The 487,587-nt window shown below is 38.4% G+C and overlaps 3 protein-coding genes and 1 long non-coding RNA gene across 6 annotated transcripts; 1 reads left to right on the top strand and 3 right to left on the bottom strand.

The window, feature by feature from the left end:
- Window positions 1-3,831: 3,831 nt before the first annotated feature.
- LOC134532711 (diacylglycerol kinase kappa-like) lies at window positions 3,832-4,281 on the bottom strand. The gene has a single exon (XM_063369524.1). It carries the CDS (start codon window positions 4,279-4,281, stop codon window positions 3,832-3,834), a length of 450 nt encoding a protein of 149 aa, XP_063225594.1.
- Window positions 4,282-4,297: 16 nt separating this feature from the next.
- On the bottom strand, window positions 4,298-307,600 carry LOC134540820 (protein nervous wreck). Its single transcript, XM_063383775.1, has 21 exons — window positions 307,486-307,600; window positions 267,566-267,663; window positions 215,471-215,516; window positions 157,532-157,617; window positions 150,006-150,150; window positions 148,970-149,106; window positions 132,699-132,762; window positions 126,179-126,307; window positions 78,559-78,681; window positions 68,598-68,849; window positions 67,312-67,389; window positions 66,338-66,389; window positions 60,960-61,063; window positions 59,161-59,281; window positions 38,547-38,749; window positions 35,261-35,359; window positions 30,968-31,178; window positions 20,993-21,210; window positions 15,410-15,602; window positions 13,835-13,963; window positions 4,298-4,431 (listed from the first exon to the last, which is right to left on the bottom strand). The coding sequence occupies exons 1-21, from the start codon at window positions 307,504-307,506 to the stop codon at window positions 4,397-4,399; spliced, it is 2,544 nt and encodes an 847-aa protein (XP_063239845.1). The 5' UTR covers window positions 307,507-307,600; the 3' UTR covers window positions 4,298-4,396.
- A 56,902-nt stretch (window positions 307,601-364,502) lies between these two features.
- LOC134540802 (PHD finger protein rhinoceros-like) lies at window positions 364,503-428,898 on the bottom strand. Of its 3 annotated transcripts, none has more exons than XM_063383752.1 (12): window positions 428,718-428,898; window positions 427,817-427,886; window positions 406,166-406,264; window positions 403,387-403,550; window positions 399,535-399,740; window positions 395,469-395,632; window positions 393,463-393,611; window positions 388,296-388,583; window positions 379,435-379,739; window positions 378,140-378,260; window positions 376,643-376,768; window positions 364,503-376,304 (listed from the first exon to the last, which is right to left on the bottom strand). In XM_063383752.1, exons 3-12 carry the CDS (start codon window positions 406,212-406,214, stop codon window positions 368,307-368,309), a joined length of 9,570 nt encoding a protein of 3,189 aa, XP_063239822.1. In that variant the 5' UTR covers window positions 406,215-406,264; window positions 427,817-427,886; window positions 428,718-428,898; the 3' UTR covers window positions 364,503-368,306. The 3 variants fall into 3 exon arrangements, with proteins under 3 accessions (XP_063239822.1, XP_063239806.1, XP_063239815.1); XM_063383736.1 differs by lacking the exon at window positions 428,718-428,898 and adding an exon at window positions 428,168-428,690; XM_063383745.1 differs by lacking the exon at window positions 428,718-428,898 and adding an exon at window positions 428,338-428,690.
- Window positions 428,899-435,497: 6,599 nt separating this feature from the next.
- Window positions 435,498-473,949, top strand: LOC134540814 (uncharacterized). Its single transcript, XR_010076520.1, has 5 exons — window positions 435,498-436,595; window positions 452,411-452,636; window positions 467,450-467,501; window positions 468,421-468,513; window positions 473,448-473,949. It is a non-coding gene; the product is annotated as an uncharacterized LOC134540814 (long non-coding RNA).
- The last annotated feature ends 13,638 nt before the right edge of the window (window positions 473,950-487,587 follow it).

Here is a 487,587-nt window from a genome sequence, read left to right as displayed (position 1 = left end):
ATGCGACCCCTCACGGTTTCCGGAAAAACAGACTTATAAACGGAATGGTCGCAATAGAGAATTCGGGGTGTCACCGCATAGTCGGATACATACACGTGAATGCCGCTCGGGCAGTGTCTAGCCGAGCTCGGCGCGTCCACTATAGCACGAAAAGCCGTCTCAACTGTCATGTTATCTTAACCCGTCCGCACGAAAAGCCGCTGTGGTAGCTTCTGCGAGAGCGTAAGAAACTCGTCCGGCCAGGCAGGCGGTAGCGGCGGCTTGACGTCATACGTGACGTGACGTGATGCGACGCTTACCTCTCCCATCCCCTGCTAATTCTTCAAGGCTCATCCCTCCCAGAGCCACAAACCATGTAAAAACACCCCCCTTCCCTTTTCCCAACTAACATTTCAACACATTCCCTCCCTTATTTCAACCTTCTGCGTGAGAAACTGTCAGCATCCTCCTACCCTCCCACACCGCGTGCGACAAAAGCCAGGTTGTATAGTCCATTCTCGGTAAAATAAATATTTTTATGGGCTTAAACGACTGTCCGTCGTTAATAAATACTTCATAAGTTATTATGATACAATTTGTTTATTAGTCACACAGCAGTTTCTGCTGAAAAATCACTAATACCTCGAATTTTATTGAATAGAAAACTTTAGCAGGGCCGTAAATATATTTATTTTACTGCATAGTTACTTTGCCATCTGCATTCCAACGTGTTTTTTCTTTTATTTTTTTTTACGCTGTGAAGGGACGTGGAAAAGATAATTGCTTGAGCTGTCAAAATAAACATCGCTGACGGCAAGGGCGGGAGCGCATCCTGTTGGTCTGTCGCTGTGATTATCTACTCCAAAAACATGTCACAGCATTTCAGGATAGCATTGTTCTTATATCTTTCGTTTATAGCCGAATGTTTTCTACCTGATCCACACAAGTTCCTTCGCCGCGTTTTGAACGAAAATAACCACCAGCCGGCCAGCATAGCCGAACTCGCGTGACGCGAATTCACTTAGCGCGAGTATTTAATGGAACCCATTGTTCGGGGTATGCGAGTCCGAGGTGTATAGCATAATTCCACGCTTTTTTTTTGTTTATCTGCGCATGTGCGAAGTCAGCGATGTTATAGAAAAATAGCCGAGAACCAAACACCTGGCAACGTTGTTAACACAGTGAACACAGCTTTGTGTGGCCAGTGACACTTGAGATGCAGCTGGCAAGATCACACTAACCAGTCGCAAGACAAAGGCACGGTACCGGGACGGCAATAGACGCGCGCGTAGATGCTATCAGGTGATGCGCGCAGTTTACCGGTATTGGCTAGCGTGGACAGTCTAGAGGGGTGGTATCTATTTTTAGCCGTCTTTTGTATGCCTGCCTGCTTACAGTACAGCACTTGCCAAGATAAACGTAAACACATAGCGCCCTACAAAGTGTAACAGACTTGTTTTTCAGCCGATTTTACTCAAATTTTCGACTTTCTCTGCTCAAATTTTTCATGGTTTCTCAAAAAACGGTCGTATAAACGGAATGGACGCTTCAGAGGGGGGTCGCATCGGCGGGATTCTACTGTATATTTAAATAGAATTCCGGAAGTTCGTAGTGACCGCAATGCTAAGTGTCTACGCCGCGTTTTGTGTTTTAAAAATTTATTTTAATAACCAAATAATGATCCAGTTAACCTCATTCATATTTAACATAGCAATAAGATTTTTTTTTTCGCTCTATAGAACAGATGTTTTTTATGTAAAACCAAACCAGAACCGAACCAACTAATAAAAACTAGAATCGCACAGCCCTAAAATTAAGTATTGTCAAGCATGAACAAAAGAAATTTCAAACACTTTAAAACACGTCTGAAACACAAAAGAAGACTGTAAATACTGACTTATATTATCTTGTAATGAGAGGAAGAAAAAAAAAATCTAATGAAAGTATAATCTAGTTTTAAAAAAAAATTTCTTGTTTTAAAACTCTCACTGCAACACATCCATTAAATATCTACCGAAAATCATTTGCCTAATGGTGGAAATACTAAGACAAAAAAAATTTAATTAGGAGAAATTAATTTTACACTAAGTAAATCTTTCTCTGCTCATTTGTATAGTATGAATTTTGGAAAATACCTTTATCAAAACTGAATGCATAAAAGATTTACATCTACCATTTTCATTTCAATTAAATACATACATGACTATTTTAATTTTATAATCCTGAGCTAGCACAAGTGTAGTCAAAAATTGTAATAGCATTTGTAGAAGTTGGTTTGTGTGATGTCCAAGTTTTGTTCCCAGTACGCATTAAACAAAATTTTTTTTCTGCATATTGCATAAGTGATTAAAAAAATTGGATGCATAAAATTTGAATTGATTACAAATGTTTCTTAAACCAAACACAGAGGCACCATCACAGATGAAATTCAGCCTCCGAGTCTAAAAAGTGAACTCTGCTGAAGAAATACTTCGCACACCAGCAATGCAACAAAGAAATGACCAATACAGGATGAGCCTTTGTCTACCCAAGTCATTAAAATTCCCAGGCCTAACTTAATACCCTGACCATTCTGGCTGCCGTACATCCAAAACTAAATGAAGCTGCTTCTCTGCGTAAAGTCCGGACAGTGCCAGGTACTTTGGCTAACAATATTAAATTTCACACAAAGTCCGACTATACTGATTCAGTGCACAAACAATTTGGGGCAACAGAGCAGACACCACCATAAATAGTTTGTTAGCAAACTATTAAAAATGTTGCCAAAATAACCAACTTACACTTCAACAAATGAGTTAATGCCCAACTGTTGAACTCGTTGCTTTTAGGACCAACAGTATACGATGTCCAACAGATATGTCAGGTCAGCAGACAAGCGTAGACTGACATTAGCGTTCCCTATTTCCCCAGAATGAGCTCGCCCGATTTTGCAATGCCAATTCAAGGTTATTTCTTCATAACCAGCCAAATACTTTCGAACGTTAGTCGCAGGAATGGGGGAATCAGCAACTTTTGCAACAGCAACGCTAACTAGTTGAAACTAGTTAAAACAGACATTTGGCTGTTCCAGCCAGCTCGCCCCATACCTTGTGGCCCTTTTATTTGAAAGTAAAGCATATCACATCAGCCGAGGAAACACAAAATTAGCAGCATTTAAAGTCCAACTGCGTCAACGGCTATTAAATATCCTGCATTCAACCTGCAAGGTTGATTCACTTAATAACCAACATCCCTATTTTTACCCTCATTAATACACAGGTTATTTCCTATGCTCTTTCCATCTCTGTTGGTTTTTCTGTGGCTTTCCAATATAACCCTATCTCTGTCGGAGTGTGTCCGCTCCAAGAGTCACACCCAGAACACCACCTATAAACAGACATGATACCTATCCGCTGTCTCATTAAATTTACAACTCTGATCTCACTGCAAGTAAATCCTTCCCGAGCTGCTTCCATTCCCCTTCTGTAACTTACGTCTGACACATATGCTTGGAAAGCTTACAGAACTGTTAATGGTCAATGTTGGTGTGGGATTTGGGAGCTCACCAGAAAAAAATGTAAACAAAAAAAATTGCACTCTGGGTCCAGACTGCTAAGATAAACTCACAATTTTATACCTCAGAAACAAACTTAGCAGTGTTGAAACTCTGGTAAGGAGTTTGCGTGGATTGGTAAATCTTAAGTATGCGCAGATAACCAGATGAAATTTCGCGGGGAAGAACGTAAGATATTTAATGGATGCAGTGTTGCGTTCCGTACCGGTGCGTGGAAAGACAGGTTGATCGGAGCAAAGACGCTATCCTCAACATCACGGTGTGGTCCGCATAATCGACAGCTTCGCACGCGTGGGCCCTCAAGCGTTCGACTCTTTGAGGCCATGCAGCTGTGCCAGCTGTTGTGGATCCAGCTCATCGGGGATGTTGTCAGGAGCAGGGGCAGGCGCGGGGGGAGGCTCCTCTCTCTGTGGGGGCAGCGTGCTCTTGCTCCCCTCGCAAGGCTCCTCTACCTGGGGCGCCGGGTGACTCTGCGAGTTCTCGGCCGTGCTGGGCCCCGTGTACGTGTCGTCCTCGCTGCCCGTGCTGCTGCTGGTCGGGAAAGGGGCAGAGTCCGTGGGCAGGTCGTCCGCAGGGTCGTCCAGCTCCTCCGTCGCCGGGAGGTCGTCTGCCGCCGACGTCGTTTCCGTGGCCGTTTCCTCGTAGGGCGGCGGCTCCTCCGAGGGTTCCTCCGGGCCGTCGCCCTCCTCGGGGGGCGGCGGGGGTGGCGGAGGAGGCGGCGGAAACGGCTGCTCCGGTTCCTCGACCATGGGGGTGGCGGCCGTTATGACGATCTGTGCCACGCCCAGCCCGAAGTCTGCCTCTGACTTGAGCGGCTCCTGGGGAGGCTGCGCTGCGACCCGGTTGTCGCCGCCTTCCACTTCTTCACCCGCCGCCGGCTCGCAGATATGCACGGTCACCTGCACACAACACGTCTTTTAGAACAGGTACCTTCTCAAACACAGTTTCACTTCTGCTGCTGCTAGCCACGAGAAGCCATTACCAGGGCAGAAGGGTGTTTATGGAATAAGTTTTAAACTAACGAAGATATGAGAAAACAAAGAGTGAGGTTGTTGCCAAGAGACTACAATTAGCCAAGAGGCTAGTGGAATAAGGAGGAGGCTGGACAATAACAAGAACTTAATACTATATATGCTCTGCGAGATTTCATTTTATGGTAATCTCCACTACTAAGATTGCTCAACAGTTACATTCTGACCACAAAAAAAATAAATAAATGGCAATAATTTAATACTGTATAAGAATGATTCCTAGAAAATTAATTTTGTTATAACTAAGGTAAATGTACCAGTAGTCGTCATGCTAAGAAGAGTTTTATAAAAAAAAATTGTGTACATAACCTCGTAGGTGTATTACTGCCCCTACATGTTTGTTTTTAACCTCAAACTTTACTCTACAATGCTATCCAACACTCTTCGATAAACACAAATTATTTTTGTAGATTTATAATTTTGAAAAAAGTGTGATTTCGAGCTAGTAGTCGTCATGCAAATTTTCGTGTTTGCCAGTGTTCGTCACATGTTTGTGCCAGTAGTCGTCATGTGCGATTTCGGCTGCTTTAGTTTTAATTCATGGATCCAGAATGATAGTATTGTACTATTTGGGCTTCAAATTTTATTTGGTACTATATTTTAAACCACAAAATGGCATTTCATAAAGATCGTTCAGTAATATAATGAATAATCCTCATTAAATTTTGAATTTACTTACAGCACTCACGGAACAAAGAGGGACAGCACAACTAACATGAAAATATATAGAGCTGTAGCAAACCGAATGTATTCGTTACTGATTAAAGGGTGTGCCGTCTAGTAACGAGTAACGAAACATTACACACGGCTGCATTTTGTTACTCGCATTTCTCGTATATTTTACGCATGCGTGCGCATATTCGATGAATTTACGATACAAAGAACGATGTTTGTTTATTAATAAAGTATATTTTGGAAATTCCTCGTCTAAGTTTTTTTACTGTTTATTAAAGGTATTATGTGTGTAGACAAAGTTTGAGATTGGAACAGGAACAACGTAACAAAGTATTTTTTTTACAAATTAGAAATATGTATGTTTTTGTTTTTCACTATCGCGTATTTTCACGTTTTTTTGTTCTTATCTTAAAAGAGATATAATAAAGCCGCTCTAATGAGATTTAATTGTTTCTTGGTTAACAAAAACTGTTTATTTATCAAATATTGTTAATTGTTTATATTCTATTTATTATTATTATTTACGCGACGTCATACTGTACGCGTACACAATACGACTCAATTCGTTGCTGCAACATAACATAGCATGTTATGCGGTATCACAAGTAAAATATAAAAAATGAATCAGGGCCCATCTTCCTACCCATGGGCGATTTGCCTTTGTGTTTATCGGACAATGTGTTCCTTGGCACACTATTTTTTTCCGCTGCTCATTTTATACTCATACACACTTTATATTCGCTACATCTTTAAGAGCAACTTCCATGGCTGACTCTTCATACAACAGTATTTTCCGTTTTGGCATTTTGCCCTGTAATTAAAGAACGAGACACATTACAATGTTTAATTTACTTATTAATGTCAAAATATATATCGAATGACCCCTAAATTAATGTAAACAACAGTGCCTACACAATTTCTGCAATCAATAAAGTAAAGTAATTTCCGACCCAGAAGTAGTCATACACATGCATCGGAAGTCGTCATAGGTGACGACTACTGGATCTGATCATAATAACGTACTTTGTCTATTAACAACAAAGAACCAATATTATTTAAGAACTTTAGGGTGTAACTTAGCACAACTTTAAATAAAATATTAAATGTACCAGTGCTCGTCAGGTATGACGAACACTAGCAATACAAGGTTTTTATTGATCCAGTTTTCGTCACCCTAACTAAATCATACAAAGAAAACAAATTTTTTTAAATAAACACTTTCACCTCTTCAAGAACATTTAACTAACACATTCAGCACAAAACATCAGGAATAAACATGAGAAATTACAGAATTAGAAGTAAAAATGTGCACTAACGTCCTTAGTGTTTTAGTATAGGAATTCCCCTATTTATCTTCACTGCTCTACGAACTTTTGATGCACGGACTTTTTTTGATTGAAAATAGTGTTTGTTCCGAAAACTATTGTGGTAATTTCAGCTAGAATGTCGACCAAATTTTTGTCAATATTTAAGTTGGCGATATATTGAGCTACTTCTCTATTATTTACATTTGAAGTTGCTAGTGACGACCATTGGAGCAGTGACGAGTACCAGTGCACTTACCTTATGTCGTTTAAATAATTACTTCACTTAACACAGCCATAAAATATTTTTACTTAATTGCACACTTTAGTTTTCTTTATTTTACGTGATAATAATGAGTAATTTAATCCCTGATATGAGCATAGAAAACTACTCACTATTTTCTGAGAGTTTGGAATATCATCCATCATTGTTTTAGTCAGAGTAATGGGAGAGTGAAAAAATATTGCTCGCAGTTGAGTGATAATAAGTGGAAAGAAATATTTGCTAATTTGCTACTGCGTCAACGGCTATTAAATATCCTGCATTCAACCTGCAAGGTTGATTCACTTAATTACCAACATCCCTATTTTAACCCTCATTAATACACAGGTTATTTCCTATGCTCTTTCCATCTCTGTTGGTTTTTCTGTGGTTTTCCAATATAACCCTATCTCTGTCAGTGTGTGTCCGCTCCAAGCGTCACACCCAGAACACCACCTATACACAGACATGATATACGCTGCCTAATTAAAATTACAAATCTAATACACAACACAAAATTAGTTATTTGTCAATGTAACATAATAACATAAGTCAATTATCAAATAAACGCTAAAGTAGGGCAATGAATAAAATTATGCCTGTTTTTATACTTTTAGAGTGCAATCATGAATGTGTATGCCATGAAAATGTTGTACTAGTCTAGTACATAATTTGTGTGTTATTACTGTAGGTCTCATACATAATCTTCTTGTTAGAATTATAACTTATAACAATGTAATTATGTTCTTATATAATGATAATAATGATATCCTTACATTTTAGAAACTACCGACATCAAAACTCTCTCCTGTAATAGCCATAAGCCACCTTTATTATTTACATTTTCCTGTCTGTTTTAACATAGTTGGAAATGCTTGATTATCTGCTTGTCTGTCTATTGAAAAACCAGCCTCAATTAAATCATTTTGTGTTAGTGTTCTTTTTGTGTTTGTGTTAGTGTCTGTTCATTATGCACTGTTGTTATTGTCTTTATTTTTTTATTTAATTACTTATGTCATCTTTTTAACTATGGTATAAGGGTTATGTTGGGTCTGTGTGTTTGTACATATTGTACAGTTTGTATTGTTTTTTTATATATATATATGTCTATGTATGCACACTCTTAGAGTATTAGAACTTTGTGTGCGTGTCACAATTTATAAATAAATATATAAATTATTCAACTCTTGTTTACACTTATAGTATCAACCTACATAACTGTTGTTGGTATGTATTTTTAATCTGAGCAAATTTTATTCATAAGTAATGTAAAACATTTCAGATATGTATGTTAAAAAATAAGGAATGTGTAGTTTGTCCATAAGAGAAGCTTTTCTTATATTATTTACTTACACAACTGTTTTTAGTCATTCACTTCTAACCATGTCGATACAATCTTTAGACTCTACTTTACAAATTTTGTATATTTCTTGCTCGCATTCTCTTATTTTTAAAAAAGAATACATACTATGATAACACATATTTTATCAATTTCTATCTGGTCAGTCACGTGGGAATCTTTTGGAAGGGTGAGCAACGAAGGTTTTTTTATCTATAAAAATACTCACATTATCAGGTTCTTCTACGTTCACAGAAATCGTAGGTGCTTCCACCACTGGTTATGCATGAACACAAGGATGAAACAATTAGACCTGATTTGGGTATTCACATGTATCTGGTGAATCTATTTCAGGACCTTTTCACGACACTTTAGTCAAAGTTTTTTACTACTTTTTTCGATACCACAGATTGATAATATGCAAAACTGAACATGAACAAATAAAATATGAAATAGAACAATAAATAAATAGTAACAAATAGGCCTACTACACGAGCTGAAAGCTTGAAACAGATTACAATAATAATGAAGCACTGATGTCTTAACTGCTGGTGGAAATTACATGAAACATGTTAGTTGAACAGTTAAAATAAGTTACTTTTCAACAACAGTCCGCTATATTTTCAGAGGCAGTATAACTGTTTTGAGTTTTTTAAATTTAAGTATGAGTTTCAGCTTCACTTAGTGAAAGGAAGCATTTTGCAATTTTTTTCTTCAGGAAAATGGTTCTTCTTCATAATCACCCTTTTTTGTTTTCGTTTAAAGTAAAATTTTACTTATGCTTACAACAAAATTACAGTAGGCCACAAATTGATAATAGTCGACAGAAAAAAATAACAGAAATATCTAGGCAGTCTTCAGTTTTCAGAAAACACATGTCTGGAGCCAAAAAACCAATGAGTTATGTGCTGTAGGGAACTCTTGGTATGAAGTGTTTGCAGGAATATGTTAATATTTAAGTAAGAAAACTAAAAAAAATTTCAGATATGAGACAATTAGTGCACAGAAATTCTAGTTCATCTTCAATATATTTTCAATATACAGTAAGTCCTCGGTTTACGTCGGGGTTACGTTCCTGAAGACCGCGACGTAAATAGAAACGACGCAAAATGAGCCATGTTTCATGCCACCGGCCGACCACGGCCCAAGGTCGGCCGGAAGCGCTGGCATACAGACGTGACAACGGGCAATTTTATCAGCAAATTACAACCGACAGCGTGGGAAACAAGTCCAACTAGTACTTCTCAGCTTTATAGAATGGTTATTTAACCAGCTGCTTTATTACCTTTATTGATTGAAATATAAAAACAGATATATAGTCGTTTGGAAGACATCTTATGAAGAAAAAATCATAAATTGCAGTGAGCTGATACTGTAGGCCTACTACAAACGCATTTAATCACGATAAAGTTAACAACGGCACGTTTAAAACTCCGGCCAACTCAATGATATCATAGCGACTGAAGTGTAGAGCTGTAGCAAACCGTATGTATTCGTTACTGAGTAACGGGTGCGGCATCTAGTAACGAGTAACGAAACGTTACACACGAATGCATTTCGTTACTCGCAATTTTCGTATGTTTTACGCATGCGCGCGCTTATTCGTTACAAAGAACGATGTTTGTTTATTAAGAAAAGTATAATTTGGAAATTCGTCGTCCAAGTTTTTTACTGTTTATTAAAGGTATTGTGTGTGTAGACAAAGTATGAGATTGGAACAGAAACAACGTAAGAAAGTATTATTTACAAATTATAAATATGTATGTTTTTGTTTTTATTATCGCGTATTTTCACGTTTTTTGTTCTTATCTTAAAAGAGATATTACAGCGAAACCCCTTATTTACGTTACCGTTATTTACGTTTTCCCGTTATTTGCACTATATTCTTCAGGTCCCGTTTGGTTCCCATATAGTCCAATACAATACTTTCCCGCGAATTACGTCTCAAAAATCGAATCAATCCCGCTATTTACGTCACGAACAACCATAAACAACCAGAAAATACCGTGGAGCTAGTAGGCAATGAACATTTTAAATAGCAAAATATACATATTTTATAACATGAAAAGTTGCTTTTATTTCTAAACATGTAATAATTTAAGCCTAGGCGTGTAAAAGTACGAGTAATTATAGCAGGAGACAATCTAAAATGCACGAGGGAAAAACGTAAACTCATGAATGTACAAACATGGCTGCTTGTAAGTTCTGATACTGTATTTATGTCACAACTTAGCCGAAATACTGGTACGAGACATAAACTTCACAAGATAAAATGAGCGGTGTCTTGGTAACTGTTTTATACGTCTTTTATAATTTGGGAAGTATTGTACAGTTGACGCCATATTTTTTAAACTAACCATTTATTTCTGGGGATCGTAAATAATTAATTATTGGTATCAAGACATCATGATAAACGTAAACTTGAACATGTCACGGCAGCGAGAAAACTGGTGCGTATACCAATAAACTGGTATTAGAACTGGATAAAATTGGTACACGGGAGGTGGAGCTTATATTTTTTTCCGCTAAGCTCGCATCTATTGGTTGGCGGCTGATGGCGTCATGAGTCTGGGCGGAGCATTTTTTTTTTTTTTTTTTTTTTTTAGTTGTTTGTATGGTTAACGGCTTTCGCCCACAACCAGAACTAAATCATTCCAATCTTAATCATATCGTAGCAATCAAATCTCTTACTGTAAATTAACACCCATGCCTTACCCGGGACTCGAACCCAGAAGGGCGGAGCATAGAGTGCGCATGCGCCGCCGCGTCGTTACAGCAGCTGACCGAGTACAATGACCTTTCTCCGCGTTTGGCGCGCTATTGACGGTAAATATTCATCAATTTGCGGCCTTTTCTTAAAAAATTTTTTACTGTGAGCAATGTGTATGTAGCCCGTATTTGTTATAAACCCTGCCGGTTGCAACTGTATTTATAATTTGGAGAGGCAAATAATCTCCATGAACAGTCAAAAAAGCAAGCAGAAGAAAATTTCAAATTTATTTTTTAGGAAGTAATCAGAAAAACATTTTGGCTTTCATTCTTTTTTTATTTTTGTCAAATGTGGTAAATTAATAATTGATTAAATACTAAAGTAAAATTTGTTGTTAGTGTGTTTGTACCTGCATTGTAGTATGTGCTATTAAACAAAAGGAAAAAAATTCTAAATAAGGTAAACTGTACTCCTTTTTATGCTTTTCCCTTTATTTACACTTTCCCGCTTTTTACACTTTTTTACTTTGTCCCCATGAAAAGTGCAAATAAGGGGTTTTGCTGTATAATAAAGCTGCTCTAATGAGATTTTATTGTTTCTTGGTTAACAAAAGCTGTTAATTATCAAATACTTTTAATTGTTTATATTCGATTTATTATTATTTACGCGACGTCATACTGTACGCGTACGAAATACGACTCGATTTGTTGCTGTTACATAACATAGCATGTTATGCGGTATCAGAAGTAACAAGTAACGATACGAAAGTTACGAGTACTAATTGTTATAGTAACGAATACATACGGGTACACTTTTTTTAGTTACTTTTACACCTCTACTGAAGTGCCAAGGAGTTGGACGAAAAGGGGTAGGAGAAAATGCTGTGTCGTTGCGGGAAGTAGATAACACTTCTACGTGCGAGATACGTGGGTGGCCGAGCGGGCGGGCTGGTAGTATTGCATCACCGCGCGGAGAGCAGCGGAGAGCAGGAAGCGTCCCTCATGATGTATGATAAGATAAGGCGGTGAACGTGTAGCTTACGCTACATAGCATAAATTAACTACCGAAGGAAACAAAGAATTATAAATGAATTATATACGGTGTTTTGGTTAAAATAAAGATTTACGGTCATTGTAAACGACGTTATTGTGAATCGGCGACAACTTAAATTGAAACATGAGTACTCAAACATTAGCGACGTTAATCCGAAACGACGTAAATCGGTACGACGTAAATAGATGACTAACTGTACAAAGAACACAAAGAAGTAGATATTATTTACTTATTTAGTATCATAAAAGTCTTGATTTTTGTTTACAAACTTCACTCAAAAAACAGATAAACAACCAAACAAAAACTATATACTGTGTTTAAAGTATATTTACTGGGGGTTTTCTACCTAAACTTGTGATAGGCTGGAGAATTTGGTCTCCTGTAACCCAAGTAACATCTTTAGGATTTAAATAATTTTTATATATATTTTTAACACTTAAGACAAATGTTTATACACTCCAAACTGAGTATTAATGAATGGAATGAATACAATAAAAAACATTATTGTATTATTGCTTCTCTTAACATAGGTACTCTTGTTTCACACAATGAAATCTGTATAAAAAAAAAAAGCTACGAGCCCATTTAATTCAAACCTACTACGCTCACAATGACAAACAACATGAACAGCACACCGAGACATTGCAGAAATAAGCGCACAAGCTGTGATAAGCAGTAAGCAATGCAAAGTGCAAGTATCATAACTGCACATGTAAAACACCAAGAAGCGCACACAATGATAAGTTCACGCACTTGTAAGCTGTCAGTGTGTTGGCGATTATATTGAGGTGGTACCTCAAAACAGTTCAAAGCTTTGCACTAAACAATAAAGTGTCATAATAACTTATTTTTCCAGAATCTCAAATCACAAACAGGAGTTGAGAGTTTCATGGTGGTTTCCTCTTTACTACAGTTAGATGGGTTTATATGTAAAATCACATAAAACCAACTACTGTCATTTCCTTACCTCCGTTAGTGAAGTAGCTTTGGCAAAGTGTTACCAAAGAGATAAACAAATTCATGAAATAAACACTTAATTGTTAGTGTTTTGCAAGTCCCTGGCAACAACCACAATGCCTGCTGCCGTGTTAAGTCTCTGGCAGAAGAGTGCTCTGTGGACGTGTGCTTACAGTTAATATATGTTCACACAAATCTGTAATAATATTTCCCTTACAAAAATTTCAAATTACCCAGACTACTTTGTAAAAAAATAATTTAACTACAGCAGACTCCCGAGAAAATGGCTTGTTCGGAACTTTGCTGGCGCTGGATTACCTAAAATGCTAGATTATCAAGTGGTGTATACAGCAATCACTAAATGCTAATTTTTTGAGCAAATACATCTGCAAGATGATTTTTGGCGGTAAATCCAAGCTCTGCTGAATAAATTTGAAATGTGTCACTTCCAAGAGATCCCTAACCAAGGCAGTGCAGAGTTATTCCGACTATCACTTAATGAATAAAAGCTTTTTTGTCTTTAGCTAAAAAAAAGTATAGGGTTTTAGCCTAAGTTTGCTTGGTTAGCTTGTCCGTACATTCCTCGCTGGAGCCGGACCATGCTTCCGAATTCCCCATAGCTGGTCTATGATTAGATAACAAAAACTAAAATATAAACAGAACCTTGCGTATTTTATTTTTTATGTTGTGTATGACTATGCACAAAAAAATCGGGAAGGGGGGGGGGGGGACTTTCAGTCATAACAAATATTATATATAAAACAGAACACAATATTTTATCCTCAAAATACTATCACAAGGAAATTTCTGTGATTTTTACAGGGTTTTAAGTAAATTCTGTAAATTTCCCTTGATCTGTTCCAACTTCCCTGACTTTCCAGAATATGGACACGCTGAGTTTACTTTCACAGCCCTTAGTTCCGTTGCGAGCAGACCACCGTGGAGGGGTCGTTGCAGGCGGACTCGGTCACCTGTGATCTCGGGGGCGTCCCCGCCCGGCTGGAACTGGGTGCCGTACTGCTGCTGCTGGTTGCGAGTCAGCGCTATGGAGAAGGCCTCTTGCGCCGGCGGCGCCGGGGCTTCGTCGGCGTCCTCGGGGGCTGCAAAGTGACAACACCGGAGTCCAACTACCCCGAGACACTCCGGAGGGGCCGGGCCCCATCCCCCCTGCGGTGTCAAACCTCAACTAGAGTTGCAGCACACCCGCCCCTGGAATCTCAGTTCTAACTCGTGCTGCACTGACCCACAGACTAGAAGCATTGGCTACGAGAGCCTGGAGAAAGATTTCCTGCCAGCTGTATCCTGGAGTCATTGCAACGTGTACCACAACAGATCAGCTCCCATGCAAGCAGGCGTACAACACTTTTATCTCTGTGTGGTGGGAAAGGCTGCAGAAAAGGCTTTCGAATTCTCAGTCTGAACAACTCATATTTGACCGTATTTATTGCTAGATTGTAAACAATTTTGGATAAAGTACATTGAAGCAACCATAAGTAGACTCAATTTTGAAAAGTTATGAACATTGTATCTACATAGTACAATTTTAATTTTAACGGGATAAAATTAAAAGATTAAAAAAATTTAGTAACCTGATACCTAATATGTTGCTTAAACCCTTTCATTTGATGGTTATATTGATAGCTCATGTAATCTCAAGAACGTACTAATGATTTTAAAATAAATTTGACGTACAAAGCTACTTACACTAGTCACAACCTTATTGTGATTCCCTGAATCCATAAAATATGCAGTCACAACAATGATCTGTACTGAGAAATTTTTTTAAGTATGTATAATAAACAAGTCACATATTTTTGATGAAATTAAATACTGTAGTGGTTTTTGTTTCCATAAGTAAGTTATACAAAAGGAAGTTGAAATAAAGGTGTTTGGAGATATTGCAAAACTCGGCCTTTGATAATTTTATTAAATTTATAATAATTATAAACAGAGTGAAAGGTCACCTTAAAACCTACAAAATTCATTTGTGTTAAATTAGCTAAATAATTTTACTACCTCCCTTTTTTTTTGGGACAGGGGAGAAAAAGAGATTGAGAGAAAGACAAACAGAGAGACAAAGGAGAACTGGAGAAAGAGAAAAAGAAAGAGAAAAGAGAACTGGAGAAAATAAATAGAGAGAAAAACATCTTATTTTTTTCTAAACACAGAACTTATTGGTTTACCAAGATACATGTTTTGTAATAAACTTATTTTTCTGTATTAATATTGACTTTGCATTGAAGTTTCAGATCACAAAGTATGAATTAAAGCATTTCAAAATCATGATATTCTATAAAGTTATGAGTATACTTGAAATCCGAAACAAAAACTGACATGATTCCTCTACTCATAAGAGATCTTACTTAACTTTGTATTTGAGATCTGATATACCATTTGGATGGTCTTAACATTGTATGTATATTTTTTCATTTCGTAACTCCTTCCTGTCACATACAATCATCAAAGTCTTTAATCAACTTTTCCCAGCACAGCGAGAAGGAACACCAAGGAGCGCTATTCACTCTATGCAGAAACTAGGTACGTACGCTCAGCGCCGTCGGCCTCCGAGTGCTCCACCAGCGGGGTCGCAGACGTCACAATCACTTGCTGAGGTGCCAGGAGGAACGTGGGCACCTCCGGAGGAGTGAAGACGGGGGGCGCCGATCCGGGCGGCTCCTCTTCGTCCTTCAAAACGATAATAGTCTTGTCCTTGACCGCTGCCGTGTCTAGGTGCAGCGTCTAAACTAAATCAACGGAAGTTACTCGATGCCGCGTTCACTCAAGGCTAGGCTTCACCCACTATGTTCGGTTATTATTGCAATTCGTACAGATATTTCACTCCATAAGCAGTGTGTGTTATGTTAGATTTGTTTTACTCGCAGTCTCTTTCGCTCCTTGGGTGTTGTAAGAGTTATGGAGCAAGTGAGATTAGGTCAGATGGAGTTGGTAACTCTCATACAGGTAAAGAGAAAGACTTGAGGAGGATTTATTTTTAAACATGGCACACAAGCAGAAGTCTTGAATAATACAATTCCAAATAAAGAATTTTTTAAAGTGGAACTACATTCTTAATCTGATGCCACAAATTACAAAAGCTTATTGAAACATAGTTGTGTTTATAAAAAGAACATAAGTTTGTAAATAAGCTATGCTTCACATAAACTTTGATAATTAAATAAACACACATTAAAAAAAATACTTTATTCAAAAATTATCATAAATATAAATTCACAGTGATCATTATTATATGAAACGCAATGAATAAGTTAGTCATTGTTCTAAAAATCACAACACACTGAACATTAGAAACAATGTAGGAGGCAATTGCACCAAAACAGCCAGCAGACAATTTGCCCTCGCAACTCTTCCTCGAGAAGAGAGGAATCCAGAGCATGACCTGGAGGAGAGGATCTTGCCGCCACGAGGGGAGCAACCACCCACCGCACTGTTTCCGGCAAGAAAAATGTGCAAGGGGGCCCCGAGAGTTAAGAGCTCAAAAAGAGACAGTGAGTAAAACAAACAAACTATGTGTAAATTTTTGTTCTAGATGTATTCTACACATTTTCCTTCTGTTAGTACAAAAAATCAGCAACTAAAATTATTGCCTGATTTACAGTTTTATGTTAATTGACTAAGTTCATCTCCTGTGATTTTTAACAGCTGAATAACATATGCGACTACTGCTATATAGCAATTTTTAAATATTTCTTCATAAGATCTAAAACCAAGCAAAGAATAAAAATTCAACATTGTGGGTAAAGACGAGCCTTAAGCAAGTACTTCACATGCCTTTACTACCAGTCTCATAGACAAATGCAACAAGGAAACCTAGTTCATGATAACTGGATAAAAATATGTACCTATGTACGCTACTAGAGCAATTTACAGTCTTAAGTATTTGTTTAGAAAAACAGTCAGTTAAATGATAACATTTCCAGAAATGGGAGTCACAAAAGTTTGATTAAGGTCTAATATTCAGCAACTTTGGATTTTTCTTTAATGACATCTTACTGAAAAAATCTACAAATTTTATTCTCATTTCCCACATGTTGCTGGATTTAAATTTAAACTATTATTTTTTACATAATATTTTGACTACACACATGGAAAGCCATTTTTCAAATAATCTTCCTTAGTACACAGAAACACACAAAAAGTAAAAAATAAACAATTGATCAGATATAATCCCACTATTGTATGCAAGTGCCGGTGACAGCTGGAATAGCGTTCTTTAGTTTTAAATATAACTACTTAGTGGATAGATACTGGATACTAAGGAATCTTAGTCTCTTTACTTACGACTGAGAAGAGGCAGCTGCAAAAATCACTAACTACAATTTATTACCATACACAATTTACAGTATGGATTTGAAGTTTTGTTCTAATATTATTTTGTTACTTGGCAGGGTATCAAAAATTACTGTCAGTTAGTGAGAGTTCAGTGTCCTTGTATGTGTAAGATTTACCTGCATGCTTTCACCAAGTGCATCTTAGCTTCTGCGACTGGCGAGAACGGACCTTGTTGCTCTTACGCGGAAAATCTCGTAAACAAAATGTACCAAATGTAATGTTGCATGAAAACTACCATACTGTCTGGATATGTATGCTTAGGTTGCTACTGCAGGTGTCCTATTGAAGGTTATAATATATATTGATAATCACGTTTAATATATTATCATGCATACGTATTTTGTTTCTTTATTCCAAAAATGTATTTACTAAAATTTCTCGAGTTTATTGGGTAGAGTTACATATGGTGTAATGTTTATTTTTTTAAATTTATTCCACTGTATTTTACTATTTTACAGCACTGATATTGTACTTTTCTTCTTAAATAGTTTGGAAACTGGTAATAATTCTCTGGCGCTGCAGTAAGGCTAGGAAATCCCATAGGTGCACAGTCCTGGTGCAGTTGTGAAATAGTTTTTCGTCAATTTTCTTTTTACCTGGTAAACCCAGTAAATATGCGCCTGACTGTGCAGCAACGTAGCAAAAGGTTCGTCGTAAAATATTTCTGTAGCCAATGAGGACAAACAATGCCTTTGTGTAATATTTCACTCCTGGAACATTAGTTGTATTTACAGTAAAACCTTTTTGTTGCGACCCCATTTATTGCGACCACCTCTCTATTACAACCCGATTTTGAGGAACCGTGAAAAAATTGCCGAAAATCCGAAGAAAATCGGACAGAAAATAAGTTTCTTGTGGTGAGTAGTGTGTTACCGCATTTCTCTTGCCGAGTGCTTCCTGTCGACCGCTGTCAGCGCTTAACAACCCCCATTCCACGTCCCTTTGCCGGCAGGGTGCAGATAAAGGTTTTTGTGGCAACGTGTTTACGTTTAGCTTCTGCGAGTGTCTAGTGTGGTACGCAGTTAAGGCAAAGCTACCTGCTGGATTTCTCTTGATTTTGATTATTATTGGTTGACAATACACAGTGACCGACTGGATGCACGCCCCCCTCGACTTCTTTTAACTGCCGCAGCGATGTTTATTTTGACAGCTCAAGCAATTATCTTTTCCCGTGGGTTGATAGAAAAAGGTCGCTTCACCCAGCATAAAAAAAAAAGGCTATGCCACTTATTCCCCGCGCAGGAAACACACTGGCTGCTGTCTGTCTACCCTGCATTTATCTTTCTTCTAACATTCCACGTCTCGCCTCTCGCGCGAGCAATAACTAGGGCCACGATTATATGGTAAATCGCGAAATCGCGAAATTTTCCGCTAATTTATATGGAAAATGCGAAAAAAGCGATTTTTAAGAAAAACCGCTAAATAACACCGAAATTACACAATACAAGTCTCTTATATTTTAATGTGAAAAGCTTGATAGTCAAGACTTGCCCAGGTCCTGGTTGTTAAGCTGGAAAAATTTCCTGCCTTGCATTTCTACATGCTTCCTCTAATCAGCTTTAGGGAGCCGTCTGGTCAGCGTGTGTGTTAGTGAAGCGGGATGATAAGAGCGACGCTCAATGGTAGTTCTAGCGCGGTAAAACCTCTAAGTGCAAGGCTCTGAACTGGCGTGCAGTCATCTCGTTCCCGTCAGATAACTGTGAAATTTGAGCGGTGACCGTAACATTATATGGCGGAAAAATAAAGATTAAGGTGTAATGCATTTCCCTATGATACTTTCAAGAAATTTGTAACGGGTTTTTTACACCTAAAACTTCGAAAACATGCCTTTTAGCTATTTTATCTCAATAGAACCAGTTGGGCATTAACAAATTCTTAAATGCTTTTCGTAAACAGACTCCAGTCAAATATATAGTATAGTTTGGAAATCGCGTAGGTTTTTCGTGGCTGTGCGCGGTACACGACTGTAGTTGCCATGCGTCACGCGCCGAGAATGTTGTCCGACAGGAAGGGCGAGTATAGTTCATTTGCGGCAAAAATGAATACTTTTACGGCCCTGCTAAATTTTTCCATTAAAGAAATTTTGAAGTTTCAGTGATTTTCCAGCAGAAATAATGTTGTGTAACTAACAAACAAATTGTATCAAAACAATTAACGGTAATTGGCTGTCGCGGGGGGCCCTTAACAATTTTTCATTTTACCAGAAATGGACTATACAAACCTAAGCCGTATGACGTCATGCATCCGCCGCCTGTGCTGCCGCCAGTCTGTCTAGACGATATTCCCGCGCTCCCACTTATGTTGCACAAGCTACTGCTGCCGTATTTTTAAAGGAAATGTCCCATTATTTTTTTGTTATTCTTACATGAACATTATTGGAAGTATTAAAGCTGACACAAAAATACGCTGTGTGTTAAAATTAACAGATTTTAATGCTCTTTCATTTCGTTTTTTTAAAAATTTTTTCTTCTGATTTTCACATTTTGGTCAAAATGTCCAATTTTTTGACGGTTCCCGAGAATTTATTCGTAAAATCACTGCTTCGTTAAATCCGGGGTTCGTGACATCGGGGTTCTAGTGTATTTAACTACGGCAAGCAGAAAACTTACATGTAAACTAACCAGTAAAAATAAACTGTCTATTGACATATTTTCTTTAGAGGTGGCCTGTAGGGCGACGGACTTGTCATGAAGGTTGAAGTGGTTTAAAGCAAAGCCGTCTAGCATTGTGAGTGACAGCATCCTGCCATTGTACGGCTGGTTCCTTAGCGAGTAGCGGTTTGGAAAAGGAGTTGGGGAAGGGGGGGGGGGGGGGGTTGAAATAAACTGAAAATTTCGGAAAACATCTATTACGACCCCCCCCCCCTCTATTACGACCCTATTCCTGGGAACCGTGAGGGGTCGTTTCAGAGAGGTTTGACTGTACTAACATTGTGTGGCTGATCTTGAAAATAGTGCTGTGCTGTGCTGTGCTGTGCTGTGCTGTGCTGTGCTGTGCTGTGACTGGTCAGTTAGACTATGCGACATTAGCGATGGTACTCAAGTCACATGATACGATCCCGATTGGGCGTGCTTTGCATTGGCTCAAGACCTGCTGGTCGGAGCCAGGCCACATGTTACCTTTTACAGAATGATTTAACTTTAAATCTTTGTGACCCCCGACATTGGCGTAAGACCCAGGGCGATGGTGATGGTCCCACAGAGGTAGGATTCTCCTGTTAGTATTTAGTTAAAAATTCTAATTTAAATTTTAAAAAATTTTTCTTGATACAACTGGAAAGAAAAATATATATTGTTTGAGAGACTGATTATTGGTGTTTTTGTATCCTACAAACAACTGACTGGAACAGTGATTCTGATTCAATACGTATTTTCTACAATAATTGTTGAAGAATATGTTTTAGAAAGCTCTACAAGTCTGTCCTTATTTAACTTGAAAATTAAAAAACTTGATCTCTTGTCCACGGTACTCAACATTAAAGTGATATTTGTAATTTAATACTTTAATATGCAGCGTTGTGTCTGGCCAATCTGACTCGACATGTTAAACAAGGTAACAGATTCTTTCTGATTAGGTACTTTCTAAAATAGTTTAATAAAATAATTTCTAAAAATTAGGACCGGTTTTGTAAATTTCTTTTTAGTTTAGAAAATTTGAAATGACTACAGTGGAAGGAATGAATGTCTCCTAAGGAGTGTAATGCAGTGAGACGGGTGAACACACGCCAGCTGTCGCCGGAGAAACTGGGCCAAGCAAGGTGTGCGCACCCAGGAGCCCACCTCCGGGGTGAGGGGTTCGCCGTCGGCACGGCACGGCGCGACCACGAGCGACGGGAACTGGCCCGTGCGCCCGTCCAGCTCGCCCTCCCACCAGCCGTCGTCCACGTCTTCGTGCACGGCCTTGCGCAGCACGCGGATCACCTGGCCCTCGCTGAAGCTCAGCTCCTCCAGACACGTCGCCTCGTAGTCGTACAGCGCGACGCAGTAGCCCTCCACCACTGCAACCACGTCACCTCGCAGACATATCTGCAAGCTCTCTTGCACAAACACCAACCCTTAAGACTTGGCATCAGAGTGGCCAACAAATCTGTTATAGTTTCCCTGACTTGATTTTTTTAACAATTTACCATATTTTTGCAACATTCTGAAAGAAATAAAGAAAACCCAGCCTCTGCCATAATACAGCTGGCCCAGTTCTCTCTCCACTTTCTTAATTTCTTATACATATTTACGAAAACCTTGCACGCACCATTTTATAATGTGAATGACTATGTGCTAAAGTACCATCTGAAAAAAAAAAAAATTTTAGTAGTCCAGGTGATGGCAGACAAGAACATGAAAATCCCCCCTAAAATTACTACGTATCACTGGAGAATTTCCATTACTTTATAACAGGATTCCGAGTAAATTTCCTGACTTACCCTGACCAACTCGAACTTCCCTGACTTTAATGTTGACACCTGGTCAAATTTTCAGTTCTTCACTAATGTCAATTTTATGAATAAATATTTTGAAAATGAGACTATATTAGCAATTTGAAAGTTCCCTGTCTCTGGGTTGATCAAGGAGCTTCCAAATTGCACGTCACAAAGATAACAATTATATTAAAAACAACTACCTTGCTTCTAGTACAGAGATAAATTGGGGATGGGTGTTTGGGTTATCAGTTATCACGTGAGTTAAATAAATAAGCATTGCAAGAAAATTAATTAATTGTACAATAACATTTAAAGGCAGACGTCGGAACATTTATTAATAAACATAAATGAGAAAAAAATTGGTTTAAACTTTCAACTGACATGAGCATTCGACTAACTTATATGTCTGATGTGAAGTTACATTATTCTTATGGGAAAAATTATTAAAGATACCCAAATACAATGAAGTACAAGTAATTGGCAATGAAGAAAAAAAACATGCAATCAAGAAAGCCCTTAATTTATGTTACATTAACGTCTCGAGCTAGCATGACAAATTACAACATAAGTAAGCAGCAGAACGACGTATGCAATTCGTATTCATTATTATTATTACTAAGCAATCAGGGCTTTACAAACCAACAGACAAACATTAAAATTTCCAATAAACCGGGGTAATTCTCCAGCAATAATCTGTAAGATTTAAACATCTACATATTGTGGCCTGAAATCAATTAAAAAGTTCATGACATGGTTTTGGCTGATAGCTGACTAAGCACCCGAGCCGTGGCCATCTTAATTAAGTGAGTGAATTTTCTTTTTCACAACATATGGCACTAATAATGACTAGCAGCAAGCACACGTCCAATAAAATTGAATTATGCGTGTTCCAAAATTACACATAAATAAATTTCTTAATAATGACAGAGATTATATACATGTACACAAAATGCATAAATCCCCAGACATCATTATATATATAGCATTTCATGACTCAAGGTGCATAAATGGGTTCACACAAGAAACAGAAAACATCATGCCAATCAAAGGGGAACAGGCACGTTCATGGCTCAAAACATTCCAACAGGTTGCAAGAAAATAATTCAGACGTGATTCCACGTACAAAATCATTAAGGCACGTACCTCGAGCAAACAGCCAAGGCAAAGCCTAGCGGTCCCAGTAACATTTTATTTTAAAAAAATAACTGGCGCATGTAAAAAGTAATGACTCCACATGGCTACCAGAGAAACTGTAATTATTGTAAACAGTAATATACTAACAAGCAAACACACTAGAAGCCAAAAATCAAATTTAAATGGTAGCACCCGAGTATGAATTTTGAAAATATATTTAAATAAAGACAAAAATGTTACATTCTACAGGGCCTCCTCCGCTCGAGATCTTGCAAACTAATCAGTACATACAGAGCCATGTATCGTTGTTTGTTCACTTCAACCACAAACAAAACTATTTGAAATGAAAATGCCCTAAAGAATGAAGAAGGCAACAAGCGCTCACTGCACTTTTATGTCCTGCGTCCCCACACATTGCGCAAGTGCAGAGCACCAGAGGAAGTGAAACTTACAGCAGAAAAAAAGGCACACATCACTGTGGAAATGGAAGGATGGGGGATGACGTTATGCCATGGGAACTTCAGTGTAAGCTGTGGAATCAGAAAACGTACAGTGTTTTATCGCATTATTGTCACACATTTTATACTAAAATCAATTTTGAAAAGTAGGGGTGCAATTTTTATGAGAAAAAAGAAATTTTTTTTTGTTAGGTAAAGTTATTTCTAAACACAAAACCCATTCATGGAAAGTACATTTAAAAAGTGGAGTATATAAGAGCACACCGAACAATATAGGTATATTAATAAGTCATGCAACAAACAACTTTCTTCACCTTTAAATAGAAAAACAAAATGTGAATGCAAGCCTGAACTAACGCATAATTATCATCGAAGTACACACCACGAAAGAGTGTGGGCCATCAAATGTAGTTAACTCAGCACTCGACTAAGAGCGCGCGTTGCATGCAATCAGCAAATTATTAATATCTATATTAGACTACGTGCGCGCGCTCTATACGGGAAGCAACATAACCAAACATGAATAATTCCAACTAGCTCTGGCTACATTTTTATAAGTGGTACACCACAGCGACGCAGATGATCAGATAAAGGTTATAACGTTTAAAAGCATTAGACAACTTTGTATTTCCGTTAATTAAATAAGTCAGTGGTAATGTCCGAATAAATATTAGATTTCTACTTTAAAATACATCGTTTTATATGGAAAAGATACTTACACAAAGCGCTCGGAATATAATAGTGGGACCAAAAACATCATGCGACGTTTACGTGAGAGGTTTTTTTTTTTATCCAAATTTTGACGCCCTAAAATATTGGTGCGACGATTATGTGATAAAACAGGGTACTAATTGTAAGTGAACATGATTAAATTAAATTTGTCAGGCAAAAATGGTAATAACAAATATTTGCCTAAATTTTTAAAAACAGCAGGTAACCAGTAGCCTACATCTGATGACAAATTTGCTATGACTTCCAAAATGCAATTTTCGTAATTCTATAGTAAGACAAAAAAATAGTTCTGGATACAAATTATAACATAAAAAATTGGTTGTCTGTAAAGTCGGTTTACGGACGATAGTTTAACGTGACAACGTCATAACAAAACATTGATGAAATGATTGCATACTTTTATGAATAAAATTGAATCATTTTTATTTTAATAATAAAAGAATAAATACTTGAAATTATACTAGCAATCAGATTTTTAAAATGCAAGAATAATTAACCTTTATTGCCGAAATTGTTGTTGTAACAAGCAATGAAAACCATATTAACTTTTCACTTCACTTTATAAACAGTCGACGAAACAGTTCACGTGTAGATGATGTTGGATATGTTTTGTGAGACACATAAGTCACGAAAGTAATAATGTTTTATTTGTATTTGCTACATAGACTTTGATTTGACTTCCTTTGTTTAGGTGCCATCTTGTTTTTTGTATGTGTACGAATGTTGTTATCGTTGCAGCCATGTCGGCTCTGTGTGTACTGTGCGATACTAGTAAATAGAGATTGAGTTAAAAGCAAAAGGTTGGTTACATCATTTATTGAAACTTACAACAGGTTATGGGCCCAGGACGTTTTTTGCGATTGATGAGATTGTGACTGTGATTGGCAGAGAGTCGGTAAAGTTGCCGATCGGCGCGCGTGGCAAACTGTGGTTCAAGATGGCTTTGCACGAAAATACAGAATATAGAAGCAACATCCCGCGGCTGGATTCCAAAAATTACTTTGCATGGAAGTTACGGGCAAAGGCCGAACTTATACAAATTAACTGTTGGAATGCTATAGAACAAGGATTTGTACCACCAATGAATGCGGATCAAGAAAGGGTTAACAGGAAGGCTTTGGCATTTATGTACAAAAACGTGTCCGATTCATATCTTAACGATATTGCGGAATGTGTACTGGCGAAAGAAGCGTGGGAAATACTGGCGGACATACATACGAAGGTTAGTTTTTTGCAGGGATTGAGATCACTAAAAGCTATGTTTTTGATCTCTAAAGGTGAAGGGGAGGAACTGCATGAATATGTGGCTCGTGTACAAACACAATACCAGAAAGTGAAATCGGCTGGTTGGGTGTACACGGACAAACAGATTGCGGGTATCATCCTCCTTGGACTCCAGTGGGATAAATATGGCGGACTGGTGGAAGAGTTGGGAAAGGAACCTAACCTATCGATCAGGTTGGTAAAAGCAAGACTTTTAGAAGAAGGTAATGAAGATCGGGAAGAAAATGAAGTTTCAGCACTTGCAGCAAAAGGCGATGGTCATCTAAGAGGTGCTCAAGCGTTCAGAGGGCGTGGAAGAGGAGGAAGACAAGGAAATTAAGGAACGGAGTATTGGAAGAACAGGTATGTTGAAAGAAATACTCAAGGAAGTGATAGGTTATTTGGTACCCCCACTGATAGAAAGTGCTACAGGTGTAACGAGTGGGGTCACATGGCTAAGACTTGTGACAAAGTAAAGTGCTACAGATGCGGAAATAATGGACATTGGGCAAGTGACTGCAATGAGGATGACCAGTCAAAGCCTTATAACAACACAACTGGCAAAGAACAGGATAGGAAGCTAAAACACAAGGCATTAGTGAGTGCATGTGGCTTGGTTTCACCCATGAAAAACACTGTGGACTGGGTTGTAGATTCCGCTGCAACTGACCACATATCAAATCAAAGGGAACTGTTCCTCAACATGAAAGACTGCAAAGGGGAAATAACGATGGGTAAAGGTACAGCGAAGGTCAGTGGATGTGGTATGGTAGAGATAAAAATCACTGATGAATGTGGGGGGTGGACTCTCACTGTATCGGATGTACTGTACGTGCCAGAATTTAACTTCAATCTGCTCTCGGTAAGCAAGATGGCAAAAAAGGGTATTCGTCTGGAAATGAATGTCAGAGAAGCCATAGCTTACGATCATGACGAAATGTTTTTCAAGGCTCCAGTTTCAAATGGCTTATATGTCCTACACTCTGAAAAGAAATTGGACAGTATTGCAAATGTAGTAAATATGCCAAACCATGACGGTGAAATTAGGGATGCTACAGCGTTGAAGAGTGTAATGGTGTGGCACCAAAGGCTTGGCCACCTAAATGAAGAAAGTATCAGAAAAATACCTGAACTGGAGATTGAGGGGAAGATGCTTAATGCTTGTGACACTTGCATAAAAGGAAAAATGACAAAAATGGGCTTTCCCCAAATGAGCGAAAGGAAATCTAAAGGACCACTGGAGCTAATACACTCTGACTTAATGGGAAAACTGCCTATGTCCTTGGGAAAGGCTCAATATTTACTAACCTTCATAGATGACTACTCTAGGCACCTTACTGTGAAATTCTTGGCGAAGAAGAGTGATGTGTTTGCTGCATTCAAGGAATACCAAAATGAAGTTGAACTGCAGCATGATATCCGGATAAAGGGACTTCAGACAGATGGAGGAGGAGAGTATTGCAACAAGGAATTCGAGGCGCATCTCAAAAAATGTGGGATAGTGCACAGGAAAACCGTTGCTGCGTCACCGCAACAAAACGGTGTCGCAGAAAGAGCGAATAGAACAATTATAAATTCCACCAGGTGTATGCTTGCAGAATCAGGCCTACCAAAGGAATTTTGGGCTGAGGCGGCAAATACTGTGGCATTCGTGAAAAATCTAAGCCCTTCCCGTGCCATAAATTTTCAGATACCCTTGGAGCTGTGGCGAGGGGAAACGGTGAAACTGAAGACATTCAATTTTCTGAGGGTGTTCGGTTGCAGAGCCTGGATGTATGTGAATGGGAGAGATAAGTTGGATAGCAAAGGTGTCGAGTGCGTTTTCATAGGCTATGAAACAAACATTAAGGGTTACCGACTGTGGCAATTAGAAGCTAAGAAGGTCAAAATTGCCCACAACGTTATTTTCCAGGAGAGCAAATTTCCGTACAATGCGTGTGGTATGTCAACAGAGAACAAAACCATTGTGGTACTGGAAGAAAACTGCGAGGGCATGCTGGAAACTGAGAAACATCATGAGAACGAGGAGGTAAGAGAAGGCACTGAACCAAGAACAAACGATGAGCCAAACTCCAATGACACCCTGTCGGAAGACGAAGAACCCTTCTTGGGATGGGAAGAGGAACCGGTAGTGGAAATCAGGAGGTCTGCTCGACTCCTGTCAAGACACTCGGAAGCACCTTCTTGTCCATACGGGTGTATTACTATGTCTACAGAGTCTTGCTCCCACGAACCAAAGAGTGTTGAAGAAGCTTTAGGGGGCAGTGATGCGATAAATTGGAAAAGAGCAATGGATGAAGAAATTGAAAATTTGACAAGCAAAAACACTTATGAAATTGTTGACAGGCCCAAAGGAAAAAATGTTTTAGGGTGCAAGTGGGTCTTAAAATTAAAGGAGAGCTCGGATGGAAGCTCCGTACGGTATAAAGCAAGACTGGTAGCACGTGGGTTTTCCCAAATACCGGGGATAGATTTTACTGAAACTTACTCTCCAGTGGTGAAGAAAAAGACAGTTCGTGTCCTCCTAGCTTTATCAGTGAAGTTGGGCTGGGTCAGGGAATACCTGGACGTCTTGGCTGCGTATCTGAACGGGGTCCTCACCGAGGAAATCTACATGGAGCAACCGCCGATGTACCAAAAAGGGAGTGACAAGGTCTGTAAACTGCTAAAAAGTATTTACGGCCTGAAACAGAGTGGTAAGGAGTGGCATGACACCCTTGACGGTATCCTAACTGGCTGGGATTTGAGAAGGTTGAAGAAAGACCCTTGCGTATATATAGATGACCACAAGGAACTAGTGGTATTTGTCTACGTTGATGACCTGGGCATATTCGGGACGCGTGAGAAAGTGGAGTATATGAAAAAGAAGCTGTCTGGGACTATCGAAGTGAGAGCCATGGGGGAGATGACCAATTTTCTTTCAGTGAACATCATTTCCACAGGTGACTCTGTATTACTGGATCAGTCTCACTACATCGAGCAACTGCTGCGTACTTTTCAAATGACAAATGCAAGAGGAAAAGCGTTCCCCATAGAGATCAACCGTGATGATGGAACAGATGCTGGAAACAAAGCTTTTGACAAGCACTTATACTGCAAAGCGATTGGGAGCCTACTACATTTGTCGCAAACAACAAGACCGGACATTAGCTTTGCAGTGTGCAGGTCTAGTCAAAAATGTGAGACCCCAACCCTTCGGGACTGGCAAGATATTGTACATGTGCTCAGATACCTGAGACAAACCAAAGACTGGAGGTTGAAATTTACCAAACAAAATGGTGCTGCCATATTCTACTGTGATGCAGACCTAGCCAATGATAGGCATGACAGAAAGTCTATAACAGGAGTTGTGGCAACCTTAGCGGGAGGTCCTGTTATCTGGGTTTCGAGAAAACAGGCCTGTGTTGCTGATTCCACTGCAGTTGCGGAATATTATGCAATCTACGAAGCAACAAAGGAAGCAAGATGGTTATCGCAGTTCATGTCTGAATTGGGGCAAGATGGCTCTGCGCCCAGCCCTTCCGTGATCCTCTCTGACAACGAGACGGCCATAGCCATGTGTAAGACATGGGAAGTGTCTGAAAGGACGAAACATATAGATATCAAATATCATTTTGTGAGGGACATGACGGAAAAGGGGAAGATACAGGTTAAGCACATCACTGGCAGGGAGAACCCTGCTGATTTGTTCACCAAGGCAGTGAACGGTGCGCGCATCAAGTACCTGTGTGAAAAACTGAATCTTGCACGTGTTCCTTGAGTGTCTGTCATGATTGTTAAATTTTGAGATTTAACTAGGAGCTATGAATGACTTGAACGGGGATATGTTCTGAAGTTAAGTCAAATAGTGTTTGATGGGTTTTTTTTGTAAGTTCACACCGAAGGTTTTATTCAACGAACACATACTGTGCTGAAGGAAATCTTAGTTTCTCTAACCTTAAGTGTCTCAAGGGGAAGTGTTGGATATGTTTTGTGAGACACATAAGTCACGAAAGTAATAATGTTTTATTTGTATTTGCTACATAGACTTTGATTTGACTTCCTTTGTTTAGGTGCCATCTTGTTTTTTGTATGTGTACGAATGTTGTTATCGTTGCAGCCATGTCGGCTCTGTGTGTACTGTGCGATACTAGTAAATAGAGATTGAGTTAAAAGCAAAAGGTTGGTTACATCATTTATTGAAACTTACAACAGATGACTTGTAATTAATTTTAAAAACTTGTGTTTAGCTATAAAGTTTAAATATAATTATGAACAAGTTTTCATATAAATAAACTATAATCAAATATCTATCATCAATTATAAGAATCACCATAATTTTTTATTCAATTGTAACATAACCTATTATTACTGCACTCGCCGTCAGATGCTACTTTTTTTTAATAATAAAAGAATAAATACTTGAAATTATACTAGTAATCAGATTTTTTAAATGCAAGAATAATTAACCTTTATTGCCGAAATTGTTGTTGTAATAAGCAATGAAAACCACATTAACTTTTCGTTTAAATATAATTATGAACAAGCGGATAGATAACGCGATTCGTTCGGTTCGTGTCTGTCACCGTAGATGACAGCACCGTAGGGGAATAATATTTCGTTTTTATAATATGATTTTATAACAAATATGCATCCCAATTACACCAAACTTATTTATAATGTGTTACAATACTTTTTAAAACATTGTGCAAAAGATCCCAGGTGTAATTTGATTTATTATGTGTAACTGTAAAACACCATTGTTTGTACAAAAACGTATTTGAAAATTCAACATTACTTTTAAATAACCGTACCGATTGTGCTGAAAATCGGTGGACGATCGTTAAAATACATAATATTAATTATTCAAACGACCAAAACATGATTGAAAAGTCAAATCGATGGTTGTTCCAGTCGAGTGGAAGAGAAATGCGGCGCAAGCGTACAATGAGCGTAACGGGACACATCGTAGTGGGATAATGTGCATTACGGGACACTTTTTCGTGCGTGCAGCCAGCGTTCATCGATTTATTAGACGTCACGTCAAAATGCAATAACCCAGCATTGCAGATGAAGCTGACCCTTAACTACTCAAGAATGAATTCAACTATCAACAGGCTTTCAGATATCCCACACGTAGTGTATTACAGGAATAGGATTATTCAGCTTATGTTCATGCTCAAAAAAACTCTAGCCAAATGGCAGTATGGGAGCTATTTTTAGCCTTGCACCACTTGGGCTGCTAAATAGAAACAAAACCAGAATAAAAATCCTAGCAAATTTTTTTTTCAATTGGAAATAAATTTATCATTTAAAGATATTATATTCTTTAAGATAATTAGGTCTATAATCCAAAAAGTACTGTTAACAACAGTGTTTTATATGTAATAAAAATAGTCTTGGATGCCAGTAGGCTTATATGAATAGAACCATAATGGAGTGATGTAAAATGCAAGGGAGAAAAAGTTTTTGCAATGTATTGTCTTAAACCAGTAAAATTATAAGTTAAAAAAAATTTTTATGGATTGATAAAATACATAAAAAAGTTTTTTTAATATTAATCATATTTTTATATTATTGGTTTCATATTAAAAAAAAGTACATATATGGTACTTCGCAAGGAAAAAACATATCAAAATTTCTCAATAAACCTTCTTGGTTTCAAACTTGATACACTCTTTGTTATTTAAATTTGTTGTGAAATGCTGAACAGAGTATCAAAGTATTAGAATACTTGAAGACCCCCAGATGTGAGAGGGGATACACCTCACCGTCGATGTGGTGCTGCGGAGACGCCTCGCCGCTGGGCAGCGGCCCCACCTCCACCTCGGTGACCGGCTCGTCAGTTTCATCCACCGTGTAGTCCACGGAGGAGAAGGAGATCTGGGCGACGAGCGGGTAGCTGGCGGCGGGCATCTGCTGGTCGCCCTCGCCGTCCAGCTCTAGGTCCAGGTAGTTGTGGGGCACGTATCCCTCCTCGCCCTGCAGGCAAGAACACGCCGGTCCAGCATCCGCCAATAGCCGCGGTCAGTGGCGTAGCCAGGATTTGTGTATTGGGGGGTGTTAAGAAGCATGCCCCCCCCCCCCCTCCCCCCAAGTATTAAAGCGGGGGGTCCGAGGGCCCTCCCCCGGGAAAATTTGGATTTTAAGGTGTAAAATAGTGCTATTTTAGCAGTTTTCTGTACTTAAATTTAAATATTGTAATGGTAAAAATTTTATTAATTTTAATATGAAATTTGTTTGATTGATGAATAAGAAATTAATTAAAGATTTGGTGCTAAGGGGAAGGGGGGGGGGGGGTTTACCCCTAACACCCCCCCCCCCCCCCCGGCCGCGGTCCTCGTCGACCTGCAACCACGCACCACAACTTTGACTCCACGTCTTGCACACAACGGTGATTTTTTTGTTCGTTTTTTTATGTTATTACTTTCATTCAAGGGCTATTCATTAAATTTTAACTCATTTCTTTCTTTGCATTTGTTTTGTTTTGCCACAAATATTTTCAACAGATATCCACTTAGTGTAATATCATGAGTAAAAAAAAAGGCGGGCAGTTTTCATAATTATTTTCACATGCTTAACATTTTTACACTGATGACATTACACTAAGTGAATATGTATATGTTGGAAATATTTGTGGCACAACAACAAATGCAAGGGAGGTATTAGTTAATATTTTAGAAATATTGTTTATAAATGAGTAATGACAAAACAACAACAAAAAAAATTGGTGTGTGATATCGACAAAAAAGATAGCAGCTGACACATGGTAAAATAGCACATGCACAGCAAAACAGCACACGCACTGCACCTTAGCAAACATTTAACTTATCTCAGTGTTGTATGCCGATTTCTGTTAGCGGCCAATCAGTGTACACTATGCATTGGCAGAAAATAACAGATGGAATTTCATAAATGTATTTAAAGATAGACTGAAACTAATTCCAAATTGTATTTATTTGCACAGAAAATCTTTAACAGTTTATTATTCCCAAATGTTAAAACAAAAAAGTGAAATTAATTGCTTAACACATTTACAGCCAAGCGTAGCAAATGCGACTCACAGAAATTTGTTTACATGTACCGTGCGTCGCGTTTGCGATGATCGTGCACGACTGCATTCGTCGACTCATCACTTGCCCAAGGATCGAGTTATCTAAGTTGCTATGCGGTACGGCGATAGCTGATGTTTCGATCTATCGATTCCAGCATTCCGCATTTCAATTGCTGGCTAACAATGGAAACAAAGGAGTATGGAAAGTGAGTTATTTTTTCTCAGTTTAGTAAGATGGCGTCGGCGAACAAGCGGAGGTTTCGCAGTCGCGTAAAATTACAAGGTACGAATATTTTTGATAGTTCGGGCGAGGAAAATGACGACACGGATAATAGTAGTAATATTTCATTGTCCTTAACAACAGAAGTTAATGATAGCTTCCATTATTGTATTTTTTACACATAATTTTAAGAGCACATTTTTGTGGTTTCAAAAATTTTTTTTGAAAAACTATTTATATATATTTTAATTAATTTTGAATTATTTTGAAAACATTACCATCATATTGCTCATTTAATTTACTGTTAGAAACATTAAACTTTCTTATGCCTAAAACAAAAAAATTACTTCACAATAAATAAGTTTGAACCCACTGCACAAATAGCAAAAATACTCTGGAAATGCTGGTACACAGGAGCAAATTTTGGAAAAATGATTTGGTAAGTAATGTGACTTTGGGTAAACAACTGCACCTGTAAATAATAGCCCAGTTCAAACATTTGAAACTATAAATTTCGTCAGAAGTAAATGATGAAAAATTTTTTTTGGAATGATTCTAACTGCTGTGTTGTGTGCTAATGCAGCTTCGACTTATGTTCTATGCGTGTGCAACTGTGCTATTTATATGCTGTTTGTGTGCTGTCACAAATGTAGCCCAGGCTCATTACAGTGAAAGATCTACATTCCGGACCACAGCCATGCCGGATGAGCGCTTTTGCAGGATAATCAGATATTGATATATTAATTTGAATACCAAAGAAAAATTATAATACAGTTGAATGGTATTTAAATTAAGTTGTAATATGCTGAACACAAAGAAAATAACACACATCTAAATATGAGGACAAACATATAATTCAAAATTTGATTTTTTTAATGATTACCTATTTAAAAATTCATCACAATATAAAATACTATTAATATTATCACTTTGATGGATAAAAATGTTTTACAAATTTATTAAAATTTTACGAAGACAATAGTTTTTCTAGCAAAGAAAAATTTTTATTTAGAGATTAACAACTGATCATTTAATATCTACATTTTAAAAGCTTAATTCATTTCATTTATAAGTTCTTAAAGTGCCTGTCCACTTTGTAGTCTTTAATTTTATTTCTATGCAATATATTGATAAAAAAAAAATTACTCAAATCTTATTTGGTAGCTCCTGTTATCAAATGTAACTTATAAATTTAAAGCTTGCAACAAATTTTTACAAGTCCTGAGATTCATTTGCCTACAGTTACAAGGACTGATAAAGATACTAGCAGCTAGTGCTGTCCACATTGGAGCTGAAAAGAAGTAACTGTTTTATCGCATATTCGTCGCACAGAAATTTTAGGGCATCAAAATTTGGATAAAAAAAACCTCTCGCGTACGTCGCATGGTGTTTTTGATCCCGCTATTAGATTCCGAGCACTTTGTGTAGGTATCTTTTCCGTATGAAACAATGTATTTTAAAGTATAAATCTAATATTTATTTGTAAATTACCACTTACTCATCTAATTAACGGAAATACTAAGTCGTCTGATGTGTAAATTTTATTTTAAAGAGGTTTTTAAACGTTAATACTTTTATCTGTTCATCTGCGTCGTCGCTGTGTACCGCTTATAAAAATGTAGCCAGCGCTACATAATGGCATCATTCATGTCTGGTTATGTTGCTTCCCGTATAGAACGCGCACACTTAGTCGAATATCAATATCTCGCTGATTGAATGCAATGCGTGCTCTCTGTCAAGTGCCGAGTTAACTACATTGATGGCCCGCATTATTTCGTAGTACGTGTGTAATACGACGATAGTTATGCATAAGTTCAGGCTCGCATTCACATATTGTTTTTCTATTTAAAGTTGAAGAAGGGTTTTTGTTTCATGAATTATAAATTTAAATTATTCTGCGTGCTCTTGTATACTCCACTTTTTAAATAAACGTAATTTCCATGAATGGGTTTTGTTTTTATAAATAACTTTACCAAACTAAAAAAAAAAATTTCGCATAAAAATCACACCCCTACTTTTCAAAATTGATTTTAGTATAAAATGTGCGACGATTATGCGATAAAACACAGTATTTATATAGAAAACTAATATTTGAAAGAAAAAATCACATGGACACGTGGCGGCCACGTGTGTGGAAGAAAATTTCGCAGACTGAATGTAGTTCTACACGAGCTTACTAACGGCCCTAAAGGCTGAAAGTAACTTGATAGGGATAGCTAAAAACTTGATATATAAATTCGTGATTTGAGGTAAAATTATGTTTTCCAAATTTAAATTAACCTCAAAATTCAGTTTCCAGTAATGTTAAGATGCTTTAGAATAATGTGTGTAATGTGCACTAGACATATCCTTAAAACAAGATATCGCAATAAAGGCGAAAGTGAAACAACATTGGTGCCAAATAGCAATGCAGTTACACCACTCTCTTCTTAATTGTTACACTTTCCATAACGCTCTAAGCATTACCCTTTGAATGTGAAAACATCTATTCTCTCATTACAGTGATGGTGGGTAAAAACTTTCTTGTGTGACAAAATACCATCAGATTTGAATAGCAAACTACTACGAGACTAATAACGCGTCAACAATGGTTGAGCCCACAACGGATAGATCATGTCTGTAAGTGCTTGCCGCGCAATAGTTTTTTTCACTGCGCTCGTGCTCTGATGATGTCATCACTGTGAGTTACCTTAATGGCTGTAAAGAAGTTACACATCAATATTAATTTTGAGGCACGTTAGCTTGTAAATCCCGAATGTCGCAAAATAAATTGAAGCAGTGGATGCCTACCTTGTAGTTGCGAGCGCGCAGCCAGCCGTCGCCGTCGCCCTCGCCTATCACCTCCAGCTGCTCGTTCTCCACAATGCTCAGCTCGTCCGGGTTCTGAGCCTAGGCAGCCACAACACACATACATACGCTTGTCGCAACAACGCTCAAAACCAACCTTCCAGCAACACCCATGCTGGAAACTGCCTTCACCGTGTCTGCGGACATTCAGAGAGGTGAGGTGGCAAGCACAGGACTTGACACATAAAGTGCTGTTCGCTAAAAGAATGAACTGCAATTTAACATACTCGCTAATAAAATGGCTGTGTGTGTTTGCTTTTTACAGTTCAATAAACAAACAAGATACAACTGTCTACCTCCTGCCCCTGTAGAGAGACAACTCTAAAATATTAATGTATACTTGTAATGACAAATTTTACCAACTATCTTATAGCAAGACTGTAGCAACATAAGACTGAGATGATGCATAAGTAACTTAAATGTGCTGTAATTGCAAGTAGACGACTTAAGGCTAGGTTATTATGTAATCTCATATATTATTTCTCTAACCTGTTTTTTTGTCGGTCCGCAAGATCTTCCTAATTCCTTTGTCAAATTTCATGATTTACCCCTCATTTTAAAGCTTATCATGTCGGCTAATGACAAAAATTAGACCCACGGTCTCAAAATGTACAGCTTCTCTTAAATTTGAGATTTACAGTCACCTGAGAAGAAGTCCTTTAATGGATGCATCAATTTTTCTATGGATATTGAATCAGATTTGATAAATATTGAAACATGAGCGTTTACATTTCTTTTTTAATTGCATTTAAGTCATAAAAAACAGAACTTATGATAAAGAAATCTAAGAGGATCCTTCAACTTAACCAAAAAATTCCACAAAAAAAAAACACTTAACCAAAACTTCTGGCACATCAGACTTTTTTTATAAGTACTTTTGAAATTACTGTTGATATTTTGTATCACAAACATAACCTACAAACATAACCTCTTACATTTACTTCTCATAGCATCAGTTAGTCACAATACTCAATACTTGAATAAATTCTTTGTTCACAGTGCAGGCTCATTAACATTGAGGAACTTTCAACTTCCATTTAATGTACCTATTTAAAAAGGTTTTGTAAACGTGTATATTATCGGTATGTTTAAATATGATACTTCTGTAAAAAAAAGTGTAACAGCTATTTGTACTGATGTGTTCAATTACATTTCTTATTTTGTACCAACACCAGTTTACTTTTTTTTCTATTCTTCTTCAAAATGTCATTTCTCCCAAAATTTTAAAGAATGGAATGCCACACAAAACGATTTGGTAAGCACTGCGGAATTACGCACGGGTCAACTAGTATTGATTTATTAATCTATTTCAATACTAATAGTATTGACATGGATTTTAAGTTTACTCCTGTGAATTTATCAGAACATACTCTTGCATTTCAAGTTCATTCCAAATTTTGATACCAGATATTCAATACATGTTATTTGTGAATTGTAAAATGTCATGGAAGTGATCACAAATATAAACACTTGAGCAGCTTTTTACTTCAATTAGATAACATTCGGCAAATACTTGGTGACAACATTTGTCTTGAAAAACAAAAAAAGCAAAAGAGCAATAGTGATAAATTTACAGAAACACCCTTAGATAAAAGTAGTACAGTAGAGTCCTGAAAACTCAGCACTCGATAACCCGGCGGTCCGGATAACTCGGCCACACCCTGACAAGGGGAAAATCCCAGCGCACAGACTCGTTCAAGGTCCTGCATTCCTTTATCTCGCGCCACACTCCCATTCCTCCCCCACATGTCTGGCGCCGGCGCGCGCTCAACCATTCAGTGTTCAGTCTACCTGTAGTCTTCTGTCTTATTTTCATGTAGCAAAGTGTCGATGCCTTCATAAAGTACATACTTTTACTTCGTTTAAAGATACAGTAGAACCTCGTTAATCCGTGATGCACTAATTCGGGAATTGAATAATCCGGGACGATTTAAAAGAGCAGAAAAAAAAGAGAAGTAAAAATTGTCAGCGCTTAAAATTAATGTCACGCGGGCCGGCGGCTGGCAAACACTGCAAGCCATCGCATGGTCCAACCAAACTCTGCAACGCTGTTTGTACCGACCCTTTGTGTCACCCCCCTTTTCAGCTGTCACATTTGTCACTCTTTAAACTTGAGGGGGATGTCCTGACTTCTGCTTCCCGTCACCCTTTTGTTTGAATGTTGTTTCACGTGCTGCTGAGTTACTTTCCGCCAGCCAATACACGGCAGGCGCCTGGCGAATGACGTGTCTGGCTGGCATTCGGCTGGACGAAGGGGGGGGGGAGGGCTACCCAAGGTCAGCACGATCTTATCTTTCTCTCTTCGGCTGTTGTAAATGACCGTGAACTGATGGCTAGGCAGTGTCGTATTTTTTGAAGCCGAGACACTAATTCGAAGACGGCCCTTAACGTGAACGGATTATCCGTTTTTTTACTATTTTTTATCCATCTGCTGCCAAGGTGCAGTAAGCCTCGGGAGATGTTACATCACATGACCTTGGCCTTAACCCAGCTGCACGTCGGTGTCTGAGAAGCTTGACAAGACCTTCCGGGCTTTTAATCGCTAGTCCGTGAAATTCGGTAATCCGTAATTATCTCGGTCCCAACCATCACGTATTAACTACTGTATATGGACATTTAATTCATTATTGTATTTTCAAGTAAACAATACATGCAAGTAGGGTATCGTATTTTCTGATGAAGCATTCATACTTATTCTTTTTGAACACCATTCCCAATAACTCAGCATATTCACAAACTCAGCCAACCTTCGGTCCACATTAGGCCGAGTTTTCAGGACTCTACTGTAACAAAGAAATTAAATATCCAATATGATGTGCAAGACCAAGCCTTAAATAAAGTAACAATTAAAAAATTATACCAGGCTTAAAATGTGTGATGGAAGAATGTAACCAGATGTTCCATGAACGAATGCAAGTCAACTGCGATTTCTCAAAAATATTTCTGAAAATATACAAACTGTTTTGGCAATCTCGTACCTAAAGGTCATTTAGTACAATGTAAAAGTTGGTCAAACAGTTGTGGGTAGAATTTTTGGTAAGTATTTATTTCAGGTAGAGATAAATATTTTCGTCAGCTGAGTTTCAATAACAGTAGAGTTCTATAGTCAGTTAGTCCCAGTTATTTTGTTTAGCTGTGTTTTTTGGCAGATAAATATTTTGGGTAAGTTAATCTTCAGAATAAGCAAATTTGCCTTTACAGAACGGTCAGCCATGAACTGGAAACTCACAGTGTAGTTGTAGAGTGCTGTGCACTTGTACGGCTGTACGGAGTCTGCGGCCGGCGTGTCGGTGCGCTCCTCGAGCGCGGGCTCCGGGTCGGTGCCGGCCACCGAAGGAGTGGCGTCCTCGTCGGGCCCCCAGTTCACCTGCGTCGGGTCGTCCCAGCCGGCAGTCAGCTGCTCCAGCCGCTGCCTCTCCTGCTCCACAGCCGCTGCAACACGTCCGTGCCGACCTCTCTCTTCGTCACGGCTTGCCTGGTCCTCTGCCCGCCTGTCGTCACCCTAGGAGCCTCCTTTGTCATGGCACGCCCAGCACTATCCTCCTTCTGCCTGAAGTACGACCACTGCGAACAACCATCCTCACTCCTTACCTCTTACAGCCTCTTTAGAGTGTGTGTCACACCTCTTGCAAGTTGACAAGTTGAGCTCCACAGTCGATAGCCCTGCAGAACCAAGTAGTGCCAACTTGGTACGGCCCGGGTTACACATCAACTGTACTAGAAACATCAATCTTCGTGATGCCACTTCTTCATGTACCTACATAATAAATGTACACTCTGACTCAATGTAGCACTCAAAGAAAAGTGCCAGTGCTCAAGGAGATTTTTCACTCCTCACTGATATATATGTATTCCCTTCTCCTCCCATCCAGCTTTACCTCCCACACTCCTCACAACAGCTCACAAGACTTCTGGAACTTCTAACTCTGCTCTGCATCATGCCTAGTGCCACAAGCACACCCTGTCATCATTATAACTTACTTACGTAGACTTATCTTCAATCACACCATCTCATTATCTTATTACTATTCATGGCATCACTTACACTAATACTGTTATAATTTCTATAGCCTCCTTACAAATAATTAAATTTAAATTTCAGCGTGCAAATTGAATGTAGTCTGATTCAGAATTATTTCTAGGCTTCTGCGAATCCATTTTTGTTTTATTTTAATCAAATTATCGATTAAATACCAAATTATTAATGAAAAAATATTTTTTGAATCAAATTAACACATTCAGCCAAGAAACATTTTTTCACACCTCACAAGGTTCACAAAAATATTGATGCAAACTATAGTAAAATGTAAAATAAATAAATAAATCTATACATGAAACTATGATAGTAATGTGTTTAAGGCTAAGATCCTTAGTTTTGCAGCCTCCAAGAAAATTATTTCTGCCATGAATATCGTAGTAGATAAAAAAATATATAAACGGCAGAATTGTAAACAAAACTTTAAATTTTGTAAATATGATGATTAAAATTTTCTCAAAAAATGCTTTCTTATTTAATTTTAATTTTGAAATTTTCAAAACTAAATATTAGGTATATATTTAAACGGTACACGGCTGTTACTTTGCACACAACTTAAAGGAGGTACAATGAACAATTCTGCCGTATAATTTTTTTAATACAACGTACAGAATTTAAATAATCTGAGTATAAAATATTGTGATTTAACTGTCACTTGCCGCTCATGAAAGGAACGAGTTCAACAGTTTGCCGCTAGAGCTCCGATTAGTTCCGAGTTTACTCACTAGATGCCTCGAATATCGCAGGAGTTCAGGCGGGAATATTACCGCTTCGAAACGGTCAAAACACAACACTAGTATCAGCAATAGTAATCAATGAATTGAAAACCGTCTCACGTTGTCGACAATTTTTATAGATATATTTGTCAGCTTCTCAGTGATGTAAATTATAATTAATATGCTTCACTTGTCGTGACAAATTTATTCATAGAATATTTTTGATTTAAAATCATCTAACTACAATTACTGAATTGTTTTAGTAGATAGAGATTTATTATAATAGTTGGGCGCCTTAAAAAAACTTATTTGGAAATACTAAAGTGCTAAATATGATATCTAACCTGTTTCGTTTACGGGCATCTACGTGAACGTCGCAAATTACATTTATTACAACATTATTTCACATATTATCTTAGTGACTTCATTATGTATTTTGATATGACTCTTTACCGAACACATGAATGAATCCTGCAATCACGGTGTATTAAAATAATAGCAAAATTGTTTCATATAATAATATAACTTCCAAAATCAATTTTAATTATTATTTATACTTCTATTCAAGAATCGTACATTCAAGACAAATATATAATGTTTAAGATTTTATTAGAATATTTCAATAATTATTGTAAAAAAATTGATTTGCAAAATGACAATGATTTTGTATAAATTAATTTAATTATATTTCTTTAGTTATAATTTATTTAATTATGTTTCTTTAATTATATTTGTACCTCGACTTTAGCTCTGGTAGTATGGGCTATACCTCTGGGTGTAATGTTACATAAATGAGTTATGATCAAAATATTAATAGATGTTAAAAAAAAATTAGTAACTGAAGGACCAGCCGCCTATGGCAACTTCCTCCCGTAACGATTTAGTTATGTATATAACGATACAAAAATAAGGGACAATCTCTCGATGCTGTCGTTCAAGTATGGTTAACTAAAGGTCGTTTAAAATTACCTTTGGTTTTTAACAATGGATTTTTCACTACCCAAGTATTTATTGTATCACTAACCTTGAGCATTTTCGTTAGTTACACAAGTTCGTTAGAAACACAATTACAAGGCAGTGGCGATTCTTTTTTTTTTTTTTTTTGCTTCTGGAGTCATGTAAAATTATGTTTTAAAACAAATATTGGCCAAAAAGAATTATATATTTTTCAATTTAACTTCCGCTACATTATTTGCAACTATAAATTATCATAGAAACATAAGTTCCACGTGCGCACACACACGCACGTATATGTATACATGTAAATACTTTTGAACAAGTGAAATGAGGAGTTTTAGCAAATAAACATTCAGGTAATTTTCCAAAATACAATTTTAAAGACCTTTATACTGTGTTCTTACATTTGCAGTTAGATTTATTTAAATTCTTTGGCAAATATTACAATTTAAAAACTTTTTTAAGTATGTCCCATAATTTTTTTAGGTAATTTTATTTGTGTTACAAGAAACCGAAGACCTTGCTGAAGTAAAATTATTATGTATATAAAATGTGTTTAAATGGGTGTGTAATACTTCGATGAAATTGATACAGAATTATATGAAATAAAATTCTATTGTTTTACCAGCCTTTGAGCTATCTAGTTTACGTGAAATTGTTATAATTAAACTTTAGGGCCTAAATTTTGAATTGCTCGAATATGCAAAAAGTAGTTTCCTCGCTCACATACTGGCCAATACAAATTCCAACCCACTGCCAAAAGGGCTGGAAACTTGAAATTTGGGTCGCAGCCTCAATGAGGAAATTCGGAAAAGTACCAATTTTTATTTTATAATTATTAAAAAAATAAAATTAAGAAATAGGCATGCACCTTTAAAAACCGGTGTATACCTTCTTTCGGAAGAACGTTGTTGCAGAAATTGTTTACTCCTCATGCTTGTACAAATTGAACAGTACTGTAAATGTATTTGATGACATAAGCAATAATAAGTTATTAGCTGATATTGAATACAAACAATTTTTTTCGTGACTAAAAAAAATTAGGTTCTCTGCTTGGCGAGTGATAAAATTATACTAATGTCAAAAATATGTTATCGGGCAAAAATAAATGAAGTTATTTTATACCACTGATTCACTACCCATAAAATCAAACTGCAAAGTCTTTGCAACTGGTATCTCACACAAGAAATATAAAACATATTCGTGCTTCATTTTGTATAAAAATAAAACACATATCATATAATATCGGGAGATAGCCTTGAAAATCGTGCATATCACCAACATGGCCAATCAGACTCATAGTAATGTTACGATGGCAATATTTTCGGGGTAGTTTTACGCTCAAAATTAATACAAAACCAAATCAGCAATCCTTGTATGATCATTTATAATACTACAAAAAATCTTCCATTTCCTTTGAATTGTATTGAGCACTAAAATATTGATTTACTTATGGCCCAGATTTTATTTGAAGATACTCTGTACAGTTCCGCTTGTTTGCATTGTTTATTTATCAGGTTTAAATCATGGCCAAATTAATTGAAGTGTAACACAAATTATTTATATATGTGTGTCGGGTTTGGAATCAATATGATGTACTGAAAAACTATGTCCTATCAGTGTAATGAATGGTTGTACCCTTATAAGCGTTGAATATTTATGAAACATTTTATTTCTTTGGTTTAAAGCCGCAGACTTGTATTTTATTTATTTCATTTAGACAACAACATGCGTCCGTGTTTTCTACATGGCACGCTCTGTAATATTTTGAATGTTATAGTAATTTTGGCTTTTTAAAATCTGTGATTTATGTGCAGTAGAATAATTTGTAATTTTTTATAATTTCTTTTCATATTTTTAATGATCCATTTGCTAATATAGTATATACACTTCTCCATTTATTATAATAAACACATATTCCATTATTGGAATTCGTTCAGAATGGGTATCAAAAGACTACAAAAACTATTCTCCTGCATAAGAAAGGTGACGATACCAGTAAAGAAAATTATCGTCAAAGAGCAATTACGTCTTATATCTAGGGAAACCTGTATTTCGCGAATACATTTCGTGTCAAGGTATTTTACAAAACATTGTAGATTTTTCTTGTAATTATTGGCTGTGGCCGGTGAAGGCTGTTTTCCTGCACTCGACGGGGCCAATGAGGACGTAGTTACCGTACTGCTGCACGCCCGCAATTCGCCAAACTTCTAAGAAAAAAGCTACAGTTATGTGTGAAATAGCCTGACACGAGATGTATTCGCGAAATACAGGTGTCCTTACTTATACCGAAAAATATTTGATCATTGTATGATAATTTTAAGTATGAAAAGTACAACATACTTTCAAATTTAATACATGGTTTTACATCAACTCTAAGTACTAAAACACATACTGCTTATTTTCTACGAAATAAATCTATACACGGCAACTAATTATGAATCAATTGAGTTTTTTTTATAAAGCATCTAAGGCCTTGATTGTTTAAATATATTGTTGGATAAATTAACTAAACTAGGAATACTATCAAATGCACAAAAAATAGAAGAGTTTGATCTTAATGATATAAAGCATAATCTATCTATTTATCACAGCCTGAATAATTCATTCCCCATTGTAAAGACTAAAATTAAAAAAACCGCGAAAGAAGCAGTATAAAATAACTATCTCATTATCTTTGCGGGTGACTCAAACATCATACAAACAAAACAAAATATTCTTAAACGCAAGAAAGCATAAAAACACTGTAAATAACTTAGATTTTAAATCAAAGGATAATTATCAGTCTGTAAAATTTAGTTAACTATGAGTTGGAAACAGAACATCAAACATATATCATATGTGTTACTACCAACAGAGAACTCTCACAAACAATACAATTCCTTTCTGCGCAACCTGCAAGCTCTGGTACCTTCTGTAAAAACAAATATATGTAAAACTTTTCCGGAAGTCGTACCATGGTAACGAATGAAATATGAAGCCTTACTTCTAAATCTACTTATCTAGAGAACAAATTGTATTACATTATTTTCATAAAATTAACACCTACATACGAACAGAACTAAGCTCTTTCATTAATTTTTTTAGTTACGTGATAATTTTTTTGAGTTATAAAGGAATCCAACTTGAACAGTAAAAAAGAAAGGCTTTTAATGAACAAACCAACTAAGTCATTATAGATAACTGTTCAAACCATTTAAGATTCATCCTGTTACATAATTTTTTATATTTATATACATCTAATGTATAAACAAATCTGAAAAAAAGGCAATAAATTCCAATTGACTTAATTATCGAACTAGAATAAAACACAAAATACACTTGCAGAGAACCACCAAATATATTGTGTAAGTGTTTCTGCAATGGAGTTAAACTTTAATATTGCCTTTATTATTTAAAAAAAATAATTTAAAACTCCAAGCAAATGTAAGAACACGTCTTCTAGATATAATGGCAAATTATAATGCCGTGTCCGAATTCGCCTGAAGAATATACTTGTAGATACTTTGGAAGTGACTTTGCAAGACTGTCAGAAATGGACGTGAAGTATGTATGCTATGCAATACGCAAGAAAATGAGTCTGTGTAATTCTCGCGTACTTGAAGTTGAAAATACTTCTTCATTTGAAATATTTTTGGTCATATTTTATATATAGTTGCACAGAAAAATACAGTTCTAATCAGATATCAATATAGCAAATAATACCGCTTTGCAACATAAAGTCATGCTATTAGATGGTCAACGTTCAACTGTTTGTATAATACACATACGCACACACCTGTGACAAAATGTGTAAAGAAAGAAATTTTGTAGAAGCGCAAAACCTTTGTAGTACTCAGTTAAAAATTATTATTTTTTTTACAGGGGCAGGAAAACTACATTACTGGCCAGTTTATTTGAGTGTAGTGGTTAGCTGTGAACGAGCGTTCTTGCAAAAGAGATCAAATCTGATAGTTTTGGCCACATAATCAACGCAGTAAAACATACAATTTGTATATCGTATATGTGTAGTGCACCAAATTAATATTTATTATAATAACCTTGGGTTGCATTCGGTTACGTACGGGTTTCTAACTGAAATGTACCAAAAATAGTAATATTTATTCTCTTGCGCTTTGTTGAGGATTCAGTATTCTTGGGTGGGTGTGAGGGACATGGACAGAGAGGCAAAGGGATTGGAAATCTAATACTCGCCGAGGCAGAGTACACCCTTCCCCCACCCCCCTCTCCCTGACTGGTCGTAAACATGACTCCCCGCTGGGCGATAAGAATTCTGAGAACAGCGTCCTCTTTCCCACCCCCCTTCCTTTTCCCGCACGTCGCTACATCGTTCAACCGTACTGCTAGTGCGCTCTGTTGAGGACGTAGATAACTACGCGTGTCTTTGCTCGCTCGCGAGAAACTCGGGATCTTAGCCTTAAGATGCAAAGAAAAAACTGGCAATTTATATTCTAAAACCATGAAAATTTTAGGTTAAAATTGTTTTGTTTTAAGTTATAATTGTTTTGCTGGTCAAACCTGATTACATATATGTATACCTACATAAAAATAGAGTACTTATAATGATTTTTAATCAGTGTAATCACTAACAGATTATTTTTTACATATGGACAATATGCATGTATTATGATGCAGAAAACAAATTTTAATTACTCAATTACTCTTTTCCCATTTAAATGTTTCTGTACGAGTCCTATTTGGTGTATCTATAGCAAACATATAATTAAATTATTTGATTTGAAATGTCTATTTAAAAATCAATTTATAAAATGAAAAATAAATATTTTTTAATGTACCTACTCAGACTGTGGTGATATGCATCCCCCAGTCTTCACACAGCTTCCTCTCATGCTGCATTATAGATCTCTGCACCACAGAGTCCAGCATCCAACTCAACCCACCTACATGAGGTAGTCTAAATCTACACCAGATAGCTGGCATGTAGGCATTTAATAAAATCATGTGTCAACTAGGCCAATGCCACACTTCCGACTAAGAGAATCAATTTAAGCTCTTTTCAGTATTCATTTTGACTTTGCCAGGAAATTGCTATTAGTTTTATTTAAAGCTTCATGTCTGATGTGAAGCTTCGAGTTTGTTGCAAAGCTTTAAAACAATGAAAGATTCACACATGATAATATTTAGTATATTTATTTGCTTGCATAAAGTTGGTTACTAAGCATTATTTTTTTTTTTTAATAATCAGTATTAATATTTTGCATGGTTATTTTATAATTTTTATTGAATGATGTTTATATGGGGCCCAATTAGATAATCACTTAATCAGTTCAAAAATACAAAGGTTAAACAATTATTCTTTTACTTCAATCCTTTATTTTGTAAAGTGTAATACAGTTTCACCAAGTGCAATATTCACAAATATTTTAAGCATTTGATTTTACATTCATTTAGCATTAAAAATTAATATTTCCACAGGCCTAGCGTCCACGATCCACACAAAAAAATATGAATTCAAAAATTAGGACAATACTTAGTAAAAGCACAGGGTTAAGGACTGTTCAGTAAAACACAAAATACATTATGTATTTGAAGACTGAAATAGGAATTACACACAAAAGCTTATTTTAAAAAAAGGAGGCTATTTTAAAGGTATAGCCAAATAAATGTGAAAAAAAACATTCAATGCTTCAGTTAAATATTGTTATACTCCCATGTCTAGGTGTGGTCTATGTTGCTCTACAAAGTAATAAAGCAATTCTACTTTCCTTGATAGGATGAAAACCATGAGTTTACAAAAGGCAAGTAATTGGTTAGAACAAAGCTTTGAGAGTTTACAAGCCAGGCAAAAAAATTCACAGGTAAAAAGGTTTAAAGATGAATGCACACACGAAAAAATGCTGGTGGTACATAAATTTAAGTAATGACAAGTAGCTGTGGGGAACCATAACAGAATAAATAAAAGGTCTTTTCATACATATTTGGGATGAGATTCTTTAATGTCAATCACTTTTAAGATAATGAACACCACCATTTGCAAGAGATCTTCTTGTCTTTTATACAGTGACGTTGAGCTGGTTTCATCGCTAGAGAGCAATACTTTTATGTACCCGTTACACGCACTGTGTCTGCATTACACGATACATTGGTTAAACAGGTTATCTGACGAGCTGTCCGCCATGATCCCAGCTGCTGACTAACGAACCATAGACAACACAACACTCTCAGCCTTACCAACCGAGCTGACAGTACATAACAGTCCTTCCCTCAAAGTGATTTTTTACCCTAAGCACTTGTACATATTGTTTATACACACTGGAGAACGTAGTCACTCAAGTTTCTTGGTGTTTTCTTGAATCGTGTGGATCGCTCCCTCACCCTCGTTGGCAAGTTACTCAGCTGCTGGGCTGTCCCTGGGTCTCCTGCAGTGAGAACTCCAAGGTTCCAGCAAGCTCCTCAGATGTTTGCTGCCCTGGACGAACATGATTGACTGCAGCTGCCGATCCGCAGTCACTAGGAAACCCCAAAAATGGTAGCTCGGAGTCCCCTAACACTAGGGAACCGGCCGCTCGGTGGAGGGGCATCTCGCTGCCACTCATCCTCGTACCAGATGATCCTGGTTGTGTCGCTGTACTGCTTGGAGGCCTCTGTGGTTGCTGCTGAAGCTCTGATCTCCCCTGATGGACAGCTTGCTGGAGCGATTCTTCCTGCTCTCGGGGCCGCGTCCCAGATGCTCCTCCCACCGGTAACCTCGAGCTCCCCTGGAGTCGTGTAGCGATATTGCGTCGCACCATCTGATTGACATCTCCGTGCCATGTGACCTCCAGCCTGCACTTGGTATGTAACTGGACCCTCCTTACGTGCCACCACTCCAGGGACCCACTTGGGTCCAGCTCCATAGTTGCGTATTAACACTGGATCCTTTTCACTAAACTGTCTCATTTTACCATCACACCCGTCCTCCACTAACCCTTTTCCCGCACCCGACAGCGACCGCGGGTGCAGCTTGTCGAAAACCGTCTGCAGCTTCCGACCCATCAAGAGTTCGGCAGGCGTCTTTTGCGTGACCGTACTGGGAGTTGCGCGCAACGAAAAGAGCAGTCTGTGCAATCTCGTATTCCAGTCACCTGCTTTCAACTTCTTCAACTTGTCCTTGACAGTTTGCACCGTTCACTGGGCTTGTCCATTACTGGCCGGATGGTATGTGGGCGTATACTTGTAGATGACTCCATTCTTCTCTAGAAAGGTATTCATTTCACTTGAAGCAAAGACAGTCCCATTATCAGACACCACAACATCTGGAATATCATGGTTACTAAACATACTCCTCAGCTCCTGCACCACTACAGCTGATGATATTGACGGCACCAACCGTACCTCTGGCCATTTTGAAAAGGCATCGATGACAACCAGAAATGTTTTCCCTTGAAAGGGCCCGCAAAATCAACATGCAGACGGGACCATGGTCTCTGGGGCGTGCTCCATGGCACCTGGGTCTTTGCTGGTGCCCTGCGTTCGGCCTGACATATCTGGCAATGGCTTACAATCTCCTCAATGTCTTCGTCCAGTTTTGGCCGCCAGATGTAGCTTCGAGCTATGGCCTTTGAGCGCACCATTCCATCATGTGATGCATGTAACATTCCTAGTAGGCTACTTTGCAGCTGCTGCGGAACTACCACCCGTATTCCCCACAGCACATAATCACGGAAAACTTACAGTTCTAACCAGCGGTTCCAGTAGGGTCGAATCTCCTCACTAGGTACTTCTTGTGGCCATCCATGATACACAAAATGCTTCACCCTCTTCAACACTGGATCCTTGCTCACGCATCGTGCCATGGCCTGGGCGTCCAAGGGGGCATCTGGCATTGCTTCAAACATCAGGATATCTGCCACTGCTGGGACTTCCCTTGGTGACGTCGGCTGTGGCAACCTGCACAAGGAGTCTGCATGTCCAATCCGAACCCCTGGCTTATGAATGATGGTGTAGTCATACATGCCCAGCAACAGACAGACTCCACCGTAACATGTGATGTGACAGTATGTCCGGGATTGGGCGCTTGGGATCCAAAAGTCGTAATAATGGCTTGTGGTCCGCCTGCCAAATATTGACGAAATTTAGTCACCCCAAATATCACAGCGAGGGCTTCCTTGTCGATCTGCGCATAGTTCCGCTCACATTTTTGCAGTGTCCGCGATCCAAACGCCACTGGTCTCTCCTCACCATCATCCATGACATGTGCCAGCACTGCACCCACGCCGTACTCTGAGGCGTCGCATGTTAGCACCAGAGATCTTGTGGTGCCATAATGGACCAGCACACAGTCTGTTTGTAGCAATTCCTTGGCCTTGGAAAATGCAACTGCATGCTGTGTCTCCCATTTCCAGGCAGCGTTTCCATCAAGCAGTTGGTGTAGTGGCTCCAACACACTAGCTTTATCTCTCAAGAACCGCTCATAGAAATTGAGCAAGCCCAAAAAAGACTGCAGGTCCTTCTTGTTTTGTTGCACTGGTACCCTGCGGATTGCTTCCACTTTGTTGTGTGTGGGATGTATCCCTTCCGCATCTATCCTATAACCTAGAAAATTCACCACTGCGGATGCAAAAACACACTTGGACTTCTTCATCCGTAACCCAGCCTTGTCTATCCTCGGCACTACCTCCGCTACACGTGTCCAGTGATCTTCTTCATTTGGGCCCGCTATTAACACATCGTCCAGTAGCACTACCATCCCTTCTACTCCTGCTAAGAGTGTTTCCATGAGCCTCTGGAATACGGCAGGGCCACTGCTCACTCCAAACTGTAATCGGCGGACCTTAAAAAGTCCCTTGATGGTATTGACAGTCAACAAATTTGCCGTTCCCTCATCGACTCCAACCTGCATGTAGGCATCCTCCAAGTCCAGCTTCGTGAAATATTTCCCTCCTGCCAGCGATGCCAGAGCTTCATTGATGGTCGGCAACGGATAACACTCTGTCTTACATGCTGGATTGATTGTGCTCTTGTAGTCAGCACATATGCGAATGGACCCATCCAATTTCATAATAGGCACGACAGGTGTCGCCCACGATGAATACGGCACTGCCTCATAAGCTCCTCGCATCACCAGCTTGTCCATTGCATCCCCTACCTTGTCCCTTATTGCAAACGGCACTGGTCTGCATTTCCTAAATACTGGTGTGGCTCCCTCTTTAAGTGCGAGGGATACCGGTGGACCCTTATACTGGCCTAAACAACTGCTGTCAAATACCTTTGGATACTTGGCTACCAGTTCCTCCACCCATCGGATCTTCTGCACAATATTCGGTTCCTTGCAACTCTCTACCACGAAAACACACTCCACAGAAATCCCAAGGGGCTCCAACAAGTTCCTCCCCATCAAACTCGGCCCTTTCCCAGCCGCCACTAACACTGGAAGCAGTAATGCCTCACTTCCCCTTGTTTTTACCAAGACTGTTTTAACTCCCTTAACCCGCAACTGTTCTTGGGACCACGTACGCAATGCGATGTTACACATGTCCAATGGGGGGTGTTCGGGCCACAGGGCCTTGTATGTTTCCCCACTAATAACAGAAAAACTTGCGCCTGTATCTATTTCCATGCAGTGTTTGTTGCCATACAACCAAACATCCATGACAAAGGGTGCCTTACTTTTCAACGCTCGCAGGTTATTCAAACTGTACATTGCTTCATTCTGTTCTCCCTCTTGCTCCCTTACTGTATCTGACAACATGTGAGTAAGTCCAGAGTTAGACTTATTCCCCACATTTCCCTGTCGAGCCCCACCAATAGGCCTACCTAGTTTTTGTTTCGTAATACAGGCTTTCTCTATGTGGCCCTGTTTGGAACAAAACCGGCACACAGTTGTCACATGCCGACACTCTTCCGCAACATGATTCCCTGTACATCGCCAACACTGTTGTTTCCGTTTGTTCTCCTGGGGGCCCATCATTTGTTTACGTATTCCCGTGTCCATGTTCGCCTGAATACCATCCAGACGTCTGCAGATATGGCTTCTGCCCGCCACCGCATGCACCGGATGTTCGCCAACACGCATTGGACTTATCTCGTCTCCTTTCCACGTAAGTCCAATATGTTCTTCCCTGTTGCCTTAGCCACCATGGCAATATCCACTGCCTCTTTGAAGCTCAGTGGATCCTTAGACAGCAACGCGTGCTAAACCGATCCATCCCGTACACCACAAACCAGTCTGTCTCTCAAAATCCTCTCCAAATTGGGGAAGTTACAATGCGTGCTCAATCGTCAGAGTTCCGCCAGATAGACTGCTATAGTTTCATCCGCTAGCTGGTCACGTTTTAAAAATTTGTATGTCTCCACAATCTCGCTGGGTTTCGGTTCGAAATGTACGGAAAGCTTGCTGAATACACTGGCGATGGGTATCTCATCGGTAGCCTGTGGAGCTAACAACAAAGAAACTAAGTTGTAGAGTTCCGCCCCGCAAACAGTGAAAAATACAGAGTGTTTTGCTTCGTCGTTTTCAATTTTATTAGCTATAAAATAAAACTGCACCCTTTCGCGGTAACTCTTCCACATGTCCCAACCCGTCACAAACTCTCCCATAACCCCAATCGCCGCCATCATCGCCCGCACACCACTTCACGCGCACGAACCGATCCGGAATTCCTCGTCGCCACTTTTATGTACCCGTTACACGCACTGTGTCTGCATTATGCGATACATTGGTTAAACAGGTTATCTGACGAGCTGTCCGCCATGATCCCAGCTGCTGACTAACGAACCATAGACAACACAACACTCTCAGCCTTACCAACTGAGCTGACAGTACATAACAATTACACAAACAGCTAGGTGGCTAACATACAAAGTTTGTTGCAGAGCAAAAGCTTTCTACTCATCGGGAAGCCAAGCACTGCATGTTAGCACAAGCTTTCACTTGTCTTGCAACTACCTCAGCGCACGTGCTAGCTATGGTGTGCTCTGCGTTCCATGCAGCAGACGGGCTGTGGCCACGGGCGAGTGGGGTTCCAACCGCGAGTTGGTACATCGAGACGAGAGTAGCTGCTTTTCGTAACTTATTTGGAGAGCAGAGTTTCGTCTCTCCGAAAAATAATCCTTTTAACTCATTTTCAAAGGAAATAAAAATCCTAGAATGTTTGACAACAGAAAACCTATATTTCCTTAAATTCATTAATTTAGGCATGATTAAATTGTAAAGTTTGTACTACTAGAACTACAGGATACATCAAAGAATTAATGGCTTTTTGTCACGTATAACTGTTTTTTTGTTATCGAACCTCTACTTATTTCAGAGGCCAACATGGAATACCAGATGGCTCACTAGGATGTCTCGTCAGTGCTAGAAGTAACATGTTTAAGGTGTCCCGTTGTATCCTTTAGTTAGAAAGATGTGGCTGTCATAATGAAACGAATAGTGGTATTTAAAATTTTGTACAATTTATGATCTATTATGTCTGCATCCTAGACATCAAATTAAAAAAATGTGCGAACAAAAATTTTTGAATAAAAGTACATGAACAAGAAAAATTTGTCCAAGACATACTAAAGGTGCCGTTTGAATTTGCCAAATGGACTATGAGCATCTAGCCCCATTATGAATAGTTGTGATGATAACATAATGTTGATACTAAATATTTCATTTTTAAAATAGTAAATACATTTTATAAAAAGAAACATTATTGTTCATTAACTATTTAAAATTTTATAAACAATTTTTTATGTTCCTGAAGAAAATTGTAATAAAATACTTAAACAAGTTATGTTATAAAACAGTGATTATTCACACGAAAATTATAAAATAATATGTAAATTAAAAATAAAACTGAACCAAAAATATTTATAGTGTTAAAAGTTCCACAAAGTTTACAAATTTTCGTTAAAAAAAAAGCATCCTAAATTTTTGATGGAAAAAAAAAGTCTACTTCTTTTCTAATCAGAGTACGTCCCGTTGCACTCTATAACCATTCAGACTCAACAATAGCATTGTTTCTACCTCTAAATAAAGTGTTAGTTGCGGGTATGCCAAGGGCGGATCCAGACAGCAGCTTTGTGGGTGCAAGGTGAGAAGGGGAGAGAGGACTGTTATGTTACAAAGTAAATTCTTACTTTTGAAATTTGTTAAACATTGCCAAATAATCTCTCCTACTTTCATCACATGAAAAAAAATGGGTTTTTTAACACTCTGAAATAAGTTAACTGAAATAGTTAATAAGTTTTGCAGGTAGGGATGGGGCGACCGAATCCAATATCCGCCGAATCCTAGGGATTCGAAGATTCGGCGGGTCTGATATAGGATTCGTCAAAGGATTCGGTTTTTTACTATTTACGGGAAAAAAATACAGTAAAACTCGCTTACGAGGTCCCGCATGGTAGGTTTTTCCGTATAAAGCGTTTAAATTGCCCGAGGTCTCGTCATTACGCCATTAAATGTGTGATATAATGTCCGTTAAAATTTTTTCTGAAACTTCTTGTCTCAAATAATGGCACACGTATATATGAAGAAAAGACAAATGAACAACAACATACGAAGAAATATGGATGATATACGATAACTACAGTACAAACCCAATAGTTATTTTAAGATAATTACCATAAAAAGAACTAAAGATTCTTTGTAGAATACCATAATTACTACAGAGGCATGATAGCTACCATATTTGCACTATAGTTACCGTAACAACCGAGATGTATATTTACCGTGACCGTGATAGTTAAGGGCCGTTTAGACGAGCAACAGAAATTGGCCAATATTCGGCAATTTCTTGCCCCACATGGCCAGCAATATTGTCCGTCAACATGTTTCCCGACAATACTTGCCACCAATGTTGCCAGGAACTTTTCCGGCAATGTTGAAGCAATACGAGTTGATGGGCAATATGCATTTAGACGGTCAAGTAAGTTCAGTGTGTTGCCGGAACTCGCCGACGTTGTATGTCATGGAAGTTGAAGTCGCGGCTGCCGCGTTCATAGTAATACATAGAATTATTCTAAAACGACGTGCAAGAAGAAATAGAACATTATGGATGAGAGCTTATCTAGAAAGACGAAATCAAAGCAGCACGAATTTGTGTAATGAATTAAAACTTGACTCTTATTTATTTCAGAATTTTACACGTATGTCTAAAAGTGATTTTGAAGAGTTGTTAAACTTAATTGGACCAAAAATCGAGAGAAAGGACAGCACAATGAGAACAGCAATCCCTATAGCTACAAAGTTAGCTATAACCTTACGATTTCTAGCTACCGGTGACAGTTTTAAAAGCTTAATGTATTTGTTTAGAGTGTCTACAGCTACAATTTCTATAATGATACCAGAAGTCTGCAGAGCATTGTGTGAAGGTTTACAGCAGTACATGCAAGTAAGTATTTACAAATATAACAAATGTATTAAATTTATTTTTTTACACACAAAAGAAAATGTATTAGGAAAAAATTTCACAAAATTAAGGACCAATCTAGCGATTGTTGCACTAGCTGGCTAGGTAAACTTCACAAAGTACAGTACTGCCATCTTCTTCAGTTGTTTCTGTAACATATTGCGGCACAGGTGTAGGTGTGCTTGAAGCAGGTGGATGAGCAGGTGGTTCTGGCGATGGGACATACTGTGATGATTGCGAATAAACAGTGGTACCGCCTCTAAGTGAGGAAATTTCATTATGCACTGAAGATTGGAATGAGCCTGCTTCTTGTTGAAACTCTGTGCCGGTATAATGCCCCATATCAGCTTCAAATAATAGCTGAGATATTTTGAACTGCACTTGGTTCGCCACATAAGTACTGTATGTACTCAATTTATAGGCGACATGGTTCCCAAAGTGTGTGAATTGGTTTCTTGACTTGTTCACCCCATCCTGAAGAAGACTGTATGCCTCTTCCAACTGCTTCTCTTCTCGTTCCTTCTGCATTTTTCTTTTTTTTTTCTGTGGGAAAACTTCTGTACTGCATTCATTAGAAAGTGATGGGGAATGACCTACCTCTTCATTATTCTCTCCGTCGGAATCCTGAAATATACATATATTATCTTAAATCATATGTACCGCAAACCAACAAAACAATCTGAAGCAACATAACTACCACATATAACTTCAAACCTTCCCGAAAGGAAGAGGGTGGGGTTTTTCCCTCTTAATTCCTCTTACTTGCAAGGATAGTGCAATATATAAATAAATAAATACGAATAAAATTGTGTGGAAAAAACACACATTTTTTGATTCTGAGTATAATTAAAGTAAAACTGCAATGATGTACTGGTAAAAAAAATGATACACTTAGGTACGTTTTGTGCGTCTATTAACAGCACAGGTTGGGTAAAATGTATTTACTCAACAAAGTGATATATTAATGCATGTGTTTGTACTTTGAATTTTAGTTAATTTAATGTTTCTTATTTTCAGGTACCAAATTCAAAAGAAAAATGGTTGCAAGTGGAAAGGGATTTTTATAGCAGATGGAATTTTCCTCATTGCTTGGCTGCAATAGATGGAAAGCATATCGCCATACAGTGTCCATCCAACAGCGGAAGTAAATATTTCAACTATAAAAGATATTTCAGTGTTGTCTTATTTGCTGCTGTGGATGCTCAATACAGATTTTTATACGCACATGTTGGATGCCAGGGATCTATATCTGATGGTGGCGTTTTTCGTAACACGTCATTCGGAAAAGCTTTACTCAGTGGGACATTGAATATTCCCACTCCAGAAGCATTGCCAGGAAGAGTTGAACCATCGCCTTATGTAGTCGTGGCTGATGATGCTTTTCCGCTGACTGAAAATATTTTGAAACCATATTCAACAGAGTTAGGAAAAGGTTCTCCGAGACGAGTGTTCAACTACAGGTTGTCACGAGCTCGTAGAATCGTTGAAAATGTATTTGGTTTATTAGCCACAGTTTTTCGCATATTTAGGTCTGTTGTGAACTTAAAAACAGAAACAGTGCAAGATGTAGTGTTAGCCTGTGCCTATTTACATAACTTTCTACGGAGGAATCCTCAAGCAAGAGCACTGTATTCGCCACCGGGCACATTTGACACAGAAGACACGAACACTGGAGAAATAATGTCAGGTTCATGGAGAAACGAATTTACAACTGCAATGAGGGATTTGCCACGATTACCAAGAAGGGCCCAAAAAAGTTCAGAACAAGTCAGGGAAGAATTCAAAGAATTTTTCATGACTCCACTTGGAAATGTGTCGTGGCAGGACAAACATTTGTGAGATGTGCCAGTATTTGAATTTGTTAAAAAATAGTTTTGTACAGTAACAAGTGTTAGTGGGTTTCAATTTATGTGTGGAGGTAAAATTCAGTATCGCATATATTGATCCCTTGATCCTGATGGCATGAACCTGTATTTTTTTTTTGTTGTACATGATGCTTGCTGTTTTAATTTAGTACATAGAAAGATCTTGAACATAATCAAAACTTGTGTTATAACAATTAATAATAATCGTAAGTTGAATGCAAGATATGTTTTTATTTTTATTAAAATTAAAATTGTAATTCTTTGTCATGTCACAAGTTTTTATTTGTGCAGGATCTTTCGACTTACACAATTATAACAGCAAGCATCATATATCACATGATCAATATTTATAGGATTATGCCATTAGGAGCGAGGGATAAACTTGGATACGCGATACAGAACAATTACAATTGTTGTCTCATTTTTTGGCCAAAATATTGTTTTTATAAAAAACACAAATGTGTAAACAATTTCTTTGATAATAAAATGTATAGGCCCCTATGGGAAAAATAAATATATAAGCCTATACTAGCTGTTCAGAAATATAAAATGGGTCTTACCTCATCTTCTACAGAGAAGCTTTCTTTACCCGCATCTGGAATATTACTGCTTAAAATAAAGATCATATGTTTGAAGAGGAACCACGAACTGTCTTCGTCAGCAGCACCACTGCCACTTTTGTTTTTCGTTTGCAGCTTTTTTTTCTCGCTTTTCGTGTAAGTGCGCAAACTTTTAAATTTTGACTGCGCTACTTCCCCCGAAACATCAAATTGTTTGCCAATGTCAGCCCAAACATCTTTTTTTAAATTCCTGTCACGGTACTTTGCATGTGATATTTCCCATAGTTCAGGATGTAGCTGAACTTCGTTAGCGAAATGAATCAATCGCTCTTGACTCCACGACATACTCGGAAAATACGGAAAGCTGCAATGCACACACTCGACTCAAAAACGCTGGACAGACTGGCAATATTGCCGTGTGTCCCATCCGCCGTGGGACACTCGGCAACCCTCGGCAATGTGTGGCCCGCGCCGAAAGTTGCCGGAAATATTGACCAAGAAAATGGCAATTGTGGTCGTATTGTCGGCAACATTGCCGAGAGTTGCCGAGTATTGCCGGCAACTGTATTGCCGCCACACATTGCCGGGAAAAAATTGCTCGTCTAAACGGGCCTTAATGCATTATTTATTTATGACATATTAAATTAAAGAACATTGTTGAAAAAAAAAGAAAAAGGATGTTAAACTTTGATATGTACGGTTGGCACATGTTGCTAAGAAATAATGCGATGTGAAAGAATGCAGTACTACTACGAAAAGTGAAAATGGTACTCCTGGATTTTTAGGTTAAGGCAGTCTCTTTCGTTTTTCAGTAATATCGGCCGAAAATTAACAAGCGTACTGTATCGGAAGTCGGCAGAAATGCCGATTCAACTAAATATTGGCAAAATCGGCTTCTTCAATACAGCTCTACATTTAATGACATGAGTAAACATATTTCAGACTTCGGGATATTGAAAAAGACTTTAATTTCCATGTAGGTTTATGTGTGTATGTTTTTTTTGCAAGTGTAAATTGAATGAAGTAAAATGCTTTTATTTTTATTACTTTCAATTGATTAAACTTTAATGACCAGTTACAGATATTTATGACACTAATTTTGAGGTTAAGCAATTTTACTAAAGCATTCCAGCCAAGCAGGTTGCCAACGAGAGACGCTTCTCTTCTGCTGGAAACACTATCTCCAATCGTAGAGCTAATTTAACTCCTGAACGTGCAGAACAAATTATTGTTCTGCATGATAGATTAAAGAACAGAATTTAATACTCTGTGACAATCTCTCTTAGAATTATTGTGCTGAAAAGTGGAAATGTTGAAACAATGTGAATGTACTTTTCAAACAACATGATTTTTGGTGCTAAGTTTGTTGAAGCTCAGTAAGGACTCCAGAAAAATTGACAAGGATGAAATTTTCCCAAAGATATGTTACATTTACACAAACATATACTTGGTTATGTTAGTTGGATGATATCAGTTACTAATGAACCAATGGAAACAGGTAAGATTCAATGGAAAAAAATGTTATTTTTTTCTAGCAGTGCAAAATGTAAACACACACTGTAAATTAATAGTTACCCAAAATTAATAAGCCCACTTCATTTTAATACTTTATTCAAACATTATACTAATTTTAAGATAAAAATAATTTCCCAAAAGTGTAACTGTACCACAAAAGCTCGAGCTCGGCTCGAAGTAAAATTCTTAGGCTCGCAGACCTCTAGCTTATTTATAGAAAAAATCCTAACCGCTAATCTGTACTAAAACTATAATTTCTCAAGAAAAATATTTTGTCTTTATATACACTTAGGCTATACCAGAAATGTACCAAACTACATGTGATAAAGTCAAGGGACTTTTAGTGCAATCAGAATACATATCACTTACATTAGATATGTGGACATCATCTGTTAAAAGATTCGGGTTTGGGTTCGAGATTCGGCAATTCCAGTCGAGGATTTGAGTTAGGATTCGGATTCGAGGAAATCAGGATTCGCCCCATCCCTATTTGCAGGCTATCATGGCTGTTGTCTGGTGTTGCTTGGCCTCTGGGTTATAACCGTCAAAGGCGAAGATTTCATAGATTTTTTGGTCGAACTTGCTAGGAACCCAGAACAAAGATTTGATGTTATTTTGGTTTAACTATTTTGAAATATTTATGAATTAGAAGAAAAAAAATGGCTGTAAATTTTTTGGGAAGATGAGAAGGAGTAACGTAACCTTTCCCCTTTCCCTGCCTCTGCCTCCCAGTATGACAGCAACCACACATCTGAAGACCTTGTCCCGAGCCCTGACTCGCCCAGGTGGCCGCGGCCGCCCCTCCGGAGGGAAGCGAGGGCGGCACAGAGATGGTCTGAAACGAGGCTCACCCCACTCACCGTCCACCTCGGCGGTGTCTGGTTGGTCGGCCTCGTCCAGCACGAGGGCCTGCTCCGCGGCATTCGCCTCCGAGCCCGCGTCCGCATCGCTGTCGTACAGCGAGTCCGAGCTGGGCGGCTCCTGCAACACCGGGGGACGGTCGAGCGGCGAAGGTCACGACGTATCACAAGAAACCTAGAAACCTTCGTGTTCCCACTGAAGTGGATGCAGCCATGTCTAAGAAATGACAATACTAAGAAATGTTCGATGAGGACCATCGCCCCCCTTCCCTCCATAACTCCCAAAAGAAAAAGAAAAACCTGTACATATACTTGCAAAAATTATAATCCATATTTTTGATGATATCTTCAATATATCAGAAATGTATTAAAATATATTTTAAACCTTCTAGTCACACTTAAATTCTTAAGATATTAAAATTATAAATTATATTTTATCTTAAGCTATAATTATGATATTGATATTTTAATTATTAGATTATAATTACACATTTTTTTTTTAAGTTTTATTTTTAGCATAGTGTGTGATGTCGAGTAGAATGTACAGTAACCCACATATTCAATTTTTCACTAACTCCATGTATCCTTTAGACATACCCTTCACTGTACCATAGACTGGAAGAGTTAAAGGACTTCTTATTTGATTGGTAGGTATTCCATACCACCCACAACCTTCCACACACATGTATGCAGAAAACATTGGAGGGGCATTCACCTTCCCACCAACAAACATTTGGAGCTGGTTCTGTCCGCTTTTAAGGACAGGGTTCCAAACTCAGAAATATAACATAAATTAAGTGTATGTTTCTTTAGTCTGTGTGTGTGCATGCACAACATTACATGCATGGGTGTGTGTGTGTCACCATTCATCGTCACGTGCAGGGCCATTGAGAGAAACTTGTAACAACCCAGATTACAGCCTTCCTCATGCAATCCATTAATAATAATTTGTTATAAATTTTTGGTTTTATTTCAGGTTAGATGTAACATTTTTTCTTTCAAAGTTATTGTGAAAATATTTCTCTGGGTTTATTGTTTTTTATTTAAAATTCACAAGTTTATTTTTCTCGTAATTTTTTGCTGGCTTCTTTGTGTGGGAAGGCATGCTGACGTGATTTTCCTTAATTTTATCCACGACCGAGGCTTTGTTTCACACGCTAGGCGTGTGAGTCACGGTCACGGGAGTGCGAGAAAGATACAAAATCGCTGTGTCGTGGGAACAGAAGTAAGCATTTCGTGGAAGCTTCTGTTGCTATGCGCCGTGATTGGCTGAAAATTACGTCAGCGAGCCCAGGACACTTCCTGCACGAAGGAAAGAAAGGCTGTAAGATCAGTCATTGTCCGAGCACCGGACCGGACGGTCATTGTTCAGGCGGCGGGCCGAGCAGGCCATGGCCTGGCGATGGCTCCGTGTATTATTTTTTTTATGAACAGTTAGATTAATTTTGTGCTCTATTGTACGGAATATAGTGTAATTTTTACATAAATAAATAAAACAGGTAATACATCGAACAATGTTTATAAATTTCTTGTTTCTTCGTGACCTGCAACCTGTATGTTCCACTCTTCACCTAATTTGAGCTAGCCGGAGGTGGTGAGTGGTGACAAACTAAGGACCACGGGTAAATAATTTTGTTGGGCCCCCTCTCCATTAACTAATGTTCAACTTTTCTAACCCAAAATAAAAAATAAAAAAATTATAAACATTACCAAGGCCACAACTGTGAACGTAATCTGCGGGCACTACCGCACAACTGGGTAATGTTTCCAATGAATGGCGCTGGCAACATGTGGCTCACCCCAGTGCCAGAGGCGTCCGTCCTCATCGACAGAGAGCTGGCGGACCGCGTCATGTCCTGCACGCTCAGGCTGTCCACCTCCTGGAGCCACTCGTCCACGTTCACTGCAACCACATAGTGCGTGAAATTAAAGAATCTAAAATGAAGAAAAGCTGGAAGAACATCATGCCGATAAACTGAAAAACAAGATTTTTTTTTATTATATCCTTATTAGAAAATTTGCATATTTAAGGATACCGCAGTCCTCATTAACTAGGTTAATCAAGAATATGTTGTTATTAAATTTATTCTGGTGTCAGTGTTCCCAAACATTTAACTCACCATCAGCCACCGCCGAATCCTCACATGCCCCCTTTGCATGTCGTGAGACCAGAAGCAAAGCTTCCATAACTCACTATGTTGGTGTTATAGTTATCCTGACACAGTTCTGAATCACTGTAACCCAGTGAGTTGTGGAAGCTTTGCATCTGGTCTCACTCACGACACACAAACGGGGCGGGCATATGAGGATTAGGCGGCGGCTGATGGCAAGTAAAATGTTGGGAACATTGATCCAAAATAAAATTAATTACATCAGAATCTCAGTTAACTGAGTTAATGTGCACCGCTGCAACTTGGATAAGCAAATTCTTTGATAAAATGGATAAAATAAAAAATAAATCATTTTGGTTTTCAGTTGGCTTAGTGGTATCATTTTTTGGGGTGGTGTTTTACTAGCCCTTCTTCAGTGGAGATTCTTTCACGTCACTCCATTATTTTCCCGACAAGTAAATAGCATCTTTGAAAATAATTTTCTTTATGCTTTCAACAACAGTAAGATAATTTTCTAAGTCTTCAAGCAAACGTTCAACAGTCTTTGCTGGCTAATGCACTTTAGGTCGCCTCGGATAATGTAGATGCTCAGTTAAACGAGACACTAATGTAACCAGTGGCGTCTCATCAGGGCAAGCAAGGCAAGCAGTGCTTGCCCAGGCAGTTTCCAGACATTGTATTTTTTAAATAAATATTTTATTCAGAATAGTATTTTACTTTGGCTCGTGCAGTTAGGTGTATGTATTTTTTACACTATCTTCTTGGGACCCAATACTGTGCGCTGTGCGCTATAAAAAAAGAACTCGTTGACACAAAAACATGCTGTTTTAGAAGCGTTGCTAGGTTTAGAAGCGCTGGTAGGATCACTTTCAGCAGGAAGGCTGCCGCAGTAGTTTCCTTTCGGAAGGGGGGTGGCATGGTACAAAGGTTCAGGGAGGGGATTGGCTGGAAAAATACGCGGTAGAAGCTACGAAGGTAACGCTTTCTTGCCGAACTGGAGCGAACATGGCCGAAGCAGACGGTGGAATTTTTCCGCCGACTGCTTCGGCTATGTCCGGTACAGTTCGGCACGGCAGGTGGCGATGTCGCGTTTCAGTCGGCGGTCGTCTCTCGGGGCGCGCGCATCTCTCCCGCGGGCTGTTGGCTGGCAGTGCGTGGGGGATTTGTGGGCGTACGATGATACTACACTCCCACTTAGTATATAAGTAATGTAGAGTAGGTATTTTACTATCAGAATAATGTAAGTCAATAATTATTTTTCAAAAATAATGTATTTAAAAAAAAATGTCAATTTTTCTACCTGTGGAATAGTCAATGTTCAGTTAAGAAAACTACTTAAATAGCACCATTTTGTACCTTGAAATCCATATTTTCCCGGCGGAGGGCCCCCAGACCCCCCCCCCCCCCAACCACATCATGTTTTGCTGTGAACGGAGTTATTGCTTCCCCTCATGTAAACCTCACGCCTCGCCACTGAATGTAACTACACTACAATCTTCTCCGAGTTATTACAACTACATCTTGTTTTGGACATCACAGTGTGATTGTTTTATTCGTTCTACATACATAATAAACAAAATTAAACATGAGCAAATCTTACACATAATATAGCTACAACTTACAGAAACATACCAATTTTTAAGTTATAAAGCTGAAATATTTTAATGAGATGATTTCCACACTATTCAAATGGACAGTCTGCAAGCAATAATAGTTAATCTGTAAATTATAAACTGAAGTAAGATATTAAAATAAGATAAGTAATGAAAAAAGGTTGCTCCAAGTTAAAAGTTTTGTGACTTCCCGGACTGTAACTGTTTGTTTGATACTTTTTCATGAATTTCATTTTAACATGAAAAGTTAGCAATGAAATGATTTTGCCAAAAATGTTAATATATCTCGTGACTCAAGAGTTGTAACGCCAAGTGTTGTATGTATTCTGGTAATACACTACTGTACATTGTTGCCTGTTAGTGTACTCACACCATTGTGTACCTACGTTATTGAGCAGGGAAAGGGGGGCGGTTTGAATAGAGCCTCGAAATTCACTCTGTGCAACCAAAGAATTAGTAATAACTTCACAATGGAAATGGTTACACAAGTAATTTGTGAGTCGTGGTTTGGATATTGTAAAATGTAAGCTAAGCAGGAAAAAAAAAAGTTGTCTAGTGAAAAGTTGTGCCCGGTGAGTTTACAAAACATTCTAAAATTTCTTGTTTCAGGTATTTAGAAAAATTCACAGCCAGGCCGGTTCGTACCGAATCAAACGAGCGCAAGAACTTAACAGAACAAGTGAGACGCCTTCGTAAGCACTGTAGACTTGTTGTAGGGCCACTGATTGAGTCGACCAGTACAGACGCTAGGATGGCTGAAATCAACTCCAACTATGAAAACCTGATTAAGCGAAGATTAAGCTAATGAAACCACGTTTTAAATGTATTAAATGTAAAGTAAATATTTATTTACAATTTTTAAATGGAAAATATCATTTTAAGATTAACTAGAAAAAATATAAATAAATACATTCATAAAAAGGTGAGTTTCATTTCTTTACTCTTAAAGTATACCAGATGGTCCATGATAAACATTTTCATTCCAAAAAAAAATTATGGTTGTGTAACAATACTATATGTACCCTAATTTTTTTTAATATAGATATTTCACTAAAATGTTAAAACTGTAACTGACAACTTAATCCACAAATCTTATATTTATTTATTATATAAACAGTATATAACTTGACATCTAAAAGTAGATTACATTTAATGAATATATAAAATAATGATCCAATAGGTGGTAAACAATTTTAAACTTAAAAAGTTTTTTAACCACCACGCTGATGACTATGAGGTGTTGTGTTCAATACCAAAATAAATAGGTCAAGGAGTGAAATGACTTTTTAAAAAATGTATTTTTATATTAATTAAGCTTTTAATTGACTCTTGAGGCTTAAGGAATTAAGGATTATATGGCTTGCGGCTGTTTCACCGAGTTTCATAAAAAAATTTTTTAAAAGAAGTACATGTCCTTATAAACTAATATGAAACTAAATGAAGTTGAAAAGAGTTTCAACTAGGATTTTCGTGACTGTAGGAAATGCTTCTGTGAACCCTAGCTGGACGGTCACCAGCCTTCACACAGATGACACAGACCTTTTTTAAAACCTCAGCTACACAATAAAACTGACAAGTAACTTATTTTATGCTCTGAATTGCCAAAACGTTTTGCACTTTGGTGCAAATGTTGAGTCTCTTGACTCCCACCAATATTACCCGGGTTGATTTAAATCATTATTAAAATTATTATTGCAATGTATGTCTTAGAGAAAACTCAAAGAATGGACAAATAAGATGAATACACTAATGTTGTTGGGCCACTCGTTGGGGCGACACTTGTTGTAAGCGGGGGGTCGATAGGTCGGCTTTAAGGTGGAAGGTTACTGGGCGCCACCACGTGGTGCGGCACGTGGACCCGGTGAGACTCCTAACTCAGGGCGTGACGTCGCCCATGTGAGACGTGATATTCCCCCTTGAAAACATCTAGCACTAATTCCTGCCAGCTCTCAGCGTCGGGCACGCTTTTACTTACGCAGTGGGCTCTCAGGCGTCCCACACGCCGTCACACTCCACGTGGTCACACAGATGGAAAATAAAAGAATACGTTAAATTCGCACGTCTGATTTATTCCGCTACTTCAGCTCACACACGTACACGGTTGAAGCTGTACAAAACGCCCGCGGCACGAATCGGTTTAGGGGTGATGAGCCACCACGTGGTCACATATTAAATTACGTAGTACGAGGAAAAAGACCGAGACTGGCCATAAACTAATTAATGAAGCAGTCCCCCGACCAAGAGTAGCTCCGAGGACTAAAAGAAAGTGATTGAGACGAAATTAAAGTTAACAGAATTACTTGGCAGAGAAAACAAGCGGTGAGGTCCCCGGAGTGCTGATGCGTCTGCTCTCGGTCGTTGATGGCGGAAGACTGGGAATGAGATCATGGTGCCCTCCCGCCGAAACAATTGCCGTTAAAAGATATTTGCGAATTCGTGCCACGGGAAACTAAATTAGCATGACAAGAATGCCTTAAAAAATATGTGACAATTTTTGAATAGAGAGAAAAGATTGTACAAATTACAATTATGTATTAAGATTTAAATTTAATTATTGTCTGGCTTCGGGTTTCCTCGGGAATGTCCGGAAACGCTATGATATTTTAATACATTATTTTAAAATAAAAGTACATAAAACCCTCCCGGCCGATCTGCCGTCACGTTGCACTTAGGGAATATAAATACAAACAACACAATTATATATACTTATGTTTTTAGGGGTGCGGCGCACTGGCTCGACAGCGCACTCTTGCCGGGCAGCACACACGCACGCACACGTACGCACGGGTAGGCGGGAGGTTTGAATGGAGGGTGGATGGTGTTTGGGCGGTGGCATATCGGACTTAAAAGGGGCGCAGGCCCGGACGATTTCACTAACATACGGAAAACAAGCCAAAATCAGTCTATGTCAAATGTAAAATGCAGACAGCTCAGAGATTTCTGTGAAAGGAATTAGAACAACATCACAGTACATACAGACGAACATTGTGGGCCGACAAAGACGACACAGTGTCAGTGCACTAGGTTCGTCTGTGCTGTGAGTGATTCTGAATAATCTTTTCCATGGAATTCTCTGTGTAGTATTTACGTTTAACATTTAACATCAGCTGATTTTGACTTGTTTTCTGTGTTCAAGTACTCATCTTTCTTTGCTCATTCTTCGGGTTTTCTCTAAAAATACAGTGCAAACAAATAATGGAGTAGGTCCAAAATAATGATTATAATCAATACTGTCATTGCAGGAATCACTCAAAGAACGTATAACTTGGGTTAATATCTTGGCCGTTTTGGACCAAATTTTTCACGGCTATGGAGTTTTCTCAGGCCAATCCCATTCTCTTACGGCCTGAATGGAACAAATTCTTCCATATTGGTGAATTAAGGCATCATGTCTTACTCATCAAACAGCCTGCTCCAGCTAATTACAGATACTTTAAATGCCATCCAACTCACCTCCACCAGCTCGCAGAAGTTCTATCCTTGCCTCAGCTTTCTGCTTGGCCGTCTGTACACAAGGACAACACCCCCATATTAAAAAAAAGCAACTACTGATTGAACTCAGCTTGCTCATATCCCAATAATCTGAAATGATTGGGACCACACTCTTTTCAGTCTAGCAAATTTTCCGGATTAAGTGAATTTATTCCTAAAATAAACTTCAATTATTTAAAAAACCAGTTCTGTATAGGTAAGACAACTATTATAAAATATTCCTGGCAGCGAGGACGCAGATGAAAATTATTCGGATGAGTGGTTGCGTGCTGACGATCACGACCGTGATATTTTAGATGATCAGCATATTTTTGAAATGGTTTTGAAAGAACCTATCAACATCTGAGAAGAGAGTGAATGTGGACCAGAGGGTATCCCACTAAGATGCCACGACTGCATTTTATGTAGCTCCACGCTACTTAGAGCAACACAACACTGCGTTTTTGGTTTTGGATTACAAAGTTTGGTTTATTAGGACTCTGCTTGACTTATTATTTTATTGTGAAAGTAAAAAAACTGCATGTTCAGTGGGAGCTGATAGTTATGAGATGGTCTGTACAGATCATTAAAAGAATTTTAAACTGTTTTCTACAATTTTAAAACAATAGTTTTAACATGTAACCATACATTAAATATTTTCATTTTAACTTGCCACAACATTTAACTTTATACCTAGTATTTCAGAGCCAGCAAAATAAAATTTCTGAATGAATGACTCAAAGATCGATGGTTAGGTATAGTAATAAATTTCAAATATAAAAATGGTAGTTTAAAGAAAATTGAAAAATTTTTATAAATTTTTTTTTTCATACATTATAATTTTTGTTAAAAAATCTATATATTACATTCAAATATTCACTTTATAAACCACTTCAAATTCAAATATAAATGCTTAGTTTAATAATTTAAAAATTTAAACAAAAAACTTAATTTACCTCGGATCTTCTAATGCTGTGCTTCAGTTCTTCGATTTTCGTCTCGAGATCTGGTCCATTTTGGTCGTTAGGATCTAGCTGAAATAATAAATAGCCTACCATTTAAATAAACATACAGTTTAGCATACTTATCAATTTTAATGTTAATTTTAATGTGTAGAATGTTATGATTGTATTTACTAATAACTGTATTTCTGTATGGTAGGCCTATTTAAAGAAAATAATTTTTTTAACAGCAGTAATATAATTAAACAGCACTAATTAAAAAAATTTACAGAAAAAAAAATTAGTTGACTTCCCTCCTATGATAGCAAAATATAAAGTACATTGTGTTCATCCCTTAAAGATTTTGTCTACATTTTACACTATGGGAGTAAGTTACAAAAATGTGAATACAAGATTCAAAATGAAATCAGGAAAAAGACTCTGAAGGTTTTAACTTAAGAATGGGTTGCTATATCCATAGTTTGTCTATGGATCTATCTTGTACTCTAGACATTGACTAGCAATCCAATAGGCAGCTTGTTGTGTAAATGGCGAGACACAATTTCAATTATCATTCTTTCATTCTATCATTCTTAGTTTGTGCACAATAACTTGAAATCAAAATTCTCCTGCATAGCTTAAAAATTTAACTAGCAATAATACACCTACAAAAAAAGAAAAACACATGTGTCAAATAGTATAGTAAATATAGCTTATGATAAATTATGATTATACTAAATGGAAACAAAATGGGTGCACGGCTGCGAAAAGTGTTCAAAGTGAAACTTCACAGAGCATTGGCAAGTGTTGTACCACTGTTAATTACATGTGAAGTACTTCAAAAAAGAATAATGCACAACAATATTATAATTATATCTAAAATAAGAAACTGAATAAATCCATTTCCGGGAGTTTGCTTTTTTTTTTTAGAGCGGGGCCCCTACACAAAGTAGACAAACAATTACCTCATTTGGTAGCAATTTCCGGTTTCCGTTTCAAAAAAAAATATTGTTGGATTCCCATAACTTTCACAAGTTGAATAAATATTCAAAACTTAGCTGCGTAGTCATTTACAAATAATGAAACAATTAAGGAAATAATTAAAAAAACGCTCATTTTAGCGCTCAATAGCACTATGGTGACTACTTTAGAAATCTGTAAATTCGGATAAAACAATAATTGTTGACAGGGCAGTTTGCCGTGCGATAATGTTACGTCATTCACATTTTGATAAAGACACTGAGAAGAGTTGTAGATCGGCATTTTCTCGCACAAAAGCGTGTTATCAGCGCGTGTGTTACCTTCTGTCCGGAGTCTCGCAGGCCCTGGAAGATGGCGAGCCGGCGCTGGTACTCCCGAATGTTGTTGTTCTCGCGCGAGATGCGCGTCGCGCACCGCTTGGCCTCCTTGCCGAGGCTCTGCACGACGGACGGGTGCTCGGCCGTGATCTTGCGGATGTCATCGTTGTCGCATGGTTCGAAGTCATAATGGATGTGCTGCTTCAGCACCGGGTAGTACAGGTACAGGCACTGCAGATTGTACTCCCGCGTCAGCTGGCAAAAAAACATCAACAGTGTAGCCAACAGTTTATAGATTTTCCAACCTGAAAAAAATAAACTCAAGTAAGAAACAACGTGGCTGTTAAAGCATTATAGACTTAGTTCTTAGCCCACATTAAATTCGATTCAATATTTTAGTTATAAATTGTACTTAAAAACAACATAATATACAAATGTTTTAAACGTGCCTAAATGTTTCCATGTCATTAAAATTCTTAGCATGATGCAGTATATATTTTAAAACTCAATATTACGTTAATATTTTTGTGCTAAACTTTGAGAGGGCGTTTAAATTGCGGGATTTGAAGCGGTCGTATATATTTTATGGAGTCCACTATCTTATCATCATCTAGAGGTGGGTTGTTAAAGCAATTTTCGGTATCTGTTCCAACCTGTTACTGATACAGTACTAATGTTCTAGTTACAAGTAGCTGATACTTCATATCAGCTGGAGCAGTAGCGGTCCCAGGAAGCAACAAGGTATCAGCATTCTCGTTACAGGTTACTCATCCTCCATGCCGTCATCACCAGCGTAAAAAGGTATCTGTGTTCTCTTTCCACGCCTTTCGTAATCTGCAGCCCCCCCCCCCCCCTTTAACTCCGTCATCCTTCATTCCCCCCTTTCCGACGTTAAAGGAGTATTTCTCACTCTCTTCCAACCTCCCCTCCCTGTTCTTACTTCTCTCCAACAGTAAAAAAAAAAAAATGCTCCGCGTATGCAGACCGTGAGACCGTAAGGAGAATCTGATACATTGTTTATCACGCCCGGTAATTCTCTACCTCTGTTATGCTCATGCCCGCCTAATACAGCCAGTATCAATCAGTTCAACATTCTCTCAGTTCGTCCTGGCCGTGTATTACCACGTACATTGTTGCGGGCTGTCATGCTTTGTAGTTAGTATCTTTATAGTGAAATAAGGAATGGATAAGTGCAGGAAAAAGACTTCATTTGTGTGTGTAGCCGGGAGGCTACTGATTATTCGGGAGGGGCAGGTAGGCCATGCTAGAATAAACAATAGGTCTACTGTTGCACACTATTTATTTGCGCCGTCGAGTGCGCTAAGAAATTTGCATGTGTCTACAGTGCACAACAGCCTACTCGTGCTAAGAGGCAGACTCGATCTGTCTCTTCTTTCCTCCTCGCCAGCCTGCTAGCCAGCGCGGAGGAGGGGTGATAATCCCCTTGGCATCCGGGCTAACGGGACTCCTGGAGGGTGCGTGCTGTCTTCTGGCCCAGGGGTGTACAAACCCCGACGGGACAGCTGGTGCTGATAGCCGCATGGTTGGTGCAGCGCGGTAGATGTCTTCGCCATGTACCGCCACAGTACCCCCGTGCCAGTGACTTGCGCACAAGTTACGAGAAACCACCTTGGAGGCGGTTAGGAAAGCGGACTTGGCGGCCGGATCGACGTGTTGCAGTTTGGGGAGGCACGATGTTGACATCCAGATGATTCGTTGGAGCGGCCATCCCAGCAGCAGGACGTGGTTCGTCGTGGTCCTCTGGAACGATGTCATGGATGGTGTATGCAGGTTTGAGGCGATCGATGGAAACAGTAGCCTGCCTACCATGCATTTGGATAGTTGCTGTTATTCCTGAGCGACTAACAACAGGGAAAGGCCCCTTTTACGGAGGTTGCAAGCACCCTTTGGGACCATTGCGGTGAATAAAGACCTCAGAGGATGTGGCAAGATCCTTGAAAACGAATGTTCTCGGCTTATGGTGTCTTGTGCCACCAACTGGTCGGAGTTCACGAAAGTGCTGCCGAAGCTCTTGGATAAGGCCCGGGGCCTCCAGTTTTCCTGCATCAGGATGGGCGACAAGAAACTCGCCAGGTAGGCGTAGTGGTTGGCCATACACCAAATCTGCTGTAGAAGCACAGAGATCCTCGCACCATGCTGCTCTGATGCCTAAGAGTATGGTGGGTAAGATGTCCACCCAGTGCTCTGTCATATGGCAACGTATGGCGGCCTTGATCTGTCTGTGCATTCACTCCACCATGCCATTGGAGGCAGGATGAAATGCAGTGGTCCAAAGCGAGTCATTCCCGTCAGGTTACTGAGGTCCCTGAAAAGGCAGGGCTTGAACTGGCACCCTTTGTCGGTAGTGATTTGTAGGGGAGTTCCAAAGCATACAACCCAGTTGGCATAAAATTCTCGGGCTATGGTGTTAGCCTCAATGTTCTCCACTGGAACTACCTCTGGCCAGCGGGTGAAGCGGTCTATGATGGTCACACAATAACGGTAGCCTTGTGAGACAGGCAAGGGTCCCACAATTTCGATATGGACATGGTCAAAGCGGGAGGATGGTGGAATGAAGGAGCCAACAGGGAAAGAAACATGGCGAGAAATTTTTGAGCGCTGGCAGTGTAGACAGGCACGGGCCCATCTTCGACAGTCCGATTTGACAGAGGGCCATACACATCTTTGGGTGACCAACCGTACAGATGCATTAATGCCTGTGTGAGCCAGCTGGTGTACCAAGTTGAATGCATCCTGGCGAAATGGGGCTGTGTCGAAGGGTCGTGCTGTTGGTGTGGAGACATCGCAGTAGATCTCTGTTGGGGAATCTGGCAAGCATATCTTCTGCAGCTGCAGGCCAGAATCTAGTTGTAGAAACATTTCTAGCTCTTCATCCTCAGCCTGTGAGGCCGCAAGGGCTTGGTAATCGAGGGTTGCAGCGACAGCATCCACTCTAGACAGGGCATCTGCCACGATGTTATGGGACCCCGTGATATGCCTAATGTCTGTGGTGAACTGGCTAATAAAATTAAGATGTCGGGATCTCCGAGGTGAGCACTTGTCGGGGTTTTGCTGGAAGGCATAAACGAGAGGCTTTTGGTCGGTAAAAACAGAGAAATGTCTGCCTTCGACCATATGGCGAAATTGATGGATCCCTTAATAAATGGCTAGTAGCTCCCGATCATAGGCACCATATTTTTGCTGAGCAGGGTTGAATTTCTTGGAGAAGAATGCTAATGGCTGCCAGGATCCTTGCACAAGCTGTTGGAGAACTGCTCCCATTGCAAAATCGGAAGCGTCTGCCATTATTGCTAAGGGTGCGGACGAACTTGGATGGGCGAGCAGGGTGGCTTCAGCAAGGCTAGTTTTGCACTTCTCAAAAGGCACTGTCACTGTCAGGTGTCCATGCTAACAGGGCTTTGCCTTTCACATCACCCTTTAGAAGTTCGTGAAGGGGAGCCTGCAACTGGGCAGCCTTGGGAATGAAGCGCCGGTATAAGTTAAGCATTCCTGTAAACTGGTGTAGCTGCTTCACCGTAACTGGTTTTTTGTAGTGGAGTATAGCATCAACCTTCTCTGGGACGGGTGTGGTACCATCTGCTGAGATATTATGTCCTAAGAATGTCACTTGTGGTTTGCCAAATATGCACTTGGATGGGTTAATAAGTAGCCCATACTGAGCAAGGCATCGGAAGAGTTCCTCGAGGTGCTGTCTATGTTCTACCTCATTGATGGAAGCTACCAAGATATCATCAAGGTAAGACACACAAAATTCAAGTCCCCTGAGAACTTCGTCTATGAACCTCTGAAAAGTCTGAGCAGCATTACGAAGGCCGAAAGACATGAATGGGAATTCATAAAGTCCAAAGGGAGTTGTAATGGCAGTTTTTGGAATATCAGCTGGTGCAACTGGGATTTGGCTGTAGGCCCTCACAAGGTCAATAGTTGAGAAGATTGTTTTTCCGTAAAGAGTGTGAGAAAAGTCTTGTATGTGGGGAATAGGATATCTGTCTGGAATAGTGGTGCATTGAGCAACCGATAGTCCCCACATGGCCTCCATTCCTCCCCATTTTTGGGTACCATGTGCAGAGGTGAAGACCAGGAGCTGTCAGAAGGGCGAGCAGTGCCAAGTTTGAGCATTGATTCAAACTCCCTCTTTGCAATCGTGAGTTTGTCCGGTGCCAAACGACGTGGTTTGCTGAACACAGGCTGCCCAGCTGTAGTGCGGGTATGGTGTACTGCAGAATGTCGGACAAGATGTGGGGTAACAGATGGGCGAGTAAGACATACATACTTTTGGAGGAGTTCGAGGTAGTGAGATGATTGAGGCAGAGTCCTGACACTACTGATGTCACTTGTAGCCTTGTGGCAAACAGAGGCAAGAGATGTGGTACTGTCTACTAAGCACTGATTCCGAATGTCTACCAACAGGCCATAATGGTGGAGGAAATCCGCACCGATGATTGGTTTGGTAACATCGGCCACCACAAAATGCCAGACAAAATCACGCCTGAGTCCTAAGTTTAAAGTTAGGGTAAGGAAGCCATAAGTCGAAATATTTGAGCTATTGGCTGCGAACAAGACATAATTAGACTTGGGTCACCTTCCAGGCAGTCTAGCACAAGGAAACACATAAATGTCAGCACCCGTGTCAACCAAAAACGGTACCTTTGTTCCCTTGTCCGAGATGAAGAGGTGGCTGCTTGAAGTCGGGGTTGGATCACTGGCCACCATCAGTGAGTCCCCAGCATGTTTCCTGAGCTGTATTCGCATGGCTGAACACACTTTCGCGCCCCATCGCCAAAGCAACGATGGTACCAGCAGATCCCGTGCAAACTCCTTCTGCGGGAGCGTTGCTGGCGTGATGTAGATTGGGAGCGGTTGCGGCGACTGTCGTGCTGGCCAAGGCGAGTAGGGGATGCTACCGCTGCGATCTCCTGTCGCAGTGTTGTGGCCATCTCTCCTATTTTGGCAGTCATGAGGATTGACATTTTGTCGAACATGGATTCCAATGAGGCTGCTTCTGCCATCTGTGGTCTCGGGTTTGTATCCGCGATGGCATCTGCAAGCTCGGATAATGAGTCCAATGAAGAATTTGTCTGTGTCACCAAGATCGCTTGCGTTGGTGGCGGTAAACGACCCAGCCACAATGACTTGAGAAGGTCATCTGGTACGACTGTTTGTGCCAAACTGCGGAGGTGCCGTAGAAACTGCGAAGGCCGTCGGTCACCGACTTCCTCGTGTTCCAATAGTTGTTTCGTCTTCTGTTCCTGTGAAGCACTTAACCTCTTTATAAGTTCTGATTTGAGTCAGCCATACTTGTCCTCAGTCGGGGGATGGACAAGTATATCGCGCACTTCGGTCGCGTATTTACAGTCAAAATTACCTGCCACATAGTTGAACTTGGTTTCGTCGGATTTGACACATGTTAGGGCAAACTGGTTTTCCACTTGAACGAACCACATTTCCGGGTCCGGAGCCCAGAAGGGTGGAATGCGTACCACAACACGCTCGATGGAGACGGTTGATGATGGGGGTTCAGCCATAACTGCGGAAGTGTCATAGGGTGATAATGACTCACCAAAAAAAACGAGGTGCGATTATGTGCTGGAGCACGATGCAACTGCCTGGACTGTGTCGCCGAACATCCACATAACTCCTACTTGAGTGTCACAACGAGTCTCGGAAGTCCGAAGTATGTGCTGGAAGTGTCACAGAACTCGTTCATTTCCTATACTTCCGCGGCAGTGCGGGTGACGAGCGGCGCGGGTGATGTGCGACGCGGATGACTTGCGTCGTGGATGACTTGCGACGCAGATGACGTCTGTCGCGGCTGACATGCAACGCGGATGACGTACGGCGCGAGCGATGTGCCTTGCGGGCGACGTGCGACGCGCTTAACGTGCGGTGCGACAGGTCGCTTATAGTACGCAAAACATGAATATCGCGTGACACTTATTTCGGAACGCATACTAGCCTTGCCCCTATCACGTCGGAGTCACCACTGTAGCCGGGAGGCTACTGATTATTCGGGAGGGGAAGGTAGGCCATGCTAGAATAAACAATAGGTCTACTGTTGCACACTATTTATTTGCGCTGTCGAGTGCGCTAAGAAATTTACATGTGTCTACAATGCACAACAGCCTACTCGTGCTAAGAGGCAGACTCGATCTGTCTCTTCTTTCCTCCTCGCCAGCCTGCTAGCCAGCGCGGAGGAGGGGTGATAATCCCCTTGGCATCCGGGCTAACGGGACTCCTGGAGGGTGCGTGCTGTCTTCTGGCCCAGGGGTGTACAAACCCCGACGGGACAGCTGGTGCTGATAGCCGCATGGTTGGTGCAGCGCGGTAGATGTCTTCGCCATGTACCGCCACAGTGTGGAATTTTTTCACGGAAAATAATGAGTTTGCTAAGTGTAATTTGTGTAAACAAAAACTGAGTTATAAATCACCATCGACTAATCTGAAGAAACATTTGAAATGTAAACATCCAACTGTACAGTTACCTGATCAGAATCAAGATAGTTTAACATCACTATCACTGTCCAGAAGTAGGAGCGATGAACCATACATAGCAAATACGACACTGTACCTCAGCCCAAAAAGATTCGGCCAGATATAGGAATTCCTTCTACAAGCAGTTCGTCGATTCCCAAACAAGCTGTGTTGGAAAGAACCAATGTGCATGACTGTAAAGTAAGTGATTTTGTTGTAAGAAAACTTTCTGTTTCTGCTAAGAAGAAAATTTATGACCAACTGTTAAATTTATTTACTGTAGATTTTCAACCATTCTCAGTTGTTGAGGACGTAGGGTTTCGAGGATTTGTTTATGCACTAAATCCGTCGTATACATTGCCAAGTAGGAAAACTATAACAAACACATTGTTACCAGCTGCTTATGAAACTGTGTACAATAGCATTCAATAAATATTAACAACCACTGTAATTAGTTCTGTCACACTAACAACAGATTGTTGGACTTCTGTTAATACTGAAAGTTTCATGGCAGTGACATGTCATTTCATAGACTGCAATTTCAGATTGATTTCTTTGGTGTTAGATTGTTGTTCATTTACGGAGTCCCACACCAGTGCTCACTTAGCCCAGGAACTGAGTCGTGTAGCAAAATAATGGAGGTTAGAAAACAAAATTTTACTCTGTGTTTCTGACAATGCAACGAACATACAGAAAGCTATAAAAGACGAATTGAAATGGAGGCATTTCGCTCTGCGCCTCTCCTTCAACGCCTTCCCCTGCGCTTCCTCCCCTACATTATTTTCCCTTCTTTATCCCTTATTTGTCGTGCCCCTCCCTCCCCTTTCACAAGCTCCGCCCAAGTGACCGTCATCTGCGATCGGGTTCTGCGCATATTGGCAGAGGTGTTGTTCCAGGCGAATTCTAAACTGATACTAAAGTACTTGATACTTGAATAGTGTACTCGTTTGTAGTACCTGATACAGGCATGTATCAGTTACAAAGTAGCAGGTTGATACTCTGCAACCCACCTCTATCTTCATCTGCTAGAGTGCACTACTATCATGTTAGTTTAATTTTTGTCGACTAGAGTGCAGCAATCATTTATTATTACCGAGGCGCCCACCATCTTGAAATTTGGATGCCATCTTGGAAATGTGTATTTATTGACCTAGAAATTCTGGAAAATGTCCAAAATCCATGAACTAAATTTGCAAATATTTTAATTATTAATAAATAATTAATAAATAATTAATAAATAATAAAATTAATAATAAAAATAATTAAGTAAAAAATACTTATTTAATAAATCATTTTCAAAATCCTAAAAGTAGCCTAAGTTCCACATAAACCAGCCTTCAATAAGTCTTTATGTCCACCATCTTGGAAATCTGTAATAATGTAGCTAGAACTTCGGGAAAATTTAAAAAAAAAATCAAAAAATTCAATTATTAAAATAATGATTGACGCGATATATTTTCCTCCTTGACTTGATTCTCGGACAGTGATAAGGATAACTAAAACTTAAATTAAATTTTATATTCTGTTTCGCATTAACTTTCGTGAAATTTATTAATCATTCACTCTACGAAAATCATTACTAGACAAGATACCTGTCCAACGAATTAAATATATTGCCGCTATGCATATCATGGAAGTCTAATTTTTTTTGATACTTAGAATACATTCCGAACAGTTCATGCAAAATGCTATGCGTATAAGCCAAGTGTCTTCGAACCACGAGACAAGGTCATTTCCGAACCATGAGACCAATCATGCACTGAGTACAGACTTAACGATCGACAATCAACGAAAAGGAAGCACAATAAGCAGAAAGGAAGCAGATTTGGAAGCACAATCAACAAAAAGGAAGTACATCTTCTAGGACAGTCACATATCTGCTGATTAAAGCATTATTATTTTCAAGGTTCAGATATCTAAACAAACCCTTTAGTTGAGTCACAGTACTCAACAAAAGTTAGTTTTTTATTTTATTTTGGGTTCCACTTTTGTCAACAAGGTTTTGAAACATTCACCATATCTATGAAACCAAAAACTCTTAGGTGAAACATGTGTGGTTTTCTACAATGCCAGATTTTATAGGGCATCATCTGTTCCAGGGTAGAAAGGGATCGGTTGGTTAAGTAGGCTGCTGTAGACACTGCTTCTGCCCAGATATCTTTTTTAAGCCTGCAATGAACATCATTGTTTGAACATTTTCCACAAGTGTTCTGTTGGCTCTTTCTGCCAAACCATTTCTGTCTTGTGTATATCGTACTGTAAGTGATCGATGATCACTTCGGAACGTCGCTCGTCAATGGCCATTCCGTTACTCATGCAAAGGCATAGATGTGGAAGTAATTCCATTACCTAATGAATAAATTAATTTATAATAATATCATCGACATTTCGATAATGTTTGCTGGAGAAGTGACGGAATGCATTGGTATGGTAAAAAGGGAGTACCTCAAGAAAAACTGACTGTCTCTCGGAAATATCTGCCACATTTAGCACTCGAAAAAAATCAGGAGTTTGATCACCGACAGGAATAAAACATGGATCGCTTTGATAGTACTGTATGTATGTTAGTGTTTTGTCAATCTAGTAACTGTGTTTAAGAATGTGATCATGATGAATTAAGTAACATAATGCCTTTATATACTTTATCTAACTGTAATAAAATGAAATGCATGCACACTTGGAATATGCATTTAATTTCATGCTTCTGGCATCAGAAACATTTACTGATGGTCTTTGTGGTCTTGGGATCACTTGCATAAATTTTAACCTGAAGTCGTGAGATTGCATCTCACCTAGGACAAATTAATTTTTTATATAAATAGTTTACATTATGTCAAATGAAAAATATAAACATTTGATTAAAGTGGTCATGTTTCCTTGCTAGTGGACCATAAACCTTGGGTTAGATTCTCACTCGGGTCGAGGATTGTTCATATGTCTCGTCCTCCACTTCCATAGGCTACTGCGGGACACGATGACGAAACATCGCAGAATCACTTCCTTGCCTTAAGAACCCAAGTAACACTGAAGCATAATCTGGGATCAACCACACTCAGAATTGAGCTACAATGACTCATCATCACTCAGTTATTGATTAGGTCCTTCAGTGATGGAAATGTTATCATACCTGCAGGGAGGGGTGCGAGTTGGAGATATATCCCCTCAAAGCCATGAAAAATCGATCAATCCCACAGAAAAAAAGAAAGCATTTGAAAGCAAACAGTGGTCAGAGAGATTCTATCAACCCTCCTCCCCCTTTTTTTTTTTTTTTTTTCGCTTTCACGAAATTACATTCTACGTACATTCTTGCATATCTGTATGGTAAATTTCACATATAATACATTGTATGTGTGTAAAACTTCCGTTTCACATTTAGGAATGTTATAAAACTTTTTTTTAGCATAGGAAGTTATAGTAGGGCCTACATGTTTATGAATAGTTAAAATCGTGTTCACAAAATGTGCTCTCTCACCTGCTGCGCTTGGTCCCGTATCCTGCCGAAGGAATTCTGCGTGGCCGAACATGTGAGCAGCTCCGTACGGCCAATCAGCGTCAAGTACTCCGCCACCTTGTCGTACACTTGGTCTTCCATCGCCTGCAACAGCGACCGGCCTCCGTGTATATAGTCTGTCTCATGCTTAGATTGCAGTACAGAGTACATGGCGAACATTGTTGCACTTGGCTTCTTAACATTATAAAAATTGGTTGTCTGTAAAGTCGGTTTACGGGCGATAGTTTAACGTGACAACGTCATAACGAAACATTGATGAAATTATTGCATACTTTTATGAATAAAATTGAATCATTTGTATTGAATTATCACTATTTTGTATGGATACAAAGAAGGCGTGAAATGAAATCTACAATTTAATTGATGAATTTACTTTTATTTGCACTCATTAATTAAAATATGTTTATTTATTTAACGAACAGATTATTTTAACTATAACTTTTATACATATTTGCTATTTAACTTCTTTCAATCTGTGTTATTCTGTTAAGGATAGGACTATGATAGGAAAAGTAGGAAACGAATGGGAGTGTTACAAGTTTAATGTGCCTCGAAAAAGTCAAATCGATGGTTGTTCCAATCGAGTGTAAGATAGATAGATGCGGCGCAAGCATACAATGAGTGTAACGGGACAAATCGTAACGGGACAATGTGCGTAACGGGACAATGAGTCATTCTTTTTCGTGCGTGCAGCCGGCGTTCATCGATTTATTAAACGTCACGTCAAAAAAAAGTTTTTTATACCATCTTAAATTCTAATGTAAATTTTAATATATTTTTAATTTTACTATTTGTTATTTTTTCTGAGACCATAAATTAGTGTCTTTTGACAATATTATTACATTTTAGTCATTCTATCATGACAACTAAAAAATAATTCAATTTTTAACACTAATTATTATTTCACAGGAGAAACTATTTATAGCATGGCATCTTTCTTTTACGACTCCTTAGAATTTATTATAAATATAACACTATCAGATAAAGATATTGATGAAATATAAAAGACAAATGTAGTTACAAAATTTCCACTCCAAAATTTATTTTAAAAAATACAATGTTTTATAAACCTTTTTTTAAAATTACATACTAATGTCGTTTAAATCTTTTGTATTCTCTGGTATTATCTATCTGACAACAGAGCACACAGAAACAAAGGCAGCGCTAATGCCATAAATCAAACATTGAAACGAAAGAGCAAATAGCCATTGTAAACTAATTATGAGATGCGCTATGGTGGAACTGACTTATGAACACGAATATAAACAGTTTTGTAGCTGTCATGATGTTTGAAGCATAGAGTTAGTTTGAAGCATACCATGCTAGTCCAATACGCCCGCTCCAAGGAGTATAGACATAGTGATTTCACCCCCAGGTTAAATATAGTTTCTTATTTTTTCAACTACACAGCATAAAACCAAAGAAGTTAGTTCGATCCCAAATTATATCAGGATCTAGGTTATTTTTATTATCTAATTTGTATTTTCGTGTCTTGAAGTTCATGAAATAAAATTAAGGGTTTTTATAATATTTTATTCGAGAAGGAATGTGGCGTTTGTTTGGTGGTCTAAAACAATGTTAGGTTAACCTAGTTGTTTTGCAATACATAAACATGTTTGACTCGTAAAATCGCGATATTAATTTACTTAAATGCCCATGTAAAGCAATTAACACAAATGGCTTAATTTGAAATGGTAGCTGCAAACACAGAAAATATGCAAATAGGAATCTACCATTAGATTCAAGAATCAACTGATACTTTCAAACATACATGGTCACACAAAAATTAACATAGGTAAATGTTGGTATTTAAACATACATGTTTACAGAGATTTCCGATATCCTTACATTTAGGCGCTAAACATGATTTTAAAGATATGTATCCAATTTATTATTTTTAATATACATATTAAACAAGCATGTGCAAAACACAAGGATCTTTTAACGAGGGTAATAAAAAAAACAAGGAATTGAACCTTTCCTGTTGATTCGCTCCTATATTAAAAAAAATATTAAGTGGTTTCCTCAAAACTAAAATATTGTGCGAGTCAATATAATTTACTAAGTAAGTAAAATCTCAGTTTATTCACTAGTCACATTATTTAAAATGATTTATAATTCACTTTTGAATGTGAAAGTCATTCATAAGTTGGTATAGACGGAATCCTTAGTGTAGAATACGCTCATCGTAGGTCCTATCTAGTGCCAGTCCCATTGCCCGCTCAGACCAAGTGCTTGTTCGGTCTGTACCGCAGCAGGATGTTACACAAACTGTATTGTCATCGAAGCAGTTGCGGGCCTTTTGGTCTCACGCGAACAGTCCCAAACGACGAAGTGAAGGCCATGGCCTCTACTAGTTAATTATGGAATTTCAATCAAAGTTCCTGTACCAAAAAAAAACTTAGAATTTTTTGAGATATCGATTCCAATTCCATTTAGCGGATGTATCACTGTTAATTGCCGGGAACGATGCATGAATAAAACGAATGAGATTCGGGAACGTGGGTTCGAATTCCTGCGGAAGCATTTTCAGCTGTGCCTTCTGTCCGGTGTACCTGTTTGCCAGTGTTTGTCATTTCATTTGGCAACTCTTTGGCAGTGCAGTGTGGTGTGTACGTGTACAAAGGTCGTTCTAAAAGTAAAAAAAAAAAAAAAAAAGTTTTTAATTTCTCCCAACACCTGCCCATTCATTCGCCAATCCAACGCTAACAGGGAGCCGCAACGGTCTTTTACTGTTCATGGCGTGAGTTTGAAATGTGTGAAAAAAATCAAAGATCCCGCTAAGTAATAATTTCGTAGTGTAATACACTTATTGAATGCGAAAAAAAAGTCTGCCCAATAGAAATTTACAGGCAAAAAACCGATATTGATGGTAATGTGATGAAGCTTTGGTTCGAAAAGCGTGCATTATGTTAAAAGGCGGGCGAAAGAATATTTAGAATGAAACGATTAATCAGTGGTGACTGACAAAATCAAATTAAGGATTGAGAAAAAAAAATTGAACATGATAGTCGTTTCACTATAGATGGACTCAGTTCGTTCTTCCCTGGAATTTCAAGAACAGTTCATTATGAAATTGTTAGTGGCGGTGACTAAGTACTCAGAAGGCATAGAAAAGCTGGCGATACGCTATGATATGTTTAAATCTTTATGTCGACTACATAAAAAATAGCTGAGGTATCATAAAATAAGTTTTGTTTCATTATCTTGAATAAAAAATTATCCAAAGAAACAAACGTTCTTTACTTTTAGAAATACCCTCGTAGTTATAGTCGGTGACAGGACAAATTTTAGGATTCATTTCGCTATACGCTATAGGATAAAATTCCAATATGTATACCTCTAAGCTGCTTCCGCTATAGCACACAGTTTATTGGCCAATGAGAGACCTCCTACTATATAATTCTGAGTCACAAGCTACTAAGTTGAGGCGTCTCACCAGTCGGCAACCAATGAACAGGTGACTAGTCACACGCAGTGTTGTAAGCTTATGGTAGGTACGTCTGAAGTGAGGGCTAATCGGTGTCATACGAGACGAGTGAAATAAATGGTATCTTTCCTTCGCTGGGGCACAGAAACGCACTGACTTCTACCAGAGAGCACTTCGTCCGAACACTGATAAACAAACAACAACATTTTTGTAACTTTTGTAACAGTCTATTATGTAAGACGAAAATGTATTTATTACGACTATTGATGGTGGTTTGACGATGCTGGATATTTAGACCAGACTATGTTGGACGACTACTGGCCAGTAGCTAGCTCCACACGATTGCCAAAATTGCAGTGCATGCGGTCGCAGCATCATCTATGTTGATTTCTATTAACCACTGAAAACACACACACACACACACACCCACCCACACCCACACCTATACGTGTTTAGGCCCCTATTCGAGGACCCCATTTTTTACCCTTAAATAGAGGACGGGAATACACAAACACTAACGTAGCTTCCGAGGACTATTACTTTAGCAAGCATATCAGAGGACCTGTCAGACTGAGGACCTTCACACAAAGTGTGTCTGGCGCTTTATCCGAGGACTGTAAAGTTTTACAGTTAACTGCAGGACTAGCAAAATCAGTATAAATGTTTCAACAAGACAGGGTTCCTGGTAGTCGTGTAGTCGAACCAGTGGTCCTTGCTTAGGTGATACGGAGTCGATTCTCGGGGTTCTTCCGTTTTCTTCCCTCTATAATCCCGCTGCTGCTCCATTTACATTTGACTTCGCTTCATCGTTACTAAATACCTATATGTTATAATTTCCGTAAAAGTTTTTTTTTGATAAAACCACTTATCCGAATTTGTGTATACATACAAAAAATATATATTTTTTAACTGAATTAAAACATAAATTTCGCTCCAAAAACTTCATTTATTTAAATGTTATTCACGAAAAAATTGTTATGATGATTAATTTTTCTATTAATTGAGATTTTGAACTATGAATTACAATTCAATATTTGTAAGAGAACCCGTAGAACCCCGTTTTTCAGTTCTATATGTTCCAATTCCGATATAAAAAAATTATTAATGTTTTATTTGAAGACATCAATTCTGCTGGTATTGAACGAAGGTTTCAACCAACCTAAATAATAAACTAGATAAAACTAGTGATTTAAGAATAAGAAGTCAGAACTATATCCTACTTATCGTATTAAAGGAAAAATTTAATTTTCATACATATTAACATAGAAATCTCAACATATAAAATATTTAAAAACCAACAAATAAATTCTCAACGAAATGTTTAAACAACAGTGCAACCAATAATAAGTGTGATACAATTACAAAAATGTATTCAGTTACATTTTATAAAAATTAAAAAAATTAAGGTATAATTAGTTTTTGGTAAGAGAATAAAACTTTCCAAAATTCTTGTCCAAACGAATGTTATTAGTTTCACGAAAAAACTGAATTACGAACTTTAAATAAGAACTATATTCTACGAAAAACAATGGACATTAAATAGTTTATAATATTGTTTCATGTTTAATATTTAGACCGCATGGTTATATTTACACACCAGCTTAAAATCAATTCTTAACCGAAGACTGTGTACTGCACCAATCAATCTAAGGACTTTTACACAGTTTGATATATACTATTTCATGTTAAATAAGAGTACCGCGTGGTCATTTACACATCAGTTTAAGCTCAATACTTAAACGAGGACTGTGTACTGTACCACTCAACCTAAGGACTGTTACACAGTTTTATATACTGTTCCATGTTTAATAAGAGGACCACATGGTCATTTACACACCAGTTTAAACTCAATACTTAACCGAGGACTGTGTATTGTACCACTCAATCTAAGGACCTTTACACAGTTTGATATACTGTTCCATGATTAATAAGAGGACCGCGTGGTTATATTTACACACCAGTAAAAACTCAGTATTTTACCGAGTATTTTGTCGTTTATCACTCAATATAAGGACTTTTACAAAGTTTATATGCTGTTCCATGTTTAATAAGAGGACTGCATGGTTATATTTGCACATCAGTTTAAACTCAATACTAAACCAAGGACTGTGTATTGTACCACTCAATCTAAGGACCTTTACACAGTTTGATATACTATTATATGTTTAATAAGACGACCATTTGGTTAAATTTACACACCGGTTTAAACTAAATACTTAACCGAGGACTGTGTATTGTACCACTCAATCTAAGGACCTTTACACAGTTTCCAGGGTGGTGGTGTTTTTGTGTTTCTGGCGCCACTCCCGTCCCCCTCCACCCCTCCATCCTCACTCCACACTGCCCGCTCGTCAACATGCTCCATCACAACTTGCAGTTCGTGGAAACGTGCGACTCTACACAAAATCACCTCAACACGTGTGTCTTCTCTCCAGTGCTGACAACTTATTCGTCACTCAGTGGCGGATCCAGCTTCAAATATTGGGAGGGACCGATGACCCAGTACCTCCTACTTTAATTGTGCGTCCGAAAATTTCGAAAACTAACAGCTTCTCAAGGGGCTATTTAAACACATGTATGACGTCACGTAAACATAAATTAGATAAACAAGTATCACAAAAAAATTAAAAAGTATTAAATTGAAATATTGAACCAAATTCTAAAGGTCAGATGCGGCAGGAAGCCTATTATATTTTTTCACACTTCAGTTTTTCGACAGTTTTTTTTCTTTCAATGCGAAGTAGAGAAAAATCATAAAACGTTACCTGGTCCTAATCATCTCAGTGAACAGATATTTATTTCCAAACTTGGCCTTCCAATGTGCGCCATCTTACCACAAAAACGCATACATTCCCCTAACCTTTCTATTTTGAAATGCCTAGATTCCTAATGTACCAATTTCTAAAAATACCAAATAAATATTGGAATAAAATGTACTTATAAACAAAGTCCTCGTCATCAGCATACATAAATTAAATTTTTACATGTGAGATTTTTATAATAATCACATACCAAATTGTATTTTTGTCGCCATAATTTTATTAATTTAGAAATTTCTCTTGCTTCAAAAGGTTGAACCTTTATTTTTTAAATTGAGAATGTTATGGTTTTTTGTGCATTTTCCATTTGAATCTCCTAAATGAAAAAAATTATGGTCTGCGATTTTTAAATTTACTCCATAGAATAATCTATTCTCCTACAAAATACTAACAAATCACAGACAACACTTTAAAAGATCTGTTATCATGTAGATGAAACTAGAGATTGATAGATAGATACGTCAATTTCTTCAATACCAACTGGACACTGTTCAGTCTTGAAAAGAAAGATGTATGTTCATATGTTTAAATATAGAGAACACTTACGAAACTGATTATACAGTAGAAAATTTTTGTATTTATACATCTTTAATGCACCTGTACAGTAAGTTTAGGCTAAGGTTATTCTTCGAATAACTTTTGTTTCTGCTTTGATCGAAAACTTTTAAGGACGAGATACATTCCGATAATGGTTTTTATGTTTTTATAGTACTTCATGAAAGTTGTATAATTCTATGGGAGTGAAATGTACAAATGAAATATTCGAAACATATAAAGAATATCAACTTGAAAGTGTTAAAAACAATAATAAAGTTTTATAAAAACTATGTGATTATCACCATGTATGCCCTTATGTGTTCTTATTTGATTAGCATGCCGCTGTTTTAAATAAGTAATGAAGATGGGGTTGGAGAACGTTAGTTTAAATGTTTTGCATATCATAGCCGGATATATTTAAGGAGGTTGGGCAAAGGGGCATTAGTTCAGGTGGCTTGTCACATTGTGTGGGTTGGGGAGAAGTGAGTGGAACATTGTGTATAAATGTTATTTATTTATATACAGATAAAAAAATATTTTATCATATTGCATTACAACAAAAGATAAGGTACAAATCGGGCAAACTTTCGGCACCGGAAAAGTGAAAAAAAAAAAAAAGTGCCGATCCTAAATACTGAAATACCTATGATGTAAATATAGGTAAATTACGTATTTTGTGATGTCATTTCTGTAAAAATATTTACATGAAGCGCTCAGTTTATCAGTGAAAACTGCCTACCACAAACAAATTTTAAGTTCTTACTTCCAAGAACCCTTAATGAAAGTAGCATTTTTCGTGGCTAGTCAGGAAAAATGTATATCAGGTGAGACAATATATATTTAGTTTCCTTGAAACGTGTTTATGTCCAATCGAAGTGTTGAAACAGCGTAAACATTTCAAGCGTTGGAGTAGGACGGTAGAAGGGGTGAAGGAGGGTGGGAGGTTGGGTGAGTGGGAGGGAGGCAGGCAGGCAGGCAGGGAGGGAGGCAATGAGGTACTCTCAACCCATTCTTAACCAAGTGCAACGTTGCCAAATTAGCGCAGTAGCTGTGTGTGGGATAGCTCACTTGCATTTTTCCAACGTTGCCTGAAACTGGTATCAATACACACACCAACAACAGAAGAGATATCTTGTATGTGAGCTTGGAAAGTAAGAGAAATAAGAAAGGGAAAAAAGATTAACTGTTACTAAAATACTGTTTACTCGCAATGATAATTAATTTTGTTCCCCTTGTTTTAATACATCTATAATGAAGAGTTGGAATGAACATGACATACGACGCGTGAAAACATGATAGCGATAAATAAATATGTTTGTTCGTATTTATAGATTCATAAAGAAACGCACATCTACGCATTAAAATCAAAAATGTTTTTTCAAACACTTTTGTATTTATTTACTTACCCAGGTACCGAAATGGATGATTCTGAGTAAAGCTCAACAAATATAAAACAAACTACCTCGAAAACCCGAACTTGTAAAAGTGTTAATTCACAACTCAAATTCTATTTTCCCGACATAATGGTCAATTCTTAAAACCAGCATTTATTTATAGTCACAGAAAATGGCATCGAATGAAAGAAAAACTGATAGTAGAACTGGAATAGGGTATTTTTCATAGTACAGGTAACTAGAGATGATATTTTATTATATTTTTGATATATGTCTACAGAAATGACTTAACAGTTGTCTGTAAAAGTGCATTAAAATTTAATTGCGATACCTACCTTTTGCGATTATCGTTTTAAAACTGCATGTTAAAGACTTAAGTAGATTAATATCATGTACATATGTAAGAACGCAATAACTTGCATTTGCATATGGGCGCAAGTTTGGTTTCGATGACACAAATTCACTTTGTGAGAACTAATTTTCATAAAAAAAATCTACCCTATCCAGTTTTTATTATCGTTACTTACATGATATTGACTACGAGAACTTGTGCAAAACCAATTCCCATATCTTCGCATAAAGTTATATCTAATAATTTATTGATATTACAAAAAAATAATAATACAAAATATTTATACGTAAAAAGACGTGCATAATTTAAATTAGCAGGCTATACATTATCAAGAAAATTCCCTTAAATAATACTTTCGTTGCACGGTTATCTTATTATAGTGTTGATGACAGCAGGAACTGCAACATGATTAGAGTGGAATCCTAACCAAATGGATGCCAACTCGGCCCTTATTTTTAGTACATTTAAAAATAACAAATAATATTTAATAATGTATGTTTTTAAAATATTAATTGAATATTAAGTACGAAAATTATATCACTAAAAATATTTATGTAGGTATGTTTATAAAGCAAGGCAAGGTTAAAATTTAACAATTCTAAATAAGTAAAACTACTTTAACCAACTATCTCTGTTATCCGTCACTACTTGTATGCGATTTTTTATGAAACGTTATTCATGCTGTTTCCGTAAAAAAAAAACAGAACATTGCTTGAATAAAGCTCGAGCTGCAAATAAACAGAAGAAAATGACTTCTTTTTATTAGGATGTAAACATTTTAACTTAAAGAAATTCTCCAAAGTCCGTACATATGTACACATTGTACAACATTGCACATTAAACTATGTTATACTAAATTGGTAAATAAAACTACTATATATGTTATCTAATTAAAAATGGCTTACTTTTTTCCCCAAATAATTTAAAATCTCGTACTACTTATTAACTTATATTTAAATGTAACTGTTCACGTTTGAAATTGAATTTCTATTGTCCGTCTATTAAATTATCCGTCATAGGACCGGTCCCGAGGGTGACTATTAAATAATTAGGTTTTACTTAAAAAATATGTTTAGTCTGTAAATGTTAGAATAAAAATTAAATCTGTGTAAGTTGGAAACAAATAAATATTGAATTAAGATAGATTTCAACTTACAAAACGTGATTGGTTTAAGTTACTAAGCCATGACCTAACACACTCTTTCACTCCGCCACGAATATCTAAATTGGTGTAAATATATATACTTTCAAAAACATTATGTATGTTTTAGGTACACTTTTTTCTAATCACACGATGTTTGTCTGCTAAAGTGTTAAGGTTACTGTGGATAAATTTTTACGGTTTTTCCACTATCTTTGATGTCATCATCCCCTAACACAACAGCAGACTTGAAACCCAGATTTTTCCATTCTCTTTAAATTTTCAAATCCGGAGTTTGTAATTGTGCCTATTACTTGCTTTGTCTTCCTTTTGATTGTAACACATTCTAGCATCACCTTTTGTTTCATCCAACGAGAGAACTGTAAAGCGCTCTCTTGTTGACACGATAGCAATTGAAAACACAAAATCTCTCAAGAGAGCAGCTACTAACGGTAAAATAATTATTTTACTAAAGCTTCTATAAAAACTCAAAGATTTCCAAAACAACAGTAATTTAGCAGGAAGGCACGTGTTGTCTGACCGCATGTTGCTAAAAACCAGCCCAAGGAATATAAAAGTAGACAGAGATTTCACCCTTAGAATAAACATGATTTCTGTCCCCCCCCCCCCCCTCCTCCTTCTGCTACTATCGGCTATAAATGATTCTGACGCTACTAACACAGCATAAAACCAAATGATTTAATTTTGACCCAAAATATATTAAATTCTAGGTTTTCTTCGGAATTCATCCAGTACAGGATTTGGTATTTTAATACACATATACGTTTAAATAAAAAAGTCTTACGTTGTATTTCCTTGTCTTGATATTCATGTCAAAAAAGTTAAGTCTTTGTTTAATGTTTTATTACAGATTAAATGTGTTTAGATTATAAAATACTTGATTCACACTCCATTAACATCTTTGGGTTCTAAAATAACTTTATTAATTTACATAAATTCCCATATATTGAAATACATTATTGACAGAAGTTGTTATAAATATCGTAAAAATGCAAATAGGAATTTAAAATTAGTGCCTTCAAACACTCGATTGTTACATTAATATACACATGGGTACAAAAATATTAATATACATGTCTGTATTGAAATACAAACTTTTGTCGAGGTAACGCTGCTCATTTATATTTGATGCAATTCCCATTATTTAACATCTATGCATCCTGTTTATTTTTTATTTATTTCATAAGCCAGACGTTTGCCAAATAAAACGATATTTTCTTGAGCTCGATTAAAAAAAATACAAGGACTTCACCCTGACCGTGTAACATTTGTTGATTTACTTTTTTTTATTTAAAACCATTTGTTAAATGGTTTCCTTAAAGCTTGAATAGTAAACTTTATTTTCTTGGGTGTAATATATATATAATTTAACTCTGAATGTGAATGGCATTTAGATATTAGTACAGACGAATCGTTAGTGTTAAATAAGCACATCGTGAGACCTATCTTGTGACGACCCCCTGGGCTTCCCCGTGACGTCACGACTTCCAACCATGTTCCCGTTACTCCGCCGCGCCGGGGCAGTTATGGCCCTAACGCCCTTGGCGCGGCCCACACGGTGTTAGATGGAGACTTTCTGCGATTCTGACTTGTGCTCCAGGACACTTTTTTTGTTCTACCTTTATTTAACGAATTATTTAAAAAAAACTTAAAACCTTTCGCTTTAGATTTTCCAACCTTCATGCCGATATAAATTATTTTTTTGACAAAAATGGTTAAATACCTAAGCATCACCAACGCCTTCTTAAACACTTTAAACGTGAAGTTTCAAATCAGTTTCAGGTATATGATATTATTTCTTAGTTATCATTGAGAATAAAATTTTGAAATTAATAATCATTTTTAGTGATACTACTCATATTAGATAAGCTTCTTTAGTTTACAGTAAATGCAAGGATAGTATTTATTTAAAATTTTCATTAACCTTTATTGCCATAGAAGTTCTAATTTCCAGTGCTAAGTATATACTAGGGCCTACTGCCACAGCTACATAACCAAGCTTGCATCTAATAATTAAATACATGGCATTTAGACTGAAAAGCAGGCTCGCTCGATAATACAGTTCATAGCTATCTTTAGAAAAAAAAATTTGCCAATTAAAAAGTTCAACATTTTTATAAAAATATATTTTATACAATACTTGATTTTTTAAATGTATAGACAATGGGTTTGAAACAATTCATTACAAATAATTTCAGCCCCTTTGAGAAATAGGTCACACAAAATTTATACCTACGCGTGAGATAAAAATGTAGCCGGCCTTAGTTTCATTTTTGACTAAAGTCAGTCGATAGTTAACTTAAAAAAACTAGCTTTCCGTCTGCTTTAAAATAAATAAGTGTTGTTTTATTATTATGAGCTTATCTCATTCCTATTTTCTATGACCTGAAGATTGTACATGAAAAACATTTGTTTAGATAAAAGTCAACTTGTTACTGGTTGTAAAATTCACACGCTGTGAAAAATTCTGTTTGACGTTTTAACCAAGTCATGTTTAAAAATAATCTAATAATAAACATATCCAACAATTTTCCAGTAACAATAACATAATAAGTCTAAATAATAAATAAATTATCATCAGATAGTTTACTTAGATTTGAAACTAGGACTAAATTATCATATAAAAATAAAACTATTTTAGTGACAGCTGCAGAATAACACTACCATTGTAACATGGAAAAAATAATAATATGCTAAGCAATGGAGCCTTTTCATAGAATACATGTTTCATAATTTTGTTAAGTATATTCTTAAACTTCAAATATTACAAAAGGTCTATTGCATGACTAATAATTTAGCTTTTTCCAACCGTCTGTACATACAAAACATAACACACTACATAACACTACATACATAACACACATACGCACACTTCGTCCACAGTAACATGAATAGTATTGGAATTCTTTCAATTTATTGTAACAGATTTTGGAAGTAATTTATAACACCAAGAATATTTTGTTCATTTTATTTCAACCAATTTAAACTGCACAGTATGAATAGTTTACAATTTTCATTTGTTTATTTATTTTATATTGTTACGTAAAATAAAAACTCGTAAATAATATTTATTTTATTTACAAATTTAACTAAATACCTACATATAACGCGTGTGCTACGTAGTTTTGGTGACAGTTACTTACGAAGTTCATAAAAATCAGAGTCGCTAAAAAAATTTTAAATAATGAAAAATTCTTAAAATGTAACTTATATTATATTTTTAGATGACTTCCAAACTTTCATATATATTAACACAAAGATAAGAGCGTTTTCATGTGACACTGTCACATAACGTCGTGAAATTTATGTGAAAAACTTGAAAAAGAAAGTTTGATTTTTGTGCTTCAAAGATTACACACAATCCCTTACAAATTAATAGCTATAATCCATAATTCATCCCAACCTATTTAAACAGAGGCATAATACAAAATCCCACTCTATTGACGAGGAATCCAACCCATGCCCAGGACGGATCTAGGGCTTTCCTTCAACGGGGTAAAATATGTGTTTGCGATTCCCACTCACAATGTATTACAGACTAACAGCAAAATTATTCATTTGCGTCCGTGTACATTATAGACCTAGTATAAAATTAAAGTTAACATTCGTCCAACCCGTGTACTTGCATTTCATTTCACAGGTTTTAGTATTAAAAAAAAATTTGGTTTGATGAAGCACGGACTGGATAAAAATTATTAATTTTCCTAACTAAGAAATGTGGTGAATGTAGCCGACGCTCGGTGGGTTTACTTGGGGCTCTCTCGTGTTTGATCAACCCTTGAGGAAACTATATTTTAAAAAGATAATAAAACTTTTGTCGCTATTTATTACATACAGCAAGCACTACGCGGCTTTCACGAGGGACTTCCAGAAAAACAATCTGTCGCTCTCATGCCCACCCTTCTTTTCCTCCCGCGGATCAAAACAACTGCATTCCATGGTGAACACACCACAGATTGCACAAGTCACTGGTGATGTTCTGGCTTGCGATGCTCGAGCCGATCCCCCAAGAGAGACTTCACTCCTCACAGCACCGAGTCGGCACACAAGTTACACAAGTGATTCAAAGCCCACTATCGCCAGGCTCAGGCTTACACGCTATATTAATTCTTCCCCATCCCCCCCCCCTTGCTTATTTTTCATTTTCTCTCAATAAGTATTGGTTAATAGGTAGTACCATTGAATGGTAGTACTACTAATTGAATATAATATTTATTTTGCGTGTGTTGTTCTGTCTCAGATATGTGTAACTGATATTTATAAAGTGTAATATAACGGGCGTAAAATGTTGCGTAAGTGTTAATTATTAGCAGTTTCGCAACTGTCTACATTCATTTTGTTGTAGGAGAACTACAAATGCAAGAGAGTTCTAAAGATAAAATCTACAGAAATAGCATTTATAGTAGAGAAATGTCGTAAAAATGAAGTCATCAACATACGCAGGCCGGGCTAGGCTTGGCTTCAAGATCACAGGTAGTGGAGTTAAGACGGGTCCTGTTGTTTTTCTGAAATATAAGTTTATTGTGTTGGTTGGGGGAGGGGAGTGGAGAGGTTTGTAAGCTGTCACCAGCTACCTACCCAGTAGCAAGATAGGCACACATAGTCTAGCCGTGGTTTTACTTCGCTCCTGACTGTGCGACCGGCCGAACCAACAGCAATTAGATACGGCACGCGGCAGAAGCGCCACGAACTCTTCGGCTGTGCACTTGATTTGCGCTGTAGGACGCAGCAAGCCTTGATCTTTACATTTAATGACCAATCCCCAGGTGCTTAGTCGGAGAAATTAGATTAGTTTTTCTGCGAGTCCGCCGGGATTCTACTTTAAATTAAAAATGACAAAAATCTCTACAGAAATTTGTTACATAAATTAACCTGGCATCTGTAATAAGAGACCAGCACTTAGTTATGAAGATACCTTTATGAATACGTCCTGTTGACAGCGACGAGTTTTGTTATGACTGCAGAATTTTTGAAATTAAACTTTATGCAGACAATAAACGCATTTATCCTTAATACTTGATCTATTATTTGCAATAAACGATTTGTTCATCTCCAACTTAAAGGCGTATATCATATTTGGAAAGCACTAATAACCATCAGTTGTACATTTATGGGTTATTTTTTCGTGATAAACCTTCAGCCGAAGTTTTTTTGAATTCTTACTCATACTGGATAGCATAAGTTCTTCTTCATTCCACTAACGGCACATATATCCATGATCTTAAATCCTTTCTCTATTAATAGACGTACTTATGTCAACGAAGCAAAATTTCCTTGAATACACCAGCAATAGTCTCCAACAATAAAACACTTACATAGGTTGGTTACTAAATGAGATTTTCTCCATGGTATCTTAGCTTCCTACATATAAAGAAGAATATAATAACAGTCATACATTACAAATAAAAAATAAAAATAATTAATATGGCTTAGGACAATATTACCTATTATAGATAATATCAACACATGTAATAAATATTTTCTTTCGTTTCACAATCATGATCCTTGATTTATCTTCTCTTTGAAAATTTTATTTTTTACTTCCAAAATTTTCCTTGGTCCTGTATATTATTTTACTTACCTTTGTAAATGATCAAATCTATAGGGAACAGTCGGTTAAATTACTCGTTTCCTTCGTTTATGCGAAGTGGAAATTAACAGAAATACCGGCCTTCCTAATTAAAATCACTGTGGTTAAGTAACGAATGGTACATTGTGCGTACCTCTTGTATTTCGAATCTGAATTTTTAACAGTTTAACTATAAAACAAATGCGAGTAATTAAAAGCACGTTTTTAAATATTACTATAAAAGTGTTATTAAACATACCTAAAGTTAGTATTACTAAATTAAAGTAAATAATTTTATGATAAGCGGGGGTGAATATGTCAACGCAACTTAACAGATCAATACAGTTGCTAAGTTATTTAAATGCACTGTATTTATTTCAGTAATATACTTATTTTCTAGTACACGTTTTAGTCCAATTTTTTATAGCGCGAGTGTAATAAATACTATTCATTATAAAATTATTTGTTAGGGGCTAGTTTTAGAAAACCAAAAGGTTATGCAAGTTTTGTTTCCAACAGTTAACCGTATTAACACGTCCGTGTACCACAACATTATCTAGTGAGAAGTTAAAAACATAAATTTCAACAAAAAATAGGTTTAGTGGTTTAAATTTTTTAATGGCTTTTAAGTAGATAAGTTTCTTACATTATTTACGATTGGTATATTTCGTGTGCCTTTGCTGGCTATAAACAAGAGCGATTATAATAACAAATAAGTAATTTATAGACAACATTCCATTATCATGTTATGAATTAAAATTTGTTTCTAAACAATTATTATTAATAAAATAACTTAAAAAGAGGTAAATAATAATTTTAAAATACATTCCTAAGAACTACAGCAGAAAATTTAAATGTGTAAGTGAAACACATTTCTCAAACATGCATGTTATTCGGAAAGTCTTAGTTTTGCACCACGCGCGCAACGCGTTAGAAGAAGACGTGAGAGGATGACCTTGCGAAAGGGTTGGTAACATTCCAGGAAGGAATTAGCAACGCAGCCTGTCTACGCCTCCTCTCCTGCTGAGACTGCGCCCAGACGCGTGCTGGAGCCTCGGGCCCTCTATGTCTCCATTAGAAATGTGCTTGCTGTGTTTATTCTGTGTTTTGACTGTTAAGTTGATTAAATGACTAGTCTGGAACCTATACTATTTGGAAATTCTTCATTTTTAAATATAAAATAAATATTTACCCCATTCCTCTACAAAGCTCTTGAAACTCTCAGTTTTTTTAATCACAATGGTGATAACGGTGCGAAGATTTATTTTGCATATGGATACCTGTCCGGCAGCCGGTCTGGATTCGAATGATTCAACCATGCGAAAAAGTAGCAACGTGCATGACTCACGAAAATATAAATACAAAAATAGAATTTGAGCGACCTCAAAGAATACAACGGGGTTTGTTATGTCGTCTAAATATTTTCATTATGGTGACCTGAAGTACAGAGAAAGTAAAAAAAGACAATATTTAGTTTTAAAATTTTTAACTTTCTTCATAAAAAATGCGCTTTAAAATAAAATTATATGGAAAAAAAAAAGATTGTAAAGTTATAAAAATCAGTCAAGTTAAACCTCTACAATAACCAAATAAAAGAAAGAAATTCATAACTATTTTCGTTTTCAATTTTTAAATTAATGTGAAAATAATTTAAAATTATTATTTTGTTAAAATATTTAGTAATTATATTGCTTTTTCTTTTATGATTTCAATAATTTTATAGTTATGTTTATTTCATAGATTGTATTTTTTTCTAGGGTTTCACAAGCCATTAATTTATTTTAAAAAAATTCGACTAAAAATAACAATACACTCTATTATTTCAGGAAATCCAGGTCTCCATAATGAAAAGATCTAGTCGCCCAGATTATATATATATAGATAGATAGGTAGATAGATAAGATAGATAGATAGATAGATAGTTTCTCAAAGATGTTTTTGGTCAGTTCGCCATACCTTCCTTACAACTTCAAAATTAATGATTTAATAACGTATATAGACAATTTACAAAAATTAATGTTTTGAATTAAATTATTATAAAAACATGTTTATAAAAGCCTTATTTTGGTCACAAGTCTACGCCATTTTTGAGATTGCCATAGCTATATAAATAATCTTACATGCATGACAGCTGTTGAAGCGAATTAACCGAAGTAAGTTCCACATACTTTTATAACTTAATTTGTAACATAACTTATTTAATTTTTTCATTACTTATTTATATAGAGTTTGCAATGTTACTTTATATTTATCTAAACCCCAATAACACTGATATTCTGTCTGCTGTTAGGCTATATATTATTTCTCATAGGTGTTTCTTTGCCATTACGCTAAATCTCCCATTGTACTTCATCAAAATGAATGATTTGCATTTACACAGCAACTTTGCTCATAGACTCCGCATTATACTCACAATTTATTATACAACTTTGTATTTCCAAATGATGAGGAATGTATTTACAAATGATGAGGAAATAATTCCCAAGAAAAGTAGGCATAACAATGACCATTAATAAAGCACAAGGTCAGACGCTTTAAAGGGCAGGTTTATATTTACCAGAACCTCTTTACCACATGGTTTTTTCACGAGTTCGTATATTCAATGGTAGGCCTATTTATGTTTGTATCAGGCACATACAGCCAAAAAGTAAACGATTATCACATTATAACTTCTAACATTGTTATTGAAGAAGATTTTAACTGTAAGAAGTGTAAAAATAAATATTCGATACGGCCAAAATCTGTTGGTACTATATTTTCAATACTTTGCATTAATAAATACTTGCATTTACATACTACCCCATTATTATATTACCATTCGATGTCTGATCAAGATAAAATGTTTTATTCGCACGGGTAAGTTATTTGTTTTTATATTCTCGTCATTCATCCTTACAGCTCCCGCACACTAGGCGACTAATCACACAAATGACATGGTCTGCATCCACCTTCAAGTCGTAGCGACACGCCTGAGCCTGGCCGCCGCGGACAAGTGTGTGCTCTCTCAGTGTTGCCACGCACTCTCAGGTCGCGGCGAACTGGCCACGGCAACTTGGCCGTCTAGTGCGGGAGCTGTTAAACATTATATTTTAGGATTGGCATCCATGTTTTCTGGACCCAGCCACAGGCTGAAAGCAGTGATGATGTTAGCCATGCGGTGTCATTATTGACAGTTGAAATAACCATAAAGCCATTAATTATTATCTCCTTTAAAGAGTTACTTTATGTGATTAAATACTACATATCTCAAAATAAATAACCTACTTTAATACACGTGCTGTTCTGTTAAAACCAAAGTTAATACAATTGTTGATATCAATCACTTCACCACTTGATGCCGGGAACATAAAATGGGAACGTTTTAAAAACTGATCTCATCTAACTTACGTCAAGTACGTCACAAACCATCTCCCGAATGGTCTTTTGCTATAAAATACGTAAAGAGGCCGGCAAAAATGTGTTTAGTTCAAGTCCTACAAACGTTCATGGAAGTTACTTAGTTATATATTTGAGTTCATATTATTATGATACGCAAACATAAGTATCTATAGGTGTAATTTTGCAGAACTACACAGCGTTGTCTATGTCAAAGTTATTCTGTTTATTTTACCAAGGCGTGAAAGTGAGAATTTCTCAAGAATATCTGAATAACTGTTTATTTATCCTTACATATACATTTATTATCTCAAAGGCGGCCATATTGTGTTTTCGCTACGTATGGCCACTTGTGACACAACGCTAAGGCGGAAGAATACTTTGTGATCCTTACGGTGTTCCCGAGCCGTGATAAAACAGACTGCGTTTGAACATCACTGTGAGAAACGATAGCAACAATATTCACTGAAATACCATTTGCAAGTTTCATAAAAATTATAATTTGTCATCATTATAAAACTATTGCAAGTAGTGTTGTACGTTTTCTCGTAAAAATACGTATTTATAATCAAATTCCCATGAACGTAATGAAACACACAGTGAAATATTTTCGGGGAGGTAAATTAATCTTAAGAAATATGTTGTTCAATAATAAACTTTTTTCCCAAAAAATATATTTGTTTAATGAAACAACGTAGGTTACGTAAATTATTTTTATTTATTTTCTAGGGATGAGCAGTATGATGGAGGAGGGGGGGAGGAAGCAAATTGCCAGAAGTATTAAAAACATTGGTTAAGTCAAAGCGTTCAGAAGCATAAAAATAGACTTTATTTGATGCCCCTGACTTTTTACTTACTGACATCGGCGATAAAGTAAACGTGTATAGACGGTTGCAGTGAATGTCCGAAAATATTCGTGTATGGACTGCACTACACGAATCTGAAATAACAACTAAGAAGGCAAAATTCGTTTGTAAAACAGCGTTTTATACATTCCAGGAAAACGCAAATTTCAGCTCTTGTATTCAAATGGTTGCAACTTTTATGTTTAACCGCATCCAGTAGGCTAAATTGAACAAGCTTAAAACGTCCACACACCATTTGGGTGTATATATACGTACACACACACACACATATATATATATACATATACATATGTATAACATATAAAATCACTGTTCGTACAACGTACAAGTCCTCGTTTACCACCAGAAAATGCAAGGCCCTCTGATAGCAGTGTAAATACCAACGTGTGTGTGAAGCTATAGGTCCGCACTTCATATGGGTATATTTATATCATATTAACACACTGTGCCTACAAGTCCTCGTTTAACACCAGAATATGCAAGGTCCTCCGATTGCAGTGTAAATACCAACGTGTGTTTGAAGCCATAGGTCCGCACTTCATATGGGTATATTTATATCATATTAACACACTGTGCCTACAAGTCCTCGTTTAACACCAGAATATGCAAGGTCTTCTGATTGCAGTTTAAATACCAACGTGTGTTTGAAGCCATAGGTCCTCTTTTCATATGGGTACATTTATATCATCTAACACACTATACTTACAAGTTCTTCGTTTAACACCAGAAAATGCAAGGTCTTCTGATTACAGTGTAAATGCCTTTGTGTGTTTGAAGTTATAGGTCCGCATTTCACATGGGTACATATATATATATTTATATATATATGCATATATAAATATACATATATATACATATATATACATATATATAAATATTTGGTTTGGCACCGACTTTAAACCGATTAGTAGGTAGCACCTACCAATTATAATATTTTATTAAAATTATAGGTAATAATTATGTTTGGACAAGAACTGTCACATTGAAATTTATTGTATTGTTTATACAATTTTATTGTTTATACAATTACAATGTGAAAATTCGTATCCAAACATATTACCTATAATTTTAATAAAATATTATAATTGTAATTATTTATTTTTCGATTTCTAGTACCTATAGTATTTTTTGTGTTTTTTTAGGTCCGTTCGGTTTTTTTAAAAATATTATTTTTATGTTTTAATGTTCATGTTCGAAGGCTTAGGGTAATTATGACTTCCAAATAAAATTAAAAATACATAGGGCCTATTTCTAATAATACCTATTCCTACTAAGACGTTTATGATTTGAATGTAAGATAAAGGCTGAAAAGTAACGCGTAATAAAGAATTAATTGTTCATGTAGCACAGCTTACATGTATACGCCTGAAATGGCACCCAGTTAAGGTCCTCGGATCATGCCTCTGTGGCTTCGTAAGGTGTGAAATGAGAGACGTCCACCACGTCCTCGCAACCAGCGTTAGACACTACGGAGATGTGTATTATATGTGTGTAAACTCGAGCGAAATGTCCTCGTTTGGAGCGTTGAGAAACATGGGATACACACCGTGTGTAAAGGAGTGTAAGTGACAACGATACTAGCGCGACGTGGTGGTAACACACACACACTACATACTTGATTCTCTACGGTCTATCCGAGGACCTCAAAAAAAAAGTTAAAAATCATGTTTTCACACACTAGGTTGACAGAACAGCGTGAATCCGAGGTCTTTTAATCCGAGGACCTGGGGGAGGTCCTCGGATTGCCAAAGGTCCTCGGATCCACGCTGAAATATCATGCGCAAGTCCTCGGATGATATCCTAAGTCCACACACACACACGTGTATATATATATATATATATATATATATATATATATATATATATATATATATATACTGGCATTTAAATGTTCTTGCGAAACGAAGCAGTCTGAAATATGAAGAGGTTTGGTTGAAAAAAAAGCCTCATTTTAATATGGAAAGTAATTTCGATGAATTAAAAAAATTATTACAACAATAAACTAAAATAATGAGCATATAAAACACGGGTATTTCATGTGGTAAGTGGTTGTAACAGTGGAAAAAGCCAAATTTTTCATAAATGTGTTACTTACCATCTGATATTTTGTAAATAGTTATCTAATATTTACGCCTCGTTAAAATAATAACCTGCATAGTCCGCGAAAATTACAGACGTATCTGCTCGCGCTGTGTAGATCCGAGATCATTGTCGATTTTTCTCGAAGTTTCTAACGATTTTCGTTCAGCGCTCAAAACTCGGCGGTGCAAAAGTTAACAAGTTTGTGATCGCAGTAAAATATTTTTACTGATATAGAATTATTTAGATGATTATTAATATTTGGTTATGATAGTGGGCAATGCACGATTATGCTTGATACCAACATGTAATTTCCCACTTGCGAAAATACGGATTTGACCCCATCGGGAATTGAATACCTGTTGCCTTGGTGGGAGGCGAGTATTCTAACCAATCGACCACCACATACAGTTGATTAATAATGTCTTGACGATTTATGTCGGTGAGACTGCAATATTTGCCTTCACACAACTTCGCCGAAGTGAAATTTTTTTGAATACTTTACACACAAAATATCATGTAATCATTCGCCTTGTCAAACCGTTTGTACTTTGTACCAATACCAAATTATTATTTTTGAAGTGCAGCCTACTGTTATTAATTAGATACTACAAAATGTTGCCAGCACGAATAAACCTGGCTGAGAATATATTTCTGCAGCGTCGGAGAATAACTACATCCACCTGTTCACTATAACCCATAAAAACAATTACGAATCGGGAGGCAGCGGACCAAGCGAGAATAATGGCTGTTGATAATGGCTGCATTCTCACGATCTTACAACGTCACATTCCACAGTACGTTACCCACACAAAAACACAAAACACAAAGTGAGAGAGAGAGAGAGGGAGAGAGAGAGGGAGAGAGAGGGAGAGAGAGAGGGAGAAGCGAGAGGAGTTTTCACGTCTTGCTTCAAATATTTAATTAATTCCAGGTTTAATGTGCTCTTAAAAAATCTTGATTTAGTTTTCCTTTACATCAAATATTAAAATTTATGTAACAATTATTTATTCTAATGTTATTAAAATTTATGTAAAAATTATTTATTCTAATGTGTTCTTAAGTGATGTGATTTCTAATTTACGCTGGTTGTCATAGAAAAAAAAACCTCTTATGAGGAGGGGGCAGCAAAGATAAATACATAAACACACGGAGGTCAATCAAACATCAGCTTGTCAAATGTTTCATACTTAAATAACACTGAGAATTGAAGGTATTTAGACAGAAAAAAAATGACTGCAAGGACGAACTTCCTGTCATAGCTGTGTTGTCAGGATTATCTACTTATCTTCATCGCTGTGTTGTTCGGAGTTGTTGTGTTCTGTATTTACTGTTCTTGTTGCATCTCTATCGTTGTTTTCAGTTCATTGCGTTCCTCTGTGCTGTCAGTTTTTCTGATAATATTCCTTCCACGGAATTGATTTGTAATATTAGACATGAACTGAAATTAGCTAGACCTGATCGCCGTGTATTTATGTATTAATTTTTGTTGACCATTACTGAGGTGTTTTGTCTGAAAACCAGATTAAAGTAGCGATGGCTTACATCCGAGATAGTAGGCCTACTGTGTCCATCTGAGCTGTAATTTTTTTATATGAAAACATCTTAGCTCTCGGTATACGGAATTTTGTAGGTGTAATTTCGTAAAAATGCAATGTAAGTGTGTCATAAAGATGGCGGATCCACGTATCTATACTAATATTATAAAGCTGAAGAGTTTGTTTGTTTGTTTGTTTGAACGCGCTAATCTCAGGAACTACTGGTCCGATTTGAAAAATTCTTTCAGTGTTGGATAGTACAATTTTCGAGGAAGGCTATAGGCTATATTATATTATCAATAACATTAGGGATCCTTGCTAAAAGTCCAATTTAGAATCAAATGCGTTGGAGGGGGTTAGATACAACATGCAGTACACGTACGAAGTGTGTGTTGACAATGCCGCAGGCGCTAGAAGTTAATTTCCTATTGCTTATTAACATTGTTGCCACGCACTAAATGCCTTATCATTCTTAATTTTCCCATACAAGTAAAAAACACCCGTGTGATATTAACAACGAAACAATCAGTACCCTCATAAGAGTTCAATTAGTATTTAAATACTTTTTATCACTTTAAATCGCAAATCTAAACTATTGTTTTTTTCCCTCTCTCTGTGTTTAATTTTTTTTGCCCTTTATTTTAAGTATATATATTTTACAGACTTGAAACTTCACAGTAATGTTCCTTATGTTACGCAGGATAACATTTTCCAAAAATTATATCCCATGGGTGGTTAAAACCAGGCAACAGTGGGTACTTTGTCTGCATGAGAACAGGATTTGGCATTGTTCATGCCTTCTGCGTCTCCATGGCAACGGGCATCGCGCGGCAGTGGCGTACCCACAAGGAGGGGCATGTATAATGAGCGGCGCAAGAGTGATCTGCTTTTAGACTGCCGTAGCGAAGTACGGGTACATCAGTTGTACGTTGCGTGCACGAGTCGGGAAACCATAGGTGCTATTCATTATCTCTCCGGTACATTATACAGCATTGTAATAAATTTTCACTGAATATTTTTATTTACCATTACTGTAAATGGGAGATGTGGCTTAATTTTTTTCCATTAGTATAGCCGTGCGAAGCCGGGTTGGGCAGCTAGTAGCAACATAAAGCCGTATGCAGTCACTTTAGTAAACATTAGATGACATACCAAACATATCGGTACGCCAAATGTAACTTTATGATAGTGAAACTACCCTGGAATATATTTGGTAAACTAAAAAAAAGCGGTAGTAAAAAGTAATCACAAGTTTTAAAATACTTAAGAAAACCGGTATAACATATTCTCCTTCAAAATTCCCTAGAGGCTTAGAAGTACAGCGGTAGAGTGCACGCTTGGTAACCACAATGGACGTGGTTCATATCTCGTTACTACAATTTTTTTTTTTACTTATTTTAATTATAATGTGAAAACAGATCAATAAGGTAAAGTTTTGTTTGGAGTAAGTATTTACATTCTGATTTCAGTGGTTTAAGCAAAAACAAATATACAAACATAAGGTTGTAATATGTGTTTCAAAATGTTTCAGGTTAATAATTTAGTAATCCCCTAGAATTATAACTTCTAAAGTATGCGGAAAATAAATATTATTAAATGTTTAGTGTATTTTAACCAGATTTATTTTAATAAATTTCTTGTCGAAAAACAGGTCCAAATCAGGGGTTTTATCGAAGCCGTTTATCATAGTTTCAAATTTCCATTTGTTTCCTGCTGCTAATTGCTATCTGCGCTTGATGGTGACAAGCAAACTTTACGATTCTGGCAGCGAATGCTAGCTGCGAGTGCAGAAAGTATGTGTGTAATTCGCATCCAGAAATTTTGGTATATGAAAAGCGACTATCATATTTATCAGTTATTTATCACGCTCAGCAAGATATTAAGGAATTTTATGTTCAATTTCATGTCCGAGTTTCGTATTATAAATTAATTGCAACATGAACAACATGAGAACACACGAGTTTGCTCGTAACCGAGGTTAGATGTTTACACATCAGTAGTATGTAAATGTAAGTCCTGGCACAGGGTTCAGGGTGTGGTGTTGTGGTGTGTTGTCCGCCATCTTGAATTGTGACGTCACGGCGGCTATCTTGGATGAACTTGACCTTGAACTTTTACATTGACCTTTGACCTTCAAAGTTATCCAAAATTTAGCCAAAAATAGCCAAAATTAGGCATAAATCGCAAAAATTGCCAAAATTTCCATTGTTTTTTGAAAAAATTTCCACAGTTCAAAAATTAGGATTTCGAAAAACCTCAAAACACTTTTTGCCATAGAAATAACTTAGAAAGGCTTAAGCATCCATGTCTAAAGCCTCTGATAAACCTCTGACATCATCTAGGATTATGACTGCCATCTTGGATTATGACGTCACTGTTGCAATTTCCGTTACGGTCGCCATCTTGAAAATCCGTAATTTTTATGTTAGAAAATCGGGAAAATGTTAAAAATGATAAAGAATTAAATAATCCATTTAAATAATTTAAATTTAAAAAAATATTTAAAAAATTACATTTACGCCATGGAGCTTGGAGTCCTCAGTTCAAACCCCGTGAGGGCACAAAATAAAAAATAAAAATGACGACGACTGATCCTTCTTCCATGGAAGCCGCATGCAGACTGAACTCCAACCACTTATTTCAAGGTATATATATCGTTAGCAATAATGAAGTCATGTACGCCATCTTGAAAATCTATATTTGTTATCCGATTTTAATGAAAAAAGTTTTAAAAATGAATAAAAAAATTTTTAATAAAAAATCTTAAAAAAAACGTTGCAAGTTTCGTTACGACTGCCATTTTGAAAATCCGTAATTTCAATGCTAGAAATTCCGAAAAAAGTCCAAAAAATATTTTAAAAATTGCCTACTTCAAATGTTGAGTTATTTAAACGATTTTGGTCCTCGGTTCGATTCCCGACGAGAGAAAACCAGTAATTTATTAATATATTTAAAAAATTCACAATAAAAAGTAATAAAAATGTCTTACACCACACCCGAAATTTTGAATTATATCACCACTGTATCATTATTGTTACGGACGCCATCTTGAAAATCTTTATATAATATCCGATTTTAATGAAAAAAGTTCAAAAGTCATCAAAAAATTAACTATTAGAATACTTATTGATTAGAAAGATTCCCGTCCTTGGTTCGAAACTGGTAAGAGCAAAAAAAGATGGCGACAGGTCCTTCCTCCACGGAAGCAACCTACAGACTGACCTACCACCACCAATAACAAGGTATATATCGACAGCTGGTATAATGTCATGTCTGCTACCTTGTCTTCGTCCATTGGAGGCCGCCATCTTGTTTTCGTCTGCTAGTGTGTTGATGCCATGTTAGTATAATTTTCTGTTCACCATACCTTTGACATCGACTGTTGACATTGAACTTTGACCATGTCCTTGAACTTTGACCTTGTCCTTAAACTATGACCTTGATATTGAACTTTGACTTTGACATTGAACTTAAACCTTAACCTTAAAATTTAACTTTGACCTTGACGACCATCATGGGTCCAACATTTTGTGTTCACTACATGCTACCAGTAGCTACCACCTGCTAGAGGACATTGCCACCATCTTGTTTTCGTCTGCTGGTGGACACCATCATTGTGTGTTCTCGTCTTTTAGAGTGCATTACCATCATGCCAGTTTTATTCTAACCCACTAGAGTGCAGTAATCATTTATTATTACTGAGGTGCCCGCCATATTGAAATTTAGACACCATCTTGGAATCCTGTAATTATTTAGCTATAAATTCGAGAAACATTCCAAAATTCACCAAAAAAATTTACAATCAATTTACAAATTGATTCGATCAGTTCCTGTCCTTGGTTCGATACTTGACCGGTGACAAGTGTAACTAAATATTAAATAAATTTTAGATTCTGTTTTTCATTACCTTTCGCGGAGTTTATTAATCATTCACTCTACAAAAATAAAACTCAAGACAATATACCTGTCCAACGAATTAAATACGTTGTAGCATTACCTAAAATGTAAGTGTAGTTTTTCGATAATCTGAATAACCTCTTAACCGTTCATGTACAAAGCCATACTTAACAGGTCAAGCGTCTCCGAACCACGAGACCGAGTCATATACAATATCAGACGTATAGACTAGAAATATCCGGACCTCATGAACTTCTTCGTCGTTAGATAATTACAGTCAAATAGACTATCGTGAATTTTTTTATACATACTAAAGGACCAAGAGACCTAGAAAAATATTTTAGCAACACCAAGAGGTTTTGAACTAGTAAATATTCAGTCACTACAGATTTTACTACGCACAATAAACAAAAAGGAAGCACAATCGGAAGCACATTCGACATAGAGGGAGCACATTCAACAAAATGGAAGCACAATAGGACGCACATTCAACGAAAAAGGAAGCACATTCATAGAAAAGGACGCACAATCGGTAGCACAATCATAGAAAAAGACACAATCGGAAGCACATTTGATGACGAGGAAGCACAATTGTAAGCACAGTAAACGGATTGGTAGCAGTATTACGAGATCTCAGTCTTAGTTTGACTTCAGTTTACAAGAAATAAAACATACTTTTTTTAAATCTAAATTATTTATTTATTTTTCAATAGTACACACACGACAGTTAAACTAATGACTATTGTATGCAGCCAAAATCCGCAGATCTTTAAGTATGGACGACACTTCGTCGATATGCGAGTAGTTTCTTCTACGAACAGATGCCACCAACAGTCTCAGGTGATCAATTAATATGTTAGGATCTTCACATGACATATAATCAATCTCTTCTGCTACGTTCATCTTCCCTGCATGTTTATAATAAATATTATGATCTCTGGTGTCTTCCGTTTTAACATCAATCTCAAGGTAACTTTCGTCATCGAACCAGTGTTCATCAATAGCTTGATCAGAATAATTTAGTTCATTAAGAAGTTTCCATCGTTTTGTCTCAGGACATCGTCACAGTCCTCGATCTTGTCAGCTTTAGGTGCTTCATCACAGTCTTCGCCTTTGTCATCAGCCTCAGAGTCACTGTCGCCATCACCGTAGAAGGCATCGTCTTCACCCAGATTACTGTAAGAATTCGATATCGTTGATGTCGAAGCTTCTTCATCGTCTTCATGCTTCCTTTTTAGGAGTCCACCATTTTTACAAAGGAAATATCTACTTGAATTCGGCTTGAATGTATTCTCACTTTTCACGTTCAGATCGGAAGAACCATGAACATAATCTCTTTCAAGGCAAGGAAACTTATTGACGTAATGCAGATCACTCTTCTTTAGACTAGTAGATCCATCGTTGTCCTCTAGCTTGTACGCAGGCTTGGCATTACAAGTTCTTTCATGTCTTTTTAAGCTCTCTCTTCGCATAAATGACTTGCTACATCGAACACAACTTATCATATTGCGTAGTGGATTTTAACACAGTCATTCTTCTCATTATGTCTTCCATTCTTTCTCAAGATGAATTCTTTGCTGCAATAATTACACCTGTGTCCTTTCGATACAGCGACAGACACCGAATCAGGATCCATATTAGTTACTGAGACTAATGCCATATGCATACTGAGAGTTGTAAATTAGATCCTTTATTTAAATAGAATATTTTTAATATTTCATCAGCGAGAGTTAAGTTATCTAAAGCAAAATAACTTGTTACAAGTGTTCCCGATTATTGGTATGATTTGTCGTCACTTGTTGTGTTAAGTCATAATTTATTTATTTTAATGTTGGATGCGGGATGCTCACTAACGATCGCAAAAGAAGGAAGGCTTCGCTAGACACCAAGGACAAGGAAGTTCGTCTTGCTTTTTAGGATTATCAGATGTCTCAGAGCTTATTATTATTTATGACTGAGTAATGGTAATCGATCTAATCAATCAGTATTCTAATAAGTTAATTTTTTGATGAATTTTGAACTTTTTTTCATTAAAATCGGATATTATATAAAGATTTTCAAGATGGCGTCCGTAACGATGATGATACAATGGTGATATAATTCAAAATGTCGGGTGTGGTGTAAGAAATTTTTATTACTTTTTATTGTGAATTTTTTAAATATATTAATTAATTACATGTTTTCTCTCGTCGGGAATCGAACCGAGGACCGAAATCGTTTAAATAACTCAACATTTGAAGTAGGCAATTTTTAAAATATTTTTTGGACTTTTTTCGGAATTTCTAGCATTGAAATTACGGATTTTAAAAATGGCAGTCGTAACGAAACATGCAACGGTTTTTTAAAGATTTTTTATTTAATTTTTTAATTTTTTTTTATAATTTTTTTAACTTTTTTCATTAACACGGATAGCAAATATAGATTTTCAATATGGCGGACATGACGTCATTATTGCTGACGATATATATACCTTGAAATAAGTGGTTGGAGTTCAGTCTGCATGCGGCATCTGTGGAAGGATCAGTCGTCGTCATTTTTTTTCCCCTAACGGCGTTTGACGAGGACTCCAAGCTCCATGGCGTAAGATTACATGTAATTTTTTTAATATTTTTATTAAATTTTATTATTTATTTCGATTATTTAATTCTTTATCAATTTTAAAATTTTCCCGATTTTCTAACATAAAAATTACGGATTTTCAAGATGTTGACCGTAACGGAAATTGCAACAGTGACGTCATAATCCAAGATGGCGGTCATAATCCTAGAAGATGTCAGAGGCTGATCAGAGGCTTTAGACATGGATACTTAAGCCTCTTTTAGGACATTGTTTTCTTTCTAAGACAAAAAGTATTTTGAGGTTTTTCAAAATCCTCTTTTTTGAATAGTGGAATTTTTTGAAATTTTTTGGCGGGATTTAAAAAGAATGAAATTTTGGTTAAATTTGGTGATATTTGGCTTAATTTCGGCTAATTTGAAGGTCAAAATTCAAGGTCAAATCATAGAAGATGGCCGCCGTGACGTCACAATCCAATATGGCGGACACCACAGCACCACACCCTGAACCCTGTGCCAGGACATACATTTACATACTACTTACATCATTGGCCAGAACTGAAAAACTAACTCACAATTTTTTTTGACGAGGCTGATTATGATTTGTTTTCTGTGTGTTTACATATTCATAATTTTTTTTGTTCGTTTTTGAGGTTCCCTTTGACATGCAGCGTAACCAACAATGGGGTATGTCTAAAAATTAAAACTTCTTAAACTTCTTAAACTAATCTTACCTATTGCAAGATTTCAAAGAACGAATCTTTTTCTCGTATATCTGAGCGGTTAAGAGCCTCAGCCACGCTACCAAAGGCTGCTTAGATCGCGCGGCCACCGAGGTAACGTCAACACGTGAAGAAAGGGACTTGTGGTGGCGGGTTGTATCATGGCTAGGAGAGAGGGGTGAGAGCGGGAAAAGGGGGTAGGGGAGGCTCGCAGGCTAAGTTTTCCCCGGGGTATTGATCGTGGGGGCGGCGGTCGACTTCTGATTCCTCTTCAACACTGGGTCCACCCCCTCCGTTTTTCCATACACCAATCCACTAATCACCGCCTGTCATGACAGTTACTCAGGCAGCGTTTTAGAATATGCAGATTTTTTTAAAATACGAAATGATAAATTGCCTCGGTATTGTACACAGAAATATTAGCATGTATTATTCGTAACTTGTTTAGCTATCATAAACTTCAATATTATGAAATAAAAATTTTATAATTCTACATGTTGCCCATATAGTAGGCTACAAACGTGGAGTGTTTGTTACTGAGTTGTTTCAATCTGGAAAAAATTGTACGATTCCTTCCTCCGATATCAAGATGAAACTCTGGTACGCCCTTGTACACAGTCCATAGCATACAGTCAGAAACACATTCCAACATTTTCCTGGAGCGAGTTCGGAAAAAGAAACCCACGGGAAAGCGAAGTCAGGCAGGCTGGGGTTCGAGCCATGGTCTTCTTCTCTCGGTGATCTGAGAACTGCTGTCTCGATCATCATCCCTGGTCCTCGTTCAGACCTTCGGTGACGTCATACATTCTCTTCCCACACCTTCCAATATGTTGGGTCAAATAAAGTTGGAGGGTTATCACGTCACCGAAAACGTGACTAGCACGGACGTGTTTGTTTGGCAATTTGGAGGACCTGAGTTCCCGTCATATACTTTGCATATAATACGGTTTCTAATATATGTTGGATGATGAATGCAAACAGCTAATCAAAATCGTGAAAACGGAACAAACGCATCCGTTTCCGTCACAACGAACCTTTAAAATGGCGAAAAACATATCAGCTATTAAAGAGGATATAAAAGTGAAAAAACTAAAACACTAATAATATGAATGTCGTATTCGAAATAATTTAATGTGTTAAAATTATGTTATGTTTATATACCTTTCAAAACATCACCTAACGTTTATTTTATTATGAAACGAATATTATTGTGGGTTAAATTTATACACGTTAAAAATATTGAAAAATGTAAAAATAGCGTAACAAGTTTAAAAATTCCTTCCAGCACTGTGATGCATTATTTAATTTCAAAATGAAATTAAAATTGATAAGTTTGAGAAAGCTCAGAAAAAATCTGGATATTGTGACATGATTAAAAACATATTTGAGGTTATCCGTCCAAATTTATTTGTTGGAGAACGTTGGGAGCCATATTCCGTCCAGTAATATCCCTCCAACTCTATTGTCAAACATAGGTGGAGACAAATATTCACAGCGTGACAGCGCTGTAAGACGTCACTCCTAACTCTCTCCGGCACGACTAATTTTGTGAGCACCAAATCGGAACCCCGAGTATTTAGAAGACCAATATGATATCCGAGGACTTGCCATCTTAATGACTGCCCTCCCTTCACCGTCCTTCTACATCATCTTTTGTGACTCCTGACGGAAGTCTCTCGAACGGCGGCCGGAGCAGCAATGGCGACAATCGCCCGCGCAGAGTCAAACCGACCGTTCGTAATCCGAACCCCGCGAGCGATCCTTTAATTGGATCACGTGGATGCCGGCGGAAGGGGAGGGTTCAATGTATAGTCCGTGACGTGGAACTTGACTCCAAATTTTTTTACAGTCGTCAAAGTCAGCACCAATGTTCTACGAAACCTCCTGCATCTCGCAGGTCCGTCGAGAGTGACCAAGGGTACGGGGGCAACCACTTTAGTCGGGCCCCCTCCCCATTACTTAACGTACAACTTTCAAACCCCACTATTAAAAAAATGTGAGCGAGTCTTTCAGCATACTCGCCAGTGATGTGTAACATCTAACCTCGGTAACGAGCAAATTAATGTGTTCTCATGTTGTAAATACACTTACAATACGAAAATCGGACACGGAATTTAACTTAGAATTTTTTAAATAATGCCAAGCGTAATAAATATACGCAAATTGTGTTCTCAGCTACAGAAATAATTGAAAAATACTAACCACCAGCATTGGACATGATTTTCGACAAAGGATTTTATTAAAAAACTGCCCACCTTGTTAAAATTCATCAAACAGATAATACCTAAAGTTTAATTTCTGTCTTTGTGAAATTTGGTTCGCCATCCGCCACAGATGGCAGCACCGTGGTTGCTCATTGCAGTTCCGTGCGATTTCAATTCCATTCACGAAATTACTCCTACCAAATGCCGTATACCGAGAACTAATATGTTAAAAATCAAAAAAAATCTAAGGACTGTACAAATTACTGTAGTCAAAACTGTAGGCGTGATCTGTGCGTATCACATTACTTGTAAATTTCTTATGAACAATAGACGTGTAATTTTCGTGGTATAAGGGTAAAGCTAGGCATTAAAAATAATCTCTAATCTGAACCGGGGCTTCCCTGGTACAAGGGCCCCGGGGAGACCCCCCTTCCCCCTCGACGGTTCTGTAGTACCTGTTGTTCTGCCAGGGAGTGTTTGATAACATATCAGTATGGTCGCTAGCGTTAGTAAACAAACATCATGCGTTGCCTTTCCAAGTGACAGCTGGCGCTGCTTTTAGGATCCCCTACACGTTGGTCAATACTGTGTGCCAATGCACTGGCCAACTTGAAGAAAGTGACAGTGAACACTGAAAGAAAGGTTTGTTTCTCTCAACAACATATTTTCTCGTTATATGGCTCAACGAATACGTTAAGTTGATTCAAACAAATATTTTCCAGTAGGAAAGGATTTTGTCGAACCAACTAAATGATTTTGACAACTGAACTGTACATCTTGTTCTGTGTGTAAAAAAAAAAAAAAAAAAAAAATTGTTAAACGCCACATATTTTTAGGCTAATTAAATATTTTGTTGCAGCAAGTAAATATTTGTTTCACCATGTGTAAAAAAATATATATATGATTTGACCAAACGTTTTTGTTTATGTGAGCCCCGTCGAAGTGATAGATTATATTGCATCTTGGGAAGATGCCTGATACAATGCAGAGCGAAACGTTGACACACTCCAGCACTTGGTCGCAGCTTGAACTCGAAAGCCAAATTATAAAAAAAAAAATGAGCAAAGAGTAAATTGATGTGTTCTCGTGTTGCAAATACACTTAACTACTATACGAAACTTGGTCAAGAAAATTAACGCAGAATTCTTTAAAATAAAGTCGAGCGAGATAAATATACAAAAATAGTGTTTTCAACTACATTTCTCAACGCGAATCACACGTAGCTTCCCTATCCGTCGCTAGAATTCGCTGCCGGAGCAACTACGTCGAATACCGAAATATTCGATTGGCAGAGCGAAGGGTTAAACTGTGTAAGGAAATGGCTCCGATAAAAGCGAAAAATACTTGAGAAAAATACCGGATTTTAGACCAGTAATTCTTTTAAAATACTTTCCATCTTGTTAAAATTCATAAAAAAGTTAAAACTTTAAAGTTTCCCTTTGGCTTTGTAAACATTAGCTAGCGCCATCCGTCACAGATGATAGGAGAGTGGTTACAACATTTTCGTTCCACGCGACTTCAGTTTCATTTACAAAATTACTCCTACCATACATCGTATACCAAGAGCTAAGATGTTTACACATCAAAATAATTACTGTAATGAATATACTAATGGCGTTAATGTTTGGGGGGGACTCTGTGGCCGCAAGTTCCTATAGAATTGTTGTGACCAATTGGAGGGAATATAGTTCCGTGTTGCTTGCGACCGGTAACCTACGTTTCTCACATTATTTTGTACATGACTGAGTACTTGCCTTCGGGTAACTTCGTGACTTTGTTCTAACTTCGACGTGTGTCTAACCGCTCCACTGTTCACCTGCGCAGTGACGCGGGCGCCACCGAGCCCGAGTCCCTTACGGACAGACAATACCGCTTGCCTCGGAAGCGGACCTCAGGGACCTTACAATCCCGGATAGCCTACGGCAGCGGTTCCCAATTGTTTTTGGTCAGGGAATCCTATGATCGACCTTTCTTTTGGCGGAACCCCAACTCCTTCAAAGAAAGTTATTTGACAATAATTGTGTCTGCTTTATGTGACACTCGTCCTGACTCACGGAACCCCTGTGACTGCCACGGAACCCCAGTTTTCCGCGGAACACCTTTTGGCAACCGCAGGCATACAGCTCACAAGAATGATTTTTTTTCCTAACCTAACTAAAACTAAGTGTATTTTGGAGGGGTCCGGGTTAGGGAGGGACCTAGGTGCGTCTCAGGCCGAAGCCTATACGCCTAGTCATGCTGGGATTAGCCATGCAAGGAGAGGGTCGCATGCATCATGTGCTAGGAGGGGATTGGCCAGCCATGGCAGCGATTGGCGCCATGACTAACTCCCCTCACTCTTAAATCTAGACTATAACTAGAGATAGGTAGGGCCCAGGTAAAACCTGCATAGACACAGGGAAAACCCTGGGCACATTCATGCGGGATGCAAATTGGCATGCATTACGTGTAGGAATTTACAGGAGACAGAGGATGGTCTGGATGAAGTGTTGGACAGAGTAGAAAAGAGTCTACCATGCGGGGGTTGGGCACTTGGACTCGTGGTCCGCTTTTCCAGTTGTCCAGTACTGGATTTAGTGACCAGGGACGCAAGTGCCCCTGGTGGTGAGTGGTTGCACTGACCACTCACTCCGCCGCCAGTCAGCACCTAAAAAACTAAGAAACTAAAACAGAAAAAAGACAAAAGACTTACAAACTAGGCATTTCGTTACGAAATATGCAAACACCCAACTCAGGGATGGACGTGCAGTGCTTAAGATAAAACTAAAATAAGATCTAAATTTTTTTTTAATTTTTAATTTAATTTTTATTTTTAGATTTTTTATTATTATTTTAGAAATATATATTTTTGATGACTATTACTTAGTATCTAGGACTTATTACTAATTTACAAATCTCTAATATCTACTACTATACTACTAGTTAAATATAGAGGAACTGTCGGTGTATAAAGTTACAGGTGAATAAGTCAAGACCTATTCGCATTCTGGCATTTGTTGCAAGCTTGTAATTCAAAATCCCATGTATTTCAGAAACACAACCGGCACTGGAGGTGAAGCCTGCCAGGCGGGCCATGCCCATCGGACATAGGGAGTCAGCCCTAACACAACAGGCAGTGAGCTCCCGGGAGCCAAACCTACACCTGCGTGCTTCGGACCATTTTGAATTAGCTACACAAGAATGAAAGCTACAACCACAACCCGAATAGTTACGAAGTTAACCGAAGTAAATGTTTAGGTTATGTTCGGTCGGGACAATGAATAATAGTTCTTTAGCGGTTGGTTGGGTTATCTTAACTAAAATGAAAAGTTGGTAATATTAGGTTAACGTATTTTTTTTAATACTTTACGACCGCAACACATATAAATCCTTGCAATAAGGTGTTTTTTCAAGAGCGATCGGCAAACATCGGAAAACTTCGGAACTTTTCGGGTGTGGCGTTCATCCCTGTGAAGTGTAGGCTTCCCTAAAATCAGAACCTGTCGCATAGCGACGGGTATCAAATGACGTAACAAAGATACTTGATGAACATTTTTTAATTAATTTGTTTTTCTAGTTTTTAACGGTTTAAGTATTTTTGTTATGTCAAGCTTTTAACTAATGTATTTTTTTTAAAAAAAATAATCCCGAAGTTACACAAAGGCAAGTAAGTATTCGAGCGTGTACGAAAGGATTAGGGAATCGCAGGCTTCCAGCACGGGACGACATCCCCGCAACACGAATGCCAACCGCCTCGGCGAGTTCCGGCTCTCCGCTGTACAGTTGGCAGGCGTGGAAATTCCCCGGTTCCCCGGCAGCGCCATTAGCCGACGAACGGAAGTCGTACATGCCTTGTGGGCTCGGTATTAATTGCTGCAATAATTCAGCTCGCTGCCGTCGCCCCTCCAGACACATGGTCCCGGGCGACATGCTCGGTGCACTGCGCCGGGCCTGGGCGACCATGAACACATCGTGCGCTCACTGGGAACTTCTTTTATAACCAGCAATAAAAGGCAGTGTCAACAATGTGACAGAAATTGTACTTTGCCAAAAACTGTTTCTCGTGTCTGAAACATTTATGAGAAACAAGAGCTTACACAGATTTTCATTTAAGGGGAGGGTGGCAATGGGGAGTGGAGAACCAATTTTCCCCGCTGTTTGCTTTCAAATTCTTTCATTTTGTTGCTCCTCTTTTGGACACTAAATGTCAGAAACATGACTCGCCGTTTTCCCGCGAGTTAGGGCCTACACTCCATTTAGGTTTATGGGAATGCTTTTGTAACCAAACAATAATTTTTTGCAAGAAAAGTAGTTCGCTGATTAAACGCCTGATAAAATAGTATAAAATCCACAGTTAACTTCTTCTTAAACTTATTGATAGAAACTTGAAAAAAGTCGTGTTATTTTGTAGCCCCTTGGGTTAATGCCCATTAATTCCTGTCATCAGGGCAGTGTCGTTTGCTGATTGGCAGATGCCACGTTACACCCTATTCCCTGACTTCTCATGCCTGTGTCACGTTTATCTTGCAAGTTGGTAATTGGTTTCTAGACCACAGGAAGTGTCATGTGACGCATTAGCCGATGTCAGAGAGCATATAAATGTATAGCCCAACAGTTTGCAACCTGGTCTGAGGACAGATAACTCGAATGTTTGCAGGTCTGTTCTTTAATGATATATATTATATTCAAGGCGTAGTTACTTTAGGGAGTATCACGGACGGTCTATATTGCAGTACGTGATTCGTCATTGGCAGAATCTAGTGTAAAGCGAACCTTTTTGCCGATCTGAGCCAATGAGAAAAGATAATGTTGCAAATATGACCAAAGTGTATCCAAGTGAGCGCATGCGCAAAAATAATTTCGGTTTTATGAATAAAAAAAGGGGGGTGGGTGGAAGAATCACTTTTACCGCTATTGGCTTTCAAATACTTTCCATTTGTTGGTGGGAATTTTAGGATTTCGGGGAAGGGGAGGGGGATATGTCTCCCATTTGAGGGTTCGCCGCTGTTAATCGAAGCGTGCCAAACAGTCTTATCTTCCAGTAATACATCGTCATACTTTCTTTAAATGATTCATGCAATGGGGAATTTTGATTTAATACAATTTATTGGACACATGCCATTACAGTTTTGCACTGTTTATCATGGAAAAAACTCAAGAATTAAAATAATAAATAAAATAAATATGAAAAAAAAGTCTGTGCCTAATGACGGGAACAGATGCCAGTTCCCGAAACATCGCAACTACTGTGTCATAGGAATCTTACTGTGTAGGTCGATGTGTTGTCCATAATATATTTTTATTTTCATATCTGTGTTTGTTGTTTGCTTCACTGTACAGATATGCTGTCTGTCTGCATTTACTATTCTTGTTGAAACTGACTCGTCGTTGTTAGCTCACTGTGTTCGTCTGTGCTGTCGTCATTGTGCTGTCCATAATACCTGTTCAGGTTCGTTGTTCGGTCCATCGTTCGCCATCAGCTGATTTACGCTTGTTCTCTGTGGAATTTATATTTTTCATTTTTATTTCTTATTTTGGACTCTTCAGCTTTTTTTTCTCATGACAAACAGTGCAAAACTGCACTGGCGTAGGTCCATTTGTGTTTCGTGGTTGGCTGGTTTAAATTCAGGTACATGTATACTGTTAGCTACACCGATCACAGCCATCCAGCGCGGAAGCAAACGCGTTCTGATTGACCCGGCAAAATAGGGCAATGGATTCGCTTGCAGACGGACGCTAATTGCAAGGAAACAATCGCTAGCACGGGGAGTAGTACACAATAGGGGCGCCTGCGCCAGGCGCTGGCGCGTGGTGAGTGGTGTCGGTGTCCGCCATCTTGGATTGTGACGTCACGGCGGCCATCTTGGATGAGCGTAACGGGACACAGCGTAACGGGACAAGTATATCACGACGGCCATATTGAATGACCTCGACCTCGACCTCGACCTTTGACCTTGACCTTGACCCCGGCGGCCATCTTGGATCCGCCATCTTGTATGAGCGTAACGGGACACAGTGTAACGGGACAAAGCAAAACGCGCCACAGCGTAACGGGACATATCGTAACAGGACAAGTATAACTCGGCGGCCATCCTGGATGACCGTGACCTTGACCTTTGACCTTGACCTTTTAACTGGTCCTTGACCCCGGCAGACATATTGGATCCACCATATTGGATCAGACATCTTGGAAACCTTCGACTTTGATTCTGTTGTATGTTCCTAGATAGCGCCAGCGTCCCTCTTGATTTTTTTCTGTTCCACAGGAGGCCGCCATCTTGGATACCGTCGACTTTGTTTCTGTTGTTTGTTCCTAGATAGCGCCAGCATCGCTCTTGATTTTTTTCTGTTCCACTGGAGGCCGCCATCTTGGATTCCGGCGACCTTGTTTCTGTTGTTTGTTCCTAGATAGCGCCAGCGTCGCTCTGTCCCACCACATAAGGTCGATGTTCCATTACCTACCAGAGCTATTATGGTCCTTATCGACATATTAAATTTTTTTTTTAATGCAAAATACATTGGAAGCGCTGTGATTCGAACCAGCGCAGCTCTGATCTCTAGGTTGGAAAACATACGCCTTTAACCACTCGGCTATCGAGACATTTACCACACTGAGAATTAAATAAGGTATATAAAAAATATCATGCTTATCAGGACTTGAATTTTTTTAATTTTAAGTAATAATAGCACTTCCTGTTCGAGACAGAACCACCATCTTGTGTCAAGTCGTAACTGTTGCAATTTCAGTTACGCCCGCCATCTTGAAAATCTGTAATTTTTATGTTAGAAAATCGGGAAATTTTTTAAAAAACATTAAAAATTAAATAATCGAATTAAATAAAAATCTTAAAAACCACTGGTTCAGTTATCGTTACGGTTGCCATCTTGGATTATATAAATGTTGCATATTTCGTTACACCCACCATCTTGGTTGAGTACTACGCCATCGTTACACTTTACGTTACGACCACCATATTTGCACCTATTAATGTTGCAATTACCGTTATTGTCGCTATCTTGAAATTAAGACGCCATATTGGAAATCCGTAATTTTTATGTTAAAAAATCGGGAAAAATTCCAAAATTCATCAAAAAATTAACTTAATAGAATTCTGATTGACTATATAAATTCCCGTCCTTGGTTAGAAACCGGTGAGGGCAAAAAATAAAAAAAAACATCCGATCCTTCCTCCACAGAAGCCACCTACAGACTGACCTACCACCACCTATAACAAGGTATTTATTTACCATCAGCTGGTATGACGTCATGTTCGCCATCTTATCTTCATCCGCTGGAGACCGCTATCTTGTTTTCGTCTGCTAGAGTGTGCTGGCGTCATGTTAATATAATTTTTGGTTCTACATACCTTTAACCTTGTATATTAACATTAAACTTTGTCAAGGACCTTGAAGTTTGACCTTGACCTTGAAGTTTGACCTTGACCTTGAAATTTGACCTTGACCTTGATCTTTGACTTTGTCCTTGTCAACCATCATGGATCCGACATTTTATGTTCAGTACATGCTACCAGGAGCTACCACCTGCTGGAGTACACCATCTTGTGTGTGTACTCGTATTATAGAGTACATTTCCATCGGGATAATTTTATTCTATCAATAATCTGAATAACCTATAAGCCGTTCATGTACAAAGCCACACACACAGATCAATTGTATTCAGTCCATGAGACCGAGTCATGGCATTATAAGACGTATAGGCTAGTCATTTCAGGACCGCTAGACCTTCGTCGTTAGCAAATTATATTCAATTAATCCATCGTGACATTTTTTATACATACTAAAGGACCAAGTGACCTTGAAAAATATTTTAGTAACACCAAGAGGTTTTAAACGACTAAATATTCAATAACTACATTTTGTACCACGCGCAATCAACAAAAAGGAAGCACCGACAACGAAAACGCAGCACCGCCAACGAAAAGGCAGCACATTTGGAAGCAGCGACAACGAAAAGGCAGCACCACCAACGAAAAGACAGCACATTTGGAAGCATCGACAACGAAAAGACAGCACCACCAACGAAAAGGCAGCTCATTTGATAGCACCAACAACGAAAAGGCAGCACATTTGGAAGCACCGACAACGAAAAGGCAGCACCGCCAACGAAAAGGCAGAACATTTGGAAGCACCGACAACGAAAAGGCAGCACCGCCAACGAAAAGGCAGCACATTTGGAAGCACCGCCAACTAAAAGGCAGCACATTTGGAAGCACCGACAACGAAAAGGCAGCACCGCCAACGAAAAGGCAGCACATTTGGAAGCACCGCCATCGAAAAGGCGGCTCATTTGGAAGCACCGACATTGAAAAGGCAGAACCATCATCGAAAAGGCAGCACATTTCTCATTGACTCCAATATTCATTGGTTCCAATATTCATTGGCTCCATTAATTCGCTCGCTCCAATATTCATTGGCTCCAATATTCATTGGCTCCAATATTCATTGGCTCCAATATTCATTGGCTCCAATATTCAACGGCTCCAATATACATGGGCTCCAATATCAATTGGCACCAATTGCTCTAAATGCTCCAACAGTCTTTTGGTTCCTATAGTCATTGGCTCCAATATTCATTGGCTCCAATATTCATTGGCTCCAATATTCATTGGCTCCAATATTCATTGGCTCCAAAAGTCATCGGCTCCAATATACATGGGCTCCAATATACATGGGCTCCAATATCAATTGGCTCCAAATGCTCCAAATGCTCCAACAATATTTTGGCTCCTATAGTCATTGGCTCCAATATTCACTGGCTCCAATATTCATTGACTACAATATTCATGAGCTTCAATATCAATTGGCTCTAATTGCTCCAAAAGGATCCATCAGTCTTTTGACTCCAATAGTATTTTGGCTCCGATAGTCATTGGCACCAATAGTCATAGGCTACAATATTCATTGGCTCCAATAATCATTGACTGCAATATTCATTGGCTCCAATATTCATTGGCTTCAATATTCATTGGCTCCAATATTCAATGGCTCCAATATTCATTGGCTCCAATATTCATTGGTTCCAACAGTCGTTGACACCTACAGTCATTTGGTTTCCTCAAGTCTTTTGGCTCCAAATATATTAGGCTAGAATTCTTCGAGTCTAAGAGACTATGAGACCACATGGCTACGAGTCTAAAATGATCTAGCTGGTTACGAGTTATACATGGCTTGCGAGGCTACAGAGCTACGAAGTTTCTAGTACACAGGTTTACGTGACTGCGAGGATACAGGACTACAAGTCTGCAAGAGTACTTGACTACGAAGGTACTCGTCTACATGACTCCAGTTACCGCATCTGTCTTCGACGGAATTTTCTCTTTTGCTCCAACTGCTCCATCAGCATTATGTTATAAGATAACAAGGCCTCTTGCTTACGTAGCTTCAAGTCTACGAGGCTCCAATGCATCATGACTACGAGACTACGAGCCATGAGGTTACGAGTCTATACGATTGCGAGTCTTCTAGATTACGTGATCGCAAGGCTATAGGACTACGAAGCTTCTAGAACGCATGGTTACGTACTCCGAGGCTACAATTCTACGAGGTCCCAAGACATCCTGGCTATGCGACTACGAGCCATGAGGTAACGAGACTACGTGACTACGAATCTTCAAGTTTACGAGACTGCGAGGCTACAGAGCTACGAAGCCTCTAGAAAACGAGTTTACGTGACTGCGAGGATACAGGACTACCAGTCTGCATGAGTACTTGACTACGAAGCTACTCGTCTACAAGGCTACAATTACAGCATCTGTCTTCGTCGGAATTTTCTCTTTTGCTCCAACTGCACCACCAGCATTATGTTATAAGATTACAAGGCCGCTTGCTTACGTAGCTTCAAGTCTACGAGGATACTTGGATACGTAGCTTCAATTCTACGAGGTCCTAAGACTTCATTACTACGCGACTTCGAGCCATGAGGTTACGAGATTACGTGACTACGAATCTTCATGTTTACGAGACTGCGAGGCTACAGAGCTACGAAGCCTCTAGAAAACGAGTTTACGTGACTGTGTGGATACAGGAATACAAGTATGCATGAGTTCTTGACTATGAAGCTACTCGTCTACAAGGCTCCAATTGACACATCTGTCTTCGATGGAATTTTCTCTTTTGATACATCTGCACCATCAGCATTATGTTATAAGATTACAAGGCTACTTGCTTACGTAGCTTCAAGTCTACGAGGTTCCAATACATCATAACTACGAGACTACGAGCCATGAGGTTACGAGACTATGCGATTGCAAGTCTTCAAGGTTACGTCATCGCGAGGCTATAGGACTACGAAGCTTCCAGAACGCATGGTTACGAGACTGCATGACTAATTGGCCGCATGGCTACGAAACTTTATGTCTCTAATTGACTACAATAGCACTATTCAGTGGTGAGAGTTAATTTATCTCATGCAAAGGTACTTGCTGCAAGCAGTTCCGCTTTTCAACATCAGATGACGTCACGTTTTGCTTGCAGGTAAAATAATATTTATTTATTTTATGCGGGATGCGGGATGCTCACTATCGATAGCATAAGAAGGATGACATCGTTAGTCTCCAAGCAGAAGGAAGTTCGTCCTTCCTGCTAGTGCTTCTCAGATTTCTCACGGTCCACCATCTTGGATTGCGACGTCACGGCGGCCATCTTGGATGGGTGTGACTTTGACCTTTGACCGAAACCGCAGGAATGATCGCAAGCACACGGATTAACCATCAAAATATTGATAAGAATAATCAGGAGCACACGGAGAAAACCACCATATATATTGACAAGAATAATCAGAAGCACACGGAGAAAACAGACACATGTTTTCTTTTATATCATAAAATTACAGAAAAAAAATTATTTAAAAATAAAAATAAATTAATAAAAAAATTTAATATAAAAACAAAAAATACATAAAATTCTGGCTTGTACTAGAACTCTATCTTTACTCAACAATGATAAGTTTACAAGCTAGCAGAATCTGTTTATGTATGCTGCGTTTTCGTTGTCGGTGCTTCCTTTTTGTTGATTGCGCGTGGTACAAAATGTAGTTATTGAATATTTAGTCGTTTAAAACCTCTTGGTGTTACTAAAATATTTTTCAAGGTCACTTGGTCCTTTAGTATGTATAAAAAATGTCACGATGGATTAATTGAATATAATTTGCTAACGACGAAGGTCTAGCGGTCCTGAAATGACTAGCCTATACGTCTTATAATGCCATGACTCGGTCTCATGGACTGAATACAATTGATCTGTGTGTGTGGCTTTGTACATGAACGGCTTATAGGTTATTCAGATTATTGATAGAATAAAATTATCCCGATGGAAATGTACTCTATAATACGAGTACACACACAAGATGGTGTACTCCAGCAGGTGGTAGCTCCTGGTAGCATGTACTGAGCATAAAATGTCGGATCCATGATGGTTGACAAGGACAAAGTCAAAGATCAAGGTCAAGGTCAAATTTCAAGGTCAGGGTCAAACTTAAAGGTCAAGGTCAAACTTCAAGGTCAAGGTCAAACTTCAAGGTCAAGGTCAAACTTCAAGGTCCTTGACAAAGTTTAATGTTAATATACAAGGTTAAAGGTATGTAGAACCAAAAATTATATTAACATGACGCCAGCACACTCTAGCAGACGAAAACAAGATAGCGGTCTCCAGCGGATGAAGATAAGATGGCGAACATGACGTCATACCAGCTGATGGTAAATAAATACCTTGTTATAGGTGGTGGTAGGTCAGTCTGTAGGTGGCTTCTGTGGAGGAAGGATCGGATGTTTTTTTTTTATTTTTTGCCCTCACCGGTTTCTAACCAAGGACGGGAATTTATATAGTCAATCAGAATTCTATTAAGTTAATTTTTTGATGAATTTTGGAATTTTTCCCGATTTTTTAACATAAAAATTACGGATTTCCAAGATGGCGTCTAAATTTCAAGATGGCGACAATAACGGTAATTGCAACATTAATAGGTGCAAATATGGTGGTCGTAACGTAAAGTGTAACGATGGCGTAGTACTCAACCAAGATGGTGGGTGTAACGAAATATGCAACATTTATATAATCCAAGATGACAACCGTAACGATAACTGCACCAGTGGTTTTTAAGATTTTTATTTAATTCGATTATTTAATTTTTAATGTTTTTTAAAAAATTTCCCGATTTTCTAACATAAAAATTACGGATTTTCAAGATGGCGGGCGTAACTGAAATTGCAACAGTTACGACTTGACACAAGATGGTGGTTCTGTCTCGAACAGGAAGTGCTATTATTACTTAAAATTAAAAAAAATTCAAGTCCTGATAAGCATGATATTTTTTATATACCTTATTTAATTCTCAGTGTGGTAAATGTCTCGATAGCCGAGTGGTTAAAGGCGTATGTTTTCCAACCTAGAGATCAGAGCTGCGCTGGTTCGAATCACAGCGCTTCCAATGTATTTTGCATTAAAAAAAAATTTAATATGTCGATAAGGACCATAATAGCTCTGGTAGGTAATGGAACATCGACCTTATGTGGTGAGACAGAGCGACGCTGGCGCTATCTAGGAACAAACAACAGAAACAACGTCGCCGGAATCCAAGATGGCGGCCTCCAGTGGAACAGAAAAAAATCAAGAGCGATGCTGGCGCTACCTAGGAACAAACAACAGAAACAAAGTCGATGGTATCCAAGATGGCGGCCTCCTGTGGAACAGAAAAAAATCAAGAGGGACGCTGGCGCTATCTAGGAACAAACAACAGAATCAAAGTCGAAGGTATCCAAGATGTCTGATCTAATATGGTGGATCCAATATGTCTGCCGGGGTCAAGGACCAGTTAAAAGGTCAAGGTCAAAGGTCAAGGTCACGGTCATCCAGGATGGCCGCCGTGATATACTTGTCCCGTTACAATATGTCCCGTTACGCGCATCCAAGATGGCCGCCGTGACGTCACAATCCAAGATGGCGGACACCGACACCACACACCACGCGCCAGCGCCTGGCGCAGGCGCCCCTATTGTATACTACTACGGGGCATACCTTATTGCAGTCTAACGAGCGATCTAATTATTCCATGAAAAATTCATGTCCTTAGTTGACTATAATTTAGACTCCAGCACAACGCAGTGGTGTTTACGGCAATGAGTGATGGAGGGGTGATCAGAGGGCTATAGACACTGCCACGACTGTTTTACGTATTCATTTCACTCCAGGGTAGACTCAACTTGACTATACATAAACAAGCATTTTAGAGTTCTTGTCGGTCGATAAAAAATTCACATACTTTGTTGGGATACGTGAGATTAGGTAATTACTTCCTCCTTGTTTACAACTAACCCAGGATCGTCGAGGGCGTGGTAAGAGCAGTGCAGTCCAATCATCAACGTGAAGCAGTTTATATGTGCTTTCAGTCTACTTTGCCACCCGATCAAACTGCGAAATAATCGAAGCTCTAGCGACGACGCAACATGGCTGCGGAGGTCTCTAACCTTGGTTAAACGCTGGACAGCTCGTTAATTTTAACGGGAGAGTTCGGTTTAACCGAACGTGTTCGGTAGCGCTTGTAGCACAACAATTATATTGCCCGTGGAAGGGGAGGGAGAGGGAAGTTGGGGGGGGGGGGGAGGGTTAGTTTATTCTTCGCTCCTTTGGTTTCCCACCCCATTTCAGGCAAATGTTGGTGCGTTTCCTGAATACAGGGCGCAGCAGATAAAACGCTTTCCCCGTTGGCACGAAAATAAACTGGCGGTGAACACGAAAAAAAGAGCCCCTATACTAATCATAGAGAGAGAAAAAAACCTAGAGTAACAATAAAATAAAGTTCTACAAATACAATTTTTTTTAAAGAAAAAAATGTTAATAATGGTAATTTTATGCGTGGGAACTGCGCAAGGCTCAAGTCTAACCAAACTTGTATCATTACAGTCTGTTTTCAATAAGGTGAGACCTTCTTTTGACAGGCGCTGCACAAAACATTCAGATGTCGATAGCTGAATATTACAACAAGATGAACAAAATAATTATTGATACACAATTAGCTAGTCTGGTGCAACATGTATCGGTGTTTGATTGGTTCATTGCGGCACTTTTCAAAGAAAGTCTCATCATACATTGTACAAAGTGCATCTGATATGATGACACGGCACACGTCAAGGGCTAAAACATACCTGCAATGTATGCGGGTAGCGCGCGTAGTTGCGTCACAGAATGTGTAGTGACATGTATTTAACGCGGAAGGATTTTGAGACTTGTTTTGAGTTCAACCTGTACCTATGTAACCCTCCCGTTTACTTAGCTACCCAATGAATCCGCATAATAGTCAGGGTATCACAGATAGGGACTGGAAGAATAATTCGCGATTTTAGTGAGCTCTATAACAGAAGCCACAATCCACTGAACACTCGAGAAAATATCACCTGTTCATTGGTAGAGACGGAAAAAATCCACGTTTTCGATTAACTCTACGATAGACTCCAAAGTCCTCCGTATACTCTGGCAAATGTCACCTGTTCACTGGTTGTCAACTGATGTTAGTTCGCAGGCCACCGCGAGCTTCATTAAGTCGATGGAGAATGAAGGTAAGTTGTCAGACCTATCTATATGACCGTGGTCCAAAGTTCGATTATTATATAAAAAGTCAGAGCGCACTATTTAAAAAAATTAAATATTATCTTAAACTTGGTGTAAGTTTTTGGACATACGTTAGCACATGTATGTCTGTAGAAGAAAACTACAAAAAAACACAAATGACAAAAAACCTGACAACAGTAATGTTTTGCTTAATTTGTGTTTTTTGTCATTTGTGTTTTTTTGTAGTTTTCTTCTACAGACATACATGTGCTAAGCAATGACGTATGTCCAAAAACTTACACCAAGTCATGCACTTCTATTGCACAAATCTTTCAAAGATAATATCTTAAACTTATTATTTTTTTAATAAAGAAATGTATTTAAGTTTCATAAAACATTTTTGGCTTCTAGCGAAGATACCTGAAAATAAATTGTAGTGGAAACAAATGGAAATAAAGTTACAATCTTGTGACCTGGTGTCCTGTACCTCCGAAGCACAGTGCAGTTGTTGTTGTTGTTGTTGGTTGCGCGCGGCACTCACCCGCATGGTGTTCTGCAGGTCCACGACGAAGTAGCGGGTCTGGTGCGCGTTGGCGGAGGCGAGGCTCAGCAGGTAGTCGTTCCTGGCGCCCGTCGACTTCTCCTCCAGGGCCTCCCTCTTGGACGTGACCTGCGGGCCCCCGCGGTACCATCAGCCCACTCTTCACCGGCCCCGAGCCACACCTCCATGCATACTAGAATGTTTTGTTTTTGTTGTTGCAAGAAAAAATATAGGTGAGGTTAGGTTTATTACATGAATAAAATTCTCGCAAATATTCGTCCATTATTGTTTTACCAGGTAGGGTAGGTTCCCACAATTCTTGGTGAACGTGACTAAAAATGAAAGACGGTTTTGTTAGGTCAGTTACATAAACACCACATGAAATCGGTCTTAAAGTATTACATTCACACAAAAGTTAGTTTTTGTATATCCCCCCCCCCCCCCGAGACCGCCATTTTCCGCTCGTGTAAGCCAAGGATATTAAAAATATTCTAAAATCGCTATAAAAAAAAGTAACATGTTTATCTCAAAAATGTTTTTTTCCCCCTAACCTAACTTAAACTAAGAGTAGTTTTGTAAGAGAGGTCTGAGTTAGTGAGGGACCTAGGTGCGTCTCAGACCGAAGCCTATACACCTATTCATGCTGGGATTAGCCACGAAACGTGTGCTTTGTGCGGGGATTGGCCAGCCATGACAGCGATCGAAGCCATTACCAACTCCTCTATATTAATTATAGATTATAACGACGTCAAGTTGGGTCCAGGGTGAACCCTGAGCACAGAAATCCGGGATGAAATTAGGCATACATTCATAATGTAGTAGGAAAATACAGGAGACACTATCCCCCGGTTATAGAACCGAAAAATCCACATTTTTCCATCTTCATATGATTATTTTTTTGGTGTAAAAAAAAAAAATAGGCATTTTTGGTAAGGTTGATTAAATAAATAAATTAATTTCTGACAAAAATTATTTGTTTAGTTATTACAGAAGGGTAATTTTTCGCGTATCTAAATGATCGTAACACAAATGAAAGGTTGTTATGTTAGGTAGATTACTTCATAGATAAACCGTCAAATCGTTGTTACAAGTACTGAAATTCTCACAAAAATTCGTTCTTCATTTTCCCCCACTAGAAATAGGTAATAAATGTTGGTTAGGCTAGTTATAGAAAATTAAAAATAATCTAAAACAGTTAAATGTACTATTATCTTAAAAATGTTTTATTATTTTATTTTTACAAATTATGACTGTTTTGAACTTTGGATATGTTCAGAACTCACGGGGATTAGTGAATCTTAGGCTTCCCAGGGGAAATTCTCTCTCAAATATTTAAAAAAAAAAAAAAAAAAAGGATGAGATGGTGCTTGGTGCAAAAAAAAATTAAAAATTTTAAATGTACCTAATATGAGAAACTCTTAGGGGATAGATAGTAACATAAAGTTTTGCCTGTATAATTTCGTTCTTTTGTTCATGATTTCAAATTTAATATTGGTTAATATTTTCTATAAATGGTTATACAAGTTTTATGGTTTTTATAACCTCGAAGTCAGATTTTTGCTTCAACGGTAGCATTAACTATGACCATGTAATCGTGTGGTATACAGTTTTTAGTTAACAGTTTTATGTAGCTTTTATGAGAAAATTATTTTATGTTTAGAATATCATTTATAAATGAATGGACAGTTGGTTCTCCCAAAATCACAGACACGTGAGTTTTCAGGAATTTTCTACAGCCTTATTTTTATTTACTATGAATGAAATGTTAAATATAAAGTTTTTTAAATTCAAAAACTACATACAGATGGTTACTTTAAAATGGTGTTAACATACTATAATTAAAACACAAACTCGTCTTGAAGGTTTTAAAACGCATTAAGAAACACTTATTGTACTGATGAAACCATTAATGAACTATCAAATAAACTTAAATGATTGATTAAGTTAATCAACGGAAAAAAACTGCATAGATAATAGAAAGAGCACAATAATTTATTAAAATATTCATTTAAAGCATTTAAAATGCTGCAATTATATGATTTTTATATCCTCGAAGCTCATTTTTTTGTTAATCAAAACTTACGGAACTTGAAATTTTTCTCGTGGGTAAAATTATTTTGGCAGGAAATTTTCACAAAACCTTTTTCTACATACGTTCTCCTTATTTGAGGGCATTTAGCTTCAATGATAATGTCCTGATTATTTTCTGACTACGTATAACTAGTATCTGTGAACTTAATTATGTGTTACACTCGTTGGAATCCTCCAGAAAAAAAATTCTTCACTACGCCCTACTACCAGTCTGCTCCGTGGCCCGAACAGTTCCGAAGTTCACCGAAGTTGGTCGCTCGCTCGGGTGGAAAACAGCCGTAACGTACTGACATTTAAGACTGTCTTTCTGAAAACAGCCTCGGCTACGCTGTATTCCTAAGGATCTCTGCAGAACCACAGGATTAAGTTGCAGCTAGCATTAGGAAACAGTAGGGCAGGGATTACAATCAGAGCAATCTTTCGTAGAAAACAGTCTCGGTCGCACTATTAAAGTACATCATAAATCTATGCCTAACCAACCATCCACTCTTTTAAAATATTTTCAATGTAGCTAACCTAACCTAACTAACCGTCCACAGTATTAAAACTATTTTTAATGGTTAGGTAACCTAACCAACCTTTCTCACAATATCAATATTTTTTTTAAAAATATTTACACATGACCTTGCCACTCGTTAAAATGTTAAACTACCAAAATTTTGGAATTCTAATATTTATTTTTAGAAAATTGGCTTTCCGTCATAATTATGATATTTTAACCAATTTGCATAAAACTTGTAACCAAATACAGAACATACGGTATAACCGAGTTTAAATTCAGATAATCGAAGTGTTGATTTCAGGTGAACAGAGAGAGAGAGAGAGAGAGAGAGAGAGAGAAATATTCAATTGAAGACAGGAAAAAAAAACGAACTTGCACAAATGCACCTTGGGAATGGACTGTTGTGAATCTTAAGTTTTCCGCATGAATATTGCCACTGTCTTATCAGAGTAAAGAGTTTTTTTTTGTTTAAAACATTGAAGTTTCAAGTATATTACAACGCAAGTTAAAAAGTGTATATGACAGCTAAACGGATAGACTTCAAAAGTTCTAATAATGCGAGATGACTGAGGTACCGTAATTCAAGCACTTTGGAGGTTATTTCATCTGTCCAACCGTCCGTCGAAAGTCAAAGCTTGGAAGCTTATGGTGGATGGAATTACTGGGGCCATCTTATTAGCTGCAGGTAACGTGACTGGTGAACGGACATAACGGAATGTTTGAAATTCTGCTAAAGACATAATTCCTAAACTGGCATATTTTAAATTACCCTCAAACATGGTTTTTCATTTCTGTGCAGTGTATTGTTAATAAAAGCAGTGAGTCGAACATTTAAAATTCTTTAAATGATTCACGCAATGGGGAATTTTGATTTAATACAATTTTTATGACACACGCCCTTGCAGTTTTTCACTGTTTGTCATGGAAAAAATCAAGAATGCAAACAATAAAAATTTAGTAACATAAACTCACAACGTAAACACGTATCATGATCAACACAACAACGACAGCACAGACAAAAAACAGTAAAACTTTTAATATCAGACAGCACAAGAATTCCGCGGAAGGAATTTTATCATGAAAATATAACAGCACAGACAAACACAGTAAGCTAACAATCTTTAACAATACTGTCTCGACGTTATTAGACCACTGTGTTCGAGTGCTGTTAATTTTTCATGACTAAATTCCTTCCGCGGAATTCTTGGGCTGTATGATATTTAAAGTTTGAATGTGTTCGTCTGTACTTTTGTTGTTGTGTTGGCCATCATACATGTTTAGTTTCATCGTTGAGTCCAACTATTTGACATAAGCTGATTTAGGCTTATTCTCTGTGGGTTTATGTTTTCATTTTTATATATTTTTTGCATAATTGAATTTTTTCCATGACAAACAGTGCAAAACAGCAATGGCGTGTGTCCAAAAAATTGAATTAAAAACAATTTAAAGAAGTTTTTAAAACCAGATCCCTAAAAAAAAGCATAAAAAATTATCTTTGTAAACCATAAATTTGTCAAATAATCAGCTATGTACATCACTGAAACGTAGTTGTCAAACCTTGCAATATTTGCAATGCTACTGTGAAATAAAATTCTGCTCCTTATTAAATAAATCACTAAATTTTAGTAAAATGTTATGTTTTGACTTCTAACCCACTGCCTCGCGGATCGGCATTGAATGATCGCGGTTGTGCCCGGCGCCAATCAGTGATTTCATGCACTGAAACACGAGACTATCTCAGGAGGGGGGAGGGGGGGGGGGGTGTTGGCCACGTGGCTGAAGGCAGCGGTACGTCGGGAGAGTCGACTTATTGTGCCCTTACTGGCCGTCTCAGGCGTCACACACACAGTAATTAGTCACTACAGGAATGTTCAGAGAGTACGGAAATAAACTATGAAGTACACTCGCGGGGTTTATTCTACAAACCACTCTCGTACATGGTGCTGCCCAGTAGCTGACCTGTCCGGTGCATGAGAGCATAGAGTAAGTAAAGGGAGAGGCGCCACTCCCATAGTAATGATCGTTTGCTTAAATTTGTAAACAAAACCCTTGCGATCATACCATTTCTTTGCAACTTGACAACGAAAAAATTACAGCAAAATACAACCTGAGAAAGGTTTAGCGCGTGATAGTTGGCACCTTTGTAGTCACCATATTATTTTATATTTTTTTCGATAAAGGATACAGATATTGTGAAATTGCTTTATGTTAGTCCTTATAATGGGACGTTAAACTATTTCTGTGAAAGAAAAAAATTTTCGCAATAGAAAAAAAAACACCACCGTTCAAGGTGGATTTGAACCCACGAACACCAGGCCTGAATTTCTTCGATCCATTTTACGCCTTTAACCACACGACCACCAGTTCATTTTACAAATATCGTTACAAGTGTATGTATTTATAAAATATTTTTCTACACTAGTAAAGTCCAAATTGTTTAGCCAGATTGAAACTGATGATCGTTTAATAATGAATTTTAATTCTGTTTATCATATTTATTTTCCACTATTATATTATTTTAATTTTCAACTTCAAAAACTACAGAAGTAGCTAGCAGGTAATATGGAGAACGACAGGCCAACGTCCTCTAATTTTCGTTTTCGGCAATATGCCTCGCAGCATCTAGTTTTAAGTGACATTTTAAAAATATAATCTATCATTTTCAAATACCATTATTACCACGAGACAATACAAAGATGGCCGTATGTAATTATAACAACTGGATATGTAATAAACTAAAGAGATCAAAATTTGTAATTTTTTTTTCGATGTTGGTGAAACATGGTATGATCAAATTTTTAAGGATTCAGTTCGTCCTATCTACTGTCACCCCCCTGCATGAGAGAAGCTCGTCTGACGCGCGTCGAGTTGCTGGCGAAGGCTCCACGTGTCCCGGCGCGTGCGTCCCTCCCGGCGGATTGAGTTCTACCTTTGAATATATATTTGGCGTGATTGCACAGTGGACAATTTTTAGCAGACAAAACAAGCCTTCCATGGTATTTAAAAGTATTACTGTAAATTGTTACCGTATTCATATCCATAAATCGGCGCGCTGCACTGCACACGTCGACACCACGGCATTGGGCAGTAATGGCCTAAGTGACCGGAGGGAGCACCAACAGGTGTCATCAGTTTGAAATCATAATTTAATCCTCTTATTTTATTTTTAGTTGGCAAATTTAGTCTGTGATATTTAGGTCGGCAAGTTTAAGATAGTTCAAAATAAATTAGGGTTATCTGAACAATATATTTTTCGGCACTGAACAAGGACAGATATAGTCAACTCAACCAGTATTTTATCTTATTGTAACGCGCGTCCTCATTCGATTTTTCTGTCTCTCTCTCTTGTCAAAGAAACACTGAATACACAACGTAAAATAAATAATAATGACTATGTATCAAAATGAATTCCGATGGAATCTGGATTATGACTTCTTGCAATGCGACCGAGGTATAGCCAGGGTTATCCTAACAGACACATTAACGTTGAATAAAATTGAAAAAAATGTACATAGAAACAACTGGGTGCAAACACAACAAATACGGAGTAGGGAGATAAATATTTGTCCGTAAAATAACGATGTGTGTTGTACTGTTGTTTGTACTTTCTGGTTGATTTATGACTAGAAGCAGAAAAAGCAGGCCATACATATCACAGAATTTTCCTAAAAGTGCAGCATGGACTGCAATAACATGTTATTAATATTTTTCTATAAAAATTACATAAACGTTTAAACTTCAATAAAACTTCAAGGGTGGATTTTAAAGACACTGCCACTCCTTTTGTCATGCCCAGAAATTTCAATAACTATAAATATTTAAAAGTACTGCTGGTTGAAATCATTACAATACGAAATTCATATTTCGTTGGCCCAGAATATTAGCATGAGTTATTTGAAAATGTTTCTTTAAGAAAAAGTTACTTACCTTAGCGCTGTTTTTCTGCAAAGACGTTATTGACTGGAAGAATGAACCCTTCTTTTTCTTTAATCTGAAACATAAATATGTAGACTTAAGCTCAGTTGCCATCAATAAGAATTTAATACGTTGAAACTCGTGACAAATGTTTAACACCCTAAAGAATGTCGAAACGAAACATTTCCTGGATGAGTAAAGCATATTGCTAGATACATAAAAAACACCGCATTGTTTTCCAAAAAGAAAAAAAAAGTGGGGGACGGATCAGTAGGAGTTCAGTTTATTAAAAAAAAATGTTTTAATCTACTATTCTTACTCTGATATTATAAAGAAAATTACATGTCAAGAACTAAAAAAAATCCATTGAAAACTTAAGTAACAAGTATTGATGACAAGATGGTAGCAGCACTCTCTAGCAAACGCCGTGTGAACTACGTGAAACCAGCGCTCCTGGTAGCGAGTAGGTACTGAAAACAATATGGCGGTTCTGTCTCGAACAAGCGATGCTATTAAAGCAAGAGCCCACGACGGCCAGACCTTCGTTATTTTATAAAAACTGAAAGTTTTTCTGAGCATGTTCCCTATACAGTTAAGAACGACCAGGAACTATAGAGTTTGGGTTGTGGGTACTTGGGCAGGTAACAGGTATTAAAGGTGTATAAAATAGTACCTTAAATTCGAAGTATAAAGTATAAAGCTCAATATTTTTATATTTTCTTAGGGATAACTTTAGAACTCTCGTCATCCATTGCCGGGCACTTACGACAGTTGCTACCCCCTGCCAGACACCCCTAAACTTTAATAAATTATAATTATACTTTCGTTATAGTATAAAAGCTAAATTTTATACAGGATGTATCAAAATTCATGTTACAACGCTTGAGGGTAGAAAGGTCTTATTATTTGCAACCATTTTTGCCAATAAACATGTTGCCGGAAACGCGTAGTTAAGCCCCTGTAGCCCCAGAAAGAGTCAGCGTAGGCAACCCGTTGTAGAGTGTTATGTTGTGGATGTGCGGGCGTTCGAGTAGAGAAATAACCTTTTTAATCGTGGCACAGATTTTAATTTCACTCTGAAATAAATCACAGCTGCGGCTTTGTTTCACAACATTGAAATTGTTGCATACGTTTTAACAACATGACAGCCTAAAGCAACGGCTCTAAAACACACCCACCTTGAGCGACACAGAGGTAGCAACAGTAGTATAGGATAGCCGGTCCGAGGACTGGGTTCTGGGTGTGGAGCCGAGAGCCGGCTCCGCCATATTGTATTGTGACGTCACGGCGGCCATCTTGGACGAGCGTAACGGGACACAGCATAACGGGACACAGCGTAACGGGACATAACGTAACGGGACAAGTAGATCATGGCAGCCATTTTGGATCCGCCATCTTGGATCCGCCATTTTGGATGACGTCATTGTGTTCTCGAAAATTCCGGCATTGTGTTATCCGCCATTTTGAATTATGACGTCACCGTTGCAACTTCCGTTACGGCCGCCATCTTTAACTTTTTTATTTATTATCCGATTTTAATGAAATTTTTTTTAAAATTTATTAAAAAATCCATTTAATAAAATTTTAATAAAATACTTATAAAAAATATACTTTTAGTACACGGAGTTTGGAGTCCTCGGTTCGAACCCGACGAGTGCAAAAAAAATAACAATGGCGACCGATCCTTCCTCAATGGTGGTTGCAGGCAGACTGACTCCCACCACTTTTTCAAAGCATATATATCGTCACCTAGTATGATGTCATGTCCGCCATCTTGAAATTTGGACGCCATCTTGAAAATCTTTATTTACTATCCGATTTTAATGAAAAAAATTCCAAAATTTATCAAAAAATTAACGTATTTGAATTCCGTTTGATTATATCGTTGTACGTCCTCGGTTCGATTCCCGGCGAGAGTAAATTGTCGATCCTTCCTCCATGAAAGCTACCTAGACTGATCTACCACCACCAGTACAAGGTATATATCATCAACTGGTATGACATCATGTCCGCCATCTTGTCTTCATCCGCTGGAGAGCACCATCTTGTTTTCGTCTGCTAGAGTGTGTCGATACCATGTAGTATAATTATCTGGTTACCAAACCTTTGACCTTGACCTTGAACTTTGACTGTGACCTTGAACTTTGACCTTGACCTTGAAATTTGACCTTGACCTTGAAATTTAACCTTGACCTTGAAATTTGACATTGACCTTGAAATTTGACCTTGACCTTGAAATTTGACCTTGACCTTGAAATTTGACCTTGACCTTGAAATTGGACTTTGTCCTTGAAATTTGACTTTGTCCTTGTCGACCATCATGGATCCGACATTTTATGTTCAGTACATGCTACCAGGAGCGACCACCTGCTGGAGTACACCATCTTGCGCGTGTACTCATATTATAGAGTACATTTCCATCTGGTTAATTTTATTCTAACCCGCTACAGTGCAGTAATCATTTATTACCGAGGTGCCCCCGCCATCTTGAAATTCGGCCGCCATCTTGAAATCATGTAATAATGTAGCTAGAAAAGCGGGAAAAAATCCAAAATTCATAAAACAAATCACTCATTAACTTACATATCGATTCGATCCGCTCCAGTCCTTGGTTCGATCCGCGATCGATGCAATAATGTTTAATTTTATGTAAAAAAAATAATAATTTCCATAAACCATGTTCAAAATTCATTAAATAGATTTGTAATCCATATAATGATTGATTGGATCGACTTAGGTCCTTGGTTCGATCCCTGGCCGATACAAAACAACTTTAATTTCAAAAAAAATACTAAAAAAGTGCTAGGTGTGAGAAAATAAAAACACCACAAGTTCTTTTAAAAAAATTTTATTACATAAATTCAATACACTACTACAAGTACAAAAAAAACACTGACAAATTAACAAAGCCTTTTGGATTCCTCGAATCAAACAGTCTTCTTATTGTACGGACTAAGCCTTTTACATGACTTTAAATGTCTATCCGATCCGGTCATCACCGCAGCCAGAGACGGACTGAAGTTCAAATCACTTATATAGTCTCATTAGCCGGTACAACACATGAGTCAAATCAATAACCATGTTCATTATACGTCTCGGAGCATTTTTTATAATGACGATGTAAGCTATCGATACGTGAAATTAGTTTATTGCACTTATTGCACTGAAATTGTATTCTTTGAACATTATTAGAACAACCGCTTCTTTCATGTCTGCGAGCATTTGAGGTGATAGTAAATGATGCACCACAGTATTTGCACTGATGCGAAGTACGCTCTTCATTAATTGAAGTATACAATGTTGATGAAACTTCAGCTGATGGAGGAACAGCACATATCGAAGTCTCCTCCAGTGTTGTCAGAGGCGTTGCCAACGGGATCTGCTCCAACATCGTCGGCGCTGACGTCATGGTTCCCGTAGTCGATGATACATCCTCCATCGAGTACGACGTTAAAGTCGGTAAAGATGCCATCGAAGTCTCAAGAACAGGCAATTACACGACTTATGCACCAGAAGAAACAAACTAGGTGATCCCTACACCACCGTCGCCAGTAACAAACTGAGCGTCCTGCTGTCTAGGACTCGCTTATATACATGCGCCGTATGGAATAATACGCTAGTCAAATCAAGAACCATCTACAATAATACTAGAGTCAAAACAACGTTAAAAATAGAAGCACCGACTACGAAAAGGCAGCACATTTGGAAGCACCGACTACGAAAAGGCAGCACATTTGGAAGCACCGACAACGAAAAGGCAGCACATTTGGCAGCACCGACAACGAAAAGGCAGCACATTTGGAAGCACCGACTACGAAAAGGCAGCACATTTGGAAGCACCGACAACGAAAAGGCAGCACATTTGGAAGCACCGACAACGAAAAGGCAGCACATTTGGAAGCACCGACAACGAAAATGGCAGCACATTTGGAAGCACCGACAACGAAAAGGCAGCACATTCTGGAAGCACCGACAACGAAAAGGCAGCACATTCGGAAGCACCGACAACGAAAAGGCAGCACATTCGGAAGCACCGACTACGAAAAGGCAGCACATTTGGAAGCACCGACAACGAAAAGGCAGCACATTTGGAAGCACCGACAACGAAAAGGCAGCACATTTGGAAGCACCGACAACGAAAATGGCAGCACATTTGGAAGCACCGACAACGAAAAGGCAGCAAATTCTGGAAGCACCGACAACGAAAAGGCAGCACATTCGGAAGCACCGACAACGAAAAGGCAGCACATTCGGAAGCACCGACAACGAAAAGGCAGCACATTTGGAAGCACCGACAACGAAAAGGCAGCACATTTGGAAGCACCGACAACGAAAAGGCAGCACATTCGGAAGCACCGACAACGAAAAGGCAGCACATTTGGAAGCACCGACAACGAAAAGGCAGCACATTTGGAAGCACCGACAACGAAAAGGCAGCACATTCGGAAGCACCGACAACGAAAAGGCAGCACATTTGGAAGCACCGACAACGAAAAGGCAGCACATTCGGAAGCACCGACAACGAAAAGGCAGCACATTTGGAAGCACCGCCAACGAAAAGGCAATGCATTTTGGATGCACCATCATAAAGACAGCGCATTTTGGAAGCACCATCGAATAAGGAAGCACATTTTGGAAGCACCATCGAATAAGGAATCACACTTGGAAGCTCCATCGAATAAGGAAGCACACTTGGAAGCTCCATCAACAAAAAAAAAAAGGCAAAAAGGAAGCACAAGTTACGAGATCTAAGTCTTAGTTAGAAATCAGAATACACGAAATAAAAACCTTAAATTTTTATAATTTAAATTATTTATTTCTTTACATTATACAAATGCAAGTAAAACAAGCCATTATTGTATGTAGCCAGCTTTCCTCAGTTCCTTGAGTATGAAGGATATTTCTTTGATGCACAAATAGTTTCCTGCACAAAGCGAACCATGTAGAAGTCTTAGCCGGTCAACCAATATGTTTGGATCTTTCCATGATGTGTAATCATTCTCTTCTACCACCATCTTCCTTGCACCTTTATAATAAATATTATGATCTCTGGTGTCTTCCGTTTTACCACCAACCTCAGGGTAACTTTCATGTTTGAGACGGTGATCATCACAAGCTTGATCAGATTTATTTAATATATCACGACGTTTCCACCGTTTCGGTCTCAGGACACCTCCACATTCTTCGATCTTGGCAGCTTTAGGTGTTTCATCATAGTCTATGTCTTTGTCAACAGCCTCAGAGTCACTGTAACAATCACTGTAGAAGGAATCGTCTTCACCCAATTTACCGTAATAATTCGATGTTGATGATGTCGAAGTGTCTTCATCGTCTTCATGCTTCCTTTTTAGGAGTCCATCATTTTTACAAAGTAGGAAAGATCTACTTGAATTCGGCTGGAATATATTCTCACTTTTCACGTTAAGGATTCTTCCATTGTCTTCATTCTTCCGTAAATCATCAACCTCCTTCAATTTAAGTTCTTTGTCGAGATCGGAAGAGCCAAGAAGATTATTGTGATAATGCAGATCACTCTTCCTTAGGCTAGTAGATTCATCGTTGTCCTCTTGCTTGTACGCAGGCTTGGCGCTACAAGTTCTGCCATGTCTTTTTAGGCTCTCTCTCCGCGTAAACGACTTGCTACATCGAACACAACTTATCATATTGCGCAGAGGATTTTTAACACAGTCATTCTTCTCGTGTTGTCTTTTATTCTTTCTCAAGATAAACTCTTTACTGCAAAACTTACACCTATGTTCTTTCGATACAGCGTCAGATCCCAAATCGGAATTCATATTAGTTACTGAGACTAATGCCAGATACCAATTGAGTGTTTTAAATTAAATCCAATACTTAAATAGAAATTTTTTCATATTTCATCAGCGAGAATTAATATATCTCATGCAAAAGTACTTTATGCATGTAGTTCTGCTTTTCAACAACAGATGTCGCCACATGTTGCTTGCAGGTAAATAATATTTAGTTCTTTTATGCGGGATGCGGGATGCTCACTAACGATCGCAAAAGAAGGATGGCTTCGCTAGACTCAAAGGAAAAGGAAGTTCGTCTTGCATGTTGGTGCTCCACAGATGTCTCATGGTGTAATATTAATTTGACTGAGTAATGATATTTTTTTTAATTCCACCTGATAAAAATATTGCAAGTTTTGATTTAGTAGCAGAAATTATCGAATTAAATGTAACTCCAAATAAAATGACATGTCTCATTAGACAAAAAAAAATCCATGCAGAGATAGATCTCTCACAAATAATCAGGAGCACTCGGTGAAAACCATCAGATGTATAGTCAGGAATAATCAGAAAAACTTGGAGAAAGCCATCAATATAATAACAAGAATAATCAGGAGCACACGGAGAAAACTACCATAATATTGTCAAGAATAATCAGGAGCACACGGATAAATCCACCATAATACTGTCAAGAATAAACGGGAGCACACGGAGAAAACCACCATAATATTGACAAGAATAATCAGGAGCACACGGAGAAAACCGCCACAAGTTTTCTTTGATATCATAAAATTTCAGAAAAAATAAATAATAAAAATAAATAAATAAAAAATTTAAAAAAATGAAATAAAAAAATACATAAATAGATTCTGCTAGCTTGTGAACTTCTCATTGTTGAGCAAAGATATAGTTCTAGTACAAGCCAGAATTTTATGTATTTTTTTATTTCATTTTTTTAAATTTTTTATTTATTTATTTTTATTATTTATTTTTTTTGAAATTTTATGATATCAAAGAAAACTTGTGGCGGTTTTCTCCGTGTGCTCCTGATTATTCTTGTCAATATTATGGTGGTTTTCTCCGTGTGCTCCCGTTTATTCTTGACAGTATTATGGTGGATTTATCCGTGTGCTCCTGATTATTCTTGACAATATTATGGTAGTTTTCTCCGTGTGCTCCTGATTATTCTTGTTATTATATTGATGGCTTTCTCCAAGTTTTTCTGATTATTCCTGACTATACATCTGATGGTTTTCACCGAGTGCTTCTGATTATTTGTGAGAGATCTATCTCTGCATGGATTTTTTTTGTCTAATGAGACATGTCATTTTATTTGGAGTTACATTTAATTCGATAATTTCTGCTACTAAATCAAAACTTGCAATATTTTTATCAGGTGGAATTAAAAAAAAAATATCATTACTCAGTCAAATTAATATTACACCATGAGACATCTGTGGAGCACCAACATGCAAGACGAACTTCCTTTTCCTTTGAGTCTAGCGAAGCCATCCTTCTTTTGCGATCGTTAGTGAGCATCCCGCATCCCGCATAAAAGAACTAAATATTATTTACCTGCAAGCAACATGTGGCGACATCTGTTGTTGAAAAGCAGAACTACATGCATAAAGTACTTTTGCATGAGATATATTAATTCTCGCTGATGAAATATGAAAAAATTTCTATTTAAGTATTGGATTTAATTTAAAACACTCAATTGGTATCTGGCATTAGTCTCAGTAACTAATATGAATTCCGATTTGGGATCTGACGCTGTATCGAAAGAACATAGGTGTAAGTTTTGCAGTAAAGAGTTTATCTTGAGAAAGAATAAAAGACAACACGAGAAGAATGACTGTGTTAAAAATCCTCTGCGCAATATGATAAGTTGTGTTCGATGTAGCAAGTCGTTTACGCGGAGAGAGAGCCTAAAAAGACATGGCAGAACTTGTAGCGCCAAGCCTGCGTACAAGCAAGAGGACAACGATGAATCTACTAGCCTAAGGAAGAGTGATCTGCATTATCACAATAATCTTCTTGGCTCTTCCGATCTCGACAAAGAACTTAAATTGAAGGAGGTTGATGATTTACGGAAGAATGAAGACAATGGAAGAATCCTTAACGTGAAAAGTGAGAATATATTCCAGCCGAATTCAAGTAGATCTTTCCTACTTTGTAAAAATGATGGACTCCTAAAAAGGAAGCATGAAGACGATGAAGACACTTCGACATCATCAACATCGAATTATTACGGTAAATTGGGTGAAGACGATTCCTTCTACAGTGATTGTTACAGTGACTCTGAGGCTGTTGACAAAGACATAGACTATGATGAAACACCTAAAGCTGCCAAGATCGAAGAATGTGGAGGTGTCCTGAGACCGAAACGGTGGAAACGTCGTGATATATTAAATAAATCTGATCAAGCTTGTGATGATCACCGTCTCAAACATGAAAGTTACCCTGAGGTTGGTGGTAAAACGGAAGACACCAGAGATCATAATATTTATTATAAAGGTGCAAGGAAGATGGTGGTAGAAGAGAATGATTACACATCATGGAAAGATCCAAACATATTGGTTGACCGGCTAAGACTTCTACATGGTTCGCTTTGTGCAGGAAACTATTTGTGCATCAAAGAAATATCCTTCATACTCAAGGAACTGAGGAAAGCTGGCTACATACAATAATGGCTTGTTTTACTTGCATTTGTATAATGTAAAGAAATAAATAATTTAAATTATAAAAATTTAAGGTTTTTATTTCGTGTATTCTGATTTCTAACTAAGACTTAGATCTCGTAACTTGTGCTTCCTTTTTGCCTTTTTTTTTTTGTTGATGGAGCTTCCAAGTGTGCTTCCTTATTCGATGGAGCTTCCAAGTGTGATTCCTTATTCGATGGTGCTTCCAAAATGTGCTTCCTTATTCGATGGTGCTTCCAAAATGCGCTGTCTTTATGATGGTGCATCCAAAATGCATTGCCTTTTCGTTGGCGGTGCTTCCAAATGTGCTGCCTTTTCGTTGTCGGTGCTTCCGAATGTGCTGCCTTTTCGTTGTCGGTGCTTCCAAATGTGCTGCCTTTTCGTTGTCGGTGCTTCCGAATGTGCTGCCTTTTCGTTGTCGGTGCTTCCAAATGTGCTGCCTTTTCGTTGTCGGTGCTTCCAAATGTGCTGCCTTTTCGTTGTCGGTGCTTCCGAATGTGCTGCCTTTTCGTTGTCGGTGCTTCCAAATGTGCTGCCTTTTCGTTGTCGGTGCTTCCAAATGTGCTGCCTTTTCGTTGTCGGTGCTTCCGAATGTGCTGCCTTTTCGTTGTCGGTGCTTCCGAATGTGCTGCCTTTTCGTTGTCGGTGCTTCCAGAATTTGCTGCCTTTTCGTTGTCGGTGCTTCCAAATGTGCTGCCATTTTCGTTGTCGGTGCTTCCAAATGTGCTGCCTTTTCGTTGTCGGTGCTTCCAAATGTGCTGCCTTTTCGTTGTCGGTGCTTCCAAATGTGCTGCCTTTTCGTAGTCGGTGCTTCCGAATGTGCTGCCTTTTCGTTGTCGGTGCTTCCGAATGTGCTGCCTTTTCGTAGTCGGTGCTTCCAAATGTGCTGCCTTTTCGTAGTCGGTGCTTCTATTTTTAACGTTGTTTTGACTCTAGTATTATTGTAGATGGTTCTTGATTTGACTAGCGTATTATTCCATACGGTGCATGTATATAAGCGAGTCCTAGACAGCAGGACGCTCAGTTTGTTACTGGCGACGGTGGTGTAGGGATCACCTAGTTTGTTTCTTCTGGTGCATAAGTCGTGTAATTGCCTGTTCTTGAGACTTCGATGGCATCTTTACCGACTTTAACGTCGTACTCGATGGAGGATGTATCATCGACTACGGGAACCATGACGTCAGCGCCGACGATGTTGGAGCAGATCCCGTTGGCAACGCCTCTGACAACACTGGAGGAGACTTCGATATGTGCTGTTCCACCATCAGCTGAAGTTTCATCAACATTGTATACTTCAATTAATGAAGAGCGTACTTCGCATCAGTGCAAATACTGTGGTGCATCATTTACTATCACCTCAAATGCTCGCAGACATGAAAGAAGCGGTTGTTCTAATAATGTTCAAAGAATACAATTTCAGTGCAATAAGTGCAATAAACTAATTTCACGTATCGATAGCTTACATCGTCATTATAAAAAATGCTCCGAGACGTATAATGAACATGGTTATTGATTTGACTCATGTGTTGTACCGGCTAATGAGACTATATAAGTGATTTGAACTTCAGTCCGTCTCTGGCTGCGGTGATGACCGGATCGGATAGACATTTAAAGTCATGTAAAAGGCTTAGTCCGTACAATAAGAAGACTGTTTGATTCGAGGAATCCAAAAGGCTTTGTTAATTTGTCAGTGTTTTTTTTGTACTTGTAGTAGTGTATTGAATTTATGTAATAAAATTTTTTTAAAAGAACTTGTGGTGTTTTTATTTTCTCACACCTAGCACTTTTTTAGTATTTTTTTTAAATTAAAGTTGTTTTGTATCGGCCAGGGATCGAACCAAGGACCTAAGTCGATCCAATCAATCATTATATGGATTACAAATTTATTTAATGAATTTTGAACATGGTTTATGGAAATTATTATTTTTTTTACATAAAATTAAACATTATTGCATCGATCGCGGATCGAACCAAGGACTGGAGCGGATCGAATCGATATGTAAGTTAATGAGTGATTTTTTTTATGAATTTTGGATTTTTTCCCGCTTTTCTAGCTACATTATTACATGATTTCAAGATGGCGGCCGAATTTCAAGATGGCGGGGGCACCTCGGTAATAAATGATTACTGCACTGTAGCGGGTTAGAATAAAATTAACCAGATGGAAATGTACTCTATAATATGACTACACGCGCAAGATGGTGTACTCCAGCAGGTGGTCGCTCCTGGTAGCATGTACTGAACATAAAATGTCGGATCCATGATGGTCGACAAGGACAAAGTCAAATTTCAAGGACAAAGTCCAATTTCAAGGTCAAGGTCAAATTTCAAGGTCAAGGTCAAATTTCAAGGTCAAGGTCAAATTTCAAGGCCAATGTCAAATTTCAAGGTCAAGGTCATATTTCAAGGTCAAGGTCAAATTTCAAGGTCAAGGTCAAATTTCAAGGTCAAGGTCAAAGTTCAAGGTCACAGTCAAAGTTCAAGGTCAAGGTCAAAGGTTTGGTAACCAGATAATTATACTACATGGTATCGACACACTCTAGCAGACGAAAACAAGATGGTGCTCTCCAGCGGATGAAGACAAGATGGCGGACATGATGTCATACCAGTTGATGATATATACCTTGTACTGGTGGTGGTAGATCAGTCTAGGTAGCTTTCATGGAGGAAGGATCGACAATTTACTCTCGCCGGGAATCGAACCGAGGACGTACAACGATATAATCAAACGGAATTCAAATACGTTAATTTTTTGATAAATTTTGGAATTTTTTTCATTAAAATCGGATAGTAAATAAAGATTTTCAAGATGGCGTCCAAATTTCAAGATGGCGGACATGACATCATACTAGGTGACGATATATATGCTTTGAAAAAGTGGTGGGAGTCAGTCTGCCTGCAACCACCATTGAGGAAGGATCGGTCGCCATTTTTATTTTTTTTGCACTCGTCGGGTTCGAACCGAGGACTCCAAACTCCGTGTACTAAAAGTATATTTTTATAAGTATTTTATTAAAATTTTATTAAATGGATTTTTTAATAAATTTTAAAAAAAATTTCATTAAAATCGGATAATAAATAAAAAAGTTAAAGATGGCGGCCGTAACGGAAGTTGCAACGGTGACGTCATAATTCAAAATGGCGGATAACACAATGCCGGAATTTTCGAGAACACAATGACGTCATCCAAAATGGCGGATCCAAGATGGCGGATCCAAAATGGCTGCCATGATCTACTTGTCCCGTTACGTTATGTCCCGTTACGCTGTGTCCCGTTATGCTGTGTCCCGTTACGCTCGTCCAAGATGGCCGCCGTGACGTCACAATACAATATGGCGGAGCCGGCTCTCGGCTCCACACCCAGAACCCAGTCCTCGGACCGGCTATCCTATACTACTGGCAACGGCGAATCATGTTTTCACGGATACACTGGAGCATGTGTAGAGTCGACCTTATGATTTCAAACGCTTCAATGATTCGCTGTGTCGGCTATTCTATCATTTCTACTGGCTTAGCGTAGATAAGCCCTTTTACGTAACCCCACAGAAAGAAATCTAACGGGGTTAGGTCCGGTGACCTTGGCGGCCATGCGACAGGGCCCGCTCGTCCAATCCATCGGTTTGGAAATGTTTGGTTTAAATACTCTCGTACTTGCAGGGAAAAATGAGGTGGTGCCCCGTCATGTTGGTACCACATCACACGTCGGACATGCAATGGAACCTCTTCAAGAAGACCTTGTAGTTCGTTCTGAAGGAAGTGGAAGTATCCGGCGCCGGTAAGTCGTGGCGGAAGAAAAAAAGGCCCGATGAGTACGCCGTCAACAATACCGGCCCACACATTAACTGAAAAACGTTCCTGGCGAGCTGTAACACACGTTGCATGCGGATTGACATCATTCCAAACATGACTGTTGTGCGAATTGAGAATAGTGTCTTGAGTGAACTTGGCTTTATCGCTGAATAAAACCGCTAGCTCGGGGTTCCTCAATACTCTTCGAATGTACCAAAGAGAAAAGGTCATGCGAAGAGGATAGTCCGCCGGACCTATGTGTTTCACTTTTTGAAGGTGGTACGGGTACAAGAGTTGCTCATAAAGAACTCGCCAAACAGCCATTTTGTCAGCGTCCATATCGGAACCTTCTGCCCTTGTGCTTGTATCCGGACTCTCCTCAAATCTCTGATGTACATCTTGTTCAAAACTGGGAGTACAAACCCTGCGTGGAGCACCAGCATTTGATCTTGTGACGGCACATGTACCAGTATAACGCATTCGCTGACTAAGTCTTGCAAACATGGTGTGAGCTGGAATCCTACGACCCGGATATCGTTCTTCGTACAGACGACGGGCGGCTCATCCATTTTGTCTAGCTTGCCCGTACACAAGCAGCATGTCCGTGTACTCACTAAACGTGTACTCCATTGAGCTCCACTAAAACTTCGCCCTTTTCAGAACCACAGCGAAAGAAATGACACCACGAGTTTGCTTGTACGACAGAACAGTCAACGACAGACCACCAGTGATATCAAAACACACTGCGACACTGCGATGTCACGCTGCGCAGTGCTATGGCACGGTACGAACGGAAGAAAAGAGGTGAGGGCGCCACCAACGGAAGTAAAAAGGGGCGGGGGTCAGCATTCGACATCGTACAGTCCTCTCGAGCGCTGCCCGGTGTCGTAAACACGTAATTCACCACAGCATCGTCTGTCTCGCACAAAGCCCAACGGGTTGCCTACGCTGATTCTTTCTGGGGCTACAGGGGCTTAACTACGCGTTTCCGGCAACATGTTTATTGGCAAAAATGGTTGCAAATAATAAGAGCTTTCTACCCTCAAGCGTTGTAACATGAATTTTGATACATCCTGTAATATATGTTACTTGGGGACATATGAAAAAATGTTACCTCAATAGCCGGACAGTTTTAATGGTTTTTACATCTTGCCAGACACATTGAAAGTCGGCTGTAGATGCGAGCGCGAGTGCTTAGTCGATTGCGATCTTTTAAGTTATCCAATAAAAAAAATAATTTTATTACGTTCATAGCCGTTTTATATAAAGTAAAAAAAGATATTTTAATATTATAAAATATAAAAAAAGTATTATTACATGAAACAAATATCTAATCGTAAAGAATTTTCAGTTTGTAAGTTTTCAAATATTGTATCGTCTATTGCTTGTAAATATTTGGGTACTATTTTTTTTTTATTACGAATAGTAAAAAATTTAATATCTTTAGAAAAATTTTTCAAAATATTTTCTTCTAGATGATGATGTAGTACAGTAAAAACAGAATTCACTTCAACAGAATTTTCTTCAAAGATTTTTTCCAATACATCGGTGTACACTTCATGCAAATATACTAATAAATAACAGCGCCTTTTTTTGATTACGTCTTCATCGATGATGCTACTTATTTAATTAAAAGCTAATTGGTGATATTCCCAATGAAAATGCCAATCACTTTTACTGGATGGTTTTTTAGAAGAGGATATTTTATTATAGAAACTAATTCTACATTCTGTATGATTAGATACTTTTGGACCGGAATTTTTTTTAATGTATTTAATAATTCTGCATAGGCCTACTCCTCTTGACCTTCGATGTTGGGTAGTACACTAGATTTGAATTGGTTGGTATCAGCGTTATGAAGTGGAAGCATTCGTGAACGTATTTCTTTATGTTTCCTGTCACAAAGCACACAAACAATTTGATAGTCGATATTATTAGCTTCGTTTAGAATATTAGCTTCGGTTAGAATATTTGCATCCTGAGTTGAATCATTATCTTCACTAACATCTGGTTCAAAAAATTCAATATTTTCTTGAGAAGTTGTAGATTAAAGTCCTATTGATTCAGACGTTAAACTTGATTGCAATGTTATTGAAGATTCTGTAGAGGAAGACTGTAAATGAGATGGTTCTGTGGTCAACTTAGGTATCAACGACGAGGTTGTTGAGCTATTGTCTGTAGAAACACTGGCTGATTTTTGTTTTTCACAGAAAAAACTTTCAGCTTTTATAAAATAACGAAGGAATGGCCGTTGTGGGCTCTTAGGCTATATTATTTCTTCAAATTAAAAAAAATCATTTGTCATAATATGTGTGTTACTTTGTATTACTTTATTTAATTCTTAGTCTGCTAATTGACTTGATGGCCAAGTGGTTAAAGGCGTATGTTTTCCAACCCAGAGATTAGAGCAGTGTTGGTTCAAATCACAGCACTTCTAATGCATTTTGCTTAAAAAATTAAATTTTACATGTCGATAAGGACCAGAACAGGTTTGGTAGGTAAAGGAACACCGACATCATGTTATGAAACAAAGCGATGCTGGCGCTCTCTAGGAGTAAACAGCGGAAAAAAATATGTCGGTATCCAAGATGGCAGCCTCCAGCATTACAGATAAAAACCATATGGTGGCTGGATATCATCCAAGATGGCGGCCTCCAGCAGACGAAAACAAAATGGCGGAATTGATGTGATATAATCTATCTTTCACTGTGTAGCCTGCGATTTGATACTGCTTTGGTCGAGTGTTGCTTGTTGGTGCAGATTTCTCCAGATAAATCTGCACGCCAATGCCAGAAACAGCATTAAGTTATAAGAACACGTGCGTAAATTTCGCGGATTCATTTGGTCGCGAATGCAAACCTGCGTACTCTTGTTCTCTGTTCGTAGCTGAACCGCAGGTATTCCAGCACGCCTCTAAAAAAATGCCCGGCTAAAAGAGAAGTAAGCGAATCAGGTGGTGCCGATTAATAAGAAAAAATACTAAAAATATTAATACACCACATATTTAAAATGTACTAAATATTATAAAATTATTTCTTCTAGCCCACATAAATTTATAACTCCATACAGATTCCGGACCCCATTACAGATTGTCCTGAAAAATCATGATTGTGAATTTTTAATAGCCATGAAAATACTTGTAAGATTTAAAACGAAAAACGTAGGGCGCATGCAATATATAATTTATGCATGAATATTTCATCTAAATCAATAACAATTTCATTGCTCCTCAAATGATGTGAACTGTATTGCGGGTTTTTCAACGACATCTGTTTCCTATACTTCTTACAATCATCTATTAAATGCGCCTCACATTTTTTGTTTTAAATCTTACAAGAGTATTTTCACAGCTGTTAAAAATTCACAATCACAAATTTTCAGGATAATCTGTAATGGGGTTATTAATATGTATGGTGCTAGTATGTAGTATATTAATTTTTTTTCTGATTTTTAGTGTTGTTTGTTTGTGAAATTTTGCCATCGATTTTAAACATCTTGATCGTATCAATCGGCGATGTAGGCACGCCTGGTAGTGCTGCGTTACGCATCCCGCAATTCTGTACTGTTCTGCTTGTAGCCTAACGCCACGAATCAGGGGCGTCGCAAAACAAATTCAAACAAATTTGTACCGAGCAAACAAAAAAAAAACAGTCAGACGAGAAATCGAATTAATATTGTATTTCCATCTAGTTCTGTGCTATGTTCAAAGTTTCAAGTCTCTAGCTCATCGGGAAGTGAGTTTAAAATCGATTGAAAATTTTTGTAATAAACAGACAAGAAACCTAGTTAATAAAAACGTGTTAATGTTAATTAATAATGATTCTTGCTAAAACAAAGAACATGTACTGTAAAAGAAAACTTTGTTAGGACAAACGTAATACTTTGAAATTTTAGCTTGACTCCCAACGAATTCGTGAAATTTAGGGGTCTCTAATTTAGCTTGTCGCAAATAGAATCCCATGAATTGCTTCAGTCTATAAACACGGTGGTATAAAGTCCACGTGGTCTCTCTGCCGGGAGGCCTGGCGCGACGGCCACTCACTTCTCCTCGATGTCGCGCGCCTTGTCGCGGACGTCGTGCGCCGTGTGCTCCTCGTCGAAGTACAGCTTCTTGGTCTTGTCCACGTCCTGCACGCACACCTGCAGCTCCTTCTGGATCACGCCCAGCTGGTCCAGGCTCTGCCGACAACAACCACCGTTACCTGGCGGCCCTCTCTCTGCGCGCCCCGACGTCACACTCTACAGTAGTCTACACTTACACAGGTCAGACCACGTCGGTGTCTCCTCACATTCCTCACATTAGATTCCAACACCTACACATGCCAAACCACGTCGATGTCAACTAACATACCACACTTTATATTACAACACCTACACATGCCAAACCACGTAGATATCAACTCACATGCCACACTTTAGACCTCAAGACTTAGAAATGTCAAAAAACTTCGCTGTCAACTAAATGCCACACTTTGGATTTCAATACTTACACATGCCAAACCACGTAGATGTCAACTCATATACACGTCTGCGAGAGAAGCCATTGCCTTATTTAAGACCAAGCCACCCAGAGCGCGTTTGTTCCGCACCGAATGGCTGAGATCGTGTTCTAACAGTAAATATGTAACAAAAAGAAACTCACCCAAGCAAAAATAATAGACGATGCTACAGTGTTTTTTTGTCTCTGATAGTCTCTAAATCTTTTCTCGAAAAATACATGCCCTATACATATAACTAAGGACCGGAAAAATTCGCCGATTCATTGCGTTAAGATAAAATTCAAGTGTATACACCGTCAAGCTGTTTCCCCTGTTAGTAAACAGTTTACAGGGAATACTCTTGGCCAACGATAAACCCTCAACGGAAGAATTAAAGGAATCACAGGCTACCAAGTTGAGACGTTTCACCACAACAGACACCAATGAACGGGAGACACTTGCCCGAGTATATAGAGGACTGAGGAGTGTATCGTAGAGGTAATTCCAAAGGCGAATGTTTCCGGTGCCTACATGCGTGTAACCGTGTAGTGCCATCCACTCGCAGACACTCGCACGTGTCCGGGAAGGCGGTGAGCTCACCTTCTTGGCGGCCTGCACCTTGTGGGAGCGCAGCACCTTGGCGTCGTCGGCCACCTGCTGGTGGAACACCTCGACCGCGGCCAGGCGCGCGCGCGCCAGCTTCTCGTTCTCCTCCAGCACCGTCCGCCACACGTTCCACATGTTCCTGCGAGTCACACCAGCTGTCACGACAAGTCTCCCGTGTTCCACATGTTCCTGAGAGTCACACCAGGTGTCATGACAAGTCTCCCGTGTTCCACATGTTCCTGCGAGTCACACCAGCTGTCACGACAAGTCTCTCGTATTCCACATGTTCCTGCCAGTCGCACCAGCTGTCACGACAAGTCTACCTGGTTTCACATGTTCCTGCGAGTCACACCAGCTGTCACAACCAGTCTCTCGTGTTACACATGTTCCTGCCAGTCGCACCAGCTGTCACGACAAGTCTACCTGGTTTCACATGTTCCTGCGAGTCACACCAGCTGTCACAACCAGTTTCTCGTGTTCCACATGTTCCTGCCAGTCGCACCAGCTGTCACGACAAGTCTACCTGGTTTCACATGTTCCTGCGACTCACACCAGCTGTCACAACCAGTCTCTCGTGTTCCACATGTTCCTGCCAGTCGCACCAGATGTAACGACAAGTCTCACGGGTTTCACATGATCCTGCGAGTCGCACTAGCTGTCACGACAAGTCTCCCTGGTTTCACATGTTCCTGTGAGTCACACCAGCTGTCACAACAAGTATCTCGTGTTCCACATGTTCCTGCGAGTCGCACCAGCTGTCACGACAAGTCTCCCTAGTTTCACATGTTCCTGCGAGTCACACCAGCTGTCACGACAAGTTTCTCGTGTTCCACATGTTCCTGCAAGTCGCACCAGCTGTCACAAGTCTCACGTGACCACATGTTCGTGCTGCAGCAACTTAGGAGCCAAGGCGACCTCAAGGGACTACAAACATGTGCGCAAATAGCACAGAAAACACAACACAGGGTATACTTAAGCACATCTGCAAGGTTTGTGTGCCCGAAATAATTTAAATTAGCCTATAAATAACACATGACTCAAAATATTAATCCAAACGGCTACGCGATGCTGCATGAATTTGAACGTATAAAACCTCAACATGAATAATTACAACATAAAGTTACACGTATGAATCTAAGTTGCCTAACAGGATTTACGTTTACGGACATGACTGTCCCTCTGAAAAACATCCTACTGACATCGAGGAAGAAGGAAAGTAATGAATCCAGCTATTATATAGGTCAAGATCAAGGCTATGGCGCATGTGCGGAGGGGAAGGTAGGGGAACAATGCGTACGACACAAATTAGTACCCATAAAACATGGGAAAAATTTGGCGGGAAGGAGAGGGGGAATTAGGGAGACAACTTAGGGAGATGGTGCGCGTGAATGCAAACGGACGAAACGTCCGTTTCAGTGCGAGTCACACCAGCTGTCACGACAAGTCTCATGTGTTCCAAATGTTCCTGCGAGTCGTACCAGCTGTCACGACAAGTCTTCCGTGATCATCACTGTCACTTACTGCGTACCAAAATTGTTTTATGTAAACAGACCCCACTTGAGACTGAGTCGCGGACGGGCGGGTTGGTGGGGAAGGGGAACCGCACATCTGTCATCTGTCGAAGACGGCTCCGAACTGAGGGATATAAACATCAGCCGAAGAAAAGTGATGCTGGACCACTGGCGTGCAGCGGACGAACGCTTCAAAACGATATTCGAAACCATCCAGTGTCTGTTTTGTATTGAAGCGGATGGCTTCATCGCCGATTCCGATGATAGCGCTCCTTCCCCTCCTTTCCCCTTCCTCTCTGAATGCCTTTCCCCTCCTTTTCACCTCTCCACCCCCTCCGGCAGCGACACCAGCGCTCCTCGTGTCATAGGGCGCGGTTACACGGGACCCTGAACTACTTCAGGTGAACATGTTTAAGTAAACACGTTTACAAACGCGAAAGTGTACGGTTACACGGTAGTTGCTGAAAAGTGTGTTTAGCTCTAAAACCGATTGTCTACTGTCAACGAATGACTGTGTTGTTGATCTCTATTTTGTAATTGTATCCAGAAAACGCGGGATTTTCTCACTTGTTTATACAGCATTATCAGCAGAAATGGAATGTGTTTTCATATTGCTCAATATTTTATTTTACAAATCGGGAATTCAAACAACATGCACAGTACAATTTTTAAACTTATTTATTATTATTTTTTGAGCGAGAGTGCCTATCTCAGTTTTAAGAAAATTAAGGTCAGGATCAATTAAAAAATATATATATATAATTATCTGTTGATTTTTTTTGTTGCATTCGGTAAAATATTACTCGAACTTGTGCCAGAAACACTTTCCATCTTGAATTTCTGCAAAAGACTGTTTATATTCTAAACAGCCAATCAGAGGCTAATGTAGAAGATATGTCGATCTGAACTACTTTGCCAACCTGTTTAAGTTAAATGGGAAATGGCCTCGAACGAAACATGTTCAGACTGTGTGTAACCGCACTCAACAGCTGAACATGTTCACCTGAAGTAGTTCAGACTCCCGTGTAACCGCGCCCATAGTTTCCGAGACCTATATAAGCGCCGCGTAGCTTACTACAGTCGCTGGCCTCCTCTCTCTCTTGAGAAGGGAATCAGTCCGTCGGCACGCGTTGATTAGCTTATGGTCAGCACTCGGCGAAGCTATGCTTCTCTGCTTAATGGATATTTACGTCTGCACTTAACAGTTATATCATTATGACGCTATGTTATCCGTTTAAAGACTTAAATGCTGTAGGTGTCGTGTGACGATCGTTCGGGCTTATTGTACAATTCTACCGCCGAGTGGCTGACATATTAAGGCTAGGTTACATCTAGTTTCAGTGATGTGCGCAGTCGGAGGTGCTTACCTCCCGGCTCGATTACACTAGCTCTGTTCCAGTTGATCGTATGGCTCCTGCCTAGTAGTTTAGGGTATTACATTTTGGGTTAGGTGACCTGTGGTCTTTACTATCTTGTTTCACGCGTGGCCGACGTTTAGTTCTACTTATGTATTTTTATAAGGACGCGTCTCGTAAATGTTTTATTGTGTTAAGGTTATTTTTCTGAGGTCACATATAAGTCTAGGCCCGTCACGAGTTAGTAGGGCTAAGTTAAATGTCCGTTTGAGATATCATCATGGTAGAACTCCGTATTAAACACAATATCTAAGCATGTTATTATTTTGCGGGAGTGCGAATAGTACATTTTTGATTTAAGTACGTCTCTATGTCCTAGCGATTCATTAGTGTGCAAGAATCTTATTCACCAAAAGCATTGTAATTGATTTGAGCCTTAATTGCTCCCAATTCCAAGAAATTTGTAAAACCAAAGATATATATATATATTAATTGTTGTAACTAATAACAAGTTTAATAAAATGATCCTGGTGTATATAACTTTTGTTCCTTGATATCGGTGCAGTTCCCCTTAAATTAAACAACGATTTCCTGCTGTGTTGGGTTAGGTTTATTAACTCGTGTTGTGTGTGTATGGTCATTGTAGTCAAACTGTGGCGTGCCGCAGTTTGGCTTCAGTATTAAAAGTTTTAGTACGCAGTCAATGTCTCGTTTTAATTTCAATCCACTACACTAAGAGCGTCTCGCTGACATAGACGTTTCACTTTAAACCAACGACCGTGTGTCCCGACACAGCCCCACCCAATTTTTTTTTCCAAAGCTATGCTCAATGTATGTGTTCCAAGGCAGGCGGCACCCTTAAATTAATGTGTTAGTGAAACCCTGTGTAGGAAGTGAAACCCTGAGTAGGATATTTCTTTAACAAAAGTAACTGCTTTCAAATAGAAAAAAAAACGTGGGTACTGATAAAATAATATAATTACTTCACCGTCAATGCATATATAGTATCATATTTTTGTGCAGGAAAATGTGGCAGAAAAAAAGTTTCAGGAGTGATTCGGTCACAGGAAATAAATTATTCAGGAACTTAACAACACAAGGGAATTTGTTTGAAAATATATAGGTATTTGTTAAGACGGGCTACATGGCTTGAATGTTATTTCATTTTCTTGTAATTACTTTAATGGTTTTTTCTGTTACTTATCACGATAGCTCTCTTGCATGTTACGTTTCGACTACTATTTTCTCAAAATAGGCCTATATTTATTAAATATCATATAACAGTGGTAAAAGGTCAAGCAAACGTTCATAGTTATGGTCAATTGTCTGACCTCTTTCGACTCGAAAATAACGTTTGGTAAATATATTGTGAGACCATTGGGAACCCAACACCAAAAGATAGAGAGCTATCGAAAGAAATAATTTAACAGGAATATCAAGAGGTACGGAAATTTCGTGGATTCATTTGGTCGCAACTTAGTATGCAAATCTCCATACTCTTACTCTGTGTGTTCATGATATGGACTGTAGTTATTTGGACACGCTATCTACGACCATGAGCCAACGATGCCCTACCAGGAGAGAAGTAAGCTAAGCAAACAGTGCCAATTAATAAAAACAAAAAAAAATGTTTCACTTAAAAATCAGTTAATGGAAAAAGAAACGCTGTTAGAGCAAACATAGGGCTTTGAATTTTAGCCCAACGACAAACGAATTCATAAAATTGCCGGTTCTCTTAGAAAATCCTTTAATCAATGCAATAAAAATAGCCAACTACACTGTAAGAAATTACAGTAAACTTACGGAATTTCCAATTATGTATTCAGCTGAAATAAACGAAGAGTTGTTCGTAATTTTGGAAAAAATTGACTTTTGTAGGTACAACACCGTATTTCGACTTTCAGGTTCTGTTTTTTTGTATAGAAAGGGTATAAACATCGTGGTAGAAATACATAAATGTTTTTGCATGTTTTGCTCAGTAAAAAGAATGTACTTATAGTGGTTTCATGTTCAAATAAATAAACTTAGTACACAACAATTTCCTAGAGTCATTCTTGAATATAAGGTGAAAACAGTGTAGGCGTGTGAAACCAATCCTTAACCTGCGTCACGGGAGAAAAATTTTGTTATTTCCGTAACACAGTTTCCAGCTCGAGACATTGTATCTTCGCCTTGCAAATCCGGAAATCCATCCAAGCGAAGCGCGCTAAAGGTAGTTCCTGGAAGCACTCCCAAAGAGCAGTAAAGTCCGGGGAATCGCTAGTTTAATTCCTCGAGTGCATTCCGCTCTGCGAATGAACGGTGACGGCTTTACAACTCCCTCTTATTCTTCTCCTCATCCTCCCTGTTCTCATGAGAAGTGTGGACATGTCCTTCAGCGCGGATGATGACACAGCGACGATGCAGATGCCTGTGATGGCGGTGGGAGGACTATTGCCGCCACAACGACCTCCTACGTTGTAGAGAGAACTAGCGAAAGGTGAGTGACTGTTAGGCTGGGTTTATAAACTATTCGCAGTGAAAAAAAAAACGTAACTGCGCAACACACAACCAACACAAGAAAATCACTGTTGTTTATAAAACACGCATGTTGCAATACGTCACAAACCCTAACACTTAAAACTGCAAAACAAAATATTTCGACGTAGCTCAACCACCTCGAAAGCCAAGATGGATTTTAGAAAATATTTAAATATTTAAAAATCTTTTGAATGCAATGAAGCAAATTGACGCAGAACAAACTAAATAGCACTAGTAGTGAAATACCCAACAAAAAATTCTTTGAATGATTCCTGCAATAGAGATATAAGATGTATTTTTTTACATACGCCATTGTTGGTTTACACTACATGTCTTAGAATAACCTCAATAACGGACAAAAAAGATGAAGACACAAACGCACAGAAAACCAACCTAAATCAGCCGACGTCAAAATGTATATGCATAGACTCCACTCAGAAACCAGTGTAAGGAGATAGAAAAAAATCTCACAGAAGAGACGAACACAATGTTCTGACAACAAAGAGACAGTTGGTACAATAACAGTAGATGAAGACAAAAACCAACCTTGGAAAACGCAGCGAAATAAGACGAACCCAAACGATGGCACTAAATAGGTAATCTGGGTGACAAAAGAACACAAAGATGCACAGGCGAACCGAGCGATGTGATCAACATACATTCTGGATACCACAACGACGTCAGCACAGACTAACACAGTAGGCTAACCTAAGACATTACCAGTTGCGACGTTTCGGGAACTGAGATCTGTTCCCGTCTCATGGTACAAACTGTAGAAAGCGAAACGTAAAGTTATAACATCCACTACGTGCCAGCTGCATCCACCAAGACACTCGATGTCGACACTTCCACTCGCAAGTGAACCGTTACACGTCTAGCAACAAAAATATTCCACTGCGCACACTGTTGAAGGTTTTCACCCTTAATTGGTGAAGAAAGCTGGTTTCAAAATATCTAGGAATCTTCGTAAGATTGCTAGTTCTAAGTTCACTTACTTTGAACATGATTCCACAAAAATAGTTTTAGAAACAAAGCATTCAAAAACTTGTTTCGATTACTGCAGAAACATTGTTATTTCTTCCACGTGTGTGTTTATTCTGTTTATTCTTTAGTCGCAATACGGCATAGTTTCTACAAAGATCCAGTGATATGAAATCACTAAGAAATCGTCGTTTATTTCAGGTGAAATCTTCGTTAAAAAGTCCGTAATTTTACTGTGATGTATAACAGTGCAGTTTTCGCTCGCGGTCTACGTTCCCATTGCACATTTCCGCTCTAAGGGCGCAGGGATATATTACCGCAGCGGAGGGAGATCTGGCAGCAGCGCAGCGCCAAAAACTACGCATTGCAGCCAACATTACATCCTACATGGTGGAGGGGAAATTACAGAATCTTAAGCTCTCGGGTTGGGAAGGGAAGCAGAAAAATAAATTACCGTGTAAAAAAAAAATATTAAAAAAATAAGGTTGTACACACGGAAAATAAAATTATCTGTACTTTTACAAAAGATTCTTTTGGAAAACCAGTTGCCAAGAAATTGTAACTTTGTACAACATATGGCTACGGTTATTTTTTGCATATATGAAATACGTTTTTCGAGATAATATTGAGTATTTCTCACGAAAATTGGCGCAAAATTTTATACTTTAATTGATGTTTCATTCAAGCATTATTTTTTTAAAAAAATCATGAAAAATACAGCCGAATAGCCAATAATTAATTTGTGGAGTTAATACTGGAAAGCTATTCAGGGAACTGTTTACAAACAACTTTTTGACTATTGGAGGTACTGGGAAAACACAAAAAATAAATTTCGCGTTAAGAATTTGAACCCAGTACTACTGTGAACACGTTTTTTATAGTAATACAGTTTGTTCATGTAAATGTACAAATTTATAAATATCTGTAATTTTACATGGATATTTGTGTTCCATTTACAAAAAAAAAAAAAACAACACAGTTTACGTATAATTTTGAAACGCCACAGTGAAGTATAAAATGACGTAACCAAAGTTTCTGGGAACCACATTAAATAAACTGAGTAACAGTTACAAAATAAAAAAGAAACGAATCCTACAGTACAGTGTTTCAAGCAAAGACTGTCCACGGAATATTGAGAATATTTACAACTCACCATTTCTCCTCCTCTCCTTCAGTCTTGATGTCCGGTATGTTGGGAATTTTCTTGTTCAGGAAAGCGGAGGATATCTTGAGCAGGGCCTGAGAACAAAAAAAAACACGAGCGTTATTGACCGGTTATCCCTTTCGTCCAGGGAATGATTGATTGTCTGGGTGGCCTTGTGACTTCGAGGGCCGGCTTCTGGAAGGACGGAAATTACAGTCAAGAATAAACTCAATAAAAAATGTATCCCTGGATGCGGGGGGTCTAAATCCAGAAATGTCAATACTGCCTAATTTTGAATACATAAAACATTTTCCATGTCAATCAATCCTTTTCTCTCTTGGCGCTTGTATTATTAAATTTATCCTTCTGAGAGATACCGTAAGCTGTATTTTCAAACCTTAAAAAAATTTCTTGGAGTAGTTTAGTTGAACGGCCAACGACCGTATTAATATATTTCAAAATTGTGTTAATTTGATTGAACATCATATGGTCTTTCTACACGATGATTCAATGAATTGCCGTGACTCACTGAATTCCATCCTCACATCATTTGAAGTAGAATGTTTCACATACCTGTAAATGTGTATACGGTTAGAAATTTTTACCATAAATTCACGAAGAACGGTTGTTTCAAATTATCCAGGGATCTTCGAAATGTTATGATTATATTCGTAATTTTACGGGTGTTGATTTAATTTACTTTGAACATGAATCATCAATAATGATCTTAAATAAATAATTTAATAACTTTTCGAGGCTTTCTTTTTTTCTCCACGTACACGTTTACCTTGTTTACAACGTAACACAGAGCTTGGAAGTTGGGATACGGTGTAGTTTCCACGAAGCTTCAGTCATCAGAGATTACGAAAAACTCTTGGTTTATTTGTGGTGAATTCTTCGTTGAAAATTCCGTAAATTTACAGTGATATCTAAGAGTGTGTGCAACACTGGCCCGACATCATTCGCCTCTACGCCCCAGGCATCAAACTGGCATGAGATCGTTTGTTACACGTCTCCTAGGGACGCTAAGCGATCACCTTAATTTTCATGCTGAAATATTAAAAATAAAAGCTCGCCTATCCCACTTAGGCTCGTTTTACAATGACACGTATCTGCAGGAACATTTGACTATCGCGTCTGCTGCTTCTACAATGCATGGAAACATATTAAAATGGCAACCAATAAGATTGCATTTCAAAGTTATGAAATACTAATTTAATTTTAAAATATCTTTGCTTCAAAATAGTATGGACAGAATTTCATAAATAATAAAAATAAACGACAAAATAATAATAGAACACTGCATATACTTTTACTTTAAACAATTAAAAACGTATTTAAAACATAAATAAACATGGCTACCACCGCAGCCAAGTCCTCGGCTTCTATTGGTCGCACGGAGCAACGTAAACGGAAGAGCTGAGCATTGCCGAGCTAATCCACACGGCTCCGTCTCCGTCTGCGTGCTACTGTAGACACTCTGATCCTTGTCATTGTAGAACAGGCCTTACACGAATGTGTATATATTTATTCTCACTCGTTTTATTTAGTTTTTTTTTTGCTGTCCACATAATATATTAATGAAACTATCAGAGCTTTAGAAAAAAATAAACCACGCAATTTGAACACTGTTCAAGATATGCGCGTGGTGTCTGTTCACGAAAAGCATTTAAGAATACGCTGAGGGCGGATATGTAACTTGTTTCCAAATGTTGTTTTTAAACTGTATTTTTAGATGAGTGAAAATGACAACAAAAAAAAAGGCGTTATTTCAGGATAATGTTTAGGCGTGAAACATAATTTACAGATTCTTGAAAGCACTCGAAGGACTTGCATTAGCCTACACCTTTATCGTCATTTCTCCGCCATATAAAATTACGGTTACCGTTCATTTCTTATAGTTGCCCCATGCACGACGAGAAGACTGCGCGCCAGTTCAGAGCCAGATAACATGCCAGGAGCACCAGCGAGCGTCGCACCTATCATCCCGCCTCACCGATACAAACAGACCCCTGACTAGGCGATTGTCAGTTGCTGATCGTCCTCAAAGATGGCGCTGCGACAAAGCGCGCCGATGACGTCGGGGACTTGATCACTCCCACGGATGTGGCCTCAGACCCAGCAGTAGAGAAGTAGCAGATACTTGGGGTGGTATTTATATTCACGTCTTGAGCAATTCCTTCGTCAAGAAATTCTTATATGCATTCTTATTTAACATTTGTGTGCCATAGAGGTTGCTTGAGATGATCTCAAGTGATCGCAAACAAGACAATCTTGATGAAGACCATCTTATGATAGTCACATATTTCTTATTTATGAGAGGGCATTCTCCTGTCTCATAGTCGTTGCTTGAGAACACCATCGAAGAAGCATGTCTCATAGTCGCTGAGACCGTGCTTAAGAACACGAATAAGATCGTCTTTGCCAAGACCACTGCAGGCATGTCTCAAGCAATTGCTTGTTCTGATCGCAATGTAGAAAATGGCGGATTCTCGTGAACCTCGTATTTTTAAACTTAAATAAATCCTGTATGAAGTGCTGAAGCAATTTTATATGTATTTTAAATGAGTTTAGTGTTTGTTTGTGACCAGTGGTTACATTTTCAAGTGCTAAACAGACACGTTTATTTACGTATCGATCACAGAACGAGTACAATGGATGTGGAAAACGATGCGTTTAATGATGGTTGATGGTACATATCACAATCAGAAAATTTAATTCTACATTCGTGACACCCTAAATACATTAAAAATCATTTAAGAAAAAGTGGCATTACAATGTTGATATAACATAATTTTCCACAAAATCTCGTTAGAGGTTTCGTAGTGTAATGGTTAGGGAGATGGGTCTTGAGAACGCAATGCGAATGTTGTTCAAATCCTGGTACCGACAAATTTTTTTTTTATATATAGTTACAGTAAATGAAAAATGCAAATATAGCTTTAAGAGAAATTTTATTAGATTAATTTTTTAAAATCTAATTGTTATAATATATTTAAATTGATAGCTCAATTTAATGATTTGGTTATTTCATACTCAGTAGGCTTTGAGACATACTGTAGTCTATATATTTTACTTATAATACGATTAAATTATAGAATCACAAGTAACTTGAACAAGAAAAATTAACCTATTATATGAGGAAATTAATGTCTTATATTATTGATGAACAAACACTTTATAAAGGGGTTTACAAAATTTTAAGTTCCTTACTATGTACCCTTATCAGATTCGTTCAAACTTATTGCTATAATTCTAAACATACATTTTTTTTTTACTTAAATTAAAATTTTTATTTTACTGTGTATTTAAATCTGATATTTTTATTAAACTAACATTTACTGTACCTTATCCTGAAGCTGAAGCAGAGTGACATTTTCTCAACAAAAAAAGTTTTTCACTACCTGAAATATTTTTTTATAATTCTGTAAAGACAGGTAGCTTTTAAACAAGTAGTAATTCAGTATTAACAGTTCTGAAGATGCTAACTTCATTTTATTATTTTTTAAAAGGGTATTATTAAATCGTTAGATACATAATTTCTTAATGTTAAACTTGCACAGGAAAGACAAATGTCTATAAAGTTCTTAATTTCATTCATCTCAAGTGACACAAGCTGAGATGTACTAGAAGGTATGCATATTTGTGGTCGCAAAACATCAATTTTCCATGTGTGATTCAAGAGTATTAAAACAATAAACGAATTCCTCACATCAACGTACAAACGCACTTCGAATGTAGTGATATATACTCACTAAATCTTGTTACTATAAATAGCCTCAAATTCTGGGGTTTCAGTGCTTGGTGTGAATAGTACCAGAATATTTAACGAAAACAGTTCAATCGGCAAAGTTCGTGTATGCTCGTGTCTTTTCGGCTGTCTCAAGTAAGTGCTTCGTCAAGCCATAAGTACGGCAAACAAGCTCTTGCTTGAGCATGCAGTCTTCATGAAGCTCGTCTTGTTCGCGGACTATGAAACATGGAGATTGAAATCGCTGCCTTGAGATACAAGACCGTCTTCGTCAAGACGGTCTCAAGACATTGCTCAAGATGCGACTATAAATACCAGCCTTAGTCTACAAGAGCCTTCGGTCAGCATTCAAAATCTCGAAGTATTTATAAATTAACGGTGAGCCAACGCGCGGAGCGCTGCATGCCGTCTGGACCACAGAGTAAGTAAACTACTATAGTTTGTTTCACGCTTAGATTGCAGTACAGAACACTGTTGCCAGATTGATACTACCCGGGTTGTTAAAATTAAAAAGACTTATTTTGTATACAATCGTTAATCGTAATAAGTTTTAATATGTATTTTAAATTATACTATTTCTCGATTTTTCTAATAATATAAAATGGGTCTACTGACAGAATTTTTACAGTTGTGGTCATTCTGTCAGAAAATAATTAAATGCTAAACACCGATTATTATTTCACAAGAGAAACTATTTTTAACAGTCAATCACTAGTCTATTAATAACAAAGCATTCCGTGAAAGTATGTGCAATGCTGAAAAGAGATAAACTTCTTAAAATTAAATGATATAAACAACATGTTAACAAAAACGGTTGAAACCGAGAAGACGTCTTTCAATTACATCTCATCAAAAATTAAAAAAAAATAGAAGTTATCATATTATGCTCTTGATGAAATACTCTAGGAAAATGTATTTCCACAATTCTCATTCCAGATATTACCTTACACATTACAATTTTTCCGATACATTAAAAACATTTTCATTACATTAAAAAGTCGTGTCTGAAACTTTTGCGCTCTATGGCGTGCATCTGGCAACAGAGCACACTGCAACAAGGACAGCGCTAACGGCAGACATCGTGCATTGGAAAGAGAAAGTAAATGCCCACTGCCATTTAAGGATGAGATGCACTATATTACAGAGTTGACACTAAAGGAATCTTCACAATTTTTCTTCATACATGCACTACAAGATCGCAAGCTTGACAAACATAATTTTTTTTCATACTATTAATTTACAATAAACGGGTTGCCAATCAATAAATTGTGTGTGTTATTCATTAAGTAAATGTTTAACTCATATCCTTCTATTTTGGTGTACAATCTATACTAATATTATAAAGCTGAAGAGTTTGTTTGTTTGTTTGTTTGAACGCGCTAATCTCAGGAACCACTGGTCCGATTTGAAAAATTCTTTCAGTGTTGGATAGTACATTTATCGAGGAAGGCTATAGGCTATATTATATTATCAATAACATTAGGGATCCTTACTAAAAGTCCAATTTAGAATCAAATGCGTTGGAGGGGGTTAGTTACAACATGCAGTACACATACGAAGTGTGTGTTGACAATGCCGCAGGCGCTAGAAGTTGCCACACACTAGATGCCTTATCATTCTTAATTTTCCCATACAAGTAAAAAACACCCGTGTGATATTAACAACGAAGCAATCAGTACCCTCATATAGAATACATAGAGATTGTGTGAGGTATGTATGTAGATATAAAGAGATAAATACAGATAGAGAGATACATAGATATATAGGACTATAGATGTAGATAGAGATAAATATATATTTAGAGACATGGATAGATTATTTGTATATGTGTAACTACTTCAAATATATCACAAAACAAAACTGAATGAGGCATTGCAATGCATGCCGAGCATTAGCTAGATAATGGAATCTTTTCAATATTATTAATCCCTTATTTTTCAGTTTTTTTTTTCTATATTGCTTTATAGAGTCTAGATTACATACAACCAGGTAAATAACTATAAACTGGCAGAACAACGTCTGTTGGGATCTGAAAGTGATATAAATTATTTTGCACACTTGACATTCATATTAAGAAGACAATTACTAACTACATCTGATCTCTAAACAGTTCCCTTCACTCTGTGTTCAGCCCGGGCAACGCTAGGTACTGCAGCTAGTAAATAATAAAAATTTGTATAAAATATGACTGAATTATTTCGTTCGCATGTGAAGTAGCATACCTGCAATTTATGTACAGGACTTTGTTACATTCTTTTAGCTAATATAACGATGGGAGATTGAAGTAAAAGCATATCAAAGTTGTTTGGTATTCTGTATTTGTAGTATAACACACATATAACATATCAAAGTCACGCATATTTAACAGCCAACTTGACACACGTTGTTAAGTTGCATGACTTGCGGGGAACAACACCCACCCCCCCATTAATCACGCCGAGATGGAGAACGTAAATGCATGTAAATACGTTTATAATTGGAATATTAAAAAAACAAGTGTGCTTCAGAAATAACACTTAGATATTGGTCATTTCTTAAAGTGTGCTTAAAACTACAGATGAATGATTGTTTTACATTTTCAATAGTTGCGACAGGTAATGCACTGAAAATGTAAAATATTCATGTACATATACACTTCATTATTGAATTAATTATTTAATAAGGGTTTCAACATTTCTTAAGATTTCACAAATATTTTATTTTTTAGATTTAATAATTTTAAGCCTTATACATTGTCTAATGAAATATTCTAAGTTAATAGTGATGGACTGCAGCAGTTTGTTTAGTTATTGAGAATGATCGCAACTGTAGTGATAGTCATTATACACTATTTTATAGTATTTAAGAAAATTTATTAAAGTCTCAAGAGTTATAGTACAAGTGGTTAATTATAATTGTGTATCACACTTCTTCATGCTCTGAATTCATGCCAGGATTAAAATGTAATTTTGCCTTCAATGCTTTTAAAACCATCAAATAAACACTTAATTATTTGATGAAAACTTAAGTATTAACGACATTTATATTATTGATTCAATTAAAATAACCGTAATAAATACAAAATTATGGAAGTAAACCGCCCCCTTTCAATTAATTTGTGTTACAGAACATCGATTTTTTTCTGTGTATAAAACTTAAGGAGTACAAGAATAAAAAGGATCAGTAAAACTCCGAGAATATACCACCATATCATGGGCTCGTTTCTCAGTTAAGAGCATTTTATTTAATTTATTAAAAATGCAAGATCAGTTAATTCTGTAAAAGTTTCCATGTAGATATTGTATAAGTAATTTTATATAACAATACATTACAACATATAACAATAAAATAATTTCTTTGATAAATCCGTGTATTTTATTATGTCTATATTGCATATAGCTTGATCTTCTAGTTGGAAAAAAAAATCTCGAAAATATATAGGACTTTATTTGCTTGCTTTGAAATCGAGAAGCAAATAAGCAAAATATAGCGTAATATTTATCAGCGGGCATTACAAACGAACACTTTAAATAATTCACGTGAAAATTGATCAGTGCAATCTGCATAGTAAAGAGTCGCTGACGCAGCTGGCATTATAATTATTTTGTTTCCATTATTTCGTGTTTTTGAACATGATTTTAAATAAATTCATAGTAAACCACATTTTTTTTATATATTTTTTTATTCTGCTAAACAAATCCTTATTTAATGTTTTTTTTTAAACTTAAAGGCAAATTTTTATGTCAGGTTTAAAAGCATGAACTCATGCTTTGGATTAACCGTTCAAATGTAACCTTCGCCTTTATGTTCTTTATTTTTATTCAATCATTTATAAAAACACTAAAGATTAGGTTTTCCTAAAACCATGCATAAAACTGGATTATATACCTATGTCTTTTTGAGAAAACATAATAATTTTTAATTTAATAAATGATATACTAAAAATAATTTAATTTTAATGAAGGCTAAATACTAATGGTTAATTTAAAACTGTGCCACACATGATTACGTGCTTTCAGTACATGACAGGACTGACAAAATTTGGTCTTTAAGTTCATAAAAAATATCAAATTAAGACATGTTTAGTATGAAAAGCTTGTAATAAACAACTCAATATGTGTATACTGTGCAAACACAAAACATTAGAAGCAAAATAATTTGTGATACTACCCTCTGAAAGAGAACGTGCTGTCTGGTGGAACAAGACTATACTGTAGACCATGTTCTATAATCTCTGTCTCTCTCTCCTCCCCCCTTAATACCTACAGTAAAAACTAACGGCAGACTGGTAGCTTCTTTCAGTTGACGTGACCTAGCAGGCTCGAGGTGGCCTTGTCAGGTTTCCGCCCCTGTACACGCCTCTATTCTGGAGTATATTGGAGCGATGCGATTGAGGCATTATTGGGGGGGGGGGGGGGGGGGTTACTCAGTGAGGGAAGAAAGGGTTCTCTTGCGAGCGGATCGAAGATTCCATCTTCCCTTTCAGGAGACGAGGAAAAGTTTGGTTTAAGGCCTCATTGACAACCAGGTCATTACTGGCCAGTAACACTATCAAAATATTTTTTCTCCAAATATATTTGACGAAAAAATGTTGGTGGCGTAGTTATGACGAAATATTGCTTTATAAAATAAAGTTGGTCATATAACCTCACACATTTTCAAAATCTCACCACACCATAAAATTTTATTTTTGTACTAAGTCATTTTAAACATTTTATTTATAGTTTTTTTTAATTAACAAAATGCATCACGGTGTTGTGAACTTTTTAAAATTTTAATGCCTTTTTTAACTATCCATAATTCTCTATTTTATATTACATTTATAATAAACTGAATGCTCTACAATAGTAAAAACATATAGACACTAAAAAGCTTCATTTAAATTACCATAAAAATCATTCCATTAATTTTAACATTATTTTAATTATTTTATCTTTATAACCCCTTTAATCTGCAATTATATTCATCACGCAAGCCATTTCTTACTTTAAAAAAATTTGACGGAAACTCGAGGTATCCAAACTTGTCAAACACACATGGCTGCGCTAGTGAAATCTGCGGCATTGTCGTAAACTTCAAAAATTATTTGGCCAAACGTTATTGGATGGTGTCTCTGAAGCGAAGGTTAAACGATGGGCCGGGGAAATCAAAAAATACAACACAACACAATACAAGTCAAGAAAACTGGGAAAGGATTGGGCCATAGGCTAAATGTTAGAAACCATCCTGCGTTTGCCAGGAAGGTTGTTTTGGCCGCGATACGAGCCCTCGCCCTCCGGACGCTAGACATAACATTAATTTAAAACCGTTTCGACGAATTCCGACAGAGATCAAGGAGAGCGAAGCCATACACGGCGTGGCGCAGAAGCAACTCCGCGCAGCCATCGCCGACTGCAAAAGGGCTATCACCACCACCATGACAGACCCAAGGGCCGACTGCAACTTGGCTATCACCACCACCACGACAGATCCAAGGGCCGACTGCAACTGGCTATCACCACCACCACAACAGATCCAAGGGCCGACTGCAAAAGGGCTATCACCACCACCACGACATACCCAAGGGCCGACTGAAACTGGGCTGTCACCACCACGACAGACCCAAGGGCCGACTACAACTGGGCTGTCACCACCACCACGATAGATCCAAGGGCCGACTGCAACTGGGATATCACCACCACCACGACAGACCCAAGGGCCGACTGAAACTGGGCTGTCACCACCACGACAGACCCAAGGGCCGACTACAACTGGGCTGTCACCACCACCACGACAGATCCAAGGGCCGACTGCAACTGGGATATCACCACCACCACGACAGACCCAAGGGCCGACTGCAACTGGGCTGTCACCACCACCACGACAGATCCAAGGGCCGACTGCAACTGGGATATCACCACCACCACGACAGACCCAAGGGCTGACTGCAACTGGGCTATCAACACCACTACGACAGACCCAAGAGCCGACTACAACTGGGCTTTCACCACCACCACGACAGATTCAAGGGCCTACTGCAACATATGCTCAACAAGATGAAAGTGTTTGTATCAAGTATTTACAGACTAATTTCAGTCTTTAAGAAAAATCATATTAACAAACATATAGTTCCTGTTTGTTTTAATAAATGTCATAAAAATATATTTCTAAGGTTTTGGAAACTTATAGTATTAACTGTTTAGTGAATTTTAACAAGATGGTCAGTATTTTAATAATATGATATAGCGTCTACACGTCAAATTTAAGTGGAATATAAGCTAAATTATATAAAATATGTTATTCATTCAATCAGTAGAATTTTTTTCTTAATTAAGGAATAAATTAGGTGCTTCAATCAAATTATACATTGTGCCGGAAATTAGGCATTTCGTCACCTTTTTTTAATTTTTTTATAATTTTAAAATTTTTTGGGAATTCTTTTTTTAAAATTTATCTGGTTGTTAAGGGGATTTACTTTTTGTTAGGCAGGTGTACGCCACGTATTTAAACTTTGTGCCAGTGGACCGAAGCCCCTTCCCAGGGGGCCAATCTGATATTTTGCTGTCTAATGTGGACATGGTCAGCCCGGTTGAAATTTCTCTCGCCTGCAGTCACGTCCCGAGTTTGTAATATTATTTCTCTTCATGACCAAAATCGCATAGAGCAGCTTCTGGCCTGCGAGCTGCTTCTTCTTAGAGGGCTGCTGAGAATAGCAAGTCTCGTCACAAAGTAGTCTCCAGTGGACCGACGTTCTCAAGCTAGTGGCGTTTTCTGTCCCCCCCCTCCCCTTCCTCTCTCTCCACCTCACTTTAGTTCTGAGAAATCAAGCTAGGAGCAGTGACCTGACGGGACGATGGCCTAATTCAAGGACCTTCTCCCTGGTCCGACAGAGACGTCCCCGACATCTAGCAGAGGATAAAGTAACCGCGGGCCTGGTCGCCAGCGTGCAGAGCTCACCCTCGTGACACCTGGTGGCAAGTCAGATCACCGTCTCAGTTAGTTCCCCTTTACGCCGCTAGAGAGCAGCGCCGCGGTGCCATATGGCACTATGCTTTCTTCTCGCGGCCTGTAGAAGTCGATTGTTTGTTGCCTTCTGTTCTGGGCGGTAGAGAACGCGCATGTCGTGTTCTTGTCACGCCCGCCTCGGACATCTCTTCATGTTTTCGGCCATGAGCCGAACCTTCCCCCTCCTCCCTAGGGCTTTAGCGCCCGATTTAATTAGAAGCTTTGACCGCCATCGCGGTCACTTAGTTCTCCGATCTCGGCTACTGACCACGTCTTCTCGGCGTCCTCTGTGCTAAGAGGCTTTTCGCGGCAACGGCGAATTCGTGTGCACAAGAATGTAGTCAGCTTGCTTTAGGGATGTGATCCCAGTGGTACAGTAGCCAATCAGATGTAGTATTTAGAAGGTCATGTTTAGTTACATTTTATTATTTTTTTACCTTCCTAAAAATTTTAGTTTCTTCCGCAGATCCGCGAATTCTCGGTACGCGTCATCCTGATGTCGGCGCGAGACACCTCGCGAGCCCTGATTTCACACCCTGTTTGGTGAGTAATCCAACTTTTTTTTCTTCCCCGAATTTCCGTTTGTTGGCCTTTCGCGCCGACTGTGCATGACTGTCTGGACGCAGGTCTAATTCGTTTTGAATTTGACATGTGTTTCAGACAGGGTCAAAGTTTCCGGGGAGAGAAATTGCTCCCCGCATGATCTTCGGGACCTGCTGCTGATTTCCCCCTTTAGAAGAGTTTTCCTCTCGGTCCGACGTCACCCTGGGAAGACCCGGGTGATATAAGCTATGTATATATTCCACTTGCATCGAATCAACTAAATTCACTAACAAGATACCAGCGAGCAGGGCTTTAAGAAAGTAATCTTCAGGGACATGTAAAATCAAGGAAACTCATGTATATGTAATCATTGGGAGAATCAAATTTTGGTGCAATTTTTTAAATTTTTGTTTATGTAATCATTTATTTGTTAAGGTGTAATATGTGTGGTTTAAAATAATCCCGGGGCGCCCCCATAACTTTGTTACTTACTAAGATCTTTATTGTCATGTTGAAGTAATGCGAAAACAAAATCTCTTAATAATAAACCAGGAAAACCTATAGACCAAGCTACCGATGTAGTGTATTTATTTATCAAATACCTTCTTTATTTTATCGATCCACGAACTCCCCAAGTTACTAGTGTGCAGGGAGTGTGAATTTTGTCTTGTGCACCACCTCGTGCCCCCTCTGGTAATTATCTTTAATTTTCTTAGTATTTTGCCCAGCAGTTTCCCAGGACTTTTTATTAAAATAAAATAATTTTATTTTGAGGCACGAGGGGCGTTACAACATAATTACATCGGCAACCGAGGCAAAATATTATTTTATTTTGAACAAAGGAAAAAGAAAAATTACAATTCCATTGTTATTATTAAGCCATAATTTTTATGGTTGTAATGATTTTGTAGTACTCTTTGCAATTGGAATAGTGCCAGTGATTGAAAATCGACATTAATGCCCACTAACTGATAACTTAAACCATCTAAACGACGAGTTATTCAATCGGAACCATAACTGCCATGCCTGGTATTGGAAAATACTTATTTCGCTCGTCGCTAGCTGCTATCCGCGTTAAATAGTGGCAAGCCACGTTTACTATTAAGGCCACGAATTATAGCGGCGGGAGAAGAAAATAGGAGTGAGATTCACTTCGAGAAATTTTGATATTGGAAAAGCGAATATTTAATTTATCAGGCTCAGCAATATTTTAAAGTATTCTACTTTAAATTTTGTGTTTGAGTTTCGTATTATAAGTTAGTTTCCATAGAGAACATATGGATTTGCTCCTTACCAAGGTTAGACGTTTACCATCACTGGCGAGTACTGATAAACTCTCTCGCATTTTTTTTTGTGTACGGAACAGAAATATTCAGCAATGTTAGAGATATATTATTATTTTTTTCATTTACATGAAAACAACTGTATCACTACAAAATAATGTTCGCAGTAATAATGGGTTTGGATTATTCCACTGGCTTTTATGCTTTGTATTTTCCCAGTACCCCCTATATAGGCCAGTCAATATGAGGCAAAGTTAGCACTTTTTACCAGCAGACCTGCAAACTTGATATAAGGGTAATTCGAGGTCGCTGAATCGAATGGTGTTAATTTTTTTCTTGAAATTGGACGTGAAGTTTTTGTAGAAAAAGGGTTAAAAATTGGTTGTGATTCAGTTTTTATCATAATCTAGGTGTTTAAACGAAAAAAGTTTCAAACAAAAGTTGTGGAGAATCAAAAAATATATAACAAAGGTTCCCAGGTCCATCTTCGTATTTGCAAACATAAGCGAGAAATATTGGAGAGAAAGTAGTAAAGCGTAATTGTAAAAGTGGGGCCAGTGTGCGTGCGAGTGTACGTGTGAACTAAACACAAACGAAGGATCTTCGGCTATTCTCGGGTCTCTCCGTCATGACTAGGGAGTGGGAGTGAGAGACGAAACCGTTTGAGTCGGTGCTCGCTGGCGGCGGAAGGCGGTCCTGCGGAGTTTGCTCCGAGCCTTGGCCGAGGACGGACGCGTCAAGCGGAGTTGCGAGATTCCAGGAACAGCCTGTTTACTCGCACACATGCCAGGTGGTATTCCCAGGTTTTTCTAAGAAGTGTAAGCGTGCAAAACAACCCGGGTTGTAGCTAACCCTACAGCCTAGCCACAACCCGGCTTAATACCGGGTGCGTGGTCAGTGGGTGTTAGTGCGTTGTAGGGTGTAACTAGCGACATGACTGATCAGTTAAGTGACGAGCAGGTGATGCAGGAGTGCATCGATGTGCCCCTGCCGAGCGACGACGAAACCAAAATGTCTAGCGACGACGGCTTTACAACAGTCGTCTCATAAAACCAAAAAACGGGAGGAAAGGACGAAAGACTGCGCCCCCCACTGACGAACCCCGCGATTGCCAGGCAGCAGGCCGAGCGACTTCGCAAGCAGCCCGTCAGAAGGGCAAACAACTCGACCAGTCAAACGGCCGCCAACACGCCCGCAGGTTCGAGCCCTGCCCCGCCAAACCCTGCCCCTCAGGCAAAGAAAATGCAGGTGAAACCCCTGTATGTATTCGTGGATTCTGGCCACAGCTACCCGGCCATTAAAACAGTGCTGGATGCAGCACTGCAGGAGCGCTGGTCGTGCGTCAGTCGCGGCCATGACCAGCTCATGATTCACACTGCCACCGTGGAGGAGTACCACAGGGCAGTGCGTGCACTGGAGCAGGCCGGAGTGCAACACTCTGTGCTGCTGCAACGGGACGAGATCCCGAACAAGTTTGTGTTTTGTCGAGTGCATAGCAGCACCGACAAACAATTCATTCAGGCTGAGTTCGCCGCAATGGGGCTTCCAGTGCAGAACTTCTGGTTTCTGTACAACAGGCAGACAAGGCAACCTATAAATAAGTTAGTTGTAGAGCTCCCGAAGGCCGTAAATCCAGAAAGGATTTACGACCTGAAGTCATTCGGAGGCCTCAGCATTCGTGTTGAGGACTATCGACACCCCAAAGGCCCCCTCCAATGTGGCAACTGTCAGAGGTTTGGCCACCCCGCAAAAGGCTGCAGAGCCTCCCCTGTGTGCCGATGGTGCAGCCAAGGGCACAAAACCGAGGTTTGCCCCCAGGGAGGTGACAGGACGAAGGCAAAGTGCGCGCGATGTGAAGGCCCGCATTGCGCCAATTACAGAGGCTGCATGGCCTACAAGAGGGAGAACTGGCGTCACCTCCCGCAACAGGAGCGGAAAGACAGAGAGCTGCAGTCCAAACGCGCAGTGCGTGAAAACAAGCGAGCAGCTGCCGCAGCTCAAGTCCGCCCGCCCCCACAACAAGCCGGCCCCTCAGGCTACTGCCCCCAGCCCCCAAGGCAGCCGTGGCGAGCCCCGAGCTACCCCGCCCCCCCGCAATGGCAGAGCCCTAACCAATATGCATTGCTGAGCGATAGGCATGAACTGGAGTATCCTGTCTTGGCAAACCCACCCAGGCCTAGAGGCCAGCCCCTGCCCCAGAGGCCCCCGAAGAAACACCATTCGGGTCACAAAAACGGCAAAGGCCGGGCACATGGTCAGGTGACGGATCAGCCAGGTACTAAGGCGCCACCCAACTCCACCCCTCCCCCCAGTGATTCCAAGAAAGTCGCGCAACAACAAGCCAGCCCGTTGCAGACAGACTCACCAACAGAATTGCCAACTGCTTCACCGCAGTTAAAACCCTTGGAGAATCCAGCGATGGGCGCGAGTGACTTTCTGAAGCTCGTGGGCCAATCGGATGCCATTGCACAGAACCCTAACCTGGCACACGTCCTGGAACCAATGTGCATTTTAATGGCTATTTGGTGTAATCCGTCCAAGTCAATAGAGGACAAAATAAAAGCCACCACAGGCTTCGTGACAGCATTAGCGGCCAGCTTTAATGCCGCACACCCTTAATTTAGGTTCTGCCATTAATACTACCCCCGTTGACAGTAGATTAAGTACCATCCTTTACTGGAATGCACGAAGAATTAGAAATAAAATAATCGAATTTACCGATCATTTAATTAAACATAATATTAGAATCGCGGCGATAAACGAAACACACTTAATTCCAGCAGATCGTCTAACTATCTTAAATTACACTATTTATAGGCGCGACCGCGATACCAGAAGTGGAGGGGTTGCCCTACTAATCCACAGAAGTATACAACATAGTGAATTTCATTTACCTGAATTTAATAAATTAGAAGCTGTTGCAATTACTTTTAAAGTCAATAAACAACAAATAGTGCTTATTTCGATTGTATGCACCACCGGGGAGGTCACTAACTGAAAACGAGCTGGACATCTTATATGGCTCAGCTCCCACATTTCTAGCAGTCGGCGATATTAATGCCAAGCATAAAGACTGGAACTGTCGGAGCAATACAGCCAATGGCCTACTGCTGCAAAGACACGAGTCTAACAAAAATTATCAAGTACATGCTCCCTCAGAGCCCACTCACGATAGCGGAGTACTAAGGCACAACCCCGATATTTTAGATATTGCATTAAATAAGAGAGTTCAAACGGGATTCGAACGAAATGTCGTCTGATCACTTTCCAGTACATCTACTATTCGATGACGTGGACACTGACATCAGTCCTCCGAGAAAAATTAAAGACTACAAGAAAGCTGACTCGAGAGGCTTTCAGACGTATTTAGTCGATAATTTGCCTGCAGCCGATGCTGCCAACTTCGAAACGAAAGATAACATCGAATCAGCAGTCACTGAACTTACAGTTAAAATTCAAACTGCAATTAACTCGTGCATCCCAGAAAAGGTGGTTAGATTTAAGCAAGATGTACTGCCGGTGTATATTAGGGATTTAATTTCTCAGAAAAATAGATTAAGGCGCAAATATACTCAACGTAGGCAGCGCGACATTAAAGCGAGAATTAATGAATTACAGAAAATAATTTCCGATGAAATAACTCTATGGAGGAGCAGCCAATGGGAGACGAAAGTCTCTCAGCTACAGGTGCAAGATGGTAGCACCTGGAGTATGACAAAGCGATTCCTTCATAAGATAGATAAAATACCTCCGCTACAAACTCGCACTGGGTTCGCTTTTACACCGACAGACAAGGCACAAGCCTTCGCGAATACCCTTGAATTAGCCTTTCAACCTAATATCGAACCCTGTGACCCGCAATTTAATGCCGGAATATACAGAGACCTTACAATTAAACTTAATCAGCCTTTAACTTCAAAACCTTACTTAACTCAATCTCAGGAAGTTAAACAGGCTATCAGGCGTATGAAACCACGTAAGGCACCGGGAAACGATGGCATTCAGGCAGTAGTCCTTAAGAAACTGCCCGACGAAATTTTGGAATACCTAGCTCAATTAATAAATGGAATACGTAAACTACAGTATTTTCCATTGCAGTGGAAAGAAGCGAATGTGATAGTTTTTCATAAATCCGGAAAAGATAAGACACTGCCCCAAAATTATAGGCCCATTAGTCTGCTGAGTACATTGTCAAAAGTAATCGAATGCATAATTCTGCAGCGACTAAATGCTCACATTAAAGAAAATAACGTACTGCCGGACGAACAATTTGGTTTTCGCAGCGCGCATTCAACAACGCATCAACTGGTCCGTTTGACAGAACAAATAATAACTGCGTTCAATCAGAATAGCTATAATCTCGCAGCGTTTTTGGACATAGAAAAAGCCTTTGATAGAGTACTTCATGAAGGCTTAATTTATAAATTATATAAAACTGGCTTCCCCGATTGTTATATTAAATTACTGGTCTCGTATTTAGAAAATCGATCGTTTAGAGTCACGACAGAAGGAGCACTGTCCGATTTAAAAATAATTAAAGCAGGAGTCCCACAAGGCAGCATTTTGGGGCCGGTTTTATTCAATATTTATATCCATGATATGCCTAAGCCCGCACACCGATCAGTTCAGTTTGGCTGCTACGCGGACGATACGGTATTGTTTAGCAGATCTAGTATTCTAGAACTCGCAGCAGACCGATTGCAAACCGCGTTAAATTCAATAGAAAAGTGGTGCACAAAATGGCGAATTAAGGTAAACCCTACTAAATCAGAAGCTATAGTTTTTACGCGTAAACATCTCCCGCCACTCGAAGATAGACCACGACTAACACTTTTCAATGAGCAAATTCCTCACAAAAATGTTGTTAAATATTTAGGCGTGCACACGGATAGGAAACTACTATGGCGCGATCACATAGAGGCGAAAAGAAAAACAGCTTTCACTAGGCTCATGGCCCTCTACCCCGTCATGAGCAGACGTTTAGGTAGCTCTGTTAAAAACGGAATAATAATTTATAACGCACTAATAAAACCAATAATCACGTATGCAGCGCCGGTGTGGGCAACAGCAGCGGAATCTCACTTAATCAAGCTACAGAGAATTCAGAATAAGAGTATTCGTATTGCGACAGATGCGCCTGTGTATTGCCCCGTAAGGGCTATGCACAGAGAGCTCAAACTCGAACTTTTAAAACATGTTTATTTCCGAACTGCGCCAAAATTCTATGATAAATGTGCCATAAGCAGAAACCCATATATTTCATCACTGGGCGAACAAGATCCAGAGTTGCATGGAAAATATAAAATGCCAAATTCAATCTTGGCTCACAGACCTCCGTAGTGTGCTGTGGCTGGCTGAGCGATCGGCCAATCAGTCTCCCGCGAGTTGAAACTTAAATTATAGACATTAATGAATAATTAGCTAATTCAAAATGGTCCGAAGCACGCAGGTGTAGGTTTGGCTCCCGGGAGTTCCACTGCCTGTGCTGATAGGGCTGACTCCCTATGTCCGATGGGCATGGCCCGCCTGGCAGGCTTCACCTCCAGTGCCGGTTGTGCCTGAAAGACATGGGATTTTGAATTGCAAGCTTGCAACAAATGCCAGAATGCGAATAGGTCTTGACTTAATTCACCTGTAACTTTATACACCGACAGTTCCTCTATATTTAACTAGTAGTATAGTAGTAGATATTAGAGATTTGTAAATTAGTAATAAGTCCTAGATACTAAGTAATAGTCATCAAAAATATATATTTCTAAAATAATAATTTAAAAAAAAACTAAAAAAATAATAATAAAATAACTATAATAAAAAATAATATTTATCGTTATTATTTTAGTTTTATCTTAAGCACTGCACGTCCATCCCTGAGTTGGGTGTTTGCATATTTCGTAACGAAATGCCTAGTTTGTAAGTCATTTATCTTTTTTCTGTTTTAGTTTCTTAGTTTTTTAGGTGCTGACTGGCGGCGGAGTGAGTGGTCAGTGCAACCACTCACCACCAGGGGCGCTTGCGTCCCTGGTCACTAAATCCAGTACTGGACAACTAGAAAAGCGGACCACGAGTCCAAGTGCCCAACCCCCGCATGGTAGACTCTTTTCTACTCTGTCCAACACTTCATCCAAACCATCCTCTATCTCCTGTAAATTCCTACACGTAATGCATGCCAATTTGCATCTCGCATTTATGTGCCCAGGGTTTTCCCTGTGTCTATGCAGGTTTTACCTGGGCCCAACCTATCTTTAGTTATAGTCTAGATTTAAGAGTGAGGGGAGTTAGTCATGGCGCCAATCGCTGCCATGGCTGGCCAATCCCCTCCTAGCACATGATGCATGCGACCCTCTCCTTGCATGGCTAGTCCCAGCATGACTAGGCGTATAGGCTTCGGCCTGAGACGCACTTAGGTCCCTCCCTAACCCGGACCCCTCCAAAATACACTTAGTTTTAGTTAGGTTAGGAAAAAAAAATCGAAACCGTTTGACCCCCCCCCCCCCTTTTTTATTATTATCTCACGCGTTAGCGAGTAATTTATGTCTTTGGCCGTCGAGTGTCAAGCGTTATATATATATATATATATATATATATATATTCTGGCTTTTCTGTGTGGCCAACTGTACAAGCCCCAAGATAATGGGTGCCACTCTAGTTAAAATATGTATTATATGTTATGTGGTCAACTGTAAATAATTATTGTTCTTCCGGGGTTTTGGCGCCTATTCTCTCCGCAGTAGATCTCAGGAACGCTGCTGCTGTATCGATTACCCAGACTGCTAATCCAGCTAGCACGTCACTGCATTGTATTACTGGCAGGAGAGTAATTATTAAAAATAATTTAGGTAGTGTTGTGTGACTAATGGAAATTTGCATTACCTATGACCCGGTCTGTTTTATACGTAACTGACCTTTACTGTAAATTAAATAGCAATAGCTGGAAAACATACGATTTTAATGGGTTCTTTGATATTGACGTGAAGTTACTGTTAACATGTAATTCAGCGAGAGGAACAACCAAAATAATTTACTGTGTATGTTATAATTTTGTTCAGACCTAGGTGTCAGTAATTAGATGTAAATGACGTCACAGGAACACATCGACTACCATGCTGGGTCTAGCTATAATCTGTCGGAGGCTTTAGGCTCTCTTCTTAGGACCTACAGGTGGTCTGCTGCGACTCTGGAACACTGGACGCTGGAAGCTGTAATTGGCGAACTACAGAAGATCTGATATCGCCGGGTGTCTGGCTGAAGAATCGACTTCCCTCTCGTCCTAAAAAGTCTGTTTTAATTTGGATCGGTCTCACCAAACGTCGTGGCCGATCGTAGCTGGCGCTGACATCAGTCGTCTGGAACCACTACGGGGACGAACGGGACCGACGCGGAAGTTGGCACTAGATGTCGCCGATACTCCCTATCTGAGACTTATTCAGTCCAGAACTATTCTCACAAATAATAGTGTGGAGAATTCTAGATAGCACACGACCGCGGATGACGCGAATCTTCAATTCCTCGGGCGGCAACCAAGGCTTTGGTTCGCCCCAGCCCGAGAAACGTCTTCCCGCTGCAAGATGGCGATGGCGTCTCCCTTCTTCTTCCTTCTTACTATTTATTTTCCGTCCCTAGCAACCAAGAAGCTATGGAAAAATTAACTGCATAGTGAAATAAAACTTGGATTTTAGCGTGAAAGAGTGCTGAACTAAGGCAAATGAATAAAGTTTCCAAAGAATAATGCTTAGATGACCCTGAAGTTAAAAGGTGTGTTGTCTCTGGCAATTAGATGTGTGATATATGTTAAACTTTGGCTGTCCTCTTTACAATAAAATCATTAAATACTTAAGATCGCCTTATGAAATATACAATTAATGTTACAATAATAATCAAAACAATAATAATATAACTGTAAACAGTTGTACTGGTTACAATATATATATAAATAAATATATATACATATACATACACACACACATATACACATATACATGCGTATAAGCGCGCCGTTTTTAAATCGAAGCATGATGCTCATGGCACGTCATTTTCTTATTTATTGTCAAAAATAGTAAACCATAAATAAATAAAAATAAAACAATATTTCATTTTAACAGAGATAAATAGTTTCAGAAACAATTTTTCTTCAGTCAAGAGTAAAAATAATGAAATAATTTTGTGCCAGGACATTAAATTAATTGATATAATTAATTTATATAAATTTATGCCTCACAAAAATTTATTTGTTCATAAAATTGAATGCGTATTATTTTAAAGATGAAATTTAAAATTTAATATTATTTATATTAAATTATGTATTTTATAAAATTTTATGTATATATTTTTGCTTTATGAAATATTTATTTGTATATCAAATTGAATACATATTTCCAAAATAAGAATTTTATGTCTATACATAAAATTTATTCAAAACATACAGTTAAAAAATTCTAATAACCTGGAATTGATTTTTTTTGTCTAGATATAATTTTAGTTCATTTTTATTATGGTATAAGAAAACATTAAAGCATATTTTTCAGCTTCAAAGTCGTTAAAATTGCAGGAAAAAAATTTAATGGACCACAAAATAATTGGAATTTAAATTCGTTGAATTAAAATTACTACGAATGCGCGCTATTTCTAATTAAATTTTAAATACGCCAATTATAATGATTCAATTAACTGAAATAAAATTTATATCGCAAGTAATTTTTATTGGGCCCACACAAAATATTCATTGCCAATTTTCACTGTTTGCATAATTAAAATATTTAAAATCTAACTATGTGCATTATTTTAGTTTACGAAATTCTGTTCAGAAATTAAAATTATGTACAAAATTATAATTCTAATAAAATTATATACATAATTTTAATTCTCACATTACAATTCGGGGCATTCAGTTGTGTTTATAATTTTAATTTGAGAATTAAAATTATTGAAAATATTATAAACACAAAAGAATGTTAGTCCTATGAACAAGGTGACCGATCAAAAACGGGGCGCTCCGGATTCGTGTATCGTATTGTGTTCCTTTCGTGTATAAATTGTTATTACGGTTGTAATTGTTACAATTTTTTTTTTTTTTTTGTAGAATTGTGTATTGAGCGGTAGGACGATTTGGAGCAGAAAATTTGTTTCAACGTCATATATCTCGGTTTGCAAACGTCTTGTGCTTTGTGAGTTTTGTATGCTGAATCTACACATTTCGAACGTTTTTTCTTCTTCAAAAACTATATCTAGGTAAGTTCAATACTCACATATATTATTTTCATATACAATTATAATTGTAATCGAAAGAACTCGGATATATTAGATACGCTTAGATTACACAGGCCTGCATTTTTCGAATTTTTGAAAATTGTCTCACATTTGGTGGCTGAACTTTATATTTTTAAGTGTGCTGAATCCAAATATGACCATGGTTTTTTTCCATCACGTAAGGTTTTCTTACAAAATGCAAATAAAAATTAGGAGAAATAATACAATTTTATAAATGATCAAGAAACTTCACTTTATTTTTATTTATCATAAAATTTATTGTTCATAAATCACTTAGAGCGCTTTTAACACCATTTACTGTATGATAGGACCAATTTGTATGTTTATTCGTCTTCATTATGCCTCATTCTCTTCTTTTTGAAGCTCCTTTTATGGCTTTCTCGTTTGTAGACTTTGTCCGGTAAGTCCCTCTTCAGCATCCAACAGTAGTCAGCAATCATAGTAATGTTCCATCGACCTTGATACCTCCTTTCCATTTCTTTCACGTCTTGGTGAAATCTTTCACCCTGTTCCTCACTCACAGCTCCTAGGTTTTGTGGGAAGTAGTCAAGATGGGAATTCAGGAAGTGAAGTTTTAAACTCATCGAACAACCCAGATGTTTCAGTTTAGTCAGCATATTCTCTACAATGAACATGTAGTTAGGGTCCTTATAATTTCCTAGAAACTTGGTTATTACCTCTTTCAAAGAAAGCCAAGCCTCTTTTTCTGTTATATTCATTTTCGTCTCAAACACGTCATCTTTCATCAACTTACGAATATCAGGGCCGACAAAAATGCCCTCTTTCAATTTCGCCTCAGACAATCCTGGAAACTTTTCTCCCAAGTATTTGAAACACGGGCTATCTTTTGGCAATGCTTTGACGAATTGCTTCATAATACCCAATTTAATGTGGAGTGGGGGCAGAAGAACTTTCTCTGGTTCGACAAGATTTTCTCTTAACACGTTTTTAACTCCTGGTATTAATGCTTCTCTTCTTGGCCACTCCTTTCTAATCCAATGTGAACTTTTGTCTCTACTGTCCCATTCACATATAAAGCATGGGAATTTTGTGTACCCTCCCTGCTGTCCCAGTAACATCGAGATCACTTTTAAATCTCCACAAATCGTCCACATATGTTCATTATAATTAATCTTTGACAATATCATTTCTAAATTTTCATAACGCTCTTTCAAGTAAACAGAGTGGGCTACTGGTACTGATGCATACTTATTACCATTGTGCAGAAGTACGCCTTTTAAACTTCTCTTTGACGAGTCAAGGAAAAGACGCCATTCATTGCTATTATACTCAATATTAAACATACCCATTAACGCTGTTATATTATGGCAGTAAACCAGTTCCTCATGCTGAGTGAAGAATGGAGTGAAATGTTTTTCACGGTTTCTGTACCAGTAGAAAGAAGTACCTGGAGCTAATAATTTTTTTTCTTTCAGTCGAGAAGATAGCAACTCAGCAGATTCTTTAGATAAACTTAAATCCCTGATCAAATCGTTCAATTCACATTGGGAAAACAGTTGAGGTTCACTTTGAGGTATATAGAATTCTTCATCACCTGAAACAGTGATTTCTTCTTCAGATGTTTCTGGTAGTGATATATCATCTAATGACTTTGGAGCAACGGGTACTGGAATATCTGGACCATGGGGAACAGGACGCATAGCACTCTGAATATTTGGATAAAAAATCTGTTTCTTATTAATCAAATTGTAACCTTGAATATCGCAAGAACAAAAATAGCAATCATCTGAATGATTACGAGGCTCTCTCCAGATCATGGGGATTCCAAATCGAAAAGATTTTTTCTTACCTTGGGTCCACTGACGAAGTTCTTCTACACAAATAGAACACACTTTATGTGGTGCCCACGATTTGTCTTGGTCCCCTAGCTTCATACCAAAATAGGCAAAATACGCTGTTTTCACAAAATCAGTAATATTTCTCTGTTGTTTTTTCACAATAAAACTTCCACAAATATAACAAAACTTATCAGGAGAAACACGACATCCTCTGGAGGTCATTTTATAAATAAATAAATAAGTCAGTGGTCAAAAAAACAAAAAAACACACACAAACAAAACCAAGAGCAAATTAGATTTTATACGACTGTAAGACCACGTTAACTGTGTCAACACCAAGGGAACCTTCTTCTTCTACCTTGATAGTTATGGCCTTGGGGGGTACCCGTTCAGCCAGAAATGAGCGTGTCCTTATACGAAGCTTTTTTTTTCTTTTATCATATCTTATCAATAAAATCTCTGTACAATTCGTCCATATTCGAATCATTATCATGCCCTAATCAATCAATTTGTAGCTTGTAAATAACACCCATGCCTTACCCGGGACTCGAACCCAGAACCCCTCGCACCGTAAGCCGGTGTGCATCCAACTACGCTACGGAGGTCGGCACACCAAGGGAAGAATGATAGAAGGAAAGTAAGAAGTGCTATGAACGAGAAGGACAGAACATGAAAAATCCTGTTAGAACCTGATTGAACATGTTCTTGGCTGTCTGGCGGCCAAGAACCTCTTCACCCTGGCTGCTCTCATTCCTCTACCGAAAGTCATCTTTATCACCTGCTCTTGAACTTTAATGCTTTTATACCAGAAATCTTTAAAACAATTAAAACTAATTATACCCCGCAATTATAATTATAAATATACAAAATCAGAAGACATTAGTGTATGCATTTACTCCTGAGGGGAAAATTGTAATATAACAATTGTACGGTAAGTATATTTTGTAAAAAAACTGTACGTGATGGACTTTTTAAAATATTTTTCCTGAATTGAGCACACTAAAATACTTAAGAATCACCCTTTAAATTCCAAACAATTTTTTCATCGCAGGCCTGTGTTATCTATAAATTTTCGGTTATTGATTAATTATTGTTTAGTTATTTATTATTATCCTTTTTTAATAATTCGGTTTCAATTAGTATTTATTATTGGTTAATAAATTCAAGAAATTAATTTTTTATCATTTAATAATTGTTAATCAATTAACTATTGATGAATAATTATTGTTTAATAATCTGTTGTCAGTTTATTAAATTTAAGTACTAAACATTATTTAATAATAGTTAATTTATTATTGATTAATATATTATTGTTTAAAAATTTATTAATTAATATAATTATAATTATAATAAATTATATTAAAATTTTCGGTTGTAAGGAATTAATTTTTCATTTCAAAATTTGCACGAAGTTGAACGTTCTATGAGCTATTTTTTGTTTATATTTTGGGAACGTGGATACATTTTGCTCCGCTTCTATTTTATACGTGTTTGACACGTGGTTCTCAAAACAATTGCTGTACGCACATGTTTTTATATTGTAGGCGGGACCTTTGTTTATTCTGTTATGTCTACAATATTCTAGCCTAGACATTTTATTATTCCTATTTCTTTTATTTAAGAAATCTTAAAGTTTACAAAAAAAAAACCTTTTAAAGATATGTTTAAATGTTTGGGTTGATCTTTTTTTAATGTATAAGCAAACTTATTAAGCGGACATTTAGATACAGTTGCGCTTATCTAAGCGAGTATAGTTTGAAACTCTTACAATATTACGTCTTAATTCTATTCTATATAAAGAGTAATAGAAAATAAATTAAAAATAATAATTAAAAAATATATTAAGGAAAGACTTGCCCAACAAAAATAAAAGTACAACGTTTATTGTTTGAACGCTAAGATAACTATGAAAGAACTCTATTGAGTTATAATTAACAATTTTTTAGTAACAGATGATGACTGACTACAAATTTTCAAATAATAAAAGATGAAATATTTAAAATTATTAATAAATAATTATAAATTACTCAACAATTATTAAAATGGTTTCGGAAACTATTAGTTTCTATTAAAATAAAATATTGTTGTATTTATATTTATTTATGGTTCACTATCTTTGAAAATAAATAAGAAAACGACGTGCCATAAGCATCACGATTCGATTTAAAAACGGAGCGTTATACGCCGATGTATATATAGATACTAGCTTTTACCCGCGGCTTCGCTCGCGTTATGTCCTTAAGTATCAAAGATCATTGCAAAGAAAAGAAAATAATACGGTAATTGTTTTTTATTGCTTAACTGGAATCATCAGTATTTAAAAATTCTAACATTCAATTTAGCTTAAAAAACTGAGAACATGCTTTATTGAAATATGTTTCACTATTAAAAAAATTAATCCTAACATTTTAAAAAGTTCAAAATATTAAAGTAAAATAAAAACAATAAAATTAATTAATATTCGGCCTCAATTGTGTGATCCGAAGCCTCGTTCCATTACATAGTCGAGGAGCATTTAGATTTTGTATAAGCGTAACTTGTACATTTAGTTTCATTTGAAGTTTATGTGAGGGTACACCCGAAAGTTCAAGTGAATTTAAAAACTCCGCAGGATATGAAGTGCTTTGTTCTTTATCCATGATTGTATCTATTGACAAATACTTACCCCTTCATTTCCCCTTGCACCTTTTTAAAAATATAAGTGTAGATTTTATTAACGATATATATTTATTTGGTGCCAATATTGCTCTTGCGTACAACCACCGATCACTATTCAAATTTTGCTGCAAGTCCGGGAAAACTTGAGTAATAATATCCACATCATTTTCACTAAATTACAAAATTCTCTTGAAAGTAAAATATAACCTTCAGCATCAATGTCCAAACAACAAACACCGAAGAAAATAGACACCTAACCTCAAAAATTTAAAATTTTTTAAGTATGCTTGGCGGTGACCGAAAAATAAAATTGAATAATAAATTGGTTACCGGTATTATATTATTATATTGGCGAATTATTTAATTTACTTATTGAAACGCCAGATGGCGTTAAATTTCATTCAAATTACTTAAACTTGCAGTCGGACGATCATACATGCAAAAATAATTTTTTTTGCCCTATATATATTTATATTTATATAAATATATATAAAGTGTCATATGTTCTTTACTATACCCTTGTAAATATGAGCACAAAATTTCATGATGATCGGTTGAGTAGTTTCTGCGTGAAAGCGTAACAAACAAACAAACAAACAAACAAACTCACATTCGTATCGATTTTTTTTTCCTAACCTAACTAAAACTAAGTGTATTTTGGAGGGGTCCGGGTTAGGGAGGGACCTAGGTGCGTCTCAGGCCGAAGCCTATACGCCTAGTCATGCTGGGATTAGCCATGCAAGGAGAGGGTCGCATGCATCATGTGCTAGGAGGGGATTGGCCAGCCATGGCAGCGATTGGCGCCATGACTAACTCCCCTCACTCTTAAATCTAGACTATAACTAAAGATAGGTTGGGCCCAGGTAAAACGTGCATAGACACAGGGAAAACCCTGGGCACATAAATGCGAGATGCAAATTGGCATGCATTACGTGTAGGAATTTACAGGAGATAGAGGATGGTTTGGATGAAGTGTTGGACAGAGTAGAAAAGAGTCTACCATGCGGGGGTTGGGCACTTGGACTCGTGGTCCGCTTTTCTAGTTGTCCAGTACTGGATTTAGTGACCAGGGACGCAAGCGCCCCTGGTGGTGAGTGGTTGCACTGACCACTCACTCCGCCGCCAGTCAGCACCTAAAAAACTAAGAAACTAAAACAGAAAAAAGATAAATGACTTACAAACTAGGCATTTCGTTACGAAATATGCAAACACCCAACTCAGGGATGGACGTGCAGTGCTTAAGATAAAACTAAAATAAGATCTAAAAAAATTTTTTTTAAATTTTTTTAAATTTTTTTTAGATTTTTTATTATTATTTTAGAAATATATATTTTTGATGACTATTACTAAGTATCTAGGACTTATTACTAATTTACAAATCTCTAATATCTACTACTATACTACTAGTTAAATATAGAGGAACTGTCGGTGTATAAAGTTACAGGTGAATTAAGTCAAGACCTATTCGCATTCTGGCATTTGTTGCAAGCTTGTAATTCAAAATCCCATGTATTTCAGAAACACAACCGGCACTGGAGGTGAAGCCTGCCAGGCGGGCCATGCCCATCGTGCATAGGGAGTCAGCCCTAACACAGCAGGCAGTGAGCTCCCGGGAGCCAAACCTACACATGCGTGCTTCGGACCATTTTGAATTAGCTAATTATTCATTAATGTCTATAATTTAAGTTTCAACTCGCGGGAGACTGATTGGCCGATCGCTCAGCCAGCCACAGCACACTACGGAGGTCTGTGAGCCAAGATTGAATTTGGCATTTTATATTTTCCATGCAACTCTGGATCTTGTTCGCCCAGTGATGAAATATATGGGTTTCTGCTTATGGCACATTTATCATAGAATTTTTGAGCAGTTCGGGAATAATAATGCTTTAAAAGTTCGAGTTTGAGCTCTCTGTGCATAGCCCTTACGGGGGACACATTCGTATCGCACTGACTAGTCATGACGGAGAGACCCTTCGTTTGTGTTTTGTTCACACGTACGCTCCCACGCACACTAGCCCCATTTTTACAATTACGCTTTACTACTTTCTCTCCAATATTTCTCGCTTATGTTTGCAAATACGAAGATAGACCTAGGATCCTTTTTAATGTATTTTTTGATTCTCCACAACTTTTGTTTGATTTTTTTCCGCTTAAACGCCTAGATTCTGAGAAAAACTAAGTCAAACAAATTTTAACCCTTTTCTCCAAAAACTTCACGTCCGATTTCAAAAAAATTCAGCTTCCTCGAATTACCCTTATATCAAGTTTTCAGGTCTGCTGGTAAAAACTGCTTACTTTGCCTCTTGTTGACTGGCCTAAATAGTTAAAGTTATTTTTAAACCGTTCCTTGAATAGCTTTCTAGTATTAACTGAACATGTTAATAAGCACAATAAAACAAAATAATGTCCAATTGTTGAATTTTGGTTATATTTCCAAGGTTAAATAAATTATGCTAGAATGAAACATCAATCAAAATATAAAATTAAGCGTCAATTTTGAAAGAATTACTCAGTATTATCTCGAAAAATGTATTTAATATATGAAAAAATAACCATAGCCATGTGTTGTACAAAATTGCAATATTGTTCTTTTAGTATTACAAACTTGGCAACTGGTTTCCAAAGGAATATTTTGTAAAAAGAGGGGAATTATGGTTAAAGGAAACTAGTTAGTTATATGAGTTGTTTAAACTTTGTGTAAAATACGCCATATTCGAAAAGGTACTTTGTAGTAGTTGTTTTAAAATTTTAAAAGGTAATAAATAAATTTCGTGTCCGAGGAATGAATTCACACATTAACTGTGCAGGTGGCCAGCGAGGGGGAAATGGCGGAGTGAAATTTACGATTCCGTACCAGTGAACACAAAGAGGGTAAAATTGTCTTCCGAAGGACCAGAGGGAGTCTGAGGAGGAGTTAGGGAGGCGTCCGAGGGTGGACGGAGATCACGCCTCAGACTGGGTGTCGCGACGCTGTAATTGGACGGGAGACGCCTGCCACGCTGCCACCCTCGACACGACGCCTTCTGCCCCTATTTCCCCTCGCTCGCCCGCCACCGCCCCTCCTCCAACCCTCGCAAACCAATGCTGTCACGCGCCAAGCGTATCGCTCTTGCGTGGACCGTCTTTGCTTTCAGAGTAAAAGGCTCCCACCCGCTAAAAAGCCAAGTACAGATGTTTTTGGGAAGAGGAGGGAGGGAAAAGAGTAGTATAATTATCGACGCCATCAAAGGCGGAACGTAATAATTCCATTTCTTGCGTGAAGCTCAGAGCTACGAAATTTTCATTAGCTACTTTCTGTTCATTTCGTTACGTTCCGTAATTTTTTTTTTTTTAAATTATAGCAAGTTCTCTTCCTCGTCAGCCTGTTGATGCAGTTATCAAAACGAGACACCTTTTCATTGAAACTTTTATTCATTGCGAGTTATCGACTTGTGAGGGTGCTGCGCAAATTGGTTAGAAATATTAAAAACATAATGGAAATGATACGAGTGACTATATAATATAAACAACATACAAATCGTTTGAGTATGTACATAAGTATCCCCATTGAGCTGAACCATCAGTTAAATTAAAAAAATTAACCATATATTCAATAGATATCTATTTTTCTGCAAAAAAAAAAAGAAACTGAATTTAATAAATAATATGCTTCATGTCGACTATAACGTCAAATTCAGTTTAACAGTCAAACTGTTGGATAATTTAGAAACTTCATAAATAACTTTCAAGTAATAGCATATGCAGATTTAGCAGGATGTATTGATTTTAAAAATATATATATATCACAGTGAGTACATTGCGGGGCACCAGCGCGTGGAGGTAAGAATTATTATTCGAGTTGATGAGTACAAACTTTGCCATGTTAATACTTGAAGAAAATATTATAATATGTTTGCTTGAAATCAAATGAGAGCGATCCATCATCCCCCCCCCCCTTTTTTTTTCTATCTGCATAGCAAAAAAAAATGTTATAATGAAGTTTAACGCTAATTTCTTGCTGATGTGGTGGAATTGTGTTTGGTTAGCAATATACACTACACGATGGCATCTTTACGATTCTTCCTGGAGAGTTCTTTTCAAGCTATTAAACAAATTTATAGCATATTAGACTTTCTACAGCTAAGATTTGTTTTGCTAACCAATTGTTAATCATTTGACTTCAACTTAAGAACAGACACCCTCTCCATACATTCATGCATCTGCGACAAATATTTGTTTGTAATTTATTTTCATATATTTCACTAACTCCATGCATTATTATTGTGTGCAAATTGAGCTACTGGAACTGGGTTCCGGGTGTGATTGTGGTGCTGTGGTCCGCCATCTTGTATTCTGACGTCACGGAGGCCATCTTGGACGACATTGACATTGGCCCTGGCGGCCATTTTGATCATTTGATGTCACCGTTGCAATTATCGTTATGGCCGCCATTTTGAAAATCCATAATTGTTATGCTAGAAATTTGAAAAAAAATTAAAATTTATAAAAAAAATTAATCAAATTTTATTTTTAAAATTTCAAACACGCACTTATGACATGGAGTCCTCGGTTTGAACCCGGTGAAGGCAAAATAAATAAAAAATGGGGGACCGATCCGTCTTCCACGCAAGCTACTTATGCCAAGGTATCTATATCGCCAGATAGTATGACGTCATGTCCAACATCTTGAAAATCCGTAATTATTATCATATTTTAATGGGAAAAAATTTAAAATTAATTAATAAAATTTTAATAAAATATTATTTTAAAACACTGTTTCACGTTTTGTTATGGTCGCCATCTTGGATTCTATAAATGTTGTAAATTTCGTTATGGCCGCCATCTTGGATGTGTATGACTTAATCGTTGCGCGTTTCGTCACATACACCAGATTGGATTCTAGATTGCTGCATTTTTCGTAACGCTCCGCCATCTTGAAAATCCGTAATTTTTATGCTAGAAAATCGGAAAAAAAATTAAAATTTATAAAAAAATTCTTAAACAAATTTTTAATCAAACACGAACTAACATCCTCAGTTCGAACTCGGTGAGGGCAAAAATAAAAAAATGACAACAGATACTACCTCCGCGGATTCGGGAAAAAATTAAAAAAAAATCATTTACAAAATCTGCAAATAATATACTGATTGTGATTGGTACGATTATTTCCTGTCCTTGCTTCGATCCTTGACCGAGGAAAATATTTTAATTTTGTGTAAAAAAATGTATTTAATAAATCATGTTCCAAATCCTAAGAGCAGCATAGGCTCCTAGTCTACCAGCCTTCAATAAGTCGTTATGTCCACCATCTTGGAATTATGTAATTATGTAGTTAGAAATTGGGGAAATTTCCAAAATTCATCAAAAAATTCACTTATTAAAATAATGATTGGTGCGATAGATTTCCGACCCTGGTTTGATTCTCGGCCAGTAATAAGGATAACTAAAGCTTAAATTAAATTTTATATTCTGTTTTCCATTACATTTCGTGGAGTTTTTATATAGTTCACTTTACGGAAATCATCACTAGACAAAATACCTGACCAAAAAATTAAATAACGTTATAGATATGCCTAACATGGAAGTCTAATTTTTCTATACTTAGAATACATTCCGACCAGTTCATGTAAATGCTATACGTATAAGCCAAGTGTCTTCGGACCACGAGACCAGAACATTAACAGTGTCAGTCGTATAGAACATACATTTACGAACCTCATGACCATCTTCGTCGATAGCTAATATAACATATTTCAGCCAGTAAAGACAAAGTCTTCGAACTGTCAGACAAGTATCGCTAAAATCAATTACAAGCATTTTCACCAACTGGTCATGTTTTATGCATACAAGAGGACCAAGAATCCCTGAAAAATGTATTATCAAGACAAAGAGGTTTTGGACTAGTAATTATTCAGAGCTACTACAGAGTTACTACAGATTTAACTACGTGCATTTAACAAAACGACACACATTCAACAAAAGAAAAGAACACACTGAACACACAGTACACACAGGAAACGAAATTAACACACAGTACACACATCAAAACACAGTACACACATGGACCCACATTACACACACACACAGGTCATGCAATAGGTATGTAATGTAGACATTGAACATGCAATAGCGTGAACTCAGGCCTAAAAATCATAATTCGTGAAATAACAACAATCGCTTTTAAAATCTTCAATGTAATTTATTATTTTTATTTATATAAATGCAGGTGAAACAAGTCATTATAGTATGCAGCTAGCTTCCCTCAGTTCTTTGAGTATTATGGCTACTTCTTTGATGTACGAATAGTTTCCTGCACAAAGCGAAGCATGTTGAAGTCTTAAACTGTCAACCAATATGTTAGGATCATACCATGATGAGTAATTAATCTCTTCAGTAGTATAGGATAGCCGGAACTGGGACTGGCGCTGGCGCGTGGAGCCTGAGCCGGTGTCCGCCATATTGGATTGTGACGTCACGGCGGCCATCTTGGATGGATGTGACCTTGACCTTTCACCTTGACCTTGAATTTGATCCTCAAAAATCGCCAAAATTGGGCAAAATTTGCCCAAAATTCCTCAAAAATCGCCAAAATTTCCATTTCTGTGGAAAAAAGTTCCGCCAAAAAATCTCAAAAAATTCCTCAATTCGAAAATCAGGATTTCGAAAATCCTCAAAAGTCGTTTTGCCCTAGAAAGAACCCTAATTCCTAAAACTGGCTTAAAACTCCTAAGAGATAGCCGCTTATAAGCCATTTCTAGGAATAAGGATACCATGACCGCCATCTTGGATTATGTCGTCACCGATGCATTTTTCGTTACGGCTGCCATCTTTAACTTTTTTATTTATTATCCGATTCAAACGAATTTTTTTAAAATATTTATAAAAATCATACATTAACGACACGGAGTTCGGAGTCCTCGGTTCGAACCCGGTGAGGGCAAAAAAAATTAAAAATGGCGACAGGCTCCTTCCTTAATGGTGGCTGCAGGCAGACTGACTCCCACCACTTTTCTTAAAGCAGATATATCGTCACCTAGTATGACGTCATGTCCGCCATCTTGTCTTCGTTGCTGGAGACCACCATCTTGTTTTCGTCGGCGAGAGTGCGCTGACGCCATGTTAGTTTAGTTCTTATCCGCTAGAGTGCAGTAATCATTTATTACCGAGGTGCCCCCGCCATCATGAAATTCGACCGCCATCTTGGAATTGTGTAATTATTTAGCTAGAAAAGCGGGAAAAAGTCCAAAATTCATTAAATAAATCACTCATTAATTTACATATTGATTCGAATGATTCCTGTCCTTGGTTCGATCCTCGATCGATGCAATAATGTTTAATTTTATGTAAAAAATAATAATTTCAATAAACCATGTTCAACATTCTTAAAGAGACTCTAAATCCTCTACTACCATCATCCTATCAGACATCAATACCACAATATTGGAAATTCGTAATTGTAATGCTAGAGATTCGGGAAAACATTCAAAATTCATTAAATAAATCTGTAATCTATATACTGATTGATTAGATCGACTAAGGTCCTTGACACGATCCTGGACGAAGCTAAAATAAATTTAATTAAAATACCAGAAAAGTGTAAGGTTCGAGGAATAAAACACCTAAAAGTCTTTTACAAACATAATATTTATTACACAATTTCTATCCTACTACAGAATCACTTGCGAAAGACAGCAATCTTATAAAAATTTAGCCCTGCATAGACGTACAACGACTACTTCTTAGCTCCAAATGGCTCCAAATGCTCCAAACGGCCTCCAAATGGCTCCAAAAGCTCCAACAGCCTCCAAAGCTTAACACAGTTCGAAATGGCTCCAAATGCTCCAAAAGGCCTCCAAATGCTTGACAGCTCCAAATGTTTCCAGCAGCTCCAAATGCTCCAAATGCTTGACAGCTCCAAATGCTTCAAAAGGCTCCAAATGCTCCAAATGCTCCAAACGGCCTCCAAATGGCTCCAACAGCTCCAACAGCCTCCAAATGCGTGACAGCTCCAAATGTTTCGAGCAGCTCCAAATGCTCCAAATGGCTCCAACATCCTCCAAATGCTTAACACAGCTCTAAATGGCTCCAAATGCTCCAAACGGCCTCCAAATGCTTGACAGCTCCAAATGTCTCCAGCAGCTCCAAATGCTCCAACAGCTCCAAAAAAAGGCCCCAAATGCTCCAACAGCCTCCAAATGCTTAACACAGCTCCAAATGGCTCCAAATGCTCCAAACGGCCTCCAAATGCTTGACAGCTCCAAATGTCTCCAGCAGCTCCAAATGCTCCAACAGCTCCAAAAAAAGGCTCCAAAAGCTCCAACAGCCTCCAAATGCTTAACACAGTTCCAAATGGCTCCAAATGCTCCAAACGACCTCCAAATGCTTGACAGCTCCAAATGTTTCCAGCAGCTCCAAATGCTCCAAATGCTTGACAGCTCCAAATGCTTCAAAAGGCTCCAAATGCTCCAAATGCTCCAAACGGCCTCCAAATGGCTCCAACAGCTCCAACAGCCTCCAAATGCTTGACAGCTCCAAATGTTTCCAGCAGCTCCAAATGCTCCAAATGGCTCCAACAGCCTCCAAATGCTTAACACAGCTCTAAATGGCTCCAACAGCTCCAAAAGACTCCAAATGCTTCAAAAGGCTCCAATTGCTCCAAGAGCTCCATCTTCAATTGGTTCCAACTGATTCCTATTACTTTTATCGAACTTGGCATGATTACTAACATGTCTTTATCAGTATACATTTTGACTGGCAGTGGTAACGTTTTTTACACCTTTAAGTTATAAGTTTTATTTAGAAATCAGATTTCGATAAATGATAGCTTCCATCTGGAAAGAAAATATATTAATTTATCTTCAAGTTTATACACATACATTTAATTTAATCCATTATTGTATGTAGCCAGCTTCCCTCAGTTCTTTGAGTATGAAGGATATTTCTTTAATGTTCGAATAGTTTCCTGCACAAAGCGATCCATGTAGTAGTCGTAGCCTGTTAACCAATATGTTAGGATCTTCCCATGAGGTATAATCAATCTCTTCTGCTGCCTTCATCATCCTTGCATGTTTATAATAAATATTATCTCTGGTGTCTATCGTTTTAACACCAACCACAAGGTCACTTTCGTCATCTTGCCAGTGATTATCACAAGCTTGATCAGGATAATTTATTTTATTACGTCGTTTCCATCGTTTTGGTCTCAAACCACCATCACAGTCTTCGCTCTTGCATGCTTTTGGTGCTTCAGTACAGTACTCAATCTTGTCAGCCTCAGATGTGTCACCACAATCTTCAATCATGCCAGCTTCTGATGTGTCACCACAGTCTTCAATCATGTCAGCACCACAAACTTGATCAGGATAATTTATTTTACTACGTCGTTTCCATCGTTTTGGTCTCAGACTGCCATCACAGTCTTCGATCTTGCCTGCTTTAGGTGTTTCAGTACAGTACTCAATCATGTCAGCCTCAGATGTGTCACCACAATCTTCAATCATGCCAGCCTCAGATGATTCATCAAAGTCTTCGACCTTGTAAGCTTCAGGTGGTTCTCCATCTTTCACATTTTCATGGAGACGACTAGATATTGGAGTAAATATATTTTCATTTCTAATGTGGTTACAACTTCCTTCGTTTGTTTTAAATTTTAAATTATTATCTTGATCTAGATCAGTAATTTTAGCATTAGCTTTTTCGCCTTCGTTCCTCTTCCGCGATGTTGTAGCCCAGTCTTCGTTATCTTTATTCATCTTAATTGTACAGGTCTTGTAATGTCTATCCAAGGATGCAAACTAAGAGTTTTAAATTAGATATATTACTTAAATAGAATTTTTTAATTATTTCATCAGCGAGAATTAATTTATCTCATTCAAAGGTACTTGTTGCAAGTAGTTCTGCTTTTCAACAACAGATGTCGCCACATGTTACTTGCAGGTAAATAATATTTAGTTCTTTTATGCGGGATGCGGGATGCTCACTAACGATCGCAAAAGAAGGATGGCTTCGCTAGACTCCAAGGAGAAGGAAGTTCGCCCATCCTGTTAGTGCTTCTTAGATTTCTCAGAGATTATTTGACTGAGTAATGATATATTTTTTTTTTAAATTTCCACCTGATAAAAATATTACAAGTGTTGATTTATTGGCAGAATTTCAATAATTAAATGCAACCTTGAATAAAAAATGACATGACTCATTAAGTAAAAAATTCTCCATGCAGAGATCAATTCCTCATCAGTAACCAGAAGCACTCGGAGAAAACCATCAGATGTCTAGTCAGGAATAATCAGAAGCACCCAGAGAAAACCATCAAAATATTGTCAAGAATAATCAGGAGCACACGGAGAAAACTACCATAATATTGTCAAGAATAAACGGGAGCACACGGAGAAATCCACCATAATATTGACAAGAATAATCAGGAGCACACGGAGAAAACCACCGCAAGTTTTCTTTGATATCATAAAATTTCAGGAAAAAAATATTACTAAAAATAAAAATAAATTAATAAAAAATTTAAAAAAAAATACATAAAATTCTGGCTTGTACTAGAACTCTATCTTTGTTCAACAATGAGAAGTTCACAAGCTAGCAGAATATATTTATGTATTTTTTTATTTTATTTTTTTAAATTTTTTATTAATTTATTTTTATTTTTAGTATTATTTTTTTCCTGAAATTTTATGATATCAAAGAAAACTTGCGGTGGTTTTCTCCGTGTGCTCCTGATTATTCTTGTCAATATTATGGTGGATTTCTCCGTGTGCTCCCGTTTATTCTTGACAATATTATGGTAGTTTTCTCCGTGTGCTCCTGATTATTCTTGACAATATTTTGATGGTTTTCTCTGGGTGCTTCTGATTATTCCTGACTAGACATCTGATGGTTTTCTCCGAGTGCTTCTGGTTACTGATGAGGAATTGATCTCTGCATGGAGAATTTTTTACTTAATGAGTCATGTCATTTTTTATTCAAGGTTGCATTTAATTATTGAAATTCTGCCAATAAATCAACACTTGTAATATTTTTATCAGGTGGAAATTTAAAAAAAAAATATATCAGTACTCAGTCAAATAATCTCTGAGAAATCTAAGAAGCACTAACAGGATGGGCGAACTTCCTTCTCCTTGGAGTCTAGCGAAGCCATCCTTCTTTTGCGATCGTTAGTGAGCATCCCGCATCCCGCATAAAAGAACTAAATATTATTTACCTGCAAGTAACATGTGGCGACATCTGTTGTTGAAAAGCAGAACTACTTGCAACAAGTACCTTTGAATGAGATAAATTAATTCTCGCTGATGAAATAATTAAAAAATTCTATTTAAGTAATATATCTAATTTAAAACTCTTAGTTTGCATCCTTGGATAGACATTACAAGACCTGTACAATTAAGATGAATAAAGATAACGAAGACTGGGCTACAACATCGCGGAAGAGGAACGAAGGCGAAAAAGCTAATGCTAAAATTACTGATCTAGATCAAGATAATAATTTAAAATTTAAAACAAACGAAGGAAGTTGTAACCACATTAGAAATGAAAATATATTTACTCCAATATCTAGTCGTCTCCATGAAAATGTGAAAGATGGAGAACCACCTGAAGCTTACAAGGTCGAAGACTTTGATGAATCATCTGAGGCTGGCATGATTGAAGATTGTGGTGACACATCTGAGGCTGACATGATTGAGTACTGTACTGAAACACCTAAAGCAGGCAAGATCGAAGACTGTGATGGCAGTCTGAGACCAAAACGATGGAAACGACGTAGTAAAATAAATTATCCTGATCAAGTTTGTGGTGCTGACATGATTGAACAGTGGTGACACATCAGAAGCTGGCATGATTGAAGATTGTGGTGACACATCTGAGGCTGACAAGATTGAGTACTGTACTGAAGCACCAAAAGCATGCAAGAGCGAAGACTGTGATGGTGGTTTGAGACCAAAACGATGGAAACGACGTAATAAAATAAATTATCCTGATCAAGCTTGTGATAATCACTGGCAAGATGACGAAAGTGACCTTGTGGTTGGTGTTAAAACGATAGACACCAGAGATAATATTTATTATAAACATGCAAGGATGATGAAGGCAGCAGAAGAGATTGATTATACCTCATGGGAAGATCCTAACATATTGGTTAACAGGCTACGACTACTACATGGATCGCTTTGTGCAGGAAACTATTCGAACATTAAAGAAATATCCTTCATACTCAAAGAACTGAGGGAAGCTGGCTACATACAATAATGGATTAAATTAAATGTATGTGTATAAACTTGAAGATAAATTAATATATTTTCTTTCCAGATGGAAGCTATCATTTATCGAAATCTGATTTCTAAATAAAACTTATAACTTAAAGGTGTAAAAAACGTTACCACTGCCAGTCAAAATGTATACTGATAAAGACATGTTAGTAATCATGCCAAGTTCGATAAAAGTAATAGGAATCAGTTGGAACCAATTGAAGATGGAGCTCTTGGAGCAATTGGAGCCTTTTGAAGCATTTGGAGTCTTTTGGAGCTGTTGGAGCCATTTAGAGCTGTGTTAAGCATTTGGAGGCTGTTGGAGCCATTTGGAGCATTTGGAGCTGCTGGAAACATTTGGAGCTGTCAAGCATTTGGAGGCTGTTGGAGCTGTTGGAGCCATTTGGAGGCCGTTTGGAGCATTTGGAGCATTTGGAGCTTTTGAAGCATTTGGAGCTGTCAAGCATTTGGAGCATTTGGAGCTGCTGGAAACATTTGGAGCTGTCAAGCATTTGGAGGTCGTTTGGAGCATTTGGAGCCATTTGGAACTGTGTTAAGCATTTGGAGGCTGTTGGAGCTTTTGGAGCCTTTTTTTGGAGCTGTTGGAGCATTTGGAGCTGCTGGAGACATTTGGAGCTGTCAAGCATTTGGAGGCCGTTTGGAGCATTTGGAGCCATTTGGAGCTGTGTTAAGCATTTGGAGGCTGTTGGAGCATTTGGAGCCTTTTTTTGGAGCTGTTGGAGCATTTGGAGCTGCTGGAGACATTTGGAGCTGTCAAGCATTTGGAGGCCGTTTGGAGCATTTGGAGCCATTTAGAGCTGTGTTAAGCATTTGGAGGCTGTTGGAGCCATTTGGAGCATTTGGAGCTGCTCGAAACATTTGGAGCTGTCACGCATTTGGAGGCTGTTGGAGCTGTTGGAGCCATTTGGAGGCCGTTTGGAGCATTTGGAGCATTTGGAGCCTTTTGAAGCATTTGGTGCTGTCAAGCATTTGGAGCATTTGGAGCTGCTGGAAACATTTGGAGCTGTCAAGCATTTGGAGGCCTTTTGGAGCATTTGGAGCCATTTCGAACTGTGTTAAGCTTTGGAGGCTGTTGGAGCTTTTGGAGCCATTTGGAGGCCGTTTGGAGCATTTGGAGCCATTTGGAGCTAAGAAGTAGTCGTTGTACGTCTATGCAGGGCTAAATTTTTATAAGATTGCTGTCTTTCGCAAGTGATTCTGTAGTAGGATAGAAATTGTGTAATAAATATTATGTTTGTAAAAGACTTTTAGGTGTTTTATTCCTCGAATCTTACACTTTTCTGGTATTTTAATTAAATTTATTTTAGCTTCGTCCAGGATCGTGTCAAGGACCTTAGTCGATCTAATCAATCAGTATATAGATTACAGATTTATTTAATGAATTTTGAATGTTTTCCCGAATCTCTAGCATTACAATTACGAATTTCCAATATTGTGGTATTGATGTCTGATAGGATGATGGTAGTAGAGGATTTAGAGTCTCTTTAAGAATGTTGAACATGGTTTATTGAAATTATTATTTTTTACATAAAATTAAACATTATTGCATCGATCGAGGATCGAACCAAGGACAGGAATCATTCGAATCAATATGTAAATTAATGAGTGATTTATTTAATGAATTTTGGACTTTTTCCCGCATTTCTAGCTAAATAATTACACAATTCCAAGATGGCGGTCGAATTTCATGATGGCGGGGGCACCTCGGTAATAAATGATTACTGCACTCTAGCGGATAAGAACTAAACTAACATGGCGTCAGCGCACTCTCGCCGACGAAAACAAGATGGTGGTCTCCAGCAACGAAGACAAGATGGCGGACATGACGTCATACTAGGTGACGATATATCTGCTTTAAGAAAAGTGGTGGGAGTCAGTCTGCCTGCAGCCACCATTAAGGAAGGAGCCTGTCGCCATTTTTAATTTTTTTTGCCCTCACCGGGTTCGAACCGAGGACTCCGAACTCCGTGTCGTTAATGTATGATTTTTATAAATATTTTAAAAAAATTCGTTTGAATCGGATAATAAATAAAAAAGTTAAAGATGGCAGCCGTAACGAAAAATGCATCGGTGACGACATAATCCAAGATGGCGGTCATGGTATCCTTATTCCTAGAAATGGCTTATAAGCGGCTATCTCTTAGGAGTTTTAAGCCAGTTTTAGGAATTAGGGTTCTTTCTAGGGCAAAACGACTTTTGAGGATTTTCGAAATCCTGATTTTCGAATTGAGGAATTTTTTGAGATTTTTTGGCGGAACTTTTTTCCACAGAAATGGAAATTTTGGCGATTTTTGAGGAATTTTGGGCAAATTTTGCCCAATTTTGGCGATTTTTGAGGATCAAATTCAAGGTCAAGGTGAAAGGTCAAGGTCACATCCATCCAAGATGGCCGCCGTGACGTCACAATCCAATATGGCGGACACCGGCTCAGGCTCCACGCGCCAGCGCCAGTCCCAGTTCCGGCTATCCTATACTACTCTCTTCTGCTGCCATATTCATTGCATGCTTGTTATAAATACTTTTAATATCATTTTTGTAACAGAGATCATCGTAAGCTTCACCACAATATTTTATTTTATTACAACATTTCCATCGTTTCGGTCTCACGGCTTCATTACAGTCTTCGATCTTGCATGCTTTAGGTGCTTCAGTTTCGTTTTAACCAGATTCAGAGTCACTGTAGACATTTCCATAGAAGTCAGCGTCTTCATCTAAATTACTTTAAGAACTCGAAATCGTTGGAGTAGAAGCTTCTTTATCATCTAAAATCTCCCCTTTTAAGTTTCCATCATTATTCCAAAGAATGGAGGATCTACTGAATATGGGGTTGATTGTATTCTAACTTTTACACGAAGATGATGATACTTCCATTCGTTTCAGCATCCTTCAATCGCGATCGGGAGAGCTAATAACATCACTCTTCCTTAGTGTAGTATATTTATCAATGTTCTCTATCGCGTAAGGGGGCTTGGCTTTACATGTTCTACCGTGTCTTTTTAAGCTGTCAATTCGTGTTAACAACTTGCTACACCGATTACAGCGCAACATTTTACGTGGTGGGTTTTTAACACAATCATTCTTCTCATGACGTCTAGCATTCCTTCTCAGGTCAAAATCATTGCTGCAATATCTACAGCGGCGTCCTTCCGATTCAGCCGCAGACAACAAACCAGGATCCATGGTAGCTTCTGTGACTAGGGTTAGATGCAAATTGAGAGTTTTCAATTGAAACAATTACTCAAATAGATATTTTTTTTTAATTTTTCATCAGTGAGAGTTATTTATCTCATACAAGAAACTTTGCTAAAAGTTATTCTCAAGCTGTAAGTAATTGCACAAGAAAACATAAAACGTAAGATCGCTATCGTGAATAATTTACAGGAAAAGCCCTCAAACAATAGTAATGACAAGGAAATGAAATAACATGGCGTGTGAGACAGAAGCCAGGAGACGACGGTTGTTGTTTCGTTCCCCTTAAATGTATCCCGCACGCGTTACGCCATAGAACACGAAATGAGATATAAAAGTGAAACTCTTACAGTGGAAACTAAAAACCATATTTTGCGCTACATGTGGAGCTATCGGTTGGGTGGGCACATAACTACTAGCAAAAAAATTAATTTGATTGTTAACTTTATAATGATAATTTAACTACATGGCGACTAATTACTTAGTAGAAGAGATCAAACCTGTTAAAAAACACGTAATAATGGTTTTGTAATAAAAAATAGTTTTCTATATAAATGAGCAGGAGATGCAGTATTTCTGATACGCCACACCACAAAATATGTGGTTACCAAAATAAAGTGAAGAAATGTTTCACAGGCTTGTTTGCCTGATAATATCTGAGGTATAACTTTTCACAATCAGTTCAGCTATGTTAGTAATATATTATGAAAGCCACTATCTATCGGGCGAGCCCAAAACTACTTCCGAAATGAGGCCTCAGTCTCGGCAATCGAGAGTTCCTTCCCCGTGGGCCTGGCGCCGAGCTCCGAACAGCTTCAGCCCGAGGGGCTCGCTGCTTCCTGGCAGAGGACGTCGGTGAAGACGTCCCGAAACAAACATTCGCCGAAACTACTTCTGCTTCGCGACTCGGAGATGAAAGGAAAGCGGGGTGGAAGGGAGATACTCATTAAACATGCAGATACCCCCTACCCCCTTCATCCCTCGAAACCCGCGCCACGCGTAACTCTCTGAAGTTGGCCTCCTTTTCCTACGCCTCCCCTCACCCACTACCCGGCGAAGGAGCGGGCGTGCCCGCGTCTCTGGCAGGGTCGTCAACTTCCCGGGCGCTAATTACCCTGTTGGCTGCGGGCAAACATTCCCTCGGGGAGCACGCCGGCCTTCTTTCCGGCGGCCGATATCCGCGAGCCAACCAGCGCACAGCTGCACTAGCCCATCTTATCAAGTAACACAACAAACCATAACAACAGATTATTTTAATTTTATGGGCCGAAGTGTCTTCCACTTAACTAAGTAAATTGATAGTAAAAATAAAACGTATCCAACTAAGTTAACCTTAATCAAAACAATAACCAAAGCAACGAAAACAACCTACAAATACAACACAAACTAAATAAACAGCTTACTGGCAAGTGTACATTTTTTTGTAAATATTAATGTAATAATTTAATTTTGATTTTTTATTAATTACTTTTTAGTTTTTAGGTAAAAAACCTCATCTGGATATCGAATTCCAGGGTCAAAATACAAGGTCAAGGTTACCAAAATCCCAGATGGCGGTTGATCATTGGCCTGCTCTAAGCTCCTCACCCTTCACCCTGCGCCTGGCTTCCCTATTTGCCACTACTGACTACTGACGATTACATGAAACCCGTCACAAGCAACAAACGCCTGCTGAAATGAATGGCTTGAGACGCAGCAAAAGGAACATCGTCAAAGAAATAAACTATGACTGTCGAAGCAAGAGTCGATATGAACTTCAGAGACACTACTCGTAATTCGTATCACAGGATACCATTTCGAAGTCAAGGGTAGATTAAACAGGTGGCTGAGAAGAGATGGCAGAAGGATGGAAGCTTGAAGTAGAAGAAACAAAATTACGGCTCGTAATTACTCGTGGAAAGAGTTGTGATGAGAAACACGCGAAATTTTGTTTATCAAAGCGTTCCAACAGCCATTGAAAACGGAAAAGGCTTTCTGACAAAAATCCGACTCTACAGTTTGTAATGGAGGGTAATTCTATTACAAACATCTTGAGTAAATAATGATAGATATTAATGAATTATGCTTCGTAATAATGTATTTTGAAGGTGTTTCTAACCTAAAGGTATATGACGCAATTATATATAAACTGTCGATGTAGTAGAGAATCCACCAAAATTTGAAGACATTTCAGAACACGGAGGAACGCAACGCCATGTGGACACATGTCCAGTGCACATGGTGGATATTTCGAGCTCATGTGGTGATTCAAACACAGATATTGCCTGTGCCATGTTTACTGTGTGTGTTTGTTGATATTCCACTGTTTGGAAGGTATTGTTTCGACATGGTCATATGTGTGTACCTTGCCGAAAACGACTCTCCAACTAATATGGATCCAATGTATCTTATTGCACACGGAAACAGCTCAAGCGATAAACACAAGTAGACCTATGTTTGTCCGCTTTTACTACGTGTTCTGCATAATCGTGTAACAACTGTTTTGGTGTCTATTCTGAGTATACACTATTTGCAAATTTTCCAAAAATAAATTGTTTCCCAACTATGCGCGACAGACGCGAAGCGACAAGACTGCAAAATGTTGAGGGGTTTGGGTCCCACCTCGATTTGTTTTGCGACTCTATGGTTTAAACAAAAGATGCATTAAATTTATTGTTTCAATTTGCTTAACCTCTTCAATAATGTTTTTTTTTCTAGCTCACGTTTAATATATTTGTCGTTCAAAGTGTTGCCAAGCTATTTCAGTTTATTACACTTTGCTTTATTTAGTTGATTTTTCTGTTAATGTTCGTACTTACAGTGTACTATAATTACTATGATGTACTATAATTTTCGCTTGATTCACATTGCCTCTAACTTCGTGGTACAATAGATTAGGTGTGCTCAGGTGTACCACAACACAGGAAGTTAAGGGTATTTGTATTGAGTTTCGCGTCACCGCCGCGGGTATGGCCAACGAGCACATCGCGCGAGAGAAACAGGTTGGGTTGGGTGCGGGGGAGAGGGGGGGGGGGGAAGGGTGGTTCCGAAATTGTATAGGCGGGATATGGTCACTAAAAACTGTGCGTTGAGAAATGCTAACAAAAAAAAATCTTTAAATATAAAGAATATACCTACAGGAATTTCTTAAAAATAATAATATACCTAAATAAAAAAGTAATTTTACAAACATTCTTAGTTCATAATTTATGGAAAGGTGTATTAACGGAGTGGCGTAGTCAGCATAATGGCAAAAAATACTTCGGAATATTTTTTGACAATGTTGAATTATTTTAGTAGCAATGAAATAAGCATGTCTGTTAAAACAAAATCGCTTATTTGTATACTAAACACGAAACACGTGTTAATGATGCAATAAATTGTATTACATTAAATTAAACATATTTTCAGATTTTTTTTTAAATTTTGTTTTAATACTATGAAATTAGTGTGTTTACGTGTGTATTTTTGGAATACAAACTGAGGTTATGATTTTAACACTCGCAGTTTGCAGCTATGTAGTTTTTAATGTTTTTTTTTTTAACAAAAGACAAAGCAATTTAACATACGTTATTGGTTGTTCCGTATTAAAAAATAACTAATCTTATACATAATATAGTTAATATCCCCAGCAACGAACGACCACATAAAAATCAAGGTTGCCAACATTTACTTTCGAAAAGTTTGCAATTTTTAGGTTGTTAGGTTGCCTCTAAATACCGCACAGATGCTGGATGTCCGAAGAAAATAAGAGCGTTGGTTATAGCACTGAGTTGCCACTGTTTGCCGTCCTAGTCTTGCGGAGAGAACGACGCGGGCAGGAAGCAGAGAGCGGGGCGCTCGATGCTCCGTGGTCCGACACCCGGGCTCGTGCTGGGACCTGGTCGAGAGGAGACGTCAGCGGCAGCCGAGGAACGACATCGCCCGCCACCGAGAGCCTCGGAGTTTCAATCAGACCCGGACAGTTCACTTTGCAACATACTTGCGTCGGAAATTTAGTTGCGACAGTTTTTCCGCAGGCTTCAATCGTCTTGCAAACATTCACATCGCTGTTTTATCAACGTAATTTTTTTTTCTGAGCAAATGAACTTCAAGCTTACACGAACTTTGAATTTTGAACATACTCTAATAATAATAGCCTTACACGCACCCGCGTATTTCATTTGGGCGTGCTAGTAAACGCAGGTTAGTGAACTTATTAATGTGATACATTATTGCTACTGCTTTGGCCGGCTCAGACTGGCCAGTGTATGCCTGCCCTCTACTAACCAGAGGAACTCAAGCGCAGTTGACCGAGCAGTGATCTCGCGCAGTGTAACTGGGTATCTCCCACTGGACTGTTCATTACCTCGAGCTAAACCTCCATACCGCTTGGTGACTATTGCGATCTATGAAATTTGAGGAGATACGTTCGTAGTACCGGACGGTTTGGTTACGAATTGAATTGAATTGAGCAAATTAAGAGGTTGTGGACTCTGCCCCCCCTCATCGTTAGGCCAATGGGTGGCAACGATTGTTGGTAATAAGTCGGCCAGCTGGTTTATTTACAGCTGAGAGCGCGAGCTTTGCCGCCATAAGCTCCAACAACGGCTAAGAGGGCAGCAGGTCGTGGGTTTAAAACCCACTGCAGTAAGCAGAGACCTGACGGTCAATAGTACCGATAAATTAAACAGTCCATTGTCCGGCACATTATGACAAGAACAGAAGAAATGGTTCAAAGACCTATTGGAACCTCCCAGTTCGCCATTTCAAGGCGACTGGTCAGAAAGACGGAAGGCTATGGCTGATGTCACAATTGGAAAGAATTTGGATGCAAAGAAAATTACTGTATTGGTGGACAAAATGCTGGAACCAAATATTAATTTGGCAAGTATTGGAACTCTTGGTCGAGAAGAAAGAAAATGGATTGTAAATCTATGGCCCATCATCCATGGACAAGATCGTGCAGTCGTAGGACTGATGCTAAAAGACATTCTGCGTGAAGAAATGCAGAAGAAACATGCTGATAAAGATATTAGTCAAATGGAATCTTTTGATTCAACAAATTGGGACGAGCAAAAATTGTTATTTCATGCTGAAAAACTTGTTAAAGATCTTACTCATTACTCAACTACGGAGATTTCTAAGGTAAACAAGAGTGCTACAAACTATATGCTTCCAAGAATTGTGGAATTAAAAGGATTAGTAGATAGAGTATTACTTGATAATGCAAAAATGAAGGGTATTATTGAAACCCAACAACAGATGGCCTCACGAGTTGTTGCTGCTGGACCAACTCATTCATCTACCTTGATCAGTGGGAAAATTGATGAAACGTCAACAGAATGGCCCATTTTGAAGCCAAAGAAGGAAACTGTGTTTGTTCTTCCTGAAAAGGAAGATCAAACAAGTGAAGTTACAAAGAAGGATCTTCTAAGAATAATTAATCCTATCAAAGAGAAAATGCAGTTCCATAGTATTCGGAAGATCTCAAGATGAGGGATTCATATAGAATCTGAAGATAAGGAAACAATTGTGAAATTATTGAAGGATGAAAGATTCAAAGAATCGGGAATTCGGGTTGAAAAACCTAAGTCAAGGGGCCCAAAAATTATAATTTTTGATGTGCCCAAAGAGTATGATTCTGAAAATTTTTCAGAAGACCTTTATGAACAAAATCTCTCAGAAATTGATATTTCTAAGGAAGAGTTTATCAAAGATTTCCAAGTGAGAACTAAACGTGCACGTAAGGATAAGACGGACAGAATACGCATGATAGTAGAGATATCACCTAAAATAAGAAGTCTTCTGAAGATAAAATCTTCTATATATATTGGATTCTCATCATGCCATTTTAAGGACTTCATATCTGTATCTCGCTGTTATAAATGCCAATAATATGGCCATATAGCCTCTAAATGCCATGGAAACTTAACCTGTTCTATATGCAGCGAACAGGGTCATAAATATCAGGAATGTGGAAAGAAACAGGATGGTGATAAATGTATTAACTGTAGAAAGGAAAATCGGGAATATTGTCACCGAGTAGATTCTACGGAATGCCCGGTATACAAAAGATTTCTTAAAAAAGAACAAGAAAAGATAACATATGAATAGACAACAAATTATTAAAATTGGTCAGTTGAACATGCAAAGATCCGCTGTGGTTACTAATGAATTAATTCAAATTGCTCAAGATAAGTATCTTGATATTCTAATGCTTCAAGAACCATATTGTGTTCGTGGGAAGATTGTTGGGATACCTGGCAAAATAATATATGCAGGTGAATATCCTCAAGCTGCTATTTGGATTCGAAATCAAAGATTAACCTGCATGCCATTAGCAGGACTGACAAATCAACATCATGTATGTTTATTAGTTGACTGTGGAATCTTTAAGATTAATCTGGTTTCTTCTTATTTTAAATTTTCAGATGATATATTAGTACATCTGGGACATTGGCAGAAGATAATGGATGTACTTAAGAGATCTAGAGTACTATTATCTGCTGATTTAAATGCAAAATCTGCATTATGGAACTCTCCTATTACAGATGATAAGGGAGAAGAAGTTAACAATCTACTTATTGCAAATGAACTAGAAGTATTAAACAGAGCTGGAACACTCCCCACATATGTATCACCGGCATGTGATACTGAGACTTATATTGATGCAACTATTTGTGACAGAAGGACTTATCCTAAGATTTCGGAGTGGACTGTCTGCCAGGAGAGTAGTAGTGATCATCGATTAATATTATTTCAAATAAATCTGGATGCTGAAGATGTAATATATCAAACATATAGGAAGAGATACTCCCACAGAGCTATTAACTGGCGGTTATTTGATAAGGATTTATGCAGAAGATCGCATATTTTATTGGAAGATACTCCTAGAATTATTTCTTCATAATGTGACTTCATTAATAATTGAATTATTTGAAAAATACTCTAAAGTCCTGCACCCAAAAAGCTCTGAACATCCTTGGTGGGATGATGAACTTGAGAAAATGAGGATCAAACTCAAAAATTTAAGAAGAAAATTGAAACAGATGTGGACTCAAGAAGTAATGCAGACACTCAAAGAAACTTATAAAGATACGAAGAAAAAATATAAAATGCTAATTAGAGAAAAAAGATCATCCTGGCTCAATTTAGTTACTAAGAAAGAAAATGAAGATCCTTGGGGTGTAATATATCGATTATGTGCTGAGAAGAACAAGCTTCCTCTAGAAATACCAGGCCTTGTTGTTGATGGATTACAGATATGCTCTATATCAAAGAATTAAAAAATTATTTTGGATTATTTACCGGATGATTGTTCTGCAGACGAGGATGAATCATGCAAACAAAAGAGGGATGAAATGAATCAAGCTCCTGCTACTCTTCCCATACCTGAGTTTACAATACAGGAGTTAAGGAAAATTATAAAGGAGCTAAAGCCGAAGAAAGCACCTGGACTGGATAATATAACTGCAGAAATGCTGTGGAGAGTATATATTAGAATGGAAGATGTTTTATTGAAAATGTATAATAAGGCCTTGCTCCAAGAAGTTTTCCCCAGTGCCTGGAAAAAAGGTTTATTGAAGGTCATATATAAAGGATATGGGAAGGATCCCTCGCTGGTTAAATCTTATAGGCCTCTTACTATGTTACCCATTTTGGGTAAAATATATGAGCGCCTAATTAGTAAAAGATTATATGCTCACTTATAGAAAGTACATGGTTTACATAATCGACAATACGGATTTCGTAGAGGTAAAAGTACTGAGTTGGCTTTGATGGATGTGCTTTCTACAGTTGAATCAAGCTCATATGAATATATACTGGGAATAACAATAGACATATCTGGGGCCTTCGATAATGCTTGGTGGCCTCAGATTATGTTTCGATTAAAGCAACTTAGGTGTCCCTCAAACATTTATAAAGTGATATTTGATTTTCTATGTGATAGATAATGTACATGTCAACAGGGACATGTATATAAAAATACATTAACAAAAGGCTGTCCTCAAGGCTCAGTCCTTGGTCCACTACTTTGGAATGTGCTCTTTGATCCAATTCTTAGAGAAGAGTTACCAGAAGATTGCGTTATATATGGATATGCTGATGATGGATTTTTATTAATCCCTGCTAATTCAAGATTCATGCTAGAAAATAAGTTAGAAGAAGCCTTAGATATTGTTCATTAATGGGCAACTACTTCTAAACTAAAGATTGCTCCAGAAATAATGGAAAGCCTTTTACTTAAGGGTAAACTTAGTGTTAATAGACCTCCTACAGTTCGCTATGAGGGACGCGTTGTAAGGATTAAACAACTTGTTAAATATTTGGGAGTACAGATTGGGACTGGATTTCGATTCCATGAGCATATTAAATATATAACGAAGAAATCTGCAATTTTATTTCACCGATTACGATCTACTACACCTGTTAATTGGGGCTTAAATTATAAGACCCTAGAAATTATTTATAAAGGAGTTTATGTGAGTATTTTAACATATGCAGCTGGTGCATGGAGTCGTATTGCTTGTCAAGTTCATCCTCGAAGAACTTTACTATCCAGCCAAAGAACTGTACTTATTGCTATAACTAAATCTTATAGAACAATTTCAACAGATGCACTTCTAGTTATAGCCGGACTCATATCCATTGACCTAGTTGTACATGAACGCGGACAAGTATCCCAGTTAAATAGGGATAGGAAGATTTCTGTGGCAGAGAAGGAACTTCGGCGGGATGTTATATCAAGATGGCAGGAAATTTGGGACTCTTCAACAACAGGAAGATATACATACAATATTATACCTGACATAAATGTAAGACTTAAATGTCGGTGGATCACCCCGGATTATTATGTGTCGCAATTTCTCAGTGGCCATGGAAATTTTAAATCAAAACTCTACTCACTTGGTTTAGTACAGTCACCTCTTTGCTAGATTTGCGAAGTAGAAGACACAGTATTGCATGTTTTACATCATTGCAAGAAGACAGAAGATATCAGAGAAAAATATATTCAAGAACTTTTGGCACTAGGATATGATTATCAAGATCTGCGAAGTCTTATCCAAAACAAGAACTCTTTTGAAATATGGAGAAATTTAGTAACAGAAATGGGGAAACGATTGGAAGAATTTGAACGATGGTATACATCTGTGGATACAAACAGCGATGAAGAATAATTGTTAGATAGTTTAGAAGAAATTCTGTTCAGTTGATTTATGTGAATAACTTTATGGAGATAAACTCTTAATATAGGTGAAGAAAACTTAGTACTGGTTACATAAGGTTTGAAGAAAGAAGAAAAACTTGTTCACTATTATGATCTGACATAAATAAAATGAAGTCTAAAACCCCTTAAATTTAGGTGAAGAAAATAATTATTATAATATTATTGGTGATGGTATATATTTAGAAGGTTCTGAAGAAAGAAGAAAATTTTTGTTTAATATTATTAACTTTTACTTTAACATTTATTTCTTTGGGTAGAAGAAATTATTTTTACTTGAAAATATATAATATGAATATAACAACAATATATATATATGGGGACAAGGCAATATAACCTCTTACTAACCCCGAAAAACCAAATAATTGAAAATAATTTAAATGAAGATTACATGATTTGAAGATAAAAATATTATTATTGTTAATTGATTAATCTCCTATTATACCCTAAAAAGGGATTACACATAGGAATGAAGCAATTGAAAATATGCCTTTATTATTTATTGGAGAAATCTGTGTCGGCAGTGGCGCTGGCTAAGGAACATTGGTTCCTACGGGGAAGGATTGCTGACCTGCGACGTGTCTGAGCTGTAGCCGGCTCTAGTAACCGAGTGATGCTCTCGCCAGGACTCCATAACGGGCGTGTGAAGCGAATATATAGCCTCTCCCGCTTACGGCAACCCATAGCCTTCTCGTGGCGCCAGCGTTGATATAACAGATTTGGGCAATGCCGGGGGTGCTCACTACTCTGCCTTCCTCGGTGTGTCGGAACGAGTATTCTGGTAGGCTAGTAGGATGGGGACGGGTGGCTACGCCTATGGACCATCCAAACACCTATCGGGGGGTTTTGGACGCCCAAACCCTTGGTGGTGTCTCAAGGCATCGGGCTCACAGTGAAGAACCCAGGATGCGAGGGGCGGATGTGTGGCTCGGGGCCGCCTCCGGCCGGGCCAACCCTTGCCTTATTTGGCTGTAACCCATTTGGCGAGGGAGAGTCTGAGGTAACTGAGCATATCCCTGGCCCTATCGGAGGCGACTCGGCGCAATCGGCTGTCCGGGACAGCTCTCTACCTGAATATGAAGGGTTTCATGCTACTGATCCTTTACTAGAAGAAAGGTATTCCCTGCTGAGGTTTCCTCAGACGGCCCTGGATCGGTGTTGGAGATGAACTCGTGGTGGCAGTGGTAGCTCCTATGCTTGGAGCACACTCAGAGGAGTCCCCGCTCCGATGATGAGTGGAAGTGGTGAGCTACATAATGCTCGGGTACTAGCCTGCACAGCTAGCAGAGGTGGATGGCCTCGGCTGGACCACGAGTAACTGGGTGACCGAGGGGTCCCAGGGATGTGATCGGTGTGGTTCCGTGTCGGTACCACTGGTCCCTCAGTGGGAGCTTGCACTCAGGGTAACCTGGGGTTATACGGCGGGTTGAGGGCTGGTTCGATGGTGCCGATGTTGGGATGGATCTCCTCAACCTCTCGTCATAGCTGTTCGGCTGTCAATAACCATACCGCGTTTGAAAACAGCGTATCCGTTTCTCGGCTCTCTGAGCCCATGCCTTTGATTAGAATTTATTCAAATTTTGGACATGTACTCCTTCTCGGGTTTGCCCTCACGGGAATAGTTATCGGGGGAGCGGAGACCGCGGGAGACTTGTGTCGGCAGTGGCAGTTCTCTGAATGCCGCATGAACACCTGCCTCGTCTGGGAAGCAGGCTCATTACACTGGACTGCCAACGACCCCTTATGTTGCGAAACAAATAACTCCTGGTGAAAGTACTGAAAACTGATTTAATATAATGCCTCCGGAGTTTAAGTTGGCCAACGAACTCAATTTCTGAACTTATTCTTACTAATCCATACCAATCTAAGCTATGTTTAAAATGAACTTTAAATATTTTTGTTAGTTACGTCACAAAACAACGTCATTTTGGAAGTTTAAAAATTTGGAAAGGTACAACTTGCGACGGTAATGACAGCTGTTGGACTATACATATATATACACTAAGGCATTTAGTATTAGTATTTAATATTTCCCTACGTAATTATGCTATATTTGAATTTATTTGGATATATATAGCATGCTTTAAGGTAGTCATTAAATTTATTTCCCTTATAAAGGATGCAGGACAGACGCTAGTCTTGTATATTTTAGCTGATAGTCCTATACATACTCTCTGCAACCTTTGATCGTAACCGAACCAGGGGCATTTAATAATTTGCATGTTTGGAAACATATGTGCTGTTTAGCTAATTATTTTTGTGGTTCAGCTTCAAGGGAAGTTTAAATATATAAAATGTTTCTGGCCGTTTTATACGACTACTCATAAAACACCCATTAATATTTACAAGATCTCTTTTTCTTTTTAAATCAACATATTTGAGAGAAAATTTTTGAATACAAATTTAATGTTCATTCGAACTAAATCACTACGCATGAACATGTTTCAAAAATTTCACAGATATGTACGTAGTAAACTAGACCTTGAAAACTACAAGAATACTAACAGTATCGTCAATGCACTAGTCCGGCCATATTTCGAAGGAAAAAAAACCTTACATTAATTCCAGTAACGTCACGCCCACGACGCGATATAAACGGAACTTTTTTTTGTAATTGGAAACTTGTCGCATTGACGTCACGGATGTGTCGAGAGTGAATGGTCCGAAAAATATTTTATACGTCGCGTCCATTGCGTCGAGCCATTGTGATTCATGGCCAATGTTGCTTTTTTTAGTTGAGAGGATTTGTTCCCAACAGCCGAGTCGAGAGAACGTTCCGGTTGTCGAGAATGCGGCAAGGACTTAAAGTGGTGACTCACACGCCGTGTTGATTTTTTTCTTCATTTTCTCGTCATTACTATTAATTAAATGCTCTTTATATAAATTAATACTATACCTCTCTTGCATTTGTTGTTCTGTCACAAAAGTTTAAAAAGATATTTTACTAAATATAACTGGTGTAAAATGTCGCTCAAGTATAACATTTCGCACGATTTATTACACCCATTTTATAAAACTTAGAAAATATCTGTGGCAGAACAACAAATGCAAAGACGTAGGGCCTATAGTGATAAATTTAAAGAAATAACGAAATTAATAGAAATTAATTTTTAGAAAAACTCAAAATGGCATGTGAAACCCCACTTAAGAGGCCCGCCTAGCCAAGGGTGTATCTGTGTTAGTGAAGTGGGATAAAAAGTCCAACTCTCGCTGATGCTTCTAGCGCTGCATCTGGCTGTGGACTGGCGCGCAGTCTTCTCGTCGTGCATAGGACAACTATGAAGTTTGAGCGGTGACCGTAACATCATAAATGGCAGAGAAATGAAGATTAAGGTATAATTCAAATCCCTCAAGTGCTTTCAAGAATCTGTAATGGTTGTTTTAAGCCTAAGGTTAACTGAAAACACGCATTTTAGCCAATTTAACTCTTATAATAATACAGTTTAAAAACTTAATCCGGAAACCAGGCTACTTATCGGCGTTCAGAGAATTCTTGAATGCTTCGTAAACTGACCCTACTCTGATATCTTGAGTAGTTTTGAAATCGCGTGGTTTTTCCTGAAGCTTTGCACACCGTGTGTATGCCCGGGTAGGCAGGGGCTTTAACGTTCGCGTCGGGCGTACCTGTTTCCGGGGGAAGGTCGTGGTGTTGGGAACTGCACCGTCATCATCACTTTCCCGTCGACCCACGTGTACGTGTACCACCTCCCTCCTACTCCCACCCCCACTTCCCCCAATTCCCCAGTGACCCTTCACACGGCCGGCTAAATCTGGCCGCTCGTCCACCTGATCAATCTCCCCGACTCCACGCCCACCCCCCTCCCCTCCACCTTTCCCTAGACTGCTACAGTTGCCCCCTTCCCCTTCTGCGATGCCGCAGCCCTGGTTTCCTTAGCAACGCGTCGACATCTGCAGGTTGAAGACTCTTGGGAACGCACGTCGTGAAGATAAGAGATATTGTTTTAATTGAGGACACCGTTGGAGCTATACGAGATCTGGGGTCCAGTTCTCAATATTACAAGTTTGTAACTAAAGGTGGACTTGCGACGATACGTCGCGTCCGTCCTCACTCGTTCGTCTGTCAACAGGCCGAGCGATTCACAAAGACACGCGCGCAAGTTTGATGCTGCTAACAGACTAGATCTTTTAAACGTATATTAGACTGAAGATCATGAAAGTTTAGCACTTAAGAAATCTTTAAACTCGGCTCTATCAAAATATTTTCAGATGTGAAAAATGTGTTCTAATTAAGTTAAAATCATTTAATGGAAACAACCAAACATATAAGCATACTTAAACACCTTTTAATATAGTAAAGGTTGCCGGCAATAGGTATCTTGCTGATATTTTGTAGGTTATTTAACCATCCGTCGAAAGTTAAAGCATGTGTGACCGTGTATGGTCACGAGACGATAATTTAAGATTCTACACCCAAAACATTTAAGGACATGAAGAAGCTTACCTTTCATATTAGCGGGTAGGAATAAACAAACATCTTGTGACGTCACGACTCATAGATTGCTACGGCTGTGTGCGGCAAAAAACAGTGCACTTTCAAACAAAAACCATAGAAAAAGTGGAGACTTCGTTCCTACACAACATCGAATTCAGTGTTACCAACTGCGGATTTAGCAAGAAGAATAATCCCGGAAATTGGTTATTTATCTATTATGTGAACTGGTATGAAGAGCCTTCTAGAACATTCCAAAATCATCTTTATTAAACCAGAGAATTTGAGGGGCAATAGGAGGGAAGGGGGGAGATAAATGGGTATATAAGCCCGGGGTTTTGACCAGTTAGGCATGGAGCAGCAGGACCATCACCATCAACATCATGAGGCATTAGAGAGAGAGAGATTGACAGCGGAAAAGGTGTTTTGGAGGGCTAAGTATGAGTAGTGTTGTAATTATTTGTTATGAAATGGCCAGTAGAGTTTGACTTTTTTATGATGATGATAACTTTCATATTTTTGTGTAGTATCTGTTGGACTTGTGTTTTGTGTGAATATGATGCACCTGTTTAAACTTAAAGTGTTGTTTAGATGCTCATAATGTGGATTGGCACTTGTTCCTTTTTCTGCACCTCCTGTGCATTTTTTCTAGTTTGGCGGCCATATTGCTTTCAATAAATTGATTTTAGCTCTCCAAAGACCTTGCCCTATTAGTTGATTAATAGTTTGTTTATATTGGTAAAGATATTAAGCATTCTAATGTACCTTATAAATGTTGGCTTTTCTAGCCTAGAGCTTGAACCAAAGAAAGCATTAAATTTAAAGATATAGTATTTATTGTGTGTAAAGTATAATAATTGTTATGAGATATGTCTAGCCATCACAAGATATAACTATTTTTGTATTAGAAGTTATTTATGAGATTTATCTAGTCATAACAGATATAACTATTTTTGTACAGGAAGTTATTTATGATATGTTAAAGATTAACATTGGAAATAATTTTGTGTGTTTGGTCAATGTTCTGCCACCTTACATTTTTCAGCATAGGTTTTTGTCCCTTTGATTTTGTTTTTTTTATATTTTAATATGCAGGTTAGGCCCCATCTGGGCAAGTGTTTACCTTGTGAAAGGTAACAAGAGTTTATGCTTGCAGTGGGTGTTGGGACTCTGATGGGGCCCGGCCTCACATAGTAAGGTTTTGATGAAAGGACGAATGGAATTTTCCTGGCCATCTGATTGGCTGCAGGTCACGAGATTGACGGGCGGACGGATGAGATGGATCATTGTGAGTCCATCTAAACAAGTCAAATTTAAAAAAAAAATTGTTTACTTTTTAACTACCAAAAAAACCGTGGGGTCATAACAATTGTAGCTTAAAAACTTAGATTTCTACCTTCCTAAAAATTTATGTAAATTCATTATAAGTTTACTAATAATCCTCCTAGAAATATACCGTGGTATATATTTCTCCTTATTGAGGTAAAATTTAAAAAAAAAAAAGTATAATCTGGGTAGGCTGTGTATTGGAGTACACCCGCCAGGAGGTTATTCTATGAATTTCCATCGCGCTAAACGGAACATCGTTCACAACCACTGGCTGAACTGACTCCATATCAACATCAGAATCATCAGAGAGGATATTCACGTCCATTACCAAACAATTTTCTGCATACTTATTGTTGAATGTGCCAATATGCCTGCCAAACTAAATGACTCTAGCTGTACATCAATTAAGTAAAAAAAAATTATTTATTCATCTATGAGCACATCAATACAAAAAAAACCGTGCAGGCGTTTAGGGGTGAAGATATTTCGAGGAGATGTTCAGGGGCAATATCCACAACAGAAGGCGAAAATCCCTTCGGGGAAGTTTGAAGACGAAATTGGAGGTTAAGTCCCAAATGAGGGGCGAAGAGCCAAGTTTTTGGAAGTTTGGGAACGATGTCCCAGACCCAGACGCGTGGGTGCTATTTCTAGGGAATGTTTGGGGGCAAAGCACCTGCGTAAAATTTTAAGGCTAGGCCGCCAATGGGAGGAGGGTTATGAGAGACACGGAGAATTAGACTGGTGTAATAAAGACCGAAGGCTTTCACGGCCATTGTATGAAGTTGCTTGGCTTCTGGGTTTTACCTGCGTCCAAGGTGAATCATCACCAACGTTTCGGTCGACATTGCAGTAGCCATCATCAGGTTAGACGTTAGAGTTACCTACTGTAGGTGACCTACTGTAGGTAGGCCTAACTCTACCCTTATGATGGCGACTGCAATGTCAACCAAAACCTAGGTGATGTATTCGCCTTGACGCAGGTACAACCCAGAAACCAAGCTACTTAAAGACTGTTTTTTTTAACGATTATAACTGAAGTAACATAGATTGATGTGCTCTTTCAATGCTTGTATAAAATAAATTAAGTTTTAGTGCTCGCATCTCAAATAGATCATTATATTAAGTCGAAGTTACAGTCAAGTTTGTATATAGCAATAACAGATGGAAGAAATCGTTTGTGCTCAGAAAATAATCCGTCAATATTCCACTCGAAATTGAAGTGAAACCGAAGTTACACATCTTTAAAGTTTTATTGATTAAAAACAGCAAACATCCACTTACCTCTGAATACGATTTCTCAATGGCTGACCTCTTCAGAGTGAAGTTCCTGAAACCAAAACGAATCAAGATTTAATCAGTATCAATCTCAAACTAACTTCAAAATGCATTTTGTTGCCACTCATTTTTTGACCTGGAAAGTTTTTTAAATCTTCCAGAAAATAAATTTATTTTAGAATATATTAGAGTATATTAATAGAAGTCTCAAACATTAACATTTTTAATGACATAAAGTAGCTTTTTAATAACTATTAAATTTCCGGTACGGTGTATTTTTTTCCTTTGAAACCTGATTTACATATAAAAAGCGCTACTGAAAATAAAAAGTTGTTACAGTTTAGAAAAAGATAATTTTTGTTCTGTTTGTACTTATTTACTTTCTTAGAATTCTGCTTTCAACCATCATAATCAAATAACAAATATATAACTGTGTATTTAAATAATCCAAAGGAAAGTTTTCCCGTTGCGGAGTTGCACATATAACGCAGCGCTGTGCTTCCGTTACCAAAACCATTCATAATTTTGACCCTCAATGCCGGGAACATACTCTCCGGTAAGGCCTGGTTCATTAACTACACGAGGAACGCAAGAACGCAACTAACGCAAGAAAATCACGGTTGTTTATAAAGCACAAATGTCTCAACAGTCACCAACGCTACAACTTCTATTTTTTCCCCGGGACTTACTTTCGTTCAAGTTTATCATGAAAACATGGAAATAATCAATAATTTGATTTTAAAATAGTAGTTGCTGTTCAAAACGTTTACTGTCAAAAACGTTTAACAAGTGACTACGCGATACATTTAAAAAAAATAAATATAAATTAAGCAAGACTGTAAGTACTCGCCAGTGATGTGTAAACATCTACCCTCGGTAACAAGCAAATTTAGGTGATCTCATTCTCATTTTGTCATATTGCAAATAAAATTATAAAACGAAACAAACACAAGAAATTTAAAGAAGAATTATTTTTAATAATGCCAAGCGTGATAAACATAATGATCAATGAAATATTCACTTTTCAAGTACATACCAACGTTTCTACGCACTTACTTTCTGCGCAGTCGCTAGAATTCGCTGCCTGAATCGCAAACGTTGTTTGCCACCATCACCCTCAGATGGCAGCACGAAACAAACAAAATTTTTAATCATTTATAAACGGCTCTGATAAAAGTAAAAAAAAAAACCTTGAAAAAAAAAAATACACCCCGGCTTTGGACCGGATTTTCGACATGGAATTAGATTCAAATACTGTCCATCTCAATAAAATTCACAAAACAGGTAATACTATAAAGTTCTGCACACGGTATAAGTGATACTTGTATGGCATTTCTTAAATATGAACCTGAAATATTTTAAAACACACATTATCATTATAATATTAAGAATGTGTTAGTATATTTGTTTTTGCTTAAACGACTGAAATAAGTCTGTAAATAATTACCACAACAGTAGCATATTTTGGTATGTCCAAGGAAAAGGCTTTAAGGCTGTGGAGCCGATGAGCCGAACCGCCATATTGGATTGTGACGTCACGGCGACCCTTTTAAAAGACCGTGACCTTGATCCTTGACCTTGACCCCGGCGGCCATATTGGATCCGCCATATTTTATCCGCCATCTTTAAATCGAGTGCCCCACTCACTCATGATGAAATTTTCGTCACGGCCGTAATATTGACTTTTTTTCTGTTCCGCTGGAGGCCGCCATCTTGGATACCGTCGACTTTGTTTCTGCGGTTTGTTCCTAGAGAGTGCCAGCGTCGCTTTGTCTCATCACATAAGGTCGATTTTCCATTACCTACCAGAGCTATTATGGTCCTTACCGACATATTAAACTTATCAAATCTGGAAGCACTGTGATTCGAACCATCGCAGCTCTTACCTCTAGGTTGAAAAACATACGCCTTTAACCGCATGGCCATCGAGACATTTACCAGACTGAGAATTAAATAAGGTATATATAAAAATAACATGCATATTCGAACTTGTAATTTTTTTAAATTTTAAGTAATAATAGCATCACCTATTCGAGACAGAACCGCCATCTTGTACTAAGACTGGATAAAATGGCATATCTCATTAGGTAAACAATCCTTCATGCAGAGATCGGTTTCTCAGAAATAACCAGAAGAACTTGGAGAAACCACTGGAATATGGAATAATCAGGAGCACACGAAGAAAAACATAAAAATATTGACAAGAATAATCGGGAGCACACGGAGAAAACCATCATAATTTTAACAAGAATAAACGGGAGCACACGGAGAAAACCATCATAATAGTGACAAGAATAATCGGGAGCACACGGAGAAAACCATCACACGTTTTACATAATAACAGAAACTCACAGAAAAATTTATAATAAATATTTAAAAAATGGAAAAAATTACAAAAAATTCTGCCTGCTTGTTAACTTCTCATTTGTAGAACAAGGATAGAGTTCTAGTACATGATACGTTGGTCTAATTGAATATAATTAGCGGTCGATGAAGAGGGTCGTGAGGTACGGAAATGACTGGTATATACGTCTGACATTGTTTATGACCCGGTCTCGTGGTCCGAAGACCATTGGTCTATATGTATGACTATGTACATGAACGTTTTAGAGGTTATTCTAAGTATCGAAAAACTAGACTTACATGTTAGGCTTATCGGCAACGTATTTAATTCGTCGGATAGGTACATTGTCTTGAGTTGTTTTTCGTAGAGTGAATGATGAATAAACTCCGCGAAAGGTAATGGAAAACAGAATATAAAATTTATTTAATATTTGGTTACACTTGACACTGTTCAAGAATCAAACCAAGGACAGGAATCCATCGATTCAATATGTAAATTAATGAGCGAATTTAGTCGGTGGATTTTGGAATGTTTTCCCAAATTTCTTGGTCAATAAATACAAATTTTCAAGATGGCGGTCATAATGGCTTACTGAAGGCTGGTAGTAGAGGATTTTAAGCCTCTTTTAGGATTTTGAACATGAAATATTGAAGTTAATATTTTTAAACATAAAATTAATTTTTTTTGTATCGACCAGGGATCGAACCAAGAACAGGAACCGATCGAATCAATAATTATATTAATTTCAAAATTATTTAATGAATTTTGGAATTTTTTCCGAATTTCTAACTAAATAATTACAAATTACCAAGATGGCGCCCAAATGATAAGATGGCGGGTGTCACAGTAATAATAAATGATTACTGCACTCTAGCAGGTAAAACTTAAAGAAGTATGATGGTAATGCACTCTATCAGACAAGTACACACACAAGATGGAGTCCTTCAGCAGATGAAAACAAAATGGTGGCAATGTCCTCTAGCAGGTAATATATGCTAACTATCGTTCCTGGTAGCGAGTACTGAACACAAAATGTCGGATCTAAAATGGATGTCAAGGTCACAGTCAAATTTCAAGGTCAAGGTCAAAATTCAAGGTCAAGGTCAAAATTCAAGGTCAAGGTCAAAGTCCAGTGAAACAGTCAAGGCAAAGGTATGGTGAACAAAAAATTATACTAACATGGCGTCAGCATACTCTAGCAGACTAAAACAAGATGGTGGCCTCCAGCAGTCGTAGATAAGATGGCGGACATGACGTCACACTAGCCGACGATATATACCTTGGTATTGGTGGTGCGATGTCAGTCTGTAGGTGGCTTCCATGGAGGAAGGATCTGTTGTTTTTTTTATTTTTGCTCTTACAGGTTTCGAACCAAGGACGGGAATCGAACTAATCAATCAGTATATTAAGGTATTTGTTTAATGAATTTTGAACTTTTTTTCATTAAAATCGGATAATAAATAAAGATTTTCAAGATGGCGGCCGTAACAATATTGGAACAGTTATGTCTTAATACAAGATGGCGGTTCTGTCTCGAATAGGTGATGCTATTATTACTTAAAATTTAAAAAAAATTAAAAGTTTGAACATGCATGTTATTTTTATATATACCTTATTTAATTCTCAGTCTGGTAAATGTCTCGATGGCCGTGCGGTTAAAGGCGTATGTTTTCCAACCTAGAGGTCAGAGCTGCGATGATTCGAATCACAATGCTTCCAATGTATTTTGCATAAAAAATTTAATTTATTATGTCGATAAGGACCATAATAGCTCTGGTAGGTAATGGTACATCGACCTTATGTGATGCGACAGAGCGACGCTGGCGCTCTCTAGGAACAAACAGCAGAAACAAAGTCAACGGTATCCAAGATGACGGCCTCCAGCGGAACAGAAAAAAACGATATGGCGGCCGTGACGAAAATTTCATCATGAGTGATTGGGGCACTCGATTTAAAGATGGTATATCCAATATGGCGGATCCAATATAGCCGCCGGGGTCAAGGTCAAGGGTCAAGGTCAAGGTTCAATGTTACTGTCATTAAAGATGGCTGCAGTGACGTCACAATCCAATATGGTGGTTCGGCTCATCGGCTCCACAGCCTTAAAGCCTGTCCCCGGACATACCAAAACATACTACTCTCATCCTTAGTGAGCTGATTTAACATTGAAGGGTACTTGTTGCAGATCAGCAAATAACCTCCAACCCACGCATGGATAAACTATAAAAAAGTACCCTCACAAAATATGTACCTTCAAGCAAATGACAAAGTCCTAAGCTGGATTAGGAATGGCTACTAGAGGTGTGCTATTGTAGGTATAAGCAGAGTTAAATTTTATCTTTACGTCATCTTTAATTACTATCCTTTCAACTGCAAATAGGTACATTATAAACAGGTACAAATAGTTTCTTTCACAAAATACATAGTTGAATAATTCTGATATAATACTGATAATACTGTATAATACTGATCCCTGTAACTGTAACATTCATAACTTGCACAAATTTATAAGCATAACATTAAACTATTATATTTTACATTATCAAGTCCCGCAATCGGACTCTCGCAAAACAAAGCTAGCCAGCTGTGAATGTCAAAAAGAGAAAGAGTCAAATAGATACAGGACATTATGCCACAAACGGCCTAATTTGTTAACGTAGACCAGACTAATATAGAACTGGCACAGCATGATACAGTTACTACCAATAAAAAAGGGAGAAAAGAATTGAAAAATTATTTAACCACAAAACCGTACGTACCACGAGACTACTCGACATGGTTACCCTACTGCAGAATGCCAAACGTAATTTCCAAGTGGCAAGCCGAAACAAATAATTTAGAAGAAATTGCATTAAGCTACATAACGATCACCTGACGTTAATAACAGGGCCACAACCTGTTGGTGCCCAAGCATAAAAACCCAATTATTATTATTTTATGTTATTTAAATGTAAAAAAAAAAATTCTTTGAGGTTAACACGCGCGCACTACTAAGCCCCTTGACATGTTGCAAGGAGAAAAGGTATTATAATAATTTTAATGCCAATTTTCTTAGGTATTTTAAACCTTCAGATTTATTTTACTGCGACTATTTTAGTTTACTAAATAGTAGTTTCAGTATCATAAACTTTCATTTGGCACACCAATACGTTTGTATGTACCCTAATGTTTACGAAAGTGACTATATACGGATTTATGTTGCTACACGTGGACCCAACAATTTTGTGTCACACGTCCTTTCATCGTATTCCGTACCTTTTTCAAGAAATTACTCCTACCAAACGCCGTATACCAAGATAAAAAAACATAACGTCTGAGACTTTACAAGTTTTAGAAACACTTCAATTCTGGTATGCAAGGCGAATTATTGTTTTGCGTAATTTATATACGGGTATTTTGAAAAGCGGTAATTTAACTTTCGGCGTTTCTTACGTTTTTTTTGTGTTGTTTGTGTAGTTATTAAACCCGGCCAAAGTGGTAATAATTGTTTTCTATTTATAATCCCTCCCCACGTAATCCAGGCAAATTTCACAGCTGAAAGGCCGGCGTATAGAAAGTTTCTCGGGCCCGTATTGATCAATGACTCGGCAATAAACACAAGCCTTTTGTGTTCGCGCTCGTGCCTCCGGGAAGCGACACGGGGTTTAATTGAATCATACGTCATCCGCGCAGTGGGTGCAGTCTCTCTCAACCTGTCCTCGCGAGGCGAACACCTCGATCGAACTCGTTTATAGTCGGCGCGAGAATCGTCCCTGCGCGCTGGGAAAACGCGCCTGAAACTGGAGATCTTTTTTAATGTGTCAATTCCTTCGGTTTCCAAGCAATCACGAACCCACAGAAAAAAAAAATACTAGTCATGTGCTAGATGGGAAAGTATTTGATCCCTATTTTTGATAATATACCGAACACTCTGATACAACTGACTTTTATTTATAAACAGAAGCCTAAACACCAATTTCCATAATTATTTTTAAAATTCCAAAATTCCATACCCTATTTAAACCCCATAAGGGGATGAATTTTCAATAATCCTTTCTTAGTGTATGTCCACAAAAGAATGTCCCAGTTATATATTTTAGAAGTATCAACTGTAAGCGTTGTAGAGATTTCGTTCAAAGTCATAATTAAAGAGTAACTCAAACTATTAAAAATAACCCCATGCACTATAACTGATTTTTTTTTGTTTTCTCGCTTGCAGCGCCACCTACGCAAAATGGCGACTCCTTAGGCTAAAGCATTTTGTGTTCTGCAGTTTGCTAAGAGTGATTCGTAAAATTCAGTTCAACGTGCATTCCGTTTAAAGTCTATACCGGTTACAGATGCTGCATGCTTTAAAGCCAGATGACTGTTGGACTGGTCGTAATGGTCGAGACGACAGAGATCTTTTTCGCTGGCCTCCACGTTCACCTGACATAACGCCATGAGATTTTTTTTTCCTTTGGGGATTTATAAAAGATCGTGTCTACGTTCCGCCGCTACCTTATGATTTTCCAGAGTTGAGACACAGAATTGAAGAGGATATTGCTTCCATTACTCGGGACTTGATAACCAAAGTGTGGGAAGAATGGGACTTTAGGTTGGATATGTGCCGTATAACTAAAAGTACACATTATGATAATTTGTAACATTTTTACGAAAAAAACTAGGTAAGTTTACCTTCAATTTGATGTATGATTTGTTGTAAATAGTCTAAATTAAACTGTAATAATATACCATTGAAATTGGAACATTCTTTAATGGACATTCTTATCAAGGAACGCCTATGCAAAATTTCATACTCCTAGTCCCACCGTTTTAAGATGTGCGTTGTCTGTCAGTCAGTGTTAGAGTTGTATTAAGAAGATATTTTTCGATTACACGTCATTTGTATTGAAATATTTTGCCCTTGAACTGAATGTAAAAAAAAAATTCACCCAAGAGGCGGCTCCAGGTGAGGTACGCCGGCTGCCTCACCTGGAGGGCCCCGTGACGGCCTTTTCATTTTTATTTTACTTATTCTGTCTACTTTTATGTCAAAACACTATGGAGATTAATGGTAAACCTATCGATTTCAATTTAGTTATAATGGTTTCACGTTAGAAAAACTTTCAAAATTCATTATAACTTATATCTATAATTACGTAATTTCACCGAAATTTGATCTTTAGAATTCATAAAAACCTACCCAAGTGCAATTTAACAGTAGAAGGATATAGAACATTTTTAACATTAATTAGAAAATCGTCGAAAATTAAGTTTTAGGTTGGCTTAAAAGATTGTGTTTTAAAGCTCCCATTCCCCCTTTATATCTGGGGGTTATTTCATATCTCTCTCCCCCACCCCCCGGCCAAAAACCGGTAAGGTTCCCGAGGCCCGCCACTGATGCACCCTATCTACGATGTAAATGTTAAGGTTGGATTTCGCGTCACTTAGAAAAGCTTAAGGTTACAGAACCTCCAACAATATGTTTGATAGTTGGTGAGCACAGAGCATCTTGATGCAGTTTATCCTCAAATGTAAGGACAAGTTACTTTAGGATTTACTACTTTGGGACGAACGATGCTCCATTATTTCTTCACGTGGCACCCACAAGGAAAAAAAAAATAAACCATACAAATCCACGAATTTTACGCAGGAATATTTTTGACGAGATGTTTTCGAATAGCAATATAAATTTGGTGAGTCTCTGCCAATTTACAACCGGAGTGTCCTCACCAGTTTTCTCATGTGCCCACTCCATGGACTAATGCCTCCGTGTATTTGACTTTCTCCGGAACGCCATACGTCTTCCAAATCGGGTCGGTTTCCTTCTCAAATAAGTTTCCTGTTCAATGGCAGTCTTCCTTCCGAAATATATTCCATTACGGCTACATGTCAGAATATTCCCGTAGGCCACACGTCTCACTCTCGCCTGGCTAACACGAAGGGAAAAAGAAATCGTGGGGTGGGTCGTGGAAGTTGGGGGAGGAGGCGAGATCACCTAAGACATGAAATCAGACGTCCCAACAATCCGCGTTCGTGCATTCTAGGTTTTTTTTTAGGTTAGGTGTGTCGCATAAACATAATTCTCGCACAAATTAGTTATTTAGTTTTTTTCCCAATGGATAGGTTTTTGCACGTCTAGATGATTAAAACTTGTATTGAATGTTTGTTATTTTAGGTTAGTTATTTATGTATACAAAATATGTAAAATCATTGTTAAGGAACTTATATTTAAATTCCCAAATTAAATCTTTATTTGTTGTTATTATTATTATTTAGGTTTTCGCACGTCCAGGTGTTCATAACTAATACTAAAAGGTTACGTTTGATGAGAGACATTTAAAATACTCTGAAATCGTAAAAAAGTATTATTATTGCAAAATGGTGTTTCTTTCTTAACCCAACTAAAACTAAGAGTATTTTTGTAAGAGAGGTCTGGGTTAGGAAGGGACCTAGGTGCGTCTCAGGCAGAAGCCTATACCTACGCCTAGTCATGCTGGGATTACCAACGCATTGTGTGCTTTATGTTGGGCGATTGGTCAGCCACGGCAGCTATTGGCGCCATGACTAACTCCCCTATCTTAAAAACCAGCTTAATCTGCATTATGTTTTTGTTCCGACGACGAAGCGAGTGGCGAACTTCGGAAACGTCCGGAACTGTTCAGGCGCCTGATTCAATTTCAATGAATGTTAGGATTTCCCGTACGGAGCGATTATTCTGTCTTCTTTTCAAGGCGGCGCCCGAACCGAATCGTTTCTTCTTGTCCGTCCTCTCTTCTTCTCCACTATCAGGCGAGCAGCGAGTGGCTCGTTCTGGTACGTCCGCCGGGCAAAGACAGCCCGAATGACATATATTTACCCGGACAGGAAATTTAAATGTAAATGTTAAGGTTGGATTACGCGTCACGCAGGAAAGCTTAAGGTGACAGAATATCCAATAATATGGTTGGGAGTTGGTGGGCACAGAGCAATTTAAACGTTCTATGGCTTTCAAAATTTCGACTATAGAAAGGGACAGGAACCGAGAGAAGCCATACAGGTTTCAAGAATTTTCATGACATAACCACTTTTTATGGTTTAAGATTTTAAATTGACCTTCTGTGATGCTATGGATTACAGAAAAATAATGTTTTTAAACAATGACTGCAAATTTTGGAATACAAATTACAATGCTCTTTAACTTCACTTCACAACACGGAAACAGTATCTGTATTTGTTTAGTCTTTCAGTTTTATCGATTAAATCTCCAATTTTTTTTTTTCAGTATTAGATTATTGGAAAAATAATGGTATTTACTACAGATTGTAGGAGTGAAATTTTCTTCGTCTTTACATCTTTAAACACCTCGGGCCTGGAATACGCCAAAAACATTCTAAACTTTTTTCTCCCAAACTGTCAGTGAAGGAACCAATCAAATTTAAACGGAGTGCCGAGGTCACGCTTACAATAAGCATCAAACATTGTTACAAATTTTGAATGTTCGTCGTACTAGTCAATAAATTCCTAAATAATTCAAAACACGTAAAACTGTAGACAGATCTTTAAAATATAACATAGAAATAATAGGATAGCAATTTTAAAATATAAAATATTATGATATTTAAAGGTAAATAGAGCAAAGCCACAGAGAAGGTATACTTGTAGATGGTGTTTTTTTTTCTTAAAGATTTCGTTTTTTATCATTGCACAAGACCGTTAAATATTGTTTTTGATGTGTAACATCTTAGCTATCGGTATGCGGCATTTGGTGGGAGTAATTTCGTGAACGGAACGGAAATCGCATGAACGGAAATCGCATGGAACGGAAATGTTTTACCACGGTGCTACTATCTGTGGAGGATGGCGCGAACCAAAGTTCACAATGCCAAAGGTATACTTTAGAGTATAGACTGTTAAATGAATTTTAACAAGTTGAAAATCAGGCCCAAAGTCGGGGTTTAGTAATTTTTCAAGTATTTTTTTGCTTTTATCGGAACCGTTTGATTATATAGTTTAAAATTTAGCTCTCCAAATCGACATGACTGCTCCGGCAGCGAATTCTAGCGGCGGGTGCGGAAACTCGTGTGATTTGCGTCCAGAAATATAGTTGAAAATACGCTCGGCATTATTTTAAATAATTCTACGTTAAATTTCAGGTCCGAGGCCAGGGTGTCGTATTATGAGAACACGTGAATTTTCTCCTTACCAATGTTAGATATTACACACCACTAGCGACTAATGAAAGACTCGCTCATATATATATATATATATATATATATATATATATATATATATATTTGAACATATATGCCACTTTCAGTGAAATAACGTCTATATATGAGGATAAAAAGATTAGAGTTCTAGTATTTTATTGTGTGGTAAACAAAAGTACTGCGAAGGAATAGTTTAGTTATTTGGGTGAATACATGGTGGTCTAGTAAACAATGTATCTAACTAGCTGCCCCGAGCATTGACTAACCCTTCCCGTGTATTAATTTAAGTGCAAAAAATATATTTTAAACTGAGATTTTTCATATAAATAACATCGTTACATGACACACAAAAATGTACAGTACAATTTACGCATAGATTTGAGTGTTGTTTATACCAAATTCATTCATATTTTGTGTGACAATTCAGCTGTGTTCTTTAAGTTTTTTTTTTTTGTATTTTGTTTTGTGTATTTATTTTTATTTATTTATTTCCAAAATTCGTTCAACAGATTCTTAAAAGAATATAGAACATGTCAATAAAGTCAACAAAAATGAACAATACAAACAATCAAATTAATTAAATCATAATATCACATCAAATTAGTACTAATTAAAAACAAAAATATTAAATACATCAATATACAAACAAATCATCATAAGTTATTCTAAACATTATTATAATATTCATTTAATGTATAAAATTAATTTTCTAATAAATAGTTTTTGAGTAGAACTTTAAATAGTCTTGGGTTGCAATGGGAGATTGCTTTTAGTTTATGAGGGAGTGTTAAATGTGCAATAAACACCCATGATGATTTATGAGTGAAATACTGAATTGGCATCCCAAGTTTTGTGCAAGCCAACACTAACACTCAGTTCGTTTAGGCAGAGATCACACATAAGAGATTTACTGATCCCATACAACAGAGCAGGGGCCTAGATCCTGGGGAGGTCAGCGGGGCTCGGGCTTCCCTGGAACTAAGAAGCCACTCACTAAGGGCGGCCTGCCTGCACTTGCTTAAGCGTGACTGCGAAACAGGTTTGATGTCAAATCCATGTCTTATGGAAATATGGAAAAAAATTCTGTATATTTTAAAGTTTTCTACTTATAACAGCAATGTAGGCCAAAATATAGACAGTATACAACATGCAAACATCGTATCAAGAGATGACGTGTCAGTTAACCCCGCGCGCAGAATTCTCTTTCCCCCCCCCCCCCCCCGATTCTACGGATTTGCGCCCCTGCCATAGAGTATGTAGCAAGTTTGACCACAGTTATAATTATGTACAAAAATAAATTCAAAACTAAAAGACAATGGTTTCACAGAAAAAAAATCGTAACTGCCAGTCAATATTAATTTCCAGCATTCCATTAACTTTCATAGGATGCTTTAAATAAGCCAAATTTTGAAAATTAAATGACAGAGAATTGTTAGTGGAAAAAAACTGTAAAAACCAAGAAGGCGTTTTTCGCTTCATTTATCTTTCCTGAACACACACACAAGTATATATTTAATTTATGGAGGAAAACATACGACTAGGATTCTGTTGCATTTATTAATTGACCTTTTAACGGGTTGGATAAAGTAAGCATTAAATTTGTATGAAACTTGCAACGCGATAGGGTATTTCTGCGCTCGACAGTCTCAAATGCATTTTTCACATAACTAACAATTCCTGTACTTAGATACCAATGGCGACCGATAACAACATTCATACAGAACCATTTGTTAGTACAGACCTTCGAGATTCGTGCTATTATTTGGAATGCGTATCGTTATATACTTGACGAAAATACACTAGAGACTTACACCGGACAGCTATGTATAAATTGTTTAATTAGATTTTTTTAAATCTGGTGTCAAACACGAATAAAATCTTTTTGAGAAATTTGGAGCACGGGAGTGTTGTTTTCCCCCATATATCTGGGTAATTATTAAAAAAACTGTGATACATTTATTGTACTGGGCATATCGTGTATCGTCCATCGGACTGCCGTGACAACAACTGCAGGACATGGAGCTGTCCGGTGCGCGGGTCGGTAAGAGTCTCCAGTGTATCTGCTTGAACTGCGGTCTTATCGGACACGCCACGACGCACAGAAGAGTCTGTACGCACTCGTCCCCGGTGGTGACGTCACGAGGGCTGTGTGTGTATGCAGTTCAACAATACTTTATACATTTTACGTACTACTTCGCCATTTTGGAAAGCATTTTGTACGTTTTATTTGAATGAACTTTTGAGACATTAAAAAACTCATAACAAAATGATCTCTTTACAGTGCATATATTAATGAAAAAAAATAATATTTTGACAGGTTTTTAAAGGTTTGAACAAATACATGCACAATTATGGACAGTAGTATAATTATAATAGCCGGAGCTGGGACAGGGTCCAGGGGGAGGTGCCTGAGGTGCCGACCGCCATATTGGATTGTGACGTCACGACGGCCATCTTGAATGGTCGTGACCTTGACCTTTTACCTTTACCTTGCATTTTACCTTCAAAATTAGCCAAAATAGGACAAAATTTGCCCAAAATTCCTCAAAATTCGCCAAAATTTCCATTTTTTTTTTGGAAAAAAATCCCTCCAAAAATTCTCAAAAAATTCTACAAATCAAAAATTAGGATTTCGAAAATCCTCATAATACTTTTTTCTTTAGAAAGAACACAAAATCCATGTCTACAGCCTCCGATAAGCCTCTGACGTCATGTAGGATTATGACCGCCATCTTGGATTACGACGTCACAGTTGCAATTTCCGTTACGGCCACCATCTTAAAAATCTTTATTTATTATCCGATTTTATAGAAAAAAATTTAAAATTTATAAAAAAATTCAATTAATAAAATGATATTAAAAAAATTTAAAAAACATACATTTACGACACGGAGATCGGAGTCCTCGGTTCGAACCCGGTAAGGGCAAAAAAATTAAATGTGGTTTGGATTAACAGATTTTTCTGGGATTCAATTTTTTTATTGTAAAAAAATAAAAGAGTGTTTACCTGGCTAAAACAATTTATACAGACCCAAAATTATACTCGTCCGAACTTCTCTAGTACATCACAAGCGCAAGAGAATTGCATGGTGTCGGAAGTACAAAACTGTGTACTGAAATTTACACACTGAGAGTTGAAACTAGGTTAGAATTAACACAAACATTTGCATATAGTTAATGAGCACTTATACAACACAAAGCATACACATAAACCTGGGACTCCTACAGATGTTCGCCCAGGCAAGAAACCAATAACATAAAGTTAAAACAATTCAACCACTTGTAATCCAACCGGAAGGTGAAATGTGGAAACCCTAGTGGAAATATTTGTGTATACGTGTATTCGTGTAGTTCATCCTGAACACAAGAACTTAACGCAAATTCTACAGGTCCCCAATTTATTTGTTCTGTGTATTTTACAGTACGAATTATGCTGAATATTTTTTAAAATCTATTTTTTAAGGTATTCCGTACCTTTTGGGATTAACTTAACGATCGCACCCGAATATTAAGATTTCTTTGAACGAGCGAGTGAATAAAGCACTTTATTACACAGAACAAAATTGTTTTGCACTTTTACAAAATATTTCTTTGGAAACCAGTTGCCAAGAAATAGTTTGTAATACTACAAGAAAAATATTGTAAATTTTTACACACATAAAATACTTTTTTTTTTTGGAAACGATAATGATTAGTTCTTTTTGCGCTTACGAGAATTGGTACATAATTTATATTTATAAGCTATTTTTTCTAAATAATGGGAAAGATAATAAATTATTCAACAATTGGACCATATTTTGTTTTATTTAGCTTATTATTGGGCGCAGTTAGTACTAGAAAGCTATCCAGGAAACGGTTTACAAATAACATTAACTGATGTAGGCACCGGGTCAATGTGAAGCATAAATGCCCGGGCAAGAATCCGAAACCAGTATTACTGCGAAAAAATTTTTTTTATAGCGATACATTTGCTTATATGTAATTTTACATGGTTGTTTCAGTTACACTTACAAAACAATTTGCTTTGTAAAACACTCCAGTTTGTATCCTTGACTCCTGGAAAGTGGGTCCCGTTAGTGTCGCTGAGCGAGCAGATGCGCACACCTCCGTAGTCTGTGGAGAGCGAATAAGAAGCCGCGGGGAGCCTGAAAAGAAGTGTGCTCTTCAGGCGATAAGGCTAATTATCCTAATTATCCGAGGCGTAGCTAAACCTCTCCCCTTCCACCTCCCGGGCCCTGCCGCCAAAAGATAAAGGCAAGGCCACACAGAAAGCTACGCTATGTTCGCGATGTTCGCAATGTTCGCTGCGCCAGGTGGCCACACAGGATAGTCTAGTTCGCGATGTCGGAGAGTGGGATTCAAGTGAAGATTCCGACGATGATAATATTCTGCTGATTCTCGCAGTGTGTAAACGTAAAAATGAAACGGGTTCATGAAGTAAGTTCAAAAAGAAAATAATTTGGGGAATTTTATCATTTAATTAAGCGGGTGCGTAATGACGAAGTCAAATTAATGGATTATTTCAAAATAAATACAGCTCAGTTTGATAGCATTTTATTTCTTATTAGAAATAAAATTGAGAAGAAAAATCTTAATTAAAGGGAAAGCATTTATCATAACAACGATTGGCTATTTTCTTGAGGTCAGTATAAATAATTTCATGACATAATTCTTTAACAACTAATCGTCAACGGAATAAAAGGAAAATTAAGAAAAATGGGAATTCATACCAATAATTATTATTTCTTTAATAATCTATATAAACAAATCCCAGGTATTATCTATCATAGCTTGATTTCTATATTCTTCTATCGATTTATCCATAAACATGGATATTTTCCTACATCTTCTATGAACTTTTACATCGAAATTATACTAATTTAGCAAGCACAGAAGTACAGCACAATTCCGCGCGAAAACAGAGCTTATTGTTTATCTGCGCATGAGCGAAGTCAGTGACATTTTAGAAAAATATCCTAGAACCAAATACCTGGCGACGTCGCCAACATAGCGAACACAGCGAACATAGCTTTGCGTGGCCAGTGACACCTGAGATGCAGTTGGCTATCGTAGAGAACATCGCGAACATAGCAAACATAGCGAGCGTAGCGCCCCGTGAGGCCGTAGCTTAAGAGACGATGCCGCCCCGCGCCCAGGCGAAGTCATAGAACAATGATGAAGCAGACTGATCATTGTGTCCTGCGCATGGTGCCGACACACACCTTCGATTTGCCAAAGTGACTTTTAAAGAAGCCGATGTAAACAACGACACGTGGGTTTATTTACAATTGACATTCCAACACACACTGAGGCCCTGTCCGAACTGCCCTGAAGTGTGTACCTGACATGTACTCAGCTTCGGAAGTGAGGTCATGAGGGAAGAAAGTGTGCTCTCGCGTTCTTTCAGGAAAACACAAATCGTCATTTTGTAAAGCGCCTCTTTGGTTACATTTTATGGAACATTTGAGTGATTTCAAGAATCTAAAATCATTTAAATTTTACTATTTTGTGCCCTCACATCATGTAATAAGAAGTTATCATAAATCGTGAAATATTTATTGATTGTGATAGAAAAAATAAAAAAGATTACGTATGAGGTATACAGTAGTATTGGTAAAAGTGGCTATTGATAAAATGGAATCCACTTTATATTGGTTGCGCATGGTTATGAAAAAACTGTGATTTTATTGTTGTATCTCCGGCTCCATCATCGAAGCAAGATAATATGTACACCAATTTTTAAAGTCTAATCATAAGCTTTTAAACACAAAATGTTTAATCGAAATCGGTCCAATAGTTTTTGCACGAAAATAGAACAAACAGACAAACAAATATTCAATAATACAGTAATTAAAAAAATAATAATTTAATAATAAACTATTTCAATTAAAAGACATTTAACTAAATAATTTTAAAATTTTTGTCTATATAATGGTACCTAATGTACATGAATTAAATGCGTGGTTTAAGTGAAATTAGATAAATACATTTTAATTTTTATTGTATTAATATATATGATATTTTACTGTAAATCAGACATTTATTAAGAAATATTTAAATATGTCTTTGAGAAAGTTAAAATTAATTTAAACATATATACCGATAGAAATTGTAACTTACGAAACATAGGTAAAATTATTTAAGCATGTAGTTTTAAAATGTACAAAATTACTAATTATTCAATTTAAACTTTTTCCCGTCAACAACTTATTTCGGCTGGCTAATACCGTTTGTAGAGGCCAAATTTCACATGTTCACCACAAGGGTATGTAAAGTATACTGTGAATATGGAAGCGACAGTTTTTCTTTAAAATGATCCTAAGTAGAATTTTAACTTCATGCAGCACATATAAAATTTTACTGCATTGAAACTAAAACATACAAAGTATTGAGAAATTTTACCACTGCCAAATAATTTCTTACAGATTCACGACTTTATATATTTTTTTTGTTTTCAAGCACAATTTTTAATAAAATATTTTTCTTTACACTTATTAATATCTTTTGTTTTAAACGACAAGCTTACTGAGTTGAGTATGCGCGTTCCCACCTGAATCTCTCTACGCAGTTACAGTTACTAACATGGAAGTTGCCAGTGTAAATACCATCTCTTGTCTATGATGGCATTAGTTTATAAACTCCAGTCGCTTAGTTCCAGGGGATGACCACGTCTGCATGATTACATGGTAAGTGTATCTTTAGCTCATTGTTGCTCCATATTGATTAGACATTGTGGAAACAGTTTCAATTACTTTTTTTAATGAAAGTGATTGTTTTTAACGACGGATATTCTAATACATACATACTAACCATCATCTGACGTTATCAAGCACCATTTCCGCAATGTTTTGGGTGGAACAATATGGTGATGGTGAGGTTAAAAGTGACTTCAACTGCGTCACAGCATGCCGTCTCCTGACAATTCCTAACTCCATGGATATCGCCGTAGACGATCGCCAATTTGGCGTTCCACATAGCAGGGATCCAGTATATCCCGTTGTCCAAGGTAACGGCTCTAGTGATTAGCATAGGTATTTCCGGACCTTTGCTCATGCTCATGCATATGTTGTTGTATTTGTTTGAGAAAGGAAAACGGATTGAAAAAATATTAAGTATTAAGTCATACTTCAGCAAATATTTCGTACTATAATATTGTCGCGGGTTGAAATTTTGCAGGGTTGTTGAAATCAAATTTAGGGACTTTACTGACGGGACTCTGGGCTGGCTGCTCTGTTCACTCGTCAGCGCAAGTGGCGTGACCATGTAATTGGGGCACGGGGCCGGCGCGGCGCGCTGCGGGCTTGCAGAATTTTGTTTGTTTGTTTGGCCGCGCGCTGGCGCAGCCACGGGCCGCAGTTACTGGGGCGCGCTGTCGTAACAAGCCGCGCGGTGTGGCCTGCACATTGGGGTAGAGGGGGGGTAGTCTTCCCAGATGTTCTAGTTAGTTGTTTAGTAAATTTGACTTCAATAACGAGCTTTTGTTATGGTAGGCGCGGCAGGGCGCGCGAATTTAAGCGCAAGTGAGTGGTGACTCGGGGCTCACTCAGGCGGAGGCTATGCGTCTCACCTGTGGTCACGAGTTGTTAGTTCGTTCGTGATGTAGGAATTCAGGCTCACTCAGGCGGAGGCTATGCGTCTCACCTGTGGTCACGAGTTGTTAGTTCGTTCGTGATGTAGGAATTCAAGCTTTCGGGCGGAAGCTATGGTCGACGCCAGAGGCCACGAGTCGTTTAATTTAAGTTAGGTCATAATGTAGTCGTCAAGCTTTCGGGCGGAGGCTATGGCCCTCGTCAGGGGTCACGCGTCATAGTTTTTAAAATGTAATGTTCGTTCGGGATTTCAAGGGCAGGAGAGGCCCCTACGTTATTTTTTTAAAGTAATCGATCAAGAAAGGCTTTTCGGAAAATGTGAGTATGGACTTATCTTTGTTTTAATTTTAAGTATTAATTATGATTTGAGGTATTCGGAAGGACTAGGGAAGTGTTTAGTGAAGTTCTCTCATTCTCTCTCTTGTAAGGTCGTTCAATCGTTAAGGAAGTAAAGAGATTATTGTTTTAAATTGTAATCCCGCTATTTAAATGTTCTTTAAAATGATGTTGAGTATTTGACTTTAAGAATAAAATAATTTTAATTAAGTATTATGTTATTTTGCAAAATCTCCTTAGTTCAGCTCTCACCAGACATCCTGTACGGGATGACGAACCTATGATCCTAGGTACAGTAAAGTATTTTATGAAGTTAAGACTAGTTGATGCCAAGCGAGTTGTTTCTATGTAAAGAGCTACGATTCTCGCCCCCCCCCCCCCTCTGAAGGTGGATCGTGACAATATTAACAGTAAAGGTTTTGTTTATAGGTCAGCAAAACACTCAAAAGCATAAAAGGAAGGCGATATGTTGTGTTGTTATATTATTTAGAAGCACTGGGGAAATATTTAAATAAATAAAATTATAAATCCAATAAATACCTGTTTATCTCTTTGTTAGTAGGTATAACACAGAACAAATTCAATAATTACTATCTCACATGAAAACGTTTACCATTGTCTATTTAACTATATACACCTTCCAATTCAAAGATAAAATTTCAAGGAACACTACTAACAGCAAGTTCATCACTAGCACTACAGTAATGCCCGGAGGTACTAAAGGATATGTAGAGAAATGAGAAATCTTAGTCTATGGAGTGATTGTCTGTTCTGATGTTGAAGTAAACTATATAAATCGTAGCTTCGGGCGGAAGAATATTGCGAAGTGACTTCAACTACGTCACAGAATTCGGTTTCCTGACAATTCGTAACTACATGGCTAGTTCCCAACGCCTTAGCTTCATCTAAAAGCCAACGCTGCCGTTTGAGGTCAACATCAAACAACTGAAAGTGGCGTGGTTTTTCTTTTTCAGAATGTTTCACAACACTGTAAACGTTTTGCAGGTGATTCCTAAGAGGAAATACGATAATAACTTACTTTTCAGCATATTTATAAGTTTTAACATACTTTAGTGTAGAAATATCAGCATCTCCTTGTGAATATGAAACAAATCCTTGAATAATGTATTTTAAGACATTTACCTTGAGACCTTGAGCATGTTAAACTTTCTTTTGGCAGCACTGTTCCCTTTCATTTAAAAAATGAAGTTTGCCAACTTTTTTTCTGTTTTAATTCAATAACACTGAGCTGTATCGATTACTGTAAAATTGAATTGGCTGACAAATAGGCAACACGCATGCAGTCATGCTCGGCTGGTAGTCCACCGCAATTAATCAGCATCATGACGAAAAACGAAAATTAAAAATTGAAAACCAATACAACAACGTACTACTCTCATTTTTTAAGCCGTTATATATTTTTTAATCATTAGGCTCTTGACTTCTTAAAAGGAAAATAAAACATATTTTAGTGGCATAAGTATATCGTTTCGTTGATTATTTTTCGCACGATGTACGGTCGAATTTACTTTTATTTTTTGGCCGAATCGCTGTAAGAAATCAATCAGCATGTTAGTTTGGAAAACAACGCTACTGTGAACAATGGCGGATCACAGAGGAACCGAGAATATTTAAATTCATATATGGTGTAAAATAAGTAACCTTTTTTTTTTAACTGCCAATTGTTTTCTTTTTATTTACATCATTATTTCTAGATTGCTGATTGTTACAGACCTCCAAAATTCGAGCTATAATTTGGGTTCAGGCTAAAATGAACACCATTATCCGCTGGGATGGCATTTTCATTGGTCATGAATAAATAGTTTGACACGCCCTAGAAGAAAAAAAATGAGGGAATGCCAACATTTATGTGATACGACCGTATGCAGTCCGGATAGAAAGTAAAAACTGTAGCCAATGGACAAATAACTAGGAAAATTCACGGTTTCATCTCGCGAAGGCATGAGATTCACACACATGTATTGCTTCTTCGATTGACCAACAGCTCATCAAAAGTATAATTATATGAATTTTAGCATTTCACGAAATGAATCCGACAATTTTGTCGGTATCTAGTCATTTGCCCTTCCTTCTTTACGAAGCCCTGTGTGACAAAGAGAAAGAGACGATGAACTCGGTCGAGGACGATCGCAGAGAGAGGGTTTCGCCCGCGGAGTGGCCGCGGCTCTCTGGGCCATTAGACTCGCGATGGTCGCGGGGTTCCGAGTGTTCGGCTCGCTACTCCAGGCCACTCCGAGCCAGCCATCGTCGTCTCCATCGTGTTCAACGGCCCTTTGCACGACCCTCCCGACGACTTCCGGAGGAGGGAGTTCGGTCCAGTGGTCACCACTTCGTCACGGCATCTCGTGTGCCGTGCTGTCCTAGCGTGAGGGCATCTCAAGTCTCGTGCTTCGGACCTCTGGATCGTCACGTGCTACGACTTTTTTTATTTAATTTATTTTCTCTCTCTTTATACACTTTGACAATAATTCCCTAAGGTAATCAGGAAATTTATCACTCACAGCAGCCTGTATGTGAGTGCATTTAGTGGCGTTAGGTACGGTATTTCGATGAATATATACAATTAAAAAATTGTAACAACCAACAAATAAATTATAAAAAATGTTGAACGATTTTAAGAGTAAATAATTTAAATACAAGATAAAGTATAACAGTACATTGTTTCATAAAAATATATCAATAAAAAGTAAAAAAAATAAAACTTAAATTAAAAACGTAGAAGTGCATAAGTTACAACAGTGTATAAAACCTATCTTAAATATCAAAGAAATCTCATAATTAATTCAATTATTCAGCAAAATATTGAAAAAAATGATTTGTAAATATATATATATTTTATTTTGCAAGAAGAAATACCACAGTTTTTGGAAGGAAAAATTACAAAGATCTCTGTGAAATTTTTTTATGAAATAGAGGAATATGTAAATTTATGTTCTGGCTATGCTGTTTAGGATAATTATTATTAGAGACCCCGAAATTTAGCCGATTCGTCTGCCCTCAGGGTAAAATTAAATGTCATAGATGTGCTCAACACATGTTTGCTTTCCCATTGGTTGATTACTTAGGAGAATATGTCTATTCTTGTTAAATGGCACTACCTGATTCGCTTACTTCTCTCGTAGCTGGGCGTCGTTGGCTCACGGTCGCAGAGGGGCGTGTCCAAATAACTGCGGTCCAATCATGAACACAGAGCGAGAGTGTGAATATTTGCGTTCTAACTTGCGACCTAATGATGCCCGAGTGTTCTCGACCAGCTCCTACACGTGTTGATTCAGTTCGGTGTGTGGACTCGCATTCCCTGAAGGCTTCTGTCCTCTGGTTACGACACACAAACCTCTGTGTCCCGGCCGAATGATCGCCGAGTCCTTCCTTCAGCTGACGCGAGATGGCCGGAGTCAACTGGGGTAAAGGTATAGTGGTCAGACTTTACAAAACTGTGACTTGTACTTTGTTGCAAGAGAGGGGGGGGGGGAGCCTGTTGTGGTCGAGCACTGGCCACGTTGCCCTGGCTCAAATAAAAAAAAACGGCTTCTGTAAGTCGATTCCCGGTTCCACCTTTTAACGGTGAAGGTGCGGGAGGGTTGGTGGAGGTCTAGCCGGACAAGAGTGCCGGAAAACATGTCCAAGTGGGACGGCACGTCATGTCTCATGCCGTCCAAAGGGTTACGGCATCTCGTGTCTCATTCCGTCCAAGTGATATGCCTCTACTGTCCCATCCTGTGACCACTGCAAAATCCTCTATACTATTTGGTGACAAACCAACTGTTATACACATCGATACGTTCTGTCTTTAAAACATTGTTACTTGACGCCCCCTGAAAGACTAGAAAGCAGTCACAAACTTTCAAGAAACATACTATCCAGTTATGAGGAGCCAGTGCTGAGAGTACAATGTTGCAGCCCACAATAAGCAAACGAAACGCCATGATTACGTTCATTAATATGGGTTATACCCTTACGCCACAATTTTTCAGCATTCCATTAATAATTTGTAGCAGGGGCGTAAATCTGTAGTATTCGCAATTCTCAGAAGGAGGAGGGACAAAAAGTTCTGCTCGTGTGTTTTAAGCTACCCAAATAATCTCTGAATATGGTGCTTGTATGTTGTATACTGCCCATATTTTGGTCTATATGAATATTATACGCCAAAAACTTTAAAATATACAAAAAATTTCCCATAAAACATAGTTTTGACTTGTACATTTATCTACCCCGTTTCACAGTGTAGTCAGACCCCCTGAGTGATGGGCTTCTTATGTCCAGAGGGTTCTAGGCCCTTGATTTGTAGGGCCACTATTATTTCCCGTATTCAGCCCGCTAGTAAAGTAAACTCGAAGCACATTTACATATGATTTATGTTGAAGATCGGACTATAGTGCTCTTGACTCTAATGTTAAAATGTTTGACCTTAATATCGATTAATGAGTGGTCTAATAATGTTTTTTATTATATATAGGAAAATTCAATCTAGTATTAATTGAAATGAATCCGCGAAAAAAATCGTGGATCTAGGTATTAGGAACCAGGGCAGAGGTTAAACCTGGTGGCAGATTGTCAACAGACAACACTACACTAATTTTCTTTTTCGCGAGAAAAAATTATAGCTAATTAGACTGCAATAATATATTGTTTCCTTGTGATTAACGGCCGTCTGCAAGAAAAGCCATAACCGTATTTGGCCGGGCCATTTAGGACGCGTTTGCTTCCGCAATGTATGGCTGTGATTGGTGTGCTGAAAGTAGACATGACCCAGAAATGAACCCGAACAATCGTACAAATTATTTTTAAAAGCACAGCGGTCTCAAAAATCTTTACACGAAAAAAAACTTGTCCATGTGTATACAGCAATGGGGATTCCACCCTGGCGCCATTACTTTCCCGGTATCAACTGATTATTTGCTGTATGTACGGTATGTGATAACAAAAATACGGAATATAATTTTATTACGAAAAAAAGTAACACGTTTATGTCAAATTTAAACCTGGTTCAAAATTCATTGGCTAACAATGCCCACTTATTCCAATGTTGATTCCATAATTGGAAGCCATTGACTCAATTTTCTGGTCTCCGTTTCGCAAGGAAAACGTAACATTAACGCGTTAGTTGAAAGCAATGTTTATAGGTAAGGAATTTTTACTAATTCATTAAGTCGCAATTTAGAAAGCAAAATTCACACTCTCGCACTGTGTCCTTGATTGGACCGCAGTTATTTGGACACGACCCCTCTACGACCGTGGAGGAGAGAAGCGAGTGAATAAGGTAGTGCCAATTAAAAAGAAATCAACCAAAGGGAAAGCAAATTTAGGTTGAGCACACCTACGAAATTGACTTCTACCCTAAGGCCGGACGAAACACGGATCTCTATCCAAGATGCGCGACAGACAAGGTAAACACGACTTCCCTCTTCCGGCTCTGGTGGCCGACTGACAAGTCTCCTATTATTCAAACTTGGCACTGATTATCTCAACGGATCAGGCTATCGGGCTCATTGCTTCAAATATATTTAACGCCAGCAGTTGCTGCTACGAAAAATCATTCACCGTATTTTCTTTATCACTCCTCGTGTGCCGCGACCACTCGGCGCGGCTACATGCAGTACCTGGTGCCCCGGTCTGGCGGCGGACCTCCGCCTTCGCCGCGTGATGCGAGTTGGACGCGACCTCTAACCCCCACGGCCCCGCCCGGGAGGGGGAGGAGGAAGGGAGGGGCGAGAGTTATCGACGCGCCGCCCGCGGGGTCGTCGGGAAGCACGCCCTGGTCGATGCCCTCGGCGGAATCTGCGCCCCGCCACGTCGCGAGCCGCCTCGTTCCGTTTCCTCCCTCCAGCGCACACCGTGCGACGAGCGTGAGTTGAGTAAACATCGTCAGAGTTGAGCAGACATCAAACCTAGGTAACGAGACAGTTCATGTGTTCGCATGTTGCAAATACACTTATGCTACTAAACGCGGACACGAAATTTAACGTAGAATATTTTAAAATATTGCCGAGCGTGATAAATATACGAAGGTGGTGTTTACAACTACAGTTCTTGACGCGAATCACACGTAGTTTCCGCACCCGCCGCTAGAATTCGCTGCCGGAACAGCTACGTCAACTATCGAATCATTCCATTTGCAGAATGGAATTTTAAACTAGATAATAAAACGGCTCCAATAAAATCTAAAAAGATGAATAAATAATAAATCCCGTCTTTGGAAATAATTTTCGACAATGAATTTTTCTAAAATACCGCTCATCATTTAAATATTCATGAAATAATTAAAACTTTAACTTTTACATTTGTCTCTATGAACTTTGGTTAACGCCATCCGCCACAGATGGCAACACCGTGTTGGCACATTTTCGTCCCATGCGGCATTTGTTCCATTTACGAATATACTCCTACTAAATGGCGTAAACTAAGATCTAAGATGTTTACACATAAAAAATATACTTAAAGGTGTATTATCCTAAACTACAGTGACTTTTTTAAGACGCCCCGTGGTACAAGTGTAAAAAAGAATGAAACTTTGATAGCGCAATGTACTTTTCACGAAATGATTGTGTGTTGAAAACTTTGTATCGTTGTCTGTGTATCGTGGTTGGCTGGGTTTATTTCAGGTATATATCTACTGTTAGCACACAAATCACAGCCATCCAGTGCGGAAGCAAACGCGTCCTAAATGACGCAGCCAAAAAGGGCAATGGCCTCTCTCGCAGACGGGCGCCAATTATAAGGGAATGAGATAATTCCGCGCAAAATTCGTGCCCGTTGTGACTGGGTAAAAACAGTACAGCGTGAGACAAGCTATACCTAGAGTGGGTACGGAGTGTTCACCAGTGATCTTAATTAAGATAGGTGACGTTCGTAACTCAGAACTCCAGGACAAAATTATCCGGGCCAGGGGGCTGTCACTAGACAGTGGCTACGAAGCCGTTATCAGATTAGGCACTTTGCTATTACCAACCTCCAAATAATGCAACAACCCGCATGATTTAAAGGTGTTATTTGTATTCGAGAGAAATAATGGTTTCTTAAAATTCCTAATTTTGCATATTTACATATGTAATTGTTATAAAGCTATTTAAGATTGGTGCATAGAAATTTTCACCTTCATTGTTGACAAATGTAAACTACTCAAATGGGTGGTCACACGTTTAGACTGAATTTTGTTTTTGTGGAATGTGTTAAAGTCTTACGCATATTTATACTTCGTGGTTTTTGTTTCTAGATTCTTTAAAAATTATGATTGAATTCGTTTCGAATATCTAAAATGCCTGAAATAAAAGTTGGGTACGAGTTATATAAAAAAAATGAAACGAGAGATTACTGAAAAAATGTCTAGCTTATGTAAGAAAAAAATTCAACCAAATGCCACTCTGCATGGCCGTCTAAATAAATTTGTTGAGCATGTTCATATAAAATGTGTTTTGATAAAAGGAAGACACTAATCATTCATGACGAATATATTAGTTATTTGCATTATTTCGCAGAATACAGGCACTGCAGTATATTAAAAATTCGTTATTTTCCGTTTTTTATTTGATGGAAAGAGGTTGGTTCTATACAGAGTCCTACCACCCGCCCACCACCCCCAGAAGAGACTATCCAGTAAGGAACATTCGCCACATGGCAGCGCCTCTCTTCCTCTCTTCACTCACTCTGTGGTCATAGCCATCCAGGTCGTCCTGCAAGATGTCCTCGCGCGTGCTTTCCAGGACATGCAGTATCGTCTGCACACGTGCCTCTAGGTCCACGGAGAACATTTCCAGCACCTCCTCTAGGTAGGTTCTTGTCACACTATACTGGATTCAACCAATCACTCTATTTTTTCCACGGAACCACATTTAAAATGTTCATCCTGTAGAAATTCGTATATTTGCTTATTAATTCAAATAAAATTGTATTTTAATAATGGAAAATTCTTTATGAATTATTTTATCAAGTTCATAAAGGTTTATTTGATTGTTTTTATAAACTTAAATACACTCGGCGTCACAAAAATCGCACATCTTCTAAAATAAGTTTCAAGCGTAATTTTCCCCGAGCCAATACATCTCAGCCGAACGGGTTTTCCAACGGTTTCAAGAGACCGGTGGCTTCATCCGCAGGCGTGGATCAGGGCAACGACGCTGCACATCCAAAAGAGACGATCGCTTTATTCCTCGACGTCTTTGCGCAGTCGGTTCTCCAATGCAGTTGAACTGGAGCAGCACTACGCAGTTCGCAAGGCAACAGTAAGCCTCTCTGTGGTTACGAGAAGGTTGCGAGAAAATAAAATTGTGACCCGAAGACCTGTTGTGGGCCAGCGTCGCAGGTAACGGTCGCAGTTCGCCCGTGAGCACGTTAATCGAACTCTCGACCAATGGAGGACTGTGTGTGCTCTTCTCAGATGAGACGAGGGTGTGTCTGTTCTGCAACGACAGGCGAAGGCGATTATACCGAAGGCTGAGCGAACAGTCTGCGCAAGCCTGCATTGAGGAGACAGTGGAGTATGGAGGCGGCTCATGCATGTTCTATGGCGGCAAGTCCACTGGTGTGCGTGTCCCGGCCTGGCGGTGCTCGAGGACAGGGGTCGCTGACTGCTCGACGATACATCACAGAGCTCCTGCAAGAGCACGTGGTCCCACACGCGGGTTTTGTTGGTGGTGGGTTCACATTAATGCACGACATAGCGCGTTCCCACACCGCCTTTTCTGTAAGGAATTATCTGGAAGAGGTTGGGATCCCTGTTATGCAGTGGGCGGCGAGAAGCCCACGCCTAAAGCCAACTGAGCACCTCTGGGATGACTTAAAACGACGAGTGCGGTCACTTGATCCCGCCCAAACAACCCTCCAAGACCTTCAAAATGCTGTTGTTGCAGAATGGAATAGCATTCCTCAAAAAGAGTAGTGTTTGAATTCAGGAAAGATAGAATGGAATCATTAATTAGCACAAGGATTGGGGGTATCACAAGATTTTACGTAGCAATTAGCAATTTGTTTTATGTGTAATCTATTGTCTGTTTCTGTTTGTAAAATTTTTTCCCAGTAAAAATGTTTTTTTTTTCTTTCACGATTAACTGTCTTTTTACAACACTATAACCCAAAATACATATCATTTATTTATTTTAACATTTATTTAGACAACTTTTAAACTTTGAATAAGATTGTTCAATAGATGCATTTTTGTCCCATATTGGACAAAGAGCGTGTTTTGAATTAAATGTTACTCCTATTATAACATAAATTGTATTTTTTAAATAGCCTAGAATGTTTTGTTAGTACTTTTTTAAAAGTATTTATTAACTTGCTTTCGTGTCTGTCTGTCTGTTTCTTTGTTCGGTAAAAATTTTACAATCGATTTTATACTAACTTCCCGATGAGCTAGAGACTTGAAACTTTGAACATAGCTCAGAACTGGATTACAATGCAACATTAACTCGCTTTATTTTTAGTTGGTTTGTCTGTTCGTTATTTTGTTTAGCAAAGCCCCCAGTTTCGTGGCATTAGGTTACGACCGAAACAGTACAATGTTGCGGGATGCATAATGCAATACTCGTAGGCGGTTCCTATATCACGCATACAGGGCTAGGAAATATGTCCACCCCACGGTCATATTGTAAGGTCTGGAAATTTCCTATCCTTCTCCTTGGCGAGACCCGTCCGCTTAGCAAAGCTCACGGTGACTAGTGAAATATCGGCGCTGATAACAGTTTATCTTAGAACTTCGACAACAGATTGTGTTGCATTGAATTTGACACGCACTTTCATTTGGTGCGTATGTTACGGCTTGTCTCCTTACTATTATCATTTGCGAGCGACCCTCATTTTAGGTTTTCATCCTTACGAGTATTTTTATAGGTATTTGAAATTCACAATCACAAATATTTATTATAATTTTTATGGTGTTAAGAATAAAATAAGATAGTTAATCTGTATTTAAAATTAAATTAATTGTTAAATTTTACCCAATAAATAGTTAAATAAAAAATAATATTTTGAAAAACTATGTTTTTAAAACGGGCTAAAAAGTATAAAATAATATCTCTTAGACCCGTAAAAATTAATAACCTCATACTGATTCCTAGCTCAATACAGATTGCCCTAAAATTGTGTAATAGTTGATTTATAACACCTATGAATTTACTTGTAAGTAATAAAACGAAAAACTTGGGGCGCATGCAATAGATCATTGAATTGATGCATGAGTAGTTCACTAATAATTTTATTGCCCTGAAAATGATATGAACTGTTGTGTGAGTTTTCTCAACGACAGCTACTCCCTACACTACGTACTATTATCGATCACATGCACCCCACGTTTTCGTTTTCAGTCTTACAAGTTAATTCATAAGTGTTAAAAATAAACTCAAATTTTTAGGAAAATCTTTATGAGGTTAGGAATCAGTATATTTACGGGGCTAGGGGAAATTATTTTATACTTTTTAGTCTGTTTTAAAAACATTTTTTTAACTTATTTTTCTATATTTCAGCCAAATAGATGTTTTGTAACATAAGCCACAAGTAGTATTCCCTGAGAGCATGTTTTGAACATTTCAGAGAGAAAAAGAAATACTTCTGAAGATTCCCGGTGTTAATTCTCGGCATTTTCCAGGCGGTGCGGTTGGCAAACCCTAGCCGTGTCGTGCCCAAGTCGAGAAACCTAAGATCCATTGACATGAAGTCAGACACCACAATAATTCCAGTTTCATGCAATTTTAGATGCATAGTTTTTGCTCTTCTAAATAAAAAAAAGGGTGCGTGTACTTATGTACGTGCGTTAGAAGTTATATTAATTTGGCGTAATAAAATACTAACTTTAATTTAGCATGCAAATAATAAATAGAGATAAAATAATGGAAGGACTGGAGTGATATAAATACAGTTGGTAAAATTTAAATTAAATCAAAAAAATATTTAAATAAATATGCAGTATTCAATATTAATATAAACAATTTATACAATTAATTATTTCATTTAGTAAAATAATAGAGACAAATTTTTATTCATAATGAAAATCAATAAGTGTGCTGTATTTTTAGTTTCATTTATTAACTTTATTTATTAAATAATAAAGTAATAATTTATCATTTATATTGCGAATAAATAATTCACACTAGAATATTATCTCCCTTATATAAATGCACTAGAAAACCATTATAACACAAGTTCTACCACTTATATGCACAAAAAATAGATTATTTAATGATATGGACCAGTGTTCAATATTTAACTCTAAAGTATAAGATTTAAAAGCAAATAATGAATTTTTATATGTATTTAGATTTTTTGTATGTAGCCTTTTTTTTCATCCTGCAAAAATTAAATTTGATGGTGCGCGCGCATCGTCGAAATTACTCTCTTTATTATTTTAATAACGCGCCTGAAGAAATATAACTTCAAAAAGTACTTTAGGATAAGTCTGTTGTATGAATATTCTCGTAAAGAAAATCCCTTATTTTTTCCGGAAGGGTAAGTCTAGGTGTCATATATCTAAAATGAAATTTCGATTGAGTTTGGCCATCGACATAAAAAATACTATAAAATCGTAAAAAAAAATCATTTTTAGGTTTTTTCTTTATTTCAACCACGATGTTGCACCAGCGAGCATCGAACTTCGGATATGTTGGAGCTGTTTGGAGGCATATAGTCATCAGAAGCCTAGCTTGTAAGTTAATTGGTTGTTTCTTCTTTTATCAGACTTCAGGTGAAGCTGAAGGCCGGGCGGGCGACGAGTGAAGCCACCCTTGGCCGTGTTCACAAAGATACAGAACTGGATACAAATGTGACAGCGGACCTCGCCTTCAAGTACCTAACCCCCCGCACGGTCGACTCTTATCTGTCCCGGCCAACTTTTCATCCAGACCATCCTCTGTCTCCTGTTTACTCCTACGACATTAATGCGTGCAAATTTGCACCCCTCATGTCTGCACACAGACTTTTCCCTGTGTACATGCAGGTTTTAACTGGACCCAGCTTAACGTAGTTTAAATCTAGATCTAAGATAGGGAATCGCTTCCATGGCTGGTCAATCCCCACAAAAAGCACTGCATGGCTAATCCCAGCATGACTAGGCGTATAGGCTTCGACCTGAGACGCAACTAGGTCCCTCCCAAATCCGGACCTCTCCTACAAATACACATAGTTTTAGTTAGGTTAGGTCTGTTCATAATTAATCCTCGCAAAAAATAAGTCAATTAAGAGTTTGTTTAGAAAGGATTAGGCCCTGCCATTTTGGATTGTTACATCTTTTTTATTATAATTATAATTTTGAACTGTTTGTTCTAATATTTTGCATGTTAAGTCATAGATCATATCTTCCAAACCTTCTATACCTTGTTGCAACCACATATTTACCAACAGGCTCTAGTATGTAAGCGCAGCTAGGAAATAACTCACTAGTTCACGTGGGCGACTACAACTGTCATGATAACCACACCAGTTCTCATGTGCTGACTTCCAACAAATAACCAGAGCCAACCTATGCCATGTCGAGTGAAGAAAATTAGCACGTAAACTTTATTGCAAGCGGTATAAATATATTTGAAAATGGAGGAAGGAGTTAGGTTAGCGACAATAAAAATACTCTAAATCGTAAAAAAAAAAAAAAAAAAAGAATGGTTGTAGTCTAGTGGCTAGGATACCTTGCTCTCTCAAAATGGCGTCGTCTAACAGAGGAAGCAACTCTCACTGCTTAGCGACCAACCAGCACCTACATCGTACACTGCCAATTGTTATTGTGAATGGAACAGAAATATTCATGTTAAACTTACAGGTAATTGTAAATTTGCACGTTTGCACGAGAACAACTGTGTCACTACAAAATAGTGTTCGCAGTAATACTGGGTTCGGATTCTTACCCGGGTACCTATTTAGGCTTTGTGCTGTCCCAGTCCTTCCAGTAGTTAAAGATATTTGTATACCGTCCCCTGAATTGCTTTCCAGTATTAACAGCGCACATAATTAAAATAATAAAACAAAATAAAGTCAAATTATTTAATGTTAAATTAACTTTTGCATGCTTAAAAATATTAAACTTGAAGGAAAAATCAATTAAAATTATGCGCCAATTTTCGTAAGTACACAGTATTTTCTTGAAAAACGTATTTCATATATGCAGAACAAACCATTGCAAAAGTTACAATATGTTTCTTGCAGTGTTACAAACAATTTATTGGCAACCTGTCTGCAAAGGAGGCAGCCATATTTTTTATATGTGGCTGTCTTGTCCGTCCTACGGATGCACTCCATCACTGCCACGCCAAACACTTCATCCCTCATACTTATATAGTGACTGCAATGGCGACGGTACAACGCCCGTTCATCAATTCTTTAAAGAGGTAGTGTCCTAAATTATTTTGCTGCTAATATGTCGTGTTTTTGCACATTATTATATATAGCTTCATAATGTAGCTACATTTATTTGCTTATTTAATGACCTTTTGTACTAAACATATCATTATTTAATAGTTTTTATTAAATGAAAGGCAAAAATTATGTCAGTTCTAACATGAACTGAAATCATGAAATCATATGGTATAGAGTTTTGGATTAACCGTCCGTATGTAGCCTTCGTCTTCAAATTATTTATTTTTAGTATATAACTCATAAATCAGAAAAAAATATGTTTACCCTAAAAACAGAAAAATTCGAATTTTCCAGGGTTTTTGTACATCTAATTTTTTGGGTTTAATGAATTATATGCTAAAAATAAAGTGTTCGAAGACGTCGGCTACAGACGAACGGGTAATCTTAAACTGTATACTACATGATTTCGTGCTTTCAGTACATGCTAGGACTGACATAAAAATTTGCTTCTAAGCCAGTTAAAAAAGAAGTTGTTGAATACAAAAGTCTTTTGTAAAAACAGTTGAATATGGTTATATTATGATTTTTTTAATTGTGTACAAAAAATCAAAACAGATCATAGTAGCATTTACAATTTTACAAAGCTCTCCCTTTCATATTTTACACGTGATAGCGTTAGCAACTGCGTTTCCTTGTAAAAAAATGTGTAAAAAAATGTAGAGTGTTGTATTCCAGCACCGCGACAAGGCGCTGGTACGCTTGGAGCAAGGTTTATTTGGCCAGCTGTACGTCATTCGAGGCTCCACTAGTGTCTGAGGGACAGATCAGCTGTCAGGCTGCTTGGAGTTGGCGGCTGTAAACACCTGCAGAGGGTGTGGCAATGCAGTCAGAAATGAGCTCGTGTACAGTATAATTTACATGGGCTACAGACAGGGTTGTTACACCCTTCCTGCTTTTAGCTTGTTAACCCAGCGCTCTTAAGCATTAGCCCTTGCCGTCCTGGGGCACTAACGGGTGTGTATACGGATACGCCCTATACGCAACCAGGAAAGCCGTTAGAGAGTCGGCTATGATGGGAGGTTGAGGCTACCCATTCCGGGCTGCCCATCACCACCACCTCGGCAGCCTGCCTCGCTCAGCTAACCAGACAGTTGGCTGTATCCTCGGCCCTTAGACTTTATCAGTGCTGCTGCTGACTACCCTGATCTCCCACTCCACACTGGGACCCCTCAGTCACCCAGTGAACCCGTGGTCTGGTGGAGGACTATCCACTCTCTACTAGCTGTCCGGGCTAGCACCGGAGCTGTGTCGCCGCTCACAACGTCATCAGGCTCCAAGCGATCGGAGCACCACCACCAGGTGCAAAACCTACCCATTGTGATCCTGGGGCGTCAGAGGGAACCTCAGTGGAGATGTCCATTCACACAAGGATCATCCCGCACTCCTACCAACTTGGGCGGTGTCCAGGCTGACCATGAGTGCCGTTGCCACGCACGCACTGGAGGACCTCGAAGTTGTCTCGGTCTCTCCCCCGGCCACCCATAGCCACAGCCCAGGGGGCTTACAGCCGTCCGGCCCGGGGTCGCCTGGCCCCGCCTACAGTGCGCTAAACTCACATGGGCTCGGCCTTTGGGATTCCCCACCGAGGCTCAGGAGTCGAACCCCCAGAAAGGTTTCAGTCGCATTTGCTGTTGCCGGCATTTCTGATTTCCATCCAGACGAGCTGAGGATGCATGAGGCAGGGGTACTCCTCTTTAGTTGATCTTTCGACCACCCGTTGGTGCTGCGAAGAGGCAGAGGATTGCCATGAGAGCCGAGAGAGCATCGTCCCACCCATGCCGCAGACCTGCTGGATCGTGCCTCGGATAGCTACAGCCGGCAACAGCTCCGACACCTCAGACGACAGTCACCTTCACCCGCAGGTGTCAGGCCCACTTCCGAATTCTACCTGCTGCACAGGTTCATCACGAAAAAAAAAAAAAAAAACATATGAGCGAGTATTTCAGTACTCGCCAGAGATGTGTAACATCTAACCTCGGTAACGAGCGAATTCATGTGTTCTCATGTTGCAAATACACGTATAATACCAAACTCAGACACGAAATTTAACATAGAATTATTTAAAATAATGCCAAGCGTGATAATCATAAACAAATTATTTTTATACTACATTCATGTAAGCGAATCACGCATAGTTTTAGCACAAGCCTCTTTAATTCGCTACTGGAGCATCTGAGCATCTACGCCGACTATCAAATCATTCCATTTGCAGAGCGAAATTTTAAACTATATAATAAAACGGCTCCGATAATAGCAAAAAAGACTTGAAAAAATACCAAACCCAGGCTTTCAGCTTGAATTTTTAAGAACTTTTATTCAAATAATGTCCATCTTGTTAAAATTAATTACAGTTAATACTAGTATAACGTTTCCCTTTGGCTTTATGAACTTAGGTTTGCGGCATCTGCCACAAATGACAGCACCATGGTTACACATTTACGTTCCATGAGACTTCCGGTCAATTCACTAAATTACTCGAACCTAATGCCGCATACCGAGAGCTAATATGTTACACACAAAAAAAAAGAAGATAAAAATACAATACGACTAATGGTATAAAGTGCTTCTCAATAATGATACACGCCTCTGAAGTTGGAGCTGGAGTTTTTTACGTGCTCCAGCATCTCAAATGTTCTTAAGGTTATTATTTTAAGACGAAATTTAAAATGAGACCAATTTTCAAACTACACAAATACTTACAATAAGCTAACATTCTTTTAGTAAACTGAAACAGTAGTGTTTTCTGTAGTATTGAAGGTTTTCGTCAATTCACAAGAGTATTTTTTTTATCTGGTAAGCCGGTTGCCAATTTAGCATTTGTGTAACAAAAGAATAATGCGTTATTAAAAAATTACTGATTTGTCACAAAATTCTGGTAGTACGGGTTTTTATTTTTTTTATTTAAGTCTTTAAAAAATTATGTCAGGTGTAGATAGCACGACAGAGAAACTCTTTAGGTATTACATTATGCTGAAGACAATAAAGTTCACACTGAAATAAAAAAATGGTATTAATATTTTATCCATGGCAGTATTATTCGGTACCGCCTGTAGTACCCAGATTCACACGGGTGGATAAAGATTTTTAACAGAGCAAGTTGTATGTTAAAAATCACTATAAAAAATAAAAAATCTTAAATCTATATTAATGTCAAGTGTGCGACTCATGGATACTCCATTACATGGCTTGAGCATTCAACATATAAACAGCTATTCTTCACCATCTCCTCTTGACCTGCTGTCATTGAGCAGTCTATAGGCCTATAGCAAAGAGTTGTGAGAGAGGGTAACGGGTTTGGGGAAATATAGCGGACGTTTTCGTGGAGATTTATCACACTGTGACCTTTTGTAATATACAGTACAGTTAACTAGGTGCCTTCCTCCGTTTGTAGTAACGGAAACATATATTTTTACGAGGGTTGGACAAACCATATCCTCAAATACCATCATATTCTTAGTATTCGAAGGATTCAGTATTCGAGGGGAAATATTCGAAGGAAAATATTAAAGGTAATAAAGTAAATTAAATAATTTAACTCTGATAACCTCTAAAATTTACTAGGTCAATTTTTTCCGTCGTAGGTACCTATCTTGTTACCATTCCCCAAGATATTGTACTTTTAACACGTAATCATATAAATAAAATTACAATGTGTATTGATTCTGGAAACTTCGTTTGTGAAACAACCATTTAAAAGGTAGAATTTTTAACACCGTAGTTAATATTTTTATTTATTGTAGCTACATTATTTTATTTTTGACCCTTGAAACTTGAGGGGTATACTCGAGGTTCTCTCTGGGATTCGAATTCGAGATTCGGATTCGAGTAAATTGGGATCCGACCAATCACTAATTTTTACAAATTGAACATGATCTGCTCCTCCTAAATAATTTAGCCACGTAATAGAGAAAGGATTTTTGAAATCGGTCCAATATGTTTGAGTTCACTTCTCGCAAAACAAACTCCCACTCTCTAACATTAGCTAGCAAAGTTGTCGTCGGAGTAGCCCGACACCTCCTTCCTTCCTAGCGAGGCTGCGCAAGGAGTAGCACGGCCTGGCACTCGGTCGAGGTGAACAGGATGCAGACGACAGCGTCTCGGAAATAGCCGTGCCCCACATCGACCGCCTGCTGGGGGTGGTTCCAACCCCCTCATTCGACCCTCGGTACATCCCTGTCATCCCTCTTTGCCTCCCTCTTTTCTCCCTTCCGTCAAATGGGGCGGGTAACGGTCCCTGCGGCTCAGAGCAGGCTGTTAGGAACTTGGTAGAGGGCATCGGATAGCGCCATTAAAGAACACATAATATTTACTAGACTGGGATTGGGAATACGCGCTTGCCTCAACGATACCAGCAATAAGCAGAATGACGTTTATTTGTGCCACTACGGTTGCTTTGAATGTGACTATTTCCCGAGAGAGACTTGGCAGTTAACTTGTTTAGCACAAAAAATATATATGAAATTTAATTATTTTTAAAATCGCATTGCCGGACAATCACACGTCAACAGAATACTTTTCCAAGTCCCCTTTCAATTTCTAGCTGTTTGGAATTCATAAAATTTTTTTTTAAAGCAAGTAAATTTTCAAAAAGGTTTGTCACGTGAGTGTTTTGTAACTGAAGTTCATTACGCCCATAGAGTATGTCCTTTATTACCAAATCCTTCGAGCTTGTAGAGCGTACATCTAAACTGGGTGGTCTTAATAACAATAGATTTTAAAACCAACTAATTAGGTATAACATAACTATATTTTACATTTCCAAGCAACGGTATTATAAATTTGCATAGCGTTTGTAAGCATAATTTTTTAAGTTATACTTCTGTAGGCGCGTTATGAAAAAATGAGAATGAAATTTTACGATGCATGTGCAACATGCAAGGAAATTTTCACGTGATGAAAAAAAGACTATAGGTATACAAAAAAAGGCTACAAACAATTGAAATTATATATGTGCTTTTAAATCTTTTACTTTAGTGATTTATAGTGAATACTAGTCCACATCATTTAAAACCTTTATTGTGAATATTAGTGATGTAAATTGTGTTTATAATCTTGTTCAAGTGTATTTTCAAGTTTTATCATTTAAGTGAAGTAACGTTTTCCCGTATGTATAATTTATTTGTATTATAGATTAATATTTTATTATTTAATAAATAATTAAAATTAATATATTAAAATAAAAAGATTATATTTATTAAGTTTCATTGTCATTAAAGTTTATCTCTGTTATTTTACTAATTACATAATTAATTTTATACATACATTTATATTAATATTGAATACTTAGAATTTATTTAAAAATTATAATTTTTTTGAATTTATATTTTACCAACCTTATTTATAATATCACTCCAGTATTTTATTATAATATTTCTATTAATTATTTGCATGTAAAATTAAAGTAAGTTTTTATCATGCCAAGTAAGTATAACTTCTAACGCCTGTACATAAGATTACGCACAATTTTTATGTTATTTTATTCCGCTCAGTGTAGTGTTTATTCGTAGATACCTGCGAAATCCGCGTTATTTTTCTTATAGCAGGGCAATGTCAATGGTGTTAATAATTTATTTATACCTAAAAGTTATGACAAATGAATAATAATAATAACAAAACATGATTTTAGTGTTGAAAATAATCTTATTCTATTACTTTAGCGTTATACTTAGAGGCGAGCATTTTTCGTGACAAAAATCTGAGTGACAATTACGGTATGCCCGTGGCAGCTCGTTCTTCGTTACAATTGACGGCCGTCTGCAAAAGAAGCCATTGTCTTATTTGGCCGGACTATTAAAGGACGCGTTTGTTTCCGCACTGGATTATTGTGACTGTTGTTCTGACAGTAGACGTGTAACTGAAATAAAATCGACGAGTCACGAAACACAGACGATGCTACAGTGTTTTAACTGTTAGTTAGTCTCGAAATCTGGGGAAACCTGTGCGATAGTCGCACAGGAGCAGGGTTGAGAACCAATAGGTAGGACCATGTGTTTTTCGGGAAAAGATTTCCAGACCAGGTTTTTGATGAGACATTGTACCATTTTCTGTGTCTCGAGGTTGGCTGAGTTTCTTTCAGGTGCATATCTACTGCCATCACACCAATCACAGCCATCCAGTGCGGAAGCAAACGCGTCCTGAATGGCCAGGCAAAACATTTAAATGGTCTCTCTTGCAGACGGCTGCCAATCACAAGAGAACAATTGCTGGCGCAGGCATAGCTTATCACAGACTAATGTACCTGCCCCTACCAATAGCGTATAGTATTGTAATGTAACTTGTCTCAAATTTTACCGTTCTCAATCCTAGTACCAGTGGTAACCGGGTAGCCTACAGTTTAAAGTGATGAAAACCACTATCCCAACCCGAACAGTTCCGAAGTTCACCGAAGGGAAAGGTTTACGTATCGACCACTAAAATGTTTTTGTGTGATGAAAATAATCTAGCAGGTTCAGTCTGCGTGCTGAACAAGGGTTGACAGAAGTGTAGCCTGACAAAATGAAAGCTACCCTACACATATAAATACCAAATGCAATCACATGAATGGTATCGCGCACACAGAACCCTTCGCAGCGCCCCATTTAAGCTTCTGCCACATCCGCGCAGTCAACTCTGAACGTACCTGACCGTGTTTTCCGACCATGCTGGCTGATATGTTTTATACTAGCATGCCACATCCACCTGCCCGATGCATCAGGTTAAAGTGGTACTAATTACAGGACAGCACGGTAGATTCATATCTTTACGAGGGCTATTCATAAAGTGAGCTCCGTTACGTCATTAGAAAAATTAACTCGTGATAAAAAGGTTTTACTGACAGTTTCAATTTACTACTGACCTAGTTTACATTTTCACATAATCACCATTCAGTTCCAATTATGCGCCAGTTCCTTTAACCCCACTGCACAGAAATTAAACCAGTTGACAATTGTAATTTGGTAATTTTTGCTGTAATTGTTGACCCACGTTTCATTAAATAAACCAAAATAAGGCCATTTTCGCCCAAAAAAAAACGGTAGCTATCATTTTTCGACTCGAGTACGAAGATTACTTAAACTTTTTCCGGAGATGTTTAATAAACGCCTGTACGTAGGATACACGCATTGCGTATTTGAAGTCCGTGATGCCTCTGGCCGAGGCATCCGTTTCATTCCCAAGCGGTGAACTTCTACGCTGAGGGGTTAAAGAAACTGGTGCAGCTCTAGGCCAAGTGCTTGGAACTGAATGGCAATTATGTGAATATGTGAAGTATATATGTAGTAAACCTAAACTGTTCAATAAAAACTTTTTCTCATTGATTTCTTTTTTTAATGACCAAACGGAGCTTACTCTACGGATAGCCCCCATACGTAACACTCTTGAAAAGTTCTAGGAAATTATAAGAATAATGAAAATGTGTATTAATGGAATTTCGATACTTTTTTTAATTTTAATTTTTATTCGAGCAAAACCTGTTATTTTTATACATACACTATTTTTTATTTGCGTTTTCAAGTATTTTGTTGTCCGTTTCAAAGCATCTTAATTGAAAACAATACGACAAAACTGTGCCAAAAAAAGAAATGATAAAAACCTAAAAACCTTTCTTAAGAAATCATTAATTCCGAATGATTTACCATTTGGTTTGTACTCATCGTGCTTCTCATTGGCGAATATTGTTCCTGACGTCAGATACAGATGGCGCTGTCTGGCCTCGGAAGTTCAAGTTCGCCAGTGCCAGTCCGACAGACCCGCTCCACGTGACTGCACCATCGGCTACCTGATGTCACAGGTCACGTGAACCAATTGTGACTGCGCGAATTTGGCAGGCCCTTTAGGCCGGGTTTATACACCACGCGAGTAACGCAACAACGCAATAACGCAACCCGGAACCAATGCAAGAAAACCACGGTAGTTTATAAAGCACGCAGTCGCTAGACGTCACCAATCCTAAAACTTACAACTGTAAAGATTTAGAAACGAATAAGTAGTCTATAATCCACGGAGTTCTTTTGTTAGTTCATGTTTATCATGAAGACATATGAAACTTTAAATAATTAGCTTTTACAGTGTTATTTTCTTTTTCTGTGCGTAAGTTTCACAAGTGAAAACGTGATGTATTTAATAAACACAACTTCGTCGCCTATGCACACAACGTCTGGGTGTTTAAAAGTTTTCTGGACACTTCATTTCAAATATGAAAGGCGGAAACTCAGCCGAAACGCAAGAAGTTGGAATTTGGGGGATGCTTGCTTTGCATTTTCGCGTGTAGCATAGTTGATAAATGATTACTTAAAATCGTCGTTATTGAACATTTTTGTTTCTTGCGTTATTGCGTTTCTTGCGTGGTACATAAACCCGGCCGTAACTCTGCTCCCAACGCGTCGGCACGTGCCGCGGTGCGATCGTGTTTTGTTTGCGGCTGGTTCCGATAACGACCGCCAGGGTCGCCGCGGGACGTAAGCACCGGGCGTCGTCCGGCGGTGATTGGCCGCGCCGCGGGTCGCAAGGGAGGCCTGATTGGCCATCGCCGTCGAGGCGGGAGGTCCTTTGTGGTCGTCTGTCGGCGTTCGATGACGACCCGTGTTTGCGGGAAACACGTAGGTACAATGCTTTGGGCCGTTGTAAAACGTTCCGCGCCTCTACCTCATTTAACGGCCATGAAAACAAACTGTAATTGCCTTCATTTACTGCATGACCAACACGTTAAAGTTCTTTTTACACGGACATTGTCATGCTCTGGGGCCGGCTATTGGATGTTAATGGTCGTAGTATTCATTTGGAGTTAACAAATTAAAAATTCGAAGAAAAAAATTATAAAGGCTGTTGTGAGGCAGTTGAATAAATACACTAGCTGCGATACCCGACTTCGAAAGGGTGAATAAGATTTTTAACAGAGCAAGTTATATTTCAAGAACCGCTATGAAAACTGGTATGTAAATTGATGTAAAGTGTTCGCCTCATCGATAGTATATTAGATGGGGCGCGTATTCCAAGTATAAGTCCCTGTTCTTCGCGATGTTCTCTCGGCCTGCTGTCACTCAATAGTTTGGATACAAAACGGTATTTTGCGCACGGAGATGTGGAAACACAGCGGACGTTACCGTGGAGATTTGATGCACAGTAAAAACATGTAATCTACACTACAGTCAATTTGGTAGTTTTCCTCCGGTGTCAGTTACAAATATCGATACGTTCTTTAAATGATACACGCAATGGGGAATTCTGATTTTGTACAATTTTTCGGACTTGAGCCATTGCAGTTTTGAACTGTTTGCCATGGAAAAATTTCCAGAATGCAAAATAAGAAACATAAATGAATACATAAATTCACAGAGAACAAACCTAAATCAGCTGATGTCGAACAGATGGATCCAAGGCTGAAACTAAAAAGATATAATGGACAACACAACGACATCATAGGCGAACACATTCAAACTTTCGATTTTTCCGAGATAATCAGTGCAAAACTGCAATGGCGTTCCCGAGTTCTCTTCTTAAAAAATAAACTCGCTCTCTCTCTTAAAAATACTAATATTAGATTACGTAAATTCTTATGGTCAATAAAAACACATTATTTGAAACTGTTCTACTTGGATTGTGTGACATAATTTTTAATAAACGCTTCGAATTATTATGAAATTTGTGTTTTGAGGATAATTTAAACTTGTGAATAAATTGTATTCAATGGATTTAATTTAATGAATATTTTATCTTGATAAAGTAACTTTACAATTGAAACTATTGTAGATAAATATTCTTCACCACTTAAAGCTCTGTCTCACACACTGTGTCTTGACGTTACTCTAATATAAATTCGATACGATAGCTCTCTTGTATTTGGTGATTTTACCAATTTAATCATCCAATAAATTTATATTTACTACACTGTATTACTACTTTTGTAAATGGAACAAAACTATTCTTTTAAACATAAATATATTTGTTAATTCGTACATTTACACGAAAACAACTGTATTATTTCAAAATAGTGTCTTGCCCGGGTATTTATGCTTTGTATTTTCCTACAAAAGTTAAAGTTTTTGTAAATCGTTCCGCAAATAGCTTTCCAGTATTAATTGCGCACATAATAAGCACGATCTAATAAAAAAGGTCTAATTGTTAAATATTCGATTATCTCTTCCATGCATTAAAAAATTATGCTTGAATGAAACATAATTAAAATTTAAATTTAAGCGCCAATAGTCGTAAGAAATACCTACTCAGTATTATTTCTAAAAACGTTTTCCATGTATGTGAAAATAACCATCGACGTAAGTTGTAAAATCTTACAATAACTTTCTTGTAGTATTACAAACTATATCTTGGAAGCTGGTTTCAATAGAATCTTTTATAAAGGTATAGAATATTTTTTCTGTGTAGAAGTTATTTTCGAGCTGTTAAAGTTTACTCACGTGACCATCCTTATATCAGGAGCACGAACGAGACATTTCCCCTCTATCAGCTAAAATTTAGGAAATATCGGTTGAGAGATATTTACACGAAACATAATACTTATGCAAGAGAGTTAACGTGGTATTAACAGGAAAATCCCTAAAATAATAGTAACGGAAAGAAAGTGGGAAAAAATACGGCGTGGGAGTCCGAGAATTAGTTTGTACTGTATAACATGACCAGTTGTTGGCTAGACACTTCAATTTGGTGGCCAGGCACATATATTCAGTAAACAGGAACACACGTCCAGTAGGTGGCAAGTTGGTTGCTGGGCATGTCTATTCAGTAGCCAGGCACGTGATCGACGGCCAGGTACATTCAGATTATTTCCCCGAAATTTCCAGTTATCCGTTGGGCATGCCATTCAGTGACCAGGAACGTGACTTCTTTGTTCAGCAAGGATATAGTTCTAGCTCAAGCTGGAATAAACTGTTTACGTTAATTTATAAAAACAATTTTTGGATTTGCTGAATTTTAATTAGGAAAACATGTGACATTGTACATGACTTGTTTGAAAAGTAATAAGTATTCAAATATTACACCTCTTGAATACTGACTGTATGTGCCTGACCACCAAAGTACAAGTCTATCTAACTTATCTGACGTAGCTGGCCACAGAATGGTGGTATCTAACTAACAAATGGATGCGGCTGGCCACCGACTGACTGTGTCTGGCCTGCAACTGACCTTGTTAGCATGACCAACAGACTGATGTGTCTGTCCAACCTGTCTGATGTGTCTGTCCAACCTGTCTGATGTGCTTGGCCTCAGACTGGAGGTGTCTAGCCATTAATTACTGGCTGTGCCTGGCCACTGAATAAACGTGCCTGGCCACCAACTGATTGTGTTAGCTTGAAAACAGACTGAAAGTACCTAACCACCAACCTCACGTGTCTAGCCAACAAAATTAATGTATCTGGCCACTGGACGTGCCTGGCCACCGAATGGACGTGACTTGGCACCTACTATACGTGAATGACCGTCGAATACACGTCTAGCCACGAACTGTATGTGCCCTGCTGTATGTGCTTTCCTGGCCACAGAATAGACTTGCCTGGCCTCCGACTGGACGTACCTTGCCACCAACTTGAAGTGTCTAGCCAACAGCTGGTCGTGTCTGGTCGCTGACTCTACATTCCTAGCTGATAACTGGACATGACGACTACAAACTGAATGTACCTGGCAGCCGATTACGTGTCTGGCCTCTGATAGGGCGCGCCTTGCCACCTACTGGACGTGTCTGACCGCTGAATACGAGCCTGGCCACCAAATGGATGTGAATTGTCACCAACGGGACTATTGTTCCTGACCACTGAATATACGTGCCTGGTCACCGACTTGACGTACCTTGCCACCAATTTGATGTGTCTAGCCAACTTTTGGACGTACCTGGTCGCTGACTGGACATGCCTAGCTGTTACCTGGAAATGTCGGCCACAAATTTAATATAACTGGCCACCGGTTACGAGCCTTGCTACTGAATAGACATGCCTAGCTATTAACTGGATGCGTCATTCTATCTACTGGACGTGCGTTCCTGGCCACTGAAAATACGAACCTGGCCACCGACTGGACGTACCTTGCCACCAACTTGACGTGTCTAGATGACAACTAATTATGCCTTGTCGCTGACCAGACATGCCTATCTGATAACTGGTCTTTAGACCACAACCTAAATGTATCTGGCCGTCAATTACATGATTGGCTACAGAATATACTTGCCTAACTACCAACTGGACGTGGCTGGTTAATCGACTGTCCTGTGGAGATGTCCTGCAGTGGCGTAGCGTGGGTGGGGCGGAGGGGGCGGCCCGCCCCGGGCGGCAACCCGCGGGGGCGGGTCACCGGTGAAGCGGGTTGAGATCTGATCTATGATTCGTCCATTACATGTGTCAGACACACTATAATGTTCCATTTTTATCTAAAATTTTGCGCACCAACTATTTTTTAATATTTATTTAAAATAAAAACTGCGAAATCACTGACAGAGCTCTTTATAACGTTTGTTTGTTTACATACGAACGGCAACATCGCATCACGCCGCGCCGCCCGGCGCGCGCGAGCTGAGTTGAGCGGCACTCCTTATTGTGTTCATTACTCATACAAAATCTTTTGTTTCACGCGTCGGCCCGTGTCGATGGCTCTCTTTCGCACTCATTGAATTTAGTACTACGCATTGTACTGTAAAGTTTGACCTTAACCGAGGGCAAACCAAACAACTTCCGCAAACCGGGACACAGTAAAACTCCTATATTATTATTATTATTATTATTATTATTATTATTATTATTTATTGTTTACAAAAGTTACAATATTTCTTACATTAGTCTCGCAAAACCTATTCACCTAGGTTTGTCTGCGAGTACGGAGTCACACTCGTACATTAAATCTTATTTTATAATACACTTAAAATTGCTCTAATAGCTGTTTGAACATTGATTATTGTTTAAAAAGTATGGAGTATATTAACATAAATTACATTGAGTTAAGGTACATCTTTTTAAGTTTACGACTGAATTTTGTCCTGCTACTTGAATTTAAAACTTCAATAGGGGATGTTTTGTAAATCTAGTAGTAGTCTAGGAATATTTTTTTTTTGTTTTTGGATATCTTGATTATTTATGGTACCTGTCATACAAAGAAAACATAATTTTTCATTTAGCTCAAAAATGGCGCCAACGATTTTTCTCAAATTTCTCGTCATTTTATCTTTTAATAACATCTATAACATGGCTTACTCAGTCAGTTTTTACCGGGAAACTCTAAAAAAGGTAGCTGCCATACAAAATCAATTTTGTTTGTAAATTTTCCTATAAGCCCGGCAAACCGCGCCGTCACCAAAACCACTTTTGTTTTGTGATAGATAAAATACTTATTTGAAATTCGAACGTGTCCTCCGGCCAATATTCATGGGAATACATAACTTATTTTACAGGTACAAGAAGAAGACGTACCTGCCGTCGCAGTTGGAAGTAGTTCTGGTCCCACCACAGAGCAGGGTCAAGACGAAGTCGACTCATTAAAAGTACCTCAAGCATCTAGTCATAAGCCTGCAGAAAAAGTGAATGTTGCCAAAGAAGACATAATTGAAATCGTGCCTTCTGCTCCTGCCGAAATCAAAGATGTGAATCTCGACGATGTAGGTTGCTGGCCTTCTCCTATGACCGACGAAGTAAGAACGCTTCTAGTATGTCGCGGATCTGACTCAGTACAGCACATCGATTCCAAATTTGCCGATGTTGTTCGCTCAGGGACTTCAACGAAAGGCGGTACCCGAAAACTAACCAAAGAGTGGTTCTACAAACCATTATCTAACGGCGAAAAGGTTCTCCGAACATGGATGGTGTACTCGCCTTTGAAGCAATCCTTGTATTGTTTTTCTTGCAAGCTGTTTGGCAATTCCGGCTCTAACTTCGCATCTGAAGAAGGATTCAACAAATGGTGGAAGCTAAATCCAAGAATAGGAGACCATGAAAATAGCCTGGGCCATGAACAGAGCTTCTTGAAATGGAAGGAGTTGGAAGTTCGCCTGAACTGTAAAGCAACCATCGATCAGAAACAACAAGAAGTTTTCGAAAGTGAGGAGAAGAAGTGGAGGGATGTACTGTACAGGTTGCTGAATATTATCCAGTTCTTAGCCAAACAGAATCTGGCCTTCAGAGGACATCGAGAAGACATTCGAGGAGATGATAGTGGCAATCGCGGGAACTTTCTGGAGTTAGTGCACCTCCTAGCTAAATACGACCCTCTTCTAATGGAACACCTGACAAAGATAAAGCTGGGAGCAAGAGTCTCAGTTTCGTATCTATCTCCAGAAACCCAGAATGAATTTATAAACTTACTGGGACAGCAAGTTCGATCCACCATCATCCGTCGTATTCAAGAAGCTAAATATTATTGCGTAATCTTCGACAGCACACCAGTCATCTCCCACAATGACCAAATGAGCCAAGTTCTGCGATACGTACATATCGAAGGAGAAAAAGTCGCCGTGGTAGAATCTTTCATTGACTTCTTCGAACCAAAAGGAAAAAATGCAGAAGATCTCAGCAACGATATAATCGCGAAGATAACATTAGACGGACTGGACATACAGAATCTGAGAGGACAGGCTTATGACAATGCTGCCACAATGTCAGGGATCCACAATGGAGTTCAAGCCCGGATTAAAGCACCGAATCCGAAAGCTATATTCGTTGCATGCACAAACCACTCACTAAACTTGGCTGGGGTACACGCTGCTTCTGAATCAGTGGATTCCGTGACATTTTTTGGAACTCTGGAGAAGCTGTTTGCCTTCTTTTCCGCATCAACTGTTCGATGGAACGCTTTGGTTGCCGTCACAGGTCAAGCATTAAAACGAGTCACTGAAACGCGCTGGAGTGCTAGACATGTAGCTGTCAAGATGCTTAAAAATAAGTTTGAGGTAGTTCTTGAGGTACTGGAACAATTAACAGATTCATCTCAAACTTCCGAAACAAGATCGGGAGCCAGTCTTCTCCTGACAGCCATGCAGTCATTTAACTTCCTAACTTTTCTTGGCTTTTGGGCTGCAGTGCTACCTGAAGTAGATGACGCACAGATTTACCTGCAGCAACGAGGACTAAGTGTGGATAAGTGTGCTCAGAAACTCTGCGCTTTGAAAACCCTCTTAGTGGAAAGTAGAGACCGTTTCGTGCAAGAAGCAATTGACTTTGCTAAGACTCTCTGCGAAAAACTCGGAATCGAACTGAAAACGAGAAGAATTCGCAGGAAAAAACGCATGCATGGCGATGAATCTTCTGAAGATGCAGCTTTGTCTCACGAACAGGAAATCCGTCGAGAGATTACCGCATCATTCGACAAGATCATTCAAGAAATGACGACTCGATTCCAGCAAATTCAAGAAATATCGGACAAGTTCGGATTTTTGCTGCCAGCGAAACTTTTGGACAGCAAGTTCGAGTGTGATCTTTCCCATGTATTAGAAGACATCGACAAGGACGAGTTTCAGATGGAGCGGAAGCGTCTTTAGCAGTTTGTTGTTGTTGCCTGCTCTGAATCAGAGGAACATATAAGTGGTAATGGACCACTGGAGCTCCTCCAGTTCATTCAAAAACTGAATCTCGGAATTTCGGTTCCAAATATAGTCATCTTGATTCGTATATATTTGACTTTGGCGATTAGTGTTGCAAGTTGTGAGAGAAGTTTTTCGAAGTTGAAGCTAATAAAAAATTACCTCAGATCTACTATGAGCTCCGCTAGACTATCAAACTTGGCTATATTGTCGATTGAACAAGAATTGGCTGCTAATATTGATTTTGACAAAGTTATATCTGACTTCGCTGCTCATAAGGCCCGTAGAATCCGCTTGTAAAACCGCTCATCCTATTTTAACTTCAATAAAAGGTACCTCATTGCATGTGAAATTTAATTTTAAGTAAGCACCTATAGAATGGGGGCGGCAAAATGGGTCTCCCGCCCCAGGCGCCGAGATGGCACGCTACGCCACTGATGTCCTGAAAACACATGTCAAGCCATGCAAAGGACACGCTTTGCCTTCTAAGAAGTCTTTAGAAATCGAGTAATTGTATAAATTAAAAAATCAATTTTTATATATAATTTTGTTGTTTTATTTATCGAACCTGATCATTTTAACTCAATTATGTTTTTTTTTGCATGGAGTAAGGATCGTAACAAGGACGGATATCGATAGAATCAATCATTTTTAACAAAATATTTTTTGACGATTTTTTTGGTGTGGTGGATGAGGAATTTAAGCAGTTTTTAGAAAATTATGTCATATTTTATTGAATAAATAATTTTTTACCTGAAATTAACTTTTCTGCATCGAGGAGGGCACGGATCAAGGACAGAATTCAATCTAATAAGTAATTATTTTAATAAACTAAATTTTTAATGATTTTTTTACCTTTTTTCAAAATTTCTAGCTAAATAACTACATATTCCAAGATGACGGATGTGGAGTCGTCTAAAATGACCGCCGAGGTCCTAATCATAGTCAACGAGTGGCGGTCACGCCCGAACATGGCAAATTCCTGACAATTGGTAAGCCACAACTGAGTAAGACACCAAGCCACAGGCCCATGAGAATAACATTAGGCCCGTATCGGCCTTATTACACTACTAAGAATCATTCTAAGAACTTGGTGTACGGGTTGTTGTGGAGGGGCAGGAGGAGAACCGCACTGTTTGAAGACTCAGACGGAGATGGCGATAGCGAACTGTGATCGATAAAGAGGTTGGCTCCCGAATGCCGCAGTTGCGTGAGAGAAGGCGAGGTTCATTTGTCCCGTGCGGGTGTAGATGGCGGGCGTACCAACCTTCCAAAATTATACACGATCAAAACTCGGTTCACTGTGGATGTATTAGTCTGTGGAGTGTGTCTGCTCTGAAGTTAGAGTCAACTGGTTATCAATCTCAAGGGTGACCACGTCTACATGATTACGTGATAACTGGGTGAAGACGTTTGTGTTTTTCAGTCTGTGGAGTATCCATGTGGGTTAGAAGCCCAAAACATTGGCTGAAACGTAGAAAAAAAATAAATGACTGTATTTCATGTAAGTGAATGTGTTTAACAACGAATTATCTAATACATACTTACCAAACATTATAAGACAGGTCAAGGACCATTTCCGTTATGTTTTGGGCGGAACAATAAAGCGATGGCGAGGTAAAAAAGAGACTTCAACTTCGTCACAGTATGCCGTCTCCTGACAATTCCTAAAAAATGTTAGAAATTGGATATCAGAACGAATCGTTTATTTAATAACTTGAAATAAATTAATAACTAATAACTAGAGCCCGAAAATATTTGCGATTTCAATTACTTCTGGGATAAACTCCACAGTTTTCTTCATACATAAACAAACATCCCCTGTCCATTGGCTTTCCACCTGTGAGACGCACAACTGGGTTGTCCGTGATTTCGATAGTTCGTTGGTTGAGAATTTTTTTTATAGTGATGACGTTTGAACCACAACAAAAATTGCGCTTCAGCTTATTACCCGCACCTTCTACCACTGAGCTATCGAAACAATTTGGTTTTGAAGGAGACTAAGTATTATCAACAGTGTAATGCCAGATTAAAACCTTGTATTACTTTTTAATATGACTAGTTTAGTTTATCAGATAATTTCCAGGGTAGTTTGGCTACCAAAAATTTTAATTTATCACACCGATACGTTTGGTATGTACCCTAATGTATATGAAAGTGTCTATATACGGGTTTATGTTGCTACAGGTGGGTCGGCTAGCTTTGCACCACATTTCGTTCATCTACTTCGGTTCCATTACTCCTACCAAATGCCGTACACCGAGAGCTAAGATGTTAATAACCCTGGTGCATAAACATTTTTTAATGTTTTACAATTTCAAGTCGTATGGTTGATGACGTCTTGCGACTTGCGTGTTTTATTAACGACCGTGGTTTTCTTACGTTTGTTGCGTGTCACGTCTTTGCGTTTCTTACGTTACTTACGAAGTTTACAAACCCAGTCCAAGTACTGGAACGGAACTCGGTCGTGAAAAGCTAATTGTGTTCCCTTATCTCTGTACGCCACACGGACGTAACATTATCGCTGCTCTGAATTCTTATCCCACAGTTTTGTCGTTTTCTCCTATATAAACTTTTATACGACACACTTCGCCTCACTTTTTATTCATCCAATAACACTATAAAAGGTAGAAGCTTTTTCTTGGACGTAGAAGTTTTCCCCAGGGAGCAATTCCAATTTCGCGGAGCGATTTCCCAAATCTTTGTCGAAGCGAGACGTCCGTAAATTACGAATTTTCTTTGGTTGTTGCAGAAAGTCGCCTGTCCCTTCGCAGGGAACCGTTCTCAAAGCATCGGTTTTTATCAGTTTCCTTGAACATTGGACATCAGACATTAAATAAGTTTATTTTTTATAACTTTTCGTGGCTTCATAGTGTATGATCCTTCCTGCCTCTCTATTCTTCTAAGTGGATTTCAAAGATAGACTGCCTGCCACAGTCATTACAATGGCGTGACTGACTTTCAAAAAGTTTTTACATGTTTTTTTTTTTATTTCATAGTCCCTAGACTCCGAAACCATCGTAAACTCAAAATTTATATGTATATATATATAACTTTTATGGACATACTACAGAAATTTTGCACTAATTACATTCAAAATTATACATAAAACATTAACTAGGATTATCTCTGTTGAGTTAATGGACAAAATTGTACCAAGAGGGTAAAAATGGTAAAGCTTTTTGATGTGTAAACAACTTAGCTCTCGGTATACGACATTTTGTAAGAGTAATGAAACGGAATTCGGTTGGAACGGAAATGTATCCCTAAACACGGTGCTGCCATCTGTGGAAGTATCAGAAATCTCGAAAAGGAGCGGACGTGATTCATCCGTTTACAATAACTTTCGTGAACATCGGAGGATGCACTAAGCGTATTGGTGTGCTAAACTTTATAACAGCACAACTATCCTTTAAAATTTAGTTTATAATGTATAGTCATAAAAATAAATAATGGATCGTTGCGCCGGCCCGACTGGCCTGCCCCGTTGCCTCACCTCTAGTATCCTCGTAACAATATTACGTTAAATCAATATTCCCTGTTGCAAGAATCATTCAAAGAACGCATTAAAGCCCGGTATCGCAGGACCACCGAGGTTGAGCTTAAAGACTTTTATTAATGCTTGGGTTGTCCCTGACAGGACGAAAATCAAACCTATATGTTTAATAGAATCCATATGAAACCTTACAAGTTATGCGATAGGCGCAGATACATTTACAGTTATGGTCATGGTGAAGAATAGTAAAACTTATTTTAAGTGTGTGAAAGAATGTAATTTCGCCGCAAGGTGTAAAGGAAAGGAAAGGAAGAATTATGTTTGTAATTTTTGTGGAAAGCGAGCACATGTGACTACCATTTGTTTTAAAAAGTGGGGGTCAAGGGAGAATTCACAAAATGGAAAGGAATTTAGCACTGAACTGGATATATTGAATTGTAAAAATAAAATACCAAAGTTAGGGAAATAGGGAAGAGCAAAGTGAAGTTATGCGTTTATGTGGTTATAGTGAGATTTTAAAAAGGGGAAAAAATCTTTCCGTTTTGCGACAAAATTATCAGCCTCTGGGCCCTTTGTTTTTCTTGCTGGTCCTAGAGCGGTATGTTCCCGGCATGCATCAGTCAATTCCATGATCCTTCTATGTGAGTTTTCTGCCTTCCCTGATTGGGGTTGGTTTCTACGACAACCAGCAGGAACCAACAACCGCGTGGTGTCAGACGCACGTGTCACAGGTCGCCGCTCCAAAGCGAGGCCAATAAATCTGGACTCACACGTCCGTCACACGTCCGTTCGCCATCCGTCCGTCCGCTCTACAGGCCGAGCGATTCACAACACTTCGCTCTTCCGTTATTAAAATTTTCCATTTTGATGGTGCCAATAGACTAGAATGCTTAAATATTATCGAAAATTGTCACGTTTATAGGTAGATTAGATTGACGATCATGAAAATTAAGTTCCTATAAATCATTAAACTCAATTTTTTTTCGCTCTGATATTTAATGATATAGGCTATTTACAGTTTTACCAAGCGTAATTGATTAAGCTTCTATGTCTCGGTAAAATTTTGTATAAAAAATCAAACGTTGGAATGTATTCAAACGGAAGTTAAAAGACAGCTAAAGACACAAATTAATTTTAAAACATTTTAAGATAGTAAAGGTTGTCCGCGGTACCTTGCTAACATTTTGGAGGTTATAATTCAATCCGACCGTCCGTCGAAAGCAGAAGCTGTGGGAAGCTTCTGACGTACGGTCGGATGTGAGTCTCCTGCTCGAGGTGACGTGACCGACGGACGGAGGGGAGCGGGTCGTTGCGAGTCCAGCTGAAGAGACGTCGGCCCTCACCTGATGTCCTCCAGCAGCTCGCACTCGTGCTGGTTCTTGGCCTGGAGCTTGCTGACTTGTTCCGCGTGCAGGTTCTTCAGGAACTTGGCGTATGTGGTCTGCAACAGAGCGCAAGGGAGGGACCGTGAGTCGCTGTGGCCAATCACAGGCCATCAACGTGTCCACACAGGGTGAGCTTCTACCGCTCACTTGGAGGAAAATGCGATTTAAGTAGGGTCGTGTATTTTCATGCGGAAAAAATTAAACGTTCAGCGCCTCTTTGAAAACTTCGGGTGCACACAGACCTCCCCTCTTTCCCCCCTCCCACTCTGACGTTACCTACTGTTGTTTTTATGTGTTCGTACCTTCCCCTCTTGTGCTTCTGCGCGTGCACACTCCGCCCTCCCGCAGGGCTGTTCGCGATTTTTTTCACAACCCTTCACTTATATATCGTTTTTGGATCATTGTAACGCATTCGTGTAACCCATTTGTAAAAATCCAGGTGTTTGTAAGGCATTTGGCCATATGTTTATCTTCTTTTCCCGTCCTATTTATTTTGTTGTAATATATGCTTGCTACGGATACCCTAACCCGTCACTGAGGTACTTAAAATTTTCATAGATGTATATGTTTCTGATGATTTATAATGTTATAGGTTATCTAGAAATAATATGTTCAGAGATTGTTTTAAACAGGTCCAGTGTTCAGTTTTTTTTCTCTTTAGATTAAGTAATATCCTCACACAAGCGCGCGCACTATTCCACATTTGTCGCCAGTAACAGAACTGGCATCTTAGTCGCCTTGTGTCACCATATTTCGATCTTGACTCACGGATTGAAGGCTGCTGGGAACATAGGAGGTTTCAAAGAAAAGCTGAAAACTCGCTAGACTGCAATAAGGCATTCCCGCGCCAGCGGTTTCTCCCGTGTGATTGGCGGCCGCCTGCAAGAGAAGCCATCGCCTTCTTTTATCGGGCCATTCAGGACGCGTTTGCTTCCTCACTGAATGTCTGTGATGCGTGTGCCTACAGTAGACATTCCCCTGCAAGAAACTCTACCAATCACGAAACAAAGACGACGCTACAGCGTTTTAACACTCAACTTGTCTCGGAATATTCTCGCAGAAAAAACATAGACATGCTTATTGCGTTAGCGGATGGATGAAGGGCTTTACTTGCCAACGGACTTGCCAGGTACGCATCTTCCATGCCGCTACAGTAATCCAAGACAGCTCCGTAAGGTAACAGGTGCGGTTCATAAGCGTGTGCCGACAACTGTACGTAAGTAGACGGAAACATTATTTTTAACAATTTCTGTATGTATGTTACGCGAATTGAAGATGCTCAACTATAAATAATGAAGTCCTATGTTACATTACTAGTAATTACCTCTGAATGGGTTCTTATAGTGTTATTCATTTATTCTAATGTTTCCAATATCAATGTAAATATTGGGAATATTACTCACATTCATATGAAATATTTTTTTTCCTAAATGATGAGATAAATAATGCCTGTAATTGGTGGTAATTTGTCGTGAATCATTCTGTGCACATACAATATAGCAATATTAAATAATACATTATTTATATATAATAAAACACACAATATACTGTAACTTAACATAACAATTAAATACAGTACAGGCCAAAAAATTCATTATCAAATAAATAAAAACGATTAAATGAAAATTTATAAACTATAGATTTCTAAAACAAAATATAAAAAATAAAATTAAAGTAATGAGTTTGAGCTAAACCAAACACTTTTAAATAATTTCATTCAAGAATGCGTTAAAAATCGGGAAGTGATTTTGGACCTGTGTGTAGTCAGTTGAAAGAAGTGTTCAGTAGATTTTGTCTAAGTTGATTTTTACGCCGTTGTTTACATTTGTTGACTGCCATATGCAGCCATGTTTCTGATACCAATAAACTGGTGTATGTTGCACTTAGGACTTCCACGATAAAACGAATGGCCATTATTGATCAAATTAGCTCCAAACTTAAAATAGTAACTAAGGTCATTTATTTTTGCATTTATTTTAGGTTGTTATTTGCGTTTTGTGGACAAGACGTCATACGCGTCGGTTACACTCACATCCAAAATTGGGGGGGGGGGGGGGGGAGGTGATATCCCCTCCTAAGCGCGATATGTTTTTTTTGGAGGGTGTGTTTATGTTTATGTTTACTTAAATACTTAAATTATGTGTTTTTTAACTTTTGTCAAAAGTTATATGAAACTGATAGGTCCAGAATTTGAGACCAAGAATTGGAAAATATTCTAAGCCCAATCTCTGACTTGTTAAATGTCATGTTTTGCAACTGCAGCCTTTCTTCACACGTTAGCCCCTTCCAAGGAGTCTTCATGGGGCGCCTCATAAACACACACGGCGCAAACCAGGAGTCATGGAGTAAAACTCGGTCGTGGCATACTGCGAGGATCCGTCTTACTTGGTTGGCTTTCATAACTATACTAGCTAATGCCCAGCATGCGTTGCAATGCCTCGATAATTTTTTTGTGTTATTTGAAGTAATTACACGTATATAAAGCACCTCTCTGTCGCTATATAATTTTCTATCTCTCTATATCTCTATCTACATATATATTTACCACTCTATATATAGCTATATCTCCCTCTATATCCCTCTTTCTCTTTCCTATATATACCTCTATCTATATATGTATATGTATGTTACTCTATAGCAATGAAAATATTAAAAACCTGTATTATACCTATATATATTTTATCTCCATTTATACCTGTCACGTGTGTGATATAGTTTTAAAAACGCGCACATTCGACTGCAACGTTGTGCCAAAATTTCAAAGCAATCGGTTAAGAAAGTTAGGAAATTTAAGATTTTTAACAAACGAATATGTAAGCCTACATTTTTATTTATATAGAGAATTTTATAAATTTTCATTTTAACATTTTTTATTTAGAAAATAATGCATTTTTAATGGCTTATACTGTATTTAATTGTTGTGTTAATTTTCAGTACATTTTGTATTTTATTTTATAAAAATGGTGCATTACTTATATATTGCTATATGTGTACAGGATGGTTCACAAAAGAGTTACCTCCTATTTTAGGAGTGTCACAGTGGGAGTCGAATCAGGAGCAATCTGAAAGCAAATTCCAGTGTTTGACCTCTACGACGCCTCGCTCGGTAGGTGACCATGTTAGGTTCACAGTCAGGACTGTCAAGATGAACTAAAGGCCCAAGGACAAATCATATTGTTGGGCCCCTACCCCATTTCTTAATATACAATTTTTTTCCAATCATACAGTTAAAGAAACAATTGTGAGAAAGTCAGTACTCGGTAGCAAGCGAATTCGTGTGTTCTCATGTTGCAAATACAATTATAATTCGAAACATAGACACGTAATTATCATAGAATTCTTTAAAATAGTGTTGAGCGTGATAAATATACGCAAACTGTGTTTTCAACTACTCCTCTGAACGCGAATCACGCGTATTTTGCGCACCCGCCGCTAGAACTTGCTACCGGAGCAGCTACGTCGACTTTCGAATCAGCGCGAAATTTTAAACTATGATATGAAACGGCTCCGATAAAATCTAAAAAATACTTGATAAAATAACATTATCCGGTTTTTTACCTAATTTCGACAAGGAATTATTTTAAAACACTGCCCATTTTGTTAAAATTTATCACACAGTTAATGCAATAAAATTTCCCTTTGGCTTTGTGAACTTTGGATAGCCCCATCCACCACAGATTGCAGCACCGTTACTCCCACGAAATGCCGTATACCGAGAGCTAAGATGTTACACATCAAAAATTCTAAAGACTGTAAATGTTACAGTAGCCACAATTGTAAGGTTACCTGTGGGTATTGCAGAAACTATAACGTTTGCGATGAGTTATATTAGCAATAGACTTGTAATTTCGTCATCTTAAAATCACGGATTTAAAAAAATCTTGGATTTTCTCAGCCCACCCCCCCCCCCCTCCCCCCGACAGATAAACCACTGGCCTTTTCGAAATCTCTGTATATAGTCACGTAGGACTATAATCACTGTTTCAATTCTAACCCCCATTGTCACGAATAACTTTATGAACACAGCGAAGATATCCAGGTGGTTCGGAGCCCACAGGAATATTGGAGGTATTGTGCACAGTCTTGTGACGCAGCGCCCAGCAATAAGAGAAAGGTTTTTTCGCCTCAGCAAAACATGTTTTACTGTTTATTCACATTTTCATATAGTAATTATCCATTTTTTGTTACTTTATTGTGTTTAAAATATATTGTTTTGTCATATTTTGACTTGTTTTTTATTATTTATTATTTAGAGTAATTTATTTATATTTTTACTTTTTTGGGTTTGTGAAGTTTATCTATTTTAGTAGGTTTATTTAATGATTTTGGTAACGATTTTTTATAGAATTTAATTTTTTATTTTAATTCTATTTTTGGTGATGGATTTTGGTTTTTATTATATTTATCATGTATATTATAATTTATTTTTATTTATATTTTAGTAAAGTTATTTTTATAGTGGTATTAGAATGTTTTGGATAAGATGCTATTTCTTATTCTTTTTTAAATATTTTTTTTTGCTACAGGTTATATATAAGGCAAAATAAATTTTGGGGGCCTATATTGTTGTTTCTAAAATACATTATGCAGTAACAAAATTTTTTGGTCTCCCATCAAAACGGTTTCGTAAAGATTAACTGGATATTTTGTCAGGTGTACAAAATTGATTTTGTTACACAGTAAATTTGGTTATACCAACAAAATCTTTTGTCAAAACAAACGAGTGTGTTTCACCCTGCTCACTGCACAACGACGCCACCAGCTTACGAGGCGAAAACATCTAGTGTCGCGTTTTAACGCGATAAAATATTCCTATGGCTGGGTGCTTTTTATTGCCACTTTTTTTTTATATTTAAAGGTAAGTTCAAGTTATTTCTATCGATTCATTGACTACTACTTTTTCTGAATAACGCTACTTCCACTTTGTTGGCATACGTGTAATATGTGCTCTCTTAAATTCAGGTTATTTGAGTTTTAATCAAAAGTTAGAATGCACGTAGAAAAAATTCGAAGTTTATCTTGTCACCGAATAAATCTGCACATTTTACTGGTTTTTATACAAAGACCGATTCGTTAGCAAGTCCGATACGCAGGTCTACAACACGGCGGAGAAAGGATGAAGGAAAAACTTTTCACGTAGTTAAGTTTAATAAAACGCAATATCGACTTCAAAAATGAGGTGAAAAAAAAGGGGGGACGATACAAATATTCGTTTACTCCCGCAAAGCAGGAGGTCTCTTTGCCACTCGCCGCCAAACTTTCTTCTTCCTGCGATACAAAGTTTGAAATTTCACCAGCAAACATACCACGGTTAATATTTTCCCGCAAGTTAAAGTTTCCGGCGGTGTTAAAGGATTTGCAGATTGCCGAGTAACACAGCACGGCATATTCATCATCGTGCAAAAGTTCGGTCTGTAGTCGCAAGGGCCTAGTTAGGAGGATTTTTATGTTTAAATAGCCAAGACATGCCGTTTGTACAGCTGTGGTGAAATTGAATTAGGTGGTTGTGAGATTAAAAAGAAAAAAATAACAACTATTAATCACTAACGATTTTACGGTTACTACTTTTTATTTTAAGAAAAATAGTGAAAATAAAATTAGTGAATTAAAATATACAATTTGAAATAATTTCAAGTTTCTGAACTTCTCAAAATTATTATTTCTCTTTGGGGTGAATTGTTTTTTTAAGTAAGAAGTCCAATTGTAACAGTGCTCACAAAGCAAAATTCAACAGAGTAGTATGTAAATGGGCATACTAGATCAGGGTTCAGGGTGTGGTGCCGGTGCCGGTGTCCGCCATCTTGGATTTGTGACGTCACGACGGCAAAAATTCCTCAAAATTCCTCAAAAATGACTCAAAATGACTCAAAATTTCCCGTTTTGAGGAAAAATTTCCCGTTTTCGAGGGGAAAATTCCCGTTTCGAGGGAAAATTTCCCGTTTTATTCCTCAAAAATCCCAGCGGCTAGAAATGTCCTGATAGAGGCTTAAGCATCCTTAACTCAAGCCTCAGTTAAGCCTCTATCAGGATGTGACCTTGACCTTTGACCTTGACCCCGACGGCCATCTTGGATCCACCATCTTGGATGACGTCATTTCGTTTTCTCGAACATTCCGGCATTGTGTTATCGGCCATTTTGAATTATGACGTCACCGTTGCAATTTACGTTACGGCCGCCATCTTTAAATTTATTATCCGATTTTAATGAAAAAAAATTTAAAAATTATAAAAAAAATTAAATAATAAAATTTTTAATAAAATATTTAAAAAAAAAACATTTACAACACGGAGCTCGGAGTCCTCGGTTCAAACCCGACGAGTGCAAAAAAATAAAAATGGCGACCGATCCTTCCCCCGAGGTGGCTGCAGGCATACTGACTCCCTCCACTTTTTTTAAAAGCATATATATATCGTCAGGTAGTATGACATCATGTCCGCCATCTTGTCTTCATCCACTGGAGACCACCATCTTGTTTTCGTCTGCTAGAGTGTGCCGATATCATGTAGTATAATTATCTGGTCACCACACCTTTGACCTTGACCTTGAACTTTGACCTTGACCTTGAAATTTGGCCTTGACCTTGAACTTTGGCCTTGACCTTGAACTTTGACCTTGATCTTGAAATTTGACCTTGACCTTGAAATTTGACCTTGACCTTGAACTTTGACCTTGACCTTGAACTTTGACCTTGACCTTGAACTTGAACTTTGACCTTGACCTTGACCTTGAAATTTGACCTTGACCTTGAAATTTGACCTTGACCTTGAAATTTGACATTGACCTTGAACTTTGACCTTGACCTTGAAATTTGACCATGACCTTGAAATTTGACCTTGACCTAGAAATTTGACTTTGACCTTGAAATTTTACTTTGTCCTTGAAATTTGACTTTGTCCTTGATGTCCATCACGGATCCATCATTTTATGTTCAGTACATGCTACCAGGAGCGACCACCTGCTGGAGTACACCATCTTGTGCGTGTACTCGTATTACTATCATGCTAGTTTTATTCTAACATGCTACAGTGCAGTAATCATTTATTATTACTGAGGTACCCACCATCTTGATATTTGACCGCCATCTTGAAATCATGTAATTATTTAGCTAGAAATGCGGGAAAAATTCCAATAGTCTCCGAAAAAATCATTTATTAATTTACAAATCGAATCGATGGATCCCTGTCCACGGTTCGATTCTTGACCAGAGACAGTTGTAACTAATTATTAAATAAATGTTAGGTTCTGTTTTCCATTACCTTTCGCGGAGTTTATTAATCATTCACTCTACGAAAATCAACTCAAGTCAATATACCGGACCAACGAATTAAATCAGTGCCGATTAGCCTATTATGAAAGTCTAATTTTTCAATAATCTGAATAACATATAAGCCGTTCATGTACAAAGCCACACATATAGATCAATTGCCTTCAGTCCATGAGACCGAGTCATGTCATTATCAGACGTATAGGCTAGTCATTTCAGGACCACATAACCTTCGTAATCCATCGTGACATTTTTATACATTCTAAAGGACCAAGTAACCTTGTAAAATATTTTAGTAACACCAAGAGGTGATAAACTAGTAAATATTCAATCACTACATTTTGTACTACGCGCAATCAACAAAAAAGGAAGCACCAACAACGAAAAGACAGCACCACCAACGAAAAGGCAGCACATTTGGAAGCACCGACTACGAAAAGGCAGCACATTTGGAAGCACCGACAACGAAAAGGCAGCACATTTGGAAGCACCGACAACGAAAAGGCAGCACATTTGGAAGCACCGACAACGAAAAGGCAGCACATTTGGAAGCACCGACTACGAAAAGGCAGCACATTTGGAAGCACCGACTACGAAAAGGCAGCACATTTGGAAGCACCGACAACGAAAAGGCAGCACATTTGGAAGCACCGACAACGAAAAGGCAGCACATTTGGAAGCACCGACAACGAAAAGGCAGCACATTTGGAAGCACCGACTACGAAAAGGCAGCACATTTGGAAGCACCGACTACGAAAAGGCAGCACATTTGGAAGCACCGACAACGAAAAGGCAGCACATTTGGAAGCACCGACAACGAAAAGGCAGCACATTTGGAAGCACCGACAACGAAAAGGCAGCACATTTGGAAGCACCGACTACGAAAAGGCAGCACATTTGGAAGCACCGACAACGAAAAGGCAGCACATTTGGAAGCACCGACAACGAAAAGGCAGCACATTTGGAAGCACCGACAACGAAAAGGCAGCACATTTGGAAGCACCGACAACGTAAAGGCAGCACATTTGGAAGCACCGACAACGACAAGGCAGCACATTTGGAAGCACCGACAACGAAAAGGCAGCACATTTGGAAGCACCGACAACGAAAAGGTAGCACATTTGGAAGCACCGACAACGAAAAGGCAGCACATTTGGAAGCACCGACAACGAAAAGGCAGCACATTTGGAAGCACCGACAACGAAAAGGCAGCACATTTGGAAGCACCGACTACGACAAGGCAGCACATTTGGAAGCACCGACTACGAAAAGGCAGCACATTTGGAAGCACCGACAACGAAAAGGCAGCACATTTGGAAGCACCGACAACGAAAAGGCAGCACATTTGGAAGCACCGACAACGAAAAGGCAGCACATTTGGAAGCACCGACAACGAAAAGGCAGCACATTTGGAAGCACCGACAACGAAAAGGCAGCACATTGGAAGCACCGACAACGAAAAGGCAGCACATTTGGAAGCACCGCCAACGAAAAGGCAGCACATTTTGGATGCATCATCGAATAAGGAAGCACATTTGGAAGCTCCATCAACTAAAAAAGGCAAAAAGGAAGCACAAGTTACGAGATCTAAGTCTTAGTAAGAAATCATAATACAAGAAAAAAACATTACATTCTTATAATTAAATTATTTATTTTATTGCTTTACATTATACAAATGCAAGTAAAACAAGTCAATATTGTATGTAGCCAGCATTCCTCAGTTCCTTGAGTATGAAGGATATTTCTTTGATGCACGAATAGTTTCCTGCACAAAGCGAACCATGTAGAAGTCTTAGCCGGTCAACCAATATGTTTGGATCTTTCCATGATGTGTAATCATTCTCTTCTACCACCATCTTCCTTGCACCTTTATAATAAATATTATGATCTCTGGTGTCTTCCGTTTTACCACCAACCTCAGAGTAACTTTCATGTTTGAGACGGTGATCATCACAAGCTTGATCAGATTTATTTAATATATCACGTCGTTTCCATTGTTTCGGTCTCAGGACACCACCACATTCTTCGATCTTGGCAGCTTTAGGTGCTTCATCATAGTCTATGTCTTTGTCAACAGCCTCAGAGTCACTGTAACAATCACCGTAGAAGGAATCGTCTTCACCCAATTTACCGTAATAATTCAATGTTGATGATGTTGAAGTGTCTTCATCGTCTTCGTGCTTCCTTTTTAGGAGTCCATCATTTTTACAAAGTAGGAAAGATCTACTTGAATTCGGCTGGAATATATTCTCACTTTTCACGTTAAGGATTCTTCCATTGTCTTCATTCTTCCGTAAATCATCAACCTTCTTCAATTTAAGTTCTTTGTCGAGATCGGAAGAGCCAAGAAAATTATTGTCGTAATGCAGATCACTCTTCCTTAGGCTAGTAGATTCATCGTTGTCCTCTAGCTTGTACGCAGGCTTGGCGCTACAAGTTCTGCCATGTCTTTTTAGGCTCTCTCTCCGCGTAAACGACTTGCTACATCGAACACAACTTATCATATTGCGCAGTGGATTTTTAACACAGTCATTCTTCTCGTGTTGTCTTTTATTCTTTCTCAAGATAAACTCTTTACTGCAAAACTTACACCTATGTTCTTTCGATACAGCGTCAGATCCCAAATCGGAATTCATATTAGTTACTGAGACTAATGCCAGATACCAATTGAGTGTTTTAAATTAGATTCAATACTTAAATAGAAATTTTTTCATATTTCATCAGCGAGAATTAATATATCTCATGCAAAAGTACTTTATGCATGTAGTTCTGCTTTTCAACAACAGATGTCGCCACATGTTGCTTGCAGGTAAATAATATTTAGTTATTTTATTGGGGATGCGGGATGCTCACTAACGATCGCAAAAGAAGGATGGCTTCGTTAGACTCCAAGGAAAAGGAAGTTCGTCTTGCATGTTGGTGCTCCACAGATGTCTCATGGCGTAATATTAATTTGACTGAGTAATGATATTTGTTAATTCCACCTGATAAAAATATTGCAAGTTTTGATTTAGTAGCATAAATTATCGTTGTTGAGCAAAGATAGAGTTCTTGTACAAGCCAGAAATTTATGCATTTTTTTAAATTTTTTATTAATTTATTTTTATTTTTAAATATTTTTTCTTGTAATTTTATGATATCAAAGAAAACATGTGGTGGTTTTATCTGTGTGCTTCCGATTAATCTGGTCAATATTATGATGGTTTTCTCCGTGTGCTTCCGATTATTATTGTTAATATTATAGTGGTTTTCTCAGTGTGCTCCTGATTATTCTTGACAATATTTTGATGATTTTTCCCGTGTTCTTGCAATCATTCCTGTGGTTTCTTCAAGTGTTTCTGACTATTCTGAGAAACCGCTCTCTGCATGGATTTTTTTTGTTCTAATGAGACATGTCATTTTATTTGGAGTTACATTTAATTCGATAATTTATGCTACTAAATCAAAACTTGCAATATTTTTATCAGGTGGAATTAACAAATATCATTACTCAGTCAAATTAATATTACGCCATGAGACATCTGTGGAGCACCAACATGCAAGACGAACTTCCTTTTCCTTGGAGTCTAACGAAGCCATCCTTCTTTTGCGATCGTTAGTGAGCATCCCGCATCCCCAATAAAATAACTAAATATTATTTACCTGCAAGCAACATGTGGCGACATCTGTTGTTGAAAAGCAGAACTACATGCATAAAGTACTTTTGCATGAGATATATTAATTCTCGCTGATGAAATATGAAAAAATTTCTATTTAAGTATTGAATCTAATTTAAAACACTCAATTGGTATCTGGCATTAGTCTCAGTAACTAATATGAATTCCGATTTGGGATCTGACGCTGTATCGAAAGAACATAGGTGTAAGTTTTGCAGTAAAGAGTTTATCTTGAGAAAGAATAAAAGACAACACGAGAAGAATGACTGTGTTAAAAATCCACTGCGCAATATGATAAGTTGTGTTCGATGTAGCAAGTCGTTTACGCGGAGAGAGAGCCTAAAAAGACATGGCAGAACTTGTAGCGCCAAGCCTGCGTACAAGCTAGAGGACAACGATGAATCTACTAGCCTAAGGAAGAGTGATCTGCATTACGACAATAATTTTCTTGGCTCTTCCGATCTCGACAAAGAACTTAAATTGAAGAAGGTTGATGATTTACGGAAGAATGAAGACAATGGAAGAATCCTTAACGTGAAAAGTGAGAATATATTCCAGCCGAATTCAAGTAGATCTTTCCTACTTTGTAAAAATGATGGACTCCTAAAAAGGAAGCACGAAGACGATGAAGACACTTCAACATCATCAACATTGAATTATTACGGTAAATTGGGTGAAGACGATTCCTTCTACGGTGATTGTTACAGTGACTCTGAGGCTGTTGACAAAGACATAGACTATGATGAAGCACCTAAAGCTGCCAAGATCGAAGAATGTGGCGGTGTCCTGAGACCGAAACGATGGAAACGACGTGATATATTAAATAAATCTGATCAAGCTTGTGATGATCACCGTCTCAAACATGAAAGTTACTCTGAGGTTGGTGGTAAAACGGAAGACACCAGAGATCATAATATTTATTATAAAGGTGCAAGGAAGATGGTGGTAGAAAAGAATGATAACACATCATGGAAAGATCCAAACATATTGGTTGACCGGCTAAGACTTCTACATGGTTCGCTTTGTGCAGGAAACTATTCGTGCATCAAAGAAATATCCTTCATACTCAAGGAACTGAGGAATGCTGGCTACATACAATATTGACTTGTTTTACTTGCATTTGTATAATGTAAAGCAATAAAATAAATAATTTAATTATAAGAATGTAATGTTTTTTTCTTGTATTATGATTTCTTACTAAGACTTAGATCTCGTAACTTGTGCTTCCTTTTTGCCTTTTTTAGTTGATGGAGCTTCCAAATGTGCTTCCTTATTCGATGATGCATCCAAAATGTGCTGCCTTTTCGTTGGCGGTGCTTCCAAATGTGCTGCCTTTTCGTTGTCGGTGCTTCCAATGTGCTGCCTTTTCGTTGTCGGTGCTTCCAAATGTGCTGCCTTTTCGTTGTCGGTGCTTCCAAATGTGCTGCCTTTTCGTTGTCGGTGCTTCCAAATGTGCTGCCTTTTCGTTGTCGGTGCTTCCAAATGTGCTGCCTTTTCGTTGTTGGTGCTTCCAAATGTGCTGCCTTTTCGTAGTCGGTGCTTCCAAATGTGCTGCCTTTTCGTAGTCGGTGCTTCCAAATGTGCTGCCTTTTCGTTGTCGGTGCTTCCAAATGTGCTGCCTTTTCGTTGTCGGTGCTTCCAAATGTGCTGCCTTTACGTTGTCGGTGCTTCCAAATGTGCTGCCTTTTCGTTGTCGGTGCTTCCAAATGTGCTGCCTTTACGTTGTCGGTGCTTCCAAATGTGCTGCCTTTTCGTTGTCGGTGCTTCCAAATGTGCTGCCTTTTCGATGACGGTGCTTCCAAATGTGCTGCCTTTTCGTAGTCGGTGCTTCCAAATGTGCTGCCTTTTCGTTGTCGGTGCTTCCAAATGTGCTGCCTTTTCGTTTTCGGTGCTTCCAAATGTGCTGCCTTTTCGTTGTCGGTGCTTCCAAATGTGCTGCCTTTTCGATGACGGTGCTTCCAAATGTGCTGCCTTTTCGTAGTCGGTGCTTCCAAATGTGCTGCCTTTTCGTTGTCGGTGCTTCCAAATGTGCTGCCTTTTCGTTTTCGGTGCTTCCAATGTGCTGCCTTTTCGTTGTCGGTGCTTCCAAATGTGCTGCCTTTTCGTTGTCGGTGCTTCCAAATGTGCTGCCTTTTCGTTGTCGGTGCTTCCAAATGTGCTGCCTTTTCGTTGTCGGTGCTTCCAAATGTGCTGCCTTTTCGTTGTCGGTGCTTCCAAATGTGCTGCCTTTTCGTAGTCGGTGCTTCCAAATGTGCTGCCTTTTCGTTGTCGGTGCTTCCAAATGTGCTGCCTTTTCGTTGTCGGTGCTTCCAAATGTGCTGCCTTTTCGCTGTCGGTGCTTCCAAATGTGCTGCCTTTTCGTAGTCGGTGCTTCCAAATGTGCTGCCTTTTCGTAGTCGGTGCTTCCAAATGTGCTGCCTTTTCGTTGTCGGTGCTTCCAAATGTGCTGCCTTTTCGTTGTCGGTGCTTCCAAATGTGCTGCCTTTTCGTAGTCGGTGCTTCCAAATGTGCTGCCTTTTCGTTGGTGGTGCTGTCTTTTCGTTGTTGGTGCTTCCTTTTTTGTTGATTGCGCGTAGTACAAAATGTAGTGATTGAATATTTACTAGTTTATCACCTCTTGGTGTTACTAAAATATTTTACAAGGTTACTTGGTCCTTTAGAATGTATAAAAATGTCACGATGGATTACGAAGGTCATGTGGTCCTGAAATGACTAGCCTATACGTCTGATAATGACATGACTCGGTCTCATGGACTGAAGGCAATTGATCTATATGTGTGGCTTTGTACATGAACGGCTTATATGTTATTCAGATTATTGAAAAATTAGACTTTCATAATAGGCTAATCGGCACTGATTTAATTCGTTGGTCCGGTATATTGACTTGAGTTGATTTTCGTAGAGTGAATGATTAATAAACTCCGCGAAAGGTAATGGAAAACAGAACCTAACATTTATTTAATAATTAGTTACAACTGTCTCTGGTCAAGAATCGAACCGTGGACAGGGATCCATCGATTCGATTTGTAAATTAATAAATGATTTTTTCGGAGACTATTGGAATTTTTCCCGCATTTCTAGCTAAATAATTACATGATTTCAAGATGGCGGTCAAATTTCAAGATGGTGGGTACCTCAGTAATAATAAATTATTACTGCACTGTAGCATGTTAGAATAAAACTAGCATGATGGTAATACGAGTACACGCACAAGATGGTGTACTCCAGCAGGTGGTCGCTCCTGGTAGCATGTACTGAACATAAAATGATGGATCCGTGATGGACATCAAGGACAAAGTCAAATTTCAAGGACAAAGTAAAATTTCTAGGTCAAAGTCAAATTTCTAGTTCAAGGTCAAATTTCAAGGTCAAGGTCAAATTTCAAGGTCAAAGTTCAAGGTCAATGTCAAATTTCATGGTTAAGGTCAAATTTCAAGGTCAAGGTCAAATTTCAAGGTCAAGGTCAAAGTTCAAGGTCAAGGTCAAAGTTCACGGTCAAGGTCAAAGTTCAAGGTCAAGGTCAAATTTCAAGGTCAAGGTCAAATTTCAAGTTCAAGGTCAAAGTTCAAGGTCAAGGCCAAATTTCAAGGTCAAGGTCAAAGTTCAAGGTCAAGGTCAAAGGTGTGGTGACCAGATAATTATACTACATGATATCGGCACACTCTAGCAGACGAAAACAAGATGGTGGTCTCCAGTGGATTAAGACAAGATGGCGGACATGATGTCATACTACCTGACGATATATATATGCTTTTAAAAAAAAAAGTGGAGGGAGTCAGTATGCCTGCAGCCACCTCGGGGGAAGGATCGGTCGCCATTTTTATTTTTTTGCACTCATCGGGTTTTAACCGAGGACTCCGAGCTCCGTGTTGTAAATGTTTGTTTTTTTAAATATTTTATTAAAAATTTTATTATTTAATTTTTTTTATAATTTTTAAATTTTTTTTCATTAAAATCGGATAATAAATTTAAAGATGGCGGCCGTAACGTAAATTGAAACGGTGACGTCATAATTCAAAATGGCCGATAACACAATGCCGGAATGTTCGAGAAAACGAAATGACGTCATCCAAGATGGTGGATCCAAGATGGCCGTCGGGGTCAAGGTCAAAGGTCAAGGTCACATCCTTATAGAGGCTTAACTGAGGCTTGAGTTAAGGATGCTTAAGCCTCTATCAGGACATTTCTAGCCGCTGGGATTTTTGAGGAATAAAACGGGAAATTTTTCCTCAAAACGGGAAATTTTGAGTCATTTTGAGTCATTTTTGAGGAATTTTGAGGAATTTTTGCCGTCGTGACGTCACAAATCCAAGATGGCGGACACCGGCACCGGCACCACACCCTGAACCCTGATCTAGTATGCCCATTTACATACTACTCAACAGAATTCTTATACTTAGCCTAGATGCATTAGAGACATTACGTTTGTCAGACCAACTTGAAAAACATAATGAAATATACTGTGATCATTATTTTTAACTTATTAAGCTATTATCAGACAATATAAAGTGCATTAATATTTTCTTACAGAGCAATATTACTTTACCCATCAAATAGTCCGATCTCTTTAACAGAATACGTGCACTATTCTGAGTGAGAATTCTACCGATGAACTTCGACTTTAGGTTCATCACGAAAATATACATAAGTTGAAATCATACCTACGACTAATGGTATAAAGTACTTCCCAAGACTTCTGAAGTTAGAGCTGAACAATTTTATTAATTGCAAATAATAGAGAATGCAATAGTAAGCGTGACGAATATGTTTAATTATAACAAAGTTCTATAAATATTCCTAATGTAAAATGATTTCATTGAAAAAATTATGATTAACACATTAATCAGGCATTATCACTCGATACATGATTTTTTTGTTTTATTTTCAAGCCACTTTAATTTTTTAAAAAGGAAATTTCGGTGTTATTGTTTCTTTTATTTTTTATAAAATCTGTTTATTAAAAAGATAGCATATTACTGAACAAATATGATACTTTAATGTTCTACGACACTAATTTATCAATATAAATCTATTCAGTATTTCTATGTTTGAAAAATGTTCTATGGCCGTGATGTAAAAATGAGTAAATAATAACAGTTTCAAAAATTTAAAAATATATATTTACAGTCTTTTTTATTGAATTGTGGTACAAATATCATGACATATAAATTACTTTCATTGAATTAAATATTTGAAATATTGTAATTATTGTAATTGTAAATACTGATTAGTTTCATATTTTTAGTTGAATTTTGGTGTTTTGTGGTTTATTAACATGAATTTCGCTGTTATATGGAGTATTAACATGCTTTTCGGTGTTATTTCGTTTTTATTGCAACTCGCCAGTTATCGCATCCCCTAGTTATCACCGATTATTTCCAATAAATCAATTTATTACAACAACAAGTTATGCGATGATTGTAGAACTTTGTTTAGTTAAACGTTATTCTAAAGAGTAGTGTTTCAACTCAAATACTATATCTATTATTTGCAACAAGAATTTTGATAAGGTTCCAACTCCAAATGAGTTTACGTATGTATGTGCTATCGTCGTTGTGCTGTCCATAGTACTTGTTTATCTTCATCGTTGTGTTTATATGTTTGTTGCGTTGTCCAGGTTTGTTGTCTGCCTGCATTTAATCTGTCTCGTCGTTGTTAGCCCACTGTGTTCGTCTGTGTTGTTATATATTATTTTTCATGACTAAGTTCCTTCAACGGAATTATTGTGCTGTCTGCTATTTAGAGGTAGAACATTTTTTGTCCGTGCTGTCAACGTTGTGTTGTCAAAAATACTTGTTTAGTTTCATCCTTGGTTCCGTTTGTCCGACATCAGCTGATTCAATTAATATTTTTTCCTGATGAACCTGCAGCCGAAGTTATCCGGTAGAATTCTGACTCATTCTGTATAGACTAATATGAGATCGCAACTGTTCGGACGTGACTTGCTGCCATAACCACCAATAAATTTTCCCCGTAACCGTTACGTGAACAAAACAATGCAAGTTCATGCTTATGTAACGATTTGAATTCCCCAAATTCCCCAAATTTGTAGGATGTTGAAAACAATTTTTTTTTTTTTGCGATTTATGAATGATATAGAGAAAATTAATTAATACATGTCAAAGGCTTTACACAAATGAATAAGTTAAAGCTATATACAAACATGATTTCATGCTTTTAGTTTATGCTAGGATGTTGCTGGTGTAAATTTGCCGCCCGAAACGTCCTTCCTTTCTCCTTGATATTGTCTGGTTAACTCCTGATGGCATACCTCCGTTATACTAAAAAGCTTTTCCAGTTGCTTGCCTACCTCTAGTGAGGAGTGGCAGAGCTTCTCGCGTGTTCGGGAGCTGTTTCTGGCGCGAGACCGTCAGCGATCCTTCTGGTTAGTTCTGGGCGCCGAAGTCAGTTGGAGCTCCCGGGTATAAATACCCCTCCTCGGGCACACACCCAGCACAAGTAGAAAAGAAGCAGAGAAGAAGCAGAAGAAGAGTGTCGTCACGCCACCGCCTTGACCACCGCCCGTCTATATTGATTGGTTGATTGATTGATAGCTTGCGATTGGGTTTCCAGCGGGTGGCAAGGAGTCCCCCCCCCCCTTACTAGCTCAATTTCTTCAGCCTCTTCCTTAAGTACTTTCCTCTTCTCACATCCAGTATCTTTCCCTCAATCCCAATCCACTCACGCCTTTTCCTCATAAAGAATACCTGCCTTCCTCTTTCCATTCTTCTCCACTCTCTGAATCTTCCACCCATGATCCTTCCTCCCTCTATAAAACCCTTTGTTCAACTTGTCTCCCAGCGTCCCCCAGCACCCCTCGCCAATTGTTCGCCCTAAAAACTTCACCAATCTCTCTACTTTCCTCCTTCTGAGTAGTGTGTCCCTTCCTAGCTACTTTATCATCACAGATCGCCTATTCGTCTCACCCTTCACCCCTTCCATCTCCTTCACATACCCATCGTCCATCTAGTTGCTCTACGTTGTTCCCTTTCGAGTTCCTTAATTTATATCCTTAAGTATGGGTCTCAAATTGCCGCTGCATATTCAAGCATTGGTCTCACCAACATTGAACACACTTTCTTCTTTACTCTCCGTTCTGTCCCCTTCAGTGTCCTAGCAATCAACCCCAGCCCTCTCCTTCCCTTCTTTACCCCCCACTGCACCTGTTTTCCCCAAACCTAGGTCACTCTGTAAGGTTACTCCCAGGTACTTGTATTCCTCTACCTTCTGAATCTATTGTTCCTTCCAACTATACATTTGCTTAACAACCTTTCTTCTCCTTGTAAATCTGACCACCTTCGTTTTGTTGATATTTATCCCCATTCCATTTGCACTCGACCAAACTTCCAGCCTCTTCACATCTTCCTGCAGTTGTGCCGCTTCCTCCAAAGTTTCATAGATCACAGAGTCATCAGCGAACAGTCTCAGTTTTCTATCCAATTCCTCCCCAACATCGTTCATCATGATTAGGAACAGCAGGACCCCCATAACGCTCCTCTGCGGTACCCCTGATGTCACATCCCCCTCTTCAGATCATTCCATTCCCACCTTCACCTGCTGGTTCCTATCTCTCAGGAAATCCCTTGTCCACTTCACCAACCTACTGTCCTCTATCAATCAAACTTCTCCATCACCTTCTTGTGTGGCACCTTATCGAACACATTTTCAAAGTCAATAAAGATTGTGTCTACCTGTTTTCCCTCAACCACTGCATCCACCAAGTCCTCCAGACGATCAGCCATCTGTGTCTCACAGGAAAAACCCTTCCTAAATCCGTGTTGCCTCTCATCCATCCATTACAGCTCTCCAAATCGTCCTACCATATACCTCACTATCAGTTTTTCTATAGGCTGACAGGTCTATAATTTTCTGGTTTTTCCTTATCTCCTTTCATTGCCTTGGCAACTGTCTGTCCTCCAGTGACTGCATGTATAGTACTTGCAAGTATCTATAGACCTCCTACCCACCTAATTTGAGGTGGATGTTTCCTATCTAATCGGGACCAGACGCCTTCCTCCACTTTAACCTACCCAACTCCCTAATCACGTTCTCTATCTTTATTTCCAGGTATCTCTCCCCTTGGCGTCTCACCCTGTGCTCCATACCATACCTCTCCCTCCAAAAAACATACAAGCATTGCTCCTGTAGTAATTTCGCCTTTTCCAGATCCCCCACACACTCCTGTCCATCTATCCCCCTCATTGCTGATAACCCTTCCTCCCCCTTTACTCTTCTGACAAGCAGATACAGATCCACCCAATTCCCGCTACCCCATTCATCCATCAGCCTTTCCATGTAGGCATCCCCTGCCTCCTTTGTATTTTTCCCCAGTTCCTTTCCCAGCTCCTTCATCTTTGCATCTTCCCCTCCTAGAATTCAGCCTCTTGCATCTCCGGTTGATGGCCCTTATCTTTCCCCAAAGTACAAAGGGTCACCCCCTTTTCTAATTCTTTTTACCGGCACAAATACTCCTCCATCCACCCCAGTATGTTTCTGAAGGCCACCCATTTTTCGTCTAACTCTACAGTATTTACCCACCTGTGATACTCTGCCATTAAGAATGCTTCCACCCCTGTTCTGTCAGATTTAATTTATGCTTTAACCACTTTCTCTCACCTTTACTCTACATCCTGCCATACCATCCCAATCTCCACCATTGGTATCCTGTGGTTGCTGATCCCCGCCATCACTATACTGCCTACCACCGCCTACACCGGTCTCACAAGCACCACATACAGCAGGTTTCCACTGTCCACCTCATGTCTACCATTACCCTTTCGGGTGTCCTCGTCCACCACCTGTCCCAATCCACAATATACCAGCTGGGATGCCCATCTTTGCTCTATCTTCCCCATCTCCTCCAGTCTCTGTTCCCACACCACCCCTGGCATGTTAAGATCGCCTGCCACTATCACCCAACTATCCTTCCCTAGCATGTTCATCATGTATTTTATCACCTCGATGGCTTCATTCACTTGCCCTGGGGGTCAGTACATCGCCAGCAACCTTACTTGTCCCTCCCAGCCTCGGATATTCGTAATTTCAATACTTATGGAAACCCCCCCCCCCCAATTCAACCTTTCCAATCAGTCCCCCCCCCCCGCGCCCACACCATTATTCGTCCCCCATTTTTGTTTGTCTCTTCTAAATATCTCATTAGTCCTCCATGGTTCCCCATGCCCGATTTTTTCGTTCAACCATGTCTCAACTGCTACAAAAATATCAGCCCCATAGGCCTCTACCTTGCTCCAGAATATGTCAACCTTTCTATATATACTCCTACTATTTATTTTTGCTCCCTTCACATTGTTGTATTTTCCCCTTCGTGACTCTGCTCCTTTCCAGCCATTACATATTACTTTTGCACATAATCCTTCTTTCATCAGCCCCTCTTCTGCCCTGTTCACCTTTTCTACTGCATATCCTACTCCCTCCCACCAATCCGTCACATACTATCATTCCCTCCTGCCTCCTCCCTCCTCCTCTGTACTCCCCTCCTCCTCAACTCTTATCTTCGTCCTGCCTGCATCCTCCCCCCCCAAAAAAAAAAACAGTTTCCCTGTCCTGCACTTCTTGTTCTCAGCCCCTCCTCGAGCACCTGTGTTAATATTCCCACACCTTCTCTGTTTAGATGGACCTGGTCTCTAGCCATATGCCACTTATATACATTGCTCCTGGCACTCACAAAATCGGCTCCCCATATCTGACACTGTCTCCTCATGATGGTCTCTGCAGCATTCAGTTTTCCTTAATCAAATCCCTTTCTGGGTAACACCCAACACACTACAATGGTATCACTGGTTTTTCACCTGATTCCACGTAGCTATTTTCTCATATCGTTGTCGAATTTTTGTGGCCCTCTGTCCCTGTTGAGGTCATTTGTACCTACATGTTCCACCACCCTTTTTACACCTTCCAGATTGCACTCCTTTACCCTTCCCTGAACATCCACAATTGTGTTTCCACTTTTGACTGCCTTGTAGGCCCCATGAACCTTCACGTACAGAAGGATTGATTCCCCGAACAGTGCTATCACCTCCCTGCCAGTTACATCCCCTTTGTTGGTCTCTTCTCGTACCCAGTCATTTTCTTTCTGAATGTTTACAGTCTCCTTACGAGCCACCTCAGACCAACTTTCCTTGTTTCCCTCCACTTGATCGCAAACTCTACTCCGTATTTCTGTCTCTTCTACCCTTATATGCTTCCATTCCTTCACTTCCTCTCTAAAGTGCCATTTAGTCTCTTAAATCTGCTGATTTCTTCCTCTAGTCCCCTCGCCGTATCATAATGTTCCCTCAACCTAGCATTTTCTCTCATTTTACTCACCTTCAAATCTGTTCTTAACTGGTTTACTTCGTTTTGTAGGTCCCCATTCTTGGCTGCTCGTCACACCACCTCCCCATCTATTTCCTTTCCTCGGACACCTACACTTTGCTCCTCTTTACACCTGCCCTCCGTTTCAGCTAGGGCCTTTTTTAGGTTCTCGATTTCCTCCTTAAGATTATTAAGTCCGTCTATTACTTTTTTTATCTGTCCTATACTCTTCTATCCTTCTCAATATGCCATCTTATTTCTGCTACATCTGCCGTAAGATAGTTTTACTCCATTTATTTTTCTTAGCTTCCTCCTATTTCCGCATCTACCCTCATTAAACTAACGTCTCACAGTACATATTCCACAACCATTCCCTCCCATGGTTTATACCCGACTGCCCTGACTGCAAATTGTTATTTTTAGCTGTAAAATAACTTTTTTGTGTGATTTAATGTTTTTGAGAGCTCATATTACTGTTGAGATTTTGTTGATCTTTTGAGAACTTAACAGCAATCAAACTTAGCTGACCTCAACTTAGTATTTTTTCCTTCTCTACTACATTTTGCTTTTATTGCCCCCTGTTGAGGTTGTGAAGAGCGTAAAGGTAGTGACAATGAAAGACTTGCGTGTTGATCAATGTAGAGGACATTTCATGCTATCGCCATAATATTGAAGCACCGTGGGTTGGTACGCTACGTCGTGGAATTAAGACGAAATTTAAGGAATGTCTCAAGGTGAGGTCGCTGTGGAGTCACGAAGGGAGAATCGTGGCCAGTCCGTCAGAGTGGTCGAGTCTTCGCAGAGGGCTTGTTGTGGAGCTCCTGCTAGCTGTCCCCGCCAGCGAAGTCCGGGTCGAGCACTGCTGGGATCGGAGAGTGCTCCTCGGCGGGCAGTGGACGCAGGAAAACACTTGCGGCAGAACCGGGACTGGACTTCTCCGTGAGGACTTTGAGACGAGTGGTCATTTTGAAAGGTCCCTGGTGTCAGACGGGAATTATAATACATCGTAGTAGTTTGTTGAAGTTCTACTTCTTTAGGAACGTTATGCAAAAAAATTATGATAGTGAATTTTTACTATGCGCGTGCATTTTGCAAAGAAATATTCACAGCATGAAAAAAGGCTATAACAAAAAAAAAGCTTAATACAAATAAAATGCTATATGTGCTTTTAAATCTTATACTTAAGTGATTGATATTGAATAATGGTCTGCATCATCAAAAAAATTATTTATTTTGAATCTTAGAGAATAATTTTTTTAAGATTCACGCGCATCGTGCAACAAAAATTGACAGGATGAAAAAAGGTTACATACTAATAAAAATTATACATGTGCTTCTTAAATCATATACTTTATTGATTGATGTTGAATACTGGTCAATAAAATTAAAAATATTTATTTATCGTGAATTTTAGTGCTATAAATTGTGTTTATACACTTTTTCAAGTGTATTTTCAAGTGAATTTATGTAAGTGAGGTTATGTTCCCGTGTATATAACGATGTCAGGCTGCTTATAAGCTTCCATTGTTGCTGGCAGGGAATGTAGGTTTTGTAGTCTCCTGGCCGTTTTCATGGGAGTGTTTGTGAGGTTATGTTGCCGTGTGTATAATTTATTTGAATTATACATTATTAAACTATTATTTAATAAATAATTAAAATAAATATTTTTAATTTATTTTAGATTTTGAAGTAAAATGTATCTCGATTATTTTACTAAATGATATAATTAATTTCATATATTTTTATGTTAATATTGAATACTGGGTATTTATTAAAACTTTTTAAGATTTGATTTAATGTATACTTTACTGGCCGTATTTATAATATCACTCCAGCCCTTTCATTATTATGTCTCTAATAATTATTTCCATGTTAAATTAAAGTTACCTTTTTACTACGCCAAGTAAGTATAATTTATAACACGCACCCAATCGTTTTTATGTATATACTGTTACAATCGCGCTTGGCTGCAGTGCTTGGCGTCGCCGCGCTCGTTCGGCCTGTCTGCGCCCCCTTCCACCCGCATCCTCTCCCTGGTATCTCGTGTCATACTATCACGCGACATCCTGACCGTCGCAGCACGCACTTGCCTCAGATCGAGTTACTTAAAGAGGCCGCACTGCGGAATAAAAGGACTCAGACATGTTTATCGGCGCGTTTTGTGGGAACCCGATGCGTGTTGCGTTTATCGGCGTTCTTTGAGCAGCCGCCGCGTCCTTCGAGGACTCACGACGCGTTTCTGGACATTTCGACGGCGAAGGTCGCGCGATATCTCGGAGACATGCCCGATTGTTCTGGACGGGAACCCAAGGGCTATATAAGGAGGTTGGGCCGACCTTCGAGAGGAGTTCAGTGGGGAGTTCTCCCGCAGCGGAGTTTCCGGGCGATAGTGCCGCGGGTGCGGCAAAGTGGCAAAGTCCTTGGACGAAGGTTCCAGGGCAGTCAGTCGGTGACTGAGTGAGTTCTCCCGCGGCGGAGTTTCCGGGCGATAGTGCCGCGGGTGCGGCAGAGTGGCGAAGTCCTTGGACGAAGGTTCCAGGGCAGTGAGTGAGTGAGTTCAGTGGAGTCGGGAGTTTTCCCGCGGCGGAGTTTCCGGGCGATAGAGTCGCGGGCGTGGCGGAGTCAGTGAAGTTCCGAGTGAGGCGTCGAGTGGGATCTCGGCGAAGGGAAGTGTGTCGGCTGCGGCGGAGTGCGGCGACGGAGTCCTGCGGCGGAGACCCACGAGGGATGCTGCGGTGAGAGTTGCGCCAGAGGTGCGGCCCAGCGAGGTGTGTGAAACGAGTGACTGGGGAATTGACATTTCTTTACCTGAATTTAATTATCTGCCAATTTAGAAGATTATTTGTAAGGGACAAGTAGTAGTAATCAATAAAACTGTGTGTGTGAAATAAAATCTATTAATTGGGCTATCCTTTACGAACCCCGCAGGAAAATCGTAACATTTTGGTGTCAGAAGTGGGATAGCCCTAATTAATAGATTTAGGATTCAGTTACATTATTAGAATAAAAGTTAAGGATATAGTTTAGTTTACGAGAATATAGTTAGTGTTTAGAACTTTAGTGAATTTGAAATTTTCTAGAGTTAGTTTGAGTATACTGTAGCAGTGTTAGTTTTGAATGTAATAGAGTTATTGTTAGTTTAATTAGAATGTTCGTCTAGGTCATTTAAAAATAAGAACAGTTTTAGAAAAAAAAAATTATTTAGGTTGTTTAATTAGTAAATCCTTTAGAGAGAGATGGCTGCTGAAGAGTTAAGTGTAGAAGATATCGGGAAGTAAAGGGTTGCCCTAGAAGAGATCAATAATAAAATGGAAGATATGGTGGCCAGTGTGAGGAAATATAACAAAGAAATGTTAGCCAGTATGAAGAAGGGCCAGGAAGAAATGTTAGCCAGTATGAAGAAGGGTCAGGAAGAAATGTTAGCCAGTATAAATAAGGGTCAGGAAGAAATGTTAGCTAGTATGAAGAACTTTAAGGAAGAAATGGTATCTAGTACAAAGAACTTTAAGGAAGAAATGGTAACCAGTATAAAGAAATTTACGGAAGAAATGAAGAGTGGAAGGAAGGAGAGTAAGAACCACCATGAAGAAAAGAAGAGCGGGTCAAATAATAGCCTAGAGGAAATGAAGAAGGGTCAGGATGAACTGAAGCATGGCCAAGAAGAAGTGAGGAATGAAATGATGACCGAAGTGAAGATAAGCCTAGAAGAGAAGAACAGCCAAGAGAAGAATAGCCATGATAAAAACAGTGAAGAGAATAACAGCGAACAGAAGACCGGCCAGGAGAAGACCATCCAAGAAGAGAATAACAGCGAAATGAAGACCAGCGAAGAGAAGAACAGCAAAGAGAATAACAGCGAAGAGAAGAACAGCAAAGAGAAGAACAGAGAAGAGGAGAACAGCGAAGAGAAGAACAGCGAAGAGAAGAACAACGAAGAAAAGGACAACGAAGAAAAGGACAACGATGAGAAGAACAACGAAGAGAAGAACAACGATGAGAAGAACAACGATGAGAAGAACAGTGATGAGAAAAAGAGTCATGAGAAAAAGAGTCATGAGAAAATTAGCCAAGGAGAGAACAGCCAGGACATGAGGATGAAAGAAGAGCTGAAGAAAAGTACAGAAGTGAAGATGAGTTACAAAGTAAGGAATATTGAACATAAAGAAATGAAGATAAACCAAAGAGAGAGGGGTAAATGCCAAGAAGAGATGAAGAAAAGCCGAGAAGAGATGTACATGAGTCAAGAAGAGATAGAGAAGTGCAAAGAAGAAACGAAGAAAGACCAAGAAGAGACGCAGGAAGACCAAGAAGAGGTAAAGAAAGACCAAGAACAGGGGAAGAAAGACAGAGAAGAGAAAATGAGAACACAAGGGGACATGAAGAGGGTGCAAGGGGAAACTAAGTGCAGTCCAGGTGAGACTCAGAAGAACCAAGAGGGCACAAGTAACCAAGAAGAGACGAAGAGGAGCCGGGATGAAATGCTGTGCGAACAAGTAGCTGCGAGAGAAGAAATGGAGAAAAAAAGGGAAGATACAAGGAAACCGTTGGAAGGCAGTAAGCGATGCACTCAAGAGTATCGGGTCTGTCCAAGGCATCGGTCAGCCCGTCTCGGGCAGCTGGCTGAACGACATGGGGCATCTGCGACGCAGAAGTGTCGCCAGGTGACAAGAGAAGCTACATCTAATGAGAGAGAGGGTTATCGGGTGAGACTGTACAACCCGCGATGGAGGAAAGGCAGGAGGCCTAAACTTCGAGTAGCATGGGGACCTCCACGAGGAGATGTATTACCTGTTCGGGACGAACAGGTTTAAGGAGGGGGCAATGTTACGATCGCGCTTGGCTGCAGTGCTTGGCGTCGCCGCGCTCGTTCGGCCTGTCTGCGCCCCCTTCCACCCGCATCCTCTCCCTGGTATCTCGTGTCATACTATCACGCGACATCCTGACCGTCGCAGCACGCACCTGCCTCAGATCGAGTTACTTAAAGAGGCCGCACTGCGGAATAAAAGGACTCAGACATGTTTATCGGCGCGTTTTGTGGGAACCCGATGCGTGTTGCGTTTATCGGCGTTCTTTGAGCAGCCGCCGCGTCCTTCGAGGACTCACGACGCGTTTCTGGACATTTCGACGGCGAAGGTCGCGCGATATCTCGGAGACATGCCCGATTTTTCTGGACGGGAACCCAAGGGCTATATAAGGAGGTTGGGCCGACCTTCGAGAGGAGTTCAGTGGGGAGTTCTCCCGCGGCGGAGTTTCCGGGGCGATAGTGCCGCGGGTGCGGCAGAGTGGCGAAGTCCTTGGACGAAGTTTCCAGGGCAGTGAGTGAGTGAGTTCAGTGGAGTCAGGAGTTTTCCCGCGGCGGAGTTTCCGGGCGATAGAGTCGCGGGCGTGGCGGAGTCAGTGAAGTTCCGTGTGAGGCGTCGAGTGGGATCTCGGCGAAGGGAAGTGTGTCGGCTGCGGCGGAGTGCGGCGACGGAGTCCTGCGGCGGAGACCCACGAGGGATGCTGCGGTGAGAGTTGCGCCAGAGGTGCGGCCCAGCGAGGTGTGTGAAACGAGTGACTGGGGAATTGAAATTTCTTTACCTGAATTTAATTATCTGCCAATTTAGAAGATTATTTGTAAGGGACAAGTAGTAGTAATCAATAAAACTGTGTGTGTGAAATAAAATCTATTAATTGGGCTATCGTTTACGAACCCCGCAGGAAAATCGTAACAATACGTACATGTGTTTTATGTGTATTTGCTTTGAGCAGTGAGGCGCTCGAATAATAGTGTGGTAATAGCAAATATCGTATTGGTAATAGTCTTGTTTATTGCCTCTTAATGATGTCCATATGGCATTAGCATTGGTCTTTGGTATAGCTGAATTAGAGACCACTACATACAGACTTGTTCACAAATATAAAGTTGCCAGTGAAGTCTTTTTTTTAGTGGATCCAACGAGAAATTATCATTAAAGTAACGATTTTTAATAAATGAAAGAAAGCTTGTTTTGTTTAAGCTGGACACAAGATAGTGTTTGGCTAGGGCCCAAATTAAATATTTGCAATAAGTTAAAGATTCATGAAGGCTTTCAAAGTTATAAATGTTTTAATAAAATGTTATTCTAGTTCTTAATTGTTTTTCTTTTCTTGTTGGTAGCAATGGTGTTTCGAGAATGAGTCCTGGACGTAACAGGAATATTATAAATACGAATAGGAGAACATATGAAGTTTCAGACATTTATTACAAAGGTTTATGTGTTTGAACCAACTGTTAATAAACTTGACACAAACTGCACACTTTTCGGTCGGTCAAAAAAATAAATTCCTTTTCCGTTTCTTTGGGGGGAGGAGGACAACAAGGGTTTGCATAAAAATTGGCACTTCAGTTTCTAAAATCTTTCACTATAAAATACTTTATAAACAATAGACAATGGTTTCATTGTGAATTTACTTGAAACAATGAGCAGAAACCCGAAATTATGGACTCAATAATTTAGGATACTATACCCCTTTAAACAATGCAATGCATTGGCTGTGCGGGGATGGTGGGGTTGGAGGGGGGGGGGTAGAAAATGTAGCGACATCGTCAACAACACTTTCGCTGCACCTCAGAACGATTTTTTAAAACACGCGAGCGTTCGTGTATTTTTAGCCGGTGCCAGACAGCGAATAATAATTCCCTTTTTCGGGGCAGCGCTCGTTCGTGGGGCAGCTTCTGTCCTCGCCTCGGCCGGAAACGCACGCAACGGCATTAGTACTGCGTGTATTATTCACGACGTGCTCGGCAACTCGCGTAGAGTATATCTATAGGGAGAGACAACCCCCTCCCCCCACACAGGCAGGTGACTGGCCAGTTGCTCTTGCATACAGGATCCCACTCCAAAGCCTCCCCCAAATCCAAGCAAACTACGAAATGGAGTTTCATCCATCATAAATAAATTAATGAACGACGGTACTGGTGAAATCTCCCATGTTTAATGCTTGTTTTATTTATTTACTAGCTATCCCCTGACCTCGTTCGCGTAGGAAGAATAATTCAAACAGGTTATTTAGACACCTAAAATAGTTGGAGAGTTGTATTTTACCAGTTGCAGCTTCATTTTGTAACACGACAGCTAACACCTAGGCAAGACGTGGCGGACGCACCAAACGATAGCGCGTTACAAATTCAAGGCAACGCCATCTATTGATGAAGTTTGTCATTAGCGCCTTTAGTTCGCTAGCATCCGCGAGCTTCACTAAGCGGATGGGTTTCGCAAGGAGAAGGATATAAAGCCCTACTATATGACCGTGAGGTGGACATAGAGAAATGACACAAACTTACTGTTTGTGTGTCTATGACCTACTCCCTACGATTTTCTATTACAAGACAGAATTAACCCCTTTTTCAGTCCCTTAGGGATGAAATTATATGTAGGACGAGGTTTATATTTCCCTTTCCGGCCCAAGTCGACCCGTAGCTCCGTTACTGCTTGAAAGAAAGACAAACCGACATCACACCTTCGCATTTATAATATTGAATAGGGATCACACGAAATTGGACGCACTTCTTAAGAAGCAGACAACTTTGTGAACGCACGCAGCGGATATGTAATGCGCCGTATTGCCGCTGGCGCGTCGCTGCAAGCCTCACGTTGCGGGAGGGGATCCACTTGCCCAGTGCTGTACCCCGGGAGGTGCAACACTAGACAACAGTCTTTAATAACGAGTGAGAGAAGTGCTCTGCGTACATATTATTTTATTTTCAAACTAACTTTCAAACAAACACAAACATTGAACATGTTATCTGGTACACACACTTGGTCTTGAAGTACAGTTGTACTCATGAACGATTAACTTCCTGTTAACACAAAATAACACGTCATTACACAGCTGCAAGTGTAATATTAAAACTAATTATTTAAAAGACGTTTGCTTTAAATATTACTTGTGCAATAATTTTTTTTTCTAAAAACTCAAATAAGGTAGTACATTATTATATTACAATACAACTGAACTTCAATTAAGCCTAAACTTTACTAGACAGATCGACTGTCATACATTTATACATAGCAATCAGGTTAGTGACAGCGCTATTAATATTTAAAATTCCTACAAAATTTACTTAATTGTAAACACTTTACAACCTAAAACTCTCCAATTAGTTTCTCGTAACGTGAGAAAATTGTATATAGTTCAAATGTATATAAAATGGCGATTTTTTAAATAAATTATAACTTGAAATCTGAGAAAATGATTAACTGTGTACATGTATATTTTCCTTGGTGTAACTGTCCTATCGCGTACCCGCTCGCAGTAGTGCGTTTAAATGGAAAGGCCACTCGCCTTGTATTAGGGCGTGACTGCAGCGGGGCTGCGCAGACAGGTCCTCGCGGCGAGTGGCTGGCTGCGCTCGTCGCTGCAGCACCGGCGCCCGCCTCCAGATCCCTCGCCGCTGCAGTCTCCCACCAGTCCACGTGGGTCACCTCGCACGTGGCCTCGTGTTCAGTGCAGCAGTGAGCACAACTCTTCAGACAGCGACTATCTGTGTGTTCGTCACTCGTGCTATGTCAGTCCTGTGGTTAAGAGAGCACTCAAATATTATAGCTGCCCGCACCTCACGCCTGCCAAACCTTATCTACAAAACTGTCTTACGTTTGAATGTCGAAATCTACTCAAATTAAACGTTACTCGTTTCCAACATAATCCATGTAGCAACTAACTTCAATGGTCTTAATTAGCTTATGAACTTCGTCTCAGATTCCTTGGCTTACTTGCTACCAAGTTCCCGAACTACTGTCGTACTGCATATGTCCATCGTAGACGTAACTCGTACATTTCCGAGTTCGCGTTACCCGTCACCTAGTCACTCGTTCCAGGTTCTGCACTCGTCCTCGGAGGAGATGGGACAAGTCCTTGTGTGTCTTACCACACGACAATGGCTCAGTCCAGCCGAGTCTTCGACGCCCCTCCGTCGGGCAGCGTGACGTTGCGTGACAGCGACCGAACGGCAGTCACTGCGATGTGAAGGCAGCTTCGGCACACACTGTTCTCTGTTTCTGCTTCTGCCTCTTGGCCTGCTGCGGTCCCCTATTTGTACCAGCAAGCCTCGTAACGAACATTTCTTTCCAGAATGTCCTATACAGTAGTCGCCAAATGGTCACGTGGCGATGAAGTCATGGCCGGCGCAGGAAGCCAACTTCTGAAAGTGGCGACGGGCCCGAGCGGTGACGAGTGTAGTTGGCGGGTGTAGGGAGCAATGACAGGCGGGTAGCCTGCCACCAGACGTCTATGGCAGGCGAGCGGCCTACCACCAGGCGGCACTGGCAGGTGGGTGGCCCACCATCAGGCAGAAATGACAGGCGAATAGCCTGCCAACAGGGGGCAATGACAGGCGGGTAGCCTGCCACCAGGCGGCAATGTCAGGCGGGTAGCCTGCCAGCAGGCGGTAATGTCAGGCGGGTAGCCTGCCACCAGGCAGCATGATAGACGCTAGCCTTCCTCCAGGGGTCAATACTCGGCACACACCTATGTCGCTTACATAAAAACTTTAAATATTGCGTTACACACGTAACAAAGTCACGACTAAGGACAGTCGTATGTTAGGAACACACGACTTTCGAGTATCGTAATTTAAAAAAAACGTTGCCCCACTGCGCGCTGTAACGTGAGAGTAAATAGTCAGGCCGGGTCTAGGTATCTAGACTACTTTGCTCCACTCATATTTTACTTCACCTTACCGTGTACTAGACCAGCTATGACTTTATGGCCTATACACATGCAATAAGCCAAATACATACTTTTTTTAAGAAATAAATAATATATGCTTGTATTTGTTGAAACTTCCTAATAAACCTGTTAAATTTGTATTCAATTTAATGATAATACCCTGGTTACTAATAAAGTGACAATGATTTTAAGAGTAATTTAAATGCCAAAGAGTTCTTTCATATTTAACCTACAAAACTTATCAAAACGGCGAAGTTGCCTTGCCTGGTAGTATGGGAGAATACACAGATTCGTTTGTTAAAGTCATATATCACCACCTGGAGCTCTGCACGTTATATGCTGACCACTCCAAAAAAAAAAAAATTAAAATCACATACACGCGAATAAAAATATTTACACTTTTACATCAGTAAAATTTTATTACTACACCAAAATGTTCCTATGATTCCAAATGACGTCAAAAATTTTAATATTTTGAATGACTGTCGACTGCGATTAATTAAATGTCTGTGTGCCGCAAATTTATCAACATAAAAGAGACTGTAGGTTATAACTTTTCAAATAATATATAATTAAAATATATTATTAAAATTGAATAATTATGATAACTAAATGGTTATTAAAGAATTACGATGAGTAGTTAATCTTTTTATTATTTCAGAGGTATATCTCTTAATTTAATTTTCTTGAGCATTTTTTTACCAATCCAAATGTGATTTTTATTGCCACGTGAGCGTAATTTAGCCATTGATCCAATAAATATTTTACTTTTGAACACAGCAATATTATTGGCTTCGGGTGCAACAGTAACAGCTAACAGAAGACTATATCAATGACACGCGATGTCGTCGCAATACGGCAGGCGACGGCCAGACACAAAGCTGCCAGCACAAGGCATCGGCGTCTGTGTTCAGTTTCGGCTCACGGGTCGACCCGTCCCTGGAGCGCGTGGCGCTCGCCGCTGCTGCGCGTTTCACGTCCCAGGCTGCGGCGGTCGGACAGGTCGAGGTCCCGCTGGCCGCCACGTGGACGAGGGTCATTCCAAAAATAAAATTATATATATATTTGTTACATATTTTTGAGGTGTGGCCATCTTAGCTCTCGGTGTATGGCATTTGGTAGAAGTAATTTTGTGAATGGAGCGGAAGTCGAATGAACTGGAACGTGTAACCACGGCGCCGAAGTCGTCAAGATGGCGGAACCCACGTGCAGCAACATAAACCCGTATATTATAGTCGCTTTCGTAAACATTATGGGATATGCAAAACGTGTTGGTTGCCAAATTAAATTTCACGATAGCGAAACTACCACGGAATACATCTGTTAAACTAAAATAGTCGTCGTACAAAGTTATCTCAGGTTTTAAAATACGTAAGAAAACTGACATTTCACTGATTATAATGCATATTCTCATTCTACAGTCCGAATAGGCTGAGTAGTACAGCGTTAAGCGCGTGCTTGTAATTGATGACGTGGTTCACATCTCATCAGGAATAAATTTTTTTAACTTTTTTAATAAAATTATAAATATATATAATGGTGAAATAGCTCAATAAGTTTAAGGTTTGTGTGTAGTACTAATTTGCAGACTTATTTCAGTATTTTAAGCAAAAACAAATATACATATACTTAGTGTTATAATGTGTGTTTTAATATGTTTTCTTTTAATATTTTAGTAATTCCATAGAATTATAACTTCTAGCGTGTGCGTAAACTTTATATTATTAACTGTTTAATGAATTTCAACAAGATTAGCAGTATAGTAATAAAGTTCCTTGTCAAATTTCATGTCCAAACCTCGGGTTTAGGATTTTTCGAGTCTCTTTCGCTTTTCTCGGAGCCGTTTCTTAAAGTTTATGTTCTGCTATGGTGGTAAGCAACGTTTTCGATTCAGACAGTGAATTAATTCTAGCGGCGGGCAGAAAGTACGTGTGTGATTCGCGTTCATAACTGTTGATACTTAAAGAACTATTTTATGTATTAGTATATTTATTACGCTCGGCATTATTTTTAAGAATTTTACGTTCTAGTTTGTGTCCGAGTTTAGTGTTAAAAGTTTATTTGCAAAATGAGTACAAACCATAACCGAGGTTAAATGTTTACACATCACTGGCGAGTACTGACTCACTCAATTATTTTTTTAACCTGAGATAAAGAAACAAAACTTATTTTACAACACATATGAATACCCATTGACTATATTTCTACGTAGTCGCCATACAGATTAAAACATTTGCCATAGCGATATCCAGCTTTTTAATGCCAAGATGTTGAATCCGTCATTAACGTCCTTTTTCAGTTCCATCTATAGTGAAACGTCCATCCTGTTGTTTTTTTTTTCCCCGCTATCCTTGATTTGAGTTCTTCAGTCACAACTGAAGGTCGTTTCATCGGGAACATTCTTTCGTCCGCCATTAAACATGCACCGTTTTCGAACTGAAGCTTCATTCGTCACATCATCGTAAACTTCGGTTACTTGTTTGTACGACCGTTGCGACTCGCTGTTAAGGCCCTGTCACACTGTTAAATTTTTGCCTCCAATATATTTTACAATAGAGTTGGAGGGGTAGTATTGTACAGAAAATGGCTTCGAATTTTCTACATTAAAATTATTTTAACAGTTAACTTCAAATATGTTTTAAATCATTTCACCCTTTAAAGTTTATTTTTTTATCTAAAAATCTCAAACTTTTCAATATTAATCTCAATTTTGAAACACAAAGTATTTGAAGTAATTTTAGAATTTGTGCATTTTTTTAATTTTTTAACAGGTGTAAATTTTAATCTCAATATTATTCGTTACATAATGAAGTAAATTATGGGCGATTTTTTAAGTCATAGAAACAAAATTTCGTTTTTACATATAAAATGTTTCAGCATGCAACATTCATACTGACATTTTTTTAGTTATTTTACTTTTATAACCTCTTTAATAGCTAATGTGCTCTTCGCCATTTCAAGGTTTGGTTGTGACGGAAACGGATGTAATTTCCGTTTTCGCTAGGCACTATTTTGATTGACTGATTGCATCCAACATCCAAAATATTTTAGAACCAATCCTATACGCAAAATATTTTATGGAAACTCAAGTCATCCATCTTGTCAAACAAACATGTCTGTTTTTGTGACGTTTTCGGTGACGTCATAACCCACCAACTTTAAAAGAAAAAACGTGTTGGAAGGTGCTGGAAGCGAAAATCTGACTGTGGCAGGCTTTCAGCGTCAGACTGGCAAAGGAATGGACAGGTCCGTGACGCGGCGGTGGGGGTGTTGGGAGAACTGCACGGCTCCTCAAGTTCTTTACTTATAGAACGACCCTTGGATATACGAGGCGAAGAGTCGGACTGACACTCGAAAGGAATCGGGTTCGTTGCCCACTCGACCTGATTTCCGTTTTCCACTGGCTCCTCGAAACATCTCCCGGCAAATTCTTGTGAGATAGTTTCTTCTGAGATGGTTCCTTCTGAGATTGTTCCTTCTGAGATGGTTCCTTCTGAGATGGTTCCTTCTGAGATGGTTCCTTCTGAGATGGTTCCTTCTGAGATGGTTCCTTCTGAGATGGTTACTTCTGAGATGGTTACTTCTGAGATGGTTACTTCTGAGATGGTTCCTTCTGAAATGGTTCGTTCTGAGATGGTTCCTTCTGAGATGGTTTCTTCTGAGATGGTTACTTCTGAGATGGTTCCTTCTGAGATGGTTCCTTCTGAAATGGTTCGTTCTGAGATGGTTCCTTCTGAGATGGTTCCTTCTGAGATGGTTCCTTCTGAGATGGTTCCTTCTGAGATGGTTCCTTCTGAGATGGTTCCTTCTGAGATGGTTCCTTCTGAGATGGTTACTTCTGAGATGGTTCCTTCTGAGATGGTTAATTCTGAGATGGTTCCTTCTGAGATGGTTACTTCTGAGATGGTTCCTTCTGAGATGGTTACTTCTGAGATGGTTACTTCTGAGATGGTTCCTTCTGAAATGGTTCGTTCTGAGATGGTTCCTTCTGAGATGGTTTCTTCTGAGATGGTTACTTCTGAGATGGTTCCTTCTGAGATGGTTCCTTCTGAAATGGTTCGTTCTGAGATGGTTCCTTCTGAGATGGTTCCTTCTGAGATGGTTCCTTCTGAGATGGTTCCTTCTGAGATGGTTCCTTCTGAGATGGTTACTTCTGAGATGGTTCCTTCTGAGATGGTTCCTTCTGAAATGGTTCGTTCTGAGATGGTTCCTTCTGAGATGGTTTCTTCTGAGATGGTTACTTCTGAGATGGTTCCTTCTGAGATGGTTCCTTCTGAAATGGTTCGTTCTGAGATGGTTCCTTCTGAGATGGTTCCTTCTGAGATGGTTCCTTCTGAGATGGTTACTTCTGAGATGGTTCCTTCTGAGATGGTTCCTTCTGAGATGGTTCCTTCTGAGATGGTTCCTTCTGAAATGGTTCGTTCTGAGATGGTTCCTTCTGAGATGGTTCCTGCTGAAATGGTTCGTTCTGAGATGGTTCGTTCTGAGATGGTTCCTTCTGAGATGGTTCCTTCTGAGATGGTTCCTTCTGAGATGGTTCCTTCTGAGATGGTTCCTTCTGAGATGGTTGGCGTCATAGTTTGCGTTACTGCCACTGCGACTTGCACTTACGCAGGGTTTTTTGGCTGAATATTCTTTCGACCGTTTTTCTTAAGCTTCGTTCTCATAATCCATGTTGATATATTTTTCTTTTTTGTCATTATTTTTATTCAAGGATTATTCCTTAAATTTGCACTGGATACCTCCATTGCATTTGTTTTCTACCAACATTTTAAAACAGATATTTCGCTAAGTGAAAATATTTGTAACAGGAAAAAAAACATGCAAAGGAGGTCTCGAGTTAAAATTTTTACAAAATAGCTCTTAAATAAAAGTAATTACGAAAAAAAATGAAAAATCAACATGGTGTGTAAGACCGAGCCTTAAGAGTGCACCATGCAGTCATCTCAAAGATGTACTTAGTATATTTATCAAAATCGAACATGTAAACAATTGATCCAGGCTAAATCTGGAGCTGTTTCAACCGCGAAGTGTGACACCGGCCAAGGAATATCCCACGCCTCTCTCTACCCCAGTGCCCCGGACCAGATGAGATGTGCTCGTATCTAAAGACCTCGTTGTTGATGCGATTATTCTTATTCGATCTTCAGAACCATCACCGGACCTCTTACAACGATTAAACTGAGGGAATTATTTAACTTGTTTTATATAGTGTATTTCAGCCTATGTATCAGCAATCGTTGAATATTCGTTTTTTTACATGCTGGATATTGTGTTTTGAACATAAAGCGCTCTAATCAAATTAAACCCACGGTATCAAACTTACTTTATAACAGTTTACAAATTAACTAAAAAGGAAAATCTCAAGGTCTCAGTTCAGAGCGAATTTCTGGGTATCATCAGTTGCAAAACTTAGCTAGGTCTTTTAATTTGAAAGTTGCTGTGCTTGGTTTTCCATTTGTCAGCGGGCAAGATAAACGTACAGAACGCCTGACGTATATGCAGTTCGTGTTGTTTTACTGTCACGCGGGCGAGCATAAACTCAAGGCGGCGTTGACTTGAGCCCTTTTCTGAAATGTTCTACTTCAATTTTTTTTTTTTCGCTCTGAACAACGCCGTGGAACCATCGAAACCAGCCTTCGGATACGTAGGCGTGATACTGCGGTACTATAGATTACAATCTTAATCTCATTTGCTAGCAGGGTCTCACGGAAAGGGCGCATTAGCGCTGTTCGCATAATCAGTCACTCGGTATGACATGAAACCCTTGTTTTATTTTGATGGTGGGAAGTCATCCAGCCGTTTTGACAGTAGTCAAGCAGCCTGGCTAGTGGGTTAAAGATGGTGACTTCTAGTCCTAACCACGCCACGAATGTGAGTGTGTGTTTGTGATATTAGTTATTAGTGATAGGTAGAATCCCAATTTTCTCGAATCAGAATCTCTAATTTAAATCCAAAAGAGTACCTCAAATATGTCCCTCAAATCCTAATCTATATTTTAAGTGTCAAAAATAAAATAATGTGTAATAAATTAATAAATATTAACTACGGTGTTGACAAAGGTTATTACACAAATTAAGTTTCCAGAATAAATATATATATTGTAATTTTATTTATATTATTACTTGTTAAAAGTACAATATCTTGGAGAATAGTAACAGGATAGACATGCAGAAAAAAATCGACCAGGTAAACTTTAGAGGTTATCAGTGTTACATCTCTACTCTATTTTATTAATTTTGATATTTTTCTTCGAATCTTTTTCCACGAATATCGAATCCTTCGAATACTAAGGATTTAATGATATTTGATGATTTGGGGATTTTATTGCCCCACCCATAATATATATGTGTTAGTGTTTTAATATGTGTGTTTATAATTGGCACATTGGTAAAACGTTGGACTCGCATTCGGGAGGACACTGGCTCGAACCCCGGTGCGATGAATGATCTGGGTTCTCCAAGGGTTTTGTTTTTCTTTCGAAATCACTCGCGGCGAACTCAGGGACAGTTCCTTACTACAGTCCGAGGCCGAGTCAGTAGAGTTCCCTGACGCGTGTTGGCTGTTAACGAGGAGCAGACACGTTTCGACGCCGGGCGTGCTGGGTCGTGGGCGCCAGTGCCGAGGACGTAGCCTCGCGCCGTCACGACCCGGGGAGGAGCCCGGGGGCGCCAGTGCGTGATCCGGCGCTGCGGTCCCTTCTCGCCGCCGCGAGGCCTGTCGCGACCTGCTGAGCGAGTCTTCCACCACTCGCCACTCGTGGATCTCGTGTTTCAAATACACTTGTCACACGAAACTCGGTCACGAAATTTAAACTCGGAATTCTTTGAAAAAAAAAATGCAGAGCGTGACAAATACACGTGCTAATTATGTTTTCAACCACATTTCTCGACGTGAAACACGCGTCGTTTCCTCACCAGCCACTATAATTCTCTGCCAGAGCAGCTACGTCGACTATTGAATAATTTGATTAGCATGCCCAAATTTTAAACTATATAATCAAACGGCTCCGATAAAGGCAAAAATGACTTTTTATAAAAATATTGCCCATCTTGATCAAATACACTGAACAGTAAATACTAAAGAGTTTCTCTTTGGCTTTGTGAAATTTTGGTTCGCGCCGTCCACCACAGATGGCAGCACCGTGGTTACACAATTCCGTTCCATGCGACTTCCGTTCCATTCACGAAATTACTCCTACCAAATGTCGTATACCGAGACGTTACACATCAAAAAAGGTGTGATAGTCTGGCAGGCACAGGATGTCCCTTGTATATTGATATATCTGAGCGACAGGCGATCACAATCATTGTTCAAGGGAGGTGGATGATCGTCTTGTCAAATAAAGGCTGCACCTTTGTACCAGTACTGGCATTCAATTCATCCCCAATGTTCATGGCAGTTGTAGAGCCATCGAGCGGCTGTCCAGCTAGGAGTCGGCCGGCTGTTGGATAGAGGATCCACAACGTGGCGCAAGACCGCGTCTAATGATCACGTTGCCTACGAGATCTCTAACTACGTCGCGTTTATCCACGTCCTTAGGTCGGCGTCGCGCTGTGCAGCTGAAGCAAAGCGCTTGACAATCTCTGCTCACCGATTTCTTCCCGATCAATTTACTTCATGTTCGATCCGGGCAACTTTGAGATTAACTGCATTGTGCACTCTGGGAGGATCGGTCGAAAGAATATTCAGCCAAAAAAAGAAAAAGATGCCGCTGAAGTTTCAGGCGCAGAGGCAAGGAAATCATAGTGTAATACCGGTCTTACGGGCTGTATACACGGTTAAAAATTTCACCTTAAATTTACGAAGAACATTGGTTACAAATTCTCCAGAGAACTTCGTAGATTAGCGGTTACCTTGGTACGTTTACGGGTATTTAATTAATTTTCTTCGAACATGTATTAACAAAACTTAAAATAAAATAAAAACTTGTTAAGTCTACAAGAGACACCTTTATTTATTTCCATGTTATTACGTTGTTTCCAACGGAAAAAATAACTCGGAAGTTGTAATCCGGGTAGTTTTACGAAGTCGTACAACAATAAACACGTAGAACGTGGGGACCCACGGATCCCAGGCGACCATAGAACAAGGAATGGGGAGTCGTAGAGTAAGGAACACGTAGAACGTAAAACTGCACTTCGTCCAGGCGACCCGAAAGCGAAAAGTTTAAAGTCATAGTGCAAGGAACACGTAGAGCGTGTCGACCCACGACACCCAGGTGACCCAAGAGCGAGAAGTGGGAAGTCATAGAGCAATAATAAACACGTAGAACGTGGGAGTGTACTGCGTCCAGGAGACCTGAGTGCGCGGCACGGGGATATTGTAGGAGTGGGAAGTCATAGAGCAATAATAAACACTTAGAACGTGGGGGTGCACGTCGTCCAGGCGACCCGAGAGTGAGGAGTGGGAAGTAATATCGCAAGGAACACGTATAACGTGGGGATACACGGCAACCAGGTAATCCGGGAGTAGGGAAGTGGGAAGTCATAGAGCAATAAACACGTAGAATGTGGGAACCCACTACACCCAGGCGACCATAGAAAATGTGTGGGAAGTTGTAGAGTAAGGAACGTGTATATTGTGGGAGTGCACGTCATCCAGGCGACCCGAGAGCGAGGAGTGGGAAGTAATAGAGCTAGGAACACGTAGAACGTGGGGATACACGGCAACCAGGTAATCCGGGAGTAGGGAAGTGGGAAGTCATAGAGCAATAAACACGTAGAATGTGGGAACCCACTACACCCAGGCGACCATAGAAAATGTGTGGGAAGTTGTAGAGTAAGGAACGTGTATATTGTGGGAGTGCACGTCATCCAGGCGACCCGAGAGCGAGGAGTGGGAAGTAATAGAGCTAGGAACACGTAGAACGCGGGTACCCACGGCACCCAGGCGACCCGAGAGCGCGACACGGAGATGGCGGGCAAGGAGGGAGGTCAGAGCAGCGACTCACCTTCCTCGGCGGCGGCTGCATGCTGCAGTTGCCCCGGAGCACTCTGCAGGGCCACCGCGCGGGGCCGCCCCTCCTGTGCGCGCGCGGAGGGTGACCCAGGCGACGGGCCGAGGGCGACTCCACGGACTGCTCCTTCCCGCCCGCCGGCGCGGCGTTTATTGATTGGGGGCGCCCGCCAGAGCGGCTGTTCCGCCGACCCGCTTGCGCCCCCCGCCACCCCCGTGGCTGTTCCGTCCGGGCGACGAGCCCCCTCCACCCCCGCATCGCCAGTGTTGCCAGGCGCGCGAGAAATGTCTTACGTTGTTCCCGATACAGTGAACGGTCTTTTATCCTACGTTATGTGTTTCGGCACATTCTGTCATCCGGCACCTATCGAGCCTTTCGATTTCATTTGGGGGGGGGGGGATGGAAGTGGATTCCTGATTTTGAACTTAGTCACCAGGTCGCATTACTGCACTGCCAACGTTTTCAGTTCCCTCGTAGTTTATTTTTGCTGTCGGTTTTCAAATTTCCTAGGTACATTTGCATAGGTAATGACTTTTTTAAGAATGCTATACTCATCTGTATCATAGCTTTCTATAGAGCATACAACTTGTTTTAAATACCATTGAACTATACATTATTTTTGTTATTTCAGTTGAAACTGCTTTGATGTTCTATAATCTTGAATAATCGTTAACCCGGCAGGTTGAGGTCTCAAACATGCCGGATTGAAGGCCTTTCACTGTACTAAGTCAGTGTCCGAATTCAAGAACACACACTGTTTAAAATGTTTACCTTAAATTTACGAAGAACGCTGGCTACAAATTACCCAGGGATCTTCGTAGGTTTTCAGGTACTAAATTAGTTTACTTCGAAAATGTAACCACAAAATTATCTTGGTATGCAAGTAAAACATTCAAAAACTTTTTAAGACTACTGCAACAAGACAATTATTTCTTCTACGTGCGTGTTTAACCTGTTTATAAATAAAAATAGAACTCGGAAGTCGAAATACGCCGTTGCTTCCACAAAGACTGAGTTATCTGAAATAACGAATAACTCGTCGTTTATTTTAAGAGAATTCTTCGTTTATAAGTCCATAAATTTATTGTAATTTCTAACAGTTTATGTCCGTACTTGCCCTGTTGGTGTGGGCCAATAGAGAATTCCAGACGCGTACAATTTTTGGCCACTTAACCGTGTTAGTAAGCCTAATAAGGTTGTTGACTTTTTTAATAACAAAATTTTATTCCTACAAAAATATTAAGTTGAAATTAATAAAATTTTCAGCCTTTTTTTACAGTGTGAGTAGTCAAAGTTACCCGATTAAAAATTTTTGCCCCATAAGTCATGCAAATAATGTTTTTCCCCTAACATTATATCATGCTTGATTTATTTTGAATTGTTTTCAATTTTTGTCTCTCCTGTAGCAGCTCTTCAAGAGATGCCAAAGGAGAAATGGGTTAGGTTTACTTGCGATCAAACTTAAACAGTTTGGTGTAATACACTATTTTATTATAACAAGATTTACAGATGACACAAATGTAAACTTGGCACTTTAAGTAGCCGTGAACGTCCGTCGCGAAGTATCGCTTAACAGGATACGGCTTGGAATACTCTGTAAATAGAAGGAGTATTTATAAATACTAAACAGAATATAAATACACAAACTCTATTCCTGATTATATTCTGAAGACTCACCTATAATTAATAAACACCTGTCCTTACTCAAAACACACAACATAAACACACAGTTTAAATGAATTTTAATTGGGGTTTATCACACTGGTGGTATTAATTTGTCCAGTCGACATTTACACACACTTACAATTAATTTTTAAGTTAGGATTAGACCACAGCTGTAACTAATTATTTTCGCACTCAGACAATATACGTCCCTAGTGGCGAAACGCCTACATCTACGAAGTGCGTCTTTACAAATCCGTTACACAGAACAAGTACAACAACCTTTGTTATTTGAAGTTTCATCTCTACCTCTTTCATACTCTAGGTTCTTAGTCTCGTCCGGTGTTGGTTGTCCTCGCTGCCATTATACCTATGTTACCTTCGGTGACGATGTTTAACTCACGGGCGCACCTTGCGCGCCGACTCGCTCGCTTGTCACTCGCTGAGCGAGTGACCCCAAAAACGAAAGTCTGCCCTCAACCCTCCCGACCTCCAGGGGGTATTTGCCTTCACCTGAGGACTCTAAGGCCGGCTTGCACAGTCGTGACTTGAGACGAAGTGGAGTATTCTTCCATTTGATTAACCTGCCAAGTTTTTTCTCGGACTTGACTCACCTGACTCTGCAAGCGGCCCTAAATTTGAAGAGAAGCTTTTCATAATTTACTCGCCGAGCGAGTCTCTACTCGCTCACGGCGAGTACTGTTAGCGAGTTTTTACGTCTTTGCGTCTGAGGCTAAGTCAGTCTCTTTCTTACCGTCGCCAGCGGCTAAGTCCCAAACCACAAAAATACGTTGAAGTTCGACTTACAATTGTAGATATTTTCTAATTTATCAGGAGACCCCTACTTATACTCGGGGAAATGAAAATGACATCATTCGTATCCAATCGCGGACCTCGGCGGATGACCGCATCAGCGCCCAATAGCCGTTCGCCTAGCTGTTACTAAGCACGTGGCCACCAGCGATTCTCTTGTAGCTATAGGAGTTGTGAATACCTGAGTGTTATACAACCCTCTTGACTTAATCGTTTCGCAGATGTCCTGCCGTTTAGGGGAAAAATCGTTAGGTAGGGGTAACCTACCATAACACAATCATAGCGCTATTTATGATTGATTAGCAAAATATTTTATTCACAGTACCTAAAAAGTTGGCATTTATTTATAACCGTATTTTACTGACCTATCAACTGTTCTCGGATTGACGTTGAGTTATTGAACCTCTATATGTGCATTTGTTTGTTAAAACTTCTTCACAAACATGGTTAAATATTTATATTTTCATTCAAATTTTTATCCCCTGTAAATATGAAATGAAAATGATTTTACCAGTCTTTAAATTACTTAAATTGTTCTATCAAATATAACAAAAAAAATATTTACCCCTTAATATGGCGACGTTTATTTACGCGCACGAGAAGCACAGAGATTCGTTTACCCGCGCACCTGCATACTTCACTTCTACTTTGGACAGCCCATCGTGACGTTACTTCCGGGAACAAATACATGATTCGAAGTCTCGACAACGGTGGACGAACCCGCGTGGACAACTCGCTTGCGAGGAGATTCCATCGCGTGAATAAAATTTGCAACTAGCTCAGCGATTGTTGGTTGTAAATTTAGTGAGCTTAAAGTTTCGGTTACAGCTTGATTAGTGGTGAATCCAAGGGAAGTGGGAATAGGTGGGGGGGGGGGGCAACTTAGAATGGATAATACGCAATTTACGAGGGATGAAAAAAGGAAAATATGTTACTTTCTGAGCACAAGCGCTTTCCTTCAACAGCCGCTGAGCGAGACATCTAGAGACGGTACCCTACAATTCAGGAAAACTGGAGAATGAACCTTTCATGACATATTCTACGGAAGCTTCGTGAATAAAAAAAAATCTAAAAATTATAGAAAAATGGGGGGGGGGGGCTGATTAATAATAATAGCCGGACTGGGATTCGAACCTGAATTCTCCAGAATGTTAAAATCTATTTTTACAGCTTTTTTGTTTGACTCATTTGTAAGTTTCCTTGTGTTTGATGTTATTTGAGACCCAGTCAGACGACACGAGCCCAGGACTGCTCGTGCCGGCAGACGGCTGGGGCCAGCTGGGCTGCGCGGGACAGTTCCCGCCGCGGCTCCGTCAGAAGCAGCCAGGAAAGCTCGTCTGCTTGCTCAGCACAGCTGTGCTTGAACCACGGTTGTTATTGGGCTGTGCGTTTGGCCAGTGCTGTGTCTATGTCACCGGGTGTTTTTATTGTTTTGGCCTGGCATTGTCCAATTGTCTGTGACTGGACGACATGGGATCGTTCATCGTTGCATCTGTTTAAGTGTTGACTTCTATCGCGAAAGATGCCATCGAGATTTTTTTTTTTAATAAATAAAGGATTTTTTTTAATATCACACTGAAATGAAATGAATTTAGTGCGATTGCTTAAGCGGTGACGTATTGTTAACATGTGGACGAAAAAGGTCGAATTCATCTCACGGGCTCATTGTAAAACTTGATTAGGTGGTCTGATCAATACCCCCATACCCTTTTGCGGCCATATTTGGTCCAGAAAGCCCAACCCTCCCCCTCCCCCACCTACACGATCCAGAAAGTCCAACCCCCCCCTCCCCCTCCCCGCCTTCGCGCTGACTGCCTTTTGTAGCCCTACGTAGTATATCTTCGCAAAGCTTTCTGCTGTTAACTTTGGTTAGGATTAATATTACCTTAATTAGGATTAAATGTTACAAACAATGCTTCTGATCATTAATACTGCCCTCTAATTTAAATTAAGTCAGTGAGTATCTGTAATTATTTAAAATTCTCGTTTTTGATCATTTGCCAGAATAACAAAGGAGCGTCGAAATGGGCCAGTTCATAGTGTAATCAAAGAATAGCGCGCTTGCCTGTTGTAGTTCCCGACTGTAGCGCTGATTCGTCACAAAAGTAGTCACGCATTAAACAATCAAAATAATTTTTTTATAAATATGCTAAAACAATTGAGCCTAAGTCATCCATATCAAGTAAAAATGAATAAAAAGCATTGATTCCGTAATCAAGTTGTTCGGAACCAACAATTATCTCAGAGATCACGTCATATTTTAATATTTCAGGGGCATTAATTTGAAGCGCAAATATTGCTTTTACCATTTTGTGCATAAACACGATAGTTTCGGTGTCTCGTACGGTGGGATCGTAAGTCGGTACGATAATTGCGTTTTGGAAATGTTGGCAACACTGTGCCACACACTACTCGTCGCTCCGTGCGTCGTCGCACTTGTAAAGAGGAAGGGAGACCAGGAAGGGTTTTTTTTTTATCGGATCGCGCCGGAAATTTACGAGACTGCAGAGTTTGCGTTATTCAAGCCAGGTTTCAAGAGCCAGACGTTGGGCAGTGAACGACAGCGAAATTAACCTTCTTTACCGACTCTTACATGTCAAGAATTATGCTCTCACTACGTTAACTGCCCCTCCCTTTTCCCATTAGGCCCAAACGGCAACGGATAATGCTGGAATCACAATCGCGCGACGGAGGTAATGCGTTGGGCGCGAAAATTTTTCTAACCAATCACGTTCGACACATCTGTGAGGTCAGCGCGATAAAAATGGCGGACGCGACAGACTTCCCGATTATAAATATTTTATATTTCCATTGCGTCGCGGGTGCGACTTTACTGTAAACAGCGTTAGATCATTTGCTTTTCGAAATATGGCTGGACTGGTGGATTGGTAATACAGTTATAATTAGTTTATTATGAAGGTTTTGTTTACTAAATGTGGATGTGCAAGCTCTGAAACGTGTTCACGCACAGTGATTTTTCTCCAATTGAATATTAAATTTGCGCTAAACATATTTCTCTCAAACATGTCGATTTAATAAAAACCAGCTTCCATTAAGGGCGTTCGTATGTTTGGTATATACGTATTGACAAAAACATTTATTTAATTCTTTAAAATTGTCGCTCGGGCGAAGAAAACCGAATGATACATGTCACGTCGCGCTGTTGTGGTCCTAGCATTATGGAAGCGGAAATATGTACGTTTGAATAAATAATTTGATTAGGACCATGGTCATGTAGATAGGTCTGGCAACTTCCCTTCCTTTGTCTTGGCGTGTCTGGTCGGCTCAGTCACAATTGGTAATACTGTTTATTCTGTGGCTCAGTGAAGCTCGCGGCGTCCTGCGAACTAACGGCGCTAGTAGTTATGGAACACATCATTAGCATTGTGTTAAGAGAGAGTTTCGTATCAAATATATATTAGTCCTAATATCTTCTCAATTTCATTTGTTTGTTTGCTTGGTAAATGCCTAATCTGTACCAATGCCTTAGATTTTTCCCGAATTTGTTAGTTAAGTTGAAGTGATGTTTCAGGAGCATGTTGTATAGTATTGTCAAGTGAGGGGCGTGGCTCAGTGGCATGGCCTGGCAATCTGCCGTCTCAGGTTCGCTATTCACTGCTACTGCTTGTTTTTACATTTTCATTTTTTTAATTCCTCACAATATTAAAATAGGTAAATATGTAGTGTACGGATTAGCGTCAAAAATTTTTTTAAAAATCTGAAATCACTTTCATTATATGCTCTTTTACGTCCTCTTTTCATTACAGCCTGCGGAGATAAGAAATTCCTATTACTTTTGGAGATATCGCCGTTCTTATTTTGCAATACAAGACCTATGTAATCATTCGACCGTCGCGTTTATATTTTGCCGTGTGTGCGTGAATGACTAAATAACAGAAATTTTCCATTAGGTAAGGTTAGTTACATTATAAATACTTCAAAATAAACGGAAATTAAAAAAATTATATCAATTAATTTTACTTGTATAGTTTTAAGTATTTATAATGTAACTGACCTGACCTAACAAAACGGGACAAAGGTAGATTAGGTCAGGTCAGCTACATTATAAATACTTTGAAACTGAACGGACAGTAAAAATAATAAAATTAATTTTAATGGTTGTTTAGTTTTAAAGTATTTATAATGTAGCTGACCTGACCTAACAAACCGGGACAAAGGATGAACAGTAGGAACTCACGTAATTTTCTTTTTACATTATGTAGTCGTTCACGTGGGGGACCTAAGATGCACATAAAGGTCTGTCATTCCCGATTACACCCGAAAAATTCACCTTCAGCCAACTTCGGGATTTGTTTTATTTTTGCGCAGGAAAAATGAATTCAACTATTAAAAGTGGTCGGTTAGGTTAGCTACATTAAAACACTTTAAAACACTATGGACGGTTAGTTAGGTTAGTATAGCTACATTAAAATAAACAGAGAAATATAATTTTCTCCTAACCTAACTAAAAACTAAGTGTATTTTGGAGGGGTCCGGGTTAGGGAGGGACCTAGGTGCGTCTCAGGCCGAAGCCTATACGCCTAGTCATGCTGGGATTAGCCATGCAGGGAGAGGGTCGCATGCATCATGTGCTAGGAGGGGATTGGCCAGCCATGGCAGCGATTGACGCCATGACTAACTCCCCTCACTCTTAAATCTAGACTATAACTAGAGATAGGTTGGGCCCAGGTAAAACCTGCATAGACACAGGGAAAACCCTGGGCACATTCATGCGGGATGCAAATTGGCATGCATTACGTGTAGGAATTTACAGGAGACAGAGGATGGTCTGGATGAAGTGTTGGACAGAGTAGAAAAGAGTCTACCATGCGGGGGTTGGGCACTTGGACTCGTGGTCCGCCTTGCTAATTGTCCAGTACTGGATTTAGTGACCAGGGACGCAAGCGCCCCTGGTGGTGAGTGCAGGGCCGCAACTAAGGGGGGGCAAGCGGGGCATACGCCCCGGGCGCAAAGCTGTGGGGGCGCCGAAATCGCTTACATTGTAATTCCTACTACAACTGGTAACTGGTAAAAAGTTTTTTTACTTGTATGCCAGGAATGTCTAATCTGATTTACAATACAACGTCTCAACATATTTATTTTAAAATACTTTGAGAAAAATGTTAAGTTCATCATCAACATAAAAAATTGTAAAGGGAGAAGTTAGAAAGTTTTAATGCGTCCTCTATACGAATACAGTACAATGTTGTCAGAGAGGGTGGTACCACTGGCTGTGAGGAAGCAGTGGCGATGGAATAGTGAATGCCTTAAAATCCCGGTTTCAGGCTCTTCAAGCAATTAATGACAAGTTTAGCTTTTTAAATGAGAATAACATCTACACAATGGAAGTTGAAGATTTTAAGACTGTAGCCAATTGGTTGTCTGAAACATACAAAGATGACATCAATGGAGAAGAAATAGTTCAAGAAATATAAAGTTTTAAACACCACGCCTTGGCAGTTGATGACACTATGAAAACAGCATCTGCAGCGACCCTCTTGAAGTTCATTCACGAACACAGACTTGAAGAAGGATATCCAAACCTGACCACAGCCCTTAAGATATTTCTTACTCTTCCTGTAACAGTTTCTTCAGGCGAAAGAAGTTTCAGCAAATTGAAAAATGTAAAAAATTATTTAAGAAATAATATGAGGCAATACAGACTGTCGAATTTGAGCATTATTTCCATAGAACATAAGAGATCATCTTCTATTTGCTATGATGATATCATCAAAATCTTTGCTGCAAAAAGGTCTCGCAAGTTGAATTTGAATCTTTAAAATACATTTAGAACGACAATTTAATGAACAAGTCTAGTGATTATACGAACTACTTTATGGACATATTGGGTTCATGCATTGAAGTTACAGTAGCACAGAAACTGTTACATGTAGGTATGGAAAATGCTTAAATAGCACCATTTTTTCCGTGGGAGGGCCCCCGGACCCCCGCTTTATTGGTGTGGTATGTGCAAAAAAAGAGGGGGGGCATGAATCCATTCATGCCCCGGGTGCCAGAGAGTCTAGTTGCGGCCCTGGGTGAGTGGTTGCACTGACCACTCACTCCGCCGCCAGTCAGCACCTAAAAAACTAAGAAACTAAGACAGAAAACAGATAAATGACTTACAAACTAGGCATTTCGTTACGAAATATGCAAACACCCAACTCAGGGATGGACGTGCAGTGCTTAAGATAAACCTTAAATAATAACGATAAATATTATTTTTTATTATAGTTATTTTATTATTATTTTTTTAGTTTTTTTTTAAATTATTATTTTAGAAATATATATTTTTTATGACTATTACTTAGTATCTAGGACTTATTACTAATTTACAAATCTCTAATATCTACTACTATACTACTATTTAAATATAGAGGAACTGTCGGTGTATAAAGTTACAGGTGAATTAAGTCAAGACCTATTCGCATTTTGGTATTTGTTGCAAGCTTGCAATTCAAAATCCCATGTCTTTCAGAAACACAACCGGCACTGGAGGTGAAGCCTGCCAGGCGGGCCATGCCCATCGGACATAGGGAGTCAGCCCTAACAGCACAGGCAGTGGAACTCCCGGGAGCCAAACCTACACCTGCGTGCTTCGGACCATTTTGAATTAGCTAATTATTCATTGATGTCTATAATTTAAGTTTCAACTCGCGGGAGACTGATTGGCCGATCGCTCAGCCAGCCACAGCACACTACGGAGGTCTGTGAGCCAAGATTGAATTTGGCATTTTATATTTTCCATGCAACTCTGGATCTTGTTCGCCCAGTGATGAAATATATGGGTTTCTGCTTATGGCACATTTATCATAGAATTTTTGCGCAGTTCGGAAATAAACATGTTTTAAAAGTTCGAGTTTGAGCTCTCTGTGCATAGCCCTTACGGGGCAATACACAGGCGCATCTGTCGCAATACGAATACTCTTATTCTGAATTCTCTGTAGCTTGATTAAGTGAGATTCCGCTGCTGTTGCCCACACCGGCGCTGCATACGTGATTATTGGTTTTATTAGTGCGTTATAAATTATTATTCCGTTTTTAACAGAGCTACCTAAACGTCTGCTCATGACGGGGTAGAGGGCCATGAGCCTAGTGAAAGCTGTTTTTCTTTTCGCCTCTATGTGATCGCGCCATAGTAGTTTCCTATCCGTGTGCACGCCTAAATATTTAACAACATTTTTGTGAGGAATTTGCTCATTGAAAAGTGTTAGTCGTGGTCTATCTTCGAGTGGCGGGAGATGTTTACGCGTAAAAACTATAGCTTCTGATTTAGTAGGGTTTACCTTAATTCGCCATTTTGTGCACCACTGTTCTATTGAATTTAACGCGGTTTGCAATCTGTCTGCTGCGAGTTATAGAATACTAGATCTGCTAAACAATACCGTATCGTCCGCGTAGCAGCCAAACTGAACTGATCGGTGTGCGGGCTTAGGCATATCATGGATATAAATATTGAATAAAACCGGCCCCAAAATGCTGCTTTGTGGGACTCCTGCTTTAATTATTTTTAAATCGGACTGTGCTCCTTCTGTCGTGACTCTAAACGATCGATTTTCCAAATACTAGGCCAGTAATTTAATATAACAATCGGGGAAGCCAGTTTTATATAATTTATAAATTAAGCCTTCATGAAGTACTCTATCAAAGGCTTTTTCTATGTCCAAAAACGCTGCGAGATTATAGCTATTCTGATTGAACGCAGTTATTATTTGTTCTGTCATGCGGACCAGTTGATGCGTTGTTGAATGCGCGCTGCGAAAACCAAATTGTTCGTCCGGCAGTACGTTATTTTCTTTAATGTGAGCATTTAGTCGCTGCAGAATTATGCATTCAGCTACTTTTGACAATGTAGGCCTACTCAGCAGACTAATGGGCCTATAATTTTGGGGCAGTGTCTTATCTTTTCCGGATTTATGAAAAACTATCACATTAGCTTCTTTCCACTGCAATGGAAAATACTGTAGTTTAAGTATTCCATTTATTAATTGAGCTAGGTATTCCAAAATTTCGTCGGGCAGTTTCTTAAGGACTACTGCCTGAATGCCATCGTTTCCCGGTGCCTTACGTGGTTTCATACGCCTGATAGCCTGTTTAACTTCCTGATATTGAGTTAAGTAAGGGTTTTAAGTTAAAGGCTGATTAAGTTTAATTGTAAGGTCTCTGTATATTCCGGCATTAAATTGCGGGTCACAGGGTTCGATATTAGGTTGAAAGGCTAATTCAAGGGTATTCGCGAAGGCTTGTGCCTTGTCTGTCGGTGTAAAAGCGAACCCAGTGCGAGTTTGTAGCGGAGGTATTTTATCTATCTTATGAAGGAATCGCTTTGTCATACTCCAGGTGCTACCATCTTGCACCTGTAGCTGAGAGACTTTCGTCTCCCATTGGCTGCTCCTCCATAGAGTTATTTCATCGGAAATTATTTTCTGTAATTCATTAATTCTCGCTTTAATGTCGCGCTGCCTACATCGAGTATATTCGCGCCTTAATCTATTTTTCTGAGAAATTAAATCCCTAATATACACCGGCAGTTCATCTTGCTTAAATCTAACCACCTTTTCTGGGATGCACGAGTTAATTGCAGTTTGAATTTTAACTGTAAGTTCAGTGACAGCTGATTCGATGTTATCTTTCGTTTCGAAGTTGGCAGCATCGGCTGCAGGCAAATTATCGACTAAATACGTCTGAAAGCCTCTCCAGTCGGCTTTCTTGTAGTCTTTAATTTTTCTCGGAGGACTGATGTCAGTGTCCACGTCATCGAATAGTATATGTACTGGAAAGTGGTCAGACGACATTTCGTGAAAGACTCTGAGTTCGAATCCCGTTTTAACTCTCTTATTTAATGCAATATCTAAAATATCGGGGTTGTGCCTTAGTACTCCGCTATCGTGAGTGGGCTCTGAGGGAGCATGTACTTGATAATTTTTGTTAGACTCGTGTCTTTGCAGCAGTAGGCCATTGGCTGTATTGCTCCGACAGTTCCAGTATTTATGTTTGGCATTAATATCGCCGACTTCTAGGAATGTGGGAGCTGAGCCATATAAGATGTCCAGCTCGTTTTCAGTTAGTGACCTCCCCGGTGGTGCATACATCGAAATAAGCACTATTTGTTGTTTATTGACTTTAAAAGTAATTGCAACAGCTTCTAATTTATTAAATTCAGGTAAATGGAATTCAATATGTTGTATACTTCTGTGGATTAGTAGGGCAACCCCTCCACTTCTGGTATCGCGGTCGCGCCTATAAATAGTGTAATTTAAGATAGACGATCTGTTGGAATTAAGTGTGTTTCGTTTATCGCCGTGATTCTAATATTATGTTTAATTAAATGATCGGTAAATTCGATTATTTTATTTCTAATTCTTCGTGCATTCCAGTAAAGGATGGTACTTAATCTACTGTCTACGGGGGTAGTATTAATGGCAGAACCTAAATTAAGGGTGTGCGGCATTAAAGCTGGCCGCTAATGCTGTCACAAAGCCCGTGGTGGCTTTTATTTTGTCCTCTAGAGAAATATAAATATTAATAAATAAACCCGAGGTTGGCCGAAGGTGAATTGTTTGGGTGTAATCGGGAATGGCAGAGATTTATGTGCAAATTAGGTTTCCCCGTTCACGTACGTCGCAAAAATAAAAATCATACTTGTAAACAAGCAACAATGGTGTCCGCCACATGAGTGCTCAGGATGAAAATTAAAAAATTCGATATCTCCTAAAGTATTTGGAATTTCTTATCTCCGCCGGGTTTAATGAAAAGAGGAGGTTAAAGAGCACAGAATAAAATTATTTTCGGAATATTAAAAATTTTTTTTAACAAATATCGCCTTAATATGAAAATTAAAAAATTCGATATCTCCTAAAGTATTTGGAATTTCTTATCTCCGCAGGCTGTAATGAAAAGAGGACGTAAAAGAGCATATAATGAAAGTTATTTCAGATTTTTAAAATTTGTTTTGACGCTAATCCGTACACTACATATTTACCTTAAAATATTAATCACAGAAGCAAATTCTAAAATAAAAATCTATCTTTCCCGCCAACAAATGGAAAGAATGAGAAAGAAAACAGTGGAAAAGTGGTCTTGTTCAACAGCCCACCCCCACCCTCCACCCCGACCACCCAAATTAAATTCTGCGTTCTGCATAATTTCCTGCTCCTCGTGGCATTGACCAAGGAGTCAAAACCTCCTTTGGGTTGATAAATTCGTCGTAATTTTGTGTGTAACGTACACATGTGTGCAGCGTCTCTGTCAACAATATTTCACGTGTATCTATTTTCCCAGGGCCGGATCTAGCTTCTATTTTGGGAATGGTGATGTTGGAGGAGGGGGGGGGGGAGAAAGAGAGAAAAAGCAGATGGTCAGATGGTTTTAAGTGGTGGTTATGGAAGCTAAAAATTCTGAAAAGTAATATCCCCTTAAGCTATTTTAACGAATGACGGACTTATTGAACACTAATCTTTTATATATTCAATTATTTTTATTACGGTGGTTATGGGACCACCAAGGTATTTTCCCGATTCCATTATTTACTAAATAAAAAAATTTCAAATTCATCAATATTAAATATTTAAACATTAATTATCTCCCCATCAAAGAACTCCAAGGGAAAGAAGGGAGTCAGGTGCCCCACTCCCCTTCTCCACTTCTACGTACACAGGATAATCTAACACTAAAGAGTAAAGTTACCATCCAGTTTGTAATGGGAAATCCCAAAAGAATTTTTATTTTAACACTTTCTGACTGGAGTGAACCAGCACAGTTACTGGCAAAGTTGAACTTGCGTGTAGAATTCTGAGCGGGAACGTACGCTAGGCGCAGCTGAGGCTGCTGAGTATTTGACTAGCTGAAAGGAAAACAAAGGTCATTGCGATGAAATGTGTTCCTGTTTGCTGTTGATGATTGAGATGCACTGTTGAAGAACAAAAAGGGACAGAGAAAATTTCCTTTGCCTCCGGGGCAGTGATGTCTCGAGGGTGGGGCTCTACACATATAAATCATTGTCATTAATAATTTTATTATTTTTTTTTTTATAATTTTCAGTGCTTGGTTAGATTTTCTGTTTCAATGTATATAATGGCTGATTGAATGTTTCATAGATAGTCATATGTTAGCAATGTGTTGTTTTGCTCTTATTTATTATTAGTTCATGTTTCTAAGGATGTCTGTCAATTTATTTAATTTAAAATTTAATAGCCGCTAAAATGTGTTATTCAGCTTGTTGGTTAAGTTTTCAAGTGTAGACATATATTTTTCTTGGCTTGTTTTTATTATTATTTTTTTTTAAAAGCATGATTATGCAATGTGATGGTAAAATTTCATCAGTGTTAGAGAGAGAAAAATAGAGGCAGGTGTGCCCTGAAGAGTAAGAGAGAGACAGAAATGGTGGTTCCTCGCCGAGCGTGGGTACTCAATACAAATATATCCTCAAAATTGGAAAGAGACAGAGAAGGGAAAGCCCATAGTGAAGTGTAGTGTTTTAATTTCTTGTAACTTGTGTTTCGATTGGCTGATTTTTGAAAGTGTGTCTTAAGCTGCTATGTGATTGGGTGGGGGACACGTGACCACTTCCTCCTTCGTGGATGAAAATAATCAGGTGGGCAGTTAGTCATGTTGTGATCGTGGTACCGAACGGTCACGGTCGGGCTATGGCTCAAAAAATAATATAATTATCTAGTGAGTTGAAGCAAATTTTGCGGCTGCGGCCCGGGTGCTGCCAGTTTATAAACATTTTCGGACTTTTTATCTATATTCATTGACAGCAGTTGTGGGTGTTAGGCCCATAACGAGGAAAATGTGAGTAATTTTGTCGTCGTCCAAGTATGCAAGTATGTACTTGACTTGTGCCATGTGTTCGTGTGAAATCATGGAATTTAATAGCAGTAATATATAATCTTTTCATCGGAAATTTCGGTAAATTGTCTTTATGGAAGCAACGAAACTATGTTTTCGTTTTTGCTATTTGTTGTAAATTATCTGGAATGGTGTTGTGGTCGGAAGATGGCGGCCTTTGCGCTTATGTGAATTTTTGATTAAGGATAATAAAAAGCAGTTAAAATTAGTCTTTTTTCTTGATAGACTTTATTTTCATCATGAATAATTTAGAGCAACGTTTTTTACGAAATTTGATCAATATTTTCGAACCCACCAAATTCTTCAAGTGTTTTTATGTATGTGCAATTCAGACCAAGTTAGAGCTAGCTGGGAAGTATGGATTGTATCATATGGCACACCAACGTGTTGCGATTCGTAATTATACACGCCCTGGAAAGAGAAATGTTCTAAATCGTTGAGTTAACTTTTCGGCAAAATCGTCGAACTTCACTCGTGTATACCGCCTAGCTGCACGCGGTACTTTCGTCATGTGCTGTACACGAGGCAACAGGAACTGTATCCAAATACATAGACATGCATCCATAGCACACACATCCCTACATCCCTTAGCAAATGCAGACACAATGTAAAGGACGCAGTTCTAATGGATGGTAGTATCCGAATACTTTTACTGCTAGTATCACCTGTTAACAATTGGTCGTACTAATGTGAACGTAGCTATTTCGAGTCTCAATATCAACGAATATTCAACAAAACGTAAATAACAACGATCAATTAAAAAAACAATTTATGTAGCGTAGCGGTTATAAATGTCAGCTATAAAAATAAAATGTTTATTATGAATTTCAATTTTTAAAAAAATATATTTAATATTAGTATTAAATACATTTATAAGTTTTAAGTTCACCTTTCGGTAATTTTTATTAACGTTTTCATTTGTCTCTATTTCAGCTATCACTTTTACGCTTATGACGGTTTGAACAAATCTTATGCCAAATAACTTAACTAATATTACATACAAACAAAATAAAACACGATTCCGAAGCTAATGGCTGTAGGAATGTCTTAGTGGATGCGAGCGTCGCATTCCTAAAAAAAACTCAATTTATTGGACGGATGAAGGGATGCATCGGCATTACTTGTAACGATTCGGAAGCAACGCAAGGATGGCGGCGTCCACTACGGTGCACTTTATGTGAATCCCTTAGCTAAGGGATCCATTAGGCTATTATGCGGATACAGCTAGGGAATGTCTACACCTCGAGAAGCTGCGAGGTGTAGAACATAGGATTATCGTCGGCAGAGAGACAGAGGTAAACAACATGTAAACAGCGACGTCGTCAGCAAGGTAAGTTGGCAGTAAACATTGCCGGCATCAGTCTTCGAAATCATCACATCACCGAGAAACTACAAGATAAAACTGGTTTGGTTTCTAAGACATCAGAAATTAAGGTTAGTATTCACTTTAAATGACTGTAAAATGTAATTGGTAAACAGGAATATTTTATCAGAGAGATTTGTAACTGTTGGTAAAAGCAAATTAAGTCTTCTTCTATTTTGTTATAAATACAAATCAAGAAACAAAGAACATTATGGAGCCATCAACAGTTCATGTTATGTGAGAGGTTAGCTGAGGTCGATTAGCGTACCAAAGGGAACTTAAATGAACGTCCTTACCTTTGGCCAGTTTAGGAGTTAGGCTAATAAAGTAGAAATAAATTTTCATTTAATTAAGAAAGTTAATGTTTTCAGATTTGTACTTGTCTTATTATTTGTTTTTGGCTTTTAAAGTAGAACTTTGCTTTAATGTTTTTTCAGCCCATGTAGTATTTTTTTTTTTTTTTTTTAATTTAAACAATTGTTGAGTTTTGCATAGTTAGTTTACACTGTTTTTGTGGGGAGGAATTTCGTGTTTTTATTTATTGGAGGGGTAGAAGAAGGGATTGGGACTGATAATGCCAATGCTTTTTCTTCGCCATCCAGTCAACTCGTACGGTGGGATACTGACCAGTTAATTCTTTCAGTTGGCCATTTTTTTCCTGATGTTAATTATTTCGGAGTGTCTGCTGCCACTAGAGTGGCAGCAGTCGATTCCGTTTCGGTTTTCACTGCTGCCACTCAATGACCGGAAATTTTTTTTATTCCAACTTGAAACGAAATCTATATCGCCATATCTGTTTGCTGTGCGATTACTGTCGTTGAAGTTTGAATCTTTAAGCTGGTATTTAGCTCTGAGTGTTTCGCTTAGTTAAGTCTTTTTGCTGTGCTTCTTCGTAAGTACTAAAAATGTGTTTTATTCGTATAAAGTGTGTATTTGCATAGTGTTTGTTGTGCATGTTTTATACACATTGCTAATGTCCCGGACACAGTATTAGCGTTTATCTAACTCATCACATTATTATTCTTTCGATTTTTCGTAGAAAAAAGTCTAGAATTCTGATAATTGTATCATTGCTTTCTATAATTATTTGAAAGCTGCGTGTGAAACGGAATTTCATTATTCGCAGAAGTTTAGTCGGCAGTACTTTACTAGGTGCGCCTCACGACTAGGTTAAAGTTAGCTTTATTCCAGACTTATTTGTCTTCTCCTCAATTCCCCCACCATGATTTGTGGGCGGAGCAAAAGCGTACAGCACTATCCATAAAAAATGGCACTGACCATAACAATTTGTGGTAGAAAGCGTACAGCACTGTCCATAAAGTGTGTGGTATAAAACGTACAGCACTGGTCATACAAAATGCATGGTAGCAAGGGTACAGCACTGGCCATAAAAATATATTGTAGAAAGTGGACAGCATGGCCATAAAAAAATTTGGTAGTAAGCATACAGCACAGGCCATAAAAATGTGTGGTAAAAAGTGTACAGCACTGGCAAAATGACCCTGAACCATAAGGAAATAAAATATTTCGCAATAATTGTAAATATAATATTTTTAAAGCGTACTGTACTGACCATACAAAATGCACGGTAGAAAGGGTACAGCACTTGCCTAAAAATGCATGGTAGAAAGTGTACAGTACTGGACACAAAAATGTGTGGAAGTAAGCGTACAGCACTAGCGAAAATTTGTTTTGTAAAAAGTGTAGAGCACTGGCCATAAAAAAAATGGTGGAAAGCGTAAAGCACTGGCGATACAAAATGACTGGTTGAGATTGTACATCACTGACCATAAAAAATTATTGTAGAAAGTGTACAGCATTGGCTAAAATATTTGTGGGAGAAAGCATACAGCACTAGTAAAATGGCCCTGAACCATAAGGAAACACAAGATTTCACAATAATGGTAAATATAATATTTGTAAGGTATAAATATAAATTTTAGGTATGTGTTGTTCGACGTGTTCGCTACACACGGAAATTTAAATATTTGTGGGACGCATCATACAGCACTGGCAAAATGGCTCCGAACCATAAGTAAACACAAGATTTTGCACTAATGGTTAATATCATTTAACTTATTGTAAACAGTTACAGATTGTGTTTTTAGATTTCATTCAATGTGCAGGTTTTTAAACTTTAAAATTTTCTAATTAGTCTAGACAATATACTTACAATTTCTAATTAGGAAAAATTATCATTTATTATTAACATATGGACTGACTGACAAACATATGATTCAATAGTACAAGTGTTTTGTAAGTACAAATGAATGTTTGTAAACACATGTATCTTTAATTTTAGTTCAATGGCTTGTAGTACATAACCAGGACTTTCCTGGGAAATATGAAACAAGTCAAACAAAAATACTGATTATGTTTGAATACTCACGCCCGATGAAACGTATATAACATAGATAACATTGTTTACAGTACCGAAATGTACAGAATGAAGGGTAATATCTTCTATAATTAAAATTCACACCTATGTTTACTTTCCAACATTAACTGTCTCACTTACAAAATAAGTATATGTGAACATGAAAACACAACTTTAACAGATAACAAACCAGTAAGTTTGTGTAACTAATGGCAAGCAACAATTTAAAGATGAATACAGTTGACTAACGTACTACAATTAATTTATTTTACTACAGCAACGCTTCACAGATGACAAAATGAAATATTTCAAGACCCATGTGAACTGTTTCAAATTGCATGGCAAATAATAAAAAAAATTAATATCACGTTATACCTTCACACAAAACAAAGGAGCACAAGTTTCAACCATTTGCTTGTATATATTTCATTGCTGACATAACAAGGGGTTTGTGTTTTATTTATTTCTGTTATTGAGGAAGAAATCCATAGAAAATAATGGCAAAAAATCAAGAGAATTTTACTTATTGCTATAAACTTGTATTTGTATGAATTACGATATGTATCTCTTAATTAAATATTTAATTTACATATACTTTTAGAAGATTTTTTCAATCTAGTCACAATCCATTAGGAAATTAATCTTTTGTCTTCAGCTCTTTGATAACTCTACGAAAAATAATATTTTCAATAATTTACCGGAACAATTTCTAAAGTTCAAATCACCCTTGATGCTTAATATTACCATTACCAGGTATCTTAATTTATCTGTACTGATTAATTGTCACCATTAAAAACAACAGTGAAATAATATGCATCAGTGCTGTCTTTCAGATAATAAAGCTCTCGGTGGTAAACAGGCAGTTGACAATCACCATGCAGCAGTTGTCTGCATACACTGTAGCCCAACATCTGTAACACTAAAAATCACAAATTTTAAAACACTAATCATTTATAATTCCTTCACTAAAATAAATAAAAACTTTGTATAATTTAACGTTGTGATAATACTAATTATCTCAGAACACTGAAACTTTAGTTTAACTATTTTTCAGTGTTTATTTATATGTCTTTCAAGTGTAATTATCTTTAGGGTTTATTTATTTCTCTATGTTTAATGTTGTGCAAAGATATGTGACTAAGAGAAGGTGATTTTGTCGATGGATTGGCGGATCTTTTAAAAAATGGAAAGGAGTGTGGATTGTTAACGATATAAGTTTGAGAGAATAAAATGAAGAAGGAAGTTTTAGTGGCTGGTATCAGCTATATTATCAGCTGATAGTTCACTGCATAAGTGAACTGTTGTGCCCCTGAGCCAGGGCGAATGCTATGGTAATATTTAATTACCGGGGCTACTTTTATCCGCTGAAATATAAGGTACCAAAAGTCTAATGTATTCAGTACTGAAGTTTTGTGTTCGGTGAGCCCCTCCTATTAACTGTTTCGGCATAGTATTTTATTTCTCTGGTTTTCATTATGGCACAACATAATTATTTTGAATTTCGCCTAGTGGTCCCGATTTAAAGATTCTTGTGTACTCCGAAGTAACTGAGTTAGTTAATTTTTTAATTCACTTTAAATACTATTATTTATCACAAATGAACTTTTGATTTTAGTTGTGCCCAACATAACTTTATAGATAAATTATATTTTATGTGATTTCTAATGAGTTATGGGTAAGCAACCTAGTTTCTCAGTGTCGAAATAGGTAACCTTGGGCATAAGCCGCAATGGAAAATTACTTATAGCATAGTAAACATTTATGATTAATATAGTAATGTTAAAGTGTGGCGCCCATATAAACTTAATATAGTAACTATAATTCATATCATATAAGTAAATACAATTATAGAGTGACAACTCAAGGGGTTTCATTTTGCTTCGAAACACATAAGAGGTTACCCTATAATATTAGTATAAATTACAACGTATAGTGTAATAATTATTACATCTTTTTACTTAAATATAGGCCATTTAACAGGAAATTCTCAACAGATTATGAATACAAAAGGAGTATTGAAAAGGGGCTCCTGGCCCAGGCTTCACCAGGAGGATTGGTAGGATTGGGGTTCCAGCTGCAGATCAAAATTACTCAAAAAATGGCTCAAAATTACTCAAAATTCCTAAACATTCCCTATTTCAAGGAAAACATTTCCGTTTTTAGGAAAAATTTCCCATTTTAGTCCTCAAAAATGTCATCGGCTTCAAAAATCCCCAGCGACAAGCTGCTCTAAGCCACCAGGGTCATGACCTTGAAAATTAGTATGTAATAACATTGTGACATCACCATTGCAATTATCATTATGGACGCCATCTTGCAAATCACTATTTTTATGTTAGAAATTTGGAAAAAACTTTAAAATTTTAATAAAACGTTAAAAAAAACAGTGCACATCCCATTATAGTCACCATTTTAGAATCTAAAAATGTTGCATATTTCGTTACATCCATCATCTTGGATGTGTATGACGTCATTGTTGCCATTTCGTTACGGCCGCAAATATGCACTCTAGAATATTGCAATTTTCGTTACGCCCGTCATCTTGACATTCCGTATGTTTTATGCTAGAAAATCGGGAAAAAATTAAATGATTAAAAACTAAAAAAATTAAATAAAAACACTCCGCCATCTTGGATTATGACATCATGGTCGCCAACTTGAAAACTTTAATTATTATCTGTTTTTAATGGGAAAGCTTTTAAAATTTATAAAATAATTTAATTAATAAAATTTTATTAAATTAATATTTTTGAAACGCATTTAAGCCCTTGGTTGAAACTTGGTGAGGGCAAAAATAAAAATAAAAACAGCGACGGATACTTCCTCCACAGAAGCGCCAGCAGACTGACCTCACACCATTAATACCAGGTGGGGGGGGGGTGTGTGTTTATGTATATATATATATATATAACATGATGGCGGACATGACATCATACTAGCGGTTTATACATATATATAAACTGCTAGTATGATGTCATGTCCGCCATCTTGTTTTCGTCTGCTAGAGTGCACTGCCACCATGTAAGTTTTATTTCTACCCACTAGAGTGCAGTAATTATTTATTATTACTGTGGTGCTCGCCATGTGGAAATTTTGCCGCCATATTGGAAATTCGTAATTATTTAGCTATAAATTCGGAAAAATTTCCAAATTTCAATTAAAAAGTCTGCAATTAATATAATGATTGTTTCAATTAGTTCATGCCCTCGGTTCGATACTTGACCGACCTATGCAAAAATGTAATTATATATTTATAACACTATTATTCAATAAAATATGGTGAAAGTCCTAAAAACAGCTTAGTTTCCCAGCCAACCAGCCAGTATTAAGTCAATGAAGACATATTGACCACAATCTTGGAAATTTGTATTTATTGACCTAGAAATTCGGAAAAAAAAATCCAAAATTCATTAAATAAATAAGCAATTAATATACTGTTTGATTCGATCGAGTCCTGTCCTCGGTTCGATCTTGGTCAATGCAAAAAAAAAATCAGATTAAATTAAATACCACATCAATGTAACATAAAAAAGACAGGTTAAACTTTTTTTGCAAATACAATTTATTACATAAATCCTACACTTCTGCAGGAAACTTGCTAAAGTTAGCAATATTATAAACATTTAGTTCTGCATTGGCTTAAACTGACTAATTCTTAGCTCCAATAGGTTAACTGAAGACAGAGACCAGCCAGATCCTTTGCCTACATAGTCTTTTACTTCCCGACAGAGTTTATTGATGCTGTGTTTAACAGACTGCAATTGTAAATGGGAGTATTCACTGTCTTGAATGCACACTTCTTCACTTTGTTCTCGAATGGTTATGGTTTGCCTATACACAGTCCAACCACAAGTTATATTTTGAAGGTCCGTATGTTGCTACTTCATCAGTACGCTGATTGATAGGGGAAGGTAGCCGAATTTGGACCTCCGCCTAAGTTGGACCATGGAATTTTCCGCTCCACTGGTAACAAAACTGTCTGTGTGGCCAGTGCGCAATGTAGCTACCCCCTCCACGAGTGACCGTGCCGAAGGTCGAGGGTCTGGCGCCACTGGTCCGCGCGCAGTGTGGTTTCATGTGTTCTCGTTGAAGCTGGTGTAAATGTTATGCGACAGTTCATAGTGTTTTACAAAACCACTTGGTAAGCAAACAAATTAAACATAATGTTATTGAAAACTACATTATATAGCTACACATTCAGGAGAATGGTTAATAATAATTGTTACTCATTTATGTCACGTGTATAAAAAACAAAATGTGTGATGTTGCCGATGTTGGACCATTTGAGGTTTCCGAAATTGGACTGGTCCAACTATGGAAATGCATGATAAAAATTGTTTTGCCATTAACTGCAGTCTGTTCTCCAGGCCGCAACCAGGATTTTGTTTGAAAAAAAAAAGGAGGGGGTTCATTCAACTGGGACATTTTGGGTTCAAGCATTAAATTTTGGAAATTTAGGCGATTTTTGAGTCAAATATTTAATAAACAGTTGTAAAAATTGTAATTATTTTAAGAACTATTTTTGATAGTTTACTTAAACTTATGTTTCATAAAATATTTTAAGGGGGGAGCTGTTGGACGCCAAAAATACCCCTTTGGCTACAGGTTTGCTGTTCTTGCACTCAAGTTTGCCTACATTTTGTGGTTCCTTTGTTTGCAGGGAGTTTTTATGGCTAAGCGAGGGCGATACGGCGATTGGGCAGAAGTAGAATTGCAGTTAGCTATTGCAGCTTACAAGAATGGAGACTATGGACTGAATGAATGTGCTCGTGTGTATGGAATACCAAAGGCGACAATCAAGCATCATGCTGACAGTAAAAATGTCTACGCAAATGAAGTTAAGTCGATTGGGAGGCGAGCAACATTCTCAAAGGATATGGAGAATGAAGTAGCCTCGTACATTCTCAAATTTGAAGAGATGTTGTTCGGGTTAACCATAAAGGATATCAGGCGATTAGCTTTCGACATAGCAGAGAGGCACTCTGTTCCACACTCTTTCAATTCAAAAACACAAATGGCAGGAAAGAAATGGTTTTATGCTTTCATGCATCGTAATCCCCATTTGTCCTTACGTCAACCGGAGGCTACTTCCATGGCCAGAGCCAGAGGTTTCAACAATGAAAATGTTGATCATTTCTTTGAAATCTTAGAGAAGACTGTGGATGAGAAGAATATTACAGCTAGCCGCATCTACAATGTAGATGAGTCGGGATTCACGACTGTGCAAAAGAAGCCTCAAAAGGTCTTAGCTCGCAAAGGAAAGCATCAAGTAGGTGCAATAGCAAGCGAAGAGCGAGGAATAAACACAATGGTGTGTTGTGTCAATGCATCAGGGCACTATGTCCCACTAATGCTGTAATGCTGATATTCAAGAGGAAGAGAAAACCTTAAGAACTCGCCATTGGAGCGCCAGTAGGAAGCCAAATTAAGATATCTGATACAGGTTACATAAATTCGGAACTGTTTGTACTATGGTTGAAACACTTTCATGGATGTGTGAAATCTGATGACAACAATCCAGTATTGCTTTTGCTTGACGGTCACACAACTCACAGTAAAAATCTTGCAGTGCTTGATTTTTGTAGAGAAAATGCAATAATTTTGTTGCAACTGCCAGGGCATACCACACATAGACTTCAACCATTGGATGTGGCATTTTTTAAGCCACTGGAGACATATTTTAATCAGGCTCAAGAAACATGGTTACGGCAACATGTTGGTCACACCATCTCAATGTTTCAGATTGCTGGTTTGTTGAATGCAGCATATGGACGTGCAGCAACAGTCGGGACTGCCCATAGTTCTTTTCGTGCAACAGGTGTTTGGCCTGTAAATATAGGCACATATTTCAAGACCATCACTTCACTGCTTCAGAAGTTTTAGGCCTATGTAGGCTATTGTCAACGATATGCCTTTGACTGAAAATAAAGAACCGGAACAATCACTATCAAACCTAAGAACACCATCTGAAGGAAGTGTCTCCTCTCCCGAAAATGAATGAATGCTCTACATCGAAATTCCGGCATAGTCGACAAGCTCAAAAAGCAGAACTTCTAACCAGCAGCCTCTATAAAAGAAGACTTGAATTATCTCAATCTGGAAGGAAGAAATGACTTTTATTTGGGAAGAAATCTAAGCAAGTACAGTCTACACCTAGCAAGAAAGAAAATGATAGGGACTGGTATTGCATCATGTGTGACGTAGCTGTTCAGGAGGACATGATACAGTGTCTACGCTGCCGTACGTGGGTACATTCAAAATGTGCCAATGTCAAACACCACGTTAAGAAATTTTTCTGTGTAATGAGTGTATATACATTTTTGTTAGTAAGTTTCTATACAAGGATAAGTATATTTTACTGCGACAAGTGTTCAAGTATTCAGAAATATATTTTACTTATTAATTTTAATATTTTACACAAATTACATTAATAATTTCAAGTTAAAAGGAGACTTTCTTTAGTTGCTTATATGTAATATCATGAAAGGGGAAACTAAATTGTAATTAATATGTTTACTGAAGATGTTAAACAATAGATCCATTTTAGAACACCTGGTCCAATTAATGAAACCTAAAGTCCAATTTAAGAAACCGATTTCCTATTTTGGACCATTTGCAACAGTGCAGAACAACCTTTATATTTTTGTTTATCGCTTGTATATTATGTAAGTTTTGTATATCAGGACTAAGCCCATTAATTGTAGAATATGTTGGTTTGTTAATTTTTTTTGTGTGATTCAGGTAACTGAATTACAGAGACAAATAGTCAAAATGGTCCAATATAAGCTACCTTCCCCTAATGTTCTGCCTAATATCGTCAAGAAAAGTACAAATGTCTTTTGACTCACTAAACTTATTTAGATAATAGTAGTCTTTCAACATTCCACGAAATGCAGATTTCGCCAAGTGGAATACATTATCATTTACCTGTAATGCACCGAGCACAGTCTGAGGTTTATATTCATGTACAGGCCTCATCACATTTGGTTGCTGAACATCTATTTTGGTGCTTGTACGCATACGAGTCACAGTGTAAAGCGATGAGTCGAAATGTCTGCAGGTAGTTCATCACTAGTCACACGGATTAAACCTTTACATTTTTTCGCATGCCGTCTTAAACTGCCAATGCGTGTAAACCAAACACGGCACTCATCGCAGCGAAACTTCGTACGCGAAGGATTATTTACACATTTGCTCCTCTCATGTATTCATGCATCGTGGTAAAATGAAAACGACATATTACTGTAGCTGCAAGGAAGTCTAGTTGGTGAAGACGAACCTTTCAGACCCGAACCAGATGATGATGTGGCTGCAGTTGTACCAATTCGCGTTGTACTCTTAAGCATATCAATCAATCGCTGTTGTAGCGAAACCTTTACTTTCTGCTGCGCAGCAGGACCTTTGCATGTCTTCGAGTGTCTTTTCAATTTATAATGCCTTGCAAATTACTTGTGACATTATATAATGGCCAAACATTTTGCGAGGAGGATTCTTAGCACATTCTCTCTTCTCATGCCGTCGAACATTACTGTTGTTTGAGAAAATCTTGTCACAGTAACGGCATAAATGCTCGATAGTAGTTGTCGAATCACCATCCAATGAAGTCTCCATCAATGGCGAAGTCTTTCAACGAATTTTCCTTTTCAGCCAGCACTAGTCATTAAGCTCTCTTCTGCTGGTGGTAAGGTACCACATCAGTAAAAGTCTCCTCTAGTATTGTCGTCGGTGAAGGTGCCAATGGGATATACATCTCTATCGTCGATGCTGACGCCAGGGTTCCCGTAGACGATGGTACAACTTCCATCGAGTTTGGCGTTAAAGACAGTAAAGATGCCATCAAGTTTACAACAACAGGTAATTACGCGACTTATGCACCAGATGAGACAATCTATGTGATCCTTACACCACCGCAGCCAGTAACCAGCTGAAAGTCCCACCGTCTGGGGACTCGCCTATATATATGCAAGCAGTCGAATAATATGCTAGTCAAAACAAGAACCAATTACTATAATATACGAGTCAAAACAACATTGAAAAAAGGAAGCACACTAAAGAAGGTAGCGAATTTGGAAGCAAATTCGTAAAAGAAATGGGCACGCAATACATGCACTGGACATGCAATGGATACACAATACACGCAGAGAACAATAAATGTACACAAAATTATACACATTGGACACACACTGAACACACAATGGACTCACAGTACACACAGTACATGCATTGGATGCACAGTACACACAAGAAACACAATGTACACACAGTGCACACACTGGAAACACAATGTACACACAATTATGCACACACTGGACACCCAATGTACATGCAATGATCACACAAAGTACACGCAATGTACACACCAAAAACGCAATGTACATGTACACACCAAACACGTAATGAACACGCAATGTACACACCGAACACGTTATGTATACCTACACAGGACACGCATTTAACGAAAAGAACGAACTTTAGGACGAAAATTCAACACAAAGGAAACACATTTATCGAAAAGGACGATTATTTTGACGAAAATTGGACTAAAAGGAATCACATTTAACGAGAAGGATGTACACGAGCACGGACATTCAAAACATTAGGATGCGATCACCAATTTACGATAGGATATCATGCCCTCAACAGTCCATTGCTCCAACAATATTTTGGTTCCAAAAGTCAGTCATTGGCTCCAGCTGTCATTGGCTCCATCAGTCTATGGCTTCAACAGTCTGGCTCCAACAGTCTTTTGCTCCAAAAGTCCATGACATCAAAAGTAATTGGCTCCAAATGTCTTAGGCCTAGCTGTTTTTTGGCTACTAGAATAGGAGGCTACGAAGCTACGAAACTACAGGGCTACAAGGCTTCAATTGGCTACATGGCTACAAGTCTACGAGGTTACGAGATTATATAGCTACAAGTCTACGAGGCTACAAGTCTACGAAGCTACATGGCTCCCTAACTGTCTTTGGCTCCATCCAGCGGCGATAGTTAATTTATATCATGCGAAAGAACTTGTTGCAAATAGTCCCGATTCTTGCCAACAGATGTCGTCATGTTTTGTATTATAAAAATTATTCATTTCTTTTATGTGGGATGCGAGATGCTTACTAACGATCGCAAGAGAAGGAAGGCTTCGCTAGACACCAAGGAGAAGAAAGTTCGTTCTTCATGATAGTGCTCCTCAGCTGTCTCAAAGCATATTATTGGTCTGAGTAATGGATGTTTTTTGTTTGAATTCCACCTAATAAAATATTTTGAGTGATAATTTTTGAGCAGAAATTCACAATTTAAATGTAACTAACATTAAATTACATGACTCATTTTGTAAAAAAAATTTATATGCAGAGATCGATTTCTCATAAATAACCATATGTTCTATTAGATATCTGCAGAAGTCTCGACAGGAATAATAAGGAACAAATGAAGAATAGCATAAAAATATTGGCAGGAATACTCAGGAGCACACTGAGAAAACTAACGCATGTTTTCCTCGATATCAGCAAAACACAAAATTAAAAATAAAACAAATTAAAATAAAAAAAGTAAAATAATAAAAAAAAATTAATATAAATTAATAAAAATTACAAAAACCTCTTCTGCCAGCTTGTAAAATTTTCCTTTGTTTAACAAGGATAGAATTCTAAAAAAGCCAGAATTTTTTGTAAATTTTATTAATTTTTTGTTAATTTTTTTTCAATATGTTCACCACAGCACAGTGTTACCTGTTCTGGACGAACATATTTAAGAAGAGGGTGAGAGACCAGACCACAATGCAGGTTCGGAGCTGTCTGGTGACCCTGCCAGGCTACAGGCGTCATGCGTGTATCACGTCGCCGCCACTGACGTAAGACATGCCATGCATGCCTGGTCGCATTACAAGGGTCATCGCTACCCCTTCCCCCAATGCTCCCTGTTCATCGTCCTGTCTCGGCGCCGCTATCTATCGCTCAGTGGTTGACTTGACGCAACTCATCATCAGCCACTCTCGTCCCTTCGAGAAGGACGCCCCTAGGTACTTAAGATGGGATGCCAGCATCCGCGATGGTTTTTGGGTGCGTGAGTTTTTGGAGCGGCGAGGGTACCATGACAGAGAGTGGCGAGAGTGCCGCGGGTGTGGCTGGAGTTCCAAGCGGATTCCGAGTGAAGTGATGTGCGACAGTAGCGAACAGGGTGAGAGACCACCCTCCCCCCCTTACACACGAGAATGGCGTGACGGAGTTTGGAGACGGAATAGAGCGACAGGTGTTTCATGAGTCCCGTGAAGAGTCCCACGACAGTGAGTGCCGCATGTGCGGCGAGAGTTCGGCGACTGAGTTTTGGTGACTGTGTCCTGCGACAGTGAGTGCCATAAGGAGTGCGAAATGTGGAACTTGCAAACATTGAGTAACTTGATAAACATTTTTAAGTGTCAGTGATATGTGTTTAGAGTAAATATTAGTAATCAATAAAACTTTAACAAATCTTAATTGGGCTATCCATTACGAACCCAGTTCTCCCCACATTAATAAATCGTAAGAATATTTATAAGATTTATTTTTTTTGTTGACGTCGTACCGACCATGGCCGTTAAGCCCGTGCTCCGCACCGCCAGTACCATATCCCGTTTTCGGAGCGCGCCCCTCGCCCAGCCAGATTGAGTCAAGCGAGCGCCCCGGGCGTGACCTCAATTAACTGAATTAAAACAACAGGACACTAAACCCCGGGGGCTCGACTACGGAAGACAATGCCCAAACAAGGCACTAGGACGAAATCAAGTAATCACATGCAATGAGCAAGTGCATTGTAGAGACTCCATGCGTGCGCGGCACGCACGGAACAGAAAACAACCCTCGTTACTAGCCACAGCGGCTACGGGCCTTGATTAATTGGCCTATGATAGTGGTCTAGCCAAACTAAGGGAATTCAAACCCAAACAGTGCACTTTGAGACAATTAGTAGTTAAATTTACAGTCGCCAACTTGGTGCCGCTTTTTAAATTAATTATTCAAGTAAAACAATTGTTAAGCCTTAGGCAAATATTTACCAGGTTAAAGTTTTAATCAAGCACCTGGAGCATGTTTTTTACTCATCATATAACCAATTAAATTATTATAAGTTTTTGGTGCAGACTCACAAAGAAGAGAAAGTTTCTCTTCCTTGCGAGGCGGCCATGTTCGGCAGTCTCCAACCACTCCGCGCCGGGAACAGACGTGTGTCCGTGGGCAGCATTCAAGTTTGTTTCATTGATTATTTTTATTCTGCACCACACCTTCAAATTTTAATACTTTTATTAATTCATCGCTGCCCACGTCGACTCGGCGCGTATTTCGCGGAACCGGGCCTATCCCGACCGTCTTCATCGTGATACCGCGCTGCGTATCGTATCACTCACGTAACTGTTTCGCCGAACTTAGGAGCCCGCTCATCGACCCCCCCTCCCCTCCCTGCTCTCGTTAACTTTCGGCGCTGGCCGTCTCCAGCGAGCATCGACCCACGTCCATCGAGACTGCCGCGGTAACCATTTCAGTGTCACATAGTGGTGTGTTTTTTATTGTTAATTGTGTAACCGCTAGACGTCGCCAAGTGTTGGTGAGAATTTTTGTAGCGGGACTGAACCGCGGAGCGGACTTGTAGAGCGTACCGTGTACCCATGTGGACCCCCGGTGAAACTCCCAAATTAAATGTATTTCACCAACTCGTATACAATCATTTTCCGTAATCTCCCATCCTCCACACGGTCGGGCGGCCTTCACAACCAAGGGGGAACCATTCAGGTTAGATTCAAGCCGTGTACCTGGTGGGGCACGCAGGGGCAGAGTACCCACGACCCAACATCAACGGCCTAGCAGCCCGCTAGCCTGGCGCCCCTCCGGACAGCAAGAGCATCGCGACGCCTGTAGCGCCCGTCAGGTACCCCCTGGACCTTTCACAGAGGTCGGGTGATGGCAAATGGCGCCCAACGTGGGGCCTAAATACAGCCAAAAATCACGCAAAACGCACCAAGACCAGACAAAGGGGACAGAAGATGGCCATTTTGGACTCGCGCTGTGGAATTTGGCGCAGAGAAGAGCAGCGTCAAAGGGACCACCCAGAAGAGCGCGTCACCGCCCACGCCGACCCTCGCCAACTTTCACTTTCACCCCCTTCCCCCCTTTGACCATATAGCGAACATCCTCGCCCGCGCACCACCACCCCTTCACATCCTCGCGCTCTCCGCTTTGTGCGGCTGTTCGGGCGCTCTCGGCCGCCGCTACACATGGCTATCCGCATCCCCCCTTCGTAGTGGCCAGTCTCGGCCCTCTCTTTTGTGCGGCTGTCCGGGCACCTCTCAGCCAGCGGCCCGAATCAGCGCGCGTCAACCCCCCCTCTCCACTCATCCTTAGCCGGGAGTCTGTTTGTCAACAGAGCCACGTGCGCGCGCGGACTAGATATCCACATCAAAGCCCCGCACAACGCGATGGCGGACAGGATCAAGACCGAAGAGCTCCTGGAACTGTGGCACAACAGCACGGAGACGCAGGCCCAGGCGAGAACACCACCAGTGAACAACACCCCCTTGCTGGTCCACCACACACCGGCGACCTCCGCACCACCGACCACCCACGCCAGCGACTGGAGCTCACACACCGACCACGCGACGCACGCCCCGGGGACGACCGAGGCCAAATGCGCCTAGCTCGCCCTGGAGGACCTGGCACATACCTTGATACCCAGCAGAGTGACTCTGCCGGAGTTTTCCGGAGCCCCGCATGAGGATCCAAGGGATTTCCTGTGGCTGTGCGAAGCGCGCCTAATCGGGTGCTGGATGCACCAGTCCGAATGGACAGAGCGGGTGAGCGAGCAGCTGCGAGGGACTGCCCGGAGCTGGTGGAGCATGTGGGGCAGATTCGCAATGCCGTGGAGCGAATTCACGAACGCGTTCAGCCACCGATTCGACACCGGATCCCCCCAGTGTCGAGTGTTCCGCCCACTTCTATGGGACACGGCAGAGGGACGTCGAAGCAGTCGAGGCGTTCATAGCCACGAAAATACGACTGTTCCGTTGCATCTCACCCGGCACCGACCTGTCCGGGGTCCTGCCCGTCATAACGAGCTTGATGAGAGACAAGCTGCAACCCTTCCTGCGCCGCTACCACAACAGTGGCGTAGCAAATTACGTGCAGGAAGCACGTGAGACAGAGCGCAACTTTCAGCGGGCCTGCAAGCGCGGCCCCGCTGGGAACGCCCGAGGGAATGACAGCCCACCGGAAGCCTGGCAGAACACAGCACCACAGGACACGCCCCCATACCAGCCCAGAGGACCACGAGCATTTGAGGTGCCGCCATCTTGGCGGGCGGAGCGACTGCCGCAGGATGCCACGGCACAGGAACACGTCCCTCTGTGTCGCTTGGGGTGCCCGTGCGGCGAACGTCACTGGCACAGTGAGTGCCCGCGGGGATTTCGGGCGGCGCGACCCACCACGCCGCCGCGCCAGGGGTCGCACATGAGACCACCCCCGCCGCAACGTGCCAGCTCGCTGGCCCCAGGATTAGGGCGCTCTCCCCCCGCACCCGCCCACAGCCACGCGCTTCGAGAGGGACACACACTCCCAACCTTTGGACAGCTGGGCCGCCCTCTAGACAACTTGTTCTGCATTCCCGTGGAGGTCAACGGACGGCCGGCGGCCGCGCTCGTCGACACCGGAGCAAGCGACGTCTTCGTGCGGCCCTCGTTCGTGCCCGCAGGCGCGATACGACCGGGCAATGGCTAGCTATGCCTTGCCACCATGACGCACATCGGGCGGATGCTGGGACACGCCGAGATCACGGTGAGTACCAGAGAATCAGACAGTTGTGTATCCGCGGTGGTTGTGCAGGATTTGCGCGAGGTGGTGCTGGGACTCCCCTGGCTAGCCCAGCAAGACACACTCTTAGCACTGGAACCTCTACGCCTCATCCTGGGACGGGCGGAGAGATGTGTAGTGTATGGCCTAGGACAGACGCCCCTCCACCAGGACACGGTACTGGCTCTAGTGGACGTGCGCCACGACATCCCCCCCGCTCACCAGGCTGAGGTAAACAAGATCCTGCCCCCCACACATGCCAGTACAACTGCCGAAGGGCTTGAGACTCCTCCCGACGCACACCCGCTCGGAGGACCAGAAACGGACACCAAACATGACCCCCGCCAGGTCCCCTGCTCCACAGCAGCCCCGACAAGGGGGGAGACCCCCGAGAGCAAGCCCTCCCCGAGGCAAGAGGAGCCCGCGGGGACATACACCACGCCACGCCGGCAGAGAAGGGGCCGACCCCGCCGTGCCCGGTACAGGGTAATGGAGGTCACGGGGCAGTGCCCCGAGAGGAGTAGCCCGCTAGAGCGCCCCCGATGGGAGCGCCCACCACCAGCCCACCTGGCCGAGTACGTCCTGGGCAGTCTCGTCATGCCGCCCCACACATCACGTGCCGTGGCGCCGCCTCCCGGCCCTGCTGCCCAGGCAGCGACAGAGGCGGCATCCGCCTGCGCCGACACTCCATGCCTCGCAGCGCCGCCTCCCGGCCCAGCTGCCCACGCAGCGACCGAGGCGGCGTCTGCCTGCGCCGACACTCCATGCGCCGCGGGGCAGCCTCCCGGCCCAGCTGCCCACGCAGCGACCAAGGCGGCGTCCGCCTGCGCCAGCACCTCAGACGCCGCCGGCGCCAAGGCACCACGTGCCATGGGATCTCGTGTCGATGGGTGCCGGCTGTGCTAGGGGGTCGTCGTACCGCGGGAGCGGGAACACGGGGCAGAGATGGGCTTCCGCTGGGGGGGGGGGTTTAACATCATACCGACCATGGCCGTTAAGCCCGTGCTCCGCACTACCAGTACCGTATCCCGTTTTCGGAGCGCGCCCCTCGCCCAGCCGGATTGAGTCAAGCGAGCACCCCGGGCGTGACCTCAATTAACTGAATTAAAACATCAGGACACAAAACCCTGGGGACTCGACTACGGAAAACAATGCCCAAACGAGGCACTAGGACGAAATCAAGTAATCACATGCAATGAGCAAGTGCATTGTAGAGACTCCATGCATGCGCGGCACGCACGGAACAGAAAACAACCCTCGTTACTAGCCACAGCGGCTACGGGCCTTGATTAATTGGCCTATGATAGTGGTCTAGCCAAACTAAGGGAATTCAAACCCAAACAGTGCACATTGAGACAATTTGTAGTTAAATTTACAGTCGCCAACTTGGTGCTGCTTTTTAAATTAATTATTCAAGTAAAACAATTGTTAAGCCTTAGGCAAATATTTACCAGGTGCAAAGTATTAATCAAGCACCTGGAGCATGTTTTTTACTCATCATATAACCAATTAAATTATTATAAGTTTGACGTCGTCCCAAGTGCTCCTCTGGCTCGCTGAGGCCATTATTGCCCGCTGCTGCTTCAGGCTTGCATGTGCGCCGGCGCCCGTGCGCAAAAGTGTAACAAAGGTTTTGTTTATGTAATTATGTGAGGGTGTGAATATCTATTTGTCTTGTTGTGTTCCTGTAGATATGTTTCCCGGGCGACTGAGTCGCGTCTCCCCGCCTGTGACCATGTGGCTCCACGCACTCGCACACGAAGGGAAGAGGGGAGATTCATGTGCACGCGGCAAGGGGGGAGGCCGCTGAGACGTCGCGGAACGTGGGTCGAGTCAGTCGCCTGAGTGGCATGAGAGAGCACGGTCGCGAAGGTCACGTCACCGTCGTTCGCGTCGGCAGTTACGTCATAGTCTTTCGTGTCATCGTCATTCGCGTCACTGTCAGTCACGTCACCGTCAGTCACGTCACCGTCAGTCACGTCACAGTCGTTCGCGTCGGCAGTTACGTCACCGTCAATCACGTCACCGTCAGTCGCGTCACTGTCGTGTCACCGCCAGTCAGGTCACTGGTAGTGTCGTGTCGCGCTTAAGGTGCGTGGAGCCGGGCCTCGCCCTGATGGACTGTCACAGAGGGGAGCCGTGACAGCCCATGTACAGTGTGTGATGTGTGCATTAAACACACCTTAACGTCAAAAACTCTTTTATTCCACCTAAGTTAGGGTAGTTCCCTTGCCACGTGGCACGTACCCTCTCTACCGGAGCAGCTGGGCAGCGACTCCAAACCACGGGAACAGCCCTAACGTCGTCAAAATGGCGCCCAACTAGTGTGGCTGACCATGAGCTATTACATAGAAACGGACATGAAAAGTGCGGATTTTCAAAACTTTCGGGAGCCGCGAGAATGCTGCAGGGAGTCGAGCGTGGACAAGAGCGGCACGGGAGCGGAAGCCGATGCGCCAAAATGGTGTGAGATTGCGCCGTCAAGCGATAAGAGCGCGTCACACAGGTATCGGGTTTCATTCGGCCGCGCGAGTGAGTTCGCTCTTCCCCCTTTTCCCCTTCAAGGGATCGCGCCGGATGAGCGCAGGCGAATTGCGCCCTTCGGGTCGAGCGGGAGCCGAGTCCAGCCGAGCGACGACGAGTACAGCCGAGTCGGACCATTCAAGATCACCGCGCCGCCGGGTCAACTTCCGCGGGACGAAGAGCGTGCGGAAACGGGACCTCCGATAGTGGAGGGGGGGAGGCGGGCCATGCCTGTCTGTTCCCCGTCACCTGACGTCCCGGTCCGCCGCTCGGGCCGGTCAGCCGCGCGGGTCGCGGAATGCTACACACCTGTGCGCGTGAATATGGACGGGGTCTGCCAGGTGTGTCATAAGCCACATGGAGAGGGCAGTTTGCGAGGGGAGGGCACTACACTATGGTGCTCGTGTACCCCTAAGGAAAAGACTGTAAAAAAGGAAATATATAACCATGGCACAGAGCGGGCCGTGATAAGGGAGCGCGTGACGTGCGCGATGGTAGGCTGTCCCGGGCGACCAGGCGAGACTGCGCGGTGCTATGTGTGCGGCACTGTCAGACACCGGATTTGCACGACTGCACGCGAATTCGCTGATTTCAGGGACGGACTATTTCTATGCGCAGCCTGTAACGACGGTGTGCGGCGCCATGGGGTGGCACAACCGGAACCGGTACCGGTACTGCGAAATGCAAGCGTGGCGGTGTCACTACCTGTATTCACGGGGCGAGCACATGAAGATCCGCATGCATTTCTGCAAGCATGCTGGGACAGACTATCAAGACACGCGGTGCCCGAGGACGAGTTCACGGACAGAGTTAGTGGACAGCTCCGGGACAGTGCCCAAGCCTGGTGGGCGATGGCAGGCGAATACCGGATGTCTTGGACCGAATTCGTTACCCGGTTCGAATCCCGTTTTGATGACGCGCGTTCCCGTGCCAGCTGTCGGTACCAGCTGTACTGTCAAACACAGCGGGCCGGGGAAAGCGTGGAAGGCTTTATTTATCAAAAGCTACGCCTCCACCGACGTCTGACGACAAGCGGCTCAGTCGCCGAGATACTGCCAGTGATTGTAGAGCTACTGTCACCGGAATTACGACCTTTCATGCGTAACGCCGCGGGAAGAAGCGTGGACGATTTCCTAGCCATGGCGAGAGAAACAGAGACAGACATCCAGGCCATACAGAGTGCAACGGAGACCATGATGCAGTGGAGGCCCAACCCCACCCCGGCGGTGCTGTCACCAGAAGATGCTGGAGCGGTGGTGCGGTACACTGGCCCGCCAGCACTGCCGGACAGATCCGCCCAGTCGCCGGGGTCGCGGGGACGCAACCTTGAGCCACAGGGCCAGTCGCGGCTGACCTGGCGGCAGGCCGACCGAGGGGACCGACGCGGAGGCCCGACAGCCCGCGAAGAGCGGCCTCCCCGCTGCAGGTACTGTCCAACAGAAATGTACCACTGGCACCGTGAATGCCCTGTCAAGGCCGCCGGAGAAGGGGGAAACGGAGGTGAAACAACACCATCGGGAAACGCCTAGGTGAGGACGATGAGACAGCTGGGCCCCGCTCTCCGAAACTCCAACCAGCCACGCCGCCCCACCTACCTAACGTCGGCGGGGGCGGTCCGCGCCGGCCCGACAGGCCGTGCCCCGAGTCATCGGCGAGCTCTGCCGCTCGCCCCACGTCGTCGGCGTCCCCGCCAGCAGCTTCGGGCGCCAGTGATCTACCGCCCCGCCCACCTGACGTCGGCGGGGGTGGTCCGCGCCGGCCCGACAGGCCGTGCCCCGAGTCATCGGCGAGCTCTGCCGCTCGCCCCACGTCGTCGGCGTCCCCGCCAGCAGCTTCGGGCGCCAGTGATCTACCGCCCCGCCCACCTGACGTAGGCGGGGGCGGTCCGCGCCGGCCCGACGGGCCGTGCCCCGAGTCTTCGGCGAGCTCTGCCGCTCGCCCCACGTCATCGGCGTCCCCGCCAGCAGCTGCGGGCGCCAGTGATCTACCGCCCCGCCTACCTGATGTCGGCAGGGGCGGTCCGCGCCGGCCCGACAGGCCGTGCCGACAGGCTGTGCCCCGAGTCTTCGGCGAGCTTCCCCGCTCGCCCCACGTCATCGGCGTCCCCGCCAGCAGCTGCGGGCGCCAATGATCTACCGCCCCGCCCACCTGACGTCGGCGGGGGCGGTCCGCGCCGGCCCGACAGGCCGTGCCCCGAGTCTTCGGCGAGCTCTACCGCTCGCCCCATGTTTTCAGCGTCCCCGCCAGAAGCTGCGGGCGCCAGTGATCTACCGCTCCGCCCACCTGACGTCGGCGGGGGCGGTCCGCGCCGGCCCGACGGGACGTGCCCCGAGTCTTCGGCGAGCTCTGCCGCTCGCCCCACGTCATTGGCGTCCCCGCCAGCAGCTGCGGGCGCCAGTGATCTACCGCCTCGCCCACCTGACGTCGGCGGGGGCGGTCAGCACCGGCCCGACAGGCCGTGCCCCGAGTCTTCGGCGAGCTCCCCCGCTCGCCCCACGTCATCGGCGTTCCCGCCAGCAGCTGCGGGCGCCAGTGATCTACCGCCCCGCCCACCTGACGTCGGCGGGGGCGGTCAAAGCCGGCCTGACAGGCCGTGCCCCGAGTCTTCGGCGAGCTCTAACGCTCGCCCCACGTCATCGGCGTCCCCGCCAGCAGCTGCGGGCGCCAGTGAGCTACCGCCCCGACCACCTGACGTCGGCGGGGGCGGTACGCGCCGGCCCGATGGGCCGTGCCCCGAGTCTTCGGTGAGCTCTGCTGCTCGCCCTACATCGCTGGGGGCCTCGACAGTAGATGCAGGGCTAGAGGACACGCTGTCCCGGCTCGGGCGCATGGGTCCCGAGGAAAGCAGTCTACTGCGCATACCTGTCCGGGTGGATGGCCGGGAACTGGAGGCGCTGGTGGACACTGCCGCCAGCCACAGCTATATTGCCGCCCACCTCGTCGCCGGTGCTGACGTGACAGATGAGGCTGGGACAGTCCTGCTGGCCACCAGGGGAGCTTGCGCGCCCACTTCTGGGCGCGCCCAGGTAAAAATCCACATAAGGGACCATGTTAGCCAAACGGACGCCATAGTGCTGCATGAGCTACGAGAGGAGCTTATCCTGGGTGCCCCCTGGCTGGCACAGGTCGATGCTACAATCGAAGTCCGTGCTGGGCGCTTGCACCTTGGTACCCGCGGCCGCTGGACTGTCTACGGTATCCACCGGCCTATTCCATCCCCACCTAGCATAGTTGTAGGTTTGGATGAGCTGACCCACGGAGTTCCAGCCGAGCACCACGTCGACATCGACGAGGTGATAAGGGCTCATTCGCAAGTGTTTGCAGCTGCGGACCAGTTACAGAGGACTACAATTACAGAGCATTGCATACCCCTGGTGCCCCATACCCCTCCGTTCCAGAAAGTGTTCGGGTTCGGACCCCGTGAACAGGATGCCATACAGGCGCAAATCAAGGAGATGCTGGCGAGTGGAGTCATAGAACCTAGTAATTCACCTTATAATAGTCGTATCGTAATGGCCACCAAGAAATATGGAACGCTAGATTTTGCGTAAATTTCAAAGCAATAAATCACCTCACCATTCCGGCACCACCACCATTAATCAACATCACGGATGCCCTCGCTGGCTTGGGGAAAGCCACCATATTTTCAAAGCTTGACCTCAAGTCGGGGTACTGGCAAGTGCCAGTATGCCCCGCCGACCGCCCCAAAACAGCCTTTACCGCCCCAGATGGCAGGCGCTTCCAGTTCTGTGCGATGCCGTTCGGCCTGATGGATGCTCCTGCGACCTTCCAGACCATGATGGTCCGTGTCCTGGATGACTACATCGGCAAGTTTGCCCAAGCCTACCTGGACGATGTGATCATCTGGTCATGTTCGTGGGAGGAACACGCACACCATCTGGCCTTGGTGTTTGAGCGGCTCGCCAGGCACGGGCTGACGTGCGCCCCGAGGAAGTGCCACATTGGGAAGGAGGAGATCGAGTTTCTGGGCCATATTGTGGACGCAGAGGGTTGCCGCCCGTTGCCCAAACAACTGTCCATTATTGAGGGCAAGCAGGCACCCAAGACACGGAAGCAGCTCCAGAAACTCATGGGGCTTTTGAATTGGTTGAGGTCATTTGTTCCCCACTTCGCCTCGATTACCGCGCCCATGACCGACCTGCTTTCACCAAAGCACAAATTCCGGTGGACCCAGGCCGCCGACCAGGCCCTGGGCGAGGTAAAACAACAGCTCCGCAACTACCACACCCTGTCGCGGCTGTTCGTGCAGACCGATGCCAGCCAAAAAGGCATGGGGGTGGTGCTGTACCAGCTGGACGGCCAAGGCCAGACACGTATCGTCGAGTACGCGAGTGCCAAGATTGGCCCAGCGGAAAGACGATACCATGTCAATGAGCAAGAGTGCCTCGCTGTGGTGTGGGCACTAAAAAGATACCGACACTACCTCGAGGGGCGCCCCTTCATTCTCCGCACGGACAGCCAGTGCCTCAAATGGCTGGATTCCGTGCAGGAGGGCAAGTCAAAGTTTACCCGGTGGGCCCTTCTCCTCCAGAGCTTCCACTTCACGATGGAACATGTACCCGGCCGGGAAAATGAGCTTGCTGACGAGCTTTCCCGGCACCCGGACCCCAGAACCATAGTCTACGATGACCAGGGGTGGGACGACCTCCTACCCCCGGTTCCGATTACCAACTATTCGGACCCGGCCCCCGACGATGCCCTACTGTACATGCTGCCTGGGCCCAGCACACCAGAGCCGGCCACCCAATTCGCCACCATGGCAGAGCTGGTGACTCACGTGCGTGACGCCCAGCAGGACGACCCACAAACACGATCCCGACTGGCCGAGTGTGGCGACCAAGCATTTCCCTATCAGCGTAGTCTCGATGGCATGCTTCAGACCCGTGGTGCTCGCAGTGGAAGCCGCTGGAGTATTCATGCACCCCCTGCTGCACGGCCAGCCATCCTACTGTTCTTCCACAGTCATGAGCTGGCGGGGCACCCTGGGGCTGAACAGACCCTGCGAGAAATCCGCAGGACGTTCCACTGGCCGGAGGTCACGGCCGACGTTAAGCAGTTCGTGCGTGAGTGCCAACGCTGCCAACAGTGTAAGGCGCGTCGACCTGATGGCGTGGAGCAACAGGTTCCCCGACGCCCTGACCACCCATTCCACGAGGTGGCTCTTGACATTATGGGCCCCTACCCACGCACCTCCCGGGGAAAGCGGTTCATCATTGTAGTCACTGATGTGTTTACGCGATGGACCGAGGCGTTTGCTGTCGCCAATGTCAAGGCGGGAACAATCATCGCCCTACTGGACCGAGAGGTGTTCCCACGGTATGGGTATCCGAGAGTGCTGCTCACGGATAATGGAGTCCAATTTACAGGTCACAGCTGGCGTAAGGCATGTAGGCGGTGGGGGGTCCATCATCACACCACCCCTACCTATCATCCCAGATCAAATCCCACTGAACGCCGCAACCAAGACATTAAGACCCAGCTCCGTATCCGCCTTGATGAGGACCACACTAAGTGGGACATTCACCTCCCCACCCTCTTGTACTGCCTCCGCCGGCGCACGAACGAGGTAACAGGATATTCTCCAGCTGAGCTGCTCCATGGTCACAACTTAGCATTGCCAGCCGAACTGGGCGTCATTCACACAGAACCTTTCCCGGTAGAGGACCTACGGGCTGGGGCACGCAGGCATCAGGCCCAGTTTTTGGATCATCGAACACCCCAGTCCCTAAATCCACCCCCGCAGATCATTCCAGGCCAGTTTGTGCATGTAAGGCTCCAGCATCTGTCAGCCAAGGGCCGTGGGTTTTGCGCGGGCCTCGCGCCCAAGTGGTCCAAGCCCAGGGAGGTGGTGGCTCGCTTGGGGATGACCACTTACCTGGTGCGGCAGCCGAATGGCCGAATGGCCAAAATACACCGTGATGCCTTGCGGCTAGCCACGGTCCCGATGCCGCAGCAGCCGTCAACCGTATGAGCCGCGGATAGTTTTACAGACCAGGACAGCCCCAGGGACCAACCAGAGACACCACGAGGAGGCCGTTGTGCCAATTCTGACCCGATGCCCCTAGACACCGACCCTGGAAGAAACCACTGCAGTAGGGAAGGAATGAGATCGGACTCACCTCAGGTGCCGACGAACTTCGGTGACGAAATGGTCACTGGCAATACCAACCCAGCAGGTTGCGAGGTTTCTTTAAATCCCAAAGCTCCAGTATTTTCCCGAGAAGCTACGCCCACCCAACAAGCATATGGGTATGAGCCCAACGGTTTCACCATGGACCACCTGGATGAGCTTGCTGACAGGCTGGACTCCAGGGATGCCCAAAACTCCGTCTTTAACACACCCCTTACCCCAATCCCTGATGAAGAGGACCCTGAGTTACCAACCATTGACACCATCCCTAAAATAGTATTCCCCGAGGAAGTAATGGAAGGGTTAAACGGGGATGGGTACCACCACCACAAAGGTTATCCACCTGAAGGGCCCTGTGGTCCCGAGGAAGGGGTCATCATTGAACTCCTTGATGAGGTGAAGGAAGGGGACAGATCCCCACCTATGCACCCAGACACTGCACCGAATCCCCAGGTTCCGGAAATAGCCCGCCATTCCACTCGTCAGCGCAGGCCTCCCTCCTACCTGCTAGACTATTGGCCATGGGTACTCACCCAGCAGGTTACTCCTACTTCCGCCCATGGGATGCCAATATGAACGCCCGAGTGCCCGAGTGTTAATGGTGAAGTGCGTGTGATCGTAGCATCAGCGGGCAAAATGACCTCGGGGAGGGGGGAGCATTTGACGTCGTCCCAAGTGCTCCTCCAGCTCGCTGAGGCCATTATTGCCCGCTGCTGCTTCAGGCTTGCATGTGCGCCGGCGCCCGTGCGCAAAAGTGTAACAAAGGTTTTGTTTATGTAATTATGTGAGGGTGTGAATATCTATTTGTCTTGTTGTGTTCCTGTAGATATGTTTCCCGGGCGACTGAGTCGCGTCTCCCCGCCTGTGACTATGTGGCTCCACGCACTCGCACACGAAGGGAAGAGGGGAGATTCATGTGCACGCGGCAAGGGGGGAGGTCGCTGAGACGTCGCGGAGCGTGGGTCGAGTCAGTCGCCTGAGTGGCATGAGAGAGCACGGTCGCGAAGGTCACATCACCGTCGTTCGCGTCGGCAGTTACGTCATAGTCTTTCGTATCATCGTCATTCGCGTCACTGTCAGTCACGTCACCGTCAGTCACGTCACCGTCAGTCACGTCACAGTCGTTCGCGTCGTCAGTTACGTCACCGTCAATTACGTCACCGTCAGTCACGTCACCGTCGTTCGCGTCGGCAGTTACGTCAGTCTTTCGTGTCATCGTCAATCGCGTCACTGCTAGTCACGTCACCATCATCCACGCCACTGTCAGTCGCGTCACTGTCGTGTCACCGCCAGTCAGGTCACTGGTAGTGTCATGTCGCGCTTAAGGTGCGTGGAGCCGGGCCTCGCCCTGATGGACTGTCACAGAGGGGAGCCGTGACAGCCCATGTACAGTGTGTGACGTGTGCATTAAACACACCTTAACGTCAAAAACTCTTTTATTCCACCTAAGTTAGGGTAGTTCCCTTGCCACGTGGCACGTACCCTCTCTACCGGAGCAGCTGGGCAGCGACTCCGAACCACGGGAATGGCCCTAACGTCGTCACCCAAGTTTTTGGTGCCGACTCACAAAGAAGAGAAAGTTTCTCTTCCTTGCGAGGCGGCCATTTTCGGCAGTCTCCAACCACTCCGCGCCGGGAACAGACGTGTGTCCGTGGGCAGCATTCAAGTTTGTTTCATTGATTATTTTTATTCTGCACCACACCTTCAAATTTTAATACTTTTATTAATTCATCGCTGCCCATGTCGACTCGGCGTGTATTTCGCGGAACCGGGCCTATCCCGACCTTCTTCATCGTGATACCGTGCTGCGTATCGTATCACTCACGTAAGTGAGATGCCGAACTTAGGAGCCCACTCATCGACCCCCCTCCCCTCCCTGCTCTCGTTAACTTTCGGCGCTGGCCGTCTCCAGCGAGCATCGACCCAGGTCCATCGAGACTGCCGCGGTAACCATTTCAGTGTCACATAGTGGTGTGTTTTTTTTTTGTTAATTGTGTAACCGCTAGACGTCGCCAAGTGTTGGTGAGAATTTTTGTAGCAGGACTGAACCGCGGAGCGGACTTGTAGAGCGTACCGTGTACCTACGTGGACCCCCGGTGAAACTCCAAAATTAAATGTATTCTCACCAACTCGTATACAATCATTTTCCATAATCTCCAGTCCTCCACTCGGTCGAGCGGCCTTCACAACCAAGGGAGAACCATTCAGGTTTGATTCAAGCCGTGTACCTGGTGGGGCACGCGGGGGCAGAGTACCAACTACCCAACATCAACGGCCTAGCAGCCCGCTAGCCTGGTGCCCCTCCGGACAGCAAGAGCATCGCGACGCCCGTAGCGCCCGTCATGTACCCCCCCGGACCTTTCACAGAGGTCGGGTGACGGCATTGTCAGTAAAAAATTAATGTTATGTTAATATACCTAGGGTAAAGTAGACAATACAACACATTGAGCTGTGTATTTAAAGTTATTATAACACTTGCTTAAACAAATAACAAGTAATAATATTATTTTTTTTTCAATTACAGTGTTAAAATTTAAAGTTGAGACACATAAGAAAAAAAAAATGTTTTGGACCTAAATTTGATTCTATGAGCTGTCAATATTAACAGTTGTGCAGAGTACCACAATTTAAAATATACAAATTTGTAATAACAGTAAAATATTGGTTTGTTATTATTGTTGTAAACCCAAAATTATAACGTAGGCATTTTTAAGGTTGCGACTATTTCTTAATGTCATTATTAATATTTATTAGATATATTCCAGAATATGTTTGTTAATTATTTGGCACTTCGATACACTTGATATGTCCTCCAGGTGTTCATATAAGAGAATATAAAATATATGTTTGCCACAACACACTGACGTCTTTTGCACCAACGCGCCTAAAGTAATTTAATTTCGGAAAATGTTTTCTAGCACTTAACAACATCGTAATCAAGGACGATATAGAGATCGTAATAATTGTAACCAAACAATGCACAAATTTACCAGCCATAATACAACTGCATAAAACTGGGGGGAAACGAACATTCAAAATTGTCAGAATGCCCTTATCGTAAATGCGCTAAAGTGATATGATCAGGCGCTGCCACTAGAATGCGCTGCCTAACTTGACTTCAGTTTTTTTATGACTTTCTTATATTGTCCTACTACAATATTTGCTTCGATCATATATTTGGTTATATTTTATCGCAAGGTCATTAGATATCTATTGACATATCGTTCTCCTTACGAATTAATGGCAGCGCCAATCAGAGCACAGTAAAATGTGTTGTTGGCGCGAAATAATGATTAGTTCGGAAAACAGGTTATGTTGTATTATGAAAGGAGTTAGTAGGAAATCCGTAATTACTAGCATCATGTTAATAAATGATAATACTTAGAAAATTTGCACGAAAAAAAAAAAAAAAAGCTCTAATTGGAATATTTATGTTGTTTTAAGATTTCGGATGTTTTTCTGGTTAATTTTTGCTATATTCGAGTATGTTAATGCAATTTGTGAATATATGTTCTTAATGTAAAGCCATTTGATGGTGGCTTGGAATTGATTATATTAACATTACATGAACTAATATTTGTATATTAACTTTAAATATCCCAAATTCTGAATTTCAGCTCGTAACCAGCTGAAATGCAGTTTTGAGGTTTGATCGTAGCAATGTATCTGGTTGTTCAAGTAGGCACATAAACAATTTCACCATGGATAAAAAGTTTACATTAAACAAATTATGAATCGACAACGATTTCGAGCAAATATATTTCAATATGCAGACGATACCAGGAATACAAAAATCCAACCTAAATAATATGGCTTTTTTCTCACCCGTTTTTATTGACTGGAATTAACAACCACTAATTCAATCATAAACTTGATATTACTTAACCATGTGCTCGTAGGCATACAGGTTAAGTTATATCTAATTCTTAAGGTTTTCAATCGTAAACCCACCTTCACTGGAAGTGTGCTCCAATGCCTTATCTGCAACCTACTGATACTATGAAATTCTTACCAGTTAATTATTTTTTTTCGAATTGCCATTATTACTTTTACTTTTGGTAAATTTCTTTATTCTTCTGAATTAGCCTAACTGCATTTTGTTAGTGGTTTTTTTTAAGACACACATTTTTGAAACAGTTTTACATGGATGTTATGTTTATAATTTTGTAACTAAATCTTTTTTAGATGAACGAAATAATTTTTTAAGCATATGTTGGAGGAAGGACATGTTTATGTGTTTAAGGGAAGATGGTTTCATGTATTTTGTTTATAACGATAATGAAAGCTGATGGATGGTAAATATTTTTTTGCTTTTCAAAATAAACTCTGTGATGTTAAGGACTACCGTATGAAGTTAAATGTTTCTTGTTTTGCAGTTCAGTGTTTTTTTAAAAGAGTCAAAACAGTTTGATTTGTTCAGCAGATGAGTAACACATTTTTAACGATAATTATCGTCCGTCACAGCTTTTTGAATTGAAAAAATCTGAAAACATGGTGTTTGCACACTACACATTTCCCTAATTTACTTCCAAGGGATGGTTTTGTAATTCCTACTAGTTCGTGAAAAAATTTTAATTTTATATCTTAAGATTACAATACCTGTACTTTTATGTTGCTGTCGCAATTCATTGTTTACCCGCAATACGTAGGAATATACATTTTTCATGTACCTACTAGAGATGTTCCTGAATTTACCCTGAAAGAAAGGTTTCTTAATTCCTACTGGTTTGTGAAAAAATAACAGTTTACTGCTTGCATTACAATACCTATATATTCACACAATCGCCATTTACTGGTGTGGGTTTCTAAAAAAATATTTTTAAGAACTTTAGTCAATGTAGCTGTTGTAATAATGAAATTCGTTTGAATAACGACTATTGCACCTGTAAGGAATTTTTAAGGCTTATATTGAATGTTTGTTTTGTTGCATTGCATTTAAAGTACGTACTCTTTTGAGTCATGTAATGAACGAGTCTAAATGGGAGCCAAAAATTTGAATTGAATTGTTAATGTCATTCATTTTCTTTGAGGAATATGTGCTGTGCACTGATGTAGCTGACACATTGAATTTTGCAGTCTTACAAGGGAATTCTTTGATTACAGCCATAATATATTCTGTGTTTGATATGGCTGGTGTTTCATGTATCCAAGTTAATCCCTAGATCCTGAAGGTGTGATCCTGATGACATGATCCTATGTTACATTATGCTTGATATTTTAATTCAGTATGTCGAAAGATGCTGCACATAAAATAAATTGCAAAATAAGAAAGAATTATGATTGTAAGTTGGAAAAAAAAATCCTATCCAATCATAATTCATTAGTATATGACAACATTTGTTGTTATGTACAGGATCTTCTGACGTACTCAATTAAAACAACAATCCTCATGTATCACATGATCAAGCCATCAGGATCTTTCAACCTACTGAATAAAGCAAACATAATGTACCATTATAGGATCCTGCCATTAGGATTAAACGTTCAGGATCCAGGGATAAACTTCATATATGAAACTGAAGTATTAGCATATTTTTAATTCTATATAGTTGGCTACGGTTGTGCTAAACAAAGATATACACGATCACAGGTAAAAAATTACTGGTGGTAGCAGTGTGAAAACACAGGTATTTTAATGTAAGCTTTAAACTTCTTCTTTTTTTTACTACGAACCGGTAGGAATTAAGAAACCATGTTTTCGGGGTAAATTTAGGGATGTCTCTAGTACTTGAAAAACATATTTTCCGTTTTTATTTTATTTTCGTTCCACGAAGCTGCGACGTCCAATGGTGGTATAGTAATGTAAGCTGTAAACTATTATTTTTCACAAACTAGTATGAATTATTAAGCCATCCTTTCAGGGTAAATTTAGGGGTGTATGAAATGTGTGAAAAACCATGTTTTCCAATTTTTTTCTTTCTATTCCAAAAAGCCACAACGACCGATAATTACCTGGGTGAAATTAAAAATGTTTTTAGTTAAAATAAGTTTGGTTTTTGTGAGGATTTGAGATAGTTGGTTTCTGCTCATAGGAAAAGTCTAATAAATATAATTAACAAAAAATGGAAGTTATTGGAACTGTTAATGAAAAAGAAGTAATGAAATGGAAATAAATAGATATTGAAAATGAATACATTATTTTTCTCTGTACTCGAGAAGTAATTGTATAGGTACCTATGTTGTCTGTGATGTATGTGCCAGGTGTTATATTCTTGGTATAGAAAGGGTATATGTGTTGGTTTACCAAAGTTGTGAGGAAGTGAGGATTCCTTAAAATTTTTGCTGTGGCGCAAGTTATTATTGTTGTAGTCATCGTCATTTTTATGAGGCAGCTGGGCGGCAAGGAGGTTAACTGTAATTGTGTTTTCAGGTATCGAGGCAGATGTTTTTTTTTTGCAAGGGTGTTAAATCCCTTCTCCTTGGCCAGTCACATCCCTTATGTTTTTGAAGAGTTGTTGAAGTTAGTGAAGTTATCGTTATATTGTTGTTGCTTACAGTACAGGGAGGAAATATGACCGAATAATAGGAGTAAACAAGTTCGTATCAGTGTTTTGTTTCAGAGAAGTTTTTGGAGATGCTTTTGTGAGTTTTCAGAGGGCATTTAAATAAAATTTTGAGTGCAGATAAATATTTAGGAAGTTGGTAAGAGAAATTGAAATCCTAGTACTTTTGAATTTGCACCTTTATTTTTTATCCTAAGCATTTTGTGGCACCACAAATCTGCTGGGAAGGTTTTTTTTTGATAAATGTTATATGTAATTTTGCATAAAAAAAAGACTACACCAGACATTCACGAGGCAGACCCGAGTCTGGCCATAGTTAGACTTTGTTTGAATATTAATTTTTAAATTACTATATGTTTTAATCATTCTTGCCGCTTGGAAGTGTGTGCAATAATTGTACAAGTGTTTTGTGTGTCTAGTTTTTAATAACCCTTGGCACGCAATTATAAAAACGTAACTGTAGTTTGGTTCGGCACGAGAGATACCACGTGGCCCATGCAGAGCATTTGCTCGCCCCAGTCCTTTGGGGACCTAACCACATGTATTCACCGATAAATAGTTTTCCATTCATGTTCTTAAGTCTTGAAATCTTTTTGCATTTCTCCTCGAGGCTACCCTTGGCCAGCGGGCTGTTCAAATAATTATTCTTATTACTCTCCGCGAGTATTTAATCACCCTTGCATAATTCTTGTGTGTCCATGTGTGTGGACCACACTGCAACATACAATTATTCGTGCCTCTGGCTTTTTGACTGTTTAAAGGACAATGTATATGGGAGCGTGTAACTTCTTAATAAACCTAGACGTGTGATTTAAATGGTGTTCCTTTCTTCTTGTGCCCACGTGTATAACATCTACTGCATGGTGGCGTGTGGGATGCCCTGAGAGCCCACTGTGTTAATCCTTAAAGCGAGCTCGATGCTGAGCAGGCCAGTTTTTAGCAATTGGTGTGCGAAATTTATAAGGTCTGAATCTCGCTCTCACATGGGGGACGTCATGCTCCGAGAGGAGTCTCAACCGGGTCCGTGTGCCCTTTCATACGGTGGCACCCATACAGTAGTTCTTGTATCAAAGTGAATCAAGCCCTCTAGCCCAGACCTCACCATGGTTTCCTTAAGAATTTTCTTGCACAACAAAACATAAGTTGAAGGAGACATAAAAATATCTGCATTTATCTTGTGTTATGTATTTGTATAAAATTCATTGTTTACTAACTTCTAGCCTATCCCTATCAAAATGAATAGTCTCATGTCCTTGATCCACCACTGCTTTGCCCTACAAATACTCTTTTGAGGCATAAGGTGATGCAGTGGTACCATCCAGGACCCACAATTCAGTTTTTCATGTTTACTTGAAATCGCTCCACTCCCTTTTCTTGGAACTGTTTTGTAGTTTACCTGTCTCTTATGACTTTGCCACAAGACTGTAAGATGTTAAGTCCAAAATAAATTTATTTAAAAACATTTTATTCTGGCATTTTTCTACTAAATATAAATCCAACTATTGTATGCAAAATTGTTTTATAAATTTGTTGTGCCAATTTTACTCCTTATAATTTATTTGTGACTTTTAAAAGTGTTGTTCAATCGTCAACATTGTTTAATCCTTATATCCACTTTCACTCAATTCATCCCTTGCTTTCTGACTGCATCCAAGAAATAGTGTCAGAATCATTCTCGACATTCCACCCTTCAAAGAATTCTAGAACCATACATCATCGTACATCAATCAAAAAGTTTTTTTTGTTACGTAATTTCAATCAATTTGAGAATTAAAATTATTGTCCTGTGAACTAATTTCCAGTCCTTTCTTGAAAAAAATTAATTTATAAACTTTCCCACAAACTTGCTCAAGCTTTGCAGTTTGAATGGTGGTGTATGATAAGATTACCAGGAGGAAAAGTAAGTTATGTATGATTTTAAATAGCCTAACGTGTTTTTTGATGATTTTTTATACTTCACAAGCTAAATAGATGCTACACTTCTAGAAATTATAATAAAATGTCAAATTAATATAATTACATGGCATGTTAGCCAGTTACCGCTGCACATGTTGGTCTATACCATTATGAACGAGGGTATAGCAATAAGTAATGCACATGTAAATTTTCTAAGTAGGAAAATAATTAGCAAAAATGAAATTATTTACTAAAGAGGAACTAACCGACGCTACTGACTGGGGTGCAATGCAAAATCTCTGAATTTCAATTACCGATAGCGTTCGCCAGTCACCGGTAAAATGATGTTGGTGATTACATCATCAACTGTAGAGGAGCAACGAGCTGTAATAAGATTTATTTTTGCAAAAGGAAAGAAAGTTTGAGGAACCCATTCGGAGATGGTGGAAGTTTATAGCAAAAAATTGTATTGACCGTATCAATTTGTGAAAAATTGTAGGGATACAGTTGAGAAGTTTCGGAGCACCCGCCATTCAGCCCGAATCTGGCACCATGAAGTTCCTCTGCGGTGAGAAGTTTGACTCTGATGATGAACTCAAACAGGCCATGCAAACGTGGCACTTCTCAGAGCGGAAGGAGTGCTATGAGACTGTGATTTTCAAACCGGCCCATCATCGGAACAAATGCCTCAACAAGCACGGAAGTTATGTGAAGAAGTATAAATGGGTAATACATCAATTTCTGTTTTATATTGTCATTAATTGCTTTATTTCGTTTATATTATGTGCGTTATTAATTGATACGCCCTCGTATTTATATTCACTGTTATTACTGGCTCCTATCTCATATTTTGCTGTGACTCTTTCATGATCAATATTTGGAAACCAGAATGCCATACTTTCCCCATATCTTAGACATTGGAGACTCACGACCATCTATTAGCAACAAGCACACTGCCTCTTGCGACCACATATGATGACCTGGTAAGAAAGGTTCCACCACTTGCAATATTTCAGGCAACATTTTTTACTCTGTTACATTCATGTAAACACCTGTTCCAACCTTTCTGACAATCCAAAAAAAAAAAATGCATATTTAAAATGAAACCAAAAAATCAAAACGGGTACTCCTGGAAATAATGGCCATTAATTAGTTTTCACAATTAGGCACCTTTCATAATTCCCTGATAATAATTTACCTATTTGGCAATTTTATGAAATAAAGACAATCTAACCTCCACCAACTCCATATGTAGCTGTACTAGTTCTAACAGAACCTTGCACCCCATTCTACAGTGTGTATGACTATGCACTAAAACACCATCTGAGAAAAGATGTGTTCAGTGTGGGTGAAGGCATACCAGAGTATGACATTTCCCCCTCAAATTACTATCACTGAGGAATTTTCATTAATTTTCCAGGTTTTAAAGTAAATTCCCTGATTTTTCCTGACCAATTTCCACTTCCCTGACTTTCCATAATGTGGACACCATGAAACTGTTTGAGGTTTAACTAGGCAGCCACCTTAATTCATTATGACACCACAGGGGTATTATTCAGCCACTGTAAAATATCCGCCAAAAATGTATAAAAGTACATACTAATTGAGTTTTTCTACCAACTGTTTTTAATAAGACAAAAAAAAAAGTTATATTTTACGTATTAATGCAATCAACAAAAATTACAAAATTAAAGTATCTGAAATGTGACAACAAACAAAAAAAAGTTAACTCTTCCCCGGAATTTTGGGAATCTGGTTAATCCCTGGCACTAAAAGTATATAGAATATCTTCTTGGCTGGAAACAATCTCTTAAAAACTGTAACAGATTTTGTCTTCCATACATTAATACATTAAGTGTTCATTATTAATTTCTTTTCTGGATTCATTATTATTTCTCATGATAAACACAATTTTCAGAGAGGAATTAACATAGCCTCCATGTCTGATTTTGTTTTTCATTTTAAATAAAAATGTTACATTGTCATTTTATTGGTGTAATGGGTAAAAAGCAATAATGGTAGGTAAATGATACATCATATAAGACATATCATTCTAAAAAAGATTTGTATTTCACAATGCATCTAGTGCACAATACAACAACACCTTATCTTACAAGACCAGCTTCACTTTTACAATATTTACAATAACATATATTTTTCATTTAATTTTTATCAATAATTATGAAAAAAATAATTAAAAACAAATATCTCTGTACAAAACGATTAATGTTTGTACAATGTATCTTGAAAAAAGTTAAACATATTTTATATTATTTGTGGCTACAACTGGTTTATTTAAATACAAAAATTCATAAAAACAAGTATCACAAGAATCTACACATTCTAAAACTTTAAAATGCCCCATACGTTGCTTGATTGAAAGGAAACTTCTATCACAAAATTTCTATAGAGACAATGTGAACAAAAATATTATATCACTTCAACTGTTCCTTAAAAAAAATTGATATATTTTATCTAATAGCAATTGAGCAATAGATATTACACTGGTTTCTTAATATTTTTTCTGCAATATAAATTTAATTTAAATCTAATATATATTCTTAAATATTTAGTATATACACTTTTGTATTACAGTCAAAATATTAAGATGTCAGCATAAAAGAATTCCATTTTCAGTAAAAAAATTCATGCAAAAACAGAGTATGTAAAAATAATATTCTATAAAAATCCTAGCTGAACATAACTAGGCAACTTTTAAATATCACACATAATATGTATATACATAATATGAGGTGAAAAATCCCGTAATGTACGTGAATTGATTTTTTTTTTTTTTTCCCCTTTGGATAGATTCAGGGATGATTATTCTGTGATTAAAACTAAAGCTCAAAACACAAAGGACCACCATCAGGCATGCAAATTAAAAACACCAATCATAAGCAGAGTTTGTACCGACAGCTCATTAAAAAAATATGGATATCATTTAAGTTTGCAATAGGGATGGGGGAATTGAAATTTATGACACAGTGATATTTTCAGGCTGTTTTGGAGATACCCACATAAAGCCTCATTCATTCACCCAAATTTTCACATAAATACATCTGAGACACGGAACAAAACATATAAAAGCAGCTGTCGTAAATGTCAGTCAGAGGCAAAATCAAGATTATTTCACGCAAGCTTGCTACGTAAACATACAATCTCATGCTGGTACATGAGCCCGTTGCACAGTGTGTATTGTTTATGAACTAAACTGTACCTGGCAGAATGACAACACAGACTTTTCATTGAAAATCCAACCCAAACCCTAGCTAATTACTTTAGTTCCCTAGAAATTTGTTAAAATATATACACCCAAGAATATTCTGTATATAGAAGGTTTTCGAAGGAAACAAAGCCCTTCACATAATAAAATTTATATTAATGAATTTTTTTAAAGATTGAATAATACAGCGAACATTATTAATATTTAATTAAGTATTCTGAAACATTTAGCTGCAAATGTTTATATAGAAAACTGAATGTGTGTAAAACCAAGAATTTCATGCCATCTTGGCCCCTAAAATAGAGTAGATAAATGAAAACCTTGTGTCAAATGAAAAACTATTAAAATGGTAAATACACGGCTACGGATAGATTTAAGGGCATTTGGCCCTTAACAGCTAGTTATTTAATTTTGAAGTGGATCATTGCTATATTTGGATACTTTTTAAATAATGATGTTACAAAAAAAATAATATATATATAATTATTTTCCATTGCAAGTTGTCAAACTCCCATTTTTAACATTCTGGTTGCCCGCCAGAAAAGAAGTAAATGATATGTAAATTAAACTAGTATCATCTACATACATTACTAAATTAAATTCTCAAGATTATGTGTTGATTGCATTGAGAACCAAAGGGCCTTAGTTCCTCTTTTTTTGGGCACATTTCACACATCCACTAAGAAATTCTAATAATTAATATTAAACTTAGAAAAATTCATTTTTAATAGTTATTTACAATGTTTGTATAAATTTGTGGAATTTACATGGCTAGAGGTGGCTGGATTTTTTCATAAATAGTTTATGTACAAGTAACTCAAATTTTATTTAATTAGATAAAGATTCAGTATAATGTCAATCAAAGTAAGGAAATACTGGAAATATTTTCATGTTGACCAGTCCTACATTAGGGATTTTTTTTTTTAAATTCTGTTAATATTTAATAGGATACAACATAGCATTGAAATAAAGCATATTGTACAAAAAAAAAGTGTTTTTATTCATTATATTTTAAAGCATATTAGACTATAACTTTACTTTCTGAGCTGTTGTGCAACAATCTTAAACAAAAACTTTGTTAAGTAAACCAATGATCCAAAATTGGGCTGGAATTAGAGGTAAGATTTGACATCAGCATCGGAATCAATCCAATCACCAGCTGAAACTTTCCAAGTTAAATATAAATGCTGTTGGCTACTTCCTGACATAATTTAAAACTCTCTAAGATGTATAATGTAGTCAGTAACACAGTCATTTATACTGGAAAGTTTTAGTTATATATTTCAGTTAGTTTTTATTTTGAATAAGCCACCAAAAGTAAAAAAAAAAGCATATTGACAGCTAATTGAGCAAGAAGTATTTTCATAAAATGGCTTTCATTTAAAAAAAAAAAAAAAAAAATCTCAAAAATTTTTCAAATAGAGCAATTTTTCATGTAAATATTCAATACATACCACCTATATGCAGAATCATTAAGTCCAAATTTCTTAGCTCTCACCTAAGGACCTTTCAAGTAGAGCAAAGAACCAGAAAGTTTAAAGAAAGTGTAACGAACAAAGCAATAACATAGAAAAAAGGTGTTTGACAGATTTAAATTAGCAGTTTTGGAGGATTTTCAAATGCATAAGTTTCATTCCTTTGAGCCAAAAACAAACCTACCCCTAGACAGTATTCCTAATGATATTGTAACTGTTCTCGTGATCCAGAAATGTAAATATCTTCACAAATTTAACACACTGCCTTCACAACGAGAAAACCTTCGAAATTTCACTTAGTTTGTTCTTAAAATTAAAAACTATATAAATTTACTCTAATAAATTGGAATATATTTGATACATTTATGTGGAGTTCAATTATTTTATCTTTTTTTATAATAATGCTATCCAGGTAGTTTATATACATACATACATACATACATACATACATACATACATACATACATACATACATACATACATACATACATACATACATACATACATACATACATACATACATACATACATACATACATACATACATACATACATACATACATACATACATACATACATACATACATACATACATACATACATACATACATACATACATACATACATACATACATACATACATACATACATACATACATACATACATACATACATACATACATACATACATACATACATACATACATACATACATACATACATACATACATACATACATACATACATACATACATACATACATACATACATACATACATACATACATACATACATACATACATACATACATACATACATACATACATACATACATACATACATACATACATACATACATACATACATACATACATACATACATACATACATACATACATACATACATACATACATACATACATACATACATACATACATACATACATACATACATACATACATACATACATACATACATACATACATACATACATACATACATACATACATACATACATACATACATACATACATACATACATACATACATACATACATACATACATACATACATACATACATACATACATACATACATACATACATACATACATACATACATACATACATACATACATACATACATACATACATACATACATACATACATACATACATACATACATACATACATACATACATACATACATACATACATACATACATACATACATACATACATACATACATACATACATACATACATACATACATACATACATACATACATACATACATACATACATACATACATACATACATACATACATACATACATACATACATACATACATATACACACACACACACACACACACACACACACACATATACAACAAAAACATACCACAAAAGGGCTTTCATTAACAGAGGCCTGTATTTCATTATATAAAAGAATTTGTAAGAAGTTTAAACAATATAAACAATCACTACAAAAATATAATTGGGAAACCTATAAAAAATCAATATTCACTTAAAAAAACACTAATAAATTTAACTGCAGTAAATAACCAAATAGCACAGTTATTAAACTAAAAGATATTAACTAAAAAAACCTATCGACAACTTGGGCCTTAATTTTCAACTAGACATAATATTCTAATAAAAAGTTAACCATCTGTATAGCCTGTATCTTAGAATGAATCACAATCTTTCTTGCTGTCTAACATTATTTCCATCAAATTTTTCTCAATTTCACCCCTTCACTTGTTTCAAAGAAGACAATTTCTTACTTGCATTTGAATAGTTCAGAAATATAATTTCATCTCAAACAACTAGTAAGAGAAACTAACAGCCATAATGCCATCCTACCAGGTACCGTGCAAAGAGTGATGTGATGAATAAAATTACTTTATATTACATCAATTGCATACACAGTTACTTATGGCACACTAAAACAAGTTTTTTTCTTTTTAAATCAACAAAGCAGGTACTAAACAGCTACAATAGCATTAACGCACTGTTGCAGCTACACAACTTTTCACTCCCTTGACCAAAAAAATTTTTAATTAATGCACAATATCTACTTTAAATAAAATAAAATGTTCTCTGTGGGCCCACCACTTCAATCCTAGTTGTGATTTATTTAATGAGGTTTGGGGAAAGTTATGAGCACGAATGGTATTATCGGTACTTCATTCACAAATGTGTTTTTTTAAGGCAGTTACTCTCCTTAATTAATTTTTTAATATTATTATTAGTGTTCCCATAGTGACATTTTAACACTGCAGGATGTAAAAATTAAATGACCAGAATTTAATATGTTTAAGTTGTACAAATAACTCTGTACCAACAAGAATGTAACAATTTTACTGGTCTCATGATGAATTAAGTTCACGTCTGTGCTTAGTAAGTCTTAAAGTTGGTGTACATTTACAGGACAAGTAATTATGTCTCTGTATGGTACTATCAAAAAACCTACCTTCAGCTATTTTGCCTCCAATCTTAAATTCCTTATCAGTTACTGTAGTTAAAATTGTCTGAAAATTCTATAAGATAAAAATAAATAAGATAAAAATTGTAATGTATTTTCCAATAAACTTGTTTGTTTTAATTTGAGATTATAGGAAGAAAAAAATATTTATTTTCTAGAGTTGCCTTGGTGTGTTATGTACACAAAATAATTATAATTTACTACAAATCAGTAGATGTTACACCAAACAATTTTTTTGTTAGTGTTATCATAACTATTACTTTGGTTTGTTCATTAGTATAAATTACTTAATACACATTAGGTATGGGAAAATTTTTTGATCCCTTCGTTAATATCTTTGATAGACATTTCATTCCTATTTTTTAAGCATCCATGTATACACGTGACTAAAATTATACAAATTGGTCACAGATACAAAAGTTATCGTAGGGTTTGCTTCAACGAATGTTTTAAATTTAATAAAATAAAAAGGTTTGGTCAGTAAAAAAGAATTATAAAGAGTTTTACAAATTCATGTCCACTATAAAAAAAAATTATTTAAAGTAACATATTTCAGATGTCTATTGATGCCTTATGGAGGGGATGAGGTGAAGAAAATATGCTATGCTGCCATTCATAATAATAATGTACAACCAAACTTCAAATCAACAAATTTACTGTAGAATAATTAATATATAAATAAGTTTAATTTTTTTTTATTTATGTTAGAAGAGATGGGCATAATGTGTTCCAAACTATATTTTCAGAAAAGTGACTATAGCTGTGGTAGTACCAAACAGTATAGTGTGCATCAAAGTTTTATTACGAATGAGGATGGTCAAGAATTCAGTTACAATAATTTTCATGACACGTACGGGCAGTGATTAGACGTGTCTAGCTTTTATGCTTCTGTTATAATGCACATAAAATAATATCAAACAATTACACACTACCCATACAAAAATGTAAAAAAATACACTATTCTTAATAGGAATACAAAAAGATAATAAACACCACTCACATATAAAACACTCAAAGATTATAAAAATTACAGATGGATCTACAATATTCAGAAATAAACACTTTATCTCTCCAAAACACCTGTCTAATATCACACAATTACACTGGATGGACATATTAAAAGAAAATAAACGACATTACACACATTTAAAAAATAAGTACGAAACATAATGAGCACCAAAAAATTACATCCTAGTAAAACACCCTCACAGAATTCATTCTAGAATGATACAGTATTACACACATATATTTCCTTTCAATGAAACTTGATAGGCATTAATAAGTTTTAGAACCATGTACACTTGTGACCACTAGATATATAAATAAAAGAGAACATATATATCTATAAAACACACAACAGAAGAGGCGGCATACGTCCTACATAATGTTCATAAAATACTCAGTTGCAGATGTTTTAATAAGTGAGTCTGCTAAGATGACTGTGCCACGCTGGTTGAAAGGGTTAAGTCGGTTATATCCCAGTACACAACTGTTAGTATTTCTAACTGTACAGTTCGAGTCACAGTAGAAATAAGCAATATTAGCTAGCTTCAAAGACAGCACTTTGGACTTTCTGCGGAAAGCAGGGTAATAGCTGATGCCCTAAAGTGATATTTCTATCGCAACTTTTGTAACAATTACGAACATTCTTCACCGACATCCTCAATACTCCCTCCGGCAAGAAAAGGTTATCTCCATTTTCTTTGTATTGTTTATGCAAATCATTTCATTTAAATAGGGATGTATTATGACTGACTAAATATTCTGTATTACTGATGGATTACAGCATACTCAATAATGTTTCTACGTACTACCTACCTTAGCTGACTTTTAATGAGAATCTTACTGACAACTGAAATATCTCTAATAAAATTTTGCTACAGATTTTTGACTCAATAGTATTTTGAGGCATTCATTGTAAAATAAAATTTCCTATCCTTGATTTTATCAATTATAATAACCTTTAGTTCTTCAGAAAGGAAAACTAAAGCATATAAGCTTTGAAATTTTCCATTTTCATAGCAAAGAAAAACACTTAAATATATTAGTTATAGGACTTTTCCAGCAAGAAAATATTCACTTGTTAGTTGACCAATCAAAAATTTTTAAAGTAAATATGTACTTGGTGAGAAGATAAAAAAAAACTCTTGACAAAAGCAAAATAGCCAGAATATATTTTAACATTCTTTATATAAAGAGGAAATGAATGAAGAACAAGTACTTAAAAACATATAAACAACTACACTATTTTTTTAAAATAAAGACTATGTTGTTGTTGCTTAAAGGTTTATTATTAATAGCTGATTTACATTGGACTCAAATTCCTAAAAAAAAATTTGATGTGGTATGACACACTCTCTTATGTGCTCATTAATTTAATCAATATCAAACACATAGTGTATGTTATTAAGGGAAATAAAAATAATTTTATTCTTGGAAACAGACAGGTATGGTGAAAATGTTTCTTTACTGTAGCAATATTGAAGAGACTTCTAAAGCTTATATTAAATGGGTAGTGTTCATTATTCAGTTCTAGCATTGACTAGTCGACAGAAATTATGTATGTATTTATTTGTGTACAAAATTTTTAGCATTCGCTATCACCCAGAACCATCATAAATAGCATTAGGGCAGGCACTACGAATGCCCTTGAAGTAAAAAAATTATTTGAAAACAAATAAAAAAATATATTATGTAATATATGATATTTTTGCATCCAATAATTCAAAAAAATTATAACCAGCTATAAAAAAATATAGTAAAACAGAAAATAACTTGAACATACAATGATTATAATAACACACAGACATTAGCAATCACAATTTTTTATAAATATGCTAAATAGAGGGCTTCTGCACTTTCTGTTTTATTTTTTATGGTAAATTTTAATCAAATTTCAAATAAAATATAACATTATTCACGAATATCAAATATTTTTGATTACTCCAATCATTAGATCCAAGTACTTTATGAACATTATGCATATAGAGATAGAGTACTGAAGAACAGTTATTTTTTGGCAAAAAGAGACACAACAAATGGCTTGTTTTAAGAACGAACCTGTTAAACAAGCAACATCACTGTTGGTAATCGTAAAAACACTGGGCAAAGAGTGATGTTTTCTGTTATACTAAAAACTGCATGAAAAAGCAATATGGCAGGTTACTCAACTCATCTGCAGCAAAACTATTTCATTAAAACAATCCATGCACTAAATCATAGACCAAGTCCACAATATATCAAAGAAACTACCCTTGAAGTTAATAAAGTTTTCATTATGTACCTCAGTTAAGGCATATTCAAATTAACTTCTGAAGTTAAAAAAATATAAACACACACACAGTTTTGAAAACAAAATATTTCAAACACATATTTTATTCTTAAGTTAAATTGTTTAAAAAAAATTTTTTTTTGTGTAAAACAGTTACTACTTTCAAAATTAAAAACTTGAACAAATATAATTTTAAAATCTTACTCAGTACAGTTACAACACACTGTCACATACAGTGAGAGTTCCACAGAGAAAAGTTAAAAAAAAAAAAAAATAGAAAGCCTTCTTGATAATTAAAGAAAATTATATAGTAAAATTATCCAGGAATAAAAGCCCACTGACAAATTACAATATTAACACAATAAATGTTCAACAAAAAATGTTATTAGAAAATCCTGCACATTCAAAATGACTTCATGAGAATAACAACTTATATTAGATTGGTTTAACTCAAAACTTATACGAAACCCACCTTAGATTCACACTAGAAAAAAGGCCCAAGATTTTATAAAAAATTTACCGATCTTTGATAGAAATTTTTGTGACAATGGACACACATTTCACTGTAATTTAATTTACTATGCCATTCAAAATACAATACCACTTTGCATAACCATTCAGCGTCAAAAGAGTGAAACAATTTTGAAACAACGCAATTATATACGTACACTAACATTATTTTTTGTGTGGCAATATATCATTGCATTGGGCAAGGGTAACATACATTCAAATATCTAAGTCCCACACTAAAATTGATGTTTAACATTTTTTCAAAAGATACGGTAGCAACATAGATCACAACCATCAACATAGTAGCTACTATTTGTTAGAATTCTGGATTCACTAATTTTAAGTATAATTTAAATTTTTGCATTCATGACCAACAAACAAGCCATTTGTTTACATATTTATTTTTCACATACATTCAAATTTTGTGTTATCACGCAACAAATTATTTGCAAACCATATCTTTTAAATAAAATATAAATTTACATGTACAGGACTATATTTACACACTCTACAACACATACAATATATACAAAAATATTAAATTCATAATTCAAACCATTAATTGACTTCTGTACAATAACTGCATTCCATAAGTCTGATAATAAACTGTGCAAATGTACAGAACTGCTACGAGATTTAAATACCATGTCACACAATCTCATTCAAAGAGTAACAACGACAACTAAATTTGGAAATATATGATTATACATTAAATTTAAAACATTTGGCAAAAACCTCTACATAATTTAAAAGCTATACGCAATACTTTGTACAGTTTGTACAGATCCACGAGCACTTTGAGCACGCATGGGTGGTGGGGACAGAGTCGAGTAAGAGCGTCACTTGGTGACAACCGTTAACAGATCGCTTTTGAAACATCACATATGTTACCACAGTCATCACCTAACCTCGCAGCCTTTCGTCACTGGCAATGTACTGCTGCTCGACTCACTGTTACGCGACTGTTCGGAAAACGACGGCGCTGAGGGTGCCTCCGAGGCGGCACTGAGGTCAGACTGCTCTTTCATCACGTACCCTTCTTGACAACGCGCCAACTTTAACCTGATCGGGGTAACTTTGCACGTCCGTACATTGAGCAAAGGAGACTCCTTTCTCTGGTTGTCACCGTCCACCGACGCGACCGTGGTAGGTGGATGGCTTTGTTTTTCCGCATCGCTGGCCCCGGGAGCGTCTTCGCTGGGCGGCGTGGCGGCAGATGTTCGACTACTAGCTGCAGCCGTCGCTGCGGCATCTGTCCGAGTCGAAGGTGACCCACCGTCGTCGTTCTCTCCCGCACTACCCACACTACTGATTGCACTTGCACTACCCCCTTTACTCGCACGGTTTATCCTAATGATAAGTTTCTCTGCAAACTTGTCCTCTATGACCTGAACTTGATGAGTATCCGAATGGCGTTGCTTGTGTTTCTTGGAGGAAATCACTTTTTTATGTTTCTTTTCGGCCTCATCAAAGTCGGCCATAACTTTTTTTCGATATTTCATACTTTCCCTTTTCAGTTCTTCTACAGACGGTTTGGGAACACTACTCATCAAGCGCTTTTTAGGTGGCCGCACCCTTAGTCTTTTCTCTTCCAGCACCATTTCAGAGTCTTGTGTCCCTATAATACTATTGCCGAACTTGATCTTCAGTTTCGGAGCTTGTCCCGCAGCCGCTGCAGGTCGCGAAGCCCTGCCCCTGCCTCTCACGGGCGCCACAGAGAAGTTGCCATCCGTGAGCACACCACCGGAAGGACTGTTTCCTACGGAGCTGATGCTTCTTCTCCTCTCCATCAGCTCACAGGCTGCGTGAGGCACATCCAAGTGCCTAAGCTTGCGAGGAACCGTCAGCGATGTAGAGAGAGACGTCTTCTCCTTACGCCGTTTCTTCTCCATGTTGGCGTCCACCACCGCCTTGTAGTCTTCACGCGTTGGAATGGTCGTCATGGACGCCACTGCCTTGGGGATGGTGATGACAGTGCGATTGACGGGTGGCGCAGCAGGTGTCATGGCCTGGCCGGTGACTGAGACAGTGGCAGGGTCGTCCATGTTCATGTCCTGTGAGCAGTACTGGCGCAGCAACTCCTTCTTGCGCATGCGGCGCAGGTTTGACGTTCCCGACGTCACAACTGAGGACATGGCCCCGGTAGCTGCCGGTATGAAGCTCGAGGCAGCTGTTCCATCAAATGTACTCATGACAGGAAGTGAAGGTTGCTGTTGATTGAGCGGTGCGACAGCAGATGCAGCATAATTTGCATCCAAAAACGGCCCTTTTATTTTCACTTTCAACTGGTTACGAGAGTCGGACAGGGAGACTTTGTTGTTCGTTGCAGAATCAAGAGCAAGTGAACCAGATGAAAAATCTTCAGTTTGTTTTTGAATGGTATCATTGGTTTTTGAGGAAGCCAATGACTTTGCTGGAAGCGTCAAGTGAAGTTCTTCTTCAAGATCTTCTACAATATCTGGCACACGCTCGGCAGCTGAAGAACCGAACAAGTTGTTGTGATATGCTGAAGAATTATTACTTGTGTTTGGTTCATAAGATGAACTATAGGTTCGCATGTCAACAGGACCAGGTAATAAGGGCTGAACGTCTGGAAAATGTTCGATTCTATCAGAATTAGTGTTGACAGGTGGAGATGACTTCAAGACACCCTCACCCACGCTTGATGAGTGGCGATCTGACAGTGGTGAAGACGACCTAAGAGTTCGAACTTCCGAACCGTAAGATGTTCGAAGCTTGGAATTTTGACTTTGCTGGGAGCCGACAAACTTAGATGAATGTGATGAATCATGCGGTAGGAATGTAGAATCATAAATCTTCCTGTCATGGACATCCGTAGAACGCCGCCTCTCCCTCATGGCTCGGAGGTTCTCCACATTCTCGCTTGGGGCATCATCGTCAAAATCATAGACAGTGCCCACCAGTTTACTGTGGATGGTATTCCCTGCCAGAAAATCTGAGTCCTGGAAGTGCTGCACGTGCTGCCCTCTGCCCCTACCCCGACCTCGGCGAGAGCCTCCTCGAGGCTGATTGTACATTGCACGATTAACTGCCACTTTGCTCATGCCTCGCCGACCGCCCCCAGAGTCGCGTACGCGGCCGTGAGCGGGCGTTTTCCCACCAGCCGCTTCCAGCTGCCTAGGTGATTTCCCCGGCGATTTGGCTGGTGACTTGCCTTGTTGTGACGTGACTCTGGCAGATGACCTTGTGGGCTTGGCTGGAGACTTCTTGCCAGCAGCAGCCCCTGTGCTGGCAGACTTTGGTGCGGGGGACTCTGGAGGGTGATGCGCAGGTGGTGGGGGAGGTGGTGGTGGTGGTAATGATGACTGCACCGAAACAGGAGGAGGAAGAGGGGCAGGAGGCGGCGGAATCGCAGGCATCTGGAATGGAGCAGGCTGTGCTAGAGGTGCCTGGGATGACGGAGGAACTGAAATGGAAACCGGAGCGAGCGAGGTCGGGGGAAAAGAACTGGGTGGCAAGGGTGTTACCGAGGGATGTGAATGATTGAGCTCAAGCGTCCCTTGGCTGTTCTGGACGGGAGACATCGTCATTGATATATGCTGGATCTGGTCAGGGACGGGTGCAAAAGAAGCTGGTGTGATGTTGGAACCTGGAGACTGCTCTTGGTTCAGAAGCCCGGGTGTTTGTACCGAAGGTGGAGGGGATACCATAGCCGCTGTGAGAGCCATGTTGTGCGAAGAGGAAGTAAATGCTGCCACACATGGCTGAGGCATAAGAGGTGGTTCCTCTGGAGGCTTTGGCGGTGGCTGCAGCAACGAATGTGAGGCAGCGAACGAAGGCCCAAATGGAGCAAACATTGCTGGGCCAGGGGATGAAAATGGAGGTAACTGTGAACACGGTGGTGGGAAAATCATGGGTCCTACGAAGGGCGATGCTTCAGAGTATGGATGGAATGGAGGAGCATCGGACAATGCACAAGGTGGGTAAGGAATGCCTGGATGAAGACCAGGATATGATAAATCTGCTCCGGGAGTGTGAGGAGGCAAGTGCAGGTCATCCCTTTTAGATAGTTCCATGTCTTCTCGATGAGAAGATGACGAGGAAGATGAGACCGACGATGATGAGGATCTTCTCGCAGGAAGGACTTCGCTATCTGCCCACTTAGCTCTCGCTCGCAGATCTGTGTATGGTGATGGAGCTGGAGTACAGTCTACAGATGGTGGTAAGTGCTCAAAATGGTGACTCATAATGCTCATGTGCTGTTGCTGGGAAATGAATTCCAAACTCGGGGGAACCCATCGCTCATCAGTACTACTGCGATCAAGTTTTTCCCGACCTGGCACAGAGGCCTTATGCCCATCTAACTGCATTCCACATGACTGATACTCATATGGATTGTTGTAAGATGACTCATCATTCTTAACTTGCTCATCCGTATGATGGTGAAGCATTGGTTCATGAGGCTGAGAGAGGGAGATGTTGGGTTCCACAGTTAACAGTGGCTTATTATCAGTAGCTTCATCCACACTTACAGTGACATCTACTTTGGGTTCCATGATCTCTACTGATTTTTCTTCCTTAGTTTCATGTGGACTAGGATCAATTATTTCAACGACTGGTGGCACATCTGGCTTCTCATCTGTGATGTCGTCCAACTGGATAACACTATCATCTTGAACAGATGATGGTACACAGTTGTTTTCTTGGCCATCTGCTTGGCTTGAGCTGTTAGTAGATTTCTTTGCATACTCAAGCCTTAGCTTTTCTACTAGATTGAGAGTTTCCCGGGCACTATCTTCCTTTGAATCCTCCTTGAACAGAAAGTCACTGTTGAAAGAGAATGTGACAGGTGGAGCACGCATAATTTCCTCTGTGTCTCGAGCAATACTAAACCCATCACCATGAACCGTTTCATCAACAGCAAGAATCTCATTGCCAAAATCAAAAAGTTCTGCGACAGAAGTATCTTTAGATGGTTGCTGTGGAGAGAATATGGATCGATGTTGGTATGAGGGATCGTTCAAAGATGATGTTCTAGAGGTTACTTTCTTTGGTTCTACAGATACTGGTTCAGGAACTGGTTCAGAAACTGGAAATTCATTGCCCACACTCAGTGCTTGTGAAGGGAGAGCATAATTGCTGGTGTTAACTGCAGCAGATGTATTCTGATCAATTGTGGTACTTGCAATGTTCTCAGGCCCAAATGATTGTGATGTGTTGCTAGGTGGTGGTGTTGGTACAACTTCCTTAACCTCATCAAGAGACTGTAACTTGCTGTCAACAATTGTAATTTCGGGTGGAGGAGATATTAAGTCTTCAGTTTTAGGAACATCAAACTCATTTAGGGCAACTACTTCATCATCATCTTTTTCATTACTTTTGGTATTTTCTTGAGTCAAATCAATTTCACTCAAAATACCTAAAGCTTTCTTCTTGCAACGAGGCATAGGCCGAGCATTCTTTTTGTTCTTTTCATCACTTTCTGTGGAAATAGATGATGCAGATTCTGAAGAATCTCTCCTGTTGTCATTAGGTGTATAAACATCAAGTACTTCAATGATTTCTTTGTTATCCACTGCATCAGAATTCCTGTGATCATTCCTACTTAAATAGCTGTCAGTTTTGTCTGATGTAAAATGTTTTTCAATCTTCTTTATCACAGTATCTTTCTTATCTGGTATGTTTTCTTTGCTAGAAGTGATGACAGAATTGAACTTTGTTGTTTCGTTCATGACAAAATGTTTTTCGATGCCTTTAATATCATTTTTATTTGTACTGCTGCTGTTTTCAACACCTATCACATCCTTGCTAGCTCTTTTCAAATCCTCTCGTGTAAAAGAAACTTTGTTTGAAGCATCTGTTGGTTGAATTTGCTTTCCCCTGAAATCTTCCTTAGGTGATGTACGTTTTTTGAAATTTTCCTCCATGACATTTTTAATCAACTCTTTTGATGTGATTAGTTTTTGATTACTTCTCTCACTCAAAGGTTTATCATTTTGACTAGATGCCTCTTTTTCCTTGTTTCTGTCAATCCTCTTATCACGCTTTTCAAACAATTGATCAATTGATAACCTTGAAGACCGTTTGAATGTTGCATCTTTCTCAGCTTTTTCAGCTTTCCTTTCTGCAATTTCTCTTTCCAGTTGGCTGGCATGAGACTCCCTTTCACTTTGTGGACTTACAGAATTTGTGTTTCCACTAGCTTTGGATTGTGAGCCAACTTTCTTGGCATCATGCCTCTGGCTGTCATCTGTTGTCACTTTTTCGCCTATGTTCTTCTCCGCTTTCTTGAGCGAGGATGGAACGTGCTCACCGGACTTGGCCCTCTCTTTAAGGACTGGCTGTGGTTGGTCTTCAGGTGCTCTGTGACTTCGGGACTGGCTAGCAGCTTCTCTGCACACTTCGTGAGACTGGCTGACCTTCTCAGCTTCATTAGGCTTTTTCTTCCTTCCATCTGGCTTGTGCTGCACTTTCTTGGGACTCCGCTCTTCAGCTGATTCTCCCTCCCGGCCCCCCTCAACTGATGCTTGCTCCTCAACTCGACTAGAACGTGATCGGTTACGTTTGCCTGGAGAGTCGTGCTCTCCTCGGGAGGAGACTGCACTTCTACTGACATCAGATCTATCTTTGGAGACAGGCATATCTCTCGATCTGCCGTCAAAGTTTCCGCCCCAATCACCATCATTCGACTCAAGTTTCCTTCCCCTCTCCAGTTTCTCCTTGGCATGGAATGGTTCACTTCCTTCAGCAATCGGCGGCTGAAACTCAAGTTCAGGCCGCCTGTCGGAAGTTTTAAGCTTCTTGTCAGGCGCCTTCTTAAATTTCTTGCCGGCCGATTTGGATCCAGAAGCGACTCTTTCGTCATTTTGGTCTGATGGCTTGGCTGTGCATCCAGAAGAACTGTGCTGGTGAGACTTGGCTTTTGGAGATAGGGCATCATTCTTGCTCTTTGATTCAGTACCTGCTGATGCCTTCTTCTTGACCATACTGTTTTCATCAGAGTCATCGTCTGAGGATGCTGAACTGCTGGAGGTAGAACGAGTTCCCTTGTCAAGAAAGGGCTGCTCATCTACTCGTTTTTCTGGAACTCGCTTCTCTTGTGCTGGGACTGACTTGGACTTCTTGTCATCTTTCATAGTTTCAGTAGAAATTATTCGTTCTGATGATTTTTTATCAGCTGTCACATCCTTATCCACTTTCTCCTTCTTTGGTGACTTAATAGGCGACTTCAAAATTTTATCTACTTCTTCTTCATCTTCACTCTCAGAACTTGAAGACGATGAGTCATCCGATGAACTTGTAGATGAAGACGTGGATGAAGAAGAGACATACTTTCCACCTAATTTTTCTCTAGAATCATCAGATTTTAATGGTGATTTCTTTTCTGATTCAGAATCACGCCTGGGTTTGATTGTTTCAGGTTCTTTCTTTCCTTTTAATGATTCAACGACATCTTTCTTCTGTTTGCCACCCTCCGAGTCTGGCTCTGCAACAGGTTTCACCATACCACTTTTAATGTGAGCTGCAGCTTTCTTAGCTGCCTGCCGCTGTGGAACGTAAGCCAATACTTCCTGTGCGTCTGGTTCAATGGTGTCTTTTTCAAACTCAAATATATCACCGGATTTTGAATCTTTAGAACCTTTAATTTCTTTTGGCTTCAGCTTTGCTTTTGGTTTAAGCTTAAGCTCTTCAATGGCAGGTGGTGATGTTTTTGGTGCTTCTTGTTCAAAAAGCATCTGCTCCTTAGTTCGTCCTTGAGAAGAACGAATACTTTCTGTGGCTTTTTTAGCAGCCTGTCTTTGAGGTACAATAAGGTCAGTTGGATCGTATTCTTTCTTCTTGGAAGACTTTGAATGACTTCGTTCTTCTACAGTATCATCATCCAGCATTTCCTCTTCTTTCAGTTCGATATCTTTTACTGCTTTAACCTTTTTAGACATTTTTAGTTTTGTACCATTTTTATGTTCAGATTTATCTACCTTAGCATGCGTCCCTGCTGAGAATTCCTTCATTGCAGCTTTCGTTCTCACAATATGTTGCGAGTCACTTGGCGTGTTTGATGCAGACTTGTCATCATTGCGTTCCCCACCAGACAATTCACCCTTCAGCGACACTTCAGATTCACTATCAGAGTAGATTTTGTTTATCTTCTGCGGTTCAGTTTTCGAAGCTTTTATAGGCAGCAATTCATCACTTTCATCGGTACAAGATCCCATTTTATCACTAAGTTCTCGTTCCATCTGGCGAAGAGTCCTGCTGCGTGGTGACTTCCATGAGTTTCGCTTCTGTTTCTTATCATCTTCGCTCGAAGTTTCCAACTTCTTTTTGGCAGTTTTTGCATGCACTGCAGCACTTGCCCTCGTGCTATTTTTCCGACTGCCGGAAACCCTCTTGCGTACAGGAAGCTTTGCGACAGGCTTTTCCTCCTCTTCCGTACTAGATGCAGTGCTATCGAGAGGTAATCTTTCCTTGGGCGGTAGTTTTGCCTGCATTCTGGTTGCAGTGTCCGTCTCGCTCCCACTCGACATGCTGCCATACAGGCTGCTGCGCCGCCGACTAGCCCCGTTGAAGTAGAACCTCTTGTATGGATTATCAAGAGCTACTTTCTTCTCGCAGGATTTTAAGAGCCCATTTATATCAGTCTTACTCTTTTCATCTGCCGTGACAGACTGAGCAGGAGACCCAATGCCTGCAATACGAGCCACTATCAGGTCAAAGTCTTCAGTCTGATCTTCAGTCAATGGTTGTGAATACAGGCGATCATAAATTGAAGGACCATGGTTGGCTTGTATGACAGCTTCTATTTCTTTACCACTGAGGTTGTAGTTTGTGTTGCTGAGCACTGCAACTTGCTTGTGGAAAGTTTGCTCTCGAGTTCGGAAAAATGATCGGGAAAGTTTCTCACGCCTGCTGACCATGTAACATAAGTTGCGAACCTGAAATAAAATAAACGTGTATTAATATAATTGCATACCAGTGAAAAGACACACTTAAAAGATTAGTCAAAATATTTCCATCTAAATGGAATTACATATAGTGAAACATAAGATTTAAACTATAAATTACTTAAATTTTATGACTTCCAACACCATTACTGTTTATTTAGGCACTTTTTCGTCACTACTTCAGTTTTGTTATTTTATCAGGGCTTTCATAGACCAGTCCTTTAATTTTGTAACTTTTTCTTAACTTTCATGACATGTAGACATCCTGCAGAATGTTATTAGTTGAAATTGTTAATGCTCAGTAGATGCAGGTGAAAGCTGTCTCTTACCCTTTCCAGGTCTTGACGAAGCTGCACGAACATCCTCATTTTTTCGACGTCTGCCTGCTCCTGCTGGCGAGAGAGGACATCCACGTCCTCGGACTTTGGCGGCAGGAGGGGTCTGTTGAAGCCAGCCTGAAATAACAAGGTTGGTAGGGTGGCATTAGCCTCTGAGAGAACAACAGGCACAAGCAAAAAGTAAAAGCTAACAGGTAAACAAAAATTAATATTAATTAATGCTTAACATCTTAACTGTAGGACAAGCTCTTATGGTTTTATATTTAGGTCAATAGCATTATTAATACAGGAGATTTTGGTGTTAGTGTTTATATTTTTTATTCATTAAAATAGTGAATTATACAACAAATATGAAACTAAAATATTTCTTAATACTTATTTAACCAAATAGTCTTAATTTGACTGATATGCGATGCACTTATACAATAAAAAAACATTAGTAAGAAGCACTTCTCTAAATAACTACTCAGAAAAATAAAATCATATTTTTGTGTGTTTTTTTTTTTTTCAATGTGCCATTATTACTGTAAAAATTGTTACTAATAAGAGATGCAAGATCAAACAACATAATATTTATTTTTTCCAATCCATTTAGTTCATTTAATTTGGTATAAGGTTCATTAAAATAAATTACATTCCGTTAATTTACCAGGATAAAAATATATATATATTTTTTTTTGTAATTTCAGTTGTTTTATCAAATTGCTGATAGATTTCATGTGATTATTTACATTTTGGTGCTTTATAGTGTACTAATTTGCATTTTGGTGTTTTCTGTTGTATTGACATGCTATGTGAATTTTCATCATGTAATCTTCTTGTCCATTCATTTTTAAAACACCAGTTGTTTGACCCTGCTGAAAACTGAGTCTAGATCATTTTGTGATATAAACAAAATGTAATTTTTAACTTTGTAATAAAACAAAAAAAAACCTAAATAATTCACAGGACCATTTTCATTTGTACTGCTAGTCGATGGGTATTATATTGACATCGTCCTGGGCTGCGCCCTTCTGAGCCCGATGTGCCACCACCTCCCCCTTTCCACCACCACCCTCTACGACCCCGGCGTTTAACAGCCCGCCAAAGTGTGTGCGTGTGTAGGCCCGCGCCCACCCATGTGACGTCAGTGCTCCACTCCCGAAAGTTGCCGAGCGAGGACGAATGAGCAGTGAGTCGCGATTACTGCTAGGGGAAGGAGCTTCACGCACCTGTTATCGTTTTCGGAGCATTTTAGTGATACAGGGGAAAACAGGCCTCGCCACACACGGGCTACGTCATGGCCCCGAGAACAGAGTAGCCGGGTCTACATGCCCATTATACATGTGGTGGCGTCCTAAGCTTTGACGAACACTTCAACCCCCATTGCGATAGCAATATCTGATTATCTCCTCAAGAGTCCATTTAGGTTCTGATATCCAAGACACTGAAGTATTTATTAAAACTAAAAACACAACCAAAAATTTTATAGATGAAGATGATGCTTACCTTTCTCTTCAGTTTCCAGTAGTTGTAAATGAAGTGAATTCCTTCAGTGTCAACATCCATATGTTGCGTGACATCTTTAACTGTGACATGCTTATCAAATTCTGCTTCGATCTCTTGAAGCCTGAAATTTTTTTTTTAATGATAACTAGGTTAGGTAACTGGCATATTTATTTTCTGCCCTTAAGAAAAAAAAAAATCATTAGATTAAAACCTGCAATATGGCAAACTCAGAGTGGCTGATTAAGTTGCAGCTTGAAGGACTAATACCGTGGTTAGTATGAATTTGACCGACAAACTTAAGCTGCAGTTTCACTATGTAAAAATATGATGAAAACATATGGTCTTAAGTGCTTCCCAAGACTGGTATATGCCTTTGAAGTTGCAGCTGAATCAGTAGTTTTTTTTTTAAATAATAAAGAAACTATTTTTGATGAAATGCCAAGTGTCTGGGTAATGTCTAACTGAACAAGGTTCTACAAACACTGCAAATCTTGTCGCTGAAGTAAAATTATTTAATGGAAATAATTTAGGGTAACACCATTATTTTTCATAAATTTTGTTGACGTATAATGTGGTTTTTAAAGGCTGATTATTAATCTATGTGTGAAAGTAAAGAAAAATGTCACCTTGTTGTACTACCATATACCACGCCGTTTTGGCGAGCAACTAAAATAAGATTTATAACAAAATACTTTGACGCCTGGCAGGTGCATAAAGTTAAGTGGTGTACACAAATAAAGGTATTTTGAAGAAATACCTTTAACAAATAATTAAACTAAAACAACTGCAGATGTAACACATGTAAAGCACATAAAAGTAAATGCTGAACAAACCATAAAAGTCATCAAAGACCACGAGAGAAAAATGTAGTCTCACCTTTATTTGTGAGAAAACATTTTGTCATAAAACATAACTTGTTAATTAAAGCTTGTTATACCTTAGATTCTCAAATTCACAATATTTAACCATTGTAATCTCAAGATGACATTTTAAATATGGAAGTCACTATCAACTGCCCTAACTTGCATCAACATAAAAACTATTTACTTAGTGCCAATCAATGCACTAAATACTGTACCTGCCATTCTGGCAGTAAATGGCAAATGGGACATCCTGTTTCCTGCGGCTGTGTCTTGAGGCATAGTGACTTCCAGAATTGGAATGCATTCATCACATTTTACATACCAAATTTTGTCTTCTAGTTTTACAGAAAATATTACAGTAAATGATCAAAAAATTTTCTTTTTTAATAAAAAAAAAAACTTTCCCAGAAAAATAACATCTCTAACACTTACTTTGCCGCTCGTGCCTGATTCTTCTCCTCTGAAGTCATATCCTTACGCTTCTTCTGCTTGGACTCGTCGTCCTCTGAGGCGGAGTCGCTCTTCTCTTTCTTGCTTGTGACACTGTGCTTCTGGCAGTATGACCGCAGCTTCACGCCGTCATCCGCGTTCTCGTCCTCGATGATGGCGCGCATCTCCAGGCCGTGCTTGAACGCGCAGGTTACATGGTAAGCAGTCTTGCACGTCTTCACGGAGCACTGGATGCACGCACCCACTCTCTCCCGGCACAGGACGCATATCAGCGCCCACCGACTTTGCTGGAAGATTGAAATAATAAAATCACTCAACATTGAAGTGAGTTTCATAAAAAAGGTAACATACAGATGAGGAATTAAAATTTTGCATGATAATAATAGTCGATAGTGATGGCCCGATATCCAAAAACCTGATACCGATACCGATTCCGATATTTCCAAATTTACCGATCCGATACCCGATACCAGATATTCCAATAATAGGCCTACCTCATTTCTAACACTGATTCTATAAAATTATGGTTCTGGAGTATTGTTAATGACAATAATGAAAAATGTAAAATATTAATAAAACATAATGTAAATTCACATTAAATGAAAGCTAATAATGAAATTATCATAATGGCCTACAAATAAGCTCTCTAAATTCAAGGTCTTAACCAATTAAATTGATTTTCAAGGCCAGATAAAGCAATATTCTGGTGTAGGTATTACCTACAGTATGCAAAAAACATATATTGTAACTACAAGGAAACAAATTTCATATTTTTGTGGAGAAATGTTGAGAAATCTTGTAGCAGTCCGGTATTAGTCTCTAGTGTATTTGCTTATAATGTATGAATCACGAGTCACTGCATGTACTTTAGTCCAGTGTCTCAACTGCAATCTACGAAAAATTCCGTCCGAAAAACATCAAACTTTTGTACCCTTTGTAAAATTTCATCACGATAAACGACACGCTAGAAAGGAAGGTCTTCAAGTAGCAAATTTTGTGACCATTGTTTAAGTGTATCACTCCATTTATTGGTGCGAAAACACGTTAAAAATACGTGAAAAGTAATTTCAATACAACTTTGAAACGTACTGCAGAGTTTATAAAACCAAACATCTTTATGTTGTTGGCAATGCACTCAATATAGCCAACATAATACCTTTGCTGCAACTTGCCCTACTCAAACACGTTTCATATTTTAGCTTTTGTAAAACTTACGTAACGTCTTTGTATAGAGCAGCAGTTGGCGACCATGAAACGACACGGAAAGAAAATGCCTGTTATATTAAGCAGCAACTTTATTCTGTTTCATGTTTACTTACGGCTACACCACTTACTAAATTAAATATCGTAATTATTTTCGTTTATATTTTCAATTTATGTACAATTAGTGAACTTCGAAAATTCATCAAGCGAAAACATTTTGTGAATATCTGAAACAAATAAATATGCACTAATGACTGGGATTTGTGAACACATGGCAGAATTGTACCGTCAGGATGCATTGCAGTATCAAAAAGAAGAAAGAGGCTTGAAATTGTTTCAGTAGAAAATATGCTTGGAATTACTAGGTAATACGGTGACGTGAAGAAAGATAAATTACGCCCACGGAAAATAAGCTTGGCATTACGGTTAAGGTTATGTGAGAAGTATTATTGGTGAAAGCAAACATCGGTTATCAAAATATCGCAAGTATTTACTGATGTCCGATATTGAAAAATGTGCCGATATTACCGATCTCCGATATCGAATATCGGACCATCACTAATAGTAGATATTATCAGAGACAAGACACAAATAAAACTATACTAAACACAGCATAAACAACAAAAATCACTCAAATATCTGATCACATGATGACCATCAAGAGTAGAGAATTCAAAATGTACTGTGTATGCTGAGTTATTTTGTGCTTTTTCAGTTCTGCCTATTTTAATGTCTGAATTATCATTATCATACATTATTATAACATGAAGTGTCCACTGTTATTTAACATTCCTTATGAATTTCAGAAATTTAACTACAAGAACTATAGAGTAAAGTATGCCAGGCCTGCCACCAAATTAGGTTCCTAAATCCTCTAAAAAAAATCCTGTAAAATCCTGTATAATATACAGTCAAACCTCTATCTATCATTTTTCAGGGGACCAACAAAAAAATTCAGTAGATGTGGACATTCAATAGATGTGGACTTCACTCTTAGATTTTGAAAAAAATATTTCAACCTCAAAATTAGTGTCAGAAATATATCAGTTACTTGTCATTAAAGTTTAATCATTTGAAAAAAAATAAAAATGGAAGCATTTTACTTAATTCAATTTACACTTGCAAAAAAAAAAACATACGCACAATAAACCTACATGGAAATTAAAGTCTTTTTCAATATCCTGAAGTCTGAAATATGTTTACTCATGTCATCAAATGTAGAGGTTTACTGAAGAAGCAGATTTTGCCAATATTTAGTTGAATCGGCATTTCTGCCGACTTCCGATACGCTTGTTAGTTTTCGGCCGATATTACTGAAAAAACGAGAGAGACTGCCATAACCTAAAAATCCACGAGTACCCTTTTCACTTTTCGTAGTAGTACTGCATTCTTTCAGATCGCATTATTTCTTCGCAACATGTGCTAACCGTACATATAAAAATTTAACATGCTTTTTTTTTCAATACTGTTCTTTAATTTTAATGTGTCATAAATAAATACATTACCATCACGGTAAATATACATCTCGGTTGTTACAGTAACTATAGTGCAAATGTGGTAGCTATCGTGCTTCTGTAGTATTATGGTATCAACAAAGAATCTTTAGTTCTTTTTATGGTAATTATCGTAATATAACAATTGGGTTTGTACTGTAGTTATGGTACATCATCCATATTTCTTCGTAAGTTGTTGTTCATTTGTCTTTTCTTCATGTTTACGTGCTCCATTACTTGGCTGCAGATTTAAGGTGATTTTTACTACTTCTGTATAAAATCGTTACTGTTTTTATGACGGTTTCTGTATAAGAAATGGTTATTTCTGCAAAATATTTATGGTTAAACGATCATCTATTATAATTTATAGTAACGGGACCACATATTTTGTACGATCAATGCGGACAAAACGATAATTCGAACATCGGTACAAGCGGACTTTTTTAACCTTAGTTGTATGGCAATCTTGCCGGGACCGTAGAAAGTATACGATAAACACGGACAATCGATACATGCGAGTTCGATAGATAGAGGTTTGACTGTATAGCCTTAAATTACATAATTAATTTTTTGCCGTAATTTTAAATATACATTGCATTCCAAAACATAATTTTAAATATACATTGCATTCCAAAACATAATTTTAAAAAAATCAAATGAATGTAAAAAATTGTTAAGATTTGCCACTTACATTACAAAACTAATAGTTGGTATTACAATAAAATGAAAAGTACGTAATTTAAAAAGTTTCTCTTCAGTATAGGCTTTCGTTCTTTTCTTATTTACAAACTATAAATACATCCATACAACTGAAGTTATTTACAAGTTTAAAAAACAAATGTATTTCACATCATTAACTATCTACTTTTTCATGTTCTGTGCTCTTTTCCGCATCTCGTCAGTGGGCTTGAAAGCCAGACCTGCAGATGTTCTCATTCTGCAATGCAACAGCGCATTTAACATTGGTGATTCCATTGATGATCTGTGAGCAGTTTTAACCATCTTGAGATTGCTGAAAACCCTTTCCACAGCAGCATTGCTGTGGGGAAGAATTAACATGGTCTTTGCAAGTTTTGAGAGCACAGGGAAAACCACATGATTTTGCCTGTGCTGAGAGACACTGTGCCAGTAGGAATCTATTTCCTGTTTTGGTAAGGCTGGTACAGGTTCCCATTGTGAATAAGAGATAAACTCATCATCCAGTCTGTCCATGTCATCTGGCTCGATGACATTCGGAAACCTGTTGGAAAGCTACTCTATGTTGTGCCAGTCTCATGATGACATGTTGCAGGGATCAAAAATTGTAAAAATTTTTAACACATCATCCTCCAGAAGCAGGAGGTGACACAACTCTTTAGTTCCTGTCTGATAAAATTTTCTGACATTCCCAAAAAAATCTTTTTTTGTTCGGTGGCTAAATTATAGGTTTCCAGGAAATCTCTGGTTTTGAGACCAATAAAATTTTTTTCGTCTGGCTGTTGGTTTTCACGTTCGTCGTCTACTTTAGTGATACAACATTCCTGAATTATTGGTAGAGCCAAGATTATATGGTTTTATTTTGAACCTGATTTCGTCATTTAAATACACACATTTCGTCATTATTTCGTCTTTTAAAAAAAATATGGGTTTTTTAAGCTATTCATGGTACTTACACAATATATTTCACGATTGTGACATAAAAAATAGCAGTTGGGCCGTATTGTGTTGTTTAGAATCACATGTAATCATCATTTTAATGTTCTGGTTAAACTTTTATCTTAAAAAGTACCATACCATATATTTTGGTACCAAAACAAAAATAATTGGGGAAAAAATGGTATAACTCACAATAAAAGCTTATAAAACGCCATTATTTAACACGCAGCATATATTTTGTGTGGGTTTAGAATAATCGTACTAATGTTCGTATAAGAAGAGAAAAAAAAAGTCGGACATTCTGCTTAAAAATACGGCAGCAGTAGCTTGTGCAACGTAAGTGGGAGCGCGGGAATCTCGTCTAGACAGGCTGGCGGCAGCACAGGCAGCGGATGCATGACGTCATACGGCTTACCTCTCCTTCCCTTTTCCAGATTTCAAGGTTCATCCCTCCCAGGCATACAAACCGTCTCAATCTCCCCCTTCCCCATCAACGTCCTTTGGAATGTGAAACTGTCAACATCCTTCTTCCCCTTCTCCAAACTGCATGCGACGGAAGCCAGGTTTGTATAGTCCATTTCTGGTAAAATGAAAAAATTTTAAGGGCCCCCGCGACAGCCATTTACCGTTAATTGTTTTGATACAATTTGTTTGTTAGTTACCAATATTATTTCTGCTGGAAAATCACTGAAACTTCTAAATTTCTTTAATGGAAAAATTTAGCAGGGCTGTAAAAGTATTCATTTTTACCGCAAATGAACTATACTCGCCCTTCCTGCCGGACAACATTCTCGGCGCGTGACGCATGGCAACTACAGTCGTATGCCGCGCACAGCCACGAAAAACCTACGTGATTTCCAAACTACACTAGATATCCGACTGGAGTCTGTTTACGAAAAGCATTTAAGAATTTGTTAATGCCCAACTGGTTCTTTTGATATCGGATCAAGAGGATTTAGAGGAGATAAAATGGCTAAAAGGCATGTTTTCGAAGTTTTAGGTGTAAAAAACCCGTTACAAATTTCTTGAAAGTATCAGAGGGAAATGCATTACACCTTTATCTTTATTTTTCTGCCATATAATGTTACAGTCACCGCTCAAATTTCACAGTTATCTGAAGGGAACGAGATGACTGCGCGCCAGTTCAGAGCCTTGCACTTAAAGAGGTTTTACCGCGCTAGAACTACCATTGAGCGTCGCTCTTATCATCCCGCTTCACTAACACACACGCTGACCAGACGGCGCCCTAAAGCTGATAAGAGGAAGCACGTAGGCAGGAAATTCTTCCAGATTATCAACCAGGACCCTGGCAAGTCGTGACTATCAAGCTTTCCACATTAAAATATAAGAGACTTGTATTGTGTAATTTCGGTGTTATTTAGCGGTTTTTCTTAAAAATCGCTTTTTTCGCAATTTCCATACAAATTCGCGGAAAATTTCGCGATTTCGCGATTCACCATATAATCGTGGCCCTAATTATTGGAAATTTCATGTAGCTTGCAACAAATTGCCTGAGCAGTACACACGTTTCAGGACAGAGTTTATGGATGTATGGTCTTTCTTGCTGAAACAAAGTGTTGAATTTGGAAAATCTTGGCAGTACAGCTTGAAGGAAGAAAAAGTAAAGTTTATCCAAATCTGAGTGTAAAGTACTGACAACGCGATAAACAGAATCTGATTTGCTTTCTTTCCCATCCAAATTATCAAAATAGTTGATCAGTGCAAACCACTGCTCTAACAAGTGCTCCACACACTGTAGGAGAGCCAACCATCTTGTGAAAAAAGGTCGAAGAATGTTGTGCGTCTCCATTTCCAACATTTCCTGAAAATCCTAGAATTCATCTTTCCGCTTTCCTGAGGTTTTGAAGTGCACATAGACATCTTTAAATAACTGTTCACACACGTCTGGCAGCTCACTGCAGGCATGAGATGCTGCTAGCTGAGCCACGTGGCATGTCCAATGTAAGAGCCATACATTGCCTTGTTGTTGTGTCACCCTGAATAGCATTGAATTGAATTCTCCAACCATCGTCTTTGCTCCATCAGCTGACATACTTAAACAATTTTTCCAGAGAATAACATCCTCTTCAAATGAGGAGCTCACCAAAGCAAAGAGATTTTCTCTAGTTGCAGCACCACTAAAAGCCATTACTTTGTACAAATGAGTTTCAACAATCTTAGATGGAAAGAACCTTGCTAACACTACAACCTGCCGAGTGACTGTAACATCAGTTGATTCATCAATCATCAGTGTGGAAAATTGTGTTTTCATAACATAGGAAACATAATCTGCAGCTGATGTACCCAAAGATTGAATAATTATCTGGATAGTTTTAGTAAGAGAACAATGAAAGTTTCTTGCAATTTCGCTATCTGGAAACATTTGCAGGACAAGTTTCGTGAAATTATCACTGAGTTTCACAGATAAATGGTTTCCACAAACAAAGTTTGCCCATAACAGATCCGCATCAATTATTTTGTTTGGTTTGGTTACAAAACTCGTCAAAGAACAACTCTGATCAGCAGTTTGTTGGTTTTTCGCATGAACGTGCGTATTTTCGTGCCGCCAAAGATCCTTCAAGCCGCCCTTTGTCACGTTCAGTTCCGAGTTGCAAGTCGAACAAACTGCAGAAAATTGTTTTTTCTCCATCACAATCAGCTAAACCCAAAACTACTACTTAATCACGTAAGAAGTTTGTAAAAAAATACAGCACCTAAACATTTAAATGGCAAAGAATTCAAATGTTTACTGACGCCATGACACTTCTTAGCGTTTAACTCAACAAACAAAAAACATTTCCCCTAAAACCATAGATACCGTATTTACTCATGTACCACCCGCCCCCATGTATGACCCGCACCCCAAATTTTCAACATACTCTCTGGAAAAATTTTTTTTTCACTGTAATGTCTATTTACATGTGCCTGCATAAATAGGGAAAAAGAGTCTGTCATTGTAACAACAAAGAAAACTCTTTATAACTGCAGCACAGAATTTTACTAACACAAATGCATGAAATATTAAGAAAAAAAAACCCAGTAATATTCATTGTCAAAATAGTAGATCAATTTTGCTAAACAACAGACGTAAATTTGGTGAAATAAATTTTTAAATGTTTGTATGCAATAACCACAATCGTCAACTGTTCAGTCCGTTGCAACATCCTGCAAATAAAAATAAAGCTCGTAGTGCCAAATAATTAAAAATAATGAGTGATGCCATAAAACCATTTTATTCAACGTAAAAAAAAAACCCGTAGCAAAAACGTGAATTGTATTGATACGCATAAAATGGCGCGGGTTGCCAGTTATAGTTAACTCAGTTGTAAACAGAGCGCGCGCGTAGCAAGAAGTTTGCGAGCTATCGCTATCGATCTTCGACTACGTGCGCGCGCTCTATACCGAATGATGCCAACTGGCGCTGTTTACGTTTTATAGGTGGATTACAGCGACTCCCGACACGTTACGGATAAAGTTTAATAATTTTAAAAACGTCTTGAAAACACATCAGAATACGTCGTATTACGATTATTTAAATTAGAAAGCGTTAATCTCAGAATAAACTGCGTAAATTGCGGGAAGCAGTTTATACGCGCGTTGTAAACAACGGCAATTTATTGCATTGCATCATATGAGGTTAAAACGGGACCGAAATAAAATGGTGCAAATATCGGGAAAAAGTAAATAACGGTAACGTAAATAAGGGGTTTCGCTGTATTTTCATTGTAATAAATGCGTCCAGCATTCGGTAATGTACTATAAATCCAATTTTTTCAGTCTTCATTGTTGTCCAAAATCTCAAATTTCGTGTATGACCCACACCCCGACTTTTGAATGTTGTTTTTCAGAAAAAATGTGCGGGTGGTACATGGGTAAATACGGTATTGTACTTCATGAAACAATATGTGGGAATATATGTTTTTGGTTTGTGGTTAAACGCTTGGAAGTTCCGTGTCGCTACACCTAATGTGAGTGTTGCTTTACTGTTGGATGCTTGTATGGTTTGACAACTTCAAATAGCTAGTTGAATGTAAATATTTACAAGAAAAAAATTTAAATTTGAAAATATCGGCGAAGCGTCGTAAATATCTGTGAATGTCACAGTTTATCCGTTAGTCCGTTTTAAGCTTCAAATATCCGCGGAAACGGATAAAATCCGTAAAAACAGCAGGCCTGCAGTATGCCATAAAATTTTTGTAAGAAAAAAATTTAATTTTTTTGGACAAAATACAGTCAGTATGTTATGAGAAAAAAATATGTTTATTTTTTTTTTAAATCTTATACATAAAGTAATTCAATAACATAATCAAACAAAATTAGGGAAGTAATTAACTATGATCTATAGTAAGGAACCAACTCAGCATTTGCTTGGAGTGGTTTAAGGAAATGATGGAAATGAAATGAAACGTACTTCTATAGCTAAGCACCTTTAACACTATCCGCTCAATAGGATTGTAAGTGCGGTTATGAACAGAGACTTGCTGAGGTGAACGCGAATGACCAGCAGCGTACCGGAATACTGGATATCTTGGTGATGGGCTCCATCTTCTCCACGCAGCCTATGCTGACTTCAGGTATCCAGAGCGCGCAAGACACGTGCGCCCACTTCTGCCCCGAGCGGGTGCACTTCATGGCTCCGCCCTTGTTGGGGCAGAGCACGCACTCGGGGCGCTGGCCCAGCGCGCACGTGCGACACATCCACGAGCCGGACGGGATGGTGGTGATGCCGTAGCACGCCTGGTGCACGCAGATGTTGCAGTAGTCGCAGAACACCATCTCGTTGCCCTCCTCCGAGTCCGGCTGCAAGCACCATCACGACAAATGCAACCTCAGTAAGAATATTTGGGCTTATCTAGGTTTTTTATGGCGTTTTTAGTTTTTACCATTACGTTGACCATTTACCAAAAGCTAGGAGTGATTCGTTTTTTATACTATTTCTTTAGGTCATAATTAAAAGATGTGTTTGCCCTTGTATAGCGATTTATCGGGGAGATGTCACTCTTCTCAATTTAATTTATATTTCACTAATAATTCAATTAAAGTCTCCATTCGAAGCCTTTAAAAATGGATTTGATTATGCATTTTGCTGAAACTTAATTGCCATCTGGTAATTATAGTTAGTTTTTTTAAAAAAATACATTGAATATGCCCTTCTGTGGTATCATTTTGTTCGAAATAATAATAATACAATAATTACTTGTTGCTACTGAAAATGGACTTCATGCTGGCCACTAGCTACAAGTTTGGCACAACTATGTTTTGACATTTCCTTTGGCAATCTAAAGAATCTATTTATGCTGAAGAAGTATGTATTTAATAAAATTAAAAGCATTAGTAACAATTTGTTCAACATTTCCACAAGAAACCACTTAAATGATCACAATAAATATTTTAACAGTGTGAGTTCGTGTGTTTTATATAAAGGCTATGTATCGCATGCACATTAACTTTGTATATTTTTTATTATTTTTTGCTGCTCTTGTTATAACTATCATATTAACAAACCAGAATAGAGGCTGGGGTTTCAATTTATACAAACCGCTCACAAAAAAATAGTCTGGCTTGGGATTGAAAAAAAAAATCCCATAAGAATATACTTCACCATCCATAAAACAGTGTTAAGTAAAAAAAATTAAAATATAATATTTAGTTGCTGGATTTCGAACCTACATAAAAATAATATGGCTCCTGAATCAGGTATCAGGGTGTGTTCTATTACTTCCAACTGCATAAAAGTTGAAAAAAAGAAGAAGAAGAAAAAACAAGTAAAGCAAAGTTTGCGTCTAAGTTACATAAAGGAATGCACCTTATGAATATTTATTTATTGTGCTGGTATACTTATTTATGCTTCTAAATTTTTTCTTCTTAAATGTAATGTTAACATCACCTGCAAGTTGGGTTAAATGGAATTTCACGTTGTAGTTTTCATAAGATTTAAAATTACCTACCTGTTATTTGTAAATGTCAACAAATATGGCATATGTGCATCTTAGGTTCCAAAACAAGAAAGAAACCTCAATTACAGCCTCAAAGTTGCAAACTATGCCAAACAGACAAACTACTGTGTAGCAGTGCACCCATATAGGTTCTGCAAGAATAATGTGTGGTAGTAAAGGATGTATAAAAACAAGCAGATGTTCCAATCCTGATGCTGGAATCAGATATCTGCAGATATTCAGCTCTCACTCGAACACAAGGTATCGGCACAGGTATCTGTGGTACTTTAAATAAAAATACCTGAACAGATTGGTTTTTCAAATACTTGCTTTGTTTGTTGATTGTTACAGACCACAGATCCTCTTCACTGCCCAGTCAAATTTCAAAAAAAAAAAACTTGTATTTTTAAAGGGAAAATATTAAAAATTATTGTTTACTGGTTAACTATGAGCAAATAAGAGAATGTTTATCTAACAAATATGTGCTTTTATTTTAGAATATGTATTTTAGATTAAATAATAAAATTATGGTATACACTAAAAAAATTATAAAAAAAGTGTTTCAACTACTAATTTATAAAGAAAGCCAGTAATTATAAATGTTGGTTGTAATATCTGGTATCAATGGAGGTATTTGTATCAGTATCAGAAAAGCCCTAATAAAAAGAAGTGGTGAAAGTTATTCTGATGCAAAGGAAGAAGGAAAAAAAAATTATTTTACTGTAGAGGGACACCATAATGTTAGGGTCTGCCTGCGACAGAGGGTGGCTCTAATTCAGGTAAATATGGTATAATGACGTTCAACTGCTCCGGCAAAATCACTAATCCGACATGGCCGTGATCCTGAACGTGCTGGTTTAAAGAGCTTTTAACGTACTGACTTAAAACTAATGATGGGTCGAATCCCATGTTTTTTTTAAAATTATAATCCCAATAAGTAACAAGAATCACAATATACTAATAAAATTCGAATCTACATGTCAAGGGTCAAAACTAAAACAATGTACCAGAAATGAAAAATATTAACTATGGTGTAAAAAACATTTAACCCCTATAATGTTTGTTTCACTAACATAGTTTTTAAAATAAAAAGATATTATAATTTTATTAAATAATTACACATATACATAATGTAAAATATCTTGGGGAATGATTGTACTATATTACAAAAAACTAGCCCAGACTTGCCAGTGTTTGATTTTTGAATTTACTTTCCTTCAGTATTTTTCTTAGAATCATTTTCCTCAAAACTCAAATCATTAAAATGCTACACATTTAAGAATTCATGGATTTGACCGGGTATATTGCTAATATTTTCATGTTTAGGATAACAATTTCTTTTTGAGTCAAAAATTTACCCTGAAGGTGCTAAACACACATCCACAATGCACTTTAGCTAGTGGCAAACATGAACATAACTGTGATAGCTTCTGTAGGGATTAATAATGTGGTCCTTGCCAACTGCACAGGTGGAAGTGTCTTATATTGCCAACCCCTGCTCTCCCCAACTTTCAGTATTGTTTTAGGTATAATGTTTTTCTATTATTACAGTAGTAATTCAGTCATAGTACCCTAGTAAAATAATGTATATTTCATTTACGAAGTAATTGTATTTTGTTATTGGGGAAAGTTTAAACATCAATTCTAACAAGACATTAAAGTAACTGGTTACAAGTTTTGAATTTAGTGACCAAATTTAGATAGTTTTAGTTTATATTATGCTTTATGGATACAGTATTAATTAGGTAATTTATACGTTAGCATAAGTTAGTATTGCTTCTGGTGCGTTACAGCAGTTTCACAGTCTCGAAAAGAAAGAAAGACAGGGGGCGTGACAATCAGGCACCTCGAGACACGTAGTTATTTTCTCATTATCGTTAATGGGAAAATCCTGTACGTAGGCGCGTGGCTGAGCAGCTAGGAAATTGTATCAAGCTGCATATATGCAGCACGTTATTTGCCACTGCCAATCAGGACGCACCATGCCCTGGCGTGACGTATTGCTCCAGAACTTCAGGGAAAAAAATATATTTTTTTTAACCTTAGGGAATTGGCCTTGAAGCTGAAAAGTCTGATGTAACTCCTTGTTATAAGGTAATTTTAGTTGTGATTGGCTCACAGGGCTGTTTTCCTCTGTTCCACTTTGGACAAGGAAGGTAGCTGCATTGTACAAGTCTAGATGCTGTCCTCACTGGTCGTGTCTGCTGGCATCTCGCCAAAAACATAATGAAGAATTAAGAGGGAGACATTTTAAAGCTCATTGGTCCAGATCAGCCACAAATATACCTTTATCGGAAATGTAATTAAAAAATTTATTGACCACAGCATTGGCATTCACATATGGCGACAGCAAATTTTCATGAAGCAATCGCCCCTGTGGCCTTGTGCCCTAGTTATTACATACTAAAAAAAATGCAGTCTGGGAATTTTAAGGGATATTTAATTGTTTTTTTATCTTCAGAAAATTGGTCAGATGGCAATTTCTCATGAAGATAAAATGAACTAAGTGTAATCACTAAGTGCAATTGTTTTGTACTGTACAAAGGTATGTTATTTGTTCAACTGTAGGGAAAAAGAATAATTTTTCAAAGGACTTGCCACAAATTTCTATTCTTAAAACTACTCGACGAAACCAATCCTAAATAAATAACTTCAATATTTCAGCAAAACATTCTATTGCATATCAACAATATCAAATCTTCAAGTAAGTTATGAATTATTACTATTCTGAATTGCTTAGCTGGGCCAATTTTGAATGTAAAAAATGTTTGAATTTTTTTATTTTCCTGCCTCGAATATTTCTTTCAAATTTTTTCCTCAAATATTAAATGTTTTGAATAGTGGCTATTATATGATATTTGAGGTTTTGACTGGCCCATATCTATTAAAAAACATACCTATCTTAGTTTTTTTTTAACTAGTGGAATGGTATTGATTATGTAAATTAGATGTTAGCATCAGTTAATATTGCTTCTGGTGCATTTGGGCAGTTTTGCAGTCTCAGAAAGAAAGAAAGAAAGACAGACAGACAGACAGACAGACAGACAGACAGACAGACAGACAGACAGACAGACAGACAGAGAAAGTAACAATCAGTCGCCTGCCCGAGAGATGCAGTTATTTTCTCGTTATGGTTAATAGGAAAATCCCACACATAGGTGCGTGACTGTGCAGCTAGGAAATTCCGTGGTGCAGTGCTCGAGCAAAACCAAAACTACAAGTACACAGTGCCTACATTTAATATATTGAACCAGTGATGAATCAGATCTCAATTTTCTCAAGTCAAAATCTCAAATTCAAATCCCAAAGAGTACTTTGAATATACCCCTCGAATCCTAATCTACATCTCAAGGGCCAAAAATAAAATAATGTACAAGAAGTGAAAAAATATTAACTATGATGTTGAATCATTCAACAAAGTTTTCAGAATCAATACATATTGTAATTTTTTTTATAAAACTACATGTTAAAAATACACTATCTTGGAGAATGGTAACAGGGAACAAAATCAGAAAAAAATTGACCTAGTAACTTCAGATGTTTCCAGTGCTAAATTTTTAATTTACTTTTCTAAAATTGGTCTTATATTATTTTTCATAGAATAAAAAATCATTAGGATACAAGGATTTGATGGTATTTGAGAATTCAAATGGCCCCTCCTTAATTATACCTGAACAAGAAAGCTAGAGTATAAAATATCAATACTATACACATCAAAGAACACAGATGGTGATGTTACTCACCGATCTGCACACATCACAGATGACGTTCTCGTCATACTCAATTCCTAGTCCTTCCTCTGTTTTAACAATCGATTGTACTTTTTCCCAGCACCGCAGTTCCAGCTCTTCAACGACCCTCTCTAGTTGATCTTCCGTTATTGGTTGAAGGCCTGGAGGAATTACCATTTACAACATAAGCTGGTGTTTAGTGTCTGTAGAGTTGTCAGTTATTCTATTAAGTAACCATTAATATTAAAATTAAAATTGTATTTAAAGTTGAAATATTGCAGACATGATACAACACTTGCAAGCTCCAAACAAATTAACTTTGCTCTTAAAAAAGTATATTCCCTTAATACATAAGTCCAGATGAAAACAACAAAAATAATTTTAGATGTGCAAAATAAGTTACAAACATTATTACCAAAAACATCAGCCCCTGAAAATAAAAATGATTGTAAAAATATATTTGTGAATTACTGTGAACAGTGTAAGGCAAATTTCACAAAATTTTAATAGTAAAATAACATAGGCCTACTACTAATTTTAACAAAAAAATTTTCAAAGCACTACTTGCATTTTAAAAAAAATGTTCAAAAATAACTACAGTCAAACCTCTATCTATTGAACTCGCATGTATCAATTGTCCGTGTTTATCGTATACTTTCTACAGTCCCAGCAAAATTGCCACACAACTAAGGTTAAAAAAGTCTGCTTGTACCGATGTTCGAATTATCGTTTTGTCCGCATTGATCGTACAAAATATGTGGTCCAGTCACTATAAATTATAATAGATGATCGTTTAACCATAAATATTTTGCAGAAATAAACATTTATTAGAAAGAAACCGTCATAAAAACAGTAACGACAGTATACGGTGGTAGTAAAAATCACTTTAAATCTGCAGCCATTTTATAATAGCAACGAGTGAACTGTCAACAACCAGTAGATGGCTAACATTGGTGCCATATTTCCGTGAAATCGACTCATCACGAAACGTTGCCACACTATTGACTTGTATTTATGTACGAAACTTTTTCATGTCGACAAAAATGGTAACGTAAAAAAACAAAACATTTTATACCGTACTTATATAAAATCACTTCAAGAATAAAGATGTATCTTATTATGACTGAGCATTGATACAAAGAAACCAATATGGCGTCTGCTGTGGCGTTGAAAATTTATTGATTCCTGTGCAGCATCGTGAACGAATTTCTGTAGGCCGGTATTTCATTGTTCGGGCATGCTATCCTAATCTACGGCACATGTTCCTTGCTGATTCTAATCTGTGTTTCCTTTACATGTGCGTGAATGTTGCCTTAATAAAAAGTCAAGAGTGAGGTTAACACTTTAGAGCGATTAAAATGTCTCGGCATAGTAAACAGGTGAGAACACTTGATGAACGAATTAGGATTATTGAAGAAATTGAATTGTAGGTATTGTGCATAGGATATGTTTTTTAAGTGTAAATTGGATTAAGTAAAATGCTTCCATTTTTTTTTTTTTAATTGATTAAACTTTAATGACAAGTAACTGATATATTGCTGACACTTATTTTGAGGTTGAAATATTTTTTTCAAAATCTAAGAGTGAAGTCCACATCTATTGAATGTCTGCATCTACAGAATTTTTTGTTGGTCCCCTGAAAAACGATAGCTAGAGGTTTGACTGTACATAATTACCTTGCAACAGCTCTCTAAAAGAATTGTGCAATATTTTATTCTCCTCACTCCCTATGAGCAAAACATTTGAACTGTATAAACCTAACATTTCTTAAATTAGTAGTTGTTCTGCGCTAAGAATATGCACATGATCAACTCACTGTGATTTTGGTTTTTTAAAGTTTATTGAATGTACCAAAAATATCCTGTTAGGAATATTATGTTTATTTTGAAAACATCTTTCTTAAATTTTACTAAAAATAAAAAAGAGCTAATTGTAATAAAGTGATATAACTGTATATTATAAAAATTGTTTTGATTTTTTAAGTAGTTAAATAAATAGAGAACAATGTGAAAAGTTACCCATTAGAGCTCGCTCTCCGTTTGCTATCTGCAGCCACGCCACATCACAGTCGTCCAGGTCGTAGGAGCAAGCCTTCTCTGCTCTGGTGGGGGCGTTGGACAAGAAATGCTCTTCCGTGTTGAAGAACTCGTCTTTCGTTATCCTGATGTACTTTGATTTGGGCCTGCAGCCAGAAGGAAAGCAACACACAGTAGAATAAAGTAAGTTTTACCGTCATGCTCTATTTAGTGCACGACACTCTCAAGCATGTCGCCCCAGCGTGATGCAGCTACCCCAGAGCATAAAAAAATATTGTTTTAAGATAATTTAATTTCTTACTTTAGTGCAGTAAAACTTTGATTAACCATCACAGATGGATAACAGAAATCTCTTAATAGTTCACAGGTACAATCTTTAAATTATTCATACAATGGGGAAATTTAATTTCATACAATTTTTTGGACATATGCCATTGCAGCAACTGTTTTTTCATAGGAAACCTACAGTGTTCGTCAGTGCAATCTACGTTGGGTTGTTACCTGTTTATTTTCATTGTTGTGTTTGTGTGTTTGCTGCATTGTCCAGATTTGTTATCAGTCTACATTTTCTGTTCTTGTTGAAACTGTCTCGTCACTGTTAGCCACTGTGTTCATCTGTGCTGTTAATTTTACACAACTAAATTCCTCAAATGAAATTCTTGTACTGTCTGATATTAAAAGTGTGGTGTGTGCTGTCATCATTGTTTTGTTCATAATACCTGTTTAGTTTCAGTGTTGGTTTCATCCGTTTGACATTAGCTGATTTAGGCTTGTTCTCTGTGGGTTTATGTTTTTATTTATATTTCTTATTTTGCATTCTTGAATTTTTTCCACGACAAACAGTGCAAAACTGCAATGGCGTATGTTAAAAAAATTGCATTAAATCAAACATATGTATTGTAACATGATTTCCTGAGGACTTGGAAACATAATGAAAATAAGGTGTGTGTTTAAATCTACAAAAAATCATTTTAAACTTTAATACATATAAATATGGGGTTGTGGCACACCAACAATTAGTCACTTCTGCCATCATACAGTACAGTCAATTCCAGCTTGATACAGTAGGATGTAAAATTTTGTGCACAATTTTAAAAATGCCTATTTGTTTGTTGATACTCTCACACTTCTTTTATATGATAACAAAGGCTAAACGAGTGATAGTAAAAGTTTTACTGTACTTCAAATTGTATCATTATTGCATGGTGTTCACAAATACCTGGTGAATTTTCAGGATCTTATAATAAATTTCTCTTATATCCCTTTTCATCCCACAAAGTGAAATTTATGTATGCACATATAATAAGCAAGAGACTAACGTCATTCAGGAGTTACACCCCTTAGTATTCAATGTGACTCCGCAATCTTCTACCCCTTCATCACCTTCTGCCTCTAAGCCCGCCAACCACTTATTCTAAACTTCCCGCCGGCGACGTTTTCATGAAACATTTATTTTAACAGCATTCCACTAGTCCCACAAATTACCAACTCGTACCCATTAAACATAATTCATAATTGGTAACTGTTTATTTCTTTGCATTCCCCTAGGGCTATATTATTTTTATATTAGCAACATTTAAAATTCTAAAGACATCATTTCTAGTTAGTTCATTTGTCTCCCGGTAGACTTTAACAATCGGAACTCACCCGGAGAAAAAATATATTCTCATACTTTTATAACGTTAAATATAATCAATGTAAAGGGTTTATATAATTTAATACTATGTCTTAATTTTTGTAAAGGGTTTGTGTTTTCTACTTTTGATATCTGTGATATGGTCTGTAAGTAACTCCTCGGTTTTTATGTTTTGAAAGGAGAACGCTGTTCAGTGCCTGCAACCCAGGAACTTCCAAATAAACTGTTTGTGCCACAATACTCTTAATCTGTTTTAATTATCATTTTTTATAACCCATTTTGTAATTTATAAAGTATGAACACTTACTATCTTAAAATAATTATATTAAATGCACGGCCATAGACTGAAGTTAGGTATTAAAAAAAAAAAAACTTAGTAAAAGGCCACTGAATATGAAAGTTTCGAGATTTCAAGTCAAGTTACAGTTTAATTCAAGACTTTGTGATTTTTGTAACTTTTATAGGTACTACCACTAGTGGCCTGCATTGAAAAAATATTTGATATCCGTGAATAATTTTATACTCAATTCAACATTAAAAATCAAATAATTGTTTTGATTATTGGTTCGTTACTAATAGATACACCAAAAATTAACTCACAAAAAAAATAATTAAATGAAAAAGTTAATGTATATGGAATCACGAAGATTTAGTCACTGTATCTTAAAGATTCAAAATATTTATTATATGCCTGAATAATATGAAATTTAATTCAGAATAATATGCAAATAAATAAACAACAGGATTAGCAGAAGTCAAATTAAAGCTACAAATTTGAAGAAATTTTGGAATGTGTAAACATCTTAGCTCTCGGTATATTTGGTAGGAAACATTTCGTGAGTATGGTGTGTCACAAAGATGGTGAATCTACTTTTAGCAACATAAACCCATAGTATATAGTCATTTTTGTGAACATTAGGGGACATACCAAACGTATGGTGTTCCAAATGAAACTTTATGATAGTTTTACTACCATGTAACTAAAATAATCATAGTAAAAAGTGATCACAAGTTTTAAAAAACCTAGAAAAACTGGCATTACAATGATTATAATACATATTTTCCTTCTAAATTTCCAAGAGGCTTAGTAGCTCAGCAGTAGAGCGCGCACTTGATAACCCTAAGGAACGCAGTTCAAATATTAGTCCTAATATATTATTTTTATTTTACTTTTTTTCATAACATTATAATATAATAATTATTATAAATTAGCTAAATAAGTTAAGGTTTCTTTGTAGGAAATATTTACAGACTGATTTTAGTTGTTTACGTAAAAACAAAAATACAAACATATACTTAAGTGTTATAATGTGTTAAAAATAATTCCATCTAGTCAGAGTGTATGTGTGTTAGTGAGGCGGGATGATACACGCATGGTATCACCGCCAAGTGCAAGGCTGTGGACTGGCGTGCAGTCTTCTTGTCGTCCACAGGGAAACTGTGAAATTTGAGCAGGTAATGTAACATTTTATGGCATAGAAATGAAGGTAAAGGTGTAATGCAAGTCCCTTAAGTGCTTTCAAGATTCTGTACTGTTTATTTTACACATAAAAAATTACTCTGAAAACACACCTCTTAACCATTTTTACTGTTCTAAAAATACAGTTTCAAAAGTACTTTTTGGCCCTCAACGAATTCTTAAATGCTTTTCGTAAACAGACCCCACTAAGATATCTTGAGTATTTTTCAAATCACGTTTTTCCTGAAGCTATGCGCACTGTATGTGTGCACGAGCAGACGGGGCCCTTAATATTTTAGTAATGCCATAGAAGTATAACTTCTAACGTGTGCGGAAACTTTAATAAAGTATTAAATATTAACTGCTTAGTGAGTTTTAACAAGTTGAACAGTAGTGTAATAAAATTCCTTGTCGAAAATCAGGTCCAAAACCAGCTTTTATTGCAGCAGTTTCTAATAGTTTAACATTTTCGGTTATTTCATGCTGCTAATTGCTATCTGTGTTTGATGGTGGAAAGCAACATTTACAATTCAGGCAGCGAATTATAGCGGCAGGTACAGAAAGTATGCGTGTGATTCGCATCCAGAAATTTTGGAATTTGAAAAGAGACAATTTTATTTATCAGTTTATTTACACTCTCAAATTATTTTAAAGAATTCTACTTTAAATTTTGTGTCCATAGTTTCATATTGTAAGTTTATTTGCAACATGAACAACATGAGTTTGCTCGTTACCGAGGTTAGATGTTTACACCTCACTGGCAAGCATTAAAAGACTTGCTCACTTTTTTTTTTTTAATTTTAAATTTTGTACCCAACATATTTCCAAATCATTTAATAACAACAGTAGTTCACATAATTACAAGGTTATTCATCCAATTTATTTTGCCAATACTAATTATTTCCAATAACTATGTTCTGGTCAGGCCTAAGACATGGGGTGCAGCTACTCACAGCTTGAAGTCATGAGGTGGCCTGATGCCCGAGGTGCTCTTGTTGACGGTGACTGTGGGCTCGGGCAGAGAGTCGGGGTTGACCGGCACCTGCACCCCCCTCTCCCACTCCTGCTTCCAGGGGTCGCTGATCACCCAGTACTCGTCGGTGGACAGGGGCTCTGAGTCGGGCAGCTTCATGGCACTGATGAGATCCTTCCGGAACAACTGCACGCGCACGCGTCCAATGCCCGTCATTCAAGATAAGAATCAGGAATGAGATGGTGCAAGTAAGAGGCAGCAGTACAGGACTTGAATGAGATGGTATGGCCATGTCCAGAGAATAGGAAAATAGAGGCAGCCTAGGAAAAGGATGGATTTGAAGTACACAGAAAGAACAAGAAGGAGTTGGTGTAGTGACATAACTCTATATCCCTACACGTTGTTTGATAAATCTATCTTTTTATTAACTATAATGTTTGATTTGTGTATTTCAAACATAATAATGAACCAAACTAAAGGGTGTGTTCCTAAGAAAATGATAAAATCAATTTCCACAATTAGCTATGAGGACTATCACGCAAAGTTTCAATGTACTTGAAATGGGCGCCTTATTTTAAATAAATAAGAAAAAAATTATCTCAAATAATTCAGATGCGACATTAATAATTATGTATGTTTAATAATATTTCATGAACAACCATTCAATAGTTCACAAAGAAATTTCCAAAAGAAAATATAATTTATTAAGTCGTAAATAGATACAGCTTATATAAGAAATTCTAATGATTCCAAGCATTGCATGATTCTGTCAGTACAAAAAATACAAATGCAAATAGATAATTCTTCAATTAATTTAAAAATATGTTTACATATTCTGAAACTTGTATTATAAAATAAATATTATTGCAAGCTCTGGCTAAGCTTAATGCTTGAAGAGCTGGACATCTGAGTTTAAATTACTCAAATTCATGTGAACAAGTAAATTAAACAGTATGAGATTCAACATGTAAGTATAGATTAAGCTCGTCAGGTTAAATAGTTATTGAAATCAGCTGGCAACGATTGGTATCAAAGTGATTTGATTCAACCAAGAAGTTAACACATTACAAATTCATTAGAATTAAAAGACATATAAATTTAATTCAGCTTGGACATTAGGACAGTGTTACAATATTACCTTTAATAAACGGACAGTACCTTTAGTTTTGTGATGTCGAACAGAACTATTCAATGCTCCTGAAGAATAATCTATGTATCGTACAGCTTCCAGCGGCAATTAGTTTTCATTTCACTACAGTGTTTCCTGTTTTTTAATTGGTTACATTTCACATTCTGACATTTCGCATTACCATTAAAATTATATTGGCTTTCAATAATTAGGCAAAATCACAAATACTGCAAAGCCGAGGTCTCAAACGTGCTGGATTGAAGAGCTCTCACTGTATCAATACGCAATTAGCTAGTTTGGTGGTACATGAATCTGTGTGTGTTTGATTTATTACATCACAATACTGAGCTGTCAAAGCCTGAATATTCACTGCAACGTATTTAAAGAAAAGGACAATTTATCTTGAACAGAGCATACTGTGCAGCAGTCTTACTTTCAATGTTAAAGCCTTGTCTGAGTAAACAGAAGTTTTGCTTTGCAATCAGGGTGATAATGAAGCATTTTGGAAGTGAGCCAAGGTTGGGTCAGAATTACAATCTAGGTACTTGTGAAAAGCAACCGTCCTTTGAAAAAAGAGTACATGAAATGAGTCCCCGCAAAAGAGCTGTGACTACATGCATTGACAGGGGTGAATAAGAGAAGATCTGCCACGTACCTCAATTACCAAAATCCAGGAATGCTCAGTTGGGAATTGAACGCCAATAAAGCCCCAGACGATTCTGATTAGTTGTGAGATTGACTGTGTTGGGTAATTTATTTAATTAAATGTTTTACAAGGACATAACCGACAAAATCTTACTAAACACATGTCAGTTTGCATACACTGCGCCTAACAAAATAACTCCGCCCTAAAGGAGAGTACGTTGCTGCTTGTATGGAAGAACATCAAGTATGGCGTGTCTTATACGTAGTTTGCAGTATGCATTTTAATGAGTATTTACTCTCTTTTTCCAAGCACAATATGTAATATTAGCGCTGTACTTGTTTCGGTGTGCTCTGTTGCAAAGAGCACAAAAGTTTTAGACACAACTTTATAATATACAATTTTTTTAAATCTACCGAAGTAATTTTATTTTGTAAAGGAAAATTTTGAGAAAATCTCACTGATGGTTTACCTAATTATTATGCAAAGTAATCACATATTTGCCAAATGCTTTTTGGGCCAAGTTTCAAGTATACCTACTCCTTTGATACCTTTGGTACTACTTCTGTATTTTATGTGAATTATAAACACTTGTAAATAAAATTCTTTTATTTTTGAGGCCAGAGAATGCTAGTGTGTGTATTTATTTCTCTACGATGGCGATGGCTAACCTGAACGGGTAAGTCTATCCCTGAATCATCATGACAAATGTGACTGCACTTCTTCAATTTCATCTAAAATACAAGCAGTTATTAACAACGTGTGTTTACAAACACCAAACATGAAACAGCAAACTGCTTATTACAAACAGCAAACTGCTAATTATAAACAACAAACCAAGTCATCGAAACCAAGAAAACATCTTCAGTATGGGCACAACAGTGAAAAAACTGAAGAAAATAATTTGTTTGCATTGTCCACACTCTTCATATACCTTTAAAAGCATACATAATTTTTTCTAGCTTCATACTAGCAGGAGTAAGTTGCCTGGAGATGTAGTTACTTGTATATTTTAAGTGAAATTTTACATGCTTATTTTTTCACATCCCTGTTTAAAATATTTTTGTATGAAGTATCCCACAAGAAGCAAAATCCTCAATACAATTCCAACACATTCTCCCAAGATCATGTTTTCGCAGACTTTCTTGCCCCTTTGTCTCTACGTGAACTTGTTGGCACTTAGGAGCGGAGCGCAACCAATTCTCCACATGCGCCAAACTCACAAGCAGTGGTGGTGAGGGAAGACTGTTGTTTGCCAGTTGACTGGCTGGACCAGCAAACTGCAAAATGCCCACCGTTTGGATATGCCTTTCAACTTGTCAACCTCTCCGCCCACATGTTTTAAGTTTGCTGTTAACATTTTTGGTTAGCTACTGTGGAGCCACATTTACTTTTGAAGCAGATGACTGTACTAGGGATGAATCATGATTTCTCTAGCGTTAACACAGCGCATACAAGAAGTATTTGTGAAAGAGATGAGAAACACTAAACTAGCAAAAAATTGCCCACACAGACTCTACCACTTTACAGGAAAGAAATGTTTTGTTCACTAAACTGGTCAGCAAAGAGATGATGTTACAAATAGCAATATATTTATTTTATTTTGAGCATGTTTTAAAATGTACGTAAAAGATATAAAGAATTTTTTATTACACTTCACACTAAACTTAAACCAGGATATAACCAAATGTAAATCAAAATTTACATAATAACAAACACAATGTACCTATTACAGTAAAATATCTTTACCAGCATGTATAGTACCACTGTGATTTTGCGGAATTATCCAAAGTCAATATATTTTTTTAACGAGAATACCAAACGTGAACTGTAACTCCTGATAAAACATGAAACTTTGTACTGAAATGAAAATGACAGTAAATATTAACTCCACTGGAAAAAATCTGAATGCAAGCAGCTTGATTGGTGCTGGATTACATAATGTGCTGAGCCTTTCAGTGTGCTTACGTGCAATTTTTGAACCTTTACTAGGACGTGTAACATTTTTATGAATATCGTACTAGAGCCAGTTGCAGGTGCAGGAAAGCAGGATGAGTTACCTCAGCTGGTGCCTCGGTGGCACTCCGGTTGTATATGCTAGAGATCTTGAGATCGCTGAGGGGACGCGGCACCCAGGCGTTTCCTGCCGCAGCAGCAGCCGCAAGTGCAGCCGCTTCTTCTTCTTCCGCCGCCGTCGGACGACACTTGCGCCTTTTAGCAGGAGCTGCAACAGCAAACCGGCCGCACTCAACGCCAGCTCCGTCAACCGTGAACATACGCCCAAAAAGTTAGCAGATTAATTTAGCGGTAAACTATAACTTTAAAACTATTTTATCTTTCTGTCACTTATGCAATTGGTCCAGAGATTATTTGGAAGATGAGCCAATGATAAATCATATATCGAAGAGTATACAAACCCATGATAATCTAATAAAGATACCACATAACTCAGGAGTTATAACAGGTTACATTAGCCCAAATGTGAACTTTGTAATCTATTTTGGAGGTCATAAAACCCTCAAATTTTTCCCTTTTATAGTTATAAATTTTAATTACATTTCAGGGTACAAGTATTTTTTTTTTCTAAATTAATAAATATATATTCCAAATATCTCTTGTAGAACAGTGCACCAAACTTCAGAGACAAAAATAAAATATAATATAACAGACCACCTATATAAAAGATAAAACATTTTGTGAAATGATATTCATGTAATGAATCACAGGGAATTAAAACTGAAACACACGTGTTTTATAAAGAACTTTGAATCCATAAAGTAATTTGTAGCTATAACCATTATCTTTGGATTGGCCTCCAAAATGGTGGGCTAAAAATTAATTTTATAGAGTCTGTAACATGCCTTATACCTAATTCATTAAATAATGAAGAATATGATGAAGGAAATAAACTTGAATCTCACTTCAAAGGGCCTACTTACTTAGCTCTAGAAAAAAAAAATCTGTACTTCTTTCTAAATAGAATTTACAATTTTTCTAACAGAAAACCTTTTAAATCCTTCTGAATTATCTAAGGTTGCTTAGAAAATAATGCCCTAGCCTCCCCTATTCTAAGCTCAAATAATTATCTATAATCTTTTTATCAATTGATCGGTCTGCAAACTAAACTCAGACCACTTAATAAAAAAAAGTGTACAAATGCATTGAAAAAAACAAATAACATCATTACCATCCAGGTTTTTCTGCAGGACCTTTAATGGGATATATGTTCCTCTCCGCTATTGACTAGGTACTAACTGCCAGGGGCGTAGCCAGGGGGGGTTTTAGGGGTTCAAACCCCCCCCCCCCCCCCCTCAGCACCAAATCTTTAATTAATTTCTTATTCATCACTCAAACAAATTTCATATTAAAATTAATAAAATTTTTACCATTACAATATTTAAATTTAAGTACCGAAAACTGCTAAAATAGCACAATTTTACACCTTAAAATCAAAATTTTCCCGAGGGAGGACCCCCGGATCCCCTGTTTTAATACAGGGTGGGGTGGGGGGCATGCTTTTTAACACCCCCCCCATACACAAATCCTGGCTACGCCACTGCTGACTGCAGTGCTTTATATTTCAGCAGGGCTTTTTTCCTTGATGTTGTCCTACATTTTGATATTTTTTTTCCGTCAATCTTTTTCCATTTAGCATTCCTTCCACCAAATCCTTCAGTAAACATTTCCATCTCAAGCGATGTTCAAACCAGTTTTTTCTTCTTTTAATAACTTGTAACATTGCCCACAAATTAATGGTACCCCCCAACCAATTGCAAAATTTAAAAATTCAAAGAGTTAATTTATATAAAAAAGAAACTATTTCTCATTTTTCCTTTGATTTTTTTTTTTTTTTTTTTTTGCAATTTTGGTTAGATATAGAATACAGGATGTCCACAGAAATCTGTAATAAATTTACCTGATTTTTTCCTGATTTTCCATGAATAAAATTACTAATTTCATAGACTAGTTTTTTTAAAAATAATTAACCTCTTTTCAAGAAATAAAGAAAATCTAGCTTCCACCACCCCCATAGCTGGCCTAGTTCAAACAGAACCTTGCATACGCCCTTTTGTTGAGTGTATGACTATGCAATAAAACACCATCTGAAAAAAATTCTTTCACAGTCTCAATGATGGCAGACTGGAGCATGATATTTTCCCCTCAAATTACTATCACTGGGGAATTTCCACGACTTTTCCATAACTTCAAGTAAATTCCCTGACTTTCCGAGGCCATTTACCACTTTCTGACTTTCCAGAATGTGGACACCCTGAGAAATGTTCTCTGTACCAAAAAAAAAAAAAAAATGCAAATACATCTTTCTCGTCTACAGCAAATTAAAGTATAATTTCAAATTTACATTATGAAAAAAAGTTAACTTAACAAGTTTAATTTTTTTTTGGTACTCAAATAGTGATTTCCTGACAGTGTGATAAGTAAAAACCTGGAATTTCAGTGGATTAATTTCGTTTCAGGTCAAAATTTGAAAGTTTTATTTTTGCTCTACCAACGTTTGCTTTTCCATTGGCTGATTTCTTGGTGAAAACATTTTGTTTCTTGTTAATCAGCTTTACTAGATTCGCTTACTTCTCACTTAGCTGGGCATGTTAACTCGAGGTCGCAAAGGGGCGTGTCCACCTAACTGCGGTCCAGCCATGAACACAGTTCAAAACTTGCGACCAAACGAATCCGTGAAATTTCCGTACCTCTATTGATGAGTAACTGCTCAAACCTTGGAGGGCCAAAAATACACGGCAGGTCACCACTGCCCTAAACCACACATTCCTATCAAGTGAGTCAGTGAAGGTATCACACTAATACATCAGCAGCAGAACAAACCTGGTCCATCTTCTGTTTTGTTTGGCTGTCGCTTCCCTCGTTGTGACATTATGATCCAGTGAATTAGAAAGCACGTATCCTCCGCCACACCATTATAACCTGAAACAAGGAGGAAGCGGGTATCCTCAGCATTATGCAATGCAAACGAAACAAGCAATATCTGGGCTCAGAGAGACTGCTCACACAAGCAGCTTCCATGCTCCTGTCTGCACAACAAAAACAAGGCACCATCAGATGCATTTCCTTGAAACAAAACCATTCCTCTCCGAGCCCCAAGCAGCCATGGCGGTTGAGTGATCAGGTGACTCGCCACACCAAGATGGATTCTACCTGGAATTTTCTAACATATAAAACATGGTGGACATTACCGCGTTTTTCTCAGGGTGCCATCAAATATTCATTCTCATCTGTTTGCCCTAAGTCCCTAATGTCATATATCAAAAAGGTATTTAGGCCTAAATCATTCACTCATTCATTAATCTTCCTCCAGCAAAATGAAAATTACTTTATTAGATCTTAAAAAACATAACTTACTAATAATATGGTTAAGTTGATAAGTAATATTAATCAACTATTAAAAGTTTTTCAACTATAGGATTAATTAAGGAATAATAATTTATGTAATAGATATTTTAAAGCTCAAAAAATAAAATAGTTTATCCATCATTTGTGAGTGACAAGTCTGAACTCAATATTAAAAAATTTCTTTTAATGTAATGTGTTTAAGCCAGGGTTTCCCAATCTTTTTCAGTCCGCGGCGCACAAACATGTTTACTATTTTGTCTCGGCGCCCTAACCTATTTTGCTCATCGAACTAGATAGGTACAATGATACTAGTTAGGTAGATAAGCACAAAAATTAAAATATCCACATTATGAATCTGAACTGTATATTTATATTTATAACAATATAAAACTTACACAAAAACATTCAAGGGAGACTTAAGAAAAACAAAAATAAAAAAAATAGCTACCTAGGCTAGTCAATGTGATGGGTGAGCTCTACTTGCCGTCCCGCCCGCGAAATGCGTTCCGACCCTTGAGGCAGACTAGGGGAAGGGAGGGGACAGTGTTGCAGAGGGAGGGGTCCGTCTGACCTTGGGTAACTCACATTTTTACCGGGACCACAGTTATCTCGGGCGTGTAGTAGATAAGTATTGGCGAGTGCGCAAGTAAGCGAAACACTACGCGAGCGCTAGAAATTAAATTGTTTATTTTGTACCCGCGAACACTTAAGTTGAGGTTTCGGAGAATGGTAAAGAGAATCGCTTCACTGCGCCCTTCTTAACTTTCTGCGGCGCACCAGGGCGCCGTGGCGCACACTTTGGGAACCCCTGGTTTAAGCATTGAATGAAATAAACCTTTAAAACATGTATGGGTAATTCTCATGAAATCCCGAAATTACCTATCAATAAATTAATGAAAAATAATTAAATAAATTCATCTTCGTTTTCTCTTAAATTTGTAGTACTCATGTTACTAGAAGTGAAAAATATCGTGGTCCCCAGAATAAATGAGTTTTGAACGAATTTATGAGCACTGAAAATAATCAAATGTGAGGGAATGATGACTGAGGTGAGGAAATGATGTTTATATTCATTTCTCATATGAAATCGTATTATTTATTTTTTAAATATCTTTAGAATTCTACTAGGTTACATTAACTTAAAAATTATGAATTAAAACTCATATTGCAACTTGAAGATGAGTAAAAGAATACTTAAACCAAAACTTTGTCTTATCGTAGTAGTAATCACAGTTCAATTACAACAATAAACTATCAATATAATATTACCAAAAATGTTGTACTTCTTTAGAAATTTTTAAAATCTCTTAGTGAGATTCTTGAACATTATTTTGAACAAACTTATAATATAACTGAAAATAATCAAATGTGAGGGAATGATGGTGAAGGAATGACAAAATAAACCATAACCTAAAAAATCTCGCAACATAACCTTTTGTAACCATCTAACTTTTCTCTACGCTTTCTACCTTTAAAAACATACTTTACTACGTCATCAAAATTCAAATATTACAATTACCTTCTTTATTCTTCGCTGTGATGGAATGATTGTTTAAAATGTAATCTTTAAAAAATTACAATAACATCTTCTTCCAACAAGTACTTTAACAAGCTTGAAGTCAATTTGCCATTTCGAACAAGTGACCATACTACCAACTATCAAAAACTAATGAGACTATTACTAAAGTCCTCAAGAATATACATACTTATCGACTGTTGGTAATGATGTGAGGGAATGATAATATTTCATGGGACACATGTTAAGTCAACATTAGACAACTTGTTCATGACTTATGATCCTAAACTCAGAGAAATTTTGAAAAGTTGTTGTATTTACAATAGACAAGCCATAGTTGCAAACAGATTTTTTAAGAAATTTTCGATAAAAACTTTAGACAATGTTTTAATCTGGAGTTTGGGACATAGTGAGGGAATGATTTTCAGAGTACTATATATTTATTATTCTTCACAAATGCCCGTACGGTTCCTAAGTTATGACCAACATTTTTAGCCTTGATGATATTCTTTCCGAAAAAAAAAATACCATCCTAAATCGCTTAGGATTATTGTAAAAATTGCTAGGACAGGAATTTCGAGTTTCCATGAGAATTACCCGTATGTTAAATAATAATAATATTGTCTATTTCAAAAAAGTTATTCAGCTTTAACAGTTATAATATGTACAAGATAACTATGTAAGGCACCATGCTGTTTTAAGAATGATTAAAAATATCAAATATTTTGTTTTGCATTCCATTGTTTCTTGTCTTCACATCAGTCTCCATTAACAATATGCAGTATCCACGTCTATGTCAGCAATATCTTAACTTACTACTTAGATTCATAATTTACAAAAGAAAACTCCACCCCATATATACACTAATTTCCATACATATAATGAAGTTACTGTACAGCCTACTTATTTTTTAAGTTTCCAAAAATAATTTATGTTTTTTTTTTTTTTAAACCAAAGGCAAGAAGGAAGTTCATGCTTTAGAACAATTTGTCTGTTTTTGTATCAAATTACAACACCAAAACTGCTGCATAAAATTAGACCAACTTACAATTAATACCACCAACTACCTAACTCATAGAAAGAATAAGATGTCTTTTAATAATTGGCAAACATTCATTCCCATAAAAAGATGATCGATAATTAACATAGAAACTATTCCGATTACTGTAATTTAATTTATACTACAAGTACAAGCTATTAATAAATTTACGGTACACAGGAGCTTAAAAATATCACACACAGTGGCTGAGTACATTCGTTATGAATCCACAATGCATAAAACGGCTAGTTAAATACATGACAACACTATACAGAGCTTAAGTCTCTTTAAATACTCCTATGAGCTTTACACCACCAGTTAAAAGGTGATGAACAAGAAAATCAAAACACAGCTAAGAGAGAACTTTCTGAGTTTCACTCTTATCAGTTCATCTAAAACACAGAAGGAATACAAGAGCATTCCAGTAGGTCAAAATAACAATCTCCATTACACCATCAACTTAATTGAATACTATTACTTCAAGCAAATTGGCCAATTCTTTCCTCAATTACCGTGTTTTATCAGATAATCGTCGCACATTTTATACTAAAATCAAGTTTGAAAAGTAGGGGTGCGACATTTATGCGGAAAAAAAATTTTGTTAGGTGAAGTTATTCATAAAAACCAAACCTATTCATGGAAAGTAAGTTTATTTAAAAAGTGAAGTATAAAAGAGCACACTAAATAATTTATATTAATAAGTCATGCAACAAAAACCTTTTTTCAACTTTAAATAGAAAAACAAAATCTGTGACCCGAATGCGAGCCTGATCGAACGCATAACTATCGTCGTAGTACACACCACGAAAGAGCGTGGGCCATCAGATGTAGTTAACTCGGCACTCGACAGAAAGCGCGCGCGTTGCATGCAATCTGCGAGATATCAATATTCGACTATGTGTGCACGCTCTATACGGGAAGCAACATAATAAAATATGAATGATGCCAACGAGCGCTAGCTACATTTTTGTATGTGGTACACCACGGCGACGCAAACAAACAGATAAAGGTTATAAAGTTTAAAAACATCTTTAAAAGAAAATTTACACATCAGACAACTTTGTATTTCCGTTAATTAAATAAGTAAGTGGTAATGTCCGAATAAATATTAGATTTCTACTTTAAAACATATCGTTTTATACGGAAAAAATACCCTCATAAAGCGCTCGGAATCTAATAGCGGGATCAAAAACATCATGCGACGTTTAAGAGAGAGGTTTTTTTAATCCAAATTTTGACGCCCAAAACTATAGGTGAAACGATTATGCGATCAAAGAGGGTACCTTCATTTGTGTTGTTCTTTTATCTGCGTTGCTGTCTTTGTGATCTTGCAGTCAACAAGAAGTAAAATTAAATTTTAAAAAGTAAAAATTACCTCCACTAAATCCTATGTTAAAGAATTGGAATCAGAATATAGTTGAACGGGTCACTAGAAACTACGTTGGATTCGTACGCATGGACCACGGACGCAGTGCCACCACAGCTGCAGGCACAGGCCACTCATATGCAACAAAAACATTGCAGCCTGGGACTTAGGCCCATCGCCATCCCTTTTGTCCGTGTGCACCGGGAGTGAGCGAGTGCGAATGTCAGTGCAGCGGCCCAGTGCGTGTGTGCAGACAAGTGACAATCACCCGTTTACAAGATGCGGCAACTAGGTTCCCTCGACTGCCACACGGTGACAGTGGAGTGCGTCTGTCGCAGTTCCACCCCTCCGGCAGTGGAGGGAGGGAGGGCCCGCCACTGCGCGTCCGCCGGCTCTACAGTAAGTGTGGAAGTGCATGAGGAAGTGGTGAGAGCACTGACCGACAACCGGAGCAGCCCTGACGACAGCTAAACCCACGCCGAGCGAGACTTCGCCCTGCGGACCAAGGTGCTGAGGCCAGGGGAGTAGTTGCGAGAGGTGGGTCTGCGGGCAGCTGACCTGGAGGACGACTGGGAGAAGCAGCTACAGGGTGAGAACGGTCTCATCAGCCAAGCCATTCCCTTCCCCCCACCTCTAAAACCCAAACCTACCAGCCAGCGGCGAGAGCCTATTAAACGGTACGCGCCCGTTTTTATTAAAATGGAGGGAATATGCCAGACTAGCGCTAAGCCACACGGAAACGCTCGCGTGCGAAAGGAGAGCGCTACATTCATATGCTCATGCGCACACATTGACAAATTCAACCTAAACCCTGATCGGGCTGGAAATGCAGCAGGGTGAAGTGCATGGCGGTAGGCTGTCCCAGACGGCTCGAAGAGACGGCCCGGTGCTACCAGTGCGGCACATGCAAGCATAGGACTTGCACTGGCGTACGAGAGTTCCGCAATTTTCGCATGGACTGTACCTATGTGCAATTTGCGAGGATAGTTTGGAGAGCCCTCGCACCGAGCAACCAAAGCTGGTGCAACGTATCGTGAACGCAGCTGTGTCACTACCGATGTTCGCGGGCCTGGCACATGAGGACCTGCTGGCATTTATCCAGACATGTCAGGACAGACAAACAACACATTCTGTGCCCAATGATGAGTACACAGAGAGGGTCAGTGGACAGCTTCGTGGAGGTGCTAAGGAATGGTGGTCAATGGCGGGCGAGTACCAGATTCCTTGGTACGAGTGTTTATGACCCGACTAAGTCCCGATTTGACGATGCCCATGCGCAAGCAGACTGTCAGTGTCAGCTGTTTTGCCGCCAGCAGGCCGCCGGGGGAAGGCATGGAAGGCTTCGTCTATAAGCTACGAGTCAACAGACGTCTGAAGACGGGCGAACACAGCAACGAGATACTTCCAGTGATCGTTGAACTTCTGCTCCTGGACTCACACCCGTTCATGCGCAGCACGGCAGGACGAGGTGTGGACGAGTTCCTAGATGTGGCCAGAGAGGTGGAACGGGCCATCCACGCCCTGTGTCTAGCACCCGAAGCCTTGGGGCGCAAAGGACCAACCCTACCCGGGCTGTCACATTGTCAGAAGATGCTAAGGCGGTAGTGCCGTACACAGGACGGTTACCACCATGGGAGACTATCATTCCCACGACAGAGCCACACGGGCGCAACCTGGCGTCGCAGGGCCCATCACAGCAGGACTGGCGACAGCCTCGCCAGGAAGAACGGCGCGAAGGCCAGGCAACCCGCGGAGAGCAGCCTCCACGCTGTATATACTGCCCGACTGAAGTGTACCACTGGCACCACAACTGCCCCGACAGAGCCACCAACAGAAAGGTGGACGAAGTTTACCCAATGCCACCGGGAAACGGTCGATAGGGGGCACAGAGGCAGCTGGGCCCCGCTCCGTTTGCCTGATGACAGCGGGGCCGGGGCACACCACCACAAGGGGTCTCGCCTCGGGTTCACACCGAGTGCCACCACTCGTGGTACGTCACCGGCAACCCCGGCAGCAGCTGTCAGACCCGGAGAAGCACCGCCCCGGCTCGACCACTTGGGGTCGAAAGGACCCGAACTACTTTGTAGACCCGTGCATGTGAACGGGCGGGGGCTGCTGGCACTGGTGGACACTGCCGCCAGCTATCCATATGTCGCGACACACCTTGTACCTGAGGCCAAGCCACCAGGTAAGACTTGACATCAGTGATCATGTCAGTAAGACAGAAGCTCTTGTGGTGTCCAACCTGCGGAATCAGCTAATCCTGGGGGCTCCTTGGCTCGACCAAATGGATTCCACCATAGAGGTTCGCGCCGAGCGGCTGCACCTCAGAATGCATGACCATTTGACTGTTTACAGAGTCCATCGAACTCAGCTCTCGCCGGCTCAGTTGGGCCTGCCACCCTGGCGGAGTTGATAGTATGGGAACGCGACGAGCAGCACCGCGACCTGGATTCATGAGCCCGCCTGGACGACAGTGGGGCACAGGTGGTCCCGAACAACCGTAGTCTGGAAGGACTACTCCAGACGAAGGGCCCTCACCGGAACAGTGAATGGCAGGCGTACGCACTCCCAGCGGCAAGGCCCGCCATCCTCCGTTACCTCCATGACCACACACTGGCCGGGCATCCCGGTGCTGAGTAAACGCTATAGGAGGTGAAGCGGACTTCCATTGGCCAGACATGGCCGCAGACATCAGGCGGTACATCAGGGCATATCAACATTGCCAGCAGCGTAAGTCCAGCTGCCCAGATGGGGAAGAACAGTAGTTGCTGCGACCGCCCAACATTCCCTTCCATACCATCGCCATGGACATTATGGGCTCATACACACATACGTCCCAAGGCAGGCACTTCAATGTCGTGGTCACGCATGTCTTCACCTGCTGGACGGAGGCATTCGCGGTGGCAAGAGTGAAGGCTGGCACACTGAATGCACTGCTAGAGCGTGAGGCCTTCCCGCAATACGGGTACCAGGTATGCTGTTGACAGACAAATGGGGTACAGTTCACGGGACGGCATTGGAAAGGAACCTGCGCGAGGATGTAGGGTGGAGCAGCGGTGGCAAGTGTGAAGGCTGGCACACTGATTGCACTGCTAGAGCGTGAGGCCTTCCCGCAATACGGGTACCAGGTATGCTGTTGACAGACAATGGGGTACAGTTCACGGGACGGCATTGGAAAGGAACCTGCGCAAGGTTGTAGGGTGGAGCACCATACCACGCCCTCTACCACCCACGAGTGAACCCTACTGAATGTAGAAACCCAGACATCAAGACCCAGCTGTGCATCAGGTTAGATGAGGACCACACCAAGTGGGACTTGCACCTTCCTACCCTCCTCTACTGCCTACGTCATTGGACGAACGTCGTCACAGGGCACTCCTCTGCTGAACTGGTGCAGGGGTGTAACCTCGCCCTGCCCAGGGAGGTCCAGACAAGGAGGATCAAGGACCGAGCTCCCGTGGCAGAGCAAAGAGAGAGGGCCCAATACCGCCAGGCGCAGTTCCTCGCGCAGCGCACACCCAGACAAACCGACCCCCTGTCCCCGGGTCAGGTGGTATATATCCGGTGCCACCACCTGTCGGGTGGAAGTTCTGCGCGGGGGTTGGCACTGAAGTGGTCTGAGCCGCGGAGGGTGATAGCCCAGCTCGGGCCCACCGCATATCTGGTGCGCTGCCCCAAAGGGGCGGAAGATGAAGGTTCACCGGGAATACCTCTGCCTAGCCGAACCACCTGATACCAGCCATATACCGCCCCAACAGACTTGTTCTCGATGGACCCGGCACGGAACATGCCCGCGGGCACCCGGAAGCAGCAACCCGAGCACTTGCCGTCCCTTTTGTCCATGTGCACCAAGAGTGAACGAGTGTGTGTGTCAGTGCAGCATCCCAGTGTGTGTGTGTGTGTGTGTGTGCAAACAAGTGACAATCAGCCATTACAAGATGCAGAAATTAGGTTCCCCCCAGCAGTGGAGGGAGGGGAGGGCCCGGCACTACGCGGCTGCCAGCTCTACAGTCGGTGTGGAAGTGCGAGAGGAAGTGGTGAGAGCGCTGACCGACAACCGGAGCAGCCCTGACGATCGCTACACCCACGCCGAGCAAGACATTGCCCTGCAGACCAGGGTGCTGAGGCCAGAGGAGTAGTTGCGGGAGGCAGAGCTGTGGGCAGCTGACCACCTGGAGGATGAGCAGAGGTGCCGTTGAGAGCTGCTGGCTTGCGCCGACTGGGAGAAGCAGCTACAGGGTGAGAATAGCCTCATCAGCCAAGCCATCCCCTTCCCCTGAGATCGAGCCGAGCCCCAACCCATATCAAGGACCACTGTGGGACAGGGGGAACCGGCATTAACACATATGGTTATGCAGAGCTTCAGAAGAAACCACGTGATTTAAAAACTGGTCATGATATCCGAGTGGCGTCTGTTAACGAATATCTTTCAAGAATATGCTGAGGATGGATGAGTAATTTTAATTTTTTTTTTTAAAACTGTATTTTCAGAAGATTGTAAAAGGCTAAAATGAGTGTAATCAGAATAAATTTCTACACATGCAAAAACCAGTACGGACTCTTGAAAGCACTCAAGGACCTTGCTTTATACTTTTATCTTCATTTCTCCACCATATAGTGTTATGGTTACTGCTCAAATTTCATACTTGTTCAACGCATGACGAGAGAAGATTGTGTGCCAGATCAGAGGCGACACAGCGCTAGAAACACCAGCGAGAGTTGCACTTTTCATCCCACCTCACTAACACACACACCCCTGACTAGGCGGTCAACTAAGCATATTGTTACGATCGCGCTTGGCTGCAGTGCTTAGCGTCGTCCGGCCTGTCTGCGCCCCCTTCCACCCGCATCCTCTCCCTGGTATCTCATGCCATACTATCTCGCGACATCCTGACCTTCGCAGCGCGCACCTGCCTCAGATCGAGTTACTTAAAAGAGGCCGCACTGCGCCATAAAAGGACTCAGACATGTTTATCGGTGCGTTTTGTGGGAACCCGATGCTTGTTGCATTTATCGGCGTTCTTTGAGCAGCCACAGCGTCCTTCGACAGGACTCACGACGCGTTTCTGGGCATTTCGACGGCGAAGGTCGCGCAATATCTCGGAGACATGCCCGATTATTCTGGACGGGAACCCAAGGGCTATATAAGGAGGTGGGGCCGACCTTCGAGGCAGTCAGAGACTGAGTGAGTTCTCCCGCGGTGTATATCCGGGCGATAGTGCCGCTGGTGCGGCAAAGTGGCGAAGTCCTTGGACGAAGGTTCCAGGGCAGGGAGTGAGTGAGTTCAGTGGAGTCTGGAGTTTTCCCGCGGCGGAGTTTCCGGTCGATAAAGTCGCGGGTGCGGCGGAGTCCCGAACGAAGTTCCGAGCGAGGCATCGAGTGGGATCTCGGCGAAGGGTGTGACGGTGGCGGCGGAGTGCGGCGACGGAGTCCCGCGGTGGAGACCCACGAGGGGTGCTGCGGCAAGAGTTGCGCCAGAGGTGCGGCCCAGCGATGTGTGTGGAACGAGTGACTGGGGAATAGACTTTTCTTTAAGTGTAGTTAATTATTTGCCATCTTAGAAGATTAATTGTAAGTGACATAAGTAGTGTAAATAAATAAAACTGTGTGTGTGATAAAAATCTTTAATTGGGCTATCCTTTACAACCCGCGGTAAATCATAACAATATGTTCAGATAATAATTTGTTTAGTCAACTCAAAAAGATCATAGCATTTAGAGGACTGGGATAAAAATTGTGGCAAAAGAGTTTCAAGAACTTGGTGCAAACCAAGAGAATTATTCCTCATCAGTGGTAGAATACTCATCCAACCCAACCTCAGGGTGCATGCACTGTCCTGCCAAGAGACACTGCTGACTGCTGGGCTATGGTGCCTAGTGTGGTATACTCACTCAGCTTTCGAAACTGGACCACCAAGGATCCAAAATGCAGGTGTCACCCAGTAAATGCACTCCTACATGTGTAGAAAATATTGTTGATCGAATCAGCAAATCTCGTAACCCCACTTTTTGCTAATAGCTACTATTTTTCACTTACTGCCATCGGATTATGTTCTGCATATCATCAAAACTAAAAATTTTTGCTAAGGAACATAATTCCCATTTTTGCAAACCTTACACTCTTGGCCTCTCCTAATTTATATAATATTAGTTTAGTACTATTGTATTGTAAATTCATAATGTAAAAGAATCATGTAAATATAATTTTATAGTAAGCAGTCTAAGTGTGTATAGATTGCCTATATAAAATTATTTACTCAATGAAAATCAAACCTAAGATTATGAAGAATGGATATTTTTACATCTGCAGTAAAGTTGGAGTTACAATTTTTAGTTATTTTCTCTTTCATGAACAATTTGACTCCAGAAGTTAAGAGCTTTTATAATTAGGCAATGACATGCATGCATCATGATTCCAAACACATGTGAGCGGGATGAAAGCAATGGCATATCCTCAATAGTTTTTTAAAGATTATTTACAAATTTACAAGTACAGTTTGTTTTAGCCATGTTTTTATACACAATAACAAAAGGAAGAAATCCATTTATCCACTTTGAAGGGGTCATCTCCGCACCTCCCCCACCCCTAGGTTTGCCGTTGAATGAAAGTTGTAACGATGAGAAATGAGGAATGCAAACTGTGCAATATGAAGCTATGGAAAGTGAAGAACAAGCATGCACTGTTGAAGCATTACTGCATACAGACTGATGCAATTGTGAGACATTCCTCAAGATGCAATTGGCAAGTAAGAACTCCAGTGCCACACAACCTAAAGAAAATTCTAGGGAATGCAAAATAAAATTTCATTTTCCAATGAGTTGCATATTAAATGGTCTAAATGCATAAACAAATCTCTCCACGAACTCTAATACCACAAACAAATTTTTTATCTAAGCCATTTTATTATACTGGACAACACAAGGACTAGATTAAACAAAAACGTTACTGCAGGTTCACCGAGATAAAAAAATTATATAAAAATATAAAAAATTTGCCATAGCTTTAAAGAAAACCATGGTTATTCTCATTTATTATTGTGCATCACACATCCCATGACTAGTCAGTCAATAAACATTATTACAATAATGGTTTTTAAATATATTATGTAGTATAATGGCTACTCCATTCTCACTCCATTCTCATTACTTTGTCTTCAGAGTTGTGATAAAACTTTTTTATCCAAGAATAAGTCTAAAATTTACATAATTCTATGTGGTACCCTTATGTAATGTGAACAACACAATTAAAAATTAAGAAATACATAGTAATTGATACTTGTACACTTTACACATATGTACTACCTCAAACAGATCACCTAACCCACTAACCAATCACCACAAAAAAAACTCAAAGGCATTTAGGTATAAGCAAATCTAATACATAAACAATGATTGCTAACAATATCTACAAACTAAAATAATGAACAAACTTTCTTCCTGGTTATAATTATCCCCTGAATTAATAACATCTAAGGTCTTACATAATTTTACTGAAAACCTGCTTTAAAAGAGTGTGTTTTCAAAAATATTAAAAATTGTACAGTAGTCTGCACTAAGGCTAGGTGTCACAAGCCATGTTGTTGTCCCCCCCCCCCCCTTTACAAAACCCATCAGCACTATTTTGTTATCATTACATTATTATCTTGCACTTTATATTTTATTTCAAATTTTGCCAACAGATATTTACTAAATCAGTAGAATATAATTAATTGCAGTAAGTGGCAATTACACTCGGCTATAGACACTAAAAATGTAGACTGACATCAGTATTTTCAACCCTAACACTTTCATCTCTTATGTTGAGCTAGGTTTGACATTTCTAAATCGTATTCCAATACTTTGTAAAATCTGGCTCTCCAACAACCTCAAATCTGTGGCATTGCTCTATGCAACTTGCTTCAAGGAACTGGTAAGTTGTACTCGACAGAAAGATTTGATTGACAAAGGTATTCAAAAGCCTAAGCAAGTTTCAAAGCAGTTTATTGTCATGTAGCAAAGAGATTTTGCTGTTGGCCAGTGAAACCATTGGAGTGAGCGCATCGGGATGAAGGGGAGACTGTTTTATTTTGATCCATAACTTGCTGAGGCACTGGAGTGTATCTATGAGGTTCGCTAAGACCGCTCAGGAAAGAATTCCCTGCACGAGGGGAGGAGTGGAGTTGATTCACCAAAGGCAACATGCGGCGCTAGCCTGCACAAAACCACACTGAATGTATTACTGAGAGGCCAAGATAAGTGTTGTCGAGACAAGAAGTTACTATGTCAAAGGCATTCACATCTGTGGTGAATTCAGACAAGTTTATATGAAAAGAAAAACTCAATTATTAGATACTAATTGATTATTTATTTGGTTATTGTTAACCCTATGTTTATCATGATTGTTTAGCTATATTTCACTATACAGATTTATAATAAAAGGAATGTCTCTTTATGGCTAAATTTGTAAATTTATATTCTATAAATAACTTTTTACTTAAATATTAATGTATTAATTATATACCTATATATTTTTAAGCTGTTTATTCTATATACATTGATTTATACATATATATTTATAACTTTATAATCAACTGAACAGAAGTCATATTGTACAACTATAAATTATTATATGGAAAAGCCACTTTACTAATATTGATCAATTTTCATAGAAGTTTTTTTTAGCATATCTTATTTAATGGAAAGGGGGATCATTATCTAGATTAAAACATATTGACTAAATGTAAAAATACATTTGATGCACAAATTGTACTTGTGTTAAAAAAAATAACACTATTAAGGGCTAAATTTATGATTCTGAGTTGTCATTAACTATACAGAATTTAAAGAGATGTATGCAGGCATATATAATTTATTAGTGCAAGTTGGTAGTAAAAATAAAGAATCATGTCAAAATATTCAACAGTATTAATACTTGCTATATCCACACGCTGCATTTAATTGCAATAAATTGGAGATTTATGAACATATTGTAAAATATAAAATATAACTTTCTTTAAAAGCAAACATTATCACTAGAACTAAATGTGCTGTTAATTTAACACTTTTAATTAAAGGAAATTGACAGACAAGTACGTCTGCTACAAATCTTCCATCTTTCAGTTATTTAAAGTTACATTACAGGCAATTGCCATCCGATACATGTTAGAAGTGTAGGATTACGATGGTATCTGTAACAAGAGAATACTGGTGTATACTTATGTGTGCATACATATTGCCATTACACTGCTGGCTCATGCATGATAGGCTACTGTACTAAATGTTATTTTAAGCTGTAAAAAGTTATGCAAGTGATCGGTGGTCGTAAATACGAACACTTGCACGACTTTTAACGACTTGTAGATACCTAACAGTAAATATCTGGTGATAAAATCTGTGACCAAACATAAGAGAGCTAAAAAAATAAATCTATTGGAAAAGCCCTTATGACATGAAAATGGGGAAAAATAACATGGTATGTGAGTGCAAGCAGAAAGGAAAATTGTTAAAACAAAAAAACATTTTAAACAAAACCAGCAGTTACATCAACAGCTAAACGACACGAAACCTTGCAAAGCAGACAAACCGTAACCGACCACCAATGGAATGACAAGACTTTAATCGCTCACCTGCTCCACAAACCCAATTCTCTGACTTGGCTACACACGGCACGCGGCTGACACTTGCGCTCCTCCGGTCCGAACGATCCCTCTATCCTACGCGCCTGACTCGGAGACACAGCCCGCCGCCACCAGGTGTGTCGATGGACACGTCTTCCCAGCGCTCCCCACACGGCCACGCGCGTCATTCGTGCTGGCACGCAAGAGACCAATGAAGTAAACATTGAGACAACACTGACCAACCAATGACTAGAGCTTCCAGCTGTCTGTAAAAACATTTATCAGATGTATCATTTCCATTAAAGTGTAAAATGTTACTATTAACAAGGTTTCTTAAGAACTTAAAATGACACTATTCAAAGAATTAATCAATATCTTGAAAAAAATTTCTAAATGAACCTGCCACCCAGCTATAACACCAAAAAACATGCCACCCAAATATTCAAATGTTATAATCAACAGCACGTTACCTGTCTACATATGTACTAAACCTACCTATTTTAGTTAAAAATTAACCTAAAATGCTATAGTCTGATCGACATCTACAACATCTTTAAACTATAAGAATTAGACTGCATCAAAAACAGGAAATCCAATAGACCAAAACAGGCAAGACATTTTGAGTGCAATTCATGTCAGTTACGACAAAAAAACTTCAACACCATAGAGATAACAAAATAATTAAATTTCAATATTTTTGACTTGATAACGTCTTATAAATCGATTAACGCCGGCTGCACGCACGAAAAAGCATGACTCATTGTCCCGTTCCGCCTGAGCCGAGCGTGCAAGAACCGACCAACCACCGTGCAAGAAAATCTTCTATAATATCAAACAGGTTAAGGCGGGCTTTTTAAAAGCAGCAATTTAAGAAATTTGAATAATTTGGCCAATTTCGTAATTTCAAATTAACAATTTTATGACATTGATTTGATTTCAGTTTATTTTTATAACTAGTTGTTCGTAATTATATTCAAACAAATTATTTAAATTAAATTTGCAAAAACTGTAAATAATATTTGAAATTAAAAAGTATGCAATTTTTCTTCAATGCTTTCTTATGACGTTATCACGTAAAATTATCGTCCGTAAACCGACTTTACAGACAATCCCCTTTTTTCCACACATTTCACTCCATCCCAGAACATTTCTTATCAGTTACTAGCTGTAGATACATGATTGGGCTGCTGCATTTGTTTCTTTCACACTTCTCAGATCAAACGACAGCTCCTTCTAATGACCACTGTGTTCCTGCACAGATTTTAAAGGCAGAATAATGACACAGGAATTTGATAGCCAGAAAGTTGTGATCAGTGCTACATCATAAGAAGTGTTGTACTATTCCGAAGGTAAATTCAATCCAAATCTTCCACATGCTTTCTGGCAATCTGTGTGATAACAAACTGTACCAAAGGACTTGCCTTATCTGTAATGAAGGTACAATGTCATGAAGATAAAATAAACATGTGCGGAATAAGGTTGCCTCAAAATGGCTGTTTAAAACCCTTCTTTTTTTATTCTTTTTTCCAAGCAAATCAGAAGTCTGTGTCTTAACATTCATAAGGTTGCAAGTGATGTCGGTAATCATAATGAGACGTTAATCAGGGTTGCTACATATTTTTGAATACGAAATTCCCTGACTGTTCCAGGTTTTTCAGTCTATATGGAACATTTTCGAGAACAATTAAATATGATTGTAATCGTAGTTGGTAACGTTTTTTTGTAAAGTTCGTAAACTGCAATATTGTTCTAGCATATTTGCAGCATGACTATAAGATAATCTGTATAATAAATGTCCTTTCAGAACGTTAATCTCTTAGCATTAGTTTAACTTAAGAACTCTTTTTAATGAGTATGCATTTATACTTAGAGCAGGACAAATAAATTAACTGTCAAAAATGTACCAAATCATAAATTATTTAATATTCATTCATATAATTTACAAAAAGATTAAATACATACGACCCCATACAACAAAAATAAATATTTGTGATAAGTAGATAAACAAAATTATCAATCACAACATTTTAAGGCTGTTGCTTGGCCATTGAAGATATTTAATCTTCTAAAAGTTGGGCTTCCTTCTAAGCCTCTTCTAACAATTTTGTTTCTTTACTTGCACTGCTTGAACTATTTGTGATTATAGCTAGGCTACAATCACAGCGCGCCACGGAAGTTACAAGAATTTTTCCGTCTATTGCTTGCATTGACTCAGTATTCAAAATTGCAAAACAATGTACATCACTGTGACATGTTATAGTCTGTTGTGGTTTGTTAAATGCAGACTTGTCTGTCATGTTTGTGACGTGACAGAGTTAAAAATTATAGGAGAACACAAACATGTTTTCTTAAACAAATCAAAAAATTTGCATTTTAACAGCATGGGTCGTTTCGTAAGTATGTACAGTAATTCCAGAAATATTTTTGATTTCCCTAACTTTTTCAAGGTACATGTCGGAATTCCCTGACTTTTCCAGGTTTTCCCACCAACCCTGAGAGCTGGAGTATACACATACTACCTGGGCAAAGGAAGATAGCAAACAACCTCTTATACTAATAATAATGTTTTTGTGCGGCTAAGTAAAAGCAGCACTGACTTTTAGAGTACATACAGTTTGTGCAGACAGATAGAAAAAGTTGTGAATCTACATTAATTTCCAAATGAACTAATGGTCCGAGAGCGACGGTCGGAAAGCAGACCTTTATGATTATAGCCTAATGATGAACAAAAAGCTATCTATCGCCAACAAATAAAGAAAGAAAAACACACTTTATCATTGCAGGCTGATCTTTTTTCTTGGCCATTTATCAATAATATGAGCCAGGTGGTTTGGTAGTGTGTAAAGTAAGTACCATAATTTTTAAAAATGCTTGGTTTAGCTATGCACAATAAAAGTCTACAGTAATATAACATACAGACCTTAAAGTACTGTATCCATAAATACAATAAAGCCTATATACAAGCCTAGAGCAGTATGCTCTATAGGTATATTGAATTGTAGCACGTAGTATCTACATTAGATTAAATGGAGCCGATTATACAAGGGCTTAGGCCTATTGTAAATACAGCTGAACTAGTATAGATATAATGAGAGGATGTATTGGTTCTCTTATAGGGTGTACAACTGGTTTCTCGTTAAGAATTTTAGAATTCCCAACTGAAAATTTTACATTCTCGAAAGCAATTTACATTAAAACAAGACCAGTATATATATATATATATAAAGCAGAGTAGCAGTAAACTAAAAGAAGAAATTATACGTAAGTTTACCAAAATCTTATGTCTTATATGTTAATAATGTCTTATAGTAAACACTTATCCAGAATATACTTAATATAAAACAATATTGCCTTATTGTAAGTAATTTATGTGATTATAAAATGTTATCATCTTTATATTATCGTTACGTTAAAAATCTACTCACAACTGACGTCACAGTTCTTACCGCAGTTACAAATCTAGTTTCACAGAAATCGGAATTGGTGGATTCTGTGATGAAATGACAGACAATCCAGTTTAGTATGGCATTATTATTTAAATCATTATAAGCCCTTTAATCAAGCATTCTATGATTAGGCACATTCTGTAATCTGGCACAAATTGAGCCGCTAGCATTCTGTTTTTTTTTTTCAACGTTAATTCACATTACTGAGCTGCCTGCATTTTTAGATCACTCAAAAATTATTGTTACTTTCTGTTTTGTTTTCAATAGTTTCTCCTATTTCCTGGCAGGTTATGTATTCATGGTTTGTACCCTCTCATGCAATCAAAAATTAAGGGCTTTTTAAGGACCCCATTACTTCATCACCTTCGCCACTATCAAGAGGTAAAAAAATATTTGTAATATCATAAAATCCATTAAAAAAATAAAAATTTTAAATATTGAAGGCTAAAAAAAACATTCCTTTTTCACTTTAATTCTTACAGACAAGCCCCTGTTGTCCATAATATCTCTGGAACACATACCCAACCCAAGCATAATATCTATTCGAAATTTGAAGCCCTAACTTTTACTTCGATCACATTTACATTTACTTTATAAGTTCAAAGTAAGACAGTAGAACACACATTTTTTGGTTTAAATGTGAAATACAAAACACAAAAATAAAAAATTCAAAATGCATTTATTCATAAAATGTGGCCCGATGTTCACCGATTGTGCTGTGCATGCGCAAAGCGTTGTTTTCTGCCAAGTCAGAAATAAAATAACATCATAATTCCCGTATTTATTTATTACTTGCATGCTATCAGTCTTTATTAAATAGTTTTTAAGGATTCTTAGTAAAATTTAAGGATTTTTAAGGGTACTTATTTAATTAGACGAATTAAGGACTTTTTAAGGATATTATGGAGGCTTACGAACCCTGCTATTACATTTTTACATTTGGTATTCCTGTTAAAACTATATATACATATGATCATCCATCATGACTCAGGTCCGAACATGCTGGAATAAAGAAAGTCCTTTCGCTGTAGATTGGTAAATAAATAAACAGATAAAAAACTAATCCACAGAATGCTACGTATCAATTTATTGTCATCATGAAACATACTAGTGAGTCATTAAGAGTACGTGTGAACCCAACAATTTACCAGCAGTAAATCTTTACAGTTTTCCTAACTAAAACTACAGTTATTGAGATGTCACAGGTCTATTTATATTTAATCTTCAGAAAACGAGGAAAAGCATGTAACAACGATAGTATTAACTAATTATTGATAAACTGATTCTTAAACAAAATGTCTGCAAATACCTGGTCAATAAAATTCAGAACTTTTTCTGGATGTCTGAATAAAATATTCTTATAAATTATTTTATATTACAAGCCTTTTTATAGATTATGTAAAATTAAACATAATACAAAATAGATCCACTATTTACAGGAATGTGATGATTTTTATTTCCACACAATTTACGTGGTCAACAACAATTTATAATTAATGTATGAGGATTCGTGACTTTCAAAGCCCGTTAAGTAAACCATTTTTAAAAGTTTCTCATGGTTTTTAATAATTTTTTTACACTTTTTTCAAAGCTTTTAGTGCAGGAAAAAGGATGTATTAGGCATTAAGTATGAAATATGAAATGCACAATCCTTCTCCAATCTGTCTAAATGAAAATGTGTCTCAAAACCACCATTTTCAGAAGTTTATTGCTTAGGAGTGAAAGGTGTACCCTTATCCAACACAAAAGTAATGAAGCACTAGGTGAAAGTATATAAGACAACCCTGTAGTAATCCTTCTTGGTACAAGTTTTAACTAGAGTCTTACTAACTCTTAATAAATTGATTTAAACTTTTTTTCTAGAAATAACTGTTTCTTCTAGATGGTAAAATTACTGATATGAATCATACACTGAAATTCTGCTTGCATTTTTGGAAAGCAAATAAAGTAGGCCTTTGTTAACTGCAAACATCATTTATTGCATCAAATTATTGACTATCAAAAAAATGCACACCAGAAGAGATATCAATCATCACCTGATTTTTAAAGCATGACAGGCATGACTTTCATTCCCACATACAACAGAACTTTAAAACAGTTATGATAATCTGTGGAAGAATGAAGTTGTGTACGAATAAAAAGCCCTTGAGAATGCCATTTCTCATAGGTCCTAGAGGTACAAATCTGTAAGGTTTGATAGAGGTTTTTGGGGAAGAAGGGTTGAGGGTTAACCATCACCTCATCAGTAGAAACAAGACTAGGTATGGTGAATTGCGATTAACACCGAAAAGCATCTCAATACACCATATATGTACTACCAAAATGCAAGTTAATACACCATAAAACATCAAAATGTAACAAATAATCATTAAAATAATCAGCATATTTAATCAAAACTCAATTCAGATTACAAAGATATAATCTTTTAAATATTAATATCAATGAATGTAAATTTAGCATGGAATTATTAGGTACCAAAATGTATGTAGGGTACTCTACTAAATAAATTGAAAAATTTTTGCTTCTTTTTTTTTATATTGCAACTGTTATTAATAACTATTTTTTTTTACTTTATGACATAGGAACATTTTACAAGTACACATATACTTTTTTTAATTTATTTTTGCTCTTCCCAAACATGCTAATTACAAATTATTATAGTGTAAAAGTCAAAATTACACTGTTTTAGTGAAGTAAGTACCATTGAACAAGGGTCGTATTTATTGCAAATGATTCTGTCTTTATAAATAAACACAGTTAATGAAAAATAAAATAACGAAACCTCTTGTTTTAAAAACAAAATTGGCCTAAATATAAAACCATAAAATCTTGTCATCAGTGAGGATCTTTTTAACTCCAGGTGGATGGGTGACCCCCCCCCCCCCCCTGATCACGCCGGGATCTACGCCGATAGGTCCTGTTCTGTTTTATAAATTTTCGAGAAAATGTAGAGATGCAAAAGAAATAACTTAGGGTGAGATATTCTGTAGCCTATTGGACGATTATTAAAATTTTAAAAAAAGTAGGTAACTGATTTGCTTAAAAGTCTTAAGCAATCTGAGTTTCATTATTCAACAATTTAAAATTTGTATCCTTTATGAACATTGGTCTTCACATCTTCAGCAGTAACATCCACAGGCCTAGGTAAATGCTAAACAAAACATTTTGCTACGTGTCAAGGTACATTATCACCAACTGACCCTCATAAAACAAAAATTCTATCAGAACATGAGATCACTTCAAAATATACAAAAATATATTAATTCTGGATTAAAAGCAATTATCACTTGGGTAGTAGGTTAGGTATCTAATATACCTACTATTCACATCTAAGTCATCATGCACTATAGTTTAAATATTGAGAGATCCTGAAAAAAAACTGTTGTTCTAAACAAGTAAAAATTATATTAATACCTGAAAAACAGAAATTGTACCTTTAGCCTACTCTCTAATATGTGATTTTATCTCAAAGTGTATTTTTTACAAAATATCAACATTTCATTCTTAAATGCTCCTTACATCACCAAATTCACAGTAATTAGATAAAAGCTATATACTTAATATTTCTGCCATACATGTACTTTCGATGCAAACACAACTGTATATCTACTAGAAATCAAAAACAGCTATTATTGCATACAAATGAAATAGTATACAATTTCACTGATGCATTAGGTACCTAACTATTGTAATCCACATGTCTGCCTATAGCAAATCATATATTCAGTGTGTAAAACTTTATCACAAAATAAAATGCAATAACAGCTAGGGACTTGATCAATAAGTGTATATATAGTATTTTTGGTACATTGATATAATGAACTCTATATTCTTACTAAGAATAGTTTCTTTACAGTACTATTAATAACACTAAAATAATATTTTATACATAGTGCATTAATTCTACAGATGTTAACAGGTTAAAACACATGCAGTGTCACCAAAAACACTAAAATACTTTATTAAAAGTAGCTAGAAATAATTATGGCAAAATTTATGTTAATATATCAACTATATTCAAACTTTAAATCATGCTGTTGAATGAATGTTTGCAAGAAAGTTATATTATAACTGATGATTTACTATTCAATATTTACAGTAGATATAACTTAAGTTTATTTATGGGCTGAACCATAAGGGTTCTAAACCATTAATACTTACTACATAGTTGAGACTGAAGGTAGATTACAGATGAAGGTACATTCAGTGATGGCCAAAGGTGAGGTTATATCTGTGAAAGTTAATTGTCAACATTAGAATTTTCGAATCATAATACTGTAAAAATATAAACATTGTGTACAATGTAGGTAAGATCCTACATTGAAATAAGAAAAATTCGTCCAAAAAACACGGTAAACGAGAGTTTTGACAACACTATCACTTGTCATAACAACATTAGTTAAAAATTTTCACCATTAACAAGACTGTAATTTGGACTCAAATTCTGGCACACATACATGACTTTTAATGATCACCTTTGACAAGATACGTATAAAAGTGTAATTTGCTTACTATAACATAAAACAATCACTGCTTTCTGCGTCATTTTTAGGTATTTAGGGACTAACAACCCAGGGCAGATTGTCTTCAATGGATGTTGCTTTCCCATACACAAATGTAAACATTGCCCGAACTCGCACAGTCGTAACACTCATTTTAGCATTTTCGCAGGTATTAATTACCGGAATATATAATCCACACTCTCAAGCATCGTTATTTAACCTCAACAGCAATAAAAACTCTGAATTATTGCTTTACTAAACATCACCAATCGTGTCCACGGCTCCATTTAAGCCTAACAACATTGACAACACAGATGGCAGCACCGCCGTTTTCCATCATTTTGCTTATTGCTTACTGGGAAAAAAACAGCTTGAAATTTAGGTAATTTTTTTTTATTTTAAACTTTAACAAAGTAATCTAATGAGATATTTGGTTTTATTAATTGAATTTAGCATATTTTTTATATTGATACTTATGTTGGATTTCTTGATTCTGACATCAGCATAACCAATATGTCCTCATTAGAAATTCTGGTTCATGGCAGTAAAAGTAAACTTACCAACGCTAGTTTATTCTAGTTACATTCTTTTGAAATTTGTTGTGGATATTTTCTAATGAGAGAAATAGTGCCGTCCACAGCACAAACGGGTAAAAACGTAATTAAAAACGTAAATTCTCTCGTTTGGCGCCATCATTTCAGAAAAAAATAACTGGAAGATCAGGTCACGTGACTATTAAACAATTCGGGATCCCACGAATCGTGAGCATAGTTTTAGATGCAGCGTCTTGCTACGGAACGTAGATTTTGAAAGAAAATGTGTGTAAGTGCAAAATTTTATGTTGCCTAATTTTTGCTCTACGTCATCAGTTATTTATAGTGTTACAGGAGACAAAAATCTTTTTGAAATATATATTTTTTTAAATTTTGCTTCTTTTAGGGTATTATTTACAGGATGTCACTTTTTAGCATAATTAATGGAAGTACATAAATCAAAGGTTGTTTTTAGGACGTAGGCCTGTTTATTTTTCACTATTAAAATTGATTTTTATACCTAATAGAATTCATTGTATATTATCATTGTTTTATATTATTGTGTTATAATGTTTTTTTTTATATTGTTTTGTTAGTGTATTATATGTTGTATTTTATTTATAATGTTGCTGACAAAACCTGGACATATGTACTGTCAAATATAGGACGCTAATAAATGAAATGAAAAAAATGAAATAATAGAATATTTTGATCCAGCCAGCAGTAAATCACCTTTTTAAGTCTGTCTTTTCAATGGTTTCACTTGCGTTTTTGGTTTTGACGTATAATTACAGAAATCAACAGATAACATTACATTTCAAACATTGTACTTTAAATGTATATTTTTTCAAATTTGTTTTGTTTGAAAGCTATATACACTAAGGTATTATTTTCATTTTATAGCTTTTATAAACATGATTGAATATAGTTTATTCTTGTTTAGGGCAAGCTTGTGACGTGAAGTTGAAATTTGTGAACTACCTCGGACGTGACATGTGGAGATCCACTGCCACTCCTGCCAGGACGTCAGAAGTGTCACATGGACCAATCAGCACACGCCATCCATTGGACAGAGGTTTGCATATCACATTTGTAGCCTTTGCAGGAGGGTTGGTACAAAATTCCCAAAATTCACATTGAAACAACTTTCTAAAAACACAATAAAATGCACTTTTCAATTTCTATGGACTAGAAAATTCATAGGTTCAGTGACCTCTAGGATGCATATTATGGCAAATGTCACCTGTGTATTGGTTAATCTGTGTGTGTGTATGTATATATATGTTGTGGCCGGCAGGGCCACATTTTTACTTGTAATTTATTTTTGTTGCTGGTCTCTAGTTTTATATGGTTTTTTATTTCACGTATTTTTACGCCTTTTTTAATTAATGTTAATTTATCTGTAAATTTTTTTTAATTATATTTGTTTCTGTTAATTAGTTATACGCCGTTTGGTAGCTATCGATTATGAGTTTAAGAATATCGATTGTGTTTCACGTAAATACCACTTGGTGAGCGCCCGGCGGTTGGCTGATGACGTCAGACATTCGGCTTGCCGGGAAGAAAAAATCAGCTGGGCCGGCGAGAGAGTTTGTGCCGAGCGACCGTCGAGGACAGAGCCATGTGACGGCGCGGACTGGTGTGCCGGACGGCAACGGGCGACGAAGAGTATTGGGATGGAGGCTCCACGCTGGGTGACAGGGCAATGGATTGCCCTGTGATACTGAACTTATCAAGGTAAAGAGAGGCCGCAATTTTGATTTTTACCCTCGTGGTGCTGCAGTGGTTTTTGGCAAACCTAGTGAACTGTGTATTTTCCCATACTAAATTTTATTTGGACGGAACTTTTATTAGCCAGTTTGGTGAAGAGGCCCATTTGTTTTCACACGTTGTTCCAGTGTGGGATTTTTTTAAAAAAAAAAATGGTCGCCCGTTTGCCTGTAGTTGCCATAAAAGTATAAGTTTGGAAGAAACGAACATTTTGCAATTTGTTTTTGAGACTTTGTCTTCGGAATTTGCATACTTAAAGTTGGCTTTAGCTAATATATCAGCTTGTGCAGTATTATTAAAAGTATGCGATCGGTATTGGACTACATGCGCAGCCTGATGTTGGTTGGTGCGGCCATTCTACGTTTTTATAAAATCATTGGCAAGTTAATAAAGAAGTAAGACTTTGTTTGAAGCTGATGATAAATACTTCTGTGGTAACATGGTTATGTTACGTGAAGAGTTTTTGCTACATTTCCCTTAAAAATAAGATATTTTTTTTTCGATCATCGTTCACGCCTTTGTGAATTCGTACCTATGGCCCGGCGTGGCATTAGACTCTGGAGTTGGTGAGGAAGGTCAGGAAGCCAGCGCACGCCTAGGATATTAACTTTGTTTTTTTGGCAAGTCTTTAGCAACGAACATCTGAAGAAAGACTAAACCGTTGATTGAGAGTTTAAGAACTTTATTTAAATAAATTTTTTGTACTTCAGTTTTATTATTGTAATATTTTTTTATATATTTATATATTATATTGATTGTCTTGTTTGATTTTTGGTATTAGGGCAGTCAGTATATTTTGATATTTTATAGTGGCCACGCCTCACGCCCTTATATATTTTTATACTTGTTGTTATCAGTATTTATATTTTTACGATTTTTTAAAGGTTATTGTTAGTATCGCAAATGGGGATAAGATGCTGCCATTATTAACGTCAGCTTTTGTAACTAAGCTTGTATGGTTATGTATAGTAAAAATTATTTTTGCAAATTTCTATTTTTTAATAACATACGTCCAAAGTCTTGCCTCTTGTTTGTTTAATGGTTACTCTACTATTATATCCTTTGAATTTTTTTGGCCTGACCCCTGGGCAGTGGTGTGGGGAATTTATATTGTTTAGCTTTTTATGCCTGGTTTTAATATTTATTTTTTCCCTTCGCGCCCAGAGTGAGTCGGGGACGCAACCCCTCTTCCAATTAAGGAGGAAGAAGGGTTACAACCTGCGCCACTCTGCTTGGCAGAGACTTTGGACTTTTGCGATTTTGCTGACTTTTTTGATTTTTTTAATAATGGCAGTTTCTTGGATTTATAAACTTCCCAAAGAACAGGTTTACGCTAATTTGCAAGCAGCGGGAGTAGAGAGTGGTCTGGAGGATGACATTGATACCTTACGCAGGAAATTAAGTACCCACATTAAAGAAGGGAGGAAAAAACCTGTTGAGGAAAATGTGGAGAATTCGGAGATCAGCCAAGTAAATTCATTGAATACTGCTATGCAAAGTAAATTGCTTTTTAAGGAACTGGATAGGTTGCCATCTTTATGCTCCGGTGGGCCAAGAGATTTAATAAAGTTTTGCTTGGGGGTAGATAGTTTGAAAACTAATTGTTGTTTACAAAATGAGCAAGAATTGTTAAGGTGTATTTCGACTAAATGTAGCGGGATCGCTAGAGACGTGATTACGTCAGGTATAAATAAGTCTGTTGGATGGTCGGTAGTGAAAGAGAATTTGTGGGAATATTTGTGCCCTAAGAGGGTGAAGGACGATCTAATTAAGGAATTGATTTTCCGTTTTCAACGGGAAAATGAAAGCACCTTAGAATTTATACAGGATATTAGAAATCACGTTAATGTATTTGGTCTGCAGTTAGATGATCACCGTTTTGTAGCTATTATTTTGGAAAATCTAAATCCTGCCATCAGACACGAATGCGCATTTATTGGCAGACCTAATAGTGTGGAGGAACTCAACACTTGGGCTATCCAGGTTGATAATATTTTTTACGCTAAATGTGAATTCGATAAGTGTAAAGGCAAAATCAATTTTAAACCGGTTTGTTTTAAAACGCCGGGTAATGAAAAAATTGATAAGACTTGTTTTAAGTGTAATAAGGTAGGGCATTTTGCTAAGGATTGCTCGGTTTCGGAGGTTAATAAATTTGTTTGTGGTTTTTGTGGCAAATATGGTCATTTAGAAAAATTTTGCTTTAAAAAGAAACCGGAGCAGGAAAGACACAAGACATGTTTTAGGTGTGGCAGCATGGACCATTTGATAAAAAAATGTAATCGCAAGAAAAAATTAGTTTGTGGTTTTTGTAATAAAGATGGTCATAATAGCGGGAAATGTAATTTCCGTAAGGAAGTTAAGAAATATCGATTTAACAATAAGCATAGTTTGGCGGTCATTCAGGCAAAAAGAGGTTTATGTGTCAAAGTTTGGTTGTATGATCGTGAGATAGAAGCTTTACTTGATACGGGGGCTAGTTGTAGTTTCATCCAGCAGAAATTTTTGAGTAATTTGGTGCGCGATCATAAATTTTTGAAAACTAAGATCGTAAGTAGTCAAGGCATTAATGTGGCCATGGCGGACGGGCAAAAGGTTCAGGTAAAGGTAAAAGTATTTTTACATTTTAAATTGGAACATTTATCTTGGACACGTGAATTCTGGGTAATGCCCGATTTGATCCATGAAGTAGTTTTGGGAATGGATTTTTTAAATGATAGTAAGGCTATAATAGTGTGCGGCGAGAAAGTAATGAGGTTCGATTTTAATGATAAAATTAAGATAAAATTGTGGGAGAATAAAAAAAAAAGAAAGGTGGTTTGTGGTGGTATCGAAGGGTTAGAGCAAAGGTTGGGTGAGAAGGAAAAATTGCAGATACAGCAATTAAACGAGGAATATAAGGATGTTATCACTACTAAAATTGGCAAATGTACGCTAATGCCATACAAGATCGTGCTGGTAGATGAAACCCCTATTAAATGTGTGCCGTATCAATGTGCCCCGCCTAAAATGAAAGCCTTTCGAGAAATTATTAATGATTTACTTGATAATAAGGTAATAGTCCCTTCTAAATCCAATTTTGCCTCACCTGCCTTTTTAGTAGATAAGAAAAATAAGGGCAAATATCGTTTGGTCCTTGACTATCGCCTCCTTAATGACAGGGTAAAACTAGATCCGTTTCCCATGCCTAAAGTTGAAATTGTTTTGCAATATTTGGGAAAAGCCAAGTTTTTTACGGTGCTTGATTTGAACTCGGCGTTTCATCAATGTGAATTAGAAGCAAGTAGTCAGAAATTTACCGGGTTTGTCACTCCTTGGGGGCACTTTGAATGGACTAGAGTGCCTTTTGGGGTGAATTTTGGGGCCCAATGTTTGTCACGAATTTTAGGGCACATATTACAAGAATATCAGTATAAATTTGTAATAAGTTTCTTGGATGATATTTGTGTTTTTTCAAATAGTTTTGAAGAACATATAGAACATATAAGAAAAGTACTTGAGAAACTAAAGGGAGCCGGCTTTACCGTAAATCCGGAAAAAATAGTTTGGGCCCGTAGCGAGATAAAATTTTTAGGATACATAATCCGAGAAGGTGAATTGGTCATGGACCAAGATAAGATAAACCCCATAGTTAATTTCCCGGCCCCCCGTAATGTTAAGGGAGTGATGCGCTTTATAGGAATGCTTGGTTATTTTTCCCGTTTTATACCGAATTACGCTAACCTATGCGCGCCTTTAAATAATTTGAAAAGGAAAGATGTTAAGTTTGTATGGGGGGAAGAGGAAGAACAGGCCTTTAGGAATTTAAAGAAAGCCATAGCTCAACCCCCCATTTTAATACTTCCGGATTTTGAGCAAAAATTTATTGTGCAAGTGGACGCTTCGGGAGTAGGTCTGGGGGCGGTTTTGTTGCAAGAACGTGAGGGAGGTTTAAAACCGGTTATGTATGCTAGTAAATCCCTAAATAAGCACGAGTTAAAATACAGTGTATATGAGAAGGAAGCATTAGCGTGCATATTTGCGTTGGAGAGATTTGAGAGTTTTCTTGAACATGAGAAATTTGAATTATGGACTGACAACCAGGCTTTGACATGGCTTTTTTCCCACCCGCGGCAACTAGGGAAAATAGGGCGGTGGATCATGCGGTTGACGCGTTTTCGTTTTGACCTCAAACATATGAAAGGACAGGATAATGTAGTGGCCGATGCCTTATCGCGCATGTTTGATGAACATGAGTTTCAGTGTAAAGACGAAATGAGAACTGAAGACAAGGAAGAATGTAACATCCTGAGGGAATTCCCTCAAGGATTTATTGATTTGCGCGAAATACAAAAAGAGGATCCTGAGACTAAAGATTTAATAACGCGTTTGGGACAGGATACTACTATAGACTTAGGAATGAAAGACGGGCTTTTGTGTTGGATGAAAGATGGAGAACATAAAGTTTTTGTTCCTAAGGGGGTAAGGAAAATGATAATGCGGTATTACCATGATTCTAATATAGGCGCGCATGGCGGAATCGAAAAAACTATAGATAAAATCTCTAAAGAATTTTTTTGGCCAGGTTTGAAAAAAGACGTAAAAGATCATGTTTTAAGCTGTGAAGATTGCCAGCGCGCTAAGCAATCTAGACATAGTAAGATAGGTAAATACTCTGTTGAAGCTCTGACTAGACCTTGGGAAAGGGTTTATTTGGACATTTTTGGGCCCCTACCTAGATCATTAGGGGGGAATAATTGCTTACTTATAGCGGTAGATGGTTTTTCTAAATTTTGTTTTTTTTTGCCTTTGCGTAATATGAAAAGCGAGAATATTATTAAGGCTTTAGAAACTAAAGTGTGGGGTTTGTTTGGTAGCCCGGAGCAAGTAGTATCAGATAATGCTACATATTTTAAGAGTAAGTGTTTTGAAGTGATGTGTTTAGATTGGGGTATAAAACATATTACTACCAGCCCCTATTATCCCAACCCTAATTTGGTTGAAAGGGTGAATAAAAATGTCAAAGTGGCCCTCACGATTTTTCATCAACGTAACCAACGGAAGTGGGACAGTGTTATCCACGTATTAAATTTAGCTTTTAACATGACCATACACAGTGGTACTAAATTCACACCATCGGAAATTTTTTTGGGAAGAAATGTACCCCATCCTTTACTAAATTGTTGGGGTTTGCGTCCAGCCCTTTTGGAAACCCGAAGCCCCCGTTTGTTGGAAAAAATGTGGGAAGAAGCAGCCGAAAATCTGCAAAAGGTTAGAAAGAAAATGAGTAAGTTTTATAATAAGGGGCGAGTGGATAATGTATTTAAAATTGGTGATGAAGTGCTATGCAGACAATTTGTTTTGAGTGACAAAGTAGGGTATCAGAGCTCTAAGTTAGAGAATAAGTATGATGGACCGTATAAGATTGTAAAGATTTTAGGGCCGGTTACTGTCTTGTTGGAAGAAGTTGAAAGAAATAATAAGGTAAAAAAGGCCCATGTTAGTCATTTGAAAATGTTTGTAAGGCGGAGTTCCTAAAATGAATGTGGATGACCCTTTTAGGGTGAATATGGCTAAATATTTTTATTTTTATTTTATTTGGAACTTACTCTGGTATGTTTTTTTTTTTTATATAATTTGTAGTTGTGGTTATTTTTAAAATTTTCTTTGCTGTTTAAATTTTTTTTTTGTTCAAGGCGGAGGTTGTGGCCGGCAGGGCCACATTTTTACTTGTAATTTATTTTTGTTGCTGGTCTCTAGTTTTATATGGTTTTTTATTTCACGTATTTTTACGCCTTTTTTAATTAATGTTAATTTATCTGTAAATTTTTTTTAATTATATTTGTTTCTGTTAATTAGTTATACGCCGTTTGGTAGCTATCGATTATGAGTTTAAGAATATCGATTGTGTTTCACGTAAATACCACTTGGTGAGCGCCCGGCGGTTGGCTGATGACGTCAGACATTCGGCTTGCCGGGAAGAAAAAATCAGCTGGGCCGGCGAGAGAGTTTGTGCCGAGCGACCGTCGAGGACAGAGCCATGTGACGGCGCGGACTGGTGTGCCGGACGGCAACGGGCGACGAAGAGTATTGGGATGGAGGCTCCACGCTGGGTGACAGGGCAATGGATTGCCCTGTGATACTGAACTTATCAAGGTAAAGAGAGGCCGCAATTTTGATTTTTACCCTCGTGGTGCTGCAGTGGTTTTTGGCAAACCTAGTGAACTGTGTATTTTCCCATACTAAATTTTATTTGGACGGAACTTTTATTAGCCAGTTTGGTGAAGAGGCCCATTTGTTTTCACACGTTGTTCCAGTGTGGGATTTTTTAAAAAAAAAAAATGGTCGCCCGTTTGCCTGTAGTTGCCATAAAAGTATAAGTTTGGAAGAAACGAACATTTTGCAATTTGTTTTTGAGACTTTGTCTTCGGAATTTGCATACTTAAAGTTGGCTTTAGCTAATATATCAGCTTGTGCAGTATTATTAAAAGTATGCGATCGGTATTGGACTACATGCGCAGCCTGATGTTGGTTGGTGCGGCCATTCTACGTTTTTATAAAATCATTGGCAAGTTAATAAAGAAGTAAGACTTTGTTTGAAGCTGATGATAAATACTTCTGTGGTAACATGGTTATGTTACGTGAAGAGTTTTTGCTACATTTCCCTTAAAAATAAGATATTTTTTTTTCGATCATCGTTCACGCCTTTGTGAATTCGTACCTATGGCCCGGCGTGGCATTAGACTCTGGAGTTGGTGAGGAAGGTCAGGAAGCCAGCGCACGCCTAGGATATTAACTTTGTTTTTTTGGCAAGTCTTTAGCAACGAACATCTGAAGAAAGACTAAACCGTTGATTGAGAGTTTAAGAACTTTATTTAAATAAATTTTTTGTACTTCAGTTTTATTATTGTAATATTTTTTTATATATTTATATATTATATTGATTGTCTTGTTTGATTTTTGGTATTAGGGCAGTCAGTATATTTTGATATTTTATAGTGGCCACGCCTCACGCCCTTATATATTTTTATACTTGTTGTTATCAGTATTTATATTTTTACGATTTTTTAAAGGTTATTGTTAGTATCGCAAATGGGGATAAGATGCTGCCATTATTAACGTCAGCTTTTGTAACTAAGCTTGTATGGTTATGTATAGTAAAAATTATTTTTGCAAATTTCTATTTTTTAATAACATACGTCCAAAGTCTTGCCTCTTGTTTGTTTAATGGTTACTCTACTATTATATCCTTTGAATTTTTTTGGCCTGACCCCTGGGCAGTGGTGTGGGGAATTTATATTGTTTAGCTTTTTATGCCTGGTTTTAATATTTATTTTTTCCCTTCGCGCCCAGAGTGAGTCGGGGACGCAACCCCTCTTCCAATTAAGGAGGAAGAAGGGTTACAATATATATATATATATATATATATATATATATATATATATATATATATATATATATATATATATATATATATATATATATAAACCTCAATTGCTGTGTGTTAGTCTTGCTAAAACCAGAAAACGGCTCAACCGATTTGAATGAAATTTATTTTTTTCTTTGCCTCCTTATTGGGATGGTTGGGGGGGGGGGGGGGGGGGGAAATTAGGAATAACCCAAAGGAACAGCCTAAAAATCGAAAAAATCGAATTTGGTAATTTTGGTAAATAGGGTCAGGTGGGGTGGATATGATACAAAAAACCAAACTTTTTGAATATTATTTTAACTAAGAGCACCACAACACTGAGAAAAATTACGCACATTTCTTGGGGCTTTAGAAACCTAATCCTAACTCAATAAAAATTTAGATTAATTAGTTAGATTGATAAAAAATAAATTTAGTGTATCATATTTACCCTGCGATTGGGGGGAATATGATACACAGGTGGGGTGAATGAGATACATAATTATATCCTACTTCCTAGCAATGCTATCAGTGTGGTGGGGTGCGTGTGAGACAGGTAAAATACATGTGTATCACCCACAAAAAATTTCATGACAATCAGTTTAGTGGTCCTCGAGTTCTGACATAAAATATGAAGTCATGTTACAGAGTGAATATTTTCTCTCTATATTAAAGAAGCATACATTTTGTCACAGTACATAAATGCGACTAGTGACTAGTCAAACAAATTCTACATACAATTTTGATCATTTATCCACGTACTGTCCAATTATTGAACGATCTTCTCAGTCAACAACAAATTAAAGAAATACTGTGGTCCTAATACAGATTTTCTCTCTATTTATAATAAATACATTAATAGCAAACGAATAAAAGCAGCTTACTACAAACTAAAATATGGAATGCTTAGAAATACACAGTTCTACATGTGATGTGAAATTATTCATATTACTCTAAAACATAAACATAGGGGCCTACATAGAACAATAAGTTGTAGAAATTGGAGTAAGTACAACAATTTGTTTATGTTCAGATTTACCAGCATACAGAAATAGCTTTAAGGTAAAAAAAAAAAAACAAGGTTTTAATGAGAACGTACATTTCAAATTCAGCAGTGGAAAATAGAAATATTAAGCACTTTTTTATAAAACTACCTAAAATTATGGTATCACATTCACCCCATGCTGTGTATCACATTAACCCCATGTTCTGTATCATATTCACCCCAAAAATTTAGGCAGCAATAGTAACTAAGATATAAATGTTAGACTATCTTTCTAAGCATTAAAACATAGAGGATACTTTCCTGCACCATTTAAAACTATAATTTTGAAGCTTTCTTCTATGCACACAAAGATATAACAAAAGTTGCTGGACCTAGACATGAAAATTTTTTGGTCGAATTATTTCTTGCTTGAGAATTTTTCATTTCCTATAAAATGTAGCTAAAGGTTTATAACATTCATTATGGAATGGGGACGTACAAAGAAGAGGCAAGCAAATGTATTTTCTTCAAATTTTTTGTATAGCAAAAAGTAATTTTTTTTTAAATGTATCACTTTCACCCCAAGTTTTACACTATATCACATTCACCCCATCCGACCCTATGTAGTGTACGGATTAGCGCCAAAAAAAATCGTACAAATATAAAATAACTTTTATTATATGCTCTTTTACGTCCTCTTTTCATAACTGCCTGCGGAGATAAGAAATTCCAAATACTTTAGGTGATATCAAATTTTTTAATTTTCATATTTGGGCAATATTTGTTAAAAAAAAAAAAATTAAAATTCCAAAAATACATTTATTCTGTGCTCTTTAACTTCCTCTTTTCATTAAACCTTGCGGAGATCAGAAATTCCAAATACTTAAGGAGATATGGAATTTTTTAATTTTCATGCTGTGCACTGATGCGGCGTTCAGCGGGAAGCCTACGATTCACTCATCCTTCTGGACATACCTGAATACTCACGTTGGCAAGCCTTCTTTTCTTAAAATTAGCAAGAAGTAATTAAAAATGCTTTAAAACATTGTGGATGGTTGGTTATATTAGGTAAGTACATTAAAAAAACTGTAAAATCATTTTATGGTTGCTTATCAAATAACTTTTTAATATGTAGCTATCCAGCGCTAGGAAACCGTTTACATGATTTCACAGTATTTTTAATGTAACTATCCTAACCAAATCAACCATCCACAATGTTTTAAAGTATTTATAATGTAGCTAACATAACCTAATTGACCATTAGTTTTCATGAGTTGCATATTTATTTACAATAAACAAAAAAAAACTGAACATGCACGATCGGGCGTTTGCCTCTCGTCTGTTGAAAGAAGGCTTGCCAACGTGAGTATTTGGGTATGTCCAGAAGGATGAGTGAATCGTAGGCTTCCTGCGTTCACCATTGTTGCTTGTTTACAAGTATGATTTTTTTTTTTTTTTCGTGATGTAGTTGAACGACTACATCACGTAAAAAAAAAATTACGTGAGTTCCTACTGTTCATCCTTTTTCCCGGTTTGTTAGGTCAGGTCAGCTACATTATAAATACTTTAAAACTAAACAACCATTAAAATTAATTTTTATTATTTTTAATGTCCGTTCAGTTTCAAAGTATTTATACTGTAGCTGACCTGACGTAATCTACCTTTGTCCTGTTTTGTTAGGTCAGGTCAGTTACATTATAAATACTTAAAACTATACAAGTAAAATTAATTGATATTATTTTTAATTTCCGTTTATTTTGAAGTATTTATAATGTAACTAACCTTACCTAATGGAAAATTTCTGTTATTTAGGCATTCACGCACACACAGCAAAATATAAAATGGCATCTGTTGAATGATTACACAGGGCTTGTATTGCAAAATAAGAACGGCGATATCTCCAAAAGTAACTGGAATTTTTTATCTCCGCAGGCGGTTATGAAAAGAGGACGTAAAAGAGCATATAATGAAAGTTATTTTATATTTTTACGATTTTTTTTGGCGCTAATCCGTACACTACATATTAACTTTAATTTTGTATGGGAATTGCCACTTCGAATTTCTGTGAAATGTTTCTATGTTTGTCCTCTATGCGTTCCTAAACCACTGATTCAATCCCGGTGCACACACAAGGAAGGTCACTGTCTAGGTAAGATTATGATCACACCAACCCTTAAAGCAGAATTTAAGGTGGCGCGCGAGTCGTATGGATAGTTACCTGTAAGTATTTTATAGTATTTCCTCTTTGCTGTAGTTTGAATAATAATGGTGGGAGGGAGGTTGGGACAGAGGAAGATGGAGGGAGAGAGTGAGAAAGGGGTAGAGGGAGGGAGAGGGGGAGAGGAAGGGAGACGGATATACCTATAGAGAAATAGGTATGGAGAGAGCTATACAGATAGAGAGGTATAGAGATAGAGCAGGATAGAGAGACACACACACACACACAAACACGCTGTTTATGTACACCGACTTTTAAAAATTTGGGGGAAAAAAATTATTGAGGCATTGCAACGCATGCCGGGCATTAGTTAGTCTCTATATATAAAACTCAATTGCAGTGCATTTGTCTCGCAAAAACTTGAAAATGGCTCAACCGGTTTGAATAATTACGTTTTTTGTTCGCCTCATTCCTGTGGTGGTTTAGGGGAAAAAAAGATAGGAAAATTCAAAGAAACAGTCGAAATAATGAAAAAATCGAAATTAATTCAAATGTGTTTTAGCAAAACTCGAGGAATAAGTTTGAGGTTAATAATAAGTTTCATTTAATAACCAAACAAAACCCAAACCGTACACGATGCGCCTAAAATTCTCGATCTCAATTATTTATTTATTTATTTTTATATATATGGAGCTCAAAAAATATGTTTTTTTTTATCAGGTCTGTAAATTGCATTTACAACCATCAATTTTATATGATCGTAGATTATAAAATGTGAGCCTAAGTATCTTAAATATTGTCAAACTAAAACCTTTAATAATTATAATAAATTCACTAGTTTAAAAACAGCAAAAAAAAAATATATATATAATATGTTATAAATAAATATATATATATATATATATATATATATATATATATATATATATATAATATGTTATAAATATAGTGGGAACACGGCTGCGAGGTGGGCTAGTGGATCTTCTAGTGGTCATTTTTCCTGTAAGCCCCGGGTTGGGGTTAACTCCTTCCGCACCGCTTTGTGATCGACCCTGAGTCATCAATCTGAGGGTTCTGCAGACGCCTGGAGGCCGCTGTGGGTAGTGGCCATTGTTCTGGGAGCTTTGGGCATTGGGTCGACCCTGATGACGCAACACGTCAAAGGGTGCAAGACCATTCCAGAAGGAGGGGGAGGGGGATGTGGGGTATAAAAGCGGCAAAGCCAGCCTCCTAGCCAGTGGAGTGAAGTGAAGAGGGTGAGCATGAAATAAAGAATGAAATGAAGGGTGAAATAAGGATCAGCCAAGAAGAGTTGAAGAATGCAGTGAAGAGCAAATTGAAGAAATGAAAAAGGCACAAGAAGTTGAGCAAAACAGGCGAGTGGCTGCGCAAGAAGATATAGGATGTGTTCTAGTGGCTGCTCAAGAAAAAATAAAAACGAAGATTAATGAAACCAGCAGGTGCAGCCTGGATGAATGATAATCGGAACAAGCTGCAATGTAAAATGTCTAGAACGAAAACACAAGAGAATGAACCTCTAACGTAAAATAGGTATTCCCTTCCAATAGAGAATTTAGAGAGCTGGGAGTGTATCCTTTGAGTTAGAGAAATCCAAGTCCGTAAAAAGATAACAATTTATTTTGTAAATCTCATTAGGGCAATATGGCAATATTAATGCAGGTACACAACACATGAATTAATACTCGTTACAATTTCTGTCACAAAAACGTTATAAGGCTTACAACGCGTTATAAGGCGGTTATATAAGGCTTACAACAACTTACGATTTCAAGCCAACGTGCTACAAATTCTAGCCTTATGTAAGGGCCTTTATAGAAAATGTACATGCGCCTCTGGGCATTATACAAATGATATATGCCAGATGGGGGAATGTAAATACAGTATTGATTAAACATGGTGCTGTTATATGAATTGTTTATATCAAACACACAAAGTATACTCATGTGACATGACGCAGCCAACATAACGCGCAAGTCTTACGCCTCATGTAATGCTAACTTCAGGCATGCAGGAGCACGTAAATTTAATTGCCAAATGCAACGCATGAAATGACGGAACTTACAAACAATTAAAAACTTGAGACGACTTGTCGACTACACTTAGGGCGGCTGTTCGGTGCAGCAGGAGAGGCAGTTAAACTAGCCCTAAAACGGTATAGGCCCGCACAGCAAGTGAGCATAAAGCATTACTGGGGGTAACAAACCAAACAACAAAACACAGACTTAAGCCCACCATTAAGGGCCACAATAAATTAGAGGCTGCCTATATCGGTACGGCTTCTCAGACGTTAATGTTAATCACGTAAACACTCTAAAAGTGATTACAAGAAACAAGTGGCCATTGAAACTACACAGACTAACCGCAGGTTGATCTACGACGCACAAGATGTTATAGCCCATATTCAAGCACATTCATTACTTAGCAAACTAGGGGCTTAACAAACGATGTCAGGCAAGGCACAGCCATTTTGTGCAAATACTTAGTGTTTACTGTGTGCAATTTATTCGCCATCGCCAATACTGACCTGACCCACACGACTCTCCGACCGCCCCCGAACGCCCCGAGAGCTGGCCCGACATGGATTTATATAACATCCAAAAAACACAGAGGGCGCTAGTGCAGTCAAGGGAGACCACTAAAGGGGTGGAAGGAGGAGGCGGAGGGGAAAGCCTATTAAGAAAAGCAACGGAGGGGAGTAAATCGCTAGGCCGCGCAGGAGCGACAAGGGAAGCACATGCTTCAAAGGTAAAGTGCAGAGTTTGGAGCATCATCTTGCAAAACAAGAACAGAAACTTACCAGGAAGGAACAACAACTAATTCAGCTCAAAGAGGCAACTGAACAACGTGCAGAAGTTGTAACCAAGGAGTGCTGATGTATGATTTAGGAAGCTACAGCTCCTATAAACTGAAAGAGTTTCTCCGGCCGATCTTTGTGGACAGTATACAGGCAACAGTTGGAGACTGCTGTGGAGGTGAACGGTTGGAGCGAGGAAGAGAATGCTACATCACTTGTCTTGGCTTTAAGAGGACGCCTGCTTGAGCATCTTCAGGCCATACCAGATGGCGACCGACACACGGGCAAGATGTAGGGAACAGCCCTGAAGACACGTCAACAGCAATCCGCAGAAAAACGTCAGTGAATTTGAAGCTGATATTGAGCACCTTGCCTACCGAGAGGCTCCTGCAGAGTTCTGACAGCAGCTAGCTACTAGTGCATTTATAGATGGACTCAGGAATGCTGCAGTCAAGCAAACCTTTTGCCTGGCTCACCACAAGAATATCTGCAATGCTCTTGCTCACGCTCTGGAAATTGAAGATGCCAGCTCCAGTACTAACGAAGGAATTATCCTAGGGGCATTAAGAAAGCTTTTGAATGGTTCACTGCTTTGGGGGTCTGGAGACTGAATACAGTGCTTCGCATGTCGAAAATGGGGGCCATGTCCTACATGAGTGCCGGAATCAGGTAGAAAACCCAAGAGAGAAGGACAATGCTGTGATAACAAGATTGGACAGGATAAGAGAGTACTGGTTCAAAGCACAAGAGGTCACCTACGGTACTTTGCATGCAGAGAACAGAGACATTTTCTGTGAGACTGCCCGAATTGTGAGAGGGAACCGAAGGAAGAAGGAGGAGGATAATCTGTAGGTTCAAGGAGCAGAAAGTCGCCTACGGTGCTTTACGTGCCAGGGACTGGGGCATGCTCAATGGAGGTGCCCGGAACAAGAATGTGCCCAGTAGGACTGCTTGATGGAAAAGGATATGCCATAGCAGCAAGTACAGAAGAGTGAGGTCCAGATTAATCTCAAAGAAGATTTATGGGCCAAAAGAGTTGGAGGATGGTCACAATGTTACATCTGTCAAAAAGTGGGCCGTATCCAGAACAGTAGCTAGATGCGTAGGATGGCTTTGCAGCATAGACAACAGCAACATATTTTTACCTGTTTGGGATGAACAGATTTAAGGAGGAGGCAGTATTATGAACATACTGCAAGGTTGGTCAATGCAGTCATCTGGCCTATAGGGCCCCGGGCGGGGTGCTGCCCATTGACGCAGCACATACATGCCAAATTATCGGCCTGTTCTCACTACCCTCCTTTCTCTGTACCACCTCCTTCCTCGGTACTTTGTCATCAACCCTGATCCATCTATCTGAAGGTTCTACGGACTCCCAGCGGCGGCTACTGCTTGGAGTGGTGTAAATAGGATGCTACTATTCTGGAAACTTCAAGATCGGGTCAACCCTGATGATGCAAGGGGTGCGAGATCATTCCAGAATGGAGGGGGGGAGGGGTTTATTAAAGTAGTGATGCCAGTATCAGAGCCAGTGGAGTGTAGAGTGAAGCAGAGAGGGAAAGTGACCTCTTGACGAGCGATAACTGAATGACAGGCGACAGGCTTCGTGAGCGGAGACTGGAGTATCTGCGACTGTGTCATGGTATGGACGAGTTAGTAGTGTGAGACAGTGTTTTGCGACGGGTGTGAGGTAAGGGATAAGCAGTCGGGAGAGCTACTGTCGAGCCAAGCTCTATTGGGGAGACTGAACTATGAACTGGACAAATGAGTGATTAATTAATATGCAGACAATTACACTGTTTTAATTAAATTAACAGTATATTAGTAATAAATAAAACTGCATTTTATTAATTGGGCCTTTCTTTTTGAATATGTTTTTTTTTTTTTTTTTTTCATTTGTAATAATATTTAAATGCTTGAAAAGTATACAGCCAAAAATAACAAAAAATATGTTGTGGTTCTGAAGGGTGTGAATTTTCAACGGTCGTGAATTTGGGCACCACCACATAAAGGCACATGGACCTGGCAGTTACTCGTCTCAGCGCACGACGTTGCCCATTTGGGGAAATACCTGGCCTGCTCTCAGTGTCAGGCACGCTTACACATGACGAAGATAATTGCATACTTCAGTGGGCTCTTAAAGGTAACCCACACGCCTGATACCTGGGAGAGCTGGAATGTAGTCAGTAAATAACACGGTGATCTCAGTACGGTTTTTATTTATATTTCGACATTAGGTTACAAGTACCCACGGCACAAACTGAGCTATGCAAGAGCAGGACCACACGGTGGTCGCACAAGATATCTCTTAGCTGTCTGGCAAAGTCCCTCTAAGGGTTAAAAAAAAAACCTGAATTGAACAGTCTGCTGGCCGAGACGAGCCCCAAGGATAATGTAAAATTGATTGAGATTGAATTACGTTAACAGATCTAAGTTCAGTTAGACGATGCAAATGGATCAAGTCCCCGGGGTGCGTATGCGTCTCACCTCGACCGTTGCTAGTTGTAGACTGGCCAGAAGGGCGTGCTCCCACTGGCGACATGTCGTCTTCCGCCGAACCACAGAACCATTACATTAGTTTAGTTATGTGCCGCGGGTAAACAAGAAAAGCACTCTTAAATTACTAACATAAAAAATACATGCCCTTTCATTACTTAGCTACATGCGAACATACAGTTAGTACTAAACTAACATATAAACAGGATCCAGGTTAGTCCAGTTCTGGTCCGCTATAGTGCCGTTGTTGTACCGAAGCACAGAGCTTAAAATGCCGTTTTCCAGTAGTTCATGGCGCTCTGTTTGAAAACACACGACTACCTACGTATTTCAGTAATTCCATGCGGGGAAGGAACGGGTGAAGGTCAAGGAAGGGAGTTAAGTCCAACGGGGATTATGGGACGAAGCCCCGGTCAACTTCAATTGCCCTCCCCCCTGAAGTAGCCTGTTTTCACGATGCTACCTTCGGTTGGCGAAGTGGGCGTGTCCGTTTCTGTTGTGTCGCTCAGATACTGACTTGTTATTTTGCAAAAGCTAGGTTCTTTGCAGGGTCTGATGTTGTATCGGGGTGCAGGTATCGGTGCGTCGTCCACCACATTTTCCGTGTCACCTTGCTCCGAGTTGGAATCCACAGGTTCCTCAACGATCACGCAGAACGTCAAACCCTTGAGCGAGTAATGAAGTGGCCACAGTGGTTCGTGTGGTGAATGTGGTCTCTCTTTCTCGTCGTCTGGCTCCTCTATCAATGGAGAAGGGCTGACGCTCCAACTGCCGAGTTCCCTGTCGATGTTGTCGCCAAATCCGTGAAAGGATATGTTCTCATCTGATATGTCCTGAAACAGCCGTCTCGGTCGGGTTTCCTTGACTACATATTAGACGTAGACTTTTCTTTCGTCTCCGGGAATTCTTGAATTTGTCATCCAGCGTGGATGTAGTTAGCTCAACAGCAACACCCTTTGATTGTGGCAGTGGCGTGTGTGGTTCGTTTCCGATCCGCTCTGCACGTCCCTCTTCCGCTCAATCCATCTCCCGCCTATTGTGCGATTATGTCATCCCTCTGGTACTTGGCTGCGCGGCCCGAGGGCAGTTTTATTACGACTGCAGTGGTCCCGGTTCCTATCACAGACACATGGCCAATCCACTTCGGAGCTAATTCTGCACAGAACTTGCGGGTGTAGCCGTGCGTAGACAAGTTGTCCAGGTGTTAACATCGGTGGTGGGCATGTCGTTTACGGTATGGGCTGCACCTGATACGTTGCCTGTCTCTGTTGCACTGCGTTGTGGGTCTCCGCTGACCACCTCAGTTGTCTGTCAGGGTCTTCCGCTTCGGCTTCCGGTTGTTGACGTTGTTGTACGTGGTATTTGCCCGGGCAAGGGAAGGTTAATCCCCTGAACTAGTGTCGCTGATGTCTTGACAGTCGCTGCATTTACCCTCCGCCTGATACAGAACAGTATTTTGGTATGTGTGCACCCCACTGCATGTGGTTGTCCGAGAGCCTTAAACGCAATTGAACGTTGATTTCCTGGTGGCGTCTCTCGGTAGGGTTGGTGCGAGGGTGGTACACAGGTGTAGTATGTAGCCGGACCCGCCATTTCTCGCACAGCTGGGTCCATTTGTGTCTGGAAAACTATGTGGCATTTTAAGATAAAATAACCCGGGGATACCCCTACTTCTGGAAAAACTCTGCTTCCAATACCCGCGCAATCATGCCTGCTCGGGCATTAGTCAGCAGGAACGCCTCCACCTAGCTCATGTAGCATTCTGTCACAATCAATATAAACCTCTTCACCCGTGTGGATCATGGGTACGGGCCCATCAGGTCTAGCGTGACTGTGTGAAAAGGTTCTGTAGGCCATCTCGGTACTTGCTGTGTGCTCCCGTCCGTTCAACGAGTCTTGCGTCACTGACAGTGTCTACAGCTACGTACTTTGATTCTGACATATTTGTTCACCCCTGGCAAGTAGAACAGTTTGTGGTTGTCATGCGTGGTCTGGTCTGTACCTGGATGCCCGGCGAGTTTGTTTACGTAAAGCATGTTTAAAACTTTGTGCCGCGTGACACTGGGTGCAAAAGTGTACCAATGGTCCGTCACTCCCCACGGGTCATGCTTGTAAACACCCGTCTACCGTCTGGTAGCCCTAGCATGCCCCTTCACCACAGCGGCGTACAAGCTCTTGTGTGGTCGCGTCTGAATTGAACGGCTCGCACATATTCGTCAAGGTCATCCAGCTCGGCGTCCGGAGGGAGAGTGGGCGGGGTGATGGTGTTGATCTCACACAAAGTTGCGCTTGGCGTATGTATGTATGTATCGGTGGTGGCATGTCCTCTAGTAGGTGGTAACAACTCCTCCCACTGTGCATCGTCTCGCGCGGTTATGGTATTGTCAGGGTTCCGAGACAATTCATCAGCTAGCTTGTTCTGCTTCCCTGGGACGTGCTCCACAACAAAGTCTAGTGCCTGGAGTTACATGGCCCAACGCTTATGTTTGGAACATCGTCCCTGCATGGTCGCCAGCCACGTGAGACACTGATTACACAGGTCTGCAATGAAAAAGTTTTTTTCAATAAATTTATCACAAACATGTAGATGTTGGTCTGTATATAGCAAATATAAACTTTGTTTTAATGCACGTCACATTCTTTTTCCATATAGATAAATATATAATACTAGTTCGTTAGATCGATAAGTTCATTTTTTTTTTTTTTTTTTTTTTTTGCAAAATTGATTCCATGATCTTAATTTCTATTCTATACTCTATGACCAACCATCCTATAGTCTATTGTTACTAACCTGCCTTTCCCCTGTGAGAAAAAGTAAAAAAAAGTTTTATGTAGTCTATGACTAATCATAGTGGTTTATACTGCAAAAAAAAAAGTGTAATAATAGATTGTTTTATTAAATCTGTAACTATGGCTCATGGCCGAGACGAGCCCCAAGGATAATGTAAAATTGATTGATATTGAATTACGTTAACAGATATAAGTTCAGTTAGGCGATGCAAATGGATCAAGTCCCCGGGGTGCGTATGCGTCTCACCTCGACCGTTGGTAGTTGTAGACTGGCCAGAAGGGCGTGCTCCCACTGGCGACATGGCGTCTTCCGCCGAACCACAGAACCATTACATTAGTTTAGTTATGTGCCGCGGGTAAACAAGAAAAGCACTCTTAAAATACTAACATAAAAAATACATGCCCTTTCGTTACTTAGCTACATACGAAAATACAGTTAATACTAAACTAACATATAAACAGGATCCAGGCTAGTTCAGTTCCGGTCCGCTATGGCGCCGTTGTTGTACCGAAGCACTGAGCTTAAAATGCAGTTTTCCAGTAGTTCATGGCGTGCTGTTTGAAAACACACAACTACCTATTTCAGTAATTCCATGTGGGAAAGGAACGGGTGAAGGTCAAGGAAGGGAGTTAAGTCCAACAGGGCTTATGGGGCGAAACCCCGGTCAACGTCAAATAAAACCAAAAAACACTATCAATTGTAAGAAATACATTCTAAAATCTATTTTTTTTAATTTTAAAATATCTGTTACTCGTGGTAGCCAAATGGTAGCAGTTGATCTGCATTCACTTTTTTTTTCACCACGAGGAATTAATATTGATCATGTAATGTCCTTATACCGAATGGATATAAATATGAAGAGTTTGTAAGTAATAAATAAGCATCCAGATCCTAAGTAAAATAATTTGTGGGTTGAAGAAACCTATTGCGTTGTCACAATACACAGCTGAAAAGTAAACTATCAAATGCAGCTGCAAGAATACATTATTGTGTTGGTAAATCCACTGGTTTTTATAAGATACCACTCAGCTACCCAATTACCTCAGTAATATTTGACAGCCTTATTTAGAGCCATTTCTTGTTGCTGTGCAAAGCCAATAAAGTCAGCTTGAGCATAAAGTAGTGATCGTATTGTCTGCAGGTCAGGAACTGGTCGTGGAAGTCACGAAAATGTTCAGAAGTAAACTGTTATGTTGCTGAAAGTCATGAGACTTTTATTTTCTGCATCCTTGTGCTAACTTGTATTTTTTCAACCCCTTTAGTTTATAGTTGCACATTAAGTATATTCTAAATAGTTGGATACTGTCCACTTCAGTTGTGTTGAAAATATCTTAAAAAGGGTTTTAACTTTTTAACATGAATATCAACACGTTGCTGCGAATAATAGATTAATTTTTTTTTATATTTATTTCCTGTTATATCAAAATGTGAAGAAGAAAATAAATTTCAAAGTCCTAAAATAGTCATGACATTATTGCATACTGTCACTCCATTTTCCATTAAGTGAGCTGTTTCTGTCTGACAGCTCTTTTTTTATTGTTTTATTTCGAGTGTGAAATGCCTAAGTTTCAGCAGGCAAAGAATACCTCAAAGCTTTGTAAACATTGAAATCAACCTTAAACAAGGGCAAAGAGTTGTCTTTTAATTTACAAAACTTCCTTTTAGAATGCTTAAAGTTTCATATCTGCTATGCAGTCAAACCTCAACTATTTTTCGCTGTCCTTGTTCAAAAAATAATTAATCTATCACTAGGCATGTGGTGTGCTAATTGTCATTATGAAATTCATTAACAATTTATCGATAATAGTGCATTTAAAAAAAAAATATTCACTTTACAAAATTTGTGCTATTAAAAACTACTAAAAATGTATGGAAAAATGTACTGGTGAAGTTAAACATTGGATGTGCATTTTGATTGCAGAAAAGTAAATAGGGGCTAATGGGGTGGCTGCACTGGGTATGTGCTGCTACGAATAATTGGAACAATTACGTCGTGTTTCCTCAACCACATCTCCGGGCTATCAGCAGCTTGGCTCTGGGGCAGTATCGGGTGGAATGGTTGTGTCATATTTCACTCAGTCTGGACAACTGCATGTTAATGCAGTAGCAGTAGTGGCATTATCATTCGTAGTAGTACCAAGCTCTTGCAGCCACCCCATTAGCTCGTTCTAACTTCGTATCTGTTTCTGCAGTGAAAATGTAGATCCATTGTTTAACTTCACCAGTACATATTGCTATACATTTTTAGTGGTTTATAGTAGCACAAATTTTTGAATGTAAATTTTTTTTTATTGTACTATTATCAATCAATTGTTACTGAATTTTATGTTCACTTAGCACATTATATTCCTGGTGACAGTTGAATTAGTTTTGAACAAGGTCACTGAAAAGTAGTCAAGTTTTGAATTTTGTGCAAAGTCTGGACTAGGTGGAACAGGACACTGTTCAGGTCACAAAAAATCTATATTAAACTAAATAAAATGCAGGTGCTACAAGTTTTGTATTGGTACTTCAGATTATAAAAATTAATGTTGAACTACAATTTTTCCTAGTTTAATTTTAGTTTTAATACTACTGTATATGAAAGCCTAAGTTTTTAAATGCAAACTGATGTAGGATTACCAAAACAAAATGTATTTGTGATTAAATCATGTCTGGATTTACTAGATGTCCGGAAAACCAGGCAGGGTCTGTATTAGCAAGACTCAACTGAACTTTCGTATGCTCACAAAAACTTTGGTGTTTTAAACTGTAAAAATTTTAACATATACTTTGTTTTGGAAGTAAATATGGTACATTTAATCTAGTATGAACTATGTTTGAATTCTTAGTGTCTTCTCTCAGTTAAGAAGGAAATTTTTTACTATTTATCATTTGTATTATTATTTATTATTTACATTTGTGACATGTACACCAACACTCATTAATGAGATTACAAGGATGTGCACGATGGATACACGATAGTCACAACACTAAATAGGAATAGAATCACAAACACAAAGGACAAAACCAAACGATAGACACTGACAAATGAACAAACAAATAAACAATCGAACAATCATACTCTACAGGAAATGTTAATTGAGAATAACATACATTTATAAATTTTATAATACATGAGTGGTACATAATATCTGTAAAGAATATACTAGTTGATGGAAGTAATAAAATATGGTTACTTTGGTAAAGTAAAAAGCGTTATTGGTTATTCAAAGTGGATTACTGAAAACAGAATTAAAGCACTAATTAGTTTTATTTACTAGTTGATCAAATCTGTTGATAAAACGTAAGACTGCTTGTGCTAATCCTGCTTTGCAGCCCCATGATGGGCGTGTCTGTTTGGCGGCACCGTGGCAAGCGCCGGCCGAGGCCTGCATCGTGCACCGAGGGATGGGGTGCTTGGAGCGATGGCACAGGGTGCCGTCGGATCCCATTCCTCATCGCTGGAGCTCTGAGCAGTGGCCTTCACATCGCGGAGGCATCAGAACTTTCCGCAGCATGGGCCGAGACGCCAGGTGGACATCTGAAGTGTCTTCCTCTTCAGGTGGGGATCTGCAAGTATTCAACAAACATTCTATGCATGTGACTAACAAAATATTCCATATTCGTGAAAATGTTTTTTAAAATTAATTTGTACCAATAGATAAACAAGGGGGACTCATCCATGAAAAAGAAAAAAGAAAAAAAACATTTAATAAAATATATTATGTATGAGTATAAAAGAGTTTATTGAGAAATTTAGTCTTGTTTCTGCAATATTGTTAATTCATTGTTTTTATATTTAACTAATAATCTATGACTGATTTAAAATTAATCATATGTACTCCATATGTATGTATAAAATCAGTTGGGTCAGCAAAACAATTTTGAAACTCAAAATTTGGTAGTTTACATAGCTGCCAACCATTACGGATTTTCCGTAATTATTACTGATTTAACACCGAATTACGGAATTACGGAACATTGCTAGTTTATTACGGAAACGAGGCTTTGCGCTGCACGGAGAAGGAAAAAATTCAGTTTCTGCTGTGCTGTTTCGTGAACGCAGTTCGAATACATCGTGTGGTTGCGCAAATAATGGAACTAGTATGAGTGCGCATGTACTGTTGAAATAAGTAGATTAATTCTCGTGTTTTGAAATAGTAATGGGATGGTATTACGTCCGTTGTACGACACAACTAGTACATATTCTCGTACTTTTCGTTTTTTGGCTACTTACATTACGATAATTTTTGTACGGTACTTTGGCTAACCTGTGTTGTTTTTTTTTTTTAAAGTCATTTTTTTCATCGTAGTGTTTTGGTCTTTCTGCAGACGTGAAATTTTTTTATGTTTTTCGATAGTGTTTTGTTCTTCAGTGCCAGTTGTAGAAATTAAGCGTGTGACAGAACAAAAGTGTTTCTGGGGGAAAAAAAAGAATGCAATTCTTCAGAACTTTCGACCTAAACTATTCAAAAGAATGGCCATGCTTGTTGTCTTCAAATGTTTTGGAACACCACGCGTTTTGTAATGTATCCACGTGTGAATTTTCGATTGCACATGGTGGAAGGGATGACTGTAAACAGCATATTGAATCAAAGAAACATGCGGAACATTTTGTAGCCATGACGAGCAATAAATCTATATCGTCGTTTTTTCGCTACATCTGAAGAAACGAAAGTAACGAACGCAGAGTTATTGTTTACAAGTTATTTTGTTTGTCTTCTGTTTTTTTACAAGGCAGTTCTAATCCAACCAGGATAAAAGAAGCAAATACAAAGACAGTTCTTCACAAGTTTAACTTTGAATACTTTGAATTGAAGGTTCAAAATTTCCAGTAAAATTATTGACATTTCTTACATATTCAGATGATTGTATTGTTCTAATAGTTTTTTTTTTTTTTTTTTTCGATTCATTAATTTGCATTGTATTCATATATACCTATAGGCCTATATTTTTCATTTTTTTTTTTGCATATTATTTTCCTTGTTTCATCTTGTGTGTCTCATGATTCCCCAGGAAAAATTTATCGTGCATTATTTACGCGTACTTTTTTTTTCATATAATTGTCATTACTGATGGGTGTGATTTGAGGTTGGCAGCTCTGAGTTTAAGAAAATTCATTACCAGGTTTTTTTATTTTCTTTCATTTGGTTCCATAATATCTCTCTCTCTTTCTCTCTTTCTCTCTGTCTGTGTGTGTGTGTTTGTGCATGTGTGTGTGTGTACACAAATACACACACACACACAAATACCTCTCTTTTTAATTTAACTGTATTTTGTGTCAATTTTTCTTGAATCCTGTGGAGTGTAGAAAAAAATTATAATCTCAAATAATTTTTTTATTCAAAATTGGATTTTAATTTTAAAAAACAGTATTTGCTGAAGCCTAGAGGTCTAATGCCATGTTGATGTTTTCATTTTCTCATCATTATTATTAGTTAAGGTCTGTTTCTTAAAATTTGAATTTTTTGTTCTATCAATAACATTTTCAACAGATATTTACTAAGTGTTATACAGTGGGTGTAATAAGCAGTGCGAGTGTTTGTAATCGTTATCACTTACATGAATTTTTTCAGCAATTTATCACTCCTAGTAAATATATCTTGAAAATATTTGTGATTCACTAACAAATGCAAAGAGCTATAGTGTTAAATTTACACTTGTAATTAACTACAGTAATTACTAGAGCTGTACTGATTCCAGATACAAGGAAAAACCATTTGGGTTAAAAAAAAATTTTAACCTTACTAACATGCCCAAAATGTCTCATTCTTAAAAAAGTATGGAATTCAAATACACGTGTATTTTATTTTGAGTAAAAAACATTAATTTAAAAAAGGGATAACCTAAGATGAACTGATTTGATTTATTTTTTCACACCAGCAATAATATAAATACAAAAACAAAAGAGTTCTTAATAAATTTTGTTATTAAATATTTTACAATTAACAATTTAACACATTTTCCATAGCCATAAATTGGCTCACTATAAAAAAACATTTAACTAAACTAACACCAACTACAGAATTCCTAGATTTTTATTAAGAAAACAGTTTTATTTTTTCAGTGAATGTCTTTTCACTTATGCTGAAACGTCTCTAAGATAAAAACCCTAGTAGCAGATACACACAGGTACTTTGCAGCTGAAAGACATAGTTTCTTTTGTACAGAAATCACTTATATATGTATTTGTATTAACTTCTATATTCACAACTGAATAACTGTTTAGTTTAGTCACAAAATAAACTCTCCATTTTCAGTTTGTAAATGAAAATAGCCCTTTTTTTTTATTTTTCAACTTGTATATTTAGCTTATTTTAACTTGTTTCTTGCCAACCCATTAGTTGCTTAATGAAACATGAAATGACAAATGGAGGCTGGAAAATTTGATTATTTAATATGTAATTACACATATAAAATAATTTAATAATAGTTAATTATGACATATATTGATTAATGAAATATGAAGTTTAAAAGAGAATTTTAAATGTGCAATACTTTGATACTTTGTAAATGTTTACAATTCAAGATTGGTGATTCCAATACCAAATTAATGGTGCTATGAAAATTCACTGTACAAAACATTTATTTGGAAATGCATTTCATGTGGTAGTTTTTCACGAGAAACAGTAAAAGTAATTTACATTATGGTAAGCCTTATAATTTTTCATTATTTTTTCAATTAGAATTTAAAAACTTGACATGAATTATTAAGAAAATGTCTTTATCACAACATTACGAACGTTTCTTTGTAGTTCAAGTACTTGGTAATTTCCGTTGTTTGTAGTGATAGCCATGCTCTAAATAAATGAATTTTACATTAAGGCTCCACTTCCGTGTCGTATTCAAAAGATTCAGTTGCAACCTGTGAGTCAAGTTCAAAATAAGCAGAGCTGGAAACTGAAATAGCATAAGCAAAAAGAAAGAATAACCCAAATGCCAGCTGTTTATGTTGTTTACTAGATCTTTTAACAGAACATTTATCATGATGTTATTCATGGGATACACTGCTTTAAGAGCATCAAAACTATTATACAGTAAACTCCCGGTATATCGCACCCCGATTGATCGCGGAATCGGCTATATCGCGGGTCAAACCATGTCCCCCAATCAGAAATGAATAATAATAATAATAATAATAATAATAATGGAATAAATGGTTGACAGCCGATTAGGATAATTTTGCGTCGTAACTCACAAACTAAGCATCGGGCAGAAAAAAGCCTAGGTGTAGAAAATGTCCGCAGTGAAATTCTAAACAAATTATCTCCATACATTATTCCTCTATCTTGTAGGGTTTTCAAACTATGGTCCAATCCAGCCCAGAGTTATTTTCTGAAACACTAGTTCTTAATGTCTCTTTATCTCACAAATTAAGCATCGGACAGGGGACCCGATAAAGCCCACCATCCAGCGACATCATCCAACGTGACTCGGCTGGGGATTGATGTTGGATAGGCTTGGTTGACGGCAAGCGCTGGGAGGGGAGAGGCGAGCCGAGAATATGCGACCAAGAAACCCGGGTAGACGGGAGGGGTGGAATATAAGCGCTAGTGATGAGAGGGGCGATGAGTAAGCCGAAAGGGGGGAAGTCAGGTGACCTTGAGTATGTAGTTCACTCATTTCCCATCTGCACACTTCTCGTGGTCACGTGTGCTGACAAGCGGAGACAAGTCATTGTTGACCGTACGTTATTGAAGACGTGTTTTTACAGTCAGTCTTGTTAGCGCTTGGTACGATGTCACAGAAACAAAAACTCATTCTATAGCAGATAAACTAAAAATCATTGAGCGTGTGAAAAAAGGTGAGATGAAAGCGAACATATCACGTGAGTGCGGTATCCCAGAAGGTACAGAAAGACAGAGTGAGCCCTATCATGTCCCGTTGCTTCACCTGGCAAACTTAAAGCATTATGCAGAACAGAAACGCACTGCATTAGTACGCCAAACAAAAATGTCTGATTATTTTAAAAGAAAAGAATAGGTACATATACATATGTAATGCTTACATATATTTTAGTGATTGTGTCGCTCTACGCTGTAAATGTAAATTTGAGGGCAGTTTTTTATTTTTATTTAATTTCTGACCTGTCCCATGCTGTTCTTGACAGGAGAGGCTGCGGTATTATGTATAGCAGTGAATGGAGCGGGGTAGTTGAAGTATACTGCCGGAGAGGGAAAAGGTGGGAGGGAAAGATAAGGCGTAGAGAGAGTTAGAGATTGGAGCGGGCAGAAACACGAGAGGGGGAGGCGGTGGGGGAGGGAATGTGTTCACGCAGCACACAGGCAGAGCATGAGTCACTTGACTAAGCAGCGTCGCTGCGTACAAGACAAAATCAGGTAGTCCAGTGTTTAAAATTCCACTCCAGAATCTTCCCATTTAGTGTGGAGCACTTACACTAACTATGACTTATTTTTTTACATCTTTTACGGTACAGTATGTACTGTATTAATTGCTATTTTACTGAACATCTGTATATAAATGTTTTGTTACAACTTGAACCTACAGACGTAATATTATTGTGTAAGTCATTGTATTTATTATACATGTTCATCTTTTTACTTTGGTATAATGTTTTAACATTAAATAGTAAAGTAAATCAGCTAGCGTATTTTTAATCTTTGCAGAGGAATTCCCAGTGGTCCAATACTTACGTGAACCATACTGTACCACTTTTGCCGTGAGGTAGTAAACAAGCCCCGGAAATTTTTATGTGTAGCGGCACACTTGCCGATCCGAGCCACACACACACTCAGCAACTCGACACAGCGTTTGATGGAATAAGTAAATACAAAGTTTAACAGACTTTTTAATACGGCGCCACAGATTGCGCTAAAATTAATTTGGCGCAATTTTTGTTTCCCACATGTGACCATTTATAATTTACTGTAAACATGGATAATAAAGTTTAACCACTTGACACAATAGACGGTTCTTTATTTTTTTATTGTACGAATGCTAGATAGAATCGTTTTTCCCGTATCTGCGGCCTACTTCTGCAAAAGACACGCTATCAGTAAGTAAATCTAGAATTTTTATTTTGTCAATCAAACTCGGTACTTTGCGATTCATATTCGGTTTGAAGTATCTCTACGGCCTTTCTATTTAGAAGACTTTGACCACAGAATCGTGTGTAACCGCACACACTGCACTTACTTTGTTACGGACACTCAGACGAAGCAGATACTGTAGCTGACACCACGAGACTGGCAGCAGCGTGTGTGCCGCACGTCTGTATGGCGGCGTTTGGCGCACTCGTAGGCCGTGCGACAAACTGTGCGCGGCACGCGTAAAAATAAATTCAACATTTAATATTTATTATTTTAATTTTTTCACCCGCATTTAGTGAAAAGTGTGGATGCAAAGTCCGCACATAAGGCGGGCTGTCTATACTGTGCGTGCTTGCCGACCTATTAGAACACAGGCGGTGTTTTATGCCTTTTGACCTTAGTCACATCGAAACATCGCGGGTAAAAGTTATGTCCCCCGACAACCGCGTTAAATAGGGAGTGTACTGTATGTGGTACATCACAAAATTTTGAGTAGTACGACAATATAGAAACACATTTATTCATTATTAAGCAATTAACAATATGTATTGTATTGAATGACATTGAACAATACTTCAATGCTTAAGTTGAAAATGTTTATAAGCATATACTGGTCTTTACTCTGTGATGACACTGTAACAAATAAATGCAACATTACTGATCCTGTCTTCACAGAAATTATACAGTGGGAAGTAGGATTTCCAACCGAGCAATTAACAATTTACCAATCATACTGAATCATGATATTGATATAGCTTAGACTACCCTAAAGGGAATATGTTAATTAATGAACATAAACAATACAAGGCATATACATATATATATATATATATATATATATATAGAGAGAGAGAGAGAGAGAGAGAGAGAGAGAGAGAGAGAGAGAGCTTAATTTTCAGGTCCACATATATACCTTCTGAACAATGATCAAATACAAATATAAATGCCCACTTAACAATGCAATACTGATAGGGTGTTATAATCCTCACACAATAATATGGGCAGTTAAAGGCTAAACATCAGCTGTTATACAAAATTCATTAACTATATGCGCCAGGCTACTGGTGTGAATAAAATATATTTTTAAAAAACTCATGATTAATTACTGGTTTTTATGACAATGTGTCTTAGTGTTGGGCAGTTATGCAACAAACTTTTCAGGCCCACCACTCAGTTTTCCTGATTTCCAAATCTCATTCTAACTTGCCTGTAATTCCGTCGCGATGATAGTGAGTTCCCACTCCCTGATGCTGACTCTAGTAGTAGTGATGTGCAGAGCTTGCTCCCCAGGGACTCGCTTTGCAGGCGGAAGTGTTTAAACCAATTGAACACCAACACCGCCCTACTACACAATCTGTTGGTACCAGATATCGGGAGAGGTCTGTAAACAGTTTGTGCATGCGCTTGTTTCTGCACATGGAGTAAAGAATAGAACAGACACACCACCTCTTTCGTACTTCAAGTGATTCTCCTTTCACCAAAGACTTCAAACTCTTACTCCACTTGGTTAGTAAGTTCACTGTCTCTGTATAAGTGCATTATTCTTATGTAACTTATTGTAAACACACTTAATGCACATACTTTTAAAAACTATGTCGGACATTGATTTTCATTAATGTTCCACTATACAAGTCCGATCTGTGAAAGCCGCCCACTTGTACTGCTCAACGACTCCAGCCACTATGTTCATGAAATATGTCACTAACATAAACATGGCGATGACACGTAACGTCCCCAGAAAATAGCAAAGTCTAAACTCGAAGTAGAATATTTTCACCCAACTCTTGCATCAATCCACCTCTGAAATATTCTAACACCTCACGTTCCAAAATGGGAGTGTTTCATTGCCATACCAGACGTGTGTCGTTCCAGCGGCGATATGGTAGCATGATGGCGTTATGGGGTCGTAGCGTTGGCAGGCGTAATGACGATGCTTGGTGCTGCAAGCACCAGCGGACACTGCTCTTACTCACTCTGAAGGGGTTTATATACCCATAATAACAACAATTGGCCCAGAAGAGAACCTTCTAGAACAGTCTTCTAGGTATTCGCACCAATGGCCGCCTTCCGGTGTGGCGTCATCTCCGGATGTTGACAGTAGGAGAATTTTTTTCCCGGAACACTTTTTTTCTTCACACAGAACCGCTACTTGCCTGGATGACAGACTGCTCTCTAGGCGTGCAAGCATGCAGGTTGCAAGCCTCGCAGGCGTCAAGTACAAGTTCTCACTAAATAATAACAACACAGGTAAACCAAGGGAGAGGGCTTGCACTTAGGGCACAACAGCTCAATACAATGTATTGTTATGTTTTATGTGGGGAGAACTGTATTACAGTTTTATTAGTTAATAATATTTACAATTCTAATAATTATTTTTTACTAAAAAATGTCTGCTCACCAATCACCGGCAATTAAAAAAGTTTAATTGCAAGTCACTCAATGTCTGTCAAGTTCCAGTTCGCACTCCTCACTGGAGCTAGGCTCATGAGTGGTTCGCCACTTACCTCGCGCCTGTCTACACACACAGTCTCGTGCCACTCTGTCGCACTCTCTCGATCCCTTCACTCCGTATCGCGTCTCTCTTGAAGGGGGGGTCTCACCCTTTTTGCAGATGTCGCACTTACCTTCACTCGCGTAACTCGCCGAACTCTCCGAACTCCTCACAGAGGCCAGCGTCGCTGCTTAACTTACTTGTGGCGCCCTTCTCTAACCAACGCGAGAGGCTGTGACGAATCGCGTCATCCCGAGCCTACCCGACGTCCAAAACATTGAGAATGGCGGCCCATATTCAAGCCACTCCACGCGGCAGCCTCTGTAAACCCGGGCTTCCCATTCCGGTAAATGTGATAATACTGATAATAGCCCTAGGTGTGACGATGCGCTGTGAGCAGAAGGCAGAGGGGGTAGCGAGGATCCTTGTAATCCGGCCAGGCACGCGTGGCATGTCTTACGTCAATGGACGGCGTGTGACGTCAGTGGCCATGCATGGCCGTCAGTCCACTCCGAATCTGGCGCGCATTGCGGTCTTGCCTCTCACATTTTGTTAAAGTATTGTAACTTAAACAGTATGAACGTATTTAAACTTTTAATCTGAGAAAGCCACTACAAATATGGTAAATGAAAAGAGGTATAATTTGCCATGAGTTAAATTATAAAACCAATGGCGTTCAGAGGAGAAGGATTTATTTGTGTAATCCATATGGCAAAATGCAAATTTATAAAAAAAAATAGTTCTAATTTTCATGGATGCAAATATTACGCAATATGCTATGCAAAAAATGCGATGTCACATAAATCACAGAAAAGTTTGCAAATTCGAAGAACGAAAAATTGAATTGACAAATGCAGTCTGTCAACATAACTGTTTCAGAGATGTTTAATTTATGCTTGCTACATTACTTAGTTCCCAAGGGGGGGTAAAACCTTTTGGCACAGCCTACAGGCGTAGGTAGATTTTGAATTACCTAGGTATTTCTTCTGGAAAGGTTTAGGAAACTTCTATAAACTCCAAGAACATTTTAAGAACTAAAATTTACATAACATCCTATATGTTTTTCAATAAAGATCGATTAAATATTTTTTTCATTCTCAAAAATTTTATTAAGTGCAGAATTGTGAGACTTTGTACATGTTTACAATTCAAGAACGGGAATTCCAATACCAACTTAATGCATAAGGCTGCAAAAATTTATGTTACCAAACTTTTACACGGAAATGTGTTTCACGTGATCACTTTGCACTGGAAACAGTAAAAGTAATTTACGTTTTGTGAAGTCCTATATTATTTGGTTAATATTTTTATTCAATTTTAAAAGCTTAATGTAAGTTAATTAAAAAATGTCTCTGTCACAATATTACAAACATGTATTAGCAGTTCAAGCAGTTGGTATTTTCCATTGTTTGTAGTGCTACCTATGATCTAAATAAAGCAAGTTTTTTGTTCTTAACTATCTTTACCGTGCTGGTGATATATTTATTTACAATGTATTAGATGCAAGAACGTTATTGAACATAGGATGTTTAAATTTGATATGTATGGCTGGCACACGTAGCTAAGAAATGATGCTAGTTCAAAGTATGTAGTAGTACGAAAAGTGAAAAGGGTACTGGTGGATTTTTAGGTTAACACAGGCACTTTCATTTTTCAATAATATCGGAAAAATCGGCTTCTGCCAATTCATATCGGCACAGATGTAATTTTGGGATCTATGGACCATGAAACGAAAAAGTTGCAAAAATTTTCCGGAAGTCGCGCCATGGTAATAGCTATAATAGGTAGTATTTCTTTGAAATCTACCTAAAAATCAGAAATCGTTTGCATAGCAAGTCAGTCATTTTTTGGCAGAAAGGATAAATTATGGCACAGTTTGCAGCAGCTAACATACACCTCTGCGGACAGGTGACCAGAACGCCCCGTGTTGCAGAATGTATATTGCGTCCGTCCTTAGGTCACTTGTGATGTAACTCAATATGCCACTAAAGCCACCTTATTTTAATGTGATTTGAACATTGCATTGCTAGCAAAGTCTGGGCACAAGTAGAAAGCACTTATAAGCATGACAAGGTCTCAAAAAATGTTCACAAAATGAGCTGAGTAGTTGCAGAGTGTAGAAAAAACCTAAGTCCTATGCCACACTCAATTGCCACCGTAGGCAGGGCAGTAAGCAAGGTAGTTTGCCATTAAATTGGCGTTGTAGCTTTTTCAGTAAAATGGTACAGTTGAGGCCAAAAGGAGCTGCCACAAAATGACCACAAATGTTTTTGTCACAAAAATATTGTTTAAAGTGGATATTAAATACTCTCCATTTAGACTTAGATTCAAACTTGTAAGATCTGTAGCACTGGCGCAACATGACGTAAAGTTTGACTTTACCGATTACTGGCAACCAATTCTCATATCAAAGGTCTTACTTGCAAAACAAAGTAGCAGTGCTGGGTTTGTTTCCCTCCCATGTTCGTCAGCCAAGTAGACAGGCTGTTGGAAGTTCCTCGGATGGTAGTGCGGTACGGCCTCGATGACTGCCTGGCCATCTTCTGGCCAGGACTCGTAGTTCGTAACGCCTCGTCGCAAGCGCCTACTTGCTCGTCAAATGTGAAGGTTCTCAGTGACGACAGCATTGCGCTGCAGACAGGAAACAAATTTATCCACTTGCCATAGTTACGATATATACTAGTACAGTCGTACCGTAGTTCACACGCTAGCGGGGAAAAAAGCTAATTGTGTTTAAGTAGTAAAACTTAACCCAAGTCAAAAAAATATTAAAATACAAAGCCATGTGTATAAAATAAAAATATTAATTTAGTTTTAGATTTCAGTTACAAACCAAAAGTTGAGGGAATCATTGAGGCGGGAACCATACCTCAATTTTCCTATTTAAATTTGTTATTATGGTGACATTTATTTATAAATAAAACCCAGAATGTGTAAGTTTGGTATTTTACGGCTGGCACACATAGCTAAGAAATTATGTGAGTGAAAGTATGTAGTGCTACGAAAAGTTTAAATGGTACTCGTGGATTTTTAGGTTATGGCAGACACTCATTTTTCAGTAATATCTGCCGAAAATTAACTAGCGTATAGTGGATCTGCAGAATAACTGATTTGGCTAAATATCAGCAAAATCTGCTTCTGCCAATTTGTATCTGAACAGCTCTAGCAATTACGAAAAAGTGAACTATACACATGGCATGTGATACCCCACATTAATGCTGCATCATGTAGCAGTGTATGTTACTGCCCATGGTGAGGTAACCCTGACCTGATGCCACAGTGTGCTGTACGTCAAACATAGAGACAAGATTGTATGGTTTTACTTTTAGGCCAATTTTGTTTTTAAAACAATAAGATTTTGGTGTTATTTTATTTTTTTATGAACACTGTGTATTCATAAAGATAGCACAATTTTCAACAAATATGACACTTGTTCAATTATACAAATCAGCAAATATATGTGCGTTTGTAATATGTTCCAATTCAACCTGTAAAAATTAGTTACTAATAACACTTGCAGTATCAAAAAAAAAATTCACTCTACATTATAACCCTGTTATGACGTTTTTCAAGGGCCTTAAAAGGGAAATATATTTGCTTCATAAAAACAAAAACAAATTTTACTCAAATGACATACTGCTTAGCTAAAAATTACGCTTACCAATCATCATCGGCACACTGGAAAACTATACAATTATATCAGTATATTAAATTATTTGAAATGAATTTTTTTTAATAAGTACAACCAAAAAAACAGTCAAAATACTAGCAAAAGAACTAACCTTGACTGTTTTGGAAAATACTGCATCAGAGTTGTTTGTTTCAACACATTTTTTGTTCTGATGCATCACAAAATTGTCCAGTTCCCATAAACTCTTCCTCATACTATCTGGAGCATTTGGTGTTCCATGAACAAATAACCTCAGTTTGTCCAGGTGGTCAAGTGCTTCAGAGTAAGTTGGCATGGGAGTGGAATCACCTTCCTCACTGTCACCATTGCCAGTCTCATCCTCAGTTAAATCCTTGTGTTGTGTATATAAATCTTCAATGATTTGTGGTTCACATGGTAGAACCGCATCATCAACTGAGACATAATCTTAAAAAGTGCAAGAATAATTTAGTTGCTCTTGAAGAGTTTTCTAATTTGCACTCTCTTCTTAAATCTGTTGAGCCAGCCATTCGAAGCATGAAATTCAACACCTAGGTTATGTGCTATTCGTACAGCTCTCTCTCTTAAAATTGGGCTGTTCGTCAGAATTCCAAGTGCCCTCTGTTCTTTAAACCACGCCAAGAGTAAAATTTCAACTTCTTCGTATATACCAATCTTCATTTTTTTACACTTTGACAAAACATTAGTAGCCAAAAGTTGATCTCGCTTCATCATGATGCTGTTCAAAGTAGACGGTGGCAACCCAAGTTTCTTTTTGCCATACTCACTTTTGGTATCTAAGGATTCGCATCAACTTCTGATGTTATTTTTAGTTTTTCTTCAAACAATAACACCTTCCGTTTAATGAGTCCTCCACTGCTTGTAGATGCCATTATGCACTGTTTGCCACAACACTAAAAATTTATTACGCTTGATAACCTTAAAATCACACCTACAAAGATTGTGAACCTAAAAAATGAGTAATGGCTGATGTTAAATATGGTTTGCTGCATATTCGTCACGTGTTCTAACTCGAATAGGAAAATGGCGTGCAGATGGAATAGTCTCTCAGTCTATACAAATGCAAGCAGATGATTGGTCGAAAAATAGACTTGTAACAGCGTGCGGTGTCTGGCAAAGGTGTCAACTGTCTTGTGCAAGTTCAAATTAATTTGTTTTCCTTCAGAAATAGGTTAATGTTTTTTTTTTATTTATTAACAATAAATACAGTTTAAAAGTCTAAAGATAAACTTTCTTTTTCCCCCACAAACGCTGAACTTTATATGGGGGAAGTATCAGTTAATGCAAACGTTATGAATGGAAAAAATTTACATAGGGATATATGAAAGTGATCAAGGGAATAATTTTGTGAACTTAATAAGCGAGAAAACATATTATGCTAGAACGTTTTAACGAGTTTTACTGTATTTCTGTATTTATTACATACATTTTGCTCCATGTAAATAATTTACATTCATTAAATTTAATATATTAAAAAATTATGTTTTTGTAATCAGAGTTGTGTTTTTGAAATATGCTGATTAATTGAAAAACATTTTGTTGCATTTTGGTTATATGGTGTATTGACATGCATTCCAAGGTTACTTTGGCTCTATCCTAATTCACCATATATGTAATCTTGTCCCTAGTTATACAGAGCTCAAATGTGGTCATGTGACCTGACCTATGTAGGATGAGTATTTCTCTTAATAAACCTGTTATGCTAGCTCATGCATGCCCTTCTTGGAATTTTGGACTAAAGTGGACTTACTTTCTAAAGCACCCGGGTTTGAATTTTGGTTCATCCTGTTTCTATTTACTTTGGTTTCACAAAATCACTCCAGGAAAATGCTAGGATGGTATATAATGATTTTGTGCAAGACATATAATGAGAATAAAATATTAAATGATCACACCCAAAATTAAAATAAGCATTCTTTGTGTTGCAAATTTAATGGCCAGAGGTGTATGAAGCTTAGAAAGACTATATTGAATCCTTATATTGTGAACTTTTGGCAGAAATTACTGTCAGAAGTCAAACCCTAAATATTCAGTTTGCTTGAATGTCTGTACTATAAACATTGTATTTGTCAGTGGCCAGATACATTGTAATTCTGGCGGTAACTTGTAAAGGTGGTAAATATAGCATTGTTTTGGCATTTAAGACAAGGTTCTTTATTGTAAATTGGAGAGTAAATCTGCACCTGTACTTAAGATGTGAGGCCACTTGGTTTTGGACATGGCAGTAGTGCAAACCATGCTTATCCACTTGCTATCTATAAAAAATTGTGAAATTTTATGAAGAAATTACACTAGTGTGGAGTTGCTATAAAATACTGCTTTCATTTTGCTCACTCTGGTATTGGAGAGGTCAGGTGTTTCTTGTGCACTGCGCCCCAGCAGAAAGGTGCGAGGAACAGTCAGTGTCAGTTTTAACTATGTCTTGCTTTAAATCCTGCAACATAAGAAACTAGACCAATTCATAAAGTAAAGCCTAATAGATACAAGACACCATAGGTTCATATTTTAAGTGCTTCTGAAATATTGCCACAAGTGCCATCACCTTATTTGACTTGTCAAGACAAATAACAGCTTTAAGATCTTAAAAATTTTATTAAATCTTTCTGTTATGTCCATTTAATTGAGGTATTACAAAGTTCTTCACTCATCCAGATGTGAAAATTTTATATTTCAACACTTTTGAAGTGTTTGCTGAGCGATACAATAGTTCCGATCGCATGAGGGGAATAGTTAGGTGCGTAGAGGAGGGAACTGGTAGAGCAGGAGAGAGTGTCAGTGGCAACACCACCCCAACGCATGTGCTAACGGTCGAATGGGATGACCTTTCGAGGGGGGGGGGGGGGGGAATAGGTACGTAGCGTAGCGTACTATATGCTAGTTGTAATGGCCAGAAGGGGAGACGGCAGGGGAGAGGTAAAAATGACGCAGCAGTAATGCTACGAAATTCTCTAACGCTGCTTGTATTTGTTCACTCCTCAGTTTTCTTAATGGCTGATTGAGAGTACCATTATTATTTTATTTAAAGTATCCACAGTTTATTTATTCATGTGAAAAATAGTTATTGATTTGTGAAATTAACTTTATAAGTTTTATGTAAATAGTGTGATTGAAAATGAAAAAAAAAAAACTTATTGATATTTTTTTGTTTCTTTCGTTTTATTCAGCTGGAGATTGTGATTGAACATCATGCTTGGAAAAATAAACCGGCAAAAACAGGTAAGAGGTATTATCAAAGGCCACATTAAACCACCAAAATAGGCCAGTGAACGGATGCGAGAGTACAGGGCATGGAAAAAGGCTTTTTTTTAATTTGAGATCATACCCGCATCCTCACTATTCTGAATTATTATCTCTTGCTCAATAAATAAATACTAATAATTTATCTTTATCTATACCCTTTAAGCATGAAGTTTGTCACTTCTGTTATATGTGGACTCTACCCACACATGTTTTTTTTTATTGGCAATGGGTGAAGTTAACTAATTGTTCTTTTTTTGACACAAGGTTCATATGGTCTTTAAAAGTCCTTATCACCAATTTTATTTTTAAAGGCTCTTAAAAATCCGTATTTATTCTATGTTCCTTAAAGGTTTTTCCCCCCTTTGTTTTGGCAGTAAAAGAAAAAATTGTGCCCTGTTCCTGAAATAATCAAGAATGAGAGAAGGCCATTGCCTATCAGTAGCAAAAAAGATTTTAACTTTTTATAATGTATTTTATCTTCAGAAAGTCAGCGAAGTGGTAACATGTATACAAGTACACTTTCTAAATACAATTTACTATATTCAACAATATCACGTCGAACACTGGTGTCCTTTTTGGAGAACTCAAACTGAAAAGAAAAAATTTATGGCCCGTAGTTTTCCAGCCTCAGCCTGGGTCTATATGGATGGAACGGGACTGATGCTCATAGCAGATGGCTGCTTTTCTCGAGGGACAGCTCTTTCGTTCCTGCCAGTCTGAAGCATGCGTGTGGTGAGATGAGATGGTGAGGAGTAGCGGTGGAATGAATTGGTGGGGGAAACGGAAGTGCCCCGAGAAAACCCACTGGCCACGGCTGCTGGGAAACAAACCCGGATCTCCTATTGGAGATGAGTATAACTCATAAACTAACTGTTACAATTTTTTTTTGTGAAAGGGTCTTCAGTTGTTGAGGGGCCATGACGATCCTGGTGGAGCCAGACCTGGATTCTTCGCCATTGGGAAACGTGACGGACGTTCCTGTAAGCTGGTGGGTTTTCTCACAGTACTCCTGTTGCCCTCCCCCTACCCATGCATTCCATCAGTGCTTCATTATGATCTCATCACACCTCACTGTTTCTAATGACAATACATCAAGCACTAATTAATTTATCGAATTATCTTTTCATTTTGTGGTGGTGTGTAGATGTCTGGACTCTAGTTCAGACACCGCTCGTCCCAACATCCAGTTAATCCGTATGGGATTTAATCACCAAGATGATATTGTTTTGTGAATTCTGCATCAGTTCATAAATTAAAATTTTAGGTCTACATAAACAGTGATACAAAAAAAATTAAGCTGTTGGAAAAGTTTTATTTGTAAAAAAAAAAAAAAATTTCTCATCTAAAACTTGCAGTGAGTGCATTTGCAGCCAAATTCCGTTTTCGGTGATCCGGACAGGGGCCGGTCACATCTAGTCCGGATTAACCAGTGTAGTACGTACTTAATATTTTTTTCACAGTACTCATGTGGCATATTTTTTATTTATTTCTCTGTAGCAGGTACCCCAAAACCATACCTAATATTACATACCCAGGCTGCAGTGTGATTGAATATGTTTGTTCAAATGATGTATGAAATACATCAGTTATACAGTCTGTCTACAGGTCACGAATGTCACAGAAGAGTTCCAAATAAAACGGTAGTGGTACTGGAAGTCAGAAAGCTTTAATTAACAAAGGCCTCTTGCTAACTTCCCTTTAGTTTTCTGGTGCCTCATATCAGTTCATAGTCACACATTAATAGGGTCAAGATTTTGTGGTTTTATTTCTAGAACAATTTCGTTCTTAAAACAGTAGATTTCGGTGTTATTGTTTTTATTTTTGTATGTTGTCTTTATAGGTTAAAAAAGTGTGTTATTCAACAAATGTAAAAATAAAGTATTTCTTAATACTTATTTCACCAAATAAGTCTCATAATGTGACATCTGATGAACTTACGTACAGTAAAATCGTTAGTAATAAGCATGTCTAGAACAGAACTAGTACTCAGGGAAAAAAAAATTAAAAAAATTTTATCTGTTAAAACATGTGCCATCATTTATTTTAAAAAATTTTTTACTAATGTGAGACATGGAAGATCAAACAATATAATGTTTATTTATTTCCAAACCACGTAGGTAATATATTTTGGTAAAAAAAAAATCATGCAAAATAAATTACATTCAATGAATTTGCAATGAGAAGATATTAAATTTTTTTTATAATTTAAGTTAAGTTTTGTCAAATTGCTGATTGATTTAATGTTTTTAGTTACAGTTTGGTGCTAAATGGTGTGTTCAACTTGCTTTTCGGTGTTATGACATGTTGTGTTGACATGCTTTGCAGTGTTATTTTGTTTTTATCGCAATTCACCACATAATCTGGTCCCTACACATTATATATTAATAATAATATTGGAGACTGTCCACTTAACGTGGAAATTATCTTTAGAAAGGTTTTAGTTATCTGACAAATATCTCCATGTTGCTGTGTTTAGTATATGTAGTCCGTATTATGTATAATTTTACTTATTGCATATAAAAATGACCCCATGATAAAAAAACAAGTTATAAAAAAATTTTATTAAAAGGTCCTGTGGGGCAAGCATCATTTTCTTTATCGCCTGTCATAGGGACAACGCATCATTGGTGTGACACTTCGCCACTAAAAGCGAGCATGGATTGGAAGTCGTCTTTCGTAAGGTGCCATCAGTATGACATGCTCAGTGTACGAATAACCTTTATTTAAGCCCACAATACTGTAATTAATTCTTTCAAATGTAGCCAATGTTATATTCTCACCTAATTTAAGGTTTTGCCTCAATCTTGCATACTTATAAATGATGTAGACATGATATATGATGTATCTAAATAAGATTATGTTTGTCCCCACTTATAGTTACATGGCATAAATATGTAGTATTTATATGCTTTGTATGAATAAGTCTCATTGATTTTTATTTTCTTGTTATTTAAACAGTACAGTGCTCGTTTTGTCTAAATATGTCATATTTAAAAATTAAAAAAATCTACATGCAATCTGTCTACGTTTGCCATATTTGATAATAAAAAATTCATGTCAGTACAGAATATCATACTTTTTAAACAAGATAACGTCACATTAGTTAATATTTCTTGACTAAAGTTAGGTGTAAAACACATACAAGCTTGTCTATATAACTTCCCCTGCATGATAAAGAAATTTTTCTTGTAAAAATAAAATACATATGTGCACTGATAAATTATAAGGTTGAAAATAGACACAAATGCTTTTGATAAAATTCCTAGCAGTCTCCTGGTTATTTTACACCTCTTTTTTTATCACATTTTAAATGAATTTTGTGACTGCGGCTAGGCCTACTTCCCACCCTCATAGGCTGCTAAGGTATTACATATTGCCACACATTTTATACACATTGGCTTCCCTAAAATATTTTGAAGAATGAGAAAATGGTAACAATTTAGGAACAGTGTTTTGTGTAGAGTTAAGAGGTTTTGTGTTTATTTTTAATATTAATATTGTAGTTTTTGAGAGTAGCTGATTCTGTGAAAAGAAAGTAATAGAATTCAGATAAGGGTATTTTTGGTTCCTCTCGTTTTCTGGTTGTTACACATTACAGTCGCAATACTGTCTGCTACAGTTTCCATAAATTATATTCACAGACATTTAATTAATAACACAGACTTCATGTTTTACTGTTTCAAAATTTCAGGATGCTGAATAAATAACATATTCAGCATATTCGCTTGATACATATGTTTGGTGTAAAATAGTGTTGATAAAACCTGCAGTGCACTAAAAAAAAAAATGCAATAAACTGTTCTAAATATAATGTAATTTAATAAAGCAGCACTAATTTTAATCATATAGCAATTTTAAACATAAAGCACATTGGGTTGTTTCGTCTCTTTCAAATCGGCCTCTTGACTTCAATGAGTGACAAAAATAAAACAATAAATTATGATTAAAGCAGTTAGTCTTAAAATTTTTCATGTTGAGTAGCAAGAGTTTTGTATTTTTTTTTCTATCATACAGTTGTATGTAACAACTAACCATTAGAGAAAAAAATTATAAAAACGGACAACATATTTCACAAGATGGCTAAATAGTACCATCATATGTAACCTCCCTTATGGTCAAACCAGCAATGTTAACTATTCTCCTCAACAAATTGCAAGCAAATGAGAAATAATAAAAATGCCCTAACTGATTAGTTACCAAAGTCACAGAGACATTGCAAGACCCTTAATCCAATGGTAGGTTTCTGAAAGTTAGCAAAAACACAAGGATGAAATGGTTGATCAGATAAAAATAATGATTCCAGGCTATGATGTTGTGATTCTGCATCTTGAATGCCAAATTTATCATAAAATAAATTGGCATTTTTGTTACAGTAAATTACAAAATAAATTAAACTACACATTAGATCGGCCACCATATTATCATAAGATTACTTCAAGTCCAATCTAAATTCATAAGAAGAAAATGTTATTTTGGATATAAAAATTAAGTTTCTTACTGTAATAAATAAGCCCAAAAATAAAATAAAGTAACACCCAAATTCTAGTCAATGGATTTTCATAGTAATGTGTTGAGCCACTGTAGCTACAAAATTCAGAAAAAAATGTTAAACTTCAACAGCTTAAAACTGAAGTTAGGGCACACTGCAGTTCCATACTCGTCAACTGCAAAGCTTACCTAATGTTTAACTAAGTTTGTGTACAAAACAGCATATGCATTTTATTAGAACGGCCAAAAAATTTACTAGTAGTCGTAATCAGTGATGGTTGATAGAAGATTATAAATAATCCCAGTCTCTTTAATTCCAGTAATTTGAATTTGTGCTTGTAAAACACAGTTACAAACTGTATTAAATACGACTGAATTACATGTAGTATTAATTTTTCCATTCATATCTGAATTTATAACCATATGTATGTTTATGTTGCAAATTGTTATTGTTGTTTGCTCAATTTTTATTATTTTTAATAGAACCAGCTAAATTACCAGCTGGTCTTTTAGCAAAATGTAATATTAATGAAGATGTCTTATTTTTTCAGAATATTTTTCAGATATTATATTTTCTGAACAAATATTAAGTATTTAAAAAAAACGCTCTGCCAACTAGTAGATATGAAAAAAAAACTGTCTAAATCAAATTGTTTCAAAATGTTCTAATTTATTTATGAAATATACGGGGGCTAAATATTTCCACTGGGATATTCTTGAAATTGTTAATATAACCATTCTCCAGTTTCACGTAATATAAAATAGTAAAGATGTTAGAAATTCTTGTAGTGATCCTGCATTTATTGGAATTGTAGTTGTAATCATTCTGCAAATAAGAATTTTGACTACACTCAAATGTAAGAATGTAAATTTGATTTTAATGCCAGTAGAATGATAAACGTGTTCCATCACAGTGTTAATCTGAATTATATAAATCAAAGAACAACCATGTGAAGAATCATGAATTTCATTTTTAAATTTAATTAGAGAAAAAAATTTCTTATCATTAGACATTTAATAACCTGATTTAAAAGAAAATTTTGTTTATGGTAACAGATTTAGTAACAAATGGAATAATTGTAATTTATATACAAAATGAATACAACTCCAATTTCAAGTAGCCTGTATTAATTAAAGTTGAAGGAACGCTCATTAGACTAGGATATATCCTTGCCAGCAGTTTCTTGTTTGTAATAGTTGGTGGCCAACTGCAAGCTACACTGTTGCCTCTATTTGGTTGGGCCATTCAGGATGCATTTGCTTCCGCACTGATGACTGTGATTTGTGTGTCGACAATTGATATGTGCATGAATGAAACTCTTCCAATCACGAAAACACAGACTGTACTACAGTGTTTTAACACACAATCTCTAAATCTTTTCGTAAAATATGCATGCATTACTTATAAGTAACAAAGTTTTCTTATTGTCACAGTCTTTCGACAAGCATGCTGCAATCTCTCTGGTTAGAAGAACCCTTCGAGTCTGCCAGTGAAGAGCGACATATGCAGCACTATGCTATTCTTCAGAAAATGTTCTAGCTCTTTTCAAAGAAGGAATTAAAAACACAAATAAGAACATTAACTACGATCATTCAGATGCAGCTGTACTGTGAGTTTCGCATCTATGACAAATAGATATGCAGAGAAAATGGTGGCTCCCGGATCCAACGCCATGTTAAGATTTTACCCACAAAAGTGTATAATGAGGATATTCAGTATACCCTCCTATACCCTAGCTTGCATTGCGTTGAATATCAATTGAGGAATATGATGTGGGGCAAAAACAGGGTTTTTGTGCCTATATAATTAGTGAAGACAGTACCTATGTTCTGTAAGAAGCCACGTCACCTACAGGTACTCCTGTAGGTCCGTTTGTAAGTGTGTTAATGTCAATAGTAATGAAAGTTTTTTTTGAATACAAGTGTGCAAATTTAATTTTAATTTTTTTTTTTTCCCTAGTCTTCCCCCTTTAACTCATTCCTCCACCGAAAAAATTCCTGTATCCACCACTGGGATAGAATGTTAAGAAATGTGAGAAATGGTTAAGTAAGTGCGTAAATACCTTATTTTTCAAACAGACTTGTATTTAGATAGAATGGTGTAAACTATTAAATTTACATCCATTTTTATTTGTAAAAATTTAAAAAGGTTATTTTAAAAAAAATTCAAGTATAATAAGTATGCATCGGAAATAAACTGTGATTAAAACGCCCTAAAAATGTAACTGCAATATTAATAGACTTACTTTCTGTTTTTATTATATTTGTTTTTTTATTTTTTTAACTAACATTATTTACCCCGAAATTATACATCGGGTCCTGTGAAATAGCTTTGTACAATAGACTTCTAAAGCTCATTTGTAGATAGTCGTATCAAATTCCCAATATCTTAAGCTGCTTTATCCACTTGGTAAAGCTGCTTGACATGGCTTGCACATGTGCATCAAAAAATCCTCTTAAATCTTTAATAAATATGTTTTGACATAATGTGACAAAATTTTAAAATTTCTCTATAATTATTAACATGCTGATTATGTGTACAGTTGTACACACCGGTTTCTTCACATATATGAAACCCAATTCGAGTATTTTTTTGCAATATACACCTATCCCTCACTTAACACGTCTTCAGATTGTGCGGATTCATTAAGCGCAATGTGAATTTTACTGCCCCAGTCTTGAATAACACGTCTGTAAATTTCAGTTAGCACGAAATCTCGGCAGGCAAAAAAAAAGGTCGAGCATGACCCCACGAAGTCTGTTTCAACAAGTTCTGTAAACAACAGATGTGCCGTGGGATACAGTTAGCCAAACAAGGGGGGAAGAGATGCGCACTCAGGTATCTCTACGCTATCGGCTGTTGTACAAACATCAGCTACTGAAAGTTAAATTGCGGCTATGGAGTGTAAAGGACCAATTGTTTTTACGTCCGCGCATATGCTGCCTGGCCACACAAACCGGGCTGTAAACTCAGTGTAGCCAGTGGCAGGGAATTCACTCAAACAAAAGCAACGTCTGCCCATTAAGCTACTGGTAATTGTACATGCTTGATAACTCCTAATGCATCGTGTTTAGTCAACTGTGCGCACAATTGTACGAAATAAGGACTCTTACCAAAAGTTTATATAAGTCTGATGCTGTTGGTTGTACCAAAGGGAATATATTTGACATTAGATACCGGATCAGAAATGAACAGATGATTCACATGGAAAAGGTTGTTAAATAAAAATGTTGCAATGAAAAAACTAATCATTAGCTTGACAGGATTTGTGTGATCCAGGTGGTAATACGCAAATAAGCACTTTATATTAGAAAAATTAAAATGTAATTATTCGGACAGTAATATCGGTTTCACTGTCAGTAAAGGATGGTTTGGAATGGTATGTGAGGTGAGTCACGCCCGGGCAGGCAAGTCAGCCAGCCGACTGACGATAAAGTACATAACAACGTATCTCCCGTTACGCGGTGTCGTGTTTGTCATACCAAGTGCGATGGGAGGCATATAAAGATAAATTGTGTGACATATTTATAGTTGAGTGTTATTCAATGCATTTGTACGTAAAATATATTTTCCTACACAATTTTGGAACACATTAAATAAATTAGCTGTGCTATTTATGGTAACTAATACTTCAGAATACGTGATTTCAACTAACACGAGCATTTTTAGGAACAAATTAGTTGTGCTAAGTGAGGAATAGGTGTATACCGTACTTTACAATACATTTCTTGGATTTGGTAAACTACAAATACTTTTCCTCAGCTTGTAAACAAAGTTCATACAGTGGCACATAGCTTATATGAACACAATTATCACAATAGCTTTCAATTTTGTTTACTGTGAGTCTGTTGTTCTGTTTGAACCATTTATTAACTTAAATTTATTAGTTACAGAAAAATAAACTGTATACAGTATGATTATATGCTCTTAGTTCATTCTAGTGTTGACATAAAAATTTGGCTGTAAGTTTTTAAAAACCAGTAAGTAAATATTTACATTTATAAAACATTTTATAAACAATTTACTATAGTTATATTATGAATTAATTAAAATAATGAAGAAACAATATGAAGTTATGGCAGCAAAATAAGTTAGAACACTACCCCCTTCCCCCCCACCCTTTTTTTGTGAAGTAGTAAATTTTAGATGACTTAGGTTAGGATAGACTGGTTGGGAGAGATAATTGACATCCATATATTATCTGTTATCAGAAAATCACATTTTACAAGAAACAGAACCAAGCAAGTCGTTAAAAGATTGTCAGCGCAATTACAAGGATAAATATGTGTACGTAGTGTTTAAAACATCACACAGTGCAATGTCTGAACGGTGATGGTCTTGTTGAAAACGTGGAAAAGAGAAGGAAACGTGTATGGATACTTTAAAGAACATTTGGCTACAAACTACAGTACTATGACTCTGAAACCCTAAGACCAGTTTAGTAAACCATCCAAGGTGCAAAAATGCAACTTAAGAGGCCGTGTCAGTAAATGTTTATTTCCAAAATTCTGCTCTAAAGTTCTCTCTTTTAACAGTGAGATTTAGTGGCTTTTTCAACCGAAGGAACTGTAGCCGCAGCGCGTGAAAATGCCACTATACCCTCATCACAGGATTAGTGGGAAGGTTGACAGCTCCAGCTTACTCGACGAAAAATGTAGCTGGTTCCTTGACAATCTGAGAGGATGACAATCTGACCGGCGGCTCACTAGGAAATTGCGGATGCAGGGATTCAGAGTCAAGAAACCTCACATTTACAACTGTAGTATCAGTCGTATCTAAAAATTTTAATACTTTAAACGTAACGGAATACAATTAATCTTAAAACATGTAGTAATTATTCTTTATCTGAATGTAATATTCTGTGAAAAATAATGTTAGTTGACATTAAAAAGAATACGAAATTCATCATGTAATGCTATAAAAGGATAATAACATAAATTCATATGCTTAGATATTGCATATACATTGCACACAATCTAAATACAATCTCACTTAAGTCAGACTAACTAATTTTTTACAATGCACCATCATACAGTTTAACAGAGGTAGGGGAACCTCTTATGGATGTTGTTTCAAAGATTTAATATTTACAAACATCACTATTTTTCTTATTACGGTATGTATCTTTATGAATACGAATTTACAAAAAAAAATATTGAATTGATTACATTACACTTTAACATTACACAAGACTAAAACCCTCACAAAACTTAATTTTATATATTGCTGTAGCATATAAGACGACGAAATAACTCACAAGACTAACATTAAAAGGGCTGCATTACAAATTTACTTTAAGAGGTGAAAATATCCTTTAAAGATATTCCATTACCTCACTGATTACATAATACTGCCGTTAATGTGATCGTAGATATAAAGTATTGAAATATATATTCCATTAGGTTTATGTAAATATTTAGAAAACGCCATTGCTTATAGATGCTCATTATTTAAATAATAAAGAATCTTTTACTTTAATGTACTGAACAAACAAAATATTTATAAGTTAATAAGAATAAGCGTAGTTGAGTAACATCTTCAATTTGTATTGAATTCAATGTACATATCGAAAATCATGTAAAATGAATGCAACTGATTGAATTCAATATATATTTGATCTTGTGAAACGGCCATAATGGTGATGTAGATAATTATAGATACTCACATGCATCGTGAGAGTCCGTATAAAGCCTATTACAATTCTATAAGTATACATTAAAATGCTTTTAAAATAGACATGTGTGATAATATTAAAACTTGTTTAAGTAAGATCATCACAAAAAAAAATGAAAATCCTTCAACAGTAAGTTATGTTTTATAAGATTTTAACAGAACACACATACAATAAGAGAATACTAATCATGCCACATAATTTAACACAAAATACACATTCCAGTAGGCGCTACGTAAAAATAACTTTTATTTTTATGCTGATAACTCTGCATTGTTTTATATATATCATTATTTCTAACTTTTAATATTCTCTACACATTAACTGAAATTACTTATTTACAGAGTCTTAGCAAATGTTGGTCTGTACCACATACAGTTCGTACGATATCTCTACGTAAAACACATATAGTTCATTATTATTAATTTCAATTATATTTCCATCAACATAATTAAATTAGTATAGGGCCTAGGTTGGTCACTGTTAATTAAGTACTTCTGAAGTATTTTCATTGTGAGTTAACATACATACCAAATGCCATTCTTCCAGTAAAGTTGCAAAGAAGACAACAAGATAATATAAGTATGTATGTAGTACCATATTTTAAACCCCTATTAAATGAATAATAACTAAATATATTTTCTGGACTATTAAGTAATATTTTTATTACTGTTATTTGTAACTGAAATAAAATGACAACTAACAAATTAGTAAAATATATAATTAAGTGCGATATAGTGTGACATTTGTACTTGGACGGCAAACGAATATAATAAAATGTCTATGACAATGTTAACTTTTCTCATTATTATGGAAAGAAACAAAATGGGCAGATAAGCATATTTTACGCTGACATTTAAAAATGCTCAATTCAAAATTAACATTCCCTAGCAAGAACATTTATTTTGTATCACCACAAGAAATCAAACTGTGGCGTAGCCTAATTCATAACATCCTTCGTACAGATTTCTTGGTCTGCTTTTCTGCGCAAGAAGTTTTCGTTTTCTCCTCTTTTTCTTTAATAGCTTGAAGGATGTAAATTGGGTTCCTAATGGGCATCGAGCGGGAATGCCTGGGGTCTACTAATTCAGGAAGCATACAATCCATATACATAAGTTTTTCTTTCATCTGACAATTCCAGAAATTATCTTCTCGATAAATTTTTCTATTTTTGAGCCCAATGGAATCCACAGACAAAAAATACAGTACAATTTCCTGGTAACGTGAAGCTGACCCTGAACTTGATAGTAATAAGCATGCTTCTTGTTGATAACATCAACATGTGTTTTATCGTTTACATTCCAGAATGTGAATTTTCTAGATAGTATAGCATCGTCAGGAGAAATTTCTTTTTCTGACGATGGACACTTAACTTCAACAAGGCCATCAGAGTCAACAGTTCCATCCGGGGTTGCACCTAAATATGAAAGTTCTGGGTCTACAAATAGTCCACATGGTTTGATTTTGACTGAAAGTATTTTCTCAAGTTCTTGAATGGCGTTCATTTCATTTTCTCTTCCCCACAACATGGCATCGGTGTCGAAATCATGCACATCAGTTTATGTCTATATTCATTTTTAAAATTTAATTTGAAATTTCTTATAACTTGATGCTTGACGTAATATAATATTCTTGTTTAGTGTTTAAGTACCTGCTGTTAACATAATTCTTGTAAAAAATATATCCAATTTATTCTTTGATATTTTAGATTTTTGGGATGCAGATTATTTCAATAGAATTTTGCAATTTTCACTGTAAATATATATTTTTAATATGGTTATTTTGTCAAACATCATTTGCACTATATGTGATTCAGGATTCCCACTACATTTCATAATTAAAGACAGTGATTAATTATGGAAAACACTGACTACTCGATAATTTAAACTCAGTATTTACAAACATTGCATTTTATTTTCGTAATTGACAGTTGTGCTGAATGTGACTATCTCATTCGCCATGCCACTGCAATATTATTGAAAACACACGATTAGCCTTCAAACAAAATAGTCTTCACGAATGCTTCTGCAGACGTAGCATGACAATCAGCGTTTTGGAAGCTGTCGGATGTAATTTAGCAATATACCAGTCATACTCTTACAATAAATAAATTTTGTATCTTACATTTCATCATATTGTTTAGTTGTGATACGATGAGGCGTTTCAAAAATCATTGAAACTGTTACATGACTAGTACTTTTTGCTGTCGATGATACAGTTTCCTGAGTTTTAGGATTTTGTTAATAAAAATAGGAAAATTTATGGCACATATCATATCTATTCATTTCGATGTACAACAAAACGTTTGTGATATATATGTTGAAAGTAAAAGACAAAATTATTTTTTTATGGGGAGCAAGGTGGCACATTCGCATTTTGGATGTGATAGTGATCTCAACATAGAAATTTTGAAGCTATTCACCACGTAGTGTTTTTTTGTTTCAATGTAAGGAAATATAATAAATGAGATGTCGGAATTCATCCATTAAAATAATTGCACCATGTCAAATAGTTACAATTACAATCCCTGCTTCAGAATTATCGGAAAGTATACAATCTGCGTGCACATCATCACTGTTTATACTGTTATTTAAGATTCATCATTGGGCCAAATAAAATTTTCAATTTGATCATTCAGTATGTTCAACAAAATAAATGCTAAATCAACGAAATAAAAAAATTAAATCTCACTTCAAACACTCACACACTAGGATGACACTCCGAATTGTGTCAGTGACAATAAAATAAGAGGCAGTATACATATTATATTTTCTTTGTTGCCTGTTGTTCCTATGTTCCTAACCTTGTTTCTTAGCCATTTCATTAACTTCAAATATAACATGATAAAACTGCAATTAAAACACCAAAAGAGTCTAAACTAATTTAACATTGGATTATTGTGGGCAAGGGAATATGTAAAGTAATTTCTCATGATAATAAACCTAGAGGGTAAAACTATTCTCAGCACTGGCATTCTGCACACGACATTACATTATGGATATTGCTTTTAATTTGATTTGTACAAGTTTTGGGCGATCTCTTGACTATCTTTAATGTTCGTAGCTGATGTTGACAATTTACTATCAATTAATGTTAATATGATAAAAAACTTACTTAAATTTTTCCTTGCATCTCCATTTCTGCAAACTTTGCCCTCTGTTTTTCTTTCTTCTAGTTGAAATAAACACCCCACTCTTGCTTGATAAACGACAGTTTTTCCCTGTATAAAAATACACCATGATTTTATTTCTTCCCGATGACAAACAAAAAAGTTGTATGGTCGCGAATAATACATTCGTATGGCGTCACATCAGCGGAATATTCCCTTAGCATAAATGTGTGAAGACTGTGGCACTTGTGGAGAAGTAAACCTTCCCTCGAAGACAAAAACAAATGAACGAACAGCTTTTTTTTTATGGGATGTGCAGTCCTAGACCCCTGGGGTGGTTGAAGGGTGACGGGGCGTTGAAGGGTCGGGGGGGGGGGGGGGGGGTTTGTGAAGGGTGACAGGTCGGTCGCCAGAACAGGTAGTAAAAGTTCAGGGGCTGAGGATAGAAAAGGCCTATCTCCAAATTATTAAGTATAAATGTTGTCATGTAATAGTTAAAGACTTGATTACACCCAGGTTTATAAACCCATCATGATCATGAAGACACTGATCGAAAGGTAATGTGCAATACATTTGAATGGCGTTTTCAGTTTTTGCTAAATAATTATAAATATAAGTAAAATTTCAATGTATCTGGAAAATCAAAATATTGATAATATCATTTTCATCACAGAAATAATATATGATATGATAACTAAATTTGAAAAAAGCGGTTATGCTAAATGTATTGTATACTTTCAGTAGGCAAAATTTCCGGCCCCTACCTCTTATAGACTTTGAGAAAAACTGCCTTTTAAAATAACATTGATATAGATAGGAGCAAAAATTTGTGACACGGCCTCTTAAGCATCTGCAAAATTTCAATTTTTGCATTTTCTTTCCATATTTGAATTGAAGTGTTCCGAATACTGACGCAGAGGTGATGTGCGTAAAAGGCTACCATGTTATTTTCATTATTGATTTATTCATAAATTAGTGATATACCCACCAACAATTGGGAAACTATATACTAACTGCAAAACATATGCAAACAATTACACAAATGACAAAGCAGGCAGGCAGGCACTACAGTAGGTACGTACCACATGCAGGAAAAGCCACGCATGCAGGTAAGCGCTACATCAGATAAGCAGGCACTACAAGCGTGCAGCGACTACAACAGACAGAACATTTACAAGACAAGATACTTCAAGGACATGAACAGACAAATAGATATGAAAAACCAAATTATTACATAAAAGTGCAATAACTGCTAGGGCTCCATGTGAAATCAAAAATCAAAATAATTATAACATTGAACAAAAATTATTTTTATTTCTTTAAAGAATGGATAAATTTGTTTATATAATTATTAATAATACCGTAAAGTATTTTTAGTACTAAATAGACTAACAAAGAAATGCAAAATTTTACCAAGATTGTTAAAATTAGGAATTAATCTATAAATTATATTATACAAGCATCGCTCGCTACCTGCCACTGACCTTGACCTACCGTCACGCACCAGAAGAGGAAGACATGGTGATATCTCGCTGCGCCCTGATGAGTTCTCGCTATATTTAACCACCCTGATGATCTGCCCCCGTCTCGGCTGTGTCCAGAGAAGGCATGGCGGTAACTGGATACCCTTCAGGGCTGTAAGGGTGAAGGGGTGGAATCCTGAAAGGGAAGGGGGGTATATGTACTTAGGATCAAAACCACGCCCTGCACCTCGAGGCCTCGCACTAATGTCATCATTATCATCAACTGCTTCCAGCCTGTGGTCGGGTCAGCAAAGCAAAATGCCTCCATCTTCATCGGTCCCTCTATCATTCCTCATCCTCGCTTTATTCCAGTCTTCTCCTCTCTCCTACACTCCTTTAACTATCTGCTCTTCCCATCTCCTCCTTGGTCTTCCTTGGAGACTTCTTCCTGAGTACTTTAACTTCATAATATTCTTAGGCAGCCTCTCTTCCCATTCACTTGACATTACCATACCACATCATTCTTTCTTTTTTCAAAGATCTCATTCAAGTCATGAACTCCTGCTCTTACTTGCATCCATCTCATTCCTGATCCTGTCTCACCTCATAACTGCCAACATACTCCTCACAAACTTCATGCTTATTGCTCTGATCTTCCCATCACCTCTCTTATCTACAGTCCAAGTCTCTGGCTTCATAAGTCACACAAATCATCCTTTAGTGCTCACGATCACTGGATGGTCACCATATATGCCCTGGTAGCAGCCGCTAGAGAGAACGTACAGCAGGCGTCTGAAATCATGGCGAACTACGATCCAACCCTCGAAATACGAAATTTCCTAGCTGTCGTACATAAAATAATAATATAGATTTATTATGTGCTGAACAAAGTACATGCTGTAGATGACTATTCAATTGCGGTTCTTGGAGACCAATTTTATGAAGGAAATATTTGCAGTTATGTTTAGATTTGCAGCAGTTTCTGACATAAATTGAATCTAAAAGTTTTCTATTACTTTCAAGATACCATAAAGTAATCAATAATTTTAAAAAATTTATATTTAACATGTTTATTTTTTTCACTATAAAATTTGAGGTTGTTCCTAAAATAACAGAACCATGTTATAATTTAGATCTTACTTGTGCTAAATAGAGAGAAAGAATTGAATCAACTTTAATGCATTATGATTAATGAATTTAACTAAAGCTAATATTCTATGGGATTAGGAAATCAAGTGATCAATGTATAAATATAGTTTAGTGTCAAGTATGACACCTAGATCTTTAATAAATGGAGCGATAGAAAGTGGAGAATTATTTAATTTATACTCATATCTGACAGGATAAAATTTCCTCCTGAACATTATGAGGGTTTTTTTCTTTATTGAGAGAAACAAGATTTATAGGTGCACCAATTTGTAATTTCAGTGTGTCAGACTGGAGTAGCAGTTAGTCATGAAGTGAATTAGTTTTTTCTGCAGATTTTCAAATCATCAGCAGATAACAGACTGGAGGAGTAATTTATGACCATAGTGATATCTTCATAATTAAGCTCTATAACACTGACTGATTGACAACGCACAGCATAAACCGGTGAGTCTAGAAGAATTAATTTTTCATAGGAGTTGCATAGGTGAGCACTAAAAATGGATTTTTGAAATTCATCCCCTAAGGAGGTTAAATAGGGAATGAAAGTTTATATAGAAGTTGGTCATTTTTTAAGTTAAGAATATGGAAATTGGTGTTTAGGCTTCTGTTTATAAATAAAAGTAAGTTGTTTTAGCATTTGAGAGATGAGGATGAAATTCTTTACCATCGGGCACTCTGCTCGTCATTAATAAAAATGTTCAGTAACAAGAGTTAACCTTGTAGGACACCAGAACCAGCATAAAAAATTGAAGATTTACTATTAATAATTGAAAGAAAAAAAACATATTTTTAAGATAACTAGAAAACCAACCTAAACATAAATTAAAATTGGAAAATTCTTCTATTAATAAGGAGTGATTCACTGTGTCAAGAGCTTTGGCCAGATCAAAGCAACAAGCATCTACCTGACCTCTATTTGTTACTTAATTATATATAGGATTGAGAAAGGTGAGTAGATTGGTTTTAGTTGTCATTTCTACTGTAAAACCATGTTATCAGATAATCTATTTTTAAGTTGAAATAATGTTTTGAAATATATATTTTTTTAATATTTTAGCTAAACCATTAATCAATTGTAGGCCTGTAGTTATATCCTATTTCGTAAATTGAGATAACTTTGGCTGTTTTCCATTTGGAGAGGAAAACTTTGGTTTTAATGCTAATGTTAAAAATGTTTTGTAGCTGGGGCACAAGAATTTGCGAAGAATCCTTCAAGATAAAGTTAGGTATTCGATCAGGGCCTGTTGGAAAGGTGAGTTTAAGAGATTAAATGGTCCGTAGTATCAAGCTCTCGGATATAAGAGATACTGAAATTATATCAAAATTGAAAATATGTGTTACAGTATACGGGTTGTTAAACGGCTTAGCATACACGCTAGAAAAATATTGAGCAAAAACATTTTATGTGAGGGTAGAGTCATTCAAAACATCATTCAGGTTATAATCTTGACAGTCTTTTTAAAAATGTTCACATTGTCATATCATTATTTACATTTTGTGTCTAATGTATTCTCTCACGTTTAATAATATATTTTACTAGTTTACGATAGTAAGAATTATTTGTATAATACGGCTTGTTGGTATTTTTTTATATAGTACCTAATGAAAATGCATTCTAGATTTTAAGGCACAAATAATTCCAAGGATAACTAGTAAGGGTATTTTGAAGCATTTTCAAAAGACAAAAATGCAAGCATGAATTTTATTGCTTAAACAAGTATTTAACTGATCAACCAAGGCTACATAGGCTACATCATGTTTTAGTTTATAAAACATTCGCTCAGTGAAATAAAACACTTTAAAATAAAATTATTGGCCATTTAATGTGTTTTCACAATAAACACAAATTATAAAAAGAAGCCCGGGGAATAATTTGGTTTTCTACTGTTTTACAATTTCAAGTTGGGATGGTGATGTCTTGCGACTTGCGTTCTTTATAAACGACCGTGGTTTTCTTTCTTGCATTAGGCGTGGTATCATTCCTAGTTTTCCACCAGCAAATGGAAAACATTTTAAAGCAAACAGCGAGCAAAGTGTTTCTATCTCCTCCTCCCCCCCTCCCTTTTTCCAAACCCTTGAAGACAATCCGGGTCCGTTCCTGCTGCCTGTGACACTTTTTTTTAATCTAGTACATAATAACACACAGTGACTGATCGAATGCAGGCTGGCATACTACTCTACTTCGGCAGTAATTGTTGGCGGCTGTGTTTATCTTGACAGCTCTGGCAATTATCTCTTCCCGCCTGGCTGACAAAAGAAAAAAAAAACATGTCACCGCGTGACGCAAGGAGACAAGTAAACGCCCCCTCCCCCCTTTATTTTCCTCTGCCACTTTTCCCCAATCTTGCATACACTTGACAGAGAGAAGAAAGAGCATGCTAACATGCTAAGCTTCAACTGCTTTGTTTTTTTTCTACAGTTTATTTTTTTTTTATTTTTTATAAAGAATTACCTAAACTAAAGGCCCCTCTACAACAGTCCGAAACTGACGGCAGTCCCGAGTCATTATCCCAATTAGAATGACGTCACATTGTCGCACTGAAAAATGCCCTGACTACAATTGCGATGTCTGATTTCCGAATCTACTGTTTTATTTTATGACGTGTACTCACCAGAGCGCAGTAAACATATAGCGCCAAAATAAATGGCACGATTATTTTTATTTATTGTTTTCATGCATTGTTATTTAATACTCAGCTAGTTTTAATATTCAATTATCTTGTGACGGTTGTGGGGGTTTTATAATATTTATTTATTCTCTCACGAAAAAAGTAAATTCTAATAAATAAATTCGTGTTTAGGCTCTTGAGAAGTGTCTGTCGCAAACGGACAGCACCAAACATTAGAGGTGGGTCGAAAAGTATCGACCTGATATTTTGGCACTGATACGCGCCTGTATCAGGACCGGCAAACGAGTACACTTGAAAAGTATCAAGTACTTTAGTATCAGTACAGAATTCGCCTGGAACAACACCACTGCCAATGTGCGCAGAACCCGATCGCAGATGACGGTCACTTGGGCGGAGCTTGTGAAAGGGGAGGGAGCAGGAACGAATAAGGGATAAAGAAGGGAAATAATGTAGGGGAGGAAGCGCAGGGGAAGGCGTTGAAGGAGAGGCGCAAAGCGAAATTGTTACGAGTCGTTTGGTTATTGTCCCACATCAAAGTACGCTCAGTGCGCAGTGCGTGCACAGTCTCGTTCAATAATAAAACTAATGAAATTTTAATATTAAAAAGTACATTAATACAAGATATAATATTTATATTTGTGCACCTAACAGCTATGAAAATGCAAATAAATTCTCAGTTGACACTAATAACAGATGTAATCAACATATGGACTTTTTTTTACGAAAACAATTAGTAACTAGTGTTTTCATACATTAAAAGATTACGATTTTATCAAAAATTAATAAAAAAAAACATACGTACATTAGTGAGCATACTATATCAATGTTTACGTTTCAAATGTTTCTTCAGATTAGTCGATGATTTTTAACTCAGTTTTTGTTTACACAAATTACAATTAGCAAACTCATTTTTTCCGTAAAAAAATTCCACACAAATGAAGTCTTTTTCCTGCACTTATCCATTCCTTATTTCACTATAAAGATACTAACTACAAAGCATGACAGCCCGCAACAATGTACATGGTGGTAATACACGGCCAGGACGAACTGCAGTGAATGTTGAACTGATTGATACTGGCTTTATCAGGCGGGCATGAGAGTAACAGAGGTAGAGAATTACCGGGCGTGATAAATAATGTATCAGAGACACCGATACCTTTTTACGCTGGTGATGACGGCACGGAGGATGTGTACCCTGTAACGAGAATGCTGATACCTTGTCGCTTCCTGGGACCGCTACTGCTCTGATACAAAATAATCATATACTTGTAACTAGGTACATTACTGTATCAGTATCAGGTTGGAACAGATACCGAAAATTGCTGTAACAACCCACCTCTACCAAACATATAATTTCTTCTTGGTGTTTTTGGCTTCCTACCACAGCGTCCGTTATTTTCTGTTTACCTTTTTGAAACGGAAACGAAAAGCAAATATCACGAGGTCCTTTCTTTTTCTTCTATGATACCAAAGGACACAGATTAGGACAAAAAGTTCAAGCTGACCAATGTATTCGGACCATCGCCCACACCACCCAAGACGTCAGGGGGG

The sequence above is a fragment of the Bacillus rossius genome, chromosome 1 (genome assembly GCF_032445375.1).
Source record: "Bacillus rossius redtenbacheri isolate Brsri chromosome 1, Brsri_v3, whole genome shotgun sequence".
NCBI lineage: Eukaryota > Metazoa > Arthropoda > Insecta > Phasmatodea > Bacillidae > Bacillus > Bacillus rossius.
The sequence above is the reverse complement of the archived record's forward strand: the minus strand, read 5'-3'. Positions and strand labels throughout refer to the sequence as shown.

Coding starts and splice junctions, on each gene's coding strand:
- LOC134532711 (XM_063369524.1), bottom strand. CDS start 4,281: ATGGTCGAGGAACCGGAGCAGCCGTTTCCGCCGCCTCCTCCGCCACCC.
- LOC134540820 (XM_063383775.1), bottom strand. CDS start 307,506: ATGCAGCCGCCGCCGAGGAAG. Junction 31,179..35,260: donor TGCGCGCTCGCAACTACAAG/GTAGGCATCCAC, acceptor TCTTGCCTGCAG/GGCGAGGAGGGATACGTGCC. Junction 4,432..13,834: donor GGACGCCCCCGAGATCACAG/GTGACCGAGTCC, acceptor TGTTGTGTGCAG/GTGACCGTGCATATCTGCGA.
- LOC134540802 (XM_063383752.1), bottom strand. CDS start 406,214: ATGTCACAACGAGGGAAGCGACAGCCAAACAAAACAGAAGATGGACCA. Junction 379,740..388,295: donor CCAAGATATCCAGTATTCCG/GTACGCTGCTGG, acceptor TCAATCTTCCAG/CAAAGTCGGTGGGCGCTGAT. Junction 376,305..376,642: donor TTCGTCAAGACCTGGAAAGG/GTAAGAGACAGC, acceptor ATTTTATTTCAG/GTTCGCAACTTATGTTACAT.